The sequence below is a fragment of the Marmota monax genome, unplaced genomic scaffold (assembly GCF_021218885.2).
Source record: "Marmota monax isolate L192 unplaced genomic scaffold, Marmota_monax_Labrador192_F-V1.1 WCK01_AAM20220418_F8-fsc00015, whole genome shotgun sequence".
Taxonomy (NCBI): domain Eukaryota; kingdom Metazoa; phylum Chordata; class Mammalia; order Rodentia; family Sciuridae; genus Marmota; species Marmota monax.
This window is the reverse complement of record NW_026692194.1, coordinates 13,574,625-14,151,340: the sequence shown is the minus strand read 5'-3', so window position 1 is coordinate 14,151,340 and position 576,716 is coordinate 13,574,625. Positions and strand designations below refer to the sequence as shown.

The 576,716-nt window shown below is 37.3% G+C and overlaps 5 protein-coding genes, 2 non-coding genes and 2 pseudogenes across 12 annotated transcripts; 5 read left to right on the top strand and 4 right to left on the bottom strand.

The window, feature by feature from the left end:
- Nucleotides 1-261,498: 261,498 nt before the first annotated feature.
- Nucleotides 261,499-261,571, bottom strand: Trnaa-cgc (transfer RNA alanine (anticodon CGC)). Its single transcript has one exon. It is a non-coding gene; the product is annotated as a tRNA-Ala (tRNA).
- A 44,028-nt stretch (nt 261,572-305,599) lies between these two features.
- On the bottom strand, nt 305,600-472,797 carry Asb3 (ankyrin repeat and SOCS box containing 3). 4 transcript variants are annotated; one of them, XM_058573154.1, is made up of 11 exons: nt 425,733-425,911; nt 409,734-409,958; nt 392,579-392,787; nt 381,136-381,294; nt 365,891-366,003; nt 365,139-365,274; nt 359,333-359,510; nt 357,000-357,197; nt 338,567-338,824; nt 332,892-333,025; nt 305,600-311,876 (listed from the first exon to the last, which is right to left on the bottom strand). In XM_058573154.1, exons 3-11 carry the CDS (start codon nt 392,772-392,774, stop codon nt 311,686-311,688), a joined length of 1,563 nt encoding a protein of 520 aa, XP_058429137.1. In that variant the 5' UTR covers nt 392,775-392,787; nt 409,734-409,958; nt 425,733-425,911; the 3' UTR covers nt 305,600-311,685. The 4 variants fall into 4 exon arrangements, with proteins under 4 accessions (XP_058429137.1, XP_058429134.1, XP_058429140.1 ...); XM_058573151.1 differs by lacking the exons at nt 409,734-409,958; nt 425,733-425,911 and adding an exon at nt 472,680-472,797; XM_058573157.1 differs by lacking the exons at nt 409,734-409,958; nt 425,733-425,911 and adding an exon at nt 426,401-426,695.
- On the top strand, nt 313,457-324,820 carry LOC124077650 (Y-box-binding protein 1-like; annotated as a pseudogene).
- Nucleotides 398,119-407,846, top strand: Chac2 (ChaC glutathione specific gamma-glutamylcyclotransferase 2). Its single transcript, XM_046424128.2, has 3 exons — nt 398,119-398,385; nt 405,357-405,392; nt 406,443-407,846. Exons 1-3 carry the CDS (start codon nt 398,251-398,253, stop codon nt 406,824-406,826), a joined length of 555 nt encoding a protein of 184 aa, XP_046280084.1. The 5' UTR covers nt 398,119-398,250; the 3' UTR covers nt 406,827-407,846.
- Nucleotides 407,122-407,228, top strand: LOC124080221 (U6 spliceosomal RNA). Its single transcript, XR_006847633.1, has one exon. It is a non-coding gene; the product is annotated as a U6 spliceosomal RNA (small nuclear RNA).
- Nucleotides 425,958-451,633, top strand: Erlec1 (endoplasmic reticulum lectin 1). The gene is made up of 14 exons (XM_046424114.2): nt 425,958-426,288; nt 432,822-432,926; nt 434,056-434,136; nt 435,012-435,089; nt 435,222-435,285; nt 435,999-436,033; nt 438,423-438,646; nt 438,728-438,857; nt 441,869-442,030; nt 442,882-442,941; nt 446,962-447,086; nt 449,043-449,120; nt 449,358-449,433; nt 450,729-451,633. The coding sequence occupies exons 1-14, from the start codon at nt 426,127-426,129 to the stop codon at nt 450,798-450,800; spliced, it is 1,452 nt and encodes a 483-aa protein (XP_046280070.1). The 5' UTR covers nt 425,958-426,126; the 3' UTR covers nt 450,801-451,633.
- On the bottom strand, nt 461,058-472,818 carry Gpr75 (G protein-coupled receptor 75). 2 transcript variants are annotated; one of them, XM_058573167.1, is made up of 2 exons: nt 472,680-472,818; nt 461,058-466,026 (listed from the first exon to the last, which is right to left on the bottom strand). In XM_058573167.1, the coding sequence occupies exon 2, from the start codon at nt 465,908-465,910 to the stop codon at nt 464,285-464,287; it is 1,626 nt and encodes a 541-aa protein (XP_058429150.1). In that variant the 5' UTR covers nt 465,911-466,026; nt 472,680-472,818; the 3' UTR covers nt 461,058-464,284. The 2 variants fall into 2 exon arrangements, with proteins under 2 accessions (XP_058429150.1, XP_046280040.1); XM_046424084.2 differs by lacking the exon at nt 472,680-472,818 and adding an exon at nt 467,644-468,231.
- A 5,390-nt stretch (nt 472,819-478,208) lies between these two features.
- On the bottom strand, nt 478,209-576,502 carry Psme4 (proteasome activator subunit 4). 2 transcript variants are annotated; one of them, XM_058573140.1, is made up of 48 exons: nt 576,253-576,502; nt 559,771-559,911; nt 559,071-559,187; nt 551,281-551,361; nt 548,111-548,155; nt 545,850-545,999; nt 545,222-545,285; nt 544,626-544,700; nt 543,298-543,420; nt 541,019-541,111; nt 539,883-540,148; nt 536,408-536,594; nt 535,380-535,469; nt 534,358-534,422; nt 533,985-534,135; nt 531,862-531,960; nt 531,580-531,649; nt 531,056-531,123; nt 530,090-530,305; nt 528,903-529,060; nt 527,737-527,832; nt 520,640-520,695; nt 519,291-519,347; nt 519,023-519,078; nt 518,835-518,933; nt 517,203-517,265; nt 516,997-517,092; nt 515,484-515,615; nt 512,923-513,132; nt 509,925-510,061; nt 508,842-508,895; nt 508,333-508,462; nt 507,618-507,699; nt 505,877-506,030; nt 504,794-504,863; nt 503,352-503,477; nt 502,719-502,871; nt 500,159-500,263; nt 498,979-499,070; nt 497,240-497,371; nt 496,672-496,880; nt 494,256-494,341; nt 487,060-487,188; nt 486,014-486,169; nt 481,729-481,891; nt 480,360-480,493; nt 479,561-479,698; nt 478,209-478,910 (listed from the first exon to the last, which is right to left on the bottom strand). In XM_058573140.1, the coding sequence occupies exons 1-47, from the start codon at nt 576,492-576,494 to the stop codon at nt 479,564-479,566; spliced, it is 5,613 nt and encodes a 1,870-aa protein (XP_058429123.1). In that variant the 5' UTR covers nt 576,495-576,502; the 3' UTR covers nt 478,209-478,910; nt 479,561-479,563. The 2 variants fall into 2 exon arrangements, with proteins under 2 accessions (XP_058429123.1, XP_046280014.1); XM_046424058.2 differs by lacking the exon at nt 551,281-551,361.
- Nucleotides 512,037-512,638, top strand: LOC124078950 (cysteine and glycine-rich protein 2-like; annotated as a pseudogene).
- Nucleotides 576,503-576,716: the final 214 nt, after the last annotated feature.

Genomic DNA, 576,716 nt, shown 5'->3' with positions numbered 1-576,716 from the left:
AATGACGAAGAGCAAGAAGATGCTGGAGAAACGACAAACAGCAGAACAGACCCAGGACAAGCAACAATCGCTGAGATCACACAGAGAGACCTCTAACGGGGCAGAGACCCCATCTCGTCCTGCCCCCAGACAGATGAGGTCTCACAGGGAGACCTCCAGGGAGACAGTGACAACGTCTCGAGCTGTCCCGGGGAAGGTGTAAGCGACTGCATCCAATCTGACCTTTTCCCCCAGAGAAGAGTAGACTCACCAGAACTGACAGCTGGCAGGAGGCTTTTCAGAGCGTCCTAGGACGGATTGGAGTTGTCCTCGGAGTGAGGCTGAAGAACGTCTCTCAGGAGCTCCCCTCTACTCCAGGGCCAAGGTCCAAAGGACCATCCTTGGAGGCAAATTTGGCATGAGGGTAGGGAAGAAATGGATCCCAGATGAGCCCCCAAATGTTATAGTTAAAGCTTTGTCCCAGGGTTTCATAAACTGACTTCCAGACCACGCACGTATAATCGAATCAAGCCTTTATTGAAGCACACCGGTGGCGGCTGACCAGAACATAAAGCTGTTCCCCTGATCAGCCCCGAACAATTGCAAGGGCGCTCCTTATAAGCCTGAAAACCGCAAAAGGGATGTTCAGGGAGTCTAGCCAATGCAAGCAAGCCAGGTTACAGAAACGGGACAGTGCAGTCAAGCAGAGGGAAGCCTAACCAATCACAGCCCAGTCACCCCAGTTACAGAAACAGAGCCCCGTTACCCTAGTTACAGAAAAATACCCCCATTAGGTAGTTCCGTGTTCTTAAAGGTTTCTATAGCAAAAGGAAAAGAATATCTTGCTCCAGTCATGACTCTTCTACTTGACATGGTTGTTTTACAGGATGAAGTCATAAAACAAAATGGAGTCACATTTGCTCCTACTATCACACACACAGGTTCTCTATAACCTAGAGAAATAATAAGTTCTTTTTGCCTTGGGAGCATTAGCCAAACTGGGTAAACTTGGGTTTCCAAATCCTCACAGAAAACCAGAGACAAAACTCAGGGCCTGTTCAAATAGGAAATTTGAACTTCCCATATGAGAACTTCCCAAAAAGTTGGGGCAACAGATGGCTACCACTTAGTACTGAGTAGAGATAAATCTGCTCCACTAGAGAATGTAAAACAAACCTGTAAGAGACTTGGTACTATGTATTTTTTACCTCAAGCAATAATTCTATGTCTTTACGGCCTGAATTTGTGCCATGTTAACTTAAAGTGGTCACTGGAGTACAGAATGAGAGAAATGTTGCAAATCTTCTTTGTAGAAACCTACCTTCAAAGCAAACCTCAGAAAATAAAGTTCTAAGAACTGAGTTCAAAGTAAAAAATTATCAAACATGCAAGGAAACAAAGCACCACGAGTGAAAGCCAAAGAAACAGCAGCACCATTAGACCCAAAAGCCATCTAACACTACTGCCATCAAACACAGAAGAATGAATAAATAGGAATAGGTTTTAAAAGTGATGGAAGACATGAATAAATATCAAAAGACTGAAGCAATGACCAGTAAAAAAATAAGAAAAATTAAAATAACTTCTAGAAATTACACACAAGTGAAATTTAAAAACTCAGTTATTTGTTTTGATGATACCAAGACATGATAAACCTACAGTGATCAGCATAGTGTAATAAAACACACTCACATGTACAATTTGATAAATGAAAAAGATGGCAGAAAGAAGCAGGAGAGAAAGAACAGATTTTCCAGAAACAGTGCTTAGGACAATTGGGTAAGCAAAAAATAAAACCTGAATCCTAACTGGGCATGGTGGTCCAAACCTGCAATCCCAGATACTCAGCAGACTGAGGTCTGAGGATCACAACTTTAAGGCCAGCCTCAGCAACTTAGCAAGACACTGTCTCAAAATAAGAAGGGCTAGGAGTACAGCTCAATGGTAGAGGAACTCTAGGTTCAATCCCCAAAATAAAAAAACTGAGTCTTATACAATAATTTCTTTAAAAATCAGATCCATATAGACTAAATACCTTAATATGAAAAACAAAACTGTAAAGATTTTATAAGATAATTTAGGACAATATCAATATGTCCTCCAGATAAAGAAGGTATTCTAAAACCCAACAAATTCTAATCCTAAATTAAATTGATCAACTTATCTACATCAAATTAAAAACTTCTTAAAACTGAAAATCTATAACATCTACAAAGAAAGGAAAGCCAAACCACGGAGCAGAAGATATTTGTGCTCACCATCAGCAAGGAGTTTACAGAAGATAAGAAGTCCTACAAATCATTAAGAAAATAGAAGAGAACTCAACTTGAAAATATGGCCAAAAGTCTTGGGCATGCCCTTCCAAAAGGAATAAATGCAAGCTAGAAACAGTGGCACATGCTTGTAATCAGAGTGGCTCAGTAGGCTGAGGCAGGAATATCACAAATTCCAGGCCCCCTCAGCAACTTAGTAAGACCCAGTCTCTAAATATTTTTTAAAAGGATTAGTAATATAGCTTAGCAGTAGAGCACCCCTGGTTCAATTCCCAGTACCAAAGGTGGGGAAAAAAAGAATAAATGCAAGTAATCAATAAAGATATGAAGGCACTAAACCTCATTAAATAATCTGCTTTTGCAATTAAAATCACATTAAGTTGCCACTACACACTTTATGGGTTAGAGAAAAAAAATTCAAGTCTGGAAAAAAAAACTTTAAAAGCATTCTTTGGAGAAAACATGGAGGCCCAGAAATGCTTATATTCTTCTTGAGGAAATCTAACTTGGTACCACTACATAGGAAAATCGTGTTGCTGCCTATTAAAGACAGTGCTTTTATTCATAAGATAAAGAATCATGTATTTCTGAGCCCAGAAGTCATATGTAAAACGTTCAGTGTGACATTTCCAAAATAACTGAACCCTAAAAAACAACAAATGTCAATCATAAACAGATAAATTTTCCACACTATATTCTCACATAAGAATGTTATACAGCAGTAAAAATTAATGAACAAGAGCTACTTGAAAACATACAGATGATTCTTACAAATGTACATTTGACCCCTAAAAAAGAGAGAGATGCAAAAGAATACAGATTGGCTCCATTCTGATAAAGTTCAAACCTGTCAAAAGTAAATTCTATTATTTGAGGAGGAAGGAAATAAAACCATTTGAAAAACAAACAAGACAAATGTGAATTTATGACTGAAACTGCCTCTGGGAAGACGACAGGATTCAAGGAGAATGCACAAAGGAATTGCAAAATAATAACCATGTTCTTCCTAAAAGAGGTGATGCACATAAAAGTGTTCACTCTCTTATATGCCTAACTCATATTTTGTAAATATTACTTTGTGTCTATTCTCTATTTCATTTTAAAAAGAAACTTGGATGAATTTGGGGGATTGAAAAGTTGTGAGGGAGCATATTCCGTGAATGGAGTTCAACACATTCACCCTACATTCTATACTCCTCCATGGAAAAGAACCAAGAAGCCTAAGTCAAGGACTCTTGTTGATTTTACAATAAGGTGATGGAGGGAAAACATCTGCATTTTACATCTGCCAATGAATTCAGTGTCTCTAGTTCCAAACATCTGGATTAGTTATTTTTAGTTCATAGTTTAGCAGATAACATCATCTTTGAGGGTCATTCTACAGTCACATCCTGGTAAAATTAGGGAGTTTATACAGGGTCCTTAAAGATGATTTAGCTGTGTCTCATTAGTACACAATTTTAAAATCTAGTATAAACTACCAGGAATCCCAGGGAAGCATGTGGTTTAAGGTGAGTGTCTAACAGGTAGCACCACGTTTCTAGTTGTTGAACCTGGTAATGAGTGCATTCAGAGAGAATTCTGTCCAGCTGAATTACAAGCAGAATGATAGTACTAGATTAAGCAGCCCTTGAAGTATCACTTCTCATAATGTTCTCGGTTTTCTCAAAGCCTAGCACAATGTCTGGGAGATACTTATAAATGCTTCTTGAATAAATATATAAATAAGAGTGAACAAAAGACTTCCTTTCTTCCTTTTATCATCTCCACTCACACATTGAATAAAAGTCAAAACTTGGCAATATTTTGTAAAAAAAAAATTAAAACCTTAAATCATGTATAAAAGAAAGGGAAGAATCTATCTTTACCTGTTCTTCCCTATATATTACTTTTTCTGCATAAGTTAGAATTTTCTGAAGTTCAAGACTCTGAATAAAAAACTATCACCAATTAATGTCCAGAGTGAAGACAAGTTTATAAACTGTCCTTTTGCTATGAACTAATATTTTGACCCTATGGGATAAAACTTCTAGAACTACAGCTAAATGTGCAACTACATTGCTTTGGAATTCATCAAAGTCTCAAAGTGAAGACAGAAATCACTCTTCCTTATTGCCACTTCTGAAACTGAAGAATACTCTGGTACAACACAGAGATGGTCTATATTATTTTTTAGCAGTAAAAATTTATTGAGACATAATTCACATTAAAAAAATCAGTATCCATTTTAAGTATGAGTAAGTGATTTTGTATAATATACACAGAATTGTGCAATGATAATTGCACTCTAAATTTGGAATATTTTCATATCCTCAAAAGGGAACTCTGTAACCATTAGCAATATTCATATATTTCCTTCACAGACCCAAGAAACCACTAATTCACTTTATATCTCTATGAATTTGCCAATTGTTGGCATTTCCTTCATAGGAACTTACTTGTATAATGTATAATGTAATGCCTTTTGTGACTGGCTTCTTTCACTTAACACAATGTTTCATAATTCATCCACTTCATAGCATCAGTACTTCATCCCTTGTTATGTTTGAATAATTATCCATGGCATGGATATGCCATATTTTACTCATTTATTTGATGGACAATTGGATCCACTCCACTTTTTAACTACTATTAATAATGATATGGGAGATTTTTGTACAAAGTTATAGACATATATATTTTTTTTTTTAAGAATTACAAGGTGTTGGGCTGGGGATGTGGCTCAAGCGGTAGCGCGCTCGCCTGGCTTGCGTTCGGCCCGGGTTCGATCCTCAGCACCACATACAAACAAAGATGTTGTGTCCGCCGAATACTAAAAAATAAATATTAAAAAAAAATATTCTCTCTCTCTCTTAAAAAAAAAAAAAAAAGAATTACGAGGCCAGATGTGGTGGTATCTGCCTATAATCCCAGAAACTCAAGAGACTGAGGGAGGAAGATTGCAAGTTCAAAGTCAGCTTCAGCAACTTAGTGAGACCCTGTCTCAAATTTTTAAAATTAATACTAATAAAATGGTAGGGGATGTAGCTCAGTGGTAGAGTGCCCCTGGGTTCAATCCCCAGAACAATCATCAATCAATAAATATGATACTAGGAGTAGATTGCCAGGTCATTTAATTTTCAAGGCCTGACAGGATGTTTTCCATTTTATGTTTTCAACAGCAATAAAGAGGATTCCAATTTCTCCATGTGCTTGTTAACACTTGTTATTTTTCTAATAGCCATCCTAGTGGGTGTGAAGTGGTATCTCACTGTGGTTTTTATTTGCATTTCTCTAAAGACAAATGATGTTGATCACCTTTTCATGTGCTTATTACCCACTATATATTTTTGGAGGACTATCATTCATAGCCTTTACCCAGTTTTAATTGGTTTGTCTCTTTCTTATAATTTTTTATAGATTCTTAATACAAGTCTCTTATCAGATCTATGGTTTGTAAGTATTTTTCCTATTCTGTCGGTTGTCTTTTCAATTTTTTGATGATGTAACTTGCAGCACAAAAATTTTTAATTGGAGATTGGCAATTTAAATTATTTCCTTTGTTACTTGTGCTTTTAATGTCACATCTTGGAAATCACTCTCTAACCCAAGATCATATAGGCTTACTCCTGTACTTTCATTGAAGAGTTTTAGAGATAAAGCTCTTACATCTAAGACTTTGAGCCACTCTGCTTCTATAAACATGCTTCCTGCTAGAAACCCCGTGCACAACCATATATCATGTGGAATAGAAATTTTATGGCACCAGATAGCCTATAAATGTTGTGAGAAACTGGAGATGGGAGCTCAAAGTTTGGAGTCTGATCTGTGGGTCCGCAAGCGTAATCCCTCTCCTCGGTCTACACCCAAAGGACTTAAAAACAGCATACTACAGGGATACAGCCATATAAATATTTATAGCAGCAAAATTCACAATAGCTAAACTGTGGAACCAACCTAGATGCCCTTCAATAGATGAATGGATAAAAAAAAAATGTGGCATATATATGCAATGGAGTATTACTCAGCAATAAAAGAGAATAAAATCATGGCATTTGCAGGTAAATGGATGAAGTTAGAGAAGATCATGCTAATGAAGCTAGCCAATCCCCCCAAAAAACAAATGCTGAATGTTTTCTTTGATATAAGGAGGCTGATTCATAGTGGGATAGGAAGGGGGAGCATGGGAGGAATAGAAGAACTCTAGATAGGGCAGAGGAGTTGGAGGGGAAGGGAGGGGGCATTGGGGTAATTAATGATGGTGGAATATGATGGTCATTATTATCCAAAGTACAGGCATGAAGACACAAATTGGTGTGAATATACTTTTTATACAACCAGAGATATGAAAAATTATGCTGTATATATGTAATAAGAATTGTAATGCATTCTGCTGTCATATATAAATAAATAAATAAATAAATAAGCAGATAGATAGATGAATAGATAAATACATAAATAAATAAATAAATAAAAATAAAAAATAAAGTTTGAGTTCTCCCTCTCTCCAAATGCCATTTGTCACTCTTTCTCTGATTCCTGCAACAGTATCAGTCAACAGACAGCCAACTCTATAGCTCTGAGCCCAAGATGAGGTAGAACACCATGGTCAAAGGATATGGTGGAGTGGAGAAAAGCAGCACATGACATGACATGGCATTAAGAAGCAAAGTGAGCTCTGTTCACCAGGGACAAAACATATACCCCAAAAGCACGCCCCTAGTGGCCTACCTCTTCTAGCCACATCCTACCTGCCTACAGTTACTATGCAGTTAATCCATTGCATTTGGCTAATGCACTGATTAGGTTTAGGCTCTTATAACCCAGTTCTCTTACCTTTAAGCTTGATTAACTCATGAGCTTTGGGGGGGCACCTCATATCTAAACCATAACACCATCGTAGCAATACCAAGCCTACCAACTCATAAACAAGGGATAGTTTTCCATTTATCTCAATCTTTTAAAATTTCATTCTATAATGTTTTGTAGTTTTAAGCTTATGAGTCCTGCTATTATTTTGCTAAAACTTTTTCTAAGTGTTTTATTCTTTTTGAATTGGTTATTTAATTTTTTTAATTGCTTGTTCATAGTGTGTGAAAGTTAAATTGATTTTGGTATATCTATCTTATATTCTGCAATTTCATTTAACTTGTTAATTCATTCAAACAATTTTTAAGTGGGTTCCCTAGGACTTTTTTATATGAAAAATCAAGTCATTTGCAAATAAAAAGAATTTTACTTCTTCCTTTCTGTTCGGATGCCTTGTTTTGTTTGTTGTTGTTGTTATTGTTTTGTTTTGTTTCTGTCTGTTTTGTTGTTGGTGGGTTTTTTGTTATTGTTTTGTTTTTTGGGTTTTGGTTTTTTGGTTTTTTGTTTGTGTGTGTGGTCACACTGCCCTGGCTAGAACCTGTAACACAGAGTTGAGAGGAAATAGTGAGAGCCTGTATGTTCATCTTGCCCCTGATCTTAGGGGAAAGCATTCTGGCTTCATCACTGTCCATGATGCTATGGGTTTTTCCAGATGTCCTTTATCAAATTGAGGAAGTTACTTCCTATCACTAGTTTATTGAGTGTTTTTATCATGAGATATATTCTCTCTCCAGTGATTTACATGATCAGCTGGACTCAGTACAGAAGGATATTCCTAGATAGAAAGTACATGGACTTTTAGAGAATAAAGATCACATTTCAATAAAAGATTATTACTGAAGACTTGATGGTTCCTGCCTGTTTAACATATAACTCAATCTAACACAATGAAGAATAAACACTTTTTTAAAAACTAAATAATAATATTTAACTACAATTTTAGTCACTAATACCAAAACTGTATCATTAAAGGAAACAAAGATACCTTTGCTATTATTGCATAAACCTAAGTGTTCCATAACAATAAGGAAGTAGGATGGGTTATCTTAATTGCAGAGTATAATATAGGTCCACTTTTAAATCGATAAGTAGAGTGAGTCTCTGTTTATTTCTGCAAAGTTAAAAACTAAATTAAAATATATTAAACTCTTCACAAAATGATTAGATCCAATTTTGTTTGAAAAATACTGTGGGAGGAAGAAAATAACAAAATCAGCTTGGTGTTGACCTTCCATCACACACAGTCTGAGCTGCTCTGATTAAAAAAAGATGTTACCCTATTAGAAGAAGAGGGGAAGGAAGCTCGACCTCACCAAGCTGGAGTCACTGCATGTGGGCGCATAGCAAGGAAGCTTCTCAAATACCAAATGCGTCTTCGCCTTCAGTTCTTGTGGCCTGGTACACAGCTCAGAGGAAAAAAGGGAAGCCTGCACAATAGCATTCAGACTGAAGCTGCCTTCATAATAACAAATTAGAACACGTCTTCCACAAGGCTTGAGATTCCTGGTACAGAGTTGTCAGGTGCTACGACCCTCTGCCTTCCAATACGTGAAACCAAGTCTACCTGCAAAGTGTTTCAAATCATGCCTGTGGCCAATGCTAGACAATTCTGAGTTATATTAGACAAATATTCACCTAGCTAGGAGGAAAGTTCAAAGACAAAGAAATTGCCCACCATCCCAATTAGAGTGCATATAGTGACAAACTTACATGGTGTGAAGTCACCATGACAAATTGAAGACAAATTATCATGGTCTGATAAAAAAAAAAAAAAAAACACCAAGGGATTTGTTTCAGAGAGATTGAGATTAAAACTGAACATTGAAAAAAGAAGACCTTAGAATATGGAAAGATCTACCTTGCTCATGGATAGGCAGAATTAATATTGTCAAAATGACCATACTACCAAAAGCACTATACAGATTTAATGCAATTCCCATCAAAATCCCAATGGCATTCCTCGTAGAAATAGAAAATCCAATCATGAAATTCATCTGGAAAAAGAAGAGGCCCAGAATAGCTAAAGCAATTCTAAGCAGGAAGAGCAAAGCAGGTGATATCGCTATACCAGACCTTAAACTATACTTCAGAGCAATAGTAACAAAAACAGCATGGTCTTGGCACCAAAACAGGCCAGTAAACCAATGGTACAGAATAGAGGACACAGAGACTAACCCACAAAATTATAATTATCTTCTAATAGACAAAGGTGCCAAAAACATGCACTGGAGAAAAGATAGCACCTTCAACAAATGGTGTTGAGCAAACTGGAAATCCATATGCAACAAAATGAAATTGAACCCCTATCTCTCACCTTACACAAAACTTAACTCAAAATGGATCAAGGACCTAGGAATTAAACCAGAGACTCTGTGTCTAATAGAAGAAAAAGTAGGCCCTAATCTTCATCATGTGGGATTAGGCCCCAACTTCCTTAATAAGACTCCTATAGCACAAGAATTAAAAACAAGAATCAATAAATGGGATGGATTCAAACTAAAAAGTTTTTTTCTCAGCAAAAGAAACAATCTGTGAGGTGAACAGAGAGCCTGCATCCTGGGAGCAAATTTTTACCCCTCACACATCAGATAGAGCACTAATCTCTAGGGTATATAAAGAACTCAAGAAGCTAAGCACCAAAAAAACAAATAACCCAATCAATAAATGGGCCAAGGACCTGTACAGACATGTCTCTGAAGAGGATATAAAATCAATCAACAAATATATGAAAAAATGCTCATCATCTCTAGCAATCAGAGAAATGCAAATCAATGCTACTCTAAGATATCATCTGATTTAAGTCAGAATGGCAGCTATTATAAAGACAAACAACAGTGTTGGCGAGGATGTGGGGGAAAAGGTACACTCATACATTGCTGGTGGGACTGCAAATTGGTGCAGCCAATTTGGAAAGCAGTATGGAGATTCCTTGGAAATCTGGGAATGGAACCATCCTTTGACCCAGCTATTCCTCTTCTCAGACTATACCCAAAGGACTTAAAAACAGCATACTACAGGGACACAACCACATTAATGTTTATAGAAGCACAATTCACAATAGAAAAATCTGTGGAGCCAACCTAGATGTCCTTCAATGGAAGAATGGATAAAAAAAATGTGACATTTATACACAACGTAATATTACTTAGCATTAAAAAAGAACAAAATCATGGCATTTGCAGGTAAATGGATGGCGTTGGAGAAGGTAATGCTAAGTGAAGTCAGCCAATCCCCCCAAAAAACAAATGCCAAATATTTTCTCTGATATAAGGAGGGTGACTCATAGTGGGGTAGGAAGGGAGAGCATAGGAGGATTAGATTAATTCTACATAGGGAAGAGGGGTGGGAGGGAAAAGGAGGGGGAAGGGGATTAGCAAGGATGGTGGAATGTGATGGTCATCATTATACAAAGTACATGTATGAAGATTTGAATTGGGTGTCAACATACTTTATATACAGAGATATGAAAAATTGTGGTATATATGTGTATAAAGAATTGTAATGCGAGAGCTTCCAATCACTCCTGCAAGGTAGGCGGGCCTGCAACCCACCGGAAGAAGAGGAGCACCGGCCTGCTGAGAGGCAGAGCCGCCCTCTCCCCCTGCGCCGGCAAGGTAGACGGAACTGTGACCACCCACAGAGCAGGCCCAGCAGCCTGCTGAGGGGCAGAGCCGCCCCCCACCCCCCGCGCCTGCCAGGTAGGCGGAACTGTGACCACTGTCAGAAAAGGCCCAGTGGCCCGCAGAGGGACAGAGCTTCCAATCACTCCTGCAAGGCAGGCGGGCCTGCAACCCACCGGAAGAAGAGGAGCAGCGGCCTGCTGAGAGGCAGAGCCGCCCCCTCCCCCTGTGCCGGCAAGGTAGAGGGAACTGTGACCACCCACAGAGCAGGCCCAGCGGCCTGCTGAGGGGCAGAGCCGCCCCCCACCCCCCGCGCCTGCCGGGTAGGCGGAACTGTGACCACTGTCAGAAAAGGCCCAGTGGCCCGCGGTGGGACAGAGCTTCCAATCACTCCTGCAAGGTAGGCGGGCCTGCGACCCACGGGCAGAAGAGGAGCAGCGGCCTGCTGAGAGGCAGAGCCGCCCCCTCCCCCTGTGCCGGCAAGGTAGAGGGAACTGTGACCACCCACAGAGCAGGCCCAGCGGCCTGCTGAGGGGCAGAGCCGCCCCCCACCCCCCGCGCCTGCCAGGTAGGCGGAACCGTGGCCACTGTCAGAAAAGGCCCAGTGGCCCGCGGCTGGACACAGCTTCCAATCACTCCTGCAAGGTAGGCGGGCCTGCGACCCACCGGCAGAAGAGGAGCAGCGGCCTGCTGAGAGGCAGAGCCGCCCCCTCCCCCTGCGCCGGCAAGGTAGAGGGAACTGTGACCACCCACAGAGCAGGCCCAGCGGCCTGCTGAGGGGAAGAGCCGCCCCCCCGCCACGCCTGCTGGGTAGGCGGAACTGTGACCACCGACAGAAAAGGCCCAGTGGCCCGCGGAGGGGCAGAGCTTCCAATCACTCCTGCAAGGTAGGCGGGCCTGCGACCCACGGGCAGAAGAGGAGCAGCGGCCTGCTGAGAGGCAGTGTCGACCCCTCCCCCTGTGCCGGCAAGTTAGACGGAACTGTGACCACCCACAGAACAGGCCCAGCGGCCTGCTGAGGGGCAGAGCCGCCCCCCACCCCCCGCGCCTGCCAGGTAGGCGGAACTGTGACCACCGACAGAAAAGGCCCAGTGGCCCACGGAGGGGCAGAGCTTCCAATCACTCCTGCAAGGTAGGCGGGCCTACAAACCACCGGCAGAAGAGGAACAGCGGCCTGCTGAGAGGCAGAGCCGCCCCCTCCCCCCGCGACTGCAAGATAGACGGAAATGTGACCACCATCAGAACAGGCCAGACCTGCAACCGACAGACAGAACAGGCCCAGCGGCCTGAGGAAGGGTAGAGCCGCCCCGCCCCCCGCGCCTGCAAGGTAGGCGGACCTGCTACCGACCAGCAGAGCAGGCCCAGTGGCCTGCCGGCATGGTAGGCACATTGCCCCAATTGGAGGAGGGGCAGAGACGCCGCCCGCGCCTGCGAGGGAGACTTTGCAACTATACAAGACCAATATAAATATATAGGGGGAAAATTCAACAGCACAACAGTTTCACCAAGTAGAAAGGAACGCGAACAGTATGAAGAGACAAGGAAAGAAAGGACCACAAGCAATGCAGGTCAACTCAACGTTAGAAGAGGTAATAGCTGCAGCAGATGGAATGTCAGATAAAGAATTCAGGATTTACATGCTTCAGATGATCTGGAGTCTCAAGGAAGACATCAGACAGCAAAATCAGACAACGAAAGATCACTTCGACAATGAATTACATAAACAAATCCAAGAAGCAAAAGATCAACTATACAGGGAGATAGAGGTTATAAAAAACAAACAAACAGAAATCCTAGAAACGCAGGAAGCAATAAACCAACTTAAAAACTCAATTGAGAATACTACCAGCAGAGTAGAACACTTAGAAGATAGAACATCAGACAATGAAGATAAAGTATTTCAACTTGAAAAGAACATAGACAGCTCAGCAAGACTGTTAAGAAACCATGAGCAGAACATCCAAGAAATATGGGATAACATCAAGAGACCAAATTTAAGAGTCATTGGGATACAGGAAGGGACAGAGTTTCAAACCAAAGGAATGAGCAATCTATTCAATGAAATAATACGAGAAAACTTCCCAGACTTGAAGAATGAGACAGAATCCCAAATCCTAGAAGCCTACAGGACGCCGAATGTGCAAAATCATAAGAGACCCACACCTAGACACATTATAATGAAGATGCCCAACATACAGAATAAGGAGAGAATTTTAAAAGCTACAAGAGAAAGGAAGCAGATCACATTTAGGGGTAAGCCAATCAGGATAACAGCTGATCTTTCAACGCAGACTCTGAAAGCTAGAAGATCCTGGAATAACATATTTCAAACACTGAAAGAAAATGGGTTCCAACCAAGAATTGTGTTTCCAGCGAAATTAAGCTTCAGGATGGAAGATGAAATTAAAACCTTCCACGATAAACAAAAGTTAAAAGAATTTGCAGCTAGAAAACCATCTCTTCTAAACATCCTTGGCAAAACATTACAGGAAAAGGAAATGGAAAATAACAATGAAAACAACAGTGGGAGGTAGGACACTAAAGGGGGGAAAATAATCAAAGAGGAAAACAAACCATGTTTAGTAACATAAATAAACAAATATGGCTGGAAGAACAACCCATATCTCAATAATAACCCTAAATGTTAATGGCTTAAACTCACCAATCAAGAGACACAGGCTAGTAGAATGGATCACAAAACAAGACCCAACAATATGCTGCCTACAGGAGACGCATTTGATAGGAAAAGACATACATAGGCTGAAGGTGAAAGGTTGGGAAAAATCATATCACTCATATGGACTTCGGAAACAAGCAGGAGTGTCCATACTCATATCAAATAAAATAGATTTAAAGCCAAAGTTAATCAAAAGGGATAAAGAGGGACACTACATACTGCTTAAGGGAACCATACACCAACAAGACATAACAATCATAAATATATATGCCCCAAACAATAGTGCAGCTATGTTCATCAAACAAACTCTTCTCAATTTCAAGAGTCTAATAGACCACCATACCATAATCATGGGAGATTTCAACACACCTCTCTCGCCACTGGACAGATCTTCCAAACAAAAGTTGAATAAGGAAACTATAGAACTCAATAACACAATTAATAACCTAGACTTAATTGACATATATAGAATATACCACCCAACATCAAGCAGTTACACTTTTTTCTCAGCAGCACATGGATCCTTCTCAAAAATAGATCATATATTATGTCACAGGAAACTCTTAGACAATACAAAGGAGTAGAGATAATACCATGCATCCTATCTGATCATAATGGAATGGAACTGAAAATCAACGATAAAAGAAGGAAGGAAAAAGAATACATCACTTGGAGAATGAACAATAGGTTACTGAATGATCAGTGGGTTATAGAAGACATCAAGGAGGAAATTAAAAAAATTCTTAGAGATTAATGAAAACACTGACACAACATATTGGAATCTATGGGACACATTGAAAGCAGTTCTAAGAGGAAAATTCATTGCTTGGAGTTCATTCCTTAAAAAAAGAAAAAAACAACAAATAAATGATCTCATACTTCATCTCAAAATCCTAGAAAAAGAAGAGCAAAACAACAGCAAAAGAAGTAGAAGGCAAGAAATAATTAAAATCAGAGCTGAAATTAATGAAATCGAAACAAAAGAAACAATTGAAAAAATTGACAAAACTAAAAGTTGGTTCTTTGAAAAAATAAACAAAATCGACAGACCCTTAGCCATGCTAGCAAAGAGAAGAAGAGAGAGAACTCAAATTACTAGCATATGGGATGAAAAAGGCAATATCACAACAGACACCTCAGATATACAGAAGATAATCAAAAATTATTTTGAATCCTTATACTCCAATAAATTAGAAGATAGTGAAGGCATAGATAAATTTCTTAAGTCATATGATCTGCCCAGATTGAGTCAGGAGGATATAGACAACCTAAACAGACCAATATCAATTGAGGAAATAGAAGAAACCATCAAAAGACTACCAACTAAGAAAAGCCCAGGACCGGATGGGTATACAGCAGAGTTTTACAAAACCTTTAAAGAGGAACTAATACCAATACTTTTCAAGCTACTTCAGGAAATAGAAAAAGAGGGAGAACTTCCAAATTCATTCTACGAGGCCAACATCACCCTGATACCTAAACCAGACAAAGACACTTCAAAGAAAGAAAACTACAGACCAATATCTCTAATGAACCTAGATGCAAAAATCCTCAATAAAATTCTGGCGAATCGGATACAAAAACATATCAAAAAATTGTGCACCATGATCAAGTAGGATTCATCCCTGGGATGCAAGGCTGGTTCAATATACGGAAATCAATAAATGTTATTCACCACATCAATAGACTTAAAAATAAGAACCATATGATCATCTCGATAGATGAGGAAAAAGCATTCGACAAAGTACAGCATCCCTTTATGTTCAAAACTCTAGAAAAACTAGGGATAACAGGAACATACCTCAATATTGTAAAAGCAATCTATGCTAAGCCTCAGGCTAGCATCATTCTGAATGGAGAAAAACTGAAGGCATTCCCTCTAAAATCTGGAACAAGACAGGGATGCCCTCTCTCTCCACTTCTCTTCAACATAGTTCTCGAAACACTGGCCAGAGCAATTAGACAGACGAAAGAAATTAAAGGCATCAAAATAGGAAAAGAAGAACTTAAATTATCACTATCTGCAGGTGACATGATTCTATACCTAGCAGACCCAAAAGGGTCTACAAAGAAACTATTAGAGCTAATAAATGAATTCAGCAAAGTGGCAAGATATAAAATCAACACGCATAAATCAAAGGCATTCCTGTATATCAGCGACAAATCCTCTGAAATGGAAATGAGGACAACCACTCCATTCACAATATCTTCAAAAAAAATAAAATACTTGGGAATCAACCTAAAAAAAGAGGTGAAAGACTTATACAATGAAAACTACAGAACCCTAAAGAGAGAAATAGAAGAAGATCTTAGAAGATGGAAAAATATACCCTGTTCATGGATAGGCAGAACTAACATCATCAAAATGGCGATATTACCAAAAGTTCTCTATAGGTTTAATGCAATGCCAATCAAAATCCCAACGGCATTTCTTGTAGAAATAGAGAAAGCAATCATGAAATTCATATGGAAAAATAAAAGACCCAGAATAGCAAAAACAATGCTAAGCAGGAAGTGTGAATCAGGCGGTATAGCGATACCAGACTTCAAACTATACTACAGAGCAATAGTAACAAAAACAGCATGGTACTGGTACCAAAACAGGCGGGTGGACCAATGGTACAGAATAGAGGACACAGAAACCAATCCACAAAACTACAACTACCTTATATTTGATAAAGGGGCTAAAAGCATGCAATGGAGGAAGGATAGCATCTTCAACAAATGGTGCTGGGAAAACTGGAAATCCATATGCAACAAAATGAAACTGAATCCCTTTCTCTCACCATGCACAAAAGTTAATTCAAAATGGATCAAGGAGCTTGATATCAAATCAGAGACACGCCTTCTGATAGAAGAAAAAGTTGGCTACGATGTACATACTGTGGGGTCGGGCTCCAAATTCCTCAATAGGACACCCATAGCACAAAAGTTAATCACTAGAATCAACAAATGGGACTTACTCAAACTAAAAAGTTTTTTCTCAGCAAAAGAAACAATAAGAGAGGTAAATAGAGAGCCTACATCCTGGGAACAAATCTTTACTCCTCACACTTCAGATAGAGCCCTAATATCCAGAGTATACAAAGAACTCAAAAAATTAGACAATAAGAGAACAAACAACCCAATCAACAAATGGGCCAAGGACCTGAACAGACACTTCTCAGAGGAGGACATACAATCAATCAACAAGTACATGAAAAAATGCTCACCATCTCTAGCAGTCAGAGAAATGCAAATCAAAACCACCCTAAGATACCATCTCACTCCAGTTAGATTGGCAGCCATCATGAAGTCAAACAACAACAAGTGCTGGCGAGGATGTGGGGAAAAGGGTACACTTGTACATTGCTGATGGGACTGCAAATTGGTGCAGCCAATTTGGAAAGCAGTATGGAGATTTCTTGGAAAGCTGGGAATGGAGCCACCATTTGACCCAGCTATTCCCCTTCTTGGTCTATTCCCTAAAGACCTAAAAAGAGCATGCTACAGGGACACTGCTACATCGATGTTCATAGCAGCACAATTCACAATAGCAAGACTGTGGAACCAACCTAGATGCCCTTCAATAGACGAATGGATTTAAAAAAATGTGGCATTTATACACAATGGAGTATTACTCTGCATTAAAAAATGACAAAATCATAGAATTTACAGGGAAATGGATGGCATTAGAGCAGATTATGCTAAGTGAAGCTAGCCAATCCCTAAAAAACAAATGCCAAATGTCTTCTTTGATATAAGGAGAGTAACTAAGAACAGAGTATGGTCGAAGAGCATGAGAAGAAGATTAACATTAAACAGGGATGAGAGGTGGGAGGGAAAGGGAGAGAGAAGGGAAATTGCATGGAAATGGAAGGAGACCCTCAGAGTTATACAAAAGTACATACAAGAGGAAGTGAGGGGAAAGGGAAAAATAATACAAGGGGGACAAATGAATGCCAGTAGAGGGGGCAGAGAGAGAAAAGGGGAGGGGAGGGGAGGGGAGGGGGGATAGTAGAGGATAGGAAAGGCAGCAGAACACAACATACACTAGTATGGCAATATGTAAATCAATGGATGTGTAACTGATGTAATTCTGCAATCTGTATATGGGGTAAAAATGGGAGCTCATAACCCACTTGAATCAAAGTGTGAAATATGATATATCAAGAACTATGTAATGTTTTGAACAGCCAACAATAAAAAATTTTTAAAAAAAAGAATTGTAATGCAAAAAAGTACATGTATAATGGCATAAATTGATGTGAACATACTTTATATACAGATATGAAAAATTGTGCTCTATATGTATAATAAGAATTGTAATGCATTCCACTGCTGTTGTGTAATTTAAAAAAATAATAAAATCAATTAAAAATTTTTTTAAAAAAAGAAAATGGAAATTCAGTCAAAGACACTAGGATAGGAACTAAAATTCAGTAACAATATTATACTTTTATATAGTGCTATACAACTTACCAAGTACGTTCATATCCATGATTTGTAAGGGAAACACTGTAATCCCCACATTATAGATGAAAAACTCCAATTCCAACAAGTGGCTTACCTCATTTATATAAAACTGGTAAATAGATAAAACAAGATGCAAGCATATATCTAGGGGAGACATTCCAGCAAAAATTGGAAAATAATATGATATACTTACACGTGCCATATGAACTACACATGCACACAATCTTTCCTTTATAGCTATATATTTTATTTCTTCAAGATAATTGTAAAATTTCTTAACAGAAAATAAGGATCCTTTACTAACTATAAAACTTCTGACAACTAGACATATAAGAACATAATTAAGAATAAAAGGCCACAACAAAAGATATCAAAAGAGTAGAACACGTTGGTATTTGAAGGAAGATTAGATGGTGCCTAATTTAATTGTTCTTGACACTGTCATTACAGGGTCATTCAAGATTATTTTTTTTCCTTTCAAAAAAAAAGAAACCTGATGTGTGGACCGACTTGCCCCACCTCCTATCATTCAGCAATCAGGAAACAACACCTCTGCATTCCGATACAGGACCACTTTTTCATAATATAAGACTTTGCCATATTAATAAACAGCCCTGAGATCTTCCCTTGATCCTGAGTCATTTCTACCACAGAAAAAGTTAGGAGTTTCTGAGGAACAGCTCTTGCCCCAGGCAGATCTAACCAACCAGTCCCTTGGAAGCATCTGTTTTGCTTTTTACATGGTAAAATAATAAAGTTACAGGGTCATATCCTGTTAAACTCACAGAAAATTGAAAACCTTGAAAGTTTATTAAATACACCAAATTTCATGACATAGTTACACAGGAGACATTAGCACATCAGTTTCCCCTTCCTGGTCATTTGGCTGACTGGGAGCTATAGCAAGCTGCCACCATCCAACATCAACAAGAGAATATTGAACTGCATATCCATGCCCAAGAAAAGATCAAAAATTAAAATTCACAGTGAAGCTTCTATGGAATGCATATTGCTGTGGCACCATAGTAAGGTTAAAAATCTTACGTTGAAACATGCTGAGCTGGGGACTGTCTGTAGTATAGCCTAGGCTGAAGTATTTCATCTTTTATACTCCAAAATACTAAATGACAATTACTATATCTTTTGTAAACAGCTACAATAATATTATAGATAGCTACGATAACATTTGATTATTTGAGGTGAAATAAATTCTGATACAATGGTAAACTTGAGGGCATCTGAGAATTTTGGAAGGGGAAAATATCATGTGTGGAAATTAAAGGTAGAAATCCACGGCAACTGGTCTCTTTAATTTGTACATACTGGTCTTCTGTTTTTTTTAGCCCAATAATTCCAATGCTTGCTTATTTTTTTCTTCAGAGGATGTCTGAAAATAAACATAATTTGTTCTATAATTTCTAGTCATTTTCTTCTTCATAACCATTGTCCTGTATAGTATAAATTAGAGGTTCTGCTTTTCTTAACATAGCATTAAACCCCCTTTGTAGTATCACTTTAAATCAAAGGTACTCAAAAATGTCACCTCCTAAAAATTTGACAAGTCACTCCATTTTTTTAGGTTTTTCTTAAAGTGAACAGCAGTGGTCTCTGTGAGAGAATTTGTATTTTCTCTAACAAAAACTAGTTTAATGTTCTCAGCCACTCATTTTTCACAGAAAATATTTTCATTCCTGCTGCTATGTAATTTCAGTCACAGCCACCCCCAAGTATTTAAATTCAAAGAACATGCTTGAAATGAACTACATATTAACTAAAGTACATTAGCAGCCCCATCCACTCCTCCTCTTGATTATTAATTTGCTATTACTTCAAAAGACAAAGCCACATGGTTATTGGTGGCTTGTCCAGGACCTAATAAGCACATAAACTTAGACAACCATGACAACCACTCCAGCTTCATAAAACATAATTTTTATGACTTCCATTTAAGTACACTTAGCCTTCAGCATGGCTTGCGTAGTTACTTAACAGGTTGATAACAGTCATGCTGAGTTATAACAGGCCAAATAGGAAGCTGAGAATCCATTTATTCTCACTAGACATTAATGCCTAGGCTAGATACACAGATTACTAGCATGGATATACACAAAGGATGTCCAACATCCAAGAGAAATGAATTTAAACTCATGTTTCTAATCTTTTGTTTAGTATTTGTTTATTTGTATTGCTAGTTTTAAGCAAGAGAGACATATAAATGAGATGAGCCATTGAACCTTGTATAAAAATATTGGTGAGGATCTGCAAACCTTAGGTGCTACTAAGGGTTAGTAGACCAGTTAGTAACAGGAAACCAGAGAAAAAATTGGAGCAAATGAGTCTGAGCAGCATGTTAGTTCATTTCATCTTTCAGAGAACTTTTCTGCTAAATGTGAGCTCTAAAGCTGGCATTCCCATTTTTCTTACCACCTGCCCCTATTCTAAACATATAATCTATCATTTTAAAAATAATACTGCATTAAGAAAACCTAAGGAAGTCTCCAGTATCTTAAAATAACTCTAACTGTGGCAATTGCTTGATTTTGAAAGACCTTATTGTACATTATTCTGTGTCACATTATAGTCACATTGCTGTGTTGGTAACAAGCCTTCTTAGAGATTTAATGGCTTTCTCAAAATACTCCTCCTCACTTTGCTGAGCCACCTGGAGAGGATGTACATTTTTCCAGACCTTTTCCTCCTGCCCCATAGAGAAACAGATAGTTTCCATGGGACTTCACCCCATGTAGAACTCATCTTTCAATGGGAATGCTAGAGTTCCTTAGTTTCTAACTGGATCCTGGATTTCAGAAGGACTGATGAATAATCTACACACCCACAGGAAACCTGTTAATGAAGACAAATTTTCAAAATGAGACCAAGAAGAATCAGAGATCCTGGCCTATTTTTAACCACACTGGTTTCATGTGTGTCTCTCTATCCAAAAATATTTAATGTCTTCATAAATTAATACTTAATATGTCTCCTGATTGAATCCTATTGATCAGCACATAGAAATTAAAACCAGATATTTCAAAGTTTGTATGACTTTTGACTTCTGACCTTTCTTTCTCTACTGCTAACCAATGAGAAACAATTACAAATGCTAAGAAAAACCAAGAGCTGTAGAATTAATACTGTATATATGAGGAAAACTAAAATGTGATGTGGTTTTTGATCAGGTGTTGAAGTACTTTAAAAAGAGAGGGAAAACCAGGTGTGGTGGTGCATGCCTGTAATCCCAGCGGCTCAGGAGGCTAAGACAGGAGGATCAAGAGTTCAAAGCGAGCCTCAGCAATGGCAAGGGGCTAAGTAACTCAGTGAGACCCTGTCTCTAAATAAAAAACAAAATTAGGCTGGGGATGTGGCTCAGTGGTCGAGTGCCCCTGAGGTCAATCCTTGGTACCAAAAAAAAAAAGGTGTGGGGGGTGGATTCCATTTGTTCTTGATACTGAGAAGGACAGTGCCTCTGAGAAGCAAGGGTTAGTGTTAATAGATTACAGTCTTCTTTTCCTAAGGGCCCAAACATACTACTTGGTTTTGAAGTAAACAATATCAACATAATAATAATATTGTATATTCTTTTTGGTTCATTTTAGTTTTAGAATCAACCCATGGGACAAGCATGACAGACTTAGTCATAATCACATTAGAAAAAAAAATATATATATACACGTAGGCTTCTAATGCCATCCACAAAAACTCCAGACAAAGACAGTTGACTATTTAAGATTTAAGACACCATTTTAAAAATTAAAAACAATTGATATGAATTGTCCTAAGAACTTCAGTAGGTCAAAAAAATTAACTGATAATTGAATAGAAAAGGTTGGCTAAGAATGTTTTCTCTGATATAAGGAGGCTGATTCATAATGGGGTTGGTAGGCAGCATGGGAGGATTAGAAAAACTCAAGATAGGGCCAAGGGGTGGGAGGGGGAGAGAGGGGCATGGGGGTAGAAAAGACAGTGGAATGAGATAGACATCATTACCCTAAGTACATATATGAGGACACGAGTGGTGTGACTAAACTTTGTGTACAATCAGAGATATGAAAAATTGTGTTCTATATGTGTAATATGAAATGTAATATATTCTACTGTCATGTATTTAAAAATTAGAATAAAAATAAATAAAAAAGATAGGCTACAGTTATGAAAAGGCAATATAAAGAAGAACTAAGAGAAAGATCCTCAAACTCATTGGTAATGATGAAAAGATATATTAAAATAATAAGACAACTTTTCCTATTGGATTGTCAAAAATTAAAGTGACTAATAAAATCTAGTAGTAGTGAAAATATAGAGAAATGAGGACTCTCATGCAACCATATAGGGGCATATAAATTAGTGACATGCTTTCCAGAATACTATAGTATTACCTATCACAATTCAAAATGTTCACACCTTTGACCCTTTATTTCTACATGAAGTAATCTATACTAAAATACTATTCAACCTTGTAACAAAGAAAAAAATTGCCAATTCACATTTTAACAGTAAAAATTGGAAACAACTATCCCTTAACAGGTGAGTAGCTACCTTGAGGTACATCAATATGCATTAATCTGAAGAAATATTTCTGACATATTACCTGAATGAAAACAAGTATCAATATAATGTTATAATGTATATAATATGTACTTTTATTTTTAAAAAGAACGTCTATATGTATATTCTAATTTGGAAGTTTTCCAAGCCTAGTCATCAGAAAAAACACAGATCATGATAAATTTTTTTATGATGCATGATTTTACCTGTGTGTGTGTATGCATGTGCGTTATATCCCCAAATCAGGGTTCTAATTGAGTAAGAAAACATGAGGAGTATCATAATTTTTACAGAATGTATCTTTTCTTTGCATAATAAGAGAAAATTAATCTATTTCATGTCAATATAGGCTGATAATAAAGTCATCCTAAAAAAATAAATAAATAAGACTATGGATAAGTAGGAAAACCAAGATGAACCTCAGGGCTCCACCTCTTCATGTCCAGAGCCATACTACTTAGTGGGGTGAAGGGTTACCATCTTGTGTTTCCTACATTCTGGATGAAAGCTTAAAACATAAAGGGTCAAGTCTTTCAAAAGTGAATTACTCTATTTAAATGCATCAAACAAAGATGGTTATTCCTTTGAATGTGTCATTCTTTAAAAGATTTATTTGAGTCACTTGGCAATAAAATCCTTAACCAAGAATAAAATGAAGTAGAATATATCATTTGCTAAGGAAATGAGGGTGAGAAACCTGCCTCAATTCAAAAATACCAATTATTACAGGAAGGAGGTGGTACTGTGAAATACGGAATTATCAAAGGAAAACACTACAGTAAAAAGTGCAGTAGCCAAAATAGATTTTATCAAATGGTTAAGGTGAAAAGATATATGATTTTCTTTGTTAATGCCTGAGCTTGAACAAGATTTTTGAACACGTTATGCATAATTCATTTGATAAAGAGCAGACTAACTACATCCTGTTAGAGTTAAGGGGCACACATCTAATTCAAGTAGTAATTCTTCACTGTGATTTTTCTGAAGTCTCAAATAACTGAAGGCATGTTGAAGAATTATAAACAAATAAACAAATCTATAATTGTCATTTTTCAAAATAGTGTCAAACTGCATGTCTTGACTGTAAAATGACAGGGAATTGGTGATTTAAAGAATCATAGCAGAATACAACAGACACTAGTATGGCATTATGTATAAACATGGATGTATAACCAATGTGATCCTGCAATCTGTACACGTGGTAAAAATAAGAATTCATACCCCACTAGAATCAAATGTATGAAATATGATATGTCAAGATCATTGTAATGTTTTGAGCAACCAATAAAAAAAGAATCATATTTCATAAGTGCCTAAGTAAAGACAAATCCTGCATTAGCCACAGAGGCCAGATGACTATGAACTCAGAAAATCACCTTAGTTTCATTCCAGCTAGGACTCCAAACTTGCGCTCTATACTGACGACGATCAAAAAAAGAGAAAAGTTCTTAATATATTCTATTTCATCTTAACATAATGAAATTGGCCTATTCAGATCTAGATAGGAAATACATTGTGGAAATGAAATTTGATAACCTAAAAACATCCTCCTCTTGCATAAAGAAAAGTAGTGCTTTCATTCCCATTTTATAGATGAAGTGACTTGAATTACAAGAAGGAATGGGAGAAGTAGACTGAAAGCCTGGTCCTCCCATAAGACCATCAATTCTCTCCATCACAGTGTTATGTATTTTTCTTTCAAATCCATCCTATACTACTAGTGCACTTTGCTGCTTTATTGTAGCTCATGAAACAATGGAATTCATTAACAATGAGTGGGCACACAGGGCCAAGCCTATTTGAATTAATTGTTGACAATATTTTCCCATTCTAGCCTCCCTTTCTAGTATTCTAAAATCTCCAGAAATGAAATTCATTCTGAGCATTCATCTTAGAATTTCAGGTAAGAAAAATCTATAAATTATTAAGAAGACAGTATTTATTGCAAAGATAAACATTAACTTTTATTTCATCTAGGAGTATGGTGCATCTCCTCCTCTCTCTTACAAGTATCTATCTTTGGTTTTTGGAAACCATCTGCTTACCTGAAGACTTTGACTTTATGTTGCCTTTGGGAAAAAGGCATGTTTTTGTTCATAAGACTCCATCTACAGAAGTCCCTTGAGCATGCTCTGTTATTTATCATTTTCCTTTTTCAGGTCCTTACAAATTTAAAACATATATATATATATAACATATATATATATATATATATATATATATATATATATATATTTGTATATATATATAACATATATATATACAAATTTAAAAATATATATGTATATATATATTATACATATATATTTTGGATCCACATTGTTTCACTGCATAAAACTCTGAAGAAATTCAAAGGTGGAAAACATCCTATTTCATATTGGATCAATAAGAAACCATCTAGCTTTGGGCTATAAAAGAGCACACTGGGTTACCTCTTCTACCCTTTTCTTATAAATAGCCTTCTTAACTTTTACTGCCTCATCCAACTACATTACAGGAGTGACTTTAATCTGTGGCTTTGATTAAACAAGGGCCGCCAGAAACAAAGACATAAGGCACCAGAGGTCAAAGCTGCTGAAATCTTGAGCATATCCATCACATCCTAAAATAGATCAACAGTACGGGTAAAGCTTAGGAAACATGTCCATCCCCATTTCAGAACTGGATTTAGCAAAACCTGCACTGAGTGCTGTTTACTTGTGTTTCTGTAGCTCAAATTCTGTCAGAAATTAGTTTTCGACTGTGACCACGCACAGAGCAGGCCCAGCGGCCTGCTGAGGGGCAGAGCCGCCCCCCACCCCCCGCGCCTGCCAGATAGGGGAACTGTGACCACGGACAGAAAAGGCCCAGTGGCCCGCGGCGGGACAGAGCTTCCAATCACTCCTGCAAGGTAGGCGGGCCTGCGACCCACCGGCAGAGGAGGAGCAGCGACCTGCTGAGAGGCAGAGTCGCCCCCTCCCCCTGCGCCAGCAAAGTAGAGGGAACTGTGACCACGCACAGAGCAGGCCCAGCGGCCTGCTGAGGGGCAGAGCCACCCCCCATCCCCCGCCCCTGCCAGGTGACCACCGACAGAAAAGGCCCAGTGGCCCGCGGTGGGACAGAGCTTCCAATCACTCCTGCAAGGTAGGCGGGCCTGCGACCCACCTGCAGAAGAGGAGCAGCGGCCTGCTGAGAGGCAGAGCCGTCCCCTCCCCCTGCACCGGCAAGGTAGAGGGAACTGTGACCACGCACAGAGCAGGCCCAGCGGCCTGCTGAGGGGCAGAGCCGCCCCCCACCCCTCGCGCCTGCCAGGTAGGGGAACTGTGACCATGGACAGAGCAGGCCCAGCGGCCTGCTGAGGGGCAGAGCCACCCCCCACCCCACGCCCCTGCCAGGTGACCACCGACAGAAAAGGCCCAGTGGCCCGCGGTGGGACAGAGCTTCCAATCACTCCTGCAAGGTAGGCGGGCCTGCGACCCACCGGCAGAAGAGGAGCAGCGACCTGCTGAGAGGCAGAGCCGCCCCCTCCCCCTGCACCGGCAAGGTAGAGGAAACTGTGACCACGCACAGAGCAGGCCCAGCGGCCTGCTGAGGGGCAGAGCCGCCCCCCACCACTCGCGCCTGCCAGGTAGGGGAACTGTGACCACGGACAGAAAAGGCCCAGTGGCCCGCGGCGGGACAGAGCTTCCAATCACTCCTGCAAGGTAGGCGGACCTGCGACCCACTGGCAGTACAGCCCCAGAGGCCTGCAGAGGGGCAGTGCCGCTGCCTGCACCTGCAAAGTAGACAGAACTGTGACCACCCACAGAACAAGCCTAGCGGCCCACAGAGGGACAGAGCCGCCGCCCGCGCCTGCGAGGGAGACTTTGCAACTATACAAGACCAATATAAATATATAGGGGGAAAATTCAATAACACAACAGTTTCACTAAGTAGAAAGGAACTCAAACAGTATGAAGAGACAAGGAAAGAAAGGACCACAAGCAATGCAGGTCAACTCAACATTAGAAGAGGTAATAGCTGCAGCAGATGGAATGTCAGATAAAGAATTCAGGATATACATGCTTCAGATGATCTGGAGTCTCAAGGAAGACATCAGACAGCAAAATCAGACAATGAAAGATCACTTCAACAATGAATTACATAAACAAATCCAAGAAGCAAAAGATCAACTACACAGGGAAATAGAGGTTATAAAAAACAAACAAACAGAAATCCTAGAAATGCAGGAAGCAATAAGCCAACTTAAAAACTCAATTGAGAATACTACCAGCAGAGTAGAACACTTAGAAGACAGAACATCAGACAATGAAGATAAAGTATTTCAACTTGAAAAGAACATAGACAGCTCAGCAAGACTGTTAAGAAACCATGAGCAGAACATCCAAGAAATATGGGATAACATCAAGAGACCAAATTTAAGAGTCATTGGGATACAGGAAGGGACAGAGTTTCAAACCAAAGGATTGAGCAATCTATTCAATGAAATAATACGAGAAAACTTCCCAGACTTGAAGAATGAGACAGAACCCCAAATCCTAGAAGCCTACAGGACGCCGAATGTGCAAAATCATAAGAGACCCACACCTAGACACATTATAATGAAGATGCCCAACATACAGAATAAGGAGAGAATTTTAAAAGCTACAAGAGAAAGGAAGCAGATCACATTTAGGGGTAAGCCAATCAGGATAACAGCTGATCTTTCAACACAGACTCTGAAAGCTAGAAGATCCTGGAATAACATATTTCAAACACTGAAAGAAAATGGGTTCCAACCAAGAATTGTGTTTCCAGCGAAATTAAGCTTCAGGATGGAAGATGAAATTAAAACCTTCCACGATAAACAAAAGTTAAAAGAATTTGCAGCTAGAAAACCATCTCTTCAAAACATCCTTGGCAAAACATTACAGGAAGAGGAAATGGAAAATAACAATGAAAACCAACAGTGGGAGGTAGGACACTAAAGGGGGGAAAATAATCAAAGAGGAAAACAAACCATGTTTAGTAACATAAATAAACAAATATGGCTGGAAGAACAACCCATATCTCAATAATAACCCTAAATGTTAATGGCTTAAACTCACCAATCAAGAGACACAGGCTAGTAGAATGGGTCACAAAACAAGACCCAACAATATGCTGCCTACAGGAGACGCATTTGATAGGAAAAGACATACATAGGCTGAAGGTGAAAGGTTGGGAAAAATCATATCACTCATATGGACTTCGGAAACAAGCAGGAGTGTCCATACTCATATCAAATAAAATAGATTTCAAGCCAAAGTTAATCAAAAGGGATAAAGAGGGATACTACATACTGCTCAAGGGAACCATACACCAACAAGACATAACAATCATAAATATATATGCCCCAAACAATGGTGCAGCTATGTTCATCAAACAAACTCTTCTCAAGTTCAAGAGTCTAATAGACCACCATACAATAATCATGGGAGACTTCAACACACCTCTATCACCACTGGACAGATCTTCCAAACAAAAGTTGAATAAGGAAACTATAGAACTCAATAACACAATTAATAACCTAGACTTAATTGACATATATAGAGTATACCACCCAACATCAAGCAGTTACACTTTTTTCTCAGCAGCACATGGATCCTTCTCAAAAATAGATCATATATTATGTCACAGGGAAACTCTTAGACAATATAAAGGAGTAGAGATAATACCATGCATCCTATCTGATCATAATGGAATGGAACTGAAAATCAACGATAAAAGAAGGAAGGGAAAAGAATACATCACTTGGAGAATGAACAATAGGTTACTGAATGATCAATGGGTTATAGAAGACATCAAGGAAGAAATTAAAAAATTCTTAGAGATTAATGAAAACACAGACACAACATATCGGAATCTATGGGACACATTGAAAGCAGTTCTAAGAGGAAAATTCATTGCTTGGAGTTCATTCCTTAAAAAAAGAAAAAACCAACAAATAAATGATCTCATACTTCATCTCAAAATCCTTGAAAAAGAAGAGCAAAACAACAGCAAAAGAAGTAGAAGGCAAGAAATAATTAAAATCAGAGCTGAAATTAATGAAATCGAAACAAAAGAAACAATTGAAAAAATTGACAAAACTAAAAGTTGGTTCTTTGAAAAAATAAACAAAATCGACAGACCCTTAGCCATGCTAGCGAAGAGAAGAAGAGAGAGAACTCAAATTACTAACATACGGGATGATAGAGGCAATATCACAACAGACACTTCAGAAATACAGAAGATAATCAAAAATTATTTTGAATCCTTATACTCCAATAAATTAGAAGATAGTGAAGGCATAGATAAATTTCTTAAGTCATATGATCTGCCCAGATTGAGTCAGGAGGATATAGACAACCTAAACAGACCAATATCAATTGAGGAAATAGAAGAAACCATCAAAAGACTACCAACTAAGAAAAGCCCAGGACCAGATGGGTATACAGCAGAGTTTTACAAAACCTTTAAAGAGGAACTAATACCAATACTTTTCAAGCTACTTCGGGAAATAGAAAAAGAGGGAGAACTTCCAAATTCATTCTACGAGGCCAACATCACCCTGATACCTAAACCAGACAAAGACACTTCAAAGAAAGAAAACTACAGACCAATATCTCTAATGAACCTAGATGCAAAAATCCTCAATAAAATTCTGGCCACTCGGATACAAAAACTTATCAAAAAAATTGTGCACCATGATCAAGTAGGATTCATCCCTGGGATGCAAGGCTGGTTCAATATACGGAAATCAATAAATGTTATTCATCACATCAATAGACTTAAAAATAAGAATCATATGATCATCTCGATAGATGCGGAAAAAGCATTTGACAAAGTACAGCATCCCTTTATGTTCAAAACTCTAGAAAAACTAGGGATAACAGGAACATACCTCAATATTGTAAAAGCAATCTATGCTAAGCCTCAGGCTAGCATCATTCTGAATGGAGAAAAATTGAAGGCATTCCCTCTAAAATCTGGAACAAGACAGGGATGTCCTCTCTCTCCACTTCTGTTCAACATAGTTCTCGAAACACTGGCCAGAGCAATTAGACAGACGAAAGAAATTAAAGGCATCAAAATAGGAAAAGAAGAACTTAAATTATCACTATTTGCAGATGACATGATTCTATACCTAGCAGACCCAAAAGGGTCTACAAAGAAACTATTAGAGCTAATAAATGAATTCAGCAAAGTGGCAGGATATAAAATCAACACGCATAAATCAAAGGCATTCCTGTATATCAGCGACAAATCCTCTGAAATGGAAATGAGGACAACCACTCCATTCACAATATCTTCAAAAAAAATAAAATACTTGGGAATCAACCTAACAAAAGAGGTGAAAGACTTATACAATGAAAACTACAGAACCCTAAAGAGAGAAATAGAAGAAGATCTTAGAAGATGGAAAAATATACCCTGTTCATGGATAGGCAGAACTAACATCATCAAAATGGCGATATTACCAAAAGTTCTCTACAGGTTTAATGCAATGCCAATCAAAATCCCAACGGCATTTCTTGTAGAAATAGAAAGAGCAATCATGAAATTCATATGGAAAAACAAAAGACCCAGAATAGCAAAAACAATGCTAAGCAGGAAGGGTGAATCAGGCGGTATAGCGATACCAGACTTCAAACTATACTACAGAGCAATAGTAACAAAAACAGCATGGTACTGGTACCAAAACAGGCGGGTGGACCAATGGTACAGAATAGAGGACACAGAAACCAATCCACAAAACTACAACTACCTTATATTTGATAAAGGGGCTAAAAGCATGCAATGGAGGAAGGATAGCATCTTCAACAAATGGTGCTGGGAAAACTGGAAATCCATATGCAACAAAATGAAACTGAATCCCTTTCTCTCGCCATGCACAAAAGTAAATTCAAAATGGATCAAGGAGCTTGATATCAAATCAGAGACACGCCTTCTGATAGAAGAAAAAGTTGGCTACGATCTACATACTGTGGGGTCGGGCTCCAAATTCCTCAATAGGACACCCATAGCACAAAAGTTAATCACTAGAATCAACAAATGGGACTTACTCAAACTAAAAAGTTTTTTCTCAGCAAAAGAAACAATAAGAGAGGTAAATAGAGAGCCTACATCCTGGGAACAAATCTTTACTCCTCACACTTCAGATAGAGCCCTAATATCCAGAGTATACAAAGAACTCAAAAAATTAGACAATAAGAGAACAAACAACCCAATCAACAAATGGGCCAAGGACCTGAACAGACACTTCTCAGAGGAGGACATACAATCAATCAACAAGTACATGAAAAAATGCTCACCATCTCTAGCTGTCAGAGAAATGCAAATCAAAACCACCCTAAGATACCATCTCACTCCAGTTAGATTGGCAGCCATTATGAAGTCAAACAACAACAAGTGCTGGTGAGGATGTGGGGAAAAGGGTACACTTGTACATTGCTGGTGGGACTGCAAATTGGTGCAGCCAATTTGGAAAGCAGTATGGAGATTTCTTGGAAAGCTGGGAATGGAACCACCATTTGACCCAGCTATTCCCCTTCTCGGTCTATTCCCTAAAGACCTAAAAAGAGCATGCTACAGGGACACTGCTACATCTATGTTCATAGCAGCACAATTCACAATAGCTAGACTGTGGAACCAACCTAGATGCCCTTCAATGGATGAATGGATAAAAAAAATGTGGCATTTATACACAATGGAGTATTACTCTGCATTAAAAAATGACAAAATCATAGAATTTACAGGGAAATGGATGGCATTAGAGCAGATTATGCTAAGTGAAGCTAGCCAATCCCTAAAAAACAAATGCCAAATGTCTTCTTTGATATAAGGAGAGTAACTAAGAACAGAGTAGGGTCGAAGAGCAGGAGAAGAAGATTAACATTAAACAGGGATGAGAGGTGGGAGGGAAAGGGAGAGAGAAGGGAAAATGCATGGAAATGGAAGGAGACCCTCAGAGTTATACAAAAGTACATACAAGAGGAAGTGAGGGGAAGGGGAAAAATAATATAAGGGGGACAAATGAATGTCAGTAGAGGGAGCAGAGAGAGAAGAGGGGAGGGGAGGGGAGGGGAGGGGAGGGGAGGGGAGGGGGGGATAGTAGAGGATAGGAAAGGCAGCAGAATACAACAGACACTAGTATGGCAATATGTAAATCAATGGATGTGTAACTGATGTGATTCTGCAATCTGTATATGGGGTAAAAATGGGAGCTCATAACCCACTTGAATCAAATTGTGAAATATGATATATCAAGAACTATGTAATGTTTTGAACAGCCAACAATAAAAAATTTAAAAAAAAAAAAAAAAAAAAAAAAAAAAAAAAAAAAAAGAAATTAGTTTTCTCTGGAACAATCTTGTATGATCATTATCTGACTATTGGAAATACATGGTTTTCCAAAGGGTTTATTGAAATGGGCCTGGGTCTTTATGTTCTTTAAGTCTCTGAAAGGTAAAGAAAATAATATAACTAAGCAATACAAATTGAGAATGCTCTTATATTTACAGTCCACAGTTAATTTTTAAGGGTGTCTCTCTCTATATTATTCTTATTAGAGTTCCAAGACACTTCCCAGCCAGGTCAGTCTAAGAGCACATGGATGGTGAAAGAAGACCTAGAAGTCACCAGCCTCCGACTCCTGGCTTCCTGTTCTATTCTCCTCCCCTTTTTTTGTTTTTGTTTTGTTTTTATTCTTTCTCATGTTCCCATTCTATTCCACTTTGAGTTCTCAAATTCCTTTTTCTTCTCTCTTGGTTCCCATATTGCAATTCCTTATTTTGGTTCTGATATTCCCATGGCCCAGTGCAGACTATTTTAGGGTTAAAGAGCCTAATTCAATACTTGAATAGAAAGCCCTCAATAAATACAAGTGAGATTTAATTGAAATATTTATATAGGCAGCAAGATCCATTCACTCTTGCTTTATTGTCTATGTCCCTCTACAGGAACAGTTCTAACCATCTTTTATTTCTTATTGTTACAGATACTTCCATGTGAATCAACAAGAAGCTATATGCCTTTTTATAAAATGCAGTACACAGAGAAAAGCTCAATCTGTCCTTCCAAAAGCATCTTTCAAAAACATTTTTTGAGAATGTCATTTCTTACCCGAAGGCAATGGGATTGTGCTAAAATACACTCTTGATTTGTCCAAATAGTTGGGGTAAGAATTTCCACAGCAGACTCTCCACTGAAATATAAACTGGTTTTGTTTTTTTTTTTTCCCAAAAAATAATGGACTACAAGTCTGTCTACTTTAGGAAATGGAAACTAGTGAGAGAAAGAAACTTTAATAATAAATTCTCAGGATTAAATAATTTAAGTGAAAGAAAAGCAGTTTTATCAAGCACAAGTCCCAATTAAACAAGTAGGTTTCCACCTAGAAAGGTTGTCTCTTCAAACAAAGGTGTTACTTTAATGAACACAAAAAGAAAGTGTTTTTACTTCTGCTTATACCCAGGAGCTGAAAACGTTTAGTTGAGAAGGTCACATCTCACTGAAAGTAGAACACAAGCATATGGGCATAAAAAATCAGATTTAATTGCAATTGACTTTATGATCTTCTTTGATTTAATAATTACTGACTTTTGTAAGGAAGTAGAATACTCTCCAGACCTTGTAGGCAAAGAGAAACAGTTCTCGCATTGCATTAAAACCTACCAGATTTTAAAGGTTAAGTCTTTTGGATCTTTAAAGTGTTAGAGGTAAGAGCAAACCCTCATCTATATTTTTAATGGCACTTAAATATTTTAAATCTTTTAAATCATACCTGTGCCAATTCCAATCTAGATGATTGAAATATTGTAGCTACTACATTGACCATGGTCTTCAAAGACAAAGGTAACTGTAGCTTTTCAAATACTACAGTCTAATCTATACTCTTATTAGATTTATAGTTCATTCCAATACTTTCAGCAACTTTGTAAAGTTTTTCCAGGCTTACCCCCCTTACCCACCACATTTTCCTTTTTCTCTTTACACATTCTTATTGAAATATTTTAGTTGCCATTAGTGAAAACTTTAACAAAATTAATTTTAAATGATACTTTGGATAAAAGTCTTTTTTAAAAAATAGGATTTCCTTTTCACCCTGAATTTAAAGAAAGCTGCCTCCATAACAACATTTCAGGTTTTTGGCAGCTCATCTTCCAGTTACATTTAAAATTTAAAGGGAGAAATATTCATCTTTAATGAGATAGCACAGAAGCACTCTGTGTAACCAAAAAGGGATTCATTTGTAAATTCAAAACTTGACAGAAAGAAAAAACTTAACAAAGCAGATTTGACCTGTAAAAAACTCAACTCTTCAGAACTGTTTTTTTTTTCTTTTTTTAATGCACATAACTGCATTCATTATAGAGCTCAAATGCTCTGAGCATAGAAACTTGAGACTACCAATCTAACAACTGTGAATCTAAGGAAGAAGTTTCATATTTCCTACTGGAAACTTTACACTGGGCATCAGGAGGACCAGGTTCTTATCCCTACCTTGCTACAAATCTCTCTTTTGGGGAAAGTCAAATCATTGGGCTGGCTCAGTTTCCTAAAAAAAAAGGTTGGGGGGGCGTATGACAGAAATTCTGTAATTCATTCTAACATTCAAAAATTGTGGTGGATGTCCAATTGTCTTTGACTCTGCTAGTGAATGGACCCCAAATCAGAAAAGTGAAATTTTGTTGAAACATAGTCAGTCCATGAAAAGTATCTAGAACTTTAATCCAATTTTCAAGCAGGACAGAATATTTAATGCTTTATTTTTCATTTTTGGTTTTGTTCCAAATTGGCCAATTCATTTCTTCAACAAGCTCTCCTCCAGGTAAACTACCAAGTATACAAAACTGAATGAAACCCAGTTTCTGCTCCTCATAGTTTTATTGTTTACCCATAAGGGAATAGAAGTGAAAACAATTCATGGCAGCATAACAAGTGCTATAACCATGGTAGGAGCCAGTAACAAAGATCAAAGCATTTCCCTGCACAGCGACATCACAGAAGGTAACAGCATTATAAGTGATCAAGAGTGTAGACTCTAGAACCAGGCTGCCTGGATTCAAAGCCTGACTCCACCACTTTCAAGCTAGATGAACTTGGACTAGTATTTTAGATTTCTATAGCTCAGTTTCTTCTTTAAAATGGGAGTAATAATAGTTCCTATCTCATAGAATCGTTTTAAGGATTAAATGAATTTAAATATGTAAGAGTGCTTAGAACATTATTTTCCTCGCAGTAAGCACTATAGAAGATGTTATTCCTATTATTTTGAAAAAAAAATGATTGAATGTTGGCTAGGGAAAAACATAAGGGGCATTTTGGGAGAGGGAGAGCATTATATAAAAAATGGCTTTAAATATAAAGAAAAAAGATTCTTGGAAATTTTAGAATTTAACATAATTGAAATACTGAGTCAACAGAGAGGAGTGGGGAAATGTGGCCCTGGAGGGAAACCCAGAGCAATTTCATGAAGACCATATGCAACGTTGAACACTTACAATAATTCAAAGATTCAAGGAGTAAAGATAAATGACTTCCTATGAGAGGTCTTATAGAAGTTCCAAAAACTTGAGGTGTGAGAGGTAGGAATATTTTTCATCTCTGTGTAAAACTTGGAGATAGGTAGCAATTTCAATGACTTTCACTGGCACACACATGATTAAATTAGAAGCTTTAATTTGCTCAAATAGTGAAGCCTTAATGGTTAACTTTGTATTTCAGTATTTTTTGTTGCCCCAAGGCTTCTGTTTTTAATTTCAGAAAACAATGGACAACAGACACACCTTATGTTTATTTGCATCAATATTTCACTCTTATAGTAATTGTATTTCCCATTCATTTCATCAGATTTCTTCCTATGGGAATATGAATGTTAGCTCAATGTACTGGGAAAAATAGATGGCTCAGTGTATTAGGAAATTGTCAATAAATGGTCATAGGAAGAATTTAAAGAACACAGATCTTAAATAATGATTCAGATATAAATTCTTTTTATTTATATCTGTGGCTTTGTAAATAGTACGGTGAGATTCATTCTGTATGCACTAGTTGTCACCTGACCAACATTTCAAATTTAGTGTAGGACTAGATCACATTCAAGAGTATCTCATTTTTTAATCAAGGCAAGAAATAGTGGACCTGCATAATGCTCATGAAATACAGTATTCTAGAAATTCTTTTGATGCATCTAAAAAATGTCAAGCCGTAAGTTATAATTAACTTTGCAGAGAAGCTGGTTAAACATAAAATCAGTACTCCTGAGGGAAAGTAATAAAAGGTCAAATCTCTTTGTCTAAAGTTAAGAAGAAAAACAAAGCAGGTGTATTTTCTTGAATATCTGAATATTTAAGATGGTGCAACCTACTTAGCTGTAAAGGAGTCCCCCCAACACACACACACAAAATCTTGCCTATAAATAAATGTTATACATTTATGTAAATGTATAAAATCCCTGCTGATATATCCAGTTGATTGAAAAATCCAAGTGAATTCTGCACCCCCTTCACTACATCTCTGCCACTGAGAAGAATTTTTTTTTCCTAACTAGTTTCTGTGAAATAATGGTCATACTTTCAAATGAACTCCATGATATTCTTTTTAAGTTGTTTTGTAAATATTCTCTATACTTGAAAATATCTTTTACTATTAGGCTTGACCTAAAACTACTGAATTCTCATTCAATCTACTACACCATGTTTTTTTGGTGAATAATATCATTATGATTTGGATCTGAAATGTTCTCCAAAGTCTCCTACATTCAGATGTGGGGCTTTTGGGAAGTGATTGGATCATGAAGGCTCTGATCTCATTAGTTGATTAATCCACTGATGGTGTCTTTATGGGCAAAAGTGAGTGTGCCTCTGCTGAACTCAAGGCAGATGCAGTCGAGGGGAGAAATAAAGGATGTCCACACATTAATGCCCTTTTCAGTGCTTTATTCACTCAAATCACTTAATACAATTTCACTCTATAGGTTCTTAATCAAGAAAATGGAAATCCTTAATGCTGAGCACTACAAACACAATAATTCAGGCTGACAAAAGCAATAAACACAACTAATTCGAAGCAAACAAATTCTAAGTTATCTCTAAGCACTGCAAACACTCCTAATCATGACAGATCTATTCCAGACATTCTCTCTGCATGCTAAGCTTAAGTGCTAGATTTAAAGTCTCCAGTCTTAGGCCTTAAGTCCAGAAGATGCACATTCACTCAGACTGTAGCAATCAGGTCATGAACCAGCAGAGGCTTCTCCTGGTGTGGAGTGATGGCTGGCTGAGAGGAGGGTCATAAGGAGGAGTCACCTTTCTCACCAGGGTCAAGATGGTGCTGTAGAGTTTGAAAGCGGTGAGGACAAAGCATAGGATCGGGTGGATGATGAGAAGAGTTGGATTGTCAGTCCAGGTCCTCATCAGGCTCTCCAGCCATGTGCACATCAGTGTTGGCTGGCTGAATGTCTGTCATTTGTTCCATTATTTATACTAAATTTTGGGAGCTTCTGCTCACCCTTTGGGTCCCTTTCAGCTGTTACCAAGTTTCTTAGTGACATCTTACATCTTAGAGAGGACATATGGTCTGGTGGTTTCTACCTTAGTGTACCCTTCCGGCTGTTATCAGGGTTATGACAAATGACATGTGACTTCACCCAGACTCTTGTTAGGGTTGTAGAAAGTGACTTGCTTTTATCAGGCTATGCCTGACTGACATATCGGAGGGCTCTGCTGACTTGCCTGGTGAGACTGCAGGTTTATTTTAAGATAGAGTTTTAAAATGGAGTTGCTTAGGCTAAGACCTAAAGCCATCCTTACAGATAGCTAAATGGACAACTAGGTGAGACCAGTTAGGAAGTCACCAGGGGCATGCCCTGAAAGGGTTTATCTTCTCTCTGGCCTGGCACTCTGCTTCCCAACTGCCATGGGCTAATAGGTTTTCTCTGTTATCTTTCACCATAACATTCTGCCTCATCAGGCCTATAGCAATGGAGCTGATGGCCAGGGACTGAGACCTCCACACTGTGAGCCAAAATAAAACTTTTCCTCCTTCAGTTTGTTTATATAGAGTATTTTGGTCACAGCAATGAAAATCTAACTGACAGATATTAAGAAAGACTTTACTTACACAGATGGAAAACTAAAGAAGGGAAAAATATTTTAATAGCATTTTATTTTCTTTTATTTGTTCTAATTATACATGACAGTAGAATGCACAGTGACACATCATATATAAATGGAGTATAATTTTATTCTTCTGGTTGTACGTGATGTAGAATCACACCAGTTGTGTAGTCATATATGTACATAGAGTAATAATGTCTAATTCATTATATTATCCTTCACTCCTCTCTACCTAATCCAAAGTAAATCTATTCTTCCCTAGCCCCTCCCTCTTATTGTGAATTAGCATTCACATATCAGAGAAAACATCTGGCCTTTGGTATTTTGGGGATTGGCTTATTTTGCTTCACATAGTATTCACCAGCTCCATCCATTTACCTACAAATGTCATCATTTCATTCTTCTTTAAGGTTAGTAATATTCCATTGGGATATATATATATATATATATATATATATATATATATTTATATTTATATTTATACTATATACAAACTCAGCAAATGGTAGTTCCTTAAAGTTTGGTTGCAATGTGAAATTTGAAATTATATCAATTAACTTTTTCTACTCTGTTAATTAAAATCAGGTAGGTTTTGACACATGATTTTGTAATATCATGCTTTGGCCATTTGGAAAAAAATGGTTTAATGAGTTATCTAGATCTTCACATGTTAGTAACTTTCATCATATAATATTTAAACATCACACTCCATTGTAAATTAGTAGAGCTATGATGGCAATCAGCATGGAAGTTTCTTAAAAAGGTAAAAATAAAACTACCATATGGTCTAGCAATCCCATTATGTGGTATATATCCAAAGGAAATGAAATCTGTACAAAGAGACATCTGCACTCCCATGTTTATTGCAAAACAATTCACACTAAGAAATGGAAACAACCCAAGGGTCCATCAACTGACAAATGGATAAAGGGAAAGTGGTACATACACACAATGTAATATTATTCAGCCATAAAAATGAATGAAATTCTATTATTTTTGATAACATGAATGGAACTGGAGGATATTTATGTAAAGGGAAATAATCGAGATATAGAAAGACAAGTGCCCCCATGATCTAACTCATGTAAAATCTAAAAAAAACAATAAGAACAAAAACACTTCTAGATGTTGAGAAGGGATACTGTGTTTGCCAGAGGCCGACTGATCAACGGATGCTAAGTTACAGTTATATAGGAGAAATAAGTTTGATGATGTTACATTTGGGTAACTACAGATAATGATAATATACTATATCGGATTCCACCTCTTGGGTCCCCTTCTTCCTCCGGGAGAAGTCTTTTCTGCTGTCCTTTAATAAACTTCTAATTTCTACTCTGAAAAAAAAAAAGATAATATACTATATATCTCAAAACAGCCAAAAGACTTTGAACGGTTTCACCACAAATAAATAATAAATGAAAATAAGTATTCTTACACTGATATAAATATTACAGAAATATGTATTGAAACATCACATGGTATCCTATAAATATGCACAATTTTACATGTCAATTAAAAAAGTAAATAAAATAAAATGACATACCAAAAAAGTCACTTTCATTAACATGATCATTGATCTCATCAAGAGAGTCTTCATGGGGCTTGGTGGCACATGCCTGTAATGCCAGGGGTTTGGGAGGCTGAAACGTGAGGATCCTGAGTTCAAAGCCAGCGTCAGCAATGGTGAGGCTATAAGCAACTCAGTGAGACTGTCTCTAAATAGAATACGAAATAGGTCTGGGGATGTGACTCAGTGGTCAAGTGCCCCAAGTACTTGAGTTCAATCCCAGGTACCAAGAGAGAGAGAGAGAGAGAGAGAGACAGACAGACAGACAGACAGACAGACTGACTTCAACCAGTGGGAAAATATCAAGCTCACCATGACAAATACAAGTTTTCCAAAATTCTGACATTCACTTGAATGTCATCACTAGCAACAATTGCTGTTGTGCATTGTTTATTGTTGAAGAAACAGGCTCATCTCATTCATTTTCACAAAAATGACTGTTCACCAAATGTGCAAATCTGAATAACCATACTTTGTGTGTAGTTCTTTCAAGTAAAAATGGTATTCCATAAATAAGTGGCTAGTTCAACTTAAGACTTAATCACACAATTGTTTTTTCTCAAGACCATCATTCTTCAGTATATGACAGAAGTGTTTCATGTATACATTCTGTTTTTTGGCAAGGGGGATGGAGACAGGGGATTGAACTCAGCAACACTTGATCACTGAGTCACATCCCCAGCCATATTTTGTATTATACTTAGAAATAAACTCATAGTCTCACTGAGTTGCTTAGCACCTCGCTTTTGCTGAGGCTGGCTTTGAACTGGTGATCCTCTTGCCCCAACCTCCTGAGCCACTGGAATTACAGGGTGCGCCACTGCGCCCAGCCATACATTCCACTTTTAACACAAAATATTTTAAAAGATACATACTCAGGGATCAAAATTTAATGAAATTAATGTATTTTTTAAATATTTTTTCAAGTTGTAGTTGGACACAATACATTTATTTATTTATTTATTTATTTATTTATTTATTTATTTAGTGGTGCTGGGGATCGGACCCAGTGCTTCCCATGTGCTAGGGGGAGTGCTCTACCACTGAGCCACAAACTCAGCCCTGAAAATTAATATTTTTGCTGCTTCATCGAGAACAGTCACTTTTCCTTTTAATTACCCATGTGCATGGTGGTGGGGAATGCAGTTTTATGTACTGCCTTGGATTTTTTCCAAAGGCCCCAGCGGATTTTCCATTGATTTTGCGCCATCAGTACAAATATCAAGAGTGAAAATGACATTTTAGTATTATTATGAAAGCAGTTTTGATCTCAACCTTTTTGAGAGTGTTTGGAGACCCCAAGCAGTCCATAGACTACAGTTTAGAAGTAGCTGCTCTGGATCTTCCGTTATTTGAATGATTCACTGAATGACAACTCTCCCCTAGTTTTCCTGAGCTTTCTGCTTTCTATTTACAAAAACCATTAGGTTGAACATGAGAGCAGTCAATACCAGCTTTCTCTGCTGCCTGAAATCCAGCCACTAGTTAACTTTACCTTGCTTTATCCAATTGCTAGCAAGTAGTTCATCAGGTTGATCAATAAGTAAGTGGACAGGGCTACTTTGATTTGTGATATCTGCTACTATAAGAACGACAAAACTAAATCATATCAAGAAAATGATTAGGTTTGGGGACCACAGAGCTCAATGTCACATCTCCAGTCAATGAGCACTAATCTACAGTAGGTGTCTGTGTCTTGGCTGAACTACTGTAATTGGTTACTGAAGCTTATCTGGGCAGCAGTGATAAGAGAAGAGCTGGAAGAGCCCCAGGTGGTGTGCGGCCCAGCACTGGGATGCCATGGTAAGGTATCCCTACAGTGATGGGTAGCCATTTGGTTAAGTAAAGAGTGGCTGGAACTGTTCCTTTTGTTTTCAACAAATGCATAACATTCTGTACCCTCTTTTTGCCTATAGCTGCCTATCCCCATAGAACATATTCTCCATGAAAATATAAAGACTTTGGAATTTTTAGGTCAACAAGTCTTCATTTAAATACCTTATAAAAGCTGACAAAGTATGTTTGCTAAGCATTATGGATTGAACTGTACTCCCTCAAGAAAAAATATATGAAGTCCTAATTCTCAGTCACAAAAAGATTATATATATATATATATGAATGATGTCATTCATGTGAAGTATCCCAAGTAGTCAAATTCATAGATACCAAAAAAAAGTTGCTTCCAGGGACTGGAAGGAGATAGAAAAGAAGATGGTTGTTTATAGGTATAAGACTTCATATTTGCAAGATCTGTTTCACAACAATGTGAATATACTTAACTACTGAACTACACAAACAGGCAAAATTATCTAAAATCCTGAAGAATGTATACTTAAATAGTAAAGATATAAAGAAAAGAACAGATTATGATTGTCAACAAAGGCCAGAATGTAGATTATTTTTAGTGCGGGGAGGAGATGGTGATCAGGACTGGTGACCCAGGGCAGATTCTGGGTACTGGCAATGTTCTACTTCTCAGTCTGTAGCAGAGACAGGGGAGAGAGGGAGACGGGGTACTTTCATTATATCAATATGCCAAGAGGAAATCTACGTTTTATGCTATTTCCTATGTATTATTTCATACAAAAAAATAAGAAACCAAGGCACTTAACCACTGTAAATTTTTATATTTTCTTAACTTCAAAGTGGCAAAGTAGGAGAACTCAGGTCTCGGAACCATAAGTCCAATTTTGTAGCTGCTTTTTTCAGATAAACTTTGATTCATATGCATTCAAGTCTGAAAGTACAGTATTAGAAGAGAAGACAATGACATGTAAGTAAAGACACTCTGAACAGCAACTCACAGAAGACAAACAACGGCTCAGTTCAACAAGCATTTGCCGAACATATCAACTGTGTCCAACTCTGTACTAGGTACTGAAAATAGAGAAATAAGACATGCAATCAACACATGAGAGTTTTATAATACAGTAAGCAGACATATCAATCTATCATCATAATACAACACAGTCAGAGTTATGACAAACATATGATGTAGAAGCACCTCAGATTTGGGGTTATGTAGGGGTGAGAAGTAGAGAAATGATCATAAGGCCTTCAAAGGCTCCTATTCTGAGATCTACAGTCAGAATTAGTATGTTGAAAATGGAATGCCAGGTATGGTGGCACATGCTTGTAATCCCAGCACCTTAGAAGGCTGAGGCAGGAGGATTGCGAATTCAAAGCCAGCCTCAGCAAAAGTGAAGTGCTAAGTAATTCAGTGAGACATTCTCTCTAAATGAAATACAAAATAGGGCTGGGGATGTGGCTCAGTGGTCAAGTGTCCCTGAATTCAATCCCCAATACCAAAAAGAAAATGAAAAAATGGTAGGGGTCTTCTAGACAAAGGCAGCAATATGGTAAAACTACAAATAAAGGCCACATGCAGAGCCTCATATGCCAAAGTACTGAGCTTTGGACATTTGAGATGACATATTTCTGTCATCTAACAGTTCCCAGGTGATCCCATAACCTGGACACTTTATTTGTAACATGTGACTTATCTGTTAAAGGCGTTAAGTAGTTGGTGTCCAAGATCAATCACTCCTACATCTAATTCCAAAGTTTTATGAATCAGTATTTGACCTGGCCATAGGCTGATTATTGAAACACTTTCTCTGTTAAAATGCACATATTAGGGGCTGGAGTTGTGGCTCAGTGGTAGGGTGCATGCCTAGCATATGCAAGGCCCTGGGTTCAATCCTCAGCACCACCTAAAAAAAAAAAAAATGAAATAAAGGCATTGTGTCTAACTACAACTAAAAAAATTTTTTTAAATGCACATATTAAAGAGATCTGTTTTATATAACTCATAGAGAAATTGAAAGAGTCAAAGAAGGAACCATACATTGTATGCATATAAATTTCCACATCAATTAGAAAGATTACTGAAAGCAAATCAAAACTACGGAGCTCGCCTCGCACATGCGAGGCCCTGGGTTCGATCCTTAGCATCACATAAAAATAAATACATAAAAGATGTTTTGCCCAACTACAACTAAAAAGATATATATTTAAAAAAACTATGTAGTGTTTAAAATACCAGATGTAGTAACAATACTTTTGGAGCTCTCTTACAATATTTCAGATACTTTACCTTTGTTATCTCACTTACTCAACAACCTCTGAAATTGGCCTTATTCTCTTCATTTTAAACATCGGCAGTTGAGATTTAGTGTATTAAACAACTTACCCAAAAACCATGCCAAGGAGGTAGCAGATCCTGTGTTATACAATTTGATCTACTCTCAAGCTAATTCTCTCCCTGGGTATTCAAATATATTAGTATTCTCATATAAGTAAATAGAAAAAAACATGCTATTTCTTGAGAATTCATATACTAGATTTACATAATATCCAATATTTTCTTTCTCAATTCTATATAATGTTTATGCTTCACTTTGCATGCTTAGAAAAATGTGAAAACATGATGAAGATAGCTTTTAGCAACTGAATTACTGTTTATCCAGAAATTATCTGCTCAGAATAAATGAAATTATATTTACAACTGCCCAGGCTGTACCTAAAAAGCTTTTAAGAAGCCAAAATGCTTTTAAGCAGTCACTCTAAATTTATTCATGTGTTGAAATAAGCATTGGAACACTAACAGAGAAAAAGGATTATACGAAGATTAAATTAAGAGGCTCCTTAAAATAAGAATCCACAAGGCAGTCATAGACACTAAAAAATCCTGCTTTCTACAGGATTATTTCCAAGAAAGGAAAATAAAGGTCCCAAGGCCGTGTTGCTATTGAACAGAAAAGCAAATAATCAAATGACATAATCAAGACAATTCTAGTGACTATTCCCAGCAGATGTGAATGCTTGGTTCAGCTGTTGACTTTTTCTCCCTTTAGATCTCTCTGCCTATAAGGAGGACCTTAAAAAAAATGTTTTTCCCCTAGATCTAACACAAACCTTTAGATCTATGTTGAGTCTCTTAGGTTCCTAGCAGCAACAGGCATCTAGTGAGCATGAGAGCAGGAAGAACAATGAATACAGAAACAAGAGCCATGAGGAAACACAGTGGTTAATCCAACAGTGGTTCTTATACTTGAATGTGCATCAATCTCCTGCAGGACTTCCTAAAGCACAAAGTGATGGGCTTCAACCCAGAGCTTCTGATTCAGTAGATCAGAAGTTGGGCCCAAGAATTTACTTTTCTATTACTTGCCCTAGTGATATAAAAACCATATCTATTCTTCTTTTAGAAATGAACCACAATAGGCAACTTGTAACCTTGAACCATGAACCTCATTGTTTATAGAGAACTGTCTTTTAGGTGTGTGGCTGACAGTTCATCATAGGTCTTTTTAGCTATTTGATAATGTAAAACCAAACAAGCCTAATAGTTCTGATTGACTGATAGTTTTAAGCTCAGCTAGAATGCTAAATATGAATTTTGTATGAACATATAATTTAAAAATCATAAAATTTATTGGGAAGCTACAATATGGCAGGAACTATATACTAAGGATTTTCCTTCCTATACATTGTTTTATTTAATTTTAAATAAGCTCTAAGACATAAATTTAATAATCATGTTGATAGATCAGTGGGGCCTGGCCTTTTAATAAGTCCAGGTGTTCCAGTTTGTAAAAATAAAATTATCTTAGGAAGATTAATTTACTTGCCTAAGTCCACACTGTTAGTAAAGGACAGAAGCCAGCTTAGACCCAGGAAGTCCAGCTCTAGGACTGGAGCTCACTTGGCTCACGCTCTATAGTCTCCCCAGTAAATGGCACTGTGACTATTAACAATGAGAATTAAAATCTCAAATTCTAAACTCAAAATGTGAACTAACAATTTATGAGATGAACATAAGCACAGGACCACACAGATGTCTGAGCTTCTGTACTATAAAAATGTGCCATGGTGAGGTCACTAAAAATTTTAAAAGGGAAAGCTTGGTTTAGGGCACATTCATGGATAGGAGTTGGCTATCCTTAGGTTAAGTTTCTTTTTAAGTTTTTCTCCATTTTCAATGAAATTTAAAATTCCGTGTCAGATGAAACACCTATGGAAGCAAAATGATACCTGGGCAGTGAGAATAAGGAATGCTCAAAAAGCATAGAAAACTCATCTTCCAGTCACTTTAGAAACTGCTTTGTTTCAGAGGAAAAGCGAGAGTCTTAGCAGGAGAATGCAGCACACAAACATGGCGTCCAGGGCTGGAGGCAATCAGGAGCTGAGGCCACAGAATGGTATCTTCAGGGAGATGTATGCACATATATTATGTCTGGGTGGTGGCTACAGAAAAATAGGGTAGCAGAGCTGAAACTAGAATGAGAACACATAGAAGTGGGATGTACTATGACTCAGGAACAATAGGTGGAAATATGATAGATATAATGACAGGGATTGAATGCAAGAACAATAAAAATAATTCTCATGGTTATCTATCTGGAAACTTATTGGTCAGCATTGAAGATGCTAACATTTTGGGGGAAAACAACAAATTAGAGTTCAATCTTGCCAGATGAGAGAGACAAAATAGTGATAATTAAATAACTTTTGTACTATCAGGTTGCAGGAGATCTACTATGGGACTTTCAGGCCCAGCTGAGGAAATTGAGAAGGTGGTAAAATCTAGAGAAATGATGAAATGCTGAGCCTCTAAGCTTCCAAGTAAAGCAAATGAAAAGGCTCATAAATGATCCAGAGCCTTCTACAGAACTGGAGCACAAAAGGATTGCTGGGGCAATAGGTGTATTTGAAGGTCATGAAGAACTAAATTGAATTCAGCTTCCAAATCTCCCAAATTTGAGATGAAACCTCCAAATCCCAACACACACAGACAGCAATACACCGAAGAAGGCAATTACAAAAAAAAAAAAGGCTTGTAAAGATTTTGAATTTGTAGAACTAAATTCTCCAACTTGGCTTTGGAGTCAGAATAAAAGTGTACTACTTTTTATTTTTCTTAGAAAGATATGGAAAAGCACTTTTTAAAAGTATTTCATGATTTCTATCACGCACTTATAAAGTTGAGGTTATTCAAAACTGTCATGGCCAAATAGTTGGGACTTACAAATCCCTCTCTAAGCCATAGCAGGCTCTGTAAATAGTAAACAAAAATAAATCTCCAGGGGTTTTTATTTAATAAATCTACTTTTATACTAGTACTTCATTTCAAAAATTACAAAAATAATTGATCTTTAAAGAATAGAATAATCTCAATTCAAAAGTTCTTGTAAAAGCTAAGAACATAAATAAGGTTTACTTATTGTTGAAAATAAGATAAAGCTTTTGGTGGAATACTACGAAACTACTGATCACCTCAATATTTTCTAACATCAAAATGTATAAGATGATTCTCCAAAAGGCCTAATCAATATGCAGCCATTAATGATGGAGAATATGTCATGATTATCACTGAATTGTCCCTGTAAGATTTGAGAATCCAAAAGCTGAAATAGGACCAATCCATGTGACATATTATTAGGACTCAGGCAGAGGAACCACTTACCTTATGAGAAGACTATACAAATTTAATAGGCGCTATTTACCCTGGCTTATTCAGAGTCTCTTAAAGATATCATATCATATAACACTAGTTCCATATAATATTTACATAAATGACTCAACCTAGGAAATACTAAACATAGTAATAGGACATCAACTTGACAGCGCAACCTGAGAAACTAGACGGTGCTCCTCCAGAATTACTTAGAAGGTTTAGGCTTCAGGGAAGATGCAGTAGGCATACTCTTCCATATTCCTCCTGTCACATACACTAGAAGTCCAGGTATTACATACACATCAAGGAAGGCAGACTAGGTGGGACCTTGGGAGCTGAAGAATCCAGTAGTAAGTTTCCTGAGTTCTTGTTTGTTTTTTCTTTATATTTCTCAAACTGGAAGCTGACAACCCAGAAATACCAATAGGCACAGACTAAAAACAAAAACAAAATCAATGACAACAAAACCCATAGCAAAATCCTGCTCTCTCTGGCCAAAGAACCAGGGAAGGATAGTCTAGCAAAATAAAAATCTTTTAGACAATGATCATCGTGGCCAAATAGAAAAAAAATAATTACCCTGTGGCCCTATTCTCACCCTTATAGAAAAGTCCAAGTGGAGAGCTCACACTTCAGCCCTCGAGATGTTATGGTGAGGTACTCCAAACATATCCACGGAGATAATGGAAGAAAAAGCCAAGCAGTGGCTTAGACTTCAACCCTTGCAGGCCTGTAAATACTTCAACCATCATCAAAAGCTCTGCCTCTCAGAGTGGGGTCAAGGAAAATTGAGGAGAAAGCCAAGACTTTTGTTCTCTCCAGGCAGTAAGAAACATACTCCTGCTACAATGTCAGTGGCAATCACACAGGACCAGAATTCTACCCCACCCAGAAGAAGCAAGGAACCTCCTCAGGTGGGTACGAATAGGGCCAAATGGAGAACCCTCACACGTACCTCACCTCACCTAGAAATAATACAACACTGCCCAATGTCAACAGATAACAGCTAAAACATTTTTAAATACAATCCAGATTCTCCAACCAAAATGTACAGGTTTAAGATGAAAATTACTCATCATGCCAACAACTAGAAATAACTCAAACTGAATAAAAAGAAATAATCAATGGATACCAAAAGCAAGGCAAAAGAATTTTCTGGAAAAGGTTTTAAAGCAGCCATCATAAAAATGCTTCAATTACAATTATAAACATTCCTAAAACAAATGAAAATCTCAACATCCCAGCAAAGAAATAGAAAATGTAGAGCAAAGAAAGAGAAGACAAACCAAATGGAAATACAAAGCAGAGATTTATGGAAATTTTTGAACTGAAAACTATAATACAAAAAAACAAAAGTGCTCCATGAACTGGTGTAATAGCAGAATGGTGAGGACAGAGGAAAGAATGAATGCACTGGAAGAAAAGTTAGTAAAAATCACACATTCTGAACAACAAAGTACTAAAAACAGTGAACAAAACTGCAGGGACCTATGAGACTACATACTAAAATGATGAGCATTCATGATATCAGAGTTCCAGAAAGAAAGAAGGCAGGAATGAAAAAGGGTCCTAAAAAAATTATGGCCAAAAACTTCTCAAATTTGGCAAAAAAGCCTACACCTGGAGATTCTAGAAGATTGATTCACAGGATTGAACTCCAAACGGTATAAAGTCAAAGAAATCCACATCATAGTGAAGATTCTGAAAACTGAAGACAAAGGAAAAAAATTCTTAAAAGGAATAAGAAATGTGATCTTACTGAAAATGGAAAAGCAATTAGAATAACAGTGAACCTCTCATCAGAGACCACAGAAGCCAGAAGGAAATGGCACATTTTCAAGTGCATCTTTTTTCTTTTCTTTTCTTTTTTTCTTGGTAGATGGACACAATACCTTTATTTTATTTATTTTTTTAATGTAGTGCTGAGGTTTAAACCCAGTGCTCACACAGGCTAGGCAAGCACTCTACCCCTAAGCTACAACCTCAGTCCATCAAGTGCATCTTTTTGCTGGAAAATTTGCAGTGCAAGTTTCCTTTACAAGTAAAGGGCAAATAAAGAAATTCTCAGAAGAAGGAAAATTGAGAATGTTTTTTTTTTTGCCAGCACACCTACCCTAAAGAATAACTAAAAGAGGGCCGGGGCTGCAGCTCAGTAGCAGAACACTTACCTAGCATGTGTGAGGCACTGGGTTTGATCCTTAGCACCACATTTTTAAAAAGAAAGAAAGAAAGAGAGAGAGAGAGAGAGACAGAGAGAGAGAGAATAAAGGCATCTACAACTATAAAAAATAAAATTAAAAAAAAAGAATAACTAAAAGAGTTCTCTTGAACATCAGTGCATAGGAAAAATAATGGCCCACAGAGTGGAGCGAAGAGCCACAGAAGATTGCTACCAGGACTCAAAACCTAATAGTTTGCCCTGCTAGATTTCAAGATTGCTTAAGGCTGATGATACTTTCTTTTTCATTTGTTTTTTCCCATTTTGAATAGAAAAATTTGGTTTAATTATACATATGTCATCATTGTGTTTTGAGAGGAGATAACTTGTTTTCTAATTTCACAGGTATATAGAGAGAGGTATCTTGTTCCAGAATGAATCATACTTTGAGTCTCATGGGTACCTAATTAAGATGATTTGGATTACGATATTTGGAGCTTTTGAGCTGGAGGAAGTTAGATGACAATTTGAACTTTGAATGAATGATGGTTGAGACTTTGAGGAATATTAAAATGAGATGAATGTACTTTGGATATGGGATGAACATGAACCATCATAGGGGTCATAGAATGTTCAAAGGAATAATGATCTCCCCAAAGATATCGCCATAGTACTCCTCCAAATCAATAAATATGACCAAGCATGACATCAAAGACAATGCAAAGATGATTAGATTGCAAATTTTGAGATGGGAAGATTATCCTGGATTATCCAGGTATGCCTACTGTAATCACAAGATTTATAAAAAGAAAGCAATAAGTCAAAGTCATATAAAGTGATGTGACAATAGAAGCAGAGTTAGAAGCAGAGAAAGAAATGTAAAGGCATTGTGTTACTGGCTTTGAAGATGAAGAAATGGGCCATAAGCCAAGAAAATGGCCTCAAAAAGCTAGTAAAGACAATGAATCAGACTCACCCCAAGAGCCTTCATAAAAAATACAGTCCTGTCAATAGCTCAGTTTTCAGCCCAGTGAAATTTATATCAGATTTCTGACTTTAAGAGCTATAATAAATTTGTGTTTTTATTCCAGTAAATTTGTAGAAATTTATTACAAGAACAATAGGAAATTAACAATAGTAAACAAAAATATAAATGAATACAATAGACTTTCCTTTTCTCCTTGATTTCTGAACCATGTTTGATGGTAGAAACAAAAATTATAACACTCTCTAATGTGGTTCTAACTCTCTGTAAAGAAATACTTAGGGTAATTATATATTATAAGCAAAAATAGGTAAATAATATAAAGGGAATTAAAGTTTTTGTACTGAACTTGAACCGGTAAAATGATAGCACCAGTAAGATTTTGATAAGTATGTATATATATTTAATGTTAAGCCTAGAACAAATATTAAAAGAAATATGTAATAAGGCAAATAATGTAAAAACTCTATAGATAAAGCAAAATAAAATTCTAAAACCTGAGGGCTGGGGATGTGGCTCAAGCGGTAATGCACTCGCCTGGTATGTGTGGGGCGCTGGATTCGATCCTCAGCACCACATAAAATAAAGATGTTGGGTCCACCAAAAACTGAAAAATAAATATTAAAAAAAATTCTCTCTCCCCCTCTCTCTCTTTCTCTCTCTTTAAAAAAAAAAAAAATTCTAAAACCTGTTCACAAAATAACATGAAGGCAAGTAAAAGAGACAAATCAAAATAAAAAGAACAGAAAACAAAAATTAAAATAGAAGACTTAAATTCTAACATTTTAATAAATTATATTAAATATAAAAGGTTTAAATATACCAATTAATAAGCAGAGCTTTATTGATTCAGTTAATTAAAATACACAACCCAAACATATGTTATAAACTTCTACAGAAATTTACTTCAAATATAATTTATAGATAGGTTAAAATTGAAAGAATGGGAAAAGATGGACCATTCTGTACATGAATTAAAGGAAAATACAAGTGAAAAAATTAACATCAGATAAAGTAAAATTCAAAAAAAGAAAATTACCAAAGAGAAAGTAGGACGTTCTATAATGATAAATATATCAATTCAACAAGAAGGCATATAAATATTAAATTCAAGTATGCAAACATAAAAGCCACAAAATATGTGGAACAAAAAATTGACATAACTAAATAGAGAAATAGACAAATTCACCACTTTAATTGAAGATGTCATCACCTCTCAACAACTGACAGAAGAAGTAGACAGATGATTATCTAGGATACAGAAGACCTTAATTACACCATCAACCAATAGTATTTAATCAACATTTAGAGAGTACTTACACCCCTCCCCCCCCCCGCAAAAGGAGGACATACATTACTTTCTAATGAGCATGATCCAAGATAGACAATAAACTGAGCCATAAAACAAACTTCAAAAACTATAAAAGAATTGAAAGCACACAAATTGTGCTAATCACAATAAAACTCAATTAGAAAGAAATAATGTAAAGATAAAAGGAAATTTTAAAAATATTTGGTAAAACAGCACATTTATAAGTTATCTTAAGAGTAAAATGGAAGTCTCAAGGGAACTGAAAAATACATTGAACTGAGTGAAAATGAAAATGTAACTAACAGAATTTTGTAGGTCACCATTAAAGTAGTGCTAACAGCCAAATTTATAAACTAAGTATGTACATTAAGAAACGTAAATGCCTCAAATCAGCAAAGGAAATTCCCAGGTCAAAGGCCTAGAAAAATGAAAATCAAAATAAGACTTTGGGTGAGCAGTAAGAAGGGTATAAAGATAAGAACAAAAATCAATTAAATGATAAATTAGAAAATAAAGAAGCCAAAGAGCTAATTCCTTGAAAAGATAGAACTGACAAATGAATGACAAGACTAAAAAAGAAAAAAGAGACGAGACACAAATTATCAATATGAGAAATGAAATAAGGGTATCACTAGAGAACCTGAAGACTTCAAAAAAGTTGGCTAAGGGAAAATTACAAACAATTTTACACACATAAATTTGGCAACTTAGATGAAATGGATCAAGTCTTTTAAAAGTACCAACCATCCCAACACACTCAATATGATATAGGACATTTGAATATAACTATTAAGGATGTTCAATTCATACTTCAAATATTCACAAAAAAAAAAAAAGAAATATCCAGCCAGGCTCAGATATTTTCATCAGGAAATTTTATCCAATGTTTAAAGAATATTTAATACCAATTCTACACAATCCCTTCCAGAAACTATAAGGGAAGGTAACAATTCTCAATTCATCTTAGGAAGTTAATATTACTCTGACAGCAATACCAGACAAGAACTGTAAAAAAATAAAAATAAAGAAAACTACAAACCAGTATCTCTCATGGATATAGATGAAAACACCTTTAACATAATATTAACAAATATAATAGAGCAAAATATGAAAAGAAAGATAAATTATGGCCAAGTAAATCTCATACTAGGAATACAAGGGTGATTCAATCTTTGAAAACCAATCCATATAAACTACCATATAAATAAACTAAAGAAGAAAAATCACCATTATTATATCAATTGATGAAGAAATAAAATTCAAAAAAATTCAACACTCATTTATAACAAAAACTAAGAAATAGTAGAAGAGAACTCCACTTACCCAGAAAAAGAGAGAACATTTACAATAAACATTTTACCTACTGATGCAAAACTTGAATGAATGCTTTCCCAATATCAGGAGCAATGAAGGCTAGCCTACTCTGAGTTCTCTTATTCACCATAATATTGGAAGTTCTTGCCATTGTATTAAATCAAGAAAAAGAAGTAAAAGGCATACATATTGGAAAGAAAGAAATAAAACTGTCCCTATGTCCCTGTTTACAAAAGAACTCTACTAAAAAAGTTCAAAAAAAAAACATCCTGAAACTAATAAGTGAGTTCATGAAGATCACAGGATACAAGATAAACATTTTTTTAAAAAATTACATGACCAGAGAAGTGAAAAATTGTGCCCCATTTGTGTACAATGAATCAAAGATCATTCTGCTGTCATGCATAACTGATTAGAACAAATAAATTTAAAATATACATGTCTATACAGTAGCAATAAACATGTGGACAATGAAATTTAAAACAATATTGTTCAAATTCAATAAAAAATAAGCATTAAACATGTATAAGATTTGAATATAGAAAACTACTCAATGCTACTAAACTGCTCAAAGAATATCTAAATAAATAGACATAATATGTTTCTGGATTACAAGGTCTAACAGGGTAACGATGTCTATTTATTAGTTGTTATACACATTTAAGAAAACTCTTATCAAAATCTTAGCAAGGTATTTTGGCAAATATAGACAATATTATACTAAAATTTATATGGAAAGGCAAAGGAACTAGAATTGCTAAAAACAATTTCAATAAAGGAGAATATAGTGGAATAAATTTATTTGCTGTCTTACAAGAATTATTACCTAGTTACAGTAATCAAGACTATGTGGTATTGTCAGAAGAACAGACATATAAGTCAATAACACACAATAGAAACCCAGAAATAGATCCTCACAAATATATTCAACTGATTGTTGATAAGGGTTTGAAAGCAATTAATGAAGAAAAGATAGCCGTTTCTCAACCAGGGGTACTGAAGCAACTGGATATTCGTGGACAAAAAAATATATAAAATCTGAGCCTCTCACCCCTTCTAAAAAATATTGACTCAAATGCATCACAGACTTAACTATAAAAATATAACTATAAAATTCTTAGTAAGAAAAAAAATGTAAGATGCTTACAATCCAGGGCAAGGCAAAGAATTCTTAACACCAAACATACAGTTCATAAAAAAAGTTGAAAAATGAGACTTCTTCAAAATTAAAAACATCTGTTCTGTAAAAGACGTGGGGAAGAGAATGAAAGGGAAAAGTACCATGTGGGAGAAAATGTGTACAAACTATATATCCAGCAAAAGACTACTTTAGAATATAAAGGACTTTCAAAACAACTCAATTAGAAAATGGAAAAAAGACTGGAAGAGCTACTTCACCAAAGAGACTCTATGGCTGACAAATACAATTTAAAAAAATTCAGCTTGACACAATGCAAACTAAAACCACAATGAGAATTCACTACATGACTATCAAAATGTATAAAATAAAAAATAGGCGAGTGAGAATGTAAAGAAACTGGATCATTTTTACATTGCTAGTGAAAATGTAAAGTGGTACAATTATTCTACAAAACCTTGGTAGTTGCTTTTAAAAATCTAAATTTACCTTACTACCCAGCAACTGCACTCCTAGGCATCCATCCTAAAGAAATCAAGACTTAGGTTCACACAGAACTTCACATGTGGCAGTTGTATACACAGTAGATTAAAAACTGAAAACAATCCAGATGCCCTTCAAATGAAGCATGATTTAAACTTTGTGTTATATTCATATCATGGAATATTTCTCAGCAATTTTTAAAAAATCATTACTTCAGCTGGGGATATAACTCAGTTGGTGGAGTCTTGCCTTGCATGCACAAGGCCCTGTGTTCAATCCCCAGCACCACCAAAAATAAAAAATAAAAATCATTACTTCATGCAACAACTTAAATGAATCTCCAGAAAATTTTGCTGAGTTTTAAAAAGATGAACCCAAAAGGATATTACAATGCTCCATTTTGTATAAAATTCTTTTATTTCAACATTTTTATTGGTGTATTATAATTGTACATAATGATGGGATTGTTACCTATTGTTACGTGCACACAATATTACAATATAATTTGGCCCATATCACTCCCCAGTACTTCCCCACTCCTCAACCCCATCTCTTTCCTCCACTAATCTCCCTTTGACTTTCCTTTTTTTTTTTTTTTACATTTTTTATTTTTATTTATTTTTTTTTGTGGGTCCCTTTGACTTTCATGAGGCCCCTACTCCCTGCCTTATTTTCCTCTCCAGCTTCCACATATGAGAGAAAATATATGACTCTTGACCTTCTGAATTTGACTTTTTTCACTTAACAAAATGGTCTCTAATTCCATCCATTTTCCTGCAAATGACATAATTTCGTTTTTCTTTGTGGCTGAAAAAATACATTGTGTATGTGTATATATATGTATGTATGTGTGTGTGTGTATATATATATATACCAATTTTTTTATCTACTCAACCATTGATGGACACCTAGGCTGGATATTCATATATCATGGTAGTATGATGAATCTAATTCTTTAGGATAAATACCAAGGAGTGGTATAGCTAGGTCATATGGTGGTTCCAAGCCTAGTCTTTTGAGGAACCTCCATACTGATTTCTATAACCAGTACTAATTTACAAATTCACCAACAGTGTAAAAGTATTTTTTTCCACATCTTCTCCAGCATTTATTATTATTTATATTCTTGATGACTGCCATTCTGACTGGTATGAAATGAAATCTCAGGGCATTTTTGATTTGCATTTCCCTAATTGCTAATGATGTCGAACATTTTTTCATATACTTGTTGCCATTTGTATTTGTTTTGAGAAATGTGTTTAATTCATTTGTCCATTTATTGTGCTGTATGATTTTTTGGTGTAAAGTTTGTTGAATTCTTTACATGTTTTAAATATTAATCCCCTGTCAGAAAAGTAGCTAGCAAAGATTTTTCTCTCATTTTGTAAGTTCTCTTTTCAAATTGTTCCTTTGCTATGCAGAAGATTTTCAATTTGATGCCATCCATTTATTAACTCTTGGCATTATTTCCTGAGCTTTAGGGGTCCTACTGGGAAAGTTATTGTTTGTGCCTATATCCTGGATGTTATTGACCTTGTATTTTCTTATAGGAATCACATAGTCTCTGGTCTAATTCCTAGGTCTTTGATACATTCTGAGTTGATTTTTTTTGTGTGTGCAGGGTGAGAAATAAGGGTATAATTTCATTCCTCTACGTATGGATAACTAGTTTTCCCAGGACTATTTGTTTAAAAGGCTGTCTTTTTTCCAATGTATGCTTTTGAAACATTTCTCTAGTATCAGATAACTGTATGTATGTAGTTTTATATCTGTCTTCTATTCCATTGGTCTTCATGTTTGTTTAGATGCCAGTACTATGCTGATTTTGTGACTATAGCTCTAGTATATTTTGAGATCTGGTGTTGTCATGCCTCCAGCTTCACTCTTTGCACTAAGGATTGCTTTGGCCATTCTGGACCACTTATTTTTCCAAAAGAAATTCAGAACTCTTTTTTTCTCATTTTGTGAAGAATGACATTGGTATTTTGGTGAGAATTGTGTTGAATCTGTATAGCACTTTTGATAATATGGCCATTTTGACAATATTAATTCTGCCTAACCAAGAACATGGGTGACCCTTTCATCTTCCAAGAGATTCTTCAATTTATTTCTTTAGTGTTCTATAGTTTTCATCATAGGGGTCCTTTCATTTCTTTTATTAGATTCATTCCCTAGGTTTTTGTTGTTTTGTTTTGCTTTGCTTTGAAAGGCTATGGTGAATGGGATAATTTTCTAATTCTTTTTCAGCAGATTCATTATTGGAGTATAGAAACATAATTGATTTCTCGGTGTTGATCTTGTACCCTGCTATTTTGCTGAATTCATTTGTGAGCTCTAGATGTCTTCTGATAAAAATTTTTTCGGGGGGGCTCTTTTAAATATAGGATTATGTTGTGAGCAAAGATAATTTAAGCTTTTCTTTTCCTATTTGTATCTCTTTAATTTCCTTCACTGCCCTGACAGTTCTCTAACTAGTTCCAAGGACTATGTTGAGAGGCAATGGTGAAACTGAACATCCTTATCTTATTCTAATTTTTACAGGAAATGTTTTCAGTTTTTCTCCATTCAGTATAATTCTTGCCTTTGTTTTGTCATATATAGGCTTTACAATACTGAGGCATGTCCCTTCTATTCCTGGTTTTTGTTTTTGTTTTTGTTTGTTTGGTTTTTTACTGTTTTAAACAGGAATTGGTTCTGTACTTTGTCAATTGCTTTTCCTACATCCATTGAATTGTGTGACTCTTTACCTTAACTATTATGTGGTGATTTACATTGATTTTGATTTCCATATGTTGAACCAAACTTGCATCCCTGGGATGAAACCCGTTAGATCACAGTGCACTATCTTTTTAATGTGTTTTTGTATGTGGTTTGCCAATATTTTATTAAGAATTTTTGCACCTATGTTCAGCAAAGATATGGGTCTGAAATTTTCTTTCCTTGATATTATTTTACTGATTTTGGTACCAGAGTGATCTGGCTTCATGGAATGAGTTTGGCAATATTTCCTACTTTTCTACTTCATGGAATAATCTGAGGAGGATTGGTGTTAATTCTTATTTGAAGATCTGGTAGAACTTGACTGAGAATCTATCCAGTCCTGGGCTTTACTTTGTTGGAAAGCTTTTGGCAACTGCTTCAATTTCATTATGAGAAATTGATCTGTTTACGTTTCCTATGTTCTCCTGGCTCAATTTGGGTAGGTCATCAGTCTCTAGGAATCTGTCAACATTTTCAAGATTTTTCTAAGTTATTGTAGTATACATTTTCAAAAGAGTTTCTGTTGTTCCTCTAGGTTTCAGTAGTGTCTATGTTGATACTTCCTTTTTCATCTATGATTTTGTTAATTTAAGTGTTTTCTTTTGATTAGTTTGGCTAAGGGTTTATCTAACTTGCTTATCCTTTCCAAAAAAAAAAAAAAAAAACTCTTTGTTAATCTTTTCTATTTTGTCATTCTCAATTTCAATTATTTTGGCTCTGATTTTAACTATCTTTTGTCTTCTACTAATTTTGGTGTTGGCTTTTCTTTTTCAAGAGTCTTGAGATGTAATGTTAGCTTATTTATCTGGTATCTTTCTATTCTTTGGATGTATGAATTCAATGCTATAAACTCCTCTTAGAACTGCCCTCCTACTGTCCCAGAGATTTTGATTTTTTATCCCTATTCTCATTTACTTCTAAGAATTTTTTTTAACTTCACCCCTGATTTCTTCTGCTATCCATTCATCATTCAAAAGTATATTATTTAATCTCCAGGTGTTAGTTTGTTTTTTATCTTATTATTGATTTCTAATTTAATTTCATTATGATCTGACAGAATGCAAGAGGTTATCTCTTTTTTTATATTTGCAACCTAAAATATGGTCTATTTTAGAAAATATTTCAGGTGCTGCTAAGAAGTAAATTTAGTCATTCTTGGATGAACTATTTCATACATGTCTGCTAGATCCATATTAATTGTATTTTTTTAGGTCTATGTAATTTTTATTTAGTTAATGTCTGGATGATCTAGGTGAAAGAGGTGTGTTAAAGTCACCAGTATTACTGCATTGTGGCCTATTTGATTCTTAATATTAAGAAGAGTTTATGTGGGCTGGGGTTATGGCTCAGTGGTAGAGCACTCACCTAGCATGTATGAGGCACTGGGTTCAATCCTCAGCACCACATTAAAAAAAAAATAAAGTCCATTAAGAACTAAAAAAATATTTTTAAAAAAGAAGAGTTTATGTCTATTGATGCAACATTGTTTGAAGCATAATATTTATGATCATTATATTTTGTTGTTTGAGTCCCTTAATCAGTATGAAGCAAAATTTTTGTGTCTTCTGATAAAGTAGACTCCAAGCCAAAATTTATCTAATATGAGAATAGCCACCCTACTTGTTTATGAGTACTATTTACATGTATTCTTTTCCCATCCTTTCACCTTCAGTCTGTGGATGTCTCTACCTGTGAGATGAGTCTCTTACAGACAGCGTAACATTGGTCTTGTGTTTTAATCCAATCTGCTAACCTACATCATTTAATTGAAGTGTTTCAACCATTTATATTCAATGTTGTTATAAAGATGATTTTTATTTCCTGCGATTTTGGTTTATTTCTAATGTTTAAATCAGACTTGGTTCTTCTTTAATTGACTATTTGTCTAGTGTAATTCCTCCCTTTGATGACTTTCATTTTCATTTCTTCTTTATGAAATATTTCATTGAGTGTGTTTTGTAGTGCAGAATTTCTGGTTATGTATTCTTTTAGCTTCTGTTTATTATGAAAAGTTTTGATTTCATCTTCAATTCTGAAGTTTAATTTTGTTGGGTGTAGTATTCTGGATTGGCGTCCATTTTCTTTCAGAGCTTGGTCTATATTTTTCCAGGTCATTCTGGTTTTTAGGGCCTGGGTTGAGAAATCAATTAAAATCTGGATTTGATTTACCCTGAAATGTGACCAACCACTTTTATCTTTCAGCTTTTAAAATTGTATCCTTATTCTGTATGTTAGGCATTTTCATTATAGTGTGTGTCTTTAAGTGGATCTATTGATATTTTATGTAATTGGAGACCTATGTGCCTCTTATACTCGAATTTACATCTCATTCTTAAGATTTGAAAATTTTTCTGATATTATTTCATTGGAAAGATTGTGCATTCCTTTGGCTTATATTTTAGAGCTTTTATATACCTCAATGATTCTTAAATTTGGCCTCTTCATGTTATCCCAGATTTTAATATTCTGGTGCATTGTTTATTAACATCTTTTCTTTATGGCTGACTTTATTTTCAAATTATATACTTTGCTTTGAGGCCTGAAAATCTGTCTTCAAAGTGGTCTAATCTATTGGCGATGCTTCCCATTGAAGTTTCAATTTGATTCATTGAGTCTTTCATTGCCAGGATTTCCACTGGTTCTTTTTCAGAGTCTCTATCTCTTTACTGAAATGATCTTTCACTTCCTGTATTGTTTGATTTCACTCCTTACATCTTTTTTAGCTCTTAGAATATTTTCACTGTGAACTCTCTGAATTCTTTCTCTGACATTCCCGCCACTGTGGTATCTAGGGAGTCAGTTGTAATGCATTATGGGATGTTTGGGGTGGTTTGTTCCCTTGCTTTTTTATATTCATGGTATGTCTACCCATCTGCTGGGATAGTTATCACTTCTTTTAAGCAAGGGACTGCTTTGTGAACTTCTTCTCCAAATGTTGATACTTGAAGTAAATGTGTGACCTCCGCCGGTCCCAGTATTGGCACCACTTGGAGAGATGCCACTAAAACCCAATTTACTAGAATCACTTCAGAGCTAAGCCTCATACTATCCAAACTTATGAGAAATGAAAAGCTTGTTGATGTTGTTCTCCACAGTTCCTCAAATCCAGGTATAAATTTGTAGTCAAGTTCTCTCAACTCTGTTTTTCCTTCACTGCCTCTTTTCTGTACTGTGAAGAGATTGGCAGAAGGGAGCAAGGCAAGATTCCCAATCTCTTCACTCCTGACAGAGATCAGCAACTGCTAGGCCCAAGGGGTATGTTTATCTCATCTCTCTAAAGCAGACACCACCCAACAAAGCCCAAGGCCTTGATAGATCTATACCATACCTGCCTAACTCCCCACTGTCTCTTTTTCCATTTCTTCTTGGGCTGTGTGCCGAGAGAGAGGAGAGGGAGAGAGAGAGAGAGAGAGAGAGAGAGAGGGAGAGAGAGAGAGAGAGAGAGAGAGAGAGAGAGAGAGAGAGAGAGAGCGCTGGAAGTTGTTACCCCTTGCTCTTTTGTGTTGCTCCCCCAGCTGCCAGTTGGAGTGGCCTAAGACTGAAGTTGGTTGATAAGACTCAGCTTCTCTTCTCACCAATATAAAGTAGGATGGAGTGGGAAATACTGTTAGCGGGAGTTTCATCTGCACAGACTAGATCAATGCACTCCCAGCGTGGGACTGCTGCAAAGTTCTATGGGAGGAGTTCCAGTGACTGAAGTTGAAGTCTAACAAGACCTTAGGGACTTTCTTGGGTGATATCTGCTCTGGAAAGATTAGATCAACACATCCCTAGGGCCTGGCAGTTGCTGATCTCTGTTAGGAGTCTGGATCTCTGGAGGCTCTCCAAAATTATGCTCATGGGGCAGGGGAGCCAATTCTCCACACACTCTGCTGCCCACGAACACAGGCTTCCCAGTCCCTGAGTATATTCATACCTGTGAAACAGAAAAGGATAGGCAGTGGAGATTAGAGAAGGGACAGTAAGGTTGACGAGAAGGCAAGCACGAGGACAGCCATTTTAATATGCCCCAATATATTATAAAACAGTTCCCGTTTCTCAGAAAGGGTATAAGTCTCCATATTACAGAAAGCGACTGCAAAGTCCATAATCCAGCTCGCTCCCACTGCAGGACAATTAAAATATCAAAAACCAATCAAGATGGGTGGGTGTATTGCCACATGCCTGTAATTCCAGCAGCTCAGGAGGCTGAGACAGGTGGATTGTGAGTTCAAAGCCAGCCTCAGCAATGGCGAGGTACTAAGCAACTCGGTGAGACCTTGTCTCTAAATAAAATACAAAATAGGGCTAGGGATGGGGCTCAGTGGTTGAGTGCCCCTGAGTTCAATCCCCAGTACCACAGCTGCCTGCCACCCCCCCCCCCAAAAAAAAAAAAAAACAGGAGCTTGTCAAGTTCTCCTTATGTACCTTTAAAGGGAGGAATGCCGTAAGACTTAAACAGCACTCTTGCCTCTCCAGGTACACTGTGGAGTCCTGAATCTTTCTCTCACTTTTCTTTTTAATAAAATTCCTGCTTGCTTGCTTGATTACCTTGGCAGTGGCAGCATTTGCAATGCTCATTCTTCTCCAGGGAACAAGAACCCGATCCTGCCTCCTGCCAGTAACACCTGCCCCTGGAGATTCACAGTCCACTGCAGCTGGTCATGTGAGCTGCCAGACTCCAGGGAAAGGTAAGTCGACCTCACCTTCCCTTTTCCAACTTGAATCCACAAGGTACAATCTTCTCTGGGCCAGTTTCACTCCTGTTCTGCTAAGTACACCGTAGGCCCCATGGTAGGTGCTTGCCCAAACAGTTGGGCAATGTTGCTCTGATCTTCTGGCTCTGTCTGCAGCAGAAGCTGCAGGATGAGCGCTTCAAGGTGGCTCTCATCTTGGCTCTCCACTGCCAGTTAGGAAGCACAGGGTCCTTTTCAAAACACTGCTTTGTGGTGAAGCCTAGACCAGCTACATTCAGGCTGCTTTTCTGATCGCTGGTTTTTCCACACCAAATCTTTCCACTGTGTTTCTCTCTATGTTCTCCCTCCCCTCTGTGGTGAATCAGTGCTCCTACCACCACCCCACAGCCACAACTGGTTTGGCTCCAATGCACTCTTTCTCCTTTGTTTAGTGTACCCAAATGTCTGAGTCTCCAAGACACTCTTAGCACCCCATATTGAATTTTAGTGATCTCCTCTCTCACCCACATCACTGAGAAGCATATTCCTGCTGCCTGAATCCTGAGCCACAGAGCAACTAGGAATGCGACCCTCCTCTAAACAGCCATCTTGAATCTCCTTATAAAATATTCTTGAAATGGAAAAATTATAGGAAGGGAAAAAAGGATAGGTGGACCCTAGGGGAGAGGGCATGGGAGCAGGAGGGAAATGAATGGGGCTATAAAAAAAGGAAACCAGACCCAACTACTCAGGAGGCTGAGGGAGGAGAATCTCAAGTTCAAGGCCAGCCTAGGCAATTTATCAAGACCCTGTCTCAAAATAAAAAAATAAAAAGGGCTGTGGATATAGTTCAGTGGCAGACCACCCTGGGCTAAATCCCCAGCACCAAAAAAAAAAAAAAAAAAAAAAAAAAAAAATAAAGAAAGAAAGAAAAGAAAACAAACCTGAGGTGTCTTTGAGGTAACAGAAAAGTTCTATATACTAAATGTATTACTATAAATATCCTGGTTATCATATTGTAGTAGTTTTTAAAAGATGTTATCATTAGGGGAAACTGGGAAAGGACAGAAAGGATCTCTTTGTATTATTTTTTATAACTTTATGCAAATTAAATCTTTATCTCAAAATTTTTTAAATTATAAAACTCTATTATACATTTAAAATTTTAAGAGGGTAGATTTCATATTTTCTCATATTCTTACCACAATAAAATAAATGTTTTAGAAAAAAAGACAAGATTATTTTTTAAAAGGAGCCAGGCATAGTGGCACATGCCTGTAATCCCTGCAGCTCAGCAGATTGAGGCAAAAGGATCACAAGTTCAAAGCCAGCCTCAGCAATGTAGCAAGGCCCTAAGCAACTTCATGAAACCCTGTCTCAAAAATAAACATAAAGCTGTGTCCAGTCTCTGCTCAGTCACCAGTTGCTCTCCAATCATCACACCATATGACAGAGGGCCTCTCTATAAAGAAATGCCTCTGGAGAGGATTCTAAATAAAGGGAATTAGATCTTATAGTCAATCCTTTAGCAGTACATTGGAGAACACCTGTGGTTATTAGGGTGTAACAATGTGAAAAGCAAGATACAGACTCCATTGGGAATAAAATTTATCCAGAAAATAATTTATCTGTAAATGCTCTCTGGGTAGCATGACATAAAATGATATTTTCATCTCAATGAATATTCACTTGCTCCCTAAAAAGAAAAATAAAATTACATCTTTCACAGAGTGAATTTTCCTTTTCAGACATGAGTAATGAGAAGTAAGAAGGTATTCTAATCTTGTCAAGCACTTAGGTGTAATTAGAGGAAGGCTACCCTATAAAACAATGTCAGGCTGATCTAAAGAACAATGTCAATGTAGAACAATAGAGAAGGGACTCAAAAGGGAAAAATTGACATTGTCTTTGGATTTGAAAAAACATTCAGCAACTACACATCAACCAAATTGTTTACCTATTTAATTTTTTTTCTTGTGTTTTATTTTGATCAGAATTGCCAGAATCACAACAAAACTGTACATAAAAAAATAATGAGTAGCTAAATTGAACTACTGAATATTTCGGAGAATCAGATTTCTCTCTTCCTAACATTTCTCTCTCCTCATCTGCTGGAAAGCATTAATCAAGAGGAATTTTACTGACTGATCATGGTAAAGGTAATTTATTGGGTTAAGAAATTAAATATATTAAAATTTATTTGGTTAGAGCTTTTTTCCTAAATAAAAGGTATTGCTATAAAACAATGAATATCTGAGAATAGTTTGTATGTTTCTCATATAAAATTATTTTCCATCCTATCAGGAGTCTTAGGTATGCCTGATTCAGATCTCACGAAGAACATATCATGGTTAATAAGATGAAGAATTATGCATGATAACAAAGAAATGAGCGTTCAGCTTTTACATCCCCAAAGTCATAAGTAAAAAGGAAGCACTGGGGATAAATTAACAGAGGACAAGTATCAAGATCACATAAGAAAAGTTTTGCATTATAGATTAAAATTTCTTAAATGAGGGTTGTGCCAATGAATATTGAGAATTATGTGATATTAGAGGTCTCCATTAGCCAGGCATAGTATAAATAAACTAAGATTTAATGAGTCAAAATAGACTTGCTCGTCCTGCCTGGCAGCATTACCTATGCAAATATAGTAAAGCCAAGTCTCCTGGCAATTTTTATGGTTTATGTTGGATTGTATTGCACCTTGTTACCATCAGAGAGTCCATATAGATGAGAGAAGAAGGAACAGATAGCATAGGATAGCATGCTATCTATCTTGTTCATGATAAAGAACACACAGAATGTCTAATATAAAATAACTGATATGAGGCAAAGGTGCCAAAAACATACATTGGAGAAAACAGAGCCTATGCAACAAATGGTGCTGGGAAATCTGGAAATCCACATGCAACAAAAAATGAAATTAAACCTCTATCTCTTACCATGCACAAAACTCAACTCAAAGTAGATCAAAGACCTAAGAATTAAACCAGGAACCTTCCAATTAATAGAAGAAAAAGTAAGCCCAAATCTCCATGTCAAATTAGGCCAGAACTTCCTCAATAAAACTCTAATAGCACAGGAATTAAAATCAAGAATCAATAAATGGGATATGGATTCAAACTAAAAAGCTTCTTCTCAGCAAAAGAAATAATCAGTGTGGTGAACAGAGAGCCTACAGAATGGGAGCAAATCTTTACCACAAACACATCCGAGCACTAATCTCTAGGATATATGAAGCACTCAAAAACCTTAATACAAAACAATCCAGTCAATAAATGGGCCAAGGAACTGAAAAGACACTTCCCAGAAGAAGACATACAATCAATCAACAAATATATGAAAAAATGTTCAACATCTGTAGCAATTAGAGAAATGCAAATCAAAACCACTCTTAAGATTTCATCTCACTCCAGTCAGAATGTCAGCTATTAAGAATACAAAAACAGGCCCGCGCCTGCAAGGTAGGCAGACCTGCCACCGACCAGCAGAACAGACCCAGTGGCCCGCCAGCGTGGTAGACACGTCACCACAATTGGAGGAGGGGCAGAGCTGCCGCCCGCACCTGCATAGTAGGCAGACCTGCAACTGACCGGCAGAACAGGCCCAGAGGACCACCGGCATGGTAGACACATCACCCCAATTGAAGGAAGAGCCCAGCTGCCGCCCGCAAGGTAGGCAGCCCGCGCGTCCCAGAGAAGGAGCCCAGCGGCCCAGCAGCCTAGTTGAAAGATCACCCCAATTGGAGAAGGGGCACGGCCGCCACCCGCGCCTGCAAGGTAGGCAGACCTGCAACCTGGAGAACAGGCCCAGCTGCCCGCCAGCATGGTGGACAGATCACCCCTATTGGAGGAGGGGCCCAGCCGTTGCCCGCAAGGTAGGCAGACCACGCGACCTGGAGAAGGGTCCCAGTGGCCCGCCGGCGTGATAGACAGATCACCCCAATTGGAGAAGGAGCATAGCCGCCGCCCGCCCCTGCAAGGGAGACTTTGCAACTATACAAGAGCAATATAAATATATAGGGGGAAAATTCAATAACACAACAGTTTCACCAAGCAGAAAGAAACGCAAGCAGTATGAAAAGACAAGGAAAGAAAGGACCACAAGCAATGCAGGTCAACTCAACTTTAGAAGAGATAATAGCTGCAGCAGATGGAATGTCAGATAAAGAATTCAGGATTTACATGCTTCAGATGATCTGGAGTCTCAAGGAAGACATTAGACAGCAAAATCAGACAATGAAAGATCACTTCGACAGTGAATTACATAAACAAATCCAAGAAGCAAAAGATCAACTATACAGGGAGATAGAGGTTATAAAAAACAAACAAACAGAAATCCTAGAAATGCAGGAAGCAATAAACCAACTTAAAAACTCAAAAGAGAATACTACCAGCAGAGTAGAACACTTAGAAGATAGAACATCAGACAATGAAGACAAAGTATTTCAACTTGAAAAGAACATAGATAGCTCAGCGAGACTCTTAAGAAACCATAAGCAGAACATCCAAGAAATATGAGATAACATAAAGAGACCAAACTTAAGAGTCATTGGGATACAGGAAGGGATAGAGCTCCAAACCAAAGGAATGAGCAATCTGTTCAACGAAATAATATGAGAAAACTTCCCAGACTAGAAGAATGAGACAGAATCCCAAATCCTAGAAGCCTACAGGACACCGAACGTGCAAAATCATAAGAGATCCACACCTAGACACATTATAATGAATATGCCCAACATGCAGAATAAGGAGAGAATTTGAAAAGCTTCAAGAGAAAGGAAGCAGATTACATTTAGGGGTAAACCAATCAGGATAACAGCTGATCTTTCAACACAGACCCTGAAAGCTAGAAGATCCTGGAACAACATATTTCAAATGCTGAAAGAAAATGGGTTCCAACCAAGAATTGTGTATCCAGCGAAATTAAGCTTCAGGATGGAAGATGAAATTAAAACCTTCCACAATAAACGAAAGCTAAAAGATTTTGCAGCTAGAAAACCATCTCTTCAAAACATCCTCGGCAAAACATTACAGGAAGAGGAAATGGAAAATAACAATGAAAACCAAGAGTGGGAGGTAGTACAGTAAAGGGGAAAAATAATCAAAGAGGAAAAACAAACCATGTTAAGTAACATAAATAAACAAATATGGCTGGAAGAACAATCCATATCTCAATAATAACCCTAAATGTTAATGGCTTAAACTCACCAATTAAGAGACACAGGCTAGTAGAGTGGATCAAAAAAAAAAAAAAAAGATCCAACAATATGCTGCCTACAGGAGACGCATTTGATAGGAAAAGACATACATAGACTGAACGTGAAAGGTTGGGAAAAATCATATCACTCCTATGGAGTGTCCATACTCATATCAAATAAAATAGATTTCAAGCCAAAGTTAATCAAAAGGGATAAAGAGGGACAATACATACTGCTCAAGGGAACCATACACCAATAAGACATCATAAATATATATGCTCCAAACAATGGTGCAGCTATGTTCATCAAACAAACTCTTTTCAAGTTCCAGAGTCTAATAGACCACCATACAATAATTATGGGAGACTTCAACACACCTCGATCACCACTGGACAGATCTTCCAAACAAAAGTTGAATAAAGAAACTATAGAACTCAATAATACAATTAATAACCTAGACTTAATTGACATATATAGAATATACCACCCAACATCAAGCAGTTACACTTTTTTCTCAGCAGCACATGGATCCTTCTCAAAAATACATCATATATTATGTCACAGGGCAACTCTTAGACAATATAAAGGAGTAGAGATAATACCATGCATCTTATCTGATCATAATGGAATGAAACTGGAAATCAACGATAAAAGAAGGAAGGAAAAATCATGCATCACTTGGAGAATGAACAATAGGTTACTGAATGATCAATGGGTTATAGAAGACATCAAGGAGGAAATTAAAAAATTCTTAGAGATAAATGAAAACACAGACACAACATATCGGATCTATGGGACACAATGAAAGCAGTTCTAAGAGGAAAATTCATTGCGTGGAGTTCATTCCTTAAAAAAAGGAAAAACCAACAAATAAATGATCTCACACTTCATCTCAAAATCCTAGAAAAAGAAGAGCAAAACAATAGCAAAAGAAGTAGAAGGCAAGAAATAATTAAAATCAGAGCTGAAATTAATGAAATCGAAACAAAAGAAACAATTGAAAAAATTGACAAAACTTAAAGTTGGTTCTTTGAAAAAATAAATAAGATCGACAGACCCTTAGCCATGCTAACGAAGAGAAGAAGAGAGAGAACTCAAATTACTAGCCAACGGGATGAAAAAGACAATATCACAACAGACACTTCAGAAATACAGAACATAATTAGAAATTATTTTGAATCCTTATACTCCAATAAATTAGAAGATAGTGAAGGCATAGATAAATTTCTTAAGTCATATGATCTGCCCAGATTGAGTCAGGAGGATATAGACAACCTAAACAGACCAATATCAATTGAGGAAATGGAAGAAGCCATCAAAAGACTACCAACTAAGAAAAGCCCAGGAGCGGATGGGTATACAGCAGAGTTTTACAAAACCTTTAAAGAAGAACTAATACTAATATTTTTCAAGCTATTCCAGGAAATATAAAAAGAGGGAGAACTTCCAAATTCATTCTACGAGGCCAACATCACCCTGATTCCTAAACCAGACAAAGATACTTCAAAGAAAAAGGAAACTACAGACCAATATCTCTAATGAATCTAGATGCAAAAATCCTCAATAAAATTCTGGCGAATTGGACACAAAAACATATCAAAAAAATTGTGCACCATGATTAAGTAGCATTCATCCCTGGGATGCAAGGCTGTTTCAATATATGGAAATCAATAAATGTTATTCACCACATCAATAGACTTAAAGATAAGAACCATATAATCATCTCGATAGATGCAGAAAAAGCATTCGACAAAGTACAGCATCCCTTTATGTTCAAAACTCTAGAAAAATTAGGGATAACAGGAACATACCTCAATATTGTAAAAGCTATCTATGCTAGACTCAGGCTAGCATCATTCTGAACGGAGAAAAATTGAAGGCATTCCTTCTAAAATCTGAAACAAGACAGGGATGCCCTCTCTCAACACTTCTGTTCAACATAGTTCTCGAAACACTGGCCAGAGCAATTAGACAGATGAAAGAAATTAAAGGCATAAAAATAGGAAAAGAAGAACTTAAATTATCACTATTTTCAGATGACATGATTCTATACCTAGCAGACCCAAAAGGGTCTACAAAAAACTATTAGAGCTAATAAATGAATTCAGCCAAGTGGCAGGATATAAAATCAACATGCATAAATCAAAGGCATTCCTGTATATCAGCGACAAATCCTCTGAAATGGAAATGAGGACAACCACTCCATTCACAATATCCTCAAAAAAAAAAAATACTTGGGAATCCACCTAACAAAAGAGGTGAAAGACTTATACAATGAAAACTACAGAACTCTAAAGAGAGAAATAGAAGAAGATCTTAGAAGAAGGAAAAATATACCCTGTTCATGGATAGGCAGAACTAACATCATCAAAATGGCGATATTACCAAAAGTTCTCTATAGGTTTAATGCAATGCCAATCAAAATCCCAACAGCATTTCTTGTAGAAATAGATAAAGCAATCATGAAATTCATATGGAAAAATAAAAGACCCAGAATAGCAAAAAACATCTCTAAGCAGGAAGTGTGAATCAGGCGGTATAGCGATACCAGACTTCAAACTATACTACAGAGCAATACTAACAAAAACAGCATGGTACTGGTACCAAAACAGGCGGGTGGACCAATGGTACAGAATAGAGGACACAGAGAGCAATCCACAATATTACAACTATCTTATATTTGAAAAAGGGGCTAAAAGCATGCAATGGAGGAAGGATAGCATCTTCAACAAATGGTGCTGGGAAAACTGGAAATCCATATGCAACAAAATGAAACTGAATCCCTTTCTCTCGCCATGCGCAAAAGTTAACTCAAAATGGATCAAGGAGCTTGATATCAAAGCAGAGACACGCCGTCTGATAGAAGAAAAAGTTGGCTACGATCTACATACTATGGGGTCGGGCTCCAAATTCATCAATAGGACACCCATAGCACAAGAGTTAATAACTAGAATCAACAAATGGGACTTACTCAAACTAAAAAGTTTTTTCTCAGCAAAAGAAACAATAAGAGAGGTAAATAGGGAGCCTACATCCTGGGAACAAATCTTTACTCCTCACACTTCAGATATAGCCCTAATATCCAGAGTATACAAGGAACTCAAAAAATTAAACAACAAGAAAACATATAACCCAATCAACAAATGGGCCAAGGACCTGAACAGACACTTCTCAGAGGAGGACATACAATCAATCAACAAGTACATGAAAAAATGCTCACCATCTCTAGCAGTCAGAGAAATGCAAATCAAAACCACCCTAAGATACCATCTCACTCCAATAAGATTGGCAGCCATTATGAAGTCAAACAACAACAAGTGCTGGCGAGGATGTGGGGAAAAGGGTACACTTGTACATTGCTGATGGGACTGCAAATTGGTGCAGCCAATTTGGAAAGCAGTATGGAGATTTCTTGGAAATCTGGGAATGGAACCACCATTTGACCCAGCTATTCCCCTTCTCGGTCTATTCCCTAAAGACCTAAAAAGAGCATGCTACAGGGACACTGCTACATCGATGTTCATAGCAGCACAATTCACAATAGCAAGACTGTGGAACCAACCTAGATGCCCTTCAATAGACGAATGGATAAAAAAAATGTGGCATTTATACACAATGGAGTATTACTCTGCATTAAAAAATGACAAAATCATAGAATTTACAGGGAAATGGATGGCATTAGAGCAGATTATGCTAAGTGAAGCTAGCCAATCCCTAAAAAAGAAATGCCAAATGTCTTCTTTGATATAAGGAGAGTAACTAAGAACAGAGTAGGGAGGAAGAGCATGAGAAGAAGATTAACATTAAACAGGGATGAGAGGTGGGAGGAAAAGGGAGAGAGAAGGGAAATTGCATGGAAATGGAAGGAGACCCTCATGGTTTTACAAAATTACATACAAGAGGAAGTGAGGAGAAAGGGGAAAAAAAAGCAAGGGGGAGAAATGAATTACAGTAGATGGGGTAGAGAGAGAAGAGGGGAGGGGAGGGGTGGGGAGGGGGGATAGTAGAGGATAGGAAAGGCAGCAGAATACAACAGACACTAGTATGGCAATATGTAAATCAGTGGATGTGTAACTGATGTGATTCTGCAATCTGTATACGGGGTAAAAATGGGAGTTCATAACCCACTTGAATCAAAATGTGAAATATGATATATCAAAAACTATGTAATGTTTTGAACAACCAACAATAAAAATTATTTTAAAAAAAGAATACAAAAACAGTAAGTGTGAGTGAGGATGAGGTGGGGGGGGAAGGCATACTCATTCATTTCTGGTGGAACTGCAAATTGGTGCAGCCAATGTGGAAAGCAGTAGTGGAGATTCCTTGGAAAGCTGGGAATGGAACCACCATTTGACCCAGCTATCCCACTCCTCAATTTATATCCAAAGGACTTAAAAACAGCATACTACAGGGACACAGCCATATCAATATTTATAGCAGCACAATTCACAATAGATAATTGTGGAACCAGCACAGATGCCCTTCAGTAGTTGAATGGATAGGAAAACTTTGGTATATATAAAAAATGGAACATTACTCAGCATTAAAAGAGAATAAAATCATGGCATTTTCAAGTAAATGGATGGAGTTGGAGAATACCATGTTAAGTGAAGTAAGCCAATCCCAAAAATCCAAAGGCCGAATGTTTTCTTTGATATCAGAATGCTGACTCATAATAGCAATGCTGGGGGAGGGAGGAATGGGAGGAATGGAGGAACTTTAGACAGAGCAAAGGAGAGTGAGGGAAAGGGAGGGGGCAAGAGGGTAGGAATGATGGTGGAATGAGTTAGATGTCATTACACCAAGTACATGTAACATGTATGAAGACATGAATGGTGTGAAAATACTTTGTGTGCAGTGACTTGAAAAATTGTGTTCTATATGTGTAATATGAAATGAATTGCATTCTTCCAACATGTATAACAAATTAGAATAAATAAGTAATTTAATTTTTTTAAGAAAACTATTTTCAGTCATCATTTTGTAGCTATTCCTTTTATTTAGGACAAAACTCTAACCAAATATATTTTAGTATGTTTAATTTCTTAACCCAAATTTTCTTAAATGATTTTGGTAATTGTCTTCTGTAACTTATCCTCATTAGCATATGCTTATGCTACTTATGACCAGAGGGATGTCAAAGCTGAAAGGAAAGAATGATGAGCAGCAATTTAATGGGTATAGACTTTTAGTTTCACAGAATGAAAAGCGTTCTGAATATTGGTTGCCCATCAATGTATATGTACTTAACAATACTAAACTATATGATTAAAATGCCCAAGATGGTAAATTTTATGTTATGTGTATTTTAGGTCTATTTTTTATAGAACACACGCCAAAAAAATGACATTTGTATGACACCCTGAAGTAAACTGGAAGAGACTGAGAGACCTTCACATGGAAACTGGTTAAAAAGTCATTACCATTTCCTTACAGTAATTAAAACAAAAATAATACGCAGAGAATTAGGGAAGCTATTACAGAATCTCTAAAAATTTCCAATTAAAGTCTTTCAACCTTTTTAATGAAGCCATTTTAACCATCAAAAACTTGATATAAAAAGTTATATGCATGGTTTGAGTTGAAATGATTTTATTTAACTTCTATTCCAGACATTTTAATGATGATCTCTATAAATTCTTGATGGGTATCAATGAGAAACTTTGTTCTTACTACTAGGTGATTATTAAAAAAAGAAGAATTAAAGCCCTTTTATGCAACCATTCAAAAATTTACAACAGTTGAAATTATACTTAAGGAATTTAAGAGCTCTTCCGTTTACAAAAGTAACTGTGCAATTTCTTATAATAACATGAAGAGATTTTTAAATGCAATTGAACTTTTTATATCAAGTATTTCAAATTAATGATGAAGCCCTGATTTGTAGAACACATGTATTAGTAGAACAAAACACTTGTACTAGTTTGGGTATTAACTAAAGGACCTGTTTATGGAGAAGGGACTAAAAGTATTTGACAAGAGTTTCTTGATTCCTCTCTGAAGGTGGGGTCACAGGAATCCATCCAGTTTCACCATTCCCGTTGGCACCTCCTTAACTTGCATGCTTGGGCACATCCTTAAGACACCTAGCAGTACCCAGACTTCTTATGCCTGGCAAGCAGCAGAATGCTCTGCAGCAGGCTACTGGAGGAGATGTTGAGATGGTAGGCACACCCCAGTGTAGAAGCTAGGCCAGATGAGTATCAGAAGTCCTTCCTATCCACAGCACACATGGGGAACTCATGGTGCCAGACATTCTGCCTTGGCCATCCTCTGAGACACCCCAGATAAGACCACTCCTTCCAAAGACAGCTGCCTTGGTATTCCAGTTACCCCAGCCTTCAGAGCTGAGGGGACCAATATCTTAGTATTCCATCCTGGAAGATCTAAAATCGGGGGCAGGGGGGTTTTTAAATGTAATTATCTTAAGTAAGAATGACACAAGTTTATTCTTCCAGTAGATATTCAGATAAGCTGATGTTCCCTACTTACAGCCACACTTCTCAGTGTGCAGCCCCTCCTGTCTGAAATGCAGCAGGATACCAGATCTAATGGCTCTGAATATGTTGTAAATGTCAAATGAGCTTCTGAACCTGACTGAGAAGCACAGAAATATCTTCAAATAAAACTGTCATAACCCAGCATTCACTCACTCATTCACCCAAGTACCACTTATTAAGCACTTCTGATATGTCAGGAAATGTTTTAGGTACTAAGAATAAATTAATGAACAAAATAAATAAAATTTCTTCCCTTGTAGAACTTACTTTCCAAAGGGGAGGGAAAGACTTTTCGATAATGAAAAAAAGAAGAAGAAATTATGTAGTACTAATATGCAATGTGTGCTGTGGATAAAAATAAAATGGAAAGAAAGTACTAGGGTGGAAGATAGTTGGGAGAGTGCAGTGTTAAACACGGTGATCACAAAAGGCCTTGCTAAGAGTGATGGTTAAGTCTAGGCTTGCTGAGGAGGAAACCAGCCACATGCTCCTCTGGGAGAAGATGATGACAGAGAGAGGAGCCACAGGGCCTGGCATCTTCAGAAGACATGAAAGAGGCCAACGTGGCTGAGCAGAATGACCAAAGGGAGAGCAGTGCATCAGCAAGTCACGTCTCCATGCAGGGTATGGATCTTGAAGGTATGGATCTTGAAGAGCCTGACAAGCCACCAGCTTCTGCCCTCGGCAAAAGGGGGAACCACTGGAAAGCATTAAGTGATGTGTGTTACCAGGATCATCCTGTCCATTGTGTTGGGAATAATCACAAGGCAGGGTGGCATCAGGGGGACTCGTCAACTGAGAAGTGGCTACAACAACATAGAGGAGCAGTAATGGTGGCTTGGAAAATGGAAGTGCAGTATAGATAACAAGAAGAGATCAGATGTTGGATTTGTTTCCCATTCAGCATTTCCTACTGCTCAGCACGAGGGAAAACAGGAGTCAAAGACAGCACCAAGGTATCTGAGTTGAACAATGTTGAAAAAGAGTTGTCGTTTATGGACTGTGAAGAGGCTTAAGATAAGAACCCTGGGGCTCAGTTTTGGAATGTGACAAATTTTAGATTCTTGTTATTATATAAGTAGGAACATCGAGTAGGTAGATAGAAACATATAACTAGAGGTCAGGGGAGAGGAAGAGAAAGAAATCTGCAAGAGCGCTGACATGTAAAACCAAATCCTACACCTGAAGTATTGCTTAGGAAAGAAGCAAAAGAATTAGATAGATAAATAAACAAATAAATAAGATAAAACATTCAAATCTTGAAAGCCCAAGAATGGGTCCTGAAAAGAGTGATGAGTTATCAGAATCAGCATGACTTGTGCTTCTTCCTCTAGCAGCCTCATCTCTTGCCACAACGGGGGTCCCCATTAAAGCCCTCTCCACTCAGAAGACTAACTGACCCAGTACCCTTGATTTTGCCTTCCCCACTCTTCCGGACCAACCCACTCTGCTCTTTCAAGTTTCTGGTTTGATGTCAGTACATTCTTCATCCCAGTCGCCTTTTAACCCACTAGACAATAAAACTCTGTAAAGAGCAATGTTTTCCTTCCCTGTGGCTGCTGTCATAAATTATCACACACTTAGTGGCTTATACCAGCAGAAATTTATTTTCTCACACTTCTCAAGGCCGGAAGCTGGCCATCAGTTTCGCTGGCTGGGCTGAAATAAAAAATGTGGGTGAGGTCACGCTTGCCCTGGGGGCTCTGGGGAGAAAAGGCCTTTTCACTGCTATTCTCCTATTCCTGGCAGGTGCCCCTTTCCTTGGTTCCTGGCTCTGCATCCCATCACCCTTTGTCTCTCATTTCACCACATGGCCTCCTTCTTAGCATCACAACAAAGAGACCAGGCCAGATGCAAACTTCTCGGACCATTTCAGCCTTTATTCAGGAACAGGACTTACACCTATGGGAATGGACCCACTCTCCTGGTGGAAAATGAGCCACTAAACCAAGAAGGGAACTGGGCTTGTACAGGTTGTGGGTGATGTAGTGAGCGTGTCAGCCTGGGCACTTAGGAATTTGAGACCTTGAGCTGGGGGATCAGTGGCCAGCACCTGGAGAGCAGTTGTCTTGAAAGAGATTAGTGTTTCCTAGAGACTATCACTCTTAAATTGGATGAGACATTTTTTCTCCCAGCCTGAGGCCAGTGTCTGGGAAGGGTTTATCTTGGGAGATAAGAAAGTCATCATTGTATGGCTTTCTTTTCTTTCTTTCTCCCAGGCCTCACTATTTGGTTTTTTGTTGTTGTTTTTTTTTTCCATTTTCCATATCCAATACTTAGGACATGTGATTACATTTAGTGCTCTCTTGGATAATCCAGAATAATCTCTCAGGCTCAAGATCCTTATCTCCACTGCATTTGGTAAAAGTCTCTTTTACCACAAAAAGGAACATACTCAGAGGTTCCATGGATTAGAATTTGGATGTCCTTGTGGGTCATTATTCAGCCAAACACAGTCACTACCGTGGCTGTTTTGCACATGACAATATCCACCACGGCTAGTGCTGGTTTTGTCACATAAGTACTAAACGAATATTTTTGGATGAGTGAATGAATGAGTGAATGAATACAGTGAGCTTTTACCATCTAAATACCTTATTAATTTTTCCCTTAAGTACAGTGTCATTATCTCTTATCAATTTGTCGTTCATAAACAAAAAGAAGTTTTTATTTGAGCAAGTTGTCAAATCTTATTCTAGAAGAAAAATCTATGTTTGTTAAACTGGTGGGAGGGGGGATCTTTGGTCAAATTACTGAGATGAGATGCAGAAAAGAGCTTTGGCATTGCTCAACTGGGGTTCTTATCAAATTTAAATGTTACTATAAACTTCTAATTGCCTCCCCAAAATACAAATAATAAGTCCTTCTGGGAGGATCAGCCCTGGCTATCAGAATGGTTAACGAGGACGGTGGGTAGGAAAGGTTTATTCACCAGGGATGAGTGAAGTTCAAATCCCAAGGACACAGGCAAGCCTGAATTTTCTCAGTTTTATTATTCAAAAATGAGTTTTTTCCTGATTAAGTCCTACTAATGTTTCTCTCACATAGCACAGTTTCACTTAAAATTTTAAATTCATGAGAAAACTATGTAAAGATATATAAAGCATAGTTAAGGAATTTTAAAGAAGATGAGAATAGTAACTACTCTGAATACATGACAACCCAAAATGAAGACATCTTTCATCTGTCCTCCCAGGTTAGTATAGCCAGGTGAGTAACTACTGGCATTGCTGGTATGAATAGAAGTTGTGTTGTACAAATTCTAATAATATACTAAAAGGAAAAAAGGCATGTTCTTCTTTCTCTTTTTCTTACAACTGACTAGAAAGTGGATGTGGTGACAAGGTGTCCAAGCAGCTATCTTGGATCATGAGGCAGTAAGTTAAGAATATCAGAGAATGAAGAGAAAAAGAGTTGAATCCTGAAACTACCATATAAATCCTACATTTCCTTCCTCTGGAGTCCTCTATATCATACAGAAATATACATTTATCTTATATAAGCCACAGTTACTTTGATTTACCTGTTACTCCTAGATGAATTTAATCAAAAGGGATTTTGAATGAAGAGACCCAGAAGTGAGCACTGTAAATTATAGCACTTAAAACAAAGAGAACACTAGGTAGTGACTTATTGATGTGGTGGGCATAGGTGAATATTCTTTAGACATTGCATGATGGAAATATAATTAGCTACTCTCATTTCATAAGATACAGATTTGGTCCATCAAAATTCTTGACCAAACAGAAACCTGTTCACCTTGAAGCAGATCACATGCCCAAGAAGATATGACATTGATTGGCAGCCATTATGAAGTCAAACAACAACAAGTGCTGGCGAGGATGTGGGGAAAAGGGTACACTTGTACATTGCTGGTGGGACTGCAAATTGGTGCAGCCAATTTGGAAAGCAGTATGGAGATTTCTTGGAAAGCTGGGAATGGAACCACCATTTGACCCAGCTATTCCCCTTCTCGGTCTATTCCCTAAAGACCTAAAAAGAGCATGCTACAGGGACACTGCTACATCGATGTTCACAGCAGCACAATTCACAATAGCTAGACTGTGGAACCAACCTAGATGCCCTTCAATGGATGAATGGATAAAAAAAATGTGGCATTTATACACAATGGAGTATTACTCTGCATTAAAAAATGACAAAATCATAGAATTTACAGGGAAATGGATGGCATTAGAGCAGATTATGCTAAGTGAAGCTAGCCAATCCCTAAAAAACAAATGCCAAATGTCTTCTTTGATATAAGGAGAGTAACTAAGAACAGAGTAGGGTCGAAGAGCATGAGAAGAAGATTAACATTAAATAGGGATGAGAGGTGGGAGGGAAAGGGAGAGAGAAGGGAAAATGCATGGAAATGGAAGGAGACCCTCAGAGTTATACAAAAGTACATACAAGAGGAAGTGAGGGGAAGGGGAAAAATAATATAAGGGGGACAAACGAATGTCAGTAGAGGGAGCAGAGAGAGAAGAGGGGAGGGGAGGGGAGGGGAGGGGGGATAGTAGAGGATAGGAAAGGCAGCAGAATACAACAGACACTAGTATGACAATATGTAAATCAATGGATGTGTAACTGATGTGATTCTGCAATCTGTATATGGGGTAAAAATGGGAGCTCATAACCCACTTGAATCAAATTGTGAAATATGATATATCAAGAACTATGTAATGTTTTGAACAGCCAACAATAAAAAATTAAAAAAAAAAAAGGGACATTAGAGGAAAGAATGAGGGTGCTGGTGATTGTTGTTGCCACCTTCAGCAATGCAACTATGTGAAAAGGTTAAACTCAGACCCGTGCTAGCCGGTCTGCAAGCAGAGGTGGAAGGCAATTCAACTTTGCTAAAGGAGGCACCTGATGCCTATAACCTGAAATAAAGATTTATTAGGAGTCCTGTGATTTAGAAGGTTGCTGTTGAAAAAGTCTACAGCTTCAGTACCTCCTTTGGAAGCAGAGAATTGGGGACACGAGGTGGCTGGGCAGTAAATACTTCAGCAGGATATTACATTTCTGCCCACATACAGACGTTGTAAACCTACTGGCAAAGGTGATGTTAAGGGTGTTTCTTTCACCTTCAAATTCATTATTTCAGACAATCCCAAGATGACCACCATCAATGTGAGAGGAAGGGAGGAGAAGACCAAATGAACTAATAAATAAAAGAACACCGTTTTAAAACGATTGATTCAGAACTTTTGTGACCTTGTTGACCTGTACATGGAACTAAGAAGTGAACAAATTAGAAGACCACTTTTGTTTTCGTTTTCAGAGAGAAGTGTATTAACAAAACCTTCACACCCAGCTCACAAAAACCTTGTATCAATTATCTTTCACGAGGTAACAAACAACCCCAAACTCTGTGGCTCTTCCTGAAAAACATTCCCCAAATAGGTACCTATTCTAAGACAAAATTTTAAAAGCATGAAAAAATTTTAGATGATAATTCAGATGATAACGTGTACAGCAGATGATCAAAAGGGTGGATCTACCCATCATTGCCGGACTCCCAGCCTAGCCCATCCCTAGGTTCACTTCCTAAATTAAGAACCTAGGTCTGCCTTTAGTCGTACCCACCATGTTCCCTCTATACCATGCTCCTCCATTGTCTCTTCATCCAAATGATTTTTACTCATTCTTTAGATATCAAATATCCCTGTCAAATTTCCCTATTATACTTGCTCATTATGTCATATAACAATCTATGAGTTTTTGATAATATATCAGTTTTTTATGGAAACATATGCATTTGTTTATGTGAAAATGTGACAACCGTTAGTTTTCCCCTATTAGGATATACATTCCACAAGTCAGAAAACATGTTGGTTTTATTTCATCAATGAATTCCCAGAGCAGAGCACCATACCTAGTATGTTGCAGATTCTTAATAAATATCTATGGAATAAATCATTGAAAAACCCAGTGCTGAGATTCTTTAAAAAATGAGAGGTTGAGAATAAAAGACAGAGCCAAGGAAAAAATACATAATCACCATGGCATGAACATGAATGATGAGTTTAGAGAAAGGCAGATAATTGGTGTGTTACAAATCACTATTCTAGGTGATGAGAGAAATATAAAGGAAAATAAAGCATGGTCCCTAACCTCAGTAAATGAGTCATCTAGAGCATGACAAGATCTATGCAAAAGAAAGAATAGTCAGCAAACAATGAACGGCAAAAAAAAAAAAAATGTATTAAATGAGTGGAACCAATAAACAACATGTCATAGTAGTTCAATGTCAAAAAAATTAACAGGCTAGAAAAAAGTAAATGGTACTTTTTGAAAACTTGCTATGACCAAACTTGCTATGGCCAGAGACTGCGTTTAGGACCTGACATGCATTATATTAACTAATATGATAACCTATAAGCAAAATACAGTAAATAAGGTCATAATATTCTTATTTTAAATATAAAGCCAAGGAATTTAAATATGCCTAAGAAAAAAAAATTTATATCTATAATGAAGAATTTCACTCTTAGTCTTTATGAATCCAAATCTGTTATACTAGCATCTAAGTTGTAAAGATGAGAGTTCAGTTGGACTCTAGCAGATTACATAAGCTGAGGGAATTTATGGATGAAAATCGGGATGGGAGTGAAGCTTAAGCAGCCCATAGAAGAAAGTCAAGGTATCATGAAAGTAAGATAGTCTCTTCAACAAATAGTGCTTGGAAAACTAGAAATCCATATGTAGTAGAATAAAATTTAACCCCTAATTCTTACCCTGCATAAAATTCCACTCAAAGTGGATCAAGGACCTAGGAATTAGAACAGAAACCCTGAACCTGCTAAAAGATAATGTAGACCCAGTACTCCAACATGTCTGCTCAGGAACTGATTTTCTTAACAAAACTCCTAAAGTACAAGAAGCAAAATCAAGAATCAGTAAATGGGATCACATTAAACTAAAAAGCTTCTTCACATCAATCAAGAGCATGAAGAAAGAACCTACAGAATGGGAGAAAATTGTTGCCACCTGCGCCTCAGATAGGGCATTAATTTCCAGGATATACAAAGAACTCAAAAAAATTAAACCTCTCAACAGATGAATGGATAAATAAACTGTGATACATATACACAATGGAATATTACTCATCATTAAAAGAGAATAAAATTATGGCATGTGCAGATAAATGGATGGAGTTGGAGAATATCACAATCCCAAAAATCCAAAGGCCAAATGTTCTGATAAGTGGATGCTGATCCATAGTGGGCAGATGGAATGGAGGAATTTTTATTGGGCAAAGGGTAGGAAAGCTGGTGGAATGAGATGAACATCATTACCCTAGGTACATGTATGACTGCACATGTGATGCAACTCTACATCATGCATAATCAGAGAAATGAAAAATTGTGCTCCATTTGTGTACAATGAATCGAAATGCATTCTGCTGTCATGCATAATTAACTAGAACAAATTTTAAAAATACTAAAGTATAGCATGACTGAGCTAGATGAGAAAGAAATATCATCAAAAAAATACACCAAAAAAACAACCAATAAATGAATGGGCAAAGGAACTGAACAGACACTTCTCAAAAGAAAAAATATGAATGGTCAACAAATATATGAAAAAATGTTCAACATCTCTAGAAATTAGAGAAAAGCAAACCAAAACTAAGCTGAGGTTTTATCCCACTCCAGTCAGAATGACAACTATCAAGAATACAAGCAACAATATATATTGGCGATGTGGGAAAAAAGGTACACTCATACATTGCTAGTGGGACTGCAAATTGGTGCAACCACTCTGGAAAGCCATATGGGCATTCCTCAGAAAACTTGAAATAGAACCACCATTTGACTCAGTTACTCCACTCCTTGGCATATACCCAAAGGATTTAAAATTAGCAAACTATAGTGACATGGCTACATCAATGTTTATAGCAGCTCAATTCACAATAGTTAAGCTATGGAACCAACCTAAGCGCGCTTCAACAGATAAACGCATAAAGAAAATGTGGTATATATACATAACAGAATATTATTCAGCCATTAAGAATGATTTTATGACATCTTCCAGTAAATGGATGGAACTGAAGATTATCCTGCTAAGTAAAATAAGCCAATCCCCCCAAAACAAAGGTTGAATGTTCTCATTAATATGTGGATGCTAACCCACAATAACAGGGGAAGGGGAAGAATAGAAGTTCATTGGATTAGACAAAGCAGAATGAAGGTAAGGGAGGGGAAATAAGAAAGAGAGTGAAATGAATCTGGCACAATTTTCCTATGTACATATGTGAATACACCACAGGGAATTTTACCATTGTATACATCTCTAAGAATGGGGTCCCAATTAGAATAAGATATTCTATGCTTGTATAATTATATCAAAATGGATTCTACTGTCATGTAACTAAAAAGAACCAATAAAAAAGTTTTAAAAAAAGATATCATGAATGAATACCTCATTCCAGCCATAGCTAGAGTCTCTATAGTAGAAGAACAAAACATAAAGAGGGGGATATAATTGGGGCCAGATGAGGGAAAGTCACTAAAAGCCAAGGCATGTTTGGCTTTTATCTTATAGGCAACTAGAAATTACTCTGGGATTTTGAGTTGGCAAATGACAGAATGAAAATGGTAGTCTGATCGGATTGAAATGGGAAAAGAAAAGAAACCACTTGGTACAGGCAAACTTGGTAGGCTTGAGAACAAAGAATGTTGAGACTGAACAGAATTGTAAAGATCACTTAGGAGTAGACCTCATTTAGAGATGAGGAAACTGTAGCCCAGACAAGTTCAGTGACCTCCCAAAGTCGGCAATATTGCTAAAACTACAACTTAGTTTTCTGACTATTCTTTTCACTTTGACACAGCTACAGAAATAGATTTTTTAAAAAAGCAGAAGACAAATAAAAGGAAATAAAGAATCAAAATGAGTTCCCAGGTTTTAGGCCCAAATAATTTTTTAAATAAAGGCATCATTATCAGATGAAAGGCACTGGAGAAAAAATTCCTTCTGGTGCGCAGACTCTCAGAGGGCCTCAGTGAACTCCACCTCCTAGCATCCATATATTTAAGTAATCCCTTTCCCTTGAGCGTAGGCTGATTCCTGCCAACAGAATCAGCATTTCCATGATTAGATTATACGAGATTGTTTCCTCTAACTTGCCTAGAGAAGTTCTCCCTCGTTTGCTCTGATGAAGCAGGACTGCCACATTATGAGCTGAAGTATACAGAGGTCCACGGGGCAGGGAATTGAAAGTGGCTCTTGGCTGACAACTATAGAGCTGTGAGGCTTTGGCTCAATAACCATGAGAACTCAGAAGCAAATCCTTCCCCAGCAGAAACTTCAGATGAGACCCCAGCCCTGGCCAATGACTTCATTGCAGACTTTGTGATAGACCCTGAAGAAAGGAGCCTTGCTAAGTGATGCCCAAAATTATCCACAGAAATAATGAGGTAATAAGTCCGATTTTTAAGCCATCATGTTTGTGATAATTTATTATATCATTAATATGACACTATTTGAGAGAAAAGGCTAAGTTTGGTTTGAAGTCATGGAGGACTCATATGTAGTAACTGGAGAGCACCCTGGGAGAGAATCAGTGTTTGGAAGGACCATAAATTAGTAAGCAGAGAAAAAACAAATTTTATTTATGATTGGGAGATTGTGTGTGTGTGTATCTATAAATTGATATATATGTAAGTTTTGTTTTCAAACATATATGTGGTTTTGTGTGTGTGTGTGTGTGTGTGTAAATAATTTCCAACCAAGACATATGGCAGTGAAAAATAAAAACGGAATTATGAGAAAAAGATTTTTTAAAACTTTAACAAAAATAGGATATGAAATGGATGTGTAACTGATGTGATTCTGCAATCTGTATATGGGGTAAAAATGGGAGTTCATAACCCACTTGAATCAAAGTGTGAAATATGATATATCAAGAACTATGTAATGTTTTGAACAACCAACAATAAAAAATTTTTAAAAAAATAGGATATGATTTGGAAAAAGGGTTTCTCTAAAGAAATGAGAATTCATACAAACCACAAGGAAGACATCCACAGTATGGTGAGAAGAAAGAGAATAAACATTTTAAAATATTATGCTCTGCACAAACTGGAAAACCACAGTGAAAATTCAACAGCTCTTGGATTTTTGCTCCCATTTCAGCACTATCTAATCAGTACATAACACAAAGCCAATGGTAAAAGTGTCTTTTAAGAATAATAAACCATTGAGGTATTATTTTAAAATATCAACACCACCAATTTGGAATAATATAACTAAAAACTTTTGAAACATTTTCAAAGGTAATCTTCCATTTTACCTTTAATTTTTGTAACCTTGTTTTTAAACAGTTAAGTTGAATTCTTATTCAAATATTCCTTTCTTATTGAGAACAAGTTTTCAATAACTATTCTACTCTTAATCTACCTGGTAATTTGGATTTTACCACAGAAGAAAAATGAAAAAAAAAATGTAATTGACATGCTAGGACAATATTTTTAAAAGCCATCTTCATTTTAATGTAGGGGCTTAAAAAATTTCTAGAGAACCCACTTATTAACTATTTTATATCAGAGAATGGAGGGCTCTATTCCATAAAGGCAGGCACAAAACAGTTAAAATGTGAGCAACCACCTCCCCACAAACAAAAGAAATCTTTATTTGTCTTGCTTTTTCTTAATTTGACTTTTCCAGTGTATTAAGGCATGATTGACAATTTAAAATTATACATATTTAAGGTGTACAACCCGATTTATATGTGTACACATTGTGAGATGATCACTACAATCTAATTAATTAGCAGTAACCACCATACATAGGTACCACTTTTGGGTGCGTGTATGGAAGGGTGAAAATACAATGTACTCTTAGCAAATTTCAAGTAAATAATACATACTAACTATAATCACATCATAATTATGTAACCAGAATTGATTCATTTTGTAATTGAAAATGTACATCTTTTGATCAACAATTTGTATTCCACTTTCCTCTTCCCTCATCCCTGTTAATCCTCCACTCTACTCTCTGCTTCTATGAGTTCCATTTTTAAAAATTCTACACATAAGTGAGATCATGCATTATCTGTCTTTTCATGCCTGGCTTATTTCACTTGGAATCATATTCTCCAGGTTCATCCACGACATTGCAAATGGTAGGACTTCTTTTTTATAGCTAAATTGCATTTCACTACATCTATACCATATTTTATCTGCTCACCAGTCAATGGAAAATTAGGTTGTTTCCATATGTGGCTATTGCAAAAAAAAAAAAAATGCCACAATGCCTCCGGAAGTGAAAATATCTCTTCAACACATTTCATTTTCTTTAGGTATACATCCACAAGTGGACTTACTGGATCATATAATGACTCTATTTTTTTTTTCTATCATGAGTTTATTTTTTTCTTTTTAAATTTATTCTTTTTGGTTACATACGATAGTAGAATGTGTTTTGACATACATACATGGATTATAACTTCCCATTCTTGTGGTTGTATATGATGAGGAGTTCCACTGGTCATGTATTCCTATATATTCCATATATACAGGAAAGTTATGTCCAATTCATTCTATTGTCTTTCCCATTCCTATTCCCCTTCTTCCCCCCATTCCCCCATGTCCCATCCAGTGAACTTCCACTCCCCACCCCACCCCTCCACCTACCACCCACCCCCACTACCCACCTATTGTGAATCAGCATCTGAGTATCAGAGAGAACATTTGGCCTTTGGTTTTTTTGGTATTGGTTTATTTCACTTATCATGATAGCCTCCAATAACCTCTCTTTACAAACAGATGCCATAATTTCATTCTTCTTTATGACTGAGTAATATGCCATTGTGTATACGTACCATATTTTCTTTATCAATTCATCATTGAAGGGCACCTAGGTTGCCCATAAAAAGCTCTATTTTTGAATTTCTGAGGAACCTCCATACTTCTTTCCATATAGCTATGTAATTTATATTCCCATCAACAGTTTAGAAAGGGTTCCCTTTCCCCCACATCCCCTCCAACATCTCTTTCTTTTTGATAACAGCCGCCTTAACAGATGAGGTGATGTCTCATTTTGGTTTTGATTTGCATTCCCCTGATTATTAATGATATTGAGTATTTTTGCACGTACCTATTGAGCTTTTTATGTCATTGGAAATATGTCCATTCACATCTTTTGTCCATTTTTTAATTAGGATATTTGGATGTTTTGTAGCTGTTTGCTAGTGAGTTGTATGAGTTCAAGAGGAATCTTATTAATGTCACACAGAAAGTATTTGGGTGAGGAACAGTTTCCCCATCTCAATCCTCTAGCAAAATAAAGAAAAGGCACAATTCCTAGGTAGATCATTTCCTAACTGATTCACAGGCTTTCAGAAGAGGGCATATTGAAGGTCAACAGGCCATCAGTTTGAAGGCCTTTATTGCTCAGGAATTGTGAACATGACAAGTGCAAGGACTGCATCTATTTCAGACTAAATTTTGTCCTTCAAAATTTGTATGTTGAAACCTTTACTTCACACATCCCCATGGAACTGTATTTAGAGTAAAGAGGTAATTACGGTTAAATGAGGTCACAAAGCTGGGGCCTTAATTCCAAAATACTGGTGTCTTTCCAAGAAGACAGCAGAAGCACACAGGCACAGGGAAGGCCGTGTGAGGACAGACACAGTGCCATGGGAAGTTGACCATTTGCCAGGTGAAGAGGCCTCAGGAGAAACCAAAATGCTGGCACCTTGATCTTGAATTTCCAGCCTCCAGAACTGCGATACAGTTCAATTCTGTTGGTAAGCCACCTGATTTGTGATATTTTGTTAAGGCAGTCTCAGCAAACTAATACGACATCTATTTTATTCGTTCATTACCTAGCATAGTAACCAGCATAGGCATTCAGGAAATATCTCTGAATAAAGCTATGAATGCCAGAGATAGCTAGAGAAAAATACACCTGGTGTTACCTAGGAAACCGTAAACAGAGAAGTTGATGATTATGTTTCGCGTAAGAAACTTAACGTGTAAGGAAGTAACATTTACAGACAATAAATGCTGCGCTGCGGAAGGCCATGGGAATCGAGCGCTGTCTGTCCACATACAGAACCAAGATGATGAAACCTGACAGACTAAACCAAGTAGAAGAGAGACAATGCCCACCCGGTAGGGCCTCATCAGTAACATGATTACATAGTGAAAATATAGACGTCACAATCACAAAATGCCATTTTTGTAGTTGATTATACAGTTGATCATATTTGTAAGCAAAAATAACCAACACCGTTTGGGCACCATTATGAAAACACAAATAACCGAGATGGAAGCAAACCTCAAACAGATCAGCAAGCTTTCCATTATTCCACAGCGAAGTCAATCAACTGGGCACTGGAGGGGTTCATTTTCTGGGTACAAAAATGGACCACCGGTTACAGGAGGAGTCTGAGTTTTATAGTTTGCAATGAGGGTAAATTAATTGTTGGAAACTGTGGATGTGCCAATCCGACAGTCAGGGAACTAGTTGTGCAGGTTGAAATTTTAACTCAGGAAGGCAGTTGTAAAAAGTTTGAAACTCATTGCTACCAGGAAAAATAGGAGCTCAGATTCTAAGGGATAGATCTCACCCATTGCTTGTTATATATATTTATTTTTTAGTTTTAATTGGACACAATATCTTTATTTTACATTTATGTGGTGCTGAGGATCAAACCAGTGCCTCATGCATACTAGGCGAGCACTCTACCACTGAGCCACAGCCCCAGCCCACCACATATTGCTTTTTTTTTTTTTTTCCTGGGATTCACTGTTTCCCAGAGCATCACCATTTGCCTTTATCCTTCCAGGACTCATCAACCTTGAGAAAGGGTAAAAATCCAGGGCCCAGCTTTCTGTTCATCTTGCCTGGTTCCTTCAGGGCCCATTGTTCCTGGAAGAGTATTTACTGGGAGATGTTTGTTTGGCTAATTTCCCTCCCTCCTCCAGAGCCACATGTCCTTTCCATTTTTTTTTCTTCTAGGGGCTATCTTGTAGGAATATTATTTTCCATAACCCTTCAGAATTTGCATCTATATATGAATAATATGCATGTATGTATATTTTTTGTGTAATCATATACCAGAGTATGGGATTTTTTTTTACCATTATTAAACCTTATGTTAAGCAACCCCTTAAATAATCATGGAAGAGAAAACCCTAAGCCAAGAGCATAGAAGTGGAAATGTCCTTCAAGATTAAACCAGATGCCGAATGTTTTCTCTGATATAAGGAGGCTGATTCATAGTGGGATAGGAAGAAGGAGTATGGGAGGAATAGACGAACTCTAGATAGGGCAGAGGGGTTGGAGGGGAATGGAGGGAGCATGGGGTTATTAATGACGGTGGAATGTGATGGTCATTATTATCCAAAGTCCATGAATGAAGACACGAATTGGCGTGAATATACTTGGTACACAACCAGAGATATGAAAAACTATATGTGTAATAAGAATTGCAACACATTCTGCTGTCATACATAAATTTTAAAAAATTAATTTAAAGAGAAAAGAATTTCCTATAACCCTGGAGGCAAAGTGAGGAGAATTGTCACTGTACAATGGATTTATCCTAGGATTACAAATTACCATTGTACTCCTTGAAAGCTTTGAAAATAATCATGGGATAACAGAATTTTAGAGATTGAAGGAAATTGTTTTTCTTTTTTGGCTACTGATTTCAAATTCTTCTGCCCAATATAAAAATGATTCTTTCTGCGATATTCTTGACAAGTAATAACTTTATCTCTAGCTACTATGTAAATATAAAAAGGAAGTATGATAAGCAATTACTATTTTTATATTAAAAAAAGTAGCCTCCAATAAACTTGCTCCTGCCTGGGAATTCAGCCTTCCATACACTCCCCTACAGCAGAATTGGGGTCAGAGTAAATGTTGCAACATTTTTAACCCCACCATATTTTTAGAAATCTCTCTGAACATTAAGGTTGAAGACGTTCAAATGCTGTCTAAAGCAACTGTATGATTCAGGATTCTCCAGAGACTCAGAACCAATAAGCTATCTATGGCAAGTCTAAAAATTTGTAGAGAAGGCCAGCAGCTGAAAACACAGGTAGTATTTCTATGTTACAGTGTTGAGAAAGAAGTCCTTCTTCGGGAAACTTCAGTTTGGGCTCTAAAACTTTCAACTGATTGGATGCACCTCACATTATGAAGGATAATCTCTTACACAAAGTCAACTGGTTGTAGATGTTCATCACCTCTTCCATATAGTGAAACAATATACTGACTTACCAAAGACAACCAGGCTCCATAAACTAGTCAAGTTGATATCCAATTTAACCATTACAGCAACCAAAGTAAACCCCTAAAGGACCTGGCTGCCAAGCTAACACCTACCCATTAAACCCTAAATTTCTAACAACTCATTGTACAAATGCAACATTAACTTTGTCAGTGTTTATCATTCTATAAATATAGAGAATACAAAGATTGGTTTTACAAAACAAGATCTCTGTTCTACCCTACGGTGTATTTGAAATACCCATCTTCCTATGGACCAAAACTAGGAGTGATAAAATGGTAGTCATTCTACAGACTAAAGTTCTGAAATAATCTCCTTTAGTTTACTTAAAACACTTCATTGTTAATTCAGATAGAGAATAAAACCACCTATAAACTAGCTGAAAAATGACCACCTCTGTAAAATAGAGGTGTAAAAAGCACGTATGCATTTTCACAGAGTGAGGTCAAGCCATGGTAGCATTTCAGCCTATGAGAGCTACCATCTCAAACAGGTCTATTTCCTTAGACTTATAGGTCTAAATATCACATACTTTAAAACCTTGTCAATTCATAAAACACATGATAACAATACTATTTCATATTTATAGTCTCTTCTCTTGCTGGAACACCTTTATCCTAATCGATTTCTTTTTTAAAAAGGAGAAATGTTCTAACCTGATCATTTTCAAGGATTTTATATACTAATCCCACTCTTGATTAGTATGCTGCATGATTATTTGAATTTCTCTTTCAACAAGTTTATTGCCCCTGGACCTAATGTTTATCTGTATCAGGTTGAAATTTTCAATTATTATCTGAAAACAATGAAGAGTGATAACTTCTTACAAACAATTTGTCTTGTTCTTTTAAACCTGGTCTGTAGCATTTTTAATTGTTTAGGAACTTTTCTAATTCTCCATTCAAAAAGAATAAGCAGGGATCAACTTCAGTTTATTGCTGATCCATTGATAACATCTTGTCAACTAATGAGATTGTCATTTGATCACTCTGATATGCATCTGGAGCAGGTTGAATTATATCTTCAAAAAGATACGCTTAAGTCCTAACCCTTGACACATGTGAACGTGACCTTCTTTGAAAATAGGGTCTTTGTAGATATAATCAAGTTAAGACAGGTCAAATTAAGTTAGATTGGAGCTTAAATCTAATAATTGATGTCCTCATAAGGAAAGGAGATTTGGAAACATACACAGATTTGGAAGAAGAGAGGAGGACAGAGATAAGATGATGCAACTACAACTAAGGAACCCTCAAGATTGCCAGGAAACATTATAAGCTCAGAAAAGGCAAAGGAAGATTCTTCCCTAGGGCATTCAGAGAAAGCATGACCCTGCCAAAGTCTTGGCTTTGCACATCAAGTTTCCAGAACTGTGTAGGAATAAAATTATGTTATTTTCAGCCACCACCAGTTTTGTGTTAATTTATTATGACAGCCCCAGGAAACCAATGCATCATAAAATGTTACTCCACATTTCTACATGTATTCAATTGTTGAAATGTTTGGTTTGCCCCAGTTTAGTTTACCCTAAAACTGAATGATGCCCAAGTTATTTCTTTAAACATAAATAGCAATATGCAACATGCTACCAATGATAAGGCTCTTTTCTCTTACAAAACCTCTTGTGTTTAGAGAAACACATGTAGCAGTGTTATTATTCTGTACTACTGTTATTATTACTATTAATGATTCTGTTTGTTATTGTTTCCATTTTATAGGGTGAGACAAATGATGTTCCAGTGAGATTGCACATTAAGAAAGAAGAGGTGACATACGATTCTAAGAGAAAAATAAACTTCAGACAGCATCCTATGTTCTGTGACTGAGGTTAAATTGTGAGACCAGCCAGTGTCTAAAACATGCTCAAAAAGTATGTTTTGGATGAATTTTCCTAGTACCTTACCACCTTGTATTCTGCCTCCACAATACAGTGCTAGTCAACTGGGAGGTCATTGTAGGGGTAATCATAATATTGTTTAGGACCTGCCTTTCCATTATTTGTGCTCAAATATTTAGTTCTATAGCTATATGCATTGCTTAGTAACTTTATATTTTAAATAAATTGCTTTATTTGGAGTGTGCAGACTTTAGGGGAATATAAAAGAATAAAATGTTCCATATTCATAAACACACAGAGACACATATGGCACTCTGTAAAATATCTAGCTTGCTTCCCTGGTTTGGCATACTTTTGGGCATAAACTTTTTTAGAAAAATATTTTTTAATTGTAGGTGGACACAATAACATTTATTTTATTTTTATATGGTGCCAAGGATCGAACCCAGTGCCTCACGCATGTTTGGCAAGCGCTCTACCACTAAGCCACAACCCCAGACCAAGCGTCAGCATTTTGACCTTAATAATAAGGTGCTGCCAACCCAGCTCTGGTATCTACAACCAAGGGCATAATAAAGATAACCAAATCTTTCATTGCAAAAGATTCATGAGCCACTCCAGAAAAAAATATATATATGCATACTATGTTTGGAAAATATTGTAGTAGGTACTGTCACATAGGCATTGTTTTGTGTCAAAGATTTTTGCAGAGTCTTCTCTGAATCAAGGATTTCACTATATAGGTTTATGTGCAAACCATATATGTAAACAGTTGGTCCTCAAAGGAATCTCCAGTTCCTTCTCACTGCATGTGATTAAAATCTAACCAGTATGCCAAGAGAATAGAGGCTCCTTCTCTCAGGGTCTGATCTGGATGCTCAAGTTTGCACCATGCTATTCAAGTCTTCTATCATGTATAGATTATTCCTTTTGTGCTTCTGTTCTCATATTGCTGGGTCCTGAATCCTTACTTTAACAGTGTATTTACAAACCAAAATTTAAATGCATGGATTTCCATGTAAAGATTTTCTTCCTTCTCATTCCATCAGTAATCTCTGCCTGTGTGCTTTCTATTCTTTTTCTAACTAGAACATTCAGCTGCCTACTTTCTGTGGCCATTCATATGCAGCTCAACTGAAGATAAAAAGAGAATTACTTAAAGCCTGTGGAAGACAGTACTGGTTGCTGACAAATTTTTCTTTTGTTTCTACCCTTGCCATGGCTTCCCTGACACTGGTCAGAGACTAGCTTTGGCCAGTGGAACATGGTTAAAAATAACACGTGTGTTCCATGCTAAGAATTTAAGAGTCTTGCACCTCTGTATCCCTTGCACTTCTATACCTACCGTTAGAACAGTATATCTTGGGGAGCCATTGGTTCCAGAATAAGATCATTTTTAGACCAAGTCTAAAACAAACAGCAGCCCAGAGCTGTTCTCAGCCAGTCCCAGCTAAACCCAATTGAGCACAGTGGAGCCCATCAGAACCACTAGACCTCAGATCATTGAGTAGAAATAAATGTTGCATGCCACTAAGACTGGGGGCTTTCTTTTATACAGTACTCCTATAGCAATACCTAGCAGAAATAAATCCCTATTGTAGAAAGACTTCCTGAAAGTGAATCAAGCTGAAGACAGACTCCTACTGAGATGTAAAATGACATCATTTAAGTTATTGGAAGCAGGAGCTCTAGGTCACTGTTTAATAGCTTCCTGCCTAAATTCTTTTACTCTAAACCCTATTTTTGTTCACCTATAGATTAGCTAGAAACCCCCATAATCTCTTCATAGAACACACCAAAAAAAAGAGTCAACTAATCTTCTACTGGCACTCTCATAATCTACCTAAGAAAGCATCAAGGAACTAAAGGTGTCTAAGAGAAAATGTGAAGCATAGAATTTAGACTACTGTGGCCACCTAAAGGAGAAAGCAGTTTGTTTAACTGTGGGGCCCTCTTACTCCACAGTAGTTTTAGACCTTGGTTTCACTACCAACATCTATTTCACCTTCTGTGGTTTCATTACAGAGAGTTACCTCTTCCCTGTTGGATCAGGTAATGGGTAAATGTTAAGCAGAAGCCCTGTCTTCCCTTAGCCAAACTGTAAAAAACATATTCCCTACTAGAATGTGAACCATGATCTATGAGATGCAAATACTGAGAATAGCTGGAAGAAGTTGATTTGAGAGCTCAGCCTGGGCAAGACACAGGCAGACATTTCTGCCACCAAGAGCTTCCAGAGCTGCCTGGCTCCTATCTGTTCCAAGACTGACACTAGGTCTTCTCTCCAAGCCAGTTTGTTCACCCCACACCATTCAATAAATTCCTTTTTGATGTAAATTAGCCAGAACTGATGTATGTTGCTTGTAACTAAAGAGCCTTGAATGGCATCAGACAGCAGAAGAAAAGAGTGGAATGCCTCCTCTAGCTAAGACCAGTCCAGCCCTGCATCAATGCCACTATCCAGACTTGTACTGACTAGACTCAAAAATCAAGGCTTTCTGAACATGATCAGCCCTTGAAAAGATAAAGCAGGTATTACCACTTTTGAGAATGTACATTCATCTAAACTCTCCTTCCAGAAAAAGTTAATATATGTAAACAGTATGCAGTCATTTGCGTTTTATAATGTAACTATTTTTCCACATTTTTTATTGGTGCATTATCATTGTGCATAATGGTGGGACTTCTTGTTACATATTCATACATGCACACAATATAACAATATAGCTTTACCAATATGATAGAATATAAACTTTAAATACACATTATGTCGGTCCACTCATGATTTGAACAGAATGTAATTAAACCGAGTATCTATCCCTTGTACTTCATGCCAAGATTGCAGGCTTTTCCCCAGACCTTGCAATGTCATTTCAGTTCAAGTGATAGAAACCCAGGGAACTTCTCAATGTGGAAAGTTGCACTATTAGGAAGTCCATGAGCCCTTTTGAGGATCCCAGAGGGATCCTTAAAAGGTCTGCCCACAACTAGTTTGTATCCTTTTAAAATCAGCAGTAATGATTTTTAAGTTAAACTGAATTTTAAATATATTTCTATATATCCTTAATTTTTTTCTGAATTTTAGGTCCATTGTTCTGAATATTTTTCCCATAAAACTATTTAATTTCAAATGAATCTAAAATATTTATTCTTTTCATTTTCTCCACTCAGGTAGTATCTCTGGTCGAATCCTTAACTTTGAGTTGGACATTTCAGCAGAGTACTTTAAGAAGCCAGGCTTGACCTCCCATTTACAACAACCTTGTGTACATATGAGAGATCATTATGCCTAGTTGAACTGAGCCAGAGTCTGCCTGTTGTCCTGACAGGCCACTGTTCCTCCAAACCAGCTTTCTTGTCATCAATCTCCACCTGCACAAACACTGCAAGCGCATCCTTAATTTTCTTGACTAACTTATCAGCAGCCCCATTAATATTCTAAATTATCCTCTCTGGAAGACAAATTGCTTTACCATTTGTCTTCTTTAAACATTTTCTAGTCACAAAACACGGCTGCAAGTTCCCTGCTATCGAGTTTTAGCTCATCATCTTTTTCTTACTCTCACCAAAAATGGGTCCTCCGGCATTTTCAAGGCTAATGATCACAAGAGATCTGTGTCCTTAGGTCTCTGTGAGCCTATTCATTCTCTCAACAAGTATTTTTGGAGCTCCTACTGTGTGTCAGGCAATCTCAAAGAGTACAGAAATAAAATAATCCATACCCTCATGGAGCTTGCAATTCTAATGGATAAAGAGCAACATTAAACAACCATTAAGCAAAATTTATAGTATGGCAGAAGGTGAAAAGTACCTTAGAAAAAAATAATGCAGGGCAGGGGGATAGAGAATGCTGAACGCAGGGGAGATTGCAGTTTTATGTGGGGCAGTCACTGAAGGCTTCACCTAGAGGGTGCCATATTGGCCAAGTTCTAAAAAGGGTGATGTAATAATAATGACCCATCCACTTGATAGGGGAAGAACTATTCCAGCAGAGAGCATGGCTAACACCCTGAAGCAGGAGTATGAACTTGTGTTGGCCATAACTGCACCCCAATTTATTTTCTAGTGCCATTTCCCCCTCTTCTTTCTGTACCTGCCTCTGTTAAAAATCTAATGATAAAATAATCTCATGGCTATTCTATTCCAATGTCCTTCTCCTCCCATAAGTGACCCCATCGGCATGAAGCTGATAAATCCCAACTCTTCACATCAAGTTCAGACATCCACCGTCGAGGAATACTGTTGTGAGAGGCTATTGTCATCCTTAGCTCAGTGCCATCTCTCTCACAAACAATATGTCCCAATATAAAAACTTTTCCCTGCCAAGTCTGCTTCTCTTCCTGTTCCTGCATTCCCAGGGACCCAAGTTGGAAACCTTTGATACATCCTAGGTTCCTTCCACTTCTTTCCATTCTACATCCAGTCTCTAACACAGCATCAGGTTGTTCTCCCTTTTAGACACACAGTACCCATGGATCCTGAGGATAGACCTGAATCTAACTCACGTGGTCCTAGAAAATGTTGACCTCATTCTGTGGCCAGCTTCTGTGGGAGTTTAAACTCTGCCTCCAGTCTGACTCAGAAAAGATGGCACTGCAGATGTGTTACTAACAAGGACCTACCCATAGCATTGCACCTACCTCTTCCCAGTTAAATACAAACACACCCAACACTACCACCACCACCACCACCACAATTCATAGTTCATTATAAACACTTTATCTTTAATAATAAAGCTGATCTTTTTTATAGATTCTTATATTCTTGGGATTTTGTGAGATTACTAATAATTTAGAATATAAAATTTAAGGCAAACTCAGCCATTTACAGATTTTCAAAAACACATTTAGACTTCCAGCATTGTTAAAACTCTAGTTGCACAGGTCTCATATAACAGATAAGAGAAATATATATTTTGCCTAATCAAATAATTACTGAGGCTATAACCCCTAAGACTCCTTGGTAAAAACAAATGCTTCAGCGCACTTCTTCATTGATGTTATAAACACCTATTATGAGGAGTAAGGAAGAAGGTCTGAGATTTACCTCATTGGGGGTAAAGAACCTGAAAGAAAAGGTTAAATTACTTCATCATCACCTTCCCATGCTGTTTAATAATTGGACATTCCATTTACACATTTATAAATTGTCATGAGTACTATGGACCCTGATTGGACTGATCTGAATTCAAATTCTATCTCCACAGCTTACTTATTTGGGGCTAACAAAATTGCCCCTAGGATTATGCCTCAGACTAGATGGATGATTTATAGATATTTTGAGCAAAAATTTGAATTTGTTCCGAGATCTGATGTTGACTAACAATGAGTGCCACCTGGATTTCTAGGTAGCCCTTTATACCTTTTGAAATAATTACCTATACATGGTCTAATTTCATCATCACTGACACACCAAGAAAAATGAAAGACAAAAAGCAGAGCCAGAATATGAAAAGTAATTGAAACTTACATTAAAAAAATGAAGTTCCTTTATTTAGATATTCTCTAGAGCCATAAAATAATCTCATTTTACAGATTTAAAAAAAATCTGTAAAGTTAAGAGGTATACCAATTTCACAGTATGTTACCATAATCCTGCTTAACAAATGAAGAAACTTAGTCTTGAAAAGGTACAAAGCCTACTTCATGGCAGGGACGTCACAGAGTCCTTAACTAAGGTCGTGAACTTTTTCCATCTCTCTACATGTTTCCTCTAAGTCAAAGTTTGAACTGCACATCTGAGAGCTACCAGAGTGGCCTAAACTTCTCTAGCCTGTCATGAAATTTTCTTTCCTTTCGGAAAGCAGTACTTAGAAAGTCTTATTTAAAAACATCACCAGCTACAAATGAAAACCTCCCAACAGGGACAAGATGGAACATCTGCCTTCCTTTTGCTTAATAGAACACTGCAGAGCTGCTGTCTGCTTGGATAAATGCTATTTGGGTTTTCTTGATTTCTGAATGGGTTCTTAGTATCGCTCTCTTGAGCGTGCACTCTCTCTCTGTATTGTCATTTTCTTGCCCAGAATTTTATGTGTAATCATCTGTTCCACCATTGGCTTTTCTGAAACCAATCTTCCTTGTCTTTTGTAATTATGTAAAGCTGTTCTCTTTGCAGACCACACACTGTATATATCTAAAACCTGGAGAGAAAACACCCTAATTGTAATTATAATGGATTTCAAATTCCTATTATTCATGTTGGAAAGAAAACATGCAGTGAGGTTTCATTACCCATTTTCTTAAAAACTCAGGAGAAAGAAAAATAGTACTTGATTTATTTTGTTTTTTAGAGCACAGTCTTTAATTTTAAAAAAGTTTTTTTCTTAAGTATTTCTTCAAAATTTTAAAAACATTTCTATTTTTATGTCCATCAATCTGAATGAAAGAAAATTGAGGTGCTCTACTTGAACCACAACCAGTAAAACCAATTCTAACTACACCCAAAATCAGCCAACTGGCCATTTCCCTGGGTCAGATCAAACTTCAAACCAGCCATCCTTTTGAAATTCTGAACCCCTGTAGTAGCAAGACTACTAACTGTTGATTATTATGCAGGTCTTGCACTAATCTAATTAAGGGAAATGGAAATCCAATTTCAAGCATTGTTGTACACATTTGCATACGACACAAGTCGTCAAAAATCTGTCTGAAGTTAAATGAAGCACATGTACAGTCCCCTTATCAATTTGAATTTGGCTTTTCCACTCAGTCCCATTTTGAGATAGTGCATTCTCAACATCTACAAACCACTGATGACCCAAATGTCATTGCTAGTAGTTGTTTGCTTTAGTGTTGCCAACTCTCTCTCGTTAAGCATTAGTAACAAGGAGTAGGCACAAATGAAACCTCTATTTCTGAGAAAAGAATCTTCTGGGAACTTCTCAAGAAAAAGACAAGCAAGTAGATGCCAAGTCTGTTCCTCTTAGACTTTTAAGACAATGTGAGCAGTAGGAGATAATTTAAAAAAAAAAAAAAAAAAAAACACTCAGAACTTAAGATACCAAAAAAGAATCTACTCTGAATTGAACTCCTCAAAAAATACAAGGCTTTTTTTTTCCTTTGAAAAGGAAGAGGACATGTGAAAGTGTAATGACAACAGGAAGCATGAGAGCATCAGCCTCAGGTTTTCTTTTTTTTTTTTTTTTTTTTTTTTTTTTAATTTTTTATTGTGGGTTGTTCAAAACTCAGGTTTTCTTGTTCCCTAAAAATGTCAGCGCTATCAGACATTCCAGTTGAATGGAAGAGCTAGCGTAGTCGGGACCCTGAATCCTGGGTCTAATGGGATAGCCCAGTACAAACACAGGTAGAACTGGTAAGAAAGCCAAGTGCTTGCCACAGAACCAGGTTTTCCCAGAGTCCTGGAGAATGACTCAGTGTTTCATCTCTTCCTCTCAATTTTACATTAAAAAAATGTTCTGGCAAAAGAGCATGTGTCTAGAACAGAAGAGGAAAATGTTCCACTGGCATTCTGCCTGTACTTTGTGATTTACCAATAGCAGCTAACAAAAGGAAAATAAAGTAGAAGAGTGAATTAAATGTGTAAGGAGAGAGAATAATGGGAGCAGACTCGATAAACAGCAAGCTTTTATAAAGAGCCATCATGCCAGGGAAAAATTGATTGCTTTTATACTAAAAGAGAATTCCAAATGAAAGGCTGGAGATACACATTAGCATTTGAGGTTAAGCATTTGATGAAGTATCTTAAAAGATAGTGAATTATGGCTGGGTGTAGCTCAGTGGTACAGCACATGCTTAGCATAAGCCTGGGTTCAATCCCCAGAAACTACCACCACCCCCCAAAAAAATAATGAATTCAGAGGAACTTTGGGCTAAGAAGCACCAGTGTAGTTTAGTAGATATTTGTCTGTTCTTTACACTTTGCACCTGATTTGCAAATAAATAAGTCATAGTCTCTTTGCCCTTGAATAATTAACAGCCAGTGGGCCAGAATAGTCAAGAAAGCAGAGACCAGGATAATCCCTTTGCCATGGGTTCAAAATCTAGATTGTAAAGACTGGTAGAAGTTCAAAAATCCTCCTGGGAAGTAACTTTTTTAAACTTCCTATTCACAAAACATGTTAATTTGCAAAAGTAGACAATAAAGATCCACCTGTGGATCACCCATTACCACAGATCATCTTCAATCTTAGGCATTTTAAAAGTTATTGACCTTTAATTTTTAGATACAATGGTTCAACTTTGTAATAACTATTTTCATAGAATATAATTAACAATAGAGAAGTCGTTTTTTAAAACTCAAAACTGATTCGATCCTTCATTTAAAAAACATCTGGGTCTGTATCTGTACCAAGAAGTGGGATAGCTGGGACATATGCTGATTCTATTTTTAGTTTTTTGAGGAACCGCCATACCATTCTTCATAATGACTGTTTCCTGGATACTTGTCTGTAAAATGAGGATAATATGCTGTCTGCTTACCTTACTTACCTCACAAGGTTGTGAGACTGAGATAATTAAGATTTGTGAAAGATATTTGTAGATAGGAAAGTACCTTGTTAACATTAGCAGCCATTATACTCAGGAAAGCTAAGATTGCCAAGCAAATGGATGGAGTCCTCATTTACAGACCAGCAGGGAAGACGTGCATGAGAAAGAACGGCAAAAAGTGCAAATAAAAGGGATTCAGGTACTGACAGATCCAAAAGGCCAACAGCACAAGGCAGCATAGCAGACAGCACAGTGGACTAGAACCAAGACTACTGGGATGTCGTCCTGCCTCCACGATCCGGGGTGTGATTTGGGGACAGCCAAAGGATTTATGGTTCATGCTTCATTAATCATCTCTCAATGTGTTTTGAGTTCTTCCCATGATAAGTCAGCTATTTGTAAAAGATATAATTTCCCTAAAATTACATTCAGAAAATTAAATAGTCCACAATACTCAACCTTAGAATGTTTGAATTTGTGCCATAAGATCAAAAGCACTCGGGGGAGACTTAGCAGGTTTAAATAAAATTGAATTGTTCACTGTTAAACTGGGATGTTGAGTAAATAATTTCAGATCCTCTTGAAAAGGTTCAGCTACCAATAAATACTCATAGTTTAACTCAAAATTCTAGAGTCTATGGTATCTTATTTACTGTAATTCTTTGTTACTGACCAACTCGATGTTTGTGCTTCTTTTACAGTATCCAGGGACTCACTGAGCCATCAAAGTGGCTAAAGGAATACTGTGTAGATCAGTCCTTCACATTTTTAAAGCCTTGGTAGTCCATTGAAATTAGAAGCGTAAAAACAAGCAGAACTATAATGCAAAATTTTTTTTGCATAATCTTGTAGGGGCATGAAGTATATTTACTTCATCAACAAATGATGTGGGCAGCTAAAGTATCAGTCAAGGTTCAAAACAGAAAACACTTTAAGCATTTCAATAAGAATAGGTTTAATAAGAAATTGGGTATTTTAAAAATCATTGAAAGGCTAGAGAAATTAAAATCAGGGAGTTGCCACTGACTGGATTGTTTTGTTTTAAAGTCATTCTCCCTTCATTATGGTTCAGAGGTTTTTAAACTACTATGATCATCTGTGGCCCCACACCTACAGGTTGGTTGCTTGAGAGTGTCACATGGCCCCTGGATGCTGAAAATACCTTCATCCCTAGGAGCTGGCTTGCAAGCTGACATCTCTAGAAAGAAGTTCTCTGCCTCTCTTGCAATCCCATGCATACATCTTTCTGGATGAAAATATATCACATCACCACCCAAGCTAAAAAGGAGTACAAGAAACATAGCTCTTAGCCTTCTAGTCCTTTATGCACATAAAAAGTAGAGTGAATGCTGATATAATAAATATATATTTAGCCTAGCATGTTATATGCAAAGCATTTATGCATGTTATATGCAAATATGAGCATTTTAAAAGATTAAAAATATACAAGACAGGAATCTTTCTCTCGGGGAGCATTTATTCTAAATAAGAAGAGAAGATGTGTGAAGAGTTAAACATCAGCAAAATGGAATTACTAGCACTCAACACAGAGAAAGGTAGTTATGGGATTGAATATAAAGTTGTGTGGATATGAAAAGTAGTAAGAAAATTGGCTGTGTTAAATAAGACACAAGCCAAACAACTTGCTTCTCTTTATTAGTTCCTAGGTTATTTTAGTAATGAGGAGAGCATTGCTTATATGAAGGAGATTGAAGGGAGATTTAAAACTCCTCCAGGGTCAAAGGAGATTTACAATGTTAACTAGATCTACCTGCCTCTCAAACAAGGTGAAAATTTCAGCAGCCAGTAATTACACAAATACATTCCATCATTATAAATTCTCTTCCACTTGAGTTGTAAGGTTATCATAATATGAAAAACACTATAAAATATAGACCAATGAGCAAAGCAGTACACCAAATTGGGACTTTAAATAAATGAAGAGTAAGAGAAGGCAAGAGAAAACATCCATCACAGGCTTTAGGGAGTGAGAAACAATATAAGGTATTGATTAAAGGCCATTGTTCATGATAGGCAGCAGATGATAGAAGGCCCAGAAATTAAGTCTCCGTGAGCCTAAGAAATCCACGTCTTCACAAAGGCTTTGTTTCAAAATGAGAAGTCACAGAGATTTTTCTGGTTAGTATGTGTGTTCTAGTTTGTCCTTTGTTCAAGGTGCCAATGGCCAGGTACTCAAGACCCATCCATGACCAACACTTAATAGATGTCACAGACAAACAGGCAATGGAGAATCAGAGGAAAGAGAAACGAATTGTATGGTGAGCCAGAGGCTATGGCTATTGTGCCTTGGCTTAGTGTAAGCTCTAAGTGCTATGTGACAATTCCATTATCTGTAAAAACAAAGTTATATTATTGAGATCACAATAAAATTTCCTCCAGTTGTAATTAGTGACTCTTGGGTTGGAAGGAATCATTGTAGCTTCTAGATCAATTTCTATAGTATTTATATCTCTATTTCATAATCAATTAAAAATTTAAATCTTTGCTCTGGAGGCAAATCTCTGTTTCCAGGATTTCTTTCTAGATTTCTTTCTTTAGGATGAATTTGTTTCTTTCAGAATTTCTTTCTTCCAGGATTTTAGTCCTTCCAACTCTGTGCCCTGTTTTTTAAGGTCAACTGGTGTTGACAATCAAGAAATAAAGTTTTCAGAATAACCCTATCAAACTTAGGGATGCACGACAAATGAATTTTGGAGCAAACCCAACATACATATAATATTTTTTAAATTTTTTATTGTTGGTTGTTCAAAACATTACATAGTTCTTGATATATCATATTTCACACTTTGATTCAAGTGGGTTATGAACTCCCATTTTTACACCGTATACAGATTGCAGAATCACATCAGTTACACATCCATTGATTTACATGTTGCCATACTAGTGTCTGTTGTATTCTGCTGCCTTTCCTATCCTCTACTATCCTCCACATATAATATTTTAAAAGGGGCTTGACTAATTTATCACATTTAAATTCAATTCATTCCACAAATGTTTTCTGGGTTCCTACTGCAATCAAGTCACCAAGGCAAGCATTCAGGATGAAGAAATGTTCAAGACACAGTTCCAATCCTCAAAGAGATCACATTTGTGGGGGATTTATGGGAGAAAAGAAATTACATGTTGGTGGCATAAATGCTATACCAGGCAAATACCTGTGGCTGAAGGAACTCCTACAGGGGACACTAACCTAGTTAGAAAAGACTTCCTGGAAAAAGTGATGTATACACATTGAAGAGTATTTGAAACATACTGGATTCTTCCCATAAGGAGAGAAAACAGTAGTGCATTGAGAAGTTGTCATAGACTGTTCTCCCCTGGAGAGCAGCTCTGAGATTTGGATACAGATGGCTTACTGAGGAGCACCCTTGGGTCAACACTTAGAGTGAAGGAAGTAGAACTGAGCAAAAGACAAACTGGGAAGGTCAGAGATTTCAGGTGACTGCGGGGGAGCTCTGGAGCTGGTCGCTCCTTCAGAAAGGCCCTGCACTTAGGCAAAGGCACTAGGGCTTTGTAAGCCCCACATCAGTCAGCCAATGGATGCAGGCAGCCCGACAGAACAAAACTCGGGTAAAGCATGTCCCTCCGTCAGAGAGTGACTCCTGAGGAGGGACTTGACTCATTGGTGAGCTGCCTGCAGTCAATACTCACAGAAGCTGGGAGAGTGACTGGTTCCATGGAGCCAGTAGATATGGGGAGTCTACCACAAGCCTCACCACAGGCCTGAAAAACTACTTCCTACAGGTCATTATCATCAACAGGTCCTCTATTACTCCATGGTCACTGTGGCCGCTGAAGAAACCAAGATGTTGGCAGAAGTTCTGGATCTTCCATTAACAGAGAACATTCATTTGGGCCCCACATTTCCAAGAATTAACCTGATTTCTACCCCTTTGGCCTTTCTACCAAATGGATGCTTTGGCCCAGTGACAATAAAGGACTTCGTCCAAGAGAGCCACTGTTCCTGAAAACAAAATATTTCCTTCAAATATGAAAGATCTGTCACCATTAAGGACTTTACCAGAAAATTAGTAAGAATAATTATAAAAGAATATGACTAATTTCAAAGATAAATACAGGAATTTTACATCCAGATTAATGTTGCCCTGTTCAAAGTAGTTGTGTTTTGGCAATTTGAACTTGAGACTGCTTTGGAAACTGTACTTTGGGAATTTGTTTTAAAGCCTACAAACTATTTTTATGGAATAAATGATAATATGGTATACAGAATTTAGGCCCAGAAGAAAATGGATCTGAATCCTAATATTTACCACAGATAGCTATTTTTCCTTAGCCAAGTCATTTAATCTTTGAGTATCTTTTTTCTTTCTTCTGTAAAAATCAAAATAATAACTACTGCTCTAGGGCTATTGTGAGAATTAAATGAGAATATTTACATAAAATCCTAAGCATAATACTCAGACTGTTGCTTTATTTCTTGTTTCCTCCTTTCTCATTCAATGAGAGGTATCAGAAATAGGCAACATGTCCTGAACATGAGATTTGTCCTTTTATAAAGACTATTCATTATGGAATCATTTTATAATGATAGAATTATTACAAAAATAGGGTTTCTAAATACCTCATATCTCATTTCTTCTATAAACACCTTAAATTTGCATGATACATGGGTTACAATTAGTATACCAAACATTAGTGTTAACTAAAGTCCATAGTTTATTTAGATTTCCTCAGTTCCCTTTTTATGTTATTTCCTTAACATCCTTTTTATGTTCCAAGTGGCTCTTTTTGAAATAGCCAAACATCATTTGAAATAAAATTTTGTAAGTGAGGTAAATAGAATTCATTTTCAAAAAGGAGTTACCAAAAAGAAATTTAAGAAATTAAAAATAAACTAACCTTTGATACTTTTTCTGAAAAGAGACTTTCAAAAATGTTTTCAGCGGGGCTGGGGATGTGGCTCAAGTGGTAGCGCGCTCGCCTGGCATGCGTGCGGCCCGGGTTCGATCCTCAGCACCACATACAAACAAAGATGTTGTGTCCGCCGAAAACTAAAAAATAAATATTAAAATTCTCTAAAAAAAAAAAAATGTTTTCAGCTGCAGCAGCAAACTCAGAATTGAGAGCTAGTTCCCAGGCAAACCATAACAGAAAACAGCACCAACAGGCACGTAGGACTGCTCAGCATGCAAGTTTCTAAGCAATCTTGCAAATCAATCTCTTCTTCATCCCCTGCTAATATGCATTGCCTTCCAAACTCAAGCAAAAATTACAGCTGGGATAAAAGCAGCGGAGGGAGGTCACCATAACCCAATTCAGGAAACTGGAATCCCAAGAAACAGTCTTTATTTGGATTCATGATATAAATTGATCTTTTACAAATAAAACACCTGGGTAAAGGACATCTCTACTCCATAGCAAATTTATTTCAGTCTTTTTAAATTTTTTAATAAGCTTATAAAAAATATATGCCAAAACATATTAGAAGTGATGGTTTCATCCTGAGAGGCTTATCCTTGAGTATTTGGTTTGAGGTTATAGGAGGTTGTAGATTCCATTGGACATTTGTAGAGTTGTTTTGACTAACAATGCATCCCTTATGCTGAGACCACATTTTGAAAACCATTCTCACAGGTCCTCATTTGGCCCCTTGCATAGTTAATGTAGCCTCAATATCGAATACACATACCACTGGCTGGAGGTCTGAAGTATTCAAATCACTCAAGCATGTTACAGCTAAGGATTAACAAAATCTCCTTCTATGCTCCAGAGTAATTAAAATATGCAATTATGGGCAGAGCTGAGAATTGGGAATGCACCTGAAATTTTGTGAAGACTCATTAAACCATCAAAGATAATCCTAAGCAAAACAAACTTCCCTGTTTACTCCCTTGGTTTTTGCATGAAAACAAGACAGTTGGTTTGTCTCATGTAAAAATGAGTGTTGAACTTCTACCTTTTACTTTTATAACTCCTTTTGGATAGACACTACTTTCAAATTATGCTTCCATGTTCTAGAAATACAGCAACCCTCAACCTACAGAGCCATTAAAATCAGGCAGTGGAACTCAAGGAAGTGGAAAACATGTGGCCTCTCTTGTTTTATTCTATACAGAGTTCAGAAGATAATTCTGAATGCTTTTGTTGGAGGAAGACTCTTGTAACATGTATGCTCAAGCCTTAGCAATGTTGCTGATGAAGATACTGCCACTTCTATGACACTCGTGTTACATTCACTTCTGAGCACAACTCTCTGCTTAGCCCCAGTCATACAGCAGATGAGTTAATGTAGCAAACACTTATTTGGAGAAGGGAGAGCTACACCTCTGCTCTCTGGTTTCTCTTAATCCTGACACTCTGAAAGCTTTCCAACTCTTCTCAAGAATTCTGATTCCAACAAAGGAAGTTTAAAAAAAAACTCAGAGATAAGAAAAGGAAATGTAAATGTACAGAAGCTGTTTGTGCAGAAAACCACTGAGGAAATGCTCTGTAGAAGTGCTAACAATTCTCAAATTTTAAGTATTTTTAGTAAGAAAGAAGCAATTCCTTGGGATAAGTTGGAATAGAGAGTGGGATCCACTTCACCCTTTGGATATGGATGGAAGGATACATCTCAATGGCCACATAGCAAGAGAATACTGTGGTTCTGTGGTCCCTAATCATAGTGGATCTATAATTCTTCTAAAAAAATTAGTGTGTTAATTCACTTAGCACAATGCCTTCAAGATTAATCCATGTTGTCCTATTTGGCAAGATCTCGTTCTTTTTTCTGACTGTACAATATTTCATTTTGTTTATATACCAAATTATTTTTTATCCATTCATCTGTCAATGGACATTTAGGTTGGTTCCACATTTTGGCTACTGCAAATAGTGCTATCATGAATGGGGGCTGGTATCTCTTAGAGTACTGATTTCAAATATTTTGAATAAATAACCAGAATGAGGTTCATTAGTTTATTACCAAACGGTAGTTTTAATTTTACCAAACGGTAGTTTTAATTTTAATTTTTTAGGAACCTCCATATTATTTTCCATAGCATCTGTTCCACTTCACATTCCTAACAAAGATTTCCTTTATTTCACATCCTCACCAACACTTACCTTTTATTTTTTTTTATTTAAAACAGCCATCCTAGCAAGTATGAGGTTATATTTCATTGTGTTTTTAATTTGCATTTCCCTGGTCATTAATGAATTCGAATGTACTCATTGGCCACTTATGTTTTCTTTGGAAAAATGTCTATTCAAGTGCTTAGCCAACTTTTAATTGTGCTTTTTGTTAAGTAAAATAAGCCAATAAACTTATATGAGGTATCTAAAGTAATCAAACTCACAGAAGCAAAGAATAGCATAGCTGTTTCCAGGGGCAAGATGAGAGAGGGATTCAGGGATTCACTAATCAGTGAGTATGAAATTTCAGTTACACCAGATGACAAATTCCAGAGATCTGTTGTACAAACATTGTGCCTATAGTTAGCAATAATGTATTTACACAATTAAAAGGGTAGATCTCATGTGAAGTGTTCTTACCAAAATAAAATTGTAAATACAATTCATATTTTTAAATTAAAAAAGAAACAAGAGAGAGAAACAGTGTGAATGTTCAGCTCTCCTGGCCAATGAGACAGATAGTTAACTGTGAGAGTTGCATTAAGTGGAAATGCAGGCAAGGTCTATGCAAACTCTGCTGGCCAAATCACTTTTCAGATTTTATTTAAATAATTTGTAAGACAGATCTGATGCTTTCTAATGCCTACAACAAACCCTTGAGCAACTAGAATAAAAGCAATATTTAGCAGAGCTGCTATCTTAGGGGGTAGGGAGGGATGGGGTTATAGGGTGATCATCACCTCAGAAAAAAGAAGAGGAGACTCGCCCTACAAGGATAGATTGCTTTCAAAAGTCAGCACACTGGTGCATGCAGAACTTGTTTGCTGTCTCCATTATCTACACCGAGGGAGTGTGGCTTTGGCCATATTTGTATGATTAAGGAGCTAATGAATCACCTTGCAGTAGCTGACCTCTGAATTAGCACTGCTTGATGGTTCCTGTCAGAATCTGTGGTTTGCAAAGAGCAGCTGCTGACATGCAGTCAATGCAATAAATGACGTTTCCTAGGAGCTTGGACCAGCATGCATTTAATAACAAAAACCTTAGTTATGTATCAGACACTTGTGATATTTATAATTTATTTATAAATGAAGAATTTAACATATAAGAGTATTTGTATTCAACATACTGTCACATCAACATAGAGTTCTCTTCTTAATCGTAATTTCAATTATTTTCCAACTGCTTAAAGTTTCTCTTTCTGTCATAAGAAATTTTGACACCATATAGTATCACATTTTAAGGCATATCTTATGCCTTAAAATGTGATACTATAAGCATTATAGCTCCTTGTTGACTTCAATGAAATCAACTGTAATATTTAAAACTTCAATATTCATCTTCTCAGTGCTAAACTAAGTTGGAAACTAAAAAGGAGAGCAGGTTTCCAGTCAAGACTGGCTCTTAGTTTTTCATATTCATAAAAGTGAATGTTCCACACTTTGTTCCACAGAAGTGCAAGAGTATGCTCAAATCTCTGATTCTGGCCAGGCAATTTTTCATAATATCACAAAATGTCAGATAATTCATTGATAAAATGTGATTAACATCATTCTTGTGGCATCATTTCAAGGATTGGATAAGAAATTGCATGTAAAAGACCTGGCAATAAATCAAAACTACTCTAAGATTTCATCTCACTCCAGTCAGAATGGCAGCTATTAAGAATACAAACAACAGTGAGTATTGTCGAGGATATGTGGGGAAAGGCACACTCATACATTGCTGGTGGGACTGCAAATTGGTGCAACCAATCTGGAAAGCAATATGGAGATTCCTTGGAAAACTGGGAATGGAACCACCATTTGATCCAGCTATCCCACTCCTCAGTCTATACCCAAAGGACTTAAAAACTACAGGGATACAGCCACATCAATGTTTGTAGCAGCACAATTCACAATAGCTAAACTGTGGAACCAACTTAAATGTCCTTCAGTTGATGCATGGATAACAAAAATGTGGTATATAAACACAATGGAATAATATTCAGCATTAAAAGAGAATGAAATCATGGCATTTGCCGATAAATGGAGTTGGAGAATATAATGCTAAGTGAAGTTAGCCAATCCCAAAAAACCAAGTGCCAATTGTTTTCTCTTTTATAAGGATGCTGATTCATAATGGGGTGTGGGGGTGTGGGAGTTTGGGGGGAGCATGGGTGTATTAGATGAACTCTAGATGAAGCAAAGGTGAGGGAGGGGAAGGGATGGGGGATGGAGGTAGGAAAGATGGTGGAATGAGATGGACAGTTACCGTAAGTACGTGTATGAAGACACAAATGGTGTGACTCTACTTTGTGTACAATCAGAGATATGAAAAATTGTGCTCTATATGTGTTATATGAATTGTTATGCATTCTGCTGTCATACATAACAAATTAGAATTTTTTAAAAGATCTGGAAATAATGACTGCTCATTTGACAAATATTTTCAAATCTCAATTTGCCTACTCTTAAATATTCAACCTAAAAATACAAATGGACACCAAGGAACTTATTTTGATCTACAGAGGACAGCCTCATGACCTCAATACCCTTCATGTCTTGAATCTATCTATTCTTCTTTTCCTAATCCCACACAATATCCATTTCCACAAACCACTTTATTAAATATTTCTGCTTTTTGTAAAGCTTATATATCCACTTACTATCAAAGAAAAATACAAATGGTATATTAGGCATTAAAACAGAAATTTTCTAAGAGCATCGGGTTTTCTAAGACATGACATCCACATTCTGAAACACAGAGAAATGCACACATAGCAAGTTCTCTGAGACATCTGCTATGAAAAGGGATGCCTTTCTGAGCTTCATCTTGACAGTTAAGTTCACAATGACTCTTCACAATGTTTTTGGAAAGACCAAATGAGAGAATGTGGAAATGCAGTAAAAGTAGCTGACTTAAATGTTATGTTATTTGAATCATTGACTTGAATCTCAACTTTGTCCAAATATCCAGCAAGCTAATAAAAACATCCATTCTCAGAAGTGTCCAAATTAAAACGAGTCTTCCATACATTAAGAATACTCAGATGGGTATTACATTGTACTGTACCCAGGCTTTTGTAGATATATGTATAACTTCATTTTAGGTAATCTGTATACCTGACATACAAAAGTCCTATATGAAAGCTTCCAACCTGCCCTGAATTTGACCTACATTTTGTGACCAAGACAAGGCCTGATTCTGAGTCACCAGCTACCTACACACATCAGCAAGAGCCACTTTATCAAGACAAAGCTAGTGCTTGATCATATTCTATATTCAGGATATAACCATCACAACTTTCACAGAGTAAGAGGGAATAAAAACAGACCTGACAGTCGAGAATAGTCGGCTGGAGGCAGCCTCATCTCTTTTAAACAGATGTTTCATAGTTAATTCCTCCTTCCAGAAGATCACTATGAAGTTTGATGTCCCTCTAACATTATTTCTTAGAATACAGCAAAGTCTTATAACTTACACTATGGTTTGGCCTGCAAAAATCTTGTGTTCATCTTCACTGGTTGCTAATTGGCTCAGCCCAAAGCCAATCCCACCTGTTGTTAGTTTCCCATACGCAAGTTGAAGTTCAAAAACAGTTGATACCGTGTACAACCAGAGATATGAAAAATTGTGCTCTATATGTGTAATATGAATTGTAATGCATTCTGTTGTCATATATAACAAATTAAAATTTTAAATTTAAATAATGACAACAGTTGACACCCAGAATGGCACAGGACAGCAAAGAGTCAGGAAGGGTGTTGATCCCAGCATCTGAGCTGGGTTTTGGGGACATCTTGTTCTGATTCCTGTTGGTTAGCTCTGGGAGGTAGGCAGGGGGGAAGTTGCTGGTGTGGGTCCAGGATGACCAGTGAGCAATGGGACACAAGCTCAAGACAGTGGCTGTTTACCAACAAATATGGATAGATTTAGATAATAGTAAGGCCATACCAATGCCACCTCCAAACATATGCCCTAAATATACGGAAAGTCGGAGAAATAAAAAACCCCATGTGCAAGAAGTTACTTAAAACCATCATTAAAAGATGCCATCAGGACAGAATAATGGTAGTCATAAAAGTTCTAAGTAAAAGCAAATTACTTGAGAGAGAAACTCTATATGCATCAGGATTTTCTATCATATTGATTCCTGTTAGCTCAAGACACACAAAAAATACACAGGAAACTGGCCAGAGCCATGGGGACCAGGGGAATTTCTAGCCTAGAAGTTTCCAGAGCTGAGGAAAACAGGGTAGGTATCAGAATTCTGGTGTGACCTAAGATCCTCAGCAGCACAAAGAATATATTTGTTGTTGTTCAGCTGACCCCCACACCTCTTGCCAAAGGTTGGTACAAGGTTGTGCTTTCAGGACTCAACCACAGTCCCAAGCTGATACCATTTCTGGTTTGGGTTTTTTCCCCCGTTATTCTTAAGTAAAGATAAGTGAGCAAATTAATTCAATGCTGCCAGACCTTCTCTAACCTTTTTAAAAGACATACTGATCAATAGTTATTTAAAGGTAGGGCTTTTAATAGCTAAAATCTCTTACAGAAATTTAAATTTCCTTGTAAGTAACCCATCACAGTATTTATTTTAAAGATGTTTAAGGAAGTGGCTAAACCAAACTTGTGAAATAACCACAGATGGATAAAAGAAAAGGAGAAAAAAGATGAATGACCAATATCCCAGGCTTTCAGAGCCACGTAAATGAATCACTACTAACAAAAAGTGGATTAGATGGTTTTGTAACCCACATTCTGCTTTGAAGTAATTACACATTTGCACAGCGAACAGAAGAGCAAAGGGACCTCTGTAATTCAATAAGCTTGTGAGCATTCAGATCTTTATAAATGTATACCTAACAAGAAAAATAATTATTTTATTGTAGAATCACTCTGGTGAGCTAGTGTTGACATGACCGAAGGACAGTTTATAACCTAATTAAATGCCATTCTATTGGAAAACTTTTTCTCCCTTGCTTTTCAATGTATTTGATGTTAACATCATATTACAAATTCTTTGATATTGATTATTTTTCTAATGAGAGTATTGATCCCAACAGGTAGGTCTCATCATCTCCCCCAGTTGAAAAATGCAAACTCTCAGAGCTACATTTAACACCCAACCTACACAGAGATGAGAATACACCCTCTCTCTCCCTCTTTAGAAGGGGAGGTGTGTGTTTTGGGGTGTGGTCCTGAGAGGTTGATTCAGAATGACCACCAAGAAATCAAAACCCAAATAATCTTTTAATGTAGCTTTCATATGCTTCTTTTTCTATCTGAGCTCCTATTCTTCCATGTCAATGACTTGTGAGAGGGCCCTATTATAACATGTCGGAAGAAGCGACTGCTGGTGAATATGGAAGAAAAGGCAAAGAAGCCCAAGAGTAATCGAGAAGTATAAGATCAGATTTTTTGTTGTTTGTGTGTGTTGTTGTTGTTGTTTTAAAAAGCAAGCCAGGAAGGTAGGATCTTTCATCAATTCTGGGTGAAAATACAGAACAACTGAATGTCACAGGTAATTTGAAGAACAACACATGAATGGCCAGTCACTTGAGATCAGACCATTACACTGGAGAGATTTATTTGGAAGGCTGGAGGCAGGAGGGAGGAGCATGCCTAAAGGGACCTGAAGAGGAATCTGGCTCCTTTCAAATATGCACTCCTGATTCTGATGAAAAAGTATCGATGAACTAGACTTTGGAGCCTGGTTTTGGAGTTCAAACCAGGCTGACAAAGTTACTTAACATTCCTCATATATAAATGAGACTAATGGGAGGATCTATTTTATATGATTATTGTAAGGATTAAAAAAGCAGGTATCAGGGCTGGGGTTGTGGCTCAGCGGTAGAGTGCTCGCCTAGCACAGGTAGGGCACTGGGTTCGATCCTCAGCACCACATAAAAATAAAATAAAGTTATTGTGTCCAACTACAACTAAAACAAAATATTTTTTAAAAAAGAACAGGTATCTGTAAATGCTTAGAGCATCCTTGTCAAATACATGAGTTCTATAAATTTTTATTAAATACAATTTAAAAAATATGAGATATGTATGTAAATGGTGACCTATTCACATGAATGACTCTTAGGACATTTCATAAGCCATATGTCTTCCTCTAGCCTCGATTTCATTTTACTGGGGGAGTTCAAAAGATTCAGTATCATCATCTTCCAAATCCCTAAGACATTCCCCTCCTGTGGGGGGCACAGCAAATCCTAATCTCCAGCCCTGTAAGGAAGCACCAAGACAGTTGATCAAGAAATGTGATTAAATTACAGTCCTGTCAATACTGCACATGCTTATTTGCAGAATGGTTTAATTAACGTTTCTGACATGAAGAGAGCTATTTCTGCTCATCTATTCAGAGCTGGTTATGGAGAGGAAAAAAAAACAAAATAGGCTGTTTCAGTCCATTTGCAACAATATAGTTGTACAATTAAGCTGGAAGGCTACAAAGAAAGTTAGTCTATATAATTTTTCCTCTTATAGAGGTATTCATTAGCAAACACATTGAGATCTCCGATGGAATAATGTTCAGACAAACCAGTCAGAGGAGAACATAGTAGTTTCAAAATGTTCAATGTGGACTACATGTCCAAAATTATAATAGTGTTGCTATTTTATTAATGATTCATTCTAAAATGCCACAGACTGGTCAAACTAAACTAACTAATGTACTACTTATTATTACCTATCATTGCTGATATTATGCTTAAGTATTCCTATAGATTATTAACAGATGCACTTTTTAATAATCAAAATGACAGAAACTAAATAATTATGTGCCAGGGGGATTAGAATGCTCTGGTTAATTCTTATATCCACACTGGGAAATGGATACCATGTATTAGAGAAAATGTCTAGCAGCCATTCAAGCTTTCTGAAAAGCTGGAAGGAGTACGGATACGAATCCTAAACAGTTTTCTCACCAGCCTCAAAGAAGCCTGTCAAGCCACCGAGAGCATGCTTCTCTTCCCACGGCCTGGAGCCAGAGATGGGCTGCAGAACTATTTATTCAGGCTGCAATGCACCAGCTCCATTTGTCAGCTGGCCTGAGCAGGTGAATGATGGCAGGACTTGCCGGTCACCTAGAGGGTAGCAGCTGCTCTGAGTTCTGAAGAGGCCCAAGGAGGGACAGGCAGCCTCGTGTTGTGTGCCAGGAAGCAGCGTCTTCCTGCCCACATGGATCTGTACACAGCCTCCACACACCTGGGCCAGGATGTTGGGCACCATCCATTATGCCAGTGATCACACAAGTCTCCAGCTTCCTGGGGAGCTAAGGTGAGGAATGCTTAATTGCACTGCAAAATAGCTTTTGCCGGAGCAGATGTAGCCTTTCACATTCTAGTGACTTTGGGGAGGGAAGAGGAAAGAGGAGAGAAGGGAACGAGGATACTAACCCCACTAGAGTTGCATCTCACTTTTTTTTCATCTGTCTCTGTCACCTACCTAGTAGTGCCTGGAGAATAAAGAAATAGCCTCCATAGGGATATGGTCATTATTTGAACAAACATTCTTTACCAGAATTCAACCCCAGAATGAAGAGAACTTTAAAAAAAAACAGCTTTTTAAAGGTTTAACTATCTAAAAATCATGAAACCATCACAATTAATGTATGAATGTATCCATCATCCCCAAGTGTCCTCAGGCCTCACTATAATCTCCACTTTTCTCCTTGTCCCCTTTCTATGTAAATATGAAATGTGCCTCTGGTCAAGAGATTAATTTGCACCTTCTATAATTTATATAGATGGAATGATATTGTGCACAGTCTTCTTTGTCTGGCACAAAAAAAACAGTATGTAATATATCTCATAATGACATTTCCATCAATGATGGACTGCATATACAACAGTAGTCCCATAAAATTAGATCATCAGCTAATGACATTGTAGGCATGATAGTATGTGTAAGTACACTCAGTGTTCGCATGGTGAAATTACCTTGTGACTCATTTCTGAGAACATGCCCTATAGGTAGGCAATGTTTGACTGGACATCTTTTTTGAGAGAGAGAGAGAGAGAGAGAGAGAGGATGAATGAGAATTTTTAAATATTCATTTTTTAGTTTTCAGCAGACACAACATCTTTGTTTGTATGTGGTGCTGAGGATCGAACCCAGGCCGCACACATGCCAGGCGAGCGCGCTACTGCTTGAGCCACATCCCCAGCCCCTTGACTGGACTTCTTAAATCAACTTCTTACATCTATTCTCTCTTGCCTCAACTTACTTTATCCATCTTTCTCTTTTTTCTTTATCTTTAAATAGTTTTGATTTCTAACATTCACCAGTCAATACCCAAGGTATTTTTAGCTCATTCACACATACCAGACCTGACACAGACTGTGTATTTTATCATGAGTTTGATGTTCTGAAAAAGCAAATAAAAATGTGTACCTGAAGTCTGCTCCACACAGGAGTCAGAGTGGTCCCTGGTCAGATGAGCAGTCTGCTATTACAGGAGATGAATGACAGGGGATGCTGGAGACCACCAATCTAGTACACATACCTGAACCTGTCTTGGAAAAATTTTAAACATGATGCCTGCAATTTTATCATTAGAGTTTAATTGTTTTGGATTTTTGTTTTAAATTTGGTACAGAGGATTGAACCCAGGGGCACTTAACCATTGAGCCACACCCCCAGCCCTTTTTTCTATTTTATTTTGACACAAGGTCTCGCTGAGTTGCTTAGGGCCTTGCTAAGTTACTGAGGCTGGCTTTGAACTCACGACCCTCCTGCCTCAGCCTCCAGAGGCACTGGGATTATAGGCACATACCACCTCGCTGGGATCCTTTGGTCTTTAGACAAACCCATTCACTAGAAGTGCACTTTGATTTTGAAACTGCTCTGCCTTGAAGCTTTCCAGCAATCTGTTAAAACCGAATGAAATAATCATGAACGATGAGTAGGCAGAGAGCACAGAGAAAAGACAAGGGACTCCGGTAAAGGAAATGAGAGAGGGTTCCAAAGCTGGCTCTAATGGACATCTTTGAAAGCTGGTGCTGGTATTCAAATATGCTAATTAGGAGTGTTTGACAGCTGGCTGGCCTTGGAGTCTAGGCCTGCAGCCTGACACCCCCACCAAATGCCACTGGATGTCAGAAAACTTGCTGGAGCTCCCAGTCCTCCCCAGAAATAAAGTCACCTCTCCTGAATTAACTTTAACTTTAGGAAAGGAAAGTAACCCATCTCTAAAGAATATGTTTATATGAAGCCCAATACAGGACTCATAATATCCACTATCTTACTCCAGAGAATGGCCACACAGTTCTGAGGATACAAATTCTCGCTTCCACCATCATCCATAGACTGAAAATTGTCATTCTCTCTCTTATAGAAGAAAAGCCTTTATTCACCAAGATGACCCTATTCCCAAAGAGGACTATCTATACCAACATAATATGGGTGAAAGAAAAATCCATTTAGAAAGACTGGAGAGGGGAGATATTGGGAAGAGAGCCTTGCCACCTTGGAAATGAGAGCAACAGGATGGCCTTGGGTAAGAGGACATCAATCAGTTCCCTCTTCCCTGGGCAAGAGGTCAGGCCAGAAGACCTTCCTTCCTTCTAAACTCTAATAGTCAACAAGGTACACAAAGAGGAAGAAAAGTGGAAAGAAACAGGATGATAGGACCAATAAGAGTCAGAATGGCCAGGACATATCTGTGGCTCCTTTCACTTCTCTATAAGAGGCTTTAGGAGCTAATCAAGCCCAATGGTAAAGGACAGCCACGTCAGAAAGCACAAATGGAACATCAACCCAAAGAAGTCACAGACAAGCCATTCTGGATCTGAGCCCAGACTCTGAGCCATCTACCAAGAAATTTAAGAAGATGGCAGCAGAGCGGAGCCGCTTTTTAAACCAACACCTCCATTCCCAACAGCAAACAGATTCAACCTGACTGGTCTTTTGCAGTAAGAGTTAGAGCTGTAAACCTGCCAGCACCCTGTCAGTGCCGGCATTTAGACTGCAAGGTCACTGGCCTGTTAAATATATTCTGTAGTCTTGGTGAAAGCAAGGCAAACCACAGGGGTCAGTTTGTAGCAGAAGTATCCAGGGTTGGATCCCAGGGTCACGGTCTCTCTGACACGCTGACATTCTCTTGCTGGCAGTTGAAGACAACAATGTTTAATGGCTTGGGGAACTTTCTCTGCTTTTATTCTCAATTTTTTAAAGAAATTAAATGAAATTGACTTTTGAGGGGAAAGGGGGTTCTAGGCATAGAACCATAGAACCCAGAGGCACTCTACCCCTGAACTATATCTCCAGCCCTCCTCCTTTTTTTTAAGTTTAATTTTGAGAGAGGGTCTTGCTAAGTTGCTGAAGCTGGCCTCAAATTTGTAATCCTCCTGCCTCAGCCTCCCAAGTTGTTAGGATGATAGGTGTGCACCACCACACTGTCTCTAAATTAACTCTTAAGAATTTTTTTTCAGAATGAAAAGAATAAAACATTGTTAAAATGGGTAAAGAGGAATGCCTTAACTGCTCAAAAGTATTGGTTCTCAATCTTTATCGTGCCTCAAAATGACCTGGAGGACTTTTTAAAATACCACTTGTTGAGTCCCATCTCCAGAGCTTCTAGTCAAACATTTCCACACTGATCTATTGGTTTGGGGATGGCACTTTGAGAATGAGTGCTCTAAATAACTTCCTTTCTTTGGGTTGGATGAATCAGATTACTGAATAAATCAAGCAGTAACAATATAATAAGACTTAACATTTATTGAGGGCTTACAACATGGTAGACCTTAAATGCTAACTGGCTTAGTCATCTGAATTATTTTGTTTAATATCCACACACCAGCCCTTTTGAGGCATGGTTTGTTAGTGTTCATATACTTCACGTGGGGAAACTAGGCTTAAGGAAATGATGAGGCTGATGAGACTCCCAAATCCCACATGACCTTTAAGGAAACTGAGGGAGCAGGTAAGTACCAAGTGGCTGTGTATATAGGATCTGAAAATCATAGCAGAGAAAGTGACAGTGGACAACAGCAATCCATGTAGGAAAGGTCTGGGTAGTCACAGGCAGAGTTCAATAGAGTCATCACCACTGTGTGGCTACCCCAACCAGCCAGAATGATCTCTGTGCTCCCAGTAACCAAGATGGAGTCTCAAAGACTACAACCTACAGAGGCCAGAGAAGTGATACTATTGTCACTGCCACTGCCATTGTTGACAGTTTTGATTACCTGTTATCATCACAATCAGGCATCTAGCTGTCCCTTGATGATCCCTGTATCCCTCTAAATGTTTTGGCTTGGTTTGGGTTTTAAGTTCTTTTTTTTTTTTTTCCTGGGGTTTTAAGTTCTTTTCTCTCACATTCCATGTACGTCAGAGCCTAAAGTTAGGCACATGAATTAGAAAGTAATGCTCATAAGGAAAACAAAGGGGGATCTCAATACAGTAGAAGAAGGGAAAGTACTAGAGAATAAAATTTACCAATTACATCATGTGCATGTACCAATATGTCACAATGAATTCAACTATTAATATAATAATAATGCATCAATTAAAAAGTTAAGAAAAAAATGAAAGAAATTAATGCTGATTGATGCAATGAAAGTTTCTTTCTTTCTCATGTGAAATCCAATCTGGTGATCAAGAGCAAAAGCTAATTAGAGACCCAGGATCCTCCCATTAGTAACCCATCATCCCCCAAGGACTTGGTATCCTGAAGCAGACTCTGCATCCATCCAGAAGAGAAGGGAAGAGAGGGAATGGAGTAGTCACATGGAAGATTTTTAAGGGATAGTTATGGAATTTCTGAGTATTGCATTGCTGCCATCTCCATCTATTGGCTAGAACTGATCATATGGTCACACTATTACAAAGCCCAAGAAATACAGCCTGTTTGCCCAGGAAGAAGCAGCCATAGGATTGATGAATATCTAGCCAATGTTTGCAATCCTTCTTTCAAAAACTCCAACACAACTAATCTTCAACAAAAAATGCTAAGAACATGAATTGGAGAAAGGACAGCCTTTTCAATAAATGGTGCTGGGAAGATTGGATATCCACATGCAAAAGAATGACCCTATATGCCTATCTCTCACCATACACAGAAACCTACTTCAAACAATCAAAGACCCAAATGTAAGACTGGATATTTTGGAACTACTAGAAGAAAACATACTTACTGAAGGGGAAATGCTTCAGACCATTGGGATTGGCAAGGATTTTTTTAAAGACCCCCCCAAAGCACAGAAAACAAGAATAAAAATAGACTAATAAGCTCCTGCCTAGGACTGGTGAAGTAACTTAGTGGTAGGGTACTTGCCTAGCATGTTCAAGGTCCCAATTTTGATTCCTAGCAAAAAGAAAATAAAAAAGTAAAAAGTTTCTGCACAACAATGAAACCATCAACAGAGTGAAGAGACAACCTACAGAATGGGAGAAAATATTTGTGAACTATACATTTGACAAGGGGCTAATTACCAGAACATATAAAGAATTAAAACAAAAATAAATAACCCAGTTAAAAAATGAGCAGTATATCTAAATAGACATTTTTCAAAAGAAGATACACAAATTACTAAGAGGTAAATGAAAACATACACAACATTACTAATCATAGAGGAAATGCAAATCAAAACAACAATGAGATATCATTCGCTTCAGCTGGAATGGCTGTCATCAAAAAGACAGAAGATAGCATGGAGAAAAGAGATTCCCCGTACCCTGTTGGTGGGCATGTCAACTAGTAAGATTACTGTGGAGGATCCTCAAATAATTAAAAATAGAACTACCATAAGATCTAGCAACCCACTCCTGGGTATGTATCTGAAGGAAATGAAATCAGTATGTCAAAGAGACGTCTGCAATCCCAGTTCACTGAAGCACAATTCACAATGGCCAAGAATGGAAACGATGGAGATGTCCATCAACTGAGGAACAGGTAAATAAAATGCACACATATTCAATTTTATAGTATTAAGACAAAGAAAAGGAGGAAAGCCTGTGTTTTGCAACAGTATAAATAAGACTAGAGATGGTCATGTTAAGTTGTTAGAGTCTGTAAACAAGTCAAGATGGCGCCTGGCATTTTGCAGAGGGAGTGGTTTGTGAAGTAACACCAGCGAGCCATTAAGTGTGGAGATTCCTTATTGGTTGACTGTTGTATCTAGTTTATGTTAATTAAGATAAGCTGTGTAGAATGTATATATACCCCTCCGGTCCTACAATAAACGGCTCCCACTCCTGCTGTATCAATGTACACAAGTTGTTCGTCACCCCCCCCCCCCGGGTTATTTTGCTGCAGCTGGACTGCGGCATTAAGTGGATGAGCAGACACAGAAAGACAAGTACTATATGGTCTCACTCATATATAAAATATAAAGAAGTTGATATCACAGAAGTTGAGAGTAAAAGAAGTTGAGTGGCTACCAGAGGCTGGAGAGAATAGATGGGAGGGAGAAATGGGGAAAGGGTGGTCAATAGGTATTCAGTTAGATGAGAAAAGGAAGTTTCTAGTGTTCTACTGCACAATAGGGTGACTGTGAAATATGAATGATAATGTACTATATCTTTTTTTTTTAGAAAAACTGGAAGATTTTGAATGTTTTAATTGTTTAAGGAGGTAGATTTGTGCATCCTGATTTGAACGTTATGTAACATACACACACATGAAAACATCACATGGTACCCCATAAATTTGTACAATTTTTATGCATTATGTAAATGGTTTTAATTTAAAAAATTAAAAATAAATTCCCAAAGCAGTTACATAGCAACTTTTCCCCCATGGCTTCAAGATGTATGAGATGAGATTAAATCGTATTCCACCAAAATAATAAAACAAAACAAAAAAAACACTTGAAGTTTCTACTCCTACAGACCTTCCGAGAACTCTCCTTTATTTGTCAATGAATCTAGGACCCAGTGTACCGCCATTCCCTCTATTTCACATATCACCATTCATTCTTGGTGACTTCAATATCCGCCATTCTGAATGAATCATTCAGTATCTTGGCTTATCATTTGACTATTTTACCTCTAATAAGCTTTTTTTCTTCTCCATCTCCCCTCTACCTCTGATTATTTAAAAACAGCTGGACCACCTCTAAAATTTTCAAGTGTCCCACTTGCTGACCAACATCAATTATCCTTTGGGCTCAAACTATTATTGCTATTAAATTATTATTACTATCAATATTCAAACTATTATTCCATGTGAAGATTTCTTTTTATGTGGTGGGGATTGAACTCAGGGGCACTCAACCACTGAGCCACATCCCCAGCCTCACTTTGTATTTTATTTAGAGACAGGGTCTGGTTGAGTTGCTAAGAACCTTGCTTTTGCTGAGAATGGCTTTGAACTCGTGATTCTCCTTGTTTCAGCCTCCCAAGCCACTGGGATTGAAGATTTCTTGACTTCACTAAAACCAGCTTTTTTTTTTTTTAACCTAGCTGAAGGTATAAATAATCATTTTCTTAAAAACACCTCCCCCTCACCCACTATACTCTATACAATTAACTCACCTCTGGAAACTCCAAACCTGGTTAAACACAACTAATTATCTATCTAATGATTGTACTGGAGCTACTAAACTTCCGTAAATACTCTAGTTCAGTACCTTCTGGGAAAAATAGTTGGTTTGCATTTCCTACTCCTTTGAAATTAGGTTAAAACAAGAGCTAGCAACCCTCATATAGCCCATGAGACAAATTCAGCTCTATTCTGATCTATGTAAATAAAATTTTATTAGAACACAGCCACTCATTAGTTAACAAATTGTCCATGGCTGCTTTTATGCTACAACAGCAAAGTTTAGTAGTGGTGACAGAGACTGTATTTACCACAAGGCATAAAACTATTTACTATATGGCCCTTAATTTAAAAAAATAAAATGGAGGAGTGAACATACTTTATATACAGAGTTATGAAAAATGGTGTTGTGAATGGATAATTATGATTGTAATGCATTCCACTAGTGTCATGTAAGAAATTTTTAAAAAGTTAAAAAATAAAATGGAACTCCATAGACTATCATACACAGTGTCACACAGAGTTTTAATAGCCATGAAAAGTGTCACACATTTTGAAAGATTTTTAATTCAAGGGTAGTAATTTTTAAATACTTGATTTAAAGTCTCTTATATTCAATTGTCTAAAAAAAATTATTGTTAAATTATTTAAATATGTGACCTTTTGAGCCACAATGTAGTGTAACTGCTATGATCTTTTGTTTTTGTTTTGGTACTGTGAGTGAATCCAGAGAAGCTCAACCACTGAGCCATGTCCCCAGCCCTTTTTTGTATTTTATTTAGAGACAGGGTCTCACTGAGTTGCTTAGCACCTCACTTTTGCTGAGTCTGGCTTTGAACTCATGAGCCGCTGGGATTACAGACATGCGCCATCATACCCACCATTGCTATGGTCTTAATGTTTATATCCTTCCAAAATTCATATGTTATAAACCTTTGAGGTTATGGTATTAGGAGGTGGGGCCTCCACGGGTGATTAGATCATGAGGGCAGAGCACTTGAGGGGATTAGTACCTGGTATAGTTTGGATTTGAGAGTCCTCCAAAGGCTCAGGAGTTGAAGGATTGGTCCCCAAGGTAACAATGTTCAGAGGGGGAGCTTATGGGAAATAACCAAATCATAAGAGTTATGATCTCATTGGTGGATTAGGAATTTGATGGCATTATTGGGAAGTGATGGAAACTGTAGGAGGTGGGGCCTATTTGAATGAAGTAGGTCACAGGGATGTGCCTGCAAGGGTAGATCTTGTCCCCAGCCCTTTTCTTCTCCTTCTCTCCCCCTCTCCCCTTCTCTTCCTGCACGCCATCATGAATTGGGCTGCTCTGCTTACCAGCCTCCAGAACTGTGGGAAATAAATGTCTGTTATTTATAAGTGTTGGTTAAAAATGAATCAGTGACTGTGAAACTTATAATAAGGTCTCTAAAAGAATGTGGTAAGGAGGGAAATGGAGAGGGAGAGCTGGCCACTCCCCTTATCTCTAGTCCTTGGGAGAGGATCTGAGGATAGTGATCTTGGTTTTAAAGTAAAGGAATACATTCACAAAACATTTTAAGAAAGCCACCTTCACAGTGGGCATGTGACCTATCCTACATGTTCCCCCTGCTGGTAAGCATAGCATGGCCCTCCATTCTATCCTGGCCTGCCACCACCAAGGAACAAGTAATAAAATGTCCAAAACCTCTCCACTGAGTCCTCAAGTGCACTCTTGGGGATTGATAAAGAATATTCTTAGGGACTTTGCAGCCCTGGGGTTGAACAATAAGCCACCCAGTCTATAGCATTTTTGTGATTTGTTACTACAGCCCAAAAGGACCAAGAAATGATTGAGGTGTAAATACCTGTTTATGCTAATTACTATTGACTTCTTTTTTTTTTTTTTATTACAGTTTTAAATCATCATTCCATTGGAATTTATAATGTTCTGTAAAGAGCATGAGGTAAACATTAGTGGCTTGATCTTACCAAGAGGAGAAGAGAACTGAATTATACAGATTTCATGGCAGCCAATCAAATAACTGCTCCAGTGCTGTCTCATTCAGCCTTGCTGCCTCTCCCAGGGGGACAGCACCCAGCCCTCTTGGCAACACTGACTCCCCTGTCCCCATCAACACTCCCATTATGGGACTCTGTACCCAGAAAATGCTGACTACTGACCAAAGACCAGCCTATTGACTCCTGGCAAAATGCCCAGGGGCTCATAAATGTGGTAAATGGCATACACAAAATATAAGGGGGAGACATTATGACACCCAGATTTGGCACCATTTTTATTTATGGGAAAATAAAATGTAATTGTCAAGGGAAAAAAAATCACTGCCTTCTCTGAATAGAACTATGAAAATGAAGGTAAACCGTTCTGTCATTCTCCCTGGCTCCCTGAGCCCTCATCAACATTCTCACATATATCTTCTTCCAAAGTAGGATGAAAGCTGACCTTGTGGTATATTTAAGGGTCATCTAATACAACTTTAGCTAACAACCCCTAATTGTTTTGAAAATGAGCAGTAGAACTGGGATCGTGTGACTCTGTTTAACAGACAAAGATCTTATGTTGGGAGATAGAATAAATGACTGTGCATGACTTCTGTGGAAGGTCATTTAGCCACAGCTAAATCTGGCTTCAGAGCCAGCCAGCCAGCCAACCTCATAAACCCTCACCAGGCTTCCTACCTTCCGGAACGAACAGCTCTCTTGGTTCTATCCCAGTCCACAATAATTAGGAGCTCATCCCGCCATGTGTAATGCTCTGCATCTTTTAGTGTACTGATGCAAGTTCAGTGTTCATGCATGTCACATGCATTTGAGACACTCCAGGGAGAATCCCTGCCTATGTAAATCAATAAACAAATGATTCTCAACCTCCTGTCACATTTCCATTACAGCAAATGCACAATCTGAGCACAGCTCCCACAAACAAGCCACACATCTCCCAGATTGTCTCCCTCCATCTTTGTCCCTAACGTCCCTTCTCCTTGAAGCTTCAGTACCTTTATTACTGATATCAACCTGCCCTTTAGAATATAGCATAGATATTGGTTTATCTGGATATGGACCCCTCCATGCTATGATAAACCATCTCTCCTATGTGTTCCTAAAGCAACTGGAAAAGGAACTACTATAGGCTGAATCTATTTGTTCCCTGCTTCAAATTTCATATGTTGAAACCTTATCCCCAATGTAAGAGCATTTGGAGACGGAGTCTGTGGGAGGTCATAAGGGTGAAGCCCTGATTCATGGGATTAGTGCCCTTAAAAAAGAGACCCCAAAGAGACTGCTCTCTCCTTCCTCCATGTGAGATGATAGGGAGACGACCTATTATCATCTAAAGATATAGAGAATGTTTTACAGATGACCATCTATAAACCAGGAATCAGGTCCTTATCAGACACTGAATCTGCCATGCCCCTGATCTTAGACTTCCTAGCCTCTAAAACTATAGATTACCCAGAAACTTAGTTCTTAAACTACCTAATTTATATTTTATTATAGCAGTCTGAATGGACTAAGACAGGAACTAAATGTTCATCTCCTAGGAGAACTTCCTGGCAGATTGCAATAGATTTGCAGTAAGCCCTCATTCCAAACCAAAGTGAAAAGAGGCTACCTATATAAATACCATACTTTGATTACCTCTTGTCTATGTCCTTCCATCCAGTAGATTCTAAGCTTTTAATCCTGAACACAGAAACTTAATCTTATTTTTAATAGTATCTCCAAATCCTGGCTGGAGCACTAACTCTTAAGGGGCTCTCAATACTAGTTGAGTGAGTATTGTTAGATTACAGAGAGCCTGGAGTTGGTATTGTGCAATTGCAGCTGAAGGACACAAGTTTTATGACAAAAATGCAACACCAGACAGAGTTTACCTGGATCAATAGTTCTAGCCAAAAGTCTAATTTACAACAATACTTTCATTATAATTCAAAAACTCCTAGCCACAGCAATCAAACTTACCAATATGCCACCAAGCTAAATGCTGACAATTTTTCAGTACTTTTTGCAATGTATGATTTTTTCAAATACAGGAGATAGCTGAAAACAGGGCACTTTTTATGCTGCAGAGCTGAATCCTCACTCATGTAGACTGGCTGTCCAGAGCCATGCTTCCATGCAATTCTAATTGTTATTCTCATGTGGAACCTTAGGAGGACAGAGCCATCATGAAACTGAGTGGCCAGAATAGGTCACAAAACAGCTCCATAGCCAGTCTGCAAATGGAAATGAGAATTCCTACTGGTGGTGTATAAGGGTGCTGCACTGAAAGACCCTCAATTTCTGAGATGTTCTTTACAGATAGCATTGCTGAGAAACTACCTTTGTCCTTGAAAACACAGGCTTTTCCAGAACCAACACTTAACAGTGCTGAGCTACATGAAAAACCTGAGATGTCAGCTTCCCCAATACACATCTTATCAGCGGGCATATCTTGTAAATGAACACTATGATTTAAGCCACAGATTAGACATTAATAACAATGCATACATGAGGCACAGAGGAGAACACACTAGCCCCTTATAAAAGGCAGACACACATTTATATGGCCCATGTATTCATTTTTCCTTTTTTAATAGGATTCCAAATTCTACTAAGCATAGACACTTTATAGTAAATCAAAAAAAGAAAAGAAAGCTTTTCTGCACACATTTTCACATCCTTCAAAAGATGCAGGAGAGTGTTTCTGTCTGCCTTGCTTCTATTATTGTTATTCCTGGTCTACTTTAATAAAAAAAAAATTTAAAAATATTTCATTCTGACCTAATTCAGAAACTACATTGCACCTTCTTTTTCCACATTTTTAACAACTAGGAGTCAGAAAGCATATCAGAAAGGGGCTCTTTATATGATCTGAGGTTTGCTTGTTACTTCAAATAGTTAACAGGTTCGTTCCTTAAATGAAACTGGACATTTTAAATTCTCTTGACACTTTTAGAAAAATATCATCTAGGGCAAAATGTCACCTATTTTATCAACAGTAAATATTTCTGGGATGCTATAGGGAAAGAAAATGCTAGACTGAATATGTTCCTGGAAATATTTTGAAACCTTGCAAGCATATGTTACATACATTATAGATAAAACTCCTCCTGGGTCATACCTCTGGTGATAAATTAGTGGTTTCTTGTGTAGAACACATGCATTAAAGGCAGGCTGGTACAATGACCTCCATGGATCTTTTAATCAAATACTGCACCAAACCAGAGCTCCAAACATGATCTTATTTCTTCTCAAAGAAGAGAAGCAGCTCGGTTTCAATTAGTGTTTCAATCTCAGAAAACCACATTTTAAATAAAAGGAAAGAAAGAAATTTTAAGGACTTTGCCAGTTCAAAAAAAAAAATGGAAGAAGGTATATAATGATTAAAAATATCCTGAAATTCTAATATGGTAGCATTCCTATGCCTCATGATACCATGGCAACACACTCTTTTTTAATGAAATTGATTAATTAACCTGTGAGCTTGCAAAATGTCAAAGCAAAAGAATTGAGAATGCTTCTCTCCCCAGTTAACACCTTACCTCTCCTCTTTCTTCCTGAGCTTGTCAATCGGAAACACTAGAGGTCGATCTATGAAAGAAATCTCAAACTACAGCTCTGTTTTAAATGCATGAGAATGTGTGGGTTTCGACAGCTTGCATTTCAAATCAGCTTGGAAGATCCAGAGATGAGAGTGTCTCCCATACACAAAGCTCAAACTAAAACATAGCCCCATTTGACTGGGGCTAGGGTAGAGAGAGAGAATTGGGGAAGTTGTTTTGTACATTGAACCAGCTAAAAGCCAATTTGTGTGGGGGTGTGCAAGCACACATGCTGGTGCACAATCTAACTATGAAGTAAGATCGTTTCTATATTACATAAATGGAGATTTCATGTAAGAGTCATCTCACACATGTATGTAAAGATAGATACAAGTATATTGGCATTTCTTTACATATGCTATAAATTGCTAGACTTAATAGGTAGAGGAACAAAATAAAATGCTAAGCTTTACTATTCATTCAGGGAAAGAGAGGTCATATCCTGTTTTGGAAACAGAAACAAGGGCTGTCTGCTACAAGACAGAGCCTAGTCAGTGTCAATGTAGATAGATTGCTGGTTGCCTTTGTCTTGTTTTAGTATTTATCCTACCAACGTAAAAAACCTCCTTACACACACACACACACATACACACACACACACACACACACCACTCTTCCCTGTACAGGAGCCAGAAATCTCTATAATTAGGATAAAGTTGCTCGACCTCAGCACTACTGGCATTTTGGTTCAGAACATTCTTTTTGATGATGGAGACTGTTTTGTACATTTTGGGATGTTTAGCAACAAACCTTGCCTCTACTCACTCAATGCCAACACCATTCCCTCACCATGGTAACCAAAATTGTCTCCAGGTATTGCCAAATGTCCCACTGCATTTGCTGGGCATGGTGGCACACACCTGTAATCCCAATGACTCAGGAGGTTGAGGCAGGAGGATTGCCGATTCAAGAGCAGCCCAAGCTATTCAGTGAAACCCTGTCTCAAAATTAAAAATTAAAGAAAAGAGGGATCTGGGGATGAAGCTCAGTAGCAAAGCACTCCTGGGCTTAACCCCTAGTAACACAAAGAGAAAAAGAACCACTGCCTTAGAATAATCAGTAAGAAAAGGGGAACAGGGAGGAGAATACTATCTCTTGTGTGGAAATAAACAAATGTCACTCAAATGAGAACAAACAGTGGATATTTATTCAGTGCTTGCTATAGCAAGGGAATCAGTCACCATACTTGTGATTGGCAGGCAGGAGAATGAAAGGGCTTTATAGTAAGAAAAATGGGAGCCAGGGTTTTGGATATCTTTTCGTTGAGGATGTTGACATGGGGAAACAGGAAGCAAGGCATTTATGTGATTGGCTTGGGAAGCATATTTGGCTTTCTCTAGTTGGTCCCAAGTTGGAAGCAGGTCCAAAAAAATATGGAAGTTGGCCAAGTTGATTTTCACCTCTGTACTCCCAGTACCTATTGCAGTACCTGGAAGCAATCTGTATGAATTTCCTTCTGCGGCTATAACAAATTATCATAAACTTAATGTTTATGACAACTTTATTTTCTTGCAGTTTTATTAGGACCTGGCATTTGTCCTAGTGAACTACTGTCAAAGTGTCAGGAGACATGTATTCCTTTCTCCAGAAAGGACCCATTTTCTTTCCTTTTCCAGCATCTGGACTCTACTTGCATCCCAAGTTCATGGCCCACTTCCTCGAACGGGACACTACATGCATCCTGAGTTTGTGGTCCCCCTCCCTTCATCTTTAAAGCCAGTGATGTATTATTCAGTGGTCCCATAGCCCTCCAATTCTCCTCTTCCCCCTCCTTCTAATTTTAAGGACCCTGTGATGATAACAGGCCTGTCTGAATAATCTTCCTAGTTATAGCTCTTTACCACCCTTAACTTACTGAATTACTAAATAAAATATTTATAAATTAATTTTATCTGAAACCTCAATTGCCTTTTGCCACATAAAATAACATTAACAGGCTCTAGAGAATAGGACATGGACATTGTTGAAGGCTATTATCCTTCCTACCACAGCACTCAATAATCAAAGTGAGGGCTGGGGATATAGCTCAGTTGGTAGAGTGCTTGCCTCGCATTCACAAGGCCCTCAGTTCAATCCCCAGCACCACATAAATAAATAGATAGATAAATAAGCACCACCTGGGAATTTGCTAGAAATGCAAATTCTAAGGCCCTGCTCCAAACCTACTAATCCAGAAACCCTGGGAGTAGATGCCAGCAGCCTGTGTGTTAATCAGCTTTTCACTGCTGTGATTAAAATACCCAACAAGAACAACTTAAAGGAGAAAAAGTCTATTTGGGGATAATAGTTTCAGAGGTTCAGCTCATGGCAGAAGAGCATGGCAGAGTGGCATCTCTCAACTTATGGTCACCAGGAAGCAGAGAAACAGAAAAAGGGACAGTGACTTCAGGGAAAATGATCCTTTCCAGGGCATGTCCCACATGACCCACCTTCTCCAGCCATTCTCCACCTACCTACACCAGTTAGTCCATTCTAACTAGGATGAACTGCCTAGATTACAGTTCTCACAATCCAATCTTTACACCTGTGAATATTCCTGCATTAACATGGGAGCTTTTGGGGACACCTCATGTCCAAACCATGTTTTAACAAGTCCTTCAGGTGATCCCAACGCACACCAAACTTTCAGAAACAGTGATCTACACTCCACATCTCCTTTCCCTTCTCTAAAAGTGTGTGGTCTGTCAATGAGAACTTTGGGTACCACTAGAAATCCTCACAGTATTTGTGGAGTATATATAATCTTTCCAAAATGTGAATTTTAATCATATTAATTTTCTTCTAATAATTCTCAAATGCAAGTGATAATTACTTTGTATGTCAATTTACTGGGCTAGAGTGTGCCCAAATAATGGCAAAACATTATTTCTGGGTGTATCTGTGAGAGCATTTCCAGAAAATATTAGCATTTAAGTCAGTAAACTGAGTAAAGAAGATCACCCTCATCAGTCATCATTGAAGGTAGGCAGCACCAAGTTCAGATAGAACAAAAAAGCAGAGGAATAGCAAATTGCCTCCTGCTGCAACTGAGACATCCATCATCCCCTGCCCTCAGACATCAGCACCTCCAGTTCTTGGGTCTTCAGGTTTGAACTGGATACACCATCATCTTCTCTGGGTCTCCAGCCTGCAGACAGCAGATCATGAGTCTTCTCAATTTTCGTAATACATGAACCAATCCCAACTAATAAATCTCTTTTTATGTATCTATGTATATTTCTATTGATTCAGCCAAAGGGGCCCCAGCAAACTTCCAGCTGCCAGCATCTGGGGAACCTTAATAAAATCTTCTATAGATAAAGCCCAAATCCCTCAGTATGGCATAAAGCTCCTAAATCATCCCACCTCTGTACATTTTTCCAGTCTCTTCTCTCTCCTCCCCTACAGTAAGCTTCTTGCACCTTCTTGCACTGGGTATAATATATAGATAGATATAGATACATATCTGTATTATGTATGTATGTATCTATCTGTATCTATGATGTTTCACCTATCCTTTTCCCCCACTATGAAAGTTGAGCTTCTATGCCTAGCACTCTCCTACCATTACTATCTCCATGAAACTGATCTTACTTCCACAGGAAGTTGGGGGTTGCATCTTTTATGTCCCACAGCCCCCGGTATTAAATTCCAAGCACTTCCACGGAATGTTTTTGTATTTTTATCTTTTCCCAAGAAAACTCTGAAGTTTTCAGGTATCAAGTCACAATATCCCAGGGGAGATAAAAAAAAAAGTAGGAGTCCTGGAATATAGAAGATCCTCTGTGAATGTTTAAGTGAATGAACAAATGATAACATTTAATGAAACATTATTCCGGCAAAGTACCTGGTGATAGCCTAAGGAGCAGCTACCATCAGATAAATTTGTCCAGAAAGAACTTTCCTGAAGATATTAATATTCAAGTGACTATAAGAATAATCACTTTAATCTTCTATGAGAAAGAGAATCCCTCAAGGGTATGGAAATATTAAAATCCTCCTCCCTCATCCCAAACCCATCTCTACACACCCCTTTCAACATCCCTCAGAATAAAGAGCAAACCCGATTAAAAAGCCATGAAATGATTGGATTATGGAAAGCTCAGCAAAGGGTCCCACTCTTCTCCTTTACTTATATCTTCTCACAAATAGCCACCATTATGACCTTTTGGGGGGTGGGAAGGGGAAGGGAGAGAAGTTCTCAAATTGCTATAGAAGGACTAACTGTACTACACAGATACCAAAAAGTACCCCATGCTCTTCCACCGCAAAAGAAATAGTCATTTCAGGAGCCTTCTGTTATAGGGCAGGTGGCACAAGGGAGAACAGCTGCAGGATTCTAAGGCAGTGTTTTTCAGGTTGTGGGTATGTGATGGTTAATTTTATGTGTTAGCTTGACTGGGCCACAGGGTGTCCAGATATCTGGTTGAATGTTATTTCTGGATGTATCTGTGAAGAAGTTTCTGGATGAAATAAAGAGTTGAATCCAAAGTCTGAGTAAAGATAATGGACTTTCCCAGTGTGGATGGGACTCGAACCACCGAAGGTCTAATCAGGAAAAAAAAAAAAAAGGCTGAGGAAGAAAAAAATCTTACTCTGCCTGTCTTCAAGCTAGGACATCAGTCTTCCTGCCTCTAGAATCAAACTCGCTCTGGAACTTATATCATCAGCTCTCCTGGTCCTCAGGCCTCTGGACTCAGATTGCAACTATATCATCAGTTTTCCCAGGTCTTCAGCTTGCCCATGACATACCTTAGGGCTTCTCAGCCTCCATAATCATATGAGTCATTTCCTTAGTGTGTGTATATGTAGGATCCATAGAGTGCATGTGTGTGTGTGTCTATTGGTCTGTCTCTCTGGAGAATATGAATGCCAAATGTTAACCAATTAGTAAGGCATTTAACAACTTATTGAGTTTTCAACTAACATTGTTTTTCATAAAATATTTTCATAGAATAAAGTATTTTAAAAAAATAAATAGAATCGAGTAAAATCAACCAAAGGGCATAGTAGATCGAAAGGGTTGAATATGATTTAGTGAAACTTAAGTTACATCACAACCGTACTCACACACAGGAGTATGGTTGTGATATAAGTTGCTTTTCATACTTAAAATCCAGGGTCAAAATATCTTGAAAACCAATGCTCAAAAAGACAGTATAGTGATGTTGGACACTATCTTAACTCTCAGTTGGAAGAAATTCTATCCCCAAAAGATTGCCTCCTTTGCACAGTGAAACTGGCACTCGGCACGCATGGCTGTTGAGAACCACTGTGATTTTGCACATGTGTCCCAATTTCTCAGTTGGACTCTAGGTTCTCTGTGAGCCAGGACACTTCATAATGCTTCACAAATTCATCCCAAGTTGGCCAAGTGTTTGGCACACAAAGTAGGTTCTTAAATATTGGTTCGTTGATCACATCTTACAATCAACTTTATTAAGAGAATCAGATAAAATGTTAGAAGGAAAAAAAAAAAAATCAATGGCCACTCAAGAACAGTCCAAATGCCAGATGTCCCTTTGAAATGACAATTGAATGGCAGTCCAAATAAATGCATTATGCCAACACTAGCAAGAGACAATGGAACTGTAACCCACTATTGGCAAGAAGAACAAAAACCAAGACAACCTGTTTTCACTGTGCTGGGAAATCTATGTTCTTTCTCAATCATCAAAATTGAGTGAGAAATTGCAGTGGATGCCATCAGCTCCTATTTATTATCAACATTTCACAGTAGCAAGCATTAATAATACATCTTATATTTGTAAAGCTTTTGTTTTCCAGCTTTCCCTGATATTGAGCCAGCAAGATCTGAGAATGTGTGTGGGATGTGGCCTTTGTTAGTAAAAGAAGAATTTCAAAGGAAGAAAAAAATAAAAATATAAATCCATTTAAATATTCAATAACCACATGCAATTGTTCAATTATGCTACAACTCTGATATATCTGACATGAGGCATTATAATAAAACCAGAACCAAATGTCACACATAAAACAAGAACCACCAAAATAAGGACCTAGGATAGACAGAGCTTCCTGCCTCAATGCATAATTTATACTGTCTATACAGTCAACACCTGGGAACTGCTAATTTAATTAGTTTGTATGGAACACTTAATTGGACTAAGCCAGGGTTTCAGACTAGTTTGACAGCTGTTTTCATTACATCTAATTAATCTATGGCATTTGATACTCTTTCTCACTGTATTGGTCATCTTGGGCTGGCATAGCAAAATACACTGTGTGGTTTAAACACCACAAATATACCTTCTCACAATTCTAGAGGCTAGAAAATCCAAGTCGAGCTTCCAGCAGGGCTCAGTTTCTGGTTGGGACTGTCTTCCTAGCTTGCAGATGGCCACCTTCTCACTATGGTCTTACACAGTGGTGTACACAGAGAATGAGAAAGAAATGCTAAAGATGGATTCAGAGAAGGGGAGAGGAAGTAGAACTCTGGTGTTTCTTCTTATAAGGCCACCAGTCTTACCAGATCAGGGCCCCACCCTTATGACCTCATTTAACCTTAATTCCTTCAGAAGCCCTATCTCCAAATACAGTCACACTGGGGATTAGGACTGCAGTATATGAATGTTAGGGGCATATAAACATTTAGTCCACAAGAACAATCCTGGATAGACTATAAAGATAATTTTATTTTGTTGAATCTGAGAAATCAATTCATACTGATGTTCTACCCTCTAAATTTTCCCTAATTCCAACAATTTATGTGACAATAGTAGAAAGCATTGCCTGCGCAAGGACACTACATCTGTGACGTGTTCTCTCTGACCCTGCCTAAGAACCAACCACATGGGCCTGGCCTCTCCTTCTCAAAGTTTTCCCGGATGACCTCAACCTTCCTAAAGGTACTCATTCATTGACCATTCATCACACATTTACTAAGTCACTTGTGCCAGACACTACATAAGATAATGATGTTAAGGGTCAAATGAGACCCAGTCCTATCCCCCAAGGCATTCCCCACCAAGTAGAAGACACAGGAAAGGAAACTAACATTTAGAATTCTGGACAAACTCAACCTTAACATTTGTGGGACTTATCAGGTCCACATACCATATATTTGAATATCTAAATAATAGAAATTAAGCTAGCAGTTATAAAACATATTCTCTCCTACAATCTCAATAAATATAAATTCAAAATTATTGAAAAGGCACATTCCAGCTTAGAAGTAGCAGAAGAAAAAAAAACAAGACCTCACACTACAGTGTACTACCCTACTTTTCCTTCCCCAGCTCCATGCTGCCTGGCGAGGGGCCTCACACACATATGTATAGACACCCTGGCATGACCAAGTTCCATCCACAGCCCCTGCCAACACCTGTCCCATCATGAAACTGTGAAAGAGACCCACTCAGATTTTGAAAGCAGACTCAAGACAGGTTTAGAGCCTAGGTTTGAAGCATGTCCAAAGACTGGGGTACTTCATCAAGAGGGCATTTGTACAAAAAGGAGAGAGCAGAACTGTCTACAGCAGTGTTTGACAAACTCATGTGCAGGAACACCAGCTGGAGAGCATGTTGGAATGTAAATTCCTGAGCCTTACCCCAGAGAGGAGGCTTCAGTAGGTCTGGGGTGAGGCCTACGAGCTTTCATTTCTAACAATGCCTACAAGATGTCTGTCAGTGGAACATACAATGTGCAACGGGACTAAAGCACAGGGCCCAAGAGAGGGATTCCCCAACGGAGTCTGATAATGGCACTGATTTAGTGAGAGATGTGGTGCCAAAAAAATCCACGCACAGAGTTCTAGGGAAAGGTAGCTACAGCTATAGTACTGATAGAGATATGTCCGTGTACATGTCCTATAAGTCATATAAGTATATATTGACAGCAAACATTGTGCCAAATACTAACTGCCTCATTCATTCATTCACCAAATAATTACTGAACAAGAAAATATATGTGTGAAGGAACTCATAGAACTATATATTACCCTAAAAGGACTCACTTTATTATGTGTAAATTTTAAAGTTTTAAAGAATAAAAGCAAGAAAAATAAATCTGTTCTAAGGATTTTTAGTTCTTCTTAATGGCAGAGTAGCTTATGTCAAAGTTTAATTCCTACTATAAATTATAAACTCTAGTGAAATATTTTTTTAATTTGTTTTTTTTAGATATACATGACAGTAGGGTGTATTTTGACATATTATACATACAGGGGGTGTGACCCATTATAATTTTGTTCCCATTCTTGTGGTTGAACATGATGTGGAGTTATACTAGTTGTGTATTCATATATAAGTATAGGAAAGTTAGGTACGATTCATTCTACTGTCTTTCCTATTTCCATCCCCTCTCCCTTCCCTTCATTCCTCTTTATCTAATCCAATGACCATCTATACTTCCCTTTCCTATCCTCCCTTATATGGGTTAGTATCCACATAGCAGAGAGAACATTTGACCTTTAGTATTTTGGGGACTGGCTTATTTCACTTAGCGTAACAGTCTCCAGTTCCATCCATTTACCAGAAAATACCATAATTTAATTCTCTTTATACCTAAATAATATTCCATTGTATATATAGACCACATTTTTCTATCCATTTGTTTGTTGAAAAATGGCATGGTATTGGCACAAAAACAGAATTGAAGACCAATAGAACAAAATAGAAGACACAGAGACATACCCACATAAATATAGTTATCTCAGACTAGATGAAGGCACCATAAACATATATTAGAGAAAAGATAGCCTCTTCAACAAATGTTGCTGGGGAACTGGAAATCCATATGTAGTAGAATGAAATTGAACCCTTATGTCTCACTTTGCATAAATCTCAACTCAAAGTCGATCAAAGACCTTGGCCTTAGACCAGAGACCCTGTGCATACTAGAAGAAAAAGTAAGCCAAATTCTCCATCATATCAGCTCAGGAACAGACTTCCTCAATAACACTCCTTAAGAACAATAAGTAAAATTCAAGAATCAATAAATGGGGTGGTATCAAACTAAAACTCTTCTTCACAGCAAAGGAAACAATCAAGAACATGAACAGAGAGCCTTCAGAATGAGAGAAAATCTTTACCATTTGCACCTCAGAGATAGCATTAATCTCCAGGATGTACAAAGAACTCAAAAACTTAACACCCCCCAAAAAAATCACCCAATCCATAAATGAGCAAAGGAATTGAACAGACACTTCACAGAAGAAATACAAATGGTCTACAAATACATGAAAATAGCCCATTAAATTATAAATCCATCAGTGGAATGATCCATTTATAAAGTCAGAACATCTCTAGCAACTAGAGAAATGCAAATTAAAACTACACTGAGATTCTATCTCACTCTAGTCAGAATGGCAGTTATCAACAAGTAACAATAAATATTGGCAAGGATTTGTGGAAAAGGGTTCACTCATAAGTTGCTGGTGGGACTGCAAATTGGTGCAACCACTCTGGAAAGCAGTATGGACATTCCTCAGAAACATTGGACTGGAACCACCATTTGACCCAGTTATACCATTCCTGGGTATATACCCAAAGGACTTAAAATCAGTGTACTATAGTGACGCAGCCACATCAATGCTTACAGCAGCTTAATTCACAACAGCTATGCTATGAAACCAACCTATGTGCCTTTCAACAGATGAATGAATAAAGGAAAATATCTTAAAACTTCTATTTAGAGGCTCTGTGCCAGATTCAATTCTAAGCATGAATATGCTCCAGTGAGCAAAGAAAACACCATGTCTTCTTTTATATACATGCCTACAGCATACGTCCTTGAATCTGAAATGTTCCCCAAAAGTTCATGTGCTGAAGATTTAGTACCCAAGGCAGGAGCACTCAGAGATGGGACCTGTGGAAGGTGATGGGATCATGAGAGTTCTGACTTTATAAATGGACCATTCCACTGATGGATTTATAATTTAATGGGCTATTAGGGGATGATGGAAACTGAGGATGTAGAGCCAAGTTGGAGAGAGTTCCCTTGGGGGCCATAATTTGTTCCCAACCTCTTCTGGTCCCTCTCTCTGCTTCCCAGCCACAGGAAGTGAAGAGCTTTCCTCTACCACTCCTTTCTGCCTCACTACAGGTCCAGAAAAAAACAGTCAAGTGACCATGGACTGAGGCCTCTGAAACCAGGAGCCAAAATAAATCTCTTCTCCTTTTAAGTTAATTTTCTCAGGTATTTTGTCATGGCGATAAAAAAAATGCTAACAATCCATAATTCTCATATTAAAAATTAATCATAGACATCATTTTAAATACGAGGAAACTGTTTCTCTGGGATGTTAAGAAATGGGTTACAAGTCAGAACACAGAAGAACAAAGATTTAAACCTGAGTGCCACACAACCATGCTTTGTCCACCATGTTAAAAAGTGAGGCTCTAGGGAAACCAGGAAAGACAAGGAGTTGTAAGTAAACTTTCTAGAAGAGGTCATGAGTTTTAACTAAGAGAAGTCAGCAAGGTAAAAGGAAGGGGTGGGGGTGCGTGGAATTAAAGGCATTCTAAGAGAGGAGAGCTGATATGTAAACAGGAATGTACCATATGGTGAATTTAGAGCATTAAGCATGGATCTTTTTATCTATAATGAAGGATGAACATAATATAGCAAGGAAGAGAGAAGTGGTATGTTCATGGGAAAAAATTTGAGATGTATATGCTAAACAAAAGAGATTGGAAGAAAGACAAAGCAGGCTTAGGGAGAAAGATGAGGTTCATTTCCTACATGTTCTTCTCATCCTCTCACTGCCTAAAGTAATTAATGTCTGCAGAGTTCATTTTGTAAATCCACATACCTTCAGGATGAAATCTGTTGATATGTTAAACATTTCCTTAAGTAGTCTATCATTATTCCACTATCCACATGTCTGTATCTTAGCTCCTCAGCAGTCTACATCATTTGCAAGCAAGATCTGCGTGGGTGAGTTTCACAGAACAGGTACTTGTTATTTGTTGATTTGGTTCAAAAATGACTGAAGTGTCAATATACTTTGCAAGGGAGTTATTAGCAATAGAAATGTCAAGTTACTTCTCACTCGTGATGAATAGAACAAACAACACACTCTGTCCCTTATGAAGGTGCTTGGGAACATTCATGTTTGTAGAACCTAACGTGCTAGGCAGACAGAGACAACAGAACAAGTTCCTAATTGCAAAGAGGTTATTTTTTTATTGTGTTTTGATCTAAACAGAGCTAATAATTCTGGACATAATTCCTCATGGAGACCTTAAATAAGTTATATGGAATTTTTAAAAGCCTCTCAAAAATCTAACAACCAAATAAATTTCATAAGCTTCCTGATGCGTTCCTTTAACCATTGAATAAGAACAAATGAGATATACTGCAATACATTTTAAATTCATATTATAGAAAATGGCACTGAGATGAGAGCTAAGACATCTCAGTCTGCGTTGCTGACCTGAAGGTATACAAAGAACACTGGTTCTATAACAGTGGTCCACTTTATGCTTTGAATATAGCCCTTGCTGCTCTGCCATTGCAACATATTTTTAAAAATGAGCATGTTTCTTTCTGTTTCTCTCTCCCCCTCTCTAATCTCACGGAAACAGGATTACCTTTCTTCCGCATCCCATGCAAAGTTATCTGCCCTTGAGTACACAGCCACCCCGGGAACGAAGTAATTCAAACTTTGGGATGGAACCAGAAGATCTCAGAAATGGCAATCTTCCAAATTAACAAGAGAGAACACACTCAATGTAGCCTTTGAATCACCCCTTTTAAAACCCTCATTCCTCCTAATGAGCCTAATCACAGCCTCTGGGACAGAAGTCCCCTGTGTTTCTCCTTTGGTAGCAAAGCCAAAAACTTCTTCCTCTTTCTTAAAACCGTGTCTTGGATATTGGATTGGCATCGGGGACAAGGGCTGAGCTTTTGGTAACAATTCCAGTTTGTTTATTAAGTTGCAATGAACAACTTTTTCTTTCTACCAGAAAATATAGACTAACCAACTTGTCATCTAGAATTCCCATGAGAAGGTGTAATTTCTTTACTCTTTTTATATGAAAGCATTGTTTGAAAACTATCCACTTACCAGGAAGATTACTACCAAATGTGGGATAGTACCTTATTCTATGTCCATTATATGACAAAATTTGCTACAAGGAAGAAGTCTGTTGGCCCCTGCCATAGAAAACTCATTCATACCACCATAGATATAGGGAAAGCCACCCTCATTAGGATGTGGGTGGGGGAGACATGAGTTAGAAACTTTTTTGATCATATTTTGTGATAATATGAAAACAGTCACCCATAAAGATGGCCTTACTTTCCACTCAGCTTGTCTAAACTTTAGATAAGGAGCTATGGTCAGGAAGAGGCCTAATTCCTCTTTTCTTAGAACATATATTTTAGATAATTTGCAATTATAAATTATTTATCTGTCCCTTTGCAATGTAAATCACTTATAAGCCGGGAATGTCATTCTCAAGTAGGTTGGAAATGTGACCATCAAGAAAGATATTGCCCTTATCTCCCATCCTCTGGGGATGATAGGAACCCAACTTCCATTACTGAAAATCACCAACACAGAGCCCAAACACTGAACAGCCTCCTGCTAGGTAATCTCTCCTAAGGATGGCAGAGCATTGGGAGGCAGGAGATGAGAAGCATCAATATGGTAGCATCCCTGCTTTCTGAGGTTTATAGCTAGATTTATCTGGTAGAGCAAACCAAGGAGTATCCAACCAACATACAGTGGCGTGAAAAGACAGGAGACTCTGGCTGGGGACTTAGGGTCAAGAACAAAACATGAAGGGTTTGGGGCAGTGAGGACTGATGAGGAAGAGCATATGACTACATCCTGTGCTTTTGGAGGCAATGACCATGCTTGTGAGGAAGCACTAGATCAGTAATGCTAGCGCTAAGGCTGGGCACACAGTCCAGTGCAGGGACCAGGCACTGAACCAGCCTTAGCACTGACACCTTGTGGCTCCCAAGAACAATGGCTCCATTCATATTCATTTTGAGTGAAGGAGAACCTGAATTCTTGGGCAGCAAGAGGTTGAATGGTAAGGATAGGTTAACTCCAACTGGAAGGTACTAGACTTTCTGCTCATAGGACAGCTGTGCCAGTAAGAAATTTGAAAACATGGACAGATTTTAATGCATGTAAGTAGGCAAGGACACCTACATTTCTGAGCTAGTCAACCTGAATATAATTCTTTTTTAAAGAAAAATACCCTTATGACAAAAAAACTATATATGTTTTCTAGAAATGTGAAGGAAAGCTTTGTGTGGAAATAGAGACACTGGAGCTCCATCATGTTTAAACAGGTGGAGGCAGAAAGATCATCCACAGGAATAATCCCTCATGCCTTCTCCCTTTCAGATATGATTTAGTTTGTCACAGGTATGACAAAGGGTTGAATAAGAATCCTGATCAGGGCCTTGAGAAACCACTGAGAAGCTCCAGCTGCTCAGGGTCACTGGTCAGCAGGTCGTTAAAGAAGGCAGAGGCATTGGAAATGGTGAACCTGAGATACGGAATTTCAGTAAAGTTGAGTACAGAAGTTCTACACTTCAGGTAGAATAAAAGAACCTCAGATTTATGAGACATAGATTCAACCTACCAGGAACTGTTTCTCATTTTAAATTTCTCATCACACAAATAAAACAATAAAATTTTTCTCCTTTACAGAAAAATTGAAAAATGAAGAAGATAAAACTCCTTATAATCCCACCACCCACACATAATTACTATTAATATTTTAATGCATATATTTCCAAACTTTTATACAAACATGTGCTTTTTGGAAAGAAGAAGCACAATGCACATCCTATTGGGTAATCTTTTCTCTTACTAAATTCCTCATAAAATCTTTCTACACACAATGAATATGGATATACTGTATCATATTAACTGGATACACAGTTGTCTAAGGAGAAATTTTATAGGCTTTTTTAAAGATCTTTAGTGGTTTTACATTTGATTCTAGAATCAGGCAATGTTTCATTCCATAAAACAGAATTAGTGTCCCAGTGAGTTTACAGGCTAACTCTAGCAATATTCACATATGTACATAGCAACATGCATAATGTTTTCATTTCTGTGGCTTATAGCGTTCAGCCCTCCTTTGTGAAATAACAGTATCATTTTGTGAGTCTATACTGGAAGTACATGTGCAATGTCATTTCTTTCTCTTTTTAATGGCATATAACTCACATGACCTCCATCCCCAACCACCGTATCAAAAAGAAAGGAGTAACATGTTCCCACACAAAGCATTTAAATATCCCACTATTCTGCAGTCATTACCAAGAGGTATATTTCAAGGTGACAGCTGGATGGCATCTCACCCTCTCTATTAGGATGGGGAGTAAAGGATGAAGGTCTCCAGGAGAAGGGCTCCATTCCTGGTAAGTGGAACCTATCAATTGATCTTCTGGACTCTATTATTTTACATCATCTGTTCTCTATTAAATGATTTTGTCCCCGCTGGGCAACCAAGTAACACTTCTGCCAAGCCTCAGCCTACTCTGTTCTATCAGCCCACTTCTACTCCTGGGTTATCTTAAACTTTCTTAAATTAAAAGGCAAGAAAAGAACCTTTCACTCTCAGAAGCTATTAGACCCCCTGCTAATTTTGAATGAAGTGTCTCTGACCCTTATCATAAATATATTAAGTAAAGAAAGGTTAAAAATCCACTTCAGGAAGCATGGTCAGCCATGAGTCATTTATGTCCTTGGGGTGAAATCAGAAGTCCTCAGTCAAGGTAAATTGATGTCACTAGTGCATCAAAGAAAAGAGGAAAAGCTGAAAAGTCTCAGGCTGCCTTGTTACAAGTATGAGAATAGTCATAAGGCAAATAATCCTCCAAAGATGTAGGACTAAGTACAGAGAGAGAGGAAAAACAGCTCTCGGAGAACTGGGCAGGATACTTTAGCTAGCAATGATTTTTGAGGGTAGTTACTGTGATTCATAACCAAATAGGCAAAAGTTAACTTTTTTTTTTTTTGGTGTGTGTGAATATTTGTGTGTGTGTGTGCGCGCGCGTGCGTGTGTGTGTGTGTGTGTGTGTGTGTGTGTGTACCAGGGATTGAGCCCAGGGCACTTAACCATTGAGCCATATTCCCAAACTCTATTTTTTTTTTTTTTATTTTGAGACACGGTTTCTCTAATTTGCTTAAGGCCTCACTAAGTTGATGAGATTAGCTTTGAACTTGCAATCCTCCTGCCCCATCCTCCCAAGTTGTTGGGATTACAGGCATGGGCCACCATGCCCAGAGCACAAGTGAATTTACAACATCATATCACTTTAGCTAAAACGAATTCCAGCCCCCCAGTGCTCCTGTGTTTTGTTCATATGATAGATGTGGGGTATTTAGTTCTGACTCTTCCGTGCATTACCTAAGATGACCCCAAATCCACAGTGCCCTTATTCCTTCTGAGGCCCGGCTATGACTCTACCATTTCATTATTTACTCAGTGATGTAAGAAAAATCTTATCTCTGGCTCCTGGTCTTTTACACAGCCTTCTTGCCATTCAAAAATTCTCTTCCTCATTGACCATATATACAAAGGAAAGCCAAAACACTACATTTTTTGTATATTAAGTAGACACAGGGCCAAAAGAGAATTGGTACAGCTTGTCTTCTCTTCTTAGTGAGCAGTGACGTGCTACAGTCTGTGTTTTTACTTAATACCTTTTAATGATAATGGACCTGCTGTTTCACCCAATTTCCTATACTGCTGTTGCATATTCCTTCAAGAAAAAAAAATTAAGATCAATTCATTAAATGTAAAATAAAAACAATCATGACTTTAAATGCTTTTCAAGTAAAATAATTTGGAAATCGAACAAAATGCCATATGGACTTAAGTTTCCAGATTAAACTTAACTAAAAAGAAATATTTACATCTATATATCCAATGACCTCAATGAACTCTAAGCAGACAGAAGTTACAAAGAAGTTTTGAGCCTTTGAATGTCTGGGCAGTGTTTGCCACTGTCTTCCCACCACCAAGCACAGTGGTACAGAGTGAGTATTAAGCAAATACTATTATTGGGCCCCTTGGAAGTAGTTCTAGCATTTTAGCAGCATAATAATCATTAGATTATCATTAATGTCACTGACCAGGACAAAACACATATAGACTAAAACATATTTACCTTTTCATAGTAAGAAAAAACTAAAATGCCAATCTGTTCTTCATCTGGTTTTATATAAAATATTTTACTTGTTTATTCACAAATGAGCACCAGTTTCTCCCCTGTGGGGGGTCTCCACTTTGAACAATAAAACTAGTGCCCCATTTGGAAAGGCTCTGCCTCCTGTTTCTGACTATCTTGGGATGATGAGCGAATTTTGAGTGGGGATGGGTTCTGGACGTGCTGAGCTCAGATCTCTCTTCCAAAATATACCTCCCAGCAATGACACAGGCATCTGGGACATAACGGCAAAGATTCTGCCCTGTTTGGGGAGACTCCGTAATGCAGAGCAGCCCAAGATTAGCGAGCAATTCTCTTTCATTCCAGAGTTTGGTAATGAGCAGCTCATGTCTAAGCTATACTCATCAGCTCTACTAGCAGCAACCCAACATTTTGATCTCCATTAGATTGCTTTGTTTGATTGGATTAAAACTAGAGAAGGACATGATTTATTATCACTGCCACCCTAAGGTCCAATAATACATATTAAATTTTTATTCCATAATTAATTAGATTTTGTTTCAATGTATAGAAGAAATTGGGTCCTAGATTAGGAAATCAATTTTATACATCAATTCAAATGTGTACACTTATGTATGTATATGAGCATATATACATGCAAATTAAATATAGGAAGGTAGTTTGTAACCATCTGAGTTATTTACTCTATATCAATTTTAGTAAAATATTACTTTCTGAAAATGCAACACAATTGACTTACTACTATAGACATTAAAGTTAGAAGACACCATAGCTGCACGAATTTCTGTTCACCAAACCCCCTATCAAAACTCACATTAATTACTGTATTGTATCAATACAAGTTTTAGAAAGTACAGTCCATAGGATAGATCCTGCCCATAACCTATTGCACTACAGACAGATAAAAGGAAGAGTTTTACATTTTTAAGGTATAATTAAGGAAAACAAATATTATGCAACACATAAGACAGTACATGACCATCAAAACCTATAATACTTATTTTCTGCCCCTTAACTGAAAAAACTTGCCAACCCTTGTTCTAGACCAACAGATGTGAAAACACCAGAGAGTTCTTTGTTGCTTTAGGATCTTTGTGAGACAGATAACCAGTGGGAAAATAACAAGCTCCTCACACAAAAATAATGGCTAAGTGAATGATCATGTTCTCTATTAAGCAACTACAGAGCTTAATGTCTGCAGTGAAAAATAATACATGGGTAGTGTGGCATGTATTTCTCTTAAGCTCACACAGAAGGGAAAAAAAATTTTAATTCTTTCTGCATCATTCAATCTTGTTATAGAAGTTTCTAAGCCTCTCATCCCTGAACTTTTGAGCTAGCCCATATCCAACATTTGTACTCATAATGAGCTGCAGCCAATCTCAGCTCTTTCAGAAATATATCTAATGGAAGTAGCTTCTCCTTAAGACACTGCCTGACTTAGCACTAGTCTCTGACAGGAGAAACAAAGGAGAGCTGGCACTCAACTTTAGGCAATCACTGTGGTGAAAAGAGAGTTGCTTTATCTCTACCCAAAGCCCAGAAGATTCCCTCAATTCTATCTTTTATCATCATAGTAACACATCATTCTTCAGAATTCCCCAAAACTGAAGAGTCTCTACATAAACAAAAAAGACCCCAGAGACCTATCATTGATGGTGTTTTAGTCAGCTTTTTCATTGCTGTGACCAAAAGACTTGACAAGAACAATTTTAGAGGAGGAAAAGTTTATTTGGGGCCTCACAGTTTCAGAGGTCTCAGTCTATCGACAGCCACCAACTCCATTCCTCTGGGCTTTAGGGGATGTAGAACATCATGATGGAAGGGCATGGCAGAGGAAAACAGCTCAGGAGATGGCACCAGGAAGCAGAAAGAGAGCTCTGTTCAGCCAGAATATAATATATCCCCCAAAGGTACACCCCAGGGACCTATCTCCTCCAGCTACACCCTACCTGCCTACAGTTACCACCCAGTTAATCCTCATCAGAGATTAATGTACTGATTAGGTTAAGGTTCTTATAAGCCATCATTTTACCTCAAAACTCTCTTGCATTTTCTCACACATGAGCTTTTAAGGAACAACTCATATCTAAACCATAATTAATGGTAATAAATTATATTTTATAGTAATTATGAAACTCATATTTGTAACTCAGATATGTAAGAAAAATATGGCACATGTATGTGTTACTGAGGATCGAACCCCGGACCTCATGCATGCCAGGTAAGTTCTGTACCACTGAGTTATACCCAAGCTGCATTCTTATTTTTGATAAATTTCCCATCTCAATCTCCTATTCTGGGGGAACAGTACCCTCTTTGCCAAGATGACATTGGATTTCAGGAGAATGACCCCCTGTTAAGGGGTCCAGAAGGAGGCCCTCAAAGGCAGTTGGAGCAGCTCAGAGAAGCAGAACTGTTAAGAGCATAGCTGTGGAGCCAGCTACCTACATTGATTCCTGGCTCTGCCAGTCACCACCAATCAGACTAAAGGTGAGTCACTTTATTCTTCTATGCCTTGGCTTTCTCACCTGTCAACTGGGGATAATAGCACACATGTCATAAAGTTATCATTAAGTGAATTAGATTTATAAGGCACTTGTATAACCTTTAGTGCTTAGTAAGCATTACCTATTTGTTCAATAATTAAAAAATACCTTCCGGTTGTAAAAGCATGTGTCAAGGCCCTATCTCACCCTGATTCAGTCTGTCACTCACTCAGAAGACATCCCTTGTGTCTTCCCAAATATCCCCATAAGTCCAGTGGATTTCTCTGCTACTATTCACTCTTAAAAGCAAGGAAATCACCCAACTACTGCCACACCGAATAGGGATGGAGGAAATCTTTGGCAGGCTGTATCCCACTCCACCCCAATACACTAAAGCAAATGTTATAATTACCCAAGCAAATCCAACATGGTGTGGTTATTCTTGCTCTAATTCCCCAGGTCTTCAAAGAATACCAGTGTTTTTCTTTCACAAGGGAAGAAAATACAGAGCAAATGTTAAATTAAAATTCAAAATGTATTGTTTCTAGTGTCAAACAGAAAGAAAAACAAACTCATTTGTTCAAACACTTGTAATTCTCCTGGCTTTCACAAAGAAATGTCATTTGAGTCTGAAAATGGTTTTAGATTCTATCCCTAAAACCCTTCAAGGTAATTAGGCAAACTACAAAGAGATATTGGGAAAATCTCAAAGTATATTTCCAGACCATAGAAAGATGTTTTGTAAACACATTATTTTACATTCATATGAAATACATGATTCTTCTAGATCTGAGCTGTCCATAACAGTCAAATAACCAACTGCTGCTATTGAGTCCACCACACATGGAAAATCCAAGTTCAAGCTCTGATCTGCTCTAAGTATAAAATATATATATATATATATGATTCAAAGTCTGCCTATGAGAAAAAGAGTGCAAGCAGGGTGTGGTGGCTCATACCTGTAATCCCAGAGACTTGGAGGCTGAGGCAGGAGAATCTCAAGTTTGAAGCTAGCCTCTGCAACTTGGTGAGTCCCTGCCTCAAATCAAAAATAAAAAAGGACTGGGAATGTGGCTCAATGGTAAATCACTCCCAGATTCAATCCCTAGTACCAAAACCAAAATCACCTCAACAAGTTTTTGTATTGATAACTGTTAAAATTACAATGTTTGGCTTATATAGGGATAAATATATAGTTGATATTGATTTTACCTATTGATTTTTACTTTTTGAATGAGGCTACTAGAAAATTTTAAATTATATATGTGATTTTTTTTGGTAGAGCATTGGTCTGTATAACAAAAGACTTAACCCTGTATACTAACTCAGAATAATCAGATATTTCTAGGTAGTAAAAATCTATGCTGGGGGGCTGGGATTGTAGCTCAGAGGTAGGGTGCTTGCCAAAATGTGTGAGGCACTAGGTTTGATCCTCAGCACCACATAAAAATAAATAAATAAAATAAAGATATTGTGTCCACCTATAACTAAAAAATAAATATTTTTTTAAAAAATCTATGTGGGCACAGTGGTGCATATCTTTAATCCCAGCAGATCAGGAGGCTTAGGCAGGAGGATTGTGAGTTCAAAGCCAGCCTCAGCAACTGAGCAAGGCCCTAAGCAAGTTAGCAAGACCTGTCTCTAAATAAAATATTTTAAAAAGTGTTGGGGTTGTGGCTCAGTGGTTAAGGATCCCTGGGTTCAATCCTTTGTATTTAATAATAATAATAATAAATCTAACAATTGCTCAATACTTTCTTTTTTGTCTTAGAAAGATGAGGAAAAGGTATATATTCCTTGCTTTTTCCTCACTATGGGAGGAGTCAAACTACATATTTGTATCTTTGAGTGAGTTGAGAAATGCTAACATTTAGTCTTTCTGTTTTATTTTTGGTTTTCCTTTTTCTTTTATTGTCCTATTTGAATTCATGCAGTCATTTACCCTAAAAAAAAAAAATCAGTGATTTTTGGTAATTTTTAATATCAATTAAATGTATTTGATGCCTATTCATCACTTTCATTGCTAGTCCGTCATTGGACTTCATACGAGACTGAAAACCTAGAAACTTTATGACTATAATCAATAGCTTCAGTTTGACAGCCAAGAGGCAAAAGTCTTGAGAATCATATTTCATTGTGTTCTTGGGCATCATGAGAGACAGTTCTGCAATTATTCTGTTGCCAGTGATCTAAAAATCACAGTATCTAAATCAACGAAGCTGACCATGGGGCTGACAATTCTTTAGTAACTTGATTTAGTCAATGGAACACCCTATTCCAACTCTCTCAGCAGCTTTTCACGCCTCTTCCATCTCTGCAGGCCTAATGTCACCAAATACCTGTCAGCGGCCCCCTCTCCTGACAGCCAATTGGGCATCCCATCCTGGGAGATTCCTCCACAAGCCCACCTTAGTTTCCCCACAGAGCGTGGCTCAATGACCTGGATTCACCTTTTACTCTTTTTCTAATGATCAGCCAATGAATGATCAGATCAGCCAAGTCCTCCAGCCAGATGTTGCCTTTTAGAATCGCAGCAGTGCAAAAGCTTCTGAGACCATCAATACCTGCAGGAGCAGGGAAGTGGCACTTCAGTTCTTCCTGAATCTATCCTTAATGTGTTGCATCGTGCCTCCCCTAAAATCCACGTTAGAGCATAAGCCTCTGTGCCTCAGGCTGTGACGGCGTTTAGATTCGGGGCTTTGAGGGAGGTTCAGTTCAAGGCCTCAGTTCAAGTGAGGCCTTGAGGGTGACCCTAATCCATCCAACTGGAGTCTTTATGAGATGAGGAAATTTGGACACACAGACTCTGGAGGGTTCTAACAGAAATTTTTCAAAAACCCTGTGAGAAGGCAAGAAGGCAGCCGCAGCCAGAAAAGAGAGAGGAGAGAGGCCTCAGACCCACCCACACCTTGGTCTTGGACTTCTAGCTCCAGACTATAAGCAAATCAGTTTTTCCTTTGTGCCACCTATCTGTGGCATTTTATTATAGCAATCCCGGCGCACTTTCACAATTAACTTGTCCCAGTTAGCTACTTAGCTTACTTGCTCATCTGTAAAACATAAACAACTGACTCTAACTGCATAGGATGAGTGAGGCAAATTGTAATATTTTTGAAAACTATCACAGATTATACAAATGTAGTCACTCAGTTTATTGTGAGAAGTGTTTCCCTTATATGTCACAAGACAGATATGATTGGGTGTTGGGGAGGACTGGCATGCCCCCTGTTGTCACTAAGAGTCAGGCAAGCTGCTAGCAGTTGTGGATTCCAGAGACCCTGCTTTGTTTGAATTTGTGGCCTCTAATTGTTAACACTGGAAGACTAAGAAAGGTAAACCTTACGTATGAGTAAGAAAAAGGTTGTCTATCCCATTCCATCTTCTATAACTTTAAAAGTAATGACAAGTATTCTAACGTGGAAAAAAAAATCATCTCCAATATTTATTCTTGATAGGTAGTTAAAAATGAGGAAAGAAAAGCTGAAGACATTGACATTTGGAAAATGAGTTGAGAGGAAATAGGAGTAAGTAAGGAATTTTAATTAGAGTTCTATAATGTATTGAGGAAATAACTAAAAAGTATTCAAAAAAGTTGAAACAAGTCATTGAAATACATTTAAATTCAAGTTAAGGTGCAACAGAGTATAAAAGAAAAACAGAGAAATAAAAATTATTCTAAATATATGAGCAGCCTATTAGGGAAAAAATGTTTATCTTTAAAAACATGAATATAATAAAAAAATAGTAAATGTGCAAAGTTAAATATTATATTTCAAATTGAAATTCCCTTTCAGTTCTCAGATGCCTTAGAAATGAGCTCATAGAAGATAAAAGTCTAAAACACTACCAGTTTTCCTGAAATTCGGGAAAAAAGAAAAATATTAAAAGAACATTGAACCTTGTAACAGATCATTTAGACAGATGTCTTGATTTTTAGAAACTTCTATATTTCCTCCCATGATGGTGTATCTCAAACTTTACTGTACCTCAGAATCACCTGGAATGCTGGTAATAATACCTGATAGCTGGGCCCCACCCCCAGATTTTCTTGATTCAGGTCTGGGATAAAGTTTAGTAATCTGCATTTCTATCAAGTTTCAAAATAATGCTGATGCTTCTGGTTTAAGGACATTTAAAAAAAAAAACAACAACAAACTATGATAATGTTGGAATTCCAATTAACACAAGGGACTAGATATATTCATTTATTTGCAAAAAAAAATGCTTCTGAGTACGGTCAACCTTCTATATACTTGGATTTCATAATTGTTAAAAAAAAATGCATCCATGCTGAACAAGTACAGACCTTTTTTCTTATCATTATTCCCTAAACAATACAGTATTAATGATTATTTGCATAGTACTTTCTAGGTAATCTAAGATGATTTAAAGTGTCTGGGAAGATGTATGTAGGTGACATGCAAATACTACAGCATTTTATGTAATGAATTTGAGCATCCAAGGACTTCTGTACATGCAAGGTGTTTTAGCCAGCTTTTTTGCTGCTGTGACTAAAAGATCTGACCAGAACAATTTTAGAGGAGGAAAAGTTTATTTGAGGACTCACGGTTTCAGAGGTCTTAGCCCATAGAAGGCTGGCTCCATTTCTCGGGGCTCAAGATGAGGCTGAACATCATGGCAGAGAGTGTGGCTGGGGGAAGCAGCTCACATTATGAAGATCAAGAAGCAGAGAGAGAGAGACTCCAGCTGGATACAAAATAAATACCCCATAGCCACGCCCCCATTTAACCACTTCCTCCAGCCACACCCCACCTGTCTCTAGTTACCACTCTATTAATCCCATCAGGGATTAATTCACTGATTAGGTTAAGACTCTTACAACCCAAACATTTCTCCTCTGAACCTTCTTGCATCGTCTCACATGTGACTTTTGGATGATACTTCATATCTAAACAAAATACAGGGGATCCTGGAACCATTCCTTGAGACAAATGTATTTGCATTTATCTCAACACCCTACCATTAAACCAACAGGTTTTAGAAACCAGAAAACACATCAGGAAGAGTCTAAGTGCCCTTGGAGACATGAGGGATCAAATAGAAATATCCAAATGCTCAAGAACTGTAGGCATTGGGTGTCTTTAAGAAAGGGAAAAAGAGTAAGATGGAAAAGAGGGGGAGGAGCCGGGCTGCCGCCAGCGCCCGGAGCAGGCCCAGCGGCTCGCCAGCGTGGTGACCGCATGACCCCAATTGGAGAGGGGGCGGAGCGGAGCCGCCACCCGCACCCGCAAGGTGGGCAGACCCGCGACCCAGTGGTACATGGGCGTGGTAGGAGGGGCAGGGCAGAGCCGCCCTTCGCGCTTGCAAGGTAAACAGACCTGTGACAGCCTGGCGGGTCAGGCCCAGTGGCCTGCCAGTGTGGTACACATGTCACCCCAACTTGAGTAGGGGCAGAGCAGATCCTTCTCCCACGCCCGGATCAGGCCCTGCCGGTGTGGTGGTCACGTGACCCCAATTGGAGTGGGGGCGGAGCGGAACCGCCACCCGTGCCCGCAGGGTGAGCAGACCAGTGATCAACCTGCAGATCAGGCCCAGGGGTCCGCAGGCGTGGTAGGAGGGGCAGGGCAGATCCGCCGCCCGCGCCTCCAAGGTAGGCAGACCTGCAACAGACCGGCGGATCAGGCCCAGGAGCCTGCCGGCGTGGTACACACACCACCCTAATTGGAGTAGGGGCAGAGCAGAGTCGCCGCCCGTGCCAGGAACAGGCCCAGCGTCCTGCAGGCGGGGTAGTCACGACACCCCAATTGGAGTAGGGGCAGAGCAGAGCCTCCACCTGCGCCCGAAAGGTGGGTAGATCTGCGACCGACCAGCGGGACAGGCCCAGTGGCCTGCCGGTACGACAGACACGTCACCCAATTTGGAGTAGGGGCAGAGTAGAGCCGCCGCCCGCACCTGCAGGGTAGGCAAACCTGCAACCGACCGGCGGATCAGGCCCGGTGGCCTGCCGGCGTGGTACACTCGTCACCCCAATTGGAGTAGGGGCAGAACAGAGCCGCCACCAGCGCCCAGAACAGGCCCAGTGACATGCCGGCATGGTAGCCACGACACCCCAATTGGAATAAGGAGAGAGCAGAGCCGGCGCCCGCGCCTGCAGGAAAGATACACAAGCAGTATGAAAAGACAAGGAAAGAAAGGACCACAAGCAATGCAGGTCAATGCAACTTTAGAAGAGGTAACAGCTGCAGCAGATGGAATGTCAGATAAAGAATTCAGGATATACATGCTTCAGACGATCTGGAGTATCAAGGAAGACATTAAACAGCAAAATCAGACAATGAAAGATCACTTCGACAATGAATTACGCAAACAAATCCAGGAAGCAAAGGAACAACTATACAGGGAGATAGAGGTTATAAAAAACAAACAAACAGAAATCCTAGAAATGCAGGAAGCAATAAACCAACTTAAAAACTCAATGGAGAATACTACCAGCAGAGTAGAACACTTAGAAGATAGAACATCAGACAATGAAGACAAAGTATTTCAACTGGAAAAGAACATAGACAGCTCAGCAAGACTGTTAAGAAACCATGAGCAGAACATCCAAGAAATATGGGATAACATTAAGAGACCAAACTTAAGAGTCATTGGGATACAGGAAGGTACAGAGCTCCAAACCAAAGGAATGAGCTGTCTATTCAATGAAATAATATGAGAAAACTTCCCAGACTTGAAGAATGAGACAGAATCACAAATAAAGAGGGACACTACATACTTCTTAAGGGAACCATACACCAACAAGACATAACAATCATAAATATTTATGCCCCAAACAATGGTGCAGCTATGTTCGTCAAACAAACTCTTCTCAAGTTCAAGAGTCTAATAGACCACCATACCATAATCATGGGAGACTTCAACACACCTCTCTCGCCACTGGACAGATCTTCCAAACAAAAGTTGAATAAGGAAACTATAGGACTCAATAACACAATTAATAACCTAGACCTAATTGACATATATAGAGTATACCACCCAACATCAAGCAGTTACACTTTTTTCTCAGCAGCACATGGATCCTTCTCAAAAATAGATCATATATTATGTCACAGGGCAACTCTTAGACAATATAAAGGAGTAGAGATAATACCATGCATCTTATCTGATCATAATGGAATGAAACTGAAAATCGACGATAAAAGAAGGAAGGAAAAAGCATACATCAATTGGAGAATGAACAATAGGTTACTGAATGATCAATGGGTTATAGAAGACATCAAGGAGGAAATTAAAAAATTCTTAGAGATAAATGAAAACACAGACACAACATATCGGAATCTATGGGACACATTGAAAGCAGTTCTAAGAGGAAAATTCATTGCTTGGAGTTCATTCCTTAAAAAAAGAAAAAACCAACAAATAAATGATCTCATACTTCATCTCAAAATCCTTGAAAAAGAAGAGCAAAACAACAGCAAAAGAAGTAGAAGGCAAAAAACAATTAAAATCAGAGCTGAAATTAATGAAATCGAAACAAAAGAAACAATTGAAAAAATTGACAAAACTAAAAGTTGGTTCTTTGAAAAAATAAACAAAATCGACAGACCCTTAGCGATGCTAGCGAAGAGAAGAAGAGAGAGAACTCAAATTACTAGCATATGGGATGAAAAAGGCAATATCACAACAGACACTTCAGAAATACAGAAGATAATCAAAAACTATTTTGAATCCTTATACTCCAATAAATTAGAAGATAGTGAAGGCATAGATAAATTTCTTAAGTCATATGATCTGCCCAGATTGAGTCAGGAGGATATAGACAACCTAAACAGACCAATATCAATTGAGGAAATAGAAGAAACCATCAAAAGACTACCAACTAAGAAAAGCCCAGGACCGGATGGGTATACAGCAGAATTTTACAAAACCTTTAAAGAAGAACTAATACCAATACTTTTCAAGCTACTTCAGGAAATAGAAAAAGAGGGAGAACTTCCAAATTCATTCTATGAGGCCAACATCACCCTGATACCTAAACCAGACAAAGACACTTCAAAGAAAGAAAACTACAGACCAATATCTCTAATGAACCTAGATGCAAAAATCCTCAACAAAATTCTGGCGAATCGGATACAAAAACATATCAAAAAAATTGTACACCATGATCAAGTAGGATTCATCCCTGGGATGCAAGGCTGGTTCAATATACGGAAATCAATAAATGTTATTCACCACATCAATAGACTTAAAAATAAGAACCATATGATCATCTTGATAGATGCGGAAAAAGCATTCGACAAAGTACAGCATCCCTGTATGTTCAAAACTCTAGAAAAACTAGGGATAACAGGAACATACCTCAATATTGTAAAAGCAATCTATGCTAAGCCTCAGGCTAGCATCATTCTGAATGGAGAAAAACTGAAGACATTCCCTCTAAAATCTGGAACAAGACAGGGATGCCCTCTCTCTCCACTTCTCTTCAACATAGTTCTCGAAACACTGGCCAGAGCAATTAGACAGACGAAAGAAATTAAAGGCATAAAAATAGGAAAAGAAGAACTTAAATTATCACTATTTGCAGATGATATGATTCTATACCTAGCAGACCCAAAAGGGTCTACAAAGAAACTATTAGAGCTAATAAATGAATTCACCCAAGTGGCAGGATATAAAATCAACACACATAAATCAAAGGCATTCCTGTATATCAGCGACAAATCCTCTGAAATGGAAATGAGGACAACCACTCCATTCAAAATATCTTCAAAAAAAATAAAATACTTGGGAATCAACCTAACAAAAGAGGTGAAAGACTTATACAATGAAAACTACAGAACCCTAAAGAGAGAAATAGAAGAAGATCTTAGAAGATGGAAAAATATACCCTGTTCATGGATAGGCAGAACTAACATCATCAAAATGGTGATATTACCAAAAGTTCTCTATAGGTTTAATGCAATGCCAATCAAAATCCCAATGGCATTTCTTGTAGAAATAGAGAAAGCAATCATGAAATTCATATGGAAAAATAAAAGACCCAGAATAGCAAAAACAATGCTAAGCAGGAAGTGTGAATCAGGCGGTATAGCGATACCAGACTTCAAACTATACTACAGAGCAACAGTAACAAAAACAGCATGGTACTGGTACCAAAACAGGCGGGTGGACCAATGGTACAGAATAGAGGACACAGAAACCAATCCACAAAACTACAACTATCTTATATTTGATAAAGGGGCTAAAAGCATGCAATGGAGGAAGGATAGCATCTTCAACAAATGGTGCTGGGAAAACTGGAAATCCATATGCAACAAAATGAAACTGAATCCCTTTCTCTCACCATGCACAAAAGTTAATTCAAAATGGATCAAGGAGCTTGATATCAAATCAGAGACACGCCGTCTGATAGAAGAAAAAGTTGGCTACAATCTACATACTGTGGGGTTGGGCTCCAAATTCCTCAATAGGACACCCATAGCACAAAAGTTAATAACTAGAATCAACAAATGGGACTTACTCAAACTAAAAAGTTTTTTCTCAGCAAAAGAAACAATAAGAGAGGTAAATAGGGAGCCTACACCCTGGGAACAAATCTTTACTCCTCACACTTCAGATAGAGCCCTAATATCCAGAGTATACAAAGAACTCAAAAAATTAGACAATAAGAGAACAAACAACCCAATCAACAAATGGGCCAAGGACCTGAACAGACACTTCTCAGAGGAGGACATACAGTCAATCAACAAGTACATGAAAAAATGCTCAACATCTCTAGCTGTCAGAGAAATGCAAATCAAAACCACCCTAAGATACCATCTCACTCCAGTAAGATTGGCAGCCATTATGAAGTCAAACAACAACAAGTGCTGGCGAGGATGTGGGGAAAAGGGTACACTTGTACATTGCTGGTGGGACTGCAGATTGGTGCAGCCAACTTGGAAAGCAGTATGGAGATTTCTTGGAAAGCTGGGAATGGAGCCACCATTTGACCCAGCTATTCCCCTTATTGGTCTATTCCCTAAAGACCTAAAAAGAGCATGCTACAGGGACACTGCTACATCGATGTTCATAGCAGCACCGTTCACAATAGCAAGATTGTGGAACCAACCTAGATGCCCTTCAATAGAGGAATGGATTAAAAAAATGTGGCATTTATACACAATGGAGTATTACTCTGCATTAAAAAATGACAAAATCATAGAATTTACAGGGAAATGGATGGCATTAGAGCAGATTATGCTAAGTGAAGCTAGCCAATCCCTAAAAAACAAATGCCAAATGTCTTCTTTGATATAAGGAGAGTAACTAAGAACAGAGTAGGGTCGAAGAGCATGAGAAGAAGATTAACATTTAACAGGGATGAGAGGTGGGAGGGAAAGGGAGAGAGAAGGGAAATTGCATGGTAATGGAAGGAGACCCTCAGGGTTATACAGTGGAGGGGGTAGAGAGAGAGGAGGGGAGGGGAGGGGAGAGGTGGGGAGGGGGGAGGGTGGAGGATGGGAAAGGCAGCAGAGCACAACAGACACTAGTATGGCAATAGGTAAATCAATGGATGTGTAACTGATGTGATTCTGCAATCTGTGTATGGGGTGAAGGTGGGAGTTCATAACCCACTTGAATCAAAGTGTGGAATATGATATGTCAAGAAATTTGTAATGTTTTGAACAACCCACAATAAAAAAAAAAGATGGAAAAGAATTGGCTCAAAGATTTTTAAAGGGGCAACTAAACCCCAGAAAGCCCTCTATACCACAGTACAAGGCTTTACTATCTGAAGAGATTAAACCATGAAGGATTTAGTGTCAGAGGAACTTCACAAAGCTTGGGAAGCACTTTACTAAAAAATGCTGACATGTCCCCTGTTGTCACTAAGAGGCAAGCTGCTAGCAGTTATGGATTCCAGAGACTAAAGTCTGCATACTGCAAGGTGAGATCACACCTCTGACACCAACCCTCCACTTCTCCTGGATTTCCTGAATCCCCTCCCCAAATGCTAACTATAAGCAGAAATTGAAACAAATCAAGTCAACAGAAAATATCCATAGACACCGATATTAGGGATTCCCCAATGAAATGGTGGGGGAGGGGGAGTACTATCTAATTAGCCTACACGAAGGACCACCAAATATGCCTCATGCACATGAAAAGATCAGAATTATGGAATACCAGTATTGTTATATTGAATATCATCATTTTGGTTAAATATGAATTATTAACCAAAGGTGATCAGACATTAGAAAAACTCACCTAACATAAAGAACAAAACCAACCAGTAGGATTAAAAAAAAATGGAGGAAACAAATCTACTAGAGGCAAAAATCAAAACAATAAGTAAACAACTACAAATAATGTTCTAGAGGAAAAAGAAAAGACATCTCGTTCTTGGGAAAACAGGATTTCATTTTACATTTTTTTTTAAAGGAACTCTCTAAGAACCAAAAACAGAATCATGATTATAGAAATAAAACATAAAACTGAGAAAAGTTCTAAGAAAGTACAAAAGTAGAGCAAAAAGAGATGGAAGGAGTTCTTGAAAAACAGTGATACCCAAAAGGGTGGGGGACTTCCCTGTGGGGGACATTTAGCAATGCCTACTGACAGTTTTTGTTATCAAAACTCAGAGAGAAGGTCTGCTACTGTCATCCAGTGAGTAGACACCAGTGAGGCTGCTGATTATCCTACAACACACAGGGCAGTTCCCCACAAGAAAGAGTTATCCAGCACAGAAGAACAAGTATGCCAAGGTTGCAAAACATTGCCATAAGATAATGCAGCCACCTAAATGCAAATCTCTCCATCTTCCACAAAATATGCAAATTAACAAAGAAAAAAAATAAAACTTTATGATACAAACCAACAGCATAAATCAGAGTAACAATTAATACTGTGAACTTCAAATTGCTTGTAAATAACAAAATGTATTCAGATCTATAGTGGAATGTCACAGCAGAGAATATGAGAGAGAAAGGAAAGTGCTCTAGACTGAATTTTGTGTCTCCCTCCCCTCCAGATTCATGAGTTGAAGTCCTAACATTCCACAGTAATGGCTTTTGGTAAATGTGTGCCATGCTCATGGGAAAGCCCCTTTACTAATGGTGACCAAACATAGTAGTTTTAGTTTCTGAGCTTCAGTTTCCTCCTATATGATGTGAAGATTAAAATGTCTACACATAGGTGGTTTTAATTATTTAAAAGATATAGTAAACGAAGCACTTATTAGCACAGTGCCTGGCTGTAGTAACTGTTCTTTACATGGTACCTTAAATAGGCCATCTGTGTGTTCCTCAACTAGTGGAGCAAAGAATAAATCATCAACACTACTATTCTTGGGATCCATGAGTGTCAGATTTAAGGCACAGGTTTGACCATTCTGTAAGCAGAACCCAGGCCATTGTAGTTGTGCAAAAGGATGTGGGTAAAATGTTCTGACTTCACTCCTCCCTTCAAGAGTTTTTGATGTTTATTTTGGGGTGTAATATTTCATTGTCAACACGTGTACACTCCGAGACACTGAGACCCCAAGAACAGTGGCTCTGAAACATCCATATGCATCAGCACCCACTGCAGTGCTACAGAGATCACTAAAACTCAAACCCAGAGTTCATAATTCTGTGGGTCCAGGTGAAATCACAGAATTTACATTCCAATAAATTCTCCAAGTGTGGTGATGGTGGTGGTGCCGCTGCTGCTGATCCCAAGACCACAGTGTGAAAACTATTGCCCTGGCAGAGGGTGGGGGAGGACACTATTGCTCTAGGGAATGAGACAATATAGATCCTTCTTTTCAAATTACATGGCATTCTACAAAGCAAACTCTCAATGGCTACACAAGATCAAAATAGCCTTTAAGCATGAAATAGTCAATATTTTTACATGATTATCTTCCTCAAATGGCAGAAAGATAAGCCAATAAAGAACTGAATTAACTCAGCAACTTTGTGGATTGCAACCCATAATATCGTTTCTTCTCCCAAAATTTAGAGCCTTGTCTTTTGAAGAACCTGCAAAACTTTTTACCAGTTTTTATTAATACTGGCTATTATGAAACATTACCACAAATCATGCTTCAGTTTTTGCAGAGTGGTTCAATAAAGTGGGGATAATAGAAGTTTCAAACAAATGCTTACTCTCATTGCCCAAGAGGATAAACAAAAAATAAATTACATTCAAGGAGTTCAACCTTAGCAGGAATTTTAAAGGCCCTCAATATCTACCCAAGCTAATCAGTTGTGACCTTCTGGGAGATAAAAGGGGCATTTCTATTTCTTTTTCAGCTTCTCTATAAGAGAAATATAAAAGTATGAGTTTTTTGTTTTTTTGGCATAAGATCTTATAATTCTGTTTCACTCCATCAACACAAGAAAATTTGGTTAAGCATTTTTAGCCTTTTAAAATGTATTTCAAGAGATTTTAAGCATGCTAATCCAACAATTGTTTATTGAACACTCAATATTCAAAGATGAAACAGACATAAGGTAGACATGACCCTACTCTCAGGGAACTTCAGATACACACATTCAGAGTATCTATCCCATGAGGCCACAGGAAAGGACCTATTTCCATATCATTGCATATAGGATGATGTTTCCTTGGTGTGTGTGTGTCTCTGTCTCTGTCTCTCTGTCTGTCTCTCTCTCTCTCTCTCTCTCTCTCTCTCTCTCTCTCTCTCTCTGAGCCTCAGGTCTGTGACTACACACAGCTACCAAATCCATCCAATTTGTTTGCCTCTGCAGTTCATGACTGAGGAGTCCCTACTACCGACCTTATAAAAGGCATTCCATTTGGGCATCTTCCTCCCTCTCTAACAAGGCATGTTAGAAGTGAAAGCCAATGATCACCTCCATATTACAAAACCCAGTTTTTATGTTCTTCCCCATGTTACTTGATGTTTCCATGGCAACCACTGGTGATGGTGTCTTTCTTCTTGAAATAATCTCTTCCTTTGTCTTTCATGCCTCATACTGCTGATTCTGACTGGTCTCTCGGGCTCCTCTGAAGGCTCACCCTCCTTGGCCTGGAGCACCTCCACACTTTTCCCAGCTCAGTCTTTCTCCATAAGACTCCTCACATACACCACAGCAACAGCCACTCCCTAAATACCAATTCTCCCAGGTTACATCTTAGCCCAGAGCCCTCCTCTCCTCACAGCCACGTGACCAACACTGATTGCATGGCCCTTCTCCTACAGTCTGATCCAGTATTCTCTACCTGGGTTGCACATAGTCTAAGAGACTACTTCTTTCTTCTACTGCTCCATACAAAACACATCACATGTCTGTAAAGCCTATCTCCTAAATGGCTTTTGAATTTTTTCAATTCTGCCCACCTCTGCTGCTACTACCCTTGCCCAGGCACCCCCCCACCTTTAAATTAGATTCCACGATAGCCAGGTCTACACGCCCATGTCTACTCAGGCTCCTTCCAATATATTTTCCACAATGTGACAACATAATCTTTTCAAAACGTGAATCTGGTGATGTGAACTCTTATTTAAAACTCCCCATTGCTCTCAGAACCAAAGTAGATTCCTTAACCCATCTGCATGGCTCTGTAGAGTCTGGGACCTCTTCACTCTCCAGTCTCCATGGCTCTGCTCCCCTTTGCTCCATGGGCTCAAGCCACACCAATTCCTAAATGTACCATGTCATCACCTGCCACACTTGCAATTTGCTCTCCCCTGCCCTGCGCCTGGTTAATTCCTGTTCATTCTCTAGCTGTTGGCAGAAAGCTCACCCCACCATGTGTGCCTTTCCTGACCCTTGGAACCGAGATCTCCTCACACCATGGGTTTCTCCTTCGTGGCACTTACCACAGTTGTAAACTTGCATTTATTATTAGTATGATTAGTTGAGTAATGTCAGTCTCCCACTCTTGACTGTAGGGCAGAGACTAATTGTTGTGTCATGTATTAAATCCTCAGCACCTGGCACTGCCAGAAGCTCAATAAATTCTTGTACAGTAAATGCAGGAACAAATGAGGATCAGCTGAGAATACATTAATGCAGACTCTGTAATAAATAACATAAAATCAGCTAAAAAAAAAAAACATGGACACATAAAGAGATACATGCACACTCAAGTGTGACTCCAGTGTGCTTCTGGCCTAATTGCTGATTCTCCTCACCTGGGTTTGGTGAAACCCATAGACTGGTGGGTTTGGGAGACACTTGTCCAGGACAATCTCTTCCTTATTTGTCTGTCTTGTTTACATCATCCACTGATCCAGTTCCTCTTCCTAAGCTGTCCATGTGCCCAAGACAGTCCCCTATAGACCATTTACCTTTCTGTACTAGTCTCTCATACTAATCAGAGATACAAGACACCCTTCAGCATGGTAGTCAGGGCCCTTCCTGATCCAGCAACACTTTTCTCAGCACCTCCTCTCTTTAGTCATTCTTGCATCTAACACTTGGCACTCCAGCTCCACTCATCTCCAAGATCTCCACACTGAACTGTACTTGCTGTCCCCCACACATTGCACAGGCTGTTACCTCTGCCCAGGACACTCCTGCCAATCCTCCCAATCTGTCCCACCTCCACTTGGCTGTCAATTTCCTTTGGACAAGACTCGATGGAGTAATTCTCCTTTGTGGTTCCCCAACACACTATCCCTGATGGTCTGCACTCTTTAAGGTCTCCCTTACTAGTCCTAGAAAGAGAGGGCTGTGCCTTTTTCAGAGTTGCATCCTCAGAGCTTAACATGGTGCTGGAAACTCGTAAATAATTGCTTAATGAATAGAGAGAAACCGCAGATTCTATTCATGCAGCTACTCAGAGTTCAGATTGTGATATTATGTAGCAAATCAAACTAGTTCTTGTTCTATTTGCTTCTACACAGATTTGGTGCCACTGCAGAAACCCCGGAATACATTTCTTCCCTAATGCTCAGTCTGTGAAGAGGAGCTACTATAAATTATCACCTTCTGTGCATTACTGAGTATAGGGCATTTTATAGCTTTTGATGGGAAGCAAATAATTTTTCCAGAATTAGTACAATTTAAAATAATTCTCTCCCCAGTAGCCCGAAGGCTTGTATTTTACTATAGCACTTTCAAAACATGTTAGAAAGAAACACCATTATTCAGGATATTCATTGGTATTATGCAAAGAAACATATTCCAAACTAAATTATACTTGGAAAACACTGGGCTAAACAAAGTTAAATAGATGGCTTTAGTGCAGGACTTCTCAGAACCTTTAACAAATTAACTTAACATAGTGAATTTCTAAAAGAAGGGAATGGTCACTGCATTTCCCAAACATATTCACCACACAGTGCCAACTGCCTATGGAAGACAAATCCCCATAGGATTCCATGGATTAGTCTTCCATGGAACTCACACTGGGAAATGCTGCTTCATGAATTTTTTTTTATCTCTATAATAATTCTTCCTTCAACTTTGGTTAAAACGCTCTCATTGCTACCTTCCATAGAGTTTAGTGTTTATCAATGTTACATTCATTCACACATGGACAGAAAACACTGACTATACATAGTCTCCTGCTTTGTGCAAGAATGTACCTAGCTAACAAAGTACTGTTCCAACACAGTTCTGCCTGATAGATCTTTCTCACAAGGCAGAAAAAGTACACATCCACAATGTAATCCCCTAGACACAGCATGCCAAAGAACTAGGCTATGTCTACTATGCCACCAAAACAGAGCCAGAAGTGCAGAAATCAGGTTTCACTTACCCCTCCAGGGAGACAAGAGTAAATTATTTTGTCTTTATCTTGGACATAGAAATAGCCCTCCTGCCAGGCTCTGTAATCCCAGTGGCAGAGACAAAAGGATCATGACTTCAAAGCCAGCCTCAGTAAAAGTGAGGCACTAAGCAACTCAGTAAGACCCAGCCTCTAAATAAAATACAAAAAATAGGGCTGGGGAAGTGGCTCAGTGGTCGAGTTTAATCCCCTGTACCTCCAAAAGAAAAGAAATAGCCTTCCTGGTTCTATACCTTCCTTAAACGCTCCTTGGTATACATCCCTAATACTACACACACACACACACACACACACACACACACACACATATCCCAATGTACATTTTAATTGTATGGATCTTCCTACAACATTCCAAGTCTGTTGCAACCAAGAATTTAAATTATATAACTTCTGAAGAACAACCAAACCACATTCTCAAAAAAAAAAAAAACCTTTTTTTTTTTGGGGGGGGGGAGGGGGAAGGGATACTAGGGATTTAACCCAAGGGCACTTAACCACAGAGCAACATCTCAGCCCTTTTTTTATTTGAGACAGAGTCTTGTTAAGTTGCTGAGGCAGACTTTGAACTTGTGATCCTCCTGCCTCAGCCTCCCAATCCAATAAACCATTTTTCTTAAATCCAAGATGACCAAAAAGCAAAGGGATAGATATAGAAATCCACAGAACATAAACCTCACAACTGACCCCAATGTATCATCCAGCAGTGACAGCAAAAGAACGGACTGTCCCCACTAAACAGCCCAACCTTTCGCTACCAAGTTCAATTTCCCCATGACCGCGCTGGTGTGACAGTGTACAAGATCCTGCCTCTGAAGAGATTTGCAGGACCCTCTATTCTACTGGATTTATGATAATAGCCCTAGGTTTCCTGTTACAGATCAATAAGGCTTCAAAACAGAGCTGGGAAAATTTAAACCCACTGAGGGTGTAAAAACCACTGAATTATGTTTATTTACTATTCCTAATAGCAGGTGAGCTGATCTAGTAGTTGTGACTGCAGAAAATGTATTCAGATGCCTGAGCCTGAGAGCTATGCAAATGTGAGTTAGGCTTTGAGAAAAAGGGAAGAAGGAAAGCAGACAGGAACTAAAATCAAGGAGCATATACCGAGTGTTTACAGTGTAACCATCAGTGTGGATAAGAGAAGGGTGGAAGGAGGAAATATAAGGACAAATGGCCCCTACCTGCTGTGACTCCCTATCTTAGGATCCAGACTGGCATCTACCCCAACAACCCTGACATGGGAGGAGAGAAAAGATAGGAAATGGCAACCACAAGGCCACGCAGAGCCAGAATGGCTCGGGCAGGACAGCACAGGACTGTGATAACAAATGAGCCACTCAATATCTGTAAAGAAATGACCTTATCCTTGATGTTGCTCCTCCAAGGCAAATTTTATATTCAGCCACTTTGTTCTGGGCAGACACCTGCTACACATTCTAAATAACAACAAACCTCCAATGCCTCTTTTGACCCTTAACTTTTAAAACTTGCTGCAGTTTGTCGCTAAGGAGCTATTCATAACCAGTTGTATCTGCACATCTTGTCCACGCCTAAAACCAAACATTTTTAAAAACAAAGCCATTGTCCACCCCATTCCCCTGCCAACTTCTGGCCAAACAGTCCCCTCCAAAGTACTTCCACATTCTCCTCGATGATATTAGGGACAGACAGAGCCAAGAGACAGTGAAGGGCAACAGTGCTTCTATAGCTCTAAGGTCTCAGTCACTCAATGATATTCATGTGAGAGAGATAAATAAGAGATCCTCAAGGGGCTGGTCTAACTGGGGAGAGGTCACACAAAGAGACCCCCACAGTAAAAGCATAAAAACAGCCAGCACAAAGCCCTGCTATCTGCAAAGCCAGGGCCTCAGTGATCTACAGTGTAGCTCATTCCACCATTACAAGTTCATCACTCCTATTTTAGGGGTGAGAAAACTGAGGCTGGAATTCAAACCGGCAAAGCCTGTCCCCAGCCACCATCCCAACCATCACCTTAAACGCCAATCCATACTCCTCACTTCCACATGCATCTTCTGCCACCCTCTCCCATCAACTCTCCCCCAAATCTCATGACTGTTTTCTGTTCTTTTTCCCTGACTCCCATAAACCCACCCAGATTGTTAGAAGAGAGAACGAGGGAAACCAGAGCAAGTAGGTGGGTTCGACGCTATGGGTGCAACACTGCAACTTGCTTTCTTTCTTTTTCTTTCTTTCTTTTTTTTTTTTTTAACCTCAAACCATGGACTGTGTGAGCACAAGTGACGCCTGACTCCGTAGAGCCAGAAACCCAAAAACAAATAGTGTGGGAACCTTTAGATGTAGCAGGAAGCCATTTGTCAATGTGAACATAGGAGCATCCTGGTTAATAACATCAAGACCTTGAATTCACTCCGCCCTTCTCCACAGAGTGCAGGGGTGCTGCACACAGATGCACTTACTCTGGACTTGAAAAATCCGAGGGAGGGGCCTTGGCTATGACTTCTGAATGAATGGATTCTGAGGCTATCTTCATGTTTATCTGGGTAAATTTAGAGTCTGACTGCAAACCACTATCTTACTTTGGTGGAAGTCTTTCTACTTTCCAAAATCTCCCAAGACACATCTCATTTCATCCCCACCACAGCCCCAGATGGCAGATTTTACCACATTTCACAGTGAAGGAAGCTGAAGTTTAGAGATTTTGAGAAACCAAAACAAAAGTTGAGTACTTAAATATGCTTTCTCTGCCAAACATGATTCAACAAAATTTTTCCACAAAACAGTGATTTACTTGAAAAACAAACTATCAGAGTCTATGTACCACCGTGCAGAAAAATTATTTTTTGGAATTCCATTCCAAGAAGTGGAACAAATAAAGTGCAGATGCACATCTTCTCAGCCTGTGCAGCTTTTAACACTGCTAAATATCACTGCAGTGGGGCTCCTAGCCTCACATTTTAACCCCATTCACAGTGGGCTTCCTGATGTTGGGAAGAAGCATGGTGTCTTAACCTGTGCATAACTGTGACCTGACACTTGACTGATGATATGCTTTCTAGTTGCAGCTGTAGGTATTTGGGTTCAAAGAGAAACAAACCACTTGATGCACTGGAGTGTTTAACTTCTCCAAAGGCTAAAGCTAAGGGCTTATCTACCTATACCCACGACCTACCAATTCTCACAGTTGAAAGCACTTGAGGTAAAACCTTCTCTTTTAAAAGAAGGAAAAAAATATATGGTTCAACTCTAAAGAAAACTGGGTGGTCACTACATGCTTTGAAGATTTTAATGGACAATTTACACCAAAATAGTGTATGGGGAGGCCCATTTGACTTTTGACCCTTCAACCCCTCCGAGCCACTTCACACAGCAAAGATGTGTTGACTTTGGAATTGACACAACTCCTGCAGCTCACAGCATTTCAGCCTGGTGAACTGTCAAATGAGGAAAATAGTAAAGGCCAAATAAGATGGTTTGCTAGGTGTTTTAGTCAACTTTTCCCTATTGTGACCATAAGACCTGACAAGAACAATCGTAAAAAAAGAAAAGTTTATTTGGGGCTCACCATTTCAGAGGTCTCAGTTCATAGATGGCTGACTCCATTCCTCCCAGCCTGACGTGAGGCAGAACATCACAGCAGAAGTGTGTGGTGGAGGAAAGCAACTGGGAACAGGGCATCAAGAAGCAGAGAGAGCTAGGCTCAGCTCACAATATATATACCCCAAAGGTACACTCCTCCCAATGCCCCGCCTCCTCCAGCCACACCCTACCTGCCTACAGTTACCACCCAGTTAATCCCTATCATGGGATTAATGCACTGATTAGGTTAAGCCTCTTGTAGGCTAATCATTTCACTTCTGAGCCTTCTTGCATTGTCTCAGACATGAAGCTTTGGGGGACACCTCCTATCTAAATTATAACATTAGGGCTGCCGTAACAAAGCACCAGTACTGTAGTGATTTCACCTGAATCGTTTTAATGACAGGACTGTAGAGTCAGGAAGTCTGAGATTAAGGTGTTTGCAGTCAGTTCCTTCCGAGGGCTATAAGAGGAGGATCCAATCCAGAACTTTCTCCTTGGCTTCCAGATAGCTGTGTTCACATGTCCATCATGATCTCCCCCATATAGTTGTCTGGGTCCAACTTCTTTTTGTGAGGACACCAATCATATTGGATCAGAGTTCACCTAAAGACCTCTCTTTAACCTGGTTACCTCTGCAAAGGTTCCATCTCCAAAGAAAGCTGCAATCCTAGCTCCTAGGGGTGAGAACAGTGCAAATAAACTGGGTGGCAGGAATGACAGGAAAGGGACATAGTTTATCCTATAACATTGGGAGATAACAGTTTTAAAGCCCTTACATAATAAGCCTTTAAAAACTGACTCCACGTTCCAGCCCTGACCCTGCCTTACTGGCTGTGTAACTTTCGGGGATTATTTCACCTCTCTGAAGCGTAGGATCCAGGCCCACAAAGTGTGGAGGCAGAATCAGGAACTCTGAAGGCCTCCTACCTCTAATAATGCTCTGCCTCTGCACCTTGTAGGTGCCCATTTCTTTTCTAACACACGTTTCACATTTTATAACTTCTTTCTTCCTTCATTCTTTCCATTTTTTTCCTGCAAGTATCTCTACCGAACGATTTGAGAGCGTTTTTAATGACACGGTAGCGTGGCTATACTTGACATTCATTGTTAAGGAAACAGATGGACCTTATTAGTTGAATTGAGTTTCCCTCACCTGGTTCTTGAGAAGAAGGAACTCATCTGAAGGATTTTTAGACACACTTACAAAATTCTAACTATTCCAGCCATTTCTGGGAAGTAAATTAAAATGCACTTGACCTTCCCTGGAAGTTGCGTAAGGAAGCATGAGATGAAATATCCCCATGGACAGCAAAGGAAGCACAGAGTGTTAAGACCTAGAGGAAATGTGGGGCTCTTTTGCCATCTTCATTTTACAGAAAGAATAGGAAGGTCCAGAGGGATGAAGTGTTTTGCCTGATTGGGAAATTAAGCCGGTGCAGTTGGGAGTGATACCCAGTACTGTAGTGATTTCATTTTGACTTAAAATGGAATTTTCCACCATATCTTGTGGTTGTTTTCAACAGCACCAGATGTGATCTCTAAAACTATAATTGTGCCAATGTGACTGTGGGATTACTAGTGGCACTGAGTATATTGCTGCATTTTTCTATGTCTCATTTTCCTTATACCCAAAGAGGCAATAATAATTCTGGCCTCCTCTTGGGAGTATTGGAAGGATCAAAAATATAATAAAGTATGTCAAAGAACTTTCAAAGCATAAAAACCTTTACAAATATAAGATACTTTCATTATTAGCTATGCACATACCTATCTTTTGCCAGCTAAATGAGGTCAGGCTGGCTCCCCACGGGCTTGCTCCCCACTTTAAATGGAAATTAAAAAGTATCCTGCCCGCAGGTGAACACTTCAATCACCTACTCTAGCTTCTTTTGAACATCATTAAGGAGCAAACCTGAAACGTATCATTCTTTCTTTCTTTCTTTTGAAACTTCCTGCTCATCACCTGACCATCCAGAATAGCACCTCAGGAAAAGAAGGTTTGAAACGTGAACAAAATCTTCCCAAAACCCAAGGTGATTATAACAGAAGCCAGGGAATACTTGAAATACCTACCATCTCCTCTGTCTTGAAAACCTTTGGGTGGCAAGTGTACATCCTCACATGCAGAAAAGACTCTCTCTTGGCTTTGGAATAATCTCAAGGAGCTTCTAATATGTTCATCCAAAAGAATGCCAAATATATGCCATGATTTACAAACATTCAGAGCTGGCTTTGAGAAGAGTACATCAAGTTGTTGAGGCAGCAGTGGTGTGGTAGAAAAAGTAGGAGACTTGGGACCAAAATGACCTTAGTGCTGGGCCTGACTTTGCTCCACGCAGACTATTTACTTATGTTATTTATGTTATGGAGATCTGCTCCAATGTCATTGCAAAGATTAAATTGTGTACACCTAAACTCTGCATCAGTGGACCTGAAATGTCCACTGATAAGATTTGGAGTGTACCTGAGAAGTCTGCATATTCTGACTCTTAGACAGGAAGAAATACTGTCAAGGAAGATTTCCATATCTCGATGGTCTCAGTAGTGAGGGACAAGAGGATCACAGAAAAACAGAGCCCAGGTCTCAGCAATCTACTAGCATCTCAGCTCATTCTTTTTCCAGGGTTTATCAAACTAACCCCTGGTTTGGGGGGAGGGGGTGCTAAGTACCCTTAGTGACACAGCTTTCTCTCCACGACAGGTGACACTCAACCTTATGCAATTTTTATGCTCTGGTTCTTGTCTTCTCAGAATGGTCAACAGAAGTCCACACTTAAGCTACATCACCTGTCAAGCACTTGCCTCTCTACAATGATACTCTTCTTCAAAAAAGAGATCCTCATGAGTAGTGGTAATCGGAACACCCAAGCTTCCTTATCATCTCTTTCACAAACGCCCCAAGATATACATGAAAATGGACCCCCTACCACCAAGCCTGACCTTAGACTATTTACCTTCATGAGAACACACAGAGAACTTCCATCTGCTGTCTCTTCACATCCCATTCTGCCAGCAAGCCCTTCCCATCCATCAGTCCTACCTGTCCTTAAATGCCCAGATCAAATGAAGCATGGCATGATTTTCCCCAAAGGAAAAGGTCTTCTCTCATGTCCTGCCTCTGACCTCAGGGTCAGGGACATCTTTTTCAGGTTCGTGTCTTCAGGGCAGCTAGCACAATGCAATGCATGTACTTAATAAATAATTGTTTAATTTGCAAATGATGAAACGAACATTAGAACAAGAAAACTCTCACTAGAAGGTGAGGAGAAGAAAAACGAAATAAGGAGGGAGTTATCCCCATTCTCCCAGTTACAGTCAGCAACCTTATTATCTCAATTATCTCTAGAAGTTATCTACAATGAAGATTAGCTCACTTTGAAAATTAAAATTTCAACTCCAAGCCATACTAACTAAAATAAATTACATGGACATAAAGTTAATTTGTATACAAAGCTCATAATTTTTTGTTTCATTTTCCTACTCCACGCAACCTAATATGAAACAGGACTTTTATCATCAGATGATAAATGTGCGGGTTAACATCACCAAAATCAACACTGTAAATTTATACAATTTTTAATCCATATGTCTACCTAATTCTCATGCTCATACTGATAGTTAAATGCTGTGCGCTTCAGGATCCCAGGAAATAGCCCATCTCAAACTACATTGCCAAAAAATCAATCCACTCACTGGTTCAGCAAATCAGCACTTACCTTGGGCACCTACCATGTGTAGCACAATCCTAAACCACTGCAGTAATGGGTCATCACCTAAGAGAAGCATCCTGACCTTGATCAAGGAGAACAAGGTCATGGTCTAGGCTAATATGGTCTATAAAACCATGAAGTTGTTAGATAAGCATAACCAGAAGACTTTTTTAGATATATGAGGATTATCTAATTCCCTGCTATTAGCATATAATGGAGAAAGTCTGGGACCAAATTTGACCACACATGCAAACATTTATCAGCAAGTAATTGCAAAATTGTCATACAATTTGCTCCAAATGCTCACTGACATCCCAAGAGTCCATCATTTTAGATAGTTTGACATGGCTTAAAATATTCATCTGGGGCATATGAAATAGTATCTATAGGGGTTGGCAAACATCCAGCCATAGGCCAAATCCAGTCCTGGGTTTGTGTTGGGGCAGGCCCAAAATGGCTGTAAAATGAAGGCTCCCTCTCCAAAACTTCCCGCAGGCTGTGTTATGTTTTTAGTGGGTAGCCAGGGCTGTTATGGTTAATCCAGGCCAGAAACACTCTGATTCAGCATACAGACTCAAGGTCATAAACATTAACTTGTGAGCATGCATCCACCCTTATGTAACCTGTTGGCAGTGTGCTTTCTTTGTTTGACCTGCATGTAAAGAGACTCGGGTAAAATGGGGATAATGGGAACAAAATGAAGAGTAAAATTGGGGGCTGAAGCTGAAGCTGAGCATGAGCTGGCTAATGGTTATGGCCACCTCCAAGTAAAGGATGACCAATATTCCCCTCATGCCTCAAATGTCCTTTTACCTGCCGAAACCAGAGTCTATTTTTTGGATCAGAGCCCCCGCATGACAGTTTGCAAATAAAGTTCACAGCCACCTAACAAAAGCAGAACTGAGTAGTTGGAAGAGAGGCCATCTGACTGGCAAAGCAAAGCATAAAACTCTCTGGTTCTTTATAGGAAAAACCCACCAATCTCTGTACTAGAGCACCAGGCACCGAGACCCACCTAAAGGTTTAGGCAATGGGCTGGGGATATAGCTCAGGTGGTGGAGTGCTTGCCTTACATGCACAAGGCCCTGGATTCAATCCCCAGCATCACACACACACACACACACAAAAAAAAAAGGTTCAGGCAAGATGGCTTGTTAGATTTGATTTGGATACTTTTTTTGAGAAAGGGTGAAAAGTGTCTCCAAAGTATTTTAACTGACTCATACTTGTTGAATAACACTAATTTCACTAAAGAGAGTCTTTTCCCAGGCCCATGATGCTAATTAACAAGTCACTAATTTTACCTGTTAAATCCCATGCCTACCATCTATTATACTAATCAGCAAAGCCTCTAGGGTTGATTGAAAATAAATATAAAGATATTCCCAATAGCCCTGTCTCAAGTATGGCCTTTTCTGATTAATTGCTAACTGGATACTTCTGGATCATGAATGTCCAATTAGGGCAACTGGTTTCCCCTAAAATGTGGCTTAAACTAACTAACATTTTTAATATTATCCAGTCTATGCTGAAGCATTTAAGGTGAATTATAGACATCATAACACACTGACATCAACATTTACAGTAAAGAATGATGTAATATTCTCAAGTCACCAGAAGTTGGTTCTAGCCACATTTATAATTACCCTTCATGTAGGCTTTTACTGAATCACAGCTTTGAGCACCTTCTGATGAATGGTACCAGTTTCCTAAAATTCAGTCCCATTATTGAAAATGTAATGACATTGTTACACAGCATCCCTAATTAAAACACCATAGAAAATGCATTTGACTCTTTTGTTGTACTGTGATTTTTTTTAATTTACACCTCAATTCCCCATGAATGGTAAAGGAATTTACCTCAGGTATTAAGTCCTGAACCACAAAAACGAATGTGCCACCTTACTACTTTGGGACTTGAGAGTATTTAGAGCAAATACCACTACTTTTCTTTGCAACCAGGATGATAAGTTTTTCCCAAAGAACAGAAAGAACAGATGATTCTGCAGCAATAGAAACAAACAAATTAAATAATTCTTTAATAGCACTATTAAGAAACATTTAAGCCAGGCACTCACATCTATAATCCCAGTGGCTCAGGTGGCTGAGACAGGAGGATCGCAAGTTCAAAGCCAGCCTCAGCAAAAGTGAGGCGCTAAACAACTCAGTAAGATCCTGTCTCCAAATTAACAAAATACAAAATAGGGCTGGGAATGTGGCTCAGTGGTCGATTGTCCCTAAGTTTAATCCCCCGTACTCCCTCCCCCCCCAAAAAAAAGAGAAAGAAAGAAAAGGAAACATTTAATCAAAACAACTAGAAGGTTAATATTTTATGTCTCACTTTCTTAATTAGGGATTTTGTTGATTTTACTTTTCCTATTTTCTATAAACTAAATGAGATTTGTAGTTTTTTTGTAGTTTTCCACAAGTGATATTCCCAGTCATTCTAATTAGATGCCTCTGAACTAAAACTAGAATGATAGAAGCATCTCTTCTTCATTTCAACAAGCCACTCCTTGCAGAGACTCCACTCCTTGCTGAGGTTCCCAGTGATGCTAGAAAGTACAGCTCTGAAGAATATCTCCATCACCCAAGAAGCCATATTCCCATCCCAGCTCCTAGCAAATGTATTGACTCCATTCATTAGAATTAATTTCCTGGAATATAGCATTTCTAATAGAAAAATCCTTGGTTTTTTTTTTAACTAGAATTTTCCATGTCACAATCAGCCAGTAAGGAAGAGATTCTACAGTTAGGCAAAGCATTTATTTTAAAGTAGATTGACAGCTGCTCATAAATAGAAAGGAACCAACAGAGCTAAGTGTCAAACATTTTCTCAGTGCTAAACTTGCACTAAATACTGCACAGAAGTCCACCCTGTTCTTTTTGCTGACACTGAAAATAAAATCCCAAGACAGGACATAAACAGAGGGAGTCCAAGTATTATTTATGCAGCCACATCTCAGCAGACTCCCAATCAAGAGATGCTTTCAAAATGCCCTTGAATGTGAGCACCCCAAGAGGTAAGAAGTTTTTGTGTATTTTCCTCGGGTTGCTTCACTGCTTCATACGTGCACCAAATGGTCTCTTAAGTGATCATTAGGAACCTGGTTGAAATTCTTATAGCACTTTTGACAATTAGTCATTAATTGGACTTGCCACTTCAGCCCCTTCCTAATTGATGCTCTTGAGAGAGGAGCTCTGTGGGAAGCAGGTGATTTCCTGCAGTGGGTTGTTCAGCAGAAAACATGGCATCCTGTTTTCCTGCCCAACATGTCTTTGGTACCCTCACCTTAATCAAGGTCATACTATCGCTGGCACACAACCTGTGCTTAGACAAGAAATGTGCTTCAGCCATCATTTCTGGACCTGTCTTTATTTTTGTTGTTATATCAACAACAAGACTTTCAAGTGCTGTACAGTTTAAAAGATAGCATCACAGATCTTATCTCACATAAGCTCAATACCTTTTTACAGATGAATAAATTGAGACTCAAGATGGTAAGAAGCCAGGCGCGGTGGTGCACACCTATAATGCCAGTGGCTCAGGAGGCTGAAACAGGAGGATCGTGAGTTCAAAGCCAGACTCAGCAATAGCGAGGCACTCAGCAACTCAGTGAAATCCTGTCTCTAAATCAAATACAGAATAGGGCTAGGGATGTGGCTCAGTGGTTGAGTGCCCCTGAGTTCAATCCCCAGTAGTCCCCCACCCCCCAAAAAAAAAACTGATGGTAAGAGACTGGCCAAATATATACAACTTACAGATTGCAAGAATGCACTCAGCCAACTCCACAACACTGGCCTATCCAGCTTCCAGGCCAGTGCCCTGTGCACCCACCACATCACTTCCCAGCCAGAGGTCCCTTCAAAGTGTAGTCAACTGCCTCCAGATTTTGATCATCTTCAGAGACACCATCCAAATACACTGATCAATCACTTCTCCACAGATTCCTAGGCCATAATTATGGGACTGCACTGAGCTCTTCTTAGGTAGAGCAAGGTCCTTGTTTAGCCAAAAATCTTCATGGCCTCTCACATGCAGGGTGAAGGTCAGAGAGATAGCCTGGCTGAGCCAACAGGAAATAAGGGAACAGGAATGAAGGAAAGAGTGGTAATCAGTATCCTAAAAGATAATAAGAAATGAGCCACAGAGAGGAGCTGAGAGGAAAAATGCCTAGAGATAGCAACTGCTTGGTGATATAAAGAACAGGAATGTTTATTATTTTATTTTCAGCATTTTGCATTTCTGTGATGGGATATCATCCCCAGAGACACACATTGGAGGTGAGGGTCCTATGTCTAAAATTTCAGGAGGTGCTCATTTCAGAGTCAGGGCATTTGCTTCACCCCAGTCCCAGCCTGGCTATCTGCTGCACCAAACCAGGGCTCAGATAAGTCTGAGTGAGATACATGACAATGTCTCAAGACAATGTTTTGAGATGGTGAAAGTATGAGGGCAGTAACCAGCCCCAAATGATAAGATTCGTAATACTATAATACTATTTGACACATACATCATCATTTGAGTGAAGTGAATCCTAAACTGAAATATTTAAGAGAGAAAAAACTAGAATGAGAGGTGACAGGGAAAACATATGTTCCTCCCCCAGGAAGTCCCAATGTGTGAAGAAGGACAGCAGGTGTCCCACTACTTGTAGTCAGGAATTGCAGTCAAATTTTTTTTTCTTACATACATGACAATAATGGAATGCATTCCATTCATAATTATCCATTCACAGCACAACTTTTGTAACTCTATATATAAAGTGTGTTCACGCCAAATTATGCCATTATACATGAACTCTCTCTGTTTTTGCATTACAATTCTTAATACACCTTTACACCACAATTTATCATATCTCTGTTTGTATATAAGGTATATTGACACCAAATTCACATCTTCATACATGTATTTTGTATAATGATGACCATCTCCTTCCACCATCCTTGCTATTCCCCTCCCCCCTTCCTTTCCCTCCACCTCTTCCCTATCTAGAGGTAATCTTCCTCCCATGCTCCCCCTCCCTACCCCACTTTGAGTCACCCTCCTTATATCAGAGAAAACATTCAGCATTTGTTTTGGGGGATTGGCTAACTGTCAAATTTAATCAACAGGGTGACGCTGGACACCCAGTGTCCGGCTGGGCCACAGTTGGAGGTGTGGCTTTGTTGCACTGTTGTTTTTGTTTATTTACAACTGAATACCTCCTTTCTCCTCAGCAACTTTCCTGAATGCCTTATGACCCGTTTATTGCCAATAAAGCTGTTTTTATCTCTGTCTACAGTCTATCCGCTGTACCGGGAGGAAAGGAAGAACTACAACAGTAATGGGGGAAAGAGCCTTGGCGGTAGCACTGTGCCGCTCCACCCTTCTATAGTCCCTACTCACCCGTGACCACAGTGTGGGAAGCCCTGAAGGATATGCTGGCACTCAGATCACAAATTCTAACTCCTCTGTCGTAAGGAATAAATGTGAATGTTTAAAAATGTGGAAAAAAAACTTTTAAAAGCAAAATAATGTGATGCCATGGTCAGAGATTATTTTTAAGGCTTTATTATTTTCATAGTTGCAGTTTTTAACAATTAATGCTGTGATTGAGACAAAGTGGCATGATTATGTGAAATGTGCTGCAGACACTCTTGGTTGGCAAACAAACCATCCATTCCCAGACCCTTTCCTTGCCTGGCTCAGCTAGAAAGAATAGAAAAAAACTAAATATTCACTTTCCAAACACTCAATCAGCTGGGGTGACCAACAGTTCTGGCCAATAAGAAATAAGAAGAGGTCTTCTGCAGAATTCTTGGTTAGGCATATGATTCCCTGACTAAGACAGAAAAAATAAAAATCAACATAGATGGTATCCTCCCTTTTTTCCCCACAATGCAGGTAGGCAATATTGCTTGCTGCCTAGAAGTCATGTGACAACCACAAGCCAAGAAATTCAGTTCCCGATCTGCAGACTCCTTGTGAAATAAGAAAACAAGCCCCTATGTGTTGAACATCTGTTGGTTACCTATACTAAAAGCATTTCTGAATGATAAATCAACCCACCAGACACTGGGAAGGGTGTGGAAGAGGGAGAGAAGGCTGCTATTGTGTACAGGGGTGAGATTGGATAGGAGGAGTAACTTCCAATGTTATATGGCCCAGTAAGGTAACTATGGTTGACAACAATCAATTGAACATTTTTTATATAGCTCATAGAGAGGATTTTGAATATTCCCAGCACAAAGAAATGACATGTTTCTGAGATGACGGCTACACCAGCTACCCTGATCTGATCATTATACATTGCATACACGTATTGAAATGTCAGTGTACACCATAAATATGTACAATAACTATGCATCAATGAATATATATGGGTTTTTTAAAAGAAATGTCTCTCCTGATAATACATTCAGATAAAGAGTTTAGCTCAAAGAGTAGGGAGGAAGATTATTCCTCCAAAGACTCATAAGCAATAAAGAAATGATCAAGAAAAATGTAGAAATTTCCTCTACACAGTATGTGAGGATATCACTGTGATAACGGGCCACTGAATCACCCCGCTTCATCCAAGCCCTTTGCCAAGACTCCCGCTTATGTAACAAAAGTTCACTTCTGACCCCCGCAGGGTTCTAATGACTGGAAGGTGTGGTGGCTGTGCACCCTCCATGTAGACTAAGAGGCCTCATAAAGGCTGGCTGAGCCTGGAGCCCATCTGTGGTGCTGCTCTTAACCTATAAGATGTGCTTCTATTTATACCTCTGTGCTGCTGCTGACTCTTGTCAGTTTCCCTCCCCTGCGTCTCCCAAGAGCTTCTTGGTCTTTATTTCCAGCTGTCTCCTGAACTTTTTCACCTGGATGTTCTAAAAGCACTTCAAACTCAGCAGGTCCAAACTGCATTAATTACTGTTTTCCACAAGCCTATTCCTCTGCCCGTGTTCCTGGCTTCCAGTAACGGATGTCACCATCCACCTATTTGGTTGAAAACTGAGTCATCCTCACCTCCTCTCTCTTCTCCTGTAAGCTCTAACTCAAAAAGAACTTTTTTTGCCCTGGGTCACAACCTACCTCTTTTTTTTTTTTTAATCTGAACAACAAAGTTTTCTGACAGTTCTCTCTGCCACCAGTTTTTCTGACTCCTAAACAGCAAATCGAACCACTTTATTATCTCTTTTAGAAGCTCCTCAGATTCCATGTACCCACTGAATAAAGCCAGACACCATTGAATGGCAAAAAAAAAAAAAAAAAAGAAAGAAAAAAAAAAAAACCCTTTACATCCAAATGCACCTTACCTCTTGAGGCTCATTCTCAGGCCCTCTCCTTTCTAATCCTAATCTTCTTTCCCCCCTGGATGCTTAGAGCCAATGAGGCACCTGATGGTTTTCCTTTCTTCCCATTTCTTATCTCTTGTTTTCCCTCCTTTTTCTTTCCTTGTCATCCTCCCAGTCCAGCCTTAGTATATCACCTCTGAACTATTCCAACAGCCTCCTAATAGGGGCCTCCTATCTTTCTTTGCTCAGTCTGCACTATACTGTCCAACCAAATTAAGAGTCCCCCATTGGCTATGAAAACAATTCCCACATGTCATTCTAGCATTCATGATCCTCTGAGTCCTGTAGCTTCCTCAGATTCCAGCCTTATCTTTCTCGGTCCCCTGATGCCCCATTCACTCCAAAAAAATCCAACTACTCTTCATTCCTTGAACACCACTGGGCCTTTTCCATTCTATGTCTTTCTCATGCTATTCCCTGCACCAGGAATGCTGCCTCCACCCTGTCTGCCCAGGCTTTAGTCTAGCTTTCCTGCTACCTGTTTCCATAATCAGCTTTCCATTAGGTATCAAGCCAGAAATGAGCTCTTCTTCCTCTCTGAAGCCTTAGAGCTCTTAAATTGTACTTTGCAAATTTATCATCGCTTGCTTTACCATGCACTCATTTAGATTCAAAAACCATGTTTCCCATTTTTACATATTTATCTTTGCATGTTAACACAGTGCCTCCCACATTGTGGATGCAAAATTGCCAAGTTGTTAAATAAATACTTATTGAGTGAAATATATTTTTTCCATTTGAGAGCTTTTTCACATCTGTTACCACGGTACCACAACCACCTGGGGGAGACAGAACTTGATAGTATTGTCCGTGTAAAACTAGGACCGGAATAGCTAAGGACCTTTCCTGAGGTCACCCTGCAAGGATGTGGCAGATGAACAGAATTCACTTTCAGGACTGAAGTGAGGCTTCTCTCTGCTCAACTCTGCTCTCCTGGTTCTAAGTCTTTTCTGGGATTTTTCTGGTCCTGAAGCAGCTTGCATCACCCTGGCTTTCCAACCCCACGCTGAGGTAGTTCCAGAACACAGCCTCCTGCCAGAGTCTCTCCCACTGCCCTCTGTGACATCTGTCTCAGGGACTCAGTGAGAAGCAAGGAGCTAATGCTCAGGCAATGTGCTGCCCTCCTGTGATGAAAGGTGCAATCTTCATCCCTCCCTGAGACAGTGCACCCCAGGTCTGTTATGAAGCAGTTGCAGACGTGGTGCCTCTGCAGCTGCCTCCCGTGAGCAGCAGGAAGCCATTATCCCAGCCCACTGTTCTCTTCGTTTGACACTCTGTCTTAAATATACCGTTTTTCTCATTTTCATTAATAATCCTTCTTTAACACCTGATCAGCCTTGCTGTCTGCTCTAGGTTAAAGCCTATTATTCCATTAGAGTTTGACATTTGGAATGCAATGAGGCATTCATGCACAGGTAGTGCTAATGGGGAAAATGGCTTGAGTCAGGGCTTTATGCTCCATGCACTGTGGAAAATGGGAGGGGTCAATAAGAAACAGGAGGCTGCTTCTGTGCAGCCAAGGGGTGCCAGGTCCAAGACAAGCCGTGTCCCTGGTGATGGGCTCAGGACGTGGATGTGACCTTCTCTACCACCTGGGGATGTTTACCAAGCAGGCATATCTCCTAGATTGTGTATCTAGAAAGAACCTGCAGGAGCCTAAAGGAAATTAGGCAACAGGCCTAATGACAAGCCGGTGAGCCTAAAGAAATGTAATTAAATATGTCTGTCTTTCCTGACTTCAACTCTGTGGTGTGCAGGGCAGCCTGTTACTAAGGGGACCTCAGAGAGCACTTGCTGACCTCTGGTATTGTTCATGTCCCAGTTCTTTGTCAGGTGAATTAGTTGAGAGTAATCATCAGGTCCCAGAAGTAGAGAATGACATCATGTTGATGTCAGTGTATGTCCCTGTTTTCCCTCTTGAGCACATCAAGAAAAAATAACCATTTATAATTTATTTATTTATTCACTCATCATTTCTTCCACCAATACTTACTGGAGACAAACGGTGTAATTGCTGCCCTTGTGGAACTTACAGCCCTTATAGTCATTCTGACTATATCTGCTTCCATGTAAAAAGAGGAAAGGTTGTCTTCAGTTTTGAGATGCAGAGAGAATTCAATCTCAGTAGGTGTGAAAACTTAGACTTGCAATAAATGCACACTTCTCTAATTTGTTATAATCAACTTTAACTCTGTGTATCTTCATCTTGCCAGACAGACCAGAGGGGATGTCAGTCAGACATGGTTGGCAATGCCTCTTTTCCTAAAGATGTACCAAAATGGAGAAACAAGAGTCAGTACCAGGAAATGGCAGCAGGGAATAATATTGGCCCATGGTTACTATCAGTACCATCCTCATTGATCAAGCCCATTGTGGTCCCTTGAAATATGGTGGCCCCTTGCTTCCATGCCATGTAGAGAGCCATAGAATCTTTGCTGGGGCTGGGACTCCTGGTGTCTCAGGTCCACCTTCGTAGTGCTGCATGGCTATCTGCTCTGAGCTCCTGAAACCTTCCGAGGTGGTACTGTGAGCCCAAGTATGGGTCTAGGATGAATATGAGACCACAATTTCTGATAATCTTTCTCTCCTCTCTCCCTTCCTTTTCAAGAAAAACAGGGATGATGGGTTTTTCTGTTAAGCTGTTCCAAAAGAAGAAGCAGATATTGATTCCTAGATGCTTCTGTTTTCCATATGATCAAAAATTTCTGAACCTGATTCCGAGGTTTGCTAAGGGTCTAGCAACTTGCCAAAAGGAAAAAGGAAGAAAAACACTAATTAGCAGTCAAATTAATTATCCTGCCACAGAGATACAGAAACCAAAATATTGGAAGAGATAATACCTATTGCCTTGAGCCCACCCCAATCCCAGGTCTGTTGCACAGACCTCAATCAAATCCAGTGGCAAATGCTGGCAGCTACCTGCTCAGGGCTGCCTCCCAACCTTCAGAAGATCCGAAGTTGTGCAATAATGTGGAGCTGTGGAAAACCTTCTCTAACTTACAAAGGTACATGAAAAGGGAAACACACCATCTAGCTTTAGTTCTCCTAATCCCACTCCTGCCCCTTCATTTCTACTTCTCTCAGACCAGAGCACTCTGTGACCTGACTATTGCTGACATTTTCCCTTTTCCCTTACCTTAACTTGCTGCTTCTCTCCAAGGTTCCACCTCTCTTGAGCAAAATCATCTAATCTCCACATTTTTTTCTTCCAATCTCCAGTTCCCTCCACTTCTGGAAAGTCTCAGTCCTTTCTAAGGCAACTAAATGCTCAGGGGAAACAGTCATGGAACCTCCTGAGCACCCCTGCTGTGAGTCACCTGTGACCTTGGTCCCCAGTAAACAGAATGCATTAAGAGGTCATGAATATAACAGGGGAGAAGGTAAGGGGCAAATGGAGGTGGGAGCCATGAGAGCCTAAGGAGGTTAAAACCCCATTTTAAAAGGCTGAATTGGTTGGTTGACTGATGAATTGATTCAGTGACTTTATTCAAAAATATGCATAAATTTTTGACACATTTTATCACTGTGGGGTCACTTCCAAAGGAGAAAAAAAGCATAACATATGTTTTTAGAGATCAAATAGGTTCCATTTATTATGGAAGAAAGGATACATACAAAATATAACTAAATGCCAAAAAATGACAATGACAATAGCTAATGTAAGTAGAACACTTCAAAGTGTGGAATGTTCCAAATTATACTGTTACATTGTATACATGTATAAATACATAAAAACAAACCTTACTCTTATGTATAAATATGCTGCACCAATAAAAAGAAAAGTCAAAAATTAAAAATATAATGCTGGTGCTGTGCTAAACATTGCTATGCTAAGGCAATATTTTATTTATTCATCACAAGGACCTTCCCAGATGGTTGGTATTAACATTAGCCCCATTTACAGATGAAAAAACTGAGGCACAGTGTATTTTCCAACTTGACCAAAGTCCTATACAACAATAGTCTAAACTGGCAAGGATAGTTTATAGCAGCTCGTGACACCTTTATTTCTAATAGTAAAACGGTAGAAATTATATAACTACCCAACAACAAAGGAATGTTAAATTAAACAAGGGAGTCATACAATAGAATCTGGTGCAGGAATTGAACTTACCTATTAAAATAAAATAATACAGGAAAATAATCATCATAAATGTTAACAAAGACAATAAGACTTTTTAAAAGTGCTTGCTGTATAATACCAATTGCATGTTTGAGTGGTTTGCATATATATAGGAGAGGAAGAGAAAGGAAATTGAAAGGAAGGAAGAAAAACAAAAACATATCAGAAGAAACATACCAAAATGTCAATAGAGTGTCAAAACTTTACAATTTTTATACTTTAAGTACGCACAGTTTATTGTATGTCAATTAGACCTCAATAAAGTTATTTTTTTAGCTCTTATTATTCTTTTTTTTAATTTTTTATTGTTGGTTGTTCAAAACATTACATAGTTCTTGATATATCATATTTCACACTTTGATTCAAGTGGGTTATGAACTCCCATTTTTACCCCATATACAGATTGCAGAATCACATCAGTTACACATCCATTGATTTACATATTGCCATACTAGTGTCTGTTGTGTTCTGCTGCCTTTCCTATCCTCTACTATCCCCCCTCCCCTCCCCTCCCCTCCCCTCTTCTCTCTCTACCCCCTCTACTGTCATTCATTTGTCCCCCTTGTATTATTTTTCCCTTTCCCCTCACTTCCTCTTGTATGTACTTTTGTATAACCCTGAGGGTCTCCTTCCATTTCCATGCAATTTCCCTTCTCTCTCCCTTTCCCTCCCACCTCTCATCCCTGTTTAATGTTAATCTTCTTCTCATGCTCTTCCTCCCTACTCTGTTCTTAGTTACTCTCCTTATATCAAAGAAGACATTTGGCATTTGTTTTTTAGGGATTGGCTAGCTTCACTTAGCATAATCTGCTCTAATGCCATCCATTTCCCTGTAAATTCTATGATTTTGTCATTTTTTAATGCAGAGTAATACTCCATTGTGTATAAATGCCACATTTTTTTTTATCCATTCGTCTATTGAAGGGCATCTAGGTTGATTCCACAGTCTTGCTATTGTGAATTGTGCTGCTATGAACATCAATGTAGCAGTGTCCCTGTAGTATGCTTTTTTTAGGTCTTTAGGGAATAGACCGAGAAGGGGAATAGCTGGGTCAAATGGTGGTTCCATTCCCAGCTTTCCAAGAAATCTCCATACTGCTTTCCAAATTGGCTGCACCAATTTGCAGTCCCACCAGCAATGTACAAGTGTACCCTTTTCCCCACATCCTCGCCAGCACTTGTTGTTGTTTGACTTCATAATGGCTGCCAATCTTATTGGAGTGAGATGGTATCTTAGGGTGGTTTTGATTTGCATTTCTCTGACTGCTAGAGATGGTGAGCATTTTTTCATGTACTTATTGATTGATTGTATGTCCTCCTCTGAGAAGTGTCTGTTCAGGTCCTTGGCCCATTTGTTGATTGGGTTATTTGTTATCTTATTGTTTAATTTTTTGAGTTCTTTGTATACTCTGGATATTAGGGCTCTATCTGAAGTATGAGGAGTAAAGATTTGTTCCCAGGATGTAGGCTCTCTATTTACCTCTCTTACTGTTTCTTTTGCTGAGAAAAAACTTTTTAGTTTGAGTAAGACCCATTTGTTGATTCTAGTTATTAACTCTTGTGTTATGGGTGTCCTATTGAGGAATTTGGAGCCCAACCCCACAGTATGTAGATTGTAGCCAACTTTTTCTTCTATCAGATGGCGTGTCTCTGATTTGATATCAAGCTCCTTGATCCATTTTGAATTCACTTTTGTGCATGGTGAGAGAAAGGGATTCAGTTTCATTTTGTTGCAAATGGATTTCCAGTTTTCCCAGCACCATTTGTTGAAGATGCTATCCTTCCTCCATTGCATGCTTTTAGCCCCTTTATCAAATATAAGATAGTTTTGTGGATTGGTTTCTGTGTCCTCTATTCTGTACCATTGGTCCACCCACCTGTTTTGGTACCAGTACCATGCTGTTTTTGTTACTATTGCTCTGTAGTATAGTTTGAAGTCTGGTATCGCTATACCGCCTGATTCACACTTCCTGCTTAGCATTGTTTTTGCTATTCTGGGTCTTTTATTTTTCCATATGAATTTCATGATTGCTTTCTCTATTTCTACAAGAAATGCCGTTGGGATTTTGATTGGCATTGCATTACACCTATAGAGAACTTTTGGTAATATCACCATTTTGATGATGTTAGTTCTGCCTATCCATGAACAGGGTATATTTTTCCATCTTCTAAGATCTTCTTCTATTTCTCTCTTTAGGGTTCTGTAGTTTTCATTGTATAAGTCTTTCACCTCTTTTGTTAGGTTGATTCCCAAGTATTTTATTTTTTTTGAAGATATTTTGAATGGAGTGGTTGTCCTCATTTCCATTTCAGAGGATTTGTCGCTGATATACAGGAATGCCTTTGATTTATGCGTGTTGATTTTATATCCTGCCACTTTGCTGAATTCATTTATTAGCTCTAATAGTTTCTTTGTAGACCCTTTTGGGTCTGCTAGGTATAGAATCATGTCACCTGCAAATAGTGATAATTTAAGTTCTTCTTTTCCTATTTTTATGCCTTTAATTTCTTTCATCTGTCTAATTGCTCTGGCCAGTGTTTCGAGAACTATGTTGAAGAGAAGTGGAGAGAGAGGGCATCCCTGTCTTGTTCCAGATTTTAGAGGGAATGCCTTCAATTTTTCTCCATTCAGAATGATGCTAGCCTGAGGCTTAGCATAGATTGCTTTTACAATATTGAGGTATGTTCCTGTTATCCCTAGTTTTTCTAGAGTTTTGAACATAAAGGGATGCTGTACTTTGTCGAATGCTTTTTCTGCATCTATCGAGATGATCATATGGTTCTTATTTTTAAGTCTATTGATGTGGTGAATAACATTTATTGATTTCCATATATTGAACCAGCCTTGCATCCCAGGGATGAATCCTACTTGATCATGGTGCACAATTTTTTTGATATGTTTTTGTATCCGATTCGCCAGAATTTTATTGAGGATTTTTGCATCTAGGTTCATTAGAGATATTGGTCTGTAGTTTTCTTTCTTTGAAGTGTCTTTGTCTGGTGATGTTGGCCTCGTAGAATGAATTTGGAAGTTCTCCCTCTTTTTCTATTTCCTGAAGTAGCTTGAAAAGTATTGGTATTAGTTCTTCTTTAAAGGTTTTGTAAAACTCTGCTGTATACCCATCCGGTCCTGGGCTTTTCTTAGTTGGTAGTCTTTTGATGGTTTCTTCTATTTCCTCAATTGATATTGGTCTGTTTAGGTTGTCTATATCCTCCTGACTCAATCTGGGCAGATCATATGACTTAAGAAATTTATCTATGCCTTCACTATCTTCTAATTTATTGGAGTATAAGGATTCAAAATAATTTTTGATTATCTTCTGTATTTCTGAAGTGTCTGTTGTGATATTGCCTTTTTCATCCTGTATGCTAGTAATTTGAGTTCTCTCTCTTCTTCTCTTCGCTAGCATGGCTAAGGGTCTGTCGATTTTGTTTATTTTTTCAAAGAACCAACTTTTAGTTTTGTCAATTTGTTCAATTGTTTCTTTTGTTTCGATTTCATTAATTTCAGCTCTGATTTTCATTATTTCTTGCCTTCCACTTCTTTTGCTGTTGTTTTGCTCTTCTTTTTCTAGGATTTTGAGATGAAGTATGAGATCATTTATTTGTTGGTTTTTTCTTTTTTTAAGGAATGAACTCCAAGCAATGAATTTTCCTCTTAGAACTGCTTTCAATGAGTTCCATAGATTCCGATATGTTATGTCTATGTTTTCATTTATCTCTAAGAATTTTTTAATTTCCTCCTTGATGTCTTCTATAACCCATCAATAAAGTTATTTTAAAAATGTCAATAGAGGTTTGCAGGATGGTGAAATCAGATGTTATTTTAATTTTATTTTTTGGCTTCTTTGTTGCTAAAAGATAAAACCTGCAATTACTATGTATGTATATATCACTTTCATAATCATAGGAAATTAATCTGTCATTTTCAAAATGTTTACAAAAAGGAAATCTGGGAAATAATGTTGAACAAGAAAATTGTGATTTAACTGATAGAGGTTCAGACCCCAGTGTGATTGGTTATCAATGCTCCAGGTGATTCCAACATGCAGTCAGGGATGGGAACCACTGATGACACCCAGAGCACTTAGCCCAGTGACTGATCGGTGTGATAAATGGTGGCCATTGCCCCTAACATCATCATTACTGTTGTTGCTGTTGTTATGCTCTTCAGCATTATTGGCATATTTACATTCTCCTATCAAGTGAGAAAAGACTTCAAGGTGGAGCAGATGGCTCAGGCACTGGCAGAATCACTGGAAACATCAATGAGTAATCAGGTGTTGGAGCTGGTGATATTTTCTTGTCACAGGCTCTGTCAGAAGCTTTCATTTCCCTAGGCCTGGGGGATTAGTAATGCGGAGCACTTCCAGACTATTAGTGTATAAAACTACAATGCAAAAACTTTTTACTAAAATTAACGATGCCAGGCCAGCCATAAAGAAATTCATCTCCCAAGTGACATGCTCAGCAGAGCCACACAGACTTCTATAACAGACGTCTAGACGATTTGACTTTGAAATACATAACCCGAACCTGAACAGCCTGAAGTTTTCCAGCCAGTACCCAGCCAAAGTTCAAAACAAGAGACCAGGTAGGAACAGAGTATTTGAAGATTATAAATAAACTTATTCATAGGGAAAGCAGAGCAAGGATAGCAAGCTAAAAATTGATTGCCCAGAGAGGATGACTCATCAATGAGACCATAAAGGACCATCTTGCGGGGATCACACAGCTTGACGGTTCATTGTCCTTAAACATTAACTGCCTGTCACACCAGGTCTCCCATCAGCAGACTGCAAAGCCCATATCTGGGCCTCGTTAAGCTCTCTAGACATCCCCACCCAGCAAGAAGTAATCTATTTCTTCTCCGTCACTTTGAAGCCCCACCTGGCAGTGAACACATCTGAGATTCGTGCCCTGGATTCCTAATGTGTCAGCTGGTTGAAAGGATTTGGCCTGGGTCAGTCTGGCCTATCTGATCATTTTAAGACACTGCATTTCTGATTGGATATTTTAGAGCTAACAAAACCTAACAGGTGGATGAGGTCAGACCAAGAGCAACCTGAGACAGTCTCCAGCTGCTAAGGCAGTGGGAAAGCCGCTCTTGCTCTCATCATTTTTTGAAGGGTCAAAACAACACAGGGCCATCCCACCAAACCGCTTATAAATCTCAGCTTTCCTGCTACCTGCTTCTGCAGCATAGCAGATGTGTCTTCAGACACTCAGAATTTACCTCTGGGGCCTTGAAATTTTATTACAATGACAAGTCTCAAAATGATACCAAGATTCAAGGGTACCATAAACAGTAAATTATCATAAAGAAAATCGACATGGATGCCCTTTATATAACAAATACCTCCTAAGGCCTGGTTCTGAAAAGACACTGATCAGCAGGATTGAGAAGGAGTCAGGTAGCAATCTTTCCACTCAGGAGCTCAAAACCCATGGAGGAGTGATAGGGTAAGCTATGAACCTAAAAAGGTGGATAGGAAATGGCAAGGTCACAAGGGAAGCATAAGAAAGTGGCTAAACTATTATAAGGAGAGATGGCTTCCATTTGGGAGATGGGAGAGTGGGTCAGAGAAGACATGAAGCAGTTGATGGTATTTGAGCTGGCCTTTAAAGGATGGACAGCAAGAGAATATGCATGGATGTCAACAGTACATTCCACAAAGAGGGGTGGGGTCCTTCCAGAGGGCCTGTACCACCATGGACTAGCAAAGCCTAAGGAAGGGCCAGGAGAGCGTCTACCACAGTCTACTCAAGGATCATAGATATGCCACCAAGTTAGTCTTAAAGCCACCAGAGAAGAGTCAGATTCAGAACAAATCACCCAATATATGCACAAGGGACAGCAGCCACCAGAATCCAATATACCTTCTGAGATACTGGCTGACAAGGACTGGTAAAGAAGAAAGGACATTGGTTGAATATATTGCTGTACGTCTGGATGGGAGACTACAATGAGCTCAATAAAGGAGGTGATAAATATGTATATTTGTTGACATGGAAAAAAATGTCCCCAATATATTAAGGAGGATAAAGGAGACTAAAGAATGTCTTATACAAAAGATCATCTATGGATGTAGCAAGATGAATCCAACTCTACTAAGATATATGTTAAGAAACATTTCCTTTTTTCATGCCAAGTTGAATCTATCTTTGAGCCCCTGACCTGGGAGAAAGTTTCATCTCAGTCATTATCAGGCTTCTGTCATGTCGCTATAGCTGCAGAAGAATCTCAGAGCCTTGGGTGATACCCATAAAATAAAGTATGGCCTCTACACATCAATCCTTCCGCCTCTCACCAACCACCTGGTGGTTCGTGCCTGCGTGCTCTTTGAAGTTCACCTGTGCCCGGAATATAACAGGAAGGAATAAAATAGCAAAAACTTTAACAAGATGTGAATTTATTTTTGTCTTCCATACAAAAGAAGTCTGAAGGCAGAAAATCTAAGGCTGAAATGGCAACTCTGTAACAGGGCCTTCTCTTTCTGCCTCTCTACCCTAAAACCTACGTTCCATCCTCAAGGGTCCAGGAGTGTTTCTAGAGCTTTACCATCACATCTTCACATGAGGTCATAAGGAAGATGGTGGGTAGAGAGAAAACAAAAAAATCTTCCTTGAAATACCACATGGCTGCAGGGGAGGCTGGGAAACAATGTATTTTTCCAAGGTGGACATGTGTCCATTTAAAACTGAGGTTCTATTACTAAGAACAAAGAAGAGATTGGGTGCACATAAAAACAACCAGAGAGCTAAATAAATAGCTCTCCCGGATACAGATGAGTAGAGGGGAGGAATTACAACAGATCCTGGAAGAGCATCAACATTTGAGAGATAAGCAAAGGACCGTATCACACAGGAGACTTAAACTATGTCATCATAGAGAAAAGACATTCTGAAAGATAATATCCCAAATTCAAGGGAAAGGGTTCTGTTGTTGTTGTTGTTGTTGTTGTTGTTATTGTTGTTTTAACTCAGGGATGCTCTACCTCTGAGCTACATCCCCAGACCTTTTTATTTTTTTATTTTTTTATTTTGAAACAGGGTCTAGGTGGTCCTGACCTCACACTTGTGATCTTCTTGCCTCAGATTCCCAAGTGGCTGAGATTACAGGTATGCACTACCACACCTGGCAAAGGGAAGATTTTTAATTTAAGAGAATAACTAATAGGGTAGGATAAGGCCAGAAAAATGACCAATAGAGAATTCAATTGTCTTCAGACAATTTCTTCAGAAAAGAGCTCTCTTTTCAGGATTTATTCTTTTACTATATTCTTCCCAGGTGTTCAGGATTACCCCAAATTCAATAGTTAGATAAATTCCAACTTGTCAAAGGGGCTGCTCTACCAGGTTAATGCTCCAAATGAGGCACCCATTTTTTCTTTCTCTTTTATCTCTATCCTCAAAGGCCTCAGCCTCAAAGTTCTGGTGCATTCTTCATGGTTTTTCCCTTAACTGTACATTGAATTCTCATGATTTCAGGAGCACAGATACACTGAACCTTCTTATAAGGTTAGACCAGACAGACTTAAGAAGAAAAGTCAACTATTGATAGTGTAACCTAAAAAAAAAACAGCAAATATTTATTAAATATATGCTCTGTGCTAGGCATTTTGCTAACTGTTCAATGAATATGAGTTATGAGTGCATATGTGCACATACATATGAATGCATACATGTTTGTGTGTAATTAGTCTTCAAAATGCTTCATGAGGCAGTGTATTAGTCAGTTTGGGCTGCTATGACAAAATATCATAGACTGGATACAACCAACATTTACTAAAACATTTATTAAATAATAAGTATCTATTTTGCACAGCTCTGGGGGTTGAGAAATCCAAGATAGAGGTTCCATCTGTCATGGTTCAGATATTAGGTATCTCCCAAAAGCTCACATGTGAAACAATGCAAGAAAGTTTAGTAATGAAATGATTGGTTTATGAAAGCATTAACCTAATCAGTACATTAATCTTCTGATAGGGATTAACTAGGTGGTGACTATAGGTAGGAAAGATGTGGCTGGAGGAGGTGGATTGATGGGGGTGTGCCCTTGGGGTTTATATTTTGTCCATGCTAAGGGGAGCGCTCTGCCCTCCCCCTTTCCTGGCTCAAGTCTTAAGCTGCTTTCCTGCACCACACTCTTCAGCCATGATGTTCTGCCTCACCTGGAGCCCAGAGCAATGGAGTTGGCCGTCTATGGACTACGACCTTTGAAACCATGAGCCCCCAAATAAACTTTTCCTCCTCGTATTTTTCTTGTCAGGTCTTTTGTTCACAGGGGCAAAAAAAGCTGACTAAAGCACTACCTAATTCAGTGTCTAGGGAGGGTTCTCTTCCCGGTTTACAGATGGCTATCTTCTCACTATTTCCTCACATGAGACTTCCTTGGCATGTGCATGAAGAAAGATCCTGTGTCTCCACCCCTTCTTTACAAGGATATTCATTCCATCATGAGGCCCTCACTGTCATGACCTCATCAAATCTGTTGTCTTCCAAAGTCCCCATTTCCCCATAATGTCACACTTTGGGATTAGGATTTTGACATGAATTTTGGAAAGACAAATGTCAGTTCCACAGCAGGCAGATATTATTATCCTCATTTTACGAGTGAGGAATCAGAGAGACAGAGAGGTTAAGTGGTTTGCCCAGGGCACAGGCCATCTAGCCCCACGTCCATTGCTGCTTTCTCACACATGGCTGCCTCCATAGCAACAATGCATTTTAGCAAATTTCTTGATATTTTTAGGTACAACTCCCTTCTTCCACACTCCAATTTTGTCTGTCCTCCTCTGGGCTATGATGAGTTAGAAACCTAATTAGTGAGCTAGTGACAATGAGGGTTTACAAAGAGCAGATCTTTATTTTCTTCCCAGTGGGAAGCAATTCAGAGGGACTTGGAGGTCAGGGGTTCTCCAAATCCCCTGGATTCCTGAAAGCATTTTGATTATATTATCTGGATAATAATGATAATGGCTCACACCTATTGGGCACTTATATTTTAGGCATTTAACTTTTATTAACTCATTTAAGTAACCTTATGAGATAGATATCATTATCCCTATTCTACAAATAGGGAAATGAGAAAATTGAGGTATAGAAAGGTTAAGGTCACATTCTCAAAAATCAGTTAGTAAATATTGAAATTTAAATTTGAACCCAGGCAGAATGACCCTGGAGCCTACATATTAACCATTCTGGTACAATCATTCTTTTGTAATGGGCAAAAAGGAATAATGGGAGAATGATTATTTAAAAGGGCATCCTGTCTGAACTTATTGCCCCTCAACAAACCTACTCTACAGGACCATTTCCTGACAGCTCTCTGCAAAAGTGAGAAACCAGAATCTCTTCACTTTCCCAAACACAATGTTTATAAAGCTTCCTGAGGCCTTTTGACACGCCAGCTCCTGATAATGTTAGTAAATGTTGGTAGCAGGGTCTGAGTACCCACAATCCACAAACCATTGACTGGAGTTATTTTCAGCTTTTAGGCAGCAATTCCAACTACAAGACGCAATAAAGACTTGACAGGTCTGGTGGGATGGGGGACAGGGGATATTTGAGAGTTCAGTGGGGAAAATAGCCTCAAAATCATTCAGCCAAGAGAAAACATGCAGGATGGGATGAAGCAAGATGTCAGAACATCTTCATTCTGTCAATCAACAACCTCAACTAAGGTCCCAAACCCCCTGCCCAGGGGACAGGTGTTGGCATTAACAGGAAAATAAAAGACACATGTGGTCTCCTCCCTGCATGAACTAATAATCCATCATAGACTTTAACTACCAGTGTAGTTGGCAACAAAGATGTTCTGGTTAATAAAACATGCTAGTTGGTTGAGCATTATAACAGACCATTCAAGGATTGTTAGTTTCCTCGAAAAGAACAAAATAGGTGACATTTTCTTTTAAAGACTCCCAAAGTGAATGAATAAAAACATTGAGGAATTGGTGACATGCTTTTGGAGCTGTTGGCCTGCCTTTTCAGATGTAGTCCTCCCTGAATCCCCTTCACTATGCCCTGACCCCCTCCTGCAGATGACCAAGAGCCTTGGATTCTCTTCTTTTCCAACCTGATAAACCTATTGACAGGAAAAAAAAAATCGGAGGGTCCAATGACTATGTGTTTGTATACTCTAATAGAGCTTAGATCCTTAAATGAAAGCCATGAATGTTAATGGTGGATTTCAGTCGTTTGTTAACCAATAAGGAAAGTTGTCTGGGCACAGGCATTACCATATTTGTCCTCACACATCTCAACATCATCTAAAAAAGTAAAACAAAAAAATTACAAAAACCTTTTTTAAATGAGTAGAAAGGGTAGATCAAATGGAACATACAGATAATCAAAAATCCTTGTCTGTTTTAATTTCAACTTCCTCAGTATCTATGAATAATGGAGCTAGTCAGAGTGAAGACTATGACCTATTTTTATAACCCCAAATGCCTAACACATTTGAGAAATGTTTGTTGAACTTATCCAAAAATGGCGACTGGACAGTTTATTCCTATCTTTTCTATTTCCTAGCTTTTCTTTTTAACTTAATGGAAGCAAAGCATACTAAAGGAGGGAAATAGAAATCAAAAATTCAAGCCAGATACACACCTGTAATATCAGTTACTCAGGAGCCTGAGGCAGGGAAATCAAGGCCAGCCTTAGCAACTCAGTCAGATCTTTTCTCAAAATAAACAGTAAAAAGGGGTGGGGATGTAGTTCAGTGGTAGAGTGCTTACCAACCATATGCAAGGCCCTGCATTCAATAGCCAATACTGGGGGAAAAAAAGACAAAGGAATCTACATAATCTCCAAACTGGGCAATCAATGCCAGAGAGAGAGAGAGAGAGAGAGAGAGAGAGAGAGAGAGAGAGAGAATGAACTATTATCATTCTTTTTAAGCTACTATTATAGTTTTATTAAAACTAACAATCACTATTGAGGAATAACATACAGAATATTATTTGAACTTGCCTTTCATGAAGTCTCAACATATTGAATCCATTCCATACAACAGAAAATGTGTTATTGGTGCTGATGATAATAAAGATAAGTTATATTGAAACATTACTAAAATCATCCTTAGATAAAAATGTTTTAATTTCAATTTCCTCCATATCTAACTGCGAATAATGGAGCTAGTTTTATTCTCTTGATGATGAATAAAACTTTATTTCAGAAGACAATGAAGGGTCTCTGCACTGGGAGATATGTGCCCAATTGAGGCAGAAGGCACTGTACTTAAGAGAAATTAAGTGAATCTATACATAATATATACATAGCATGGTTAAGACCCTCAGACCTTCACTCTCTCTTACTCTACTTGGTTCTCAGAATGCTGGGGCAGGTACACATCAAAAGTAAATCAATCTCTCTCTCTCTCTCTCTCTCTCTCTCTCTCTCTCTCTCTCTCTCACACACACACACACACACACACACACACACACACACACAAGGAAATAGTCCAGCCCAGATCTCCCTGTAGAGAAAACCAGAGCAGAAAAGCTCCATTTGCTTGAACATAGTTTCTATGTTCTATGAACATAGTTCCTCACACTTAAATATGAGCAGATAGCCAAGAATCAGTAGGCATCTAAGGAATGCATCTGTAAAAAGCAGCTTAGGAGCTATAGGAAGGAAGGAAATTTAAACGAAACTTACAACTTATCATCAGAAAGAAGAATATGTTGTATCCATAAAACAAGAAAGGTATTCTGTATTTCAAAAGAAAAACTCAAAAACAAAAAGAAGAGATGTTAGAAGTTAAAAGTATGACAACAGAAATGAAATTTTCAAAACATAGGATATAATAATTTTGAGAAAATGATAGGAAAAGATAAATAAAACAGAGATGGAAAATAGGAAGAAAACAAATACATGAAAAAATGTTCAACATCTCTAGCAATTAAGGAAATACAAATTAAAACTACACTAAGATTTCATCTCACTCCAGTCAGAATGGCAATTATCAACAATACAAGTAACAATAAAGTGTTGGTGAGGATGTGGGGAAAAAGGTTCACTCATACACTGCTGGTGGGACTGCAAATTGATGCAACCACTCTGGAAAGCAGTATGAAGATTCCTCAGAAACGTTGGAATGGAAACACCATTTGACCCAGTTATCCCACTCCTGCGTATATACCCAAAGGACTTAAAAATCAGCATACTATAGTGACACAGACACATCAATGTTTATAGCAGCTAAATTTATAATATCTGAGCTATGGAATCAACCTAGATGCCCTTCAACAGATGAATGTATGAAGAAAAAATGGTATATATACACAATGGAATATTACTCAACCATAGAGAAGAATAAAATTATGGCATTTGCTGGTAAATGAATGGATAGAAATGGAGACTATAGTGCTAAGTGAAATAAGCCAATCCAAAAAACCAAAGGCCAAATATTCTCTCTGATATGCAGATGCTGACTCACAAAGGGAGGGGGTGGGAATAGAAGTTCATTGGATTAGACAAAGGGAAATGAAGAGAAGGGAGAGAGAATGGAAATAGGTAAGACAGTAAAATGAATCGGACATAACTTTCGTGTGTTTATATATGAATACACAAACAGTGTAACACCACATTATGTACAACCTCAAGAATGGGAAGTTATACTCCATGTATGTATAATATGTCAAAATACACTCTACTATCATATACATCTAAAAAGAACAAATTTTAAAAATAAATAAACATAAATTTTTTAATTAAAAAAAATAAATAAAACATTGTCTCTTAGGTCTAAAAGACAATGAAGCAACGTCTTTAAAATACTGAGGAAAAAAAATACTTCCAACTAGAAACTTTATTATACCCAGCCAAATTATCAATCTAATGTGAGGGCAGAATAAAGATACAAAATATCTTTTTAAAAAATTTACTCCAGAGCTGGGGTTGTGGCTCAGTGTCACAGCGCTTGCCTCGAACATGTGAGGCACTGGGTTTGATCCTCAGCACCACATAAAAATGAATAAACAAAATAAAGATATTGTGTCCATGTATAACTAAAACATATTCTTTTAAAAAAATTATTCCATGTATCTTTTCTCAGGAAACTATTGGAATATGTGCTCCACCAAAATAAAAGGACAAAATCTGAATGAGTAATAAACATAATCAAGGGAAAAGGAAATTCAGAGAGCAGAGAGTGAAGGGCAATCTCAGACCACAGAGAAGGAAGATGAAAGATAACAGCTATATGCCAGGCCTAAAAAGCAAACAGTGCAGATCAGTACAGACCCAAAATAAATTCTACAAGAGCTTTTTTTTTTTAATGAAATTAGATGGCCAAATGTGTTTAAATGTGTTGAGATAAGCTATGCACAACTGAGGAGGCTTGAGATAAAATTAGCAACTGATACATAGAAAAATAAGAAAATATATAAAAAAATATAATTATTAACTTTAAGATAAACAAAAGATTGTGAAAGAAAGAAAAGTTAATCATAGTGTACTACCGACTCACTATTTCCACTCGTATAACTATAAGACTGAAAATACAACAGGAAGAGGGAGGTTTTCACATATCAAATGTCTGTTGATTTCCTATCTGCTCCTATGAGGCACTAGAGAAGTTGGGAATGTGTTTGATAAATAATTAGAAATAATCATTACACATCTAACATATATGTGGCAGAGTTGGAGACAAGACATGCCAGAGTTAAATCTATCCTATCTAGAAGAAAGTCAATAGCTAACATCTGAAACTGAAAATTCAAAAAGTAGTAAGACAGGCATGGTATTTAGAAGCATGGAGATAAAAACCATTGCCTCCTGGGAATGAACGTGTCAGGTGTGGAGATGGGGAGCCCACTTTTTCTTGTTAGAAGCCTTATAGAATTGTGGCTCTTTTGCCACCTGTAGTTATTACTTCAATAAAATTTTTAACTTCCCCCAAAAGAATCTCCTGACTCTAAAAATCGTAAGAACTTAGAATGATGTTGCCTGGTAAAAATAACTATTATTCAGAATAGTTGACCCGAAATAGTTCATTTATATATATTTTAATATATATTTATATATATTTTTAATATATATTTAATATTTTAATGTATATTTACAACTCAATGATGTTATTTTATCCTTTACTGCTTTTTTTTTAACCTTCTTCTCAGGAATTGAGGCTCACAGAAGTTAACTATCCGTGATCACTCAGCTAGTAAATAATAGAACTAGGATTTCATAGAGCAGGGAGCCCCAAAGCCCATTCTTCTGAGTGTTCTATCTAGAAACTTTGAAGAAATTCTTGCTTGCTCCCTCCACACCGTGATACTCGTGAGAATCCTCATGGCTGGATGCTCTTCACCTTCCACCCTTCAGTTTCAAGTCAAGCCTTTCCTAATCCATGAGTCCACGTGTACAGAAGCTGGTACCCTGGCTCAGAGCACCTGCATTATTATGAGAGCTACATACCCCGATGTGAGTACCTAGTAGCATTATTTACATTGTCTCCCCAACTAGAATGAGCTCCAAGAGGCCAGCGATAGATCTGATTTGCTTAACACTATAGCCTCAGCACCTAGAAAAAGAAATAGTTGACAGAATAAATACATTCATGAGCAGAAAAATAAAGTTTCTGATATATGTCTTAACATATTCTCTCAAGGCAACTAAATTGCCATTGTGGTCCCAGCCATTCCCCCTGTCGTAAATGACACAAATAGTTTATCTGGTTGTGACTCTGTTTTGTTTTGTTTTGTTTTAAAGAGAGAGAGAGAGAGATTTTTTTTTTTAATATTTATTTTTTAGTTTTTTGGCGGACACAACATCTTTGTTTGTATGTGGTGCTGAGGATCGAACCTGGGCCACACGCATGCCAGGCGAGCGCGCTACCGCTTGAGCCACATCCCCAGCCCCTTATTTTGTTTTTTGTTTTTTTTTTTAACGAGGCCAAGTGGCTAAGGTTTATCATGAGTAGTGAAAGAGGCACAAGTAATCCCTGAGCCAAAATTTTCTCTCACCTTCCCACCATTCTAGATCTCTGCATCTCAGATGAGATGCTAATTTCAGAAAGAATATGAGGGCACAGAGGGCAGCACTGTGAACTCTGAGATCCTCTCTCAGAAGGTGGGAAATGATGAAGGATTGCATCATTCACTATTCTACAGATGCGTAGGTATCACCCATGCAGAAAAAAAATCATTACTTCTGATTATCCTATTTCTCTGGTTAAAATAGAATAAAAACTCTTCCAACTGTTTACTTAAAACCAGGAGACAGGAAAGATCAATTAGCTAAGAATGTTATTTTTTAAGTAATAGCAATAACAGTATCTCATCTCCCTATATTTAAACTTTTGTTTTCCTGAGAACCTTCTCTGATCACCCCTGTGAGACAAAATTCATCAATGTCTGTTGTCAGGTGTCAGCAATTACACATCTGGAGTGAAGCTAAGGTATCTAGACATGGGTGATGCTACTCTTATTTGCATAAATCAGAAAATCCACTCTAATCACCATGTCATTTACTTGCAGACAAGTGATTTTCCCTGAATTAATACAAAGTGGTTTGTCTATTTCTAACTGGTCAGAAATACCTCTTTGCCTCTAACAAGCACTCTATTCCATACAATTTAATAAACACCAAAAGATTTGGTGACATCTCGCTCTTCAAAGGGTTTGCATATGGATGTAGGTCTTTTGTCTTCTGTCACATCATCATTAATGGAACTCAAAGGCAGCACTTTGCATGGTCTGCTTTATAGCATACCTAGACTGATATGAAGGAGACGCATCAAAGACGTCATGATTCCACATTTCTCTGTCCTGACTGTGCCCTTTCCTGTCTCTTATCCTCCAGGAGATCTAAGGCCTGTGTGTCTGGCTCCACTCCTGTCCTCATTATCTGCCATTCCACTCTCGTCCATTGCTGACTAGAGCTGCTCTTTGTTCTTTGGTTCTCTGCCTCTCATTCCCGGAGCCAAATATCAATACTACTCACACTGTTCCCAATGTTCAGAATCAAAAGTCACATTAGCAATTCTTTCTGAATATGCTGTTCATTTTTAAAGTTGTTGTGGGTTTTTTTTAATATATATTTACATTGACTCTTTTTCACATTTAAAAAACACACACATTTGCTTTCAGAGGCGGGTACCCTTTGATCCTTCAAGAGACTAAAAACAAAATGCCCGTGGGTACTGCAGGCTCATATTTAATAGCACATACAGAATTGACTTTCACTTTGTCCCATCTTCATTCAATCATTCATATTTAATGTTACACATACTTGACTCTTTGACTTTTTTTTAATCTCATATGCCGAATGGTGCACAAATTAGTCCTGTATTATGCCATCCAGCAACTTGTCATTATTTCTCAGCACTGACTGAGCTATCATTGTCATCTATTCATTAGCTTTCGAAAGATTTAAGCCTCTTCTCATGTATAATCTAGCTGTGTTATTTATCATATTCTGTCAGTAACTCCTCTTTCTAGTGGTATCTGCTTTACAGCCATAGATCATCTTCTGGGCTGAACTTCTCATGAATACCAGGACTGCTCTTCTTTGGCTACCAAGGTTGACCCCAATGGGGCTCACCACTCGGAGAGATCAAACTGTTATCCTAGTAACCCCACTATCGCATCTCATCACTAAACTGTCTTATGATAACTGTCTAGTTGCTGTGATTCCCACTGAAGAGAGCTACCAACTGCCTCCTGAAAAACATTCTAGGAGGGCAGAACCAGCCCTGCCTCGCTGGGAAAATCCACAGCCCAAGTTTTTGATAGGACAGGTGCTAGTTAGCAACAAGGTCCCATTTCTAACAAGGTCCCATTTCTTGATGTTTCAAGGTTTCAGATAAAAGAGAGGACCTGAAATGGTGGCTTCACTGTGTTCTTTTCAGTGCTGCTTTTTAATCTCCTGTCCCCTGACTAATTAGACTTGGCTCCTGAACTGAGAACTCACACACACCAATAATCAACATTCACCCAAACTTCTTAATGGCATCAGACTCAAAACAAACCTGGCTCGTGAATGGCTGGCTCAGCCCAGGACTGAGCATGAGCTTCCTAAAGTCAGCATATGTTCCATGGATACCAAGGACCAGCATGGTGTCCTTGGACAAACAGCAGGATCCATTTCCACCAGGTGGTTTCCTCCTATGCCACTTTGTTATCTCTTGGCTTATTTCTCTGAGAGGATCCAAACAGACTATGAAGGAAGGAGAAAAAACAGAGTCAAGAGATGAGATAACCTCAGATTTAAAATGTGCACATATCAGTTACAAATTATGGTGAGAAAATAAGTTCCTCTATTTGGTAAAAGAAGAAAATGCAAAAATAAGGAGAAGTAAAAGCAACTGTTGATTTAAAAAACAGTCAAGGTTCTGAGTAGAACATAAAATAACCCATTCTAATTCTTTCCCTATAGACAGCCAGGGTTCAATAATCATTTGTTGAATCAGAGTCTTTCTTGAAAGCTGTATCTTTGTAGCCAGAATCTATTTCAATAAGGAAAATAATGTTTCCTAAGTAGATCAGCAAGACAAGCTCCCTGAGGAAGGGACCACACACTTTGTATCCCCTCAATGCTATGTAAAAGGCAGGTGATCTATAAATACTCATTGAACCAATGGATGAGGGGCCAAATGAACACCCAAATCCTTCAGTGACCTCAGACCTTCATCAATGCCTGGACTAGGAAGCAGAGCTAACCCACAATGAAAAGCTCCATTCTGACACTGTTATAAAAGCCAAAATTTTCTACCATTAACTTAGCTTTTATGCTTCAAGCTGAGAGTATTTTTACTTGGATAATAGCATCTCCTCTGGCCTTTTTCTCCCTCACACAGACATTTTGTTTTGTGTTTACCATCTACGATGTAGCAGACGCAGGTGTTGCTACAAATTTCATGTTGCACCGCACTGCAGGACTTACAGCATGTTTTATCATGGAACCACATTTTGGCCTTAATAAAACACAGCACCGCACAGCATGACATTCACTATAATCTAATTAAATGCAATACCAAGGGAAATATGTCACTGTGAAGGTGAAACACATATGCTATTTCCATCTTCTTTCTATTCAAGGGGCAGCTAAGGCATAGTTCAGGAGGAATGTATTTAACACGGTGAGGGTCTGCAACCTGCCTTCAAGACAAAAGGGGAATAAAAAGGGATGGTATAGGAGAGAAGGCATAGAAAAGTCAGGAGGAAGGGAAAGACACAATGTGATCAGCAGCACTTCAACTGCATTTTTCTACATAAGCCACAATCTCAGAGAATTTCCAAACTTAAAGATTTCAAAGAAGCAAAGGGTAAGCATCTCTGAGCAAGTGGTAAACAAACAAACAAAAAAATCCTGTTCTTACTCCCATTCCTGGCCATCTTCTGCAAGAACTGGCTTAAATAATCCCCAAACTAGTGAAAGTCCATTCTGTTTCCTTCACACTCATGTGACAACAAATAGTTGATGCAAAAAAAAAAAAAAAAAAAAAAACACAATCACTAAGAGGCAAAATTCTGGGTTTCCAACATTGCCACACCTTGACTGTAACTTAGTACAGCCAATTAGCCTTTGGAGCCCTCAGCTAGATTCCTTAAAAGATGCTGGATATAGTGGCATATGCCTATAATCCCAGCAACTCTGGAGACTAAGTCTGGAAGATTGCAAAGTCAAGGCCAGCCTCAAAAATTTAGTGAGGCTCTAAGCAACTTAGCAAGACCTTGTCTGAAAATAAAAAAATAAAATAAAAAGGGCTGAGGATGTGGCTCAGTGGTTAAGTGCCCCTGGGTTCAATCCCCAGTGCCAAATAAATAAATAAATAAATAAAAGATGAGGACATTGGGTTTAATTATCAAAGCTAAGATTTTAACATTAATTTTACGTCAGAAAATCTGTCCTTTTGCATTTCTCTTACCTATGCAATCTGAAACTTGTTAAGGTCAGTAGAAGCTCTAATCTCACAATGCAGTCTTATAGAAACCTAGAGCAATAAACACAACACACAGCAAGCACCAGCAGCACTTTCCTCTCACCCCTGCAACCTATAAGACTTGGGAAAATGAAGGAATACAGGACTTGCAAGGTCTATTTGGTCATGTTCAAGGAGCAAGCTAGTGTTTCCCTCCCAACAAGCAACTCTACTCTTTCTGAGCCTTCTCAGCTTGTGGAAGAGAAAAATGCACACTCTGACCTCCAGAGAAGGAGGAAAGAAATGTCACGTCATCTTACTTCTGAGGCTTCCATGATGACCTTTAAAGAATTCTTCTCTGTTGGATAGGATGGGACAAGGTGCAGACCTGATCTTGGCCATCTAGGGACATTTCATGTGAGGGTGGTCAAACAACTCTTTAAAAAGTGATGGCAATAGTTACCTACTATCCTCAGCTCCCCACCTAATCTAAAATCCCGAACAATAGGAAAAAATCCATTTCACATCTTGTGAGACATATCTTAAATTTTATTTTAAATTATACAACCTGAAGGGATTCTTTTTTTTACCAACACTCCCCCCAGCCTTCTTCCAGTCTTTCTCAACTCATTATATGTTACTACTATCCAACCTACCTGCTGCTCTGCTCTAGATATCTAAAACACATTTCAATTTCTCAATTTTCAATCCATCAGCAAGTCCAGCAAGTCTTATTTGCTCCATATCCTCCACGACCAAGATCTAAGACACCATCATCATTCATTGAGGTTCCTGCAAAAGTCTACCAGCTTCTGCCTTGCAGCACTAGAGACCAGCCTCTGCCCAGCAGCTAGAGCAATCTTCTAAAAGTATAAATTCCACTTTGTCACACTCAGCTGAAAGCATCCCAATGGCTTTGTAATCATATAGAATAAAATCCCCCAAGATTCCATATTACCAGGCCTACTTTCTCTACACCTCTATCGATTCATTATCCTTCCACCACTGGGGATTTCTTTCTGTTCCTCAATATGAAAGTTCATTTCCACCTCTAAATTTCTATACTCACTCTTCCGTCTACCCAAAATATCCTACAATCAGATCTTAGTCATTTAGGGTTCAGTTCAAATTTACCCTCCTCAATGAAGTCAATGAATCCCATCAGCCATCCCTAGCTAAAGGTCAAAAATGAAATGCAACAGTTTATTTGGGCCAAATTTTTGTTTGTTTTTGACGATGAATGCTGAGTTACAGATTTTTCCAAGACAGAAATGAGAAGGAATGGAAGAAGAGCACATTATGAAAGAAAAGAGAAATAGAAAAATACTTTTTGAGAACAGAGTGCAATACAATGTAATATTACTCAGCCATAAAGAAGAATGACTATAACATTTGCCAGTAAATGGATGGGTCTGGAGACTATCCTTCTAAGTAAAATAAGCCAATCCCCAAAAATCAAAGGTCAAATATTTTTAGTAATATGTAGAAGCTAAACAACACATAAAGAAGGGAGAGGAAAAAGAGAAGTTTAGTATATTAGACAAAGGAGAATGAATGGAAGGGAGGGGGGACAGGAATAGGAAAGACAGTAAAATGAATCTGACATAATTTTCCTATGTACATATACAAAAATACCTAAGTGAAGCCCACCACTGAGTCCACACACAACAATGGGGTCTTAGATAGAAGTTATATTCCATGCTTTTATAATTTTATCAATATGGATTCTATTGTCATGTACAACTAAAAAGAACCAATAAAAAAATAATAGAGTGCAATAAACAGTACTCTATACATATATAAAATAAGCTTACTTTACATGTCCATTTTGGTGAAAGAAAGGAGCATGACAAAAAAGAAGAGTGAATGGACAAGGGAAAGGGAAGTAAAAAGGAAGCATGGCAGAAAGAATAAAGTCGGACAGAAGCAGAGCAGCAGCTGAAAAGAAGGCCGTGCTATTCATAGACCCAAGGAGCTGTTACAGGTTGGGCTTCCCAGAAAGAAGGTGTGAGGCAGAGATTGGCAGGTGGGGTGTTGAACAAGGAGGGCTCTTGGGGTTGGTACCACAGAAACATGGGAAGGAGACAGGTCTGGGCAGAGGGAGAAGTCAAGCTAAATACAGGACCAACAGAGGTTTTCATCTGGAGCTGGGGTGGCCTTTCCCAGTAGTCCTAAATTGGAGCCAGATCTTTATACTCAAGTGTCCCTCAGTTACAAGAAGGAGCCATGACTTTGTAGGAGGTCATATTCATCAGCTAAGGCACAGAGTCCAAAGGTCCAGATAGGTCCCTTTGGTTCTTCCTCTTTTTCTCTGCATATATGTTTGGGCTTCACATGTTTCCATCCTTCATTTTTATGCACGGGAAGGAAGTGTGTGTCTATATAGAGTAGTTTCTCAATTTTTATTCTGACATAGCCTATTGGGGTGAAATATCTGGAGGAGTGGGGGCACAACCTGTACATTTTCCTTACTGGTTTATCCCAATATCTTCTAAAATATAACAAATTCACAAGATAGATGTTCAATAAATGGCCTTAGGGAATCAACACATGATTCAGACTGATAACCCCGTGTGCCTCCCACACTCTGAACCCGTTTTACAGGGCCATTTCCTTCCTTATGTCAATCTTTGTTGAAACAACCAATCACATTTTCCTTGAATTGGCTAATGTATTTTTCTATTGCCTAAATCACCATTCCTTTCCTTATAGCTACTCCACTGTGCTGAGAGGAGCAACCCATCTCCCAGTCTTGAATCTCTTCCGTGAGAACATTCAAAAATCTCTTGTTCTTCATAATTTTAACATCATCTTCATCATCAGAAATGATCATATTTAATAAAACCAAACCTCCTCCAAAAGTTCTAAATATCCATGCTTAATTTTCTTTTTTATTAATTTTTTTATTTATATGACAGCAGAATACATTACAATTCTTATTACACATATAGTGCACAATTTTTCATGTCTCTGGTTGTATACCAAGTATATTCACACATGTACTTTGGATAATAATGTCCATCACATTCCACCATCATTTCTAACCTCATACTCCCTCCCCTCGCCTCCAACCCCTCTGTCCTATCTACATACAGCTCGTCTATTCCTCCCATGCTCCCTCCTTACCCCACTATGAATCAGCCTCCTTATATCAGAGAAAACATTCGGCATTTGGTTTTTTGGGATTGGCTAACTTCACTTAGCATTATCTTCTCTAACTCCATCCATTTACCTGCAAATGCCATGATTTTATTCTCTTTTATTGCTAAGTAATATTCCATTGTGTATATATGCCACATTTTTTTAATCCATTCATCTACTGAAGGGCATCTAGGTTGGCTCCACAGTTTAACTATTGTGAATTGTGCTGCTTTAAACACTGATATGGCTGTGTCCCTGTAGTATGCTGTTTCTAAGTCCTTTGGGTAGAGACCGAGGAGAGGGATAGCTGGGCTAAATGGTATGGAACCACCATTCCCAATTTTCTAAGAAATCTCCATATTGGCTGCACCAATTTGCAGCCCCACCAGCACTGTATGAGTGTACCTTTTTCCCCACATCTTCACCAACACTTATTGTTGTTTGTATTCATAATAACTGCCATTCTGACTGGAGTGAGATGAAATCTTAGAGTAGTTTTTATTTGTATTTAAAATAAGAGACCCAGAATAGCTAAAGCAATTCTTATAGGTGGCATCACTATACCAAACCTTAAACTACACTACAGAGCAATAGTAACAAAAACAGCATGGTATTGGCACCAAAACAGACTCATAGACCAATGGTACAGAATAGAGGACACATAGACTACCCCACAAAATTACAATTATCTTATATTAGACAAAGGTGCCAAAAACATGCATTGGAGAAAAGATAGCCTCTTCAACAAATGGTGCTGAGCAAACAAAATGAAATCCATATGCAACAAAATGAAATTAAACCACCATCTCTCACCATGCACAAAACTCAACTCAAAGTGGATCAAGGACTTAAGAATAAAACCAGAGACTCTGTGTCTAATAGAAGAAAAAGTAGGCCCTAATTTCCATCAGTGGGATTAGGCCCCAACTTTCTTAATAAAACTCTTTTGGTGCAAGAATTAAAATCAAGAATCAATAAATGGGATGGACTCAAACTAAAATGTTTCTTCTCAGCAAAAGAAACAATCTGTGAGGTGAAGAGAGAGTCTACATCTTGGGGGCAAATCTTTACCCCTCACACATCAGATAGAGCACTAATCTCTAGAGTTATATAAAGAATTCAAAAAGCTAAGCACCAAAAAAATCAAATGACCTAATCAGTAAATGGGCCAAGGACCTGAACAGACACTTCTCAGAAGATGTTGTACAATCAATCAACAAATATATGAAAAAAATGTTCATCATCCATGCTTATTTTTTTTACTTTTCACTTTCCTAAAACTTTGAATAGTAACTTTAAAATAGTTAACTAAAATGCTAAAATGACATCTATACAAAAACAATGTGAAAAGATAAATATCTTTATAATATATGTCCTCTCCTTTCTCCAACAAACTTGGCTAGACCCATAGGGAAAAAGCTAAGCCTACTTGCCAACTGTCATTTGAGATTTGCCCAACTACAGAAGAAAGTTGAGAATTTACAAGATAAATTTTGAATAATCACCGTTTTTTTAAACTGAACTTTTAAATGCCTAGACTTTCATTTTCCAGGTAACAGGTCATCCTTTAAATTGATAATTGTATAAAAATGATTTGATTTCAACATATTTAATTCATTGCCTGTAATCCCAGCAGTTTGAGAGGCTGAGGCAAAAGAACTATGAGTTCAAAGCCAGTCTTAGCCATTTAGCAAGGCCCTAAGCGACTCAGTGAGACCCTATAAGAACAAAAAAGGGCTGGATCTGTGGCTCAGTGGTTGGGTGCCCTGGAGTTCAATCTCCAGTACCCCCTACCCCCAAAAAAATTTACAACTCAGTTCATCACCTTTTCTAAGAATTTTTAGATATTTGTAATAATTAGGTCTTTTCAGTCTCCTGTGAGGTATCTTGGCTTCTCCCTCAACCCCCTGCCACCAACTAAGAAGTAACTTAGTCAACATAGGCCAACATTATCAGGAAAACCTAAATGGAGATAGGCAAAATTCAAAAGTCAGATTTTGAGTATAAAAAAAGTAAAATTATATATCATCATATAAACATGTAAACAAATTTAACGTGATGTTTTGTTTTGTTTTGTTGTTTTTGTTTTTGTTTTAATTATGGGTTGTGTTTCTGAGAAGGCAGCAAAACGGAATCAGACAGATCCAAGTTCAAATGTGCTGACCAGCACTGTGACCTGGAACTAGTGCCTTACTACTTTGAGACTTGGTTTCCTCATCTATAAAATCAACACCTCTACAGCTGCTGATCTTAACAGAATTCAAGAGATGCTTGAGACAGGGGCACAGAGGGACCAACTTAGAAAATAGTAGCTATTATTGTTAACTCCATTATTTAGGACAAGTACTTAGAATATATGAAATGTCAATTATAGTCATACATAGGATAGTATATTTATATTCATGAATTGAATACCAAACTATGTTTAATAATGATGGACTCCAGAGATTCATCATTAGGCAAACTTAGAAAACACCTGCTTTCTTTGTATTTTATATCTTGAGCTCTGCTTATATAGTATGGATCTGGAGCGTCTATCAAAGGTCCATGTGCTAAAGGCTTGGCTGCCAATCTGTGGTGCTATTAGGCAATGGAAAAATGTGTAGGAGATGGGGCCTAATGGAAAGAAAATTAGGTCATTGGGGGCATTCCCTTAAGGAGGATATGGAATACTATGCCCTCTCTTCTCTTTCACTGCCATAAAGTGAGCAGCCTCCTCCACCACACCCTCCACCATGATATACTGTGCTGCCATAGACCCAAAGCAACAGGGCCAAGCAACCGTGAGCTGAAATCTCTGAAATAATGAGCTAAAATAAACCTTGCCTACCTTTAAGTTGATTTATATTGTATATTTGTCACAGCAATGAAAAGCTAACACAGGCTCTCCCAAAAGTTAAGTACAAACTAGATCATTATTTCTGAACATTTTTAGTTTTTCTTTAAAAAAACAAAACAAAAACGAGGAGTTCACTTTCTTTTCAACTCTTGATAATTTCAGGCTGAGGGCAGACAATACCCAGCTAGTTGTAACTAGGAACACACATAATCATTCTATGACAAATTACTCCATTAATACATTCAGGCAAGTCCTTCCATAGATCATTTCACAATCCCTCACCAACCATTTGTCCTGCATCTTTTTAGTTTATCATGCTATAAAGTTCTAAAAATGCATACATCCCCCAGCAAATCCATGACAATAAGTAATGAGAACTTTTCCCTGGATGTAGGCTTTAAAATATCAGATTCTCTTTTTTATTCATTAATTATTATTAATGAACATCTTTCTTTAAAATTGGCTATTACATTTTTGATGCTTGTCACAGGTCTGGAAACACTAACAACAAGATTAAGAGAAGCTTTGAGCAATCTGGCCAAACACTTGACTTATAATCATCTGGTATCTTATTAAGTTAACTTATGACCGAAGCCTTGCTGAGAAGCTACAGAACATCAGCCATTTCCAATTCAGCAAGAAATGGGAAAGTTTGAGGAAAGTCTGAGCTGAACACCAACCACCTAGGCATCTATTGATCTGGATTTTTTTCTATTATTAATTAGAAATTGACTTCTTCAGTCAATTTACATGAATAACAGATTAAAATGAGATTTGGAATATTCTAACACTCACTTAAAAATTTGGTATTACATGCTGTTTCTGCAAATGCAATATTAAGTGGAGCATTGAAGTAATTATCTGGATAATTTAAAAACTCATGATATGCTATCAAGGGGAAAGGGTGAAAAGAAGGGAATAGAGACTCAAATTATCCATTAAAAAATCATTACCTCTATTTTAACCACTATTAGTTTCTGAATGAAATGCCTCATTTAGATGATAAGAATCTCCAAAGGAAAGAAAATATTTCAATGTGATTATGTCTAATTGTTTTTCAAAGCATTTGAAAAACAATTACTTCTATAAAAAGAAAAGAACTGTCTACAGAATCAGAAGTAAAACTGCCTAAATTATTTGGATTTTTCCACAATGTCAGCCTTGCCTAAATGCAAGTTCAAATGAGAAGCAATAAAACAAGGTCTTCAATGTGTTTGAAATTCCAGTAAAGTAGCTCTCCCTTCTTTCCTCCCCCAACCCCCCACCCAGTGAAACTGTGACAGTTATAGAACACACAACAAAAGTTAAGCCAATAAGACAACCCAAAATTGGCTTGAACATGGAAGTAAAGTTAGAGTCATTAATACAAAGATCATTGACATCACCAAATCATTTTGTATTAGCATGAAATCCAGGTTTACTAAATCTTTTCCCCTACATGAAACCCAGCAGAATATAAGCTAGACATAAAAGCCCAAATCTGTCTTTCTATCTGCATATTTAGCTGCTGTCAGCACCAGCCCAGCTTCTCAGGACAAGATGACGAAGCCAACTCCACACAGAGGATCAGTCTAACCCCAGTCATCATCCCACATGCATCTAAATTATTCTCTTTGAGGAAGCCAAGCATCAAGCTTTCTTTTGACAATCTAGCATGAAAAGTTGCATCACACTGATCTCTCCCCAAGTTCATACTCCTTGAACAGGTTGAATGAAGCAAAATAAACCCACCATCTGCTCCTGACACTTGTTTAATTTTGGAGGGAATCTAAAATTTGACTAACTCTGTAAGAGGAGCTGAGAAAACGTAAACAAAGCCTCTTAATTTAAAATTGACTAAAGGCGTGTTTTTCCTAGTTCCAGACAATCTGCTGTCTTCCAGCTGTGCTTGCTCAGTTCTGCATCACTCTGAGAGCCCTGGTGTCACAGCAGTGAATAGGCAGGGTTCGGTGGAGATGAGACTGTGCCAACCTGGCCTCCCCCACAGCATACAAATGAGTGCCCTTATGAAAGCATTAATAATGCAGCACACACCAAGGTAGACGGCTTGGCATGGCCCTGAATGCACATCAACAAGGCAGCCGGGACTCGCCAACCCAAATGTGTCTGCACAATCTGACTGTCTGAAAGTGCCTGGTCTCCTAATCGCCAGTCTCCTTTCCCGTCACCCTCAAGGGCTTCATGAATAAAGATGAAGGACAAACACTTTCTACTTCCCTTTAGTACCTCAGCAGGTGCACACTTAATAAACTTTCTTATCTCTTTGGGTACAAATGACCTCAGAGATTCTGCAAACCCAAACTGTCATTATTTTTTTTTCTCCTTTCAACCACAAAAATATACCCAAGTCACTAAGGAAGAGAAGAAAATTCATGGATGACAATAGTAAAAGAAACAAACTAATCTCAAAGAGATGCAGACTGTCCACACAGAAAATGTTCAATGACAGTCACAAATGTGCCTTCCTCCTTAGCAAGCCATCTGCTCTACTCCTCCAAGAAAAAAAAGTCGCCAAATTCAAATTTTTTTCATGTGTTAGCATGTGATAAGGAGTCCCTGGTGTCTCCAAGAAAGACACACAAACATCTTTGGAAAAAGAAATTTGGATTATATTAATTTGCTTGTCATCCAAAGAGACAGCCAGCCCGAAATCCTGGAGTTGAATGCTACTCTGGCAAATTTTACATGCTGCCACCACAAAAGGCATCATTAGGAGGAATAAGGAGTGGAGGGTGACATTGCAGAATGCTTTCAAGTTGTGATTTACAATCAGATTAAGACCTTTAACAAATTCACAATAATATTAAAACACAAAGGCACAAAGTTAACGAGTAAGCCAGACTGCAATTAAACATACTCTTTTTTAAGTTACAAAGATCTAAAAGGAGATATGTTTTCATATGTAGTCGCTCCTTTTCATTTCACAGTCAGTAGTCCATTGTGATTGATATTTGCTAAGAATGGGTGACTTAACACTGATAAATTGTGGATATACCACCATTCACTGGATATCTCCTGCTCCATGAGTGCTCCTTGCCTCTTTCTATCAAGCAGGTGATGTAGCTTCCTACAAAACACATACACACACACACACACGTAAATCATGGCAAAATAGGAATGAGAGGGCAAAGCATGGAATTCTAGGGAAATAAAAACTAAAGCTGAAACACAAAGCCAGGTGATGACGAAACTGCAAGTCCATTGTCTACAGTTCACAAGGGCCTGTCAAGTTGCTTCCAAGCATCTTGAGAGTTGAAGAGTCAAAAGCTCAGCAATGCATGTGTGTTACCAGAGAGGATGAAACATCCCAATTCTTCAGAAGTTCTAAGCCAGCATCAGTGTTTAAAAAAAAAAAAATTCTCATGTGTGTTTTTATGGAGGAGTGCCCTGAACTACTGTTGGCACGGCATGTCAAGGGCCCTGGGCCCTGGTAGCTCCCCTCTGCAGTCAGAAACTCTCTTCCCCGGCCATTCCTAGACTCCATTCCTCACTGACTAGGTTTAGCTCATTGTCTCAGTAAAGCCTTCCCTGCAATCCCACTTCAAGCTGCAAACTCCAGTCTCACCCCTGCACTTGCCACCACCCCCTCTTATTTCTGGCTTATATTTCTGCATAGCACTTACCATCTGTTCAAATACCATGTACCATATTTATTTTGTTCACTCACTCCCACCCCCAAGATCTAGAATACAAGTTCCGTGAGATCAAAACTTTTTTCTCTGTTCTGTTCACTGTATCCCAAGGCCTTTCACAGTATCTGACACATTTACCAAATGAATAGATAAATGGGCAATGTCTTCAACAATATTATGACAAGTATAATAATTTCCCATGGTGAAATAACTCCACTGGTCAAGATAATTTGGTTCTATTCCATGAACATCTGGTGATGGGGCTTGATCCAATGTCAGTCTTAAATCACCTAGAAGAGCTCTTAAGCATACCTAGTCACATATTCCTCTGAGATTCAAGGAAGAGATAACCCCACTAGCCCATGGTTGCCATGGTGTCCCTTCTAAAATCTGTGTGATCACAGTTAATCACCAATGAGATACTCTAAAGAGGCAAGACATTTAGGGAGTGATTAAGTTATGAGGATGGAGCCCTCATAAATAGGATTATTAATAAAGAGATGTGAGAGAGATGAGTTCCCTTTTCACCCTTCTACCATGAGAGGATACAGCATAGCATTTGAGGCACCATTCTTGGAAATAAAGATGGGGCCCTCAGCAGACACCAAACTTGCCAGCACCTTGATCTTGGGCTTCCAGCCTCAAGAACTGTGAGAAATAATTTATATTACTTATAAACTACCTAGTCTTTGATATTTTGTTATAGCAGTACAAACAAAGACAGCAGTGCTGTCTCATAGATAATATAATGTAAGCCACATATAGTAGGCTAAATTTGCTAGAATCCATATTTTTAAAATAAAATTGATCTTTTTAAAAAAATTTTTTTTAGTTATAGATGGAAGAGAAGCTAAGAGAAGTCGCATGGCCTCGAAGGTACTTTGGGACTCATGGTTGCCCTAAGATTGTGATTTGCTTATAGTGTGTACACTGAATGCTAGTTGGGGTGCTCCAGCACACCCAACACTTTCTGCATTAATTGTTTTTGTTTGGTGAGTGGTGTGATTGAATATATGCTTACATTTAAAGATAATCTGACTCCGAGTAATTATTAATAGCTTCGCTCATGAAATTGATCTTAAAACATTTTTCATATGTCTAAATTATTATTTTAACATGTAATCACTATTAAATATTATTCAAATATATTTAAATATTATTAAATATATATATATACATATTTTTTGTGGTTCTGGGGATTGAACCCAGGACCCTGTGCATGTGAGGCAAGCACTTTACCAACTGAGCTATATCCCCAGCCCCGTTTTTCAATTTTGATATCCATTTCATTTCTAATTAGCCACATTTTAAGTGCTCAATAGCACACATAGCTGCTGGGTACAGTAGTGCATAGCATGACTCTAATGAGACAAATTTCATGTATATCCATATACAGAACATTTTAAATATAATTTGGGAGGTTCCAGTCTCTCTGAAGCCCATTTACATTTCCAAGGGAATTCATAGACCCTGGTTAAGAATTCTTATTAGAATATACTAGAAATCAGGCTATTATCCTATTAAAAAAACTCATTTATTGCTTCATACATTGATTTATTCATTCAATTAACATGTGAATTCTTCTCCAAGGCCTTCACAAAGTGGGAAATTTAATCCTACCATTTCAAATAAGAATGTAGTTATTGGACTCTCCTGTTCTGGGATCCCAGAAAAGAATTCACTAAGCCCAGATGAGATTTAAAACTGAGTATTCCAAAGAAATTTAGGGTTTTCTTTTTTCCCAACCTAAATGTAATTCTTAGCCTCTCTGTAAAATGATGTTCCTTTAGGTCCACAATTGCTACATTGCTTCAGGCTTCAGAAAGAAACCTGAAGTTTTGTAGATACCAGTCCCCAATTTCTAAACTCCATAAAATGAAATGGTTCTTTCCATTGGGTTGGACTGGACCTGGCTTTTCCAAACAGTATGGTGACTCATCTTTGATCACCACCTGCATATTTGTTAAGTTTCAACTAAAATATTACTTTCTCTGTGATAAAACTTGAAACTCCCCAAAGCAGAACTACCAGATAAAACACATGATATTCAGAAAAATTTAAATTTTAGATTTCCAAAAACAATTTTTTTATGTTTTCTCCATGCAATATTTGGAACACGCTTATATAAAAAGCTATTTTGCATTGTTTGTCTGAAATTCAAATTCAACTTTATTTTTATTTTCTGAGTCTGTCAACCTACCCCAGAGACAAATTCATTTTCCCCTCCACACATATATTAAAGTCCACAATCCTTTAAGTAAAATACTTGGAGCCAGAAGATAAGACTTCCATTTATGGCTAAGTGAGAATGTCAGAAAATTATCTTCACCAAAATCAACTATAAGTCTCAACAAAATTAACCAAAACAAATTTTTTAGCACTATAAAGTAGCCAAAGGTATACAATAAATGAGAAGCATTTATAAGTGAAGTTAGCCAATCCCCCCAAAAAACAAATGCCGAATGTTTTCTCTGATATAAAGAGGCTGATTCATAGTGGGGTAGGGAGGGGGAACATTGGATGAATAGATGAATTCTAGATAGGGAAGAGGGGAGGGAGGGAAAGGTAGGAGGCAGGGGATTAGCAAGGATGGTGGAATGTGTTGGACATCATTATCCAAAGTACATGTATGAAGACACAAATTGGGTGTCAACCTACTTTATATACAAACAGAGATATGAAAAATTGTGGTATATATGTGTAATAAGAATAATAATGCACAAAAAAACAAGTACATGTGTAAAGACATGAATTGGCATGAACATACTTTATACAAAGATATGAAAAATTGTGCTCTATATGTGTAATAAGAATTATAATATATTCTGCTGTTGTGTATTTAAAAACAATAAAATCAATTTTAAAAAATGAGAAGCATTTATACTTAAAAACTAATGAGCTGGTCTGGTGTTGTAGCTCATGGTAGATCTCTTGCCTACCACATGTGAGGCACTGGGTTCGATCCTTAGCACTACATAAAAATAAATAGGTAAATGGTATTATGTCCATATACAACTAAAAAAAATTTTTAAATGAAAAAAAAAAACCAACTACTGACCTTTACCCTCAGGAACCTGCTCTGGACCCTCTCCTCTCCCTCCTCTCTGAATGTGTTTCTTTTTCTCTCTATCTCTCTCTCTCCCCCTTCCTCTCTCTTCTATCCTTTAAATAAAACTTTTTGCTGTTGGGGAAAAAAAACTACCAATATTTAGATTCAAACAGTGGGAGACCACATTGTTCTTGCCCGGGGCTGCTCTCAAGCTCATTACAACTCAGTCAGCAAGGATGTTTGCCAAGGTGGGGTTGGCTGTGAGGATGAGGAGCAGCATCAAAGAGGAGTGGTGGGGGATGCCAATATCCAGTAGCAGTAGCAGAGGAAGTTACAATTTTGGCAGCAGACAAGCTAAGAGGGCCAACAGTTCTACCAGCTAAAGTTCCAGTTGTAGTTAGGGCAAACCTATCATTGACTGAGGTTGTGCCCATGTACAGCACCAATCAGAGAAAGTCCAGCCAGTACCACATCCCTAGCCAATCCTGAGGCTGCACAAGGGATTGCAAAATGGTTGTGCAGACATGCAACAGCCTTAACTTTGTGCTCTTTTGCATACTCAAGAGTGTTCTCTTTAGCAATATCTTTGATATTGTGAATAGTGCAAAAATAAATCTGGGTATATAGGTATCTTTTTGTATGAAGACTTCATTTTCTTACAAATTAAAACCACACTGATATTTCATCTCACTCTAGTCAGAATGGCAATTATCAAGAATATAAATAACAATAAATGTTGGCAAAAATGTGGGGTCAAAGGTTCACTCATACATTGCGGGTGGGACTGCAACCACTCTGAAAAGCAGATAGAGATTCCTCAGAAAACTTGGAATGGAACCACAGTTTGATCCAGTTATCCCACTCCTTGGCATATACCCAATAGACTTAAAATCAGCAGCCATATCAATGTTTATGGCAGCTCAATTCACAATAGCTAAGCTGTGGAACCAACCTAGGTGCCCTTCAACAGATGAATGGATAAAGAAAAGATGGTATATATATACAACAGAATATTTCTCAGCCATAAAGAAGAATAAAATTATGGCATAATTGAGAAATGGAGACTATCATGCTAAGCAAAATAAGCCAATCCAAAAAAACAAAGGCCAAATGTTCTCTCTGATATGTGGATGCTAGCACACAAAGGGAAGAGGTGGGAATAGAAGTTCATTGGATTAGACAATGGGGATTGAAAGGAAGGGAGTGGGGATAGGAATAGGAAAGATAGTAGAATGAATCAGACATCACTATCCTGTGTTCATATATGAATACGACCAGTGTAACTCCACATCATGTACAACCACAAGTATGGGAAATTATACTTCATGTATGTATGACAAAATATATTCTACCATCATGTATAACTAGAAACAAATAAATTTTTAAAAAAAGACTTTATTTCCTTTGGATATATACCCAGGACTGGCATATGGATCATATGGTAATCCTATTTTTAGATTTTTGAAGAACCTCCATACTGTTTTTCATTATACTGATTCACATTCCCACCAACTGTATTTAAGGATTCCTTTTTCTCCATGTCTTTACCATCATTTGTTATTTTTTTTGTTTTCGGATAATAGCCACTCTGACTGATATGAGATAGATTTTCAGGGTAGTTTTGATTTGAATTTTTCTGATGGCTAAAGATGTTGAGCATTTTTTGTATGTTTATTTGCCATTTGTACTTCTTTTGAGAAGTGTCTGTTCAGATCATTTGCCTATTTTGATTAAATTATTTGATCTTTTGTTAACTTTTTTTAGTTCTTTACATATTTTGTCCATTAATCCTCTATCAGATGAATAACTAGCAAAGATTTTCTTCCATTCTATAAGTTGTCACTTTCACTCAGACTATTTCCTTTACTGTAAAGCTTTGAAATTTGATGGAATTTCATTTTTCAATTCTTGTTTTTGTTTTCTGAACTACTTGAATACTGCTCAGGAGCCCATTGCTTGTGAAAATATCTTGCAGTGTTTCTCCCAATTTATCCTCTAGTAATTTCAAAGTTTCAGGTCTAATGTTATGGTTTTTGATCCATTTTGAGTTGATTTTTTGTACAGGATGAGAGATAGGGGTCCAGTTTTAATCTTCTACGTGTGGTTATCCAGTTTTCCTAGCATCATTTGTTGAAGAGACAGTCTTTTCTCCAATGTACATTTTCAGCACCTTTGTTGAGAATCAGATAACTACAGATGGATGGGTTTGCTTCTGGGTCTTTCATTCTGTTCCATTAGTCCATGTGCTGGGTTTTACACCAATACCATGCTGTTTTTGTTACTTTGGCTCTATAGTATAATTTGAAATCACGTATCATGATGCCTCCAGCATTGCTTTTTTGCTCAAGATTGTTTTGGCTATTTTGGGGTCTTTTGTGATTCCATACAAATTTTAGGACTGTTTTTTTTTCTAGTTCTCTAAAGGATGACATTGGTATTTTGATGATGATTACACTGAGTCACTTATGGTAGTTATATAATTATAACAATATTAATTGTCCTAATCTGTGAATATGGGAAGTGCCTCCATCTTCTAGTGTCTTCTTTCCCTTCTTTCTTTGGTTTTTTTTATAATTTTCATTGTAAAGTTCTTTTACCTCCTTAATTAGGTTTACTCTTAGAAATTTTATTTATAAAAACACTATTATGAATGAACTGTTTTCCTGATTTCTTTTAAGCACGTTTATTATTAATGAGTAGATACACTACAGATTTCTGTATTTTTATTTTGTGTCCTAATACTTTGCTGAGTTTTTTTATCAGTTCTGAGTCTGGGTGGTGTTTTAAGGGTTTTCTAAATACAGAATCATATCATCTACAAATATGGGTAATTTGACTTCCTCCTTTCATATTTGCAGTCCTTTCTCTTCAAACAAAATGTTTTTTTTAAATTAAAAGCATCTTATGCTGATAAAAAGTCATATCATCAAAAAAGTATAACAATTAAAAATGTTTATATATGTAACAACAGAATCTCAAAATACGTGAGCCACGATTCTCCAATTAAAAGACTCAGGCAGACTCAATTTTAAAAGCAAGATCCAACTCTATATGGCTTGCAAGAAACATATCTCATTGGTGAAAATATCCACACACTGAAAGCAAAATGATGGCTAGCGATATTCCATGAAAACAGGAGTAGTTATTCTCACATCAAACAAAGCAGACCCCAAGCCAAAATTGATCAGAAGAGATGAAAAAGATCACTACATATTGGTAAAGGGAATGATCCAACAAAAAGAGGTAATGATTGTAAATATTTATGCCCTGAACCTTGGCAAACTTAATTACATAAAATGAATATTAGTTGATATAAAGACTCAGGTAGAACCCAATATAATGATACTAGATGATTTCAATAAATAGCTCTCACTAATGGTCATACAGATATAAAATCAACCAAGAGCTACAGAGTTAAAACTTATTATATATCAAATAAATTTAGCAGACATCTGTAAAATATTTCATCCAACATTAGCTGAATACACTTTCTTTTCAGCTGCCTCTGAAACTTTCTCCAAAACATATTTTAGACCATAAAAAAGTCATAGCAAGTACAAAAACACTGAACTAATTTCTCACATGTTATCAGACCACAATGGAATGAAGTTAGAAATAAAAAACAAGAAAATTTTATAGTGCTATACAAACACATGAAGATTAAATAATATCCTTTTGAATGATGAGTGGGTCACAGAAGCAATCAGAGGAGAAATTTAAAAAATTTTGGAATCAAATGAGAACAGAGATACAACATAACAGACTACACAGGATGCAGTGAAGGCAGTTCTAAGAAGAAAGTTTATATTCATGCATGTCTAGGTTAAAAAAAATCAGATATATTCCAAATAAACAACCTAATGATTCATCTCAAGATCATTGAAAAACAGAAATAAACTGGTCCCAAAACCAACATAAGGAAAGAAATAATAAAGATCAGAACCCAAATGAATTAAATAGAGAATTTAAAAGTACAAAGAATCAGTGAAACAAAGAGTTTGCTCTTTGAAAAGATAAACAAGCTCAATAAATCTTTAGCCAAACTAACTCAGAGAGAGAAGATACAAATTAATAAAATTAGAGACAAAAAAGTATGATTACAACAATACCACTGAAATCCAGAGGACTATTTTGAAAATCTATATTCCAACATATTAAAAAATCTAGAAGAAATGGGTAAATTTCTAGACCAACACAAACTATCAAAATTGAACCAAGAGGATATAGAAAATCTAAAGGGATCAATAATAAGCAATAAAAAGCAGTAATGTAAGCTTTTCCACAAAGAAAAACCCAGGATCAGATGGATCGACAGCTGAATTCTACCAGACCTTCAAAGAAGAACAAATGCGAATGGTCCTCAAATTATTCCATGACATACAAAGATAGGGGACACTTCCAAATACATTCTATAAAGTCAATATCACCATACTACCAAAATCAGATAAGGACACATGAAGAAAATAAGACCACGCCATTATTGTTACTATAGCTTTGTAGTATAGTTTAAAGTCTGGTATTGTGATGTCTCCTGCTTCACTCTTTTTTTTTAAAGAATTATTTTTTGTATACCTTTATTTTATTCATTTATTTTTATGTGATGCTGAGAATTGAACCCAGGGCCTCAAACGTGCAAGGCCAGTGCTTTACTGCTGAGCCACAACAATTCACTCTTAATATTAAGGATTTCTTTGGCTATTCTGTCTCTTATTTTTCCAAATGAATTTCATGATTGCTTTTTCTATTTCTATAAGGAATGATGTTGGGATTTTAATTGGAATCACATTGAATCTGTGCCAGGTTTCTATTCGCGACTAAAAGGCTCAGGGGTCACTCCAGTTAAACTGAGCTGACCGGGCTGTGCAAAATAACCACACAAGAGACACAAATACCTTTTTGTTTGGGGTCACTGTGATGGCTCCTCTGACCTTAAGGGTCCACAGAAAGAGAGAGAACGAGAGCACACACTGACCCCTTTTATTGAGGAGAAGCTATTCAAATGAGGCAAGGGGTTAGGTTTCAGGGGGCTGAGTCTATCTTCATGATGTCCACTGTCAGCAGGTTGACTGACACCTGGGTAAGCCATACCCAAGGGCACAGTAAGAGAAGGGGACACACACAAGGCACTTCCATGGAAGATCCTATCCTAAACAGGGCAAGGGTTTATATTACAAAGGAACAGGTGAGTGTAGCTTCACCCATGGGGCTGTAGCAAGACATACCCACCGACCCTCAAACCCAAGAAGGGTGGGAAAAACTCTGCCACATTTCTGTGACTGAGTGCCTCAGCACCCAGCCGGGGAATGTAACTCAGTCACATGTGAGATTGGTCTCCCACAAATCTATATAGTGCTTTGGGTAGTATGACCATTTTGACAATATTAATTTTGCCTATCCAAGAGCATGGGAGATCTTTCCATTTTCTAAGGTCTTCTTCAATTTATTTCTTTAGTGTTCTGTAGTTTTCTATGTAGAAGTCTTTCACCTCTTTTGTTAAGTTGATTCCCAAGTGTTTTTGGTTTTTGGTTTTTGGTTTTGAAGATGTTGTGAATGGGGTAGTTTTCCTAATTTCTCTTTCAGAGGATTCATCACTGATATATAGAAATGAATTTGATTTATGAGTATTGATTTTATATCCTGCTACTTTGCTGAATTCATTAATTCTAGAAGTTTTCTGGTGGAGTTTTTTGGATCCTCTAAGTATAGAATCATGTCACCAGCAAATAAATGTAGTTTGAGTGCTTCTTTTCCTATTTGTATCCCTTTAATTTCTTTCGTCTGTCTAATTGCTCTGGCTAGAGTTTCAAGGACTATGTGGAATAGATGTGGTGGAATAGGGCATCCAGTTTTTAGAGGAAATGCTTTCAATTTTTCTCCATTTAGAATGATGTTGGCCTTGGGTTTAGCATAGATAGCTTTTACAATGTTGAGGTATGTTCCCATTATCCCCAGTTTTTCTAGTGTTTTGAATATGATGTGGACCAATGGTATAAAATAGAAGACATAGAGACAAACCCACATAAATACAGTTATCTCATACTAGACAAAAGTATCAAAAAACATACATTCAAGAATATATAGCCTCTTCAACAAATGGTGCTGGAAGAACTGGAAATCCATGTGCAATAAATGATATTAAACCCCTATCTCTCACCATGCACAAAACTCAACTCAAAGTGGATCAAGGACCTAGGAATTAGTCCAGAGACCTGTACCTAATAGAGAAAAAAAGTAGGCCCAAATCTTCATCATGTTGGATCAGGACGCAACTTCCTTAACAAGACTCCTAAGGTGCAAGAAATAAAATCAAAAATTAAAAAATGGGATAGACTCAAACTAAAAAGCTTCTTCTCAGCAAAAGAAACAATCAATGAGGTGAGAGAGAGCCTACATTTTGGGAGCAAATTTCTGCCACATGCACATCAGATAGAGCACTAATCTCCAGGATATATAAAGAACTCAAAAAACTTAACACCAAAAAAAACAAACAACCCAATCAATAAATAGGCTAAGGAGTTAAACAGACAATTCTCAGAATAAAATATACATTTGATCAACAAATATATGAAAAAAATGTTCAACATCTCTAGTAATTAGAGAAATGCAAATCAAAACTACTCTAAGATTTAATCTCATGCCAGTCAGAATGGCAGTTATCAAGAACACAGACAACAACAATTGTTGACAAGGATGTGGAGAAAAAGACACACTCATACATTACTGGTGGGACTGCAAATTGGTGCAACCAATCTGGAAAGCAGTATGGAAATTCCTTAGAAAACTTGGAATGGAACCACCATTTGACCCAGCTGTCCCACTCCTTGGTTTGTACCCAAAGGACTTAAAAACAGCATACTACAGGGACACAGCCACACTGATGTTTATAGCAGCACAATTCACAATAGCTAAATTGTGTAACCAACCCAGATGCCCTTCAATAGATGAATGAATAAAGAAACTGTGGTATATATACACAATGGAACATTACTCAGCATTAAAAGAGAAAAAAATTATGGAATTTGCAGGTAAATGGATGGAGTTGGAGAATATAATGCTAAGTGAAGTAAGCCAATCCCAAAAAAAGCAAAGGCCAAATGTACGGTCTGATAAGTGGATGCTGATTCATAACAGCGGTTGGGGGGATGTCAGATGGGAGGTGGACAGGATTGGAAAAATGGAGGAAATTTAACTGGGCAAAAGGAAGAGAGAGCAGAGGAGGGGCATGGGGGCAGGAAATATGGTGGAATGAGATGGATATCGTTACCCTAGGCATATGTATGACCGTACATTGGGTGTGATGCTACATCCTGTACATCCAGAGAAATGAAAAATAGTGCTGCAATTGTGTACAATGAATCAAAATGCATCCTGCTGTCATATATACCTAATTAAAACAAATAAATTAATTAATAAAAAAGAAAATTATAGACCAATATTTTTTATGAACATAGATGCAAAAAGTCTTTTTAAAAAATGCAAATAGAATTCGGCAACACATCAAAAAGATCATACATCATGATCAAGTTGGTTTTATCTCAGGGATTCAAGGATGATTCAACATCTCCAAATCAATGAATATAATACACCACAGAAATAGGATCAAGGACAAAAGCCACATGATCATAAGTGGGGTGAGGGGCTTTGACAAAATTCAACACCCCTTTGATATAAAAACAATGAGGAATCCAGGGAGGAAAGGAATATACTTCAACATAATCAAGGTTATATATGACAAACCCAAAGCCATTGTCATACTGAATAGGGAAAAACTGAAGGAAATTATCATGGTTTGGATATGGTGTGTTCCCCCCAAAAGCTTCCGTGTTAATATAGTAATATTCAAATGTGAGATTTATTATTGAGTTGTGAGAGCTGTAATCTAATCTGTCCATCTTAGTTTGAATGGGTGAACTGGGTGGTTACTGTAGGACATGGGGCATGGCTGGAGGAGGTTTACTACTGAGCATGTGCCCTGGAAGGATTCATCTTCTCCTGTGACCCCTAAAACACACATACACACACACTCTCTCTCTCTCTCTCTCTCTCTCTCTCTCTCTCTCTCTCTCTCCCCTTCCTACTCACCATGAAGAGAGCAGCACTCTCCCACCATGCCCTTCCACCCTAATGTTCTGCCTCACCTTAGACCCAAGCAATGGACCCAATCCACCACGAACTGAACCTCTGAAAACATGAACCAAAATAAAGTTTTCCTCCTCTACCTTGTCTTTGTCAGGTACTGTGGTCACAGCAACAAAAAACTAACACAGAAATTGGTACCAAAAAGTGAGCTCATTGCTGCAACTAACCTGACCATGTAGCTCAAAGCTTTTGGAAATGGTTTGCAGGAGCCTGGAAAAGCTTGGAGATGCAGAATGAAGAAGACTTAGAACACTGTGACTAGAGCTTTATGTGTGATTCTGGTGGGAGCTCAGAAGACCAGAATATCAATAGCAATGCAGACAGTAAAGACTGTGTTCATGAAGTTTCAGAGGGAAATAAGGACTCTACAGGAAATCAGAGTAGAAGTCATTCATGTTACATTGTGGCAAAAAACTTGTCTACATTTTGTCCTGAGACTGAACTTAAAGGTAATGGATTCATCCAGTAGAAGAGATTTCAAGACACAACAACATTCAGGCAGTGGCATGGATTTTGCTAGCAGCTTTCAACCAAGTTTACTGTGAGAATCCAGATCAGAAAGCAGAATTAAGGGATTGGAAAAACTCAAAGTTCGGGCAGAAAAGTGCATGTAAAACTGGAGTCAAGTAAGGTATGGTAGTTAAAGAGATTATCCACTAAGGAGATACTAAATACTTTGCACAGAGACAATAGGAAAGAAGCCTTGAAGGCATCTCAGGAAAGTTGTTTTCCTGGGATTTATTTTACCATACTGAAGCACCCAAGCACACAAAGGCCATTGTAGGCTTGGTCCAAGACAACCTGACTACTACTTGAGCTGGCGGCAGACTTTGGCTTTGTCCATGTAGTGCTGGTTCTGCAGGAATGCGGAATGCCAGAGCTAGAGGGTCATGAATACTTCTACCAAGACTTCAAAGAAAGGCCTAGGAAACCAGGCAAGGTGTATCACGATTGGAAGCCCTGCAAGCTGTCCCTGAGAGGGTGATGCATGAAGCTATGAAAGTAAAGCCAAAGCTGGAACGGAGACCTCAGGAATTAAGACAGCCAGTAATATGTACTGGCTGCTGAGAAAAGCTACTGGCTGCAGAGAGAGCCAGACTAAAAGAGAAGCCATGTGCACTAACCACAACTGGCAAAGCCAAAGGGGCAGGGCTGCCAAGCCCTCTGGACAGCCTATCTCCCTACCATGCATCCTAAAGGGCTGTATGCATAGTTACCAAACCAGTTTGCCCAAGTGGGTTTGGGTCTTGTTTTGGCCCCATTCCTTTGTTCTGTGTCTCTACATCTCCCTTTTGGAATGGGAATGTTTATTTTGAATTTTACAGGGGTTCACAGCCAAGAATTTTCCTTGGATCTCAGATGAGACTTGAGACTTGGACTTCAAGGCAACACTGGAACTGTTAAGACTCTGAGGACTCTTGGAAATGAACTCAATGTATTTTTCATTATGAAATGGACATGAGCTTTTGGAGGCCATGGGCAGAATATTGTGGTTTGGATATGAGATGTCCCCCAAAGTTTCTATGTTAAAGCAGTAGTGGTCAGAGGCAAAAAGATTGGATTGTGAGAATTGTAACCTACTCAGTTCATTTAGTTTGAATGGACTAACTGGTTCTTAACTGTAGCAAGTGGCGTGTGGCTAGAGGAGATTGGTCACTGGGGGTGTGTCCTGGAAGGGTTCATCTTTTCCTATGGCCCCTTCCTCTTTTTCTCTCCCCTACCCCCACTCTGCTTTCTGATCACCATGAATGGAGAATATTCCACCACCACACCCTTCTACCATGATGTTCTGTCTCAGTTTGAGGCCAGAGCAATGGCATTGGCCAGCCATGGACTAAACCTCTTAAACTGTAAGCCAAAATAATTTTTTTTCTCTAAGTTGGCCTTGTCAGGTATTTTGGTTACAGTGACCAAAAACTTGCTAATATAGAAATTCCTCTAAAAATCATGAACAAGAAAAGGGTGGCCATTCTCACCACTCCTATTCAATATAGTACTCTAAATTGTAACCAGAGCAATTAGGCCAAAGAGAGAAACAAAAGGGATACAAATAGGAAAGGAAGAAGCCAAATTATTCTTATTCATGGATGATATGGTTCTATACTAAGAAAATCCTCATGACTCCACCAAAAGACTTCTAGATCTGACAAACTTCAAAAAAGTAGGCTGGGCATGGGGGCACATGCCTGTAATCCCAGAAGCTTGGGAGGCTTAGGCAAGAGGACCACAAGTTCAAAGCCATCCTCAGCAACTTAGTGGGCCCTAAGCAACTGAGGAAGACCCTGTCTCTAAACAAAGTATTAAAAAAGGGCTGGGGATGTGGTTCAGTGGTTGATTGCCTCTGGGATTGCCCCAGTACAAAAAAGAAAAAAAAATAGCAAAGTAGCCATGTAAAAAATCATTAGGTTTTCTATCTACAAACAATGAACCTACTGAGAAAGAAAGCAATTATACACACAATAACCTTAAAAAATTTTTTAAAAACCTAAGAATTAATCTAACCAAAGAGGTGAAAGATCTCCACAAGAAAGTTACAGAACTAGAGCCAGGAACAGTGGTGCATGCCTGTAATCTCAGAAGCTCAGAAGGCTGAGGCAGGAGGATTGCAAACTCAAAGCCTACCTCAGCAATTTAGCAAGACTTTAAGCAACTTAGTGAGATCCTGTCTAAAAGGAAAAAGAAATTACAGAACTATAAAAAGAAATAGAAAAAAAATACTAGAAGATAGAAAGCTCTCCCATGTTCATTGTTAAAGTGGCAATGCTAACAAAAGGTATCTACAGATTCAATGCAATCCCCACCTAAATACCAATGACATTCTTCACAGAACTGGAAAAAAACAGTCCTAAAATTCACTTGCAGGAACAAAAGCCCTAGAAGAGCCAAAGTAATTCTGAATAAAAAGAGCAATGCTGACAGCATCACAAAACCTGAATACAGATTATATTATAGAGCTTAATAACAGAAACAGTGTGTTACTGGCATAAAAAGAGACACATAGATATATGGAATAAAATAGAAGACACAGAAAGAAACCCACACAAATACAGTCAGTTGATCCTTGACAAAGGCACCAAAAATCTATGTTGGAGAAAAGATAGTGTTTTACAAGTGGTGCTAGGAAAACTGGTTAGCCCTAGTGATAGGTAGACGTGATCAGTGGGAACATGGAAAATGAGGGTTTCATTTTACAGACCTAGGCCTATGTGCTGACTCTCAACATGTTTTTAAAGAAACAATATATGCAAAGTCTTCCTGGCCCTGCTCTGTCTTAAGATAGTAGCCCATAACAAGTATCAAATTATTCTCAAGGCTGAGAAGCATTTGCCCAAGGTTTCTCCTCCAATAAGAAAAAGACAGATTACCCTGACAGAGGCTAGAAAGCTCAAATTCTGAGAAAACAACCTCAAATTCTGAGAAAACAAGTTCCAATAAAATCAGCCAGCTCAGGCCAAGAAAATTAGCTTTAGGTCTTTGACATGCGTCTTAATTTTATTGGAATTGTAAATTATTCCCTCCCCCATGGGTTTCTCTTAGGCACTTAGGGGTAGTAACATGTGTGTCAATTAAGAGCTAGGAGTGGTACTTGGGCAGGATGCTTAACCCTAATAAAAGCTGAGACACAAAGAAGTAAGTTGTCAATCTCCTCCTTGAGATGAATTCATCATATCCCTTGAGGGTGGTTTTCTCCACTTCTTTATCTTCTAATAAACTTTGCTATACTTTTACTATGCCTCATGTATCCCTTGAAATCTTCTCTTGCAAGAACAATGCAACCTTCAGTAACAATAAGTAGGAGAATGAAACTAGATCCCTACTTTTCACCCTGCACAAAAGTCAACTCAAATGGGTCAAAGGCCTGTGAATAAGACCAGAAACTTTGTAGCTACTAAAAAAACACAGGGAAAACACTCCAACATATAAATTCAGGAAACAATTTCCTCAATAGGACTCCTACAACATAGGAAATAATACCAAAAATCAATAAATAGATGGAATCAAATTTAAAAGCTTCTTCAGAGCAAAGGAAACAATAGTGTGAAGAAATAACCTATAGAATGGAATAAGATCTTTGCTAAGTACTCTTCTAACAGAGGATTAATATTCAGAATATATAAAGAACTCAAAAATACACACACACACACACACACACAAATAACCCAATCAGTAAATGGGAAAATGAACTAAGCAGACAATTCTCAAGACAAATACAAAGGGCAACAAACATATGAAAAATTGTTCAACATCTTTAGCCACCAGGGAAATGCAAATAAAAACCACACTGAGATTTCATCTCACTTCAGACCCAATGGTAATCATCAAGAATATAAATAACAACAAATTCTTACAAGGACATAGAGGGAAAGGAACTTCTATACACTGTTGGTGAGAATGTAAATTAGTATAGGCACAGTGGAAATCAGAATGGTGATTACTCAAAAGACTAGGAAAGTCGGGCACGGTGGTGCACACCTGTAATACCAGACACTTGGGAGGCTGAGGCAGAAGGATCCCAAGTTCAAAGCCAGCCTCAGCAAAAGAGAGGCACTAAGCAACTCAGTGAGACCCTGTCTCTAAATAAAATACAAAAAAAAGGGGGGCTGGGGATGTAGCTCAGTGATTAAGTGTCCCTGAGTTCAATCCCCAATTAAAAAAAAAAAAAAGACTAGGAAAGGAACCACCATATGATCCAGTTCTACCACTGCTCAGTATTTACCCAAAAAGAGCTAAAGTTAGCATACCATAGAGATATACGCATACCCATGTTTGTAGCAGCACAATTCCCAATAGCCAAGTTATGAAACTAGCCTAGATGTCCATCAGCACATGAATGAATAAAGAACATGTGGTATACATACACAATGGAGTTTTTTCCAGTCATAAAGAAAAATGAAATTATGTCATTTGCAGGAAAAAGGATGGAAGTAGAGAGCATCATGTTAAGCAAAATAAGACTCAGAAAGTTACAGGTTGTATGTTTTCTCTCATGTAAAAGCTAGAAAAGAAAAAGGGCGAAAGGGGATCTCAAGAAAATATAAGGGAGACCAATAGGGGTAGAGGAAGAAAATTAGGGGGAGGGAGAAAGAGAGGGCAAAGGGAAGTATGGGGGAATGAAATTGATCAAATTATGTCATAAGCATGTACAAATATGCCACAATGAAACCTACTGTTATGTGAAATTATTATGCACCGATAAATTTTTAATACATGAGCCAAAAACTGAATTTAAAGAAAAATAAGCAATTCAATAATAATAGTCAGAGATTATAATAGCCCAGTCTCTATAGCTGAAAGAATAAATGGAAATTCACCAAGTATAGAGAAGGCTCGAACAATACTATCTACAAACTTTAGCTAACTGACATATAGCATGCTCTACCCAATGACTGTAGAATATGCATTCTTTTCAAGCATATATAGAATAATGCTTCACAGTTTATCATATGCTAGGCCATAAACCAAGTTTCAATAAATTTAAAATTAATGAAATCATAAGATGTTTTCTGACCACAATACATTTACATAAGAAATTCTCAAATATTCAAAAATTAAACAACAGACTTCTAAATAACACATGAGCCAAAAGAAAAAAGAAAAAAATCTCAAAATTAATTAGAAAATAATTCAAAGCAAATAAAAACAACTTACCAAATTTATGGGACTCGGGATTAAAACAGCGCTTAGAGTGAAATTTATGGATTCAAATACCTATACCGAAAAAGAAGCAAAGTCTTAAATCTATAAACTCAGCTTCCAACTTAAGATATTTGAATAAAAAGAACAAATCAAACTTAAATCAAGCAAAATAAAGCAAATAATAAAGATTACAGCAGATACAAATGAAATGGGGAAAATAACTATGAAATCAAAAGTTAGTTCTTTGAAGGAAAAATCCTCAAAATTGGCAAATCTTTAGATAGACTATAGCGAGCTGAATGGTTCCCCACACACAAAAAAGTCATGTGTGTGTCCTAATCCCCAGAGTTTAAGAATATCATTCACTATGGCAAAAGAGTGAACTTTACCTTACGAAGCAAAAGATGTGATTTAAGGTAATGAACTTAAATGAAGAAGTTTATCCTGGATTCTTCCAATGGATGCCATTGCGTGTATCCCTACAACAGAGAAGCAGAGGGAATGTTGAGCAAGAAGGGTAAAATAAGGCAGTGTGCTTATGGAGGCAGAGATTGAAGTGATGGTTTTGAGTAAATGAGATATTCCTATTATAAAAATGAATTTTAGACCTTAGGTCATACAACACACACACACACACACACACACACACACACACACACTCACATCAATTTCAGATAGGTTAGATTTGAGTATGGAAGGCAGAGCAATAAAGCTCACAGATGATAACATGAGACCATGTTGTTACAACCCTTTTTAAACAAAACCCACAAAGGACAAACATAAAGGAAAAGATTAAAAATGGAATATATTATTATCTTTATCAAAAGGAATCTTTTGTTCATCAAAGGACAACTTAAAGAGAGTGAAAAACAGAAGATACTCGCAACACACATATTTGACAAAGTACTTCTCTCCTGAATAAAAAAGTCATGGTAAATCAATAAGAAAAATCAGCAATGAGTCTTTTTTTTTTTTTAATTTTTTTTATTGGTTATTCAAAACATTATAAAGCTCTTGACATATCATATTTCATACATTAGATTCAAGTTGGTTATGAACTCCCAATTTTACCCCAAATACAGATTGCAGAATCACATCGGTTACACATCCACATTTTTACATAATGCCCTATTAGTAACTGTTGTATTCTGCTACCTTTCCTATCCTCTACCATCCCCCCTCCCTCCCCTCCCATCTTCTCTCTCTACCCCATCCACTGTAATTCATATCTCTCCTTGTTTATTTTCCCATTCCCCTCACAACCTCTTATATGTAATTTTGTATAACAATGAGGGTCTCCCTCCATTACCATGCAATTTCCCTTTTCTCTCCGTTTCCATCCCACCTCATGTATCTGTTTAATGTTAATCTTTTCTTCCTGCTCTTCCTCCCTGCTCTGTTCTTAGTTGCTCTCATTATATCAAAGAAGACATTTGGTATTTGTTTTTTAGGGATTGGCTAGCTTCACTAAGCATAATCTGCTCTAGTGCCATCCATTTCCCTGCAAATTCTATGATTTTGTCATTTTTTAGTGCTGCGTAATACTCCATGGTGTATAAATGCCACATTTTTTTTATCCATTCATCTATTGAAGGGCATCTGGGTTGGTTCCACAGTCTAGCAATTGTGAATTGTGCTGCTATGAACATCGTTGTAGCAGTATTCCTGTAGTACGCTCTTTTAAGGTCTTCAGGGAAAAGTCCAAGAAGGGCAATAGCTGGGTCAAATGGTGGTTTCATTCCCAGCTTTCCCAGGAATCTCCATACTGCTTTCCAGATTGGCCACACCAGTTTGCAGTCCCACCAGCAATGTACAAGAGTACCCTTTTCCCCACATCCTCGCCAGCACTTGTTGTTGTTTGACTTCATAATGGCTGCCAATCTTACTGGAGTGAGATGGTATCTTAGGGTGGTTTTGATTTGCATTTCTCTGACTGCTAGAGATGGTGAGCATTTTTTCATGTACTTGTTGATTGATTGTATGTCCTCCTCTGAGAAGTGTCTGTTCAGGTCTTTGGCCCATTTGTTGATTGGGTTATTTGTTTTCTTATTGTTTAATTTTTTGAGTTCTTTGTATACTCTGGATATTAGGGCTCTATCTGAAGTGTGAGGAGTAAAAATTTGTTCCCAAGATGTAGGCTCCCTATTTACCTCTTTTATTGTTTCTCTTGCTGAGAGAAAACTTTTCAGTTTAAGTAAGTCCCATTTGTTGATTTTTGTTATCAACTTTTGTGCTATGGGTGTCCTATTAAGGAATTTGGAGCCCGACCCTACAATATGTAGATCGGAGCCAACTTTTTCTTCTATCAGACCCAGAGTCTCTGATTTGATATCTAGCTCCTTGATCCACTTTGAGTTAACTTTTGTGCATGGCGAGAGGAGGGGATTCAGTTTCATTTTGTTGCATATGGATTTCCAGTTTTCCCAGCACCATTTGTTGAAGATGCTATCCTCCCTCCATTGTATGCTTTTAGCTCCTTTATCAAATATAAGATAGTTGTAGCTTTGTGGATTAGTCTCTGTGTCCTCTATTCTGTACCATTGGTCCACCCTCCTGTTTTGGTACCAGTACCATGCTGTTTTTGTTACTATTGCTCTGTAATATAGTTTTAAGTCTGGTATCGCTATACCGCCTGATTCGCACTTCCTGCTTAGAATTGCTTTTGCTATTCTGGGTCTTTTATTTTTGCAATGAGTCTTAAATAATGACTCAAAAGAGAGGAAATACAAATAACTAATAAATTTACAGAATACCATTCAGCATCATTAGTGATTAGAAAGATGCAACTTAAAACCACAATAGAATGTCATCATATACCACCAGATCAACTATTTTCTTGGTCTCAAAAGATACTATAGCAAAATATGGTGAGGATGTAGATTAATTGGAACTCTAACATGCTGGTAGGGATCCAAATTGGTGTTACCACTTGAAGAAACAATTTATTATTATCTACTAAATCAGAAGGCGCACAGAACATTTGACCTAGCATTCCTTCTTCAAGTTATATAGTTCACAGAAATACACATTTATAAGAAACAAAGATACATACAAGAATGTTTATTGTACATTACCTGTAATAGTAAATAAAAATAGTACAAATGCCTATCAACAGCAAATAGGATAAATTGTGGTGTATTCTGAATGAACTTGTTCTTAAACTTCTACTTGTTGTGAACTTTAGCTATTCACAAGTATAAATATAAAAACATAAGGTTGAAAGAAAGAAGGCAGACACAAAATAGAATAGGGTAACAATTAGGAGACAGCAAAAGGGTGATGATAAGGTTCTATTATTTTTTTCCTAAATGGTGGTTGCATGGGTGTTTTGGGGGAAAAAATTGTAAAGGTGTTATAGAAATATATGTACATACATATGCATATACACATGTTTATATCTATACACAATATATATGTGTCTATGTTATACTTCATGAACAATTTACTTTGGGAAATGCTGTAGGAAATTAAATTCTTATTGAAGAATCTCTGCAATAACATTTTGTTGATTGGTCTGTGTCAAGTGGTTGTTATTTAAGAAGAGGCAGACTCAGCAGGACGGCCCCACTGACCTACTTTCTATGTAGGGAACTATCAATGGTAAAGATCGAATATGTCCTACATGAGCATAATCAATGTGCCTTCTTTGTAACTAGCACGGCAGGAATAGCTGTTGTCTTTCCAGGGCTGGAGATGGAGTTGCACTGATTCACTTCTATTTTCTTATCTTCCCCTCACCCAGCCGTATAACCTTGGCCATCTATTTTATGGTGATCAGGCAAAGAGGGAGCTGCAGTCTTTGACTCCAGAAAGGACTAAGGTTACTGGTTCCTGTGGTGCTTTGGGACCAGCTTTCCTGACTCCCAGACTTCCTCTGCCATGCTTTAAGGAAGCAGTCTGCTCAAGAGATCCAGCCACCAAGCCATGGGCACATGCACGGCAGATTAAGGCGTAGTTCTAAAGGGGTTTGTGTCGAGTGTGGGAGTGCAGGGGGAGAGACGTCTAGCTGAGGCTGCACAAAAAATAACAGCATTTGAAGAGTGGACAGAACTAAAAGTGCCAGGAAAGGAAGAATAAGACTGCAAAGGAACAGTCAAGAGAAGTGAAAAGACACCATAAAATTAGATGCCATTCCAACCAGCCCACATGTTCCTTTCCAGAAAGATTCTAAGACTATGAGCTCAGAAGGAGCACAAGGGAGTATGGAGAGAAGCAGGCCTCGGGTCCACATCTTGGCATCCAGCGACAGAGGATGAGAGGAGCGGCAGGCACACTGTCTTCATGCCTGGGACCAGTTCCAGCCACAAAATGATACTGTCCCCTCCCCCAAGGCCGGGCACAGGAACCCAGTGAGATTATCAAAGGGAGGTAAAAGTGGCTCCTCCCTCCCTTGACATTCAGGCACGACTATTTCTATTTGGGCCGTCTTTTGTTCTCTCTGGATTATCCACTTAACCTTGTGAACAAAAAGAAAAAGAAATGAAATGAAGCTGGAGCCAGTATTTCAACCTCTTTCAATTCTCAAGTTTCTCAACTCACTGCTGAACACCTCTTCAAGCAAATGGCTGACCCTTCCACAACCCACCACCGGACTCCTCCAGAAGCATCTCCTTGAACACTCCTTTTGTCTCCCACATTAACTGTGACCGCTCCATTCTCTCCATGGTCCAGCTGCTCTTTATCTGCTCCCTGTTCTCACTGCTCCCATCAGAGACCTCTGCTTAAGGTGACCTCTCGGTGCATGCCCATCTCCCCAACTCCTCCCCACCTTGGCCTCCCATCCTCCCCTCACAACTCCTCCCTTCTCTTTCTGTTCATAGACCTCTGCATAAATGAAACCATTGCTTACCTTCCTGATGCTGGCCTCCCTCTGGGACCTTGTAGGTCACACTGATAGCACATAATGGCACTCCATTATATTCCAGAGAGATCCTTTGTGATATTTTAAAATATGACAAATTTGGGGCCCAGGTTATCCCCAGAGAAATCAGCCAGCTGCCTCCTAAGAAACCTTACAGGGTGACACTCATTAAAAAGTAGTTCCCAGTCCAGAAATCATCTCCTGGATTTACAGGCTCAGACACCAAGTGTGCCACACACTGTGAGTAGGGTGTTTCCTGGAAGATCTCTTCTGATACTCACTAACCAGGCTCATAAGATCTGCTTGCTTGGAGCCAGAACAGGAGAGTGGTTATAAGTTTAGATGGTAAGGCCAACCGGCCTGGATTCAGACACCAATTTCAGTGTTTATGAGCCAAGTACAGAACCTATTTGGACTTGTTTGTAAAATGGAAATGTTAATACACACCAACATCATGTCATTAAGCCATGAGACAAAGGATTTGAGTTTTTTTAATAATATTGAAGTGTTTTTTGTGTAATTGTATGGATGAATTCTGCCTTTGATAAGATAAATTAAGCAGTAATTCCTGTGTAGCAAAAATATAAAGTTGTGCTATTTCTGGAATAGAAATGAAATTACTTAGAATGTTATTTTAATAAACTTAAAAATAAATTAATAATGTAAAAAAAATAGATACTGATATCATCAAAGACTATTGCGATGATTAAATGGTTAATGCAGATAAAGTGTTGGAACAAAATCTGGCACCTCGTAAGCGCTCAAAAATAGTTAGCTGTCGTTTTTCATTAAATCAGAAGAGTAACTTTTTAATTTGTCATGACAAATGTAAGTGTTCCAAGGAGGTGATACCCATAAACTCTAGCTAGTCTTTTTTCTGCATAGTAAAGATGAACTGAGATCAAGTGGACTTTTTAACAGGATTTGAATAACAAGCAGTGCGGCATGATGTTTAAGCACTTGGCTATTTAATCCTGGCTCCATTACTTATTACCCATATAACCCTGGACTTAATTTCTCTGACCCTTAGTTTCCTCATCTATTAAATAGGGATGATGACAGGATCTTCGTCATAGGGCTATTATTGAGATTAATGGAGAGAGCCCACACTGGCTTCTCACTGTACTTGCGTATAAAAACCACTCAATACATAATCGCTCTATTTGCTGTTTCTATCGGCCCAGTGTTTCTTTCACTATAGTCAATGGCTTCTTGACACAATCAGCCCCTGCATCTCTCTTTTCCTTGTTTTATTTTCTTCAACACCCAGAAGATCTCTTCTGATACTATGCTCCTTGTGCAAACTCATGAAGTACTTTCACAGGGCCTGGACCACTACTGAAAAGTCTGCTGGTCTCTAAGGAAAAGGTAGATGCCAATGAAAAAAACCTGAGCTTGAGAATGACCCAATCATATGATCTGTGTTGCCTTGGGCTAAATATTTAACATCATGTAGATGCATTTTCCTCCTTCTGGAGGGATCAAAAGATAATATGACAGTGGCTCAGAGGCTGAGGCAGGAGGATCTCAAGTTCAAGACCAGCCTCAGCAACTTAGCAAGGCCCTGAGGAATTTAGTAAGACCCTGTCTCAAAATAAAATATAAAAATGGCTGGGGATGTTACTCCATGGTAAGCACCTCTGGGTTCAATCCCTAGTACCAAAAAAAAAAGACAATACTGAAGTAATTTAATAAGTATAAAGTACTATCCTATGTTAACCATCAACAGCAATAATAATAAACAAACTTCTACCTTAATTTGAGAAGGAATACACTGTGAAAGGACTCCAAAATAGAGTTACTTAGATCCTGTATCAGCAATTCAAGGATACTAATGACCTTTCTAAGGCACTGCCGAAAGTATGACATGAGAGATGTAAAACTCCTGGAAGAGACATATTCTGTAGAAATGGCAAACAGAATGTAGTCCTGGTATGGGAGGAGTTGAGGCACTTGCTTCTGGCAGTAGAGAATTACAGAGAGCAACAGAGCACAAAATGAAACAAGAATTTGCTCCTCAGATATTACCTTGTCCTCCTCTCTCCATTACAACTAACATCTCCCAACTAAGGACTGAGGACTAAAATCCAAGTCTGGCAAGAATTGCTCTCATTACTTACTCACTTACCTACTTGGATCCATTAGAGAGCTCAGACTAGACTTTGTTCCATGCTTGAGGAAGTATTGTATCTGTCAGTTGCCTGCAAGATCTGAATACTATATTTTGAGGAAAACCACTGACTCTGAATGATGCCCCAGAGACTTTGAAATGCAGAACACCTGGGACAAGCAAGCCTACCCGAGACCTCAGAAGATCTCACTGCTCCAATAGCCGTGCATCTTAGGGCATAGAGCTCCACTGTCCTGAGGATACTCATACTGGCTGACAGTCCACCACCACCACTCATCCTCTTGGTAGGATGGAGGTTAAGACACAAAATGCTTCAAGAGGACCATGTGTTAATGTTCTCAGTCACTTGCAGCTTGCTCTTAATAAGTGTCAGAACTTTTCCTAGACATGTGTTACCTTTTCAAGGAGGAAAAATACACATTGAATCAAAAAGCAGCAGATACCAGCCACTAAATAATGTCACCTAGGTCAGGCTTCACGCTGCAGCCACAGTTTCAATTGATTGAGAAGGACCACAGCACGTTATGAGTGTACCTCACTTAGGAGAGAACCCATGATCTCATCTCTAAGAGGAATGACATTGCAGTTTTGACTGTGAGCATCTATGCAGAAGGAAACAGAATACATCAATTTATTCAAAAATCATACTCAGTGGGAGAACTATCTTAAGAGGAATTTTAGTGTTTCATCAAAATAAAAGATAATTCTAATTCCTCAGAACACTGAGTAGAGAAAAATAACATTGGAAACACCTGGAAAAGTCTGTGTATTTCCTTAATCAAAGCAGGAAAAAAAATGTTTTTTATAACCAGAGGGGTACAAGGGAAGATGAAATACATTCTGAGATACACAAAGTAGTTCTTTGAACAACAACAAAAAAAAAAGCAGCTTCATCAAGAGTTGGTTTTAGCAAAGGTTTGGAAAGCATCTGTGTCCAGATGGTCACATTGAACGGCAGTTGCCAGTGCTTAGGGAGAGCGGTGACTGAGGGTGGAGAGGGTGATCGATGAGTACTAAGTTATAATTACCTAGCAGAAATGAGTGCTGCTGTGCTATTGCACAGTACGGTGACTATAGATGACAACATGGTATTATATACTTTAAAAGGCTAGAAGAAAAGATTTTGAATGTTTTCACTGTAAACAGGTGATAGACATTTGAGGAGATAGACATGCCTAAACAGACTTAAACATTAACATTACATGCTGTGTACTTGTGTTGAAACATCACATGATTCCTTATAAAATATATCTTTATGGTTTTATGGTTCAGCTCAATTTTTTTGAATTAAAAAAAATTGCAATGTCCTTCCTCTTAGAGATTGAATGAGAGGTTCTTTCCTAATTGAAGTGATCCGTCAGCTTGATTTCAGAATGTGGCTTGATTTGAGTGTAGCAGCAAACTTTCCTGAGCACTGGCCAGCCCAGGCCTGGAAGAAATCTTGGTGATAAAACAGCCACAACATTAGAAAATTCCCTGGAAATGTGCCAAAGTTAAGGCCTGAAATTTTACTCACAGGACAAGGAAATGAGGGTCTTGAGAATTCCTAGCTTAAGAAGCCATTTCTTAAGAAAACAAATATTATCCAAGGATATTAGCAGCCTCAGGAGGAACAAAAGCTTCCCAAGTGTGTAGCTACCTCTAAAAAGGGCTTCAGCGGTTAATTAACAAAGCCAGAATATTATGCATGGAAAAGTAGACAAATAAGGTATTTTATGAGACACTCCCATTACCAGCAGAAGCACAGCAAGTCTCCCTTTCTCATTAAATTTTCAGAACCTGTATTAGGACTTCACAATATAAAGAAGAGGGCAAGTTGAATTCTATCTCGGGAAAACTGGCCCAGCAGTTATCCAATCATTGGTGGTCATTAAAAGGAAATAAAGTTTCTCAGCTTGCAAAGTCAAGTTTTAAGTGGATTTGAGAATGTAAAATGCCCTGAGTGATATTCAGTGTTTGATGCCTGCCATCTTGGATAGAAGTTCCCAAATCTGACCAATAACAAGAGTCAGGGGAGGGGGTGGAAAAAATGTTTACAACCACCCACTCGCCATCCCTAAGGCGGAGTGCATGGGTTTGCACCACTGTGTTCATATAGCTCCATTCCTCAGAGCCCCAAACTGGAAACTACCAACTTTCAACAACAGGAGAACCAATAACAAACTGATAGAATTAAATCACTCACAGCAATATAAAGAACACATCAGAATATCCACAAGAACATGGATGGATTTCAAAAACATCATACCAAACTTGTCAGACTCCAAGTAAATTGAATGATTCCATTCTTACAAAGTTCAAATAAAGGCAAATTGATTGACAATGACAGAAAACAGAAGAGAGGTAACTTTTAGATATACATGTATTTGGTGGTCAAGGAACATCAGGGACCTTTCTAGGGGAACAAATACATATGTGTGTGTGTGTGTGTGTGTGTATGTATGTGAAAAACTTCATCAAGTCATATAATTCAGATCAGTGCATTTTCCTGTGTATAAATATTTTTATATTATCTTTAAAAGGGAAATATTCTTCAATAAGATAGAAACTTTCTGTTCTTTAAAAGTGTGGTAAATCCTTTCTACTCCACTAAATATTTTGTTTTAAAAAAAAAAAATTTACAGGGCTGGGGATGTGGCTCAAGTGGTAACGCGCCCACCTGGCATGTGCGAGGCACTGGGTTTGATCCTCAACACCACGTAAAAATAAAATAAAGACATTGTGTCCACCTAAAACTAAAAAATAAATATTAAAACAAAATTTACAACAAACACTAATTCACCACCTTCCTACTTATAATATTGAATGCTGAGCCAGTTTTTTTAAAAATTACACTTTCATAAAATAAGCTATATATTAGTCGAATTCATTATATTATATTATTTGCACTGTTTTTGTGGTGTTAACATTGTGAACAGGCATCTCATTATTCCTTTCCAGGATTTTTAATAAAAATAAGTATGTGTATACCTAAATGTAGACCAGTTCCACTCAGGAGAACTAGAATCCCTTTTTTAACTTGATGTGAATCATTGTATAGATGTCATGTTTTCAATTACATTTAAGTTTTAGGAGTTAGTTAAATACATATTTTTAAAATATGGCTTTTCAAGTGTCCTTGAATTATTGTTAGTCTTTAGCTTTTATTGTTTAAAAAGTATGAATGACCTGAAATTGCAAGTGTGTCACTTAACCATCACTACAGTGGTACCAGTTTATAAATACTGCCATACTGCAGAGGTTTGTGCGGCTCTGGCACGGCCTCTGTTTGTCTCACAGACACCTCTGCCCCTCTGAGTGCTCCAGCCAAAGTTACCATCTATGATTTCCCTTCTCCCCTCCCACCCCAGCCAATACAAGGAGAGTTCACCTGGGGTCCCAAGAGCCCCATACACATTTCACAATCTTTCCTTTAAGCCTTTCCATCCCCATCCTCCTTCTCTGCTCTCCAATCCCACCAAAGCTATTTGATTATAATTTGGGGGAAGAAAGATGGTGATTATATAGTTTCCAGTAAATATGCTGCTCCCCCATCTTGTCACAAGGAGTAGATCGGCTAAAAATATGCATTTTCCATCTGTGAGGGGTCAGTTGTGCATATACTCTGAGGTCGTTCATGTTTGGTTATTCATTCACACCTGCAGTTCCAGATGAAACTCCTGAACACACTCATGAATGCTTTGAAGAAACAAATGGGCAAGAAAATAAATAAGAAATCCATCCAGAGCCCAATGGTCTCCAAATACATGACTTTATGTCAGTGACAAACGCAGCCAAATATTAAATAAGGAATTGAAACATTTTTAAGTGTTGGAGACAAAGTGCTCTCATTTGTCACAGCTCATCTCTGAAGCTCACCTCAGACCTCCTCTTAGGATCCTGAGATGCCTGGACTCAGAAACCTGGAACCTAAACACAGCTGGAGCTTGCTTGCAACTCTGGTTTTATATTTCTGGATTTCCTTAATTCTGATGACTCTAAGAAGACCACTGACTGACCACATCTGCTCGAGGCGGGAACACATGCCCTGGGCAGGTCCATTTAGCCAACACACCTGTAACAGAGGTTTCAAGCATAGCTTTCCAAGGCAAAGCACACAGCCTAGTGGAGACACATCTATCTCCTCCATGATTTTAGATACACAAATAGTGCTGATAAAGAGTGATAAAAAAGATCATGCAACTGTCAGCCTATCCGTTCCCAACAAATTTAGAAGATTCCACTCACCACGACACTACTTGGTTGAATGGCTGATTACTTGAAATGATAATGGCTCTTGGGCTTATCAAAATACATCTGTCAATTCTGGCAAAAAGATGCATTGTTTCTGTGTGTCCTGTTAAGGTACTAGAACTAATTATTAGAGTCTTAACATTTGTTTTTGATGGATTATCAGTTCCTGGGGAGCACAGTTACATGAACCATTAGTTTGAGAGCAAAATTTTCCCACACTGCAATGATCCACTAATGCACTGACTGCTGCTACCTGTCAGTCAGCCAGGGGATGTGCACAATAGAAAATGGAAACAGTTTTTTTAAATGTGTATGTCTTTTTGTTTTTTGTTTGTTTGTTCGTGTTTTAGATATATAGACCATTTATTAACAGCAATGGCCTACAGATTTGTTTCTTCTTAGACACAACCATGGTACAGCCATATAGTCATGATGAAGTAAGCCACCCAGAAGACCCTTACCATAATTAAGCAGAAAACCCCACCATATCTGTGGCATGTAAGTTCCTCTTAGCCTGTCAGAGAGGATGTCAGCAAAAGCTTCTGCAGACAGCATTGTGGTTGGTAGTTTCCTCTTCTTGTAAATGCCAGGTTTGCACATGAAAGGTGTGAAGAGTTAGAGTTTGTAAGCTTGTTGTGCAAAAAGATATTATACAGAGAATCTTAGGCAGTAGCCCCACCTCTGGACCGACTACAGTCAATAAACCTGCTTCCGGAAAATTTCTCAGGTGTCCCGCCTCTTCTGTCCTACATCAATGATGGGCTGACCTCAGACACAAAGGCCCCGGAACAGGCATGGCCCATTATAAACCCTAAATTTTAGTTGCTCCCAGTCCCCACTGAGCTTGTTGTCTAGACCATTGGTCAGAACCTGACTATATTCCATCCTTATATGTTTCTGTCTATCCAGGAACCAATCTGAGACCTACATGGGCATGAATTCTGCATAATGGTGAAAACATTCCACCTCATCCTCTGTGAGTTCTCCGGCCCTGATGGTGGGCCAATGTCTGCTTTCCTTAATACCACATGAGCATATCTTCACCCCACTCCCTTAATGGCAGTGAAGGCAAAGCCTATTTTTCATGGCACATCTATGTTGTAGAAAATGTGCTAGAACTTCTATTGTTTCTTTTTTATTTTAATTGAGAACACTTTTAATTATACAATGCATAAGCTTTAAGTGTCTATTTGATGATTTTTGACAAACATATATATCCACATATCCATAATTCTGTTCCAGATATAAAACATTTCCATTGCCACCCAAAGTTCCTTCACACCACTTCCAGGCCACCCCACTACCACCGGAGACAGCCACTGTCTGATTTCTATCACTATAGGTAGGTTTGCCTGTTCTAGAGTTTCTCACACAAATGGAATCACACTGTTTTATACCTGAGTTCTTTTACTTGGTATAATGTTTTTAAGACTCATCCATGTCGTGAGTAACTGTAGCAACTTCATTTATTATATGCATATACACAGTTTGTTTTCTACCTTCCTGGTAATGGATATTTGAATTGTTTTCTAGTTTGAAATCATGATAAACAAAGCTAAAGCTGCTCTAAAAAATTCTTATGCTAGTCTTTGGATAAATATATGCTCTGTTTCTTGTAGGTAAATACCCCGTACAATTGTGTAGTCACAGAGTAGGGTTTAACTACCTCAAAACTAGGGTTTAACTTTACAAGACACTATGGGGTATCTTTTTAATATGAACACCTCCACCTTCTCCCATTTCTTCCATAAATACTCATTCTAAGGAAGATAATGCATAAGTTTTTATTTTTCTTTTATTATTTCTTTCTGCTCTGGGCAGGTAAGTTTAGTTGTCATTGACAGGGACAGTTTTAATAACTCAGTCCCAATAACTGAAGGGGTGTGAAGGATCCTGCTTAAAGAAAGGAAGAAAGGATGTCCTCAAAAGAAGACTTAGCTTTCCAGACAGGCCTACAGAGGTTTGCCTGTAAAGAAGTGTCAGCTCCTTGTTGCACAAGCTTCAATTCCTGGGATACCATCTAAGCTTAGGCAGCTGGAAACTTTTTTTTTTCCATAATACCATTTGATTTTAGCAGTGAAACTACCGCTAAAAGAGAAGTTATTATGCAAATTGATATTATAATTAAGCGGTTGTTACTAACGTAATCTTGGACCAGTCTTTCCCTTTGTTTCTGCTTTGGAGACTTAGGATTTTCAAAATCCCCTTGGGTGTCATTCAATGGCTGACACTGGCCTTAGGAGGAGGACAGTTGTTCACTTGAGACGGCTCCAATTTTGGTGTGATCAGCAGCCATGTTCTTTACAGGATTAAGATTCATCCCTTTGATAATATAAAAAACTAGGTGGCAAAAGGTACTGCGTAAAAATAATGCTTTACCACAGAACACATTTTGCTTTAGTCAAATCTTTTCTTTTCTTTTTTTTTTTTTCCTAAGGAAAAAGTGTGTGGGCTTATCTCTTGAAAATGCCAGCGTAGCTGTGAACACTGGGGAAATTAAAAGACTGAATAGAATGGATTTCTTAGGAAAAATCAGTATGAGTATTCAGACAGTTGCATGGCTTATTTATTAAGTTGTGTGCTGGGGGAGGATTATCTACCTTGGACTTATCTATTACTTTGTGGCAGTAGTTTTTAAGTGTGGAGTATTTTTGCGTTGCACAAAGCCAAGTTCAGATGGAATCTAAAACTTAGTAACTTTGGAAGCTTTGGCTAGAAAAGAAATCAGAGAAATTGGATATATAAATATTACCTCTGCCATCATTCTTTGCCCAGAAAAGGATTTGAACAACATCATGGGAACTTTTGACATAGCATCAGTTATTCTAAAAAACAGAGGTTTGTGATGGTGTGTAAACAATGCTGCCCAAGAGGCTATGGTCAGTATACCCCTCCCTTATTTACTGCTGCAGCCAAAAACTAAGAGGTATCTATGCATGAGAAGAATCACAGGTAATCTGGAATCATGTGTCACAAAACAGGAACAGTGGACACAAATCAGTGCAGCTTCTAGCCCAGTTCAAGGGCAATAAGAGTCTCATCTATTAAATGAGGTAAATATGACTTGGTGCCTTGAAGTTATGCGCTACCAGTTCATGATAGTATTCTGCACTAATAATGCTTTTTGCTTTTAATTTGAAAAGTGCTCTATGGCTATCAGTTACTCTGCAGAATATTCCCCAGAAGCTGAATTAATATGATTGCTCTTGTTCAATTTGAGGAAGGGAAGGGACAGCTGCAGAAAGGACATACAGAGAATAAAGGCAACTATTGGCCATCCAGAATACCTGCCCCCAGTTCACATCAAATTTAGCACTTTTAGCAAAAAAAAAAAAAAAAAAAAAATGCATTTCTATAGTTTGTGTAATATCCTATGATAGCTCTATAAAATGACATAATCAAATATGTATAATTTCAGACCCCAAAAAAAACCCCTAGAATATGGGATAATAAATAGGACGGATTTTGTGCTTCCTAGCACCCCACCCCCCAGTTGTTCATACAACTGCTACATACTTAATCCTGTTACTACCCCTTGGCAATAACACAGGTGGACTAGATACTTAACTAGAAATTCTTCCTGAATGCATGGGCCTCTTGCTATTAGAAATATTTTCTAACTAAAGAAAACTGCACTTTCTATCAAAGAGAATGAATGGCCTATTACTTCAAAGCAGTATCCTTTCTCCCACAGATAATGCAGTCGTATTTGTTTTCTTTCAAGAATCAGAGTTCCAAGCACATTCTTACAAGCTTTGCCATGGTGAACAGACACAAGGAAACACAGCTGATCTCTACAATCTACTTGGTCCTGGGTACACTGGGGTGTTCAGCCACACAATTTTAATATATAGCAACAGTCCAAAATCTCTTTCTGGAAACTCTTTCATGATCTAATGAATCTCATTTATTTTTTTAAATACTTTAATTGATTTTTTAAAAATAAATGACAGCAGAATGCATTACCATTCTTATTATACATACACAGCACAATTTTTCATATCTCTGGCTATATATAAAGTATGTTCACACCAATTTGTGTCTTCATACATGTACTTTGGATAATAATGTCTATCACATGGGTTAGCAAAGATAATGAGTCTCATTTAGATGAATGAATCTTCTTTTATTATTTCTTAGAAGTTCATACCACACTCCTAAATGATGGAGAATAGCAGGTAGTTTTGTTTCGATGGCTATCATAACAAATCACCACAAACCAAAGGGCTTAAAATAAAAGAAATGTATTCTCCCACAGTTGTGGAGACAAGAAGTTGGAAATCAAAGTCTCAACAGGGTCATGTTCCCTCCAAAGTCTCATGAGGATAATTTCTTCTTTTTTCTTGTAACTTCTGGTCATTGCCAGCAACCCTTAGCATCCCTGGGCCTAGAGAAGCCTAACTCCAATCCTGCCTCCACCTTCACATGGCTTCTTTCTTATGTGTGTGTGTCTCTCTCTATGGCTCTCCTCTTCTGATAAGAAGATGGAAACTCCAATTACCAGGTAATATTAGGATGAACCATGTGTGACAAATGTCCTCCCAAGGGCTGGGGATAAAATTCAGTTGGTAGGGTACTTGCATGCATAAGGCCCTGGGTTCAATCTGCAGCACCACCAAAAAAAAAAAAAAAGTCCTCCCAAAATTTGTATGCTGAAACCCTAACCCCTAATGTGATTGATCTTACTAGAAAGTGAGGTCTTTGGAAGGATCATGAAAGTAGAGTCCTTATGAATGGAACTAGTACCTTTGTGAAAGGGACCTCAAGGAGCTCTCGTACCTTCTATCAGCCATGTGAAGATACAATGAGAAGCGGGCAGTCTGCAACCCAGAAGATGGCCTTCACCAGAGCCCCAACATGCTGACAGCCTCGTCTGGAACTTCCAGCCTCCAGAGCTGTAAGAAACACATTTCTGTTGTTGGTAAATCACCCAGAATATGGTATTTTCTTACAGCAGCCCAAACACTAGTAAGACAAATGGGTGATTTAGACTTAAACATATCTCTTAAGAGGACACAACCCAAGTCACCCCATCTTCATGGTTCCAATAATGCATGAGTCTGAATACGCATTTTAATCACTTGGGGAGAATGTTAAGAATAAAAAAAAAAACAATGCCTCTTCCATTCCACCATCATAAGTTAAGCTTTAATATCTGAGGGAAGCCTAAGCATCCAGATATTTGTAAAGCTCCCCAGGTAATTCTCACAGGCCGCCAGTGTGGACCCTTCACAACCTTGAGGAATGATACATGTAGCTACAGGCAAGAAGAACTATTAAAAACAGATTTACCTATGGCCTCTTTTCTCCAAAATGTGAGCCCTCCAAAGCAGTCTGATTTTAAGATGCAACTCAAACTCTTTTCTAAGTGAATTTTGAACTGACAGTAAAAATGTATATTTTTAATAACACAGAAAAAGCTCCCAATAATTTGTTTCACCCAAGGAACACAGTCTCTGGTGATTTAAGCTCTGAAGTCCTCATTGTTTTCGTAATGTGAAATCACTCAAGACGCAAATTTAACTGTTTGAACTGACCTGAAACTTGTTTTACAGCAAAAGATTTCCATATTGTTCATTCCAGAGACACAAATAGATATTTCCAACCAGAAGAAACTGTGACCTTTCTAAGATGAATGTCAACCAAGAATGCAAACTTTTTCACATTGAATGATTTTGGGGGAAAGAATTTCCAGTTTCAGGTAAGTGAGATTTTTTTTTTTTTTTTACTCCTGTACTTGCTCATTGCTTCATGTTTGAACTCCAGTTAGGAAGATATTTCTTGATATTTGCTTCCCCGTGCTCATTACTACTTTTTTAAAATTTACATTTTTTTGAGAAATAGCATTTTCTGAAGAATATGCATGCTGAGATGACAGCATTGAGCCCACGGAGATACCATTGTAAGCTGAATGAGCCAAGAGGAAGAAGTAGAAATGAAAGGCCGCATTCATTTAAGCAAATCAAAGAGGCTCTGTGTGCACCCTTCTTCCTTCCTTTCTCTGGGCTCTGAACATCCACACGCCCACAGAACATTCATCAAGGCGCTTTTCTTTCCTGCCAGATCTGTAAGGGGAAAGATTCACTTCTCCTTCCCAAGGTGTCAACCTTTGTTGTTATTGATACCTCCAAGCCTGCAATTACTTGATGAAGCTAATGGGTAAAAGCACTTAAAGGGCTAGGCTCTGCGGTTCCATTGTCATAAGCCATGTAAAACAAACCAGGCCCAACGCAGCCTGACAAGCTCTCAGTCTGTTATTATTAGAGATATATTTAAATTATAGGTTGGTCTAAATTTATAATTTAGCCCATTGCACTTAGCAACACTTTCCTTTTCTTTGGAAACTAACCCCAAGAGAGACGTTTACAAAATTCCTTTCTCCGCGCTGTCAGATGAGAAAAATGTCAAGTGGCATGGGTGGCCAGAAGGAGGGGTTGAAAGTGTACTTAGAATAGTAAACTTCAATAAAAGTGGAATTTCACAGCTAACTACCCTTTACCTCTTTGCCAATGGAAACAGCAGATGGGTTCATCCTTGGTTTAACGCCCCTATTAATCCTGATATAGCACTGGGAAAAAGCAAGTTCCATATAACCCCCTCCTCTTTCTTACCCCTGCCTGATTAGATAAGCCCTTAACAAAGCTCAGAACCTATGGCATTAGGTGTTAAAGCTCTAACTGAGGAGGAGGAGGATGCTTTTAGTTGTCCTTCTCTGGAAAAGAAGGGTATTGTCCTGAGAGATCAGCAACATATAAATACATCAAAAACACTGGGTAGTTATATTTTAGGTCATTCAAAATGTGCACCAACATCAGCAATGCCTGATGTCACCCTTACACAAATATTTTACCACAACTAACGTGAAAGAATCATGCAAGAAAACTAAATCCAAGGTGTGCAGCACAAAGTGAGTTTTATTTGTTTATAGACAACCTCAGTGATGAGCTGAGAAGATGGGCAGGCACCCAGAAAGTACCAAGACTCTGAGGAGTTCAGTAGGAAGACTGTACACCTTGCTCAAAATGAGCAGAAAACAGAGATACTATATTTCCACTAATCAGCAGGTGACAGATGGGTTGTGAAAGTCTTGAATAGGAGATGACTGTAGTATGAACTTTTAAGAATGAATTACTTACAAAGTTTAATGATCCCGGAAGGAACAGTATGTGCAAGAGCACCAAGTCATGGGAACAATATCTAAGCACAAATGTGAAGTTCAGTGTTGAGCAGCTATGCAGGGTTTGAGGAGAAGTGAGAAACAAGACTCCAGGCAGTGACAATGGAATTGTGAAGGAGTTTATATGAAGCTAAGGAGCTCCAACTTCATCTTTTGAGCCAAAGGTTATAACTGAGCGACTCCTAGACATTTTAATTGATCCACAGTATTGTTTGTTTTAAATATTAAACTAATATTTAAATATTAGGAGTTTCCCCCAAAAAAAAATGTGTGACTTTCCAGCAGTACTGGACCTGTACTCCCACATGGACTTCATCAGCAGGGTCTGAGCTGCAGCTACCTTCCTTACACAGGTTATACACTCTCTAGCTGGCCACAGTCCCCACCGTTCCTTATGGTCTTCCACCATTCATCATTTGGCTTGATTTTGTTTTCCTTGTAGTAGAGAGAAATGTTTCTCTATTACCATGTCTCTATTCCAGATGAAAATGCAAGGGATGGTCAAGGGACTTAGAATCACAGTCCACTTTGCTCCTAGGTTACCTGCCAATCTTACAAAGATTAGAAGCCTGGATGCATAGACCCTGTTCTAGACAGACAGAATCAAGGCTAAAACAAGATGAAAAAAAAATTTAATGATTTTTTAGGGCTTTATAGGGTTTTGGAGTATAAAGTGCTGTTAGATGAGAGGATTCAAGATATCTGAATCCTGTGTTAGATTCTCTTCCCTGTGATGTTCTTCAGAAAGACAAACTGTGGGACAGAAGAAAATGGAAAATGTGGTCCATGTCTGGATGATAAGTGGGTCTGTGCCCATCATCCCATTCACTGCAGAGCTAATGTACATGGTTCAGGCTTAATGTAGGCTGGACCTATCCAGGCCTCTGCCTGCTGGGCAGGTGCTAAATGATAATGACAGTCCTGCAGAGTAGTTCAGAAGAAGAGAAAGCACAAGTGGCCGTGCCCAGACTGGAAAGGCAGGCTCTGACTCAGCTTGTCACCTGAGACATGGTCCTACATATTTATGAGGCACTCCAATCCATGTCTGGGAGCTTGTGTGCTCCTCTGCCAGAGACCTTCAAAAAGAAAACCCTAGTTACAGTATGAAAGAGATGGCTTCGAAAGAGGATGGCTGATGACAAGAGCATCAGTGTGTAGGCAAATGCAGTGTTCATGCAAAATATCATACCACAAAACATTAAGCTGGAGTAGAAAAATTTGTATTTAACCAATGGTACAAACAGAACGGGGGCGGGGGGAGCTGAATCTGCGATCATCTCCTCGGTACATCTTTAATACAGGACATGAATATGGGTGTCCGTGGCTTGACACATGTACCTCCATAGTATAAAACAGAAAAAAGAGCTGGACAGGACAGATATGGTTCCCCATGGGGTATCACTCCTTACCAAAACTGGACAAGGCAGAGGTCTCAGGGAGGTAGACTGTCACCCCACCCACCCACACACAACTCACTGAACAGGTCAGACTGCACATTACCCTGAGGAGGAGGAGGCTTTGGTCAAACCAAAAAAGCAGATCAAGTCAGAATTGGCACAATCTCTCCCAAAACATGCAGCCAGAGGAGCAGACAGGCAAATGTCCCCCACCCCCTGCAATTTTGGAATGACTGCTACCTGTTCCTAACTCCTCAGGCTTCCAACACCAGTAAGGAGAGAGCTCAACCCAAAGGAGCAGAAAAATGGATCCCAGTAGCTTAAAAACAGAGAGTTTGTTTGCCTCGAATAATAGGAAGTCCAGCAGGGACAGTCGAGGCTGGGGACAGTCTAGGCTAATGAGGGGCCTCCTCAATGCTGCCAGGGAGGCAGGATTCACCTTCCACCCTTAGTTCCTAGAATTGTCATTTCATGGTTGTCAGCTAGAGGTGGCAGGCTCTGCACCCCACGCTCAGCCTCAAGTTCACATTCAAGGCAGGATGTTTCTACAGAGGGGAAAGAAAATGAAGCAGCTTCCCAAAGACATACCCAGATGAAAGGAAGAGCCCCACAGGACAGGTGCTGTGGAAGCCTCCTAAGTTCCCAAATATGCATTCCTGGCCACCCAGTATCCTCATAATAAATATGTCCCATTTTCTTTTTAAATACTAATTTTTTTAAGTTTTTATTTTTTAGGTGGGCACAATTCTTTATTTTACATTTATGTGGTGCTGAGGATCGAACCCAGTGCCTCGTGCATGCTAGGCAAGCACTCTACCACTGAGCTGCAACCCCAGCCTGTTCCATTTTCTTCTGTCTTATTTATAGTAGCTCAAGATCATTTCTGTTACTTGCAATTCTTTTTAAGTGTGACCTAATGCACTCATGAGGTCAGATTCACCCTTTAAAATGTACAGATATCTCAGTCCTTGTGGCCTTTCAACTTTACACTAAAGGTCCACTTCAAAGCATTTATATAATTATAGTTCATGGCTTGCATAATAATAATTGGAATGGCAGATACTATTTATTGAGCACATGCCACTTGCACTGTTTGGGAATGTTTACATTGTCACCCAGCTCTGACAAATAAATGCCCTTATGCATAGGCCTTAATGCTATGAAAAGTCACTTTTCTGAGGCTGAGAAGCTCATAAAGACCCAAAGCTATATGGGTCTGATTCCAGAGCTCAGGCTATCCTGCTACAGAACCATCCGTATTAAATTCGCATATAATTGCTAAAGACTCAGATTCCCGAGTCCTTTTTCAGATAGAATGAATTAGAATCCCTAGGGCTGGAGGCAAGAGGAATCTACAGTTGAAATAAGTTTCTCCGAAGACAATTCTTCTACATACTAAACTTAGAAAACATGGCCTCTGCTTGTAGAGGCTGTCCCATGGTTAGTGCCTGCTGGGATGTTTCATTGGAGCCAACAGTAATGTAAGGACAAATAAAAATTTAAAATAAGCAGTTTAAATCTGCCTGCTAAAAATAAGGAAAGAGACTTCTCCCACCTCCTTTTACTTAGAACATTTACTTTAGAAAACTTATCATTGTAACTACTTTCTCCTCTCTTTGAAATGTATCTAAATCCTTTTGAAAAGTATATAGCCTTTTTGTCTGCTTTATGACCTGAGAATGTCTTTTTTCAAGCACTGAGGAGCCACTGTCTGGAAATGGAAGCTTCAGGAATGCAGGACCCCTGTTGCCCAGTTTGTGGGAAGGCGGGAGTCTAACTTCAGCAAGGGCTGGGCTCCAGTTTTAAAAACTATCTCCTGTTTTATAAGATATGAAAGCTGTTTTTAATTCTGGTTAAAGCCAGTAAGCTAACACAGGTGGAAACCCCAATTACCAGGTAAAGTTAGAATGACTATGTGTGACTAATGGCACTATGGAGCCCTTTTACTTGACAACTAGTTATTGTTTATCTTGAAAACCTATCTGTAGGGCTGGGGATATAGCTCAGTTGGTACAGACTTGCCTCACATGCACAAGGCCCTGGCCTGGGTTCAATCCCCAGAACCACACACACACACACACAAAAAAAAAAAAAAAAATATGTATAATGGGTTGTACTGCTTGGCTATGTAAAAGGGTGAGATTCTGTTTTTGCAATCTTGTGGTGGATTGCCTGTGACATGCATCACATTCTGGTTTAATGCTTATTCAATAAGAAAACGCTTTCTCTACTGCTTGTGTGGAAAGGAAATCTGGGTTGAGAAATTTTGTTTTTACTTACATTTCCCCAACAGTAACAACATTCCTACTTTGTAGGATGAAAGAAAAATGTTTTTAACTCCTCCTAAATCAGGGTGATAGAAAAGATCCCCAGAAAAAAATAGTATTATCCATGGCCACCTCAGGCACAGTGTTAACAGCATGAAGCAGTAGAGATGTGTACAGTGTTATGGCTTAGATGTGGTGTCCCCTCCCCCCCAAAGCTTATGTGTGAAACAAGAAGGTTTATTTCTCCTCCAAACCTTCTTGTTTCACACATAAGCTTTTGGGGGGAGGGGACACCACATCGAAATTGAGTCTAGAAAGGTTAAAACTGACAACTTCCACCCACAACATCCTTCCCCGCAAAATAAAAACAAAATCTCTTAACCTAATCAGTGAATTAACCCCCCTGATGGGATTAACTGGGTGTTAAATGAAGGCGGGTGATGTATGGCTGAAGGAGGTGGGACATTGGGGGCGTGGCTTTGGGGTACATATTTTGTATCTGGCAAATGGAGTTTCTCTCTCTCCCTCCCTCCCTCTCCCTCCCTCTCTCCTTCCCTCTTTCCATCCCTCTCTCCCTCTCTCTCTTCCTCTCTCCTTCCCTCACTCCCCCTCCCTTCCTCTCTCTCCCCTCCCTCCCTCTCTCCTTCCCTCACTCCCCCCTCCTTTCCTCTCTCCCCTCCCTCCCTCTCTCCCTCCCTCTCTCCCTCCCTCTCTCCCTCCCTCTTTCCATCCCTCTCTCCCTCTCTCTCTTCCTCTCTCCTTCCCTCACTCCCCCCTCCCTCCCTCTCTCCTTCCCTCACTCCCCCTCCTTTCCTCTCTCTCCCCTCCCTCCCTCTCTCCCTCCCTCTCTCCCTCCCTCTCTCCCTCCCTCTCTCCCTTCCTCTCTCCCTCTCTCTCTTCCTCTCTCTCCTTCCCTCACTCCCCCCTCCCTTCCTCTCTCACCCCTCCCTCCCTCTCTCTCTCTCTCACTCTCTCTCTCTCTCCTCCCTCCCCCCTTCTTAATCCCCAAGTGAGCTGTTTGCCTCTGCCACTCCTTCCACCATGATGCTTCACCTGTGCCCCGAGGAATGGAGCTGGCTGTGCATGGACCGAGACTCTGAAACTGTGAGCTCTCTAATAAACTTTTCCTTCCCTAAAACTGATGTGGTCCAATCTTTTAGTTGCAGCAGCGAAATAGCTAAAAAAATTAAAAATAAACACACACACACACACACACACACACAGCAAGTCTCATCGTGCATTTGCTGCGCACACTCTTACATCATGGATAAGTCCCCTCACAAGAACTGCCTCCATTTCTTCATCTGTGAACTGGAATTGGGTTTCCATAAGGACAGACATAACCACACTGCAGCTAAAGGACTTCCCACAGCAGGTTCCTGAGAACCTGATTATCCATGAAAAGGTCATGTTAAAATGATTCTGGAAACCACACTTGTAAAAGCTCAATTTCAGGAAATAACATACAATAGAAATAAGATAATTGAGTCTAGAAAGGTTAAAACTGACAACTTCCACCCACAACATCCTTCCCTGCAAAGCCCCAAGCGGGATTTTCCCCTGACAGCTGAGCAGGCCTGGACGCACTGGACCAGTTCTAACAGCACATTAGGGAGGGAAACTCACCCCACCAGGAACCAGGGACACAAAGGCTCACGAAAACAAACTGGTTCCATCAGGGATGAAAGCACTTACTTCCCCTATAGAAAGAGGATTTCTCCCTCCTCCCATTCTAGGGTTTTCACCTGCAAGGCAGATAGGGAAAAACTGAGTTAAAGGGACTGAGGGAAATGAAAGTCACAAAGATTCCAAAAGTGTTGATTATCTGCTTCTTGATTTTGCATTTCAGTTATTCAAGTGCTGTGGGCAAAGTCTGAAGGAAAAGAAAAGTGACATGAGAAGACAGTTCTCAGAATTCCACCAGATGACAGATGGAGAAATAAGTACTCTTTATAAGAATGCTTACAAAATGCTCACTAAGAAAACCACAGTGTATTCTTTATGAAGGAAACAGTTTTGAGTAGGTATTGTGCTAGATGCTGGGGACACAGAGGTGAACAAGAGAGATGTGGTTCTTCACAGTTTGTGCTTCCAGTTTAGTTACAAACAGTCCAACACACCCATCCCCACTTGTGATAAGGATTCTGAAGAAATAACACAAGTGCTGAAGGGAGAATAACTAGAAACACCTCCTCAGATGAGGGTAGCTTGGAAAGGTCTCTCTAGGGGGTGGCACCAGTGCTAGGTCATGTTGACAGATTGTACCCCAACATGACATGGTGAAATGGCACTGCACCTCTGTGGAGACACCACCAAAGCACAGAGATTCTAAAAGAGATCAGATGACTCAATGCAATGCAGAATTGGTAGGGCCCCAGGGACTGCAGTAGGACATTAGTGGGAATATTGGTGAACTCTGAATAAATTTTGGAGTTCAGACCACAGGTCCCCATGTTAACCTGTGGGTGTCTGACAGGCGTACATTAGTGGATTAACACTAGGGGAGCTGGATGAAGGGCATGTGTGATTTTTCTGTGCCATCTTTAGAACTTTTCTATAACTCTAAAACTTTCCAAATTAAAAAAAATTAAATATTGAAATTTAATTTTAAAAAATTGAAAGAGCACTCACTAACTTCACAAGGATTGTACATGGTTATGTCCTGGTATGTATGGAATCCTGTCTTGGGTGCTAAGGATTCAGAAGTGAACAGTCTTCTTCTAGTTACAGATTCTCATTTCCCTTAGGGAAAAACGTGCATACTCTGCAGACAATGCTTGCCAATTTTTAACCTTCCAAAGCTACGATATCTTTTCCTTTCCTTCAGCCTCTAAAATAAGCTGAATCAATAGAGAACTATTGGCTCAAATCACTTAAAATATTTTGTTTCAATTACTTTCCACACTGTAAATTGAAAACTCTTAAACCTATAAGTGTGTTGCGAAGAAAAGAAGGAAACAGCTCCAATTTTGCTTTTCATTTAAAATTACCTGCAGCCAAAAGCATAAGTTCCATGTTTCTTAATATTTTCTATTAAATGCATAAATGATATAATGATAATCAAAGCTTCCTTACTAAAAACTCTGAGTTTGTATTTTCACTCACTTGTGTGTGAGTTAGTTAAAGCACAAAGACTAGAAGAAAACTTCCTCATGCTGTGTGTGTGCATGCGTGCGTGTGTGTGTGCGTGTGTGTGTGCGTGCGTGCATGTGTTGTGTGGTTTGAGCCCAGGCACCAAAATGCAAGACAAGCGCTCCACCACTGAACTATACCATCAGCTCAGCTTCCTTTATATGTTTACACTCAAGAATGAACCAGTTACAAGAGCCTGAGGGATTTTCCCAAAATCCTTCACTTGTTTCTAATTTAATGCTAGGGTCTGGGTCTTTGTCATTGAGTATAAGGCTCACCTTAGATTTCAATTTAGATGAATGTGCTTCTGTCCCAAAAGAAGTGTCCTGCCTTGGCTTTATCTAATGTTTCCCACTAATTCTGAACAATTGGCCCCCCAACTGACTCGAGGGAAAGCAGCACAATCAAACTGTCTGTCCTCCTCTCAGGACAACATCAGTAATATAGCCACTTTGGGATCTGGAACATAATTGCAAACTTTCATTAAAGGGCCAATACAATTCTTTATCCCCTAGATAGAAAAATAAAGGGAGGACCTTCTTACACAGAACTCCTTTGGTTGAGTCCAACACAGCTATCCTCAAAGAGAGAGGGAGAACTCCCAGTATGGGAGGTGTCAAGGTCAGCAGTCCTTTCTTGATCCTGAGAAGGCTTTTCTTAATACTGAATGCTCGGCCCACCTCTTCTCTGGAAAGGTAATGCAATCACCAACTCAACAGAAGCTTCACAATTATCAAATAATGACAACGTGCAGCACTCAGCAACGGCCACTCTCTGCTGCACTGATGTAGGCAAGTTCTGGTGAAGAGTATCACCTCCAAAGGACACAGTGGCAAAATGTGTCTTCAATCTCCTTTCTCTTTTACCCTCCCAACTACTTCTGACATCTATGCCCCAAAACAGGACTACTGTAAATCTAATCTACTGTTAGTGGAGTGGGAAGGAAACACTGTGGGTCAAGAGAACATTAACATAAGACAAGGCTGGAATAAAAAGACAATGTGTGGACCCTATTATCTGTCATGAATGATTAAAAAATGTATTTCCTCTCTATTGGGTAGAGCTGCAACAGCAACTTTAAATTTTTTCATTATGCATTATGTTTAGGGTTTAGAGACTTCTTTTTAATTTTGAACACAAAGAGCACCTGGTTAGCTGAAATAGTCACCTGTAACCAACATTCCACTGTGTCCTCTAATTTCAGTCCAAAAATGTGTGGAGTGTGTATCTGTGTGTGTTTGCATGTGCACGTGTGTGCACATGCGCACGCATGTGTCTGTCTGTGACAAGCAGAAAATCTCAGCTGTTTGCTCTGCAGGCATCAAAAGGTTTGAGAACAGAGCTTAGAGGGAGATTGGGGAATAAGGTTAAGTTTGTTGGTCTGCAACAATCTTAAGAAGTGAGTGGAGGTGGGGAGCACTGGGGAGGTATATATTGGCCAGACTACATTGTTAAATTGTGTATACATACAAATATGTAACAACAAATCCCATCACTATGTATGATTTTTAAATCCCATCACTATGTATGATTTTTTTAAAAAGTGTCAATTAAAAAAAAAGTGCCAGGGGGGAGTTGGGGGTGCCAGGTGCAGTGGCGCACGCCTGTAATCCCAGCACTCAGGAGGCTGAGGCAGGCAGATTGCAAGTTGAAAGCCAGTCTCAGCAACTTAGCAAGGCCCTGTCTCTAAATAAAATATAAAAAAGGGCTGAGGATATGGCTCAATGGTTAAGCACCCCGGAGTTCAATCCCTGGCACCAAAAAACAAAATAAGGGGAGGGAAAAAAAAAAAAGAAGTGAGTGGAAGAGAAGACAGTGACCTTGAAAGGACAGACCATAATATGAGAACTTGCTTTCACTTACCACATGGGTATCTGTGGTGCTTGCTGAGCTCTGCTCACAGTGGGAATCCAGTTAAAAACAGTGATATTCTCCAGTGCTTTCAGGGAAGAGCCCATTCCATTAGGTTCCCAGGAACAACAATGACCCGGAGAATAAACTATGTTAGTTGTTAGTTGCCTACCATCCTCTTTATTTTTGCTAATAAAAACCTTAATTTTGATTGAGGGAAGAATATGACCCATCCCAGGGAATGAATTCTGATGTCTTTATCAATCATGACCACCCTGTTGACCCCTTTTCTAGATATTTTTGTGTTGAGGGTTAGCCTTGTGCTATAGTTCAGATCTTGAATGTTCCCCAAAGACCTTTGTGCCACCCCGAGGGATAGCACTATGGGAGGTGGTGGCACTATAGAGATCCTAGTGGGAGGTTTTAGGTTATTGGGAGTATGCCCTTGAAGGAGATAATAGGACAACATTCTCTTTATCTTTCTCTTTTATTTCTGGCCGTGAGGTTAATGGACTTTCTCTGACAAACACTCTCATCATAATGTATGGCCTCACCATAAACCCAGAAACAACAGGGTCAATCAACCATGGACTGAAATCTCTGAAACCACAAGCCTAAATAAACCTTTCCTCTTTATAAGTTGATGTACCTCAGATAATTGTTGCAGTGACAGAAAGTTGACTAACACATCATGAGACCCAGTTCTGGTAATGACCTGTCAAGGGAAGTCAGGCAGGGGCCTTGGAGGAAAGTTTTACTTTCCTAATAAATACAAGAGTCAGGTTTGGCACTATCCTTTCTTCCCCTTTTCTTCCTGCCTTGAACACATATGTGATGTCAGCTGAGACCTTTTGCTACGATGAGAGAAAAAAAAAAAAAAGAGCCAAGAGAATCTTAGAGATGCCTGCCAGCTGTAATATCATTGAGCCACTGACCTAATAATGTCAGCTTGTTACATGAGAAAAATAAGCCTGTAGTCAGGGTTTCCATGGTTCACAGTACAAATCATTCATTTTTTAAAATATTTGTTTATCTTCTATTTCTTTAATAGAGGAATACAGAATAGTGAGGTTTCTCTTGAGGAACACCAATACTGAAATGTCTTGATATTTATTCAAGATTTATTATTTGGAATTTCCTTTAAATCCCATTTATAATTTGGGATTATTTGGGATTCCATTTATAATTCATTATCTTTTCTGCTTTAAAGTTTGTATTTTTAACAGGTCTACCAGAACATGTTCTAGTAAAAGACCAGCCTGCAAAGAGATGGTAACAGTGTTTTACCCTCAACTCTCAGAACTGTCAGTTATTCTCAGTTTAAAGTGAAGATGAACAGAATGGCCAATAAGGAAAAGGAAGATCTTAACAGCATCATGTCACCAAGGGAAACTTTGTGCAAGAGTTATTCACCTATAGAGGGAAGAAAAGTTCGCCTACCAAAACTAAAAACAGTGATTGGCAAAATCAGAATAGTCAACCCCCCAGCACCCAGGATCGCTTATTGTTACCAAACAAGCCATACAACTAGTTATAGACAGTCTTACATTAACTGTAGAAAAGTGCTGTTAGACCAAGACGCAAGAAAAGACCGCTGACTCCAATTAAAATCAAATTAAAGCAAGCTTATTATTTCGACCAACAGGGCTGCCTCTCCCACCAAAAACCACAGGAACAAGACAGCCCTGCAGCTTTCTTGCAGCCCAGATTTATAGCCCAGAAAGTTACACAAAGAGGGGTTACAGATAACAAAACTCTGATGAGCATAACACGAAGGCTAGTTTACATTTTTGCTGGCCCCAGCATCAGAATTTATGGAGGTCATTAGAGCCTCAGAGAGGGTCGTTATCTGGCCAGGAAAGGCCAAGATTTATGAGGTGTCACAAAAGTTTAAGAGAGGGCTGCTATCTGGTCAGAGAGAGCCAGGCATGGGTGAGTTCAAGGCACAGGCAGGCATTCCAAACTAGTTCAGAATTTGCAGTAATTTATAGTAAAGCTGAAATTAGCTTTTCATGGCTTTGTGGCGAGATGGCTCCCAATTTTAAGAGAAAATCAGGCTGGGTCTATCAGTGCCAACTATCAAGTGGCTACATAAACACTACAGCCTCTGAGAGAGGTACTGGAAGTTAAGTGCTGTGTGTTCTGAAAAACATTATCTCCAGCATATAGTAGGTGCTTGGTAAATCGGTGTTCAATGAATAAACACTTTCTGAATTTGAAGGGACAGAAAGACCCTGGTTCTCTGCAATGTGACAACAATCATATCCCAGCTTATACAGAAGAAACATGAGTAGATGGAAATGACAGTTCACACATATCATGACTAGAGAACTTGGGTTCTGATGAACCAATGGAAGTCTACTTGTTTTGTAAATCCAAGATTCCTGAATTAAATGACTTACATCCCTGCATACTTAGGGTACTTTCTTTTGAGAGCACCAAACTACTGCCAGTAATAGAAATTCCTTTCAGCTCCCAGCATCATATGGACGACTGGGAATAAAACATTATTTTTTATCTGTAGCAAACTTTCCAGCCTCCCCCTCAGAGAAACATCAGAGTTTTTACTCTTGTCACCACCATTAGCATCATCCCATTTCTCACGTGCCCTCTGATAGAGGACCTGGAACATTTAAAGTCACCAAAAACTGCACAGGACGACAAAAGAACATGAAAAACAGCCAACCCAGGTGACCAGTCCATACTCCTCAAGGAAAATTGAAAGCTAAATAAAACTAGAGGAAATGTTTCACAATTCAAACAGGGTGTTCTGGTCTACCTGCTTGTACTCTAGCACCAGCCGACATTTGCTTTTATTTTTCCACACCTTCTTAGTATTTACAGGCCACAGACCACAGCTCGTGTCCTGTTCAGTATTTTTTAAAATTGAGTTCCAAATGTATTGCAATGGCTCAAAGGTAATTGTTCATTCAGATGAAATGTACATCTAACAACCAGACCTTTCAGGCAGGTAGGGCCCCTCAGAGATAGCTGAGAAAATGTTATGCTCAGCTTGTGCAGTGTTATTAGAAAGAGAGGAAATTTCTTGCCATCTGCCAGCAAGATGCCATTCTTCCCTCTGGACCGACGTGAGGGGCAAACCATCAGTAACAGTGCTCTCGCCATCAGAATGACAGAAATAATTACCATCACCTGGGAATACCGCCTAAGGTTTTTGTTGTTGTTTTGTTTCGGGAGGAAGCATTTTAATTTAGTCACTATAGACCACTTTGTCTCACTGTTGTTGCTTTCATACTTACCCCACGCAAGAGTCAAAGCTCATACGTGTGGAATGGATTATTCATTATTTTTTCTGTTTCAGCATTTTTCAGCATTCCCTAGGGTACTAGGGATTGATCCCAGGGACATTCTACTACTGAGCTATTCCCCTGGCTCTTTGTATTTTTGAGATGGTCTCCCTGGCCTCAAACTTGAGTTCACCCTGCCTCAGCCTCCTGAGTCACTGGGATTATAGGCATGCACCACCACAGCAGGCTATTCCAGTATACTTTTAATAACAAGAAATTTTAGCTACTGTGGTGATTTTAAATATGTTCACAATGCTTTTGGTAGACTTCTATGAAAAGATGAAACCAATTCTCTTCCTTTTAAATGTGGGCTAAACTTACTAACGTATGACAACTAGAATGAAACATAAAATGGTGTGTGATGGGATATTGGGTCATAAAAGATGCTGTGAACTCTCCACCCCCCACCCCCATACCCATACCCACCCCCCGGGGATCACTTGTTCTGGGAGAAGCTAGCTGCCATGTCACAAGAACATTCAAAACCTCTGTAAAGAGACTAACAGCACAAGAAACTGAGGCCTCCTGCCAAGTCATGAAAGAGAGATCTGAAGCAGCAACTTATGCCTCGGTCAAGTCTCAGATGACTACAACTACTGACTACAACTTCATCAGGGACTTTACACCAATACCATCCAATTAGGCTGCTCCCAAATTTTTAACACACAGAAGCTACTAAATTTGAGGACAATTTTTTTTTTACCCATGAATAAATAAATAATTCAGTTACATTAAAGAAATATTTATACAGTGAAGACATCACCAGTAACCCATCATCCTAATATGGTTTCCATCTTTGCATATTCCCTTCTATGTGGAAATGTTTTATATACCTGCTATAATATAAGAGCAATTCTTGTTTCTGTCATTCTCTTATCATAAGCATTTCCCTTGTTGTAATGCTTTTAGAGTTAATATTTTTAATTGTCAAATAATATTTGATCATAGGGATATATTGCAAGTTTTTTAAGCCATTTCCACAATATAAAAGAGTGGTTCTCAGTTTTTTTCTACTAAAGCTTTTACTACAGGGAATATCTTTGAATATATCACTTTTTGCTTCTCTTGATTTAATTAGGTAGGACAAACTGTGCATATTTGAATTACTGGGGAAAAAAAGACTTTTTAACATTTTTATGGCTTTCATATTTTGTCATATTTACTCTTGAAAAGATATATATATTTATTATCAATGAATAAGTGTACCAGTTATACCCCAACAATAATTATTCTCTCTTAAATTGTAATAGAAGGTACAAAGTTGCATGTCAAGTTTGCTTTAATCTGAATTTCTTTGGTTCCAAATGAAACTGTTTTTTTCAATTTGTTCTCACATTTGTGAATTGTCTCCTTGTTTTGATTATCCTAGTTTAAGGTGTACTTTTTCTTATAAATTTGAATGTAAAAATCACAGATTAGAAATATTAACCTTTGATTAAAGTGTTTTCCAGCCAGTGTCCATTTATATTAGTTTCCTTTTTTATTATACAAAAATTCATTTTTATATTCATATATATCAATACTTTTATGTTACTACTTCCATTGCTTTCTATTGCATCAAACAGTTCACATCTTCCTCTGATAAAAAACTACTTTATTTCTCTAGCTTTTCTAGAATTTATGAGGAGTTATTTTTCATTTATATTTAATTTGAACACTTCTGAAGCTTATTATGGTGTGTAATGTAAAATATAGACTTTTATTCAAAAGTGTTCTTTAGCTTATTTGCTTTTATTAAAAAATAGTTCAGGGGCTGGGGTTGTTGCTCAACAGAAGAGCGCTTGCCTAGCACATGTGAGGCACTGGGTTGGATCCTCAGCACCACATAAAAATAAATAAATAAAATAAAGGTATTGTGTCCAACTACCACTAAAAAAAATATTTAAAAAATTGTTCACAGTACCATTCTATGAATATAAAATTAAAGTTATCTTGGAAATCTTCTTGCTTTAAAAATTAATATTACCCTTAACTAATTCAATAATCTGAATAAACATTTTTAAATGTACAAAAAATAACCTGATTTTTAAATTCTTACAATAGCCCTAGGGCTTACTAGAGATAACTGAAGTGTCACCAAAACAATGGCAAAGAATGACATATCTGAGACCTATAGTAGATGCTATAAATTGAAATTTCTTTCCTCTTTTCTTCATACCAACAGAAGAGATAAATATTTCTAGGAGATTGGAATCCTCTCTAAGACCTAGGGGATGAATCGTGATTTGCTCAAGCCAAATATTTCCTTTTTCTCTGCATGATTTACACTTGGATATTTCTCACCATGGTGGCCCACGATATGTGAGGGGGAAAGTGCTAGGGACCTCTGGGAATATTTTTTCTCCCTGAACAGAAGGAGACCTGCATAACAAAAGATCTCTTTTCTGTCAAAATTGCCACCTGCATGTGATACGTGAAACATACCTAGCACCTTAAAATCCTAAGCTGACAAGTCAGAGCACAAATACCAAATACGGTGGAATAGATGCCCAAGATTTGGGTTCTAGATGATGCTATGAGCTACAGAATTAACCATGGTTTAGTCAGCTCTTCATTTCTGTGACCAAAATATCCAACAAGAAAAACTTAGAAGAGGAAAAGGTTATTTTGGCTCATGGTTCAAAAGTCTCAGTCAATAGTCAATTCATTGCTCCGGGCCCAAGGTGAGGCAGAACATCATGACAAAAGGGCATAGAAGGAAGCTGCTCACTTCATGACAGCCAGGAAGCAAAGAGAGGGAATGAAAAAAGGGTTCCAGGGAAGATGGGCACACCTTCCAGGGCACAACTCTAGTTACCCACCTCCTCTAGCAATGCTCCACCTGCCTATAGCTACCACCCAGTTACTTCCTTCAAACTAGGATGGACTGATTAAGTCACTGCTCTCTCACAATCTAATCATTTTGTCTCTGAATTTACTGCATTAACACAGGAGTTTTGGGGAGACACCTCATATTCAAACCATAACAAACCAACTCTAGAATTACCTAAGAACATTTCTATGTGGAAAAATGTGTGTGTGTGTATACATACACATATATATACATACACATTTATGTATATACATTATGTATAATAAAAATGTATATACTTATATATACACACACATATATATACTTATATACACATATATACTTATATATTCCCATTATTAAGCTATTTCTGCTGCTTTTTTATTTTTGCATTTCTGGGGATCAAACTCTCAGAGGCCTCACCTAGGCAAGGGCTCCACCCCTTAGCTATACCCCCAGCCCTAAGCCTTTTTAGATGTCTTTTTCTGTATCCTAAATTTTAAAATTCCTTTGATATTTGTCCCATTGCTCATTTATTTCTCTCATCATTGTGAAATGATGGTATAGGTTTAGCCCCTGTTCCTAATTTGCAAGAGGTCGAAAACCAGAGCATATGTAGGAGACTGGATTCTGTGAATCCTGCTGTTAGCAGGAGACTAGATCTTTACTGCCCTCAAGACTCTTGCAAACTCTGTTTCTCCCACATTTCAATTGCCTTTGTGCTCAGGGCTCTTGGCCTTCTTGCTTCATTACAACACACAGCTACCAAAACCCTAAGTACTTACGATCTACAACTCTCAGGAGGACAGGTTGCAGTAAATGACAAGCACCATTTTCCACTACCATTAAATGCAGTCTCTAGATAACCCCCTTATTGGCAAGAATGCAATGAAAACTGAGCACTCTGCTAACAAGATTTTGATAGTAAATGTCCTAAGCTGCCATGTTCTACAGATTGCACAGAGGAACAAGGGCTGGCCCTCATAACAACCATCTCAATAACGATTACAAATTTTACAACAACTTAAGGCTAAGGGAAAAGTTCAAGTACATCCGATGATTGGTCTACCACAGTGATTTTTCAACCTGAGCTTCAATAGAATTGTAGGAGTTCTACAGAAATACGTCAAGTAAAGGTGGGAGATATTGACCGAGGAAAATTAGGTTCCAGCCCTCTCTTCAAAGGAAAATTTCTGTGTTTATCTGCACAGAATATTCAACATGAAGAAAAGGGGTTTTTTTAAGTTTTAAGTTTACTCTCTTAGCATGTGTAGTCTACAAGGTGTTCACAGTCAGATAAACACTAAAATTTCCAACAAAAAAAATTGAGGCAAAATAATCAGATCATTAAGGGAAAGATAAGGAAGACAGAAGATACTATATCTTCTTTTTTTCTTCTCATTATTTTTAGCATAATAATCAATGAATGATCAACATTGATGTGTATTTTCCATGTGAAAACTGGAAAAGATGAGACTGGATCCTTGCTCTGTACCTGTTTTTCCTGATGTTTGTTGAGGGAGATGAACAGGAGGGAGAAGGCTGGGTCTCGTTGTCCCATGTTAATATAATAACCCAAGAGCACACATTACTGGCATAGCTTTCTCCATATTGGCACACACAGGCTATTTCTATTGATCCCTAAACTCAAAGAGTCCATGACCTCATCTGAAGTATGCTTTTTAATAATTCACTCCCTTTAAGGGCCCATTAAAATGTCAGGACTGTCATAAACCTTGTAAACGCTTAGTTACCTCTAATGTCTTCAAAATAATGTAATGCATTATTGATGAAATTTTGGTTCCCAATCACTTTGCGCCCATTTGACAAAGCATGATTTCTCTTCATCCCAGGATAAGCTCCTCCCCCTTATGCTAGGATGCTTTGTCCCTGGGTCTCCCAGGTTTTCCTTGATAAAGCACAAACAGAGCATCCAAAAGTAAGGAGCTTGCCAGTTAGAAACCCAGAGCTAGCTGAAACATTTGCTTCTTATAATGCTTTCTCTACCACAATTTCTAGGTGGGGGTGATGTTTAAGCACACAAACTTAATTTCAGGTTTCTTTTCAATGAAGCATGAGCATGAAGAACAATATTATTCAAGTATTCATAAGCCAGTTAAAAACACACACACACAGTAAAAAATATTCTCCAAAGGATGGGGGTTCTCCCTATATGTAAGGTTGCCAAGTAAAATACAAAATTCCAAGTTAAATTTGAATTTCAGATAAGCAACAAATGAATTTTACTAAATATATGTCCTGAATATTGCATAGGAAATACTTATACTAAAAAAATTATTTGCTGTTTATTTGAAATTCAAATTCAATTTAGCCTCTTGCATTTTTATTTGCTAAATCTGGCAGCCCTACTTAAAGGCAAATCTTAATGTCTCACCTAACATTAAAAATGCTGATGGTGCCACTCAGTGGTTCCTAAGCCTGTCTACATACTAGGATTACTTGTGGTTGCCAGGGCCCACCCTTTAGAGAAATAAATCAATCTCTGGAGTGGGGCCCAGACATTCTTTTAATCTCTCCAGGGAATTCTAATGGGCATCCAGGGTTCAGAAGCAGTATTCTAGAGGATAATAATAATCCCAATGTAAAATCTCAGAGAAGCATGTCTGAGAAATATCAAGGGTGTCTCAGGATCTAATGGCAGAGAAACACATGTATTTTTAAAAGCATATATGATTGTATCTGAAAAATAAAAAGTTGTATTTATATTATAAACTCTTTTTAAAAAAAATCAAGGATAACTGAGTCACTCAGATCCACAGAGTTGAAAGACATAAAAAAGCACAGGGTCCAGTTGAAAGGCATAAGAAAGCACAAGTCCAAGATGGGACAGAGCATCTGGGGATAAAGAACAGCATCAGAGGTCAGGAGGCAGGGTTAAATGCATGCACAGGTGTCCAGGCCAGAGGGTAGCACAGACCTGAGTTCAGAAAGGCAGACAGCAAGAACAAGGACCTCAGGCCAAGAATCTAGACAGAGTCACCAGCCTGGCACCTGATTGTATAGTCCTGACAACTGCAGAATATTTAGGGGTATCAATCCCAGAACCTGGCCAGCTGAAGGCTCACAGGTGACATTGGTGTGAACATTTGACTAAATTAGGGAAGAGAGGTTCTAGTAAAACCTTTTCTCTGTATTTAGTGACAGCTGCCCTGCATCTGTGGCAATATGCAATGAGGTGTTTGTTTGTTTGTTGTTTTTTGTGGTTTTTTGTTGTTGTTGTTGGAGTTTTTGTTGTTGTTGTTGTGGGGGTTTGGGGTTTTTTTTGTTTTGTTTTGTTTTGTTTGGTAGTGCTGGGGATTGATCCCAGGGCCTTGTGCATGCGAGGCAAGCACTCTACCAACTGAGCTACATCCCCAGGCCTGCAATGAGTTTGACACTGAGAAGACACAGCTTTCACCCCTGTGTATTTTAAGAAAGTCGAGTAAGGCTTCTCTGCCTTAGAGTTCTTTTCTGAAAAGTGGGAAACAACCTTCTTCACAGGACGTGCAGATAGCATCTGATATCATAAGATGCATGTAAAAGAAATGCTCTGTGCTCTATAGGTTCATTTTTCCTGTAGCAATCACTACCGACACATGCCCACATGTCCTTCCATGTCATTGACCACCCCTCCAGCCCTTCTATGCTGTCACTTGTGTAAGTGACTTATTTGCAGATCAGTGCCTGGCGTTGTCCCTTGCAAGGTAAGTGCTCAGTGAGTACTTGCTGCCTTAATTATATGTGGAAATCTAAACAGATGATCCTCCTAAAACACTTTTTTAGTATTCCAAACACTGTAATATACATCAGTCTAAAATTTGTAATTAATGGCTGTGTTATCTTGGACAAGCAATTTAACTTTGCAAAGCTTCAGTGTACCCATTCTAACATGGGAGTGTTAGTAGTATCTACTTCAAAAGGTTGTTGTAAGGATTAATTCAGATTACATATGATCATCCTTACCCCAGACCTGACATATTATAACTGTTTAAAAATATATTATATATTTTTATATTATTAAAAAGATCACCACTCAACTCCGTCTTTCATCTAGCCAGTTTCTTGACTTAGACTTATGCACTCCATGCCAACCCTAATTCAAATACCCAGAAACAGGTTTGCACTGAAAGCTCCAGTCCCAGAGCAGAGGTAGAGCATCTGAAATCACCCACTGCCTCAGGAGCCACAAAAAGAAGTCATAAATATCCCACAGTGCTCACTGAATGCACAATAAAAGTTATTCCACATTTGTTATATCCCCTTCCATCTCCATTTTCTGTCCTAGGTCTATATTTCACTGAAATTTCTATTCTTCTAATAAAATAGTATCATGCTTTTATGATATTCTCTATGCAAAAAAGCCAAAAACCATCCCAACCCAATCCCCAAAGGCAGAAAAGTAAACCCAAAGCCATATGGCACTGGAATTAAAGTCTGCATATTGTTGTGTTATACGAGTCACCATGGCTGTAAGTGATTTCTTAGTGATATGGTATTAACCCACTCTGGTGTGCAATGAGTCATATAGTTCTAAGTTTTCCTTTGAAACCCAGCTGGCTGTCTTTCAAATAGAGCTTAGGCAAATTTAGCCACACAAATGTTGTTTTGCCAACACCATTCCTCAGCCCAGTCATCTACCTCACAGGAACTGCCTGTTTCAGACCATCCCCCAGGGCTTCTGGCTTTTCACACACAAAGAGGTCTGCAACTCCATACCTACAAGATCTCAATTTGTAGAGGTAATCAGCTCCATTCTTGCTGAAGACATCTGACCTTATTATTCAAGTGATACTACAAAATTTTAACTCAGATGCCCAGTTTTCTAATTTTTCAATTTGCAAGATTGAGGGTAGTAATTGAATTTGCAAGACAGACTGTGAAATTTCCATCAATTAATTAAGGAGGGAACTTAGTACTTAATGTATACATCACCATGTATTAAGCAACTCTCTAGGCAACTTTTATGTACACATAAACTGTATCATACATGAAATCACACAAATGTGTTTTGTTACATTGATGTCCCCAGTCTCACAGCTCCCTAGGTTCACCTTGTCTTTTAATATTCAAGTATAATAATTCAAACAATCATACTACTAAGAAATAAGCAGCCCCTGATACCCAAGAGCTGGCCTGGAATTATCAGCCAGGCCTTACTGTTTCCAGAAGCTGGCCTGGCACACAGAGCTAGGCCTTGGTATTCTTCTCTAGAACATAAACAACTTCCTGGAACATCAGCATCAGACAAGGCTGCTGCGTAGCCATGACCATTCCACCAGTGACTATAAACAAAAAGGTTGGCCAACCCACAAAGTAGGAAACATCGCCCTCTCCTGGTAGATGTGGGGAACTGCAGCTTCATTACCAACTACAGCTTCTGTCTTGCTATAATCTGGCCTCCCTCCAGATAAGACAGTTAAGATATTCAGTCATAGAATTACCCCTACTACCTGTCAGCATAAAATCCTAACAAAGCTTTGCTTTCTTAAAACCCTACAAAATCACCCAAGATACGTCCCTGTAAGTCCTTTCCACACCCTTTCCCTGAGATGCCCTGAAGTTCAACACAGACTGAGCTCTCTCTCAGCAAAACTGCCCAAATTTTTCAACCACATGTATGTTCCTGGTGGTCTTTGGCTAGAAGACATTTGCACCACAAATACCAGAATCTATTCTTCCTATCTTTTCCAATGTTGTTTTCCCCTGTCGTGTTTTAGGGAAAGAGATCTAACTTTGAAGCCTGTGTCAGTACTGCTTCATGGCTAATCTCTAGATCCTAGCCAACTCTCTCAGATCCACCGCCAAAGTCCTGGGACCACCATCTTTTGCATTCTCTGCAAAATACCATAGGCACAATGTTGTGAGCCAAATAAGTATTTGTAAGAGGATTTGGAAGTTTGGAAGTACAGCATAGAACACATAATTTAGAAGTTTTATACATCCATGTACCAAAGTTTCTCAAGGACTCCCTTACACCTCCCTTCTGCTGCCACCCTCCTCCCCATCTTCCACATCTTAAAGAATTTCTCACTATCTGGGTTCCAACTTTGTTTATATGTTTGTCTGTCCTTCCTTCCATCCATACTTCTGTCCTCTAAACTCCCAAATTTAACCTCCAGCAACCTTTTCCTTCTTCCTCTCTTGATTATTTACTGAGCCTCAAATGCTGGGCTCGCTGGTCTGCAGAAAGGAGGATGGATAGTGGTAGTGATGATGATAACTCTATTATGCAAGTCATTTTTTTTTCTTTTGAACACCTACCCTAAGCAGATCCTGTACAAATTGAGATGGAGCCAGATGGGGAATAGTAATGCGTATAAAACCATCACAAGGAAGTATTTGAATTTTTTAAACAAAAAAAAAAAAACGTACTTTCTGGGTAAAATTTTACTCTAATTCTACTAGATCGGTGGCTTTCAAACTTTCTGAGTACAATAAGAAATACATTTATGTTACAAACCCAGAACATACACATACACAACCATGAGAGAGATAAGTAAATAGAGAAATGGAGATGAATTACCCTTACTAAAATGCTCTGATTCTTTTTATTCTGCTTAATTTTTTAAAGAAAAAAGATCTAGCTGACTGCAACTTATTACTACATTGATTTAAAGACCCACTAATGGATCTCAGACTGTAGCTCAGGCACACACTCTTAAAGCAACCAGCATTTAAAATGACAAAAAATCTTATTCCAACTGTAGGTAGAGAGATTGATCTTATGCATTCTTCTCTTCCTCCCTCCCTCTCTCTCTCCCTCCCTCTCTCCTCTCCTTCCTCCCACCCCCTCACAAACACACACACCCTGAGATGTCATCTGGCCCACCAAGCAGGTTTCTGAGTCTAATGAGAAATAAGAGAGGCAGAGAGAGAGAGAGAGAGAGAGAGAGAGAGAGAGAGAGAGAGAGAGAAGAGAATGGACTGTTCTTTTCCATAGATTTCAATGAGCACCTTGGATGCACTCAGCTGTGGTGAGGCTCAAAATAGAGCATCAATGCATATGGGGACCAGCTGGGTCTGCAGGGGTTACTTTCAGGTAAAAAGAAAACCCAATCCAAGGCATAGCAAGCCAAAGCCCAGAGGACAGGCAACTCAGAATGTGACTCAATGGCCTCCAGGAGTGGATGCAAGGAGCCCAGTGACCCGGGAAGGATAGAGAACTGCAAGCTGGGAAAGTGCAGTCAGGAAACACGAAGAATCCATGAGACAGTAATCACAAAGAGGGTAGTTCTCAGGAGATGATGGCAAAATAGAGAAAGCCCGGAGGTTGATGGAAGTCACAGCAGGAAGAGGGGTCCAGAAACAGAAATCCACTAGGGAGGAAAGAGGTAGAAACCACACAGATAAAGTGGTACTTACTTGGTACCAGAACCAGAGACTGTGGCTCCTACAGGTAAAGGACACATTTTCAGCTATTGAGGCACCTCTCAATCAAACAGCAACTCTCTGTTGAGCCAGAAAATCCACTTGTGAATTCAAGTTTTAATTTTTTTGCAGGGTAGAACCTCATTTCTTTGCAAGACAACAACAAATTTAGGATATTAAGTCAGATAAGTTAGGTAAACTTGATGATGATGATGATGATAACAATGTTTTTTAGCCAGAATTTGAGGCAGCACCCCATTTTGGCTAGTTACTTTTCAGCACCTTTTCCCCTGGTTCACACATCTTCTCAAACAGAGAAGACATTCACTCAAGTTAAATTTATTTTCACTGATTTTTAGGCTCCAGACAGCCTTGCTGGTATGTTTATGCTATGTTGTTTATTTTCAGAGGTAGAACTGCAACAAATGAAAAATACTGCCCTTCAGTAGAAAGGAAAATATTATATTTAGATATTTATAAGTATGACTGGTTATTTTAATGATAAGTCAAAAATATCATTATTATACATTGCCAGCAATAGTTTTCTGAGTGTTTCTCATTTAAAGACTGGAAGTAATATTCATGACGTGAACTATACTTCAAACTGAATATGGAATAAAAATGGATTTAAATAACCAGAGTGAACTGCATTTCTAAGTAGTACATGCAAATCAGCTTAACTGTTTTATGTTAGAGTTACTGTGAAGGGAAATCACCATAATAAAAATAATAAAGCTACTATTTTTTTGAGTACCTATTTTATTCCAAGCACTATGATGGATATTTTATATGTGTTCTCTTACTTACTGCTCACAATAATCCCAAGAAGTAGCAATTTATTAATCCTATTGTGTAGATGAGAAAACTGTGTTGATCAGCTTCCATCACTGTAACAAATACCTAAGATAATCAACTTTAAAAAAGAGAAAAGGTTCATCTTGACTCTGTATTTAGAGGTTCCAGTCCTTGGTCAATTGGCCTGTTGCTCTGGGCCTCTGGTGAGGCAGCACACCATGGTAGAGCCAAACCAGTCGTCGGCTTGGCCAGGAAGCCAGAAAAAGAGGAAAGGGTTCCATAATCCCCCTTGAGAACACACCCCCAATGACCTAAGACCCCCCTAGTAGGCCCCAACTCTTAAAGGTGTCACCACCTTCCTATAGCATCACCCTGGTCCAAGCCTTTAACACATGGGTCTTCGGGGGACGGTCAAGATTCAAACTAAAGCAGGAAGATCAAGTAATCTCTCCAAAAACACACTGTAAGTGGCCAAACTAGGACTGAAGACCTAGATCTCCTAGAACAGGTCTGTATTTATTTTGTTTCCACATTTCCTCCCCCAGTTTTAGAGGGATGACTTGCAAACTCTGGCTTTGTCCACTCAAATGCTATCATCTTCAGAATCTGCCAGAGAATGTAGAAGCAAAGATTCTACTAGAGAGTGGTGTGATAATGCCAAAGACAATATGCTCATATAGAATGTAACATAAACCCATGCAGGTTTTAGAGGGTTTCTTCCATGAATTCAGATGATTCGAGATGTCCTCCTGCCCCCGCAGACTGCAAGCTCCTAAAAGACTTTTGTATATGGCATAGAATGGGCCACCCACAGGGGACAGTTAATAAATGCTGTCTGCCTGGGTCTTTTCCAGCAGAATGCTATAGAAGGGCTGGACCTTAGAATGACCCACACCATTCCCCCTAATCCTTCTTTCCCATCATTTACCTCAGCACTGAAAGCATTTCCCACTCTCTTTCCTAGAGGCACCTTCCTGCAACCCAATGCACATGCTCAGATGAGTGCATGGGGGGAATCAGTCTGTTTCACTTCATTCTTCACTCTCAGGAGACGGAGTTGAGGATGGGTTCTCTCCATTATATCTCACTTAAAGTCAGCAACAGCAGCCCAGGCACTCCTTGATAAGGAAGCAGATTGGATACCAAGATGGGCAGAAAAGTGTTATACTTTGACCAAAAAGACACTTTACATTACAATTTTCCAGGGTTAATGAGCTGGTAATTCTCGGGTTTCCTTGGCTTTGGAACCCATACAAACTTTGTAATGAACATTGTCCTGTCTCGGGAGTAACCACCTCTAATTTATTTTTTGCCATAATTATAAATATGTAAAATAATCATGATTTCTTGTATTAGTAATAAGGGCATCAAAATTTTAATAGGGGGAGGGGAATAAACAAAATGCAGACCAGCCTTCTAAATTTAACATAAATGAAACAATAAACAGTCATGAAGGGAATTTTGATGGTACAATAACTTTTATTAGTTTGATGTGCTGAGAAAAGAAATAGCATGCATTTTTTAAAAGTGACTTTTTAAGGAAGAATAATTTGTTTGCATAAAATATGATTACTTACCCTCATAAATGTTTATTTGAATTTATTGCACTATAACCAAAGCCAAAGGCATCCGCCACAGCAGGGAAACCAAATTCTGAATTGCAAAACAAACCAAAGGTGTGACTGAGAGCACATCAGTATCCAATGCTGACTCAAAGAAATTGAGGCAGTTAAAATTCTGCTGATTTTCCAGGATATGCTCTAATGAGGCTGAAGCCTTTCAAAAAAGAAAAAAAAAAAAAGCTACAATTCAGATTGGGGCCCACCTCCAACCCCAAAAAGAACACCTAGAAGATTCTAGTCAGCACCTCCCTCAACTTACCTGGATTCCACCAGCTGTCCACACTAGAATCTATCAACTGACAATTTGAGACTGAATCTACCTACAGATGCCATTTTTATAAGTTTGCATTTAAACTGGTTAAAAGAGTTTAGAACAAAGGATGGCTGTGTTTTCTACCATTTCTTCTCTTCTTAGGCTACCTTCATTCGTGATCCACCATAGTGGGCCCTGGTATAACAGAGACTTAGAGTGCCTTTGCCTCTTAGGTCTGCAGGTGCCCACTGGGTACCTGAAAGCAGAATAAAACTTAGTATCTCTGCCTTCATTTTGTATCTATCTCCTTAAACTTTGTAACCTGCTAACCTATGACATAGGCACACTAATCATTTAAGGAATATTCATGTAAAAACTGGGAATACTGGTTTATAAGCCCTAAATGTACCTAATCTATCTTATTCCCCCTTTAAAACTGAAGCCAGGTTTGCAAGGTCATTTACAGCATCCTATTTCAGACCCCTGGAGAGATGTCTAGAGGTTTTCAGTCATTGCCCTACACCTTCCAGTAACAATGGAGCCTGGCAGATGGGTCACCTCATGATGAGACTTCCCCTCTACGTAGGAGTAATCATTTCATGGAAACTGAGTTTCCCCTTCCAGAGTCACAGCCCTGGTAGAAAAAATATTCTGAATAGCAAATGGAGATTGCTCCCTCTAGTGATCAGGACTTTTCCAGAGCCAGCTCACAGAACTAGAACTGAGATAAAGATCAACTAGACCACAATCTGACCGAGACTGTTTAATTACACATACCTCTTGGCCCCATCCCAATTATTCCTCTGTTTAAGCCTGATGTATCCCAAAGACAAGGCTGAGATGCTGGATCTCACTTTACCTTCCCAATATGGCCACATTGGTTAAAGTTCCTTTCCTGCTTTTCACCATTACCTTCTCTATTTGGTTTCTGCTGTGAGAAGCCAGATGCCAGACCTGATTTGTTGGAATGCCCTGGAGTCAGGCCTCTGACCTAGGACACTGGTAACAAACACGGAGACCTCTGACCCATGCAGTTGCCTGTTGAAGTCTCGTACTATTCTTTCACCAAACTGAAAACCAAAAACCCTTCAAGGACCTGGACTCAGCTGTCTCCATCATTAGCCAGAAGAAAAATGCAAAAAGAAAGAAGAAGAGATGTTTACCCTTGAAAAGTACGTTTAACACTAATTTACTCACTTGAGGCTGCCCAAGGAAGCAGAGCAGGCTGGAGATAGAGGGGATCCATGACTTCATCTCCCCATTTTCTATGCCCAGCTCTTCCAAAGACCCTAAAGCCAACACTGATCCTAACTAACTGGATGCTTTACAAGTAATGAGGCAAGATAACTACTTGACCTTGGTCAAAGTAACAAAGTAAGTAACAAGATAGCTGGCCTATGCTTTATCTTTCAGAGTTGCTGGCTAATTATCATTTAGACTCACCTACTCATTTTATTCAAATTCATATTTCATGAGTTAGGCTTTGATTTTTGAGACTGCAGTAGAAACTGCAAAGTATTCACTATGACATTTTCATTTACCTAGACAACTTCCATTTCCCCTTCTCATACCCAGTTAAGCCCTTCGTAATCTACAGTTCATCAAATAGCCACAGTTTTTAAATCTGATTTCCAGAATGCAGTGGCAGAAGGCAGAAGAGAGAGATGTCAGCATTAATTCCAATGCACCAAGACAATTACCAGAAGTGCAACCTGAAAGAGGATCCTTCTGAACCCTTCCTGACCACGGCTTTAGTTCAATCATTTCCTTTGACTATAGAGGGCCCAAACTTCAGTGAACACTCAGCCTTTCCATAAGGAAAGCTCTTCGTCCAGAGGTTCACTTCTTCATCCCGAGCTCTAGCCAACAGCTCAAGCACAAGGGCTGACAACTATATTTCTAGACACCATGTTATAACTGGGTCCACTATAGGGAGCTGGTTTTGTCTTTTTTAAATAACATCATGAAAGTATCCTCACAGCATGAAACCTGAGAAAAAGCTGAACACCCCACACGGTGTGTCAAGAGGAGAGTTAACAAAAAAAAAATGGCAGTATTTTATTTCCACATTATTTCCCTAAGCCCCCCTGTTGTCTAGACCTTTCTGGCCTTTAAACCACAGGTAGCTTCTGGCAAAGCTTGAGACAGATGGCAATCCGGAGTTCCTGGCAACTGAGATAAATGCGTGTAATATCAAGCACCTACCTTACAGCTTGGGAGGCTCACAACGACCCAGCTCCTACACAAGGCCTCAGGAAGGGGTGCTTGCTAAAATAATTTTTTAGTTAACAAGAAGTCTGTGCAACATTTTGTGCCTGGGTGTTTCAAAAGCCCCCTCTGAGGGGTCAACACTATGCATTTTAATTTAGGTTAAACTCGTTTCATTATTTTTTTTAGAATGATCGGTGCATAACAACATATTTCACAATATGAAATGAAAAGACCTTGATACAGTTCATCTACTGGAAGGTTTAGCTCCAAATCCAGAACAAATAAAGCAAAATAAACACAGCAGGACCCCAACTGTCCTCTTCCAACGTTTGGTAATTTGTTTTGGCATAGATTTAGGGGATGTTTAGAATATGGAAGAAGAGAGAGGAAAGAGGAAGGAACAGGAATGCTTGTGACATGCCAAAGATGCCTTAAACTCATCTGGAGTCAATGACCTTTTCTTAAACATCACAGTGGGCAAGACACTGTCCTGAATCCCTCTTGGTCATTTTGTCATATTTACTGAAAATCAATTCCTTTCGTTATCAGCTCAGATTTCAAATAAACTTCGAGGGGCTTTTTACCATTGCAGCATGTAAATGGGGATTTGAGATCTATTTGAAAACACAGTAGGAAGGTTAATTTGGAGATAATAGACATTTTCTATTCTTTTGTGTGTGTTCAAATCCACAAGGTTTTATAGAGCTCCCAGTTAGTTAACACAAATATTCTAACAGAAATTCTGAGAGCTGTCAGTGGCCTTCAGAAACATCCACTTCATCCCAGCTTCTGAGGGACAAGAAGGGCACTGGGATGATTTGCCTACAGTCACACTGCCTGGGAAGAGCTGCCTTCAAACCTGTCTTCAGAAGGCTGTGTTCCATGTTCGGCCTCTGATTCTGCCACCATTAGCAAGATGGAAACACACCATTGTCCCCTGGCAGACTGTCCTCATTTCTCCAAGGACTAGGATGAGATGGACTGCTGAGTTTGGGCAACTAACACTTTTTCAGAGAATCTTTTATTAGACCATTCGTGAATATAACCTTGCTTTATTCCACAAACCTGACAGTGTATGAAAACCTGGAATTCTCCCTCTCTATTTCTTTTCCTTTGTGATATTCATGAAAATTCTTCTTCTACTCCCATGGAGATATCTGACATAGGAAAATAATTGTGCTATTTCACTAGCCTAAAAGTTAAAGCAATTTGCAAACAAGACTGAAAGACTGCCTCTCCTTTCTATTTTCGTTCTTTAAAATCTAACCCCAGTGAATACTCACAAGGTCTTCCACAACCATTCACAATCCACCTGGGTGTACCATGGATATTTACTTTAGTATCACATATTATTCAGGTCTCTTTCTAATCTGGTTACCATAAAAACTGAGAGTTAAAACAAAGATTAAATAGGAGGTGAAAATATCCAATCTATAACCAAGAGGGTGTGCTAAGACCCACCCCTAATCTATTTAGACAGACTTACCCCCCATCTCAGGCAGCCTTGACCCAGGGCAATAGGAGGATGTACGCCCAGATGAGACACACACTTTGGAAGAGAAGCGTTGAAGAGACTTCATACTGTATGTGGACAAGTTGGTTCATCAGCAGAGGAAGAAGAATGGAGTATGTTCTATCTGTTATATGAGTCATTCTCCCCCTTCCTTGAAGATGGATTGAAAAAATAGGAGAGAAGCCTGGGGTGGGCTCAGAAGATTTCCTTCTCAACAAAGCCAGAGGTGGGGAACATATACTTTCCTCTAATATATAGTTTTTCATGAAATTTCTGCATGCATGGTAGTTCAGTCTTTTTATCTCAATTTTTAGAGCTTCTTCAGAATACAAACCATGCCTTGAATGGCCTGTGTCCCACACACGAGCAAATACAATACTGGGTAAGGAGTGGGTAAGATTTGCTCTTTTGGTTGTTGTTTTTGCAGTGCCAGGGATTCAACCCAGGGCCTAGAGCATGCCTGGTGCACACTCTGCCATTGAGCTATATCCCCAGCCCTATAAATATCTGTCTTTTAAAGGATTGTCAGCAAGAGCTAGAGTTGTACAAAGTGTTCTGTTCACATCTGTATAAAAGCAAATAAACTTTAGAAATAATAATCTGTTTCAATCAGTAGGTTGACCAGCATGGACCTGGATCTCAAATCAAATCTTTATATTCCAAATCTAAATTAAAGACATGCAGCCTTTTTCTCTTACTGCGTAAGTCCCCTATTTTGTTATTCAAAACACATTTTCACCTAAAGACCTTGAGTATAATTTGATATCAGTTCACTCTTTACGTACTCACAAACTAAATGTCTGTTCTCCTTCAATGAAATAGCTATGGAAAATACTGAAAGATTCCATTGAAAGGAAAAACAAAAACAAAAAACCTTGTTAAACTGTAAGAAATAAGATCCAGAAACTACTGCTTAATGCACAAAGACAGGCAGGATATACCCAAATTCCTATGAATTGATAGACAAAAATCTTTCAATTCTGCTATAATAGAAGAAAGAAAAACTACACCCTGAAGAAACACCTTACCAGCACACCAAACAAATTGTGAGTGTAAAATTCCTGAGTGCTTATGCACCACCTGCCAAGATATTTTTAAATTTAAAATTTTAAAATGCAGCCCAAGACATAAAGGAAGAAACTTCTAAATTAAAGAAACTTCTAAACTGGAATGTCCTGTAATTCAAGTCTCAAACATCTCCTCAGTGAGAAGTAACTAGGTGAGGTCTTCTTTCTGAAAAAAACAGCAAAACTGCCGCATGCATTATTTGTGGCCTCCCCTAGGAAGAAGTAACTTTTAAATAATTCCAGGGGGAAAAAAGTGGGGACCCTCCTGAGTTTGCCCTACCTTAGAGACAAATGCCTTTGTTGATCCTAAATAACCAAGAAACCATCTTCCATGAAGGAATATTTGTGGCTTTTCCCCATGATCAAACTCCCTATGGCTGCTTGTGGAGGGGGCCACACTTTGAGAACTGCTCATCTTGAGAATGTAATACTTGGAAAGAAAGGATGGTACCAGTTTTGTACCATTGGTGTTGGTGGGTTTCTCACCACTAGGACACCTCTAGGCAGGCACTGACCATCAAGTGCTGCAAGCAAGCCAACCTTAGAAGGTGATAGAATGGAAAACGCAGAGGCACCTTCGTGGATAATCTCCAAGAAGATCCTCCACAGCCCTCTCAGACTCCCCAGCTGTTCTTTTTTTTTTAATTTTTTATTGTTGGTTGTTCAAAGCATTACATAGTTCTTGACATATCATATTTCATACATTTGATTCAAGTGGGTTATGAACTCCCATTTTTGCCCCGTATACAGATTGCAGATTCACATCGGTTACACATCCACGTTTTTACATACTGCCATACTAGTGTCTGTTGTATTCTGCTGCCTTTCCTATCCTCTACTATCCCCCCTCCCCTCCCCTCCCCTCCCCTCTTCTCTCTCTACCCCCTCTACTGTCATTCATTTCTCCCCCTTGTTTTTTTTCCCTTTCCCCTCACTTCCTCTTGTATGTAATTTTGTATAACCCTGAGAGTCTCCTTCCATTTCCATGCAATTTCCTTTCTCTCTCCCTTTCCCTCCCACCTCTCATCCCTGTTTAATGTTAATCTTCTTCTCATGCTCTTCGTCCCTACTCTGTTCCCAGTTACTCTCCTTATATCAAAGAAGACATTTGGCATTTGTTTTTTAGGGATTGGCTAGCTTCACTTAGCATAATCTGCTCTAATGCCATCCATTTCCCTGCAAATTCTATGATTTTGTCATTTTTTTAATGCAGAGTAATACTCCATTGTGTATAAATGCCACATATTTTTTATCCATTCATCCATTGAAGGGCATCTAGGTTGGTTCCACAGTCTTGCTGTTGTGAATTGTGCTGCTATGAACATCGATGTAGCAGTGTCCCTGTAGCATGCTCTTTTTAGGTCTTTAGGGAATAGACCGAGAAGGGGAATAGCTGGGTCAAATGGTGGTTCCATTCCCAGCTTTCCAAGAAATCTCCATACTGCTTTCCAAATTGGCTGTACCAATTTGCAGTCCCACCAGCAATGTACAAGTGTACCCTTTTCCCCACATCCTCGCCAGCACTTGTTGCTGTTTGACTTCATAATGGCTGCCAATTCCCCAGCTGCTCTTGAAACCATCTGTAAAACCTTCCTTTGACTTAATGAAGTCTTCTAAATGTTTATCTTCAACTAATATGCATTATACAGCACTCATGTGTCAAGCACTCTGAGTGCTTTATTCCTCTATACAAGCCTATTGGATGATACTATTATAATCCCTATTTTACAAATAAGGCCACTAGGAACAGAAAGACTAAGTAACTTCCCTAAATCACACAGGCCATAAGTGATCTGAATGCAAACCATTCAGGTTCTTGGGCCCATGGAGCTCCCCATGGGTGTGATCTGCCCAATAACCCTCTTATCTGCCTGATAATCCTCTTTGTCCTGAGCATCCTAGACAGGCCCTAGTTACCTTTCATCAGGACTACTAATACAAATGTATATATCTCTCCAAGAAAGGATCGTACAGACAATGTAATATTAACGTCCATGTGATCGGCACATGGAGTATATTAGAACACATGAAGCTCCTTCTCCAAGTAACTTAGACATAAAGGTGTAGGGCAGTGGTTCTCAAACTGTAGCAAGCATTGAAATCACCTAGAAGACTTGCTAAAACTCACATTGCTGAGCCCCACTGCCATGGTTTCCTATTAAGTGGTTCTGGGTGGGGCCCTTGAATGTGCATTTCTAACAATCTCGCTGCTGCTGCTGCTGCTGCTGCTGCTGCTACTACTGATGGAGGGGGCCACACTTTGAGAACTGCTCATCTGGAGAATGTAAAAGGAGCTTGCAAATGTCCTACTCTGGCCAGGAACCCCGTGAGGGCAAACATCTACTTGTGTCAACAAATTCATTGTGTTTATTTGAATCTATTTTTATTCATGAACAAAACTTATGTCTCTCCATCCACATCTTACCCAGTTAACCAGAGAAGAGATCTCTGCCCTTCCTCCCTATTAGATATGGAAAATGACAAACCCCAAAAGTAGTAAGACCTGCGAAAATGGGAGTGAGAAGGAAAGGCATACATTGAGAGCATTGATCCTTTCCCAGTACATTCTTTTCTGGTGATAAAACAAACCCTAGGGAAGAGGTGTCCATCAACTCTGAAAAGGCAGTCTCTGGGAAGAGGCCAAAGCATTAATCTTTCTGTAAACAAATCCTTTCCAGATACCAACCACTGACCCCAGGCCCTCCATCAGGTCCAGTAAGATAAACCCCAGAAACTGACCACTGATCCTAGACTCCCTTCCATTTTGCCCCATAAAATAGACCCCAAATTCCTAAGCACTAAAACTGACCCCTTCACTGATTAATAGAACAAACTTCAAATTCCTGAGTGCCCAAAGAAAATTTATATGCTCACTAGACCACCTCTCAGAATAACCTATATAAGCCTAGGCCCTTTCTTTGTTTGGGAGCTTATTTTCCACCAGGAAATTGGGTCCCACCACAGCGTCATTTTGTCCCTGCATCCCCTGCTCCTGTGAGAAATATCATTCCTGAATAAAGCACTGAGCTGATTTGTGAAGTTTGCATTTGTGCCAGTCTTTTTGAACTAACACTCTAGATGTTGACTATAATCTTTACCCTATTTCAGTATTTTCGGGCTTATATCCATAAAGCCCCCCCCAAAAAAACAGTATCTCCATGAATTTAATAATACAAACCAAAAAGCAAGCCATTAGTTAGATAGAAATGATTGCCCACTGAGAGTTAAACTATAATTATGAATTAAAAATAGAACAGCATAGACACATGCAAGGTCACCTTGAAGAGGAAAGCGGTTCCCAGATCTACAAATTTTGATTTTCATCAGATTGAAGATATTAAGACACTCAAAACACAGAAAGGAGGACTAAATGGTCTTAGGAACAGAGGAGAAAGGATGCATCTGGGACCAGGAGTGTCAGGTCCCTTTAGAACCTCATCCAGGGATCTGTGAAGCACTTGGTCACTTGCGCTAACACTCCAGTTAGCACATGGTCAGTCAGTTCCCATACCAATCCCCTGGTATGGTGGTCTCTTTTCTGGAAATGTATGCACCAGGTATGGAAAGTAAGGTCATGTAAAGTATGATAGAGCTGGCATAGCCTGGTGACATAGAATCATTCACTAAGTCCCTTAGTCTTGATTCCATGGTCACCAAGCAGTCTCCTGATAATTGGGTTTCTCAGGCACAGAACATATCTCCAGGGAGAGTATTCTTGGTCAAGCCAAACAGGCAGGTCTGCTTCCATGGAAATTCTATTTCTTATGCAAGTTGGCATTCCGACTTCATGTACCAGCTGGTCCAGAGCTCTGCACATGTCAGGAATCTCCCCTAAGTTCAGTTCAATTCAGGAATACCAATGAGATCTTAATTTCTGAATTTTGGAGCCCAGAGTGCTAAACATGTGTCTCTTCTTCACTGGCCAGCCATGGTGCAGCCTAGGAGGATAAGCCTGACAAGACAGCCAAGACACTTTGTGGTTGAGTAATAGGGCACTCCATGGGCAAATGGAGCATAAAAAGGACAGACCATGGAGTTCAACAAACCTGTGGTTAAATGATGTTCCTACGACTTACTAGCTTTGTTATTTAAGTTCTGACTTCTGATTTTCTCATTCACAACATTCTCCTCTTCTCAAGTAAGTGGTTCTAAAAGTGTGGACCCTGGATCAGCAGCATTGACGTCTCTAGGAATTCATTAGGTATAATTCTCAATCCTACCCCACACCTGCTGGACAGGAATATTTGAAGGCGGGGCCCTGAAATCTGTGTTAGAACAAGACCTCCTTGGTGTTACTAAAAGTTGAGATGCGCTGATACAGATTTCTTTTCTAAGATTAGAAATCATGTTATAGCCAAGCCTAGTGGCACATACCTGTAATTCCATTCACTCCAGAGGCTGAGGCAGGAGCATAGCAAGTGTGAGGCCAGCCTCAGCAATTTAGTGAAACTCAGTCTCAAAAAAATAAAAGGGCTGGGGACAGAGCTCAGCAGTAAAGTGCCCCTGAGCTCAATTCCCAGTACAAAAAGTTGGGGGGAAATATGTATCAAGTGTGTGATGCCTGGCACAAAAGCAGGTACTTGAGATGTTTTTGCAGCTATGACTATTATTACCACAGGAAATTTGGAGACTGAAGGGTTTTCCCATGATCTTACCACCCTAGTAACTATTAATTTATTTTCTTACTTGGCCCAAAACAAGATCTAGCCAAGAGGGGCTGGGGTTGTTGTTCAGTGGTAGAGTGCTTGCCTCTCACGTGTGAGGCACAGGTTTTGATTCTCAGCACCACATAAAAATAAATAAATAAGATAAAGGTCTTTTAAAAAAAAAAGACCTAGTCAAGATCTTTGTATTTATATAGATTTTCCTCCTTAACAGCAGAGATACTTCTTCCTTTATTGTATAGTTTTCAAATTTCAATGGCTGCTAATATTCCATCAAGTAAGTATTCCATAATTTATGTAGTTATTTTCTTCCCTTTGACCATTTATGTGCCTTCTAATTTTTCAGGAGACATGGTTAGCATACAATTTATTCCTTCTCTTGGAACATTTCAAACTCCTAAATGAGAGAATATCATGTAATAGACAATGAATTTGTATGTTCTTATGTACAATCTAGAAAAAAGTGTGCCAGTGTTTCCACAGGTCTGTTCCCAACAGAAATAGTATTCCTTGGTATTTTATAAGGCTGAAAAATAGTTCCTGCTGTTAGAAATTTTAAAAATTACTTTCCAGTTTGAATATTTATACTCACTAAAAGGTAATATGACTACACATACTATTATTTGAGTAGCTCACATAAATTCACAATTTTTCTCTATAAACCCACATAAATGGATGGTCTTTTTTTTTCATCTGAAAAACTATAATTCTGAGTTGACTGAAAACTGATGAATATCTGCATCCTTTTATGTGAGAGAATTTGTAAATAAACAAAATTGAAAATGGATGCCTTTTACACTCTTTTTCTTAAATATTTAAATACATGGTGAATTTTACTATTGATACATATTTCCTGCCATGTGTTAAACTGATATATGTGATATATAAGCAAAATAGAAAACAATATAACATTAATCAGATGGGTATGTATTATGAACAAAAATTTTAAAATAACACTTACCTGCACTATAATAAACTTAAAAGTTAGTGATTGAGATCTCCATATATATTTCTGAATTTTTATGCTAAGAATATATGTGAACTGAAAGATGCATATTTTTATTGTTGTTGGTGTTATAATTACCAGTAAGAAAGATATTGTGTTTGATAATGTGGTTGGTGTGATTTTAATTGAACAAAAATGTTTATTATTTCTAGTTGTAGTTTTGCTAAGTTCCTGAAATTATAGGTGTTTTTTATCCTTACAAAAAAAGAAGGGATCTTGAATTTTTCATTTTTACTAAAATAGGAATTCAACTTGCAGGCAAATAACTATGAACTTCAGTTCCAAACTATAATGAATTATAGAAAATAGAAAAACTCAAAAAAATAACAGAAAAAATTATAAGTTCTAAAGAGAAACTGCAACAAAATTTTTGGATATAGGGTCAATTTTAAAAAACTAATATTCCTTTATTCCAGCCATAATCAAATAGAGAATAACATACTCAACCTAAAGATGAATACATAAGATGTTTATGGAGGGGCTGGGGATGTGGCTCAAGCGGTAGCGTGCTCGCCTGGAATGCGTGCGGCCCAGGTTCGATCCTCAGCACCACATACAAACGAAGATGTTGTGTCCGCCAAAAACTAAAAAATAAATATTAAAATTTAAAAAAAAAGATGTTTATGGAGAATATTTTAAAACTTTAATTATAGGACATAAAGAAAATTATATGAATGCATGGAAGTAATAGCAAAGATGACAATTCTCTACAAATTAATTCCTAAACTTAGTATAATCCCAAACAAAACTTCCGATTTGAGGAACTCATACATTTACTCCCAAAGGCATATGGCAGAATAAAAGAACATAAATATCCAAGTCAACCTTGAAAATGAAGAGCAAAAATGAGGACCTACTCTGTCAGATGTTCACACATATCACAGAGCCTTATTAAAAATAAATGTGGTGCTCACCAAAGAACAAACACATAGATAAAATGAATATAGTAGAGCTCAAAGACATACATACACACACACACACACACACACACACACACAAAGACACTTCATTTGTTGTAAATATGGGTACCACAAAGTAAAGAAGGGATAGACAGATGATTTTGATGTTGATGGGCAGACTCCTTACCACCTCAACTGTTACCACCTTGTCTAAGCTATCATCTCATCCTGATCCTGACGAAAGCCTGCTATCAGGTCTTTTCATCTACCATCAAGGGTTTTTTTTTTTTTTTTAATCTCTGTCAGTCTACTAACAATAATCCTGTTAAAACAGTCAAATTATGCTTGTGTTTTAAAAATACCAACCACTGGGACCTGGTATGTAGCTCAATGGTGGGGCAGATGTCTAGCTAGCATGGGAAAGCCCTGGGTTTGATCCCCAGCACTGCATAAAAAGCACCCCAAATTCCCTTACCATCCTATAAAAATACCAGCAACTTATATTAATATACCAAAGACCATTTCTAGCCTGACCAAATTAGGCAGAGGATAATGACTAATAATTTTTGCATTCTATTAAGAGGAATATTGGATTTACAGACATAAACTGATTTAATCTTTACAACAATCCTATAAAATAGGCACTCTTATTGCCCCTTATCTTAGAGAGGCACAAAAAAACAGAGCAATTACTAAGGATCCCAAGCTACTTAACCTCTCTGTATAGCAGCAGAATTAAGATTCAAACCTTGGAATTCTAGCTCCAGAATATTTGGGCAAGGTTTGCAACACAGAAAGAATTGTTTACTAGACTTTTAGAATCTCCATGGGGTTTTAATTAATTAGAACATTAAGTCATGATGTTCCTAATTGATTTTACAGCTATTATTCAATTTTATGGTAGGAGGGAATTATTACAAAATTTATTACATAAATCCTGCACGTTGTCTGCTCTATCCCAGCTCTCTGATACCTGCCTTCTTTCTACCATGCTGGTTTGGGGCATTATTCTCCTGTGCCGCCCATATAGGCATCCTTTCTTTTGTTCCTTGCCTTCTCCCATGGGGAAGGAAGTCAGACTGACAAGGCCTGCATGTTCCAAGACTGTCCTAGGCCTGATACAGCAGCACAGGTGTGGAGGTGGGACAAGACAATCACTTGCTTTGGCTGGAGCAAAGACAGACTGAAAAGTCAGGCTTATACTGGGCAGTAGAGATGACTTGGGCTGTCGGGGCTCAGTTTGCAGGACTTAGCTTACAGTTAGCGTACAGTAACCTAAAACCCACTAGAAAACTTCAAAGCAAGAAGAATAATGCAGCATAGCAAGGTAGTGCACGCCTGTAGTCCCAGCAACTCCAGAAACTGAGGCAGAAGGACTGCAACTTAGTGAGGCCCTAAGCAACTTAGGGAGACCCTGTCTCAAAAAATAAAAAAACTGCCCATGTGACTCAGTGGTTAAGCACCCCTGGTTCAATCCCCAGTACCAAAATAAATAGTGTAATGTAGTGTGCAGGATAGACTGCAGTGTGTGTGTGTGTGTGTGTGTGTGTGTGTGAGAGAGAGAGAGAGAGAGAAAGAGACAGAGACAAAGACAGAGAGAGAGATTTAATGTATCACAAGCACTCCTCTATGCTAGACAAACTATGTGTTTAGACAGGCTCTGCCTGAAGCACCTCAATTATCTATCTAAATTATCTGAAAAAGTCAGGGACATTAACCCAGCCTTAAAAACAAATATTGATTTGTGTGGCCATAACCTAAAGGAAAAACTTAATTAAACTCTAAACATGAAAAATTGAATAGATCATTCATCTTTTGGGTTGAGATCTGGGGGACTCTGATAGGCAGGAAGGGAACAGATGATATATTTACTATTAACAACTGACATTATTACACTTAAAATTTAGCAAGTGTGTATCAGGAGCTTTCTTAGAATTATCATTTCTAACATTGATTGGAAATGTTCAATACATGTTCCAGACACTGCTATCTGCTTGACCTGCATTATCTCATTAGATTCTAACACAACTCTAAGGAATTACTGTCTTCCATTTACAGATGGGGAAACAGTTCAGAGGGTTTAAGGCACTTTCTCACACTAGTAAGGAGAAGAACAAGAGTTTGAATTCAAGTCCAACCCTGATACTTAATTGTTGTTTGTTGTTTGTTTTTAGTTTTCTTTTAGTAATGAAAGACTCTGCTCAAAAATTAGATACAGAGGATAATAGAGTAATCAAGGACAAGAGAGTGAACACATTTGTCTCAGTTACTCAGCTTAAGAACAAAGCATTAGAAATACAGTGAAGGCCCCTGAAGCTCATTCCACTCTCTCCTGCCATAGGTAATTCCATAAACCTCTGGGAGTAAATTTATCATTCACAAATATTCCATTATGTTCTTGCTACACATGTTTTTACTTAAATTATGTATTAATGTTTTTCTTGCTTATTTATTTAAGCTTTAAATAAATGGGATACTGTAAGTATGCTTTTATAATTAGCTTTTTTACTCATGATGAGTGTATGAGATGTACTCATGTTGCTAGCCTTTACTTTAATTTACTTATAGTCTCTGCTAAATCATATTCTATGTCAGGAGTATACTGTTTTATTATTTATGTAATCTGTTGATGGACATTTAAACACCTTTAACTTTTATTATTATAATTAATGCTGCAATGAACATTCTTGCATTTTTTGTGTGCAAGAAGTTATCCCAGAATATATAGCTAGAAATAGAATTGTCACAGCACACATGCACCTTCAAATGCACTAGATGTTGTAGAATCATTGTTCTAACTACTGCTCCTATCAGCAGCATATGACAGGATCTACTGCTCCTGTCTTTGCTAGCACTTGATTCCAGACTTTTTAATTTTGATTGATCCTTAAAGTGAAATACCATCCACCTGGGGTCTTAATTTGAATTTTTCCTAATCACTGTGAGGTTAAGTTGCTTTTCATATGTTTATTCATTACTCAGGTCTCCTCCTCTGTAATGTGCCTGTCATCTTGAACCAAGAAGTCATGAAAGTACAACTCTTTTAAAGGACAAAAAAGTTGGGCTCAGTACTGAAGACACTCACTCACTAAGATGGTAGAGAAAAAAACACAGACATTGGTGAACCTGTGAGTTAAACATTATAGAGCCCACAAGAAGGATGGAGTGAGTAGGCATGGTGGTGTACACCGTAATCCCAGCAGTTTGGGAGGCAGGAGAATTGCGAGTGCAAAGCCAGCCTCAGCAAATGTGAGGCACTAAGCAACTCAGTGAGACCCGACAAAATCGGGCTGGGGATGTGGCTCAGTGCCCCTGAGTTCAATCCCTGGTACCAAAAAAAAAAAAAAAGAAAAGAAAGAAAGAAAGAAAAAGAAGAAGAATGGAGTGAGTGGAAAGGGACAACTTCCTGTAGAAGATGGCCGTTAGGTCATTGCCAAAGAACTTGTGGTGGCCAGATGCAGAAGGGGAAAAGAACAGTGTAAAGTGAGGAAACGTTATCTGCAAAGCTGTAGAATAAAGGAAGAACCTGATAAGTCCAAGAATATCACCACGAGCTCTCACTGACTGAACTTCCTCTACTTGAGGTGGACATGCCAATAAGAAGGGGAGCCCCTTAAGAATTGGTGGTGGGAGGGTGTCAAGATCATATCCGCACTCTGGGGCTAAGCTGGAGTACAGGAAGTAAAGAGGACTGGGCTAAAACAGAGGCAAGAGTATTAGCGAGGACAAAAGTTATGAAGTTACCACAATGTTGATGAAAGCTCACATTAAGGAAGTGGCAGAAAAGCCAAAAGAAAAACCCAGGTTTAGAAGACTAGGAATCAGCAGAACTTGGTGGTCTGTTTGAAGGATACAACTGGGGTCTGAAGGGTTAATTAACTGCATCTCCCTTTTCCCAATCTGAGTCCAGTACTAATGAGGAGACAGTCACAGGTGTCAGGCATATGAGTATCAAGACATCAGCTTTATCTATTGATAAGGCCTAGGTGGAAGGACATGTTTGGGCAGGTAGCCACAGTGGGCTTACTAACACCAGACACAAGAAATAAATACATACCCATCCAGGAACTGGCAGTTCTGGACACCTGGGGGACACACTCTTGCCCCAGCAAGTCTGCCAAGGAGACTAGAAACCTTCTACTGGCAGAGAGGTTGCAGAGAAAGGTAGGAGGGAGATGCTCAGGTCCTTCAAAGACACTTACTAACCAGATGAATTGTTCTTCCTCTAAGGAAGAACAAGCAAGCATAAATATATGTGGAGGGGAAGGGGAAACCAAAAAAAAGTGAGGGCATCTAATGAGATTCCCTCTGAATGGAAATTTAAGGGAGAAAAGGCCCCCTTTCTCCAATCAATGAAAAAAAAATATATCTCATTTTGGATAGTGACTGTGAAACAGTCAGCCAGGCATGGATTATAGGCCTTCCCTGATAACCTCATAGTTATGTGACTTTAGGAAGATTATTTATAATAACGTAGCTAACTCTTAAGGAGTAATCACCTACCTAATTGTCTCATGGATTCCATGAGGAAAAACACTGTAAGTATCTTCATTTTTCAGATGAGTGCCAAGGAGTTAGCTATTTCTCAAGGTTACCTGAGCCAAGGCTGGAAACCTAGACTGTCTGACTCTAGAGTTTTTGTTTTTTAACTAGGACACCTCTCAATACACAAGAGGCTGGGCCCAGTGGATGGCACACCATAAACATTCTATTTAATGGTCATATCTCACTGAAGAAAGAGGAGAGTCTTGAGGTAGAGATTAGAAACGTTTGGAAAGTGCCAAAAGAGGCAGCACAATTCAAACCAATCATTTCTGAAGACAGTACGCACCTGCTCTGAGTGGTAAAAGAACATTATGTTTGTAGGTTCTGCTGTTAGCAAAGGTTATGCTCATCTGTAAATGAACAGACAGAGTACATTGGGGGAACAGGAAGAAACACAGCTTGATTGGCACAGAATACACCTACTGGGCTGTGGAAGTGAAAGGAGAATATTAGGTACTAAAAGATCTACTGGGAAAGACAAGTCTACTCTGTAATTCTGTTGTGTGCTTAATTTTCTTCAAGAAAAAATAAGTTGGGACAAGAATTATATCTTCTACTTCATGCCCCTAACAATGGCAGGCCAGAATTGTGTGCTTATAAATACATTTATTTTTGGATAATGTATATGATACACAGTGAATGTGTCCCCCCCACAATTAATAAGTTAAATCCTTCCTCACACTCAATGTGATGGTAGTTGGAGATGGGACCTTTTTCCTTCAAGAATGGAATTAATGATCTTATAAAATAAGTCTCACGTAGCTGCCTGTCCCTTCTGCCCTGTAAGTTCGCAGCAAGAAGATGACTATCTGTGAGCAAGAAAGCAGGCTCTCACCAGGCACCAAATTTGCTGGCACCTTGATCTTGGATTTACCAGTCTCCAGAACTGTGAGAAATAATTCTTTTGTCATTTATAAGCCACCCAGTCTATGGTATTCTATTACAGTAGCTCAAACAGATTTAGTCAGTGTGTCAGACAGTAACATATTCTTCACTCCCAAATCATGCAGGTTTTATAAACTGGCAATGTGGAATTAAAGCCATAAAAATTGGTGCCATACCTCAGTTGTAACAATAGTATTGAAAAAAGCAAGTGTACTTTCTTTGTAAAGTAAGCCAACGTCCGCTGAAGCAAGAAAGAGTTGAGTGTTTTCCAGCACAGTAACAATGGAACTAATTTTTAAAACTTCAAGGCCAGAGCCATGCAGAATGGGGAAAATGTTTTTCCTCCCATGAGATTCAACTGTGTTGTCCCTAAGAAAAATGAGTTCTTACCTTTATAAGGTGAATTTCCTCTTGAGAAACTAAAAAAGCTAGCTGCTAGGCCTTCTTGGTAGAAAAACAGAACTGCTTTTAGAAGATCTATATTGACCCTCACCTATAGGACCCGAGGCCACCTAACCCACTGCAACCCCAGGCCCTTAACAAAAGCCAGAGACATTACTTGTAGATACAATCTCAGGAAGTTCCCAGGAGGCAGACCTGCTGCTTGGACCCCATGGAGTATGATTCTTGAGTATACCCAATTCAAGAACTTGAAGATGGATGCATGTGGGTCTGTGGCTGCAAAGAAAGAGGGATAGATCTGGGGAATACCCTCCTAGCAAAGTTCTAGGCCTGAAAAGATGTTCCAACCTTAGACAATTTCAAGTAAGATAAAGATCACACAGAACTGCCATTCTAAGTTTCCCCTGTCCCTTCAATTAAAATGTCATAAATGTGCCTACTAGTCCTATGAGATTTTTCTGGTAGAGACCAGAGCACCTGGGAAATTCAGGAAGCAGGGGGACTTATCCACTTCTCCCTTCCATCAGAGCTCACTAGAGAGAATTTGGAGGACCATCTTCCCCTGCTTCTCCAAAGCCATTACTAACTGGATGGACAGTGGCAGAACAGAGCCATAGGCACCAAGGAATGCTGTGTCCCGACTGCCCCCCAACTCAGGTTAAGGGGAAACACACTTCAGGATGGGACATAAGGGGTGCTGATTCCTTCACACAGGAAACTGATAGGCTGGACATCCCCCTCCTACAGCTGGGAGAAGAGATGGTACAAAAAGTAAAGGGAGCCAGTAAGGTGGGGCGACTCACATACTCCCTAGGCTTTGAGAAAGTAGGTGATACAATAGGTATTGAGAAAGACAGTGATCCTGGACCTAAGATTAAGAAAAGAGAAACAGAAAAAACATTTAGCAAATCTGCAATCCTGTGAGCATCTGCTAGATTCAAGGCAGGACCCTATCTAGAATATTCTAGTTGCCTGAGATTCTTCCAGAATTTTGCTGGGGGCTTCCCTCCCCTGGAGATTTAGATAAGGCTGACTCAAACCCCTACTTCCTTGCTCTGTGGAGACCTTAAGAGTACCTCCATTGTTTCTTCAAATTCCCAGGGGTCAGGTTCTAATGGCCCCCAACCTCCAGGCTCCTGATGAAATGGAGCTATTCTTCACAACACTCACTAATCATGAGCTCGGCCACATTTTTTGTTTTTTCTGTGACCCAAAACATGTGAGTTTAACATAATTTACTGAAGAGTTCAGCAAGACAAAGACAGTTTACACTCCAAGGATACATATCTTCAAATGGAAATGGAGCAGCATCTTATAGCTTTCTGTGCCAGGACAGGCCTACAGGTGCCCCACCCCTTCTCCTCACCCACCCCACAGCCTCTCTGCAGATCATTGGCTCTACTTTTCAGATCTTTCTCCTTTTCTCCTTTACCCTCTTTCCTTTATAATGAGAATCAGTCATTCCCAATCAGCCCAAGGTCACAAGGTCAGGGGGCCTTTGTATCTCCCATTTGGCAGGTTTTTGAGAACAGTGGTGAGAACAGATTGGGGCAATGGTTGGTGGAGAACTAAACTCCCAATATAGTGTGAACAGAAAGAGGGAGAGAGAAAGAAGGCAACACATTGATCCTTCCCCAATAAATCCTTTCCCAGTGACAAGACAATCCCTGGGAAAGAAGCACACATCACTCCTAAAATGGCAGTCCCTGGATAAACATTGATCCATTACAATACAATGCCCCCCTGGAGGAAAAGGATAAGCATGGAGACCCTCCATCCTTTCCCAATAAAAACAAGTTTCAAATTTTTACAACCTTTTTCCTGAATGGCCAAACTGACACATTCTGTTGAGGTGATTAAGTCACCTCTCAGTGTAACCTAGAAGAACCCAGACCCCTCCTGTAACTGGTGGCCATTTTCTAACCAGAAAGCGAACCCCTCTGATGCCTGACTCTGCTGCTAAATAAAAGGCACTGCTGATCCATGAAGTCTGTTCCCATCCCAGTTATTTATGCTTTCATTATGGTGCCAAAACCATTTTGGTTATTTTTGCTTACACTTGGTTTTATATATAGTCATGGGGGATTTGGGGAAGTGTGTATGTGTGTGGTGCTGGGGGTCAAACTGATCCCAGGGCCTCACACATGGTAAGCACGTGCTCCACCATTGAGCTATATCACAGCTGCATTTTTTTTCAATTGTAGAGTTTTATTAATTTTTTTCTACTTGTTTCAAAATATGGGAGGTGTTTTTGATCTGTGCATCCAATGGTGCACATTTTCCCTTCAGCCTCAGGCTCCCATGGGCTGGGAGGGCACTGCAGCTGAGGGAGCACGCATGCTTGCGTTGGGTTAAAGGTCACCCAGGCAAAGCACAGAGGATGGAGGCAGCAGGACATGGTGGGCAGGACTTTTGAGTCAGTCAGACCTGGGCAGAGGCCTATCCTCTCAATCAAACACTATGGGGCAAGTAAGTGATTCTCCTTCAGGCACAGTAACAGGTGGGCAGCAGTGGTGCCTCCCTCTCACAGGCGCTGTGAGGACAAGATGAAATATTGATGGTCAAGCGCAGGGCAATACTAAGTGACCAACAAATTTGTTACTTGTCATGCTTCTGTATCTTGTATAATAGTTGTGATGACAAATAATTTTGTTTGGCTGGTATGTCTCCCAGTGATCTGTCCACTTAATTGATAATGTTGTTTGGTGGGGGTTCTTTTTAGCATGTTAAAAAAATTGTTTGATAGTAATGAGTGGAACTTACTATGCTCTTTCCTTCCCTCCAAGGGATTATTACTGAGCTTTTAAAATCTAATTTGATGGTCTATGCCACCCAGTCCAAGACTGCAAGTTAACAGACACTAAGCGGGAAAGTGTTAACAGTATACACAAACTACCTTATTGTCAACTAAAAAATGATCATTTACTATGTGTCTACTATGTGTTCTGTGTGAGTTCTTAATAAACTCTAACCTCACATCAGTCCAACAAAGTTTTATGTTTGACAAAGAAAGCTCAGAGAAGTAAAATAATTTACCCAGCACAACACAGCTCAGGAGTGGTGTTTCCATTGTTTTTCTCGAAGAGGTTTTAAGATGACAAAGTACACACTTTTTTCAGTAAGTCCTCACAAAAACAAGAAAACTAAGCTGGGAGGTGGGGAATCTGTTATCATTATCTCAGAACTAAAGAGGCTGGGGGCACATGCAAATGAGAACATGCAAATATACTCGGTCTATAAATTCACTTGCGAACCAGGAGGTTGGAGCTATCGGGGCTTTTGATGGCCAGATGTTGTCCTACTCCTTTTCTTCCACTCAGTCGACTCAGAGACTTCTTTTTTTTCCCCCCCTTCTAATGTTCTAACTCTGATGATATTGTTTGAAGTCAGCCTGGGATTGGAAACAAAAATGCAGATGCAGTTACAGAAGCACAAACAGCTGAAGCATGAAACTAATGTGATCAAGCAAAGTAATAGAAAAATCCTAGAGGCTGGTTTGAAACAAACAACCAAAAAAGAAAAAGATAATACTGGATTGGAATCTCTACTGCTGGGTAAATGAGCTGGAAGGACCATTACTGGAGGGAAAGTGATAATTATTCACACCAAGTGTAGCTGATCCGAGTGAGCTGTGGGTAACATACCTCTCCTTTAGGGCACAAGGCCAGAGTGAGCAGAGGGCATGCTGCTTTGCCATGACATTCCTCATTTTCTCCCCCACCACCCTGCGGCTTGGTCAGAAGGGATTCCTAGGAATTCTTGCTACTAACCAGAGATGCTACTAACCCAGCTGGAAACACTGAGCCTCCACAACAGTGCCACATTATGCTTTCTATGAGTGATATCCTCAGAGTCTCCCAAGGCTGCCAGCCAAGGCTGCTCACAGAGAAGGGAGGCATCCTGGCTGGTGCTGAGATGAGAATGCTTTAGAAGTAGGGCAGTGCACGCCTTCTTCCTCCCCAGGGGCTCAGAAAAATAAGGCAGAACAAATTTCAGCCAGAAGTTATTTTGCATTCTGGGCAAAAACCCTGCAATGGGAGACCATCAGGCAGCAAAATGGGCCCTCCAGGCATCACAGAAATCAGCAGTGATGTGGTGAGGGGCTGGCACTGAGAGAAGTGAAGCAGAGACAGTGCACGTGGCTTTCTGTGCTGATTCCAGAACTCGCTGCCAGGACAGTAAGTCCAGAGTCTCAGGAGAGGCCCCCAGTTAATTAAGTCTACCCCTCCAGCCTTCAACTCCACACACCACTCCCCACACAGTCTCAAAGACCTTCCTGTGCAGAACCTCCCAGGACCACCAATACTTCTGACAGGTAAGCTATTTCCTCTATGCTTAGGCTACTTTAGGAGACCTTCCTTTATTTATCAACTTGAAAACAACAGGAGGCAGAAGAAGCAGACCTTGAAGGTCTGAGCAGGTGAGGTCAATGCACACTCCACCACAGGGGGAAAGGGGCTGCTTCTGCTGCCCATGAGGCTTCAGGAAAATCTGGGGATTCAATTTTCTTGGGAAAATCCACAAAATGTCCCCATCCCAAGTTTCAGGGTCCTACTCATTTCTCATCCAGGCCTTGACTCTGATACCGAAGACCTGCAGGGACTATTTTTTTCAGCCTCTTTGACAGCTCAGCCAGATCCTAACAACTCAATACAGCATCCCCTGTAGCTTCAGGAGATCACAGTCTCTTTCAGGAGCTGTCTTAGAGGCCTTCTGGCTTCAGTGCCTGTCATGGGTTAGAGTTGGTTGTACAGCATAGTTTTAAGGCGTACAATGCTGTTAGCAGAAGCCATAGCACCCTTGCACACAAATAACTGTCAAACACATAACAGCTCCAATATCTAACTCAGGCTTCACCTTCTTCTTGGGATAGAGGTGAGCATACTAGTGAGACACAGTGTAAGAAACCTTTACCAATTACAATACCAGGGTCAATCCCACCTCACTCACCACCACCACCACCACTAGTTTCTTAGTGCCATCAGTCTGCTGAGGAATCAGCTGAAAGGTTCATCCCTCAGGTTTATATTCCACACATTCCTCCCAGACCAAATACCCATAAGCTGCCCTTCTGCACATGTGACCTCAAGTCCTGCAATTCCTTTGGTATGTCAGCTATTTCTCCCTAGGTCAAACATTTAATCTGGGTTTGCCAGAAAGCTGATCCTAAGTCAGAAAATCTGTATGCAAGCATTTTTTTTAGAGAATACATTCCCAGGGAGAAGGATTGAGGAGCAAGCAGAGTGAAGCACAGGCCTAAGAGCCACTATATTGATGCATGGTTGAACTGGCCAGTACTAAATGACTGCTTGCTTGATTTGCAGGACTGCACTCCTGAGAAGTTACATCAACCATCTTTCAGGACAGCATCACAGACAGAATTGATGCACTGGCTCCCACTTCCTTTGTTAGAAGTTTACTATTTGTTGTGGAGGAGTAGGCCTGAGTGCCTGCAGCAATATTCCATTAGAAAGCCCAGAGTGGGGAGCAGAAGGCTGACAGGAGGGCCCCTGCCAAAGCAGATTGTATCTGGGTAAATTCACTCAGAACCCTGCTGCTGGAGCATGAGACAGGTGAGACTGGGAAAATATGAGCAGGTGCATCAAAGCACCTGAAATGATGGGTTTTCTGAGATTTTTAGAGGAGAGTAGAAAGGCAGACCTACAACTAGCAATTTGGAGTATAGAATCATAACCTCTGGGTAATGATAAAACCAGAGGTTGGAAAATCAATGGCATGTGAACAGAGAAACTTGAGGGTTCACAGCCATGTAAAACAGAACCAGTCTTCTTTGGAGTATATCAGGAGAATTAAAAATATAAAATTTCCACCTACATATGAAATATTTATATTTTTGTGATCATCCACTGCCCTATGATTAAAAGTCATTTATTTGGTCCATCAACAAAAATGAAATTCACTGAGATACCCATAATGACTTTTAGCACTTTGGACACTACTTTTATTCACCTTAACATGGCATTGAGTTCTTTTTTTCTTTTTTCTTTTCTTTTCTTTTTTTTTTTGTTTTTTGTTTTGGTACTGGGGATGAACTCAGGGGCTAATCACTGAGCCATATCCCTAGCCCTTTTTCGCATTTTATTTACAGACAGGGTCTCATTGAATTGCTTAGGGCCTCACTAAGTTGCTGAGGTTGATTTTGAACTCGAGATCTTCCTGCCTCAATCTCCCAAGCCACTGGAATTACAGGCATGTGCCAACGCAACCGGCAGCATTGAGTTCTTAAATAAAACAAGATGTAGGGTTTGGAAAGTTCTATAAATTTCAGTTATATTTGTGGGCAGGTGCCCAGAGGAAAACATGAAAAGCCATGATGGAAAATGTAATATAATAGTCTAATTATGCAATCATCTCCACCCATTTCTCTAATAATATTTATTGCCTAGACATCAGCCAATCACTTATATAGCTCATGGGTCAAATCTTGCCACTGCCTAGTTTGTAAATAAAGTTTTATTGGTGCCCAGCCATGTTCATTTGTTTGAATATTGACTGCAACTGCTTTTCTTGCTGCAAAGTCAAAGTTGTATAGATATGACAGAGACCATATGGTCTACAAAGCGTAAAATATTTACTGCCTGGCCTTTTACAGAAAAAGCTTGCCAACTCCTGGCCTAAAGACCCTGTATGAGATTTGTCTTGCAGGTAAAATGTCCAACTTAGCAGGAAGCCAAGGCTAGCAGCTGATCCCTCAGCCGATAACAGGAAAATTCCATTTCCTAATCACTATGCTTGTGTCCAAACTGGGCTACTTCTTTCCCTTTCTTTAAGGATGAATCCAGAAGCTGTGACTCTGGTACCACAGAAACCAGAGACTTGTGTAGTGAAAACAAAGATAAATGAGAATGGTGGGTTTCTCCTTCCTTTTAAACAAAAATTCTCAGAATCTTCAGTCTAAACCTATGTTTAAAAAGCTACTCCACATACTTAGCCCTGATTAAACTCAAGTCACACCTAGGCAGTCCCAGGAATTGTTATAATTGAAGGTAGATGATTGGGAGGGAAAAGAAATCCCACCCCCCATAGACTAAATAAATAATAATCCTCACACTGCATCTGACCAAACCTCAAGGTGTGTGTTTATTATCCTCTATGAAAGTGAGCCCAATTCTGCAGCTTCTAACTTCCTTCATGGGTATAATTTAGGTTCTTTGATGAATAAACTAACTTCTTTAAGGCACGAGAGGCCCATTATATTAGTGATTTGCAGTAAATAATGTTCCGCTATATTTTTATGGGATTCCAACTAAACTTTTACAAGAAGGCAATCAGGAAAACAAACAAACAAAAAATTCCTTTTGGCAGACAACAAAATATAAGGAGGTACAATTCTGACAGACCACAAACTCTCAGAATTTTAATCTGTCGAATCATTAACAGGTATAATTAACCTCCTAAATTGCTGCTCTATGATGTAAATACAGAAGAATTCTGTATTCATATTCAGTTGCATCATGAGCCCATCTGCATCCCCACAAACACACCTGTGAGAGAAAACTTCTGAAAAATCACCTGCAGCCCATAGAGCTGCTCACTTGGGCATGGTGATGGCACTCTTCCTGGTATCTCGGCTTTCCATATTCTTCCCCTTCAATTCTACACACATTTCAATCCTGTTATGTTTCTGAAACATGTACTAGAGAATTTCAGTTATCCCACATTAAAATTTTCAATAGCTTCCTCCTTGTTTCCTGTGGAGGTAGTCTGAGTTCCTGAAGTACACGAGACTTTTCACAATGAGATCCAAACCTAAGTCACCAGCCTCATCTCTGTATGTCTTACCTCCACATATGCATGATCCAGCATATACAGTCTGTAGAAAGCCCATGTCTCATCCCAGTGTTCAAAGTCTCCATACACTGGCCTCAAACTTCTCTAATCTGAAACCCCTGTTCTGTCACCTACCAGGCCATGTTCATTCCCATCAGGTGCCTTTTAAGATGTCCTTTCCTTTTCTCACCATTCATCCAAAGTCCCCTAAATCACTCAAATCCTATGCAAAGTACCATTATCAATGGGCCTTTTCCACATGCTCTAGTCAATATAAAGTGATCGTTCCCTCCCATGAGCATCAGTTTTGCCCTGGCCCACACCTTAGACGGCTATCCTGTTGGTGAGATTCAGACCTGTCTCTCTTATCTCCTAATTAAATTGCAAGCTTTTTGAAGGCAGGAGCTAGGTATCATCATTTTCTTAGCAACTGAAATGTTTCTCTGTTGGCATCCTTGAGAAAAAAGGAAGACTATTTCTTATAGAAAGAAGACTAAAAAATCCAGGCTGTCAATATTAAAGGGAAATAGACAGTGAAGTCCAAGCCCACACAGAGCTTGCCAGGACAAATCTGCTAGCTACTTCTCTAGGAATCCTGACTAAGAGCACAGCCAGAGGACTGTCTCCCAAAAGCCAACTCTTCCTAGGGAGGAGCAAAAGGAACCCAAGCTCTGTGATGCAGCTGTTTAATTCAACTCCAGCCATGTAAAAAGATCAGTCCTCTTGCCCGTATTTACATTAAGGGTAGAAGCTATTGAGGAGATGCAAGTTCAAATAAGCTTACTGAATTAAGTGTGTACACAAATACATTTCCCACCACATAAAATGAAGGAGTCCTCCACCCCACCTTTAACTTCCTTTACTGCAGCCTCCTTGGGCACTTGAGTCTTGGTTTAAAAGGCAACTCCATAGGATCTTTTCCTTTAATAAAAAAAAAAATTAACCTTTGCACATAAACTAAAAATTTCCCAAAACCTAGAACCTCATTATGCCCAAACTCCATGAATTATTCATGCTGCCTCAAGTGAGAGAGACCAGATTTAATTATGTTCTGAGGGGGCATCTTCCCTAGAATTAAATGGAAAATATCCTCATTTGTCTACTAAGCTATTTTAAGGACAGGTTATCATGGGCTTTCTACAGATCCTGTATGCTGAGAAACAAAACAGGGATCACTGGATCAGCACAGGGGAAAATTATGAAACCAGAGAGTCCTTTACATATCCACATGAAGCCTGATTCTAAATTTAACCCAGGTAAGAACGACACCAATACCACCACATGCAAACCCTAATAAATTAGCTGCACCCAATTATTAAGAAGGCAGCCTTAGGTCATAAAAACGATTTTGTGAAATTGATCTTAAATGAAAAATGTGTAATTACACTTAAAGCAGTTACAGGCTGCTAGTCAATGAAAAATTTATATTTCCCGTGGAGTTGTACCACTTTCTGTGCATATAAAATTAGCTGGACTGGTAGAACTTATATTATAATCGGAAGTGGTTCAGGAGACAGAAACATTTTTCATTATACTTTTCTAAATGATCCCACAATATGGCCAGCTATGCACCCAATGTACATGTTGTAATTTTATTGCTTTTGGACAAAAGCCACTGCAAAACCAAGTGTTCAGAATTTGAAGCAAGATTCACAACATTTTTAAAACTATAAATCCATTTTTTTCATACATTCATTTTATTAGTTTTTTTATTATTATTACTTAAGATTTTAAAGACTTAGCTTTTAGTAAAAGTGACCATAAACTTGAGAGCAGGGTGCACATAGACATAAAGTTGTGGGATTTATCCTTGAATCCTCCTACACCTCCCTCCCATATTCCATCTGTCACCAACATCTGCAGGTTCCATCTCCAAATTTATCTCAAAACCATGCACTTCTCTCTGTGCTCACTGCTAATGGCCTAGTCCAGCCCACTATGGCACCAACCTCTTAACTCACCTTTTTCCTTCTACTCTTGACCCTTCCAATTCATTCTTCCCACAGTAGGTTGAGAGATGATTTTGAAAATGTAAGCCAATCCTATCAATGCTCTGATAGGCTTCCCACTGCCCTTGAAGTAAAATCCAAACTCCTTTGTGGCATAAGAGGCCTTGATTAATTGGGCCTCTCTCCCTGCTCCTCAATCTTTCTTCTTACCTTTATCCTCCTTCTCAGGGGACCATCACACTGGCCTCCTTTCCATTTGCAAAGCTTTGGCTTACTATTCCTCTCCTTCAGAATGTTCTTCCCTGACTCATCATATCTCAGCCCCCTACTTACTGCCTATAGAATTATCACTTGGTTCATTTGTTACCATGGTTGGTTTTAGCCTCTGGTAAATACAGAACAAATGAATAAATGAAATAACATACTTAAGGAATGGTAAATTTGTAGAGAAATACTTGAATAAATAAGCAAATAGCTAAGGAAAATTCAAGTTTAAGCTGATGACTGTCTGCCAAAATAGATACTAGCCCCTTTCAGAGCTATGCAGAACTTCATTTTAATTGCACTAGAAATTACATTGTACTAGTAATTTTTCATTTCTTGTCCCCTGAAAGGCACTAAAGAGAAAATTCATGTTCCAGATAAATACACACAATTTTGTGGCCTCTTTTGTAGTAAGAATTTCAAACTTTTAATTTATAATTTCATTGGAGATGGCCATTTAAAAAGCTGATCTGTCTTATCTTTTTGTCTGCTTTTGGTAATCATGTATGACTTCACTGAAACATTCCCATTAGATATATTTTAAACATTATTCCCAATACTATAGGATAGAGTTGAACAATTGGTCCATGACACCTGCCAATTAACTATGCATGTGTTTGCAATAGTTAGAAACTGTGGAGATGCAAGGATGTGCAAATTAGAGTTGTATCCATAAAAGATCTCCCAATCTAGACTGGAGATGAAACAAAAATGAGAGGGGGATGAATGAAGAACAAAATAGGAACTCGAGAGAGGGAGAGTTCATGTGGAGGGGAGGTCAGAGCAGCCTAGAACTGTGTTTTGCAGAATGGAATGGCTCAGACAGAGGGAAAGAGCAGGAAACATTTCAAGGAGGGGCAAGGACTACTGCTGAGAGCCATAGCCAAGTAGGAATGACGCATGGCAATTTCCTTGTCAGCCTACCCAATGTTGCTTAGAGGGAGGACTCTCCATTGTGGATATGGGCTTGCCTTGGACCCAGGTCATTTGCAGTGACATTGCATGAATGTTTGAGAAAGGTGACCCTGATCAAGGACCAGGGTGGATCCGGGTTTAGGGAGGATCCTGCTGGATTAGGGTGGGTCCAGGTTTAGGGTGTATCCTGCTGGGAATAGGGAGCATCCTGCTGCCTCAGGTGCCCGCCCGCTCCTTGAGTTCCCGTTGAGTTCTCGCGGGATTCAGAGAGTATTTGGGATGCAGAGCCCGGTGGAGGTAAAGGAATTTTCCCCAGAAAGTGCGTGTAGAGTGCTGGTGACAGTTCGAGAATAAAGAGTTGCTGTTTGAATCTACAAAGTGTGTGGTGGCTTGTGATTTTGTGCCCAGCCAGACTGCGGCAGGCTACCATGTGGCAATTAGTCTAACTGGAGTAGAGTTAAAATTGGAGAGAAATAAAGTCAGGATAAACTAAAGAATATTTAGGGGTGAAAAGTCAGATTTAGCTGACATCAGTTTATCATGTTTTGACCCTAGAATATTGAAGAACTGTAAAGGATTTTGACAAAAGAATGAATTAACTGAAATAAATGCTTCCATGAGGAGAAATTGGCCATTTTAAGACCTGTATTTACATAGCAGAAGAATATCTCTTATTAAATTGTATGCTGAAATTAATACCTAGAAAAAATACATGCCTTTAAAAAAATTTATTAGTTATTGATGGACTTTTACTCATTTGTTTATATGTGGTGCTGAGAATCGAACCCAGTGCCTCACACATGCTAGGCAAGCGTGCTACCACTGAGCTACAACCCCAGCCCCCCAAATACACACTTTTTAAAGCCTTTATTGCAACTATAAATAGTTTCAAAATCTTTGATTTGGGGAAACAAAAATTTTAAAGATCTTGCATGAAGCTTTGTTCAGAATAAAGGAAAACATGGCCCAGAAAAAAAAACTACAAAAGAAGTTTGTGAAATAACAACTGTTATGGTCTGAATATTCGTGCCCCACTCCCATCCAACAATTCATATGTTGAAATCTTAGCCCCCATAATGAATGTGCTAGAAGGTGGATCCCTTGGTAGGTGACTGAGTCATAATGGCAGAACCCATGAATGGAATTAGATTCCTGAGAAAGATCCATGACCCCTTCTACCATGTGAGGACATAGTAAGAAAGTGCCATCTATGCCCCAGAGAGCAGGTCCGAACCAGACACTGAGTCTGCTGGGGCCTTAATCTTCGATGTCTCAACCTCCAGAATTGAGATAAATAAATTTGTGTTGTTTATAAACTACCCAGTTTGTGGCATTTCGTTATAGCAGCCCCAGTGGGCTAAGACAATGATCATATATGGTTGAATTATAAAGTAAACATCCATTCATCCAGGCTTCATCATGGATGAATAAATTCATCATAAATTCTAGCTACTCTCTGTATGGTCCTATGAATAGCTGCTAAGATCAATAACAGTTCTTACATGTACAGCATGAAGACAAAATTCTGGTGGTATAACCATTAGAAGAACTTCTTAGAGAAAGACACAGGCTGGGAATATTCAAAAGGATGGAAATTCAAATCACCTGTCAGACAGAGGCCATTAGATAGACTATTCCATCTCTATAACTACCCTGCTTAGTCTTTTATAATCAAAAGAAATGTATCCTTGCTATAGTATTTGTATTATGTCTCTTTAAGACATCAAAACTACAAAACTTTAATGTTATCTCCTGCAGAATGTAACCATTAATCTCAGACTTACTAAATGGTTGTCATGGGAAACTATATTCAACCCAGTACCTGTAATGCCATAGAAAATTCCTTTATTCCTTTGTTAGTAGGACGAGCCTCAAGTGCCTGACTCATTTCCCTTGGGACCTGATTAAATTAAATAAATTAGTGGACCTCATACATCATTTAAAAATAATGGCGCATGAAAAAAAATTTTGTTAGCATACACACACACACACTGGTAAGGAGTTTGGACATCAGGCATTGCCACTGGCAACCAAATACACTATGCTGCACTGACACCTTCCGGAGAGCTCAGAGGCCCTTCATATACAACAGCAGGGACCCAGGGATCCCAGCACTTGGTATTGTCACAGAATTCTCCCTAATGAGCTTAGATCTTCCTTTGGCTTCCAAACCATTTCTTCTGACTCAGAGGAAGAAAAGCTATTGAGAAGGGAGATGTTTTTTTCATTTCTTTGTACAGGGTGCAGTGATTTGGGCTTACTGTCAAGTCATTAATTCTCCATCATTTTCCAATGAAATTTTCATTTTATTAAAGACAATAATAGTTGACAATCTCTCACTGTCCCTTATGCCCTGAATTATTATTGCTATATTTCACCATGGAGTATAAAAATAATATACACACACTGTCATAGATCATCAACTCAAAGCAAGCAGCTCAAGAATTTTATTATCCAATGAAATATTCTAGAGGGAACTGTATTTCCCTTCTTGGGCAATGTAATATTCTGCAAGTGTCCAAAAGAGGGATATTAGCTTGTTGTTTAAAGCTCACTTCCATCACTATTATTTGAAATAAACAGGCTATGGAACCAACTGGAACTCTTATGGCTCCTCCAAGACCAAGAGCAAATACATCTTTTTCTCTGAAGCCATGCCATATTCTGCTGGAAGAAGCTGCCAACTGAGGACCTTAACCCATCAAAAAAAAAAAAGAAAGAATTAATTATTACAAGTAGTGAAGCAAGGAAGGGAGAAGATTTTTGATCTTGGAAAAATCACATTTTCTAAACCTATTTTTCATCTTTAAAATAGTAATAATATGTAACTTGAAGCACCTACCACAATATCTGGTACATAGTTTAAAGTTTAATAATGTTTATTATTTTATTATGTTCTATGGGAAAGGAGATATTAAGAACAGATTTTTCTGAATCGTGATACCATTCTAAGAAATCTGGATTTCAGATGGTAAGAAAAGAATTAGAAAATATTTTAATAACAGAAGTGACATTGAAAGGATAAAAGAAACTGAAGTTAAAGACCAGGCATTGTAAAGCTTCTAAGCTGCAAAGCCTGAGTTAAAATGTAAAAGACCAGGTATTGTTAAGTTCCTATGCTACACTTAAAACCTGAAATTCCTGTAGCTGTTAGGACAATTCACGGGACTGCCCAGTAGACATTCCCCCTGACCATTTAGTTGTTAAATAACCTGGGCCCTGTGCAGTTTGGCACGTAGGCATTCAGGGCCCAAACCAATCAGTTTGAATGTACCCCCCTTCTTAGGACTGACCTATCACCCCCGCCCCACCTGTTCCCGCCAATGAATGTACTAATCATGTTCGAGAGTTGTTGTTTGATTTTCCCGCGGTGTATGGTGATTTGTTGAAGGGGACTGTGATGTATGTAAAGTCCCTGCCCTCCCTAAAAAAAATGTATATAAACCCTGCTCAAGTTGTTCTCGGGGCTCTGGGCTGCTCTCCCTCCTTGAGTGAGCACAGCGCCCCAGCATGCTGGATCTTCAATAAACCCCCTTTTGCTGTTGCATGAGTCGGTCTCTTGGTGGTCTCTTCCTCTGTCGTTCGCCAGTCCCTTACAACATATCTGAGTTTTTAGGGGAAAATCAGAATCAAACACTGATATAATAAATATGGATAGATATAAATTTAAATGTTTTAATTTTCATATTTTCTGTTTCTTAGGCATAATTAACAATTTACCTTAAGTCCTATAAATGCCTATATTACCAACTTATTTTTTTTCTAGGGATATGATGCCAATGGCTCATTTGGCAGAGGCTTTACCAGTCAGTCTTCTAATCAATAATCTTCTGAAGCTGACATTAACATAATGCTATGGATTCTTAATATTCAAGTAGTTCGGGCTGGGGTTGTGGCTCAGTGGTAGAGTGCTCACCTAGCAAATGTAGGACCTTGGGTTCGATCCTCAGCACCATATAAAAATAAATAAATAAAGGCATTGTGTCCAACTACAACTAAAAATATATATATATTCAAGTAGCCCTCAGCCTTGACTATATTTGCAAGTCATTTCAGCTAGGCTTAGGACACCTAGATCTATAGTCTAAAGAAAAAAAAAACACAGTTTTGGAATAAATTTTAATTTAATGTTAATGTTAATTTAAAATATTATATAAACTTCTCTAAACAGTGAAATCTTTGATAATTTTTAAGCTATCATATTGGCAGAGATTTCTAAAATGATAACACTTAATGTTGGAGAAGACACAGAGAAACAAGCACAACCACATACTGTGTAGAAATATAGTCTTCAAGATTTATAACATATAAAAAGAAGAAAATTTAAGCATGCCCTATTATTGTTTTTAATAAAAGAAAGTTATTACTTTTCACATTGACCAACAGAATAATTACACATGTAAATCCCCCATTTGGAACCCCAAATTGTCTTCAAAGAAATTTCATGTAATTTTTATGTCTAACAAGTCATTACATTTTATTACCAAAGCAGTAATAGCAGCTTATTAAATTTTTAAAATACCCTACTGACCACTGAAGGTCTTTCCCCTTCCTCAAGTAGTTCTTAAATGAAAACAGCCATTGTCCATCCTGATTATTAGGTATTAGTCACGGGTCATAAATGTCCCCTCTTTCTTACAGTCAGACTTTAGGGGATTAAAATAGGACAAAATGAATAAACTGTCCTCTGAACCAGTTAAAAGCATCTGGTTTAGCCTTATAAATATTCTGGAAATGTAGTCAAAATCAGTATTATTTGCATTTTTTTGCAAACCAAGAAATCAATCATGATTAATTCTTGTCTTGTATTGCCCAAACACTGCACCACTAATACAGAATGAGCAAAAATTCCTTCTGCTGAGGTCTCCTCCTCTCAGTCTGAGTCACACTTAAAATATTGATGGTTATTCTTATTATAGTAAAACTGCTCTCACATCCATTTTCCCTGGAGTACAATCTCAATTTTCAAGAATTCCTCCTTAGTAATTCTGAGAGTTTGTGATGCAAATTATCTTAGGAGCTCTTGCAGCTGGAGAACTAAAGACTGTGAGAATGAGAGCTCAAATTGGTTGCAGGGATCAATAATAATTTCAAGTGAAGTTGGTCTAAGAGAAATCATGAAAAATAGATATGTATCTCCTTTGGCTTACTAGTAAGACATAAATAGTGTGTGTGTTGGGCGTGGGGGTGGTGTCTGAAAACTCCTATTAGGTCTGGCAAACCTAATAGGAGTAGCAATTACACCCTCCTCCATTCCAAAGTCTCGTGATCTGGTTAATTTAACCTTTAACAGCTTTAACGTCATTTCTTGTAGACATACTGACAACCATTAGAGTAATAAATAAGTTGGAGAATGCCTTATTCCTGCTCATCAAAATTCTTACCTGGAATGTATAACGGAAGTAACTTGCTGCCAGCTACTGTCCAGTGCTATTCTTGCCAACCAATGAAACTGTTAACAACCAGTTTGCTGTAACTTCTTTCTTCTTTTTAATCTATAAAATCAGAATCCCTGGACACCATTTTGGGAGCACTTATCCTGAGCAACTAGATTTTTTTTTCCTTAGGCAGCCATCCTCATTTTGGCTCAGGTAAACTCTGTTCTCACACTTATTATAACTCAATTCGCCTTTTAAGTTGACACAAAGGTCTTTGGAACCTGGTGGAGATTTACATTCTTGTCTGTTTTCTACCCTGATCTCATAGTCTGAATGTTCGTGTACCTCCAAGATTCATATTTTGCATAGTAAACCCTAATTTGATGATATTATAAACATGCAGTCTTTGGGAGATAATTAGACAGTGAGAATAGGGCCAATCTGGTGGGATTAGTATCCTATAAAAACAGGAGGTGACATGAGCTCTACCATGCGGATATTCAGAAGGGAGACCATCTGGAAATCAGGAATTGGGATCTCACAAGGCACGGAATCTGCTAGCAACTTGATCTTGGGTTTCCCAGCCTCAAAAACTATGAGAAAAAAATGTATGCTGTTTAAACCAACCAGTCTATGATATTTTGTTATAGCAGCCCAAACTGACCAAGATACCTAAATAGGCCTCTCTGAACATTGAAACCACTCTGACCTAAAGATGGTAAAAGTGTTTTCTTCCTTTTCTCAAATTTTACAGCAATTTATTCATCCATTTTCTATCACATTATTCTTCATTTCATAGTATATGCATATTTCTTTCCTACTAAGTAACTTCAGGCTATCTATCTTCCTTAAAACTTCCTAAAGCCTTAAGCAAGATTGGTGAGGATAACTCAAATTTATTTCACTTGGTGTTAGCTAGAGTAGCTCAAAAAAGGAAAGCTAGGATCATCTACAGACTTGTTCATATGTCTGGTGGTTAACACTATCAGTGGGGCTACTGGCCAGAAAACCTATCTGTGGCTTCTAAGTAGCCTAGACTTCTTCCAAACTAAGTTCCAAAGGTGAGGAAACAGAGACAGAGAACAGAGCAGAAGCTGTATTGCTTTTTATGACCTGGCCTCTTAAATCATTAATTCTAACACATTCTAGAATTTTTGCAGTACTTTTTATTTTGTATTTCTCCTTTTTAAGATATGAGGTCTTGCTATATAACCCAGGCTGGCCCTGAACTACCAAGCTCAAGAAATCCCCTTCTCAGCCTCCTAGGAATTGGGACCACAGGCACTGCACCAGGCTTCTAATACATTCTGTTGTTTAGAAGCACATCAGTAAGACACAAAAGTAGGTGTGAACAACAGGAAAATCAAACCATGTTCTTGCATAGGAAGACACATCACACAGATGTTAGGTACTTCTCTTTGAATTAGTTAATAAATTTTTAGCACATACTAGTATGTGCTAAATTTTTAGCACATACTAATGGCAGAAAAATATCATAAAGTAATTTACTGGAGCTATAAGAATTACTTAAAGTTTACCAGGCAGAAGTAAAACAAGTAAATATAACCAGGAAAATCCTAAGAGAGCAATAAGGAAGAGTTATCCCTGCCAGGCATCAAAACACTTCATTAATCTTTGATAATTAAAGCAGTTTTGTACAGGTGCAGAATTAATGACAGGCAAATGGAAAAGAACATATAGAAATGTAATGGCAATGTTTCAATCAATAGGGAAAAGATAGATATTCTAGTAAATGTTGTTGGAATACTGGACAGCCACATGGAAATAATTGAAATTGAATCAATTTCTGCCATCAGTATTAAAAAATACTATGTCTTGTACATAATAAGAGAAAGGCAAATCAAAAACTAAATTGAGGGCTGGGGATGTGGCTCAAGCGGTAGCGCGCTTGCCTGGCGTGCATGTGGCCCAGGTTCGATCCTCAGCACCACATACAAACAAAGATGTTGTATCCACCGAAAACTGAGAAATAAATATTGAAATTCTCTCTCTCTCTCTCTCTCTCTCTCTCTCTCTTTAAAAAACTAAAAAAAAAAAAAAAAAAAAACTAAATTGATGTCTGGGTGTAGCTCAGAGCTCTTGCCTAACAATTCCTAACATCACATATACACACAACCCTATGTTTACATGCAATTCTCAATTATGAGACTGGCAAATATCCAAGTTTGACAACTTTCTACACTGGCACTCTCACGCCTCTCATACATTACTAACATACACACTGTTTGCCTGTGGAAGGGAATCTGGCAACATCTGGCAAACTTGCATGCACTTACCTTTTGATCTAGGAATCACAGTTCTAATAATCTCCCAAAGCTAAACTTGCAAAAATACAAAAAGTGCAAAGTTACTCATTGCAACACCATTTGCAATAGAAAAAGATTAGGAACAATCCACTTAAACTGGCATATTTGCACAGTGGAATACCATGATAGAGAAATGAGAGATATCCCTGTAAACTACTATGAAATTATCACCAAGATAGATTTAACTGAAAATAAAAGAACTATGAATAAAATGCTATCCACCATTCTGTTTATCAAATAGGGATTTCAAAATATATGCTTAAATTTAAAATAAAATTTTTTAAAATTTATTTTTTAGTTATAGATGGACGCAGTATCTTTATTTCATTTTCATGTGGAGCTGAGGATCAAACCCAGTGCCTAATGCATGCTAGGCAAGCGCCCTACCCCTGAGCCACAACCCTGGCCCCATAAATTTTAAAATAATCTAGAAACAGGCTTCCTTTGTGAGAGGAAGAAAATAAGATGGAGAAGATGAAATATGTTATATTTCTTTGAATATGTTTATTTTTCTGTAATTTGACTTTGAAATCATGTAAATATTTCTCACAAAAATTGAAATTAAAAATCCCTAACAATGAAAATGAAACATGTGATCCCTTGCATCCAAATTACTTTATAACACAGCAATTTAATTCGACATCCTTAGTGAGATATGCTTAAATGACAAAAAGAATTGGCATGGAGGGAGAGAATAATAATCGTATTATTAATACTATAGAAATTGTTATTCTGAAACCATTGTGTGAATCTTAAATAAGACGAATGAGTAATTTTAGTGTCACTGAAAAGATTTTCAGTGTATATGAAATAAAATACAGATTTAAGATCACTAAAAAAATGTAGTTCTGAATTGAAGTACTTTTCATGTGTGTGATATGTATTTTAGTCAAAAGACAGACAAGATTCCTTGCAAAACTGTGATTCTGATATGAATTTCCTATATACATGTATAAATACACCAGACTGATTATCACCATTATGTACATCCACAAGAAATTAAATTAAAAAGTAAGTATTGGTAAATGGCAGAAAGGAAGGGAGTAGAGGGGGTGTAAAGGGAAGGGGAAGGAGAGGTACTAAGGTCAGAATTAAATATCTTCCATGCTTATATAATTAGGTCAAATGGATTCTACTGAGCTCAATCCCCAATACCAAAAAAATAAATAAATTAAAATTAAAATTAAAAAAACTAGAGGATAATTAAAATAAGTAAATACTGACTGGATATTTGATGGGATTAATAAACTATCATTTTTTTAGAAAGGCGTGATGATTGCATTCTGTTTTTAAAAGGAGAGTCCTCGACTTCTACAGACACATACTAATACATTTACAAGTGGTATATGTATTAGTATTTAAAATGCCATGGGAGGAAAAAAACTGGTGAGGAAAGGATGTTCAATATATAATTTTCTATCTTTAAATATGCTTGATATTTCCCACTAAAGATAAAAAAAAGAATAAGTATGCACTTACATCAATACACATAAATACCACAGCATGACATTTAAAATTGGGTTTAATAAACCAAATAATTACAAGCAAGATGAAGACCATAAGGGTTTGAACATTTTATTGTTTAATATAATTAAAAGTAAATAACAATTTTAAGTGTCAAAACCAAAATTTAGACTGCACATTATTAACTAGTGTTATCTAATTAAGAAAATATTTAGGGGCGGGGGATATAGCTCGGTGGTAGTAGAACACTCGCCTAAATCCCAGCACCACACACATACCCCAAAAACAATAATATTCAGGCTCGGGATTGGTAACTTCAGCACATATTATTTGATCCAATAATCCATAATAACCTCAGAAATATTATGCCTTCTTTTTAATTGTTCAGTTCAAAGCATAGTCATATTTAGTCACCAGATGGACTTTTCTTCTTCACCTATTTCATCATGTTAGAGAGTGTAAATTAGCACCTTATAATGACTCATGATAGACTTTTATCATCCACATAGGAAAGCAGTGAAGAGAAGGTTAGGCTAACCATTTGATGGTAAAAGAGACATAAACAAATGCCATTCACAAGTCTCAGTGCGCCAATGGCAATTACCACCTGTTCTGCTTCATCTATTAGTGCTATGCATGAAAAAGGAGCCAAGAGGTCTGAATCTTTACTACAACAATTGTATTCTAAATTTCTTCATTAAAAGCATATACATACATACATACATACTAGAGTAATGCAAAGGACATGCAATTGTATGACTACCCTGGGCTGAGACCAGATGCTTGAGCAGGTTAACAAAGATCTCGCCTCCACCTCTTCTTTCCTTCGAAGGAGGAGGGGTTGTTTGCTTTGTGTAGATATCTTAGGTAGAGAATCAACTGGGTGATGTCTCATTTCTCATTCTCATCAATTCAGAATCTGTGATAACTCCTGGGCTTACCTTGGCTGTATGTTTCATTAATATTGTAAAGAAAAGAATCGAGCTGGGCATGAAATTGTGAAAGATAGTTTGATTTGAACTACATGTACATTTTTTAAAAAACGTCCTCAAATTTGTATCCAGATTAAAAATATAAAATAAAAACCTGAGAGAGAGAAAATACTCCAATTCAAAGGTTAACCAATAATGGGCCTGGATGACAGGACTACAGCTCCATCTTCTTTCTTCCCTTTCTGTTTTTTCTGGGTTTTATTTTTCTTGAGTATCATGCATTTCTTTTTAAATGAAACACTTAAAATGTGCTATTATTGCTATTCCTATAGGAGAAAATTTTAAAGATTTATTAATATAACAACACAGGTTATTAAGATATCCTTTATTTAAAATTTAGATACATTTTATCCACTAAACCAACTCTAGGAGATATATACAATCTTTGCCCAAGATATTTCAAAGTATTTCTCCATAAAAATATAACTCAGACTGGCATGCTCTCGGTATAAATTATTGATGTTATTGCAAATAGAGGCTATACATTTTCAACCAGCTTGTCACAGAAACACTAAGCATAATCAGTTCTATCTCATTAAAACTACAGGATTTTACTGGGGGAAAAATGGTTTTCTTACTGCAAGGTACTGTTTCAATGACCATTTGTCATAATAGTAACAATAAATACACATAAAAATTCTACCTCAAAGAGAAAAACAATAAAAGAGAAAGAAAAACAAGAAACTTGAACAGATGAACTTAGAAATAATACATTTTCCTTAAATGTTTTGTTAAAAAATTAAAAAGTGAGCCAGGTGCAGTGGTGCACACCTGTAATCGCAGCAACTCAGGAGGCTGAGGCAGAAGGATCACAAGTTCAATGCCAGTCTCAGAAACTCAGTGATACCCTCAGTAACTTAGCAAAACTCTGTCTCAAAATAAAATAAAATAAAAAGTGTTGGGAATGTAGCTCAGTGGTAAAGTGCCCTGGAGTTCAATTCCCTAGTAACACAAAAAAGTAAAAATTTTAAAATTTTAAGAATAAAAAAAGGTAAAAGAGAACCAAATACACTTCTAAAACTATCATGACAGTGTAGAAGCCACCAAATATGGGCCATATTTACCTGAAGTCATAAACATGGCCTTCTCACAGAGGGAATCCATACATGTGACATCAGAGATCCAACACTAGCTCTTAAGAGTAAGCAGGTGCACCCACTCTCACTTTCAAATAATTATCCCAGGTATTATAGGGCTGTGAATAATGTAATCTCTTGGTTTGGGCCCCATTTTCACATTAGTCCTGACACCTCAGTTATGTCTGACAGGGATAAGAGAGAAAGGAGGAGGAAAATGCTGAGTGTAGGAGAATATATGGTACACAGGGTGCCAGTGTGATATTTGTAGTTGACAGGAAAAGCTGTAGGGATCCCGTTGGCATAGAGATCTCTTTAAATTGCGTATCTGGATGAAGCCAGAGAATTGAGCTTCCATTTGTTCTATAGAGAGGATGAATTCATGAAACTGGAAGAACTTAGTGTGTAATTCTACAAGCTGTTTCCCTAAATTGTTAAATTTTTAAAAATTGGTCATAAATCTTAAAATGGCCACATTTTCAGTAGCCCTTCAACATTCCTCACCATAAAATCTTTCCCCAGTAGCACTAGGCCCCTGCCAGCAATAATTATGCTAGATTTTCCTCTTAAACAAACATTTCTATGACTTATCAAGGAAAATAACTAAAAAGCAATATACCTTTGAGGATATAGAGAAGTATAAAATCAAAGGCAAACTTTTAAATGAATATTCTGAACTTCTTTCTAGAGGCCACCCTGATTGAACCACCAAGTCCACCTGACATAACCATCAAATTCTAGAAAAGATATGTAGTTATCTATAAACATTCTTATTACAGTTATAAATCATGGTATGTTTTGAAGACCAACAAAAATATAAGAATATCAGGGAGTAACCAATCAAAAGTACTCATGTCTCTAAATTGTACCTCATTCAACACTCAAAGACTCATAAAATATCACCATATCAGATATAGTTAGAGTAGATCTTAAGTAAGAGATGTTAACTGGTCATATGATAAATATGACACAGGCTGCAAGTCAAGGGATTGTTACAGGTAGCCATGGGAAGATGACCTACAAGAAGGGTGTAGGTAACCTCTGGGAAGTAGGGTCACCAGAAAGCGGCACATCAAGATACTTGTTATTTGGAAAAGGAGGTAAGAAAAAAATGTCTACATTACTGTTATTACATGAAATGGTCACACAAAGATATTTGATAGAAAAGATCAGCAGACAATATACTTAAAGGAAAATATGGGACCAAGGTGGGGCAAAATCTTGGCCATTTCTATTAAAAGCTCTAGTTTATACCCTGCTCTGGTAGTACATGCCACTATTAGAAAACTATTGTATCAGGGTTTTTCACATGGTTCACTGTGACCTTAAACTGCAACATCAAACATTATTGGGCATGTGGGGCACTGCTTAAGGGGAACTAGCACTAAATGGATGTAGCACTGCAATCAGAAGCTATAACTGCAAATCACCTACCTTTATATGCTTTTAGATTATAGTTCTCATAAAAATTGCAAGTATTTTATTATAACAAATTTGTCTAAAGAAAGATACATTGTATACAATAAGGTAAAATCACTTACCAGTTTTAAATACCAAGGGCTTTTAAATGTTTCAAAAGTACCACTGTATGTTGAAAATACAATTTAAGCTGAAAATGCATTTACTATACCTAACCTACTGAACATCCTAGCTTAGCAACAAAGTGCATTGTAGAATATCATTTGTTTGTTTACCTTTGTGATCACATGGCTGGCTGGGAGCTGTGGCTCACTGACTGCCACTGCCCAGCCTTTCCAGAATCCTAAGAGAATATATTACGGGGCTGGGGATGTGGCTCAAGCGGTAGCGCGCTCGCCTGGCATGCGTGCGGCCCGGGTTCGATCCTCAGCACCACGTACAAACAAAGATGTTGTGTCAGCCGAGAACTAAAAAATAAATATTAAAAAATTCTCTCTCTCTCTCTCCCCCACTCTCTCTTTAAAAAAAAAAAAAAAAAAAAAAGAATATATTACATACAACCAGCCTGAAAAAATTCAAAGTATGGTATCACTTTTGCACTACTGTAAAGCCGAAAAATGGCCAGGGGCCATCTATACTGATTTTCAGATCTTCAAAAGTGAACATGAGGATAACTTGTGGATTATTTTTATTTTGTCCTGATTCATCATTTAATGGCTGCATAGGACTCGGTCCCTCATTTCCACTGCTAATAGACCACTGTTCTGCTCATAGGCATAAATATGCAGGAGTTCCTCTGCTAGAAATCCATTCACCAGCTGATGTCTTTGAAGCAGTGGCGTCCCCTTGAACTTAGCAGATACCACCAGGGATTGTGATGCGACCACTCAGAGCCATGTCCTCCACCTCCTCGTGCTGACTCCAGGTCCTACTGCAATTCTCCTGAAGGTAGTCTGCACTGAGTTCCATGGCACAGCAGCAGCCCAGCAGGGACAGAATTCCACCTGGGACCCACCCTCATTGCTTTCCCTAATTGTTTTTATTGTGTAATTGAACACAAACACATAAAAAGTGCAGGGCTGGGATTGTGGCTCAGCATTAGAGCGCTTGCGGGCCCTAGGTTCGATCCTCAGCACCACATAAAAATAAATGAATGGAATAAAGGTATTGTGTCCAATTACAACAACAACACAAAAAGATTCACCTGCAAATTTAAACATCTATATACATTTGGCCATAACAAAAATTTGGTGTTATGTTAAAAATCAGAGACTTAGGGTTTGCAAAATAAAGGTTATGACATTTTAAAAGTACCACATTATATAAAATTTTGGTTTTCTAAATTAAATTATCAGAACCTCCACTTGGTTTTCCATATCTAACCTTATTTCCGCCTTTATACCTACAAACTCTACCTCCACACCACTGGTAGCTCTAAGTCTAAGGTACAAGCTCAGTCATCCCTTGTGATCTTGGTAATGCTGCCCTGAGTCAGCCCACCTTCATCCCTGTTTTTATCAAAGAGCAAAGGTCTATCAGAGGAGGACCCTGCTGATATACTACCATCTCTTTTAATCACTGGATCCCAACAGGATGGAAGATTTGTCTCCTTTAGATCCCTCTCTAGTTGTCTATCATGACAGCAATGCTCGCAGACCACTCCCAAGGCTAGTCTCCACAGCCTCTTCTGACAGTGCACTTGGTCCTACATTTATTTCTTCTTGACTCTAGATTTCAAATAAGCAACTATAAAAGCCCATGAGGTGATGACACCTCATTAACCTAGGATTCTGAGGTCTTTATTTCATGGGTGTTTAATAATCTGTCTAGATAAGAAGGAAAAAACACTATAATATTAATAGAACCGAATATTACTGTTTCATAGGAACAAAGCTGCCCTTTGATTATGGGGCTGAATGCAATGTAAATATTATATTTGATATTAAGTTACTCAAGAATACACACCTTTCTTTAAAGATGGTACTACATAAATGCCCCTCTCAGTCTCATTAATATTCTAAATACAGTAATATGCTCATTTACCCCTAATCTAACCTAATTTTTTTTTAAAAAAAACTGAGCATGTCTTGAGGGGAGAATAGCAATATGATTGATTTCCTTTGAAACAAGTTTTCTCCCTGAGTTTATATGTGAAAAGGCAATGAATATCAATTCTTCATAAATGTGACAGGCTTAAGAGATGACAATGCAATGTGACAAGATAGAAAAACTTTAATAAACATAAGATATTCAGCCCCAACTAAAATAATAACAACAATAATAACAGATTCAAAACCACAGTTGTATACACTTCAAGTGAAGTGTTATACATTCCATTCTTAGCTCCTAGAACCAGGTAAACATGAATCATAGGTAGAAATATGCCATGTCTAGCACTAGAAGCAGCATCACAGTTCATTAGCAGAATAAAGCAGAAAATTGTTAGGTTTTACAACACAAAGTGTGCACTGGTGATGAACTGCAATAAAGTAGCATCAGTGATGTTTATAATATGTTTTTACTGAGCCCACTTGTAAACATTCACATTTATTTACTACTGTCCCCAAAACCTACCCAACCACACAAACAAACATCATCTTTTGTGAAATAAAATCATGAACACTTTTGCATTCCACAGCTCTTTTGTCTTGATGGTTTTCAATGAGCTGTGTTAAGTTGCTTCACTCACTTCTCCATCATGAGTGACTCCAGTTCTGGAATCTCATTCATCCTCAGAACCTCTTCATAGAGCAAATAGCTATGCAGGCTTCTGGGAAGTGGCAGCTGCTGGATAAAACTGTCAGAGAGGAGGTGCTCTGGCTTTAGGCTGGACCGAATTTTCAAACGACAAAGATGTGTTAGGGATGGAACAGCAGCTGGAGAGACAGACAAAGTAAGATGAACAACAACAACAACAAATTTCTATTTATTCATTCATTCATTCATTCATTCAATATGCTAGGCAAGCATTCTGCCACCAGGATACATCCCCAGCCCTTTTTGATACAGGGTTTCACTACATTGCCCAGGCTAGCTTTGACCTTGCAATCCTTCTTGCCTCAGCCTCCAGAGTCACTGGGATTACTGGGTTTACATCATGCCTGGCTGAAAAAAAAATTTTTTGAACAAAAAGATGTATCTGTATATTAAGACAAATGCCTTCCCCCTCTGCCCTTTGGGCAGACTATGAAAGACAACTGCTGGGGCCAGGATGATCACATAAGCCTTATTCATTTCTTTCCACTACAGCCTTCATCTGGCTCCTCTCTCTCCAGTTGTTGATCACACATTCAAAGTTGGCATCCCAAGACATTAAAATCTAAATTTTCAAATTCTAAATATCTGACAATATTAGTTGACACTTAAGAAATGGATGAACTAACTTTAGAAAAGATAGAAGTTCAAAGCAACAATGCCACTTCCCTCTTAATCTGCTTCATTGTAAATGGTCTCTAGATCTATTCACTAGATGTGTGGCTTGCAAAATTTCTTCTTTTTGTATATGACATAAAATGTGACAATAGTGGCACAGAGAAAAGTGAAACATTCATTGAGTGCCTTGTATGTCACATGCCATACACTTCACATATACTCTTTTTATATTTATGAGGCCTATGAAGGGTGTATATATGTGTGTATTTTGATTTATTTATGTACTCTTTTGGTGCTAGGGATTGAACACTGGACCTCATGTGTGCTGAAAACACATTATCACTAAGCTACACCCCAGATCCTGAGTTATATATTACCATATTAAAGATTTTTTAAAAAACTAAGTTTAAGAAGAAATTTAAAAGTAACTCTCTGTGTTAGCTTTTCATCACTGTGACCAAAATACCCAACAAGAACAACTCAGAGGAGAAAAAGTTTATTTTGGCTTATGGTTTCAGAGTTTCAGTCCATGGTTGGCCAACTCCACTGCTCTGGGCTCAGAATGAAGGACAACATAATGGCAGAAGAGCAACAGTAGAGGAAAGCTGCTTATCTTATGGTGGTCAGAAAGCAAAAAGAGAGGAGAAGATACCAGGGATAAAATTTAAATCCCAAAAGCTGGCCACTAGTTACCCACCTCTTCCAGCCACACCCCACCTGCCCACAGTTACTACCCAGTTATTAGTTCATTCAAATTATTAATCCCTCAAATTAATCAATGATTAGGTTACATTTCTCATAGTCTTTTCAGCTTTGACCATCCCTGCATTAACATGGCAGTTTTGGGGACACCTCATATCCAACTCACTACACTTTCCAAAGGTCACAGAGCTAATAAGAGGCAAAGCCAGATTTTAAACTCAGATCCATCTGACTCCAAAGCCTCTATGTATGAGTGGGTGTTTGCTAAAGCCACAGTAGACAAAAGCTAATTAATGGAAAATTGACTAACAGTTTTCACTTGAAATATGAGAAAACAAATAAGGGAGCACTAGAGGAATAAGCAGAGCCATGTCAAGAGGGCATGCCCAAACTGCAGACACCCGTTTCCCAGAGGTACAAGAAGGCTGACTGTGTTCAACTATCAAGCATACTTTTACTCAGTAAGATCAGGAACAATAATTGTTAAAGGAAAGTCATCTTAAAGGAGGAAACAAACCATATATACTTTAAACACTCTAATTTGAAAATGTATACATAAACCACATCCATGATGCTCATCTGCAGCCTGCAGCTTTACTTCTTTAAGTTACAGCATTGATTTAAAGATATGTATGAGACAAGGTGAATACACACTCCTTCTATATTTTTACAATATTTTTTCATGTCTTTTAGTTGTCTCACCCACATCTAATTCAACATCCATTTCTGTTCACTGATTATGTTTAAGCCAAGTACTGTGGTCAGCACCTATACCATCAGCTACTCAGGAGGCTGAGGCAAAAGAATTGCTTTAACTGAAGAGTTCAAGGCCAGCCTGGGTAACACAGCAAGACCCCATCTCAAAACACAAATACATAATAATGATGATGATGATAATAATAGTAACCACATTTCACTTTGCCCTAATAGAAATAATAATTCTCTTTTCATACTCATAATTCAATGGTTTATTCAATTTGTAATAAAATTACTTGAATAAAATAATATGAACAAATGTAATAAAAATTTCAGAAATAAGCAAAACACTAATTCTTGGTAAGCACACAAGTCAGTTGGTAGGGACAAAAGTATGTTGGCATTCTAGGGTTATAGCCTACCAACTGCAAATACTGAGCATGCCATGGGCACAGTCAGATGGACTTGAGAGAGGAAATGCCAACAGTGGCTAATCTACTTTGTGGGTTAAAGTGAGGATGGTTAAGAGAACATCAGCTTAGATTCAATTAGGATCTTCATTCTGTACATTGTTATTAATGTGGACATTTCTTGCACACACAGAAGGAAGATAAAGGATGGGAGCTGCTCACTCAGGGATAGGGGATCCTTAATGCTACCCCAGTTTCTCTGGTTTGACAGACTACACTGTCAGTCAGTTTTTCTGTCTGCCCCAAGGCCTCCTGCAGTGCCACCAAGCCTTTCCAGGTTATCAGACTACACCACTGGAGCACCATCGTCACAACTTAATAAATCGTATGGTTATTCTAAGGTGTGTGGAAGCTTAGCCATTTGTGAGCAAACCAAATTGGACCAGTATACATCTGTTAGTGGAAGCTTAAGTAATTTGCCCACATAATACCATATATCAACAAGACAGCTATTGTTAACTAGATCCAAATGTTCTAATTCCAAGTCTAAAAGCCCAGAATTATTCTCTACATCTTCTAAATCACCAAAATTACAAAAAAAAAAAAAAAAAGAAAGTATAGTTACTTCAGATTTTAAATGCACCATGCTGACAGCACAACAGATCACTGGCCTAATGAAAAAAAATACAGGTAAGAACTGTATTCAGTTGAACTGAGAGAGACTTTCATCTGTTTATTATCAACACAGGCAAAACTATGCCATTAACTGCCATTTGGGCTTAATGTGACAGTGAACAACAAGGGAATTTTATAACCATTTATGCAAATTACAAAGCACACAAAGTTCCTACAAAAGTTTCAGTGATGCATTTCTAGACATGTTGCCACGAGGCTAAAAGAAGATGAAGCCATGCCTTGAGTTTACCATATAAACTGTGGAAGCTGTAGGAAATTTCCTTGAAACATACATTCAAGGAAATCTGTTAAAAATATATTTTAATCTGTTACATAAATTTCTATAGTTCTTAGATTGTGGTACTGATCATATCTTAGAAAATGATGTCTGAAAACTAGGCTACACTTTTAACTCTATTTTTTCTGACCCAATCATTTTCTATTTAGTATGTTAAACCCAGTTTATCTATAGATCTAGCAGGCAAACAACCTTTAACTTTTTATTTCTATACAGAATATTTCAATTATGTTCGTTTTGTTATATGCATTGGCAATAATCAAAATGAGCTACATGTTATATGAAATTTTATTAAAAGCAAAAGCAGAAGAAGCTGGAGCTGGAGTTCAGTGATACAGCACTTGCTTTCAGCATGTGTAAGAATCTGGGTTCAATCCTCAGCATCATAAAAAAAAATAAAATCAAAACTGGACAAAACAATTAAAACAAACTCCACAACCCTTAATTAACTGTACTTATTAATGCCAACAGTTACTATAGCACAGAACTACATCAAATACATCCACTATATTCTCCACAATCATTCATCACTAGACTGCCCTCACACAATTGTCAAAATCTACCTGGACTGTTATTTCTTTGGCTCTTTTGTATTGCTTTCCACATCAAAGGGATTCATTTGACTTCTGGGTCTTCTGTTAACATGTATATTTTCATTATTAATATATTGTGTTTGAAGTTGGTTTCCACTCCTTTGTTCTCTATTTTCTTTATTCATAGTATCTCTCCCCTTCCCCACCACTGATAACAACTAAAACCTCTAGAGGAAATATAAAAAAGTGACTACCTAAGAATTCTGAAAAACAAATAATAGATCAGCACAGGCAGTCAATGTAAAGAGTAACTAGTATAGTGGCAATAAATGGAAATGGCACTATCCAACAATAAAACCTGTGCTGGAGTTGAGGACCCACTATTAACTAGTTGTGTGACCCTGGGAAAGTCATTTAAACATTCTGACCTTCAGTTCCCCCCCATCCCTTTTTTATTATTTTTTTGAGACAAGGTCTTGCTAAATTGCTCAGGCTGGTCTTAAACGCACAATCCTCAGCCTCCTTAGTAGCTAGAATTACAAATGTATCCCAGAACACCCTGTAGCATTTTATTAATTACAAAATACCATATAAATTCTAGGCATGATCAAGTCTAATGATCTCCAAATGTGTTGACTGCACACCAATCAGTAAAAGGTGTTTGAGAGCAAATCAAGGGTTGAATGTTTTTTTCATATGTGGAAGCTAGAAAAATCAGGGAAAGATGGTGGTTGGAGAGGAGATCAGATATCATAAAAATATAGGGAAGATTAGTGGAGTAGAAGAAGAAAAATAAGAAAGAGGGAGGAAGGAAGGAAAAGGAGATTATAGAATGAATTTTATAAAATCATGTTATATTCATACATAAGGTTACCAAAGGGAATTTTACCTTTATGCATATGTAGAAAGGACCAATCAAAAATAAATAAAGGAGCCAGGCGCAGTGGCACACACCTGTAACCTCAGATCAAGAAGCTAAAGAAGGAGTATCGAGAGTTCAAAGCCAGCCTCAGTAAAAGTGAGGTGCTAAGCAACTCAGTGAGACCGTGTCTCAAAATAAAAAATTAAAAAATGGCTGGGGTTGTGACTCTGTGGTTAAGTGCCCCTGGGTTCAATTCCTGGTGCACCCCCCCAAAAAAATAGTTGGGAAAAAAGTATTTGAGAACCCAATGTGTGAATATTTATTTATACAAAAGTTACATTATACTATTAGAGTAACTTTATTTGCACATTGAAATAAACATAGAATTAAAAGAATAAGTTAAAATACAAAAATGTATGTTTTAAATAACTTCATTTCTTAGGCATAAAAACTCTTTAGATATTAACATTTTAACAAAAGCAAAAATGACCAAGTTTTAACTTAGTTCTTAGTGATTTAGCAATTTCAAAATTTAGCAATTCTGGGTCCAGATCCTTGGGCTGTAAAGCCTGACACAGCTGAAAAAATATCTTATAAAAAGCAGATAAACTCAAATGGATGAAGTACATTGTGTCCTAACTGAAATAAGGACTTCATTCTATCCCATTTACCTCATGAAAAAGCTTTTAACCAAAATTCATCTTATAAATCTATTATTCCTGATATCAATCAATTTATAAGCTAATTAAAAAGCTTTACATTTAAAAATTTTAGTAAATGCATTCAAAGTCCAGGGGGACTGTTTCTAAGTGTGACAACGTGAGTTTTTTCTAGGTGGTGTATCTTATTTTTAGCAAGAAAATCATGTAACAAAAGAAATACTTCCTAGTACCTATTTTCAAAATCATCTCCACATAGCAAAAATTCCTTTTAGAAAGCAGTTATTTTTCTCACTCAGTTAAAATGTCATTTCTTCCTTAAATCAACAGAATTTTTACAAAATACGTGTTAGGTTGCATAGTACTGACAGCTACTTATCACCAAGATAAAAACGGGCAAGAAAAGTGGAAGAACTGTATTTTCATAAAAGCAAAGCAGGTAATTAGTTCATCTTTATGTCCAAGGACTCTTTCCTATATCATGTTCCATTATAATGAACAAACTTTGGGCGGAGTAAACAATAACAATGGTCACTTTCATCTCACTATGAAGTACTGAGGACTCACATATTTTAAAGGTCATGTTTTTTAAATCACCCATGACAGTATTACTTCACGCAATTCTGGTTTCAGCCCTTTTTCAGTATTAACCTCATTTAATGTTATCTCCATTACCTTATTCTTATACAAAAGCCAGCTACTCTATCAGTGGTCATTCTTACCTAACTTTTCCAAAAATCATCCTCCAGAAAGTCATGACTGTTGCAAACACATCTTCTCTGGTGTATCTTTCCTTAAGCGGCCCTCAAAAATGTAACTGTCTATCCTCATATTGAAACAGAACCTTAACAAATATCTAAACTGAAGTGTGTTATAAATATCATAAATCATCTTCCATCTCAGTATACCAAACTTTCTACCTGCAGGATCCCCTCTTCCACCCCGCCCCTGCTTAACTCTTTAACAATACTATCTATGATGCTTTAAACAATATATGCCAACAAGGAATGCATTTTACTTTGTCCCTGTATTATTACCGCTAGCTTTACTGTGACAAGAAAAATGTGTGTCCCCAAAGATATGTGAGTTTTTGTTTTTTACTACTGAATAAGAAAGCTCAAAGAGTTCTAAGAGTTTATCATTATGTTTAGTAAACTTTGTAAATACTGACTTAAACATTGATGAAAAAAATCACAGGGTTTGACTTCATGTTCTGGATGCTTAAATTAGCATCTTGATGACTATGAGTTTTTTATTAGCTAACATCTTCAGGCAACTGACACCTTTTTTTTTTTCTCTTTTTTAAAATATTTATTTCACTTATTTATTTTTATGTGGTGCTGAGGATCGAACCCAGGGCCTCACAAGTGCTAGGCTAGCGCTTTACCGCTGAGCCACAACCCCAGCCCAACTGACACCTTAAGGGCAGGGCTTACTGGAAACATTAGTAAAGGTGAGATCATATTTTAAATACTTTTCTTGATAATTTTGAAGTTCTTGTCTGCTCCAATTATATGGTAGTCTCTTTATTTTAGCTCTTTTTTCACTGTTTTATTTTTAATGTACATATTTAAGGTGCAGAAAATTTTGTTACACTTATCTTAATATAGATAATCATAATGAAGTAATAACTAGAGTTGAGCAAATTAATATATCCATCATCTCATATGTACCCTTTGTGTGTGCTAAAAGTACGTAAAATCTATTCTTCTGGCAAATGTACAATATACAACACAATATTATTAACTGTAGTGCTCATGTCATATGGTAAATCTCTAGACTTATTCATCCCACATTATTGCAACTTTATACCCTTTGATCTATATCCTCCCATCTGCTCCATCACCATCACCCTTGTCCCTAGTGACCTAGGTGGGTTGACATTTTTACCATTTAACATGGCTCATAAAGAGCAGGAGGAAGCAGCTCTACAATTATTTCATTGTTCACTTGTGCTTGCACTTTTAGTATTATCCACATAAAATACCACTTCTCTGCAGAAATCTTCTAAAGACACTTAATCAATTTGAGGAAACTGGTTAAGTTAAAACTAGACAATCATAGGACCACCAATCATATGTTAACTATAATTCACAAAAGCACGACACATACAGTTGCATGGTCAACCACATACACCCTACTTTTAGGAAGCATCAAGCTAACTCATGTAAATACATATGTTCAAGTTCTGGGTCATGTGTGTTAATGGGGGCGGGGCAGACATTCAATCTTATAACTATGACCTATTAGATAAAATAAAAAGAAATCAATGACTAGCAATTACATCTTCCTTCCCTCCATCTTTAAGATGTCTCTCTGGAGCCTGGAATATTTGAGGAATAATTAAAATTATCTAGCTTTAGCATTTTCCTGTATTTATCAAATGAAAGAATGAATCTTGGTCTCAGAATCTCCCCCAAATTAAAAATCTATTCTTCACTTCCCTAACTTGTTTAGGAAACTACAACACAGAAATCTGGGACAATAGGAGAATAATCAAGCTCAATATTACAAAGAACATAAGAACTCTCTCCAAAACCTTTCCATAAAGTCCTCTAGACTCCCCATTCTACCATTAATACTATATAGAACACTCTCCCTCCCTTCCTGTCCTCATAGAAGTCTAATCCTCCTAAGAAAATTACTTCCTTGACCAATTTCTAAAATAGAATTTTCTCATTTTCCACTCACTTGTCACATCTGCCACAAGGTCTAGAAAATAATTGTAGAGTTCTCAAAGTTGTTTTACAACACTTCAGATACAGGTTTTTCTATATTCCAACATGCACTACTTCCTAACCTTCCAAAGTTTGTTCTCCTTTCCTACCTCCTATTGAGACCTTAGGTGCTCTGACTTTCCCCCCAGATAGTCTATGAGGTTCCTTCAATTCTCAGTTTTTTTCCTATCTCGACTAGATTCCTTGGGCCCATCACTTCAACTATTTTATTAATTCCTGCTCTGGCAGGTACTAATTCCTCTGTACCTGCTCTGACAATCCCCAGGATTGATCTAAACATTTTCCTACTGCCCCTCAATATAGAGAAGAATAAACCATACTGGAAAAGAAAGATTACATAACCACATGAATTGTTATCACTTCCAACCTCCATCAGGCAAGTCTTTTTCTGCAACAATTCCAAATCATCAGGTCTCCTATTCAGCTCTCACTTTAATCTTCTTAGCAAAACTTTACCTCTACTTTTGAGTAAACATACAAGATTTTCCAGGCTCTCTTTCTCTGAGATACTACATCCTCCCATGACCCTATATCCTTCCCTTTTAGTCATTGCACTAAACATCTACATTCTCTTTATTTTTTTTAATTCACATAATTTTTAAAAATATTTTTTAATATTTTTATTAGTTGTTGGCAGATCTTTATTTTTTATTTATTTATATGTGGTGCTAAGAATCGAACCCAGTGCCTCACACATGCTAGGCAAGTGCTCTACCACTGAGCCACAACCCCAGCCCCTAATTCACATAATTTTTTACTTAATATTTTACTGATACACAGCTGACAGGTTATTAAAACAAATTAAGGAATTAATGAATTTAAACAGCTAGATTTTTAAGTATCTACCTATAGAAATGTTTCAAAATAGACTCTATTCATTGAACATTTCTGCCTGTGCCCCACATTTGGAAGTAAAATTACAGACTGAATGGCTAGAAGTTCTCAAATGAACAAGCTATCAGAAGCTTCTGCCTAAGCCACCTTTCCATCTTCAATTTAGGCCACTCTACCTAATCATATCAAAACAAATTCCTTATTATTCTCTTAATATTATTTTCTATAATTTACAAACTCACAAATAAGGGAGATTATGAGAACTTAAATGAGATGAACAGTTCTTAGGAGTCTTCCATAATAATTCTTAGGTTTTCACTGATTATGAGAGAATTGTTTCTTTAAAAAATGAACTACCATTGGAAGCAATTAAGTAGAAGGTGAACTTCTACCACTTAGTCCTCAAAAGCTTTTGGACTGAGTTAGAATATCTTGGGCAGTCCTCTTGTCTTCCCTTTATGTAACAGGAAACATCCCACTCATAGATTTAGGCCAAAAAAGTGTTTTTATGATCAGATGTGGAGACCGTGAAAAATGCTCTTCTGTTTTTAAGGGGTATGCTCTCAAAAATCAACCAATGGGATTGGGGTTGTGGCTCAGTGGTAGAGCTTTTGCCTAGCATATGTGAGGCACTGGGTTCAAGTATTAGCATCACATATAAATAAATAAAGGTCTATCAATAACTAATAAAATATTTTTTTTTAAAAAATCAACAAATGTAGGAAACCTGAAAAGTGCCTTAACTCTGCCAATATACTGATGAGGAAAGAAATGGCTAGAGGAATATCAGGAAACATGTGGAAGAGGACATGATTTAAAGCCGAACTTTAAGAAATAAGAGTCAGTAGATTTAAGATAAGCATGCCAATCAGAGGACCTTAAAGTCATGAAGAATATATTAGCAAATCTGTGAGGTATACTTGGGAAAACAAGTATTTAATATATAACACTCAGAGTGGGATAGGACAGGAAGGCATTGCAGGGGCCAGATTATGAAAGGCCTTATATGCTTTGTTAGAGTTTGGCTTTTATTCTGAGAGAAATTAGATTGCTATCATAGATTTTTAAAAAGAGACCTGGTATAGTCAAACTTCTGATTTATTTAATGGTGATTGTGAGAATAATACTAGAAGCCAGGCATTTAGAAGAGTACTGAAATTAAGCATGTCAGAAATGATAGCTGCCAGAAACAAAAGCCATGGAAAGGACAGAATAGGAATGGCTTTGGAAGTTATTAACAAAACAGTACTGACAGTAAATGGTAATCTACGCACTGTAAATAGTGTTTCTCCAAGATGGAAGGACATCTTCTACCACTGCAACAATTGAGCAGTATTACTGAACTAAGGAGTTACTTTTCTCTACACCACAAGAGAAAATGAAGAATATCATCACAGAAGACAGTCTTTTCCTATATCAATGTTTTACTTTCAACATATTCTAACCTCCTAACCTTCCCTTTATTACAATTTTGTGGCCTCTTAATGTGCCACTAAGAAACAAGTCATAGGAATATATGTAGTATAGAAAGAATGCCTTAAAAAAAGATGAGAATTAAGGTTATTGTCTCTTTATCTATCTGCATCCACTTATTTGTCTCCCCAAAATGTTAAAAAGCCTTCTCCCCAGAATCACATACACCTTAGTGCAGATCTCCATAACTTGGAGAAGAGGAGGTAAAGGCTGACATTTCACATCGTCTTCTTCTTTACATAACAAATGGTGGATCCCAAATGTTCACAATCTCCAGAACATGCTACGAGCCAGGAGCAAATGATGTGCTCAGTGGAGGCTTCATCTAGTGCCTATGGCCTAATCCTGACGAGGAACTGTCAAATGGAAACCCCCAAAAGAGTCATGGCAAGTAGAAAAGGCAAGAGGGACTCAGCAGCAGGTTCTGGTGCTATCTCTACAACAGCCTTTTTCATGCCTCCTTATAACCAGGAGATTCAGCTCCCCTTCCCTTTCTGGAATGTTACAGAAGAAGCCTCTTGCAGCACATATCTCTATAGCTTCCTTTCATCATCTTGAAAACCAACAAGAAACCTAAGCAAAACAAGAGCTCTTATGAATGGGCCAGTTCTTTAACTTATAGATAGTTATTTTAACTTAGAATAACCTTATTCTAAGGTTCTAAACTCTGCAACTCAGGCCTGCCAAGAAGGACTGATCATCAAGAAAACAACAGGTATATCTCATTTTCAAATCAAGGACCTTAACCCCTTAACAATCTTCTACACCTGGCACCAACAACCTCCTCATAGCCATGGTTCTATGCCTTTTATAAAAAGTTAATCCTTTAACAATTCAGGTTTAAACTGCACAAGTCCACTTAAATTTATTTATTTATTTAGATTTGCAACAATTTGAAAAACAATGCAGACTTAACCTAAAAATATTTTTAAAAATCAAGAAAAAGTTAAGATACAAATGCCTAAAATGTCTCTTATTATTTAAAATATACACAAATATACATAAAATATACCATAAAATATATACAAAATTTATTATATAAAGCCAAAATTTACTGAACCTGGGGTTCACAAACAAACCATACATAGCACCATTCTCAATTTTAAAAAAAGCAAACTTAAAGATGAACTATTAAATCATAACTGTAAAAACTTCATAGTAGTACATGAACTAGTAATTTCATGTCCACCTGTTCTTGCTATTGAAGTGAGCTCACATGTTGCAAGTATTCCTAAAAACGCCATGTGATGCTAATCTCTCCCTGTGAGCAGTTCCTTCCTCCTATAAATTACATACTTCCTTACAAAAGTAATCTCTCACTATCCATAAATATTCTCTCACTATCCATAAATATTTTTCACAGTATATAATATGTACAACATACAAAATATATACTAATCTACTGTTATTGGTAAGGCTTCTGGTCAACAGCATGTTATTAATAGTTAAATTTGGGGAAGTCACGTTACATGTGGAGTTCAATTAGCAGTGTTGGAGTAGAGGGTGAACCCCAGAGGAGGGGGCTAAACAGCCCCACCCACTGCTGCTGGTCTAGTTACCAATCACATTCTAGCTTCTGTAGTCAGTCCCACTCACCATCACCACAACCAGAGGCCAAATCTCAGCTCCTGCCTTCAGCAGGGCAGACACCAAGATCAGCACCATGGACAGTGGCATAAGGAGTTGCAGGGCTGGGGTACACATCAATGGCTCCTGCTGGCAGAGGCAAGTAACCCAACAAAGGTTTTGGGAACAATAAAATGGTTCAATGTAAGAAACAGATATACATGATTTCAACAGGAATGATAACAAAAAAAGGTGTATTTTTACACTAAACTGCCATAAAGAATACCTAGGAAATACCTTCATTGTATAGGAGTTGTAAACTATAGATTTTGATGTTTCTGAAGGAGGAAAGTGTATGAAGGCAGAAAATGTTACATGTCTTGGTGGAGTTCCAGTTCAAGTCAGCAAATATGCAACAGACCAAAACTATGGAAGATGCTATCTGTGCTATGTTGTACAGGTCCTCCACATAATTACTAGCAGAATTACCAGAAAAAAATGGGAATGGAGGGAAGAATGAGGAATCAGAGAGGTCCTCAAAGGGGAGGCCCAACAATGCTGACCCTACCTCAGATGTTTCACACCTCACTATGTGGACAGACACTATGGTCACCCATCACAGTATTCTAACCCTTTCATGCAGGGAAAAGTAATGGAGGGTGCTGAAAACCAAAGAGCAGCGGAACAAGGTAGAAGAGTGAGACAGAAGATGTATGGAGTTACAGACCACTATTCTATTGGTGCCTCCTCACCAAAGACAGCCTAGAGAGGACAGCAACATAACGGATAAGAAAAATCAAGGAGATAAGACTTAAGTTAAACAGCCACCTCAGTACTTCTCCAACTTCAATTACCTGACAAACACCCCAAGATAACAAAGAGACAAAAGCAGCCAACTCACCAGCTGAAAATTCATCCATTCCTAAAGCTGAGTAGGGTGGGGCTGAGCAAATGTCAGCTTACCACCTTCACCACTGTGTGCCATCCAATAAGAAGAAATGAGTATGAAATTCCAGCAATAAGAAATAAACAAGAGATCGGCATTGAAGATTAAATGCTTGCTTTGCATTCATCAGCTAGATAACTACAACTATAAATTATCTATGCAGCATGGGGTTTTTCATTATTTTTACCTAAAAATATCTCTTTCTGGTAATGATAAATATGTGTTTTGTTTGTTAGTTTTGAAAGCCTATTTTTCTCAATATAACTTAAAAGATTTTAAAATTGTTTCTATCTGTTGAAATTGAGATTTTTAAGACTTTCATTTTAATTAAAAAGTTTACTACTTGATTTTTTAAAATCAAACTTCAAACTCCTAATAAAAAAAGTCTTAAATAATTCTATTATTTGCATTTTTTGTTATTTTGGTTTGGTTTGGGGGTATCTTGCTTTGTTTTGTTTTTGTTTTTGTGGTACTAGGGATTGAACTCAGGCTGCTCTACCACTAGAGCTACATTCCCAGCCCTTTTTATTTTTTTTATTTTGAGATAGGGTCTTACTATATTGCTCAGGTTGAACTCCAATTCGTGATCCTTCTATCTCAGCTGGGATTATAGGCATGCAACACCATGCCTGGATTTAGATAATTTTTTTAAAATTACATGAATATTTTTTACTGTGGGGCTAGAGAGGGTATCTATGCCCCTAACACTGCCCCCCTCCACAGACATAATATAGGGTCCACCCCACTAGTCACTTTTCTCTCTTACTCTCAAGGAGCATTGCCCATGCATCTGTAACAAGAACATCTTCCTTTCAATCTTATTCAGTCTCCTGGAAGAAACTAAGCTTTTACAATACTTACTTCAGACAAGAACCTAGTTAATGTCCTATAGTCTTTCCTTACTACTAGATTTAAGAGTCAGTCTTCAGGATTTTGTTTTTGAGTTTTGTTTAGTTATTTTTTAAATGAGAAACTTATAGCTAATGTTTTAACAAAGTTCCATCTGCCCACTTACAATTTTTGCTTCACAGAGCCCAGATTAATAATCATATTTTTATGATTCTTTAAATTTTACGTTATATAGTTCACATATAAAGTTCATCATTTTGGAAGACCTGAATGAAAAGGTTGGTAGAATTCTACGTGGATCCCATCCAGAAGCAGTGAGGACTCAATAAACTGCTTCCCTGTTTGGAATATCTTTTTAATAGATGTATTAATTTCAACAAAAATATTTCTAAGTGAACTACTTTATAAATAAAACTTAAAAATTGTCTTGAAAGTAGAATAAATTTAAGGATACATCTATTCATTTGATATCAGGGGTAACATAAACTCTATTATAGTTCTTCTGTAGTAGAAGAAATCTCTTCTTTGCTCTTTACTATACTTAAAAGGGATATTTGAGATTCAGAAAATAGTATTCTTTTGTTTTAATTGGGATGTAGCATTTTCAGGGATCTTCCTGCACACATAACTAATGCAGTAGATTTGAGGGAAGAGTGAAATAGGCTTTCCAATAACATTGGTGACCTGAGATTTGTATTTTAAACAAAACAAACTCCATTTTAATTGTTTTGAGACAAAAATTTCTACTATTCTAGCTTACCAACAGACTACTGGTAATTTCAAAGTAGTTTTAAATTTTGCTTTGTTCGTTTTATTTGCAGAGCCTCACACATGCTAGGCAAGTGCTCTACCACTGAACTATACCCCAGCCCCACAAAACTGTTTTAAGAGCAAAACATCCCAGCAAATGCAATACAACTCATTAGAGCCTACTTGAATAAGGATTTCCCCACAAAAATAAAAATAAAAAACTTAAATTAGAGGCTGTATGAAGCTAAAATACTAAGTGTGCAGATGGAATCCTGTTAAAATTTTAATCAACTACAAATTTTTCATTTAAAAAATTAGGAAAAAAATACTCCTACATCTGGCTCTCAAATCTAGTAATCTCAGTCCTGCAGTCTACCCTTATAATTATATTTAAGAGCCAGATTTAGTTGGGTTTTTTTAAATGATAAATTCACAGTTAACTTAAAACCAAGCCATGAATCTGTTAAAGGTTGTAAAGGTTCATAATATGGCTAATGTCTGAGAGACTAGACTTGACAAATAGATGATCATGCATCCGATTTTTGAAGATTACAAGCAATTACTGATTGGATTCTTGGTAATAATGCCTCACCCAGATGAAAAGCATCCAGAGGAAAAGCTCCTAAAATTAAGAACCACTGAGAACAATAAGCTTTAATGCTCACTAGATATTTAAGCATGTTTAAATATTAAGCATAGCTTCCATGGCTAGACATAACTTTTTTAAAAGTCCCCTTATTGCCCCACTCCCCACCATATTTACATATCATTTAGTTTATTGAACATTTTATTTAGAAATTTTAAGTTAGTGCTTTGAAGTTCATATTTAAAATAAGGAGAAAAATCAGGAGTGGTGGTATTTACCTGTAGTCCCAGTTACTTCAAAGACTGAGGTGGGAGGATTACTTGAGCCCAGGAGTCAAATACAGCCTGGTCAACATAGTGGGAGCCTCCCATCTCAAAAAAAAAATAAAAATAAATAAAAAATAAGTAGCAGATGGGCTTTAGTTGAGCATTCATATGAATAATCATTACAAAGTATACTACTCCAATATTTGTAGCTTTTATGGACCTTTCCTTGGTCCCTGACCTGGGATAGGATCTGGTAATGGGTTAGCTAGGGTATAGGCTAGGTTACACTGTGATAACTAGTGATAACTAGTGTCTTAATACAGTAAAGGTTTATTTCTTGCCAAATTTGCAAAATTTCCTGCAGGTGAGGTGATTTTCCTAAAGTGACAAATTAAGGGTTCCCAGTTATATCCATCTTGTGTCAATGTCATGTCAAAATATGGCTTTCAGATTTCCTCCACAAAGTAAGTGAAAACAGAGTACTTTGTGCTTTTACCACTTACCCAAATCACATGATAATCAAGGCAAAAAAATAAATAAGTAAAGTCTTCCTTTGTTCCAAGGAAGAGAAAAATGAAATGCAATTTAGTTAACCAAGGTCTGTCTCTGTTACAATTACACTATCTGTTGCAAAAATGATATGAGATAGGTACTATTATTATTCTTCTTATAACTGGATACCAAAGCTCAGAGATACAAGTAATTCCCTATAGCTAGAAAATGTTGGAGGCATGTCTATTTAATTACAGAGCTCCAACCTTTAACTACTGTACTCTGTCTGACATCCAAGAAGAACCTGCACCTGATCTTTACTATCACAGTCAAAGTTAACAGAGAAGTTAAAATGTTTCACTGGCAGGGATGGGCAGGTAGCTCAGTGGTAGAGCATTTACCTAGCATTCTGGAAGCCCTGGGTTTAATCCCTGGTTTAAAAGGAAAAAAAAAATCTCACTGGCATAAAAGTAAGATTATATTCCAACTCCATCTTTTTAAAAAGTAACTTGATATCTTATTAAGTGGCAAGATACATGCTCTTACTAAAGAAAAAAGAAAAACAGATATTCTAAAAATTTAAATAGTCTTTAAAAGCCAGAATATTTACTACCTTAAATTGGAAATACCTTGAGTAGACAATTAAAGCACTACAGATCAACTATTCTAAACTTAAATTTTGTTTATATAACAACCAATCTCATAAAATAAGTTACCAATGTAGTTACATTGGCATCCTAACCAAAAATGGTTTATTTTGAAGAGTACATAAAAAAAGAGCATTGCTCAAAACTGGGAACACTGCTGTTTCAAAACTACCCTTTGATTCAAACTGTAGATACTTATTCAGCCTTATATTTAGGAAAGAGTCCTGACAATGTTCCTTGGGTTTCACAAAAGAATACTTCTTCCTCACAAACCAACCTTTTAAAAAAGATCCATTCCCAACTTTTTCATTAACTTCCATTTTTAACATTTATTTTACTGTTTTGTGATTGTATTATGTGTATAAACTTTGTAAATCCTGTTTAGAACAAAGCAAAAGAACACTGGCATAAAAAGATTACAAGAGTTTGCTGGGGATCTTTTAGGATCCTTTATAGTATTCAGATCCATTTAACACTCTGGGTAGAACTAAATATATCTGGTTATTAAAAATTCAGAATAGCCAAGGTGCAGTGGCACACACCTGTTAATTCCAACTGGTTGGGAGACTGAGGCAGACAGATCTTAAATTTGAGGCCAGCCTCAGCAACCACATGAGACTCTGTCTCAGAATAAAAATAAAAAGGGATGTGGATGCAGTTCAGTGGAAGAGTGCCTCTGGGTTAAATCCCCAGTACTACAAAAAATAAAAATAAAATAAAAAGTTCAGGATGAATTAGACGGCCACAGTGGCACACACCCATAATCCTAGCTATTCAAAAGAGAATCCCAAGTTCAAGGCCAGCCTGGGCAACTCAGACCCTGTGTCAAAATAAAACTAAAAACGGCTGGAACATAGCTCAGCATGAGAGCACTTGACTAGCATATGCAAGACCCTGAGTCCGATCCTCAGTACCTGCCCACCATCCCATCAAAAAACAAGTTCAGAATGAACTAAAATCAAGTGCTTTTATCCAAAAGAATTTAATTACTTAAATGTGATCTTGAGCAGATGACCAGGAATTGGTAAATTTAAACATGTTTTGTTTTGGACAGGGTCTTGTTATATTGCCCAAACTATTATATTGCCTAAAAACCCTGGGTTCAGGTGATCTCCTACCTAAGTCTCTTTGAGTATCTGGGACTACAGGTATGTGCCACCTGGCCCAGCTGGAATTTTTTGACTAAGAAGTCTACTGGTATGGGATCAGAGTGATGTTTCAAAGAGGTATGTGTAAGGCACATGGTAAAAAGATTGTCACTAAAACTATAACCACTCAGTAAATTTTACCTGGTATACATTACCTTTCCTAAGCAAGAAATTTTTTGAAGATAACTGAATAGTTAAAAATAAGCAACAAAGAATGGTTTGCCCTTTTTGTTTATAAATGACCACAGCAAGTTAGTGCTTCCTTGGGGTAGAAAAGATAAGGAAAGGAGAATCTTGACCAAAAACAAGGCACCTTCAGGACTTGGAAAGGGCTTCTTAAAAAGATGGAGAAAACTTTTCCATGGGGACAGATACTGCTGGCATACTTAACAGGGCTAAGGAGCTGAGCATTACCTAGGGGCATACCAACAGCAGCAGAGGTGCAAGATGCATCTTCCCATAAAATGTTCTAAAAATATATTGAAAAGGCAGCTGTTATTTAATATTATGATAAGTACTGGAGAAAATGGGGTAAAAACAAGAGTATCATATGAAGAAAGGTAAACAAGGAGCTGTTCTTCAGGACTCACTCCTACTAGTTAAAATCTTGCCCATGTTCTGCTTTCTGAGATCCTATAGCTCAAATCCAGGGAAAGGAGAAAGTCTAGAAGACCAACATAAAGAAATTGAGTGTACTGAAAAGCCAAAAAGAAAAAGGATATACCGAGACAACCCTGAACTAGAGAAAGGAAGAGAATCATAATCCATTTGAAACCCAGGCAAGCAACTGGGCAGACCTTTTCTTCCCAGACTTATTAAAACTCCAGCATTGTAATGGTTCCTACTATCTCCATGAGAGGAGATACTGCAAAATACCCTGAGAGGCCAAGTAGGAGAAAGAACACAAGTAATTTGCAATAAGGTTAAAAAGCCATCCCAGGACAGGGTTAAAAAGCCTGGACTGGAGAGTCACTATAGATTGGGATTTCTTTTTTTTTTTTTTTTTTTTAATATTTATGTTTTAGGTGTAGATGGACACAACATAATGCCTTTATTTTTATGTGGTGCTAAGGATCGAACCCGGGTCCCACCCATGCTAGGCGAGCACTCTACCGCTGAGCCACAATCCCAGTCCCTAGCTTGGGATTTCTTAACCTCACCACTACTGACATTGCAGCTGAATAACTGTTGTGGGAGGCTGTCCAGTGAAATGTAGGATGATTAGCAGCTTCCCTGGCTGCTAAACATCCCCCTAGATGACAAGAGCACCCTTATAAGTTGTAACAATCAAAACCTGTGTGCAGACACTGTCAAATTTCTTCTGGGGACAAAAATCATACTCAACCCCTAAAACCACTGCTCCGAATGGCTGCCTGGCTTAAACTCACTCTCTTTGTAAATATCACTCCCAAACCATCTCACCTTCTGAACCAGGAAACAGACAGAAAGAACAGAAGAATTTATAGGAAAATGAATGCTCAATTTTTGAATATGTCAAAATGTGAGATACCAAGTGAAGCTATCCAAAAGGCTATTGGCTATATGGAACTGGAACCAAGAAAAACGGTCTTAGCTAGAGAAATAGACTAGAAAAGCATTAGCTATCTTAATACCTTTGAGAAAGACTTTTGCAAATCTTCAGCCAGCATAAAATCCTCTTAAGAGATGATGATGTTTACGCTACACAAGGTCTGCCTAGTGCCTAATTAAACAAGAAGCTCTTGATGGATTTAGTCTACTGCAAGGTAATATACCCATGCTCAATTTTTACCTTCATCTGGACAAGCCTGCCATATGTTAAGATCTTCAGAGTAAACTCTCACATATCTTTACTAACTGATAACACTGCAATAATTTCCCCATTAGGTATATGTTCCCTCTTTTGACTGTTCCCAAATCCACTGTCACATATTCTATCCGTTCTGAATAGATATTTGCTCTCTTCTGCTGCAGATACATAATTAGTTAAAATCAGAGTAAATTCTTAACATTAAGAATTACATGCAAGTGACTAGATGTGGTGACACACACCTGTAATCCCAGTTATTAGAGAGGCTGAGACAGAAGGATGGCAAGTTCAAGGCTGGCCTGGGCAACTCAGCAAGAACCTGTGATAAAATTAAAAATAAAAATGGGGGATGGAGTTGTGGCTCAGTGGAAGAGCACTTGCCTACCATGTGTGAGGCACTGGGTTCAACTCTCAGAACCACATATAATAAATTTTAAAAAAAGGTCCATCAACTAAAAAAAAAAAAAAAAAAAATGGCTAGGGATATATATAGTTCAGTGGTACAACATGCCTGGTTCAATCTCCAGTACCACCAAAAGAAAATAAAAATTACATGCAAGTCAGTTTTCCAACATTATCAGTAAGAAATTCTAAACTAGAAGACTCAAGAGATTCTTATCAGATTCCTTTAAAAAAAAAAACCTAACAGCTTAAATATACCTTGGTGCAAGAGCATATTTTCCTGAATGTTTTGGATTAAAAATATTTACTTAAATATAGTTTTCCAATAAATTAGAAGATACATTTCTACATATGCATATGTTCACTTGTTAAAAGCCTATCTTAAAATGTTTTATGATGAGTTATTTTAAGTAAAAATAGCAGTGAAGAAATAGTTTTTCTAACATAAGACATATAATCTAGTTAAAAAAATATAGTCAAAGTAAAATAAATCTGAAAAATAGGAAAACTTTGCATACATGTTTAGTTTAAACTACTTTTCTTGTGCAAAATCCCACTGCATATTCTTTAATTTTTTTAATCAAAAATTTGATAATCAGCTTTAAATTAGCTTGAAAAAGTTTTAATGAGTAAAGGTAAGTTGAAAATGTTTTTAAAACTGTCATTTAAATATCAGCAAATTTACAGAATTTTCACCCAGCTTACCTCCATAATTATACTATGCCAGACACAGAATCAGTAAAGACAACAGACAGACACAGAATCAGTAGAGAGGTGTAAGTAAAGGATGGTGTCATTTCCTCTTAGAGATGATAAAATGATACAGAGAGAACATAAATCCACCCATATTCCAAAAAGCAAAACTAAGTTTAGCATATTTCTGATCACAAACTAAATTTTTAAAAAGCTGATTTTTAGGATCCACTTTGTTTACATAACACTTATTTAAAAATTAAAATGTCAGTAAACGTCTACTTTTCTTTACATGATCTTTAGGCTAAACTTAAATAAAAATCAGATATAATTTTTTAAAGGAAATTATCTTCCCCAACAATTCAATCCTTTCTCCATATAAGAAAATGTAAATTATATCCAATTTACTATGTGTTCTCCAACAAATTTTTTAACTTAAAATTACAATACAGAGAAGCATGAGAAGGAAAAGCAGTAAAGTGTGTTTAAAATTGTTCTTTCTTACCAATCCATTGTTGCAGAACCCAGGAGGAGTTTGAGGCACGAGCAGAGAGCATCTTTTCAACAGTTGGAGGTAGTCTCTTCCAATTAGTAAATTCCAAAGTGAAGATGAGAATGTCATCGCTGACTGAGTCAATCCTACATTAATAAGATGTTAACAAGTCATCAGAGACAAAATACACATAGGCTTCACCTTATGTTGTAGAAACATATACTACAAATCTATGCTTATATCTTAATGAGGAAGGCACAAAAAATAGGAGACAGAAAGAATTCATGTAACTAAAGATAAGTTTGGTGGATATGAATAATCATCAACAGGTTCCTACTAAAAAGGAAATTGACTGTGTGTGTAGTTGTCCAAGAGATAATAAAAGGAAGCTCTATTCTCTACTAGAGTAGAACTTCCCTTCTCATTGGAAACAGTACCAGTATCATAGTGGACTTACCATCATCTCCTCCCAACCATCTTGCCAAATGTAGTTTGGTCATCCTTACACACATCATTTAATAATCCTGAAAGGACAAAGCCCAAGCACTCTCAAGTTATTGCTAAACTGAGTATACAAGAAAGATGGCTTGGTTATACCCAATTTCCAGGAATGTACAGCTATTCTCATTTCTCATTATAGATTCAGACATAAAAGATGTACTAGAATAAGATTTGTCTTTAAGGATTCAAAGAAGTGATTCCATACAAACAGTTCTTCCTTTGTTCTTTCAAAATTATACAGATTCCCTACCAACACACCCAAAAGACAAACAGCTTTCCTCTACCATGCCCTCCCACCATGATTCTCTGCCTCTCCTAAGACCCAAAACAACTGAGTCAGCCAACCATGGATTGAAACCATGAGCCCAAAAAACGCTTTTCCTCCTCTAAGTTGTTTTGTGTCAAGTTTTTTGGTCACAGTAAAGAAAAGCTGACTAACACAGGACCTCTAGTAATTACTACAGAAACAGAAAATCTTCCCAAGGTAAATTGTTTGGGAGACATTACAGTAACAACTGAAGAAGGGAAAGACGGAGAAGAAAAAACAGAAACTATATAATACTCTAAACTTGTCATTTCAAACACAACTTATTTTTAGTAATTTAGAGTCAAAGTATCCCTGAAATGACTGATTAGAGTATGAGAATTATTAAACTGTTAATTCTCAGATATGCAAATATACAATAAATGTAAGACAAATGCCTTGGGAAAAGATTTTACTTCTTCTCAGTTCTCAGTGAAATCACAACTTATCAGGAATACTGAGATTAATAAAAGGATAAAATATATTCAAAGACAAACAATTTCCTTGGCATTCTTGGAGCACCATACCAAAGGTTATTTGGTTTTGGTTCCTTATTTCTTTTTTAATGGTTTCATTTTTCTGCCTTAATGTGCTTTCAGACTCACTGTGACCCAACACAAAATCATTTTATTCAGTTATCAGAACACACATGAGAAGCAAATCTGTTTGTACAGCTTTAGTTAATATAATGGTGAGTTTATTTTACCAACACTGATAATGCCACTAAAATTTATTGTTATTGCACTACATTGACCATTACATTGTACAAAGCAGTTGTATGAGGATAAATGAGTGACAGTTAATCAACAAAATGCACAGATGACATTTGCTTTCTATTATTCTCCTATTACTTTCGGGGGGGGGGCGGGGGAGACTTAATTCTTGCTTTAAAGTTGATAAAAATATTTCTACTTCACAGATTATACTGTGACAGGCAATTATTCAGTCAGATGCATTTTGAAGACTGTTTAAGACAAGGGATACCTAGGAAAGATATTTATAATTTACATGACAGGCTTGCATGCAATATAAATAAGAAACAACCAAAATCTACTTTAACAACATACTGGTATTTTTACAGGAGAATTTTTCTTATAACAGCTCTTTGAGTGTAAATTTGATCAAAGAAAGCAAAACATTTATCATATTCAGTGTAAACATTGGCTTTATCTATTAAATAAAAGATCAGTGAACAAAAATTTGACCATATTAAGTATTTTCATTTCTAAAGTGAAATTTTCCATTGTATTTTTTCTAATGAATATAAAGTGACTAAAGTTAGTCTTTAGTAGCAAAATATATGCAATTGGCTTTCTCAATTCAGACAGCTGAAAGTTTTACAACTTACTTTAAAATAATTTGTAGCTTATTGGTTCCTAACTCTCTGTATTCCAACATATTCAATAAATACAGCTATACAACCAGTGGTTTACAACCACAAAAATTCTCAACTATTTACATTTAGGGTGGGGAAGCTGTATCAGAACTAGGGAAATGAGAATATACTTCACAAAACCCTCTAAGAGAATAAAGCTAAACAGTCCCTCTGCATACAGGCAGTCACAGTTTATCTAATTGGCTGGGCAAAGACACAAGGTTTAATTCTCTTTTCCTGTGTGGGTTTTCATAACTTAGGAGCAGAAAGGACCAAGAAAGATTGGCATGAATCCTCCAGGTTTGGCAAAGAATAAAAAAACTTATAATCAGTGATACTACTACTTCATTGCTGTGGATTCGTAAGGCTAAGGTAGCACAGCAGAGTGGTAAAGAACAGAGATATGTATGAGCCACACTGTAGGAGTCTGAGTTCAAATTTAACTCAAAACTCCAGAGCTAATTTGTGAGCTTGAGCAAGAATATTGAACACTCTGCCTCAATTTCCTCCTCTGTAAAATAAAGATAACAATAGCACCTACTCCCTTGTATTATACATGAACTAACAGGAGTACAGAAACTTAAAATAATGCTTACAGGGTGTCAGGCAGTATCCTTAGTTTTGATTAGATAAATAAATAAATAAAAACCGGGGAGAGCATGAAGGTTGAAAGTACTGGGCAAGTCACATGGTGTCAGTTAATAGCTCTGAAACAGTTCCTTTGAAATTAAAAGCAACTTTCTGGTAACCGTTTTTCCTCCATGCCTTAATTCCTCCTGCTGAGAAAAGATGCCAAGGAGGCTGAAACTGGGGTTCTCTAGCTAAGTCTACCTATGTGTAATACTTGCCTTTTGTTCCACTGTGCCACCTTTTTCTCTTATAAAATCTTTCTGGGCCTCTGAGCCCCCTGAAGATGAAGATTTAAAACATAAAGGTCTCTATCTACCTAAAAGCTGGCTTTGCATAAACCCCTTTTCTTCACCCACCTGTTTCCCAAGTTTCTAGTGGAGTGACAAGCAGTAGAGCTTTTCCCCGGAGTTATAGCTTCAGTAGAGAAACACAGTAAATATGACTGACTGATAAGAAATTGGATGCCGGGCTGGGGATGTGGCTCAAGCGGTAGCACACTTGCCTGGCATGCGTGCGACCCGGGTTCGATCCTTAGCACCACATACAAACAAAGATGTTGTGTCCGCCGAAAACTAAAAAATAAATATTAAAATTCTCTCTCTCTCTCTCTTTAAAAAAAAAAAAAAAAAACAAGAAATTGGATGCCTTGGAAGCACTTCGTGGGGTAAAAAGATGAAGGGATCAGACTGTCCAGACTGACCACAGCTACCCCACGTGTTCAGTTCAATTTACAGCACTGTCTGGGAGTGAATCCTAAAATGGTGAGGGGCAACTGCAGCTATCTGTCCAGAGACCAAAACCAATTGTGAAATTCAGTTAAGAATACTTAAATAACTTTCTTAATAACTAACTGTGTCCTTAATAACACATGTGTGCATGTAAGGGGGAGCTATTAAGACAAATAGACAAGTATGAAGTTCTACTCAGCCATAAAAAAGTATGAAATTATAACATGCCAATAAATGGATGAAAATGGAGAACATGATGCTAAGTGAAAGTAGCCAAACTCAAAAACTCAAAAGCTGAATGTTTTTTCTCATATATAGAAGACTGAGTAAAAGAAATGAAAGGGGGAGGGAAGAATAGAAGTAGAAGACCAAGAGGCAAAGTGGCAGGATAGGAAAGGCAAAGCAATGCAAAATTAATTCTTTTTTTTAAATATTTTAGTTGTAGATGAACACATATCTTGATTTTATTTGTTTATTTTTATGTGGTGCTGAGAATCGAACCCAGGGCCTCACATGTACTAGGAGAGTGCTCTACCGCTAAGCTACAACCCCAGCCCCGTAAAATTAATTTTTAAAAAATCATGTTACATGCATGTATAATATACCACAGGGAATTTCACCTTTATATATAAGTAAAAAGAACCAAATATATATAAATAAATAGGCTAGCAAAAGGAAGTCTAGCAGGGGAAGGAAAACAGGAGGGAAGAAAGGACAGAAGGGGGACAGAGGAACTAATGAATTGAAACTGAATTCCACACATGTATGAGTTTGCTGGGATGAACCCAATTACTGCATAACTATAAAGCTCTAATAAAATAAAAAATCAGAAATATGTCAGTAACTCAGCCGTAAGTTTCAATTATCTTAAAAAAAAAAAGTGAAGCTTTGCAAAAAGTAATATATTAGGAAAGGTATAAAAGGAATAGCAACCATGAGCATTTGACAAACAACTATTTATTTATTAAACAGCTGATGGAAAAAAATACAACTAAGGGGTTGAAACTGTTATAAACTATAAACAAAAGTTAAGGTAAGATCAGAACATTTATCTCAACTTTGCTCTTACTTCTGTATGCCCCAAACCATCTAACAGAAAGTACTTTTTTCCTCACAAACCACATGTCTGAAATCCATAGTGTCAGAAAGATAACAGTCCCATTAGTGAAAATTTTTGAATTCTATGGCAAACACATTAAAAACGTGAGATACTGGTATACAGCCAAATACAGACCCAATCTTCATATAAAGAAGGCGGCACTAGGAGGAAGGTGGAGTTCACATAAATACAAATTAATCTCACCAGCAGTGGCAACAGGCACTATATGCCTACACTCTCAAAGAAAGCCTCTTTGGAGAGGAAAAAAGCTGAAATATCTCAGCATTTGTCTAAATTTTACTTTAGTGAATGCTAGTTTTCGAAGTACAAAATGAAAACTAGTAGATGTTCTATTGAAATTCTACAAAACAATGTCTTCTATTTCCCTGGAGACTTCTATTCTACTTTTTCACTTGACTTGAATATCAGGAAAGGGTCCTCTCACTGAAAAAATTATGTGTCTCAGGTCATTAACAATTTCTGCAAAGGCTGGAGGCTTGCACAAATAGTCTTCCTCTTCTTGCCCAACAAAAATCCTGACTCAGCATTAATAATAATCCCTTATAGAGGACTGCCTACTACAAAACTACATCAAGTAAACACATTATATCCTCAGACACTTCAGAAATCATTATTTTAATAAGGGAGAAAAATTTCAAAATGACAAGATGCTGTAGGGCAGGAGTATCCAATATAGTTTGGTGAAAGATAACAGAATCTTCAAAGCAGCTACAATCATTCCTTTTTATGTCACAGGCATTTTAAGAGAGGCATAAGGGATAGCCAGAAGCAGAAGAAATATCCCTCTCACTGGCATCTATCTCTTTCTACCCACTTCTACCAGTCACCTTTTCTAGGCCTCTATGCTTAATTTCACTATTTGCAGCTCCCAACTCCTTCCTTCATTTTAACCCTATCATGACAGTCAAAACTCATAAACATATATACACTCCCTCTTCCAAACCCAGAGATCTCAAGAAACTGGGGAAACTTAATGGTAGCTTAGTTATTTAAATAAGAATTAAGGCCCACTAACATAGGATTTCTTACCAAGAACTGCAGAGTAGAGTCAATGGGTCAAATCCAGCAAGCAGGAGATGTGGCAACCATTCCTTGTATTTTATCTGTGCATTAATTGCATGATTTATAAATTCAGATATATGGTTCCATGGTGCCAACAGGCAACCTTTCTTCAAAAAGTAGCGAAACACTGAAAACTTCTCATACTTCAGGCAGTATGCCAAATGAAGTTCATTTAGCTGGGCTCCATATTTCAAAAGAATATTCACAATTCCAAAGAATTCACAGCTTCACCACCAAAAAAAAAAAAAAATTAAAAGTTAGGCTCTTACATAACAAATAATAATTCTTAATTTTTTTAAATTTATATATGACAGCAGAATGCATTACTATTCTTATTACATACATAAAGCACAATTTTTCATATCTCTGGTTGTATACATAGTATATTCACATCAATTCATTTCTTACCTGTACTTTGGATAATAATAATAATAATTACCATTATTATTAAAAACTGTTAATAGTATTATAGCTGAAGAAGAATGGTAGCTGGATACAGGATGGTTTTTATATATCTAGTGAACTAAGATTAGGTGATGGGAACTCTTTTTCAACCCTCTTGTGTTGTTTGTAATTTTCAACTGTGATCAAGTACTATTCTTATAATTTAAAACATTTGTCTTCAATAAATACTTGATCTAGGAAATTAGCATTGACAAAATCGTTCTCAATTATAATATTTTTGCACAATTAAGAATCTCTACTACAACACACTTGCTAAACAAAATCAATAAACAATTCTATCTGTCCATGAAGAGTGATGATTTATTCTGGGAATCTCCAAAATATCATTTTCTTTAGCAATAGCCTTGGCCAACCAACCACCTGTTACTTTTAGATTTATAATGGAGGAAAAACATCATACAGAAATGTTTTTTAAATGAACAAAAATTTAACTTAAAGCTTTACATTTTAAAATTAATCTTCCTTTTCAAGCATTTTTATAGAAAAAAGATTTCATATTATACCTATTAAATTGGTTACTCTGAAAAAACTTATCATCAAAATTTTTTTTATTATCCAATAATGATAGGTTATGATAAAACTGACTGAAAATGATGTAATTCTTTTGAGAGCAAAGGGGAAGAGTATTAAAACAAGCATGATTACAAAGTATAAGGAGCATCAACTCTGAAGCCAGACACTGAGTAAGTTACTTAGCCTTTCTAGAACAAAGAACTGGCACTATGTAAACATTTGTAAACTAAATAAATATTAAGTAAAATACCATCTAAAATAAAATATATCTAGAGATCCAACATGGCTGCCGGCAAGGAAGCAGCACTTTCAGTATCTCCACATTAACCGGATCAGAAACACCCATTAAAACAGCTACATTCTACCTACTGAGGAACTTCTAGCAAAATTCCGCTGAAAGGAGACCTGCCAGGGAGTAGTAAGTTATATTAGAGGTGACAGTTGGCCCCAGACAAGTGAATCTTGGCCGGCCACGCGGGCGCAGAGGTCCAATCCCGCAGCCACCGCCCAACCGGCTCTGCAAGCGGCCCCCGGCGACCCGGGGCAGCGAGAAGGGTCCCCGCCTGGCCCGGCAGACGGCTCCCGCCATCCTGGCTCTCCTGGCGGCCCCGCTCGCTCTGTGATGGACCACCCCGCCCGCCCGGCTCTTAGCCACGAGGCCACTTCCTACCAGGTTCTACAAGCGGCCCCTGGCGGCCGGCGCGGCGAGAAGGGTCCCCGCCTGGCCTGGCAAACGGCCTGCGCCCTCCTGGCTCTGCTAACGGCCCCGCCCACCCGGCAAACGGGCCCCCTGCCCTCCCGGCTCTGTTGGCGGCCCCGCCCCCGGCCAGCACAGGCTCGGCTCTGCAGGCGGCCCCCGCGGCCCGCGCAGCGAGAAGGGTCCCCGCCCGGCAGACGGCCTGTGCCCTCCCAGCTCTGCTAACGGCCCCGCCCCCACTGTGCACGGCCCCGCCCACCGGGCAAAGGGCTCCCCCCCCTGAGACGACGTGAAGGAAATCTAACCAAGCCTTTATGAAATAGCGAACTGGGAACTAAAACCAGAGATTGGGTCAGACCAGAGACAAGCCAGTTCCACCCCTCCCTTCGGACACTCCAGCAAGGAGGCAGGGGCCTGCCATTGCAGAGAGGGGAAGTCACCAAAGTTCGGCCAAAGAGATTCCTTCCCAGCGGAATCTACTTTAGCAGGTGTGTGACTCCCACCCGCATCAGATACAAACAACCAGGAATCTTCAAAATCTCTCCGTGGGCGTGACTGTAAGGGCCAAAGGACTCTCGACCCCCAACTCCCAATACTGCCAGTGACGTGGGCGTAACTGTAGGGGCGGAGGGAAGCAGAGAAGACTCCCCACCCCCAACTCCCCCAACCGCCAACTGAGAGGGCGTGACAGTAAGGGCGGAGGGAAACAGAGGACACTCCAGACCCCCAACTCCCCCTACTGCCAGCGGAGTGGTCGTGATTGTAGGGGCTGAGGGAAGCAGATGGGATCCTCGACCCCCAACTCCCATTACCACCAGTGGCGACACCAATGGTCTTAGCCGCCAGACTCCGAAGGTGTGCCCACCAAAGGGGTCCGGAAAAATTAAACTATTGACTCCCAGAACACAGCCCCACAGCACTGGGGCTTAGATGAATGACAGAGAGAGTGCTCAGTCATTAGGGAAATAGAGCACCCAGAGGGGCTGAAAGTGTAACCAAATCCTTGGAGAACCTCCTCCGGTGCACAGGACCTGGCTGGCTGGCAGGAGGAAGGGGAGGAGGGGCTGTAGAAGTGAAACGGCTCTGGACCAACAGGATTGAGAGACTCCCAGGAGCCGCCTTACAGGGATTGCTGTTGACACATTGAGGGCAAATCTCAGCCCGGAGGGCACAGCTTTGCCTACGGGAAGAGAAGAAAATGGATCTCTAAGACCTAATTTTATTTCTTATTTTATTTTATTTTTTCTCTCCCTTTTTCTCTCTTTCTCTCCCCTTCCAAGTTTTATTGTTTTTTCCATTCTCCCCTATGCTATCTAACTCCCCCTCCTTCTTTCTTTTCAAGAGCACCTTCCTTCCCCTTCCCCCCAACTTTCATCCCAAGCATTATGTCCTCCATTTCGTGTAACTGTCTAAATGCAAATAGGTGAATGTTTCGAGGCCGTCTATAGTGCTCCTAAATACCTAGCTACTACCAACACCCTGATCCAATTGACGGTTAGCATCCCCCTTCAGTAGAGCAATCTTCTAAAGTAGCCAAGACATACTAACCCTTATACCTTCATAGCACCCAACATAAAGTCCTAAGAACAAAAAACAAATCACTATATGCATACAAAATCCGGAAGCCCTTTATAAATTGAATGAATCAGCTGTAAAGTACAATAAAGCCCAACATCTATAGGCATAATCTCCCACCACAAAGGAGAAACAACAGATATAAACAAAGCCAAAACAAATGTATAGGAGAAAGCAGTTACAAAGCAGTCAAACAGAGCTGGAAAGTAACGTGAACAACATGAAAAAACCAGGGAAAAAAGGAGTACAGATAATGCAGGACAACTTAAATCTACAGGAGGACCTAGAAGCATCAGAAACATGGACAGGGAAAGAAATCAAGGCATACCTAACTCAGATGGAACGGAATTTGAGAGAAGACATGAGACAGCAAATCCAAGAATTGAAAGTATATTTTGAAAACCAACTAACCAAACAAATTCAAACTGCAAAGAACGAGCTTTACCAGGAGATAGAGATCTTAAAAAAAAACCAAACAGTGATTTTAGAAATGCAAGAAACCATAAACCAGATTAAAAATGCTAACGAGAATATTACAAATAGTCTAGATCAAGTAGAAGTCAGAACATCAGATAATGAAGACAAAGTTTATCAACTTGAAAAGAATATAGTCAATACTGAAAAGATGCTTAAATCTCACGAGCAATCTATCCAACAGATATGGGATCTCATCAAAAAACCAAATTTGAGAGTCATTGGGATAGAAGAAGGCACAGAGATTCAAGCCAAAGGAATGGACAACCTATTGAATGAAATAATCCTAGAAAACTTCCCAGAGATGAAAGATGGAATGGATTGCCAAATCCTGGAAGCCTACAGGACCCCAAACATCCAAAACTGTAATAGGCCAACTCCAAGACATATAATTATGAAGATAGCCAACATACAGAACAAGGAGAGAATATTAAAAGCTACGAGGGAAAGGAGGCAGATTACATTCAGGGGTAAACCAATTAGGTTAACGGCTGATTTTTCATCACAGACTTTGAAAGCGAGAAGATCCTGGAACAATGTATTTCAAACGCTGAAAAATAATGGATTCCAACCAAGAATACTGTATCCAGCAAAATTAAGCTTCAGATTTGACAATGAAATTAAAATCTTTCACGATAAACAAAAGCTAAAAGATTTCGCAGCCAGAAAACCAGCACTGCAAAGCATTTTGGGCAAAATTCTACAAGAAGAGGAATGGAAAAACAGTGCCCAAAACCAACAGCGGGAGGTATCTCAGTAAAGGGGGAGGAAAACAACCAAAAAGTAAAAACTAGCCAAACTAAAATAAATAAATAAATAAACATGACTGGAAGTACAAATCATATTTCAATTGTAACCTTAAATGTTAATGGACTAAACTCACCAATCAAGAGACACAGGCTGGTAACCTGGATCAAAAAAACAAATCCAACAATATGCTGCCTTCAGGAGACTCATATGATAGGAAAAGACATACACAGGTTGAAGGTGAAAGGTTGGGAAAAATCATACCACTCACATGGCCCTCGGAAGCAAGCAGGAGTGGCCATACTCATATCGAATAAAATCAACTTCAAACCTAAGTTAATCAAAAGGAATAAAGAAGGACACTATATCCTGTTAAAAGGAACTATTCACCAACAAGACATAACAATTATCAATTTATATGCACCAAATAATGGTGCAGCAACGTTCATAAAACAAACTCTCCTCAAGTTCAAGAGTCAAATTGACCACAACACAATAATTATGGGTGACTTCAACACACCGCTCTCGCCATTAGACAGATCCTCCAGACAAAAGCTGAATAAAGAAACTATAGAACTCAATGACACAATCAATAACCTAGACTTAACTGACGTATATAGAATATATCAACCATCATCAAGTGGATACACATTCTTCTCAGCAGCACATGGATCGTACTCAAAGATAGATCATATATTATGCCATAGGGCAACTCTTAGTAAATATAAAGGTGTGGATATAATACCATGCACCATATCTGATCATAATGGAATGAAACTGGAAATCAATGATAAAAGAAGGAAGGAAAAATCCTGCATCACATGGAAAATAAACAATATGTTACTGAATGATCAATGGGTTACAGAAGACATAAAGGAGGAAATCAAAAAATTCTTAGAGATAAACGACAATTCAGACACAACATACCGGAATCTATGGGACACAATGAAAGCAGTTTTAAGAGCGAAATTCATTTCCTGGAGTTCATTCCTCAAAAAAAGAAAAAACCAACAAATAAACGAACTCACACTACATCTCAAAACCCTAGAAAAGGAAGAGCAAACAACAGCAAATATAGCAGAAGACAAGAAATAATTAAAATCAGAGTGGAAATCAACGAAATTGAAACAAAAAAAAACATTGAAAAAATTGATAAAACTAAAAGTTGGTTCTTTGAAAAAATAAATAAGATCGACAGACCCATAGCCATGCTAACGAAGAGAAGAAGAGAGAAAACTCAAATCACTAACATATGGGATGAAAAAGGCAATATCACAACAGACACTACAGAAATACAGAAGATAATTAGAAAGTATTTTGAAACCCTATATTCTAATAAAATAGAAGACAGTGAAGACATCGATAAATTTCTTAAGTCATATGAGCTGCCCAGATTGAGTCAGGAAGACACACACAATTTAAACAGACCAATAACAAAGGAAGAAATAGAAGAAGCCATCAAAAGACTACCAACCAAAAAAAGCCCTGGACCAGATGGGTATACAGCGGAGTTTTACAAAACCTTCAAAGAAGAATTAATACCAATACTTTTCAAGCTATTTCAAGAAATAGAAAAAGAAGGAGCTCTTCCAAATTCATTCTATGAGGCCAACATCACCCTGATCCCTAAACCAGACAAAGACACTTCAAAGAAAGAAAACTACAGACCAATATCTCTAATGAACATAGATGCAAAAATTCTCAATAAAATCCTGGCGAATCGAATACAAAAGCATATCAAAAAAATTGTGCACCATGATCAAGTAGGATTCATCCCTGGGATGCAAGGTTGGTTCAATATACGGAAATCAATAAATATTATTCACCACATCAATAGACTTAAAGATAAGAACCATATGATCGTCTCGATAGATGCAGAAAAAGCATTCGACAAAGTACAGCATCCTTTTATGTTCAAAACACTGGAAAAACTGGGGATAACAGGAACTTACCTCAACATTGTAAAAGCTATATATGCTAAGCCTCAGGCTAGCATCATCCTAAATGGAGAAAAACTGAAGGCATTCCCGCTAAAATCTGGAACAAGCCAGGGATGCACTCTCTCACCACTTCTATTTAATTTAGTCCTTGAAATACTAGCCAGAGCAATTAGACAGACAAAAGAAATTAAAGGCATAAAAATAGGAAAAGAAGAACTTAAAATATCACTATTTGCGGATGATATGATCCTATACTTAGAAGACCCAAAAGGGTCTACAAAGAAACTACTAGAACTAATAAATGAATTCAGCAAAGTGGCAGGATATAAAATCAACACGCATAAATCAAAGGCATTCCTGTATATCAGTAACAAAACTTCTGAAATGGAAATGAGGAAAACCACCCCATTCACAATATCCTCAAAAAAAATAAAATACTTGGGAATCAACCTAACAAAAGAGGTGAAAGATTTATACAATGAAAACTACAGAACCCTAAAGAGAGAGATAGAAGAAGATCTTAGAAGATGGAAAAATGTACCCTGTTCATGGATAGGCAGAACCAACATCATCAAAATGGCGATATTACCCAAAGTTCTCTACAGGTTCAACGCAATGCCAATCAAAATCCCAATGGCATTTCTGGTAGAAATAGATAAAGCAATCATGAAATTCATATGGAAAAACAAAAGACCCAGAATAGCAAAAGCAATTCTAAGCAGGAAGTGTGAATCGGGAGGTATAGCGATACCAGATTTCAAACTGTACTACAGAGCAATAGTAACAAAAACAGCATGGTACTGGTACCAAAACAGGCAGGTGGATCAATGGTACAGAATAGAGGACACAGAGACCAATCCACAAAATTACAACTTTCTTATATTTGATAAAGGCGCTAAAAGCATGCAATGGAGAAAGGATAGCATCTTCAACAAATGGTGCTGGGAAAACTGGAAATCCATATGCAACAAAATGAAGCTGAACCCCTTTCTCTCGCCATGCACAAAAGTAAATTCAAAATGGATCAAGGACCTAGATATCAAATCAGAGACTCTGCACCTGATAGAAGAAAAAGTTGGCTCCGATCTACACATTGTGGGGTCGGGCTCCAAATTCCTTAATAGGACGCCCATAGCACAAAAGTTAATAACTAGAATCAACAAATGGGACTTACTCAAACTAAAAAGTTTTTTCTCAGCAAGAGAAACAATAAGAGAGGTAAATAGGGAACCTACACCCTGGGAACAAATCTTTACTCCTCACACTTCAGATAGAGCCCTAATATCCAGAATATACAAAGAACTCAAAAAATTAAACATCAAGATAACAAACAACCCTATCAACAAATGGGCGAAGGACCTGAACAGACACTTCTCAGAGGAGGACATACAATCTATCAATAAGTACATGAAAAAATGCTCACCATCTCTAGCAGTCAGAGAAATGCAAATCAAAACCACCCTAAGATACCATCTCACTCCAATAAGATTGGCAGCCATTATGAAGTCAAGCAACAATAAGTGCTGGCGAGGATGTGGGGAAAAGGGTACACTTGTACATTGCTGGTGGAACTGCAAACTGGTGCGGCCAATATGGAAAGCAGTATGGAGATTCCTAGGAAAGCTGGGAATGGAACCACCATTTGACCCAGCTATCGCCCTTCTCGGTCTATTCCCTGAGGACCTTAAAAGAGCATACTATAGGGATACTGCCACATCAATGATCATGGCAGCACAATTCACAATAGCTAGACTTTGGAATCAACCCAGATGCCCTTCAATAGATGAATGGATTAAAAAACTGTGGCATTTATACACAATGGAGTATTACGCAGCACTAAAAAATGACAAAATCATGGATTTTGCAGGGAAATGGATGGCACTAGAGCAGATTATGCTAAGTGAAGCTAGCCAATCCTTAAAAAACAAATGCCAAATGTCTTCTTTGATATAAAGAGAGCAACTAAGATCAGAACAGGGAAGAAGAGCATGAGGAAAAGATTAACATTAAACAGAGACGAGTGGGGGGAGAGAAAGGGAGAGAGAAGGGAAACTATGGAAATGGAAGGAGACCCTCATTGTTACACAAAATTACATATAAGAGTTTGTGAGGGGAAAGGGGAAAAAAAAAAACAAGGGAGAGAATTAAACAACAGCAGATGGGGTAGAGAGGGAAGATGAGAGGGAAGGGGAGGGGGGATAGTAAGGGATAGGAAAGGTAGCAGAATACAACGGTCACTAATATGGTATTATGTAAAAATGTGGATGTGTAACCGATGTGATTCTGCAACTTGTATTTGGGGTAAAAAATGGGAGTTCATAAAATATATCTAAACATATTTTTAGCTGGGCACTGTGGCTCATGCTTGTAATCCCAGCAGCTCAGGAGGCTGAGGCAGGAGAATCTTAAGTTCAAAGCCAGCCTCAGCAGAAGTCAGGTACTAAGCAATTCAGTGAGACCTTGTCTCTAAATAAATACAAAATAGAGCTGTGGATGTGGCTACTGAGTTCAATCCCCACTATGGAAAAAAAAAAATATATATATATAAACACATGTTTATATATGTAAGTAAGTGTTAAAATTTTTAGACTTCTTTTTATTCGGCAATGTAATCCTTGGGAATTTAGTAAAAAGATAAAATTCAAAAGAAATGATAACCCATTTCTACAAAATTGTTAACCACAGTATTATCTACAAAATACTTTAAAAAAGAAATGACAATAACAGAAGAACAAGTATTATACATATTATACTGTTATCAAAAACTGCAGTTAAGATGGTTGTATAATGGAGTTTTATTCAGACATTAAAAAAATGAAATTATGTCATCTACAGGAAATGAATGGAACTTGATACCATTATGTTAAGTAAAATTAGCCAAACTTAGAAAGTCAAGGGTCTCCTGTTTCTCTCATATGTGAAAAATAGAAAGGTGGCCCAGGGAGGTGAGAGGATTCCTGAAAATTTAAGGGAGATAAGCAAAGTAGAGAAAAGGGGACAAGGTAAGGGAGGAAGAAGAGAAAGAGGAAATACTGGGGAATGACAAATTACGTTTTTATATGTGTGCATATATGGATATATAACGACAAATCCCACCATTACGTACAACTATAATGCACCATTAAAATATGGAAAAAAGATGGTTGTATAACAACATTTTAAAAAATATTTATGATATAATTTTAACTGTAATTAACTTAACAAACATATGTTCACTGTACAGACAAATGGAAAGAAGATAGCCAAGAATAAAATTATTCTTCTTTAAAACTAAAAATTTTAAAGAGCTGTAAATCTAAAAAGAAATATATCAAAATCATAGTATTATAGAATCAAAACAAACAAGAGTTTCAAGTTTAGTTAAAACAAATATAAAATGTCTAAACCCATAGTCAAATGAGACCAACTACTTCTAAGGACCTATATATAAAACTTCATATGTTTTAAGCAGTTAAGCTACTATATATGGAGGTAAGAATGTTTTCTACCTATGTATATCTTTTTTTTCAAATTGATTTTAGTTTTTAAATACATGACAGTGGAATGCATTACAATTCTTATTACACATATATACCACAATCTTTCATATCTCTGTTTGTATATAAAGTATGTTGACACCCAATTTGCATCTTCTTACATATACTTTGGATAATGATGTCCATCACATTCCACCATCCTTGCTAATCCCCAGCCCCCTGCCTTTCCCTCCCACCCCTCTTCCCTAACTAGAATTCATCTATTCCTCCCATGCTCCCCCATATATCTTTATAAATCTATCTTATTTATTCTTCAATTTGTGCTTCTTTGATTAAAAAATCGAACAGTATTCTCTTTACTGTTAATCATTTGTATAGTAATTAGAAAGGAAAATCTAAAATTGTATAATTTTTTCATAAAATTAATAATTTTGTTGCTGTCTACTATATTTCTCTTTGTTCCTGATAGGAAATCTGCCATCATTCATATCATTGTTCCTGAAAACAACCCTATACGTATGCTTTTTTCCTCTGGCTGCTTTGAGATACATTGAGAATTTGTTGCCAGCAGTCTTACACCACAGGAAATCCTGAAGGAGAGTTCTAAATAGTTATCACCAATTTGTCTCAAACACTTTGACCTCATTTAACTAGGCTCTCATTATTTTGCCTACAATTATTACATGCTGATTCCACTTACAGAAGAGGCAAACTACACACAAACTGTTGAGTACATTCCAATAATTATGAAGGGAAACTGCACAAAAAGATTGAGATACTACTGAGTCATTCTAAATATGATACACAATTCTCAAGAAACCTGGCAATTTTCCAGTTATATTATTGGTATGTGCAATTTAGGAACTGGTTGAATTTTTCCCTCAAGCATTTGAAACCATCAATAACCTAACCGTATATACTTAGAAGTTAAAAATCCAATGTGGAAGACATATTTTTGCTATAGAACTCAAGTACATAGTATTTCTATCTTCTAAAACCACCTTATTAGAAAAAATGCTACAGATAGGTACTGTAACCATTTTTTATTTAGCAAAAATTACAAAACCAAAAAGATTTCTTATTAAAATTTCAGTATAGCACCTAGACATGGGTTCATGCTAAGAAAAATTTAAGGTCAAGGACAAAAGATAAATCATCCATCTCTAAGTGTGAGAGGAACATGTATGCACGTAATTTCTTATATTAACAAACTTAACAGGGTGTTTATTCTGTCTCAGGCACTACATTAAAAGGGTTACAAGCAAGATTTGACTGAATCCTATAACCCTAAGACTTAAGTAAGTCCTATTATCATTATCTCCATTCTAAATGGAAAAACTGAAGCTTAGTTACAAAGCCAATAATTGATAGAACTAGGATAATAATATCAAACCAAAATCTAATAGTGAACAGGATACAGCAAATTCCTAAAATCTCTCTCCTCTATTATGAAAACTGAACACTTAATGAAATTGAGAAAAATTTTGAGACTAGACCTGTGTTTCCCAAACTATGTTGCATGGAACTTTAGTCCTTGAAAATAATCCATTATGAAAAAAGGTTCTTTAATGAAAAAACTGGCGAAATCTTATCCAGTATACAGTGAGTCAAGAGAGAAAAATAGGATGAACTTATTTTTAAGCAGAATGTTAAGTTACACTTTCAAATTATATGCTCTATGATTTTCTTCAACCTCCATACACTTTTTAGAAGTACCTTTAAAATTAAAGCAATCATTAATCTGAAAAAAGAATAATAAATGGAATATAAAATACCTACAAAGTCTATTAAACACAGGAGAAGTAGTATATTTATTATAAATGTGAGTATATCCTTCACTTCAGGATTATAAAAATCTTTGTAGATTCATTGCTCTCTAAAGAATTCACAAAGCATGCTGTAATAACAAAAATTATCAGAAGCCCTCCAGAAAAGGAACTATTAATATAATTTAACTCTATGTTTTCCGAACCTATTTAACTACAGAATTACTTTCATCCCATGCAGTATCTATTAATAATCTACAGAATAAGGATTCTACAAAATATGTTTTGGAAAACAGCCCTAAACTTCTTTCAAACACTGTAGTCATGCTGCCTTGTTTTAGAAGGGACAAGAGCATAATTATAAAACCTTTAAAACTGGCATGGTGTTACAATATAGACCCTTTTCCAAGAAAACTACTATTTTATAAGGAGAAAAATAACTGTGAAATAAACTGGAGAATCACAGAGTTTTGTCAGCATGCCCTGAGGTTCTGGGAAGGTTATCCAGTATGTGGGCATGCTCTAGAAATGCAAGAAATTCAGTGTTCTATATGACCTTGATTATTACATATCACCAGGTATATAATAAATTCTTAAGCTTAGGTAACCTTTAGTTAAAATATAAATTATATGGAAATATCTCTGTATTTTTCTTAACACTTCCAACAAATTCTCTCTCCAACCCTAAAAGCAAATTGGGGAAATTCTCTATATCACCTAGCGGGAAATAAAGAGTCAACACTGTTTAACAAAAACATCAAGAATTAATTCTGACACACACAGAGTTAGCTCATTAGAGAAACACTGAACATCATCAGATTCTAAAAGGAGATATTAAAAAACTAAAAAGCAGTCTAGATCTTATTTGAGGGCATATACATTTTCAACCACTCTACTCTCTGAAGTTGAAAAACAGTATCTATGCAAAAGCACAGTAAGAGAAAATTCATAATGAAACTATTTATTTTATTTCTTAAATATTTGTTTTAGTTGTAGGTGGACACATAACCTTTATTTTATTTTTATGTGGTGCTGAGGATCGAACCCAGTGCCTCACACGTGCTAGACAAGAGCTCTACCACTGAGTCACAGCCCCAGCCCCTGAAACTATTTATTTTAAACAGAAATGGGCAAACATGTTGAGCATTTTATGTTAAATAAGCCAACAAAATATCTAACCAACTTATTAAATGAATTATCAAAAAGTCATAGGTAAGTTTTACTTGAACGGCTTTCAGCCACTGGCTAAAAACAAAACAAAAATAGATGAGTCCATCACACTAGTGATGACTAGAATGGACATTTATGTCCATTTCTATGAAAGCTCATTATCAATTAGAAATACAGACAACATCAGGTCAGCTAAGATACAGTCTCCATCAATACCAAGTATAAAAGGCATTCATATTTGTTCAAATTATCCTGAAATTTTCAATTTCCCTCCTCCTTCCCCATTCCAGTTAAAGGAATCTTTTTCTTATATTTTCTCATTTAAGTTGAACTATTTAACTGTGCCCTTGAAAGACTGGCTTCCTATCACTGCAGCTATAAACTTTTGAGTCCCAAGAACAAAGACTGCTTTTGCTTCAAGATCTGTACCTTGCAGAGGAAACACTTTTCTATCATGTTGCAAAGTGGAGAACAGAGCTAAAGGTCACTGCTTCAGATGGAAACTATCCTTTCAAAACATCCACCAAAAATGTTAGTACACTAATTCAGAGCTAAAAAGTCAAGTTAGCTTAGTAACATAACAGAGAAAATTTAAAGTCCAAAGTTATTATTTATATTTATTTTTATCACCTTTTAATATTAATTATATTATTTATAAAAGCAATAAAAGTTTGTTAATCACAAGAGGCCAATAGTGTAAGAAAGGCCACATGTACTGAATTTATAGATTTCAGAGAAATACCAGAAAACATGCAAATGAGAAAACAAGTCTCTTACTCATTAACACCTTAAGTCAGATAAGCGGTAATTAAATCATTTTTATACCATAGTCTTACACCAAATTAACATAACATATTGATATAAAAGTTCAAAACTCATACCACCAATCTTATTCCATTATCTATTACCAAAGCCCTGAAAATTTAAATATCAAGTTGATTTTATAAAATGGCATCTTCTAAATTACTGGATACCAAGTCTTGTAACCAAAATTTAAATTTTTGTTAACAATTGGTAAATGGGATACATAAAATTTGCATTGCTTCATTAAGAAAATTAAGGAAAAATAAAATATGATAGTTATTTTTAAGTTAAAATTATGTTCAATTATTCTTGCTTTGTAAATGGTGATTCTAATTAATTTAATAAATGTTTACACTTGATTGCAAAGATTCCCAATTTTAAGATGCTTACTTGTTTCAACTCTCTTCATATACAACAAAACCTATTAAGAAAATTTTTAAAATGTTGCTTAATTAGTAAAGCTTTATACTAAGCCCCAAAATACTCAAGCGATTTTCCCTTTACATGAACAGTGACTGACATGCAAGCCAACAGCCCGACATTAACTAATATAAATGTAATAGAAAGACTAAATGTTTAATGGAAGATGGCAGGGAGAGAGAACTTATCTAGACATTTTTCTATGTACCAAAAATTGTGCAATGTACTATTCTTAAGTCAACTCCTTTATTTATGTATATTAAATACAGGCATATATGATCTACCATCTTTTAGATTTAGTTCCTTGGGAAAGGTTCCCTTCAATTAAACTCCCTATAAACAAGTAATAATGACAAAAATGTTTCAAAATTTAGCCTACTGTCACAGGTTCCAGGCAAACAAATGAAAAGTCAATTAGAAAGAATAGGAGACCATACCTCATAAAACAGATATTTTGATGTTTTGGTATTTTTTCTAGAGGCTAACACATAGTATTTTCCAATTACTTTTCTTTTTGAAAACCTGCATTACTAGTTCAACTAACAAAAGTTCCCACATGGAAGAAAATAGCTCAGTTCACCTTTTGGAGAGCTATCAAACTACATTTCAATTATACTTTACCAGGCACTTTAAAGAGCAAAATTTCCAAGAGGAGCAAAAAGCAAAGTTTGTTAGCTGGTATGAGTGATGACCAAGGGCTACTTACTACACATCACACTGCTTCTTCATTTTTAATTTATTTAATATGATGGTGTTTGTGTATTTCTTTGGTCTGTCCTGTTTGGTTTACTGAGCTTCTCAAATCTATAAATTTATGTCTTCATCTAATGTTGTGAAGTTTGGGACCATTAATAAATTACATACTTTTTCCATGCTAATCACCTTTTCCTCTCTTCTGGAATGCATTTTAATGAATACTGATGTTGTTCCTCATGTTCAGGCTCTGGGTGGGCTTTGTGTTTATTTTTGTTTTCCCCTTCAATCTTTATTCTCTCCTGTTTCTCTGTGTAGATAATTTTTATTAGTCTATCTTTAAGTTAACTGACTCTGTCCCTTCCATTCTGCTTTGTAACTCATGTAATGAATTTTCTAATTGTCACTAATCAGTTGAGAATTTCTACCTTTTCATTTATTTCAAGCGTGCCTACCTCAGGAACCAGAGTTATAATAGCCATTTTTAATTATTTGTGATTTCCAACATCTGGATCTTCTCAAGATTGACATCTACTTGCCTATTCCCTTGAGATTAAGTCACATTCTACTAGTTCTTCATATATCAAGTAATTTTAGACTATATCTGGTACACTGTAAATCTTACATTTACAGACTCCAGATCCTGTGTCTTGTTATAATCCTTTAAAGAGTACTGATTTTTGTTGTTATTGTTGTTGTTGCTGTTTATTTTAGCAGGCATATAGCATAGTTAGATTCAGACTACAATTTCTGCTTCAACTTCTATAGACAGTGGTTCTAACAACAGTTCATTCTCAAAGTCTGCTATGCTGCTTTGGGCCTAGTCCCACGAATGTGCAATTTGGCACTTAGCTTGAAATGCTGGTGACAGTTTAAATCATACTTTCAATAATTTGGGTCTGTTTTGTGCATCTGAAGCTTGGATAGTCTGAACATATACAGACTCATACACTGAATTAGGGGATTCCCTCTCCAGCTCTCTCTTCTCCAGAATTTCCATTATATTCTCTGGCACATGGGGTCTTATTGGGACATCAGCTGCTAGAGCCACTGCTGCTATCTAGCTCCAGACTGGGGTCTGCCATCAGGACAACATGGCAAAACAAAAACAAAAACAAAAACAAAAACAGAAAGTTCATGTCCAGAAGGGTCACTTTGCCAAATTACCACTACCTTCCATAATCTGCCTACTTTGGTCTATTTGACAGAGTCCCTTTATAGTTCTATTTTGTATTTTGACCCATTTTTTTTGTGCAGTTAGAGAGCAAGAGAGGAGCATTAGTGGGATTATGCCACCTAAACTAGAAGTAAACCCACAATGCATGTTAAGAATGTCTTAGCAGCACTGAAGTTTACAGAGTAATGTAGATATAAAAAGCAAAGCAACCAGAGTTCCTCAAAAATACAACTTTGGTGGACTGGGATACACCTCAAAAATGGAGCACTTGGCTCTTCAATCCCTAACACTGGGGAAAAAAAATAGAGAACAGGGGCTAGAGTTGTAGCTCAGTGATAGAGCATTGCACTTACCTCACACGTATGAGGCACTAAATTCAATCCTCAGCACCACATAAAAAAAAAAAATAAAGGTATTGTGTCCATCTACAACTAAAAACTACTTTTAAAAAAGAGAGAGAACACAAAAATACAACTTTGGAGTACTTGTGAAAGAAAATGAAAAGCCATTTATGTTATTATTAACAATAAGATAATAGCACATGTTTACAGTCATCCTAGATAAGAGATAGATAGATAGATAGATAGATAGATAGATAGATAGATAGATAGATAGACAGACAGACCGACCTTGTCTTCCATAAATGGATACATTAAAAACACTTCTTAGTGAAGAGGTAGAAGCCAGTAGAGCAAATGTTACTAAATAATATTTTTCCCCATTAGGTTTTAAATTCTTAAAGGATGGAGTCCATGTTTCAACTTCCTCAGTACATTTGATAAAATCTATTTTAATATTCCCTACAAAACCACTGGCTAATTAATGTTATTGACTAATTTTGTAATTTTGCAGAAATCAAAGGAAAAAGGAACTAATCTTGGAAAATCCAGAAGACTATTAAAATCTAGAAGACTATTTAAGACCTCTTCCACCAATCTTCATTTATCTAAATCCTAAAAATGGCATGAAACAAAGACTGTCCATTTCTCAAAGAGTACCATTAATTTTAAGGTATTTCAGGGACAACTTGAGCAATGTATCATATGGTCTCATTCAAACTACACTTACAAGACAATGAGCTCAGCTGCTGTGACCAAAATGACCAAAACAACTAGTTTCTCAAGAAAAATAAGACAAAGGCCAAAATGAAAACCATCATTACATTGGGGGTATGTAGAGAGAAAGACAACTGAAACAAAGTTACCAAAGATGAGCTAAAGTAGTGAGGGCTCCTCTGTTCAAAAAGGGAAAACTTTCAGGACTATGTAGTAAAACTCTATGCAATCATGAGTGTTATGCATAGAGCGAGTCCCATATACTAAGATTAACCAGATCTTGAAACTAAAATGTGATAGAGCATTTGCTATTAAAGCTTCCAGAAAGGAAGCTTTAATTTAGAACAAATAATATGAAGTAGTATTTAACATAGCAAATATTAAGAGATATAGAGATGTAAAGACAGAACAACTTAAGTTTCAGCAAAAAGTTAAATTAAATCACAACTAGATATCTATAATGATGAATTCAGGAAAGCCAATGAAATTTGAAATATGCCTATAACCTCTTCTGCTTCCTTAAAAATAATAGCAACTAAACATATTCTATTATTGAATTATGAAGAGATATTACTCAATACAGCTTTTCTTACTCATAAAGTTTATTCTTAATGTCAGCCTTAAAACTTTAGTAGTATTATAGACAAGTTATTGGCCAGAAGCTTACAAAACCAGATTAATTCTTTAATTATTCTACTTCATAGGATCATGGCAGCTAACAAAATATTTTTTAGACTTTTAAAATTCAATTATTCTGACATGAAGAAATGCTATACATCAACTATAATAAACTGCAATATCTACAAAACTAAAGTTTTATTTTTAAGTTTACAATAAATCTTATAAATATAAATTTCACATGAAAAATAACCAGAAATATAATCATTGTCATACTTGATAAAGTCCCATTTTTAATTTTTGAATTGTTTTGAAGGAACAAAGATAATCAGAGAATTCCTACTTTTATGTTAAAACATTTCAAGTAATCCCTGAAATTGCCACACTGAAAATGTAACCTAGATCCAAAGAGGGAAGGAAAATTGACCAGGCTCTGGATTAAATTCATAGTAGCATAAAAAAAAGAGGGTGAGGGGACAACAATCTGACATTATAACCTCATTTTTTCTATAGCTATACTAAATAAGGTACACAGTAGATTTTTCTGTTTTTATTTTTAATATTTATTTTTAAGTTGTAGGTGGGCAAAATATCTTAATTCCATTTTTATGTGGTGTGGAGGATTGAACCCAGGGCCTCATGTGTGCTAGGCAAGCACTCTACCACTGAGCTACAACCCCAGCCCTCTGTTTGTTTTTAAAGTTAGCAATTTGGCACTAACAAAGATACCAAATATCACCACAGAAAAAGTTACTTGGGAATACATCTCCATATAGCAAAAAAGACTTAAAATATAGCAGATATACATACTCCTTTTGGAAAGCCATGCACATGGGAGAACTAAATCCAAAGACGAGGCACATCTGGGCATCTGGGCTGTAGCCATTCTGGAGTAATATTTCCAGGCACTCTTCATGTCCTCCAAACACTGCAGAGTAAACAGGGCTCACTTTGTCCAGTCCAGTGTCACAAGCCCGGTTAGTAAGTGGTATTAACAAGTCCAAGATTCTACAAATAAACAAATTCAGGAGGATTTAATGTTTTCATATTTATATGAGGGTAAGCAACATTTCCATTGCATGTATTTTAAGACATTTATTGATTTAAAGAAGTCTTTCTGTCTTTAGTATACTTGCTATCTCTGGTAATTACTACATGACTAACTAGTCCAAATGTTACACTTGTAGTTGCATAATATAAAGGTCCTTAAATATACCTGAAACAGAATTATGTAATGTTCCTACAAGTAAACAGGTAAATTTTTTATCTTTTTTTTTAAACAAATTACTGACTTACCACCTTTCCTCCAAAATTCAAATTCTGTTACATATTTTAGGCTCTTACATGATTAAATATATATTACTAAATAAAGTACCTTCCTTCTTAAAGTACCAATTAATTTTGTTTTTCCAATTAGTATAAATTTTTAAAGATAATGAGTGACATGAAATAAAGAATAATATTTTCATCAGGAGGAAATTCAAATTTCTGCTAAGATATTCTTTGAAAAAAATATGTGCTTATTGAAATTTAAGGCAAATTTGGGGCTGGGAATAGAGCTCAGTTGGTAGAGTGCTTGCCTCGAATGCAGAAGGCCTTGGGTTCAATCCCCAGCACCACACACACACACAAAAAAAAAAAAAAAAAAAACTAAGGCAAATTATAAAGAAGCTGGATGCTAGGTAGAGAAAAGTTCTAAGGAAAATCACTAAAAGTTCTTAGATTATTTGTACAGTTAGGTCTAGTAATCAGGTGAGGAGAAAAAAGAACTATTGTTCTCTTCTAAAACTGAAAATAAAACTGTAAGGATTAAGTAAGCCAGGAAATTTCCCCGCTTCTGGGAAAAGACAGGGCTACTCCAAAGTATCTTTATAACATTGTATTTCTCTTTGCGATTTTTCCTTATGTAAACTAGACCTAAGATAACATTAAAGGAGAACTTACATTCTCAAAAAGGGTTACCTTTGAAGTAGGCTAGGAGGAGTCATTAATGGCAAACAGAAGTCTCAAAATTGAGCACAATTAAGGGTAAATTCCTAAAGGAATTTTGGTATCAACTATAAAGCTCAGCATATAACTGCATCTAAGAGTTATGCTTAAAAAAAAGAAGTGGGAAGGCTAGAGATGTAGTTCAGTGGTAGAGTGATTGCCTAGCATGACTTAAGTCATTGGGTTCAATCTCCAGCACAGGAAAAGGGGTGGGGAGGAAGCATAGTGAAAAATATAAAATTCTAAAACCTAAGTATCTTGCTAAAACAAAGGGTCTACTTAATAGCTCTTAAATTGAATAAATGTGTCTAATTGTTTAAATGGGTTTGAAAATTTTTACTCTTTTCCCCAAAGCACAAATAAGCTTACAAATATCTTTAAAGACACAGTGAAATACCATGCCACCTAGTGGTACAATAAGCAAATTGTAGACTCTGTTTTCCTAGTATGTAAACAAAGTAATGACCATTTTTATTCTTTAAATTAAATAGTACCAACAACAGCTATAAAAAGTATTATGGTAGAATTATGACTCTAAAGATTGTAGACATGTTTTAAAAAAACTTTTAGGTGTCTATATATAATAGGCAGCCATAGTCTTATAGAACTAGGTTATCAGTTTCTAAGATTCTTATAAATCCTGATTTTCTCTTCCCAGAAAACACCGATAAATTCACAGGAACTCTTAAGAAAGATGAGATAAAAAGAATTCCAACCAAAGGGTTCAAGATAGGAAGGTCTACTCAGCATATACAAATGAAAGACTCCATTGTGAGGGGTCACAAGCTCAAATACATTCTGGGGTTATGGAGACAATGTAAGTGAATGAGGGCATCAGAATCCTAGCTGAAGATAAAACTAACAAGGGAGAAAGGATGGTCATAATCAGAGAAATCAGAGGGGAGACACTACACCCTAAGAAAGCCTCAGAATGTACCCCATCTCTAACCATTCTGCCTCATGGAAGGAAAGTAAGATCAAGAGGAGCTAAAGATAACATAGGGACAGATTAGGAACAGACCTAGTCACCAAGCAGATTGGATAGGGAGGGAAATACCAAGGATTTTGCCTGGAGGTAAAAGGTCTGGCCCAGATTTATTCCTTATTAACTTTTAATTAGGAGATCATTTTTATTTTCTGTTTTTAACACTTACTTTGCATGGCCCATTTGTGCAGCTGCATGAATAGGTAACTGCCAGTTGTCCTCATTACAGTAAAGATCAGGATTTGCCCCACTGGACAGCAAAAGTTCCACACATTTTGTGTGACCCTCTTGAGCAGCAATGAACAAGGGAGTAGCTTTGTCCAACGCTTGACAATTTACATTTGCTCCTAACACAAAATAAAACATTTAAGAGAATATCTTCACTAATGTTAAAAAAAATTATAAAATTCAAAGCAACAGCCATAAAAGAGTTTTGACAGTACATCTTTTCTCTCTCCATGGATGTTGTTGAATAAACACATATTGTTAACTTGCTAGGAATCATTTATATTGTTTTTGCTCTTATGTCAGCAAGAAAACAATCATATTTTAGAATTCATTTTTAAATAAAACACAACTCCTGTTCAATGAAATATGCATTTCATTTCAATCCCTCCTCCAACAAGCATTCTGGGTTCAAAATGTAAACATATAAAAGTAAAATGCAAACCATCAAATATGGGTAACATTTCTGAGACTTACTGAGAAAGATGAGAAAAGGCCAAGTTTTGAGACATTATAGATGCCACTAATTGATTTAGACTAAGATTGATGAAAAAAATTACCAATAGATAAAACATACATGGAATCTATGACTTAAAACTAGTATTAATATTAACTATGCTCTTTATTATACCTCTTCCTTCATGACTATTGCATGACAAAGCTGACAAAAGGTATTTTTAAATAGATTTCTGAGCTTACTTTATAATCATAAACCTAATCAAGTTGTTTCAATACCAGTGTATAAAGATTTTAAAAGGTTGAGAATGACCTTAATTTTTGTGAAAGTTTTGAAAATAGACCCCAAACTTTTCTCACTGGCAAACAATGTATTAAATACGTTAAGTATTGTGTTACCACATGTTCATGAGATTATTTTAAATTTTATGGAATATAACTCAATAGAAAAATCATAATGGATGGGGAAATTCAAACTCTCTTTTATTTAAAAGGATATTTGTAAATGCACCTTGAATAAACCAAAGCCCTGAGATAGATAAAAACTATGCAAAATACAAATGGTAAGTTAAAAAAGACTATGGAATCTTCAGGAATTCCAAACATGCTAGACAACTAGAATCTTCTTACTTACAAGAGGTGGGTGCAATACCTGCTGTCATCTTCAGAAAGAAGTGAAAACCATTACTAAGAAAAGACTAAATCAATTGAAGGCATTCCCTCTAAAAACTGAAACAAGACAGGGATATCCTCTTTCACCACTTCTATTTAACACAGTTCTTGAAACACTGGCCAGAGCAATTAGACAGATGAAAGAAATTAAAGAGATACACATAGGAAAAAAAACCTCAAATTGGCAATATTTGCTGATGATATGATTGTACACCTGAAAGACCCTAGAAGTTCCACCAGAAAACTTCTAGAACTAGTAAATGAATTCAGCAAAGTAGCAGGATATAAAATCAACACTCATAAATCAAAGGCATTTCTGTGTATCAGTGAGAAATCCTCAGAAAGGAAAACTACCCCATTTTCAATAGCCACGGGGGGGAAAAAAAAAAAAAAACCCTTGGGAATCAACAAAAGAGGTGAAAGATCTATATAATGAAAATTACAGAAAGAAATCAAAGAAGACCTGAGAAGATAGAAAGATCTACCTTGCTCTTGGACAGGCAGAATTAATCTTATCAAAATGACCATACTTCCAAAAGCACTATACAGACTTAATGCAACTCTGATCAAAATCACAATGACATTCCTCATAGAAATAGAAAAAGCAATCATAAAACTCATCTGGAAAAATAAGAGACCCAGTATCTTTAGCAGGAAGAGTGAAGCAGGTAGCATCACTATACCAGACCTTAAACGATACTACAGAGCAATAGTAACAAAAACAGCATGGCATTGGCACCAAAACAGATTGGTAGACCAATGATACAGAATAGAGGACACAGAGACTAACCCACAAAACTACAATTATCTTATCTTATATTAGACAAAGGTACCAAAAACATGCATTGCAGAAAAGATAGCCTCATCAACAAATGGTGCTGGGAAAACTGGAAATCCATATACAACAAAGTGAAATTAAACCCCTATCTCTCACCATGCACAAAACTCAACTCAAAATGGATCAAGGACTTAGAAATACAACCAGAGACTCTGCGTCTAATAGAAAAATAAGTAGGCCCTAATCTCCATCATGTGGGATTATGCCCCAACTTCCTTAATAAGACTCCTGTGGTGCAAGAATTAAAATCAAGAATCAATAAATGGGATGAACTCAAACTAAAAAGTTTATTTGCAGCAAAAGAAACAATCTATGAGGTGAATAGAGAGCCTACATCTTGGGAGCAAATCTTTACCCCTCATACATCAGATAGAGCACTAATCACTAGGGTATATAAAGAACTCAAAAAGCTAAACATCAAAAAACAAATAACCCAATCAATAAATGGGCCAAGGGCCTAAAGAAACACTTCTCAAAAGATGATGTACAATCAGTCAACAAATATATGAAAAAATGTTCATCATCACTAGAAATTAGAGAAATGCAAATCAAAACTACTCAAAGATTTCATCTCACTGCAGTCAGAATGGCAGCTATTATGAAGACAAACACAATAAATGTTGGTGAGGATGTGGAAAAAAGGGTACACTCATACACTGCTGGTGGGGCTGAAAACTGGTGCAGCCAATATGGAAAGCAGTATGGAGATTTCTTGGAAAACTGGGACTGGAACCACCATTTGACCCAGCTATCCCTCTCCTCAGTCTATACCCCAAGGACTTAAAAACAGCATTCTATAGGGACACAGCCACATCAATGTTTATAGCAGCACAATTCACAATAGCTAAACTATGGAACCAACCAAGATGCCCTTCAATGGATGAATGGATAAAAAAAAAAATGTGAGATATATATATATATATATATATATATGCACAATATTACTTAGCAATAAAAGAGAATAAAATCATGGCATTTAAGGTAAATGGATGGAGTTAGAGAATATAATACTAAGTGAAGTTAGCCATTCCCAAAAAATCAAATGCTCAATATTTTCTTTGATATAAGGAGGCTGATTCATAGTGGGATAGGGAGCAGGAGCATGGGAGGAATAGACGAACTCTAGGTAGGGCAGAGGGGTTGGAGAGGAAGGGAGGGGGCATGGGGTTAAATGATGGTGGAACGTGATGATCATTATTATCCAAAGTACAGTTATGAAGATATGAATTGTTGTGAATATACTTTGTATACAACCAGAGATATAAAAAATTGTGCTCTATGTTTATAAGAAGAAATGTAATGCATTCTGCTGTCATATATAAATAAATAAAATAAAAAGAAAAGACTAAATCAGAAAAGAGCCCTGCTTAACTTTTTTTTTTTAAAATCAATGTTCCATTTTGAAAGAGAATTTCAAAGTATTAGAAAATGTAAGGAACCCATTTCTATAAGACTACAGGTGGAAAAGTTGGGAAAAAAAAACAGATATTTCACTAAAAGGAAAGTCACTTTAAGGAACTGGAAACACACTATTACATTATAAACATACCTAAATACCTTTTCAACTTGCAACTCTTAATAATTCAGAAGGAGAAAAGAAGAAGAAGGAAAAGGGACAAAAAAAAAAAATAGGTGACGAGGTTGACTTGGCATGAGGGGAGAACCTCTGAGGTGCAGTTTAACTTATTTTATTCAAAATATTAATTGAACATTAATAACTGAAACTTGTGGAACTGGAAGTCATTAATAGAATTAGGATAGTCCTCAGGAGTATTAAGGAGTAAAGGAAGGAACGTCAGAAGTCAGAAGATCTGAATCCTATGCTAGCTGAAGATGCCTGGGATAAAACTAAGGAGGGGGAGAGGATGGTCATAATCAGATAAATCAGAAGGGAAACTCAACACCCTAAGAAAGTCCCCAAAGCCATCCTCTCCAACCACTGTCTGCCTCATGGTAGGAAAAGTTTCTACCCTGATTCTTATTCTGTCAGGAAATAAGTTTCTAGATTTTTGGCAAGGCACTTAACACTTGGAGCCTGAGATTCTTAACCTAAAAAGAAAACATATTTAAAGAAATTATTTTGGAGCTGTGTATAGTGGCGCAAGGCTCAGGAGGCTGAGGCAAGAGGAACATAAGTTCAAAGCCAGCCTCAGCAAAAGCAAGGCCCTAAGCAACTCAGTGAGACTCTGTCTCTAAATAAAATGCAAAATAGGGCTGGGGATATGGCTCAGTGGTCAAGTGCCCATGAGTTCAATCCCTAGTACCCACCCCAGAAAAAAGAAAGAAAGAAATTATTTTAGAATTTCCTTTCAACTCTAATATTTATAAGTTCATTATTTATAACAGACATTTTAAACTAGCAGTTAATTTGCTTTTTTCCCCTCCATATTTAAAACTAAATATTTGAAGGTTTGTTAAGAAAATCAGTTTCCTGGTGTCTAAATATATTTTTTGTCTGTTTGAAGGTAGGGTGGCTTTTTTGTTTTTGTTTTTGTTTTTTTTTTTTTGGTGGGGGGGGGGATTAAATCCAGGGGTGCTTTACCACTCAGCTATATCCCCAGTCCTTTCTATTTTGAGCCAGGGTCTCACTGAATTGCTGAGGATCTCACTAAATTGCTGGCATCAGCCTCAAACTTGCAGTCCTGTCTCAGTCTTCCAAGACTCTGAGATTACAGTTGCATACTACCATAACCAGCTTGAGGGTAACTTTTAAAAGCCCAGATACTGAAATAAATTGCCTGAAAAAAAATCTGGTGACACTTCCCCTCCCCACAACTATCCATGCTTCTTCAGATTAGAATTTTGAGAGTACACAGTCAAGACTTTAAAAGCCCCAAATAACAAACACTTCTAGTCACAGAAATGTCACACAAATTAAGAATGCCCCCTTAGCATCATCCTCTCTGGCAATGCTAAATGTGTAATGGTTATCACAGAGAAAACCTTAGCAGACTTGTGTTGCTATTAACATAATAAAGTATAAGCATGCTTTGAAATAAACCCATTCAAATAAATACACAATTATTAAAACATAAATATAAAGGCTTAATATATAAAATAACCATATAATAAATTAATTAAGCCTAAACTGATCTTGTACATTAGGAAGCTGGAAGTGCTCTGGTCCCTAAATGAAAAGGCAGCTCCATCATTCAAACTGCCAATTGCTAAGAGCCACAGCCAAGTAATATGATGCATGGCATTTTTGGTTGAAAGGTGTCTCCAGCAAGCCATTGAGATGATATGATTATGTTAAGATCTGCATTCATATGGATATTGGACTCCTGTTGTCCACCTCGGCCTGCTACGGGACTCCTGGAGAGTTCCCATTGGTTGGGGAAGTGCGGTAGGAGGGATTTCAAGAGGAGGGACTTCCTGTGGGGGTCGGGGGAGAAGGCAGCGTGGGTAGGTCAGGCAATCTTCCCCGGAGCATACGGGGCATTGGCGGCAGTTTCAAAAATAAAGTTTGTTCCTGCTTGAGTGGCTCGTGATTTGTGCCCAGCCAGACTGCGGCAGCCAATAAACCTGCTTTAGTGACAGATCTTACAAGAGTGTTCTTACACAGAAAAATTAGTAGCCTATGCATTGCACTGCTAGTAATAGACAGTCAATAATCAGGCTTATAAATCAACTTATATATATATATATATATTTATTTATTTACCATGTACATAAAACCATTAATTTCATAACCTTATTTATACATGGGTCAAGAATTATTTTTCCTAAGATATAAAGTTAAAATTTATGATCAACAGTGCAAAGGCTAATGAATTAATCTTACCCGATGAAATAAGTATGTTCAAGCTTTCTAGCTTGCCATACTGTGCAGCCACAAATAAAGGCGTGATTCCAAAGTCATCCTGGCATTCCTTGTTTGCTCCTTTTTTAAGAAGCAATTTTATGATCTCAGCATTTTCCTAAAGCACAGATTCATATTTTAAATAAAAGGAAAAAAGTGGAAGGTATCTTTTTTTCTTATTGTATTTTTTTTTTCTGTTTTTCTTTTTAATCTTCTCAGTAAAGGAAAACTTGAAGAAGAAAAAAATCAACGAAACAATTTATGGTTGTATTGGTTGGGAAGGAAATGACCAAACAATGAAATTATACCATACTTTTAGCTAGCCCAATAAATGTAAACAGATTAAATATTGATCTCTAGGGATTATAATCCTTATGAAATTTTGCAAAATTAATTTACTAACCCAGCACTAAGGATATAACACAGGTTCTAAACACACCATTATAAAGAAGCCATTGCTCTTTATCAATTTACATCCCATATATTCTGATGTTTGTTAACTATGCTATCAACATTTGAAAAATTTAAATAATCCTTATAGCCCAAAGTTGCTACAGCTACTATAGCAGTTGGCTTATTCAGAATGATCATTAGCATTTAGACTGCCTTTTCTGTGCTGCACTAACCATTATAAATCACCGGCAAGTAGAAAGCAAAAACTGTACAGAACTGTCATTTTGAAAGGGTAAAACACACAATTTACATGGAAATGAAATAATAAATTCAGAGATTACCTGGAAAGAAGCCTGGTGCAAGGAGTTCCATCCACACATAGAATGGGATCCATTAACATTTGCTCCATGTCGAAGTAACAGCCTTAACACATCTATCTGTCCATTTTCAACAGCTGCGATACACAGGAGTCAGAAAAATTTTTGTCAGCAAAAAGGTATGTTTATAGGACTAGACACTTTGGTAATGTTCTCATCACTTATTCACCTCAGAACTCACAATGCTGTGACCATTCCTAAATAGTTATCACAAAATCATGTCTTAACCCAAACTCATTTACATACACCTAATCCTTTCTGTGCACATACAAAATTATTTTCAATAGTGTGCTAAAAGACACAGAGGAAATGGAGACAAAAAGCAAACATTCTCTCTGAAAATGAAAACAATATGGTTCAGAAGAAATAGTACCAGTCTGGAGAAACCGTCTCAAAAAGGTCGAAAGGTTTGTTATCATTACCATTTGATCAAAAATTACAAGAATCACTGACAAAGTGAAAGATAAGTTCTCAATTTTGGACATTTTTTCACCACCGTGAACAACCAATGATATGCTTATGCGCTGGAGTTGTGGCTCAGCAGTAGAGAGCTTGCCTAGCATGTGCGAAGTCCTGGGTTCAATCCTCAGCAACACATAAAAATAAATAAATAAAATAAAGGTATTATGTCCAACTACAACTAAAAAATAAATATTAAAAAAAAATATTCTTATATCCACCAATAAAAATCTTCTCATATATTTGAATTAAAGGGGGACTCCAGATAAACCAAAAACTGTCGTTAGAGAAATATATGTTATTTAACTAATAACTAAAACTGATTACTCCCAATTGCTGGTATAGTAGAAGCTCCAAAGAAATAATTTATATGCCTACAAATAACCCCCAAAAAGGATACACACAAATATTGGACTTCCATTTACATATGTAACTTAACATTAAAACAAGGTATATTTAAGTCTAATATCAAGTACATATAACAGTTTATAAATCCTACTTGGTAAGAATGAACAATCTACTTGGGGGAACATGTTATCAGTTGGTACAACAAGCAAGTAGGGCTAAACCTTCCACAATGTATCCACCAGAAAATTTTGCTAAGAAGAAGACAATAATTCTGGAAGAGTTTAAGCATGGAGTTAATGAAAAACAGAATGCCAGAATATAATTATATACAGTAGTTCTCCTTATCCAATTTCACTTTCTACACTTTTCAGTCACTCACAGTAAATGGTAGCCCAAAATTTTAAATGGAAAAATTCCTGAAATAAACAGTGTGTAAATTTAAAATTGCTTACTGTTCTGAATGGTATCATGAAAACTCAGGCTGTTAATTTTCTCCTTCCCATGACATGAATCATCTAGCATATCCACACTGTATACAGGACCTGTCCATTAGTCATTTAGTAATCTTAGCCATTTCATTTCGAGGAAGGGGGTAGAAAACAGAGCTTCAGGCATCTACTGGGCATCTTGGAATGTATTCCCTGCATATGAGGGGATACTTAGGGGTTACTAATGTAGTGCTACATAAAGTAAGTATACACATACACAAACACACATACTCATAAATCACTGGCAAATAAGATAAAATTTAATAGCCCCACACCTATTAAATTATTTTATTAAATTTTAAGTTTGGAGAAATAGTAATATCTACAACAGAGTTGAGATATGTATAAGAAGGCCTAACTTCATGTGCTTGGGTATATATTTTATTTTAAACAATTTTTCTGTATCTCCTACTAGAGTAGAGGATGGAAATGGGAATATAGGAATCAACAACTTTCAGGCATAAAAATGAAAGGCATTAGATAATTGGATGACAATTACACTTGAAAAATGTTAAGACAGATGAAACAATGGGGAAAATAAAATACTTAAAATGTAAAGCAAGAAGTATACGCATTATTACTGAAGATAAGTAACATGCCATTGATATTCTATTAGTTTTTTACTGGCAGTGAGGTTGGTTTTGTTTGTTTGTGATACTGGGGATTTGTTTGTTTGGGATACCAGGGGTGCTCTACTACCAAGCTACATCCCAAACCCTGAACCCCTTTTATATTGTTGTTTTGTTTTTGAGACAGGGTCTTGCTAAACTGCAGTTTGTGATCCTCCTGCCTCAGCCTCCTGAGTCACTGGGATTATAGGTGTTTGTCATGGTACCTGGCAATATTCTATTAGTTTTAGATATTGAATTTATACTTATAGCTTGGATCTGGAATGTAAATCTCCCTATGTTGAAAGTGTGGTCCCCAAGGAGGCAATGTCCAGAGATGAGACTTTTGAAAAGTGGTTGGATCGTGAGGGCTCTGACCTTATGATCTAATGTATTAATCCACTGAAGACTACTTGGAACACTGACAAGTATTCCTAGGGGGAAGAAGTAGATCATTGGGGTTGTGCTCTGGAAAGGTTTATCTTCTTCAGCCCTTCCCCCACCCATCCCAATCTCTCTCTCTTCTGGGTCCCAAAGCAGCTTTCCTCTGGCATATCCTTCTACCATAATGTTCTGCCTTGCCTCAGGCCAAAAGCAATGGAGCTGGTGACTGTGGACTGAAAGCTCTGAAACTGTGAGACAAAATAAGTCATTCTTCCTCTAAATTGTTCTTGTCAGGTATTTGGTTATAGCAGTGAAAAACTGACTAATGCAAACCAAAGCTTATTTCTTCATAAGAACTCTAGGAAGTCTTTTAATCAAAAATTCCCTCATTCTGGGCAGGTTCAGAAATGTAACCAATAAGTTTAACATTATTTACTTTATTTCTAAGTTAATATTTAAGCATTTTATCAAGGAAAAAACAACAAGTTTTTCAAGCTATTTTTCTATATTCAATCTAAAGTCAATCTAATTTGGAGTGGATGTCATGACAGAAAAGGAAGAAAATCTGTTTCAAATCCAAGTCATTTATCATTAGCAGTGATTGCTTGCAAAAAATCAGTCTATAGCTAGGCAGACCCTGAGTTGAAAATTATCAGGTTGTTGGTGATGATATATGAAGGAGGATGGAGATAAATTTGTTTTCTACGAGTTAGGCTGACCTTATAAAAAAGAAAATAATTTTACTGTGATTATTAAATACAGTATAGAAGTCAGACAGAAAAACTGTTTTCACTTTTAATATTATAAATTAAAATTGCTGATCTCTACTGAAAACACTTCCTAATAGCAAGAGTGAAACCTGTACATAAGCAAATAAATAACATTTTCATAGCTCTTGCTAATTATTTCAAAATAAAATAAACTTAATGATTAATAATTGTGAAATAGTAGTTTATGAAAGTATATTTATAGCTTACATTTACTACCAAAATCTCTGCTTTGGAAGAAATGCAATAATACTGTCTTTATCAAATTGAAGAAGGGATCTAACACTGTGAACAGTACACATCCAAAAAGGAAGTTTTTCTACATATTTTCTCAATCCTTCTAAGAAAAGCAAGCATAGTACTGTGGTTAGAAACTATCCCACATCTAAAATAAGACTATGCAAATCTTTTCCCAAAACATAGTCAACCATCAAGCAACTATAACACCGAGTATTTTTGTATTCTATGGGGACAGTGGGGATACAGGTAAAGAAGGAACCATAGAGAAGGATACCAAAGCATTAAGAGTACTTCTGCCAGGCTGGGGCTGGGGCTCAGGGGTAGCGCACTTGCCTGGCATGTGTGAGGCACTGGGTTCGATTCTCAGCACCACATATAAATAAATAAATAAAGGGCTATCAACAACTTAAAAATATATTTAAAAAAAAAAAGAATACTTCTGCCTACCAACATATAGAGAGAAATGATAAATGCATAAGTAATGATAGCAAATTATCCCTACCTGACTGAATCAGTGATGTTAACTTGGTGGAAATGGACTACACAAGGGTATTTTATGTTACATTGCCTCCTCTCTAATTTCTCATATCACCCATTTTCTGGTGGGTTCTACTGTTCAACCTGTAAACTGGTTTAGTCTTAAAAATAAAACAAATAATTTGTCATGACCCCTGCTATCAATATGCTATTTTCTTTTACTTTTTTTGCCACTAAACTTCACCCAAAGACCACTCTCCTTAAGTCTACATTCACTGATTCCATTTTTCCAATCAGCTGTTAACAAATACTGTCTACAACATACCAAGCAATGTTCGAGATATTAAAAATACAGAAGCAAATGAGAGATCAAAATTCCTGCCTTCATGGACCTTACAAAGTCTCTATCCATAAGTAGTATGCAAACTTCACTCCCGTAATTCATTTGTAATTATTCCCTTGATAATAATCATCAGTGACACCCAGGTCATCAAATTCAATGGCCTTTTCTCAAGCTGTAACTTCCTATTCAGTTTCTACTGCCTGTGACATTAAATTCTTCATATCTCTTTGATATTTGAATATTATCAAATACAATTAATTTATACATGATATGAAAATGATCATAAACATATGAAGAATATTATATAATATTTTGAGGAAGAAAGGGGAAAGATGAGAAAAAGGAAGAGGAAGAAATTATTTTATGGGCACAAATGCCTAGGACCAATCATTTCAAAACCAGGGAACTGTATGTCCCCATTGTTATTACATCAGCAGTAACATAATCATCGTTATGTCCCAATTCAAATCTTAAAGTAACATGTACAAAAATAAGCATTAGTAATTGTGCACAAGATGGCATCTGGAGAACAACGGAAAATTGACTCAACTCTTGTAAACTGCATTTTTCTGAAACACCACTATCAAACCTGGCAGATACTTAAAAGATCAATGGTCTTTCATCCTTTGAACACTGTTTCAGAATCAATATGAACAGGTAACAAATATTACATGAGGCAAAATTGATAAAGCACTATATTAAAAAAGATCTTAAAAACTTATCAAATAATTAAACTACATGAACCTTATTTGGATCAAGATTTCAACAAATTGAAATACACACACACAAATACATAACAATAAAGGAAATTTCAATACTAACTGGATATTTGATGATATTAATGAATTATTATTTTAGATATGATAATTTAGTTATAATAAAGTATCTTTATCCTGTGGAGATAGATATGCAAGTATTTTTATATGATGAATGGGATTTTCCTTAAAAAAATGAGTGGGGGTAATAAATAAGACTGTAAAAGAAACAATACTAATACTGAATTGACAACTACTAAAGTTGGGTGTTAGGTACATGGCAATTTACTATATTTTTCCTCTATGCTTTTGTATATGTTTAAAATTGTCCATGAATTTTGTTGGAGGTTGGAGGGGTACTGGAAATTGAATCCAAGAGCTTTACCACTGAGCTATGTCTCCAACTCTTTTAATTTTTTTATTTTGAGACAGGTTCTCGCTAAGGTGCTTAGGGCCTTGCTAAGTTGCTGAGGCTGGCCTTGAACTTGTGATCCTCCTGCCTCAGCCTCCCAAGTGGCTGGGGTTACAGACATGTGCCACCACACCAGCTGTCTGTGAATTTTTAAAGGAGACTTTCATAAATTATAAAGGTAATTTCAATATGGGAATTCGCAAAACACGTATCTGAAATATTTCTTTTGTCAATGCTGGGAATTAAACCCAGGGCCTCACACATGCTAGGTAAGCACTCTACCACTGAGCTACAGCCCCAGCAAATATCTGAAATATTTCCAATGTGCATACAGTCTACACTAAATTTTCAAAAACATATCAAAAAAAATCTAACTGAACTATGTTCTACTTACTTGGTAATATTAAAGTCACATTTTATACATATTAATTGAAACCTACTTTAAAACTTAAAAAAACAGGGAGAGGGAGATAAGTCAAAAAAATAAATGAATCTATAACAGAATAATAATAGTAACTGGGACAAAGCTAACCTTCATAACACTCTGTTGCTCTTGTGCTCTGTACTATAGCTTGCCTTGTATAATAACTAATTCTAGTTATTAAAATATTTCCAATTAAATAGTAAGCCCTTGGTATCAGGAACTAATACTAATAGTGCAAAGGTCTGATAATCACCAAATCAACATAGGACAACATAATGAAATTCAGCTACAACTTCTACTATTCCACTGATAAGCAAAACTGATTGGCTAAGCAGTTGAATTACTATTGAATTCAACTTCCTCACCTTCCCAACTGGACAGAACCAGTCTAACGTTTAGAATATAACTAAATTGGAATTTAATTTAAAATATCTATTTCCAAGATATATGTCTGAAATTGGAAACAAGAAGCCATGTCATCAGTTGCAACCACTATGTCTTGTGATAAATGTTCAATTAGAGAAAGGAAATGTGTAAATCTAGAACTTAGAAATGTAGCATGGGTTCCTAGAAAGGAAAAAAAAGGAAGAATCATAATATCTGGTATTTCACCAGTATCCAGAGTCCACAAATAAGGAATAGGAACAAAATAAGCTGCATTTTGGGGGGTAGAGCTCAAAATGTCCCGGATACAAAGAGAAGTGGGAAAAATTATCCTGTCTTCAATTCAGACAGGTATTGACTGTAAGACTTTATCCAGCTAAGACAGCAGAAGAGAAAAACCACGAGCTCCGAGGGTAGAAACACTGCGCCTCCAACCACACATCATAGTACTGAAGGAAGCTTTCAGTACAAAAGTTTAAGAAAGCAAGAATGACATGAGACTATCATTTCCTACAATAATTTCTTGGGAAACACTTTATATTTAAAAAAAAAAAAAAAAAGTTTTACATTTCCTAAATGGGGAAAAGAAGAAAATAAAAAGTAATCTAAGTAGGCATATACATCGTAACAATTATTTGAAAATGAGAACTGGAAGAACCAGAAGTACCCTTTGTCTCACCCAAGACTTTCAACCAAAGATAAAACTCATTTGTGGTATGTAACACATTAGATTCAGTCACAAGCCCTATATGAAGACTTCATGAAGAAATGGACTCAAGATTCCATGTGGGAGAATAAGGGCTGATATACACATACATGTTTAAGTACTAAATTATTATTAGTAAATAATAATCTTATTCAATATAGCATTTGTTAAAGAGTAAATTTTTAAAAATCAGATATTTTGGGGCTGGGGTTGCGGCTCAGGTAGAGCGCTCGCCTAGCATGTGGAAGGCCCTGGGTTCGATCCTCAGTACCACATTAAAAAAATAAATAAATAAAAGGTATTATGTCAACTACAACTAAAAACTACTTATAAAAAAATCAGATATTTTTAGAATATAATTATCTTAGTGAATGCTCTTTTGAAAAATGCTTACTTGGGACAAACTTGACCAAAATTATATTGTTCTGTTGTGTGTATGTAAAAATATATAACAATGAGTTTTACTACTATATATAATTATGAAGCACTAATTTTTTAAAAATGCTTAATATGCCTCTGTGTACTACAGATAATTTGTACCAACCACAAATTACAGTACAGTGAGTTCTATATATATATTAGAAAATAAAATTTTGAGGCTCAAGATTTTGACAGTGATTCCAAGAAACACCAGTCAATGAGGCTTCAATGAACAGCATAACTGTGAGTTTTCCAACTCCCCTAGTTGTAGAAGGGAATTGCCAATAGTTCTGAGAATCCCAGAGATCACATATGTATTCTTTTAGTACATTGGAATTATGTATGAATTTTAATTACATTTATGCTTTTTTGAGTTCTACATATACTCTATTCTCCATTAAGTACTTACTTCATTTTTCTACACAATTTACAATAAAATGGTCTTTTCATTGTAATCCTAGATTATGTAAAACTTTTCTCATACTACCCCTTTTATGAACCAAAGCACCATTCATAAGCCATTTAACTACAGTTTTTCTCTGGTTACACTGACATCTGGTGGCACTAGAATAGAAACTATGTTACAATGACAGTTTTTTCTAGCATTGCTAGTATTATTCTATATAATTTCAAGTTTGTGTTTTTGTAAGATTTTACCAATACTCAAGACAAAAGAACTAATAAAGTGCCAATATAACTCCTATTAATGTCATGCATTAGTTATAATCTTTCTCTCTGGGAACGTGACTGGCAAGGATACAGAATTTTCAATTATTTCAAGAATGTCACTGATTCTGTTCAGTTATGTACTTAATAACTAAAGCTTATAATCAGAATGATTATAAATTGAGGCTTTGCCACCAAAGATAGATACATAATGTCAAATCACCCTCTATCTATAGTTTTAGATGTATTCAAAAAATGTTTATCTTTAGTCTAAAGTGAATTTTACTGATATGTAGAAAATCTTTTTCTAGAATTATAATGAAAAGTTATATATTATTAATTTCCTCATGTTTTCCCATTGGTTAATAATCTTAAAGATGTATACTGATGGGGAAAACCCTGATCTCATGGGCAAAACTCATGTTAGTAACATAATGAAAATACCCCAATTGAATTCTACATGCTATCACTGACATGGCTCATGGTTTCTAGGAGGAAAAAGTCTAATGGGCAATTAGACATCAGAGACCACATCCCAAAAAAATACATCCTCCACCACATGTATTAGAAGACAAAAACCTAAAATTTCACTATCCTACTATGTAGCGATAACTTTTCCATGTGTCACCACAGCAACAGAAAGTTATAAGAAACATTTGATTAAGAAAACATATCCCTTGGGCTGGGGATGTGGCTCAAGCGGTAGCGCGCTCGCCTGGCATGTGTGCGGCCCGGGTTCGATCCTCAGCACCACATACAAACAAAGATGTTGTGTCCACCAAAAAAACTAAAAAAAATTAAAAATAAATATTAAAAAATTATCTGTCTCTCTCTCTTAAAAAAAAAGAAAAAATAAAACATATCCCTACATTTGTATCTTATTCTAGGGGTATACCACTGAATTCTATAATTTTTGGTAATTATTCAAGTTTTTGAAGCATTAATACAGCAGGATTCTCTTTACAGGAGCCAACTCTCTAAATATGATCCATATTAAGACTCATAGAAATGGGACTTGACACAGTAGGATGCTTGCCTAGTATATGCAAGGTCCTGGATTTTATCATCAGCATCACAAAAAACAAACAAAAATAAGACTTAGAGAAATAAATGATTACTGAGGATTCCTTATCAAAGAAAAAGTATATGGATCAAGGAATGCTGTTTATGTAGAAGCAATACTTGTATTTCAGTCATTCTAACCAGTAATAATCACATAAAATTAGTTGACTGATAGCAATAATAATCATGAAGAACAAAGAGACAATTGCATTAATAACCCAGTTTGCCACATAAGCATACTGTATAACTATGCTATTTAATATCATCCACAAACTGGCTATCAATCTGCAGACTGTTATCAGTCCTTAAAAAGGTATAAAGGTTTGATCAGAATATGAACCAACTACATCCCTAAGCACACTGTTTAGTTCAGTGGACATTTTTTTCTTGAGATAAGACTTCCTTGATGAAGGAGACAACACAATGACTTCTGGCTCAAGTCTCTTATACAAACAGACTGATATTTTCAGTAGCATTGCTGTATGATACCTAATTAGAACAGAGATTGTACTGTATCAGGGCAGGAGGACTAGAAGGAGCTGATCTAGGTTTATAGATCAGTTACCATAAAATAAACTACTCAATTATTGAAAAAATGCTAAAATCAAGAATTTCTGTCTTAGGTTAAAAATTAATATGGACTTCCAATTTTAATATTATAGCACAATGTACACATTTCTACTCACCTTCTTAAAAATCATCCAAACCCAATTAATGCAAAATCAGCAAAGGAAAATGAAATTTAAAAATACTTTGTTTTTAGCAAAACAAGGATTCATCCTAGTTTTAAATTTTTGAACTCTAGATCAAAAATAGTTTTAAAAGTACCTCCAAAAGAATAAAGATCAATTCTGTGTACTTATGGGAAGAAGGGAGGAAATGTCTTAGCTACAAATGTCTTTCTTTCTTTGCTAGAAAAAGCTAGCAAACAACACTTCTCTAAGGTGAGAAATTCCATCTGAGGTGTAAAATATAAATCCCCAGTAGTAGGAAGAGATACCTGGGCTGCCAGCAGGAACTTCTCTGGATTCAACTGAAATATGAAAATCGGAAGAGATGGGTCTAAACAGGCAATCATACTAAAAAGCCATATTTTTGAGAACAGTCTGCTTCTACTATCACAGAAGGGAAAATGCATTGCAAAAACCCATAGGAGCCAATCCTCAGTGACAGGTAAAAGATACTAGCTAAATAAACTCACACTCAAAAACCCTGAATTGAAAGAAAACCCTAGCTAGTATGGAATGCAACTCCAGCTCCTTCCCATAATATACCTCCTGAAAATAGCTGGTCAAGCAATATAACACATATTTCTAAGATGAATTATCACAAAAGAACCAGTACAAATCCCAATAAAAGATATAAGAAAAAGAAAGAAAGTTACAGGAAAAATACTTAATAAAAACTATCATAAAATATTTCCAATAAGTGAATGAAAATTATAGCTAAACTTGTGCTTTAAGTTTTCTTTTTTTAATATTTATTTTTCAGTTTTTCGGTGGACACTACATCTTTGTTCACAACATCTTTGTTTGTATGTGGTGCTTAGGATCGAACCCAGGCCGCACTCATGCCAGGCGAGCGCGCTACCGCTTGAGCCACATCCCCAGCCCCATGCTTTAAGTTTTTAAAAAAGAAGTGAATGAAGCAATTGCCTCTGTGAAACACAGCACAACACCAAAATAAAAGTGTTCAAGGTAAAAGATCATTATATGATAAGAAATGACATATGCAAACTCAAAGAATTCACAAAAGACCTAGGAAAACAAAATCATCATAGAAATGCAGTTGAAATTGAAGAAACCCTATAAATATTTCTAGAAAGGAACATAGAGGATTTTTTTGTGTGTGTCTGTGTGTGTGTGTGTGTGTGTGTGTGTGTGGTGCTGGGGATTGAACCCAGGACCTTGTACAGGCGAGGTAAGCACTCTACCAACTGAGCTGTATCCCCAGCCCCCAGAGGATTTTTTAAAAACAGGAAAAGTAAAATAAAAATAAAGAGTAAGCAGACTAGAGAGAAAAGATTAACAAATAGATAACAACTTATGAATAATCTGAACTCAAAACACCAACATAACTGAACATAAAAATATTTAAAGTTATAATTCTATAAATATTTACTAAAAGTTTTCTAAAAATCTGCATCCAAATATTGAAAGGGTATACCCTGTCTTAGAGAAAACTAATATAGTACAGACATGGAAAACTATTGACACAAAAAAAGAAAAGAAAATTAGGCTAGCCTCAGATTTCAACTCTGAGAATGGATCACCAGGAAGGGAGGGGAGATAGGATTAGGAAAGACTGTAGAATGAATCAGACATACTTTCCTATGTTCGTATATGAATACATGACCACATCATGTACAACCACAAGAATGGGATCCTAATTAGTATAAGTTATATTCCAGTTATATATGTCAAAATACACCCTACTGTCATGTATATCTAAAAAGAACAAAGAACAAATTTTTTTTAAAAAGTTTTAAAAAGAGTTCTTTTTTTAATTATTTTCTTTTTATATAAATTGTTACATATAACTTTAATGTTTATGTGGACAGTATATCAAAATAAGAATGCATTCAAAAATAATTCATATAAGCTTTTCCTTCTCAATGCATTAATATTCTCATCTTCTAGAAAAACAAAATATTATTTAAATGTAATTATATAAAAAAAAGTTCTTAAGAAAGGGCTGGAATGTAGCTCAGTGGTAGAGAGATTACTTGCTTAACATATGTAAAATCTAGGTTTGATCTCCCATAACCACATACACAAATAGAAAGTTCTTAAGGAAAGAAAGTGTGATTCAAGGATTTTGTGCCTAAACAAACTGTTGTTCAAGTATGAAATAATTATTTCAATTTTGACCAGAACCTAGGCAATACTATTTACATAAATCCTTTTGGAAGGCTCTGTTTAAGGAAGAATTTAGTTAATCAAGTAAAACTGGAAAAACTACAGCAATATAACTGGTGATACATTTCTAAGCTGTTTAACTATATAACTAAAAATAAAATAAAATTATTTAAGATGACAGAACACAAAGGAAAATGCTATTTCAACTGGCAATGCAAATACGAGACAGATGACAAAAGTTGGAAAAGAAAAGGACAAAAAAAAAGAACTACATAAGAAAATAAGGACAGGGCTGGATTTGTGGCTCAGTAGTACAGCACTTGGCTGGCATGTGTGAGGCACTGGGTTCAATTCTCAACACCACATATAAATAAATAAATAAAATAAAGATCTATCAACAATTAAAATTTTTAAAAAAGAAAGAAAATAAGAACACTGATCTTCTGATCTTTAAATGCTGGAGGTTTTAATCTATCAAATATGACAATAAATTGACAGACTGTATAACTAAATTTTACTGCATGAAAGCAAAACAAGAATAATAAATATCCTAGATTCATAACTGCTTATACTAAGGAATTAAAAGATACTGTCTTAAAACACAAAAGAGTTTGAGGTAATAAAAAGTTACATCAAGAAACATAAGACTATATAAACAGAGATAAAAACAAATACTTGAACATAAAATCAGTACTTTTATTTTATTTATTTACTTATTTACTTATTTACTTATTTATTTTTGTGATGCTAGGGGATTGAACCCAGGGCCTTCTGCATGTAAAGCAAGCACAACTTTTAGTGAATTCCATACTTTTGACCTGGGAAAACTCAAACCCATATTTTTAAGAAACTAACATGTCCTCAAGTAAAAATGCTTAAATTCCTAGGAAAGATGATTAATCTTTCAATTGAAAAAAATCAAAAAATACCTCCAAGAATAAAGATCAATATAAAATATATTAAGATAGATGCATATTAAATTTCAAAGTTCTTGGCTTCTCTACAAATAGCCTTAGGCAAGATCACTTATCCATAAAGATATTAGTGAAAAGTGAAACAAATGGTGATTTGTTCCAATTTTGGAATACAGCTACAGAATCAAAGTTAAAAGATATGCCATGAAAGCTAAAGTATAACAACACATTTCACAGTTAAATACTGAAATAGGCAATCTTACATAACACTGTATAAAAACACTTTACTTTCACTAAATATTACTGCTATGTTTAACACTAACTGTTACACAATCAGAGACTCAGAACAAAAAAATGAAAAATAATCCATCAAAAGTAAAAAGTCCATGCTGTGCAGTTCCCATAGAAATCATTCTATAAAGGCACATTGGATTGGATTTGAGTCTACAACTTATCCATGTTTGTTTTTTTGGTTTTTTTTTTTTTTTAATCTCTAACAAAATAAGAAAAGAACTTACTACCTAACTAGCTGGGTTTTCGCTTTATTTATAAATAAAGATGTTGCCAGGTACAGTGCACATCCCTGTAATCACAGCTCAGAAGGCTGAGGCAGGAAGATCATGAGTTTAAAGCAAGCCTCAGCAAAAGCAAGGCACTAAGCAATTCAGAGAAATCCTGTCTCTAAATAAAATAGAAAAAAAAAATAGGGCTGGGGATGTGGCTCAGTGGTCAAGTGCCCCTGAGTTCAATTCCCGGAACCCCTCCCCAAAAAAATATGGATGGATAGATAGATAGACAGACAGACAGACAGACATAGATAGAGGTGTTTTTATTTTGGAAGCAGTTTTATAAACTATCCTTAGAATACTTACTATGTACATGTGTATGGAGCAAAAGGAAGGGACAGAAAGCAGAAAGAGAAGGCAAGGTAAAGAAAAGAAAAAAGGGAGCTGACTTCCTTACTAAAATAAACTCCTAACTATGTGTTAGGTAACAAAATTCCAGGACAATTTTCATATGGAAAAATGAGAAGTTTCCTGAATTTCCCCTTTCTTGTGGGCTTTTCTCATTTTGATTCCTCCTGTTATCAAAGAGAAGAGTTCCTTCCAAAGCTCAGTTTTATTTATATGCTGGTGAGTTCTATATAGGGAAGATATTCCCATTAGAAACAGTGGAATAGTAAAGTTTCGGTCTACGTTTAGACTTGAGTTCAATGGTAACCATACCTAAGAATGAGACACCATACGATAGAATATTATTCAGCAATAAAAAGGAATGGAATACTAGTATATGTAACAATGTAGATGAATCTCAAAAGCATTATGCTAGGTCAAAGATGCCAGTCTCAAAGGTTACACAGTATGTTATTTCATATACATATTTGATATTCTGAAAAAAGCAAACTAAAGGGCTGTGGCTCAGTGGTAGAGTGCTTGCCTAGCATGTGTAAGGTACTAGGTTTGACTCTAAGCACCACATATAAATAAATAAAAATAAAGGCCTATTGACAACTAAAAAATATTTTTAAAAAATAAAACTATAGGAATGAGAACAGAAGAGTGAGTACTGAGGTGGGGCGGGTTGATTAAAAACAGCAAGATGGAATCTTGGGGTACTAGAAAGGTTTTATATCTTACTTGTTATCATTATAGAATTTTATTCATACATCAAGAGTCATAGAACTCTATACTAAAGAGAGTGAATTTTACCATACGTAAAATTTTTAAATAAATATTTTTAAGTTCCTAAGAAAAAAAGATACTTCCAGAGCCATTTAATTTTATTCTCAGGCCAGTAACAAAGCTTAGGTGGGTACTATTATAAGTGAGAAAACTGAAGCATAAGGTAAATAAGTGAACATACAAACTATATGTGCCAGGACCAAAACTATAGTCTTAGATACACTGATTCTATCCCAAATGTTTTATTCTCTTAATTTTCTCAGTTCCACTCAACTTTCTGAGACAAATGTCCCTGAAGATAAATAGGATCAAAGGAAGGAGGGAGGGAAAAAAACAGTGATTAGAAGTGTATCACTTATATTCAGGTCATCATACTTAAGGAATTAAAGTACTCCACAACTGAAGAAGTCTGCATAGTAATCAACATAAGCAACAAATGAGCTGTCATTAAGGGATTAGCTGGTGATTTCTTCCATAAAAGCTTAAATTCATAATGCTCAGAAAAAGAAAATGCAACATAAAACATTCACAGGTAACCTTGTAACTATTGCTACAATTTCAGTACTACCTAGTTTCAGAACTACACTGAGAACAATGATGGTGACCACAATTCAGAACAGATTTTACAACTTTAAATAAACATAAAGTCCCAGACACCACCACCCAGGGTAGAAAATAAGAGGGAACCAATCAAAATACTTCAGTTTCAGAATCATATAAGTGGTAATATAATAGAAGAAGCATACTATAATTTAAACTAGTTTCTCTAAAAAATAATAAATCACATCTAGACCCTAAACAGCATACATCACCTAAAAACAATGGCGTGGTTTCTTCTAAAGTAGTTGCATTTGGATCTGCCCCAGCTTCTAAAAGAATCTGTGCGATCTTCCAATGTCCTTGACTTGCAGCAAGATGTAACGCAAAGAAGCCCTCAAAAGTCTTTGTCTTAATGTAGTTTTCAGAAGAATCTATGGAAGAACAAAATCTCATCAATCAGAAGATTATTACTTACTACTTTGTTGAAAAGCAAAGATTATCAGAGGAGAGGTGGAGGTGTAGCTTAGTGGTGGAGCGTTGCCTCACACATGAGTCACTGGGTTCAATCCTGAGCATCACAAAAAAAATAAATAAAGGTATTGTGTCCATCTACAACAAAAATTTTAAAACAATAACAACAATAACAAAAAAAGACTATGAGAGGAATTTAATGAAATATTAAAAGTTAACTTATAAATTATAGGGCTGGGGCTGGGGCTGGGGCTTAGCGGTAGCACACTTGCCTGACATGTGTGAGGCGCTAGGTTCAAGCCCCACATATAAATAAATAAAGGTCTATCAACAACTAAAAAAAAAAGAAATTTTAATTGTAGGTCTCATAATTCAAAACTCTGGTAAACCAAGGAGAAGTTCTACAGGGATCCTATTGTCACAGTTCTTTGATTTTCTTACCACACAAATTCTGCCCATTCACTTTAATTTTCTCTTCTCTAATTTTTGGTAAGGAGCAGGAGGGAAGGGGCATGAAATCAAAGGTCACACAACATCAAGCTCTGAGGAGGATGCAGCACCAAATATTTGCTTAAGCAAGATTTACTGAAACATTAATAAGTTTGGTTCAATTTCTAAATTTATTTCTAAATCCAGGAGGAAAATGGTCTCACCTCTAGCATTCACTACCTTGTACTTAACTAACACTATAAAGGCAATTTTAAATATGCCCTTTCTAACTTAAGGTAGCCTTAGTTAGTGAAAATTGCCTTTCCGAAAGAATAAAACACACCCTAAACAAACCAATTACATATGTTTAAGAGAAACTTCTGAGTCAATTTAAGGAGTGCATTTGTAATGAAAAACTAAAAGTTCAAGTAACATTCAAATTATATAAATAATATCTACATTAAAAAATTTTAAATACAGCAAAAGATAATACTGAGAGGTGACTTACTTACCAAAACAATAAAATTCTAAGCCCATATCAGAAGAATGGACTCTATGGTGGAGGCTGAATGGTGAAGGCATTTCTGAGAGTGGTAATAAAACAAACAAAAAAACTTCTAAAATATTTTCCTGAAATACCAGAATAGAAACTAATGATCCTAAAACAGTCATCTATTTTAAGCATTTCTTGTAATTATAACTCACTGATAAAATAGGCAGACCAAGCTATAAAGTTCAAAAGCAAGCTATAAGTATTTAAAGAAAACAATCTCAGACTTTACAGAATACTAAATGGCAAGCAGAATAGTCATATTTTAAAGTGCCTTATCACAGAAAAAGTGTTTCAGAGATTAGTCAGAAATTGGTATTTATTAAGATGAGTTTATTTAGATCAATTAGATATTAGTATTTAATGTATTACATGTGGAATACAATTAAGATTTTTTTGTCAAAACACCTTATAGTTTTGTGAATACAAATGATATGAACAACTAGGAACACATAGATATGTATATAAATAATTGATATACGTTGAGTTCTTAAGTGGGAAACTTCAATATTATGAAGACACCAATTCTTCCCAAAATAATTCATACATTTAATATAATTATAATTAAAATGCCAGTAGAACTATTTGTTGGTTTTGAACTGTTTGTTGGTTTTATACTTGGTAAAATGATTCCAGATGTTTGAGTGTGGAGTAGGACAGGTAATAATAACAAAGAATTCAGAAAAACAAACAAGACAAGCATTGTAGGGTAGCCTGGATTTATGCATTAAATCATGTCTTCAAGTTAAAAACAGTAAAATAATGCAGACAGGAGTAGAGAAGAAATAAATAGAAGAGGGTTTTGAGAAGTAGCTCAGTAGTAGAGTGTCTGCCTAGCAGGCAAGAGGCCCAGGATTCAATCCCCAACATGACAATTAATTAAAAAAAAAAAAATAGAAGAAAAGCAGACTAAAAAGGATGACAATTGGAAAGTTAAACCTGTAAACCAACTTTAAAGGAGTCCCTGTTAGAGAAAGAAGAATACATATTCTCTTCCATTAGGGGAAAAAGAGAATTTAATCTCAACCATTTAAGTACTATGTATTAAGACAAAAGAGTACACTAATTTACAGCAGGCAGAATTTTTTTTTTTTTTTAATCAATCTGGAGGTAGGTGGAAGGGGAAATCCTAGGGAGACAGTCTGGGACAAATGGGTATATAGGCTCTAGGACTTTAATCCAAACTTGTTACCCACTGAAATCTTTCCCTGCCTCTCTCCACTCTTTCAACAGTTTATGTAACATACCTTTCCCCACCCTCATATTCTAATCAAATTGACCACAGAGACCAGAACACCTCCAAAGATATTTCCCCGCCTTACCTCAACAACTCAATAAAAGGCAAGACATACCCAACCCTTGGTTTTGGGGACTGAACCCAGGAACTATATCCATGTTACCACTGAACAATATCCCCAGTCCTTTTTATCTTTTATTTTGAGGCAGAGCCTTACTAACAAGTTGCTTAGATTCTTGCTAAGCTGCCAAGGCAGATCTTGAACTTGGGGTCCTCCTGCCTCAGGCTCCTGAACTGCTGGAGTTACAGATGTGCACAACCATGAACCACTTACCCACTTTTATTTGGGGCCCCGCCTGATTTTCATCTATCAGAGCTGTTCCCTTTCTCCTCAAGGTGAAGCCCCTCCCCCAACATACTGCCTTTGTGTTCATGTTCTTTGGCCAGATTTCATTTCTATTGTCATTGGGTCAAGAATTCCCAACCCTAGTATCACTAAGATAGAATGCACATTGTAACATAAAAATTTAATTGTATTCTGAGGAGGTAGAAAAAAGATGCTGGCCCACATAATTTTGAGAAATAATGTTATGATTAAAAACTGTAAAACTAAAGACAAAAGGAGCTACACATAAACACTATACTCTCTCTATTTGATAAAGATGTTTCCTGTAGATGTAGAAATTCAGCAATTCTGAAACCACTATGTACGTGCATACTAAAATGGAATAAATAAATAAATAAATGGCTTATGAATCTGAAGCCCAGCTTCTTAAGCAAAGGCTAAAATGAACCTAGAATGTCATACTAGGGTCTAGACATCAGGATTAACCCATTTAATTTAACAATATAAGTATAGATGGCTAGATACAATTATGTATAGTTATACAATCATAGTTATATATGTACAATTATATGTTTAACTACACATATATGTATATACATAAATATACATAAATATATTTTCTAACTCTGTCTACTGAAAGGCTTTCAAAATGAGTGACACTCCAGTAAGAGTGAAAACATCCAGTCCACAGATCTTGGTTTTGAATATCATTCAACAACAACAACGACAACAAAAACAGGTCTCTTAGAATGGTTGATTCTTGGGCTAGGGCAAGGAATATATAAAATGAGCCAGTGCATACTGTAGGTTCAGAAAATTAAAAAGTGCTCAAAAAAAAAAAAAAAAGAAAAATCAAACCATGTCAAAGGGACATGGGATTCAATCTGATAGGGCATCTAATGGCTGAAACAATTTGAGAAACAAATAACATTTTATTGATGGACGGACAGACGGATGGAAGGAAGAAAGAAGGAGATGAGCTAAATCTCCCAAACAGAAGATTCCAAATAATTTATATAGAGGTTCCATCATCAAGGAAATAGAGCTTAATCCCCACCTCTTCCCTCCACCACTGCACACCCAGTGTTGGAGATTAAACAGGGCCTCAACACATCTAGACCAACACTCTTGACACTGAACTACAACCCCAACTCCTAATTCCCATCTCTTCAGTACAGGCCACCCTTAGTGACATATATACATACCTACCCTATGAAAGAGAAACAAAACCTCTGATATAATTATCTGTGAAGTAAAGAATAGGCATTTCTCACTCAAGATGAGAAATACTGAAATTAATTTACTACTAACCTGAGACCTTGAAAATTTTTACCTATAGAAAAACAAATATACTCAGCTAACTTTAAAACACTGAACCAGAAAGGTAACATCTTAAGAGTTACAAGATTTAGGCTACAATTCTGGCTCTGCCAGTTATAATCTATACTACACTTTCGGTAAATTACTTGAACTATCTGGAGCTCAGATTCCATAACAGTAAAACAAAACCTTCAGTGGGGCTCAATAGAATTATATATTTAGTTTCCTGAGTTTTTGTGAGACACTAATAAATAAATACTATAATCATTACAATATTATGGATTGTAAGACTTATTGTCAATTTGACAAAGTCTCCAAAATATTTTAAGAAAGTCTTCAGAATCCAATCTAAATTGGGTATGGAAGTTCCAATGATAAAACTGCTTCCCTTAATTAACATGTAAATTTTACCAAAGGCATCTTACCCAACTTGTGCTAGACCATCAACTACTCTCTCAATTTCATCCTTGCCTGACAAGAGAACTTCTTGAAAGAAATGGCTCATCATACTTTTTTCAGTTATTGATGGACCTTTGTTTTATTTATTTATATGTGGTGATAAAAATTGAACCCAGTGCTTCACACATGCTAGGCAAGCACTCTACCATTTAGCCACAACCCCAGCCCTCATCAAACTTCCTAATACTTTAACCTCTACTTATTCTCACTGGAAGACAAAGTGGTTTCTATTTCTCATCTACTTACTGAAACTTTAAATGGTAGGAGAATTAAAGACTCCCCTGATAGACAAACATGATGAGCATATCTTTCTTACTTACACTTTGAGAGTTGGGTCCATCTAAGCTGGACCTATGCCAACCATCTGTGCAGCAGTGACAAGACTAGGCTATAACACTCTGCCAATGATACCAATTAGTGGGTGTATTTGTGAGGATGTTTTGAAAAGAGATTAGCATTTGAATCAGTAGACTAAGTGCAGAATTAGGCAAGAATCATGCAATCTGTTGTAAGCCCAATAGGACTAAAAGGCAGAGGGAAAATTTCCTCTCTTCTTAACCTCCCTATCTTAAGTAACCATCTTCTGCCCTTGGACATCAGAGTTTCTGGTTCCTGAGCCTTTAGACTCTGGGATTTCCACCCATGCCCCTATCCTGGCCCTGCTGTCTGGCCTTTGGCCTCAGACTATTAAATTCACAATGGTTTCCCTGGTTCTTGGGCCTTCTGATATATTTTAAACATATCCCTCTGACATAGTGAATGAATAGAGCCAGGGCAGAAACAGAAGATCTGTTAGGATGCTATTGCAACATTCTGGAGAAAATATGATGTGGCTAAGACCAACGTATTAATAGTAGTGAGAAATGGTTTGATTGTGTGTGTGTGTGTGTGTGTGTGTATGTGTGCGCATGCTCATAGGTATATAAGACACATAAACATAAGAATTTACTGTTCAAGGATTGGATGACGGACATGAGAAACAAGAAGGAATGGATGTCTCACAATGGAGTATTCCCACTTAATAACTGAACAAGTAAACAACTAAGGGATTAAAAGACCTATCCAACATCATACTAAAACAGTGGCAGTCACTAGAACCCATCCAACCATAATCACTCTATTTCACTATCTTATTTAACTGTTAGGTCGGCAGGCTCTTCCCTTCCCCCTCCCCCTTCCCAGCGGCTGTTGCATTGGAAACTTTCCACCTGACTGAAGAGACCTGAAATGGCCAACCAGAAGCTGACATGGCAATGGACACCAACCACCACAGGTTCCTACAGGCTGATGCAATTGCCCTGTCAACTCAATCAGCCCTGACGAACCCAGGACAAACTTGATCCCCCTAAACTTGGCTGGGCCAACCTGCTGTCCTTAGATGCAATTTAGATGGCCTAGGCCCTCCTACCTCCAGTTTCCCTTATTAGCATTGTTTTCACCTTCCCCTGCCAACCCCCCCAACCCCCCATCCCACCCTCCTCTGTGCCTGTCTTCCGGGCCCCTACCCTTCCCCGCCCCACCACCAGTGAATCTCGGCTGGGAACACCTCCCAATAAACCTTTTTTTGGTGCCTTATTCTCCTTCCGTGGTTCCTGATCTCGCATGCCCCTTTCTGCTTTCCATTAACCATCTCTAGCTCTGTTACTGTGTTATACCAGATTCATGGGACCCCAATAGACCTCCAGGAGCCTAATCCGATGCAAGCACACAAGAGTCTTTATTGCAAGCTCGAGCCTGGACTCACAACCATTCCGACACAGCGGTCCAGGGAGTGAGTCCTGGTTCTTTGTTCAGTGAGATTTTATAGGTTTTGGGGAGATACTCTATGTGTCACAACATCACACAGCAAATCATTCCATACTTCGGGAAAATCAAACAACAACTCTTAACATTGATTAGCACATTCAATGGCGGGAACAAGTTGGGCAGAGGTGATTGGCTAGTACAAGAAGGGAGTTTGTTTGAATTGATTGGTTTAGGCCACAAGGGGTGTACCTGCTAAACTACATGGTTTCCCAACATGTTATCAACCACCATAAACTACTTGAGGGTCATCTGGCATTCCAGGTATTTTCCCTGTCTTACCCTGATTAGAGGTTGCTAGGGGGGTTGCCATGGGACCTCACCTAGCCTAACTGAGTCAGGGGACACCTAGTGCCTCAGACCTCTCCTGTTGTTTACAGACAAACAACTCAGCAGGGTGGGTATGTACTTAGGAGTGCTCTGTGGGTTTTTCCAAGGACAAGGGTCACGCCCCCTTCCTTAGGACAGGCCTTGAGGTAGAAGCTGCTGTTATTATTTATTTTTTAAAATGGAGTCACATTAGTTTCTCAACTGTTCCTTGTATTTCAGCATATTTTCTTATTTAACATGAAGTTAAGTAAAAGTTACTACAAGCAGATGACTTTTTGCTAAATAAAAAGTATTTGTTAGGGAGTGGCTCAGTGGTAAAGCACTTATCTAGAACAATAATTAAAATAATTTTAAAACTAAAATTAACATTTTTTAAAGCAACTAAAAGGCCTTCTGCCTCATTCTAATGTAGTTTTTCTAGCTGGTAAAACAGGTAACCCAATATTATGATTTCTGGACATTAGTTCCAACTCTAAGAATGCTGTTAAAAAAACAACCAAATGCACTGAAGACTGAGCCCCAAATTGTTACCATCTCCTAAAGTAATTCATATGGCTGCTTTCCTACCTTCTACAAACCCTACTTCCTATCTTCATCATAGCCTTACTCTAGTCCTGTGCATATAATACACATAAATTAAGTTTAATTCATAATATTCAATTCTAACACAAAAAGAGCTAGAAAATTGTATTTAAACATTTATAATAACTATTCATCTAGCTAACTATGTTTGGCTACCTTACCCTCCAAAATATCAAGCTCAGAAAAAGGATAATCATTGATGATAAAATTGTTTCTTAAAATTTCTAAAAGAAAATACAGATGAACCTGAACAGCAAATTCAAACACCATTATTTGAAAGCATACCCAAAATCACTCAGTAGCTAAAGGAAAAAAAAATCTGTAATATATGCATCACTATTCTGATGTGGGAAAGTGATATAACATTATATTATAAATGAGCTTTTAGGCTAGAAAAGAACATTCAAACTCATGTTGTTATGCTCGAATTCGGGACCCCCAAAAGACCACCAGAGACCAAGATCGAGGTGTTTATTGCAAAGAGGTGTTTATTGCGAGCAACTGGTGACACTGAGAGGCCCAGAGTTTGCAGCAGTTTTATACATTCTTTGGAGAAGGCAGGGACCCCTATATACACCATAGCATCTCTTAATAAATCATCACACACCACGGGAAAATCAAATAACAACTCTAAAACATGATTAGCACATTCACTGGTGGGAACAAGTTGGGTAGGGGTGATTGGTTACTACAAGAGGGGGATTCGTTTGAACTCATTGGTTTAAGCCAAAAGGGGTGTTCGTGCAAAACTACATGGTTTCCCAATATGTTATCAACCACCATAAACTACTGGGAGGGTCATCTGGCATCCCAGGTATTTCCCTGTCTCATGCTGATTGGTGACAATGAAAAACCAGCCTCTATCTCAGAGCAAAGCCTGTCCAAGGAAGGGACAAGGCCTTTGTCCTTGGAAAAACTCACAGAGCACTCCTAAGCACATTCCCACCCTGCTAAGTTGTTTATCTACAAATAACAGGAGAGATCTGCTGCACCAGGTGTCCCTGACTCAGTCAGGCTAGATGGGGACCCATAGCAGCCACCAATCAGCATGAGTCAGGGAAATACCTGGGATGCCAGATGACCCTCCCAGTAGTTTATGGTGGTTGATAACATATTGGGAAACCATGTAGTTCAGCACGTACACCCCTTTTGGCTCAAACCAATCAGTTCAAACGAATACCCCTTTTGTACTGACCAATCACCCCTACCCAACTTGTTCCCACCAGTGAATGTGCTAATCATGTTTTAGAGTTGTTATTTGATTTTCCCGAGGTGTGTGATGATTTGCTATGATGTATATGAAGTCCCTGCCCTCTCCAAAGAATGTATAAAACTGCTGCAAACCCTGGGCTCAGGGCTTCTCAGCGTCACCGGTTGCTGTGTGTGGGTGCAGAGGACCAAGCTAGCTCGCAATAAACACCTCTTTGCTGCTTACATCGATCTTGGGTCTCTGGTAGTCTTCGGGGGTCCCGAATTCGAGCATAACAACTGCTAGGGGGTTGCTATGGATCCCCACCTAGCCTGAGTCAGGGACACCTGGCAAGCAGATCTCTCCTGTTATTTGTAGATAAACAACTTAGCAGGGTGGGAATGTGCCTAGGAGTGCTCTGTGGGTCTTTCCAAGGACAAAGGTGATGTCCCTTCCTCAGACAGGCTTTGCTCTGAGGTAGAGGCTGGTTTTTCAATGCCTTTCTCTGTCACCAGAGATAATTTGAGAATTAAATCTTTATAGTTAACTTCAAACAGGGTTTTACAAACATATCTTAAGCTTTTGATATTTGAAGCACAAAGTCTCTTTTTCTAATTATCTTTAAACAATCATCTTGTATAAAATAACCTAGATGCCCTTCAATAGACGAATGGATAAAAAAAAATGTGGCATTTATACACAATGGAGTATTACTCTGCATTAAAAAATGACAAAATCATAGAATTTACAGGGAAATGGATGGCATTAGAGCAGATTATGCTAAGTGAAGCTAGCCAATCCCTAAAAAACAAATGCCAAATGTCTTCTTTGATATAAGGAGAGTAACTAAGAACAGAGTAGGGACAAAGAGCATGAGAAGAAGATTAACATTAAACAGGGATGAGAGGTGGGAGGGAAAGGGAGAGAGAAGGGAAATTGCATGGAAATGGAAGGAGACCCTCAGGGTTATACAAAATTACATACAAGAGGAAGTGAGGGGACAGGGAAAAATAATACAAGGGGGAGAAATGAATGACAGTAGAGGGGGTAGAGAGAGAAGAGGGGAGGGGAGGGGAGGGGAGGGGGGATAGTAGAGGATAGGAAAGGCAGCAGAATACAACAGACACTAGTATGGCAACATGTAAATCAATGGATGTGTAACTGATATGATTCTGCAACCTGTATACGGGGTAAAAATGGGAGTTCATAACCCACTTGAATCAAAGTGTGAAATATGATATATCAAGAACTATGTAATGTTTTGAACAACCAACAATTAAAAAAAAAAAAAGAACAAGTAGGATCTGGAGTTGTGGCTCAGTAGTAGAGCACTTGCCTAGCATGTGTGAGGCACTGGGTTCGATTCTCAGCACTGCAAATAAATAACTGAATAAAATTTAAAAAAAAAAAATAGTCTCTAAAAAAAAAAGTAAAAAGAAAAGAAAAAAAAACCACTACTGAAAAAAAAAGTAAGGATTATCTCCTTTCCTGTCCACAAGGTAATGATTGGTAGTTCTGATAAGCTATGGATCCCAGAAGTCTAAATTTTAAGTAATTATACCTGACTGGAAGTACACAGGGAAGAAATGTAAATAGTTTAGTAAGTATTAAAACATGGAGTATTACATTCAACTTCAGCTTAAATTAACTCAATACAATAAATGTTTTCTTCAATTAAATGTTAGAAGTATGATCTAGTAGGAAAAAACAAGAGCATTAACATCAGAAGTGGGTTCAAATAAAATACGTTTATTATTAAATACTTTAGTTTACTGGTAACATTTGCCAAGTTGACTTCTGTGAGCCTTGGTCTTTTCATAAAATAAAAGGATAAGTATAATAGGGCCTCTAACAGCAATATTTATATACTAGATAAATAATGTAAATCAAGCATCTGATACAGTAACTTAGAAATCAGTGTACAATCACTATTAGTTTTCTTCCCATCCACCTTCTCCTGAGTGTCAGAACCTCTTCTTCAGTTCATGCCCTTCACTTAGTAATGTGCTATTTAACATTTAAACCCAGTGTGCAGCACCAGCTGACTTCTCTTATCTGAATGAATCCCACCATAGATGGTCCCAAGCTACAAACATGGAGTTACTAAACACAGCATTGCAAAGATAAGTACAACATTACTCTCTATCTCACTTCTATTTTACTTTCTTCACAGAACTTTTACCTTTTAAAAGATTCTTATTTAAGTGGTTAGGTATTTATTATCTATCTCCCTTGACAGGAATGTAAGCACCATGAAGACAGAGCATGATTCATGCCCTACTATATCCTCTGCAAATACAAAGCCCAAGTAATGGGAAAGTTTCCCAAAATTAAGGAACTAAAAGTGTTTCTTAAAAGGAGAAAAAAAAAAAAAAAAGGACTAATTCAAACAAAACAACCTCAAATTCAGCTGCACCACTCCTTTTGTTCGGAAAGGAAGAAAAAAAATGTGATTAGCAACTACCAAATGCTTAAATTAAAACAGCAGACTAAACCGGGTGTGGTGGCATATGCCTGTAATCCCAGGAACTCAGCTGAGGCAGGAGGAACACAAGTTCAAACTCAGTCTCAGCAATTTAGCAAGGCACTAAGCAACTTTGTTATTAATATTTTTTTAGAGACTCTGTCTCTAAAAACATATATATTAGAAAAAATTTTTAAAGGACTGATATGTGGGTAGGTGGTTAAGTGCCCCTGAGTTCAATCCCTGGTACCAAACCAAAGGGGAAAAAAAAAAAAAAGACAATTTCTGCCATATCACCTAGCATAGTCCATAAAAGTAAGCAAGGCACAAGCACAGCCACATAAAGGACAATATTTACAGATGTCTAGATGGAACATTATGCTCACATAATCCAAGATAGGTATTCTTATCAACCTTGATAAGCAGTTATTTTAGAATTATAGAAAGGGAAACAAATACCACCCTGTATTGCCATCATTTTGTTTTATTAATCCAGCATGTAGAAGCAGTATTCCGTAACTTGAATATACTTTACCTGCATGAATTAACATCCGCAAACATTCTACAGAGTTGTGATACGCTGCTTCATGAATTGGCATCCAGCCCCTGTTATCAGCAACATCAATGCTATGACCCTTTTTGAGCAGTTTCCTTAAGATTTTAACATTGCCTTCCCTGGCAGCAAGTCCAACTGTAGAGCACGTGTCCGAGTAAGCTTCTGTAAAATCCATTCTTTTGACCAATCTACAAAACAAGGTAGAAATACTACGGTCAATAAAACAACACTGCACTCTTAGAGATTAGCAGGTCACAGGAGACCTGTCTAGCACCTTTCACATGGCCACAGAGAAATCTACTGTCATGCTAGAGCCTAAATCAGGAGTCTCTCAAATCAGTACTCCTTGAACTGTTAGTATTTAAAATACCAAGGAACTTTTAAGTGTTCTTTTCTTCTTCCTCCAGAAGTATCTGTAGCTTTTTCCAGCAGGCTTCTGCTCCTATTCATATCCCACCAAAATGTACTCTTTGGAGCACTGCTGTTGAGAGAGCTAAATAACTCTACTTATCAAAATGTAAGCTCTATTAGGCAAATAGGACTACTTAATTACCAGCTATGCCCAGCTTCTATACATACTCCTCTATAGGAAACAGCTAAATCTAAAACAGCTTAAAAAATAAAAAGTGAAGGGCATTTATTGAGAAAAACAAAGAAAAGCAGTCCTTTTAGTTTTCCTGCCCTTCTGGTCCTACTCAGGTTTCTCAGTCTCTATGAAATAGTTCCACTAACTAAATACACTGAAAAAACAAAGAACAGCCACAAAAAGCTGAGCTTTCTTTCATAAACTAGCACAGAAAGTTCTTTAAAGCATTATTGCCCTCATCATCATCTCCCTTCAAAGGTCACTTCAAGTTCCCCTGCATTCAGAGTTGAGCACAGCTCAGTTTATGACTTTCTCACAACAATAATTTTTTAGTGATACTAGGAAGCAGGTTGGGCTTAAATTCAGGATTCTCAGAGAAACAGTTATTTCCTAAAGGGTAGTCCTTCTCAAAAAATCCCATAACATTTTTTCTTTTTTTTTATGTGGGAAAAAAAAAAAAAAAGCTTTAAAGGTACTGAACTATGGCTTTGCACAGGCTAAGCTAAGCAAGCACTCTACCACTGAGTTACACCCCCAACCCTTTTTATTTTATTTTGAGACAGGGTCTAAGTTGCCAGGCTAGCTTCGAGCCTGTGATCCTCCTATCTTAGCCTCCCATGTTGAGGGATTATAGGCCTATGCCACCATATCACTTTATAGTCTCTAATAATCTTAGGAGGTGGTCAAGAAATGCCAACATGTCTAGCCCAACACAGGTGAAAATTTTCAAGAACCATGTTCTACGTAATTTATACAGGAAAAAAAAAGATTTTAGGAACGAGGTTAAAAGAAAGTGCATAACATTTCCTATAGCAAATTTAACTAACCCATGGTCACCTTAAATACAAAGCTGTAACTGCAGAAGTTGATTCTGTAGCAGGCTAAACAGCTAATATTAGCAATGGATTATTCTAATTGTATTAACTGATCCATTACTGGAATAAGTGAAGACATTTATTACTGAACATCTAATTATACAACTACCAGTTATATATCAAGCACCAACTAGATGATCAGCCCTGAGAAGTATATAAAGATGACAGTGACATAATTTCTATCTCAAGTTGTTTACAACCTAGGAGAAATGATAAATATATATGATTCAAGATAGAATGTGGAGCAGGGCACGGTGGCATACACCTGTAATTCCAGCAGCTCGGGAGGCTAAGGCAGGAGGATCTTAAGTTCAAAGCCAGTCTCAGCAATTTAGCAAGACCCTAAACAACTTAGTGAGACCCTGTCTCAAAATAAATAAATAAATAAATAAAAAGGACTTGGGATGTGGTTCAGTGGTTAAGCTCCCATAGGATCAATCCTTGGTACCAAAATAAGTGGAAAGGACAGCCAGGCATGGTGGTAAATGTGTACCTTTAATCCCAATGACTCAGGAACTGAGGTAGAAGGATCAAAAGTTTGAGGTCAACTTCAGCAACTTAGTGAGGCCATAAGTAATTGTCTTAAAATTTTAAATAAATTTTTAAAAAGAATTGTTTTTAAAAAAGAAAGAAGAGAAATGGAAAGTACCATAAGAGAAATACAGATAAAGAGCCACAGAAATCAAAAAAGAATCTGCTTCAGCTCAGTAGCAACAGGAGTTGTGACTTAAAGGATATGAAGGATTTGAAAATGAAGACAATGGACAAAAGAATACTCCTAGGCAGAAGGAAAGGTAAAACCAAAAAATGTGGACATGAATAAGCAAGGGTAAGTAACGGACAGTGAATAAGGAAATGATTCATTCACTGTGGAAGGATTAAGTTAAAAAAGAACAATAGGAAAATGAGATTACTAAAGTAGCTTAAATCCCATTAAGCCTCAAGTTCTCAATTCTATGAATGTTTCAACAAAATTAACACAGGTGCATAAAAATAAGTGGGAAATCATAATCTAGATATATATATGAATAAATAAAATAATAATTTTCATTGTTATCATAATTATATTGTTATATCATTCTATATATAATTATATTATATATTATATATTATATTATGTAATTATATATATCTTAAGTGGTTTATTGTTTTGTTTTCTCTTTGGTACCAGGGATTGAACCCAGGGGTGCTTAACCACTGAGTCACATCCCAGCCCTTTTTTTAATTTTCTATATTGTTTTTTTTAATATTTATTTTTAGTTTTAGGTGGATACAATATCTTTATTTTATGTGGTGTTGAGGATTGAACCCACACCTCACACGTGCTAGGTGAGCACTCGACCACGTGAGCCACAACCAAGCCCTACCTTAAGTTTTTATAGGTGTTCCACATCTGGAACCATGGGACAAAATGGGTTATTAAAGCTAACTGTGGAGGATCTTGAGACAAGGTATATTTTTAAACTATGATAATAACATCTAGCCAAGACAATTACAATAAATTTTTACAAAAAAAAAAAAGAACAAATTACACACTTTATGGCGATTTATAAGAATGTTCATTTAATACAAGAAAACTTTTTTATGTAGAAAACACGCATACATAAAGACACACACAAACAACAATTTAAAAAACACTAAAAACAGATTTGGAGCCAAGTGTGGTGGCACACATCTGTAATCTCAGTGGATCAGCTTGGGAGGCTGAGAGGAGGATTTCAAGTTGAAGGCCAACCTGGAAAATTTAGGAGACCATATTTCAAAATAAAAAGGGCCAGATATTCTCAGTAGTTCAATCCCCAGTATCACAAAAAACAAACAAACAAAAAATTCCAACATTTCAGTAAAAATAAGTATGGTGCCCTTTCCAAATTTTACTGGCTTTTCTTTCAGTTACAAAATAATTTTGTAAAATATATTTTTCAGGTAAAAAAAAAAATAGATGATAATCTTTTAAAAATATATAAAAATGAGATAATTCTTTCAGGTTTGTTTTTTGTTTGTTTGATTGTACCAGAGATTGAACCTAGGGATGCTTAACCACTAAGCCACATCCCCAGCCATTTTTTTATTTTTTATTTTGAGACAGGGTTTCACTAAGTTGCTTAGGGCCTCACTAAATTGCTGAGGCTGGCTTTGAACTTGTGATCCTCCTGCCTCAGCCTGCAGGAATTACAGATGTGAGCCCATGCGCATGGCATTCTTTCAGCTACTAAAAGAAAGAAGAGGCCAAAAGACATGTGCTATAACAGCGGGATCATTCCTTTTGACTCCTATACTAACTAGCTAAATGTCAGTAAACTATTTACAAGATATTTCCTCCTTTTTCAAAACCTCCTTATTCAGGGTAACAGTACAGAGTCAAGCAAATGCAATATATAAACCTCAACTGAGGTTGGGAGTGTAGCTAGGTGGTGAAAGGTCCTGGGTCAGATACTCAGCACTGTTCAAAAAATAAAAATAAAAACCTCAACTGGATTCAGAATTTCTGGAGGGAAAAAAAAAAAGAACCCCTTCCCCCAAAAATATTTTTGAGATAATTAAGGAAAGTTAGATATTATACTGGTATTTGATGCCATTAATTATAAATTTTCTTAGGTGTGATAATGGCATTGTGGGAATCAGGAAAATGAGTCTTTACTTTTAAAAGATGCATTTAGAAGTAGTTAGCAATAAAATGTAAGAACTTACTTCAAATGTTTTAAATTTTTAAAAAGTATATAAGCAGGGTGTGGTGGTGCACACCTATAATCCCAGGAACTTGGGAGGCTGAGGTAGAAGGATCATGAATTCAATGTCAGACTGTTTAACTTAAGAGAAAGCCTGTCTCAAAATAAAAAAATAAAAGAATTGAGGACACAGCTCAGAGGTAGAATGCCCCAAGTACAAGCCCCAGTACCACAAATAAATAAATAAGAATAAACAAAAAAAAAATTAATTATTGAAACTACATGGAGAGTATTTGGATAGTCACTGCCCTTGTTTCTCTTTCTCTCTCTCTCTCTCTCTCTCTCTATTTGTATTTTTTCAAAAAAAAAAAAAAAAAAAAAGAGGAGAGTATGGGGAAAAGAACAATTCCAGGCAATATGAAACTACGACTGGAGAAATACGAAGAAAACTTCTTACTCTTTTTCTTTAGTAGCTTCTGCTGACTTCTTAAGAACACAAATAATAGTTTCTGAACCTGGGTGTTTCAGCATTCTTCTCTAATTAAACACTAAAAACTAAAGACCATTAAATAGTTAGAAATCCTCAAGAAGAAAGCAATCATTTGGTAAGGCTTCTATGATAGTTCAAAGTGTTCTTCCTAAAAAAAATATTTTGGAAGCACAACTCTAACAACCAGATTTTAACATGTTTTAGTATCCTTAACCCCTTCAAGAAACTCATGAAAGCTATAAAATTTCTCCCCAGAAAAGTGCATAAACACCCCACATTTTGCTACAGGAAAGACTAAAAAGATAAAGGTTATCTTTCGTGTAAAATTTAAATATGTAAACAACTTGCATGGAAAAAAAAAATCATTGCTTTTTCACAGGTGTAAAGCGTCTGTAAATTTTCTGCTTTCATTTAAAAGGCAAAAGGGCAGACTTTTTTTTAAAGATTCATAAAGTCAAATATGGATTACATTTCTGGCTTTAGCGACTCCGGCTGCTGTTATATGGGCAGAAATCAATTTTCAAAGCACGAAAGCATGCCTTTCTATGTGTTGACTCTGGGCAGGTACACGTCCTCCTATCTGGACAAGCCCGACAAACCACCACGCCTGCCCTTTCTCTTCTCCTTCCCTCCGGGACTCAACACAGAGTTCCAACTTCAGAGCCACGGATCTCCGAAAAGAATTGTGGGTATTGTAGTCCTCTGCACAGGCGCATTAGAGGAAGAATATGGAGATTTACAAAGGCTGCAGAAGAATCCATTGTTTAATATACAGAAGACCAATGATTCCTGAGAATGAGTCAGGGAAAAAAATAATGCCACCTAAAACGGAATCGGAAAACGTTCCACGGACTACAAACCCAGTATGCTTTGCACCCTAAGCTGCAACGCAGCCACTGCGCCTGCGCCCCGCGTAGCCGGTTACTTGCCTCTAGTAGGCTGCAGTCCCAGGCGGCGGCCAAGACCGCAGCTGATGAGGGTCGGCGGCCGCGGCCGCTGCCGCCCCTACCACCACCAGGAGCCACCGCAAGATGTGGGTTTTTGGTTATGGGTCCCTGATCTGGAAGGTGGACTTCCCCTATCAGGATAAGCTGGTCGGATACATCACAAACTACAGCAGGCGCTTCTGGCAGGGCAGCACTGACCACCGCGGGGTCCCCGGCAAGGTGAGAAGCCAGTCAGTTCCCACAAAGCCCCCAGACCACCGCTCCCCAACTCCAGGCAGGTCTGTATGGGACCCACACCCAAATGCTTTCCGAGGGCCGAACACGTGGGTCAGGGGTAAAACTGCTGTATCTATGCATCTTCCTTGGCCACCTGCCCCCTACTTCTCTTCCAAACCAGAACACTCCTTTGAAGCCGGTTAAGATGCTGAAACAAAAAGCATGAGCACAAGCACATAAGCTTTCCCTAGCCTGATATGCCTGGCAAGAGGGTTCCATTTCTTGGCAGCCTCTGCCAAAAAAACAAAAACAGTGGCAGGAAAATGAAATTTCATGTCACCATGGAGGTGAAATAGTAAAATCAACTTGCAAATTCAGCTTTTTCGCAATAAGTTTGTTGACATGTCTGCATTTTGCCAGACTTTCACTGGTTTGAGTTTAAACGTGCGTGTAATTTCTAAGGTTTTTTTTTTTAATATCTTTCCAACTCTTTTTATAACACTAACATTACAGAACTGGTTTCCACAACTGTATCAAGTTATTGATCATTTTAGTTGTCAGGTACCCCGAAGTTAAATGAAGTCCCCTGTTTTGTTATATCAGTAACAGGGCCAAAGCAGCATTATTTAAGTTTATTTCGTGATAGTTCCCATAAATAAAAAATAAAATTTCTTTGATTTTTTTTTCAGTCAGTCATAAAAAGACATTCGACTCAGTGTGTTCAGAGAATTAGAAACAGCTTATTTACACAGCATATGGGCTACAAAACTAATCCATGAAGAAAACTAAATCTGTGATAACTGTAACTCCAATAACTTGGACACTTACTTAGTTAGCCTCCTATCTTTTGAAGGAGTATATTTTTGTTTGCTGATGCTACTGTGATTTTGGCAGTGCTGGGAATTGAAGTTTGACTACTGTTTTAAAAAAATTAATATTGACCTAAAAACATGATATCTAACATACTGGAAATCTGACAGAGGAAGTGTTTAAGGTTAATTCCAAAGAAACACTGCAGTGTGGAAAGGGTAAGAAATCAGGATTCTAAAGTAGCTTGTATGACACAGAATTAAAATCAAACAGGGGGGATAGGAAGGGCAGCAGAATAAAATAGACACTAGTATTGCAAAAAATAAAAGGACAGTGGCTTAGTACATTTATAGGCCAAGAGAAACATGACCTAAGTATTTTTAAGAATGTTATACAACAGTATTCAAGACATTAAAAAAAAAAATCTAACCTAAATAAATTGTTCTTTGAGTTTCCAGTTTTTATATGAGCACTTAAAATTGCCATTCTGAAAAGAAAGCCTTAGCCAGGGCTTTCATTTTAAGAATAAATTTTAAATATGTATCTATGTGGTGGGAGGCTAAGAAAGGAGAATCCCAAGTTCTAAGTCAGTCTCAACAAAAAGCTAGACGCTAAGCAACTCAGTGAGACCCTGTCTCTAAATAACATACAAAATAGGGCTGGGGATGTAGCTCTGGTCTAGTGTCCCTGAGTTCAGTCCCCAGTACCCCCCCCCAAAAAAAATGTATCTATGTGGGGTTTTGGGGGGTTTTTTTAGTTGTCGATGGACCTTTATTTAACTGATTAATTTATTAACCTGGTGCCTCACACACGCTAGGAAAGCGCTCTACCACTAAGCTACAACCCCAGTTCTGTATGTGGTTTTAATAGCATATTTTACTACTCTGGTCTCAACCAAAATATGTTTGTTACATAGTACACAGAGATATGTATACTGTGAAACAGACTGATAATAAGAAACTGTCCAGCCCTGCGAGGTGGCACAGGCCTGAAATCCCAGTAGCTAGAGATGTGGCTCAGTGGTCAAGTGCCCCAAGTTCAATCCCTAGTTACCTACTCCCCCCCTCCAATAAAAAAAAAAAATGTCTAGTACATGTTTTGGGGTTTTTTTGGTTTTTTTTTTTTTGGTAATAGGGACTGAACCCAGGGGTGCTTTACCACTGAGCTGCATCCCCAACCCTTTTATTTATTTACTTAGAGGCAGGGTCTTGCTAAGTTGCCTAGAGCCTCCCTGAATTGCTGGGGCTGGACTTAAACTTGCAGTTCTCCTGCCTCGGCCTCCTAAATCCTTTGGATTACCAGAGTGCCCCAATGCACCTGAAGTAACTATATAAACCAGTATCTCTTTGTATTTAAATTTACTGAAATAAGCCAAACACACCTATTTGGGAGGCTGCAGGAGGCCAGCCTGGGCGATTTGGTGAGACCCTGTCTCAAAATAAAAATAAAAGGAATGAGGATGTAGCTTAGTATTAAAAGTGTTCCTGGATTCAATTCCCAGTACTTAGAAAATACTAATAATAAGTACTGAAATATAGAGAGTTAGAGGGGAAAACTGCATTGGATAACAGTTTTACATCTTTTAAAGAATTCATCCTTGTTAATTAAAGTATTTTCCTGGTGTTCTGTTGAAAAATTAGATAGGACTGGGCTTGGTAGTGCGCGCCTATAATCCCCAAGACTTGGGAGGCTGACACAAGAGGAGCACAAGTTCAAGGCCAGCCTCAGCAATTTAGAGAGACCCTGTTTCAAGAAATAAAAAGGTATGGGGATGTAGCTCAGTGGTAAAGTGCCCCTGAGTTCAAACCCCAGGACAGCCCACCCCAAAAAAACATAATTTGCTTCACATTTTTTATTAAAATGTATTTCTGGCCTTATATAATGTTAACTGTTTGACAGTTATACAAATGGCTAGAGAAATATCCAGCAAATTAGAATGATTTAGATACTATTTAGGACATAAACTTTTTTTTTTTTTTTACAACAACCTACCCTAGTAAGTTAGTCCTCAAAAAAGGCATCATTAATTTATACATATACATAGTGCAAGGTGACATCTTTTGGAAAAATACTGAACATACTTGCTTTGTTAAATTTTACTTTTTAGCTTCATTAAACATTAATTTATTTTTAAGTTTAATTAATAATTTCATTTATATATAATAAAACTGGCAGTTTCTCACCAAAGGATTTTCTTTAAATGGGAAATACTTTTCCCTACAAATAGAATGTATCACAAACTCAAAAAAAAAAAAGCCTAAATTTTAATGGGTGAGACAAACTTGTACACATTCAACTAAATACCCAACTTTTCTTTTGGATCAGAAACACCACTTATTACCCTAAGAAAACACACTTGATATGTCTCATGATGACCCTCATTTCACATCCTCCATGCCCTTTCTTCAGTTTCATTGCCCGCCCCCCCCCAAAAAAAAATACTTAAGTAAATTTACAAATTTATATTGTTTCTCAATAACATTTATCTTAGCAACAAAGAGCTCAAGGTTTAGAAAAGATTTTTAAGTAAATTTATCAGTAATGCCAGTAGTCCATGTCTGAATCAGTCATTAACAGTCACAAGACTACAAATATTTACCCTTAAAATGACTTCCTATAGTTTTTTTGTTTCACCTACCACCATCCAAATCAAAACTTCAGCTACCCAGCTACCCTTTCAACAATTACAACTGAGTATCTACATAAGTAGGAGACACTTGTGCAAACAAAAATACTTGGAAAAGAAATGAATAAAAGAAGCACTAGAGTATTCTGAGAAGGAGCTTCTAAATTTGCCTAGGAACTGAGCCAAAACTTTATGGAGGGAGTGGCCAGATACACCAGGTAAACAGAAGGGAGAAGGGCATTCCATACACATTAGGCAATACATTTACAGAGTTTTAAATAATTCAGTACATCTTGAGGAGACAAGTGGGAAGAAATGAGGTTTGTAGTTAAATCATGCTAAGGAACTTTAATTATATCCTGTAGACTTAACAGCCCTGAAAAATTCAAAGCCAGAAAGTCATTTGTGGCCCAAGTAAAGAACAGACTGGAGGGAAACAAAAGTTACATACTAGCCACCTCCTACTCAAATGCCTTAGTAGCTCCTTATTTCCTGTTTTTCCCAAATATTAGTGGCTTATTTCCATTTTCCCTGATTTAAACTCTTTAAAAAAAAAAAAAAATAGGACCTCATAAACATTGGGCAAGCACCCTACCCCTGAGTTATATCCCTAGCCCTTAACTTCGCTCTTTGACTTTTCAAATCTGCCTCTAACTTCTCTAGTCAACTTTCTGAATCATCTCCTATATATGGGTGACCCTCTGCTAAAGTCAAACTCCTGGCCTGTTCTACTCTTGCCTCTAAGCCCTTATTCATAAATCATGATTCATTATGCTTTTTGGCAAGAATTTTATCTTTCTAGCCACCTAAGAGTCAGTATTCTTACTGTATATTTAATATATATATATATTATATATATATATATATATTAAAGGTATATATATATATATATATACCTTTGCCCTCAAGTATTCTCTACTTATTTGGCATGTTGATTTGTATTCCAGAGGTATATTTCTTGGAAATAAGAATCAAAAATTTCACTGTAAATTTGAAAATAATTAGAAGTAATGTGACAGTACTTAATGAGTCACACCAATATATGCATCCTCATTGTTGTATTATTGTAAATTTAAACTTCCAAGAACACAAGAATTTTTAATTTATAGTTCCTCTATTTCAAATATTATACAGCTATTAAAATGTACAAGACTTATGGGAAAATACAAATAAATGAGAAATCATAATTCAAAATCCCATGTGTCCTTTGATTACAAATTCTTTATACAAATGGATAAAGACAAGAAGCAAACAGAACAAAGATGACACAAATATTTGAATGATTTAGGCTGTGTGCCAGTCATTAGGCATACATGTAAGGAAACTTGTGGCTTGCAACTCAGCATTCTTGCTAATGTTAACATGTCAGTAGACAACCTTTGGCACTAGGTAAGAATTTCATAAAGAAAAACTAACATACCTGTGTATATATATATGGAGAAATACTAGTCAAAAATAAAAAAATAAAGGAGTGAAAGGAAGATCAATAAAAGAGAGGAGAGAGAGCAGGGAGGAAGGAGAGAAGGAAAAGAGGGGAATAAGGATTGAAATCAAAATTCCTTATGTGTATTATTTTGTCAATGAACCCTAATACTATGTAAATTATAATGCTCTCAAGAAATTTTAAAAGAAAAGCTTACTTTGGTTTAAATCACCTTTGTGACTTAAATTATGGAATATTCCAAGTCTGGATTTTCTCTAAGGCTTTCAATTTATAAATAAAGATTACTTTTTCAGCCACTGAAATGGAACAGCCAATAAAGTTTGTTTTGACTTGATAATATATAATTTCAATTTCAAGTGGAATGATACAAAGCCAGCTTTTTGTTTTTTTCCTCAGAGTAACTAATTTTATTACTCCAGCTTACATCAGCTCATTCTGGTACAGTAATTTTCTTAGGTTTTCACAGCCTTTTAGAAATATCCATCTCCCAAGCTCACTAAAATTTCACAGGAAAACATTAGTCATTCTGAGGAAGATAAGAAGTGGATAAAAGAAAACTTTAGACCTGGTAGAGAAGATAAAAACTAAGAGAAAATGCAGCAACAATAAACCCTGATGTGACAGGTCTGTGTGTGTGTGTGTGTGTGTATGTGTGTATGTGTGTCTGTCTGTCTTGCTCACTGTCTCAACAAATCTTTTTTATGAAGCTACTCCTGAATACCCACTTTATGAGCTGTCTCTAAACAGGGAGCATGGTAGCGTAGGGAGCTTACTTTAAAAAAAAAAATCTTTCTGAAATACCATCATTTCTTAATTTCATAGCTCCTCGGGTTGCTTCTTGTAGTCTACTAGCTGTTTATTCCTTTCAATAGCTATGGCTTTTTGTTGTTGTTGTTGTTCTTCTTCTTCTTTTTAGATAAGCATGACAGTATATTTAGACATACATGGAGTATAACTTGACCTGTGTAAAAACCAATATGGAAAAATAAAATTGCCTAGAACACAGGTGGTCTAACTGTCCCATATAAGAGAAACTGTATGGATAGATCAGTTCTTTTTTTCTTAATTTATTTATTTTTATGTGGTACTGAGAATCGAACTCAGTGCCTCATCACGTGCTAGGTAAGTTCTCTATCACTGAGCTACAATGGAAGCCTTGGGCAGACCAGTTCTAATATTAACTTCTCACTAGGGCAATGTAAAATTCATTTAGAAATATAAAACAGATGCCTACCTTGAAGCACCTACTGCCGTAAATAGAAAGGTAAAGGCAATTCTTAACTCACAGGTGCAAATTACTCATTTACTTGCACTTGATACCTCATGGTATATATACCGTGTTAGCAGTAGTTCAAAGTATATACCCAAAACCATTTCACTGGAATCACATGGGAAATGGATTACAAATGAACATTCTCAGGCTTCAGACCTAGGTGTGGCCTATCAATAATATGTGTCTATCAAATCCTTCAGTGATCTGATCAAAGTCTGAAAAATACTTCCGTATAGGCAAACACCCTGAATTATCTATATTTTTCCTTACTAAAACTATTAAAAATCTCGTTTTTCTCAAGTGGAAAACCAGACTTTTTATTTATAATTGCTGCTTCTATTTGCCTTTCATTCTAGATAGGCCTTAATCATTGCTGTTCTTTAATTTTAAATGAATTTATCTAATACATGTAAATTGATGGAAATATTTTAGAAAGCTGTTCTACTTTAGAATAAAGGTAGACTCTCTTACTTAGCTCACTTTAAACTTTATCTTTAAAAAATGAGTACGTTTTGCAAAGTGTGGTGGCAAATGCCTATAATCCCAGAGGCTTAGGAGGCTGAGGCTGGAGTATCAAAGCCAGTCTCAGCAATATACCGAGACCCAGTTACTATATAAAAAAATTTCAAAAGGAGTCTGGAAATGTGGCTCAATGGTTAAGCACACCGGATTCAATCCCTAGTACAAAAAACCCACATTTTTAAAAAATGCTTCTTAGAGTAAATATAGTTAAAATATTCCATGTCAACATTAAGTCACTAATATTTGGTTATTTGATTCAGAATTTTTTTTTTTTTTTTTTTTTACCTTTCTCAAAACAGCCTGGAAGAGTTGTGACTCTCGTTGAAGATCCTGGGGTATGATATAATTATTTCTTTTTATATAGACTTTAATTGTAAAAATGTTGAGATGTTTCTTGTTCTAATAATTAAATTTTATGAATAGTTTTCAGACTATTGAAACTATACTAAGTCTAGAACTCTTCTGTATTTGTCGTGAGTTATTTGGCTTTGTTTTTCATGTTTGTAGAAAATTAGGCCAGTAGGAAAAGTTAGAATGCAGAATGCAAAGTAACAACAAAATACAACCAAATGACATGTATTTTCATTCTAGCAAGTTTTTTTTTAAGAGTTTGAGAATTTTGTGGTCCCCTTTGACATTAATAGATAGTGGTAGTGTGGCTAAGAATCAAATATAACTGTGAAGTCTCTCTTCCATTTGCTAGAAGTCTAATATTTTCAGCAGAGAACTAAGTAAAGAATTCTCACTTTCTGTGTTGCCTAATTTTATCAGTAAGACTGTTTTTAACAGGTTTGAAGTATCAGAACTCTTAAATTATAGTTCTCAGTTTCTTAAATATTTTTAATCATTTTGTTTGCATACAGATCTAAAATTTTATATTGTGGAATTAAAGATTAAATTTTGCAAAGGACTTTGATATACAAAAATAAAACAGCTACCAATAACAGATCAATAATGGTATAGACTAGGAAATGCTTTCCTAACTTACACTAGGGAAAATCATCTATAAAAACAGCTTTAAGCTGGTAACTATAACTTCTAATCAACAGTATTAAAAAAAACAAATGTTTTTATAGAATTTCTTAATGACCCAATGAAAACATGAAATTTTCATTTCAGTCCCATTAGTTGATAAAAAAAAATCTGATTTAAAGTTTTTAGTGATAAATATGTTGTGCCTATGATACAAAGAAATTATTTATTCAGATTTTTAAATACTGATTTCCTTTATTGTTTAGTATAACCTCTTCAATGAACTCTAAGTAAGACAAAACAACTGCATTTTCTTCTACCTATACAAGATATTTTCTTAGACATAACACATTTTTACCTATTTTGATTAGGCTTGTAAATGCTAACTAGTGTGTTCTTTTATTTTCCAACAGGGTTGTGTTTGGGGTGTTGCTTACAAACTGCCAGTAGGAAAAGAAGAAGAAGTAAAAGCATACCTTGACTTCAGAGAGAAAGGAGGCTACAGAAACATAACAGTCATTTTTTATCCAAAAGATCCCACAACAAAACCATTCAGTGTGCTGTTATATATTGGAACGTGTGATAATCCTAATTATCTTGGTCCTGCCCCTCTGGAAGACATTGCTGAACAAATTTTTAATGCAGCTGGTCCAAGTGGAAGAAATACGGAGTATCTTTTTGAGCTTGCCAATTCTATTAGAAGCCTTGTACCAGAAGATGCAGATGAGCATCTTTTCTCCTTGGAAAAATTAGTAAAGGAACGTTTAGAAGAAAAACAGAACCTCAGTTGCATATAAAGACCTAATCATTAACTTATTTAAATAATAGATCATTTAGTCTTCAAAGAGTAACTTCAGCACACAATGACAATATTTTGGAAATTTGTTTAGTTGAAGATCTTATTGTTTTTAATGTTATAGCCAGGATATCATCTAAATGTATAATTTAAGTGCAAGTGTCCTGAAACACATATATTCAGAAGACTGACATACAGAGAAAGAAAAAATTCAAGTTTTAATAATATAATGATTTCCTAATTATATGATATCGAACACTTGCTCATCACAAGTGAATTCTTTAGAAACATACAAAGTACTCCCTTCGGCAGCACATATACTAAAATTGGAACAATACAGAGAAGATTTGCATGGCCCCTGCACAAGAATAACGGGCAAATTTGTGAAGCATTCCATATTTTTAAAGAAGCAAAATATAGAAAGACTTGGTTCAGTTCTTGTTTGTATCAGAGTAAAATAATCTTGTTTCATTTCACAATACTATTTTGAGGTTATAGAGAATTAAGCCAGAAGTCCAATAAATATTATAAATATTACTATACCTTCAATATGTTCCTATAAAATAATTCTATAACGATGGTTAGAATATGTAAGCTTAAAATGATGTGCAATTTTAAATGTATGTTAATACAGACGACATTTTATTTTGGCCTTGAATGTGAATTTCCTTGTTATTCAAGTATAAAATGAGACTTTCAAATTCAGGCCAAAAGAAATTGGCATTTTTTTATTATAAAAATATCCTTGGAATTTTAGTCTGCTGTATCTCTCCTTTCTTGAATAAATGCATTACACTACATAGAAAATAATTCATTTAGCTAAACAGTACAAAATAGTACAAATCACATCCACTAATAATAATGTCATTTATTTTGTACTTATTCTGAAATGGAAAAAAAGGGATAGACTGATAATTATAGATTAACAGAAACATATACACACATATATATAATGAAATTTGCGTGTCTGAAATAGCCTTTGGAATTATAATTGTTTAAAAAATTAAATGGTATTACCTGATTATGTGCTACACAACTTTATATTCTTTCCTGAATCTTGTCACCTAAATAGGAGTATCAACTGTGTTTGTGCTATTACTCACATAGGAAAAAAAATACTTAAATTATGAACTCATGTAAAATTATCCCTAATTTAGGAGCTAAATTGTAAGATTGTAAGAGATTTCTTTCTCAATACAATACAGCCTAAAGAATCTTTCAACATGAAATGAATTTCAGTATCATGTTAAATCTAATAGAAAACTTTATAAAACTCTTCAAATCTACACATGACTAATAATTAGTACAGAAGTTTTTCACACAAATTACTGTTGTCCTATATAATACAAACAATTGTCCTTCCCCATTTTTCTATTTATTAGTCTCTTAGTAACCATTTTAAATATTTTCTAATAATTTAAATTTTTAATTTTCCTAAAGTCATTTCACATGTCTAGTACTACAGAAAATAAACGAGCATTTATTAATATCTAGGATACATAGACTGCACTAGGCACTTATGGAGGCAATATGTCCCATTTTTTTGTATAACTCCTCTGAGCTATCTTTTACAGTAACCTGCACTCAGTTACATAGCTAGTAAATGGCTGAAATCCAGATCTCTCTTTTAAAAACCACATGAACTTAAAAACCATATTTTCACCATCCTGCATCTTTTCTCCAAGAGGTAAAAAACTTTCACATTTTTGTATAATGAAACAGTATATAACTTATTATTACACAAAAAAAGTTAATTTCTATTCCCACACATATAATAAGCCTATCCAAGATTCACAGGCCACAGCTCAGAGTCATATAGGTCAATACAGAGGAACAGCTTTTCATTTTACAAACAAATCAAGGCCCAAAGGAGTTTGGGACTTACCAAAGTGATTCTTCTACCATTTAACATGTACAAATAAGTTACAAAAAACAGGTTATTTGGGGGAATATCCAATTGCATGTTTTTCTAGGCTTTCAGTTAGAAGTTAGAATAGAAAGTATATGAACATATTCATGGTATAACATCAACATTTATAGTAAGGCTGTGTTCCAAAGAGCCAGGAGTTTTCATTAGGATGGGCAGAAACCTGAATAAAATGAAGAAGTTAAACAGTACTATATTAGAGAGAAGCTGGGGTCTGGAGTCTTCAAGTTAGAAATAACTATTAACTCTGGTACAAAATTATCTAGAATGAAAGTCTTCCTAGCAAAGCTGCAAATCTCTCTTAATGGCCCTCAAATCTTACTTTCAAAACATTTTTTTTCATTCTGCCATAACTACATACATGAAACTAGGATTCTCTTCTTCAGAGTACAAATGTTAGGTAGGTGTTACATTTTAGAAATCAAAAAAGTATGAGTACATTTAGAAAAGAAACCTTTTTCTTAATATGACATAATTTATTTTAAATATGTAAGTCAGCATAATTTTCATGGTTACAAATCCTATAAGCCTTAAGTTGAAAGTCAGAAGGAAGTTAAAAACATATCACTGCTATTACCACTTAACATCATTCTCGATAGTCCATCCAAAACATTTAGAAACAGATATTAAAAGTATAACAAATATTGCCATTATTTCCTGGAAGTGATTATTTACCTAGAAAAAATACTTATAAATAAAAATTCACTAAGATACTTAGGAAAAATACTCAATGGGTTTTGTATAAAAATGATGTTAACTATTATGATGCTAATATTCATGAGAATAAAATATGAAAACAGAAATATTGAGAGGGAAATTGTAAGAATGTACTGATCTCTGGTAGATTTTTTAAAATACCAGCAAAACAAAAGTATTAAAGTACTGTGATACTGGTGTATAAATACAAGTCAGAATAGTGCACTCATCTATATGTTTCTATGTATGTTCCTATCCTGAATACTAAAGGTGACATTCACTCACCTGGAACAGCTGAAAGGATTGGAAGATTCTGCCCAGAATAAATTCAGACATCACTTGGAAAAGCAGTTCCCAGAATCATGAGACACTGATCCTAAGGAAGAGCTGGTTCAAATAAATTGGATGGGGGCTGGGGATGTGGCTCATGTGGTAGCGCGCTTGCCTGGCATGCATGCGGCCCGGGTTCGATCCTCAGCACCACAAAAAAGATGTTGTGTCTGCCGAAAACTAAAAAATAAACATTAAAAATTTCTCTCTCTCTCTCTTTAAAAAAAATAATAAATAAATAAATTGGATGTTTTTAACTAGAAACATGTTTTAACTTTTTAATTTCTATTTTTTAAATTAGTAAAAACAGTTTCATTGAGTCCAAAGAGTTAAATATGCATATATATATATATATATATATATATATATATATATTTTTTTTTTTTTTTTTTTTTTTTTTTTTTTTTTGCTACCCACGGTCAGAATGTTCAACTCTTTATTTCAGGTAGTAGGGAAAGAAATACCTGAGTCTGAATTTTTTCTTAGGGCATCTACCCTACCTTCCATCAAGTACTCCTCAGAGATTCAAGAGTGGTGGTAATTCAAGAGGCTGAGGCAGTAGGATTGCAAGTTCAAGACTAGCCTCAGCACCTTATCGAGATCCTAAGCAACTTAGTGAGATGCTGTCTCTAAATAAAATATAAAAAAGGCTGGGGATGTAGCTCAGTGGTTAAGAGCTCCTAGGTTCAATTGCTAATACCAAAAAAAAGAAAAGAAAAAGAATTACTCCTCAGACTAAATTTAGTGTAAAAGTCCTAAGGGACAGTTTCAGAGAGAAGGGGTTTGGGGTGTGGGTCACAGCCACCACATACAGGGAGAAAATTAGAGCAAAATTTTTTATATCAGGAATATTCAGTCCAGTCCTCTGAGCTCCCACAACCTAATCATTTCATTATGTATTTCAAGACTTCATTGCAGGGAGTTCCTCTGAAGATAGTATTAGGGGAAGATACTGGCTAATGCTTACATTATCTTAAAAGGGCCCTTGCTCTCAGGCTTATGGACCTGATATAAAGTACTGCTACAAATTCTTCCCAACCTCTTATTTGTATCAAGGAGGAAGAAGGGGAAAGAGGTAAAGAAAAAAAGCAAGAAAATAAAAATGGGGAGGGACATCAAGTTCCCTTGCCTTTGATATGGATGCCCTGGACTTGCTGGGAAGTTCTTTGTCCAAACCTTTTAGAGTGTGAACCAAGCTCAGATGGAGTCCAAGGAAGGGGTGTTCTAAGGAAGATAAACTAGAGCCACTGCCCTCAGACTCAGTCTTCATCATCATTCAATGCTGCAGTCTAAGAGTTGCTCCCATCATCTTCCTCCCCACCTCCTTCTTATTCTCTTCTGGTCATGGTAAAGGATAACAGTTGACTTAAACAGTCTGACAAATGTGTCCCTGGACCCTGGAGCCACACCTCCTCTCCAATCTTTTCTTGCAGACTCCTGGCTGATAAGGACTGTACATCTGAACTTGGTCCTGCCTCTTCACATGCAGCATACTCCTTAGGCAAACAATTCTCAAGCCAGAGATCCATGTCCAACCTGTATGTACTGTTTCCACAGCTCCTCAGCCTGGCTCTTATATTGTTCTTATGGGTCCTGGGAGAAGAGCTGCCCATCTCTACCATGCAATTCCTGTTGCAGCTCCCTTCTTAAATATAAATCCTGATAGAACATGTGGTATCTTTTCAAGGATGGCCTCTTTGGCTCTCCTTGAAATTTCATCTTCTTGGAAAATAAAAACATAGTTTTCTGGATGATATCTCACTTCCTCCACATTTCCTGAAACTTCTTTTGGCATTCAGTTCAGTAGACATTGGGGATAAAAGATTTCTTTGAGTGCTGAACTACAGTAGGACAATCTTCATTGGGTTGATGATAAGTATTCCCTCAAACTACTGTTTCTCCAGGAAATCTTGAATATATATACTTTTGCTTCATTTGCTCTAGAAGCTCCTCCACGGGGTTTTTTGTTTTGTTTTGTTTTTAAATGTAGATGGACACAATACCTTTGTTTATTTATTTTTATGTGGTGCTGAGGCTCAAACCCAGCGCCTCGCACTTGCGACGTAAGCACTCCACTGCTGAGCCACAACCCCAGTCCCCTTCCATGGATTTTGATTAGGTCCCAATTGTACTGCGAAATTAGACCAGTGCTTTTTTTTTTCTTTTAATTTTCTTAGTCATAGATGGACCCAATAGCTTTATTTTTATTTATTTATTTTTATGTGATGCTGAGGATCGAACCCTGAGCCTCATGCATGTGAGGCAAGCGCTCTACAACTGAGCCACAACTCCAGCCCCAGTGCTTCTTTGTGAAGTCCATAATTACATACTTTTTTCTATTATTTTCAGGAATTGTTAACTTGTTCTTTAGCATCTAATTCTTTCTAAGTGCAATACTTTTTCAATTCAAGAAATCTCTAACCATTTAAATGTGCACATTTCCCTAGAACAACCCTTAAAAGCTACTTTTTCCTAGTCTAGACATGACTCTGTTACCTTTTTTTTTCTTCCAGAAACACAGAGGTTTATTTAGGGAAGCAGATACATATCCAAGAAAGAATAGTGGCAATCTCAAGACAGAGACACCTTTGGGATTATGCAAGGAATACACATTCAAGGGAGAATGTGGGCCATATCAAGAGTGAGAGATATGTTTCGGGGGATGACTCTGTTACTTTGAAGTGATGCTGTCATCGGGTAGGAGTTTTTTGTTTTGTGCTTCTGGGAGGGGAGAGTACTGGGGATTGAATCCAGGGGCACGTTAGTACTGAGCCACATCCCCAGACCTTTTTATTTTTTAAGACAGGGTCTCACTAAGTTACTAAGGCCAGCCTTGAGCCTGCAATCCTCCTGCCTCTGCCTACTGAGCCTCTGGGATTACAGACATGCGCAACTGCACTTGGCTTGGGTGGAATTTCATTCTGCATGCATTCAAGAATATCCTCTTCTAACCAGGATTTGGTCATGAGGTGAAGCCATTTCAAGGTCTTTGGGTCTTTTAATAAGATTCAAGGCTCAAAGTTCTGTACTATCAAGGCTCGGCAGGTAAATTATTTTCACAAGTTCTGTACAGTGTGTGATTCTAGATTTCTGAAGTTTCTAAAATCGGTTTCATCAGTATTTGTAGCAAAGTCCATTCACACAATACCCACCTGACTCAAGTCTGTGTTCTCTGGGCTCCCTAAATCGCAGTTATAACTTTCTGAAGTTTTCATAGTCCAGCCAAATCCAAATATCTCTGAACAGAAAACATTCTAATTTTGGGATCGATTTATATTAGGATTTTTTTTCCCTCAGCTGAGGAGCCCTGAATTTAGGAAACCCCAATGTTTTATTTATTTTTTATTTTTTTATATTTTCTGGTCATATACAAAGTATATTCACACCAATTCATGTCTTCATACATGTATACTTTGGATAATAAAGATCATCACATTCCACCATCATTAATAACCCCATGTCCCCCTTCCTTCCCCTCCAACCCCTTTGCCCTATCTAGAGTTCGTCTATTCCTCCCATGCTCCCACTCCCTATCCCACTGTGAATCAGCCTCCTTATCTCAAAGAAAACATTGGGCATTTGGTTTTTTGGGAATGGCTAACTTCACTTAGCATTATCCTCTCTAATTCTATCCATTTGCCTGCAAATGCCATGATTTTATTCTCTTTTATTGCTGAGTAATACTCCATTGTGTATATATGCCACATTTTTTTTATCCATTCATCTATTGAAGGCTATCTAGATTGGTTCCAGAGTTTAGCTATTGTGAATTGTGCTGCTATAAACACTGATGTGGCTGTTTCCCTGTAGTGTGCTGTTTTCAAGTCCTTTGGGTATAGACCAAGGAGAGGGATAGCTGGGTCAAATGGTGATTCCAGTCCCAATTTTCCAAGAAATCTCCATACTGCTTTCCATATTGGCTACACTAATTTGCAGTCCCACCAGCAGTGTATGAGTGTACCTTTTCCCCCACATCCTCCCCAACACTTACTGTTGTTTGTCTTCATAATAGCTGCCATTTTGACTGGAGTGAGATGAAATCTTTGAGTAGTTTTGATTTGCATTTCTCTAATTGCTAGCAATGATGAACATTTTTTTCATATATTTGTTGATTGACTGATTGTATATCATCATCTGAAAAGTGTCTGTTCAGGTCCTTGACCCATTTATTCATTGGGTTATTTGTTTTGTTGATGTTTACCTTTTTGAGTTCTTTATATACCCTAGAGATTAGTGCTCTATCTGATGTGTGAGGGGTAAAGATTTGCTCCCAAGATGTAGGCTCTCTATTCACCTCACAGATTGTTTCTTTTGCTGAGAAGAAACTTTAGTTTGAGTCCATCCCATTTATTGATTCTTGATTTTAATTCTTATGCCACAGGAGTCTTATTAAGGAAGTTGGGGCCTAATCCACAAGATGGAGATTAGGGCCTACATTTTCTTTTACTAGACACAGAATCTCTGGTTGTATTCCTAAATCCTTGATGCATTTTGAGTTGAGTTTTGTGCGTGGTGAGAGATAGGGTTTTAATTTCATTTTGTTGTATATGGATTTCCAGTTTTCCCAGCATCATTTGTTGAAGACCCTATCTTTTCTCCAATGTATGTTTTTGGCATCTCTGTCTAATGTAAGAAAATTGTAGTTTTGTGGGATAGTCTCTGTGTCCTCTAGTCTGTACCATTGGTCTACCAGTCTGTTCTGGTGCCAATACCATGCTGTTTTTGTTACTATTGCTCTATAGTATAGTTTAAGATCTGGTATAGTGATGCCCCCTGCTTCACTCTTTCTGCTAAGGATTGCTTTAGCTACTCTGGGTCTCTTATTTTTCCAGATGAATTTCATGATTGCTTTTTCTATTTCTAAGAGGAATATTATTGGGATTTTTATCAGAAATGCATTAAATCTGTATAGTGCTTATATTAGGATCGTTGAAACCCCATCCTGACTAGGTTTCTGCAACATGGAAGTTCTTCTCATCTTTTTTTGGGGGGGGTGAGGGGCATGGGGGAAATATTGGGAATTGAACCCAGAGGCACTTTACCATGAAGCTATATCCCTAGTCCTTTTATTTTGAGACAGGCTCACTAAATTGCTGAGATCCTTTCTAAATTGCTGAGGCTGACCTCTAACTTGTGATCTTCCTGCCTCAGTTTCTCAGAGTTGCTGGTATTAGAGACATGCATCAACATGCCCAGCTGGGCTTTTTTGCTCTTAAGATTCATTTTACCTTTCTAAAATATTATACTTCAGTATCACTTTTTTGGTTGTTTTATTTAATTATATTGAAACGCCTCTTCGTAAATGGTTTACCTATAACAAACTTTCTTTAATTGGAAAAAAAAAAAAAAAAAAAAAAACCTCCTCTTAACCCTACAATTTCTCTTATTCCAGCTTTCTTACTTTCACAGAAAAATTTTAACTGGTGTTCCAACTCCTTATCAACTCATATGCTTCTCCAATCCAACTTTAGTCTGTTATACTTTGATAGGATTCTTAAGTGGTTTGGAGAGATTCTGCCCCCACCTAAAGCCCTCCCTGACCCCCTTTAGAGGAATGAGATTCTTTGCCCCTAACCAGCAGGAAGAAGCTACAGAAGAATGACCATTGTCTCCACCCCTGGTATCTATAAAAACAAAAAGGGAGGAATATTGGCATCAAATCAAAATTGGCATTAGACCAATATTGGCATCAGATTCGCCATTTAAGGTCAGGAGCCATTTTATCTAGAGGTTCCAAAGTTTCGATTCTGAGCAGTGCTACTTAACTTCTGGTAAGAATAGTGCCGCTAAACCTTCAACCCCACCCAGCTTAAACTCCTAAGCACTTTATGAAATTCCTTTTGCAGGCCATAAAGCTGCCTACACGCTGTTGCTTTCCTTGGAGGGGCAGCCTTGTCCATTTGCCTCCTGTTACCACAATAAATCTCTTGTGTGAGATTCTAGAGTATGGTGTAGTCTCTGAACTTCGTGTAAACTCTGTGAGTGTCCTTTCATATTCCACCCAATCACTATAGTCTCAACTCTCCAATGACTACTTCCTAATTCAATCCAATGATCTCTGTTCTCTTCCTTTTTACCATTCTGACGCATCAAGCACTAGTGACCAAGCATAGCAGGCCTCTAAAGCGAAACACGCAGAACATTTCATGGTACTTCTATTTACAACTCTTTATCCCCTATTGGATACACAAATCTTGGGCTTCAATTACCATTTTTATTTTGACAGATTCCAATCTCTAGCCTACTCTCTCAACCCACAGCTCTATGTCTGACAGACAAAGGCTAAGCTATACAAGCACAGAAACTTATTGTAATCCCAGCAGCTCAGGAGGCTGAGGCAGGAGGAGCATAAGTTCAAAGCCAGCCTCAGCAACTTAGAAAAGCCCTAAGCAACTCTGGGAGACCCTGTCTCTACATAAAATATAAGACAGGGCTGGGGGATGTGGCTCAGTGGTTGAGTGCCCTGGGTTCAATCCCTGATACCAAAAAAAAAAAGCGGGGGAGAGGGATATGGCTCAGTGGAAAATGCCCTAGATTAAGTCCCTAGTCCCCCCCCCCAAAAAAAAAAAAAAGAATAAAGAAAAAAGAAAGGGCTGTGGTTGTGGCTCAGTGGTCGAGCACTTGCCTGGCATGTGTGAGGCCTAGGTTCAATCCTCAGCACCATAAATAAATAAATAAATGTTCATTGACAACTAAAAAAATATTTTAAACAAAAGAAATGAAGACAGGACAGATAGATGAAAGAAATCTGGATATGTACAATAAATATAATTTACTGCATACACACACACACACACACACACACACACATATCCACGCTATGTAATATATATAAAAAAAAAATTCCCCTTATCTAACTGAGTATTTGTACCCTTTGATCATCATCTCTCTGTTACTACTATCATATTCCGCTATCCTCTGGAAACCACTATTCTATTTTCTGCTTCTTAGAATTTGATTATTTTAGATTACACATACAAATGAGAACATATGACATTTTTCTTTATGGACCTGGCATATGTGATTCAACATAATGATCTCCAGTTCCATCTATGTTGCTATAAATGACAAATTTTCTTTTCTTAAGGGTAAATAGTGTTCCACTGCATATGTATGCTACACTTTTTTTATCCATTTATCTATTGATGGACACTTAGGTTGGTTTCATATCTTAGCTATTGTGAATAGTGCCTCAAAGAACATGGGAGTGCAGACATCTCTTCTACATACCGATTTCAAGTCTTTTGGGGAAGTTGAGCTCAGAGGCGCATGCCTGTAATCCCAGGGACTCAGGAGGCTAAGGCAAAAAGATTGAAAGTTTGAGGCCTAAGTAATTTAGCAAGTATTAGAACACCGCCTAGGTTCGGGTAAATACCCAAAAGTAGAATTGCTGAGTCATATGGTAGTTCTATTTTTTAATTTTTGAGGAATCTCCATAATGACTATACTACTTTATATACCCACCAAGAGTATACAGGTGTACAGGTGCTCTATCAGTGAGCTAAGCCCATTTTATTTCTTATTTTGAGAAAGGATCTTGCAAAATTGCCTAGAGTGGCCCTGAATTCGCAATCCTCCTACCTCATTCTCCCACATCACTGGGATTGTAGGCACACACTATCAAATCCAGTTCCATTCATAATCTTTTAATGCTCAAATAAATTCCAATAAATTTATTTTTTCTCAAGTTTTTAACAAAAGTCAAAACGAAGTTAGTAAGGAAGACTGGAAGCCTATCTGTTTTACAGCTTGAAAGTTACATGATGGTAAAAGGTTATTGCTAGCTGGACATGGGGACACTTGTGTGTAATCCCAGCAGCCTGGGAGGCTGAGGCAGGAGGATCGCAAGTTCAAAGCCAGCCTCAGCAAATTAGCTAGTCCCTAAGCAACTCAGTGAGACCCTGTCTTTAAATAAAAATTTTAAAGGGGGGTGGAGGGGTGCTCAGGATGTGGCTCAGTGGTTAAGCATCCTTGGGCTCAATCCCTGGTACCAAAAAAAAGTTACATGCTGTAGGAACCTTATAATAAATATAGAAAGAACAAGAGTTCTTACATTCTTTTCCTTGTCTCCAATTTCTTTTCTCTTTCCAGTACATTCTCTACTCTGCACTCAGAATTATATTTGTATAATAAACAACTAATCTGGTCAGTTATCAAAAATACCTGCCCACTGCATACAAAATAAATTCAAATACTTTAGTCTGGCATTCACCTACCTAAATGAGGCATCAGTATATTTATCAAAATCTCACTTCCCGTTAACATAACTACCATGCCCTAACCACACAGTTCTGCTCATCTTTTAAAACCCAGCACAAATAAGGAGACTAATGATATGTGAATGACTGACTAGTCACCAAGACGACCAAAAAAATAAGCATGGTAGGCCACTATTAGGCTTATAAAATAAGCATGGTAGACTATTAAGCACCACATTTGGTAGAGAGACCCACAAGAAAACAAATAACTGTTATTTAGTATAAAGGATGTGATATAAAATACAAGAAGAATGCTGGACACGGTGGCACATGCCTGTAATCCCAGCAACTCGGGAGGCTGAGGCAGAAGGATGGAAAGCTCAAAGCCCTGTCTGTGGGAGGCCAACATTACCGGTGACTGAGTTACACTCCCCAGCTGGGTGCTGAGGCGCTCAGTCACAGAAATAGGTGTGTCTTGCTACAGCCCCATGGGTGAAGCTATGCTCACCTGTTCCTTTGTAATATAACCCTTTGCCCTGTTTAGGATAGAATCTTCCATGGAAGTGCCTTGTGTGTGTCCCCTCCTCTTACTGTGCCCTTGGGTGTGGCCTACCCAGGTGTCAGTCAACCTGCTGACAGTGGACATCATGAAGATAGACTCAGCCCCCTGAAACCTGACCCCTTGCCTCATTTGAATAGCTTCTCCTCAATAAAAGGGGTCAGCTCGTGTGTGTGCTCTCTCTCTCTCTCTTTCTGCGGACCCTTAAGGTCAGAGGAGCCGTCACAGCAACCCCAAAGAAAAAGGTATACGGGGTAAAAATGGGAGTTCATAACCCACTTGAATCAAAGTGTGAAATATGATATATCAAGAACTATGTAATGTTTTGAACAACCAACAATAAAAAAAAAAGAAAAAAAAAAAGAAAACAAAGCAAAAAAAAAAAAAGAAAAAGGTATTTGTGTCTCTTGTGTGGTTATTTCGTGCAGCCCAGTTAGCCCAGTTTAACTAGAGTGACCCCTGAGCCTTTTAGTAGCGAGAACAGAAACCCAGCACCTGTCCCTAAATAAAATACAAAAAAAGGCTGGGGATGTGGCTTAGTGGTTGAGTGTCCCTGAGTTTAACCCCAGGTACCAAAAAAAAAAAAAAAAAAAAAGAAAGAAGAAGAAGAAGGAGGAGGAGGATAACCAAATTATTACTTCAAACAAGTAAGATCAGAAAACACCTCGTAGGAAAAAAAAATAGGTGTTCTTGGGTTAAGAATAACAGTTAAAAATCTATGTAACACTTACTATATATGCCATGTTCTATTCCAAGCACTTGACATACATTAACTCACTTAATTTTCATCTTCTTAGATGATAGAAAAAGATAAAAAGTTTAAGTAGAACAAACGTAACAACTGTCATTAACTGAATACATACAACATGCCAAGCACTGTGCTAATCACTGAAAACAAAACTGAATTAAGGTTTTTAATTTAAATAAACAAGACATTGCAGTTATTTCATTTTGTACCTTAACTAGTAGGTTTTAACCCCAAAGAGTCTCACCTTTTTAAAAAAGGATAAAATAAAAAAGAATTTTTTTAAAATAGGATAAAAGGATTAATTTAAATACCTACATCCTACATCCATAATATAAGTCAAATGTTTAAACAAAAATATGCTTTGCCCAATTTTCTCAATAGTACTCATTCAACAACTTCCTGTTTAAGACAAACTAAGCACTCGTTATTTTTCCTTTACTTCCTACCAAAATCCCACTGAACATTCTTTCTTCTATAAAGAAAGAATGCAGTTGGAATTACATTGAGAAATAATCTGGTGGAAAGAAAACTGCAACCCAGAATAAATACACATGTACATACATGTGACAAGGCTACAGCAATACAGGAGAGACTCAGAGACAGACCCCTAAGACAGCAGAGTCTCGAGAGGTACCTTAGAGGTACCTTAGAGACAGTAGGAATAGAAAGAAGGAGGGACTGTTGAACTTAAATCAGAATTAAAATATTTATATAAAATGTCCAAACAAACCTTTTATTACACTCCATCACCCATAGACAGTCTAGCACCAACATTATTGGCTTTTGGCTAAAATCACATCTGTTTTTGTTGTTGTTGTTGTTTAAATTAACAGTCTACCAAGGAAGTATTGGAGCATTCTCATACTCCACAACAAAACCTTCTCCTTCTGTATTTAGGTAGAGGGTAGAGGGAGAGGAGGGAAAAGGCAACTCCTTTCTTACATTTCACCCAAAGCATCCTAAAGTGAAGCTACAGCTAAAACTCTGCCCACTTAGGAAAAGCTCATTATTTTAAAAAAAAAAAAAAAAAGGAAAAGCTTTTAAAACACAAAAGGATGGAAACAAACAACTGACCTGAAGGGATCAGAGCTATTTTTGAGAACAGAAGATAAATATTTTTTTAACAGAAGGAAAGATTTATTTTGGATCATGATTTCAGAGATTTCATAGTCACTTGGTCCCATTGCTATGGGCTTGTGGTGAGGCAGAACATCATGGCAAAGAGTACCTGGTGGAACAAAACTGCTCACCTCATGGTGGCAAGCAAGCAGAGAGAGAGAGAGAGGAAGATAAATATTTAAAAGTTGTGTTATCCTCCAAGAAATTCATGAAGACGTGGCATCCATGAAAACGAGAAACTAGAAACCATAGAAACAAAAACCACAACACTAAAAAAGGAAATCAAAAGGAGAACTCTGTAAGACCAAATGCTACCATTTGTTAAGGTCCTATGCAAATGCCAAGACTATTTTATTGATTTCTACCCTTTCTTCCTCTCACCCCTGCCAGAGGTAATCACCCCGTCCTATGAATGTCCACAATACTTTATCTGCACAGTACCTTTCTAACATACTCTTACTTTGTACCTTTTAATATAATTAGTTACATACAGGCTATCTTCCTGCCTAGGTGGTAATGATTTGGGAGACTTAATCTATACTATATCACTTTTATATTATCCTTAATATCTACAACAGTACCTCCAAACAATATGTTAGATGATAACTACAACTTGCTTGATCTCTGCCCAGAACTGCAGTGTTGCAGTTAAACAACACAACTAAGTACAGTGGAATATGCCTCTAATCCCAGTGGCTTGGGAGGCTGAGGCAGGAGGATCACAAGTTCAAATTCAGCCTCAGCAACTTAGCAAGGCCCTAAACAACTCAATGAGACCCTGTCTCTAAATAAAATACAAAAAAGGGCTTGGGATGTGACTCAGTGATTAAATGCCCCTGGGTTCAATCCCTGGTAAAAAAAAAAAAAACTCCCTCACTGAGAGAAAAGGGTACCTCTGACAAATAAAGGGGAATTGATTTAGAATCCAAGAATCAGAAAGTTAAATGAAATTTAAAATTGTGTATTCTGTGCCATATATATATGAAAAAGTCAAGAGACTACTAAAAGTAATATGTTTTCAAAATAACAAATTCAAGGCTAACTTTTGAATTGATAAAATTCAGCACAATCTTCCACAACTTTCTATCCAAAATCCTCTATGACGATAACTGACATACATAATAATGACATCAAGGCAGGGTAATATTAAGTGACTTATGACCATTACAGATGAAATGCAGGACCACTTACATTAAAGGCAAAGTTGGTATTTACTACTAATATTGCAAATGTAATGAATAGCTGTATAAGTTCTGGAATGCAAAAAAAAAAAAAAAGGTTCTCTGCTTATCCCTGAACATTTTCCTGTTCCACTGATATTTAAAACTTCATCATTAATATTCATGTTTTTTACTTAAGAGTCTAAACCAGTGGTTCTCAACCCAAGTCATTTAGCATGAGGACATTTGGAAATGTCTGCATTTTTGGTGTCACAAATTGGGGGGTTGGGGAGAGCCAAGGGTTGTTACTGGCGTCTACTGAACATAAGCCAAGGATACTACTAAACATCATACAATACACAGGATAATACTCCACAACAAAGGATCACCCAGCCCAAACTATCAATAGTATCAAGATTGAGAAGTCCTGTTCTCAATTCTGCTAAAGTACAAAAGCATATGGTTTTTATTAATATAGACCTTAGCAAGTCTCCCATTTCAATCTACTCCAATCAGGCCTACCTTTCCTTGTACTCCTCTTCCATGTTGCTACATTCAACCATCCCTTACATCCCAATACAGTTTCTCAGCAACATCTGAACCATTTAGCTATTCACTCCCTCCTTAAAACATTCCTTTCTCCAGACTTCCTTAATATCTGTTTTCTGGTGTCTTTCTGCTTTAACTGGGCACACTTTCTTAGTCCATTTTGTTAATTCTTCATTGCTATTTGGAGATGTAATGACCTCTGTCTCTCCACCACCACCACCACCACCTTTCTTTCTTGGTACTGGGGAATGAATTCAGGGGTTCTTAATCACTGAGCCACATTTCCAGACCTTTTTTTTTTTTTTAATATATTTTATTTACAGACAAGGTCTCACTGACTTACTTAGGGCCTCACTAAGTTACTAAGGCTGTCTTTGAGCTCACAATCCTCCTGCTCAACCTCCCTTTGTCTTCCCTTCTTTATCCTCATTTTTCCCCTAGATGATCTCAGCTAGTACCATGGCTTTAACTACATTTACAGGCCAATAACCCTAAATTTAGAACTTCAGCCTGAACTTCCCCTCCCACTGAGTTTCAGAGTTATTTAACCAAATTGGATGTCTAACTGACGTGTACAACTTAATGTACCTAAAATTGATCCTTGATTCAGAAACTGTTATTATTATTAATGTATGTATAAATAAAGAGAAAATACATATCAGATAAATATTAACAACTGGGGAATCTAGGAGTTCATTACACAATTCTTATAGTTTTTATGTAAGTTTGAAATTATTTCATAATAAAAAGTAAAACAGAAACGCTGATTCCTACCAGAATGCATTCTGTTCTTTTATCAGTCTTCCCTCTTTCAGTAAGCTACACCAGTTGCTCATGAAACGATATCTAGACATCATCACTGATTCATCCCTGTAAAATCATATCACATCTAATCTACCAGCAAGTTCAAGATATTCTACCTGAAAAAAAAACACCAAATCAGACCACTCCTCCATCTCTACTGCTACCAGACTCCTGAATGATAAGTTTGCCCCATATTAGATTCCTAAGGCTGCTATAACAAATTGCCATAAACTGGATAGCTTAAAACAACGGAAATTGATTCTTTCATAGTTCTGGAAACTAGAAATCTGAAATCAAACTGTCATGCACAGAAATGCTCTCACATGTGCTCATGCACTGTCTCTGAAAGCTCTAGGGGACGTTCCTTCCTTGCCTCTTCCTGGTATGGTGGTTGCTAGCGATCCTGTTCCTTGGTTTATAGAAGGATCACTCCAACCTCTGCCTTCCCCTTCACACAGCATTCTCCCTGACTACATTTTTCTCATAAGGACACCAATCACTGGATTAGGGACCTCCCTATATCAGTATGACCACTTCTTAACTTGAATTACATCTCCATTATATCCTGTTTCCAAATAAGTTCACACAGAGGGTCTGTGGGTTAGGACTTCAACATATCTTTGTGGGGAACACAATTAAATCCACAAAACCCCTTATAATCAATTTTTAACACATCCTATATAGGTTTTCTTTCACATAACCCTACTTTCTCTGCTGCATTTATCTATGCCAGAAATCATTAAGTCTTCTTAATCATAAACTCCACTGAAAGCAGACTCAATCTCTATAGTCCCAGAGAGTAAAACAGACCATACAATTTTTTTCATTTTTATTAATCAAAAACACCTTTTTGCTTTCATGGTTTTAGGACTTCCTATCTCATTAAGCACCAAGCTCATTCAAATACTCCCCTAAATTTTCTATTTTTTTGTTGTTATTGTTATTCATTTAAATATTTATGAGCTGGGGATGTAGCTCAGTGGGTACAGCGCTTGCCTTGCATGTATAAGGCCCTGGGTTCAATCCCCAGCACCACCACAAAAAAAAAAAAAAAAAAAAATGTGCATTTAAACATTTAATCCAGGCTAGAGGCACAGCTCAGTGACACATCACTTGACTTGCACAAGGCCCTGGGTTTGATACCCAACACTCAAAAAAACAAATAAATAAATAAATACCTAATTCATTTGGAATTATTCTTTATACACTTTGTATATTTGAAAAATAGGTGTCACCTCAGGTGATTACAATGTAAAAAATCTACCACCCTATGAAGTTCTGATGTACTCAACATAAGCTCACATACTTCTCTCAGACATAAGCAGCCTTCTCTGAACTGACCCCCTCTTCCTCTATAGCACCAGTCTCCTGCTGCTGATTCCATCCTACTCACCCCTCTCTCACCAAAAAGCCCTAATGGACCATCTGGGCCAACTTATGCTTAAAATGCATTTCCCCATCTGCCTAACAAACTCCTATAAATTCTTAAAAACTCCAGTTGTATAGTCATCTCTCCTAGAAGGCCTTTCTAACCACCACAAGTTTTTCACTTTCTTTTTTTAATCTCTACCCCAACATCCTTATACTATATAATTTATAGTAGTACCTGCCTCATAAGGGTTATGACATAATACATAAAAAGTTCTTATTTAAGTACTTAGCACAGAGTAAATGCTTAAATAAAGATTAACTAATTTACTACTACCACACTAGTTTGCAATTATTTGTTCAATCTACCTTGCTGAACTGTGCCATTTTTACCAGTCTCAATGGTCTGACACACACACATTAGCATTAAGAAATGCTAAGCAGAGGCTGGGAAGTGGCTCAAGCGGTAGCGCGCTCGCCTGGCATGCGTGCGGCCCGGGTTCGATCCTCAGCACCACATACAAAAACAAAGATGTTGTGTCCGCCGATAACTAAAAAATAAATAAAAAATTTTTTTAAAAAAAAGAAATGCTAAGCAATTCAATGAACAACATTTGGATTCAGGAACAATAGAAGCTGCCTTTAATACTGTGGATTCCTCCTGTTAAAAGAAAATTTATAGAGATGAAAATGAACTACTCTTCCTCTTTTATTTGGCTTAAATTTGGTAAGAGAGCCATGCAGTCTTTAACAAATTTAGCAAGACAGTCTAGCTTCTCTCACTCTCCAGCCTGAGAATGATAAGTGGTCTATGACCAACACTGTACAACCTATTATGGTGGAGATTAAAACAGATAATGGCATTTTTTTAAGAGAGAGAGAAGAAACCAAGACATTTTGTCTAATTTCAGAATGAGTCTGGTGCGACTTAGCGCATAACTTCACATTCACCTGGCCCTGCCCCTTCCATAAAGAAATGTGTGAAACTTCCATGATAAAATAACATTTCAATCCTGGAATGGAGGAGCCCCAAGTGAGGTAAAAATGCAGGGGTTGCAATGTCTAGCTGCCTTCCCCCACCAGAGTCTCGGTCCATGCCAACTCTGGAGGACAGTGGTATTCTTGCCGTGGGGGACAGCAGGTTTTCTCACCCCAGGTTTCCCAAAACCGCCCTGCGCGGTCAGAAGCTACTAAGTACTGAGATGAACACATCGCACAGCAGAAGAGGCGGAGAGAAGGTGAGTATACAAATAGAAACGAAAAGCAAAGTGCAGATGACTGTGTCCCTCCCACTTCTCGTCGCTACCTAGAATTTTCTCATCTCCGGAACAGCACCCGTTTGGCTCTCACTCTTCCCGCACTCAAAATAGTGCGGGCCAAACCACCACCCACCCACTTGGAAAGTCGCGCAGGAGGCCAGAAGGAGAGGCCGGCGCCACTAAAACTCACCGGCTCGCCGTGCGGCCAATTCTTTGCTGGAAAGGCCGGTCTGAAACCAAGTCACCGGGAGTCGGATCCCCAAAGCCCACCGCATTCGAGCCCTACCACCAGGTTGCAGTTGCCGGAAACCACAGAAACGCAGCGGGCCTCCCGGCTTCCGTAGGCAGATGACTCCTTGGCCCCGGATGTTGATATGCCACCTGCCCCGGAAACAGTGGCGGGAGGCCCTGGGGGCGGAGGCGGCATTGCCTTGCTCTCCGGAAGGAGACGTGGCGGCGGTTAGGTCCCAGGCTCGCTGGACGCTTTGTAGTCCCGCCGCCTCCTCCTCCATCTCCTCCTCCTCCTCCTCTTCTCCTCTTTGGGCAGAGGAGGTTGTGGCGGCGGCTGGAGAAAGCGGCGGAGGATGGAGGAAGGAGGCGGCGGCGTGCGGAGTCTGGTCCCCGGAGGGCCAGTGTTACTGGTCCTCTGCGGCCTCCTGGAGGCGTCCGGCGGCGGCCGAGCGCTTCCCCAGCTCAGCGATGATATCCCTTTCCGAGTCAACTGGCCCGGCACCGAGTTCTCTCTGGTCAGTGTCGCGAATCCCGCAGCCATTTCGTCTTTCTGACGCTAAGGGTTAGACCCCATCCTTCGGTTTCCTTTGCTTTTTCCTTCCCAGAACCTTTTCTGCAAGCTCTTACCTTCCCTAAATCCAAGTTTCTTCTGCCCGGTGTTCATCCATCCATCCATTCATTCATTCAGGACGTTATGCGGAGGTGCCCTCCATGCTAACATTAGGATCCAGCAATCACTTGCTGTCCCTTTTTTAACCCTGCCGCAGTAGACCTTGCTTCCCTACATTCCCGCCTTGTGGAAGAAGCTTTCTTATAATCCCGTCAGGCATACTTCATCTTTCCTTTGGAGAACCAGTTGCAGCTCTTCCTTCAGCAGCAGCCTTCAGTATTACCACCCTAACGACACAACCCTACTGCAAACTCGAATTCCCTCTCCTTTTCGTTCTTCCTGTTTTGCTTCCACACCCAAACATACACAAATGCGCAGCTCCAGAGGAACCTTCTCCCTTAAAAGTTGTTTCCTAAAGAGGCCATGTGACTGTGAGATGTTAACAACCCTCTATGTGGAATACCTCTTGCAGTTTTACGACTGTTACTTAAGATCTCATGAGATTTTATGATGAATTTTCATACAGTGAAGCACATATTTATAATCCTACTAGAACGAAAATTCCTTTGGGGGCTAGTGGAAGGTCTTCCTGTTCACCTGTAGCTACTTAGGCTAATGAAACTTGTGCTCCTGTGATACTGTGTAGTAGTTAATTCTAACGTTTAAAAAAATCTTATTTCTAATTACCTGCAATCATTCAAGTTTGGAAACTGTTTTGTTATATGCCCTGTTACTGTTTCGTTGAGACATTATTAAGCGGTATCATAATACCAAAACAAGATTTACCAGGTTAAGAATTGGCAGTAGAGCTCAGTCAGAGCGTGCCTAGAATGCACAAGGCCCCAGGTTCGTTTAATCCCCAGCACCGGACAGGGAGACAGTATTTACAAGGCAAATATTATTCTAACCACTTAGCTTTCTACTTGCAAATATTCGCTTTTGCTTATACTGTATTTCACATTTGGTTTGTTTCTCCACCCTTCTGTTCCGTCCTGATAGCCCAATGATTCTCAAATTTACCTAGTAAATATTTAACTGAAAAGTCAGGTTTATTTTTGTATCAGTGCAATAAACTATTGATATTCAGTATTAAAAGACCTTTTTTAAAATTTTGTTATAAGTCAGATACAACCTTCGGAGGATTGGGATGAGAATACTCTAGTCCAGTCTGGGTTGTTTTTCCAAAAAGCACACTTGGAATGAAAGTGATAAATGTTTAAAAAAACAGTCATTAACTTTTTTTTACTCTTGCACCTGTGTTTAATTGAGAACAGCATGCACACTTATATGCAGATCTGAAAACTTACTGACCTATATACTGGATGACTAAATCTTAGAAGTTACTACCAAATTATCATTCAGTTTTTTTTCTGGCCCTGGTGTTTGCTGGCTAAAAAGGAGTTAAGGAAAAAGATCAGTCATAGTGTATGCTATACCAATGTTTCACATGTCTATCAACTTTATTTTGAAATTTTGTTTTTAATTACTTTTCTCTAGCAATGAGGTATAATCTAAGATGGACACATTTGAAGATTTGGGGTTAAGTCTGAGGTTTTTGAAAAAAAATAGTTATTCTTCTGTGGATGTGGCACAAGGTCTATGACCCTCGTGCAGAAATAAAGCTTAAGAGTCATTTTCATTGGTCTTTTTAAATTGTTTTAATACTTCTATTTAATTGAAACAACTGCCCTCCTCACCTGGCACTGCCATTTTTTTTTAATGGGCCAGTTGGTTGTATATTTATATATAACTAAGCAGCTGTATGAACTAGGGTAAGGTCCTTTGCCTCTCCACCATCTGAAATTGGAAGAGACTGGATTAGAAGTTGTTTTTTGTTTTGTTTTGTTTTGTTTTTTAGTTGTAGATGGACACAATACCTTTATTTTATTTATGTATTTTTTATGTGGTGCTGCAGATTGAACTCAGTGTGTCACATGTGCTAGGCAGGTGCTCTACCACTGAGCCACAACCCCAGCCCTAGAAGTTATTTCATTAATCTCTAAAATTCTCATCTGCTTTAAATTATCTTCCCATCCAGATATATCAAAATAAATGTTTTAGGGCTGGGGATGTGGCTCAAGCGGTAGCGCGCTCGCCTGGCAGGTGTACGGCCCGGGTTCGATCCTCAGCACCACATACAAACAGATGTTGTGTCCGCCAAAAACTAAAAAAAAATAAGTAAATATTAAAATTTAAAAAAAAATGTTTTATAATTCTTGCTTTTATATTTACTTAGAAATAGTATTAAGCACCAAAAAGGTATAATTTTTTTCATGTTTGTAATAACTAATAATTATGGTATTCTTTACTTACTAGTTTTTATCATCCACTTTTTGTGTATATATTTTTCTTCTGAAATTGTCATCTCTATGTCATTAAAGTATTCAATTTTTTATTATTTCATAGAATTCATGGATTTCATCAAATTGAACCACAAAATAAATCTAAGTTTCTACTTTTACTGTTTTTATGTATGTGTGTGTGTGTGAATAAAAGAATATATTCCTATTGAAAAACCTTCCCCAAGCACTAGCAAAAAATGTGAAAGTTCCTTTACTTTAAAGTACACCACTCTTTGATTCATTTCACCATATTAAAATTTGACTTTCTATTAAATCACTAGTAGATATTACCACTTACATTGAAATAATTTCTTTTAAGTTATATTTTAAAAAGTTTTATACTGTCTATAATGCTATACATTTCAAATTTTATTTATTTAGGTGTTAGGGATTGAACCTAGTGATGCTTTATCACTAAGCTACATCCCCAGTCCTTTTTTATTTTTTATTTTAATACACGGTCTTGCTAAATTGCTGAAGCTATCCCAGAACTTGCTATCCTCCTGCCTCAGCCTCCTGAGTCACTAGGATTATAGGCATGTGCCACTGCACCCAGCTATAAGGAGGCATATTAATAGTAGATCAAAAAATTCTTTTTAACTTAGAAAATCACAGGTTAGTTTTTTAGTTTTTTTTCCAGTAATTTCTATTACCAAAAAGTAGGGTGATACTAATTAAAAGTACACCTTGTGATCCGAATATATGACTCATTTCAGCAACGTGTTTTTGGGCAGAATTGCCATTTGGTCTATGTTACTGAAGAGAAAAATAGCCCTTCCTAAACTAATGAAAGATAAATTGTTGCATTAAGAAATGTCTTCCTGGGGCTGGGGCTCAGCCATAGCGCATTTGCCTGGCATATGAGAGGCACTGGGTTCGATTCTCAGCACCACATATAAATAAATTAAACAAAGGTCTATCAACAACTGAAATATATATAAAGAAAGAAATGCCTTTCTGGCACATGCCTGTAATCACAGCAACTCGGGAAGCTAAGGGAGGAGGAGTGCAATTTCGAAGCCAGCCTCAGCAACTTTGTGAGACCCTGTCTCAAAATAAGAAAAGGGCTAGGGATGTGGCTCAGTGGTTAAGTGCCCCTGGGTTCAATCCCTGGTACCAAAAAAAAAAAAAAAGGTCTTCCAAACCAGGCGCGGTGGAGCATGAGTCTCTAGTCCTAGAGATTCAGGAGGCTGAGGCAAGAGGATTGCAAATTTAGTCTCAGCAATTTAGCAAGACTCTGTCTCAAAAAAAAAAAAAAAAAAAAAAAAGGGTGCCAGCATGGTGGCACAATCCAATTAACTCTAGAAGCTGAGAAAAGAGGATAGCAAGTTTGCGACCAACCTCAGCAACTTAGTAAGGGCCTAAGCAACCTAGTGAGACCCTGTCTCAAAATTAAAAAGGACTGGGATGTAGTTCAGTGGTAAAGCACCCCTGGGTTCAATCTCCAGTACCATTCCCAATATCAAAATAATAAATAAAACAAAAAAGGCCAAGAATGGCTCAGCAGTACAGTGACCCAGGTTCAATCCCCAGTACTACAAAAACTAAAAGAATTGTCTTTCTTTGCTGGAGTTCCAAAAAAGCAGTTCTCTTTTCCATTATTAGCATTGTGATGAACATTTTAATAAGCTAGTCAATACTGCTGTAGAATTCAGCTGTGAAAATCAGAGTTGCAGGTACTTCACAAATAGACATGCATACATTTAAGTCACTGCTGTCCGCCTTCACTTCTGTATATGAATGATTTGACAAAACTCAGGCCATCCACTATGGAGTGAATGGAAAGCATGCTTTCCACAATTGATCATGTATTCTGGATACATCTGGAAAGCATCAAAAGACATTATAAACATTATGTCTTTTTTTTTTTTTTTTGGTACCAGGGATTGAACCCAGGAGCACTAAACCACTGAGCTAAATCCCCATCCCTTTTTTTGTATTTGAGACAGGGTCTCACTAAGTTGCTTAGGGCCTTGCTAAGTTGCTGAGGCTGGCTTTGAATTGACGATCCTTCTGCCTTAGCCTCCCAGGCCACTGGGATTACAGGTGTGCGCCAGGATTCCCAGCAAATATTATGTCTTAACAGCAAATTACTGGCCCAAATGAATATTTATGAGGATTCCTTCATCATAAATTTGGCTTTGCAACTCCTAATTTCCAATTTCTTTGATTCCATTATCTTCTATAATGGTCTTTTTAAATAATGATTCTTGACCATAAAACAGAAGTCCACATAGTAATCATTTCAAAGTTAATAAAAACTAATGTGAATGTGTTTAAAGTTATAAGCACACAGAGTGTGGAGACAATCCACTTGGGTTCTCTGGGCTCTGCTACTTCTAGCTGAGTTACCTTGGACAAATTGCTTATGCTCTGGCCTCTGGCGTTTTCTGTAGAAATGAGTATAATGATTGTTTTGAGGATTAACAAATTAATAAATGTAAAGCACTTAAAATGGTATAGTCACAGATCCTACATCTATAGAATCAGCCAACCTTGGATCAGAAATATTCCGGGGAAAATCTGTACTGAAAATATACAGACTTTTTTTTTTCTTATCATTCCCTAAACAATATAACAACTATTTACTTAACATTATAAGTTATTTAGAGACAATTTGAAATATAAGGGAGGGTGTTCAGAGGTTATGTGCAAATATTATGCTATTTTATACAAAGGACTTTCGCTTCTGTGAATTTGGCTCTGTCTGGGGGCTAGTTCTGGAAGCAAACCCCCCAAAATGCTGAGGGATGATGATATGTCATAGAGCTGATGCTGCTTTGTTCGTTTGTTTTATTGTCTTGGAAAAACATTGCCCTTATTTGAATTTGTGTTTAGGATTACATTGGTTCCAAGCTATACTGGTTATAGGTTAGAGTTGTTATTGTTAAACTAGAAAAAAACAGAGGTACTTAATAAGTAGTAATTCTTTTCTTGCTAGGAAGAGCCAAATAGTACATTGGTTTCTCCATACTTTGAAAAAAGTGAAGAGAGAATTGAATTATAATGGAATATGTACCAGAAGACAGAACTTTCTTTTTAGTTAAAATATCATCAGTTACATTAATTAAAGTGTTCATTTGAATTGTATCAGTTCATATGAACCATGTGAATTTGTTTGGTTTTATAGTGTAGAAAACTTTAAGGACAGTTTCACAGATATGTGCCAGGAATCAAAAAACTACAGCTATTGTACTGTCCCACCATCGAATCTTAAAAGGTTTTATTAGAACACAACCATGCCTATTTGTTTACACATTGTCTATATCCTCTGTTGCTGAAGTGACAGTGTTACAAAAGAAACTATATGGTCCACAAAACCTAAAATATTTATTAGCTGACTCTTCACAGAGGAAGTGAAGTTTGCTGGTTCCTGATATGTATGTTACAAAGTTAGGTCAGCACAGAGGATCAATAGTGATTTTCTTTTTACAGAAATTTATTTATGGATAAATTCGTAAATTCTCCAAATATGAAAAATACTGTATTACTTTATATTCAAGTATCCCATCCAACAAAATTTAGAGTTTTTAAGTAAATATAATAATGATTGTTTTGAGAATACAGAATGATAATTGATACAGATGATAATTGCTGATAGGAGCAATAAAGTGATGGTGCTTCTGTCTTTGGCTCAGGATATAGCTCAGTAGTTGATATGTGCTAAGCATATATGAGGCCCTAAATTTTTTTCCTATTGTGATGTAATATCACAATAAATTTTGTTATCTTAACATTGTCAGACTGTCTTCCCTGCTTTTGAAAATGTGTGTTAAAAATCTATTGAGGCAGGCACAGTTGTGCACTCTTGTAACCCCAGTGACCCAAGAGGCTGAGGCAGGAGATCACAAGTTCAAGGATAGCCTCAACAACTTAGCAAGGCCCAAAGCAAGTTAGTGAGACCCTATCTCAAGATTTATGAAAAGTAATAAAAATAAAGGAATGGGGATGTGGCTCACTGATCAAGTGCCCCTTTGGGGAGAAAAAAAAAAAAACTTCTGTTGAAATGATAAATTAGTTTGAGGAACCTTTGCTCTATTTGATATGATAAAATTTAACTGGGGAAAGTAGTGTTTATTTTTTATTCTATTTCTAGCCCACAACTGGAGTTTTGTACAAAGAAGATAATTATGTCATCATGACAACTGCACATAAAGAAAAATATAAATGCATACTTCCCCTTGTGACTAGTGGGGACGAGGTAAGTTTTTATAAATAGATTGATAATTCCTGTTACCAAAGATATTCATTTAAACATTGTAACCACATACTTTAAAAGAGAGTAATGAGATTTGTAATACCCTGTTTTAGCATGAAAGTCTTTTTCACTTTTATTATTCCTGAATTCTTTGATTTTGCGATTCATTTTGGAAAAATTAGTAGTCAATTATTAGTGTTTTAGATGAAAATTTAACTCCACACTTGCTTTCTTCTCTAGAAATGAGGGTTTTAAAACAAGATATAATTTTTAATATTATATATGATAGTTTTTATAAAGAATTTCTTATAAATAAATCTTTAGGTACCTTATGCATTCTCACTACCTTAGCTCATTCCCTTTTCTTTCTCCTAAAATGCCCTAACTGCCTCTTATCCATCCTTCAAGGCAAAGGAAAAAAAGACTTCTTTCAAGATGAAACAGGAGAGGCAGCATGGTAAAATGGAAAGGACACCAGCCTAGGAGCCAGGAGGCTGAGGTATAGGCTATAGTTAGCTGTGGAACCTTGAACAAATCTGAAACTTAATTCTTCCACTCAATGAAATTATTAAGCCAATTATATAATCTGTAAAATAGAAACATTAAACTCAGTACTTTTAAGTTTTGTTCAGATTTGAAATCTGTCCAAGACACCTGTTTAACTTTGTTTTAAATGTCCTTAAGACACAAATATACGCGTACATAACCACACACATACACATGGCATTCAAGTCTGAAATGTAAAAATATAGGAAACCAAAAAGTATCTTAAAACTTTCCAGTATATCCTACAACATTCAACCATTCTAAAACTTTTTATAGCTAGAATTTGTTTGAGTTACAGCACTTAAAATTTCTGAAATAGGTTTGTAAGAATTATTCAGAAAACTGATACTTAAAAACTTTTTTTTAAAAGTTGAAATAATGAAAGCTATGGTATTCTGTGGCTCCATACTTTATACTTAAATTCATTTGAAAGAAGTGGCATACTATAGGATCTTGTTAAAGATTTTGACTTTTTTCTTCTTTTATTTCTAAGCATTTGTGATTTAACCAGTGAGTTAATACCCAAACAGCAGAGTTGGTTGAAGTTCAAGGAAATTGTAAGTATTAAACTATAGTTCTTTCTTAGGAAGAAGAAAAGGATTATAAAGGCCCTAATCCAAGAGAGCTTTTGGAACCCCTGTTTAAACAAAGCAGTTGTTCCTACAGAGTATGTATTTTATGTTCATTTGATAACTAGAAAATAAATTTTGAGCAGCCAGTAGACCCCTGAAATTACTTCTGCATTTCTTTTTACTTTGTTATATCAAATTTTAAATTAGTTGCAAATCAAAGTTATTGCTAAATAGAATTTTGTTTATTTAAATTCCTAATAACAGTAGATGCTTAATAATACCAATATTAAATCATCATTTATCAAACTACTTTGAATGTTTTTCAGTTCAAAGGAAGTTTCTTTACCTAATAGAATTTTAATTTAAAATGCTAATTATTATGTTTAAGGCATGTAGAAAATTATCCCTAAACAAGGTAGTTATTATAGACTCAGGTATATTATAGATCAATTTCCTTTATATAATTCTTACATAGAGCTAATCAATGGAAATAATGAATAGGTTTCAGAAATTTCACATTTTTCTTGAGGCATAATTGTAAGTGTAATTTAATGAAACTTTACTGTAAATCCTTAGGGAAACCTACTACATTTTAAAGTATCAAAAAGTAATTCAAACATGCTAAGTGAAGTAAGCCAATCCCAAAAAACCAAAGGCCAAATGGTTTCTCTGATAGGATGCTGAGCCATAAGGGGGCAAGGGGCAGGTACAAGGGAAGAATGGAGGAACTTTGGGTTGAGGAGTGGGAAGAGAGGTGGTGGGGGGGTGGGATGGGATGGACATTATTACCCCTGTACCATTGGTATGATGGTACCAATGGTGTGGCTCTACATCATGTACGACCAGAAAAATGAAAAGTCGTGCTGCATTTGTGTAAAAAAATTTAAAAATGAAAAATAAAATAAAAATAAAAAGTAATTCAAATGAGTTATATGACTTTTATACTTTTAAATATATTCATCTTTCTTAGATTGAGTCTTATTGGACTTATGAAGTATGTCATGGAAAACACATTCGACAGTACCATGAAGAGAAAGAAACTGGCCAGGTATATTTTTTCTTCAAAATATAAAGTGTACAACATAATAAATGAGAAGTTTCATAATGAAATTGATAGTTTTAAAGTTGTATCCTGAAAAATGTATTTGCAAAATACTTACTGTATTTTTTTTTAATATAGAAAATAAATATTCATGAGTACTACCTTGGGAATATGTTGGCTAAGAACCTTCTATCTGAAAAAGGTTGGTCTCTACGCAGTGATTTGATAGTAATTCTGGAATTTGGTTTAACATTAACATTCAAATTGAAATTTAAGAGATTTAATTGGAGACTGTGAATTTTAAAACATGTTTCTGAGCTGTCCCTTAGAAAACTTTTTTGAAGTCTTTGTTTTTGTTATTTTCTAATTTGACAAACATGCTTTTTTTCTACTTATTAATGAAATTTTCAAAATCTAGTAGAATATTCATCTTAGTGTTAGTCTTTTGCTTGGTTTAAGCAATGTTTTTATACATGGAAATAGATGTATTCCTCAAATGTTGAAATATATATATTATTCTATATTATTCAGATTGGTCAATTAACTTTTCACTAAGATAAAATACTTCAAAAGAATATTATTATGACCATATTTTCTTCATGAAATTGAGTATTCCCTATGCAAAGTTGTGAAGATTTAATGTGACTATCCTTTCATACAAAAACTATTTCAAGGAAACTGAAAGTAGTTGGGGGTGTAGCTCAGTGGTAGGGTGACTCTGTAGCATGGGCAAGGATCTAAATTCAATTCCCTGCACCACCAAAATTAAAAGTAGTAAGACAAAATCATATGTATGTTTTGGATCTTCTTAAGGAAGTTTAAGATTATAAAATTGGTTAAAAACTTAGTCATTTGTATGTTATATATGTTACTGCTCATTCTTTACATTTACCTTTCTGTTATATTATTCCACAGAGCGAGAAGCAGAAGAAAAGGAAAAATCCAATGAGGCAAGTGACAAATGTTAGTTTTTTACTCTTAACATTTATTGTTTGTGAGATATGAATTTATACAACTTAGTTGACCTTAGAATATAGTCTTTGTGCGTCTTTATCTATGGAATAACTCAAGAATTAGGTACAAGAAAATATACAGCATATTTGATTTTTCTGAGAAAAGTTACATTGGAATCCTTCTATTTACTTACCAAAATAGGTAACTCTATCAATGATGTGTCTGGGAAAAGATTCTGTAATACCAGTATGACACTTGAGTGCTTAACAGTGGTTCCCTCTACTTAGCATTGAAAACAAGTATAGGCCAGGTGCAGTGGCACAAGACTGTATCCCCAATGACACAGGACTGAGGCAAGAGGCTCACAAGTTCCAAGCCAGTCTAGCAAGGCCTTAAGCAATTTAGTGAGACCCTGTCTTGAAATAAAAAAGAATTGGGGATATAGCCCAGTGGTAAAGCACCCTGGGTTCACACACTGCACTACCCAAAAAAATTACAGTAAGAGCTTTTGTATTTTTTTTCCTCCCATCTGCTCCTCACCCCCTATAAAACAGATAAACTATATATGTAAATAACAAGCTACTAGACAGCAAGCATCTTAAAAGCAGAGACTTTTTTTTGTTTTTTTGGTTTTTGTTTTTTAATCTCTTCACTCCACAGTGCAAAGCAATGTGTCACACATACTGCAGGTACTTTATAAAGGTTTATTAAGTAAGTGAATAAATAATGGCAAAAAATAGTATTATTTAAAAAGAATGATTCCTCAAAGTGCCTAATCATGATTTTTATTTTTTTATTTGTTGTAATTAGCTACACAATTTTTAAATACTGTATGTTTCAAGGAGTGCTCTTTGAATCCTGTTTCAAAAGATTTAATTTGACATTCTACCTTTGAGATAAAATATGTATTTACTGTGACTCTGAAGGATAGCAAGATGGAATTCAAAGTATGAAATGATAAAGGAAAAGTAAGAAAAGGGTAAAGGCAGAAAACTAATATTAGTTGAGCCCCAGTTTTAAGCCTGACACTGCCAAACCTGTAACAAAAGCTAATGTTTAATTTTCCAACAATTATTTATTTATTTAATCAAATTCATAATGGTAGTAATAAGCCAGTAAATTTAAAACTTCAAGCCCAGGATTCTAATTTCAGACAATAGCATACGAGAAATTCTCAAAATATTTTTCCCAGGAAACATTTATTACCTGTTTTGAATGAGGCACTGATGGTACAAAGTGATGCAAGATGAGATTCCTGCCTCTAAGAGCTTACTCAGATTATTAACAATATCTTTTTAAAGTTTATTATATTAGGGTTGGGGGTTGTGGCTCAGTGGTAGAGCACTTGCCTAGCACATGTGAAGCCCTGGGTTCAATCCTCAGTACCACATAAAAATAAATAAATAAAATAAAGCTATTAAAAAAAAAAAGTTGCCGGCCGCGGTAGCCCACACCTATAATCCCAGCAGCTCAGGAGGCTGAGACAGAAGGATCGAGAGTTCAAAGCCAGACTTAGCAAAAACCGAGGCACTAAACCCTCGTAGACCCTGCCTCTAAATAAAATCCAAAAACTAGGGCTGGGGATGTAGCTCAGTGGTCGAGTGTCCCTGAGTACAATCCCCGGTACCCAAAACAACAACAACAAAAAGTTCATTATAGTAGACTTTTGTTCTTTATTATTTTTTTTTTTTTTTAAGAGAGAGAGAGAGGGAATTTTAATATTTATTGTTTAGTTTTCGGCGGACACAACATCTTTGTATGTTTTGCTGAGGATCGAACCCGGGCCGCACGCATGCCAGGCGAGCGTGCTACCGCTTGAGCCACATCCCCAGCCCAGACTTTTGTTCTTATAGAAAAAAAGCATGTGAGATAACTCTTTAAGAATCTTTGTCTTCTCTTAATTTTCTTTTCCTAGACTTGAATAGATTTAATTTAGGAGTTAAAGTACTATTTTAGAAGATAAGTGTTTTTACTGTTTCACCCAAGTTTTTGATAAATAAACCTTCAGAGTTGTAGAATCTAAACTCTCAACAGCCATTCTCTATTGAGTTCAGTGAAAGCTATAAACAGCCCAGTATAGTAAGTTCTTACATCTTATCATTGAGGATAACTCATATTAATATTATCTTGTAGCTCTTTATATAAATGCATATTAAATTAACATCTTAATTTTAGTATCAAATGATTTTTCTTTTTGCTATATTAAGTTACACACTTACTCAAATAAGAACTTCAAAATCAAAACACTAGAGAATGAACTTGAAAATAAATGTTACCTTTCTAAGTAAAATGTAGTTTTCTTCCTTTTAGAATCATAAGTGCTTCTTCCACCCTCAACCCCACCTCAATTTCTAATGAAAAGTCTTTATACTCTGTTTTTTTAAGATTCCCACTAAAAATATCGAAGGTCAGATGACACCCTACTATCCTGTGGGAATGGGAAATGGTACACCTTGTAGTTTGAAACAGAACCGGCCCAGATCAAGTACTGTGATGTACATATGTCATCCTGAATCTAAGCATGAAATTCTTTCAGTAGCTGAAGTTACAACTTGTGAATATGAAGTTGTCATTTTGACACCACTCTTGTGCAATCATCCTAAATATAGGTAGGATGTGCATTTAATATTTTAAACACATGCTCTAAAATATTCTGTGCTTCGCTTTAATGCTTTCTTCTTACTGAACAGGTTCAGAGCATCTCCTGTGAATGACATATTTTGCCAGTCACTGCCAGGATCTCCATTTAAACCCCTCACTCTGAGACAGTTGGAGCAGCAGGAAGAAATACTACGGGTGCCTTTTAGGAGAAATAAAGAGGTATAAGAATTATCTAATGATAGTTTCTCAATGCTTCCTTTTCCAGATTTCAGAACATATATCAATATTTTGATGATTCCTATAGCATAGTTGTAAAACAATATATTTTAGCACAGATTTTTAACTTTCAGTTCCTTTCATTGATTTCAGTTCTTTTCCTAAGTCTTAGTTCATCAGTGTTCTTCAACCACTTCTGTATGCTGCTTTCCCCTTGTGATGCACCATCTTACCTTTTCATCACTTTTCACTTCTAGACCTAGCCATGTAAATTTTTAGTCATCTTCCATCTTTTTTTTCTCTTTCATACTGATATTGAACAAGTCAAATATTTGTGTCATTTGTCTTACCCATCTCTTCTTTTATCTCTAACTCTTATCATTCACTAAGAGCCATCAGTGTTATCTTCTAAATGCTCTTCAATCCTCTCAGTAGTTCAGGACCTCATCTCCTAGGGCTAGAACCAATCTCACATATCCCCTTTCTAATTCTTGTTTTTTTTGTTGTTGTTTTTGTTTTAGGTTATTTTTTTGGCAGGGGGGTTACAGGTGATTAATCAGGGCCACTCAACCACTGAGCCACATCGCCAGCCCTATTTTGTATTTTATTTAGAGACAGGGTCTGAGTTATTTAGCACCTCACTTTTACTGAGGCTGCTTTGAACTCAAAATTCTCCTGTCTCCGCTTCCCAAACTGCTGGGATTATAGGTGTGAGCCACTGTGCCCAGCCGCTTTCTAATTCTTCCCACACAGCTTATGAAAATGCTTTTCCTAAAATGAGCTTTTATTATATATGTAATCTTTGGTGGTTAACATGATCTATACCAGAGGATAAAATCACTGTTCAAAAAATGCATGCTTCTTTGTGATTTGGTCTCAGCCTCATCTTTCATCACCATTTGCTTTATCCCAGATGTTTTAAAGAACTTAGAGTTTCCTACAAGGACCATGTTCTTTCTGGCTCCCTGCCTTTGAAGATACTGTTTTCCTCCTTTTACTATTGCTTCATCCCCTCCTTCCCTTTCACCTTAAAACTTATATAAGATGTAATTTCAGTGACACTTTTTTTTTTTTTTTAGAAATGAGCCAGGATTTCCATTGGATTAGTCTAAGAAGGGAGAAATTTTTATACTTCATTGGCCTAGTATTTTATCAGTCTTTTATTATAGCACTTCCATGGCAAAATCTTATTGTTTTACATATGGTTATTACATTAAACTGGAGAGCAAAAGAAAGTATGTTTTATTTACCGTGGGGTTTCCAGCTCCCTGCAAGATGCTAGGTATGTTATGAGTACTTAACAGTGGTTTAACTATTTAGCAAAGGCCTATTTCGTCCCTTCCTCCTGAGTAACTTTTGCATCATATATACTCTGACCAACACTGTCAATCCGATAGGAAAAGGAAAGTGATCTTAACATTAATTCCTGGTTTGATTTGGAGTACTATATTAAAAGTTTTGCGCTAGAATTCTCTTCTGGCCTTCTTGTAGTGACATAAGTACTAAAATTAACCCAGTGCAAATGTTCCATAAATCCCAACTATCATTAATCTTCCAGGAAAAAGTACTCATTTACTTTTCTTTGAATATATGTTGTTTTATCTGTCAGTTGAGAAAAACCAATTTTTTTAAAAGCCTTCATAGATAAAGCTGGACACAGTGGTGCACTCCTATATCTCAGCGACTCAGGAGGTTGAGGCTGGAGGATCACAAGTTCAAGGCCAACCTCAGCAATTTAGTGAGACTTTGTCTCAAAATAAAAATAAAAAAGGGCTGAGGGTGTCGTTCAGTGGTAGAGCACCCCAGGGTTCAGTTTCCAATATCAAAAAAAAAAAAAAACATTTTAATTAAATAAAAATAAATCTAAATAAATACCTAAAATATGATTACATGGCACTGGAGCTGAATAGTACAGTATGTGTTTCCCATAAGTAAGTCCCTGGGTTCAATCCTCTGCACCAAAATTAAAAATGATCACAGCATATCTTTTCTTAATATCTATAACATAATGCCCACACCTCTGAGCTGTAGTTACCCACAATATAGTGCCTGCTTATGTCTTGAGTTTTAAATAATATAGTCAAATACCTTTGCTTTTACTTCTTCTGCCAGTCCCCATGTATGTACATGTAGGCACTAAACACATACACATATATAGACATAAATCATGAATTATTATTCATGTTTCAAGAATTAATCAAGAGTTTTCTCTTTGTGAAATCTTTTTTTAATATTTTTTAAATTATAAATGGATTTTTTTGTTTTATTTATTTATTTATATGTGGTGCTGAGGATTGAACTCAGGGCCTCACACATGCCAGGCAAGCACTCTACCACTGAGCCACAACTCCAGCCCATGAAATCTTAATATTTCAATCCTGGTCAAAGTTCATTTGAGTCTTCCCTACTAAATTTCATGTTCCTCCGGGGCAACAACCAGATTCTACTATATTGAATACCTGTAACCAACATTCATATTCATTCTCACCCATCTCATCTTTTTTTTTAATATTTATTTTTTAGTTGTAGATGGACACAATATCTTTATTTTATTTTATGCGGTGCTGAAGATCAAACCCAGGGCCTCACACGCGCTAGGCAAGCGCTCTACCACTGAGCCACAACCCCAGCCCTCACCGATCTCATCTTAACCATCTTCATTTTTTACGCTTCATTTTACGCTTCATTTTTTACGCTTCTCCAAAACTAAATGTATGGACACAAAGCCTACCAAGTATCAAAGTACCTTGTAAGAATAATGAGACAAAATATATGAAATGAAAATTATCCCTTTATGTTTGGAATGGTCTCCATACTCCTAACTGGCAGATGAAACTAACATTTATTTAGCACTTTTTCTATACTACTAAGTGTTGCAAAGTCCATTTTCTTGTAACACATTAAAATAAGCAGAACTCTTATTTTACAAATGTGCTACAGCTTAAAAATAACAAATTATCACTGAAAAATTAAATGTGGTATAAAATCTCTTAAACATGTCTGCTTAATTTTAGGAAGATCTGCAATCAACTAAAGAAGAGAGATTTCCAGCGATCCACAAACCTATTGCTATTGGCTCTCAGCCAATGCTCACTGTTGGAACAACCCACATATCCAAACTGACAGATGACCAACTCATAAAAGAGTTCCTTAGTGGTTCTTACTGCTTCCATGGGGTAAGAAGTGGACCTTCAGTTTAAAATTTTATCTGACAACTTTTACCTGTCAGTTATTTAATCAATGGTCACTAGCAACACTGCAAAAAGGTTTATGTCAGTGAGGCACAGTGGTGCACATCTATAATCCCAGTGGCTCCAGAGGCTGAGGCAGTAGGATCACGAGTTCAAAGCTAGCTTCAGCAACAGCAACTCAGTGAGACCGTGTCTCTAAATAAAATACAAAAAGAGCTGGGGATGCGGTGAGTGGTTAAGTGCTGGTACCAAAAAAAAAAAAAAAAAAATGGCAGCAGGGTGTGGTTTATTCCTGGTACCAAAAATATAAATTAAAAAACAGGGTGGGGGGAGGTTTATGTCTATACAGAAATGGCAGAATCTTCAGGTGAATTCTGATGGACATTTTCTCTGTGGAATCTCATACTCCACATTTCTATCATCTAATCCATTACCAATATATTCTCCTTATTCACAGTAAAACACCACCTTTCCTGTAGCAATCATGTATGATTCTGGTTGATTTTATGTCCTACATTTTGGTTATATAGAGATCACAATTTAAACTGGAGTTAACATCTTCCTTTACAAAGGTAAAATTTTGCCCCTGCACCAGTGGGAAATACATTTAAAAGTAGAATTTTTGTTTCATCTTATTTACGAAGTCATTGCAGCATTTATTCTTTGTATTTATCTTTTCTTATTTCTTGGTGATTTCTAATTTTCAACCATATTATTGCTATTACAGGTTATAAAAATTACCTATATTTTCATCACTATCATGGGTAGTGTTAAGTCAGTCCACAATACCCCTTTCTCTGTACATCATTTTATAAACTATGTTTTCTTTCCTTTAGGGTGTTGGTTGGTGGAAATATGAATTCTGCTATGGAAAACATGTACATCAGTACCATGAGGTATAGAAAAGCACTTCTATATCATTCTATCACTAGGTTAAAGGACGTTTTATTGTTGTTTAATGTTAGGAACTGAACCCAGGGCCTTATGCATGCTGGACAAGCGTTATGCCCCTAAACTACTTTTCCAGCCTTGGATTAAAGTTTTTAAAATCTTTTGTAGAAAAAAAAGGAGAGGCAAGGAATAGTGATGCACACCTGTAATCCCAGCCACTCAGGAGGCTGAGATAGGAGGATCATAAATTTAAGGCCAGCCTGGGCAACTTGTAAGACCCTGTCTCAAAATCAAAGGGCTAAAGATGTAGCTCAGTACAGCCTCTCTGGGTTGAATCCTTAGTGCTATTGGGGGAAAAGAATGAAGGAGGGAAATCGATATTATTTTTAATTGTGAGATGATATTACCATGGAAAGTACTAACCAAAGTATTACCAGATTTTGGAAAGTTAAAAAAAAAAAAAAAAAAACCTAATTGTAACTAAATCATCTTGAAGTAACATTGCTTACTAACTAGTCATATTACTTATATTACTAAGAGCCTGGTAGAATGATGGGCTGTTGTGTCTGTTCCTTCTTAGCTTTGATCAAAAAATTAATCATTTATATAATTCACCTTTAAATTAAGAAAATGAATGGCAAAATGGTATATTAACCATAGAATCAGCCAGGTGCAGGGTCACATATCTGCAATCCCAGCTACTCAGGAGGCTGAGGCAGGAAGATCAAAAGTTCAAGGCAAGCCTGGGCTATTTATCAAGATACAGTCTCCAAATAAAATTTTTAAAAGGGTTGGGGATATAACTCAAAGGCAGAAGAACACTCCTGGGTTTAATCCCTTAACTACACATACACACACATATCAATAAGTAAAATTGGGTAAACTTAGCAAGTTTCTCAGCTAAAAAGAAGATACTATTTCATCTAAATTTAAAGTGTTTTAAGATTTACATATAAGATTTACATATGATGATAGGCTCACACCTATCATCCCAGTGGCTTGGGAGGCTGAGACAGGAGGATCACAAGTTGGAGGTCAGCCTCAGCAATTTAGCAAGGCCATAAGCAACTTATCGAGACCCTGTTTAAAAATAAAAACGGGTAGGGATGTGACTCAGTACCAGGTTCAATCCCTGGTACCAAAAAAAAATGTACATATGTAAGTTTTTATTCTTCCTGTTATTTATTCTTCTCTAAATAAGGTAGTATATTCTCCCATGTTGATCCAACCTACTTAAATTCTGAGATTCAAACTCCAATAATTTTATTTGTTGATAGTTGTATTTTGTTTGTTAAGGTAACTGGCAAACATTGAAGACAAACTCTAATTAATAAAATTGGCCTCACCAGGCACAGTGATACACATTTGTAGTCCCAGCTACTGGGGAAGTTGAGGCAGGATGATCACAAGTTCAAGGCCAGCCTCAAGCAACTTAGGGAGACCCTATCTCAAAATAAAAAAGTAACTCAGTAGTAGAGCACTTGCCTAATATGCACCTGCCCATGTGTTCAAGCCACAGTGCCACAAAAAATTAACAAATACTGGGCCAGTCATAGTGGGGCACACATGTAATTCCAGCAACTCAGTAAGCTAAGGCAAGAGAATCACAAGTTCAAAGCCAGTCTCAGCAACTTAGGGAAGCCCCGAGCAACTAGGCAAGACCCTGTCTCAAAATAAAAAATAAAAAGACTGGGGATATTGCTCAATGGTAAAGCATCTCTGGGTTCAGTTACCAGTACCTAAATAAATAAATATTGGCTTGACTGCTCCAAAAGGCTTTTTTTCATTCCCTGAAAAAGATTATAATTAGTATTTTTAAAATATTGTATTTTTATGTACAAGATGTTTTAAGCTTATCTTAAATTCCAAGAAAAGCTGAGCATGGTGGTGCACACCTATAATCCCAGTGGCTGGGAGGCTGAGGCAGGAGGATTGTAGGTTCAAAGCCAGCCTCAGCAGCTTAGCAAAAGCCCTAAGCAACTTAGCGAGACCCTGTCTCAAGATAAAAAATAAAAAGGGCTGGGTATGTGGTTCAGTGGTTAAGCGCCCCTAGGCTCAATCCCTGCTACCAAAAAAAAAAAAAAAAATTATAAGAAGGATCATACAATTCACCTTCCACATTAAAATTATCCAAAACATATGAGGCATTTATAAGCTATTTTTTCTTCACTTAAACTTGAGAAGTTTCATTTAAGCATTCTTTCCATTTGTTCTTACCTCTTCACAGATGTTTTCTTTCTAAAAACATTTGTTACTACAGAAAAAGGATGAAGTGCCATACAATTGAAATCCAGATGACCCTCAATGACTTTTTTAATTGAAGGAGTATATGCCAGAAATTAAAAATAAAAAGTTAATTTCTTTTCTGCCATCCTCCCTCTTCCCAAAAATAAGTGCTGTTAACATTTTCATAGTTTAACTGTCTATAAGAAAAAAATGCAAGTGCTTAAATTTTGGTATGATCTTTTTATTTCTACAGAAGGGATTATGCACTACTTTGTACTTATTCTTTTCACTTATCATCTTGGAGATGTTTTTACATCTCATTCTTTTCAGCACTTACATAGAATTATGACTCTTGCTTAACAGTGTATTTAACCAGACCCTACTGATGGACTTTTAAGTTCTTTCAGTTTTTGTAGTGATAGTGATTTAGTGAAATTTTTAAATAGTTATGTTGCTGTACTTTTGCCTGTATATTCAGAAAACACATTTCTAGCAATGTACATGCATGATGAAAAATTACTTCCCAGAAGACCAGCAGTTAACACTCCCAATAAAATGGTGGTTTTCACACACATTTAACAACACTATAGGTTTTACCAAACTTAATTTGTTCAAGGTCATATAACCTAGAGCTTTCTGAGGGACTTTGCTCAATGCTTTGGGAGATAGAAAAATAATAGTAACTAACAAATACAGTGCTCACCAGGCACAGTAGCACACACCTGTAATCCCAGCAATTCGGGAGGCTAAAGCAGAAGGATGGCAAGTTCAAAGTCCGCCTCAACCGTTTAGTGAGCTCTTCAGCAACTTAGTGAGACCCTGTCTCAAAATTTAGTGCTAAAGTGCCACTGGGTTCAATCCCCAGTATCAAAAAAATATATGGTGTTCATTTTTTGCTGGGCACTAAGAACTTAATACATATTATCTCATTTAATCCTCATAACAAAGGTATTATAATTCTAAGATGAAGAAACAGAAAACATACTTTAGTAACTCGCCTAAAATCACATAGGTAGTAAATAGTAAAACTGAAATTCAAACACAGGAAATTTTGCTCCCTGTCTAACCTCTTAAACACTTCATTTTGCTGCTCTAATCTCTGTCTAGGAACTTAAAGTCTAGTTGCTGAAAAAAATAAAATATATAATAGCTGTGTCTTTCATTAGCTTATTGTAAGCAGTGGCCTTGCGTGTTTCATTTACCATTGAAGGGATTTTTCATTCTACTAATGAGGAGTATATTGTTGCCTGGCCTAGAATATGAAGGAAAGAAAAAGAGGAAGGCAAAGACATAGGAAGGAGAAGAAGAAAAGATAAAGAAGGACATGTACACATAAGATCCATATAAGTACACAGTATTTAAAAAATAATAAAGCAGGATGGGGAAGAATCATAGTAGTATGTAGTTGTGAAATCTAGGAATGAGAGATTACACTTTTGGTTGTGGGGATGGCGTGCTGGCAGAGAAAATGTAAAGAAAGAATCTGATGCCAAAAAAAAATCTCCAGGAAAGACTTTATACGACTGATAGATGGAAAAGAGTGAGAAGATGTAAGAGTTAGAAATAGCTACATCTAGATCTAGCCCAACTACAAATTAGTTATCATTATTCAGAGAAACAGAGAATGAAGAAGATAACGTCTGCTCACTGAGTTTGACTAACATCATTATATCTAAGTCCCATATCCTGTGTACAGATGAAAATAAAGACTAGACCCTGTAAGAGGGTCGGGTCGTCAGCATAAATGTTTTGTGATGATGTCAGGCATGCATTATCAAAAATATTTTTTCATGTATTAGGACAAAGATAGTGGGAAAACCTCGGTGGTTGTGGGGACATGGAACCAAGAAGAGCATATTGAGTGGGCCAAGAAGAATACTGCTAGAGCATATCATCTTCAGGACGACGGCACCCAAACAGTCAGGTAAAGACTGCCTTTATTTGCCTTTGGATCTGAGAACTTTTAAAACCCAGAATATTGATAAACATAAAAATATAAACATGTAAGCAAGATCCTAGGTCAGGGTTTTTACAGGGGTCATGTTTTAGATGATTTTCTTTTTGTGGAGAACCAAAACAGTATAATTGGTAAGACCACAGTCCCTGGAGCCTGGCCACTTGGACTGAAATGCTGGCTGGCTCTTCACTTATTACCTTAGGTAAATTACATCCAAGTTTCATTTCTCTTGTCTAATGGTATTGCCTCATATGATCCTTATGACATTTAAGTGAAATAATTCCTGCGAAGGGCAGTGCCTGGCAATAGCATGAAGTAAACTTTGGCTGCTGCCTTTGTGATGGCGGTAATAGGCTAATGATTGGCAGTGGTATTAGTGACAATGGCTCAGTTCTATTAGAACTGAGACTATAAAGCATTTGCCTCTTTCATGGGTAATGTTTGTTTAATTCTGTTATTCTATTTAAATATACTCTGACATTTCCTTTTGTTGTGCAGTTTTTGTAACATAAACGGTTGAAAATAATTGATTAGTAGCTTTATTTAAAACTATCTCATGGGCTGGGTATGTGGCTCAAGTGGTAGCGCGCTCGCCTGGCATGCGTGCGGCCCGAGTTCGATCCTCAGCACCACATACAAACAAAGATGTTGTGTCCGCCGAAAACTAAAAAGTAAATATTAAAAAAAAAATTTTAAATTAAAAAAAAAACTATCTCATATCTCTTTGGGGCTATGTGGGTATATTTTTATATAACAAATAAATTAATCTCATTTCCCAAGGAAAACTAAGTTTTTGTTTTTGTTTTTTTAATGGTGCTGGAGATTGAACCCAGGGTCTTGTATATGCAAGGCAAGCACTCGACCAACTGAGCTATATCCCCAGTCCCCCCAAGGAAAACTAAGCTTTAATTTTTCTCGTAGTTTCTTGCCCAGTAAATTTTAAATTTTGGGGAGTGAGTTGGGGATCAAACCCAGAGGTGCTCTACCACTGAGCTACATCCCCATCCCTGTTTTTATTTTATTTTAAGTTGCTAGTGCTGACCTCAAACTTGTGATCCTCCTGCCTCAGCCTCCCAAGCTGCTGGGAAGCTGCATGCACCACTGTCTCTGGCTTAAATACTCATTCTTGGTCCTTCTCAGGTGATACCTTGGTGTGGTGTTGAGAGATTGTTTTCAGAATGTGCTGACTTTTCAGGCAAGCCAAAATCAATGTTAGCAAAATTATGATATAGTCATTTAAATATTCTAACGGGGCTGGGGTGGTGGCTCAGTGGTAGAGCACTTGCCTAGCATTGTAAGGCACTGGGTTCAATTCTCAGCACCATATACAAATATATGAATAAAATAAAAGTCCATCAATTTCTAAAAAATTTTTTAAAAAGAAAGATCTTTTTTAAATAAATAAATAAATATTCTAACATACTCAATAGTCTGTTTTATGCTTATATGTGTTTTGTGTGAAAATATTTTATGGTATCATGTACAACAAATTTTGAAGTATAGGAAGGTAAAACTAACAAAATCAAAAGCTTTTGGGGGGATATTGCACATTTGAGATTTATAGCTTGGCCTACCTAGACTTATCTCTTGGATCACTTACAGTACAGTATTGCAACAGGATTAGCTTGATGGAGGACAAAAACAATTGTTCCACAAAACAAACAATATAATTGGTTGGGAAAATGGATAACTTTTTAAAACAACTTTTTTAAGGGAGTCTAACCTCATTTATTTATATAGAAATGCTGTACAAATTGAATACAGTATCTCTAATTTATATTATCTTTATAAATATATAAAGACTGTCCCTGTGAAAACCCTCATCACCATCATCTTATCCAACCCATTACAGTTATTCCTTACCCATTACTATTACTGAATTATGATATTTTTAGTTTAATAAAGCTTGTTTCTCCAATTTAGGATGGTGTCACATTTTTATGGAAATGGGGATATTTGTGATATAACTGACAAACCAAGACAGGTGACTGTAAAACTAAAGTAAGTTGAAATTATCAACTCGTGCTTTATACCTTTCTCCTTTACCTATATCCTACATTAAAAAGTCTTCTATAAATATAAAATATAATTATGAATAATTATTAAATTATATTATTTAAATTGCATTAGATTATGCTGGCTCACTTAAATAGATCTTTGTAGGCTAAGTTGATAACTATAAAAAATAATCTTATTTTGTATCATTTGGGCAGTGCCTTAAAGTACTCTCTATTTTAGGTGTAAAGAATCAGATTCTCCTCATGCTGTTACTGTGTATATGCTAGAGCCTCACTCCTGTCAGTATATTCTTGGGGTAAGTAAAAAGAAAATAATCAAAAATTCAGTTTTGGACCTCATTTTAATTTTTTGCATTAAGTCTGAAAAGGACCTTCATTAGACTCCAAGACTTAATATATGGTGCCCATACTACTTCTGTAAGACCTGACATGTCTAATTGAGGTTTAATTTACATCAAATAAAATGCACAGGTCTTAAATGTTGAATTTGATGTACTTTAACATATATTGTCATCCAAAACAAAGTATCTGTTACTGAAGAAAATTTTCTCATATCTGTATCCATTAAACACACCTTATCCCCCTCTCCAAAAAATACCGCTTTCTAATCCCTCCTCCATGATGACTTGCTGGTACTGGGGATTGAACCAGGAACGTGGCACATACTAGGCAAGCAGTCTACCACTGAGTTCTTTTGCTGGTTTTTTTGTTTTTTTGAGACAGGATCTTGCTAAGTTACCCAAGCTGTCCTTGAGCTTGTAATCCTCCTTCTGTTAGTCTCTCAAATCACTGGGATACATATCTGGCTCAATTTGAGTCCCTTCCAAAGTTATAAATTATTTCCCTGTATTTCCCCACTCTGTCCAGTGCATTGAATGAATTCATCTGTGATAAATTTTTCATCTCTAAAATTTCCATTTGGTTCTTTTTCTATGGTTTCCTTTTTATCTGCTGAAATTCCCTTCAGTCATACATGTTATCTGCCTTTTCTAATGTTGTCGTCATCAATCATTTTGTTTCTGTTACAGGTTTGGTTTGTTTTTTTTTTGTTTTTGTTTTTGTTTTTTTTTTGGTACAGGGGATTGAACCCAGGGCACTTAACCACTGAGCCCTTTTGTTATTGTTGTTTCTAGACAGGTTCTGGCTAAGTTGCTAAGGCTGTCTTTAAACTTGGAATCCTCCTGCCTTAGCCTCCTGAGCCACTGGGATTATAGGCATGCACTACCATGCCCAGCTTCATCTTATTTTTTATAACTGTTATAACTGATAATTTCAACATCTGACCCATCTTTGAGTTACGTTTTTCTTTGCCTTTTAAATACAACTAATTATTTTTCCATAATATTCTATCATTTTTGACATATAAGATCTAGCAATTTCTTATTCCTGTGCTTCACACTTTTTCTCCCTTGTCTCCTATCTCATATTTTATATACATGACTAAAAATTGTTTTAATTTTGTAGGTATGATGTTGGATGATTTATCCAAAACAAGGACTCATACACATTTAGCAAATGTATTCATTTAGCAAAATAATACTGAATAAAGTATGCAACTTTTTAATGGCTTTGTTGTTCTTTTTTTCTTTAGGTTGAATCTCCAGTGATCTGTAAAATCTTAGATACAGCAGATGAAAATGGACTTCTTTCTCTCCCCAACTAAAGGACATTAAAGCTGAAGGGAAAAAAAAGATCATTGAAAGTCATGATTTCTTTCTGACCATGTGTCTCATTATAGCGTTCTCAGCCATTGAACCTCATCTAAAGGATCATCTAAAATGACTCTAAACCACTTTGTGAATATATATGTGTATATAAGAGGTTATTGATAAACTTCTAAGGCAGACATTTGTCTCACTTTTTTCATTTTTGTTGTGTCTTATGAATGGATTTATGTTATGTCTTTGCTTGGATGATGTGATTCTGAAATAAACCTCATCCAAGCAAGTTGGAGTCCAGCCTATTCAAATGTTATAATGGTTGTACTTACTGAAAAGATTTTAAATAATAGATTTATTATGTAAATTATGTATAAATAGCTAATGAAGTAAAGATAATGAAGAAAGATATAGGAGGTTGTTTAAATGAGAGATCCTGTAAAATATGTAAATTTTAGTGCCTGAAATCCTTTCAACAAACTTTATATAACAGCTGCTCTCTGCCAGGCATTAAACTAGAAATGGGCACACAGTAGTCTCACAGGTGAGTTTTCTTTACCACTATTACTCTGAAGAAACTTAACTTGTGATAGGTTGCCTCTCTCTCCAAACTTTTATATATTTCTTTCTTCATCTTGAGTGTGTTTACTCCCAGAGTATCTGGTGTAGACAATTGATTAATCCCTGATTTAAAATGATTTACTCTAACAAAACACACTGTGCTGGCTATCCATTTTACTTGTCTACTGTATACTACAGATCTTAGGTCTGGACAATTTTATAGTACAATATTTATTTTAAAGTAAATAAAATGTCCACAAGCAGTGTTGTCATGTAATCAATGGAAGATTATTCAGTTCCTTTCTTTCCTTCTTTATCCCGTTGCACATATTTTGAACACGTCTATCTGAACAAGAACAGAAAAGTGGGCATATGAGACTGGGGTTAGTTCAATGGTAGAGTGTCTGCTTAGATTGTCTGCTTAGCATGCACAGACCTTGGTTCAATACCTAGCACGGGTGGGGGGGGGGGGTGGTGGAAAAAAAAGGCACACACCTGTAATCCCAGCAGCTGGGGAGGCTGAGGCAGGAGGATTGCAAGTTCTAGACCAACCTCAGCAACTTAGGCCCTAAACAACTTTGCAAGACCCTGCCTCAAAAATAAAAAGGGCTAAGGAGGGCTGGGATTGTGGTTCAGTGGTAGAGCGCTCCCCTAGCAGGGCAGGACCCAGGTTGGATCCTCAATACCACATAAAAATAAAGGCATTGTGTTGTGTCCATCTATACCTAAAAAATAAATATTTTTTTAAAATTAACTATTTTAGGATTATTTGTAGATTTTAGTAGGAAGCAGAATACAGAAAGCATGCACTTATTTATTTATTTATTATTTTTTTTTTTTTTGTAGATGGACAGAATGCCTTTATTTTTATGTGGTGTTGAGGATCGAACCCAGTGCCTCACACATGCTAGGTAAGCACTTTTGTCACTAAGCTACAGCCCCCGCTGAGCATGCACTTTAAATTCAGACCTATGCATAGATTCTCTCTTTTTAACTTACTGTGTATAAGCTATGATAAAACAACTGCACACAGCATAGAACAAACATTTGATGTCACCAGAATGTCTGGGTTTTTTTTTTTTTCCCTCCAACATCAGCAGGTATCCAATAATTCCATTCAATTCTAGCTCTACTAGGACTTCACATCAAATCTCACAAGTAAAAGGGCTTTTCCCCCAAGACTATCCCGACTTCAGATTCCAGTTGCAAGTCTGTGCCTCCAGTACTTTTGACCAACCAGCCATATGTCAGGTTCCCAGGACCCCTCGGTGGGCTCAAAAAACCACTAGAATGGTGCACAGAACTCACTTGGTTTACCAGTTTGTCCTAAAGGATACCACTCTGATCAGCCAGACAGAAGAGACGCATAAAACAAGGAATGGGGATAAGAAGAACATAGAGCTTCCATGCCCTTTTTAGGTATGGCACCCTCCCAGAACCTCTGTATGGCCAAGCAAGGTGGCGCACAGCTTCAATCCCAGTGGCTCAGAATTCTCAGGGGGATGAAGAGTCTAAAAGCCAGCCTCATGGAGGGTGAGGCACTCAGCAACTTGGTGAGACCCTGTCTCTAAATAAAAATGCAATAAAGGGCTGGGGATGTGGCTGCTGGAGTGCCCCTGAGTTCAAGTTCCAGTACAAAAAAAAAAAAAAAGAACCTCTATATGTTCAATAGTAGGGAGATTATTAAACCTCAAGAATGAGATGGATATATTGCTCAGAGGGAATGCACCATGTGCAAGGCCCAAGGTTCAAACCCAAGCACCACAAAAAACAGGATCTCACAGAGTTCAAATGTTTATAGAACTGAGTCTCTAGACTCTCCCCTACCCCCTGATGAACAGTAACATCCAGAGGCTAAGAGTCTCACTCTAAATCACCTCATTAGCATATAAACTAGTTTAAGCCCGGGGAGCTCACTGTGAATAACAAGAGATACTTTTTTTTTTTTTTTTTTTGGTACCAGGAATTGAACTCAGGTGCACTTAACTACTGAGTCACATCCTTAGCCCTTTTTATTTCAAGAGAGGGTCTTGCTAAGTTGCTTGGGGCCTTGCTAAATTGCTGAGGCTCCTTTCCAACTTGTGATCCTCCTGCCTCAGCTTCCTCAACAGCTGGGGTTACAGCATACACTGCCACTACCCCCAACTAACAAAAGATACTCATATCACTCAGGAAGTTACTAGGGTTTTAAGAGCTCTGGGACAAAGAACAAATATGTTTCTTATAACAACTATGTAAGCCTGGACAGATCAGTGGAGCCTCTTCAGGCTTCAATACATCTTTTATAGAGAGAATACTTACTTCTTAAGGTGACTGTATTACCTAGAACCTCAAAGAATAAATAAAGTGGTATCAGTTACTAACTTTATGAAAAAGCCTAGCCTACTACTTCCTAATAAGGATTAACTTCCTTCTTAATACTGCCCTTGTCTCTCATAACACAATAATATCGAAGACCAAAGCTACTAAGTTGGTCAGTTTTCCAACTGTATCTCAATCAGAGGAGATACTTAAAAAGAGGAACTTAAAAAGAGGAATGGGTTTTTGTGGTTTTTTGTTTGTTTTTTTTTTTACTCACAGATTTGAAGGTTGCATCCCTGGACAGATGACCTGTCGATGTGAAGAGGCAGCACATCACAGCATCTCAGGGGACATCAAGTGGCAGAAACAGCTTATTATCAATGAATTAAAACAACAGAATTGTCCTCACATTTAGACTATAAGAAGGAGGTAATTAGAATTATGAAAGTTCAGTGCCAGAAAGCAATTTGAGAATATTTAGACCAAACTCTCGGGTTCTCTAGAGAAACAGAACCAACAGGAGGTATGATTATAAAAAGGGGATTTATTAGATTGGCTTACACAACCGGAAGCTGGATAGTCCACAATGGCTGTTTGCAGGCGGGAGAGCTGGAGGAACCAGTAGCAGCGCAGTTCAAGAGACTGAAGCCTCAGAACAAGAGAGATCAATGATGATTCCCCAGTCCAAGTACGAAAGCTCTGGAAACTCCCTGGAGAATCACTGGCAGAGTCCTATTTGGAAGATTGAAGGAGCTCCTCAGGTGATCGCAGCAGCAATCAAGAACCCCCACAACAAGAAAGGAGCTTGCATCTGCTTCTGCTTCCCTGTTCTTCCAACTTCTATTCCATACAAGTCTCCAGCCTATTGCAGGGTGCTGACCATGCTTAGGGAGTATCTCCATTTCAGTTGGCTATTCCACATGCCAATCATTCCCAGACACAGCCCCCTGGCCACATTCAGAAGCCTTTAATCTTCTGCATCTCTTAATCCAATCAAGTTGAGGATTCAAATTGACTATTACTGTGTGTGTGTGTATGTGTGTGTACACTCACACACATGTATACATACACATACATACACACACATACTGTATTGGAATAGCTTACCAAGAAAGATGCTTTAAAATAGGAGTCATTAATTCAAAATAATAAAGGTTTTTTGAGAGTCAACTTTCTCATTGTTTCTCTCCAGGTGAAGTCTGTTAAAGTGGGTGATCTACCAAATCAGACTCTTTAGGACTAAAAGACTTTTCTTTTAGCTTTATCTGCTCTTCCTCAAAATGCCAGTAGGTGGGGCTTATAGCCTAGCCATAGTCTGTATTCTTGATGAAAGGAATGTTGGCAACAAATTCTCTCAAACCAGAATAGTGCGCCTGTGCACGGTCCCTGGTGAAATAACCTTCGCATTTAATCAGATACACAGACCTGGCCTCATTTATGACCACATTTAAACTATCTAGTACTTCATAAGGCTCAATTATTGACCCAGTAGGTCCAAAACACTAGCATAAAAAGACTTAAGCCTTTTTTCTTTACCACAAAATCAAGGCCCAAATCTTGAATTGTTAGTATTTGCAACTGGAGCTTCAAATTAAAATGAATACCAGCCACCTAAATCTGACTTTCAACTTTATTTCTAGAATATTCCTAGTTTCTTATATTTTCATTTAAATGTAAAAATAGAATTATCTTTCATATGCATGGACTTGGGGGTTTTTTGTTGTTGTTCGCTGTACTGGGGATTGAAACCAAGGGTGCATAACCACTGAGACACATCCCCAGCCCTTTTTCTTTTTTTATTTTAAGACAGGATCTCACTAAATTGCTTAGGGCCTCAACAAGTTAGGATGTTGTAGATTACAATGAGCTATTGAGGTAAAAGTTTTCAAAATATGTTGCCATGGTGACCTGGCTTAAGAGAAAATTAGTTTCTCCACTTCTTTACTTGTTTGGCAGGCATAGTAGAGCATCCATCAACCACTATACCAGAAGGGGATGCTTTATCTCATGCCAAATAGTCTCAAAAGCAGGTTGTTTAAGCAGGCAAGATGATCCAGTAGGTTGTGAGAAGAAAATATTAGAAATTTTCATTTTCCATCTGTTAAAGAAGAATTAAGCCGCAGTATCACATAGTAATGTGGTCTGATGCTGTCATTCATGAGTCAGAAACACAAAATAGTCTGAGGAGGGCATTACATATATAGAAGAAAGGAGTTGGTGGGGATACCTTCCTTTATCTTTCACTTTCACCAAATTACAGCATTGTAGGTTAACTAATGACCCTGTCACATTCCAGAAAAATGGAATTGTCACTTTATATATTAGCATTAAGATTACACATTATCAGGTATACACAAATCTGAATTCTGGTATAGAGGTTAAAGGTTATTCTCACCAACCATGGCTCCAATCACTGAGGTCTTAGCATCTCATAATGCTTTTTCACATTGATGGGGAAAAAATAATATATTTATGGTTAGCTCTTGGAAGAATCTATAGTTTGAAGACGACTAGAATTCCACTCTTTAACATTTACAGAAAATGAAGGTAAGTCAGACAGTCTCAAAATTTAAAAAACAGAAACAAGATCAAATTATTAATAAATGAAATATAAGACTTTCATGTCCTGCATCCACACTTATTTGTAAATTGTAAAGCATTTTAGTATGTTTTACATCTGACACAAAAAATGTCCACCCAAAGCAAGTAAATCAGACAGAATTTTCTGGAAATGATAACCAAAGACATTTGTAAGAGTGTAAAATATTGTTAAATCTCACAACTAATCAAGTACTATATATTTCAAATCTGTTAAACTGCTTTCTAGTACCTTTCAATAGAATAAAGTGAGCTTTGCCTTGAATTTAAGAAATATTATATAGCTTCCTATTCTTAAAATAGTTTTTATTGAGTAAATACATAATATTAAAAGTCAAACTTATTTAAAAGTCCAACAATTTAGTGTTTGAAAACCTATCAAGTTGAACCTACTCTCTGAAATCACTCAGTAATAAAGCCCAAAACAGTGAACTTGCTGCCAGGTAAGCACTGTACCGCTGAGCTAAACCCAGAGGTCATTATTTCCTGACTTTCAGGATGACAGGCGACTTCCAGAATGTGCTTTTATAATAACAAAAATGACAGCTATCACATATTGAACATCAATTAAGTACCAGGCACTAGGCTAACCACCATATAGCCTACAATGACAATCTTATGAGATACACTTATGTCTTTAACCACAGAGAAGCAAAATGAGACTCAGGGCTAACTACAAGTGGCTGAGCCAACACTTTTCTCCATCCAGATTCCAGAGTCTATATTCATAAACTTATGCTACAGTGCTTTCTATTTATAGAAACATCTCCTGTCCCAGGAACCACTGTTATCACCTCCTACCTGAGAGAACACACAGACAAGCTCAGCAACAGGGCCTGTAAAATGAGGGAAATTAATTTTGTCCTGGCAATAGAAATACATATATGTATATGTCATTTTTCTCCAGTATGTTATTTTTATGAAACACCACTTTTTTTTTGGGGGGGGGGTGAGGGAGAGGTAACTGGAATTGAGCACAGGGGTGCTTTACCACTGAGCCACAACCCCAGAACTTTTTATTTTGAGACAAGTTATCGCTAAGTTGCTGGCATCAAACTTGAGATTCTCCTGTCTCAGCCTCCTGATTCACTGGGATTATAGGTGGGTACCACTACACCTGAAGATTAACACTTTTGGGGGGCTGTGTTTGGTAGTTTGAGTGGGAAAAAATTTCCTGCAGTTTTACAATGGCTCAGAAAAGAAAAGGAACAGAATTTTTTATCAATTTCTTTTGTCTTCATGTAATTTTTTTTCCCTGTCTTACAGCCACATTCTTGGGGTTCCATATACTCATGTATATGTGTGTGTATGTGGCTGCAGATGGACCCAGGGCCTCACATACTGGGCAAGCGCTCTACCACCGAGCTACATTCAGCCTTTGTAGTTGCCTACCAAAAGAGTACAGTGGATGTGTTCTTTCCACTGTTGTATTTTCCCTACTCTATGAACTGAAAATACTCCAATTCAGAGGTACTCCGAACTCCTAAAAAAATAAAAAGCTTCCTTTATCTTTCCTCATTCATATTAATATTAGTTTTTACAATTTCTTTGACATATGCTGTTCCTAAAGCCAAACAAATAATCCAGATATTCTGCTTGTGGAAAATATTCTACAGCATTGACACAGGTTATGAAACCTCTCCTAGTACGTTGGCCGCAGGAGACAGGCATAGAGCACTCTTTGTGAATTCCTCAATTTTGTAAGGCCTCCCTGGCATCTGAACAAGCTGCATTCTGCAGAACACCAGACTTGGCACGAAAATCAAGATTCCCACATGGAGAGTCAACAGAAAGATCCCCCCCTCGTCAGCACGCTACAGGGAGCTGAAGGAGCAGCACCACATCGAAAGAGCAAACCGTCACATAAACGAACTCAGAGAAACCCATGAACCAGCTCAACACCAGAGAAGGGTGTTGATACTCTGCTTTATTTGGGTAGGGGGAAGTAAAGGTGACTGAGTTGTCCGTAAGTAATCAAGTGATACTTTGGTAAAATTCATCTCAAAGGCATTGAACCCAAAGAGACTGCCTATTAACTATTTCTTGTGGAAAGTAAAATTTCCCTAAATCTTCACCTTTATTCAAATTGTGGTATATTTTATAGTAATTGGTAGTCTCCCTCTCCAATCTCCCTCCAGAACCGATTATCCCTTCTCTTCTGCAATTCCTTCGTGGGTGCAGAAGGATTTTGTTTCATCTTCAATAACCTCAGGCACCATCAAGAGCTAAGGAATTCCAGGGTGAATGAACACAGGTTGTCTGGCAGCCTCTGGGCAGCCGGGGCTGTACCTTAGAAAAAGATGCCCTCAGAGCTGGATAATAGTCCCCCGAGTAAAGAGCCAGGAACAGGACCATGTAGTCCTCCTACATCAGGACATAGGTCACCCTGCTGATTGACAGTCACTCTGGGAAAATAGAGAAGGATACAGAAAATACCAAACATGGGGAAATTGTAAGCCAGCCAGAAATAGATGTGTCAACATGACTTTCAGGCTTCATTCACTGATTCATTTATTGTTTGACTCATTTATTCAACAGCCCCCTAGGGCTGAAAGGTACTAAGGATATGATGCTGAATGAAATAGACAGTCTTTGCCCAGTAGAGCTTGATTCTAGTGAGGAGACAGTGAGTAAGCAATTATATATAACTGTTGAGGACTGAACTGTGTTCCCCCACATTCATATTTTCAAGTTGTAACTCCTAATGTGACTATATTTGGAGAGAGAGCCTTTAAGAAGGCAATTAAGGTGAAATGAGGTCATAAGGGTAGGGCCCTCATGATAGGATGAGTGCCCTTATAAAAAAAGACACAAAAGAGCTGGCTTCCTACCTCTCTGCCATGTGAAGCCACCCAGCAAGAAGGCAGTCACCTAAAAGTCAGAAAGAAAGCCTCATCAGGAATGAGCCCTGATAATACCTTGATCTTGGACTTCCAGCTTCCAGACCAGGAGAAAATAAATTTTTGTTGTGTAAGTCACCCAGTCTATGGTACATGGCAACCTGAGCAGACCAACACAGTAACATAATGTCAGGAAACAAATAAGGACTATGAAAAAATCAGGTGAGGTGGAGAAAGAGACTGATGGAATAGAGAGCCACACTGAATAGGGGACTAGGAAAGGCCCCTGGGGATATCATTCCAGGTGAAGGATTTTTGCGGGAAGTCCTAGACACGGGATAAAATTGAGGCATGTGAGAAATGGCCCAAAAGCCTATGCAGCCTGAGCATGTTGGGCAGAGTGTGAAAGAAAGGAAATGGACACAGAGAGGAAACCAGAGACCGGATGATTAGGGCAACACAGGCCATGGCAAGCACTTCAAAGTTTGTACTAAGTGGGGTCGACTGGAAAGCCACCAGAAGGCTATAAACAGGAGAGTGACATTTATGTCTTTAAGAGGATCACTATGACATAGGCAAGAAACCATAGCACACACACAAAAAAAGAAAGGCTGGTACATTGTTGTGAGGCCAGTTTAAAAGCCCAGGTGAGAGAGTTGGGAGACATGGGCCAGAAGGCGTGGGGATGGAAGAAAGGAGAAATAGCTGGATTCAGAGTATATTTGTGAGGTGATTCAACATTTGTCAAACAGATCTGATGCAGTATGCAGGAGAAAGAAAGGAGTCAAGGACACCAAATTGAGCTGTGCTGCTGTGTACCTGTCTGTGTGTCCTTTACTGAAGTGACAAAATAGAGGAAGGAGAAAGTTTGGTGGGGAGTCGTGTTGAACCAAAAGTTCAGTTTCATGTCTGTTAAAATTTGAGAGGCCTATTAGAGATCCAAGCAGAGATGTTAAATAGGCAATTGGACAGACCAGCATGGAGTCGAGGGAGAGATCAGACTAGAGATATACATTCGAGATATACATTCACTGATGCTGGTATTGAAAGCCCAGAGACTCAGTATCAACATAATTACTGCCAGCACCTGCTTCTCAATGTACAGATTCATCTTTGGGGCTGGGGGCAGAAAGGAGGAGATATTCTCCTCTCAGTTCTTTCTTTTCTTTCTCCATCACCTCAAAATGAATTCATCAAACTTTAAGTGGCCAGTGTCTTCGCCATTCTGGGAGGTGACATGGGCTCTCTTGCCCCTCACAGCTTACAGCACATTCTCAACATGGGGCTGATGCACGCTGAGCACATTCTCCAGTCAACCGCAGAAGCAGAGTCCTCCGGGTGGTCTAGGCCTGGCCTCTCTACAGCCTCCCTCCCTGACAGAAGAGCCTCTCCCCTCACCACTCCACAGGGCTTGGTGTCTAACTAACCCTTGTTTTCCTTCCTCCACTTCAGTAGGAGAGCACGGAGCAGATCTCTTTTAAGAGGCTCACAGGCATCTTTTCCTTAATGGAAAAGAAAAACAACTGCTTTAGGTGAATAAGGAGAAAAACTGAGTGTCTCTGGGAGAGTCAAAGATCCCTCTGCAGTCTCCAGGTACACAGGGCCCCTGAACTGAGAACAGAGAGCAGCCTGGGAAGAGGAGACTCCAGATTATGGAGAATCATTTTTAAAAGAGCAGGGTATTCAGCCTGGTGTGGTGGTGCATGCCTGTAATAACGGAGACTCAGGAAGCTGAGGCAGGAGGATCATTAAGTCTGAGGCCAGCCTCAGCAGCATAGTGAGGCCCTGTATTGAAATAAAATATTAAAAGGACTGGGGATGTAGCTCAGTAGTAAAGTGCCCCTGGGTTCAATCCCCAATAACAACAAACAAAACAAAACAAAACATGCTAACTGCCATGCTCTCGTGGTTTTTAAATGTTAGAACAGGAAAGTCATCTATTGAAACGTGATGTTCAAAATGTTAGGATTTTCAATATTTTTATTTTCCAAACTTTATTTTAAAAGTACATTAAAAGCATCAGAAATACAAATCTGGCCTAATGGTTAACATAAGAACAATTATTATAAAATGTTTTAAAGACCTCACATACTTTGCATCACAGTAAAGCATCAAGAGAACTAGTTAATATACCCTGCAAGTTAATCATATTCAATTGAATTCTCATTACTCTTAGTTCTCATTTTAGCCCTTATAAAGAGACAAGTTATATATGTCTATCTATACCTTATTACTATTATATAGGTATAGACAGACATACATAACTTATGTAGAGACAAGTTCTGTCCAAATATCTATATCTACTTACAGATATAGATGTGAAGGGGAGCTAAGAATCTAGCTCACTATGTATTTCATGCAAGTTAAATCAATAATTTCTTGAAGAGCATAAAGAACTGAATACCTTATATGCACATGCTTAGTTTTCTTTATGCTATAATTTTTACTTCCCAAAGAAGGGCCCCATGCTGGTCAAAACATCTCAAACTCAAAGGTCACACAGGAAATCTGACATTTAAAATTTTATACATAGAAATTGCTTTTGTTATAACCTTTTATGAAATCACATTTGAAATGCCTGTCCAAAAACATATACCTTAAAAAAGTGGGAAGTATCTTCTTGACTTATGTTATGAATTATAAAAGGTGTTTGGTTGATTGGACCACTAGCTTCTGACTTAAGACAAAGCTCTGATTCTTAATTTGACACAGTCCTTCAAATCGTCTTGGAAGAGGATGTTAGATTTCTTAATTCTTTGTTAAAAAGGGGTATATATTAACCTATCTCATGGGAGTATTAATAAATAAGTGCAGTGTTGTATTAAAATATAAAAGCACAATTGAAATAGGTAATAGGGACTTCCAAAAATAGCATTCAATTACCCACCCCCCCAAAAAAAATGGTGAGAGAGTGAATATGTTATCTTCTGTTATAAAATTCGATAGCAAAACCAAAGGAAGAAAGGAAGAGAAAGGAAAGAGGAAGAGAGAAAAGGAGTAGGTAGGGTAGTCAGTCCTGAAAGGTGAATTTAAAAACCAAATAAATCCTATAGTTCGTACTTAAATCTCAGAAATAGAAATGACCGGGTAAATACTGGAGGGTGTGAGGCACTAGATGAGGTGAAAGTGAACGCTAGTTGAAAATCTACTCTCTGTCCCAGGCCTCCCTGGACCTCTACTTAGGAACAGGCTCAGGGAGGGGCGCTATTCAAAAGAACAAAGTACTTCCCAATGTGCAACAGTAATTCTTGAATACAACAGTTCATAAAGATAGGTTTTGGAGTGTGATGCTTGAGTCTAATAGTTGAGTTCCAAAATTCCAGTGAGATCAAGTACTGACTGTATAATGAAAAAATTTTACTCATTGTTATCCTAAGAATCACAGAGTATAGAATAAAATTGGTTTCAGGTACAGAGATACTTAATCTAGTTTCCAGGTTAAGGTTCTGGGAGTCATGGGGCGTACTCCTGTAATCCCAGCTACTGGGAGGCCAAGGCAGGGGAACCATAAGTTTGAGGCCAGCTTGGGCAATTTAGTAAGAGACCCTGGCTCAAAAAAAAAAAAAAAAAAAAGAGTGGGGTATTGGGGATGTTGCTTAGTGGCTGCTAGTGTGTACAAGGCCATGGGTTCAATCCCCATTATGGCAAAAAAAAAAAAAAAGATTAGTGGGAGGAAAAATAAAACAATTAGTTTAAAAATATATCACCTTGATAATTTTTTTTACCACAATGATACAAAAATAAAGAAAAAGGAGTTATTTCTAAGTAGTTACTTGAATACTGACAGGTACTTAATAAATTTTCTTACACTGTAGGAAAACCTCCCAATCCCATCTCTATGCCAAGATAGCCTAATGAATGACACAATAGTTCACACTGCCTCCCACATAACAACCCTCTCTAAGAACAATGCCTCTACTATAGGGGCAGTCCCCATGCACTAGGATTCTTGGATAAGATCGTTCCAAAATATAGTAATTCACTTGTAACAAGCTAAAATATCTTTCTTTTGAAAAGAACTATACAGCCAGAGGCGGTGGTGCATACCTATAATCCCAGCAACTAGGGAGGCTGAGACAGGAGGATAACAAGTTTGAGGCCAGCTTCAGCAACTTAGTGAGACCCTCAAAAAATTAGTGAAACATGGTCTCAATAAAAATAAAATGAAAAGAGCTGAGGATGTAGCTCAATGGTAAAGTACCCTGGGTTAAATTTCCAGTACCAAAAAATAAAAAATTTAAAGAACTATACAGCTACCCCAACTGACACAGAATAATAATGTCTCTAATAAGAAATGGCAATAATCATACACTAAATTCTTAGTTGAGTGTCTTATAAAAGGAAAGTACTTAATGCTTGTGTGTGAATTTTTGAGAAGGACAAAAATATAGGTATCATATTTGTGATTTTTTTTGTTTTAACAATGTTATTTTTATTCAAATAAACCTGCTTACCAAAAAGTGTATTAATCCCTATTTCAGGACTTCAAAGAATCAAATTTTACATTCTTAAAGAATAACACCTTCAGGAGGCTGAGGCAGAAGGATCACAAGTTGGAGGCCAGCAACTTAGCAACTTAGCAAGACCCTGTCTGAAAATAAAATTTAAAAAGGGTTAAGGATGTAGCTCAGAGATAGAGTACTTCTGAGTCCAGTCCCCCATACCAAGAAAACAAAAACCAAACCAAACAAAAAAATCAACTCATACCTTCAAGTTCGTCTATTTTTTTTTTTTTAATCCATATCTAGAGCTGAGAGTGCAGCTCAGTGCTACAGTTCATGCTTAGCATGTGCAAGGGCCTGGGTTCAATCCCCAGCACCAAAATAAAATTAAAAAAAAAAAATCCAGCAATATCTTTGTAGACCCATAATACTGACTCAGAGAATTACAACCAGTCGATTTCCTACTTGAACATATCACCATTCCTGGCCTCTATTTAAAGGTTCAGCACAAAAGACTGGGTAACAGGTCTGGGTTAAAAAGCTAAATAAACTTTTACATCATATCTTAAAATGTCAAGAAATTACAAATCAAATCAAGACATTAATATTTCAGAAAAAAGAAAAGTCCCAACTGCCAACTTTTCGGCTGAATCTTTAAGTTTTGATCTGCGGCGGCTCTCAAAAATCAAACAGTGTGAGAAGGCAAAAAAAAAAACATTTGCACAAGATTCTCTGGCCTCCCTGACTTTAAACGGAGGGGACTGGAATTTGCTTGGCTGAAGTGCTGTCGTACTCCTGCATTATTAGGTCGTTGGTGGTGTGATAATGCATGGCAATATAGGAGCTTGCAAATCCAAAAGAGTTTATTGGCTGCAAGTGGCGTGGGCTGCTCTCCTCCTGGGAAGGGCTGCTGTTATAGATGCTGTAGTAGGGTTCAATCCGAGTGTTGATGGGGGTGGAGCTGCTCTGACCACAGTGCTGATGTCCAGCAGAGATCTTGGGACTTACCACACTTTCCTTTGAATGGCTTGGGCCACAAGCCTGATCCACAAATTTCTTCTGTGGCTTTGGAGACAACATGTAGGCAGAGTTTGTTTCATGATGGGAGGATTTGTTTCTGTTGACTTCGAGGTTCCCTTTTCCCATGGCTCGAAGTCGAGTCTTCTGTTTGCAGCAGAAAACCCCCAGGCCAATGTACTGGAGGCACCAGAGCACTTTCCTTCTCAGGCCTGCACTGTTCCGAGAATATATGAAAGGGTTTAATCCTGACTTGAAAAATATTAGGGTGAACCCAAACAGTTCAAACTGGTAAAGGATGAAGCTGCCACTGCTGGACAGGACCACCTGCACCAAGGAAATCCCCAGCGGAAGACAGCACACCAGGACCGACAGCACAATGATCACGCAGGTGACCACGGCTTTGGAATCCTTGGCAGTGGAGAGGTTGATGGCTGATACCAGCTGGAGTCGGCTGGCTGCAGGGGTTGGCAGCTGGTTGGGACTCTTGGTGTACCCGTGCGTGGGAACGTGCTGCAGTTTGTTGTAATTCTGGTTCCTGTAGAGGGCCGGCACGGTGCACTGGATGGGATCTCCGCCTCCCTTGCCAGGAGCCCCCATGAAAGGCTGTGGTCTGGAAGCATCGACTGTGATGACAGGGAGGCACTTTCTGACCTGTGCATTCTTCCTCAGGGTCTGTGCAATCATGATGTAGGAGACAGACACCACGGCGATGCAGAAGGTGAAATCGACCACATAGAGAGACAGAATGGCTCTCCCTTCTCCAGCCACCAGACTGGACATGGGAAGGCAGAGGTGGGATTTATTGGTCTTCAGGGTCGCCAAGGTGGCGAGGGTGAAACTGGTGGCCCAGAGAAGCAGAGTGAGGAGCAAGGTGCAAGGAAAGGAGGCCGTGCGATCAGGCTGCTTCCCCAGCACCATGCGGAGGCGGTGCAGGGCAATCACTGCCACCGTCTTGAGGGACATGATGATGAAGCCGGAACTGGTGAGATGGAAGGCGAAGCAGAAAGCATCCGGGATGCCACTGGCTGAGCTGAAGAACAACACAAAGGCGAACATGGGCGCTGTCACCCCGCAGATGAAGAGGTCACAGAAGGACAGGTTCAGGATCATGAAATCAAAATTGGTTCTGAATTTTCTGAAGGCTGGGTCAAAGAAGGACAAGAAGACAATGAAGTTGCCGTAAGAGCCCAGGCAGAAGATGATGGCAAGCAGAAAAGTGCAGGTCACCAAGGTGGCCATGTGGATGAGGTCCTGAAGATCCTCCTGGAGAGAGGTGTCATTGCCTCCCTGCGGGTGAGGCACGTGGAGCAAGGTGGCATTGGGGGCATCCTGAAGGGGGTCTGTTGAGTTCATCTTCAGAGAGAAATGTCTCTTCCTTCTGTTCTCCAAAAAAGCTCAGTGGGAAGAGAGTCAGAGCCTCAACTCACAGATGAGCGACGTGTGACAAAAGAGGCCCAAGACAGATAAGCCTGTACACAAAAATGCACACCCAGACACAGAAAGGGGTTACTACACGATCTCATGATTGTTTATGAAAGCATTACAATTTCTCAGTCCCGGCCTCATACATGGAAAGCAGCTTCTCTTCACAAAGTCCAACACAGAAAGAGAGATGAACCCTCCCAATATATCCATCCAAGTAATTTAGTCTTACCACACAGTGGTTTCCAAACAGGGTTAACTTAGTATCACCTGGGGAGCATGTTAAAAAGTTTAATGAGTGGTAGCACACGCCTGTAATCCCAACAACCCAGGAAGCTGAGGCAAGAGAATTGCAAGTTTGAGGCTAGCCTCAGCAATTTAAATAAAAAATAAAAAGACTGGGGATGTAGCTCAGTAGTAAAGAGTGGTAAAGTGCTTTTGGGTTCAACCCACAATACCAAGGAAAAAAAAAGAAAAAAGTTTTTCATTACAGGACAGATTCTGGGCTTCACCCCTTGATATTCTGTGCAGATGATACTTTTGGAAACATTTCCATGCCAGGCACTGAAAATACACATGAACATAACCTCTCCTTCAGAAATCATGGCATAGCTGTAGAAGATCAATCTAACAATATAACTGCAGCCTACTGTGGTTGCAGTGTGCTATGGAAAGAGAAAAGAGGCAACTAATCCAACCCAGGGAGAAGCTGGGAAAGGAGAAAGGGAGTTTTAGCAAGTAGAAGCTAACTGGGTGAAAGGTGAGGGGCAGGCAGTGGGACCCAGGCTCGGGAGAAGGGAAGGAGGTCTTTGCAGCAGAGGGACTGGGGCAAAAAACAGCATATGCTTTAAATAAGATCAGGGTTGGTGCATGATGTGGCCTTACATTTAGGTTCCCGTACATCACTAACAAATCCCCTTTCTTTTCCTAGGAACAATCCTTTATTTTCCAGTATTTCTTTCTTTTCCCATATTGAGATTTTTGGGCCAACTCCCTACATTTCTGAGGGGAAAAAAATCAAAGTAACAAAGAATATCTGGAATAACAGTGGCATAAAAATAAAAATATATAGTGGAATAAAAAATATAAGTGGAATAAAATTTTTTTAAGAAGTGGAATAAAAGTGGTTCAAAGAACCACTTAGGGGGCTGGGGATGTTGCTCAAGCGGTAGCACGCTCGCCTGGCATGCGTGCGGCCCGGGTTCGATCCTCAGCACCACATACAAAGATGTTGTGTCTGCCGAAAACTAAAAAATAAATATTAAAAAAATCTCTCTCTCTCTCTCTCAAAAAAAAAAAAAAAAAAAAAAAAAGAACCACTTAGGGGGATGGGATGTGGTTTTATGCTTGCCAAGTATGCAAAAGGTCCTGGGTTTGATCCATAGCTTCTCAAAGACAGAGAGAGAGAGAGAACACACACTACTTTGTAAACTCTAAGTAATGTGATAAATGTGAGTTGCCATTATTTCAACAGGAATATCCTCCTGACAAAGCAGGAGCGCACACTCACTCAATGCACACTAATTATATGCACACCACAGCACACTAATTATATGCACACCATGGGCCTGCTTTATGCTACATACTGAAGATAAGACACAGCCTCTTGCTCTCTTTGCCCCCTTTTTATTTCTACTGTACAATGAAATCTAATGTACACTCACATAATCGTTTGCATTGTCCCAAAGACCTGTGGTGACCTGGTGTTCATCCTGCTCCCAAAGATACTCCCAGCAGAACAGACCAAGTTGTTCAGTGCGTTATTCTTGCCAACCAACAAGCATTTGCTTCAGTCCAACATTGTTGGAACCACCAATGGCAGTGGGGAGGCCCACAGCTGATGTTCAGAATATTTAACCACCAGCTCAAGCTACACCCCAGAGGCCTCTAGTTGTCAACCCTTTAGTCGCTGGATCAAGGTGGAGCAGAAGAATGGGCTATGTCCGTGTGGGGTTACCGGGGCTCCAAGCAGCAGCTGTGGACTACCCAAAACAGAAGCCTCTCATCATGTAACAGTACCAGACAAACATGAGCTCTGGAAGTTCCATATGACTAACTGGTGTCTTTCAAGAGAGAGGACAGCTTCTTCTACATTCCCACTACACGCCTTGTAGTGCATGCAGATCATGACAAAATGGTGAATTTCTCCACTGGAAAGTGAAAACAACTTTTCTGCAACTTTTTAAAAGTTCTATAGGAGCCAGGTGTGTTGGTGCACACCTGTAATCCCAGGGATTTAGGAGGCTGAGACAGGAGGATCACAGGTTCAAAGCTATCCTCAGCAACTTAGTGAGACTCTGTCTCAAAATAAAAAATAATAATAATAAAATAAAAAGGGGTGAGGATGTGACTCAATGGTTAAACATCCATGGGTTCAATTTCTAGTATGAAAAAAATATTCTATGGGACAAAAAATGTAAATCCTGAACCTTTGTTTCTTTTTTTTTAAAAAAAAAATTTTTTTTAGTTGGACACAATATTATCTTTATTTTATTGATTTTTTTTAATATTGATTTTTTAGTTGTAGTCAGACACAATACCTTTATTGTATTTATTTTTATGTGGTGCTGAGGACTGAACGCAGGGCCTCACACTTGCTAGGTAAGCGCTCTACCACTGAGTCACAACCCCAGCCCTTATTGATTTATTTTTATGTGGTACTGAGGATCAAACCCAGGGCCTTGCACGTGCCAGGCCAGCTCTCTACTGCTGAGCCACAACCCCAGCCCTATTTCTTGATAATTAGAATTAAATAATAATGGATTGCTCTTATTGTTTCCAATTAAAGATTGCATTCCTGTTTCTGAGCCCTTCTAATATTTTTGTAGCAAAAAAAAAAAAAAAGACGTTTTGCTGCTTATAAAAAATTATTGCCAGGAGTGGTGGTGCATGCTTATAATCCCAGTTCAGAGATAGACTCAGCAATTTAGTGAGGCTCTAAGCAACTTAGTGAGATGCTGTCTCAAAATAAAAAATAAATAAAAAGGGCTGGGGATATAGCTCAGTTAAGTGTCACAGGGTTAAACTGCCAGTATCATCTCAAAATTTTTAATTGATATGCATATAAAAGTATGACACAATGAAACCTATTATTCTAGCCAATAATCCCAGTGACTCCAGAGGCAGAAGGATTACAAATTCAGGGCCAGCCTCAGCAACTTAGTGACACCATATCTCAAAATTCACAGAAAAGGACTGGGGATGTCATCCGATGATAAAAACATCCCTGGGTTCAATCTCCAGTACAAAACAACAACAACAACAACAAAACCCAAAACACAAAAAAAGAAACAAAACCAAAAAACTCATTATTCGCTAGGCGCGGTGGTGGTGCCCTCTTGTAATCCCAGCAGCTCAGGAGGCTAAGGCAGGAGAACTGTTAAGTTCAAAGCCAGCCTCTGCAACAGTGAAGCTCTAAGCAACTCAGTGAGACCCTGTGTCTAAATAAAATACAAAATAGGGTTGGGGAAGTGACTCAGTGGTCGAGTACTCCTGAGTTCAAGTCCCAATACCCACCCCCCCCAAAAAAAAAAAGAAAGAAAAAAAAGAAACCCATTATTTTATATAATTGATATGCACTAATAAAACATTTTACAAGTTTTTCAAACCTTTTAAAAAAATGAATTGGAAGATTAGTGTTAATTTATGAAAAAGCAAGTGGAAGATGCCCATTTAAAGAGGCAGGAAGAACAGAATACTAGTGTCTTATTGCCACCCCTCTGCCCCCAACCAAAGGTTTCCTCTTTGGAAGTAGACAAATCAAGAGGAATGAAAACAGAAGCAAGAATTTGGGGGCTGGGGATGTGGCTCAAGCGGTAGCGCGCTCGCCTGGCATGTGTGCGACCCGGGTTCGATCCTCAGCACCACATACCAACAAAGATGTTGTGTCTGCCGAGAACTAAAAAAATAAATATTAAAAAAAAAATTGACAGAAGAAAATATTTAAAAAAAGAATTTGGCCTGGGAAACTTAGAGCATCTGGAATTGGTGTGCTCAGAGAAATAAGTGGGTAATAATAATGAAGAAGTGAAATGATGGAAGTTATGAGGACCCCAGATGAGGAGATAATAGGAAAGGGGTCAGGAAAATGAGACGATGAGGCACCAACATTACTCAAGGATAAAAGAGGAAAAAAGATTATTTGTAGGCACTGAAGAGCAAATTTCACTTTGTGCAGTTCTGTTTTGTCAATAAATTTTAAAATTTTTGATTAATTTTAAAAAATAAAAATTCTGTGTCAGGAAATAATAATGGCAATGTACTCATCAGCATTTTTATTTTACGGAGTGCTTATGATGTGCCAGGCACTGTTTTCAGTGCTCTCCACTACGAATTTTAAATTCTCACAATCCTGAAATTGTATAACATCAGCATTTTGCAGATGAGAAAACTGATGGAGAGATGATATCATTTAACAATGTAACAGAGTTTGGATTTGAACCTAAGCAATTGCTTTTAACCCAGAGCCTTGTGCATGTTAGGCAAGCACTCTACCAACTGAGCTATATCCCCAGCCCAGCAATTGCTTTTCTTTATTTTTTGGGTACTAGGGACGGAACTCAGGGGCACTTGACCACTGAGCCATATCCCCTGTCCTATTTTGTATTTTATTTAGAGACAGGGTCTCACTGAGTTGCTTAGTGCCTCATTTTTGCTGAAGCTGGCTTAAGCAACTGCTTTTCAAAGCCTGTTTTTTGTTTTTGTTTTTTTGTGGTGCTGGGGATTGAACCAGGGCCTTGTACATGTGAGGCAAGTACTCTACCAACTGAACTATATCTCCAGCCCCCCAGCCGCCACTTTTTTTTTTTTTTTTTTTTTTTTTGGTATCAAGATTGAACCTAGCTAGAAGTGCTTAATTACTGAGTTACATCCCCAGTCCTTTTTTCATTTCAAGACAGGGTCTCACTAAGTTGCAGAGACTGACCTTGAACTTGGGATTCTCCTGCCTCAGCCTCCTGAGCGCTGGGATTACACATTTGTGCTAGGAGCCCCACATTCTTTACCACCATACTAAACAAAAGAATAAAGAGATCAAGGGAGGAATCCCCATGTCATAAGGGTAGTAGCTATAGTTTACTGGGTGGTTATTATACACTAGGCTCCATGGTAGTTTATAAAAGTTATGAAACTTTATTTCATCCTCACAATAATCCTATGAAGTAGGTATTATAATCCCTTCTTAATTGAAAAATTCCTGGAACACAAAATTCTAATACATCTATAAATATACACATCTATCTTTATATTTAGCTACATATCTGCATATACATATTTATATATAGTTATATTAGATATATAGAAACTTCTGTATAGCTTTTTGACAAGCCTAATGATTACAGTTCCAATATAATTAATTATATTATTAATTAATAATAAGTAATTACAGATCACTCTTACTGGGATAACTAGAACAAAAGAAGGAATCAAGGGCTTGGAGGAGAAAAGAGTGAAAAAGAAGACAGAAGAAAAGGTTTTGGTAGAGGAATTGTAGAAGCAATAAAAGAAATGGAGGGAAAGTCTTGGTACTAAATCCTAGAACTTTTAAAAGGAGACCAAAATCACAAAATGAGAACAAAATTATGATGGCAGAAATACAAAACTGGGGAGGGTAGCAAATCAATATCTGTTTAATATCCTAAATGTTACCAAGGTTATTTTCAATGCCAGCATCCAAGCTACTCTTTTCTCCCTGGGACTATAAACAGGTCCTGGAAGATGTGATTAAAGCCATAGAATCCGAAAATTTTTAAGCTGGGACACAGTTTTAAGTGTGCACACTAGCCACAATAAGAATGAATTTACATGCATGTTTTTTAACTACTGAGGAGAGTCCATAAGAAACTAGTAGTAAGACAGAAAATTGAAATGTATCGCAGCAAGGTTATTATTTCTCATTAAAATGTATGAAGAGCCCTTGCTAGTGTGCTGTTTTAATTTTTTAGTAAACATTACGGTGTTTTATACGTGCCTTTACAAATCATGATCTGGATTCTTCCAACTAAGTTTTTTTTTTTTTTCTCTCATAATGTCTTAAGTTCCCTCAAGGCAGCGCCTAACCCTCACAGAGACATAGTGAATTTAATATGCTCATTGTATTTGTATTGATCAGGAAAACCTCAGGGAGGTTAGATAACTTGCCCAAGGTCACTAAGATTCAGGCTAGATTTGGATCATTTCAAATCTCTGCCTCTTTTACCCAGATGAAGTACCTTTTGAAGCCCTGAGCTCCTGATGGGGTAGGGAAGGTCAGATCTGGGTCACTTGCTGGGAGAAATGGGAAGGCTGAGGTAGGATCCCAGCCTGAGAACAAGTGGAGTGGGAGACCTGGGAGAGGGGAGGTTGGCGCCGACCAGGGACAGGCGATGGGTGAGGAATCTTGAATTGTGGGAGAGATGATGGTATAGAGGGCCTAAGCCTATCCAAAGACGCTTGTAGAAGAATCAGCTGAAGGTTGGTGCAATGAGGAGAGCTAAGTCCGGGCACCTGCAGTAGCTTGGGGTTTCTACCGGCCCAGCAGAGCCTGGGAGCTGGGAAGGACGGGAGAGAAGGCTTTTCCCAAGGCCGCACCAGCACAGGTGCGCCGGGCGGCTTGGCCTGGCCCAGCACGGCCGCGCTCCTCCTTCACCCGCCGGCCTCCCGGAGGCCTGGCCTCCCCAGTCCGGGTGGCTCGTCCTCCTCCAAAGAGCCCGCGACCTCTCACCTGCCGGGTGGCTGCAGCGCCTCCCCTCCTCCTCCATCTCGCAGCCGGGACCCCAGCTCCGCCCGGCACCCTGGATGATGCAGGGCTGGAGGAATCATCGCCATCGCCGCCGCCTCCGCGCATCCTGGGAGCCTCGGCGAGACGGGGGCGCGGAGGCGCAGTCACGGAGACGCGGAGGGCGCCACCCCCTCGGTCCGACACTCAGGCCGAGCCCCGCCTGTCCCCCGCGCGGGTCTCCTTGTGCCCCGAGGCCGCCCGCTCCCGCCGCCCAACTGAGCCAGAATCCCTTTTCTGCTCGCCGTTTTGCCGTGGGGGGAGCCTGGATTCCGCCATAGGCAGAGGCTGAAGTAGAGCGCAGGAAAGGGGGCAAGCGAAGTGGGAAGAAAGGAAGGGGAGAGCAGGGGGGTCGCCTTAGAGGACAGACTGGAGTGCAGCAGGGTTCCAGGGATTCCTACCGTGCCCGCCCGCCCACCTCCCCAAGTCCCTGTGCGTTCAAGCCAGCCTGCTTAGCTTCTCCATATGCTGCAGTATTTTTTCTTCCTAGACAAGATCGGCGGAGGCGTCCAATTTGAAACTTTGAGGCATAGAATTTATTTATTTGGTACAGGGGATGGAACTCAGGGCCACTTGACCACTAAGACGCATTCCCTGACCGTTTTATTTTTTGAGACAGGATCTCGCTAAATTGCTGAGACTGGCCTCGAACCTGCGATCCTCTTGCCTCAGCCTCCCGAGTCGCTTGGATTACAGGTGTGCCACTATGCCTGGCTGGCGGCATAGAATTTATAGTCATTATAACAGAATTTAAATCAAACCAACTCTAACTTGCCTAAGTCTCTCAAGATATCAATGAATTTACTGAAGAAACTTAACAAGGGGAAGAAGAAGAACTGGGGGGGGGGGGGAACCATGGAAATAAATAAGAAATCATGGGATATTTATTAATACTAGCATAAAATGTAAAAAAAAAAATCTTTAAAAGCAACAATGCAATGTATCCAGCTAGGCTTATTTTGGTAAGAACAAAAAACTGCCATCTTCCCATTCTGGTAAGTCTACACAACTTGCAAAATAATTCATAATGAGTTTACTATTTCTCTAAACTCCTCAGGGATACCATTTGCCCTTTCCTTCACCTGGGACCAGAAAACAGGAACGTTTATTGCATTCAGGCAAAATACTTAGTTGGAATGTTGCTAGCGCAATCTCCATTTTGGCTAACAGTTTTTCTAAGGATCATAACCAACAAATACCAAAGAATTTGATTTATGAAAATTTCTTTCCCAATTCCCTGTACTATTTTGTTAAGAACACACTAGAGGGCTGAATAATGTATAAAGTAGGTTATTTTGTCCAGTGGTTGACTATACAATCAGAATTGTTTATAAATAACTTTAAGAAAATGTTCCAAATGATTTGTACATAGACCACACTTCAGCCAGGTATGGTGGCACACACCTGTAATCCCAGCTGCTCAGGAGGAGGATCCCAAATTCAAAGCCAGCCTCAGCAATTTAGCATGACCCAGTTTCAAAATAACAAGCACTGGGTTTGTAGCTCAGTGGTACAGTGCCCTGGATTTCAATCCCTAGTACCCCCAAAATAAAAAATACATTTAAAAGCTTCGTTCTCCCAAACACTTGCAATGTAATCGTTCTTTTGGTACAAGGGAGTGAACCCAGGTGTGCTGAAACACTGAGCTCCAGCCCCAGTCCTTTTTATATTTTGAGACAAAGTCTGGCTAAATTACTTATGGCCTGGCCTAGTTGCTGAGACTGACTTTGAACTTGTGATGTTCCTGCCTCAACCTCCCAGCTGCTGGGATTACAAGCATGTGCCACTATGCTTGATACAATGTAACAGCCTAACATGTTGTTGGTATTGGTGACTTTGAGCCCTAGGAAAAAATCAAAAAGACCCATTAGCTGGCTGGGGTTGTGGCTCAGAGGTAGAGCACTCGCCTAGCGCATTCAAGGGCCTGGGTTCTATCCTCAGCACCAAATAAATAAACAAACAAACAAACAAACAAATAAATAAAGGTATCAACAACTACAACTAAAAAATAATTAAAAAAAAAAAAGACCCATTAGCTTCTATAGTGGAGCTGGCATTTAGAGAAGATATTCTGATCAAAGTTACATGCCTCTTAATGAATTAAAAATCTTGCCAGCTCATTTCTAGACATTTGGCCATATGAGAGGAGGAGGTTACAATTGGTTCAGGTTGGATTGCTGCCATGGGTTACACCTATGGGAGAAAGGATCTCAATGGGGTGGGGGGGGGGTGTTTCACATCTTATGAAACATTCTAAAGATGTAAAAGAGGAAATTAAGACCCACCAAAGTTCCAGAACTGGTAAGGACCATTCATCAAGGCTAAACCTAATATAAGAATACATACAAAATCTGTAAGTGAAGTGTGCTAAGCCTGGAGAGAACACTGTCTTAGTAGTCAAAAAATGGGAAACCTGCAAATAATAATGTTAGAACACAAATGGGCTACCAATCTGCAGTGACACCAGCCTTCCAATACAAACTATAATTACAATGCAAATTGATACATGTCCACTTGAAGAAAACACATAAAAGCCATTAAATGTTTAGATTTTGACCTAAAAATCTGACTCCTTGGAATTGCTCCAACAAAAGGTTTAAGGCATAGAGGTATGGAAATGAGCATCACAATGCAATTGGAACAGAAAACAACCTTGATGTTCAATAGGGGAATACTCAGAAGCAATCATGACATATTAAGACAAAAGTCCATAAAAGCACTTATAAATATGGCCTACTTAGAAGAAGAAAAAATATTTCCAATAAAACAAAATTCTCATTAGTCTCTGACCACACTAATCGCCCAAGTTGCCAGATGTGGTAGAGCACGCCTGTAACCCAGGCGATTTAGGAGACTGAGGTAGGAGGACCACAGGTTTGAGGCCAGCCTCAGCTCAGCAACTTAGTGACAGACCCTGTTATCAAAATAAAAAGGACTGGGGATGTAGGTCAGTGATTAACAATCTTTGGGTTCATTCCCCGGTACAACACCACCACCAACATTAAAGAGCTTGGCAATGCTGAGTATTTCGTATATTCGAAAACATTTTTCTCATGTACTGTACACAGTGGCACCTAAATTATCAGTCATTTGCATTAAAAGAACAGGTGAGGGACTGGGTTGTAGCTCAGTGGTAGATGCTTGCCTTGCAAATGTGTGAGGCCCTAGGTTCAATCCTCAGCACCACATACAAATAAACAAAGTTACTATGTCCATCTACAACTAAAAATATTTAAACAACAATAACAAAAAAGAATAGGTGGTAGGCTGGAGATATAGCTCATATGAGTGCTTGCCTTGCATGCACAAGGCCCTGGGTTCCCCAGCACCACCACCAAAATAAATAAATAACTGGTGAGTAGCTAGGAGTAGTGGCACCCACCTGTAATCCCAGTGGCTAGGGAGGCTTAGGCAGGATTGTGAGTTCAAAACCAGCCTTCCCAACAGTGAGACACTAAGCAACTCAGTGAAAACTTGTCTCTACATAAAATACAAAATAGGGCTGGGGATGTGGCTTAGTGGTTGAGTGCTTCTGAGCTCAATCCCCAGTACTAAAAAGTCAGGTGAGTAAAATTCCCTCCTAAATTCTGAAACACAATTTGTTTTGCATAGGATCTATTCAAAACCTAAGATTAAGAGGCTGGGGATGTGGCTCAAGCGGTAGCAGGCTCGCCTGGCATGTGTGCGGCCCAGGTTCGATCCTCAGCACCACATACAAACAAAGATATTGTGTCCACCGAAAACTAAAAAATAAATATTAAAACATTCTCTCTCTAAAAAAAAAAAAAAAAAAAAAATTTACAACCTCTAAGAGGTTTTCTCCTTTCCTTCTCATGAAGCTTATAGAAACCTACACTCTTTTCCATGCCTGCTTCCAGTCCCATTTTAAGAACTACTTTAGACAACATCAGCCATCCAATTCTTCCCTTCCCCCTTTCATTCCTGAGGCCACTGATAGAAAATTTGCATTATAATACAGGGGAAAATATCAAGATAATAAGCAGCATCCAAACTTGGCATCAGAGTCACCTGGGGAGCATATTACTCAGGCTAAGGTACCCTGTTTTAAGTCTACAGTGAGACTTAAAGTTTTTTATCAATTGTCTCAATCCCAGCTGCACAACTGAATCATCAGAGCTTTAAAAAGATGATGCCTGAGCCCCCTCCAGAGGGATTTTAGTTGAGAAACATACTAGGGCATCCAGTATCTTTTTTTAAAATTAGTTTCCACTTAGGAACCACTGTTGAAGTATAATTTCATATAGTTTTAAGTTAAAAAAGCTAAACTGGTCAAAATATAATGTAAGGTCTTACAGACATTGATACCATGAAGTGGGAACAATAAGAATTTACATTTTAACAAAATTCCCTCATGATTCTTAGGCAGGCATATTGATTTGAGAAAAAAATCTTCTAGGTTAGTGCTATTCAACAGAAATTTTAGTGATGATGGAAAAGTTCATCTGTGCTACTCAATGTGGTAACAACCACTAGCCATGTAGCTAAAAAGTGCTTAAAATGTCCCTAGTTCAAACTGAGAAAATGAATTTTTCATTTGATTAAATGTAAAGACACATGTGGCTAGAAGCTACTGGACTATACAGGGCATAATTTGAATTCATTTTGGTCAGAGGGAATGAATTCTAGATCCAAATCTGGGACGGCAATAGGAATCCACAAGAGCCACTGCCTACAGAACTGTCTTCTCCTGTTAATGAAGACAAAAGCCAGGTGTTAAAAACAATACATTTATTGGGTTTTAACTAGTTACACAATTGAAATAATCAGTTTGGCACTACTCTATACAGGGATTATGCCTGTGTATGCTGACACTTAAAGGACCACTGCTGTGCTTAGATTGAGTCATTCAGCAGGTAGATACTAAAAAATGTTGTGGTGTTCCTTTAAGGAAGACTGTACAGGGTGTGTTATGACATTCACCAACTTGTGAATTATTTCAATCTAGAAGATATCTTGCACTCTATAAATCTGTTATAGGCAAACATGTGTTAGCAATTTGGGATGCACACACAAGTTACATAAAAATTCAGACATTCTAATGATAAATGAACTAAAAAAAAAATTCCACATTTCAGCTTTTGTAACATGAAGAAAATAACTTAAAAAAAAAAAAAAGGCATTCAATGGGTACAAAAGCCCCAAATCACTATAATAAAGAGCTACATGTGAATCTTTACAAATTAACTACACAATGGTGTCGTGTGAAAGGCTGCATCTGTACAAAGTCTTGCCAATGCTATCGCTATAGTTTATACAATCTTTTACATCTATGTAACATATATTAAACAAGTCAATTAAATACCAAGCCTTATTAGTCTCAACGATTCTGCAGAAAATAAAAGAAAAAAAATCACAGAATTTCCACAAACACAGCAGTCTTCCATTAGGTGAAATATAACAGTTTTCAAAATGGGTCAAACAATATTTGTAAAGATACAGGTAAAAACCAACCAGTCAGGATGTTTACTGTTGTTGTTTATTTTCAAAATCACACATTGTATACACACACAACAATCAATCAAAAATTTATTCAACAAACCCCCATTTTTTTTCTTTCAGCAACTGGCTCTATTCAGCACCAAAAACTCCAGTCTGGGAAACAGACTTTGCTTCTGTGACTTGGTCCAGCAATTCATCAGTCATCGGTAAGGTTCAAGAGTTGCCCTCCTCTTTTCCTTTCCTCTTCTGGCTCTCCAAGGCTCTCAAGGCTTCAGATTTATGGCCCACTGCCCTACTACCATCCAACAGCCATTTGGGAAAATTCAAAATAATTTGAGATGAGTGAAATGACAGGACTTGTATTAATGATGGGTTTTCTCCATTCAAAAAAAAAGAATTTTTTTTTCTTAATGAGTTCCTAGACTGTTTGGCCTTAGATGCCATGTTCGTACTGGGTAATAATTTCTAGTCTGAGACTTTGTGACTTTGTCAGATGCCTCAAACAAAAAGTATATTCTGGAAACACTATGGACAAATCAAGAAACCAAATGGCAGCTGAGAACCTGTGGACACAGACTAATGAGACCAAACACGGAAATCATCAAAATTATGAGAGCTCAACAAAGGCAGAGTTTTAAACCTGCAGAGAGCCACCACAGATGGTACCTGAGGATCTGGAGTTTTTGATGAAAAGAGCCTGAAGTGAGGACTAGTCATCTGTATCAGGAAGGAAAAAATTTCAATTAGGTAACAAGACACTCAACCCTAAAAACCCAATAAATTATATTTTATTTTTCCTATCCCAATAAAAGGCTTCTGGACGATTCCTTTCTAAAGAATAGGTAATAAATACTTCAGAATCCAGATAAATATTCTCACAACTCTGTAGAATCCATAGTGCTCAGGGCAACCTAGAACATCCATACCTCCATACAAGAGGCAAAAGACCAAGATTTCTTTTACCTTACTCTTCCCATGCTACTAAAAATACTAATTTACAAAGGTCCAAAAGCAGTCACATCAATTTTCTGCTTAACATTTAAAACAATAAGCCACGAAGGGAAAATCCTTTGGGAACTTATTTCCAGTGGCCATAGCAAAAGCCATGTTTGTATGTTTATTTTAGTTCTGGGGACTGAACCCAGGGCCTTGTAAATGCTAAGCCATGTGCTCTGACACTGAGCTACAACCCCAATCCCAAAAGCCATGTTTAAAAACAAATACTCCACAACTTTATCTAAACAAATATAAGAATGTCAGCAAAAATTTAAGAACACATACATAAAAATATCCACCTCTCAGTCACCGAAGAATGACATTTGCCTGAGGATTTCACCGTCTTTAAATTCAGAACTTTGCTGACTTACCTCCTATGCATAATAGCATGGTGACACAAGGAGATCCGTGAGAACAAGCAGTTGGTCATCAGTGAATTGCTGTTTGTGTTCTTGCCAGTTGTCATGGTGTGTCCTTCGAAAATTGGATAAGGTCTTTTTTACAGTCATCTGTAGAGAAGGCAACCCACATCATACATTTTAATATCTCCGAACAACCAGGGTTGTATGTACTGTACCTTTAGCTAAGTAATAATCCATAGCTGATTCCAGATCTCATAAATTGTGACATAATGCTACAAAAACAAGCCAATCTTGTTTTCCAAAATCATTACACATCTGTAGAATTACTAACTTCACTTTAGGACAACCCACTGGAACTTACACTATTAGACCAGTTTCAGTACACACTTAAATCTATTTACAAAGGTTGAGAAAGACTAAATCATTTGTATTTTGAATTGTTAAATCTAGGAACAGAGCTGTTCACTACTATATAATACCACCACTATCTCCTATTTAACATTAGCTTCCTATGAGATACTTTCCAGATATGTTAGAAAAGTAGAAGGATAAAATTGAACTATCCCGACAATACTGACAATACTCTACTTTAGAAGCTACAGTAATTTTCTTGCTATATAAAGATCTCAAATAAACATGGGATTGAAGTTTCTGCAAGAGTTTAATAATTAATGGAAAGCAGACTTAGTCCTGGCAGAGGCAGTAGTTGTAGCAAAGCAGCAAGTTCAGGGTATATAGAAAATTATAAATACAAATGGTTTCTTATAAAACATTGATATCATACATGCAAACAAACAACTAATCGTACCTCAATAGGCTGAGGATCATTCAAATGTGCACTGAGATTCATAAGTAGCTGGGGCATCCAGGTGGGAACATTGTAAGGGCTTGAAAGAACACAAGCACCAAGTCCTAGCACCCCAGCATGGCGTTTCACCAACTCTGCAAAGAAAACAATAATATATATGGCAAATATGTATGGCCTTATACCGTTCATTACAATGAAATGAAATTATGCTAAATATTTTCAATGTGTGAATTTCTGCATTTAAAATGAATCTTCAAGAACATACACACTTCAAATTACCTTTTTTTTGCGGGGGGGGGGGGCACTGGGGATGGAATCAAGGGCCTTGCACATGCTAGACAAGCAATCTACCAAAATGTTACAACCCAGCCCTAAATTACCATAATTTTTTCCCCTTTTTTTTTAGGGGGGGAATTGGGCATTGAACCTAAGGGAGCTCTACCACTAAACTACCTCCTCAGCCCTTTTTTATTTTTTATTTTGAGAAAGAATCTCATAAAGCGGCAAAAGCTGGACTTAAATTGGAATCCTCCTGCCTGTCAGCCTCCTGAGTTGCTGGGATTATGGCTGTGCATCACCACTCAAAGCTCATGGTTACTTAACAAAGCTGCATGTACACGTTTTTGTAAGCATATTATGTGTGTGTACACGAAACATGGACAGTTAAGTATAGATAACAAAAAGAGACTTTGAAATAAACATAAACAATGCCATTTGATATAAAAGAGTTTGGTACTTCATTATTAAATAATAGACTTCAAGCAAACAAAGTAGAGTAATGGTACTTTACTGAAATTTGCTATTAACTATATGACATTATTAATATACTCAGTACTTAATAGCTGTCTACTCCAAGCACTTCCCACAAATTCAATTAATTTCCTACTTACTAATCTTCCCGTGTATTTTCTATTCTTGTTAGCAGTGGAAAGGTCAGATGCTTCTTTACATGTAAATTTCTCTTTAAACATTACATAGTAGTTATATGTTATTCTCATTTGGTTTCTTTATATTAATTACGTTGAAAACTCCAGTAATGACTCTTCTCATTCTTTCAATAAATGATCAGTTAAATATAACTATGCTAATAATGACATTTTAATGGTCTGCATATACAATGGTGATCCTTTAAGATTCTCTTAGTAGTGTCACAGTCATTTCAGTGTGTTTTAAGTACAATCTATGTTGTAGACTTCATTTATTAAAAGAGTTTTATGTAGCCATGTACAGTTTTCTTCATAGCTATCTCAATTTTAGCTTTTACATGCCAGGGATAACTATTCCCAGTATTAGCAAAAACCTGGCACATACAAGTTTAAGTCTGGTTAACTTCCAAAAGGGTATGGGTGTTTTATACCAGCAACATTACCTGCAGAAGGAATGGTATCTCCTACAGAACCAGGGTCTCGCTTTCTTTTCTTAGGTAGTTTTGTTTTGCAAAGTTGCTCAAAATGAATCTGCATAGGACTGTCCATGGTAAGGAAGTTACACTGTAACAGACCACTTAAGGTGGTAGCAGCCATTTCTCGAACCTGTAGGAATAATAATTTATATTAGAACTGAGATTCTAAGCCTGAGGGAACAATAGAGAACAAAGGGGAAATATGGGACCCGGGGTGGAGACCTTCCCTGGAACTGTTATGTAAATTTTGCATATTGTCTTTGGAAGTTTCTTGATAGAAATTTCATCAAAGTGTTTAACAATCAATTTCTGGGTTTAATCCCAACAGAGATAGACAGACACAGACACAGACACACACACACACACACACACACACACACACACACACGGGAAGTGGGCATGCATTTTTACTATATCTAGAATATACTGTAGCGAGACATTCTAACTTCTTTTTCTTTTCTTCCAAGATACTAATAAATTATCTCAATACCTCCACCAGAATTATTCTCTTTCTTAGTAGTAGGGTATACTTCTGGGGTGCTCTGTCCAGAGTTCACCGTGTATATACAATTAATTTTATAAGGTGAGGAAAAAGAATTTATTTAGCTTTCTTCTTCTTCTTCTTCTTTTTTTTTTTTTTTGGCAGGGCTGGGGAAATCAAACCCAGGGCCTTCTACATGCTAGGCAAACGCTCCACCAAATTACATATCTCTAGACCCCTTACTTAGCCTTAAATATAGGATGTCCCTCCACTTCTAAAAATTTTCCTTTAAATTCTGTAAGATTTTTCTTCAAAAAGATATTTGTCATAGTTGGGTGTAGTGGTGGATGCCTGTAATCTCATTGATTTGTGAAGCTCAGGCAGGAGGATCTAAAATTCTAGGCCAATATAAGCAACTTACTAAGACACTGTCTCAAAAAAATTTTAAAAGGGGCTGAAGTATACAGTTCACTGGTAAAGCACCCCTGGGTTCAATCCCCTCATATGCGACCCCAGCCAGAAGTCATTTTACAGTCAGATTATTATAAAGTTTTTTTTCTCAATACTATCATGAATAGGATTAACTAATTACCACTGCTATTTAGGATCACAGTTGCTTTAAACATATATAATGGCTTTAATAAATGTCATGGTTGTGCTTATTTAAGAAATATGTTTAATAAGCCTACTATATAAAAAAAGTAAAATGTATATAATAAGAATGTTCTAATAGAAACTTGCAAAAACCAGTAAATTTTAATGCAAGTGTTCTGCTACAGTTTGGATCTTAAATGTCCCCCAAAAGCCCACGTATTAAAAGCCTGGCACTCAATATTTTCCCTGATGTGCAGATGCTAATTCACAACGGAGTAGAGAACAGAGGTATTTTGGACTAGATAGAGGAAAGTGGAGGGAAAGGAGGGGCCATGGAGGTAGGAATGATTGTAGAATGAACAGGACATTATTACCCTATGTACATATATGATTACATGATCTATGTAACTTATATCATGTACAACCAGAAGAACCAGAAGCTACACTCCATTTACCTATAATGTGTCAAAATGAATTCTACTGTCATGTGTAACTAATTAGAACAAATAAAATTTAGGGGGAAAAAAAAAAAAAGGTTGACACTGCTGGGCGCAATGGCACATGCCTGTAATCCCAGAGACTCGGGAGACTGAGGCAGGAGGATCCTGAGTTCAAAGGCAGCCTCAACAATTTAGCAAAGCCCTGACTCAAAACAAAAAGGGATGGGGGTGTGGCTCCGTGGGGAGGGAGGGAGGGAGGGAGGAAAGAAAGGAAGGAAGGGAAGGAAGGGAAGGAGAGAGGGAGGGAGGGAGGGAGGGAGGGAGAGAGAGAGAGAGAGAGAGAGAGAACAAAAAATTCCAAAAAGCACTTGGCCCTATTGGGAGGTGGTAGAACCTTAGTGGGAGTTCTTTAAGTCACTGGAGATGTCACAGGGGACATAGTGGGACTTAAGCTCCTTCTTTTTTCACTTTGTAAAGATGAGATTAGTAGTTTTGCTCTACCACATTTCTTCCATGATGTACTGCCCTGCCAGAGGCCTAAAGCAACAGGGCCAACAGATCACGGACTGAAAGAAACCTCTAAAACAGTAAGTCAAAACAAAACTTTTTATCTTGATAAGTCCATTGTTTTGGGTATTTGTTAATATGACAGAAAGTTGACTAATGCATACTCTAAAATCTGAAGTTATGCCAGGCGTGGTGGCACACGCCTGTAATCCCAGTGGCTCTGGAGACTAAGGCAAGGGACAGAGAGTTCAAAGCCAGCCTCAGCAAAAGTGAGGCTCTAAGCAACTCAGTAAGATCCTGTCTCTAAACAAAATACAAAATAGGGCTGGGATGTGGCTCCTTGGCTGAGTGCCCCCTCAGAGTTCAATCCTTGGTACCAAAAACAATAACAACAAAACTGAAGTTATGAAACAACTTGAGATTTCTAATTTTTCATTTTCATTCCTTTAACTTAACTTTTTTAAAAAACATAAGGGGGGGGGGGGAACATTAGAAATTTAAATATTTTCACCGAAACCTCTCAGCATTGTTATAACCAGTCTGTTAGTTTCTTAGACTAAACAACATGCATTCCCAAAAGATGAGAAAGCTAGTTGGGCTCATTTAGGGAGGTAGAGAAATTTCCATTCCCATTTTCTTATGTGCCGCAATCTGGCTGGGCACAAATCACGAGCCACTCAAGCAGGAACAAACTTTATTTCCGAACTCCCGCCAACGCCACTCACGCAGCCTTCTCCCCAGACACACCACACCAACTGGAAAATCCCTCCTCCAGCACTTCCCCAACCAACTGAACTCCCCAGGAATCCCCTCAGGAACTCCAAAGTAGCCAGCACCTGAGGTAGACAGCAGGGGTCTAATATACAATTGAATACACAGCTTAACATAACCATCATCAGCTCAATGGCTTGCTGGCGTCACCTCTCACCACTCCTCACCTCTCTGTTCTGGCAAAAATGTGGGAGACTCAGCTATGGCTCTCAGCATCTCCCCCCTTCTGTTTAATTAAACACCAAGCATGTAGTTAAGGGACCGTGCCTATCTTAGGTTGTCCAATTCTACATATGGTCCTCAAGGCGTCAGCCTCCTGTCTTAGGTTGGTACTGTTGCAATTGGATCATACCAGTCATTGACTACTGGTTCAGCATACAGCCATACTTGTGGATAGGCCTTTGCACCAGTGGGGGGTGAGGTTCTTTGCCTCACCTCTGTTGGCCCCCAAATTTGGCCTTGTGCCAGTGGGGGGGTGGAGTTCTTTGCCTCACCTCTGTTGGCCCCCAAATTTGGCCTTGGTGCCAGTGGGGGGGTGGAGTTCTTTGCCTCACCTCTGTTGGCCCCCAAATTTGGCCTTGGTGCCAGTGGGGGGGTGAGATTCTTTGCCTCACCTCTGTCGGCCCCCAAATTTGGCCCTGGTGCCAGTGGCTCTCAGCACTTATGGATATAATCTATTTTGAGTGCTCAAAAATAAATATATAAAATAAAGTATACTACTGTTTTAAGTCCATAAAAGAAGTAAAATTTTCACAAAAATTCAATTACATTTTCCCCAAGAAATGAATACACACACATACACACCGTGTATATGTGTGTATATACATATTTTCCCCCTTTTTTTGGGTGGTATTAAGGGTTGAATCCAGGACCTTGGGCATGTTAGTAGGCAAGCACTTTACCACTGAGGTACATTAGCCCCAAAAGTGACTTATTACAACATGTTTTCCTTATATTATGCTATTTGAACTAAAACTATCTTTTTATACCAAACATTAATATAACCTCACCATAAAAGTTGACTTGAATTTCTTTATCAAAGAAAAACCAAAAAAGGATAGCAGTTCTATCTTCAGTTTACCGGACAACAACACACTTGAGAGTGAAAGTGCAGACTTGTACTCTCTTCAAATTGCTTTCATGCATGTTTCCATTAATCTCTTAAAAATCACTATGTGGGGTGATTATCATTCCCTAATACATAGAAAACACTGCGGTTTGTAAATATTATTTGCACAGTTCCAAAGAGAAGACACATTAAAAGTATGTCCAGTATTTTATTTTCCCATTTGAACCACAGAAAATCATGATTAGGGTACTAATCAATTAGAGTACTCACATAGATCTGTTAAAATTCAAGTTACTTTTAATAATTTATATCTTATAAGGTACAAATATTTCTGCAAAGAAAGACCATGATGGGTTCTTTAATTTTAATTTGTTATAACATAAATTTTACCTCTAATTGCTCATCCTCCAAAAGGTTTATAACAAGCCACCTGATGTCTTTAACTGCATCTTCATTGTTTAGGAAAATAAAGAGGTTATAAAACACCATGGTCTGGAGGTAGGTCAGTACTGTATATCTCGCATGCCAAGAACTGCTTCTTGCTGTCTGTGAGTGAGAAAAACATATAAATAATGATAATAGTACTAACAGAAGTATGAGATGCCTATAAATAACATAATATTCTAATTTAATTCTACTTTCACAGTATAGTTAGGGCAAGTTTATCTAATATTTCCTTCTGTATAAAAAGTTGATCTATTTCAGGTAGTTATTCAGAATGTATGATGACTGAGTAACAGCAAATGAACACAAAGGTATAAGTCAATTTTAGGAGAATTATTTACAATTAATGACTATAAATTCTTCTAAGAAATGCACATTATTTTACTCTCAGTGGCAGTTAGCATCTAAAAGCAAATAAGATTAAGAACAACTAAATTCCACTACAAAAATTATGGACCATTTTAGTCTGTTGAAAATATTTTTCAGTGGCAGTTAAACTAAAAATCTAAAAACTATGAGTATGTTCATTTTTATATTATATAACACATATATTACCCTAGAAAAAACTGAACATACAGTACACTAATTGCAGCCAGAAATATATCCAACCACTATAGGTCTCTAGCATAGACCAGGAAATAAAAGTGAATAAAATAAAGGGGAAATGGCAAAAGGGAATCACTACTCCCATCCCTCATAAGCATTTCATATTCAATGAAGTTCAATAATTAGTTCTTTGTGTATATAGGTAACTTTTGGCTTGTGTGATTTTTTTTGACCAAGGTAAAAGAAGTTGATGGCAGAGCTAGGTATAGAATACAGATCTGTTTCTTTGGTCAACACATATTGCTTCTTGTACTAAAATGAAAATCAAAATGAAAGGAAAAAAAATAAGTTACTGTGTATACTACAGCTGATACTGTAAAATTCTTAGAATGGTAAACTAGGATCCTAACCAAAAGATATGAAATATTGTAGTTAAACACTCTTACTTGGTTTAGCACCTGAAGTACCAAAGGCACTTGATGAGGGTAAAGCAACCCCTGAGACATTAGTGATAAACAAAGTTTTGCATCTCTTTTCAGTTCATCATAGCTATTGTCATTTTCCACGGGGGCAATCTAGAGAACAATAATAACAACATAAATTGAACAATAACTGCCAATAAAAACAAGGGCATGCTATATACCAAAATTACATTTTACTTTTAACAACTTCTCTTTTTTTTATATTTATTTTTCAGTTTTTGGTGGACACAACATCTCTATTGTATTTTTATGTGGTGCTGAGGATCGAACCCAGTGCCCCACGCATGCCAGGCGAGCGCACTACCGCTTCAGCCACAACCCCAGCCCTTACTTTTAACAACTTCTATGGAAAAATTTCAAACATACCCAAAACTAAAGAGACTAGTATAATGAACTCCCCATAAACTAATTATTTCAACAAAGACAAACTCATGACTAATCTTCTTTTTTTTTTTCATTTTTTTCTTCCCTCTGGCTTTCCTTCTCCCAAGTAAATTATGCGATGCAAACCCCAGATATTCTTCACCCATAAATATTTCATTATGTTATCTCTGAAACATCTCTTTAGAAAAGAGACCTGTTAAGTACATAATCATACATAAAATTATTTATAAAATATTTGGTAGTGGTCAAACTACTTCCCCCCCACACACACACCCCCATTGTAGTATCAATGTTATTACAATTGGCTTTCTGGAACCATTGGTCACACAACACTGTGTTTAGCTGGATTTTTTTCTGGGGGTTGGGAGAGGGATAGTTTTGAACCCAGAGGTTCTTTTTATATATCTATATCCCCAGTTCTTTCTACTTTTTAAGTCAGGATCTCACTAAATTGCTGAGGCTGGCCTTATACTTACGACCCTCCTGCCTCAGCCTCCCTCTTTGCTGGGATTGCAGGTATGTGCCACTGTTCCTGGCTAGCTGAAATGTTTTAAAGGTCTCATTTAAAATTTCTTGATATCCTGTTTTGTAATTTATCCCACTGTGGCCTTCTCTGACTGTACTCCCGTATTGGCACGTGCTGGCTCTAATAAGTCCTGTAAATGACCCACTGGATCTTTTTTTTTTTAATATTTATTTTTTAGTTTTTGGCGGACACAACATCTTTATTTGTACGTGGTGCTGAGGATCGAACCCGGGCCGCATGCATGCCAGGCGAGCGCACTACCGCTTGAGCCACATCCCCAGCCCCGACCCACTGGATCTTGACGTTTGATTTTATTGAAGTTTGGGCACAACATTAAGCGATGTTTCTTCACAGATATTTAATTTTCTTTTTGTGATGAACCATTATAAAAGAAGTATAAGTTTGCAAAATGGTGACAGTCATTCCTCCTTATTACCTAAAACACACATAAATAGAAAAGGTTTCCCATATACTGAATAATTATTTCCTATTGTCCTACAAATGTGAACAACGGTTTAAAAAAAAAGTATTATGAATCAATTAATTTCAATAAATTTGATGGCTTTAGTTCACTTTAGTTACTCTGTACACTGGTGCTGATTTCCCTTTTCACTATCAAAAACCTCAAATTGGGTCCTGAGTCCTTAATACAAGAATCTTGGTTTCTGGTATAGCAAGATGACCTAGATTTACCATGTGTATTTCTTGCTCCAAACATGAAATGAGTCACTTCTCTAAGACCTAGTTGTTTTATATTTAGAAACCATACCTGATTTTCTGTATTATTAAAAATTACTATTCTGTGTATTCATTCCTATTGCTATGGAATGATTCAAATTGTAGGATATCTAAACAAAAGGATATTCCATGGGCTGGGATTGTGGCTCAGTGGTAGGGCTCAGTGGTAGAGTGCTTGCCTAGTACACGAGGCACTGGGCTCGATCCTTAGCACCACACAAGATATTGTGTCCACCTAAAAGGATGTTCCAGAGTTCATTTCACCAGGTCCTATCCAGAGGCAATAGACACTAGAACTGTTTCCAGACTTTTTACCATGTCTTTGTGCCTAGTCATTTCACATCTTTATTGGTACACTTTTGTATAGAAGGATAGAATATGTTCATTGTCATCAGAAATGATGAAAATGCATTGTGTGTGCTTTGTTAGACATTGCCCCATGCCCTTCTTTATTGCTGATTTCTTCAGAGATTCACACCATTTGGTAACCAACACTAGATTTTTTTCACAATTATGATGGGTGAGAAATGAAAAATTATACAGTATGGTTTTAATTTGTGAAAAGAAATAAATTTTCATCAAACATACCAGGGATTATATCAATTTAGGAGAAACAGGCAAAGTTCAGTATTATCAAATTTTTTTGCATGTCTATAACAGGAATTTGACCATGTAGGAAGCCTCTCCTTGACAAGTTTTAGGCTCTTTGAAGCCCTCTTTCTGAATAGGCTCCATCCATGGTCTCCACTTTCTGGCCTACAGTGTCTAATCTTAGCAGACTCCCACTAATTCAGTTGAATAAGAACCCCCACCCACATCCAATCACATTCTTCATTTCCCACCACTGCTATCTGACCACTCATGGCCTGCCTTCAGCAAAAATCCTGTGAAGGCAGTCTAGGAACAATCCTAAATATATGAATCCACTATGACAATTTGTACAGGGTTTGATGGAAATCAATTTTATTAAAACAAGGATTTCCTAGACAAATAAGAACTAAATAAAACTTTAAAGCCATATTTTTTAAATACCCCCCAAAATATAAGGGGATTTGGGCTGAGGACAGTGGCTGGAGAAGTGCTTCCCTACCATATATGAGATCCAGATTTGATACCGAGCACCACCCAAAACAAACAAACAAACAAAAAGACCATATATAATATAAAAATGGCATTAAACAGTATATGGTACAAAACAAATCTGATTTCTTCATTAAAACAAATAGGGATGCTATGTTCTCCAGAAGTATATTCTTTAACATCAGTCACTGAAGAAGTTGTCCCTAAAACAAATTTTAAAAACAGCAAATAAAAAGCACCTTAAGGGGCTGAGGTTATAGCTCAGTGGTAGAACACTTTGTGTATCATGTGTGAGGCACTGGGTTTGATCCTCAGCACCACATATAAAAGCCAGGCAAGGTGGCCCACACATGTAATCCCAACACTTTGAGAGGCTAAGGCAGGAGGATAGAGAGTTCAAAGTCAGCCTCAGCAAAAGTCAGGCACTAAGCCTCTCAATGAGACCCTGTCTCTAAATAAAATACAAAATAGGGCTGGGGATGTGGCTCAATGATTGAGTGCCCTTGAATTTAATCCCCAGTACCACTCCCCCGAAAAAAGCAATAAATAAATAAATAAATAAGATTTTGAAAAGGAAACATATATAACAGGCTTGTAATTCAACCACACCATCATGTCTTAATTTGGTTAATCAAGAAAAAGCAGTAAGAGTACTTCTTTACAGACAAGTGCACAAAGGCTTAAAAGTGGTGACTCCAAGGACTAGTAGAAGAGGAAAGGGGCATGAGAATACAAGTTCTTATAAACAATTGCTGTACCATTTATATATATCTTCATACTACAGTATTTAAAAACAGAGTAAATGTGAAGACATTTTGAACAATATACTAATTTTGAGAAAGGTGAGAGGAAGAATAGATAAATGTGAACTAGATATCAAGATATTACCAGAGAAAAACCTCAGTAATTGGCAGAGGAAGAGAAATAGATCAATGGAAAAAAGTGGAGGTCAAAAACACTTTATACATGTGGAGTATCACTTTTGTGATATGCTTGGGGCCTGAAATGTTTCAAATTTTGAGTTTTAAAATTTTGGAATATCTACATACACATTATGTGTTATCCTGGAGATGGGACCCAAGTATAACTATGAAATTCATTTTTGTTTCATATATACCTCATATACACATAGCCCAGGGTAATTTACACAATATTTTAAATAATGCCTTGCATGAAATGAAGTTTGGCTATAGCAGCTGAAAGAGCTGCTTCCCTTGAGGATGCTGAATAAATTATGTGCCTGTCTTTGACCCCTCAACACTCAACACATGAGGTCACGTGAAATTTTCCACTTGTGACAACATGTCAACACTCAAAAAAGTTTTGGATTTGGGAACATTTTTCGTTTTCAAACTAGGGATACTTAGCTGGTATAAAATAAAAAGCAAATACAGATGTAAGCAATAAAAATATAAAAGTGATAAAAAACCAAAAGCTATTTAAAAAATTTTTTTGAACTAGCAAAAGTTTGGAACGTTAAATTATTTAAAACTTACAAAATAAATGACGCTGGAGAACTGCAAGTCTGAGGCCAGTCTGGGTAATAAAGCAAGAGCCTGTTTCAAAATTTTAAATGGCTGGGGGGTATATCTCAGTAGTAGAGCACTGATTCTGGTAATGGTTTAATCCCAGAACCATGGGGGGGGGGGGCGGGGGCGGGAATCAAAAACCAAAAAATGACGGTAAACTGTTAGCCCTAAGAAACTACTGCCCATTTAGCTAACAAAGGATTACAGGTTCTTTTTCTGTAATTTTTGGGCAAAATGATTTTCCCAAAGAAATGCTATCCATGAAAAGTAACTGTATACCAATTATCACAATATTTGCAATTTTTTTCTACATCTGACATATGCAAAACTATTATTCTACAGTAGAGGAATTTTTTTTTCTTTTGTGGTACTGGGAATCAAATTAAGATTCAGTTAAATAATACTGACATAGCAATATAAGTATGTACTTCAAACTGAGCTCTCTGCTTTATAGGAATTATTTCACTTCATCCTTGTAACAATTCTATGAGGGATACTAATATTATCACTTTAAAAATTAAAAGACAGTCTTATAAGTTTAGTAACTTGTAGGTCACAATCAAAAAGTCTACACACCTCAAAGCCAAGGATCTCACAACTATTTTTGTTTACAAAATCTTTTTCCTTAAAATCTTAAGATACATAAAGGTTTTAAAAATGAAAATGGAAAAAATATTCAAACTTTTACTTTGATATATACATATTTCAAAGATTTCTTGATTTTGATGAATATAAAACTGCTTTATCTGGGATACAGCACTCTCATGTTAATCTTGTGTCTGACACAACTCTTAAATACTTTGCACACGTAGGTACCCCTTACTCTTTGTTTAGATCCAACAGATTAGTACACTATCATATTTCATCTGAACTCTTTGGCATTTGCTAACAGCAATGCAAGGAACAGAAAATTGAGATGACATGGCACTCCTGTTATTTAATTCTGCCACTCACTTCTCAATTTGGATAGTGAGGAATACTTATTACAAACTCACTTAATTTTCATAACACCTCTAGGAGGTGAATGATTTTTATTACTCCCTTTTTTACATATGAGCAGAAAAAAATGTTCTGAGGGGTTAAGTTACTTGCTTATGGTTACAGAATTAATTCATCAACCAAGACTGCCTGGGTCCAGAGTTCATGCTGTTAAACACTACACTCTCCGCCCCTGGCTGCCTACGTAGTGAGTAACAGCAATAAAACCAAGTACAAACTACTTTAGGATAAATTGGGTATTAAGTTTTATGAGCTACATAAGAAAGTATAAAATATCTACTTATTCATCTGGGAAAGCATATACTATATAGTTTAGGTACCAAAAAAGGAAGCTAAAGAACAACTGTATGATCTTATTTTTAAAAAAACTGTATACAAAAATAGCATCTGGAGAAATACAAATAAAAAATTGCGTATCAGCTTTCTTTGAGGTATAGACACACAATTTAAAGAGTTTGGCCCATCTTTACATTCTAGACTTTTTAAAATAAGCATGTACTACTTTGGAGGGTACTGGGATTAAACTCAAGGGCACTCGACCAATAAGTCACACCCCCAGCCCTATTTTGTATTTTATTTAAAGATAGGGTCTCACTGAGTTGCTTAGTGCCTCACTTTTGCTGGTTTTGAACTCTCTATCCTCCTGCCTCAGCCTCCCGAGCTGCTGGGATTACAGGCACATGCCCCCATGCCCAGCAGCAAGTATTACTTCTATAAAATAACAATAAGTTAAAAAAAAAATGTAGGGGAATAATTAATGATAGATGGTGGTTTATTTATTTTTTACCTTCAGCTTTCCAAATTTTCCCTTAATAAACATTTAACTTTTATAAAGGCGGGGGGGGGGGGGGGGGGGGGAAAGAGGGGGGGGGGGGGGGGGGGAGGGAGGGGCAGGCAGTCCGGCTGGCCAGGTGCAGTGGCACAACGGCTGTAATCCCAGCAGCTTGGGAGACAGAAGGATCTTGAGCTTAAAGCCAGCCTCAGCAATGGCAAGGCACTAAGCAACTCAGTGAGACCCTGCTTCTAAATAAAATACAAAATAGGGCTGGGGATGTGGCTCTGTGGTTGAGTGCCCCTGAGTTCAATCCCTGGTACTCTCCCTGCCCCAAAAGAGAGAGAGAGAGAAAAGGAAGTTTATATATAATTACTGAAAATTTCCTTAAACTCATTTACATTAAAAAAAGCGGGGTGAGAAGCCATGTTTTAAGCTATCATTCACTGGTCTCTCCTCTGAAATATATGTTGGCTACCCATAATCACACAAGCATAACTGATTTTTAAATAAGTTACGGGGCATACTTAAATTGAACTTTCTCCGTGTTTGTTTGTGAAGACTCATTCCATCTTTGACCTTCTTTTTTCCATTTACACCAATTAGTCGATATCTCATTCAGTGTAATGGATGGATGGATTGATTGATTGATTGATTAAATAGTTTTTAGTTGTTGATGGACAGCTAGTTGTTCATTTTATTTATTTGTATATGGTGCTGAGATCGAACCCAGTGCCTCACATACGCTAGGTAAGTGCTCTTCCATTGAGCTACAACTCTAGCTATGTTTATACCTGAACTCCAAGTGCCCAAACATTATCTTCACTTACAAGCATCATCACAAAATAAACATCTCAAACATGTTCAAAATGAAAATTCTGATCTCCTTTCAAATTACTCATGTGGTCCTCCTACAGTTTAATAAGCAGCAAGTTTCTTTTAAATGCCTCTATGTTCAAACGCTATACAACTCATCTATCCCCAGGTAAGATATGAGTACTAGTAATTATATAATGATTTAAGTCTTTCACAAGTTTCAAATTGATTCAAATCACCTTTCTCCCCAACCTCACTCTCGCATGCTTCCTTTTGCAGGTCAAAAGGGATGTACTGATTTCAACCATAACCTTACCTTAAAAAACAATGGCAGAAGCTGAAGTTGTTCTGTGACTGCTGTAGAGAAGGATCTGCCTGCACTTGCCATCAGCCACTTCAATACTATTTGGAAATAAACATGCAGAATCAGTCATTATAATCAAATTAGAGACCCCAAAGTAAGTGATATTTTAATGCTAATGTCAAATGGTCACTCTGACAACTCTTTATATATATATGTAGTTCTAGAAGCACACAATAACTTTATTTTACTTGTTTATTTTTATGTGATGTTGAGCCCAGTGCCTCATACATGCTAGGCAAGCGCTCTACCACTGTACTACATGCCCATACCCACAACTCTTTCATGTTATGAAAGAGATCACATATGATACTTCACATATTAGACACTAATCGATCAGGAGTATAACAACCCAAAATAAAGACCCTCAACCAATCCAGATTACTGACACAATTCCTCAAGAGAGAATGAAACAATCTACAAATTATTAACAACCCAAAACACAGAATATATTAAAACTAGCATTTTTAGAATCCTAAATTGGATAAAATAATGACCAAGTGGCTTATACTAAGAATCCTTGATAGTATTTTAGATAAAAACAAAAGACAACCCTGAAGAACCAAAACTATCTTTGGCCTTGTTGTCCCAGGAAACAAAAGAAAAAGCAGATAAATTAGAGCTTATCAAAACTGAACTTTTGTGCCTGGCACATGGCACACACCTAATAATCTCAGCAATCTAGTAGGGTGCGAAGGAGAATCGCAAGTTCAAAGCCAGCCTTAGCAACTTAGTGAGGCCTTAAACAACTTAGTAAGACCCTGCCTGAAAAAATAAAAAGGGCTGGGGGGTGTTGCTCAGTGGCTAAAGGATTCTAGGTGTAATCCGTGGTATCAAATCAAAACAAAAACCCTGAACTCTGTGCAACAAAGGACATTACCAAGAGAGTTAAAAAAAAAAAAAAAAAAAAACACCAATCCCAGCAGCTAGGGAGGCTGAGGCAGGAGGACTGCAAGTTCAAAGCCAGCCTCAGCAAGTGAAAAAGGCCCTAAGCAATTTAGTGAGACCTGTGTCAAAATAAAAAATAAAAAGGAGATAATGCTCAGGGGTCAAGTGCCCTTGGATTCAATCCCTGGTACCAAAAAGAAAAAGAAACACAGTATTTATGAACTGTCTACCCAATAAACTACTGATATCCAGAATTAAAAGAAGTACAAGTTGCTGGGTGTGGTGGTGCATGCCTGCCTGTACATCCCAGCAACTCAGAAGCAGAAAGATTTCAAGTTCTAGGCCAGCCTCATCAATTTAGTGAGACAATCTCAGAATAAAAAATAAAAAAGGACAGGCTAGCTCAGTGGTCAACTGTTCCTAGGATCACTTCCCAGCACCTAAAACAACAAAGGAAAAAACTACAGGTAAGGGCTGGGGATAAAGCTCAGTTGGTAGAGTGCTTGCCTCACATGCACAATGCTCTGGGTTCAATCCCCAGCACCACACACACACACACACAAAAAAAACCTACAGGTAAATAGCAACCAGTAACAAAACAACCTAAAAGTGGGCAAAGAACATGAGCTAACATTCCTCCAAAAAAAATATACAAATGGCCAATAAATACAGAAAATGACGTTCAACATCACTTATTAGGTAAATGTAAATCAGAATTAGAAAAGATGACAGATATCTCTTTGTTCCCATTATTATGGCTATATAGAAAAGTGGGCAGAGGGGTCGAGACAAACCCAGAAAATAACAAGTGTTGGCAAGGATATGGAGAAATCAGAACCCTTGTGCATTTGATGACTGCAAAGTGAAATGGTACAGCTGTTGTAGAAAGCAGTTTGACATTCAAAGAGATAAAGAGTAGTATCATAAAGTCCAGTAATTCCACTTTTAGGTATACCCCTCAAAAAAACTGAAAGCAGAAACTAACAAAGATAGTTACATACCAACACTAAAAGTAACATTACTCATGATAGTTAAAGGAAATAGTAGGAATCCATTTTTTTAATTCATGCTACAACATGGATTAACCATAAAATACTGTGCAACATGAAATACACCAGATCTAAAAGGACCAATATTGTCTGATTTAATATTGTATGATATGAGCTACCTAGCATAAGGCAAACTCATAGAGACAGAGTAAAATGATGGTGGGTAGGAGTTACGGGAGGAAGAATGAGAAGCTATTTTTTTTTTTTTAATGGGAACTCAGTTTCAGTTTTACATAATAAAAACCACTGTGGAGACAGACAGTGGTGATAGTTACACAACAGTGTGAATACACTTCATGCCAATGTATGCTTAAATACATAAATTTCACACCATGCGTATTTTAGCAAAAAAAAAAAAAAAAGTGGGAAAAAATTCCAAAGGAGAATCAAAATAAATGTGTTTTCAAATGAATTTCTAGACTTTAGCTACTCACTAGTTTTTAAGAGTTTAATGCCCTGAGTTCGTTCATCTTCTTCACCAATTCCATTTTCTTCCATAACATGGTTCTGAATTTCTTCATCCACATCCATAAGGGGTTTTAATTTCTCTAAAATTCGAGCAGTAAACTCAGGAATACAAGGGGATGTTGTTGGCGCAGTATTTGGCAAAGAAACATCTATCATGAATATGTAGGTCAGCACACTGTTAAATGAATTACATAATAATAAGACATCCCATATTAACATTCAAACTGATGTTCAAAAATTGTGACCCAACCAAAATTAATTTTCCCAAGATAATTCCTGGAGATCGTCTCAGATTGTCTCTATGTGTAACACAGGGTACAGTGATTGTTGACCTTTGGCCTCTGATCAGACTGCCTTCCTAGTTTATATTCAAGAGTGCTTTGACTTGTTTCCCACAACATAACAGTAAACAAAATTTGAGGAAGAAGAAGCAATGAAACTCACCAGGAAATAATGAGCATGTATTGTTAGATATTAAAACTTAATAAAAAGAACTCAGGAGTAATGCTGTACCACTGAGAAAATAATACCTACCTCCCTATTCTTTCCCTGACATTTTTGTAAACCTGGGTGAGTTTGGGTTCCAAGTACTTCAGTAGTCTGTGCAATAATTCAGGCACTCTCCACTCTTGCTGGGCAAGGCCACCTTGTAGTACATAAAGTCGACTAAAAGGAGAAAAGCATTGTGTTACTGCCCCTTTCTGCATTTACGTACCAACAATATAGATAAACAATGTCTGGATTTCACATAAAACTCCTTCCATGTAATCACTTAATAGATAATGACAAATCTATATTTTAAAAATGCCATCTTTATGAAGTTTTTGTTGTTGTTGTTGTTTTTACATTGCCTACATCATTTTTTTCTATATCACATTTAATTTCCACTACTATACAACTGGGGAAAAAAACTCTTGACTGGGCGTGGTGCCACATGCCCGTAATGCCTGCAACTTGGGAGGCTGAGGCAGGAGAACTGCAAATTCAAAGTCAGCCTCAGCACTTAGTAAGGCTCTAAGCAACTCAGCAAGACCTGTCTCTACATAAAAAAAGCGCCAGGAATGTGGCTCTGTGGAAGTACCCTTGGTTCAATCCCTGGTATAAAAACAAAAACAAACACAAACAAAAAACAACCCCCTGGAGAATCTTTAAAAATTAGAATTCAAGCTGGGCATGGTGGTCCATGCCTGTAATCCCAGCTACTTAGGAGGCTGAGGCTGAAGGATTGTATGAGGAGCTAGCCGGGGCAATTTAGCATAATCTATCTCAAGACAAAAAGAGGGGGGGAAAGCGCATGAGCACTAGGATGTACCTCAGTGGTAAAGTGCCTCTGGGTTCAATCCTCTCTGTACCACTGGAAAAAAGAATTATCATTCAAGGTTTTTCACAAACCAAATATCTATTCTTTGTTTTAATGAGATTTGTTGACTTTTTTTTTTCTATTGTCAACTATCTTTCTCCAGTTTCACATGGCCTACCAAATTGTGCAGTTTTCCTTAAAATGATTACTCTCATTTTATGGAGGGTGGGGGCTCCAGGGGTACTTAACTACTGAACTACTGAGCCACATCCCCTGCCCTTTTTACTTTTTGAGACAGGGTCTCACTAAATTGCTTAGGCTGGCTTTAAACTTATGACCCTCCTGCCTCACCCTCCCTAGTTCACTAGGATTACAGGCATGTACCACTGTGCCTGGCATGATTACTCTCTTTTTTTAAAAAATTGTAGATGGATACAATATCTTTATGTTTATTTATTTTATGTGGTGCTGAGGATCGAACCCAGGGTCTCATGCGTGCGAGTCAAGTGCTCTACCACTGAGCTACAATTCAAGCCCCGATTACTCTCTCTTCTTTATTTTTATTTATTTATTATGTTTACAGTGCTGGGGATTGAACTTGCGCAGTTAGGCAAGCACTCTACCACTAAGCTACATCCTCAGCCACTTTTCTTTATATTTTTCTTAACAAGAGAAGTGAAAAATAAGATGTGATAAAGAAGTTAGTAACTGTCAAGGAAAAAAAAAAAAACAATCCTATTAAAAGATATGACAGTGAGAGACTATATCTGCCATACACTGTAAATGCTTGGGTTGCCTACATTTTTTCTACTTGTTTCTAACTGAGAAATAGATTAAGTAAGTATTACAAGTTATGATGAACTGTATCACACTGTCATCCAGAAGAAAGTAATTACTTCGTCTACTACTCAGGACCATAGACAATTGACTAACACAAAATCTTTGGTATTAACTAAGTCTTCTTTTTATTTACCATGCATCTACAAAGGATCCTCCTTCACCACTCAATGGTGATTCCAATAAGAGCTCAAAAAGCCAATGAAGTTTCCGAGGATCTCTGCTTTCCTGTGTAGAAGATATAAAGTAATAATTAAACACAGGACCTATAATTTTATAAATAAATTGTATCTAGTTATTTTAGAAATATTAAAAATGCATAAACATACAGGATTAAAACTAAAACTGATCAATCAAATACAAATGTAGGGGCTGGGGCTGCGGCTGGGGCTGTAGCTCAGTGGCAGAGTGCTTGCCTTGCACATGTGAGGCAGTGGGATTGATCCTCAGCACCACATAAAAATAAGCAAATAAAATAAACTCATGCTAAAGGGGAGGGAGGAGAAGGGAGGGGGCATAGGGGTAGGAAAGTCGGTGGAATGAGATGGACATCATTACCCTTTGTACATGTATGAAGACACGAATGGTGTGACTCTACTTTGTGTACAACCAACCAGAGATATGAAAAATTGTGCTCTATACGTATAATATGAATTGTAATGAGTTCTGCTGTTATATATAACAAATTAGAATAAAAATAAAAATAAAGGCATGCTGTCCATTAAAACAAACAAACAAATGTAATTCTTCTCATAGCTCATGTTAATAGGGACAAATTGTTAGGTACATGGATTGTCCTTAAATTGAAGTGTGCTGAGCTATGAACATACGTGGAGTCAAAAATAACACCTATAACCTTGTACTGTGTGAATTTTAGTATATATCAACTACATTTCAAATATGTGATTTGACTTGACAAATTAAAAATGCATTCTGCTGGGTGGAGTGCCACCCAGCTGTTAGGAGGCAGAGGCAAGAGGATTGCAAATTCAAGGCCAGCGGGCAAACTAGTGAGACCCTGTCTCAAAATAAAATGTTAAAAAACAAAAATGGCCAGGGAGATAGGTCAATGGTACAGCACTTGTCTAGCATGCACAAATACCTGGGTTCCAACCCAGTACTGTAATAAAAATACTATAAGTAGAGAAGATAAAAAATAAAAATACTATAAGTAGAGAAGATACCAAAATCCTTTGGAGGATGAGAAACCTATGAACAAGATTTAAGATTCAAGTGGCATAATGAGGTTTACATTTGGACACAGGGCATAAAAAAATCTGAGCAGTTATGCAAGACAAGGAAGCAGGAGAACTTACACAGGATGTTGCTATGCAAGTTCCCCAGTCATTATAAGTTTCTACTGTAATGTTGGACAAAGCTGTTCTAAGCAGAGGGCACAGAAGCTCCCAAAGCTTCTCCACCTACTCAAAACAAAACACATGGGTAAAAGTGAGCAATACTCAGAACATTTTTCTTAAATAACTCTTCCTGGAAACGCACAAACTGATAGATCATTTAAATTATTTTCTAGAAAATACAAATAATCCAAGAAAGCAATTCAGCATTTTCTTATTGTATATATTTAGGTACAGGTCAAAATTTCTCCCCAAAACACTATACAGGAAAAAGAGGAGAAACTTCATATGGTTCCTTATAAAATCTGTCCTACCGAGCAGTCCTCTTTTTAGAAGGAAAAATAGAGGGGAAAAAAATGGGGTGGGTGAGGAGGGTGGGGTGAAAATAAAAGATCAGGGAGAAGAAGAAGGGGATTGAGGAGGAGGGAGGAGACAGAATAAGGGAAAAACAGTGGAATGAATCTGACCTAACTTCCCAATGTACATATATGAATATACTATACTTATCATTATGTATATCCACAAGATACTAATTTTACCCCCACACACAAAAAAAGGTAAATAAATAGAGCAGTAGAGTTGAGAAAAGGAAATAGGGGGAGGGAAGAAGGGGAAGGTAAGGGCCAATACTGGGGACTTTATTTGGAGCAAATTATATCCCATGCATTTATAATTATGTCAAAATGAATTCTGCTGTTATGTGTATGTAAATAGTATAAACCAATAAAATAAATAAATAAATCACAAAAATAAAAAATAAAGTGAAAGGGAACCTTAATAGTGATGCCAAAACTCCACTCCAGGCCTAAACCAAGACTGTCTCATGTTACATTTACCACACTCTATGCAACATACTTATTTATATATCTATTCCCCTTCTGGATAAGATTCTAAAAGTCAGGGACTGTGTCATGTTTATGACGTACATTTGTTTCCTCAGAGAATAGATGGAGGGGGTCCTCTTAAATTTTTTAGTAACAGTACACTAGACTAAATAAAATCACAATTTTAAACTTTATATGTTTATCAAGGCCATTTGACTGAATCTTAAAATAGAAGGCAATGACATTTTAATATAATTTAGGATTTAGCCTGGGGTATAATCTTCAAATTGCAAGTATTTATCATAAATAGCCTTTTAAAAACTGTTTCGTTGTACAGAGAGTGAATATATATGTGTGTGCTTCTCAAAAGTTAATGAGAATCCCAACTGTGATCTTGATAAAAATGCAGATTATGATTAATCTGGGGGTGAGGGGCTGAGATCTTCCTTTTCTAACAAGTTCCCAAATGATGCCCATGCTGCAAGTTCACTGGACTTTATTTATTTATTTATTATTATTTTTAAATTATTTGTAGTATAGAGTATTGAAACTAGGGATGCTCTATTACTGAGATAGCCAGCCCTTTTTATTTTGAGACAGGGTCTCACCAAGTTGCTTACAGCCTCACTAAATTTGTTGAGGCTGACCTCAAATTTATAATCCTCCTGCCTTATCCTCTCAAATCATTGAGATTACAAGCATGTGCCACCATGTCTGGCTGGACTAAAAAGTTTTTGTTTGTTTGTTTGTTTGTTTTTTAAGACAAACAGGGAGGGAGGGTTTGAGATAAAATTTCTGCCAAAAGCATCAGGCAGTTTTTTAAAAAGAAGGATGAGATGTGATTTGGAAAAAGGTAACTCAAAAGTGGCTCAAGCTGGACATGGTGGTGCATGTCTATAATCCCAGCTACTTGGGAGGAGGCTGAGGCAAGAGGATCATAAGCTCAAGGTCAGCCTGGGCAACTTAGAGAGACCCTGTCTGAAAAATTTAAAAAAAGAAAGGGCTTGGACCATGGGTCCAATCCATAGTACTGCCCATCCCTCCCCCCACCAAAAAGTGCTCTAGTAAAGATAGGACAAAGACATGTCCAACATGTTTAACACTCCTAAAGATGGCCCCAAACAAATATGTTCTCTTTGAAGAAACAGTGGCCTATCTCATATTTAAGCATTCCTTATATTTGACCATGTTCTTTTCAGTCTAGTGCATTTTCTTAACCAATTAACCTTAGGGCAGGGTGTGCAACTAACTCTTACAATTAAAAGAGTGATATTCTAAAAAAGGAGTTCCAACTCAAACTGTTAGCAATTTGGGAAGGGTAATACAGAGGAGCAAAGATGCTTACAGAAAGGATTTGGGAGGCAAGAGAGGCTTCATGAAAGGAGAAGCCCATATGCAGCACCGGCTAAATGATGGAAATACAATAATATGAACAGTCTCCAAGATTTTCCTACTTTTAAGAGAAACCAGAATTCTTTTCTTTTTCTATGATATATCCTGACTCTCCTTCTCCACTATTTTAGCAAATAACTCCAATTTTTAATGACAATTGAATGTTGTCTATTAATCGCAATTTTTTAGCACATGCTCAAACCAATATATACCACATTTTATGGATCAATATCATTTCACTTTTAGGTATCAATAACAATTGTGGTAAGAATTCTATATAAACATATACTATAAAATTACATCACCTTTTCAAATGTCCAATGCTTAGAACCTCGGATTAAACCAGCTATAATTTCTGCAACACATCGCTGGGTACTTTCATGAGAATCTGCAACCAAATGTTCTAAATGGGGCCTCAGAACTGGCAGAAAGGCATCATCAAAATTTCTAAATATACCCTACAAAAACAAAGAAAATTCAGTAATTAGGTAATTCTTCCTTAATTTACAGTCAAGTGATTTTTTTTTTTTTACTTAATTATGCTTCAGATTCTAAGCATTCTCCCCTTTAGAACTGCTTTAACAATGTCTGAGTTAAAATGATAAGGCTGCCATTTTACCTATCACATTAAAATGTAACTAAATAAGATATTAATAATCTTTTGTTTAAAAAATATTACACACCCCCCGAAAAAAGAATAAAATGCATAGTATTACTTTTGCTTCTAGTGTTCATTACAACACTAAAAAGTTTCCCGCATTCATTAAAATAAAAATCTTGAAGTTAAGCCAAGATCAATGATTAATATAAATTCCAGTGCCATGTTTATGAAGACAGATGGCTAAATTCAAACTTTGATCCAATGTTTAAACCTTATAAACCTACAAACAAAACAGTCACTGAACTTTAAGAAGACAATATATAAATAATATAGTTACCTTAAAGAGGCAAAAACGTCGGGGATTAAACTTATCTTTTCCTTTTCTGTCTTCTAAAGATAGAAAAGTAATTAACTGTTCAACAAATTTAGGATCAGAAAAATGATCAAATATAATCTGTTCTGCCTATAAAGTTAAAAAAAAGAACAATGTTCAGGAATTAAAATCTATTTAAAAACATGATTCTGAAAACTTTAAAATTGTAAGATTTTGATTCAATGGAAGGCTGTTATTTTGTTCTGAAGAATTTTTAGTTCTCACAAAAACTATAATGTTTTCTAGAACCAAAATAAATACCTCCCTCCTAAAATTGCTACATCCTTAAGAATAGGTGGAAGTTTTTCTTGATGTCTTTAAGTCTGGGTATCATATCTCACTCTGTGAATTAAACCAACAAACATTCTGCTTGAGAAATGAAAGCTTAATTATGTTGCCTGTATTTGCATGACACCAAAAATTAAAAGGAAAACTTTCTTCAGAATCAGCTAAGTTACATCCCTATTATTAGGAAGACATAAACTTAAAACTCATTATTTCTCAATGTGATATGTAACAAGTTCAAGGAAGAGTAAGTAGTTTTGGCTTTAATCTATGAACATCTATTTACTCAGTACCCATCATTTATATGCAATATGGTTAAAAATCAGCAAGTGTCTTTGACTTCAAGAAGCTTGTATCAATTCCAGCTTCATTAAGCACAGGAGAATTCTGCTGGAGAAAGGCCTTATGAGTGCAGACGATCTTTTAGCCAAAAACACCCACCTCACTTAGCCCCAGAAAATTCACACCAGATAAATAAATAAATTAGAAAAACCTCAGACAGAAATATGATCTGATTTATCACTGTGAACTATATTTTTTAAAAACAACTTATAAAATACAGATAATGAAATTATCATCATAAATGTTTAAGTGTATAGTTCGGTGGTCATTCACATTATTGTGCAACAAATGTCCCAAAGTCTTTTCATCTTGGAGCTCTATACCCTTTTACAATTCATTTTCTACTCTACCCAGCCCCTGAAATCACCACTCTATGAATTTCACTGGTACTGGTACTCTCTATAACGAAAATTAAGTTTTGGTCTTATTATTTTATGGTTTTCACTTATAGTTTCTTTGAAATGATTAGAATTCCTATCCTTTTTAAAGCTGAGTTAAATCTCATTATAGAGGGAAAAAACAAAAAACTATGTATCAGACAAAACTGATAAGAACTAGCAGCTAACTACACAAAAGCAGCACCCAAGGGAGTGCTAAGCAGAACAATAAATTCAGAGTACATTGAGACCTGTGTAAATTGGCAGTAACAGGTGTTGGGACAGTAGTACACATTCACTGAGATACCTAAACTAGTAAAAATGATCTGAACTGGGATTGAAATAAATCTTACTGATAGTAAGATGCGAATCTTTTGAAATCATGGTGAAATGAATGCTTACCTCTGTCATATCCTCCCTGCTTCTGCCAAGCTTAGGCTGCTCTTCCACACCAGCATAAACAACCATATTCCTACACAGTAAGAGTTTATATTTGTAATATATAGAGGAAAAAAAATTAGAACAACACAGATGAAAAATATTAGCAGGAACTTTTAATAAAGTCTAAGTGATGTTAAGTTTCAAGTTATGAATGTTAATGAAAGTCTCAGTGTAAGTTGGGCATGGTGGCACATGCCTGTAATCCCAATGGCTCTGAAGGCTGAGGCAGGAAGAGTGAGAGTTCAAAGACAGCCTGAGACAAAGAGAGGCACTAAACAACAACAAAAAAGAGACTCTGTCTGTAAATAAAATTCCAAAAAAGTCAGTGTGGATATGGCTCAGTGGCCAAGTGTCCCGAGTTCAATCCTGGGTACACCACTCTCCCCTGCCAAAAAGTCTCGGTCTAAAAAATCTATCATATCATTGTGTCCTTGACTGACATAAATTAATGGAGTCAATAGTCAAGTATTTTTATGGTCTGATTTACATGTGGACATATTATAAATAGGAATATATTTAAAGCAGCTATTTTTTTTTTTTCGTTTTCGGCGGACACAACATCTTTGTTTGTATGTGGTGCTGAGAATCAAACCCGGGCCACATGCATGCTAGGCGAGTGCGCTACCACTTGAGCCACATCCCTAGCCCTTAAAGCAGCTATTAATAAACTCTTTTGCAATATAATTATGGTATTAAGAAAGGCTAGGACTTGGGATGAGTCATACTTCAGTGGTGGAGTGCTTGCCTGGCATGTGTGAGGCACTGGGTTTGATCCTCAGCACCACATAAAAACAAATAATTAAAATAAGGAATGTTTGGAGCATGATATTTCCTATTAAAAAAAAAAAGAGAAAAAAGTAAGGCTAGGACTTTTAATACAAGGAAAGAGGCAAGAATGAGACACACACTGGCAGAGCAAAGGAAAGAGAGGAAGAGAGAAGGAGAAAAACCTTCAAGTGTCCCTGAACCTCCATAGACATCCAACTCTGATAAATCACATCAAAAGCTTTTTAATGATGAGGTATATGCTAAGTTAGAACTTACTTTGGCCAAGTATAGTATCCCCAGTGAGTTTTTTCAACAAAGCAACTTGACTCCCATTCTTTTTTAGTTCTTGGTATACTTTTGCTATTATAATGCAGCCAATGATTATCAGGCCTATCACCAGCAAGAATTTGGGTGGGTTTAGGATATCCACCTAAAAAAACAAAAAACAATCAAATTTGATTAAAAACATTTATACACAGCTAGGTGTGGTAGCATATGCCTGTAATTCCAGCAGCTTGGGAGGCTGGGGCACAAGAAGTGCGAGTTCCAAGCCTGCCTCAGCTATTTAGCGAGGCCCTAAGCAACTTAGCAAGACCCTGCCTCTAAATAAAAATATAAAAAGGGCTGGGGGTGTGGCTCAACAGTAACACACCCCTGGGTTTTCCCAGGTAACCCCGTCTGCCAAAATAATGTTTATAAAATTATTTTCAATTTTCAAATCAATAGTGCTACTATAACTCTGTCTTTATAACAAGGCACCATCTAATAAAATTCTCTCAAAAGACCACATAGGGTTGGAGGTGCAGCTCCACAGCAGAGCACTTGCTTAGTATACGTGAGGCCTCAGGTATGATAGCCAGCACTGCAAAAAACAAAACAACCATAACAACAACAACAAAAAATCCTACATATAAATGAGCAATTAAGGGAGTAACTTAAACCAGAGGAAAAAAGATATGATTATCCACTAAATGATTTTAGAATACTTATTTGGGGGAAGAATTATGCAACAAACTTCTTCCTATCAGCAAAATTAGAAGGATTAATTTTGTTAAAAATTTTAGCTTTGAATTAATTTTAAATGTACAGACGTTAAGAAATCCCCACATATCCTTCACTCATATACCTCAAAATATTGACATTCTCTTTCTCTTCACATATATACACAAATTTGGGGAACAATTTTAGTTGAAACTGTAGACATATTGTCCCTTTACCTACAAGGTATTTCTGTATGTACTATAAATAAGAATATTCATTTACCTAGCCTAAACAAATCTTCCAAAATAGTTAACACCGATCCTATACAATCATTTTAGCAACATATATTATTGAAATTGTTGTCCCAGTGAATGTTCTTCATAAACGGGAAAAAATTTTAAGCTTTTTTCTCAATCTGTGCTCTAATTTAGAAATAAACAAAGGACATGTGGCGATTAAATGCAATGTTTTAACCAATGATTGGTTCATTTATCAGGAAAAAGAAAGGTTTTCCTTGTGAAACATATTGATACAGTAAGGTATAAAGAAGAAAATCAAATTTGTCCCTAATCTCATCACTCAAAGAAAAACCTTTAATGAAGTGATAATAGCTATTTTAATTTTGTGAAATACAGCTGAGTAAATAATTAGTATAATTGTTCTGTGAGTGAAACAAATAATAAAAAGTAGATGGTGTATATTTGCCCGAGTGTGCATCTTAGAGATATCTATATTAAGAAAACAAAGGGTTGGGGGTGTGGCTCAGTGATAGAGCACTTCCCTAGGTTCAACCCCCAGCACAACAAAAATAAAAACAAAGTGAAGATACAGAGTCAATCTACTTTTGTAAATACTTATGTTATCCCTAGATTTTACTGTCACTATTCTCATACTGTCTCATACTGTCACTGTTCTCATACTTTGTGTTAATATCTATAGAACAATACTTAAGACCAAGAACCATAATTTATACATCTCAAGAAAAATGTATAAATTTTATTGAAAAGCACTACTAATTATTTTTGGTAATACTTACTGATTTCATAAGGGTTGATAGTTAACTTTTTGTGTGTTCTCTTTAGCTGCTTGAGAATTCCAGTAACAGCTGAGATAGCCATCTAGAAAACAGGTGCCATACAAGAAACAAAATTTTTAAAACCTCTTAAAAGACTGACTGCTTTACCCAAAGCAGATGCTGGATTTTATTTCTTACGAAATCACTTCCGCCAATGACAGATGATAAGAATGTGAGATCTGACTGGGAATGAGTCATTGGCAGCTGCCATTCTTCAATCTTAACCCAAGTTCTTTAGAACTTCAACCTTTTCTTTGTTCAGCTACTATCTGCTCATTTTTCACATCTCAGCCTAAGCATCTTTTTAAGAATTTTTCTCTAATATACTAGATAGTACCCTTCTTTAAGCCTCTATACTTTGAGAGCAAAATAAAAAGTTATGCTGTATATTTTTCCCCTTGTGCACACCTAATTTTCTAAATTTTCAAAGTCAGTCTTTCTGATTAGCCTACAAACATTTTCCCTACTGTATCTTCAGCGTTGAATGTAGAATGCCTGAACATGCCCTCATATTTACTGAATGAATTACTATTGTCTCTGAATCAACAAAAAGAGATTTCAAGTTAATAATCTTCAATGTGTTTATAGGGTATGTATATATGCATGTAAAGAAACTGCATGCTTCAATGAGATAAATATTCTCACACCCAATATAGTAGCTAAAAAAAGTATTTACCTTTCGAACTACAATTGCATCATGGTTGAGATTCTCAACAAAAAACCGTATGGCACGAAGAGGCAATACTCGATCATCTCTCAACAGTAGAGACAGAAGTCCAATGCCTATATGTTCAAATTTCCAGGGCCTTAAAAGGGGGACAAGTCAAAAAGCACATTACTCATAAAAAATATTGGTATTTGCAATATAAATATTAAGTTTCTCAAGAATTAAAATACCTAAGAACAATAATGCCATCATTAACCCCAAACCTCTCCTCCATCCCTTTCCCTCTTAGTTTTCTTCTAAACACACAATTCAGAGTATAATTTTTTGTGACATAGTCATTCATAGTCTTCCATGTAGAAATTCTCTATACATCTAAGATAAATGTCTTCATCATTTTTTTTTTTTAGGGCTGGGGACATAGCTCAATGGTAGAACGCTTGTCTGGTATACAAAAGGTTCTAAGTATGATTGCTGGCACCATGTTACAAGGTGCAGAGAGGGGGGCTTTTTGTACTCACAGGTTTCTTTGTTCCACACCATCCAGTAAAGTGTTTACCAAATTCTCATAGTTCCTTAATAAAATAAAATTCAGGTGAGGTATTGTTTTACTACAATACTAAGAAAAACATCAAATAACATAAACTCAAATTCTAACCAAATTCATCCTTACTATATTTCTCAACACCAGATTGTAAAAAGGCCTAGTAAGAAGCCAGCCAAATAAAAACAGACTGGGAGAACAAGGGCTGGGTACAGAGAATAACAGTTGTTTCTGAGCAGACATTCTGAAGTGAAAAGTAAATCTATAATTAGCATCCAATTAGGAATGGTCTATCATATATGTTATGTTGGCTATCTGAAATTAGATAGGCTATAAGAGTTTCTAAAGACTTTTTAGAAAAAAAAGCCAGAACAGAGGTGTGTACCTATTAGTTCTAGTACTCAAGAGAAGCTGAGGCAGGAGGATCACTTGAGCTCAGGAGTAAAAGGGCAGCTTGAGCAACATAGACAGACCCTGTCTCAAAAAGTATATAGGTGGGTTGGGACTGTAGCTCAGTGACAGAGCATTTGCCTAGCATCTGTGAGGCACTGGGTTCGATCCTCAACATCACATTAAAACAACAACAACAACAACAACAAAAAGGCATTCTGAACATTTACAACTACAAAAAAAAATGCTTTTTAAAAAATGATACTTGTCTATTAAAAAAAAAGTATTTAGGCATAATCATATACTAATTACAAGGCATAGCCAAAATCAAGTTAGAAAGGCTCCTGCTTGAATGTTATCAAACCACTCTACTTTCTAAAGTGCAAAAATACTCTGATACCAAATGTGATAAAAAACAAATTATTGTTAAGAGCTATTAAGCAATACATATGTTGAACTTCAATTTAGGATTTAATAACAGAAACAACAACATTTCCCACGAAAAAGTTGGAATACAATTAACCTTTATTTTTACGATGCTAATTTTCAATCTCCATAGATTAAAAATAAAAATTAGAGCTCTTTGCAATAATTATTTCCCAACTCTTTTGTATTTTCTCAAAAGTCATGTAAACATGGCATCTATCTTATCAGACCATTCATCAATTACCTTAGAGCATCAGCATTCTTTTCTTGTTGGCGTTTAAGCCCTTCCTTAATTTTTTCTGGGCTAAGTGATAACTGGTTGATAGAAGGATTCGGTGACTGTTGAAGTAATTCTGCTATTGCAACACATGACTTTGGAATCTTATTGGGAGAAAAAGAGAATTCTGTTACATACAACATGGATGAACCTTAAAAATGTTATGCTAAGCAAAATAAGTAACATTTTATGACTCCATTTATATGAAGTATCTATTTTTATATCTTTATTTGTTTTTATGTAGTGCTGAGGATAGAATCCAGTGCCTCACACATGTGAGGCAAGTGCTCCACTGCTGAGCTACAACCCCAGCCCCTGAAGTATCTGTTTTTAAAAAAATATTTTCAGTTGTAGATGGACACAATACCTTTATTTTATTTATTTATATGTGGTGCTGAGGATTGGAACCAGCACCTCACAGGTATTAGGCAAGTGCTCTATTACTAAGCTACAACCCCAGCCCTGAAGTATCTATTAATGGGCAAATCCATAGGGAGATAGAAAGTAGAGTAGTGATTTCCAAGGGTTAGTGGTGTGGGGGAATGGGAAGTGATTATTATTGGGTTCAGGCTTCTTTTTGGATGATGAAATCTTCTAGAATTGGAGCAATAACAGTTATATGACTGTGTGAATGTATTTTTATGAACATATATGAATAAGATAACTACTAAAGGTAAATTTTATGGCCCATGACTTATATTTCAATTTAAAATTTTTTAAAAAGCATAGGGGTGGGGGTGTGGCTCAGTGGTAGAGCACTTGCCTTAGCAAGCATGAGGCACTGGGTTCAATTTTCAGCATTGCATAATAAATAAGTCCATTGACAACTAAAAGAAAAATTTAAAAAATAAAAATCACAATCTAGTAAAAATTGCAAATAGCAAGACTGAGTTTGATCAAAATGAAATACATTTAAAGCAGTGGGAAGGGATGTGAATCATAATCACCTTAGGAAAGGGGGATTCGGCTACTTTCAACCTTCTTTAATTCACCCTTACATTCTGAGGGGGTAAGCCTATGGCATTTGAGAAGTTCTTAATATGATCTGCTACATCCCTCCATTTGCACCCTAATGAACTTTATATTCTTACCTATTTTTATATTCTTCATATTTTTATATTTTATATCTTTATATTCTTACCTACTTCAAAATCATTCAATTTTAATACCCCACACTATATAGAGTATGTTCACGCCAATTCATGCCTTTATACATGTACTTTTTTTTTGCATTACAATTCTTATTACACAAATATACCACAATTTTTCATCTGTTTATGTGTGTTATATGTGTAATAAGAATCGTAATGCATTCCGCTGTCGTGTATTTTAAAAAAATAAAATCCATAAAACTAAAAACAAAACAAAAACAACCCCCCCAAATTTCCAACAAAATAAAGGAATAAACTATTTTATTTAAAAAAAAAAATCCCGCACTATAAATTATGAACCCAGAGGCCAATCTTTTACTACATTGGATATGACCAACCTCCTATATTATAATCAACTTCTTGAAAAATGAGGCTATGAACACACACAAAATAACAAAGAACACAACAATGTAATAATCCATAGTTGCCTTTTGGTAAAAAATGGCCTGGCCCTCTCCTGTACATGCTCAAACTTGCTACTCTACCTTGTTATTTACAGTAATGATCACTAAAACCACAAAATGGAAACAGAAAACAAATGTCTTTTTTAAAATCGCTGCAGCTGGGTACAGTGGCACATGCCTATACTCCTAGCTATTCAGGAGACTGAGGCAGGAGGATCAAAAGTTCAAAGCCAGCCTCAGAAACTTAGTGAGGCCCTAGGCAACTTAATGAGACCCTGTCTCTAAAAATAAAAATATAAAAGGAACTCGGGATGGCCCAGTGGTCAACTGCATCTGAGTTCAATCCCCTTTGTTCCCCCCAGCCCACAAAGAAAAAAGCCACTAATATTATTGCTGAAAATACATCTGAAAAATAAAAGGCATTTAAGTAAGGCAGTCTTTCCATTAAACTCAAATGAAAGACTCCCAGCTAGCTGTGAGCTTCCTCCCATCCACACAGTGTATGCACCTACCTCCGACTAGAAATGCCTGTCTGGGGAGGTGGAAATAAGTATGGGGCCTGTGGGAGGGCAGTGTACTATGCTGAAGAAGTGCAGTGTGATGAGAGGAGCTTCCACAGCTGCTGCTTTCTGTGCATGATTTGCAGGAAAAATTTAGAATGCATAACAGTGGCAATTCATGATGAGATGTACTGCAAATCCTGCTATGGAAAAAAGTATGGGCCAAAAGGATATGGTTACAGCCAGGGCACTGGCACACTCAACATGGATGGCGGTAAGAGGCTGGGCATCCAGCTACAGAGTGTTCAACCTCACAGGTCTACAACAAATCCAAACACTTCTAATCTAATCTGAAATACGGAGGTGCTGGGAAGTGTTCAGGAATGGGGATTCTGTTTATGTCGCCGAGAAGATAATTGGAGCTGGAAAGCCCTGGCACAAAAAATATTTTCAATGTGCCCAATGTGAGAAGAGTTTTAAATCAATGACTCTGAGAAAGAAAGTGAAATCTACTGCAAAGGATGCTATGCAACAACAACAACAAAAAAAGATGCTATGTCAAGAACTTTGGCTCTGAGGGATTTGGCTATGGCCAAGAAGCAGGAGCCCTTGTTCTTGCTCAGTAAAGGTGGTAACCCAAAACTATGCATCGCACACTTGAGAATCTCTTCATAATCTAGACAGATGATTTCGTAACACTACACTACTGTGAAATTCTACCAACATTAAGTGCTGTATATTACCCTGTACTTGGATAAGTTGGCTAACTTGTAGGAAGAGAGTACTGTATCCTTTTACTTAATTCATCAGCATTTTCAGGAACCAATTCTTTATGTTTTAAATAAAACTTCAGCTTAAAAACAAAACAAAAAAAAAAAAAACACTCAAATGAAAAAATGTTTTCGCTTACTGTGAAGTCCAAGCCAATTGTTTCATATTGCCTGTGAATCTTTTCTGCAAGATCATCAAACAGTCTCACAATTGATGGCTTTTCTAGTGACATTGCTTGGCTAAGCCCTGAAGAAACAATTGCTGGCCATGTCTGCACAATACAGTCCCAATCATGAAGGTTTGCCAAACACACACCACTGTGATTTCCAAGGAGACAATACAAAGCACCCTGTAGGAAAAATTAAATTTATATGGAAAAGAAGAGACATTATTCAGTAGCAACAAACACATATTTATGTTGTTTTTAAATTTACAATGATTAAATGCTTGATATTGGTTCATAAAAAAGGTTCACTAATTTAACGTGTTACTTTTAGAACCTGAATTAGTGTTATCCACTAATACCTTTTCTAAGTCATTTAATAGAGGGTTTGCTGAAAGAATGACTATTAATAAGGTAATACAGAAATATATGGCTGTTTCTAAGAACACAGATTCCATTCTAATATTCTTTTACTATTTCATAAAGGCCATGAAATGTGCCATTCAGTATCTTAGGGCATAAGCCTTGAAATAATTTATTAAAAGTAATTAAAACCCAGTTGGCAAGTATTTTACTAGGTATATAAAAACTTGGCTAATTATACTATAAACATTTTACTCATAAAAGTCCAATAACAGAATGAATCTGATGGCAGCAACTACACTTTCTTTTCTTTTTTTTTTTTTTAAGATGAGGTCTGACTATATTGCCCAGGCTGATCCCCAACCCATGGGCTCAAGTGATTCTCCTGAGTACAGATCACAGTATAGATCACAGGCCTATGCCATAATGTCCAATTTATTTAGAGGGTACCCTTTCTAAGATACCCCTTTTTCCATAAAGAAGAGTTATTAGTATCAAAACATTTTATTTTCAAAACATTCACTATAACTTGATTCCAATCTCCTTTCTTACCTGCCCCGTATTTCATTCTTCTACAAGTTCTTTCTAAGGTCACTGATAACCTCAATTTTGCTGACCTAACAGATATTTTTCAATGTGGATCTCATTTCACCTCTCAAATTTTGTCCATATATACTGTTCTCAATAAATGCGGCCATATACTATCCAATGAGTTGGACTTTCTACAACATTCAATATTGGGGATCAGCAAACTTCTTCTGTTACAGGGCCTCTGTCACAACTTATCATCTCTGTCACTACAGCATGAAAGTAGCTACACATAATACAAAAACAAATGGACATGGTTGTGTTCCAATAAAACTTTATTTACAAAAGCAGTGTAGTAACTGACACTGGGCTATTTGATGATCAGTGCCTTACAATATAACTTCAAGGAACATGTTTAGAATGTTTAGTGCTCATCTTAATTCACTTTAGGAAGCTGTTGTTACTGAGTCATTCTTCTGGAAAGATCTCTCTGCCTTCTGTGATTCCTCCTCATTTCACGATAATTTTCTGACTTCTCTATCTCAAGCGCTTGGCTTCCAACAGTATTTTTTTTTTTTTGCAGGAGGATGGTGTTCTTTTTTCAGATAGTATTTAACTATGATGTACAGGCTGGGCTTAAATTCATAAGCTCAAGTGATCTTCTCACCTAAACCTCCTGAGGAGCTGGGACTACAGTTACCTGTTCGACTTGGCATCTAAAAAAGCTTCTCAGTACACACCCCTTGGTCCTCTTCTCATTCTATTTCTAGGCTCTCCAACTCACATCCAAAGGTTTCAATTATCATCAGCATATATGGAAATGTTATCTTTAAACTCAGATGTCTAACTCCTCCTTGATTATTGCCTCTTAGTTAATACGAACCAAATTAAACATACTAATTCAATAGAGTCTGTTTCTTTCTCCCTCTCTGATATGCCAAATAACCAGTTGTACAATCCAGAATTGACACCTCCTTTTTAGTATCCTCATATTAATTCACCAAGTCCTATCCATTCTCTCTCCTAAGTAACAATCAATCCATTTCTCTCTTATAAGAAATCAATGTATCTTACCTAGACTCTACTTCATCTCTGAGATGTAATATTTGCCTTATGTTATCTCCTTCTTTCTCTGCTCTAGTCAGATAAACTCACTCGGTTGCTACTCTCAACTTGGTAGTTTTTCATCCACCTTTCACATGGTTCAGCTAGTCTACTCAATCACTACCACTCATAACTGTTTTACTCAAAAAAAGTCTGCATCCTATATTTTCTCCATGATAATACTGATTTCAATCATAGATATATAAGTAAATAATTAGGAAGAAAAAATGATATTGTAACTATTTAAAAGGTGAATTGTACCAGTGTCTTTCATTTACTTTGAAATATGTCAAAAAATAAGATAGTAGGTGGGTAAATATGTGATAAAGCAAATATAAAATTTAAATATAGAACTGGCTTTTTGTTTTGCAGAGCTGGGGATCAAACCAAGGGCTTCATGGATGCCAGGTATACACTCTACCACTGAGTGACATCCCTAGCCCCCAAATATAGAATCTAAATGGTGCATACATGTAAAATTTTTTTTGCTTTCTCTATAGTTGAAATTCTGCTAAGGAAAACAAAAACATGAAATCCTGTACCTTAAATTGCTGTTGTGTGACATCTTGTCTGTCGGGACGTAAAAACTCCAAAACCAAGGGAATAATATCTCTGCAACAGAAGTTATATGCTCCTAAAGCAGCAAAAAATGTTTGCTGAGCCTTATTTCTGACCTGGAGGAAGTATTAAAAGCAAAGAACATAGATAAACTACAAAAGATTCCAACTGAATTATCAAAACCAAAGTGATAATTTTTGTGTCTAACTAATAGAAAAATATGTTGAAGTACATACTCCCCCCCCGCCCCGCCAAAAAAAACCCCAAGTAAATGATTACCAAAAGAAAAGCACATTACCATCAACCACATTCATGGTTTAAAAGATTTGTACTGTTATAAATAGTTTGATAAAGGGGAGAATGAATGAGACCAATAATCATTCGTTAAGTAATGTAGCTAAAAATATGGCTAAAATTAAGCAGCAAACTAACAAACATTTTATTCTGAGTCACTCTACATAAGCAGTGTCAGATTTTCTCTTTTGTCCACACAGGAAAATTAAGACTTTTTCTAGGAGAAGCATAAGTGCAAAAGAAACAAAGAACTTGCAAACTTCAATGCAAACCTTAAGTATAAGCTTCATACATTTTGAACCCAAATATTCAGTAAAAAATTGTAACCTATGGGTCTAGTTCAATAGTAATAGATAAGTGATCAGAATAAAATAAACACATTCTATATATTTCAAATTCTTTAAACATTATTTTAGAAGGATCTGTGAAAAACTAGTCACCTAATCTATATTACTTTACAGGGATAGAACAGTTCATTGTACATGAATCGATCTGCTTTTTCTAGTTTTTCTGCTTGGAGGTATTTCTTGGTCCTATGCTTAAAGAATTGACCCCCAAGTCTCCTGATAGTGGCTTCCTGAAACACAAGCATAATGCTGATGAGGAATTATATGGCCTTCATACAGTAGCTTTCAAAACTTAATTAAGCAATCTCATGCTATACAATCTTTAAATTTAAAAAAAAAATTTTTTGAGAAGCAATTAATTACCGACAGTACAAGTAATGTTTTACTTAAAAAAAGAAAATGGAAAAAAAAAAAAAAAAGCTTAAGCTGGGCACAGTGGCGCAAGCCTGTAATTCCAGGGACTCGGGAGGCTGAGGCAGGAAGATTGTGTGTTCAAAACCAGCCTCAGCAAAAGCAAGGTGCTAAGCAACTCAGTGAGACCCTGTCTCTAAATAAAATACAAAATAGGGCTCAATGGTCAAGTGGCCCTGAATTCAATCCCTGGTACATTCTCCCCCCACAAAAACAATAACAACTACAAAAAAAAAAAAAAAAAAACCACAAAGTTTGAAAATACTTGAAATTTTAAAGGTATTTTCAATAACAATGAGTTTCAGGAAGCCTAAAGATCAGTTATGGTTTTCTAACTTCTTGGTAGTTGCCTGTGGGAAAATTTTTAAACTCAAAATAGGGATATTCCAATTCCATATAGTAAAATGAGAATGTGAATGAGGCAGAGTATTTGGATAAGCCTTACCTGACTATATGAACTTGTAGATAATCGGAGAAGATCTCTGATCATATCTTGATGTATCTTTTTGTACTCACAACCCTCAACAGTTAGTGTTCGTAGCTAAGAAAACAACAATGTAAATCAGATCTTGAAATGTTTACTGAAAGTTCACTTATTTATCTGGAAAACTGGCATTTTAAAAAGTTGTCATGACTGAAAAAGATATTTACCTCATGCTGCAACATTACTCTGTCAATCAATAGTGCTCTGATATGTTGTTTTTTCCCATGAAGCTGGAAAATAAAGTAGTAAACACTTGAACATTTTTTCCTTTTTTTTTTTTTTTAAGAAAGAGTGAGAGAGAGAGAATTTTTTTAATATTTATTTTTTAGTTCTCGGCGGACACAATATCTTTGTTTGTATGTGGTGCTGAGGATCGAACCTGGGCTGCACACACGCATGCCAGGCGAGCGCGCTACCGCTTGAGCCACATCCCCAGCCCCTGAACATTTTTTCCTAAATGACTTCAACAATGAATTCCTCTGAATACTTAAAAAAAAAACTTAGTTTGAAAAAGGTCCATGGGTGGCCAGGTGCGTGGTAAAGGTATTTCTTTCATTCAACATTCATTAGGCCTGGGGCTAGGGATGTGGCTCTGGTAGAGAGCATGCCTAGCATGTGCTAGGCCCCTAGCACCACCCCCCCAAAAAAAAAGGTCATTAGGCTTATGCTTAAAATATATATTATCTCAATTAATTTTATGGCTAATAAAAATCTCTCCCTTTTAAATAGGCTGCTTATTTCTGACCATTTATAAATGAGAACCCATGCATGGGAGAACAAGAGCTGATCCTTATTCATTTAAATACTGAAAGTTCAAAAGCAGCCTTTCAAGAAAATTGCTCAATTCTATTAATGTCTATGAATAGCTCTTCTTGTTAAGTGCATAGGTATACTATGGAATATATCTTTTATATTTCTAAAAATCATCATGTAAGCTTTTGCCCACACAATCTTCCACCCAGTCACCAAAGATAAGACACTTGAGACTCAGATTATTACTCACAGCTTTACCACATTAAAGTACCCATAATTCCATCTTTTTCAAAACACACTTATCTCCATCCTAATACCAGTGACTAGATACAGACTGTTTTTTCATCTTGCCTATAATGATTCAACTGTACTCTCAGTTTCTACTTTCAATCTCTTAATATTTACTTTTCACTGAGGTTGCAGAGCTTTCCAATATTCAGTGAACTGAATATTGATCACTTTAATATTAAAATTAGATAGCTAAAGAACTTTTAGGGTTAGGAACATAGTTCTTGGAAGAACATTTGCTTGTCTACAACAGCTAGCACAATTAATATACAAGCTTTATAGATTCAACTTCAGTAAAAGTCTCCTATAGAAGAACATTGCTATAAACAGTTTTCCACTTAGGTTCTCTTTCTTCTGTGCTCCCAGAGAAGCTTACAATAACTTCTACTGGAGCTCAAATATAACACAAGATGTATCTTCCTCAGATTACACAAAGTTCATGCCTGTGGACAATTCCTCCTAGTTTTATTTCTTTACATTCTCACAAGACAGCCCAAATGCTGTTGTCCAAATTCCTATGGAGAGTTCACAGATGGATCATGGAAAGTGACAGATGATTCTGAATTAGTAAAATACACTATTTTTTAGGATTCATGTGATCTGTACCATAATGTTTTTATCCTTTATGCAATATTTTAAATCTATTTTTACTTCTAGGGGAAACTTCTTCTGTATGATAAATAAAAATACACAAATTAGGGCTGTTAAGTATCTCTTCAAAAAAACATTTACTCAGACTTTTAGGTGAAAATACTAACCCGATTTTCCATTGATTTCTTTACTAAGTTAAAACTTTTCCATCTAGAGTCAAATTCATGCTTGTGAGATCCTTGGAATTGTAAAAGGTCTCCAACAATCTGTGTCAAAAGAATTTCAAATTTTATTTACAAATCATGAAGGTAAGCGTGATCATATTAATTATAGAACTATAATATGGAAAACATACCTTTATGATTAGAAATAATGACTTGGTATCATCTTCTGAATTATCAAGTATGTGGTCTACAAAGGGAAAAGAAAAATATTTGGTTAAAATATTTTAAATTACTAGAAGAACCCCAATCCATTGATTCAGGAAGAAAACACTGCCCAATATGCTCACAATTTAAAATAATATACCTTAAACAAAAGCACATGCTATAGAATTAAATTCATAAACATCTATTAGTATGGATAAATGGAATATACACACACATATATATATATATACTTACTAAGAAGTTTCCTTATGACCCTAGCAATTGCTTCTCGGTGGTTCTCTCTGGATAGATCTGTTTTTTAAAAAACAAGAGAAGGATCTTTAGAATGTTCCTCAGACTACTGAATTTCGTATCAACAGTTTGTGTTAAGGTATAATAGCTGGGCATGGTGGCCCACACCTATAATGCTAGCTTACTAGAGAGGCTGAGGCAGAAGGATCACCTTGTTTGAAAATAAAATAATACAAAAAGGCTGACAGATGCAGGTCAGTGGTAGAGCATTTATCTAACATGCTAGGACTTTGTTTGGTTTTAATCCCCAGTACTGGGGGGGCAGGGAGAGAAAGCAGGAAAAAAAAAAGGGAGAAGCACAGAGAAAGGAAATGAAGGCAGGAGGATAACAAGTTCAAGGTCAGCTTCTGAAAATCAGCAAGACCCTGTCTCAAAATAAAAATAAAACGGGCTGAGTGTATAGTTCAGTGGTGGAATGCCCCAGGTTTAATCCCCTGTACATTATAGAACATTCCACATATCATAAGATGACTAGCTTATAAAACTTTGTTAGTGGGAAGGTGAAGAAAGCAAGATGGAAAAGGAGAGAAAAAACATCTCTATGGGTATTTCCAATGCTCTAATCACTAACTAGAAAACACAAATGTACAGAATTTCTTGACCCCAAATCAAGCAATTTTACTTTATCAATTAATGTATGTAAATGATTCTAGTAATAATCCACCTGTATAGAAGTGTGCTAAATTTCTGTTAATGTTGGATTCAGAATATTAACACATAAAATATTTAGTCTATTCTTTATTTCAGGGGAAAAATTAGGCACTGTGGCTTGAATCTAGAGTCTTGAACATGCTAAGCAAACATGAGTTACATCCCCAGCCCAGTTTCACATATGTATTAATAAAAAATTTAACATTTGGAGGTGTAGCTTCTATTAGAGCACTTGACTTAACATGCACAAGGCCCTGGGTTTGTTCCCCAGAACGAATAAAAATGTAACTTACTTTGACAGAAAGATACAAAGATTAGTAGAAAATAAGGGTCATAATGTTATCATTTACATCAAGTGTATCAGTCTCAAGAAGAATTTTAAACATAAGTAAACCCTCTGATATAGGAAAACATGCCTGTCTGCTCAGAAAGTATTCATATTTACTGACACAATTTCTATCTTTTACGAATTATTGTTCATATAATTTTCCATTTTCACCCAAAAATGATTACTGTGAAATTCATTCATTTTATGAATCAAAAAGAAAGTTTAACAAAATCAAAATTACAAAACTATTCTATTTTAATCTTAATAGACAAAAATAGTTCTCACATTTTCACTCAGATTAGGGCTCACATACCATATTCAAGTCCAGTGTACAACTTCGTCTCCTCCAAGGACACCATACTTGGTACCCTGTATAGAAACAAGAGTGCTTCCATTTATTGATAATACCAATACAAGAGATGAAAGGGGAAAAGTCTCATCACTAAAATACTTAAATTAACAGAAAGATAATGATCTTTTAACACAAAGACTTCCAATCTTCAATATTTCAATTCTTTAAACTTCCGAAGAGTAATGCTATCTACTTCAGTAAGAACCATATTAAAGAAAATGTAAACTTAGTGTCTTCAGGGTAAAAAATTCATCTCCCAAAAGGAACAGAATATCATTAATTCAATATTCAAATGTAAAAGCATAAATCTGATGATGATAAACATTTATACAAAGAAATTTTGGCTTCATTAATTATATAATAATGGTTAAAACTCAAAATTTTATTGCAGTATATACATATAGCAGAAAAATTTTATATAATTATCTCCCCTTTAAAACTAGCAAAAATGGATATGTCCTAATATCTACAGTGAAATGCTACTGCTTTTTAAGAAACTGACGTGTAAAAATACTGCATTTCCTAAAGATCTCCCACAAAGAATGTTATCAAAACCAGACGCAGCTAGTCAAATCATTAAAAGGTTAAAAGTCACCTTTTGTGTATGTGAACAGAGAATAAGAATCTATGCATCTGAAATATATGTTTTCATCAATGAACAGTATACTTCAATTTTCAACATTTTATTTCAAAATAATGAGATTCAATGTAATAGCTGGGTTTAAACTAAGATGATGCTTTCTAAAAGGAGGAACATGGATATGAACACCAAAGAAGCATGAAGAGAGAGCAGGTCCAATACAAGGCTAATTAATAAACAGAAATTATAATATCATTATTCATCATCAATAAATTGTGCAGCTCTTAACATGAAAATACACCCAACATACCCCCGTCAAAGTATTGAAATTAAATGAGTTATGAGTTATCTCTATTTTAAAAACGTTATGATTACATAAATGACAGTTATGTATATATGTTCCTCACATAATCTGGTGCCTAGGATAGCAGTAACACCTTCCCAGGTTTCAAAACCAAACTACAGAGTAAAAACAAAGAATGGCTTCTTTTTCTCTAATTCACTTCAAAGTTCACTAATACTTTATTGTAAAATATGCTAATTTGCTTTTCTGAGACTTTTAAGTTCAAATTTACTAAACTTCTATTCTAAGAAGTTTCAATCTCTGGCAACTTGCAAAATTAAGCATCTTGTAAATATAATCCAAAAATATATCTAAAATCTATATACTAAAAGGTAAAATCAGTTTCTTTTACAATGAACTTCAAGTCTACTGAAATTAGATTTCACTAAGAGAAAAGATCTGTGCTCAGAGTAACATGCTCCTCTGCTAGAACACAAATTGTCATGGATGCCTCTTCACTGCTGCTACAAACCTAAATGATTAGAAAATAGAAATAGAAGTCTATCTCACCCAGCATTATACCTAATACCATAGGTAACTGAATCAAGCATGAATTTTAATCAGTCCCATTATTCTTACAAATAGAATAAAAGCAATCTATAGTACATTAGTCTCCAAAATTTTTTCTATATCAAACAAGATTATCATTAATATTATCACTTGAAATGCATACAATAAAAACATGTGAAGTGCATTTCTGGCTCCAGTACTATAATCACATTCAAAACAAGTTTCATCTAAGAGGCCTAATGCTAATTTCTTTAATCTATGTATCGCTTTGAATTAATTTCCAATCAGAAAATTTCAAGAAATAGTATCATTTATGCTGTTTTCAAAAGATAGCACCTTGTACATGACTTTAAAATATTTACTTCCTCTGCTTTAAAAACCTGAAATTTATATAGATATATATAATGTGTTCAGACATATATTTCAATAATTCTGTCATCTACCACAAGTTCCTTTGATGCCAATTTATCTAAGATTCAGTTTTAATTTGATCTCCTTATCTACCCCAAATTAATTAAACACCAACTGCATTGGCATGTTTTATAGCAAACATTTGTTAGTAAGTATAAATAGATATTTACATTAAATATTTCTTCTGATCTTTAACCAAATAATTTTGTAGAAGAAATCTCTATTACCCAAGAAATATATGAAAAATTTGTATATATACATATATATTCTTCCCTCCCTCCCTCTCTCTTTCTTTGTGGCTGCCTTAGAAGTCTACATGCACCTAGAATGTACTCACTGATATTTAAAACTGTTTTAGAAATAGGTATCTAGTCTGTGGTATGGCCCTTGTCTATCATGTTTGAAGCCCTGGGTTTGATCTCCAACATCACAAATAAAATAAATAAAATAAAAATAAAACTACTCTTATCACTTATGTACATATTCTTAGCTGAACAGACTGCGGGAGAGCAGATCTATGTTCTGATTGAAAGGTATAGTAGCATCTATAATTTAAGTCAAATACCATCATACGTCTTCAAACTACTATCATTTGACCTCTTGAACTAAACAAAATTCTAAAAAATAACTCCAATGTAAAATACTATAAATAATACCATCTATACAATAATAATATTAAACCAGTTTCACAGCTCCTAGGCAGTAGCAGACCACCCAATTTATAACAATATGGATTAAAATGTTTGAATCACTTAAAAGACTTATGAATTTTCCACTATTGTGTTATTTGTATCACTAGATGGCAATCTTCTTTAGATTTGGTTAGAGTAGAATAATCACTGGTGAGAAAGAGAGCATGATTAAAAAAAGGATCAACTAATCACAAAAGTAAATTACACAATACAAATAAAAAATGCAAATGAAGATTAAGTAAATTGGCGTGTAACAGCTATATGCAATAATATAAAATTTTTCCTGTTTCTAAGTTTAAGAACATCTTACCCTTCCCAAATATCCCTCCCCTTCCAAATGAAAACAAACAAAAGACATAAAACCAATCCACTAACAGGATTTTCCCCCCTTTAAAGATACAAGTATCTCACAAGCCTCTGTTGGCCTATTTCTGTGTTCGGTTCCCAATTCAATCCTGAGCATCAATCACTGCCATAAACACAACTGGTTCTTACTCTACCATGTGAACAAAGGGTTGTTAAGGAATGAGAAACTTTTTATACTAGAATATTTAAAATTACTCTCAAAATAGAAACTATTTCCACACCTGACACACAAAGCTTTTTTAAAAAATCAATGAAAACAGTCAGAAGGTGAAATAAGCAGAAAACAGGGTTACTCACCGTGGAGTAGTAACTGTTTCCTTTTCTGTGTGCAGCTTCCCCAGCAGAGCTGGGTAGTTTCCTGGAGGTGCCAAGAGAGGTTAGCTAGCCCTGCCCCTCACTGCAAAAGCAACACATCCTTTCACATATCAATGAATTGGTCTCACTCTTAGACCTAAGAATTTTATTTATTTATTTTTTTTAGTGAAAAGTTAGTAAAAACTGAGAGCCTAAGAATAATTTAACTAAGAATGATTTAATAGATCTATCAGAGAAAAGGGGGCACAAAGTAAAGACGTATTTTGAGATGAAAAATGGTAACTCCTCTACCTTGAGTAACCCTGTTTTTTTAAGATGTTAGTTCTGTGTATGCTGTGATAGCTGATTAGCCCTCAAGAGATTAAACAAGAGTGGACTGAAAAAGGAGAAAATGACAATTTCAGAATTAAAGGCAAGTATCTAAAACTCCTGTATTACCCTGGAAAGACATGATCCAACTTTCACAACTACAAAGGTAGAACCATGAGTATAAATTATAACCCTAACAATTCTCTTAAAAAATTAACTGAAAGTTCCAAGAGCAAAATAGGGAGATTCCACTTTAAGATTAATTCAGCAACCTGCAGTATCTAACAAAACTGTTGAAAATTTAAATTAAGGTATACTAAACTAAGAAATTTTACCCTTGATTACTCTCAAGATCCTTATTATACCCATACTTGACAACACTGTAAGTTTATAGTAAGAACAAGAATTTAGTAACTCTACACTGCTAAAGACCCAAAATTACAATGAGGACACCATTAGGTAGGTCATTCACTTTTATACTCAGGATTTAGCTTTTAATTTTTTGTCAGTTTCCAATCACACAGCACATAAAATAGGTTTTCAAATTTAGTAGCAATCTCCCTAACAAGGAGATTAAGACCACACCACATACTCATATATTAGGAACGAAAATTAGATTTACTTACAGGTTAACCCAAAAGTAAACTAAGCTTCTACTTTATCATTACTGTAATTTCCCAGAAGACAACTAGTATACTACAAATACATACAGAAGGCAAACAATACTGACTAATCTGACTGACAGTAATTATAGAAGTTAGAGAATATTTTACCCAACTAAAACTTAAATGATAAATGTTTAAATAAAAAAAAATACTTGAGTTGCTATGTACTTCTCAAAACTGATCTAATTTTTCAGAAGACGAACAGCATCTCATAATTTCACAATCAAGTTGTCATTAACGAGGTATTTTCTTAGGCATCTCAGGCATTACACTTTAGCATTCATAACAAATATGCATCCTCTGCTCCCCCATCTAGCACAATTGTCCTCTGCTCCTATGGAGTAAGTAATGTCCTCAGTCAAGTTTTCTCTTCTGTTTTAAACTGACCTGTGGAAAATCTATGAATTGTACTACACATATTCTTTCTTCCCACTAAGCAGTGTAATTTTATATCATGGAACAATGAAGTGATCACTTATTTTATTAGATTTTTTTTTTTCAAATAAAGCCAGACAGTAGATTTTTACCAAGTATTAAACTATAGTAGAATAAGCATTTTAGAAATCTTAAAGGCTATTTTTATGAAACTGCTTCCAAAAAAAAAAAAGTTAAAATGTTATATATAGGACACAAACTATAAAATGGAAAGAATTCTGTTAAGACCTACTTAAGAGTTAAAGGAAGACTTTATAAACTCCCTCTTTTGGCAATTCAAATGAAAAGACAGGATTGTTTATTTTAGATTCTACTTTACATAATTAGCCTACATAAAGTAACTACAAAAAAACCTTAACAATATATATTAGTTGATAACTTATAAATATTGAAGTTTAGAAAATATTTTATATTTTTTATTTTAAAATGCATTTAAATATAATATTATTTATGTTATTGAATATATTTAATATGATTTCATTATATTACAGAAGATTTTAAGAAACAAAACTTTTCCATTTAAATTTATCTTTCCTTTTCAACTTTTTTGGGAAAATTGTTTAAGATATAGTAACAATTTCATAGCTTATAATGAATAGTAATATGGACTATTTATTCTATGGTATTTAAAATTTCAGGATATATTCTTTTTCCTTATTGAAAACGGATTTCATTATATAAAAAAATCTAATTGGCTTTATAATAAATAATCAAATACATGAACTTCTGTCATAATGAACACTTACTTAAAAGGACACAGATTTTTCACTTCTGCTCACTATTATAGTGCACATGGCATAAATAGACCAATATCCTAATATAAACCACAAGGAAAACCTATAAATATCTTTAGCTGACCCTTTTGCAATTGCATCCTGATGATCATTCAGTACTAAAAATTTTCTACCCCAGAAGATACATGCTTTTCCTCTTACATATACTATTGGTTTAAATGACCATGATTCTCACTGTCAATAATTTCATATAGAACTCAATTCACTGATATACTAAATTTGTTACGTGCAAATTAATTTTTTACATGCCATAAAATGATTAAGTTATTATTTTTACACTAAGATCATCAAGGGGAGTGAAAAGGGGGATCAAAGAAATGTCCATAGGCCTCTTATTTTTGAAATATTGTTTAAAATAAATTTTTTAAAAATCAATCTATTTTTAAAAATAAAGTTTTATATATAATCTCAATTATAAATAATAAATTATATATATAATTTCAATTATAAAACTCATAAAACCCAAAAGTTATTTTAAGAATCTGAAAAAATTCCTAGGCAAACTTAAAAACAATTTTCCTTAACATAAAATGACCCTACATCTTCTTAAACTTAATAAATAATCTAAAAAGTTTAATGTCTGTGCATACAAAGTTTTCAGAGTGACATGAATGGGAATTATAGAAACCAGGAATGACCAGCAGTAGGGATTATGACTCTAAAAAATGTCTATACAAAATATGAAAAAGACAAACTATATTTTTAAACAGCTCCTTGAAGCTTTTTAAAGATTTCTGTTGCAAAATCAGCAAATACTTCTCCCTTGTGTATTCTGAAGAGTTATTTACTCATTTTAATGTGATTTTCAACCTTGCTCAGTAATAAGATGTTGAAAAATGAAGATCTTTAGATTACTGAAACTAGTAATTATCTACTTCTAAAACTTAAGCTATCACATTCTGATTTCATTTTCTCAGTTTCTTCAGCTTAAATGGTAGCATGAAGAATGAATTGAGAAATTCATAATAGTAGAATGCTGAAAAGCAATTAAAATCATAGAGTTCAAATTCATAATACTGAAGAAATTTTTATTAAAACAATCCATATATTTTTGTACTATAAAATTCTAAAGCAATGTTGACTGCAGGCAAAAGAAAGAAGCACCCTCCCTCCCCCATTTTAGAGAAAGAGTATTTACTTAGTAACTCAGTAAACTAACAGGTGAACCGAATATATCCGATCACTCTTTCTTTCTTTTCTTTTTTTTTTTTTTTTTGCCAGTACAAGGGATAGAACCCAGGGATACTTTAGGCCTGAGCTTTAGTCCCAGCCCTTTTTATTTCTGAGACAAGGTCTCACTAAGCCCAGGCTGGCATCAAACTTGCAATCCTCCTGCTTCAGCCTCCAAGCTGTTGGGATTATACTCATGCGCTGCCACACCCAGCTCACACTGATATTTTTCTAACTCACTCACATCCAGTTGTTCTTTTGATATCATTATAAAAATCTAAATAAAGGCTTTAAAAGTTTAGAGACCTAAATTATGACTTAGATATTGTTGACCTAACAATTACAAATAAAAAAGGTTAAAGTAATACAGGAACAACAGCAATAATATACCATCAGTAGGTCATTAAGTGACTCAAAATGTATGCCAAATGGAAAAACAGTATTAAATAAATAGTTATTTTTACTTACAAATTAGTAACTGGATCTCCTTTCAGTGGAGGTAGGAGGTTCCCTGAGCCAATTAAACAGTTGTGCACTATAGTCAGACTCTGTAGAATATCATCTCTAGATAAGAGGAAAAAAATATCATCATGTTTTAGAAGATTCCAAAATTCTCATTAAATAAGACTTCTAGAGTCTTAAAACATACAAACTTTATCAAAAGGGGATATATAAAATTATATCTTCAGTTTACCAACTTAATTAAAAGTTTAGGATAATTAAAGCTGCAGATGTACATCAGTGGCAGAGCATTGCCTAACGAGCACAAGGCCCTGGGTTTGATCCTCCAAAAAATTGTTTCAAATAATATTGGACAATTAAATATATTTATTGTTAATACTAGACCTACCTGCATTTAAACAGGCTCTAAATAATTAATAACAAGTGAAACTGTCCTTTGTGTAGTGACTCTTAATTTTAATCACCTCTTTCAACCACTACCACTAACAATAGGGGTAAAAAGCACTGCGGAAGATCTTCCAGCTTAATCCTTATCACCCCCCACCCCATTCTGGGGACTGAGAATTGAACCCAGGGCCTCGAGGAGCTAAGTAACTCAGTTAGATCCTGTCTCCATTTAAATATAAAGAGGGCTGGGAATGTGGTTCAGAGGCAAAACACCCCTGGATTCCATCTCAAGTACCCCCCAAGAAAAAACCTTTCAAAGATTCAGACTATTAAAGTCTAATGGTCTCAAAGTAACTATTTCTTGTTAAACACCTATACAAGAAAAAAAAAAAATTACAGAAATATTTCTCTAAGTAACATTAACATCAACAATGTGAATTACTAAAAAGAAAACAAAATCTAAACTCAGTCAAGGAAAAAGGGATTTTTCTTTCAAAGGTATATATATCTACACACTTTCAAAAGAAAGAAGTCAAATTGCTAAACAAAAAACAGTTTCTACTACAAATTAGGATAAAAAAACCTGAGTTTTCTTTTTAAAATGTTTAAATATTGCTGAACTTTATTGTACCACACTATTTCAAATGTTTTTTTAAGTACATTTATGGCAGTTTTCAAAACAGTGAATATAAATACATCAGATATGCCCACAGAAAAGAGAAAAGCATAAAGATTCTTTTAGATCGCAATTAAATGATACTGATTGATTATAAAAGAAAGCCAACCTAGACATTTCAAGTTCTCCATCCCCACAACGCTGAAGTTTGTCGAGCTCAGGCTGAAGAAAGGAGTCCAACAAATAGAAGGCAAAAGAAACTTCCTCTGAAGATGGAACATGCCACTGAATTCCTAGATTCCACAAGTCCCCAGGCTTACCCCAATCCTAGAAAAGAACATTTCTTAATTACCTTGAGAAGCTGAAAATAAACATGTCTAAATATGATTTAAAGGGATTCAAAGAAATAATCCAAACCTAACCAAATAATATGCAAAAAGAGTGACAATATCACCGTAAACATCGCAAACATCCTATCACCCTTTCATTACCACTTGTAAAAAAAAAAAAAAAAAAGGATCACAGGGCTGGTGTGGTGGCACCCACCCACCTGTAATCCCAGTGATTCAGGAGGCTGAGGAAGAAAAATCACAAATTTGAGGCCAGCTTTGGCAACTTAGTAAGAGGATGTCCCAAAAAAAGTTTAAAAGGAGTGGGAGCTAGGGTTTGGCCATGATGTCACACATCTATAATCCTAGCTACTTGGGAGGCTGAGATAGGAGGACTGTAAATCTCAGAAGAGCCCCATCTCAAAAAATGAAAGGGCTGGGGAGGTAGCTCAGTGGTAGAGTGCTCTTGAATTCAATCCCTACTATCCACCCTCACCTCACAAAATGAAAGATTTGGGAAAGCCTGAAGTAGATAGAGTTCAGTGGTAGAGTGCTACCATGCTCAAGGTCCAAGTTCAATCCCCAGAGCCACAAAATAAATAAATACATAAATTAAGTATTTAAAAAGCTGTAAGCTCAGTGACAGAGCACTTGCCTAGCATGTAACAGGCCCTAAGTTCAATACTCAGTACCATTTAAAAAGAAAATTCACCTCGAAGAGCCACTTAACATTATATTAAAAGAGTGACAGCAAGTTTATGTGCAGTTAGTTAGTGAAACAACAAAATTACACAGAATTACAGAATTATACATGGCAAACCAAGTTGTTTTATGTATAAACAGAAAACTAGAGTTTTAGCTCTATTTGAAGTGAGACACAAGTTTAATACATTATAATAATAGTTTTAATAATTTATTTTAAAACAAAAAACTGATATCTCTATATACAAGAAAAGAAACACATTTTGAATTACTCAGGAAATGAAGCCAATTTATTCTTATATCCTAAATTATTTAAAATGCTTGCCTTGATAGGAAAGTATTCAGAAGGAGGTTTGTCAAAGCCACCTGGTACACTGCAGTATTCTGTAGGGTAGATAAGTGTAGTAGAACGAAGAAGATGATGCAAAAGGTTACAAGACAGAGTGTAACCCTGCTTACAGGTTAAATGTAGGGTTCTTTGGAGAATCTTTACAAGCTGCTCCCTATAAAGAAGCAACTTCTTCCCATCCACTCGGGTAATCTAAAAATGGGGGGGGGGGGAGTTGAAGATATTTTAGTTAAAAGATCAACAACCAATAATTAATGCAAAGTTCAGTGCTTAGCCACTAAAGTAGCCTTAAAATAGTGCTTTCTTAAAAATGAGTTTAATTTAGGATTGCCATATTAACTGTATTCTAATAATTTAATTCTCTTTGGACATTAAAACACATTTTCTGAGCTTAGGCTTTCATGTGCCAAAATAATATTCCTTTCAAAAGGGTCTATCTCAGGTTGGGGATGTAGCTTAGAGGTAGAGTACTTGTTTGGAATATATAATGCCCTGGCTTTTATCCCTAGTACCACAAAGAAGGGAAGGAGAGAAAGAAGAAAGGGGGGATGAAAAGAGAAAAATGAAAAGGGGAAATGGGAAAAGAAAAAAGAATGGGTATCTATCTTTTAAGAGATGAAACTTAAAACTGTTGAACTGTCTCATAATGGAAATTGAAATTTGACTGATGGCCAAATTTTATATCTGAATGATTCCAAAAAACATTTCAATTAATGAGTTATTCACACCAGACTTAATCAATAAAAACTCAATCAAATAGGTTTTTTATTAGTACTACTGCAATAGTAATAAAAAATGTACACTTCTTTGATAAAAGGAGAGTTCTGACTTTTTCAAGCTATATCAAGAAACTTCAAACTTTTGGCTTTCCACATTTTAAAACCAATTTGTCAGAAAGGGCTTAAAAGCATGTTAATACGTTCTTCCAAAAACTTACAATACCTCTGATAAAAGTTGAAGATTCCATAGTAACTCCTTATCTAGCTCTTCTTCATTCAACACATCATCATCTAAAATAGCAAAATACTATCAGATGAAAAAAATATGCATATAACTAAATAATTTTAAAATATTTCAATTAGCCAGTGCAGTAGCACACACTTATAATCCCAGTGACTTCAAAGGCTGATGAAGGAAGATCTCAAGTTTGAGGCCTGCCATAGCAACTCAGGAGGTAGAAAATAAACTTGAGAAAAATACACATACCAAACAAAAATTCTGCCTCTCTCTCTCTAAGAATAAGTGATATTTTAACAAAGTAATAAATATTAATTAAATAGAGTACAACTTCTAAGCTACCTGCCAACAAGGATGAGTCATTTTGGGGGAGGCAATTCCTTCCCCAAAATAAAGAAAGTAAAATGCTGCAGAGGTTCAAGGAATATATTTTCATTAACAGAGTTCTAAAACTGAAGAAAAAAACATATCTGGACTTGTAAAGACAGAATATTAATTTTATGACTTACTCATTGTAAGTTGAGTTATAACACTACAGCAGTGGGGAACAAATAGCTTCAAAGCTTCTTCTGGGCAGCACTGAAAACATATTTGTAAAAATAACTTTTATGAAAGCCAAACATGTAACAGTCACAAAATATACACTAGCATTGTTTTTAGTGGCAAAGGGGAGCTGTAAGCAGCTACTGACACGCTATGTATTTTCAATACAAGCACTTCTGAAATAATTAACCACACAAACTTATTGGTTGTTGAGACATTAATTCATTAGTTCAAAAAACTAAACTCACCTTTACAGCAGCACGGCACATGTCTGCCACCATGCGGCCTGCCACTCTTGTTTCAAATATATGTGAAATAGAAAAATTAAAAACCTTCTGAAGGGCCACCTGTTAAGATATATTAAAAAAATGAAAATGCCTAATCATCATTTTTAAGAAAATTAAACATCTTATGGAATATAAAAGAAAATGAAAAATATACTACACTAAAAATAACAAGTAAGCAAGTAGCCATCTGATTTTATACAATTTGCTTAATAATGTTACATTCAGGTCTAAGAACAATCTGTGAAGACAATCCCAACTTGAACAAAACATTTAAGGAACAAGATTTTACTTGCTACAAAAACCATACGAACAAAACAGTAGCTAATAGCAGCAAATGCTGTTTAATTACCACGGTTAACCCAAAAAGTGGAAATTTCTGAAGTATGTTAACACTTAAAATTTGTCCTTCTAACAACTATAAAACTACCCCTGCTTTAAAAAGACTTGAAGCTGCCTGTTTAATTTTATAATCATGTCACAGAATTTGGACTTGTTGGCTAAATGAAGAAATGAGTTCTAAACTTGGATTAACAATGCTGAAAACTATAAACAACTTTTACTCTGTTAAACAAGAGATGATTTATGTTCATTTCTTTATACTAACATAATCTTAGTAACTATCATGCAGTTGGATGGCAGTTTGGCTCTGAGCCAGGATGAACATGTTAAACAGTGATAATCTCAGAGGAAAAAATAAAAGAGGTACAAATAAAGACCATTCTTTTTTTATTATTTATTTATTTATTTAAGTTATTGGTGGGCCTTTATTTATTTATGTGCTGAGAATCGAACTCACTGCCTCACACATGCTAGGCAAGTACTCTACCTCTGAGCCACAACCCCAGCCCCATAAAGAGTATTCTTAAAGGCCACACTGTAAAAATTTAGGTACCAACCAGTATCAAATATCAAATTCCTTATGGGGACAACTGTTTCTAATTTGTCAAAATTTACTCAAAGGCCAGGTCGTACCCTTAGATTTCAGCAGCCTGGGAGGCTGAGGCAGGAGGATCTCAAATTCAAAGCCAGGCTCAGCAACTTAGTGAGGTTCTGAGCAACTTGGTGAGACCCTGTCTCTAAATAAAATACAAAATAGGGCTTGGTATGTGGTTGAGTGCCCTGAGTTCAATCCCCAGTTACCACCACCCCCCATTTATTCAAAGGATATGATTTCTATCATGTGATGGCATAAATAATTCCCAAAACTTCTCTCCTAATTATATTTAATTGTAAATTTTTACAAAATAGTCATTTCCCATTATTCATGGTAGTTATGTTCTGTAAAGTTGCTGGGAATGCTTCTAAGAGAAATATAGCATTAGGTTGTTGTGAGCCTCTGGTCACAACATTTTTGTCAAGTGATCAGTACATAAACCTGTTTTAGGTGTGTATCTGTTTATGGACACTCATTTAATACTTACATTTCATTCATTAACATTGAACTCACAGTTAACAACTGTAAAACTCATGCCTGTTTTTTTCCCATTAGGCACAGCACAACTCTTAGGCTTAGGAATACTAGACCTTAGTTAAGCATTACATTCTTGGGAACCATTTTTAACCACTCCCCCCGCCCCATGCTGGGGATTGAACCCAGGGGCACTGTACTACTGATCTGTATCCCTGGCCCTTTTTACTTTTTGAGACAAGGTCTCGATAAGTTGCTGAGATTACAGGGGTATGCCACCATACCTGGCCATTTTAACATTTTAAAACAGCAAAATCACTAATTAAAATGCAAACCAATATGGCACTAAAAAGTTTAAAGGACACTTGTTCATGTTAGAAGAATGGAAAAAGAATGTAAAGTGTGGCCTTGTTCAACCTTAGGCCAGGACCCTGTATGAGTTAATTCAAATTTTTTGTCATTCTACACAAGTTCTCACAAAAGCATTGATTTGGGGGTCACAAAGTTAAGCAAGTGGGAAGATTTGCAAATTGAAAATTTGTGAATATCAAGGACCAACTGTATAGGTTTTTTTAAACCTTAGTATAGAAAGGGATCTGGCATGGTATATACACTTAAAGTAACTGACACTCAATTCTAAAACATCAAATAAAACTAAAAAAAATAATCTTCTTACCATAAATATTTCTTTGGAACATTGTGTGAGGATTGTGCTAAACGTAGAAGACAGACCTAATTCAACCAAACTCTCCAAGTGAGTCATTTTCTCAGTTTCAGTCTCTTCTCTTGTTTGCTCCAATGTACTACTTTCTATAAGTCCAAAGCATCTAAATAATCCACACAAAATATAATTTTAGCAACTAAAACCTGGTTTAACAATTAATGATAATTAGATAAGCTTCTTCTTCTTCTTCTTCTTCTTTTTTTTTTTTTACAAATTAAATATCTATCACTTTTCAAGTGATAGAGAGAAATTTCTGTCTAGGGTAGAACAGCCATTTTCCAAATATCAAAAGAAAGACAAGCCTAGGCTACTAGCTGGTGCTCACCTGTCCATAAACTGCAAGACGAAATCTTCAAATTCAGCTGTGGCGGAACACAGTTCTCGTTCCACCTGTAACACCCAAATGTGGAGAGAGATTACAAATAGCCTTTGATTTTTTTTTTCTCTGAACTAACAAAACCCAATTAGGGCCTAAAACAGATTTAACACTGAATTATTGTGTTGGATACTGTGAGAAACAATACCATAATCACACATCAATTTAGAACAACTCAATCCACTACTTTCTAGGAACCAAACAAAAGGTAATTAACACATTTTACAAGGGTCAAAAACAACATAAGGGGGGCTGGGGATGTGGCTCAAGCGGTAGCGCGCTCGCCTGGCATGCTTGCGGCCCGGGTTCGATCCTCAGCACCACATACAAAGATGTTGTGTCCACCAAAAACTAAAAAATAAATATTAAAAATGTCTCTCTCTCTCTTTTAAAAAAAAAAAAAAAAAGTAAGGGCTGGGATTGTGGCTCAGCGGTAGAGTGCTCACTTAGCACACGCGAGGCCCTGGGTTTGATCCTTGGCACCACATGAAACTAAGTGAAATAAAGGAACTGTGTTCAACTACGACTAAAAAATAAATTTAAAAAAAAAAAAAAAGTAGTCAACTTTATTACCAATTAGAGTTAAAACTGCTAGTATACAAAGAATGGTGTCTCACTACTTGATATCCAAATGAAGCAAATCAAGTATTAACATGATTATAATACAGAAAATAGTTGTGAAAAAAAACCACCATAACCCTCCCCGCAAAGTCTCTTTTCATTAGATGCCAATACTGGGAAAGTTTATTCCGAGGTTGATAGAAAAAACTTTGACCCACTTCCTATGGTAGGTGCTACACAGACTATCTTACCCAGTGATAGTCTGGCATTTTATTTATACCATTCTAGTAAATGAAACTTTTGTAGAGTTATCCAAGTTTGTTTTAAAACTATCTAATATACATTAAGAACGCACATGCTTTAAGAATTAGAAATTAATTTAATCATTTTTAACCAGACAGCATCCTTACTTCTGTTAGGTCATCCCTTTCCTGCAGTACAGATGAACAATCTACTAAAGGCACCAGAGTAGAAAATGTTGCTATAAACTGGAATGTGATCTGTGGGAAGATGCAAAGAATTTTCAACATTAATCATATAATTTTATTTCAATTCAAGCATACCATAAGCTAAACAGCTCCCCTCTCCAAAATTATCATGAGGGAAATCCCGTAACAATCGTTCTGAATATTTTTCCCTTAGAATTTCACATTTTTAAGTACCCAAAACTTAACTGGCTGTCACTTCAATAATGAAGTTATACTAAATTTATTTTCCATATAGTTACTTATAAGGTTTAGGCACAAAGTTCTCCAATCTTTTGTTACTGAAAAGTTGCTTAGTTTTCCACCTCAAGTGTAATACTATTTTAACTAAGGGTAAAAATAAAATGCTCATGCAGAACCTAGAAAACCAGAAAGGGAAAATGAGAAAAATGATACTATCTGTATATAAGCAGAAGATGGCATTTTTCTTCACATTCCCTTTATGCTGATAGATGAAGGAAAAGGTAAATGATCAAAACATAGGGTAGTTTTAAAAATATCTGTTTAAGGAAAAATAGTAAATACCTAATGAGCTTTAAAACATCATTATGATCACCACAAAAGTGGGAACTTAATAAGTTATTCTTTATATACGGGTAGTTGGCCAAAATACATTCTGTCATATATAACTAAAAATTTTTTTTAAAAATCATATGATCAGGGCTGGGGATGGATGCAATTCCCAGCACCACAAAAACAACAACAACAACAACAAAAAAAACCCTCTTACTATCATTAAATATATACAGGTTATGGCAAATTACGTAACAAAGGAAGGTATAAGCTTCAACAATTTCTCATAAATCTAAACTTAGGCACCAACATATGTAATGCTGTTATCATTAACAGATTTTATGATGAATGGTGTTATAAAGAACTTCAGATTTTAAATTCAAGATGTTCTTTTACAAAATATAAACACAGAATAAAAAAAAAATCATCAATATGCTCACCATGCATTTACTAAAGTCATTTGGATCCACCCCAGGCAATGCTCTCATCAACAGAGGTAGCATATGTGTTGGACCTTCAGGAAACCATCTGCCCCCTGATACCAAACTTCGGGCTACTCCAATTACACAACTTAAAGTAGCTGTGAGCTGGTGAGGTTCTGTTAATGTCTCTAATGCAGGATATGTTCTACAGTTTGAAAACAGAATTTTACAACATTAAATATACTAAATTCATATACTGCATTGTGATGTAAAAAATAAATCAACAGAGTATCTGGAGTGAAAATTTGCTGTCAATGTTAACAGAATCACACATATAAAGGAAAAGTACATGCACAAAAAAGTATAGACTGGTGCATCTTTTTCCAATCCCCTATTATTGTCATCTCTATCCATGCAAATTCTACATGAAGAAGAGCATAAACTAATGGACTTGAGTTATTTTATCCACCTTAACCCACATTATACTAACCTAATGGTTCAATTAAGAATAATAGGGCTGGGGATGTGGCTCAAACGGTAGCGCGCTCGCCTGGCATGCGTGCGGCCCGGGTTCGATTCTCAGCACCACATACAAAGATGTTGTGTCCGCCAAATACTAAAAAAATAAATGTTGAAATTCTCTCTCTCTCTACCTCTCTCTCTTTAAAAAAAAAAAAAAAAGAATAATAAATTAGAAACTGAGTATAGTGGGACATGCTTATAATTCAAGCGGCTCAGGAGGTTGAGGCAACTTAGCAAGGTCCTAAGTAACTCAGTTGAGACCCCGTCTTTAAATAAAATACAAAAAAGGGTTGGGGATGTGGCTCAGTGGTTGAGTGCCCCTGGATTCACTCCAGTACCAAATAATAATAATAATAATAATATAAATTAAAATACAGGAATAAGTTACAAATACGCACTCATCACTTTTATAGGAAATACAATCTCACTGAAATGTAACCTGCTCTTTTTAAAAAAAGGCTTAAAATCACAAATCAGTTATACAAAACATGATAATATTCCTGGCGCTAGAGGGAGAGAACTGTGGGGAATAAGACAAAGACAAATATGAATAACAAGGTAACTAATGAATTGATAACAAAGATTTAATTTAAAAAAAAAAAAAGACAAATGTGATGTTTGGTCACAAAGTGTTTAAAAGCTAACAATATCAATCTATTTTAAGAGGGCGGGGGTATCTAAAATATAGTTATTTTAAATTCCACTTATATGGGAAATTTCATTATGTATTATGTGGAGAAAGGAAATTTATAACTAAGATTAAAAAAAAAAACTATGTCCTATTGTAAAAAATGAAGGAAGCACATTACACTGAAGAATCTTTGGAGATGCAAAACTCTAAAGTGTACACTACCATGTGGGGTTTACAGCTTTATTTTAAGTTCTGCATTTATAAAAGGAAAAAAACCTAAAAATAAGTCACGTCACAACACAGCACAAAATTACAGTTCAAAGTCTCAAAAAAAATGACATTTTGGCTAAGCACACAATATTGCTCAATATATTAAATTTATCCAAACATTGAGAACTAAAGAAGAAAGATGTGACCAAAGTACACAATTTTGTTTATAAAGTTTATTCCTTCTACAAAATACTTTATCTCATTATTCATAATTACTCAGTCCAAAAATAAATAAGGTAAGAGTGCGGTGGCACACACCTTAATCCCAGCAGCTTCGGAGGCTGAGAGAGGAGGATAGCAAGTTCAAAGCCAGCCTCAGTAACGGCGAGGCACTAAACGACTCAGTGAGACCTGGTCTCTAATAAAACACAAAATAGGGCTGGGGATGTGGCTCAGTGGTAGGGTACCCCTGAGTTCAAGCCTGGGTACCAAAAAAAAAGAAAAAGTAAAAAACACTGAAATCCTCCTCCAAAATTTCAGCTATGAAAATAGATGAAGTCCCTCCTCCCTAGGGAACATCAATGAACCTACCATAACTATTAGCTTCTATTACCCAGTAGAGATCAAGGAGCAAAGGACACTTTGAACTGAAGATAGGGGAAATTGTCTACCTTCTCTATACCATTTACTAATTATCTTCTATGAGTTCAAGAGTTTCATTGTTCCAAGACATGTACACCAGGTGAGTGGTACAGTGTTTGCCTAGAATGTATTTGGGTGGGGGCTCTCAGTTACACCCCCAGCACTTCCAAAGAAATGAGGCTGAGAAAGTAAAGTACAACCTAACTTGAATACTCATTGCAATGAAAACAGGATGAAACTGCATCATAAAGCAACTGAAATGTATAGGTAATGTATAGGAGCCACATTTTGGTAAAGATCTTAAACAGTGTGTTCCTCCACAAGTAACTGTGACCATATTACATATCCTGACTCAACAGTAGGTTCAAATAGACTGTGGTCTGGATTCCTTCACTAAGGACCCCTACATAAATTCTTATGAAATTCAATTGTAGATCACTCTGGGATCCAAAAACTAACATGTTTCCTTTTACCTTTCAAAGACATTTTAGAGAAAAACAGTAAGGTTCAAGTTCAGGTAGCAGAAAAAGATGACGCTTAATAGAAAGCTGAAGTAATAATTTCTTGAACACTCAAAAAACTAAATTTCCTTCTTAGCATACACTATTCCTAGATTGTGAGAGTAACTAGGCAATTAGAGAGCTACTTTAGACGCTGTTTTAACACACAAAATAAAATAAATGCAATCAAATTTATACTGTAAATACAATACACCGAAGATTATACAGTACATGAAAATAATTAAGATAGGGGCTGGGGATGTGGCTCAAGCGGTAGCCGCTTGCCTGGCATGCGTGCGGCCCGGGTTCGATCCTCAGCACCACATACAAACAAAGATGTTGTGTCCGCCGAGAAATAAAAAAAAAAAATAAATATTAAAAATTCTCTCTCTCTCCCTCCCTCTCTCACTCTATCTTTAAAAAAAAAAAAAAAAAAAAAAAAAAGAAAATAATTAAGATAAAGAAATTTTCCTGTTATCACTGATTCACTGCCACATTCTCACATTTTTAATAGTGACACATTTTGAAGGAAAAAAATAGATCTAAATTTATGAAAAAAAAAAAAAGATTTGGTAACTATCATATGCAGATATCCAAAATACTTACACTATTCATTTCCCTTTCATTTTTTTTTTAAGAGAGGTGAGGTGAAAGAGAGAGAGAGAGAGAGAATTTTTAATATTTACTTTTTTTTTAATTTTTGGCGGACACAACATCTTTGTATGTGGTGCTGAGGATCGAACCCGGGCCGCACGCATGCCAGGCGAGGGCACGACCACTTGAGCCACATCCCCAGTCCCTCCCTTTCATTTTTTTCTCCCTAATAAATCTTTATCAAGTTACAAATCAAGTTAAAACCTCGTTTCTCCTCTAAAAATAGATAAAAGCCCTGAAAATCCAAAACAGATTCCACAGAAAGGAAAAGGAACAGATGACAAGACTAACTTAGCTATAGTTGAACCTTCCGCTAAACAGGTATAGCACTTACCTTTCAAGCACAGGGGGTATTACTAACTCAGGTCTCATGAGTGCAAGATTCTGCAGAGCCTGGGCTGCTTCTAGACTACCAGTTTTGCTAAACATAGCCAAAAGAACAGGCTGAATAATGCATTGTACAAAGTCTGTAACATCTTGATCAGTAAGCTTATGGCTATCAGGCACAGGAGTTAACCAAGAGGGCTTCTTGTATCTTTCACGATGCAATCTTCTAACAACACTGTTTGGCAATCGCTGAAGTAGTTTCATTAACTTGTTCTGGGAACAAAGAAACAAAAAGTTCTAGGTAGTTGCAACTTTCTCTTGTAGATATTTATGGCTCTTCTCTATCCACTCAAGAAAGGATTTTTGAAATAACAGCTCTAAATACAAAGATTACTGCTAAACTGTACAGTTTTGATGTTTAAAGATTCTGTATTTAATTTATTTTCTGATAGTCAGTATGTAGTTAATGCTATAGTATCTCTTGAAGATGCTGGTAGGATTTCCCCTTCTTCGACTGTTTTCTCTTTGTTTTCCACTATACAAAGTCTAATCTGGGACAGAAAAGATCCATTCTTTATAGGACATATTAGGGCACATACAGGATTGCCTGGAGCCCTTAGTTTAGGCAATGATTTAGCAGATAAAACTACACATGACATACATAATAAAAAATGAGTTTTGCCAAGCACAGGGTGCATGCCTGTTATCCCAGTGACTCGGCAGATAGGAAGTTTGAGGCCAGTCTCTGCATTCAGCAAGAACCTCAGTAATTTTAGCGAGATCCTGTGTCAAAATAAAAATAAAAAGGTCCCTTGCTGAATTCTCAAGTACCAAATAAATAAAATAAAAATGAGTTTCAAATTCTAGTTTTAAGAATTTCTAGCACCACATAAATTTTCTGTTGCATAAAAAGCCACTTTAAGGAAGTAAAAAAGAAAAAAAAATCTGCTGACATGATAAAATAGAAAAGATGATCCTATGGCATTTTTGGTATTGTCTTTTGCAAAATATGGCAGTTTGTCATCAGTAACCCATAGCATATTTCTGTATGTTCTATGAAAGTAATAACTTACTAGGCAACAGTTAAGTATGACCATATTTTTAAATTTTTTAAATACTATAGATCAAATTGAACATACTCACCAGCCAGCGCCCATTATTTGAAGGATGGTAAAAAGATGTGATGCTGTTAAACAAACCAGCTAAGTGTTTTTGCACTAGCTTACTTGGTCCACCCTGTTCAAATAAAAGAATAAAAATGTCAATATCTACATTACACTGCAAAAAAAGGAGACAGGGTCAACAGGCCCAGGCCTATATACAAATCTATAATGTGGTTCACCTTCATACTGATGACAAAAATCAATTCTACCTCTAAATAAGGATCAAAACAATTCCCCAAGGAATCGAATGCAAAGCAATTTAAAACATTCTACTAAAAATAAAAGCAACTAAATTAAACACTTGGGGGAAAAGTGTATTTTTCAACTTAATAGTATATTTTAGAGTTCTGAAGTAAAATAACATGCATACTAAAATTTATTACTAAGATCATTATCCAAAAATAACTGGGCTGGGGATGTGGCTCAAGTGGTAGTGTGCTCGCCTGGCATGCGTGCGGCCCGGGTTCGATCCTCAACACCACATACAAACAAAGATGTTGTGTCCGCCAATAACTAAAAATAAATAAATATTAAAAATTCTCTCTCTCTCTCCCTCTCTCACTCTCTCTTTAAAAAAAAAATTAATGATGGCTAATATGAAGCACATAAGGCATTTCTTAAATGAATCATTAAGTGAATTCCTTATCCTTTGGAATGATAAGAGATGCTTTACATAAATGTAGTTACATATTTTATAATTACTTCCAAAGGTTTAAAATGTCCAAACTTGTTATATTGGGCCCTATTTTTTTACTCAAATAAGAAAATTATTCTTATTTTTCAATCTATTACCAAAACAAACACAAAACAATCAATCAAACAACATAACTTGGAAGGAAAATGAGGGGAAAAAAGATAGCTTTCTTCTGTCAAGTTGATAGAGAACTACAATTTGAACTTAAAATCTTTGTCTTGTGGTGATCTTTCAAGACACAGCACAAAAGTAAACTAAAATGTCAAATTATATTAGGAACATGACTAGCTGCTAAATGAAATCCATGTTCATGTTTCTAAATCCAGTATCTAGAATAGGCCAGAGACCATAATAATTTTATAGCAAAATGCAAAAATCTTCAAACTTCTGGCATAATCAGCATTACAGATTTTATTGTTGGGGCTGTTTTCTCCAGTAATGGGAACTGAACCCAGGTAGGCCAGCACTCTACCACCAAGCTACATCCTCAGACCCCTTTGAAAATTTATTTTGAGATAGGTCTTGCTATTGTTGCTCAAGTTGGTCTCAAACAATTCTTCTGCCTCAGTCTCCCTAGCAGCTGGGATGATAGGAATGTGTCACCATGACCAGTTTCGTTTTTTTAATTTTATTTTTACATTTAACACAAAATGTAGCCACCAATGAGAACTGTGTGGGAAGGCAGAGCAAAATGCACTCAAGGCTTACATTAATCACCATCTAGTTCTGTGGCTCCCAAAATGTGAGTTTCACCTTATTGCCTATATAAGATAGTAAGCAAACATGTAGTTGTTGTATTCATCTCTTACTGAATGTTAGGAAAATGGGATTTCTCTTCTTAACAATAAAAGGGTAATAACAATGGGGAGCTTGAATTTCTTGCTATAAGCTTGTAACAATCACTTGGTCTTTTCCACAAAAATGATGTCAAACAGAACAATTCAAGGAGAGAGCTCTAGAAGCAATATATGAACGTTAAGTAAGAAAATCATAGTTGTTCTAAAACTGCATTCCTGAGATGACACCAAAATCTAAGCTTATGACATTTTTTATTTTCTTCAATGATGACAATAAATTGATCCTTCATACTTTTCCCTTCACTAAGATAATTGTAAAATTTTGTTTTCAATAATAATTTATGTGAATATTAACAATGAAAGAATAATGGGATTTCTGGTCAGTTCTGAGTTATAATCCTATCTTGGGAGAGTGTCTTATCTGAGTTTGGTTCCACATCTGTGAAAAATGTTTGACATTTTGAATTCCTCAAAACTCAAAACTTTTCATCCTATTTGTAAGATGCATTGGTTAAGATTTACAAATGGTAGATTATGACTACATTCTAGATCTGATATACATGAACATCATCAGAAATGAACAATACAAGAAAATATCCAAGAATCTTAGCAAGCCCCAGGCCCTGGGTTCAATCCTCAGAACATGAAAACAAGCAAGCAAGAAACAATATATCCAAGATTCAAGTGACCAACCAAACCACAAACATGGACTTCAATTTTTTGTATGGTTAAGGCAAAATAGAGATGACAAATTTATTTATTACAAACCATCATGGCAGTGATCCATATCACAGCATGGCCTATATCATAAGCATTTGTTAAAAATCTTGGAACTAACACTTGACTGCTTCCCACTGGGAGGTTCAAACTTCTCAAAATTCTTGTAAATATCTTAAAAAAAAAAAAAAAGGAAAGATTTTTTTTAACGGATAAGAATTAAGAATAAATACTTACAGGTATCAAAATTAATTTCTTAAATAGCTTAGTGCTATACATTAGTGATATTGAGTATACTCTCATCTCATCTTGGAGGTCTTTAACCAACATTATAATTGTTTAGTCATTTGCTTTAATTTTAAAAAACAATACGTAAATATTAATAGATACACCATATGACATAGGTCACAGGCACAAGGATGATAATCAGCTGTGTCCATGTCCCCCAAAATTAATGAGATTTATAGTTCAACATAAAAAGGCAAAACAACATGTGGTTAGACATGAAAATTTTTTACCCACCTACCTCTCTCTACACATACACAAATTATCATTCCTATGCTCCTGTTCCATGCCCAGGATGCACAACACCACCAACTAAAATTTAAGTATCTCTAGCCAATTACTTTCCTATTTCAAAATTTTAATGCTAGCTTCATTTTTCCCTTAAGTATTTGTATTTTAATCAGTCACACAATAATTTCATTGTAATGCAATTAAATTTATGTTTTAAATCTATATCTTCGTTGATGGATGCCCAAAGGTGGGGGGGAGTACTTCTCCTTTCAATTAGTTTTAATAGCCAATGGCAAGAGAAAGAACAAACCAAGGCAACCAGAGCCTTTCTCTTACTTCCAGTCCTGTTCTAACATCAGTGTATACATCAAAAAACACCTGGATGTCCTATTTCTAGTCCTACTAATGTTCCAGAAGTGATTCTACAGGTGAAATATCAAAGATGCAATATTAAGAAACACCTGAACCTAGAGACACTCTACCTTAGAGTACTATAGAAAAATACATATTATGATTTAAAAAGAGTGTAACCCCTTAATAGTAGTAATCAAATATAATGCGCAAAATTTGCTTTCAAAGGTATGAATCCATGACACCCTTAATATACTTAGTACTTCTATACTCACTCTGAAACTTATAGTTCATGTCCTTATAGGAAAGACAAAAATCATGTACTCTTGATACCCTGATGTTTCAGTTGCTTACTGAAAAGACTGGCTCACCTCTATATTCACTAAGAACCAAAAAAAAAAAAAAAATTTATGTGGCACTGGGCATTAGTATACAAAAAACACTTCTCCTTTACAACACAAAGTTGATTGTCAGTGCTGCTGTAAATATGTTAAAATGTTCTTATAAATTACCTTTGGTACATATGGATCCCAATCTATGTACCCTATATTATCTGTAGCCAATCGAGCAAAGAGATTTACCAGTTGCTGAAAATAAACAAAACAAAACAAAGTTAAGGAGAGTATTTCTTGCTGCTTTAAAATATCATAGTCCTGCCCCTTAATCATTTGTTCTTACTAGCAGTCATTAGCACAATTTGACAGATTTTTTTTTAAAATCTCCAAATTTAAGTTCTGATTTATGTCACTCATTTTGCATCTAAAATGCTTCTAAAAAGAAATGACAAAACATCATCAACAATACAAAACAGAAAAGGAAATTTTAATCCAATAAAATGTTTTTTTAAAAAATCCATCATGTGTCCAGCACTATCTAGTGTAGGTTACAAAGAAAATATTTTTATACTTTATGCATTTTGTAATATATGCTCATACTCCTAGATATTGATAAGTAGATGTCTACTTTTATTAGAAAAATAGTAAATAAAATGAAAAAGAATTGCTCATAATATTGCTAATGGCAATTCTAACAAACTGAAGTTACTTGTCAAGTGATCTATTTATCTCCAAACAAAAACATAATAAAACAAGAAAAACAGGATACTCACCCCCTCCCACTGTGGGAGATTTTGCACTGAAACCCAAAGGCCAATTAATTCATCAAACCAAAGTCTGAAGAAGAAAAATGTTGTTATGAATAGCAAGTGATTATAGAAAGTGGTTCAAAGCCAGGTATCCATTGTATTTTTAAATCTATTATTCTTACTGATAACTACACAACCTAGAAAAAATAATACTGAAAGTTACAAACTTAACAAAATAATGGAATATTTCTTGTCTGAATATTCCCTTCCTAATTTATGCTATAAAATGTGATCTCATCTATTAAAACATCTGTTGTACTGCTAAATTATTACTGTCAATTCCTAACAGCTGTTTCCAAGTTTCTTTCTCTCCCTGACTTTGTCCATTAATGTCTTCCTGTTACTATTTGTTCTTACTATTCTCTTTTCCTTTCTTTCCTAATTTCCTAAAGCCCTCATTCTTATTTGGCTTTTCACACAGCCTTATTTTCTCTTTTATTTACAATCTTCTGTTCAACTGTTTTAGCCTTCACACACTTCAAGTATAATAAACATAATGAGTTTGCAAATTTAAACTTACTGCTTTACTAGGTTGTTCATATGTGTATTTCCTGCTATGTTACTGAATTTGTTAATATACGTATATACTTACTTAAAACCTTTATGATGAAGTTCTGGAGGAAGGGAGGTAGGAAGAAATATTTCAAAATAAGTGATGGCCTTTTGCATTGTTACATCAAAAGGACACATTAAAGGCCGCCATTCCTCTAGCATTTCTGCTGTTGCATCTGCTGGAAAATACCTAATAAAAAAGAAAGTTTTCATGTGTCTGATCATTGGCTAAAAACTCTACAACATCAATACATGACTGACCAAAAACGGGAAGGAAGAGATGAGATGGTTAGCTCAGATGTAGAGCACCTGGGTTCAATCTCTAGCACCACAAAAAGGAGGGTTGTGGATTTTATAAAGTATATCACATACCACAAATGTCAAGATAGCCCACAAAAAACACATTTTTACAAAATATAAAATATATATCCTAATATATCTGGGATAAAGTAAATTCTCTTTTGTCAAAAAATCTTTAAAAAACTTCTGTGAAGTTGGTAAAATTAGATTAAAATCCCTTCAATCACCCACAAAATTAAGCATGGTTGTTTTTTTTTTCTTTGTCCTATGTACTAGTAATTTTAAAAAAGTCTTATATGAGCCCATTCTACATAAGAAATGGAAATCAGTGAATGAGTAAAACTGGCATCAGTCCAGAGGTCTCTGGGACCCTTTGTTATTCTTGTTTATTTGTTTGATACTGGAAATTGAACAAAGAGATGCTTTACCTCTGAGCTACATCTTTAGCCTTTTATCTTATTTTTATTTTTAGACAGGGTTCCACTAAGTTGCTGAAGCTAGCCTCTAAATTCTGATCCTCCTGCCTTAGCCTCCTGAGTCACTGGTATTACTACATGTGTGGGCTACCACATCTGGACTCTTGACCCCTTTGGATGAATCTCTGGACACTTTTTACCCTCATGGAACTACTAAATCCTTCTGTGTACCAGAAGACTGGACTAAGAATCTGGTACTAAAGATTCTAATATTCTGCAATTATGTGACATGGCCAGAAGCATCCCTGGGGTAGATATGTAACAAAATTAAACTCTCAAGTGTGCATATACGTACAATATTAAGGTAAATGGCTAAAGATGACACATGTATGGTTGCCCATTCAACTTAAGAGGTTTAAAACAAGAAATAATGTCTGAGAAATATGAATTCTACCCAAAGAAATTGGGAAAATCCTGCAGATCTACTTATATTTTTAGCTTACCCAACATACTATGAATCCTGCTATATTTTCCTAAACCTGTGTTAATGTAAATCACACTTCAATCTTTTATGTGAATTACATTTCTAATAATATTTCTGTTGAGTTCACCAAGCATTATGTGCCAGGTCCTGTGTAATGGGTTAAAACAAAACAAAAAATAAACACTATATTTCACCTTCAAGAATTTCATACATAAATCTAATAATCCAAAATAAAAAAACTGGGAGTTCTATAAATTACCCAAGAACAAGTATGTACCTTGGTAATAGTTAAGTTTCAGTGAGGAAACTAGGCTAATATGTTAACTGCCTAAAAAACGTCACTGCTCATTGGTGGCTTGTGACTTAGGTTAGATCTTAAGCCTCTTATGAGGGAGACATTACATACGCTGAAAATACATTTGCTCAAGACTAAGTAGTATAACAGGCCAGTGATAAATATCTGCACTACCACTGTATCTGTAGCAAGAAAAAAAGCCTTAGAATGGCTGGATAAGAAAAATATAGTTCAGGACTGGGGATGTGGCTCAGTGGTAGATTGTTTGCTCAGATGAATGAAGTACTGGGTTCAATCCTAGCACCACCATCAGAAGAAAACAAGAATATAGATCAAATACCTAAAATTGGACTTGACTTAAATTCTATCCATATTCATTTTTAATCATAATATAGGACATTTATCATAAGAATGTAAGAATTCAGAATTAAATATTCTGAAACAGAACATAGTTAGGAAAAAATTAGACTACATTCTTGTCACAATATTTTAATGTAATATCTAAAGTGCTCATTTTAGAAAATATTCTGATCTGAATAACAAATAATACTTTAGGAAAACCTTTCAAATAAAGATAGCTATATATAAATTACAGTATTCTTTATAATGGGTAACTTAAAATTTTCTAAATTTATAAATAAAACATGAAAAATTCAGTTCAAGAGCTGGGAATGATATGCTACATTAGGTGACTAACATCACAATGTTGGAAACTATTTATACCTTTAATTTTCTTTTCAAAACACACTAAAGTTGGGGGAAGGCCCACAGACACAAGAGGCTTTATAAATTGAGAAGCTACTTACGGTCGGCAGCTTTTCACGAGTGTTTTGAGAACATTTTCTACAGAACTGGAGGAGGAAAAAGCCATTTGATAAATTAGATTGGGCTATTTTAAAGAACATTAATAGTATTAAGCAATTTCTAAGATATGTTCATATATTCAGCTATCATTTGTTTACATGTAATAACTAACCCTTCTCTTTCTTACAATAGAACTGCAAGGATTAACTACCTAAACTCCTAATCTACTATTTCCTTTGCCCTCATTTTGCTCCTTCTCTGCTATAAAGAAAACATTACACTGGAAAAAGGCCAAATTATTTTCAATCTTTACAAAGTAGGGAGCAATGATCCTACTTATCAACACATGAATTGTGCTCAGTGACTTGAAACTTCAATTTTTATTATGCTGCATGTACATCAAAATACAAACAGCAGACATAGTAAGCTTCTATGAGCAACTGCCAGAAATAAATTTTGTAATCAGTTAACAAGAGTTCTATAATCTTCCAAGGCACTTTATTGCCAGCAACAATTATCAAAAACAGCAGCCATCTCTTTGACCAGCTACTAGCAAAGTTAGATGAGTAAAATGAAAAGCTGGAACTTATTTTTCAACATTTCAGAACCTCAAGGGAATATCAAAACAAATTAGCATATAAACTTATAATGAACATTTCTGTTTTAATGAAAAGGCCAATGTATACTAGTTTAAATACATGACCAGAGTGGAATATTTTAAATATTGGCTAGAAATATAGTCAGAAGAAGTCACATTGCAAACAAGCCAAACAGGGACAGTAGGTAATTTTGAACTGAAATTTTAAAATAAATGTGATTGCTTATAGGATGGTAGGTATGAGCAAAAATAAAGTTCTCAAATCTCAAACAAACAAACAAACAAAAAATGTATATATATGGAGGAAAAGGGTAATGTTTAGGCAGTGTTTCCACCTAACAGTCTCATTAACCTTCTTTGAATTCCCTAGTCCAAAGGTTTAACTTCTCTGAAAGCTAAAGAACTAAACTGCAAAGAAACTAGTTCCAAGGAATAACAGACTCAGCATGCATAACCAATATTATACTACCAATACAGAAAACTATAATCTCTTTATTTGGGAGCAATAAGAATCATTTTAATTTTAAAACTACTCAGAAAAATTAAATGAAGAGGAAACCAGGAGATAGTCATGAGTTGACTTCTAAATTAAACAGAGAGCCACATGACCAGAAAGCCATCATGAAGCACTTTTTCTGATCAACAGAGAGCTAGGCTCTCTACTTTCTTGCAGGGAAAACAAAGCAAAAACAAATAAAACAACAAGAAAAAAAAATCTAAGCAAGTGAGAAACACAGTTTAGAAAAAAATCTAGTTTGCCAGGTTAAAAAATGGGCAAACTTCTCTCAACTGCACTTAAAGCTCCCTGAAGACCACGGCTCTGATTTTTACTTAAACGTTTCCAAGGTGCTTATAACAAGCCTGTCTGTTCATATATTTATACACATTTATACTTATCCATTTATTTACAATATTCAATAAATATTTTCTATCAGGACAACAAATAGCACAGATCTTGGGTCTTCTTTTAGTTTAGATTGAAGAACAATTTAGAAACAAATTTTAAAATAAACAGGCAAGGTTTGAAGAGCCATCTATAGTTCCAAACTAAATAATAGGCCAATTTAAATGCAGATTTTGAAAAAATAATTCTAAAATGATAAACTATCTTTCCAGAGAATTAAGCTGAAGATACACAATTCTACAACTTCCTAATGTTTGTGTTCCCACTAACTTTTTTTTTTAACACTCCTTCTGTGACAACTGGTTTGAGACAGTGTAACGCCCAAAACCTGTTGCTTCTAAGTAACTTCCTACACCAAAGAATTTTGACTTAATGTCAAAACTGATTCTAGAAAGCAAGTCATAAAAGGCTGCACAGCTACAAGTTTTCGCTAGTTAATTAACACTTGGTATCGTCACTTCACTTATTATGAGGACTAGGGTTTGTGGGAATGTGATTTAATTCACCTAAATAAGGCTGATTTCAACCCCTTCTTATACATAGGCCTGTACCATTGGATTTATGCTCTTTATCCAGAAAAGGGTACAATCTCTCTAACCTGTGATATCTGTATAGTGACCTTTTGTGATTCTTGTAATCTCTCAAGATGAAGGGAACAATGTTTCTGTTTAAAAATAAAATAAAAGGTTAAGGCTAGATGCTACTAGACTATATTTCATTAAGTTTTAGAGGGAGTGAATAATCACTACATACTTGTAATTGTTGGAAATTTATAATACTAAAGTGATTTAGTATTTATAATACTAAAGTGATAACAATTCAGAACACTCTTTTTTTAACCAAAAGGGATCTACAGAGTGACTAAGCTTTGGATGGATTTTCTAATACCCCAATTCCTCCTAGAAATGGCATGTTAAGTTGAAAAGAATATCATATAATGGTTCACAGTTTGGACTTACGTTAGATATGAATATGAATACAAATTCTTCTACTTCCTAGTAGTACAATATTATAGCACAGTTTTTTCATCAATGAGCAACAATACCTACCTCTCATAGAACTTTTACAAAAATTTAATAAGATAATATGTAAGTCAGTTATTAAGTGACCCAGAATTAAACACAATAAATGTTAACAATTACTGCTTCACATTTAGCTAAAATAAACTGCATTCTCGATGTCTGTAAGAATTGAAATTTTGTGCTCATTTTGTTTTTACATTGATTCTATCACCTCTGAGTGGCTATTAATTAATGATTTAGGAAATCACATCAAAATGGGAAATTCTTCAAATGCTACTGTATTATTGGGACAGGAAGTGAGTTCTTATTCCAGTTTCGACCATTGACTGAGTGCATTCTCTCTGGATCGCAATTTCTCCTTACGATGACATTCTTTATGACACACTAATAAATGCTAACTATGTAGCAAAGAAGCATGAAGATAGTCAATCAACTTAGCCTCCAGTTATTGATGTAGTGAATTTTATATAAATTTGAGTTGAGTCTTATCTCCATGGTTTTATTTAACTATCATGACAATATTCACCTCTAAACCAAAGAAATGTATAGTAAATAATAGGAGAATAAACTGAACTGCTCATAGCCAGAAGTACTTGCAGCTTTGTTGAAACTAAAATTTGACCTCAGGCCAGATGTGGTGGTACACACCTGTGATCCCAGCGACTTGGGAAGTTGAGACAGGAGGACTGCAAATTCCAGGCCAGCCTCAGCAACTTAGAGACCCTCTGTCTCAAAAAAAAAATTTAAAAAGGACTGGGAATTAACCCCTGGGTTCAATTCTTAGTACCACACATTAAAAAAGGATTTCAGAATAATGTTTACTTTTTCATAAATGAAATGGGAAACTATATCAACAGCATTCTGCATTTCTCTGCCTTAATCTCCTCATAATTTAATTGGAATTGCCTATACAGTATTCTTTCTTTTTATGCAAGCACATAGGAGTCAGTTTTACTTTCTCTAAATATAAACAAAACCTGCCATAAATCAGTTAAATATTTTCCATCTACCCAATCTTTCAAAATCTTATATTACTCAGTTAAATGAGCAAGTAGTTTCATACAAAATTAAAGTCAAGGTAATTACACCATAAACAAAGTTACAAATAACATCTTTATCATTGATGAATCGAGCACTGTTTTTTCATTAAAATTAAGAGAAAAGTACCTCTCTATGGCAAATGCAGAAAACTATAGTAATCCTTACCATTTGTAAAAAGACCATTTATAACTACTCTAAGTGATGACAAACCTGATTATAATAACTAATAATTACTAAGTTTTTTATTCTTTTTTTTCCCCTAAGTTTTTTTAGGGTTAGATACATAACTCAATTGTAGAGCATTTGCCTACTAAGTTTAATTCTAAAAACCATAAGAAAGAAACAGTTATTTAAAAAACATCACTGTACCACAGACACAACATATCATATTAAAAATCATTAAAAAAATCATTATACAGTTAGGCATGGTGTTCCACTTCTCTATTCCAACTACTTTGGAGACAGAAGCAAGAGGATCAAAAGTTTGAAGTCAGCCTAGCCAACTGAGGAATACTCTCTCTCAAAAATGTAAAAATAAAAATAAAAAGGGCTCAGAATACAACTTAGTTATAAAGCACATGCCTAGCATTTGCATGGAAGTAGGTTTAATCCCTAATACTGCAAAAAAAAAACCAATTTTTTAAAAGTAAACAGAATGTTTCTCAAACAATGTATTAAAAAATCACTGCAGGGTGGGCAGGGGATGTGGCTCAAGAAGTAGCGCGCTCGCCTGGCATGCACAGGACACTGAGTTCGATCCTCAGCACCACATAAAAAATAAAATAAAGATGTTGTGTCCACCGAAAACTAAAAAAATAAATAAATATTTTTAAAAAATCACTGCAGGGATTGGGGACTTAGCCCAGTGATAAGAGTGACTGCCTGGTACATGTGTGGCCCTGGGTTCAATCCCTACAACTACCATTAAAAAAAAAAAACAAATCCCCAAACATTGCAAATACCATATTAATAATCAATATTTACTGCTGGATACATGCCCATAAGCCCAAAGATTCAGGAGGCTGAGGCCCTAAGCAACTCAGGGAGATGCATAAAATATAAAAAGGGCTGGGAATATAATTCAGTGGCAAAGTGACCCTATCAATATTCAATATCCTACCAATAATATTTAAAATATCAATATTCAATATCAATAATATTTAAAATATTATTAATATTTTAATTATTTAATAATATTTAAAATATCAATATTCAATATCCTACCAAAATAATAATATTTAAAGAAAACAAGAGTTACCTGCACCCATTTGTAAAAATTGATGTAAGTATAATTCCCATACATTTTGTTAGCAGCAATACTCTACACAATGTGTGTGCTTCCTATATTTCTAACTTTCAATTTGTGCTTTTTTTTTTATGAAGTAAACAATAATCATTGGTTATATTGCTAGTGTCAAATTCATAGTTACTTATCTCCTTTCCAATTCTGCTTTTTCTATCAAATTAAAAACCCTGATGATTTCTTTCTCCAGTAGGAAGCAGAAATAGATGAGTGAAGAAAAAGGTCTTTTGCCCTTGAGACAGAGAGGGGAAAAAAAAAAAAACAGAAGGGAGAGAAAAAGAAAAAGAGCCTGGGAGAAGAAAAGAAAGGAAGGGAAAAGGAGAAGAGCAGAGAGAAAGAAGTTAACCTTTGCTCCAAATAATCCTGAAATGCATGGCACGATAAGCAGTCATTTCAGAAAAGACAAACACATAAAAGATACAACTTTTAGATTTGAAAGACAAATAGTTAACAAATGAAGCAATCTTTCAGTTAGATTATAAAAATAGTATTCTAAAAATAGTATGAACACATGCAGTCAGCTGACAAAACTGTTGTAAAATGTGTCAGAATACATCTAAGATGAAAATACTCAAAACAAAAATACCAGTACAAATAAGCATGCCATATAAGTGGCTCTTTTTAAGCTAAGGGGTTTTGGAAATAAAATGTCTATAAAGAGTAATTTTATCCAGTGATTGTAAATTTAAAACACTGCTGTATTAGTGCATGAAATAGAACGTTAAGCAGAAAAGCAATTAAAAAATTATTAGAAATTCAGAGAACAAAGGATTGCTTGGAGGAGTGAAGAAGAAAGTGTCACTGTATGGCTTCCCACTTCTTCAAAGACTACTGGAATCCTCAATTCAAGGCAAGTGTGATGAAGAAACACCAAGAACCAAAACACTGTGAAAATCTTTCAAACTGAATTTTTATAATTATATACAGATTCATCTGAATAGAAATAAAGGTGTTACTTTCAAAAGAAAACAAAAATATAACAGTAAAAGGACTAAAGAAAATTAGAGAAAATAATTACAGAGAATCACAGTCTTGCAAAATGTTTTTAATACCATATTCTTTTTTTATTTTTTTTTGGAGACAGGTTCTCACTATTTTGCCCAGGCTAGCTTGGACTGATCCTTCTGTTTCCACCTCCCAAGTCACTGGGATTACAGATGTGCACACAATGCTTAACCTATTTTTAAACTTATACAGAGACACTAAATTTCTAATTTTTTCTTATAGTGCAGCTTCTCACCAAGTCCTCTTAAAAGTAGTTTCAGATTCCCAATAATTTTCTTTTTTAATTGGGGGTCGGGTACTGTGGATTGAACTCAGGGGCACGCCCATTTTTTGTATTTTATTTAGAGTCAGGGTTTCACTGAATTGCTTAGCACCTTGCTTTTGCTAAGGCTAGCTTTGAACTTGAATCCTCCTGTCTCAGCTTCTGAGTTTCTGGGAGATTACCAGTATTCTTTCTGAAGCCTTTAAACTTGAACAACTTATCACTTCAAAGAAAAGACTCAAGCAATGATGCTGTACTTCATAACATATACTCTGTATAGTGAAGGTACACAGCCCTGTGTGAAATACTTCACACCACTGGAACAATATAGCTCATCTTCCTAGAACATCAATTTTAGTCATAGAAATACAGAGAAATGTTTGCTTATGAAAACATTACCTAATAAACCTACTGCAGATATGAACATTTAAGAGAATACATGAAACTTCCAAGAAATATCTCATTCCAGGACCTCTTTAGTTAACACCTTAGGGACATGAAGAGGGTGTTAGTGAAAATGCTAAGAAGCACTGATACAAAGAAAAGACTACTGGATTGGAAATGAGAAGGCCTGGGTCTTACAAATTAAAAGTAAGATAAGGCAAAGAGTACTGAACCAGTAAGGACTGAAGAATGAGGCAGAAATTTTTGATTATTTGAATCCAAGATAAAAGGTAGCAAAAATTAGTTGAGTCCCTAAACCACATGTAGAATGTACTTGGGAGTGTGGGGAAGGGAATGGAGGTGTAGTTCAGTGGTAAAACACTTGGCTAGTATTTTGGATGAGGCCTTAGGTTGTCCCAGGTTCAATTCCCAGTACCATGGTGTGGGGGTAGGGGTGAGGGTTCGGGTCTGTGTTAGAGCACTTGTCTAGAAAGCATTTTAGAAAAATATCCAAACATATTCAGATTAAGTAGATGCAAAATATGAATACTATATTGTGTCTTTTTATGTAATGACACAATATGCATGTGCATGATGAGACATGAATGTTTTATAATGAACTACTTTCCTATTATTTCTCTTTTTTAGGTTTAATAATAATATTATTATTATTATTTGCCACTGAATAGACATAATGAGCATAGGTAGGTTAAAATAATAATAGTAGTGATATTATTACTAGGTGCTGGGGACTAAATCCATGCCCTGGTATGTGCTAATAACCACACATCCTATACTGAACTACACTACTACACTCCCAAGGGCTAGGGATGTGGCTCAATGATGAAGGGACCCTAGATTCAATCTCTAGTACCAAAAAATACAAGAGAAGAAAATTAATAGAGACATAAAATGGTACTCTTCAAGTAATGAGTACTTAAGCATATGACAAATAATTCTAGACAGTTCTAGATAATGAAAGGAAATAGCTATTAAAAATTATATCATTTGTAAATTTTATTTTAAATAATTAATTAAAAATATACAACAATGGAGTGGTGAATCAATCAGAGTTGAGTTACTTATTTAAATCAATTAAAGATTTCAGCAGAACCACAGTGTTTCTTTAAAATACTAAGAACACTAAGAGCACCAGGCGCAGTGATAAGCATCTGTAATCCCAGCAACTCAGGAGGCTAAGGCAGGAGGATGAAAATTTAAGGCCAGCCTCAGCAACTTAGGCCATAAGCAACTTGATGAGACCTTATCTCCAAAACAACAACAACAAAAAAAAGGGCTGAGGTTGTGGTTCAGTGGTTAAGCACCTCTGGTTTCAACCCCAAGTACCAAAAAATATAATGCTAAGAGCAGCCAGATATGATGACACATACCTTTGGAGGCTGAGGCAGGAAGATCACAAGTTCCAGGTCAGCTTGGGCAACTAGCAAAACCATATCAAAATAAAAAGGGCCAGGGATGTAGGTCAGAGGCAGAGCAAACTGCTGGGTTCAAATTCCAATACAAAGGAAGGAAGGAAGGAAGGGAGGGAGGGAGGGAGGAAGGAAGGAAGGGAGGGAGGGAGGGAGGGAGGGAGGGAGGAAGGAAGGGAGGGAGGGAGGGAGGGAGGGAGGGAGGGAGGGAGGGCATGGGAGTGTGTGTGTGTGTGTGTGTGTGTTTGTGGTGAAATTTCAAAGCAGAAAGGTTTCCATAAGAACAAGAACAATTTGATGCTTCAGACTACCATAAGCAAGATATCAAAATTTCAGGGTTAGAAAATGAAAAGTACCAACCAACAGGCACTAACAGAAAATGTTGTGGCAAAACAGTTGGGACTACTGAAGAAGAAAGCCAGACATTTATTAGTGCTCACCAAGGACTTTGTAAGAAGAAGCTGCCTCTTATAAGAAGAGGCAAGACAGAAGGATAATGCTTGCATGGGATGTTTTAAGAACAGGACATACTGAAGGACAAGAAAGCACCAAACCAACTGAATTCCCTTACCTCTCACTAATGACTTTCAGAGGCAGTCAAAAAAATAAGTCAGAAAAGTTTCAGAAAGATAACTGATTTGAATACAGTGCTAAGGTCCCTGAAATCCATGAAGTAGTGATGCCAATCATAAACTCTTTGAGCTCATATTTAAAGAAGGCTTAATCAAGCCAATTCATGCCCTCCTCCTTGAGGGAAAGAGTATTCAAATGGAATTTTTAAAAAAATTTTTGTTGTTGTTTATGGACCTAATTTTATTTTATTTATTTATATGTGGTGCTAAGAATTGAACCCAATGCCTCACACATGCTAGGCAAGCACTCTACCACTGACTTATTAACCCCAGCCCCTCAAAACCAATCTTTATAATGCTTTTATATTAAATTTTGAGTTTGCATAGCAAAATTTATAAAAGCATATTTTACACATTGTATTAGTTTCATGATGAATTTTATTATCTTTATGGTTGCAATAAAGTTTCCTTGTTTTAACATATAAAACCTTCAGAAAATAAATGATTCTGATCACTATTCTTGAGACCACTGTCCAAAATCCAGCTAGGGCCAAAGTTCAGGATCACCTATAGTCATTTTTTAACCCTTTCTATTTATATCATTTCATTTTTCACCACTTGTCTATGAACTGAAAATCTTTTATAATCTACCATCTGCAGTCCATTTTTTTAAAAGTCTACGGTAAGGAACACAGATCACTGATCTAAGTGAAGCCTGGGGGTTCACCCTGGTTTAAATGAAATTAACTAAGGAGGCTACAGGAAATAATAAGGTAATGGCTACATGTCTAAGTTTGAGAAATAAACTACAGGAATACATATTTAAAGACAAGAGAAAAAAGATGCTGGGCATGGTGGCACATGCCTGTAATGGGGGATGGAGCACTGCAGGTTCAAAACTAGCCTCAGCAACTTAGCAAGGCCCTCAACAACTTAGTGAGATCCTGTCTCCCCCCCAAAAAAAACAAGGGCTGGGGATGTGGCTCAGTAATTAAGGGACCCTAGATTCAATCTCTAGTACCAAAAAATAAAAGAGAAAAAAATTAATAGACATAAAATGGTACTCTTCAGGTAATGAGTACTTAAGCATATGACAAATAATTCTAGACAGTTCTAGATAAAGAAAGGCAATAGCTATTAAAAAAGTGGAAAAAAAAGTCCCTTAAAATAAACCTAATCATATATTTGAGAGCATCTAAATCCAAAAATGCTAAAATTGAGAAAATTATGGGCTATGTCACAACTGAACCCCTGTTAACAAAGAGAAATGACATTAAGCGGTCAACTCTGAATCACTATTAACCTAAAAGGACCGGTGATTATATTGTACTCTGTACATTCAAAACTTACAAAAAGTAGAAGAGTTGGAACATATGTCCCAGAAACCAATAATCAGTAACAATTGTGAACATTACCAGGAAATGGTATAAACCAAGGTCTGTGCAGTTAGACTGGTCTGTGTTTAGATTCTAAAAACAGTCAACCACTCAAACTGACATTCTTTAACTAGGAGTGTATGTCTTTAGAAATATGAGTGCTCTGGAATATGCAAAGAATCTTCTTGAAGCATCCATTTTACTAGAAGAATTAAAACACATGGAGGCCTTGGCTCAGTGGCAAAACGCCTGCCTCACATACACAAAAGCCCTGGGTTCAATACAACACTCAGTTCCAAAAAAGAAAAGATCCCCCCCCACACACAGAAAGAAAGAAAGAAAGAAAGAAAGAAATACACACACCCGGATATATAATGAAAAATACTAAAGCCAGGTATAGTGGCACACCTACAATCTCAGCAACTCAGGAGGCTGAGGCAGGAGGATCACAAGTTCAAGTCCAGCCTGAGCAAGCTGGCAAAAACCGGTCTTAAAAATAAAAAAGGGTTGGGGGTATGGCTCAGTGATAGAGCCCTCCTGAGTTAAATCGCCAGGAAAGAAAGGAAAGGAAGAGATATTTCTTGAAATCTAATTTGTATCATTAGAAGTAATGCACATTTTACAATCTTTTTTCTTTTGTGGTACTGGGGATAGACCCCAGGGGTGCTCTACCACTCATCTACACCTCCAGTCCTTTCTATTTTTATTTTGTGACAGGGTCTCCCTAAGTTGCAGAGACTAGCTTTAAATTTGCAATCCTCCTTCCTCAGCCTCCAAAGTTGCTGGATTACAGGCCTATCCCACTGCAACAGGCTCTTATTTTCTTTGGTTATTATGTGACACTGGATGTTAGAGGTATCTTGGTGGGAAAGCCTTGAGAGGTGTGCTTTCAGATAATTTCAAGAAGGCAATGAATTTTCTAAGGAGTCAAGTTACATTAAAATGAGCATATTAAAATGTGTATTTGATTGTTCATTTCAAGAGATCCAATATTCTTCAATCATGATCAATCCCCTCAAGTCAAGTGCCCCCCCCCCCAAGAAGTACTTTATCAGAAATACTTACTTAGGAAACCAATTTAATCCCAGGTGCTCTGTCTTGGAATATAATATTCTTTCTACCATGTCATAAAGTGGTCTCCAAGGTAACTCCAAATCATCTCTTGAAAGAAGTTCCTTTTTCCTAGTCAAAAAGAGAAAAAACATGTGTGTGTGTGTGTGTGTGTGTGTGTGTCACACATACTACATAAAAAGCACAGTTAATCACAGTAGCTTTTGCTTTTCCCCATTCAGACACTCACTGGCAGAACATAATATTAGAACAATACACCAGATTCTTGCTGCTGCTCAAAAAGGACTAGATTAAAAGGGGCATTTAAATTTATGCCACCACTATTACAAACAAATTTCCTATTTTACCACACTATTTATGGGGTACTTAATGTTTGCAACACTGTGCTGAGTGCTCTTGGATTGCCAAAGAACATAATGGCCCCTGTCTTCCAGGAAAATATAACCAATATGGGGAAATAATTAGGATAAATGAAAGAATCACACAATATAAACTTGAATGTGTGTGTGCTATGGAAAAGAAGATTTCATGGAGATAAAAATTTTTATTTAAAAGGTTAAATGATACACAAAATTAAATCTATGCTAATGTTTTCTGTGATCTTTTCCCAAAGTGGCTCTCATTTCCTGAAACCTCAAAAAGAAAAACAAACAAAAATTAAAACCTTAGCAGAAATCATAGAAAATGAACTTACTTTAACAAGTTGATCAAAAGGCGGGCAAATCCCTGCATCATGCTGATTTCCAGTTTGGGAACTGATACCAGTTCATACAATAACTTAATAAAAAGAACATGATCTTCTTTGCTAAATTTTCTCCCATAAAGTCGAATATATCTGCAAGAAAAGATAAGCCAAATAATGATGTTTGTGTTCCTCGTTACATAATCTATATTAGTTAAGATGTGTAAGCAATTAAATTGTCTATACAGTGGTGAATGATTAAAGAAAATGTGATATACAATGGATTGTTCAGGTTAAGAAGGAAATTCTGTCGTATAATATAACATGGATGAACCCTGAATGAAGTTAAGTCAACCACTTAAAAAAGACAAAAACTACATTTATATGAGGTACCTAAAGCAATCAAACTCAGAAACAGAAACTAGAACGGAATTTGCCAAGAGGGGAATAGTTGTTATTCAACTGGTATAGAGTTTTAGTCATGCAAGATTAAAAAATTTTAGAGACTTGTTTACAACAAACATAGAGCTAACAATACTGTACCATACACTTAAAAATTGTTAAGAGGGTATATTTATGTTATGTGGGTTTTTTTTAACCACAAACACGTAAAAGGTGTAGTGACATCTTAATTTCAAGTATCTCTGATTTAAGCATTTTTTCATTCTAATCATTATGCAGCAAAGAATTATTCTGTACTTCAAGAGATTACCAAATAAGTATTTTAACAGCAAAGGGTTTATAATAAACCTGTTCTCATTATTACTTGATGGCCAATTAAAACTATACTGTCTTATTGTTATGATAACTGGTCTTCATAACTGGTCTTCAGTTGTAAGTCCCTGAAACTACTTAAAAACAGCATACAACAACATAATTAAAGGTAAAAAATACAAAAGTACAAATCCAGTTTACTGTACTATTCACTTTGTTTTAGGAATGGATATGATAAACTGGGTGTGGTGGTGGGTGCTTGTAACCCCAGCAACTCAGGCACTGAGACAGGATGATTCCAAATTCAAGTACAGCCTCAACAACTTTGTGAGACCCTCTCAAAATAAAAAAGGGCTGGGTGATATAGCACAGTGGTAAAGCACACCCAACTTTAATCCCCAGTAACAAAAAAAATAAAAAGTTATGCTGCCCAATGTGGTAGCATTCTCCTGTAATCCCAACTACTTGTGAGGCTGGGACAGAATGATCACAAGTTCAAAGCTAGTATAGACAGCTTAATGAAACTCTGTCTCAAAATAAAATAATAAGGACTGGGGATGTAGTTCACTGGTAGAACACTTGCCTAGCATTCAAAAACCCTGGGTTTAAACACCAGTACTGTAAAAAATTAATTAAATTAAAATAAGCAAGCATGGATATGGTCTGCTTAGAATCTTGAAACAATATAGCAAATTACAGAACATACAGTTATGTTTCCAAGCATTAATTCAATTATAATTACTACCAAAAACAATTGAGCATTTAACCTCAAAAACATACATTTTCAAATTTTTTAACTTTTAGAGAAACAATGTAAGCAAAAGTACCAAACATAAGCAAATTTAAGAAAAAAGGTGTTTCAAAATTCAATGAGTGCTCATAGAATATTTAAGGAGTCAAAAGTTATTAAACTCAAATTTATTTAGAAAGAATCACTGTATATTTAAATTCATACCCCTTTGAGGAGGGTTGTTTACAAATACACACAAGTCAAAAGAAATGAGAACAGGTCTGGGGATGTGGCTCAAGTGGTAGCGCGCTAGCCCGCCAGGCAGGCGTACGGCCGGGGTTCAATCCTCAGCACTACATACAAACAAAGATGCTGTGTCTGCCGAAAACTAAAAAATAAATATTAAAATTCTCTCTCTCTCTTTAAAAAAAAAAAATAAATGAAAACATTACTATTCCTCACATGATCTTTAGTACTCCCCCAACAGCTAAAAATCAAATTAAAACTATGCCTAATTTTGAAAGTTAGGGCACCTTAATGCATTTCTATCTTCCAGAAACAACTCAAAATTTCTGGTCCACTCAGAGAAGTCTTTCTTATTTTCTCAAACAATTCTAAATTTTTTTCAGCTCTTTTCTGTGGTTTCAGGAATAATCCCATCATCTCACCTTAGTTCCTAAGAGACTGAACATTATATGGGGAAGAACAATGAGACTGCAGATCATTTCGACTTTGCCTATTATTACTATAAAAGTTTCTTAACCACCCTATACTAGTAAAGCATATGGATTAGCAAAGACATTATATTAAAAATCTCAATCCCAGGGTTACCAATGATACTTGAGGCTGCTATATAAACACAGTAGTAACTTCCTGAAGCCTCCCCCGACCTTTGATTTTATTCTAAAATTAGAGCTGAAAGAATCATTCAAAAGCTATTCTTAAAAACTGGCACAGACAGGGCTATGGTTGTAGCTCAGTGGCCAAGCACTTGTGAGGAACTGGATTCGATCCTCAGTACCACACAGAAATAAATCAATAAAATAAAGGTATTGTGTCCATCTACAAAAAAAAAAAAAAAAAAAGGTTGTCTTAAATTAAAAGGAAAAAACTGGCACAAAGATGAAACAGGAGAGTTCAAAGAAATATTCCCTAATTTAGTAACTACTTCAAATCTTGCCAAGATTCCAGATGCCCCTATAGTTATACACTCTCCCCTATAAATACTTTTATGAAAAAATTGGATCAACCTGCTTTATAACTTAGCTACAATATTGCTCTATTGCAATAGACAGACACCTTTGTCACACTAGAGACACAAAATTAACATAACCCAAATTTTGATACTATAAAAGAAATTAAGGGTGGGGGGTGTATTCCTTGAAGGACTAGAGCTGCTGAAAAAAGCTAAACATTGGGGAATTCCTCAAAAACCTTTTATTTCCCCTAATTCCTCACCAACCAGCAAGCAGTTCTTTTCTCAAGCATTACTCAAAATATAACCCAAAGACTTTTTTTTTCAAAAGCTCAAAAAAGTACTGGCATAAAAGTAAAATGAATAAATGGGTCTTCTTTTAAGTTAAGAAGAAGAGCTGGAGTTGTAGCTCAGTGGTAGAGCGCTTGCCTAGCACATGTGAGGCACTGGGTTCAATTCTCAGTACCACATAGAAATTTAAAAAGGCCCATTGACAACTAAAGAAATATTTTTTTAAAAAGATTAACTAGCAACTTATCAATGCAGGAATTATGTTAAAACAATAAAGTCTTACTAAAATAAAAACATTTGAATAAATAGTAATATTAAGGACATTTTAAAATGTCTCTTATAGCCAGGCTGTAGGCCACACCTAATAATCTCAGCTACTCAGGACGCCAAAGCAGGAGGACTGGAGGTTTGAGATCAGCCTAGGCAACTCAATGAGATCCTGTCTCAAAATAAAATTTAAAAAGCTCAGTGGTGGGCTAGGATTGTGGCTCAGTGGTAAAGTGTTCATCTAGCACGTATGAGGCACTGGGTTCGATCCCAAGCACCACACAGAAATAAATAAATAAAATAAAGGTATTGTGTCCATCTACAACTAAAAAAATAAATAAATAAATAAAAGTTTAAAAACTCAGTGGTATAGTACTTGCCTAGCATGTGTGAGGCCCTGAGTACCACAAATAAAATGAAACAAAATAAATTGTCCTTTAATAGCTCATGGCTAGTGCTAAATGACAAGTATTATACAACAAGAAGAGATACCATGACCCATGAATTTTTAGCTGTAGATGGACACAACACCTTTATTTCTTTTATTTATCTATCTGTTTATTTATTTATTTATATGTGGAGCTAAGGATAAAACCCAGTGACTCACACTAGCAAGTACTCTACCACTGAGCCCATGACCCATGAAATTTATAAGCAAGGGGCTAGGGACATAGCTCAGTTAGTAGAGTGCTTGCCTCGCATGCTCAAGGCCCTGGGTTCAGTCCCCAGTACCACCAAAAAAAAAAAAAAAAAGAACAAAACCCCAAATAATTTCATATACTCACTTCAACTCACCACTCTTCATACCCAAAGCAAATAAATATACACTTTCCTGTACCTGTATCAGTTCCAGTCTTTTCCTTCTCTTTCCAACGGTCCACCAAACCAAAAAAATATATATATTAAAGAGAGAGAGCCAAAAGTAGCAGGGAAAAACTAGAGAATAAAAAACAAATTACTTTTAATTTTATTCCAGGAACAAGACCCTCACTATTACATATAATACACATAATTATCTCACAGTAAGGGTTTACTCAGTAAGCCCATCTCTCCTCTTTTAGTTAGTTCCATGGGAAACCACCCCTGGGTTCAATCCCTAGTACTAAAAAGGGAAAAAAAGAAAAGAAAAAAACAAGAGTATCCTATGTTTTCATTCAAACTTGCTGTGCAACTCCCAACATTATAATCAACTCTGGAAAGGATTCTTTTTTTTTTTTTTTGTAGTTGTAGATGGACAGCATGCCTTTATTTTATTTATTTTTGTATGCAGTGCTAAGGATTGAACCCAGTACCTCACACATGCTAGGCAAGTGCTCTGCTACTGAGCCCCAGTCCCACCTCCAGCCCCTGGATATTTATTGATTTCAACACAGTATCCAAGCAATCTGGAACAGCATGGTTCTACATTTTTATTTGCTGAGAATTCAAACTGCTCTATGTCAATCCACTGGGAAAGTCATTTAATTTTCTGTGTGTCTGTAAAACCCAGGTTCCTTCATATGGCTACGATAACAGTGACAACTGATGAATGTATGAAAAATAATGACTTAACTATTACTGGAGTGGGGCTCTGACTACCAGTTTTTCATAAGTTCCCTAGATGGATTAGAACACAACATATGCTTTTTAAAGTCCATGAAAATCATTAAAAATGTAATATTAATAATCCATTTCAATTAATATTTCCTTTTTTTTTTTTTTTTTTTGGTATTGGGGATTGAATCCAAGGACACTTTACCACCGAGCTAAATACATCTCCAGCCGGTTTTATTTTTTTTTTAATATTTTTTTTCTTTTAGTATTTTTTTAGTTGTCAATGGACCTTTATTTTATTTATTTATATTTGGTGCTGAGGATCAAACCCAGGGACTCACATGTGCTAGGCAAGCACTCTACCACTGAGTCACAACCCCAGCAGCCCCGACCCTTGTTTTATTTTTGACTTTGAGACAGGGTCTTACCAACCTGACCAGACTAGCATCAAACTTGCAATCCTCCAGCCTCAGCCTCTTTGAGTTGCTGGGATTACAACTGTGTACTACCACATCCAACTCAATTCCTATTTCTTTAATTAATTATAAGCCTAAATAATTTTAAGAAGTTTGCTCATTATATAATTATTTTCATGTGAATTATCTGTTCACATCCTTAGAAGCCTATCTATCCTTCAACAAATCCCTCCTTCATAGTCTTCCTCCATTCCCAAACAAAAGCACTATCTCTGTCCTCTTAGCCCCACAATAAGTTATACCAAATAACTATTTTTCATGTTCTACTTCATATTATAGTTTTGTATGCACACATTGTTGTTTCCTTTGGTGACTGAGAGCTACTTGGTATAAGGGACCATGCTTCTACACCTACTGAACCCACAGCTCTAACCAGAAATGAAACCAAGTGAACATTTGAGACACTTTTTCCAAATGACCAAAAGTGCTACCAGTGTGTTTTGAGGAATATACTGGCTTCTATAATTACAAACAGCTCAATAGGACTAATTTTCAAAAAAAGAACTCAAACCAACAGTAAATATTTGAACACATTAAACCAACTGATTTCAAAAATAGAGATTTCCGGACTGGAGCTGTAGCTCAGTGGCAGAGCGCCTGCCTAGCATGCATGAGGCACTGGGTTCAATCCTTAGCACCGCATAATAATAAATAAAGGTATGCTGTCCATACACAATTACCAAAAAAAAAAAAAAAAAGATTTCCCAAATGCCTAAAACCAACTATTATCATTTTTTTTTTTGGGGGGGGGGGGGTTGAACTCAGGGACACTGAACCACTGAACCACATCCCCAGCTCTAATTTATATATTATTTAGAGACTGGGTATCACTGAGTTGTTTAGAGCTTTTTTGCTGAGGCTGGCTTTGAACCAGGATCCTCCTGCCTCAGACTCCTAAGACACTGGGATTTCATTGCACCACAGCACCGAGCCCACTATCATCTTTACAATGATGACTCCAAATGGACAAAGAGACCAAAGGTACATAATTCTCTTTATCTCCATCCACCACAGGCTGCACAAAACTCACTGGACTTCCAGCGTATCAAGAGTGCAGAGTTATACTCTGTGACTATTTTAAATTGACCCTATTTCTAGATTAATAAAGTCACTTACAATTAATACATAATAATAATGTCATTATTCTTTTCCCAGTTGTTTCTCTCTTGAGGAATGGATAAAGGAAATAACTTCTTGAAATGCTTTTCTTGTGTCATTTATGAGCTAGACATGGCATCAGGCAAAGGGAACATAAAAACAAATAACAAATGACTCTAGAGCATATACCTTAGAAAGAGAGACAGGTAACTGATTATTTCAATAATGCTTTGAGTACAGTCATATCAATTTGCCCATTCATCTCTGTGCCCCCAAATTAAATGGCTTTCTTTGAGTTCCTCCTTACCTAACTAAATCCTACCTGAAGGCTAACTGTGATCCTTCCCCTGGGTGGAATTCCCAGGCTACATAGCCAGAAAACTTTTTTCTGAAAACCAACACAGTGGTTAAGAGCAAGATCTCTGTAGTCATCAAGTAAACTACACATTTTAAAAAAGCCTCTACTAATGATTGAATGCTTATGCACTACCTCCCCTCAATATGTATATTTCAACATATTTCATATGTTGAAATACTAATTCCCAACATCAAAGTATTCTGAGACTAGACTCTGGTGAGGTAATCAGTCTTGGGATTAATGTTCAATAAAAGAGTCAGAAAAAGCTCCCTTCCCCACTAGGTCAGAACTCATCCATGCTGACACTACAATCTCAAAGATTTCAGACCTCCAGGGAGAAATAAAAGTTGTTTAAGCTGGGATTACACTCCATGTATGATACTGAGAGTAGCCCAAGTAGACTCCAGACACCTTCATTAAGCCTCATTTCTTCAAAGGTAAAGAAGTTTGAATAATATATCTATAGTTCATAGGCTTGTTTGTGAGAATTAAATGAAATAATGAATGCAAAGCACTTAGCATAGTGCTGCCACAATAAGACCTCTCTATATGGTAGGTGCTATCTATGTCACTCATTCAACATTTCACTAATACTCTAACCCTCAGGTTACTGATATTTTTAAACTGTTGTAACTGCATTTTCATCTCTTTTATCTCAACAAGTACCAGGTGATTACTTTTAATTATAGCACGACACCCATTACATCTGTGGCTTTAAAAATTTTTTTTTGGTCACAATCCACAGTAACAAATATAATCTGGTACACACACATACTCATATAAAACTAAAACAAAGGAGATGAACAGTCATCTTTATTATTGCTGAATGAACTCTAATAATCCTAGTCTACTTCACCCAAAACAAGAAGTGGTTAAAATAAAAAATCAAACTTATATGCCAACTCACTTGGTCATGACTCATTATTTCAAGAATTATGTGCAGATGAAAGATTACAACCCCCCCTCCAAAAAGTGAAAAGATCTTAAGATAATTCTGCCCTTAAATTATGATTTTTTTAAAAAATCACCTGTCTAAAATCATTTCTGGATCAGTTACATGGTAACTTTTCCCCTGCCTTATACAAAAGAGGCAACTCCATTTGTTCAATGTTTACAGATATTTGATGTTTTATTAATTAGGGTCTCTAGAAGTAATCTACCTCCCTCAGAACACCAACTATCCCAAGTGAACTATTCAGGAATCTGCCAAAATTTCCCAATCCATTCGTCATATTAATACAGTAACAAAGAAAAAAACTATAAGTCCAAATATACACACTCACAAGAAAAAGACTGCACTAATAAGATTTCTTGCTCTAAAACCTTCTACTTTATAATTTGCTTAAAAAAGAAAATCACCAGAAAAAGAAACACCCACGTATGTTCTATTCTATATTCCATTTAGACTGCCTGCCATTAGAAAACAGAAGATTATAAAATATTTTTAATAATTCTTAAGCAATCTTCAACTTGTCTGCAATACAGTCCTATTTTTATACCCATTCCACGCTGTGTTAATAGTGTTAATTTTTTTTCTTAGAAAGGAAAAATCTTTATCTTTAATCTCAAATATTTAAGAGCCAGATATTGTAAAAAAAAAAAAAAAGGCCAAATTAGCATTACTAATACATAATGGTTACCTATCAAAAAAATTATAACTACAGCTAAATTTTCTAACACTAAATCCTTCACCACAACAACTATTACAGATTTATTTTAAAGTGAAACACTTGCATAATCTATTTTGCTAAATTCCAGTTTGGGATACCTCTTTTGGGATTATAAAACACACTAATCTCTTTCTTGACCAAAATGTTCATTCCCTCCAGTCTGTTTGTTACATATCTTATACATTGCCTTTCTTTTGAGCCCAGTATTAAAATCAACTTCTGAGATTCACTTTCTTCATTTTGAATACAAAATTAACAATTTCTTAGATTTTTGTAATGTTTTAGTTTATAAAGAAAAAAGGTTGGGCTGGGGATGTGGCTCAAGTGGTAGCGCACTCGCCTGTTATACACGGGATGGATGCTGGGTTCGATCCTCAGCACCACATAAAAATAAAATAAAGATGTTGTGTCCACCGAAAACTTAAAAAAATAAATAAATATTAAAAAATTCTCTCTCTCTCTCTCTTAAAAGGTAATTCTAATATTAATGAGTATCTATGAATGCATACCCAACTATTAAATGCTAGGGGTAGAAGGTTGAACAGGTGAAAAAAACTCAATACAGAAAGGAATATGCATAGAAACAATACAAAAGCATGAACAAGAGTGCACTGAAAGGGAATAAATATTCCACATAGGCTGAATATGGAAGTAGTCAACCTCAAGATTCCAAATGGTAAGACTTATGTGTTGCCTTTCACACTTCAGCAGGGGTCTCAACAATCAGATCATCTTCTTGTAATTTCTGCTGCTCCTTTTATTTGTGTGGTGTTGCTTTTATTACCATGTTCTCAGTTTGTTGTTTAGACACTAGTTTTATACAAAGGTTAAAGGAAAACATATTTGGATTCTATATTTAAAGGAGGGGAAAGAATCTCACTTAAGAGAAAAGTTTCAAAACTATTTTAGAAGATATATTACTAATAAATAAGCATCCATAAAAATACAATAAAAGTAAATAAAAATTTGCCTCCACTTAATAACATGTATTTTAATTAGAATGTTATTTTACAACACAGCATGAAGCAAACAACACTTGGGGGGGGAGTGTTTAAAGTGACTTTAAGTTCTCAGATCATCAAATGATAATTTATTATTTTCTAAGTTCCTTTCCTAGTGCCTCAACGCAAAGCATTAAAACACACTGGTCAAGGTTTGAGGATGTGGCTCAGTGGTAGAGTACTTGCCCCGCATGCCCATGCAGGAGGCCCTAGGTTAAATCCTCAGCACTGCAAAAACAAAACAAAATCAACAACAACAACAAAAACCCACTGGTCAGAATGCAAATTTTTAAATACATAATACATTTAGAATTTAAGTCATGCACAGTTATCAGACCTGTAAGCCCGGTGAATGCCTCAGGAGACTAAAGCACGAAGATGACAGATTCAAGCCCCCACCACCTCCAAAAAAAAAAAAAAAAGCCAATTGGGGAAAGCACACCTGGGTTCAATCACCACCACCACCACCCCGAAGTGGGGGGTTGGAGGTTGGGGGTGGGGGAAATCCTATTTTCTTCCTCTAAAATTCTTGGGGGGCTACCACTTTGCCTGGTCTATTCTAAACAAAGATAAATGAACACAATGAGTACACTGGAACTTCTTGAGGGCAGAAATTTTTTACTTATATGCACCAAATGCCAAAAAACTGCGTCTACCCTCTGTAAGGCACTTAAAAAAAAAAAGTTCCTCTACTATGTAATAACCTATGAGTCTCAGTATATTCATTTTCCAAATGGCAATCCCCTCAACAGAGCACTTGCTATCCCAAGATTAAGTCTAAATCTCCAGTATTAAAGAGTAAAAGAAACCGATCATTAACGAGCTGCTGTTTTTTTTAAACTCCCTACCCATGTGATTCAACTGTAGCAAACCTTAAAGCATTGCAAATGGATGAAAATTTTGTGTTTTTACCTCTGAATTTTCAAAGAAGCAGAACTTCCTGAAGCCATTCAAAGTTGACAATGAACTGTTGTTGTTTTTTTTTTTTTCAGTTTTTCAGGTTTTTTAGGGTTTGTTTTTTTAAACATTTATTTTAGGTATTGATTTTTGTTGTTATTTTAATTCCTTTCCCCTTAAAGACACTGAAAATGTTTTACGAATGAAATAATATGCTTCACAGCTATGGAGAAAGGTTGGGTGCAGTGGTGCACACTTGTGATCCCAGTGGCTCAGGAGGCTGAGACAGGAGGATTCAAAGCCAGCCTCAGTAACATACAGAGGCCAAACAACTTAGTGAGACTCTGTCTCAAAATTAAAAAAAAATTGGGGGGAGGGGGGCTAGAGATGTGGCTCAGTGGTTAAGTACCCTGGGTTCAATCCCTGGTACCCCCCACCCAAAAAAAGAACTACAAAGGGTGCATGAAAGGAACAATTTACCATGAGTTGATAACTGTGTAAGATGAGTGATGAGGTTCATTATATTAGTCATTCTCAGTATGTTTGGTATTTTCTATAATAAATGTTTTAAGTTAAAAAAATTCTTAAATCAGCAAACTGTTCAAATTAGAATCAAACACATACTCAATGGCAAAGGAAGTTCTGCCACAAACAGCCAGGAGGCTAAATCAGTGGACTGTAAGCTACAGGCCAGCCAGGGCAACTAAGTGAGATCTTGTCTCAAAGTAAAAGAAAAAGGTCTGGGGATGGAGCTCAGTAATAGAGTGCCTGCCTAGCATGTGCAAATCCCTGAGTTTAATCCCCAGCACCACAAAAAAAAAAAAAAAAAAAAAAAGTGTATGGATGTTTGACAGTGCTATGAAAATTCAAATGTGAACAAGTGTGGGAGAAAGAAGTTATATGAGAACTCCACTTTCCCATTCAATTTTGATGTGAACCTAAAACTACTCTAAGAAATAATTTTGGTTTCTATTGAATTGTAATCATTTAGTAACAAAAACGCATCTCATCTACTTTCTCTAACTGGTTCTCTTTTTTTGGGGGGGAGGGGGAGTTGAACCCAGGGGCACTTTTACCACTGGGCCACATCCCCAGGCCTTTCAATTTCTCTTTTGAGAGAGGGTCTTGCAAAGTTACTCAGGGTCCTGATAAGTTGCTGAGGTTGGCTTAGAACTTGTGATCCTCCTGCCTAGGATTATAAGTGTGCACCACCGTGCCCAAGCTTCTAACTGGTTGACTGATGAAGATGGTAATTTGTCAAGATTTGAGATTATTTTGCAAATAGAAAGCACTTGTGTTTATGGTGTACTTTTACTATTTACACATTAGATACTCATTAATTATTAAGTGCTGGACATGGTGGCACATGCCTGTAATTCCATGATTCAGGAGGCTAAGGCAAGGAGAATGGCAAGTTCAAAACCAGCCTCAGCAACTTAGTGAGGCCCTAAACCTGAATTCAATCCTTGGTACCAAAAAAAAAAAAAAAAAAATTAGTAAGTATCTCACGTTAATAGACAATAGAGATTCAGCAGTTAGCATTTCCTGCTTTCTAGATGATCTGAATTCAGTTGCTCCTGCAGTCACTTATTACTTTTCACAAGAAAAGGTCAGTATATTTCATAACTCATACTTCTACTAAACTTTTTTTTTTATTGGTATCAGGGATTGAACCCCAGGGTGCTTAACCACTGGACCACAGTCCCAGCCCTTTTTATTTTTTATTTTGAGAAAGGATTTTACTAGGTTGATTATAGCCTCGATAAGTTGTTAAGGCTGGCTTCAAAACTATGATCCTTCTGTCTCAGTCTCCCAATCCCTTAGGTATTACAGGCATTCACCACTGTGCCCAGCTTAAAATTTCTTAAATGCATTATGTGGCTTTGACTAAAATAATCTGTCTGGGAAGACTACATAATGTTACAACAATTAAACTGTCTCTTCAACCTAAAAGGGAGCCACAAATCAGCAAATGAAATGATTCCACACTCATTTAATCATAAAACAATACAGAATATAAGCCAGGTGTGGTGGTACTTGCCTATAATCCTAGGGATTCTGGAGGCTGAACCTATTGCCAAGTTTGAGGTCAGAATCAGCAATTTAGCAAGGCCCTAAGTAACTTAGTGAGACCCTATTTCAAGAAGGGCTGGAGATGTGACTCAGTGGTTGAATACCCCTTGGTTCAATCCCCAGCAGCAAAAAAAAAAAAAAAAAAAAACAGAACTTTTGTCACTATGACAGACAAGGTATTTAAATTTGCTTTGTACCATACAATATTACCTAACTAAAATCAAAACTCTAAAGCACAAAAGCAAGAAATTATCATCCATGGGGTAAGCTTGTAAGGGATTCTATTATCACTGAAGTGTTAAAAAGAAAAACAAGCCATTTTAATCTGCTTGAGGAATCCCATCTCACATTTTAAAATTGTTTTTATAAAATACTCCACTAGTAAATATTAAATTTGAAAACCCACTAGTCATCTCAACTGTGCCTTCAAAAGGAGAACATCTACAAATGTAGATGTCCCAAGCCCAAAAGTGTAGCAACATTTCAATCAGAAAAAGAGGTCAAATAAGACCAAGATGAGAATCTTGGTGGCAATGCCAGGTTTAGATAAACTGAGGTGTTCCAGACTTCACTGCTTCTTATGTAATGCCCAGAAGGTCAAGAGCAAAAACACGTTTCAAGTTCTTTTTTTTTTTTTAGTTGTAATTGGACACAATACCTGTATTTACTTTTATGTGGTGCTGAGGATCCAACCCAGGGCACGCACATGCTAGGCGAGTGCTCTACTGCTGAGCCACAACCCCAGCCCCTCAAGTTCTTTATTCAACTCCCTTCATTCTCTACCTGGGCCACACAAGTTATCTGAGTCGATAATCTGTCTACACTGCCATTTTCCAAAGACCACTATTTTGGCCTTACTTTCTCCAATTTATTTATTTTCCTTAACCTCTCTAATTTGTTTGTTCCATTCTTAAAACTGCCCTGTTCTATCACAAAATCTCCCTGAAACAGGCAGTTCTAAAACTTTAAATTGTCTGTGAGAGTTTGTATTACATCCCAGGACCAATTTTTAAAATATACAGGCACCAGGCATGGTGGTACAAACCTGTAACCCCAGCAATTCAGGACACTGAGGCAGAAAGGAAGACCACAAGTTGGAGGCCAGCCTCAGCAACTAAGTGACACCCTGTCTCGAAATTTAAAAATAAAAATTTTAAAAATATTTTTAATTGTAGATGGACACAATACCTTTATTTTATTTTTTATTTCTATGTGATGCTGAGGATCAAAACCAGTACCTCACACGTGCCAGGCAAGCACTGTACCACTGAGCTACAATTCCAGCCCCTCAAAATAAAGGGCTAGGAATGTAGCTCACTCACTGGTAGAGCACTTGTCTAATATGTGTGAGGCCCTAGGTTTGATCCATAGTGACACAAAAAAAATAAAAATAAAAAAGACACAGAAACCACCTTTGGTCAAAGATGCTAAATAGACATGCAAATCTCAGAACGGATTTAATTTACTAAAAAGAAATAAAAAGTGAAAAGGGGCCAAATGTAGATGTCCCAAGCCCAAAAGTGTAGCAGCATTTCAATCAGAATTCGGCTTCAAACACACCTATGAAACCCATGATTAGGGTTGTACAGTTCCAGTAGGGGATAGAGTCCCAGTGCCTGAATGACCTTCATACTTTGGTCTTCTTTAGGAATGTACTTATCTATGTAACTATTTCAAGTACTTTACAAACTGCTCAATCTTTGTAGAAAAATACACACCGGCTTATAGGAAACTAAAAAGTGTAAAATAATAATAAAATCATAAAACAACAGAATAGGAATGATTCGTAGGAATTATTTAGTCCAACACCCTTATTTCATTCACAAGAACACTGAAATACATGATTAAATAATTGTTCCACAGTCCCAAAGCCAGTGGGAGAAACTAGGCTTTAATTTCATTACTGCTTTCCATTCTTAGGACTTATGATCACTACTCAGCTATCACCACGTTTTGACATTATTCAGGTTTTAACTTATGCAACATGATGCTTTAAAAAATATGCACAATACACAGTCATCTTAACATGATTTAGGAGAAAAACACACCCAACATCATAATATGGCCTTCAAGTTCAAATTTTCATAGTGCAGTCCCAAGAATCAGTTTCCAGCATTTAATCACAATTCCAAAATTAGATTCTACCTGACAGCACTTCTTACACTTTATATATATAAGACATTATGGGTTCAGAGGTATTAAGCCATTTAATTACAACCCTGTCCTAAACATCAAGCATTGTCTCCACTGCATTTTTTAGTCCTTCCTAAGTAACTACTTTTATCTAATGAGCCAAACAGTAACAAAACTATTAGTGCCAGGGCAGAGTGCTCACCTACAACATGTGAGGCACTGGATTTGATCCTCAGCACCACATAAAAATAAACTATTGGTGCCAATATATCAAATTCATTAAAAATAAAATACTTTAGAATATATTTTACTGCGCCTGTGTAAATTAAATTCTAGGTTCATGCACCCAAACCAAACGTGCCCTCACACATTGGCATATTTATTTTTACTTTATTTTCTTTAAGTTGTAGTATGGACAAAATGCCTTTATTTATTTATTTTTACGCGGTACTGAGGATTGAACCCAGTGCCTCAGACATGCCAGGCAAGCACTCCACCACTGATCTACAACTCCAGTCCCAAACTCGCATATTTATATATTGTGCACCTAAAAAGAGCTGTTCTAGTCCCTAAAAATGGTATTCTATGGCAAGTCTACACCAAGTGACTTAAATAGGGAATTTCTGGAACTAACAATGTAAATTTTATTTTTACTATGTCTAATTAACACAAACACCTAGGAGGCTTACTTCAAAAAGTGAATTTTAGTCATTTATAAAATATTCTGTTTTGACTAAAAGTTGTTCTTTTCTCTCTGGTGCCTTCCTCTCCCCAACCCTTTCTCCCTTGGATCCTAACACCACAAACTTCTTTATACTACAGACAAAAGAAGAGCTGTTAACTTCAAAATTTTATGGCCACTCTTTGAAGAGGGCAAATTAAGAGTCTTAGTTTTGCCTCTTTTTCAATTAAAAAGGTAATTACTCCCATCAACCGGTCAGAGGTGATGAGAAATTTGTCAGAGGCCTCCTAAAAATTGGCAGATAAGAATATGTTTAATACTATTACATTACAAAACCCTGAGTCATCACCCAGTTCACTCAGCAGATTTGGGTAAACACTGAACAAGTGACTTATGTCCTGTGTGTTCAGCCATCTGTAACCACATGCAATGAACATACAATGTAACAGACTTTACCTGCAGTCAACCAACAAGATACAGCAAAATTCTTTTATAAAAGGCTGACAGTGCAGATGCCTATCTAGCAAATAGTCTCTACCCGCTGCCCCAATACCTTTAACCCCCCCCCCCAATTACTGTGACACTAGTTTACAGTTGGTTTATACAAAGCAAGAGTACTCCTCAAACCGACTTGGGTAATCAATGTTATGTTCACCTAAACGACTCAAAAACTCACATATACCTGATACTAATAACTCCCAGGACATCCTGACGGCGCTCTTCACTGTTTTCCTGCGAATAGTAAACTTCTCCCCAAAGGAAATGTCACAACAGAAGCAACACACTTTCCTTAGATTCTAAGACAACGTTCTCAACGTCTACTCTACAGTCCAAGAATGAGCTGAGGGCTGATTTTATGCCAATCTTTTCAATCAAATCTACAAAACAAACAGAAACCAGAAGTCTCCCTGTGGCTTCCTTCCCATTCACAAAGTTAGTAGAAACTTAACGGAGAGGTGAAGAGGCGGGATCATAGGGGAAGAAAGAACCAGAGGAAACAGGGAGAAGTGGGGAAGTCAAAGTTCCCCAAAGACAAAACCTCTCTGCCCAGTCTCTCCCTCGCGCAAATCTCCAAGGAGGACCTTTGGGGACCGCTCTTCTCTCTCCTTCTTCCCCAGGGCCCCGCAAGTCTTAAGAAACAACCCGGGGAGTAGTAACCGGTAAGGACGAAGAGGACTGTAGAGGACCCGAGAGGTCCCCGGGCAAAGTGGCAGGGAGGAGGCTTCAGTGCTTCACAGGCTTCTGTCACGACCCTGCAAACACTTGCAAGGGGGCAGCGCCAGCCAAGACAGAGTTGCGGGTTAAGCCATCCGGACAAAGAGCCCATCCCCCGTTAACACCCCTCCAGCCGTTGCCTCAGACCCGTGCCCACTTACGTGGAGAGTTTCCTGGTCCAGAAGAGGCCCCCGGGCCAAAGCTCTTGGAGCTGCACGGCCCGGCCCAGGTTGCTTTTTATCTGGGCCAGTTGCAAGTCGGACTCGGCGTCCAGCCGCTCGGCGTAGGGCAGCAGCTTGTTGTACACGATCTCCTTTTGCGGGACGAAGCCCCGCAGTCCCTGCACCGGACGCCCGCCGGGCTCCGGGGGATCCCCGCCTCCCGCCCGCTCGACCGGCTCCATGAGCCCAGGGACACCCCCCCACCCCCTCCCACCCTATCCCTCCCCGGCCCCCACCCCTCTCCGGGCTCCGCCTCCTCCGCGTCGTCGTCGCCCCGCGGCCGCCGGCGGCCCGTAGCTCTCGGCCCGACGGCTGGGCCCCCTCCCCTGGCCGGTGTGCTGCTGGGCCCCGCGCGGTCCCCGGTTCGTTGGCGGCGGCAGCGGCCGCTCTGCCCGCCCCGCACC

What these genes read in the sequence shown, in the direction of transcription:
- Asb3 (XM_058573151.1), bottom strand. Translation starts at nt 472,783, where the DNA reads ATGGCGATGATTCCTCCAGCCCTGCATCATCCAGGGTGCCGGGCGGAG. An exon ending in TGCACCAGGCTTCTTTCCAG is followed by an intron (nt 365,275 to 365,890) that starts GTAATCTCTGAA and finishes TCTGTGCTTTAG; the next exon opens with GAAAATGCTGAGATCATAAA. An exon ending in ACTCTACTCTGCAGTTCTTG is followed by an intron (nt 333,026 to 338,566) that starts GTAAGAAATCCT and finishes TTATTAATGTAG; the next exon opens with GATTGACTCAGTCAGCGATG.
- Gpr75 (XM_058573167.1), bottom strand. Translation starts at nt 465,910, where the DNA reads ATGAACTCAACAGACCCCCTTCAGGATGCCCCCAATGCCACCTTGCTC.
- Erlec1 (XM_046424114.2), top strand. Translation starts at nt 426,127, where the DNA reads ATGGAGGAAGGAGGCGGCGGCGTGCGGAGTCTGGTCCCCGGAGGGCCA. An exon ending in GAACCTTCTATCTGAAAAAG is followed by an intron (nt 435,286 to 435,998) that starts GTTGGTCTCTAC and finishes ATTATTCCACAG; the next exon opens with AGCGAGAAGCAGAAGAAAAG. An exon ending in CTTTTAGGAGAAATAAAGAG is followed by an intron (nt 438,858 to 441,868) that starts GTATAAGAATTA and finishes GCTTAATTTTAG; the next exon opens with GAAGATCTGCAATCAACTAA.
- Chac2 (XM_046424128.2), top strand. Translation starts at nt 398,251, where the DNA reads ATGTGGGTTTTTGGTTATGGGTCCCTGATCTGGAAGGTGGACTTCCCC. An exon ending in ACCGCGGGGTCCCCGGCAAG is followed by an intron (nt 398,386 to 405,356) that starts GTGAGAAGCCAG and finishes TTCTCAAAACAG; the next exon opens with CCTGGAAGAGTTGTGACTCT. An exon ending in CTCTCGTTGAAGATCCTGGG is followed by an intron (nt 405,393 to 406,442) that starts GTATGATATAAT and finishes ATTTTCCAACAG; the next exon opens with GGTTGTGTTTGGGGTGTTGC.
- Psme4 (XM_058573140.1), bottom strand. Translation starts at nt 576,494, where the DNA reads ATGGAGCCGGTCGAGCGGGCGGGAGGCGGGGATCCCCCGGAGCCCGGC. An exon ending in TCACACAACAGCAATTTAAG is followed by an intron (nt 513,133 to 515,483) that starts GTACAGGATTTC and finishes TTTTTCCTACAG; the next exon opens with GGTGCTTTGTATTGTCTCCT. An exon ending in CTTGCATAGCAACATCCTGT is followed by an intron (nt 499,071 to 500,158) that starts GTAAGTTCTCCT and finishes TCTTCTACACAG; the next exon opens with GAAAGCAGAGATCCTCGGAA.